This window comes from Ranitomeya imitator, chromosome 6 (assembly GCF_032444005.1).
Source record: "Ranitomeya imitator isolate aRanImi1 chromosome 6, aRanImi1.pri, whole genome shotgun sequence".
NCBI lineage: Eukaryota > Metazoa > Chordata > Amphibia > Anura > Dendrobatidae > Ranitomeya > Ranitomeya imitator.
In genome coordinates, this window is record NC_091287.1 from 573,704,112 (window position 1) to 574,223,583 (window position 519,472).

General features: G+C 51.0%; 4 protein-coding genes across 22 annotated transcripts in view; all 4 read right to left on the reverse strand.

Annotated features, from left to right (window-relative positions):
* SCRIB (scribble planar cell polarity protein) overlaps nt 1-85,407 on the reverse strand; it is a 201,415-nt gene extending 116,008 nt beyond the window's left edge. For 7 of the 15 annotated variants that reach the window (XM_069732145.1, XM_069732154.1, XM_069732146.1 and 4 more), the window contains exons 1-18: nt 85,119-85,406; nt 60,014-60,131; nt 59,859-59,937; nt 56,826-56,915; nt 56,666-56,722; nt 51,735-51,798; nt 51,579-51,653; nt 40,821-40,965; nt 40,633-40,751; nt 40,316-40,515; nt 39,802-39,968; nt 38,315-38,445; nt 38,112-38,231; nt 37,839-38,030; nt 37,434-37,757; nt 32,609-32,671; nt 26,400-26,489; nt 26,151-26,228 (exon numbers count right to left, since the gene is read on the reverse strand). In XM_069732145.1, coding sequence (XP_069588246.1) covers nt 26,151-26,228; nt 26,400-26,489; nt 32,609-32,671; nt 37,434-37,757; nt 37,839-38,030; nt 38,112-38,231; nt 38,315-38,445; nt 39,802-39,968; nt 40,316-40,515; nt 40,633-40,751; nt 40,821-40,965; nt 51,579-51,653; nt 51,735-51,798; nt 56,666-56,722; nt 56,826-56,915; nt 59,859-59,937; nt 60,014-60,131; nt 85,119-85,277 — 2,271 coding nt within the window. In that variant the 5' untranslated portion in view covers nt 85,278-85,406. Of the gene's footprint in view, nt 1-26,150; nt 26,229-26,399; nt 26,490-32,608; nt 32,672-37,433; nt 37,758-37,838; nt 38,031-38,111; nt 38,232-38,314; nt 38,446-39,801; nt 39,969-40,315; nt 40,516-40,632; nt 40,752-40,820; nt 40,966-51,578; nt 51,654-51,734; nt 51,799-56,665; nt 56,723-56,825; nt 56,916-59,858; nt 59,938-60,013; nt 60,132-85,118 lie in introns of all 15 variants that reach the window. The other 8 variants (XM_069732158.1, XM_069732156.1, XM_069732157.1 and 5 more) reach the window with 4 other exon arrangements.
* A 43,872-nt stretch (nt 85,408-129,279) lies between these two features.
* Nucleotides 129,280-183,879, reverse strand: PUF60 (poly(U) binding splicing factor 60). 2 transcript variants are annotated; one of them, XM_069732160.1, is made up of 11 exons: nt 183,763-183,879; nt 181,700-181,795; nt 152,836-152,925; nt 152,438-152,488; nt 133,798-133,959; nt 133,450-133,542; nt 132,132-132,345; nt 131,676-131,866; nt 131,372-131,507; nt 129,775-130,010; nt 129,280-129,697 (listed from the first exon to the last, which is right to left on the reverse strand). In XM_069732160.1, exons 1-11 carry the CDS (start codon nt 183,814-183,816, stop codon nt 129,398-129,400), a joined length of 1,623 nt encoding a protein of 540 aa, XP_069588261.1. In that variant the 5' UTR covers nt 183,817-183,879; the 3' UTR covers nt 129,280-129,397. The 2 variants fall into 2 exon arrangements, with proteins under 2 accessions (XP_069588261.1, XP_069588260.1); XM_069732159.1 differs by lacking the exon at nt 152,438-152,488 and having other exon boundaries at nt 183,763-183,878.
* Nucleotides 183,880-258,285: 74,406 nt separating this feature from the next.
* NRBP2 (nuclear receptor binding protein 2) lies at nt 258,286-484,953 on the reverse strand. 4 transcript variants are annotated; one of them, XR_011314155.1, is made up of 20 exons: nt 484,772-484,953; nt 429,076-429,171; nt 372,766-372,888; nt 351,777-351,878; nt 350,894-350,983; nt 350,787-350,827; nt 347,214-347,308; nt 344,325-344,348; nt 320,857-320,946; nt 315,360-315,415; nt 301,773-301,865; nt 294,566-294,698; nt 274,908-275,010; nt 274,750-274,800; nt 266,146-266,281; nt 265,888-265,941; nt 264,314-264,377; nt 260,882-260,937; nt 259,078-260,775; nt 258,286-258,483 (listed from the first exon to the last, which is right to left on the reverse strand). XR_011314155.1 is itself a non-coding variant. In XM_069732161.1 (19 exons), exons 1-19 carry the CDS (start codon nt 484,802-484,804, stop codon nt 260,707-260,709), a joined length of 1,509 nt encoding a protein of 502 aa, XP_069588262.1. In that variant the 5' UTR covers nt 484,805-484,953; the 3' UTR covers nt 258,286-260,706. The 4 variants fall into 4 exon arrangements, 3 of the variants coding, with proteins under 3 accessions (XP_069588262.1, XP_069588265.1, XP_069588264.1); XM_069732161.1 differs by having other exon boundaries at nt 258,286-260,775; XM_069732164.1 differs by lacking the exon at nt 484,772-484,953 and adding an exon at nt 484,480-484,662 and having other exon boundaries at nt 258,286-260,775.
* Nucleotides 484,954-512,508: 27,555 nt separating this feature from the next.
* On the reverse strand, nt 512,509-519,467 carry LOC138643519 (epiplakin-like; the record flags this gene model as incomplete). The annotated part of the gene is made up of 1 exon (XM_069732418.1): nt 512,509-519,467. A coding segment is annotated over one exon (6,384 nt), but the record flags the coding sequence as incomplete, so codon positions are not given.
* Between the last annotated feature and the right edge of the window lie 5 nt (nt 519,468-519,472).

A 519,472-nucleotide genomic window follows, 5' to 3' on the forward strand; every position in this document is an offset into this window, starting at 1 on the left:
AAGGAGCTGATAGTGAGAGGTCATACAGCTGAATTTCTAACAGCCCTATGACGGTTTCCAGGCCCAAATCACCGGCCTGAGGAGAAGAGGGACAGAGAAAAGGGACATTGTGAGAACCGGGTAGCATTAATCACTACCCAGAACAGGCGCAAAGACGGATACCGGATCCGTGGCTGTATTCATTATATATAATACAGCAACCGGAAAAACGTGAGGTGATATCAGCTTCACTAGGGCCGGACGCAGCAACAGACACAGAGTTCAGCGGTACTCCCGGAGGGGGTAAGCCGATAAAAGGACTCGGGTTGCCCGTCGAACCAGGACCCGGAGGGGACAGATTGGGCCGGCAGCCAGTTCACATACAGCAGCAGGGCCACACAGAAATTGCGCACAATAAGAGGCGAAGACCCTGGCAGGGTCAAAGTAACTCAGAATTCCCATACAGACTCCGGTGACAGGACTGGTTGTAAATCCTTTTATGTTAAAGTAAACTGGTTAAACGTTTCAGTGCCTCAGTCTTTCATTTGGACAATAGCCATCTATCCAGGATCGGGATCGTCACCGCTGGGAGAACCTGCTGCTGATCAAGTAAGTGCCTGTCCCCTCACGATACCCCTTACACTGTGCATTGCCTGAGGCCACAGCACCGGGTCAAGCCACCTGTGACATCCCCCTCAAGAGACAGACCCCATTGGTCCGGTGCTGGGTATCCCGGTCTCTTGGGCGTCACACTCCTAACACTCCCTAGGCATCTCGTCACAGCCTGAGAACTAACTACCCCTAAAGATAGAAACAGGAAAACTATCTTGCCTCAGAGAAAATCCCCAAAGGATAGATAGCCCCCCACAAGTAATGACTGTGAGTGGAGAGGGAAAAGACATACACAGAATGAAACCAGGATGTAGCACAGGAGGCCAGTCTAGCTAGATAGATAGGACAGGATAGAATACTGTGCGGTCAGTATTAAAAACTACAAAAATCCACACAGAGTTTACAAAAATCTCCACACCTGACTAAAGGTGTGGAGGGTAAATCTGCTTCCCAGAGCTTCCAGCTTAACTGAATTAATCCATACTGACAAGCTGGACAAAACATAGAATGCACAGAACAAATAAGTCCACAACATGTGGACAGAAAAGAGCAAAGCAAGGACTTATCTTTGCTGAACTGGTCAGGATATCAGGGAAATCCAAGCAAAGATGTGAATCCAACCAGGAACCATTGACAAGTGGCACTGGCTGAAAGGAAGAGCCAGGCATAAATAGCCGAGCAGAAAGACAATCAGTGGAAGCAGCTGCAGACTGCTAAATCCAAGGAGCAGCCATACCACTTTAAACCACCAGAGGGAGCCCAAGAGCAGAACTCACAAAAGTGCCACTTACAACCACCGGAGGGAGCCCAAGAGCGGAATTCACAACAGTACCCCCCCTTGAGGAGGGGTCACCGAACCCTCACCAGAGCCCCCGGGCCGATCAGGACGAGCCAAGTGAAAAGCACGAACCAAATCGGCGGCATGGACATCGGAGGCAACAACCCAAGAATTATCCTCCTGGCCATAACCCTTCCACTTGACAAGATACTGAAGCCTCCGCCTCGAAAAACGAGAATCCAAAATTTTCTCAACCTCATATTCCAACTCTCCCTCAACCAACACCGGGGCAGGAGGATCAACCGAGGGAACAACGGGCACCACATATCTCCGCAACAAAGATCTATGGAAAACATCATGAATGGCAAAAAAGGCTGGAAGAACCAAACGAAAAGACACCGGATTGATAATTTCAGAAATCTTATAAGGACCAATAAACCGAGGCTTAAACTTAGGGGAAGAAACCTTCATAGGAACATGACGAGAAGACAACCAAACCAAATCCCCCACACGAAGCCGGGGACCAACACACCGACGGCGGTTAGCAAAACGTTGAGCCTTTTCCTGAGACAACGTCAAATTGTCCACCACATGAGTCGAAATCTGCTGCAGCCTGTCCACCACAGAATTAACACCAGGACAGTCAGAAGGCTCAACCTGCCCCGAAGAAAAACGAGGATGAAAACCAAAATTACAAAAGAAAGGTGAAACCAAAGTAGCCGAACTAGCCCGATTATTAAGGGCAAACTCGGCCAACGGCAAGAAAGCCACCCAATCATCCTGATCAGCAGACACAAAGCAGCTCAAATAGGTTTCCAAGGTCTGATTAGTTCGCTCAGTTTGGCCATTAGTCTGAGGATGGAACGCCGAAGAAAAAGACAAATCAATGCCCATCCTAGCACAAAAGGCCCGCCAAAATCTAGAGACAAACTGAGAACCTCTGTCAGACACAATATTCTCCGGAATGCCATGCAAACGAACCACATGCTGAAAAAACAATGGAACCAAATCTGAGGAGGAAGGCAACTTAGGCAAAGGTACCAGATGGACCATTTTAGAGAACCGGTCACAAATAACCCAGATAACAGACATCTTCTGGGAAACAGGAAGATCCAAAATAAAATGCATGGAAATATGCGTCCAGGGCCTCTCAGGGACTGGCAATGGCAAAAGCAACCCACTAGCGCGGGAACAGCAAGGCTTGGCCAGGGCGCAAGTCCCACAGGACTGCACAAAAGCACGCACATCGCGCGACAAGGAAGGCCACCAAAAGGACCTAGTAACCAAATCTCTGGTACCAAAAATCCCAGGATGACCAGCCAACACTGAACAATGAACCTCAGAAATCACCTTACTTGTCCATCCATCAGGAACAAACAGCTTCCCCACAGGACAGCGGTCAGGCCTATCAGCCTGAAATTCCCGAAGCACCCGCCGCAAATCAGGGGAGATGGCAGAAAGAATCACCCCTTCCTTAAGAATGCCAACCGGCTCAAGGACTCCAGGAGAATCAGGCAAAAAACTCCTAGAGAGGGCATCAGCCTTAACATTCTTAGATCCCGGAAGATACGAGACCACAAAATCAAAACGGGAGAAAAACAGGGACCATCGAGCCTGTCTAGGATTCAGCCGCTTGGCCGACTCGAGGTAAATCAGATTCTTATGATCGGTCAAGACCACAACGCGGTGCTTAGCTCCCTCAAGCCAATGTCGCCACTCCTCAAACGCCCACTTCATAGCCAACAACTCCCGATTGCCGACATCATAATAGCGTTCCGCAGGCGAAAACTTTCTGGAAAAAAAAGCACACGGTTTCATCAAAGAACCATCAGAATCCCTCTGAGACAAAACGGCCCCTGCCCCAATCTCAGAAGCGTCAACCTTAACCTGAAAAGGAAGAGAAACATCCGGCTGACGCAACACAGGGGCAGAAGTAAATCGGTGTTTAAGCTCCCGAAAGGCCTCAACAGCCGCAGAGGACCAATTCGTCACATCAGCGCCTTTTAACCACACTGGAAAAGTTGGCAATGAAACGGCGATAGAAATTAGCAAAGCCCAAAAATTTTGAAGGCTCTTCACAGATGTGGGTTGGATCCAGTCATGAATAGCTTGGACCTTAACAGGATCCATTTCCATAGACGAGGGAGAAAAAATAAAACCCCAAAAAAGAGACCTTCTGAACTCCGAATAGGCACTTAGACCCCTTCACAAATAGAGCATTATCACGAAGGATCTGGAACACCATCCTGACCTGCTTCACATGAGACTCCCAATCATTGGAAAAAATAAAAATATCATCCAAATATACGACCATGAATTTATCAAGATAATTGCGGAAAATATCATGCATGAAAGACTGGAACACAGATGGAGCATTAGAGAGCCCGAATGGCATCACAAGGTATTCAAAATGGCCTTCGGGCGTATTAAATGCAGTTTTCCATTCGTCACCCTGTTTAATACGAACAAGATTATATGCCCCTCGGAGGTCAATCTTAGTAAACCACCTAGCCCCCTTAATCTGAGCAAACAAATCAGAAAGCGAAGGCAAGGGGTATTGGAATTTGACCGTGATCTTATTAAGAAGACGATAATCTATACAGGGTCTCAAGGAGCCATCCTTCTTAGCAACAAAAAAGAAACCCGCTCCCAATGGTGACGAAGAGGGTCGAATATGCCCTATCTCCAAAGACTCCTTAACATAGCTCCGCATGGCGACATGCTCTGGCACAGACAGATTGAAAAGTCGGCCCTTAGGGAACTTACAACATGGAATCAAGTTAATAGCACAATCACAGTCCCTGTGCGGAGGAAGGGAACTGGACTTGGGCTCATCAAATACATCCTGGAAATCCGACAAAAACTCAGGGACCTCAGAAGAGGGGGAAGAGGAAATTGACATCAAAGGAACGTCACTATGTACTCCTCGACAACCCCAACTAGTCACAGACATAGTTTTCCAATCCAGCATCGGATTATGTTCCTGTAACCATGGAAAACCCAGTACAACAACATCATGCAGGTTATGCAACACCAGAAAACGGCAATCTTCCTGATGTGCAGGAGCCATGTACATGGTCATCTGCGTCCAGTACTGAGGTTTATCCTTGGCCAAGGGTGTAGCATCAATGCCCCTCAAAGGAATAGGGCTCTGCAAAGGCTGCAAGGAAAAACCACAGCGCCTGGCGAATTCTAAGTCCATTAAGTTCAGGGCAGCGCCTGAATCCACAAATGCCATGACAGAAAAGGACGACAATGAGCAAATCAGGGTCACAGATAAGAGAAATTTAGGCTGTACAGTACTAATGGTAACAGACCTAGCAACCCTCCTAGTACGCTTAGGGCAATCAGAAATAACATGAGCAGAATCACCACAGTAAAAACACAGCCTGTTCTGACGTCTGAATTCCTGCCGTTCTCTTCTAGTCAAAATCCTATCACATTGCATAGGCTCAGGACTCTGCTCAGAGGACACTGCCATATGGTGCACAGCTTTGCGCTCGCGCAGATGCCGATCAATCTGAATGGCTAGAGACATAGATTCGCTCAAACCAGTAGGCGTAGGGAAGCCCACCATAACATCTTTTTTTTTTTTTTTATTTAAATAGATTTTTATTAACAATATAAAAAAAAGAGAACAACAGAATGCCATTTACATTGCATTATATCAGATACACATTTTCTTACTTTAATAAACCCCAACCTTACCCCAACTACCCCCCTCCCCCATAAGACAGCTCAGTCTCAATCTCCACCCCACCGAGGCATTATCTGCCTCTTGTAATTTATCCTCTTCCAGGTCTTAGGAAACACGACGCCTATACTCCTCAATCCAAATCAAGCCAAGGAGACCATATTTTATTAAAGAGTTCTATTTTCCCCCTTTTACTGTACACCCCCTTTTCCAATTTTAGACCATGTTGAACATATTGGAGAAATTCCCTTCTCACAGGTGGTTCCGCGTTTATCCAGTTTCGTGCTATTACTTTCCTGGCCATGTAGAGTAGCCTAGCAATTGCAATCTTCCAAGTATTGTCAACTCCAATTTCTTCCACATATCCCAGCACACATACTATCGGGTCTCTAACAACTCTGCACTTATACGCTGCTTCAACCCGGCTCAAAACCACCACCCAAAAGGCAGCCAGTCTCGGACACGTCCACATCATGTGATATATTCCTGCCTTCTCACTCGCACACCTCGGACACTCAGAATTGGCACGCAATCCCGCTTTGTATAGCACTTCCAGAGATTTATATACCCTATGCAGAATGTATAGCTGCGAGAGCCTATATGGTTCACTCAAGGATAGTCGCGGAACCCACTCCATCACCGATTCCCAGGTTTCATTTTCCATCGGCCCCACTTCTCTCTCCCACTTAGCTCTCGCCTTTATAGGGAAATCTAGCAGAAATGTGTGCATAAGGTCCTTATACAGAGTGGAAATAACTCCCCTTGTAGTACCCTCACCACACACATACTCCAACACTATATCATCTTGAACCCTGATATCAGCCTTCTTATTCTGAGCTCTAAAGGCATGTCTCATCTGCGCATACTGATATTCCCCTGTGGATCGCAAACCAAATTCTTCCTGCAATTGGGAAAAGGACTTCAGCTCCTGCTGCTGGATTATCTGGTGAACAAAGCAAATTCCCTTATTCTGCCATTCCATCAATCCTCCCAGGGCCTCAAAATCCTTTAAGTTGTGGTTAGACCATATCGGTGTGAATTTAGTCAACCCTGTAACCCCACGAATCTGCCTTAGTCTATTCCATAATTTACGAATCAGGAACAGGGTTGGGTATATTTTCCCCAGCGCGCCCAATGAGCCATCCTCCAAACACCTGGCCATCGGTCGTCGGTCCGTCACCTCTTCCAATAGCTGTTGTACTGCGCTGGATGACGCCCCTCGCGCCCAGCCCTTCAAATGCTGGCTCTGGGCCGCAAGGAAGTATATTTCCGGGTTGGGCAAAGCCAAACCACCATCTTCCTTGGGTCGTTGAAGCGTCTCCAAGCTAATACGTGGATATTGTCTACCCCATATCAAACTTCTAAAGAGGGCATTAATCTGCCTGAACTTCCCCCGAGGGATCCAAATTGGTGCGTTATGCATAACATAAAGAATTTTAGGCATAAGGACCATTTTAATAAGGTTTACCCTACCGACGACCGATAGATGTAGCTTATTCCAGGCGTCTACCTTTGCCTTGAGTACCCCCATAACAGGAGTCAAATTTCTTTGCAGAAACTCCGCCACCGGCACCGAGATCCATATTCCAAGATATTTAAATTGGGAAACCACCTTCAGCCTCTCATCCCCAACATCCTCACTCACATTCTCTCCTACGTCATCCACTCTAAAAAGAACCGTCTTATCCCAATTAATTGTTAGTCCCGACACAGTACCAAATCTCTCAACAATTTCAACGGCCCCTCTTAGTGAATTGTCTGGATCCTCCAGGAACAGCAAAACATCATCCGCATATAACGCTATTTTTTCCTCTACTTTGCCATACCTAAACCCAGGGACCCCATCCGACTGCCGAATCTTAGCAGCAAGAGGTTCTACAGCCAACGCGAACAGGAGGGGTGACAGCGGGCATCCCTGCCTAGTACCCCTAGCCAGCCCTATAGGACGAGATAGCTCCCCATTTACTCTAATTCTAGCGGATGGTAATGAATACAACAGCTGTATCCAGGCCACAAACTGCGGGCCAAACCCCATACATTCCAACACCTGCCAGAGGTACCCCCATTCGACGCTGTCAAACGCCTTGTGTGCATCTAGCGATACAATCACTCTTCGACCACAGTTATCAGACTCTACCTGCAAATTTACATATAACCTCCGCAAATTGATCGCCGTTGATCTATCCGGCATAAAGCCAGATTGGTCCGAATGCACCAGACTCGCAATAACACTAGAGAGGCGGAGAGCCAACACCTTGGCCAGAAGCTTGACATCAATTGTTAGTAAAGAAATTGGGCGGTACGACTCCGGTTTCCCCAAGTCCTTATCCTCCTTTGGAATGACCACTATTATGGCCTCTCTCATAGAGGCTGGCAAGCGCCCACAAGACCTAGCTTCCTCCAATACCATTTTTAATCTAGGAATCAACACTTCTGCCAACCCTTTATAGATCTCAGCGGGTAACCCATCGACCCCAGGCGCCTTCCCATTGGCCATAGACATCAATGCCCGACTCAATTCCTCCTCAGTGATAGGGGCCTCAAGGCTCTCCCTATCTGCCTCACTCAGTCTCGGCAAATCCAGACCTTCCAAGAAAGTCAGTGCATCCTCGACCGATTCACCAACCCGAGAGGAATACAAATCTGCATAGAAGTCCGCAAAGGCTCTCAAAATTTCAGGTGTTTCCGTTATTTTACCTCCACTAGCAGATTCCAAAGAGTGTATATATGAAGAACCTCTCTGAGCAGCAGCCACTACCGACAGCATATGTCCCACTGTTTCTCCCTCCTGATAGAACAATACCCTTTGGAAATCTCGTTTCCTCTCAGCTTTGCCTAGCAGAATTTTTTCCAAATGATTTTGTGCGTTTTTCATTCTTCTCTCTGCCTCAGGGGTTCCCAGTGTGGCCATCCCATCCTCTGCTTCCTTCAACTCCTCAACTGCCGCTTTTTCTGCCTCTCTCGTCCTCCGCTTACACCTACAAATGTCCCTAAACAGTAGTCCCCTCAGGTACGCCTTCATTGCATCCCAAATTGTAAGAGCGTCGGCGCTTCCATCATTTAAGAGAAAGAATTCCGCCACCTCCCGTCCTATACTTTCCAACTCAATACTCTGTAACCAATTAGGATGAATCTTCCATTCTCTCCCACTTAGCGAGCGAGCCCCCTCCAATCTAACCTCTACTTCAATTGGACTATGGTCCGACAAGGCCCTTGGCAGATATCTCACCTCCCCAACCAGTGTGTCCAAAATCCTGTTACCCAGAGCCATATCAATTCTAGAGAGTGTGGCATGTGCCGGTGAATAACATGAGTACCCTCTCTCCCCAATATGTCTAACCCTCCAAAGATCAATCAAACCTATCTCCTGTATATAGGTGCCAAATGTTGTTATGTGTCCCTCCAACCTATTCTGAGTATTTTTATTTTTATCCCAATATTCATCACAGATGTTATTTAGATCTCCGATAATTATTAACGGTGTCGGTCCCCATTTTTCCACTCGCTCCATTACTTCTCTAATCTTCCTGCTAGAGTAGGGAGGCGGAATATACATCGCGACAACACACAACATCACTCCATACAGTATACACCGTAATAGTACATACTGTCCCTCCACGTCCACATATACCTTCACCTCCTCATACTGAACTCCCGCTGGAACCAAGATTGAGACTCCTCTTGCATACGTGGAGAAGGTAGAATGATATCCCCTCTGGATCCATCGTCTATTCAAAACATCCACTTTTTCCCTTACCAAATGCGTCTCCAGCAAGCATATCATTGAGGCCCTTTGGTCTCTTGCATATTGCAAACACGCAGCACGTCTAGATTTCTCCCCTAGGCCTCTCACATTCCAGCACAAAATCTTAAAACGGGTCCTCATCACTTGGCTCATCTTCACTATAAGTATCATCAATTTTGAGCTCAGGCTGTCTAACTACCCTCCCCCCCCCCCCCCTCCCAACTCCCCCTCCCACCCTTCCCCCCTCACATCTAACCATTCCACCTCTTTCCAAGAGTGGGGCATCATCGCCCATAGCGAACACTCCGTTTGGCATTACCTTCCCAACCCTCCTCCCACCACTGTACATAACAGGATTTCAGACATTTTGAAAAATAACGTTCTCAAAACATTTTAACTTAGAATTATTTGCACACACAAGAAGCCTGCATACACTTAAAATATGTCGCAAACCCTTCCTCCCCCTTTCCCAGCAGCCATTACATCATCCCTTTAACTTTAACTGGATACAATCCAGCTCCCTTCTTCACCCCCCATACCCCCTGGTTTGTCGATCACATGACTCTTTTCCAACTGACAGATAAGTAACCAACTTCAGACTCTTCCCACAGTTTCAGTCTCCTTTTCCTTTCAGCTTTTTAGCATTAATATCGATCCACTGGGTAGCGTCCTCCGGCTTCTGGAAAAAATGAATTTTATCAAACGCCACCACCCTCAGTCTTGCTGGGAACATCATGGAGTACTGCACACCCAATTCCCTCAGCCGTCTCTTGATACCCGTGAACATCATCCGTTGTTTCTGCACCAGAGTAGAATAGTCTGGGTATATAGCAATCTTTTGACCTTCAACTGTCAGATCCGTCATGTCTCTGGCCTTCCTCAGGATAATGTCTCTGTCTCTATAGTTTAGAATTTTGGCGAGCATGGTACGGGGATTCGCTCCAGGGACAGGTGGTTTCGGCGGGACCCTATGCGCTCTTTCTACCGCGAACACTTTGGTTAGCGCCATATCTCCAAATGTCTCTAACAGCCATTTTTCAATATATTCCGTTGGATTCCTCCCTTCAGCTTTTTCAGGGATGCCCACTATGCGAATATTGTTTCTTCTGGACCTGTTCTCAAGGTCCTCATTTTTCGCAGCCAATTCAGCAATTGCTTGAGTGAACTTTTTCTCTGCTTTTTGCAGCTGCACTATATGGTCTTCTGCAGTGCTCACTCTCTCCTCTACCTCCCCCACACGTTTGTCAATCTTCTGCATCGCTGCGTTTATCTGGGCTGTGTCCCCCTTAACCTCCTGTATCTGTATGGTCAGAGATTGTTTACATGAAGAGACTAGCGCAAAAACGTCTCTTAGGGTAGGCTCAGCTTCTGGCGCCATTTCCTCGGGTCCCCCTTCTGCCACCGCCATTTTACTCTCCTTTCTCCCCTGTTGTACCTCATGTTCTCCTGCTGGGCTCTCCTCCTCCTCCTCCTCTTCGGTATCAGCTCCGGCTCCCTCCTCTGCGGCCTCCGCTCTCGCAAACTGCTGGAGCTTTGCCGCTACCTCCATACGCTTTCTGCATGCGGCGTTCTCCTTGTCTGCCTTTTCCCTCAAGTCGGCGCCATCTTGGATTGCGCCTGCATCCCCGGCTCCCGCGTCCTTCTGCCGTCTCCTGGTCATGTTCGTCGGTTCCAGCGCTACCGAACAGCACCGCCGGCCTCTCCAAGTCTCCCCGCAGCCAGTAAGCCCCCGCAGGGACCAAACAGCAGCGGCTCTGCAGGATTTTACAATATACAGCGGCGGGAGCTCACAGCCGCACGTCCGCTCACATGGACTCTCAGGCCACGCCCACCATAACATCTTTAAGGGCTTCAGAAAGACCTTTTCTGAAAATAGCAGCCAGAGCATCCTCATTCCATTTAGTGAGCAAAGACCATTTCCTAAATTTCTGGCAGTATAATTCTGCCGCTTCCTGACCTTGACACAGGGCCAACAGGGTTTTTTCTGCATGATCCACGGAATTAGGTTCGTCATACAATAATCCGAGCGCTTGAAAAAATGCGTCTACATTCAGCAATGCCGGATCCCCTGATTCAAGGGAGAATGCCCAGTCCTGAGGGTCGCCACGCAGCAAGGATATGATGATTTTAACTTGCTGAATGGGATCACCAGAAGAACGGGGATTCAAAGCAAAAACAATTTGCAGTTATTTTTAAAGTTCAAAAACTTGGATCTGTCACCAAAAAACAAATCAGGGTTAGGAATTTTAGGCTCCAAAGCCAGAGTCTGGACAACGTAGTCCTGGATACTCTGTACTCTTGCAGCAAGTTGATCCACATGAGAAAACAAACCCTGAACATCCATGCGAGAGCATAAATCCTGAACCACCCAGAGATCAAGAGGAAAAAAAAGACAAAACAGAGCACAGAAAAAAAAATTGCTCAGAATTTTTTCTTCCTTCTTTTGAGATGCATTTAATTCATTTTTGGCCACTTGTACTGTTATGAACTGGTGGTTTAGGAGCAACATGGGACGAGCTCTGAAGGAGGTGGTACCTGTACTGACCGCAGTCCCTAAGCTCAACACAACACTAGAAGTAGCCGTGGGATGCTCCTAACACTCCCTAGGCACCTCATCACAGCCTGAGAACTAACTACCCCTAAATATAGAAACAGGAAAACTATCTTGCCTCAGAGAAAATCCCCAAAGGATAGATAGCCCCCCACAAGTAATGACTGTGAGTGGAGAGGGAAAAGACATACACAGAATGACAGAATGAAACCAGGATGTAGCACAGGAGGCCAGTCTAGCTAGATAGATAGGACAGGATAGAATACTGTGCGGTCAGTATTAAAAACTACAAAAATCCACACAGTTTACAAAAATCTCCACACCTGACTAAAGGTGTGGAGGGTAAATCTGCTTCCCAGAGCTTCCAGCTAAACTGAATATACCCATACTGACAAGGTGGACAAAACAAAGAAAGCACAGAACGAATAAGTCCACAACCTGTGGACTGAAAAGAGCAAGCAAGGACTTAACTTTGCTAAACTGGTCAGGATAACAGGGAAATCCAAGAGAGATGTGAATCCAACCAGGAACCATTGACAAGTGGCACTGGCTGAAGGGAAGAGCCAGGCATAAATAGCTGAGCAGAAAGACAATCAGTGGAAGCAGCTGCAGACTGCTAAATCCAAGGAGCAGCCATACCACTTAAAACCACCGGAGGGAGCCCAAGAGCAGAACTCACAAAAGTGCCACTTACAACCACTGGAGGGAGCCCAAGAGCGGAATTCACAACAGCACAGCTTGTTTACAGAGGAGCAGAACACAGTGGACTCAGCAGCATTTTTTGTGAATAACATTCTTGCCATCCCCCTTCCCCCACCTTAATCCCTGTCCTGTCAGCTGCCCTGCTCTCAAACTTACACATATAGTGATATATAGATTTATTTTTTACATCTGATTACTGCTTAATTGGTCTCACCGTACACAGCAATAGTACATGTGATGTGGGGGTTCCATGTGTCCGTTCACACTTGATTGTTTTTTGTACTCTCTGGCAATGGATGTCTTTCCCTTGCACTATTTTTATATCCTGTGTCTGTATTGTTCTTTGTATTACCCTTTAATAAAGTAATTTTGGTACATATTTATATACGGACTTTTTTTGGTCGTTTGTTCTGGCCTTTTGGCCATTTCCTAGGGCCCTACTTTGCCTAAAACCGGCCCTGCCTACAAGAGTACAAAGATATTATATAGTCACCATGTGACAAGTGGGCCTGTGTAACTTTAAATGCCAGGGCTGAATTTTAGTCCCAGTCCGGCCCTGCCCCCGAGGGTCCTTTTAAGGTCTAAAAATGGTTGAAAATGATGGAAACACTGCTCAAATGACTTGGGAACATCATGGGGATCACAGCCGTAAGTAATGTTGTCAGTTTCACACCATTTTTACAGGTGCACCCAAAAAACCTACAAAAACTAAACCAAAATGGATTTTGTTGGGAAAGATGTTGAGGTCCATCCTTACCAGGGTAATGACTTGTATATAAGGCAAAATAATTTACCCCAGACCGAAAATGTTCCTCCACCACTTGGGCTCTGTTCACACGCAGCGTCTTTGATGCGTTTTTCAACTTTAACATTGCTTTCAACCAATACAAATGCATTCACTTGGAAAAATGTTGCCTTGAATGTAAGGCCTGCCCTGCTACCCAGCCATATGCAGCCCAATAAGCCTTTGAACCCAGGTACTGGATGGTCATAGGAAAACCCACTTCACATTCTTCAGATGGTCCTGCCATACAGGTTCCTCATGCATTCAATGCAAGGGCCGCCTTTACCCAAATCTGCACGTACCCCAATCCCCCCTTGGAAGAAACATGGAGGACGGCCTCCTAAACAAAACTGTCCCATTACCAAGAAGTGCGTCTCCTAGACTCGTACTGCCCATACACTAAGTGTATGGGCTGACCAACATTTCCCCATGGGGGTAAAATAATTTTTTTTTAAATTCATGACAAAATAGTGTTTACTGTTTTGAGCTAGGGTAACACACAGCATAAAAAGGAGAATGGAATGGAAGCCTCAAAAGCCCCTTTGTAGCCCACAGATAGATGAGGCGTGTCACAGAACTACCACACTGTAAAGATAGTGTATAGACCTAGGGTATTAGACAGACCAAAAAGTGGAATGTATGCATGAAAATAAACTAATTGTAGACCAAAGATAAAATGGTCGTCAGACAGCGAGAACAGACTGTTTCAATATGTGGCCTGTATTTTTAAAAATGTTCTAACCACAATACTATATAATACTGTATACACAAAGGGTGTCAGAGCAAAAAATGGAATGCATGTCTGAAAAGACAAGATTTGAAGACCACTGATAGACCAGAGGTGACTGAGATAACAGACTGTTTCAATATGAGTGATGTATTTTATAAAATTAAAAAAACAAAAACAAAATTCTGTCTACAGCAAGAGTATCAGACCAAAAACTGGACTGTATGTGTGAAAAGACAAGACCTGAAGACCACACACAGACCAGATGTGTGACTGAAATAACGTTTCAATAAGTGGGATGTATTTTTTAAAATTTTAAAAACCACAAAATACTGTATACGCCAAGGGTAACAGTCTAGCAGACCCAAAAAATGCAATGTATGCCTGCAAAGAAAGGATTTGGACACCACAGATACACCGTGCGTCTGACGGAGATAACAGTCATCAAAATGATACACCGTGCGTCTGACGGAGATAACAGTCATCAAAATGTGTTCTTGGGTTTTGGTTTTTTTTTTGCTCACCCAAAATGTGATGTGTCCATAAGTAGGCTATAACACTAAAATAAAAAAATTTGGGGTACTAAAATTGTCCAAACATTTCCCCATGGGGGATACATTTTTAACTCCTTCCTGACCCAGGGTATTTTAGTTTTTCGTTTTCGTTTTTCGCTCCCCTCCTTCCCAAAGCCATAACTTTTTTATTTTTCCGTCAATATGGCCATGTGAGGGCTTATTTTTTGCGGGACGAGTTTTACTTTTGAACGACATAATTGGTTTTAGCATGTCGTGTACTAGAAAACGGGAAAAAAATTCCAAATGCGGTGAAATTGCAAGAAAAAGTGCAATTCCACACTTTGTTTGTTTTTTTTTGCTAGGTTCACTAAATGCTAAAACTGACCTGCCATTATGATTCTCCAGGCCATTACGAGTCCATAGACACCAAACTTGTATAGGTTTCATTTTATCTAAGTGGTGAAAAAAAAGTCCAAACTTTGGTTAAAAAAAAAAAAATCCCGTTACCTGTAGCGTCTCCATTTTTTGGGATCTCGGATTGGGTGAGGGCTTATTTTTTGCGTGCCGAGCTGACGTTTTTAATTATCCCATTATGGTGCAGATATGTTCTTTTGATCACCCGTTATTGCATTTTAATGCAATGTCGCAGCGACCAAAAAAACGTAATTCTGGCGTTTAAAATTTTTGTCTCTCTACGCCGTTTAGCGATCAGGTTAATCCTTTTTTTATTGATACATCGGGCGATTCTGAACGCGGTGATACCAAATATGTGTATATTTGATTTTTTTATTGTTTTATTTTGAAAGGGGCGAAAGGGAGGCGATTTAAACTCATTCATATTTTTTTTAAACATTTTTTTTTTTTTTTACTTTTGCCATGCTTAACCCCTTAAGCCCCGAGGGTGGTTTGCACGTTAATGACCGGGCCAATTTTTACAATTCTGACCACTGTCCCTTTATGAGGTTATAACTCTGGAACGCTTCAACGGATCTTGGCGATTCTGACATTGTTTTCTCGTGACATATTGTACTTCATTTTAGTAGTAACATTTATTCGATATAACTTGCGTTTATTTGTGAAAAAAACGGAAATTTGGCGAAAATTTAGAAAGTTTCGCAATTTTCCAACTTTAAATTTTTATGCCCTTAAATCACAGAGATATCTCACGCAAAATACTTAATAAGTAACATTTCCCACATGTCTACTTTACATCAGCACAATTTTGGAACCAAAATTTTTTTTTGTTAGGGAGTTATAAGGGTTAAAAGTTGACCAGCAATTTCTCATTTTTACAACACCATTTTTTTTTAGGGACCACATCTCATTTGATGTCATTTTGAGGGGTCTATATGATAGAAAATACCCAAGTGTGAGACCATTCTAAAAACTGCACCCCTCAAGGTGCTCAAAACCACATTCAAGAAGTTTATTAACCCTTCAGGGGTTTCACAGGAATTTTTGGAATGTTTAAATAAGAATGAATATTTAACTTTTTTTCACACAAAATTTATTTCAGCTCCAATTTGTTTTATTTTACCAAGGGTAACAGGATAAAATGGATGCCAAACATTGTTGTACAATCTGTACTGAGTACGCTGATAGCCCATATGTGGGAGTAAACCACTGTTTGGGCGCATGGCAGAGCTCGGAAGGGAAGGAGCGCCATTTGACTTTTAAATGCAAAATTGACAGGAATTGAGATGGGACACCATGTTGCGTTTGGAGAGCCACTGATGTGCCTAAACATTGAAACCCCCCCACAAGTGACACCATTTTGGAAAGTAGACACCCTAAGGAACTTATCTAGATGTGTGGTGACCACTTTGACCCACCAATTGCTTCACAGAAGTTTATAATGCAGAGCCGTAAAAATAAAAAATCATATTTTTTCACAAAAATGATATTTTCGCCCCCAATTTTTTATTTTCCCAAGAGTAAGAGAAGAAATTGGACCTCAAAAATTGTTGGCCAATTTGTCCTGAGTACGCTGATACCCCATATATGGGTGTAAACCATTGTTTGGGCGTATGGCAGAGCTCGGAAGGGAAGGAGCGCCATTTGACTTTTCAATGCAAAATTGACTGGAATTGAGATGGGACGCCATGTTGCGTTTGGAGAGCCCCTGATGTGCCTAAACATTGGAACCCCTCACAAGTGACACCATTTTGAAAAGTAGACCCCTTAAGGAACTTATCTAGATGTGTGGTGAGCACTTTGACCCAACAAGTGCTTCACAGAAGTTTATAATGCAGAGCCGTAAAAATAAAAAATCTTATTTTTTCACAAAAATGATCTTTTCGCCCCCAATTTTTTATTTTCCCAAGGGTAAGAGAAGAAATTAGACCACAAAAGTTGTTGTGCAATTTGTCCTGAGTGCGACGATACCCCATATGTGGGGGTAAACCACTTTTTGGGTGCATAGCAGAGCTCGGAAGGGAAGGAGCGCCATTTGACTTTTCAATGCAAAATTGACTGGAATTAAGTTGGGACGCCATGTTGGTTTGGAGAGCCCCTGATGTGCCTAAACATTAAAACCCCCCACAAGTGACACCATTTTGGAAACTAGACCCCATAAGGAACTTATCTAGATGTGTTTTGAGAGCTTTGAACCCCCAAATGTTTCACTACAGTTTATAACGCAGAGCCGTTAAAATAATTTTTTTTTTTTTTTCGCAAAAATTATTTTTTAGCCCCCAGTTTTGTATTTTCACAAGGGTAACATAATAAATTGGACCCCAAAAGTTGTTGTCCAATTTGTCCTGAGTACGCTGATACCCCATATGTGGGGGGGAACCACTGTTTGGGCGCATGGCAGAGCTCGGAAGGGAAGGAGCGCCATTTGGAATGCAGACTTAGATGGATTGGTCTGCAGGAGTCACGTTGCATTTGCAGAGCCCCTGATGTACCCAAACAGTACAAACCCCCCACAAGTGACCCCATATTAGAAACTAGACCTCCCAAGGAACTTATCTAGATGTGTTGTGAGAACTTTGAACCCCTAAGTGTTTCACTACAGTTTATAACGCAGAGCCGTGAAAATAAAAATTCTTTTTTTTTTTCACAAAAATGATTTTTTAGCCCCCAGCTTTGTATTTTTACAAGGGTAACAGAATAAATTGGACCCCAAAAGTTGTTGTTCAATTTGTCCTGAGTACGCTGATACCCCGTATGTGGGGGGGAACCACTGTTTGGGCGCATGGCAGAGCTCGGAAGGGAAGGAGCGCCATTTGGAATGCAGACTTAGATGGATTGGTCTGCAGGCGTCACGTTGCATTTGCAGAGCCCCTGATGTACCCAAACAGTAGAAACCACCCACAAGTGACCCCATATTGAAACTAGACCTCCCATGGAACTTATCTAGATGTGTTGTGAAAACTTTGAACCCCCAAGTGTTTCACTACAGTTTACAACGCAGAGCCGTGAAAATAAAAAATCCTTTTTTTTCCCACAAAAATGATTTTTAGCCCCCCAAATTTTTATTTTCCCAAGGATAACAAGAGAACTTGGACCCAAAAAGTTGTTGTCCAATTTGTCTCGAGTACGATGATACCCCATATGTTGGGGTAAACCCCTGTTTGGGCGCACGGGAGAGCTCGGAAGTGAAGGAGCACTGTTTTACTTTTTCAATGCAGAATTGGCTGGAATTGAGATCGGACGCCATGTCGCGTTTGGAGAGCCCCTGATGTGCCTAAACAGTGGAAACCCCCCAATTATAACTGAAACCCTAATCCAAACGCACCCCTAACCCTAATCCCAACTGTAACCCTAACCACACACCTAACCCTGACACACCCCTAATTCTAATCCCAACCCTAATCCCAACCGTAAATGTAATACAAACCCTAACCCTAACCCTAGCCCTAACCCTAGCCCTAACCCTAACCCTAATGGGAAAATGGAAATAAATACATTTTTTTTAATTTTATTATTTTTCCCTAAGGCTAGGTTCACATTGCATTAGGGAAATCCGTTTAGCACTAGCGGATTGCGCTAACGCAATGTCTTTTTAGGTGTCGTGTTTAGTGGTCGCGTTAACGTCCCCGCTCTGGAAGATCGGGGATCGGACCTCGGGCGCGCCGCGGACGCTGCAAGCAGCGTCTGAGGCGCGCCACAAAAGAACGGCACCTTGCTAGCGCGAGCCGAAAATGGCACGCTCTAGCGATGCGCTACACCCGAAAATCACATTGCTGTCAATGGTTGTGCTAACGGACCCGTTGCACGGCGTTAATTGTGACATTTTCGCCGTGCAACGCTGTCCGTTAGCGTTAACCCATTAACGCAATGTGAACCTAGCCTAACTAAGGGGGTGATGAAGGGGGGTTTGATTTACTTTTATAGCGAGTTTTTTATATCGGATTTTTATGATTGGCAGCCGTCACACACTAAAAGACGCTTTTTATAGCAAAAAAGTTTTTGCGTCTCCACATTTTGAGACCTATAATTTTTCCATATTTTGGTCCACAGAGTCATGTGAGGTCTTGTTTTTTGCGGGACGAGTTGACGTTTTTATCGGTTACATTTTCGGACATGTGACAGTTTTTGATCGCTTTTTATTCCGATTTTTTGTGAGGCAGAATGACCAAAAACCAGCTATTCATGAATTTCTTTTGGGGGAGGCGTTTATACCGTTCCGCGTTTGGTAAAATTGATGAAGCAGTTTTATTCTTCGGGTCAGTACGATTACAGCGATACCTCATTTATATCATTTTTTTTATGTTTTGGCGCTTTTATACGATAAAAGCTATTTTATAGAAAAAACAATTATTTTGGCATCGCTTTATTCTCAGGACTATAACTTTTTTATTTTTTTGGTTATGATGCTATATGGCGGCTCGTTTTTTGCGGGACAAGATGACGTTTTCAGAGGTACCATGGTTATTTATATCCGTCTTTTTGATCGCGTGTTATTCCACTTTTTGTTCAGCGTTATGATAATAAAGCGTTGTTTTTTGGCTCGTTTTTTTTTTTTTTTTCTTACGGTGTTCACTGAAGGGGTTAACTAGTGGGCCAGTTTTATAGGTCGGGTCGTTACGGACGCGGCAATACTAAATATGTGTACTTTTATTGTTTTTTTTGTTTTTTTTTTATGTAAAGAAATGTATTTATGGGAATAATATTTTTTTTTTTCTGCTTTATTTAGGAATTTTTTTTTTATTTTTTTTTACAAGTGTGGAAATTTTTTTTTTTACTTTTTCACTTTGTCCCAGGGGGGGACATCACAGATCACCGATCTGACAGTGTGCACAGCACTCTGTTAGATCGGTGATCTGACATACAGCCGGGCAGGATTAGAGCTGCAGCTGCAGCCTGATCCTGACCCGGAAGTGCTCCCTGCAGGACCCGGATGCAGCCCGGCGGCCATTTTGGATCCGGGGACTGCAGGGAGAAGACGCTCGGTACACGGTGAGCACATCACCGTGTACCGATCGTCTCAGGGAAGCCCGCAGGGAGCCCCCTCCCTGCGCGATGCTTCCCTGCACCGCCGGCACACCGCGATCATCTTTGATCGCGGTGTGCCGGGGGTTAATGTGCCGGGAGCGGTCCGTGACCGCTCCTGGCACATAGTGCCGGATGTCAGCTGCGATAGGCAGCTGACACCCGGCCGCGATCGGCCGCGCTCCCCCCGTGAGCGCGGCCGATCGCATATGACGTACTATCCCGTCCATGGGAATTAAGTCCCAGGTCACCTGGACGGGATAGTACGTCATATGGGATTAAGGGGTTAATTAGCCTTCATGGGAGGCTGGAAGCTGTCACAACTCGATCGGCTCTGCTACATAGGAGCAAAGCTCAGATTGCTCCTATGTAGCTGAATTCCCGCATTGCTATGAGTGCCGACCACAGGGTGGCGCAGTGCTCATAGCAATCCGGCATCAACAACCTCTGCGTGTATTGCCAACACATCGCTGACCCCTGATCACGTGACGGGGGTCAGCGATGAGCGCATTTCCGGACGGATGGCCGGAAGCGGTAGTTAAATGCTGCTTGTGGTGAAATATGTATATATCTATATGTATGTAGGTAGTGACATATGTCTAGGGTTATATGTGTAACTAGCAGTAGTTGAACATCTGTCCTGAAACTGCCAGCCTCACAAAAGGTCGCAGCATACATATCTTGAGAAGGCAGACTACTGTCTCCACTCTCGCCAGGGGGTCGTGCTGGGAATCATGAAAAAAGGGAACATTTGACACCTCCTAGCTCTTTGAAGAGAGATGTCAATTACAGCTGACACTATTTGTGAGAACTTTTACACAGGGAATCTCAGAGCAAATAATATATTCATTGGGGGAGCGGCCGAGGTCCAATCAAAAACAAGCAATTATGATATTAACCTAAGGGGCTGGTCAAGAAATGTGACCTCCAGAGTAAAGCTATATATTAGGCCAGTATACATAGAATCGTGTTCACATGTGAGGGCAGCCCCTGGGAAGCTGGTGTGATCCAATCTATATTCATCCTACCCTCAGGGAGCAGAAGCAGACTACCAGTTAGCTATTTCTTTAAGTTTTCTCCTGTTTATTTTATACTGTTTTGCATACGTGTATGTCGTTTTATTACCATATTTGTATACATTTTTCTTTACTGTAAGCACTGTACCTTTTTATATTCAAGTTTTAAACTTAATAAGTTGAACCTCGTATGTTCTAAAGAATCCATAGCCTACGGTATTTGATCCGTGTATTCGGTGAGTGGTGGCAGCGTGTATGAGCGGGTGTGTGGCCTGGGTCGGTGTGTGATTTATGCTCCCATTACAGCATAGGACAGAGGTTGAATGCTGGACAGAATGGGGAGATAGATTAACCCTTGCAACCCCAAGTCACGTGCTAAGAGTGGGTACGTGAAGAATTAGTGACACCACGGAGAGGGATCCGTGCATCCAGGAGGGAGACCCCACATGCATCCACTCACAGAAGGGAGACCCCCCCCCCACCGTGCATCCACGCACAGAGGAGGAAGACCCCCAGTGCATCCAGCCACAGAGGCGATAAATTCCCCCTCATGCATCCAGCCACAGAGCAGACCCCCGTGCATCCAGCCACAGAGGGGAGAGACCCCTGTGCATCCAGCCACAGAGGAGACACCCCCCGTGAATCCACTCTGTAGTGAAATATGTATATATCTATATGTATGTAGTGACATATGTCTAGGGTTATATGTATAACTAGCAGTAGTTGAACATCTGTCCTGAAACTGCAGGCCTCACAAAAGGTCCCAGCATACATATCTTGAGAAGGCAGCAGACTACTGTCTCCACTCTCGCCAGGGGGTCGTGCTGGGAACCAAGAAAAAGAGGGAACATTTGACACCTCCTAGCTCTTTGAAGAGAGATGTTAATTACAGCTGACACTATCTATCTGTGAGAACTTTTACACAGGGAATCTCAGAGCAAATAATATACTCATTGGGGGAGCGGCCGAGGTCCAATCAAAAAACAAGCAATTATGATATTAACCTGAGGGGCTGCTCTAGAAATCTGACCTCCAGAGTAAATCTATAAATTTGGCCTGTATACATAGAATCGTGTTCACATGTGGGGGGGGGGGGGCGCAGCCTGGAGAACTGATGTGTTCCATTCTATATTTCGCCCTCCCTCAGGGACAGAGTACCAGACTGCAAAGTTCGATATTTCTGTACGTTTCTCCCGTTATTTTATAACGGTTTTGCATATTTGTATGTCTTTATCATCATATTTTTATAACTTTTTCTTTACTGTAAGCACTGAATATTTTTTGTATTAACCCCTTCATGACCTTGGGATTTTCCATTTTTCCGTGTTCGTTTTTCGCTCCCCTCCTTCCCAGAGGCATAATTTTTGTATTTTTCCATCAATTTGGCCATGTGAGGGCTTATTTTTTGCGCGACGAGTTTTACTTTTGAACGACATCATTGGTTTTACCATGTCATGTACTGGAAAACAGGAAGAAAAATTCCAAGTGCGGTGAAATTGCAAAAAAAAAGTGCAATCCCACACTTGTTTTTTCTTTGGCTTTTTTGCTAGCTTCACTAAATGCTAAATCTGACCTGACATTATGATTCTCCAGGTCATTACGAGTTCATAGACCTCTAACATGTCTAGGTTATTTTTTATCTAAGTGGAGAAAAAAGATTCCAAACTTTGCTAAAAAAAAAAATTGCGCCATTTTCTGATACCCGTAGCATCTCCCTTTTTCCGTGATCTGGGGTCGGGTGAGGGCTTATTTTTTGCATGCTGAGCTGGCGTTTTTAATGATTCCATTTTGGTGCAGATACGTTCTTTTGATCGCCTGTTATTGCATTTTAATGCAATGTCGCGGCGACTAAAAAACGTAATTCTGGCATTTTGAATTTTTTTCTTGCTACGCCATTTAGCCATCAGGTTAATCTTATTTTTTTATAGATCGGGCGATTCTGAACGCGGCGATACCAAATATGTGTAGGGATCCAAAGAAAAAAAGCAGACGCACTATCAGCTCCAAACCACCAATTATAAAACCCTCAGACCAGTCGGCGTTATAATAAGCCACTACGGAATGCGGTGCTCGTAGAAAACAGGTAAAAGTTCTGTAATGACGAAATGTAAAAGAAAACGAGTACTCACCATCCGTGCAAAAAGTGTCCTTCCTTTATTGAGGCTTCATATTAAAACAGCAGGACATAGCAGGGAGACCCGTCGAAGCTCAGGAGAGCGAAACGGCCATCGTCTTGGAACCACAGGTTCTCCCTGCTATGTCCTGCTGTTTTAATATGAAGCCTCAATAAAGGAAGGACACTTTTTGCACGGATGGTGAGTGCTCGTTTTCTTTTACATTTCGCCAAATATGTGTAGGTTTGATTTTTTTTTTTATTGTTTTATTTTGAATGGGGCGAAAGGAGGGTGATTTAAACTTTTATTTTTTTCATATTTTTAAAACATTTTTTTTAACTTTTGCCATGCTTCAGTAGCCTCCATGGGAGTCTAGAAGCTGGCACAACTCGATCACTCCTATGTAGCTGAATTGCAGGCTTGCTATGAGCAACAAACAGCTGACATGTCCTGGCTTTGATGCGGGCTCACCGCTGGAGCCCGCATCAAAGCGGGGGTTTTGACCTCGGACGTACTATCCCATCCGAGGCTAGAAAGGGGTTAAAGCATAAAACTTTAACAAGTTGAACCTTGAATGTTCTAAAAGAATCCATAGCCTAAAGGTGTGTGAGCCTTATAAGTGGCAGATATTATTATTATTATTATTATTAATATTTCCGGGACTCATCGCCCGAGTATTCGGTGAGTGGTGGCAGCGTGTATGAGCGGGTGTGTGGCTTGGGTCGGTGTGATTTATGCTCCCATTACAGCATAGGACAGAGGGTGAATGCTGGACTGAGAAAGGGTAGATAGATTAACCCTTGCAGGCACAACCCCAAGTCACATGCTGAGAGCGGATACGTGACAAATTAGTGGCAGCATGGAGAGGGATCCGTGACACTTACAAATAGTGATGTAAAATATTGAACGTGTGAACATGGCCTAATGGTTGTCCTGTGGACAGATTCTCCCCATGAGCTGTGGATCTCTGCGGATCCTCCACAGCGACCATGGGCCTCTAGGCTGCTTCTTTAATTAGGGCTATCCTTGCTTGGGAGGTCAGGTTAGGTGGACGGCCATGTCTTAATAGGGTTGCAGTTGTGCCATTCTCCTTCCATTTTACTCGTAGGATGATCGGTTGATGTTCTGTGAGAAGGTCAGAGCTTGAGCTATTTTTATAACCTAACCCTGCTTTCCTTCTCTCCACCACTTTATCCCTGACCTGTCTGGTGAGCTCCTTGGTTTTCATGATGCTGTTTGATCCCTAATGTTCTCACACAAACCTCTGAGGCCTTCACACAACAGCTGTTATACTGAGGAGAAATCACACCCAGGTGGACACAGTGTACTAATTATGTGACTTCTAGATATATATATATATACTCTCTCACACACACACACACACCTACAGTGACTTGCAAAAGTATTCAGCTCTTGGCATTTTACGAGTTTTGACACCTGAGGACCTGAAATTTAAACTTTTTTTTTTTTTTTAGAGGTTTGGCATCAGTTCATGTAGAGAACTTGCCGATAATAAAAATAAAACCAAATGTTCAGTTATGAAGCAAACAACAAATAGGACAAAATAAGTGAAAACTTCAGTGTGCATAACTATTCACCCCCCTAAAGTCAGTACTTTGTAGAGCCTCCTTTTGCGGCAATTACTGCTGCAGGTCACTTTGGATAATTCTCTATGAGCTTTCCACATCTGGCCACTGGGATTTTTTCCCATTCCTCAAGGCAAAACTGCTCCAGCTCCTTCAGGTTAGATGTTTCCTCTGGTGAACAGAGATCTTCACGTCTTATCACAGATTCTCCATTGGATTAAGGTCTGGGCTGGTCATGTTCCCTATCCCCAAGGTCAAAAAAAAAATCACAACACCACGATACTGCAACCAACATGATTCACTGTGGGGATGGTGTTCTTGGAGTAAAGAGCTGTGTGGTTTGGTGTCAGACATAGTGTATAGTTTCGTGGCCAAAAAGTTCACTTTTGGTCTCCTCGGACCACAGCACCTTTCGCCAAACATTTGGGTTCTCCCGCATGTCTTCTGGCCAACTCAAAATGAGTCTTACAATTTCTATGTGTAAGTAAAGTCTTTCTCTGCTCACTCTTCTTTAAAGGCCCCCTCTATGAAGCGTTCAGCTTATTGTGGTCGTATGGACAGATACTCAAGTCTTTGCTTGGGAACTCTGCAGCTCCTTCAAGGTAACTTTAGGTCTCTGTGCTGCCTCTCTGATTAATGCCCTTCTTGCCTGGGCTGAGAGTTTTGGTGCACACCCTCTCTTGGCAGGATTGCTGTCGTACCATGGTCTTTCCATCTGATTGTAATGGATTTGATGGTGCTCCATGGAATCATCATAGATTAAGAGATTTTTTTGAAAGCTAATCCTGACTTGTTTGGAGATCTCCTTGGTCTCCGTGGTGTTGTTTGGAGATCTCCTTGGTCTCCGTGGTGTTGTTTGGAGATCTCCTTGGTCTCCGTGGTGTTGTTTGGAGATCTCCTTGGTCTCCGTGGTGTTGTTTGGAGATCTCCTTGGTCTTCATGGTGTTGTTCGGAAATCTCCTTGGTCTTCATGGTGTTCTTTGGAGATCTCCTTGGTCTTTATGGTGTTGTTTGGAGATCTCCTTGGTCTTCATGATAGTGTTCGGAGATCTCCTTGGTCTTCATGGTGTTGTTCAGAGATCTCCTTGGTCTTCATGGTGTTCTTTGGAGATCTCCTTGGTCTTCATGATGGTGTTTGGAGATCTCCTTGGTCTTCATGATGGTGTTTGGAGATCTCCTTGGTCTTCATGGTGTTGTTTGGAGATCTCCTTGGTCTTCATGATGGTGTTTGGAGATCTCCTTGGTCTTCATGGTGTTGTTTGGAGATCTCCTTGGTCTTCATGGTGGTGGTGGTTTGTGGTGCCTCTTGTTAATGGTGTTGCAGCCTATGTGGCCTTTGAGATAAGGTAAAGTGTATATACGGACAGACACGTGACACTTAGCATGTCCACCTGTGTGCAATCTGTCACTAAGCATGGGACTTATGAAGGGAATTGATTGCACCAGAAATTTATAGGGACTTCATTGCAAAAGGGGTGAATACATATGCACATGACATCTTTTAGTTATTTTATAAATGTACTTTTTGATTAAATTTCCTCAATAAATCAACTTAAGACTATTTAGTGCTGATGCATCTCACACAAATCGAATTACAAAAATAATAAGGCTATGTGCACACGTATTCTGGTCCACTGCGGTTTTTTCCGCAGCATGTGAACAGCGTTTTCTGTTTCCCATAGGTTCACATTGTACTGTAAACTCATGGGAAACGCGGCGGATCCGCAGCAAAATCCGCATCGTGTGCACAGAGCCTAACAGGTTGTAATGCAACAAAATAGGTAAAAACAAATGGGGGTGAATACTTCACAAGCCACTGTCCATAGTCACACAGTGAAATTACACCTCCACGAAGGAGACGTGGAAATGTCCGGAGGCTTCTCAGAGCCCCCTGCCCGGCTCATCACTCACCTCCAGGAGCTTGTCCCCCACTCTGACCCCCGCACGGGCCGCGGGACCCTCCTCAGCTACTCGTGAGATGAAGATCCCCTGTAAGCAGAGATATGGCGTCAGAGCCGCCCCCGAGTGACCCCCAAATCTGCCAGCAGAGGACGGGCAGATCGGTGTGTAACACCCCCATAGGACGCAGGCAGCATGTGCCCCGATATCATACAGCGCCCCCCAAGTCACAGGCTCAGCACCACCCCCACAACCACTCACCTCATCATCTCCCTTGTAGGGGGTGGACCCTTTGCCCCCTGCAATGCTGATACCAAGACCCCCCGTCTGCCGCAGGATGGTGAGAGTAAGCTGGAAGCAGAAGACAGAGCCCATTACTGGGGTACAGAGGGGCAGAAAGGAAGCCAGGGCACCCCCGAAAACAAGCCAAGCAAAGAGGACCGGGGGGCGCGTGATATCCTGTGCACGAGACCCCGAATAATGCAGGGGGACGCTGATCCAGCTATGTGCTGCGCTCCAGTCACACCCAGAGCTGCAGCCACCGTGCTACGGTCACATCCAGAGCAGCACCCACTAATATCCACCGTGCTCCAGTCACACTCAGAGCAGCACCCACTAATATCCACAGTGCTCCAGTCACACCCAGAGCTGCAGCCACCGTGCTCCAGTCACATCCACTTCTGCACCAACTAATGTTACATGGTGCTTCAGACACCTCCAGAGCAGCAGTCACTATTCTGCGGTTACATAATCTCTTATTCACCAGTCACTTCCAGAGCTGCAGTCCTGTCCAAAATCTGATCTCCAGCTAATGTACAGACAGCCGTCCACCAGTCTCCTTCACAGCTGCCCCCACTAATAAGTATCAGCCACCGTGCTCCAGTCACACCCACAGCTGCAGCCACGGTACTCCAGTCACACCAACAGCTAGCAGCCACGTGCTCCAGTCACACCCACAGCTGCAGCCACGAGCTCCAGTAACGCCCACACCTGCAGCCACCGTGCTCCAGTAACGCCCACACCTGCAGCCGTGCTCTAGTCACACCCAGAGCTGCAGCCACAGTGCTTCAGTCACACCCAGAGCTGCAGCCACCGTGCTTCAGTCACACCCAGAGCTGCAGCCACCGTGCTTCAGTCACACCCAGTCATATCCAGAGCAGCAGCAAATGTTACATTGTCCTTCAGTCACCTCAAGAGTTGCAATCACTATTCTGCTGTTATATCATGTCCAGTAAAAAATCTGATCTGCAACATATGTACAGACCGCTAATCTCTGGTGATGGATAGGAGACATTCTCAGTGATGTCACCGCTGATCTCTGGTGATGGATAGGAGACATTCTCAGTGATGTCATCTCTGGTGATGGATAGGAGGCATTCTCAGTGATGTCACCTCTGATCTCCGGTGATGGATAGGAGACATTCTCAGTGATGTCACCTCTGATCTCCGGTGATGGATAGGAGACATTCTCAGTGATGTCACCTCTGATCTCTGGTGATGGATAGGAGGCATTCTCAGTGATGTCACCGCTAATCTCTGGTGATGGATAGGAGACATTCTCAGTGATGTCACCGCTAATCTCTGGTGATGGATAGGAGACATTCTCAGTGATGTCACCGCTAATCTCTGGTGATGGATAGGAGACATTCTCAGTGATGTCACCGCTGATCTCTGGTGATGGATAGGAGTCATTCTCAGTGATGTCATCTCTGGTGATGGATACGAGGCATTCTCAGTGATGTCACCGCTGATCTCTGGTGATGGATAGGAGACATTCTCAGTGATGTCACCTCTGATCTCTGGTGATGGATAGGAGACATTCTCAGTGATGTCACCTCTGATCTCTGGTGATGGATAGGAGACATTCTCAGTGATGTCACCACTGATCTCTGGTGATGGATAGGAGACATTCTCAGTGATGTCACCTCTGATCTCTGGTGATGGATAGGAGGCATTCTCAGTGATGTCATCTCTGGTCTCTGGTGATGGATAGGAGGCATTCTCAGTGATGTCATCTCTGGTGATGGATACGAGGCATTCTCAGTGATGTCACCGCTGATCTCTGGTGATGGATAGGAGACATTCTCAGTGATGTCACCTCTGATCTCTGGTGATGGATAGGAGACATTCTCAGTGATGTCACCTCTGATCTCTGGTGATGGATAGGAGACATTCTCAGTGATGTCACCACTGATCTCTGGTGATGGATAGGAGACATTCTCAGTGATGTCACCTCTGATCTCTGGTGATGGATAGGAGGCATTCTCAGTGATGTCATCTCTGGTGATGGATAGGAGACATTCTCAGTGATGTCACCGCTGATCTCTGGTGATAGATAGGAGGCATTCTCAGTGATGTCACCGCTGATCTCTACTGATGGATAGGAGACATTCTCAGTGATGTCACCTCTGATCTCTGGTGATGGATAGGAGACATTCTCAGTGATGTCACAGCTGATCTCTGGTGATGGATAGGAGGCATTCTCAGTGATGTCACCTCTGATCTCTGGTGATGGATAGGAGGCATTCTCAGTGATGTCACCTCTGATCTCTAGTGATGGATAGGAGACATTCTCAGTGAGGTCACCTCTGATCTCTGGTGATGGATAGGAGACATTCTCAGTGATGTCACCGCTAATCTCTGGTGATGGATAGGAGACATTCTCAGTGATGTCACCGCTAATCTCTGGTGATGGATAGGAGACATTCTCAGTGATGTCACCGCTGATCTCTGGTGATGGATAGGAGTCATTCTCAGTGATGTCATCTCTGGTGATGGATAGGAGACATTCTCAGTGATGTCACCTCTGATCTCTGGTGATGGATAGGAGACATTCTCAGTGATGTCACCTCTGATCTCTGGTGATGGATAGGAGGCATTCTCAGTGATGTCATCTCTGGTGATGGATAGGAGACATTCTCAGTGATGTCACCGCTGATCTCTGGTGATAGATAGGAGGCATTCTCAGTGATGTCACCGCTGATCTCTACTGATGGATAGGAGACATTCTCAGTGATGTCACCTCTGATCTCTGGTGATGGATAGGAGACATTCTCAGTGATGTCACAGCTGATCTCTGGTGATGGATAGGAGGCATTCTCAGTGATGTCACCTCTGATCTCTGGTGATGGATAGGAGGCATTCTCAGTGATGTCACCTCTGATCTCTAGTGATGGATAGGAGACATTCTCAGTGAGGTCACCTCTGATCTCTGGTGATGGATAGGAGACATTCTCAGTGATGTCACCGCTGATCTCTGGTGATGGATAGGAGACATTCTCAGTGATGTCATCTCTAGTGATGGATAGGAGGCATTCTCAGTGATGTCACCGCTGATCTCTGGTGATAGATAGGAGGCATTCTCAGTGAGGTCACCTCTGATCTCTGGTGATGGATAGGAGACATTCTCAGTGATGTCACCGCTGATCTCTGGTGATGGATAGGAGACATTCTCAGTGATGTCACCTCTGATCTCTGGTGATGGATAGGAGACATTCTCAGTGATGTCACCTCTGATCTCTGGTGATGGATAGGAGGCATTCTCAGTGATGTCATCTCTGGTGATGGATAGGAGACATTCTCAGTGATGTCACCTCTGATCTCTGGTGATGGATAGGAGACATTCTCAGTGATGTCACCTCTGATCTCTGGTGATGGATAGGAGACATTCTCAGTGATGTCACCTCTGATCTCTGGTGATGGATAGGAGACATTCTCAGTGATGTCACCTCTGATCTCTGGTGATGGATAGGAGACATTCTCAGTGATGTCACCTCCGATCTCTGGTGATGGATAGGAGACATTCTCAGTGATGTCACCTCCGATCTCTGGTGATGGATAGGAGACATTCTCAGTGATGTCACCGCTGATCTCCGGTGATGGATAGGAGGCATTCTCAGTGATGTCACCGCTAATCTCCGGTGATGGATAGGAGACATTCTCAGTGATGTCACCGCTGATCTCTGGTGATGGATAGGAGGCATTCTCAGTGATGTCACCGCTGATCTCTGGTGATGGATAGGAGACATTCTCAGTGATGTCACCTCTGATCTCTGGTGATGGATAGGAGACATTCTCAGTGATGTCACCGCTGATCTCTGGTGATGGATAGGAGACATTCTCAGTGATGTCACCTCTGATCTCTGGTGATGGATAGGAGGCATTCTCAGTGATGTCACCGCTGATCTCTGGTGATGGATAGGAGACATTCTCAGTGATGTCACCGCTGATCTATGGTGATGGATAGGAGGCATTCTCAGTGATGTCACCTCTGATCTCTAGTGATGGATAGGAGGCATTCTCAGTGATGTCACCGCTGATTTCTGGTGATGGATAGGAGACATTCTCAGTGATGTCATCTCTGATCTCTGGTGATGGATAGGAGGCATTCTCAGTGATGTCACCGCTGATCTCTGGTGATGGATAGGAGACATTCTCAGTGATGTCACCGCTGATCTATGGTGATGGATAGGAGGCATTCTCAGTGATGTCACCTCTGATCTCTAGTGATGGATAGGAGACATTCTCAGTGATGTCACCCCTGATCTCTGGTGATGGATAGGAGGCATTCTCAGTGATGTCACCGCTGATCTCTGGTGATGGATAGGAGACATTCTCAGTGATGTCACCGCTGATCTATGGTGATGGATAGGAGGCATTCTCAGTGATGTCACCTCTGATCTCTAGTGATGGATAGGAGACATTCTCAGTGATGTCACCGCTGATCTCTGGTGATGGATAGGAGGCATTCTCAGTGAGGACACCTCTGATCTCTGGTGATGAATAGGAGGCATTCTCAGTGATGTCACCCCTGATCTCTGGTGATGGATAGGAGACATTCTCAGTGAGGTCACCGCTGATCTCTGGTGATGGATAGGAGGCATTCTCAGTGAGGTCACCGCTGATCTCTGATGATGGACAGGAGGCATTCTCAGTGAGGTCACCTCTGATCTCTGGTGATGAATAGGAGGCATTCTCTGTGATGTCACCCCTGATCTCTGGTAATGGATAGGAGACATTCTCAGTGAGGTCACCGCTGATCTCTGGTGATGGATAGGAGGCATTCTCAGTGATGTCACCGCTGATCTCTGGTGATGGATAGGAGGCATTCTCAGTGATGTCATCTCTGGTGATGGGTAGGAGGCATTCTCAGTGATGTCACCGCTGATCTCTGGTGATGGATAGGAGACATTCTCAGTGATGTCACCGCTGATCTCTGGTGATGGATAGGAGACATTCTCAGTGATGTCACCACCGATCTCTGGTGATGGATAGGAGACATTCTCAGTGATGTCACAGCTGATCTCCGGTGATGGATAGGAGGCATTCTCAGTGATGTCACCTCTGATCTCTGGTGATGGATAGGAGGCATTCTCAGTGGTGTCACCTCTGATCTCTGGTGATGGATAGGAGACATTCTCAGTGATGTCACCTCTGATCTCTGGTGATGGATAGGAGACATTCTCAGTGAGGTCACCGCTGATCTCTAATGATGGATAGGAGGCATTCTCAGTGATGTCACCGCTGATCTCTGGTGATGGATAGGAGGCATTCTCAGTGAGGTCACCTCTGATCTCTGGTGATGAATAGGAGGCATTCTCAGTGATGTCACCCCTGATCTCTGGTGATGGATAGGAGACATTCTCAGTGAGGTCACCGCTGATCTCTGGTGATGGATAGGAGGCATTCTCAGTGAGGTCACCGCTGATCTCTGATGATGGACAGGAGGCATTCTCAGTGAGGTCACCTCTGATCTCTGGTGATGGATAGGAGGAATTCTCAGTGATGTCACCGCTGATCTCTGGTGATGGATAGGAGACATTCTCAGTGATATCACCGCTGATCTCTGGTGATGGATAGGAGGCACTCAGTGAGGTCACCGCTGATCTCTAGTGATGGATAGGAGGCATTCTCAGTGATGTCACCTCTGATCTCTGGTGATGGATAGGAGACATTCTCAGTGATATCACCGCTGATCTCTGGTGATGGATAGGAGGCACTCAGTGAGGTCACCGCTGATCTCTAGTGATGGATAGGAGGCATTCTCAGTGATGTCACCGCTGATCTCTGGTGATGGATAGGAGGCATTCTCAGTGATGTCACCGCTGATCTCTGGTGATGGATAGGAGATATTCTCAGTGATGTCACCTCTGATCTCTGGTGATGGATAGGAGGCATTCTCAGTGATGTCATCTCTGATCTCTAGCCATGATTAGGCGGCATTCTCGTTTATGGCACCACTTCTTCCTGATATCACACAAGATCACTCCTTCCATGCACACATCAGACACTCAGACCCCAGAGAAATAGGACAGACCCCACGCACGACACCCCAAGACCCTGCAGGGGGTGTGCTGGATTTGCTGAGTGATTTGGGGGTTTGGAGGGAAGTGGAGACTCGTGGGCAGTGGAGGCTCACGGGCAGTAGAGGGCAGGGGTGGCTCGCGGGCAGTGCCAGGCTGGGTACACACCTCTTCCTCCTCTATCCGAGCAGGCTCAATCAGAAGATTATTCACTTGATCAAACGACACACCCTGTTAGAGCAGCAGACAGACGAGCAGGAGACAGGAGAGAGAGACAGGCATGCGGATTAGTGGAGCAAAATGACCAAAAATACCCAACACCATGAACCCACCTGTAGAGAGGCTCCTCCAGGGCAGACAACAGAGAACAACAGCACAGAAGCAACACACTGAGCCCAGCACTGGATTAGCTTAAATTAAAGGGAACCAACACCAGAAAAACATCCGAGAGTCATCACAGGGCTCGGGGCACTGCAGGTGCAAGTCCTCTTTAAGAGCACACAGGACATTGGCACTGGCGGGGTAACGTGGAGGAGATGCAAAGCTGCAAGACGATAGTAAGTAGGTGAAGGGCGGTGGCACATGACAGTGGAGAGGTGCAGTCTGGGAGTTGACGGGCAGTGGCACACGACAGCTGAGAAGTGCAGTCTGGGAGGTGAAGAGTCATGGTACACAACAGCAGAGAGGTGCAGTCTGGGAGGTGAAGAGTCATGGTACACAACAGCAGAGAGGTGCAGTCTGGGAGGTGACAAGCCATGGCACACAACAGCAGAGGTGCAGTCTGGGAGGTAACAAGCCTTGGTACATGACGGTGGAGAGTTGCAGTCTGGGAGGTGACGGGTGATGGCACACGATAGTAGAGAGGTGCAGTCTGGGAGGTAACAAGCCTTGGTACATGACGGTGGAGAGTTGCAGTCTGGCAGGTGACGGGCGACGGCGCACGATAGCAGAGAGGTGCAGTCTGGGAGGTGACGGGCCTTGGTACATGACGGTGGAGAGTTGCAGTCTGGGAGGTGACGGGCGATGGCGCACGATAGTAGAGAGGTGCAGTCTGGGAGGTAACAAGCCTTGGTACATGACGGTGGAGAGTTGCAGTCTGGGAGGTGACGGGCGATGGCGCACGATAGCAGAGAGGTGCAGTCTGGGAGGAGACAGGTGAATGAACACTACAGTGGAGAGGTGCAGTTTGGGAGGTGATGAGCGGTGGCACACGATAGAGAGGTGCAGTCTGGGAGGTGACGGGCCATTACTCTTGATAGAGGTGCAGTCTGGGAGATGTTGGGCAGTGGCACATGGCAGCGGAGAGGTACAGTTTGGGAGGTGACGGGCGATAGCAGAGAGGACATAGTCAGATCCCAGAATACACAACTCCTGAGGAAATAGTGTTTGGACTTCGAAACGCGTTGAGAATCTGAATAAATCATCAAGTATTGTCTTCTACCTGCCTGGAGGATATCCACAAAAATGTTCCCCGGTTAATACGCGATAGGTCACTAGTCTGACCCGTGGATCTGCGGCAACTGTCGACCTACATGCTAGATACATCAGGTGAGCGCAAACTGATCCTGTGTCTTGATATCTCCCTTGGATAAGACCATATTTGCACTTTACTTTCTCCTACAGTATTGGTACCATCTGACGGGTCATGGCATGCCACAGTTGATAGGTGCGGTCTGGGAGGTGAAGGGCGGTGGCACACAATAGCGAAGAGGTGCAATCTAGGAGGTGATGGGCAGTGGCACAAAATAGAAAGTTGCCATCTGGGAGGTGATGGGCAGTAGAACATGATAGAAGAGAGATGCAGTCTGGGAGTTGACGGGCGGTGGCACACGATAGCAGAAGTGCAGTCTGGGATATGACAAATGATGGAACACGACAGTGGAGAGGTGCAGTCTGGGAGGTGACAGGTGATGGAACACGATAGAGAGGTGCAGCCTGGGAGAAGACAGGTGATGGAACACGATAGAAGAGAGGTGCAGTCTGGGAGGTGACAGGTGATGGAACACGATAGAGAGGTGCAGCCTGGGAGAAGACAGGTGATGGAACACGATAGAAGAGAGGTGCAGTCTGGGAGGAGACAGGTGATGGAACACGATAGAGAGGTGCAGTCTGGGAGAAGACAGGTGATAGAACACGATAGAGAGGTGCAGTCTGGGAGAAGACAGGTGATAGAACACGATAGAAGAGAGGTGCAGTCTGGGAGGTGACAGGTGATGGAACACGATAGAGAGGTGCAGTCTGGGAGAAGACAGGTGATGGAACACGATAGAAGAGAGGTGCAGTCTGGGAGGTGACAGGTGATGGAACACGATAGAGAGGTGCAGCCTGGGAGAAGACAGGTGATGGAACACGATAGAAGAGAGGTGCAGTCTGGGAGGTGACAGGTGATGGAACACGATAGAGAGGTGCAGTCTGGGAGAAGACAGGTGATAGAACACGATAGAAGAGAGGTGCAGTCTGGGAGGTGACAGGTGATGGAACACGATAGAGAGGTGCAGTCTGGGAGAAGACAGGTGATAGAACACGATAGAAGAGAGGTGCAGTCTGGGAGGTGACAGGTGATGGAACACGATAGAGAGGTGCAGCCTGGGAGAATACAGGTGATAGAACACGACAGCAGAGAGGTGCAGTCTGGGATATGACAAATGATGGAACACGACAGTGGAGAGGTGCAGTCTGGGAGGAGACAGGTGATGGAACACGATAGAGAGGTGCAGTCTGGGAGAAGACAGGTGATAGAACACGATAGAAGAGAGGTGCAGTCTGGGAGGTGACAGGTGATGGAACACGATAGAGAGGTGCAGCCTGGGAGAAGACAGGTGATAGAACACGATAGAAGAGAGGTGCAGTCTGGGAGGAGACAGGTGATGGAACACGATAGAGAGGTGCAGTCTGGGAGAAGACAGGTGATAGAACACGATGGAAGAGAGGTGCAGTCTGGGAGAAGACAGGTGATAGAACACGATAGAAGAGAGGTGCAGTCTGGGAGGTGACAGGTGATGGAACACGATAGAGAGGTGCAGTCTGGGAGAAGACAGGTGATGGAACACGACACTGGAGAGGTGCAGTCTGGGAGAAGACAGGTGATGGAACACGACACTGGAGAGGTGCAGTCTGGGAGGTGACAGGTGATGGAACACGACACTGGAGAGATGCAGTCTGGGAGGAGACAGGTGATAGAACACGATAGCAGAGAGGTGCAGTCTGGGAGATGACAGGTGATGCAACACGATAGCAGAGAGGTGCAGTCTGGGAGGAGACAGGTGATGGAACACGATAGAGAGGTGCAGTCTGGGAGATGACAGGTGATGGAACACGACAGTGGAGAGGTGCAGTCTGGGAGGTGACAGGTGATGGAACACGATAGAGAGGTGCAGTCTGGGAGAAGACAGGTGATAGAACACGATAGCAGAGAGGTGCAGTCTGGGAGGAGACAGGTGATGGAACACAATAGCAGAGAGGTGCAGTCTGGGAGAAGACAGGTGATGGAACACGACACTGGAGAGGTGCAGTCTGGGAGAAGACAGGTGATGGAACACGATAGCAGAGGTGCGGTCTGGGAGAAGACAGGTGATGGAACACGACAGCAGAGAGGTGCAGTCTGGGAGAAGACAAATGATGGAACACGACACTGGAGAGGTGCAGTCTGGGAGGAGACAGGTGATGGAACACAATAGCAGAGAGGTGCAGTATGAGAGGTGACAGGTGATGGAACACGATAGCAGAGAGGTGCAGTCTGGGAGGAGACAGGTGATGGAACACAATAGCAGAGAGGTGCAGTCTGGGAGATGACAGGTGATGCAACACGATAGCAGAGAGGTGCAGTCTGGGAGGTGACAGGTGATGGAACACGACACTGAAGAGGTGCAGTCTGGGAGAAGACAGGTGATGGAACACGACACTGGAGAGGTGCAGTCTGGGAGGAGACAGGTGATGGAACACGATAGCAGAGAGGTGCAGTCTGGGAGAAGACAGGTGATGGAACACGATAGAGAGGTGCAGTCTGGGAGATGACAGGTGATGGAACACGACAGTGGAGAGGTGCAGTCTGGGAGAAGACAGGTGATGGAACACGACACTGGAGAGGTGCAGTCTGGGAGAAGACAGGTGATGGAACACGATAGAGAGGTGCAGTCTGGGAGGTGACAGGTGATGGAACACGATAGCAGAGAGGTGCAGTCTGGGAGAAGACAGGTGATGGAACACCGTAGCAGAGAGGTGCAGTCTGGGGGATGACGGGCGGTGGCACACGACAGCAGAGGTGCAGTCTGGGATAAGACAGGTGATAGAACACGATAGAGAGGTGCAGACTGGGAGATGACAGGTGATGGAACACTACAGTGGAGAGGTGCAGTCTGGGAGGTGACAGGCAGTGGCACAACAGCAGAGAGATGCAGTCTGGGACATGACGAGCGGTGGCACAATAGTAGAGAGATGCAGTCTGGGAGGTGACAGGTGATGGAACGCTATAGCAGAGAGATGCAGTCTGGGAGATGACTGGCGGTGGCACATGATAGAGAGGTGCAGTCTGGGAGATGACATGTGATGGAACACGACAGTGGAGAGGTGTAGTCTGGGAGGTGATGGGGGTGGCACACGATAGCAGAGAGGTGCAGTCTGGGAGAAGACGAGCGGTGGCACACAACACGTTCTGTGGTGTGAACAGGCCAATAAACACCGCTTGGTAAACGTTTAGGTCGTTTCCAGCTGCCCAGCCGGTGCAAACCCTTAGTCTGAGCGCAATAACCTCTCCCCCATCTTCTCTGGTGGTGGGCTGAGGCTGCATGGACCATGTATAGAGACGGGGGTGTAAAGAGATGATTGACTGTCCGGATATCAGTGCCCCTCACGTGTGGATCTTCTGCCCCACACTGGTGAATGAGTGAACGATTCAGGCCTTGGCAAGGGCAGAAACCAGCAACTTATGTGGCAATGGTGCAGTGATGCAAGTGGGGTGGCATGTAGTGTCTGGGGCTTCTGATATCCCCTGTACCTTGACGTTCTGCTGCGAGCTGTGGTGCCGCTCTTCCCTGCTCTCCTCTGGGGGCCATCCCTCCACCTCGTCCTCTTCTTGCTGCGAGCACCTGAAGAAGTCTTTGTGGTCAACATCTTCGTCAAGGGCGCGGGGACTCTGTCCCTGGAGAAGTGCCACCACCGCCTCCGTGTTGGGCAGCTTGGTGATCTTAGAGTGCTTCTTATAATGGGGGGTGTCCTTGCGGATCAGACGTTTCTTCCCCAGAGACCCCCGGTCCTCGTCAAAGTCGTCATCTTCATCATCGCAGTGTACCAAAGTCTCCTCAGCAAAGTGCACGGAGTGCTGCGGGGGAGAGGTGAAAGCCATGAGTGTGCAGAAGCCCCCTGCCTCCTCACGCCATCTTCTAGATCTATACTGCGCTACCTCCACGTATTCCACCTCCATCTCATCCGCCGGCGTCTCGTCTTCCTCCTCCTCCTCCGGCTGTTGGTGCTCTGCTCGGTGCTGTTCTGCGGGATGATAATGATGATGATCCTCTTGGTATCCCGCAGAGACTGTGCTGCCGCTACGCTGCGAATCTCCGCTCTGACTGGAAACTCCACTGAGGCGCTTATCCTACAGCGAGAAATCACATACCTCACTCGGACGATGAAAAAAAAACGAGGCACCCCCGAGAGCAGAGCACCCCAGGCTCACCTCATCACTAGGGGACGTCGTGTCTGCTCTGGCGATGTAGCCCTCATTGCGCCGCTCCTCGATTCCTCTCTTCATCACCTTCAGTTCGCTGGGGTGCGGCGTTGCTCTCCTCTGCAGACCCTGAGAAACCCAGGAGAAAGACAACAGTAAAGGGGCCCAGCAGAGAATGCCCCGGGGCTGCAGAGCATCTCACCAGCTCTTACCCGACGCTCTGCTGCAGCCTCGTCATCCTCCTCCTCAGGTTTCAGCTCCTCCTGGAACTGAATGACACTGATGCGATTCAGGTTCCCGTCTATCCAGCTGTCGTCCATACTGTTCTGCAGAACAGGACTCTCTGTGAACACGAGAGCAGAGCTAAAAACTCAGGTCTGATGGGAGCGAGGGCGGGCGGCCAGAACCAGAGCGAGGGAGGGCGGGGGCGGCCAGAACGGGAGCGAGGGAGGGCGGGGGCGGCCAGAACGGGAGCGAGGGAGGGCGGGGGCGGCCAGAACGGGAGCGAGAGAGGGCCGAGGCGGCCAGAACGGGAGCGAGAGAGGGCGGGTGGCTAGAAGCGGAGCAAGGGAGGGCAGGGGCGGCCAGAACGGGAGCGAGAGAGGGCGGGGGCGGCCAGAACGGGAGTGAGGGAAGGCGGGGTCGGCCAGAACGGTAGCGAGGGAGGGCGGGGTCGGCCAGAACGGGAGCGAGAGAGGGCGGGGGCGGCCAGAACGGGAGCGAGGGAGGGCCGAGGCGGCCAGAACGGGAGCGAGAGAGGGCGGGTGGCTAGAAGCGGAGCAAGGGAGGGCAGGGGCGGCCAGAACGGGAGCGAGAGAGGGCGGGGGCGGCCAGAACGGGAGTGAGGGAAGGCGGGGTCGGCCAGAACGGTAGCGAGGGAGGGCGGGGTCGGCCAGAACGGGAGCGAGAGAGGGCGGGGGCGGCCAGAACGGGAGTGAGGGAAGGCGGGGTCGGCCAGAACGGGAGCGAGGGAGGGCGGGGTCGGCCAGAACGGGAGCGAGAGAGGGCGGGGGTGGCCAGAACGGGAGCGAGGGAGGGCGGGGGCGGCCAGAACGGGAGCGAGAGAGGGCGGGGGCGGCCAGAACGGGAGCAAGGACGGGCGGCCAGAGCGGGAGCAAGGACGGGCGGCCAGAACGGGAGCAAGGACGGGCGGCCAGAACGGGAGCAAGGACGGGCGGCCAGAACGGGAGCAAGGACGGGCGGCCAGGACGGGCGGCCAGGACGGGAGCAAGGACGGGCGGCCAGGACGGGAGCAAGGACGGGAGGCCAGAACGGGAGCAAGGACGGGCGGCCAGAACGGGAGCAAGGACGGGCGGCCAGAACGGGAGCAAGGACGGGCAGGGACGGCCAGAACGGGAGCGAGGGAGGGCGGGGACGGCCAGAACGGGAGCGAGGGAGGGCGGGGATGGCCAGAACGGGATCGAGGGAGGGCGGGGATGGCCAGAACGGGAGCGAGGGCGGGTGACCAGAACGGGAGCGAGAGGGCGGCCAGAACGGGAGCGAGAGAGGGCGGCCAGAACGGGAGCGAGAGAGGGCGGCCAGAACGGGAGCGAGAGAGGGCGGGGGCGGCCAGAACGAGAGCGAGGGAGGGCGAGGGGCGGCCAGAACGGGAGCAAGGGCGGCCAGAACAGGAGCGAGGCAGAGCGGGCATCTTGCCAGAAAGGGAGCTAGGGAGGGCGGGCGGCCAGACAGACTGTACCGATGCTTGGGGATGCCTGCTGTGGCAGGAGGTAACAGGTTAACACTTTGGATCCCGTCTTCTCATCGTCTTCCGTCTGAAATTTGAGCATTGGCTGTGACTGGTTCTCCGCCAACCACAGTGCCTTCAGGTTGAGGTTCGTCAGAGCAAAGGGCAAATTCAGCAGCCTGAGGGGGACACAAAATCTCCACTTACAACAGAGGGAGAGGTGCAGAAGATGCAAAGACCACCCACAATTGCCCCAATCGAGTGACACCCCCTGCAGCTGCCCATGTCCAATCATACCCCCATATCCCGTGACCTCTTCCTCCCATGACGCCCACTTCGCACTCCTTCCATCCTGTGACTCGACATCTCACCACAATCTTTTAGGCCTCATTTATTAAGACTTGTTGCCCATAGCGACCAATCAAAGCGCAGCTTTCAGTTTCGCACAGCACAGTAAGAAATGAGAGCTGTGCTGTGATTGGTTGCTATGGGCCGCTCTGGCATTGAGGCCCAGTCTACCACACACCTGTTGCCGGCCACGTCCAGCACGTGCAGCTCGGTGGCGCTGGCGAGCTCCGGCGGGAGGGCGCTTAGCTGATTATCGCGCAGACACAGCATGTTCAAACTGGAGCAGCCGCCGATCTCCGCGGGCAGAGATGACAGACGGTTGCGATCCACATTCAGGTTGGTCAATTTTGTGAGGTTTCCAATGGACTTCGGGAGATGCTGGAGGGAAAAACAGCCGACAACCATACTGTAAATCGTGTGCGAGGTTGTCAGCCCCGGCCCATTACTGGCACCCCGCCTGTGTACATGTGAGGTTGTCGGCCCCCCGGTACGCACCGTCAGCAGGTTCTCGGTCAGGATAATCTCGCTCAGGTTCTCACAGTCCCCGAGGGCCTCTGTGATCTGGAGCAGCCGGTTCTGGTCGATCTTCAGGATGGAGAGCTGCTTCAGCTGACCTGCGAGGGAATGACAGATGTGAGTCCGTGGACGCAGGAACAGACGAGGGCTCGTTGCAGGTCACTGACCGATGCCCGCCGGTATGCTGCCCAGCTGGTTCTGAGAGAGCAGCAGGTCGGTGAGGGAGATGAGGCCGCTGATCTCCGCAGGAAGCTGCTCCAACTTATTCTCCGACACGTCTAGACAAACCAAACGCCGGAGATTCCCCAGTTCCTGCAACACAGACATGACATCAATGGCCCGAAACCCCCGGAGTAGAGGCTGCCGCCGGCACCCGAACCCCTGGAGGAGAGGCTGGAGCCACAGGGGGAAAAGGTCATCAGCACCTGAGTCACGAGAAGACAAAGTCACCAGCACCTGAATCACAAGAGGACAAAGTCACCAGCACCTGAGCCACAGGGGGAAAAAGTCATCAGCACCTGAGCCACAGGAGAAAAAGTCATCAGCACCTGAGCCACAGGGGGAAAAAGTCATCAGCACCTGAGTCACAGGAGGAAAAAGTCACCAACACCTGAGCCACAGGAGGAAAAAGTCACCAGCACCTGAGCCACAGGAGAAAAAAGTCACCAACACCTGAGCCACAGGGGGAAAAAGTCACCCACACCTGAGCCACAGGGGAAAAAGTCATCAGCACCTGAGTCACAGGAGGAAAAAGTCACCCACACCTGAGCCACAGGGGGAAAAAGTCACCCACACCTGAGCCACAGGGGAAAAAGTCATCAGCACCTGAGCCACAGGAGGAAAAAGTCACCCACACCTGAGCCACAGGGGGAAAAAGTCACCCACACCTGAGCCACAGGGGAAAAAGTCATCAGCACCTGAGTCACAAGAAGACAAAGTCACCAGCACCTGAATCACAAGAGGACAAAGTCACCAGCACCTGAGCCACAGGGGGAAAAAGTCATCAGCACCTGAGCCACAGGGGAAAAAGTCATCAGCACCTGAGCCACAGGGGGAACAAGTCATCAGCACTGGAGCCACAGGGGAAAAAGTCATCAGCACCTGAGCCACAGGGGGAAAAAGTCATCAGCACCTGAGTCACAGGAGGAAAAAGTCACCAACACCTGAGCCACAGGAGGAAAAAGTCACCAGCACCTGAGCCACAGGAGAAAAAAGTCACCAACACCTGAGCCACAGGGGGAAAAAGTCACCCACACCTGAGTCACAGGGGAAAAAGTCATCAGCACCTGAGTCACAGGAGGAAAAAGTCACCCACACCTGAGCCACAGGGGGAAAAAGTCACCCACACCTGAGCCACAGGGGAAAAAGTCATCAGCACCTGAGCCACAGGAGGAAAAAGTCACCCACACCTGAGCCACAGGAGGAAAAAGTCACCCGCACCTGAGCCACAGGGGGAAAAAGTCACCCGCACCTGAGCCACAGGGGAAAAAGTCACCAGCACCTGAGCCACAAGAGGACAAAGTCACAAACACCTGAGCCACAGGAGGAAAAAGTCACCCGCACCTGAGCCAGAAGAGTACAAAGTCACCCGCACCTGAGCCACAGGGGGAAAAAGTCACCCGCACCTGAGCCACAAGAGGACAAAGTCACCAACACCTGAGCCACAGGAGGAAAAAGTCACCCACACCTGAGCCACAGGGGAAAAAGTCATCAGCACCTGAGTCACAGGAGGAAAAAGTCACCCACACCTGAGCCACAGGGGGAAAAAGTCACCCACACCTGAGCCACAGGGGAAAAAGTCATCAGCACCTGAGCCACAGGAGGAAAAAGTCACCCACACCTGAGCCACAGGAGGAAAAAGTCACCCGCACCTGAGCCACAGGGGGAAAAAGTCACCCGCACCTGAGCCACAGGGGAAAAAGTCACCAGCACCTGAGCCACAAGAGGACAAAGTCACCAACACCTGAGCCACAGGAGGAAAAAGTCACCCGCACCTGAGCCAGAAGAGTACAAAGTCACCCGCACCTGAGCCACAGGGGGAAAAAGTCACCCGCACCTGAGCCACAAGAGGACAAAGTCACCAACACCTGAGCCACAGGAGGAAAAAGTCACCCACACCTGAGCCAGAAGAGGACAAAGTCACCAGCACCTGAGCCACAGGGGGAAAAAGTCACCAGCACCTGAGCCACAGGGGGAAAAAGTCACCAGCACCTGAGCCACAGGAGGAAAAAGTCACCAGCACCTGTGCCACAGGGGAAAAAGTCACCCGCACCTGAGCCACAAGAGGACAAAGTCAAGAGCACCTGAGCCACAGGAGGAAAAAGTCACCAGCACCTGAGCCACAGGGGAAAAAGTAACCCGCACCTGAGTCAGAAGAGGACAAAGTCACCCGCACCTGAGTCAGAAGAGGACAAAGTCACCTGCACCTGAGCCACAGGGGGAAAAAGTCACCCGCACCTGAGCCACAGGGGGAAAAAGTCACCCGCACCTGAGCCACAAGGGGAAAAAGTCACGAGCACCTGAGCCACAGGGGGAAAAAGTCACCAGCACCTGAGCCACAGGGGGAAAAAGTCACCCGCACCTGAGCCACAGGGGGAAAAGTCACCAGCACCTGAGCCACAGGGGGAAAAAGTCACCAGCACCTGAGCCACAGGGGGAAAAAGTCACCCGCACCAGAGCCACAGGGGAAAAAGTCACCAGCACCTGAGTCAGAAGAGGACAAAGTCACCCGCACCTGAGCCACAGGAGGAAAAAGTCACCAGAACCTGAGCCACAGGGGAAAAAGTCACCCGCACCTGAGCCACAAGGGGAAAAAGTCACCCGCACCTGAGCCACAGGGGGAAAAAGTCACCCGCACCTGAGCCACAGGGGGAAAAAGTCACCAGCACCTGAGCCACAGGGGAAAAAGTCACCCGCACCTGAGCCACAAGGGGAAAAAATCATCAGCACCTGAGCCACAGGGGGAAAAAGTCATCAGCACCTGAGTCACAGGAGGAAAAAGTCACCAACACCTGAGCCACAGGAGGAAAAAGTCACCAGCACCTGAGCCACAGGAGAAAAAAGTCACCAACACCTGAGCCACAGGGGGAAAAAGTCACCCACACCTGAGCCACAGGGGAAAAAGTCATCAGCACCTGAGTCACAGGAGGAAAAAGTCACCCACACCTGAGCCACAGGGGGAAAAAGTCACCCACACCTGAGCCACAGGGGAAAAAGTCATCAGCACCTGAGCCACAAGAGGACAAAGTCACCCGCACCTGAGCCACAGGAGGAAAAAGTCACCCACACCTGAGCCACAGGAGGAAAAAGTCACCCACACCTGAGCCACAGGGGAAAAAGTCATCAGCACCTGAGCCACAGGGGAAAAAGTCACCCGCACCTGAGCCACAAGGGGAAAAAGTCACCCGCACCTGAGCCACAGGGGGAAAAAGTCACCCGCACCTGAGCCACAGGGGGAAAAAGTCACCAGCACCTGAGCCACAGGGGAAAAAGTCACCCGCACCTGAGCCACAAGGGGAAAAAATCATCAGCACCTGAGCCACAGGGGGAAAAAGTCATCAGCACCTGAGTCACAGGAGGAAAAAGTCACCAACACCTGAGCCACAGGAGGAAAAAGTCACCAGCACCTGAGCCACAGGAGAAAAAAGTCACCAACACCTGAGCCACAGGGGGAAAAAGTCACCCACACCTGAGCCACAGGGGAAAAAGTCATCAGCACCTGAGTCACAGGAGGAAAAAGTCACCCACACCTGAGCCACAGGGGGAAAAAGTCACCCACACCTGAGCCACAGGGGAAAAAGTCATCAGCACCTGAGCCACAAGAGGACAAAGTCACCCGCACCTGAGCCACAGGAGGAAAAAGTCACCCACACCTGAGCCACAGGAGGAAAAAGTCACCCACACCTGAGCCACAGGGGAAAAAGTCATCAGCACCTGAGTCACAGGAGGAAAAAGTCACCAACACCTGAGCCACAAGAGGACAAAGTCACCAACACCTGAGCCACAAGAGGACAAAGTCACCTGCATCTGAGCCACAAGAGGACAAAGTCACCAGTACCTGAGACACAAGAGGACAAAGTCACCAACACCTGAGCCACAGGGGGAAAAAGTCACCCGCACCTGAGCCACAGGGGAAAAAGTCACCCGCACCTGAGCCACAAGAGGACAAAGTCACCAGCACCTGAGCCACAGGGGGAAAAAGTCACCAGCACCTGAGCCACAGGGGGAAAAAGTCACCCGCACCAGAGCCACAGGGGAAAAAGTCACCAGCACCTGAGTCAGAAGAGGACAAAGTCACCCGCACCTGAGCCACAGGAGGAAAAAGTCACCAGAACCTGAGCCACAGGGGAAAAAGTCACCCGCACCTGAGCCACAAGGGGAAAAAGTCACCCGCACCTGAGCCACAGGGGGAAAAAGTCACCCGCACCTGAGCCACAGGGGGAAAAAGTCACCAGCACCTGAGCCACAGGGGAAAAAGTCACCCGCACCTGAGCCACAAGGGGAAAAAGTCATCAGCACCTGAGCCACAGGGGGAAAAAGTCATCAGCACCTGAGTCACAGGAGGAAAAAGTCACCAACACCTGAGCCACAGGAGGAAAAAGTCACCAGCACCTGAGCCACAGGAGAAAAAAGTCACCAACACCTGAGCCACAGGGGAAAAAGTCATCAGCACCTGAGCCACAGGAGGAAAAAGTCACCAGCACCTGAGCCACAGGGGGAAAAAGTCACCCGCACCTGAGCCACAGGGGGAAAAGTCACCAGCACCTGAGCCACAGGGGGAAAAAGTCACCAGCACCTGAGCCACAGGGGGAAAAAGTCACCCGCACCAGAGCCACAGGGGAAAAAGTCACCAGCACCTGAGTCAGAAGAGGACAAAGTCACCCGCACCTGAGCCACAGGAGGAAAAAGTCACCAGAACCTGAGCCACAGGGGAAAAAGTCACCCGCACCTGAGCCACAAGGAGAAAAAGTCACCCGCACCTGAGCCACAGGGGGAAAAAGTCACCCGCACCTGAGCCACAGGGGGAAAAAGTCACCAGCACCTGAGCCACAGGGGAAAAAGTCACCCGCACCTGAGCCACAAGGGGAAAAAGTCATCAGCACCTGAGCCACAGGGGGAAAAAGTCATCAGCACCTGAGTCACAGGAGGAAAAAGTCACCAACACCTGAGCCACAGGAGGAAAAAGTCACCAGCACCTGAGCCACAGGAGAAAAAAGTCACCAACACCTGAGCCACAGGGGGAAAAAGTCACCCACACCTGAGCCACAGGGGAAAAAGTCATCAGCACCTGAGTCACAGGAGGAAAAAGTCACCCACACCTGAGCCACAGGGGGAAAAAGTCACCCACACCTGAGCCACAGGGGAAAAAGTCATCAGCACCTGAGCCACAGGAGGAAAAAGTCACCAGCACCTGAGCCACAGGGGGAAAAAGTCACCCGCACCTGAGCCACAGGGGGAAAAGTCACCAGCACCTGAGCCACAGGGGGAAAAAGTCACCAGCACCTGAGCCACAGGGGAAAAAGTCACCAGCACCTGAGTCAGAAGAGGACAAAGTCACCCGCACCTGAGCCACAGGAGGAAAAAGTCACCAGAACCTGAGCCACAGGGGAAAAAGTCACCCGCACCTGAGCCACAAGGGGAAAAAGTCACCCGCACCTGAGCCACAGGGGGAAAAAGTCACCCGCACCTGAGCCACAGGGGGAAAAAGTCACCAGCACCTGAGCCACAGGGGAAAAAGTCACCCGCACCTGAGCCACAGGGGGAAAAAGTCATCAGCACCTGAGCCACAGGGGGAAAAATTCATCAGCACCTGAGTCACAGGAGGAAAAAGTCACCAACACCTGAGCCACAGGAGGAAAAAGTCACCAGCACCTGAGCCACAGGAGAAAAAAGTCACCAACACCTGAGCCACAGGGGGAAAAAGTCACCCACACCTGAGCCACAGGGGAAAAAGTCATCAGCACCTGAGTCACAGGAGGAAAAAGTCACCCACACCTGAGCCACAGGGGGAAAAAGTCACCCACACCTGAGCCACAGGGGAAAAAGTCATCAGCACCTGAGCCACAGGAGGAAAAAGTCACCCACACCTGAGCCACAGGAGGAAAAAGTCACCCACACCTGAGCCACAGGGGAAAAAGTCATCAGCACCTGAGTCACAGGAGGAAAAAGTCACCAACACCTGAGCCACAAGAGGACAAAGTCACCAACACCTGAGCCACAAGAGGACAAAGTCACCTGCATCTGAGCCACAAGAGGACAAAGTCACCAGTACCTGAGACACAAGAGGACAAAGTCACCAACACCTGAGCCACAGGGGGAAAAAGTCACCCGCACCTGAGCCACAGGGGAAAAAGTCACCCGCACCTGAGCCACAAGAGGACAAAGTCACCAACACCTGAGCCACAGGAGGAAAAAGTCACCCGCACCTGAGCCAGAAGAGTACAAAGTCACCAGCACCTGAGCCACAGGGGGAAAAAGTCACCAGCACCTGAGCCACAGGGGGAAAAAGTCACCAGCACCTGAGCCACAGGAGGAAAAAGTCACCAGCACCTGAGCCACAGGGGAAAAAGTCACCCGCACCTGAGCCACAAGAGGACAAAGTCAAGAGCACCTGAGCCACAGGAGGAAAAAGTCACCAGCACCTGAGCCACAGGGGAAAAAGTAACCCGCACCTGAGTCAGAAGAGGACAAAGTCACCCGCACCTGAGTCAGAAGAGGACAAAGTCACCTGCACCTGAGCCACAGGGGGAAAAAGTCACCCGCACCTGAGCCACAGGGGGAAAAAGTCACCCGCACCTGAGCCACAAGGGGAAAAAGTCACGAGCACCTGAGCCACAGGGGGAAAAAGTCACCAGCAGCTGAGCCACAGGGGGAAAAAGTCACCCGCACCTGAGCCACAGGGGGAAAAGTCACCAGCACCTGAGCCACAGGGGGAAAAAGTCACCCGCACCAGAGCCACAGGGGAAAAAGTCACCAGCACCTGAGTCAGAAGAGGACAAAGTCACCCGCACCTGAGCCACAGGAGGAAAAAGTCACCAGAACCTGAGCCACAGGGGAAAAAGTCACCCGCACCTGAGCCACAAGGGGAAAAAGTCACCCGCACCTGAGCCACAGGGGGAAAAAGTCACCCGCACCTGAGCCACAGGGGGAAAAAGTCACCAGCACCTGAGCCACAGGGGAAAAAGTCACCCGCACCTGAGCCACAAGGGGAAAAAGTCATCAGCACCTGAGCCACAGGGGGAAAAAGTCATCAGCACCTGAGTCACAGGAGGAAAAAGTCACCAACACCTGAGCCACAGGAGGAAAAAGTCACCAGCACCTGAGCCACAGGAGAAAAAAGTCACCAACACCTGAGCCACAGGGGGAAAAAGTCACCCACACCTGAGCCACAGGGGAAAAAGTCATCAGCACCTGAGTCACAGGAGGAAAAAGTCACCCACACCTGAGCCACAGCGGGAAAAAGTCACCCACACCTGAGCCACAGGGGAAAAAGTCATCAGCACCTGAGCCACAGGAGGAAAAAGTCACCCACACCTGAGCCACAGGAGGAAAAAGTCACCCACACCTGAGCCACAGGGGAAAAAGTCATCAGCACCTGAGTCACAGGAGGAAAAAGTCACCAACACCTGAGCCACAAGAGGACAAAGTCACCAACACCTGAGCCACAAGAGGACAAAGTCACCTGCATCTGAGCCACAAGAGGACAAAGTCACCAGTACCTGAGACACAAGAGGACAAAGTCACCAACACCTGAGCCACAGGGGGAAAAAGTCACCCGCACCTGAGCCACAGGGGAAAAAGTCACCCGCACCTGAGCCACAAGAGGACAAAGTCACCAGCACCTGAGCCACAGGGGGAAAAAGTCACCAGCACCTGAGCCACAGGGGGAAAAAGTCACCCGCACCAGAGCCACAGGGGAAAAAGTCACCAGCACCTGAGTCAGAAGAGGACAAAGTCACCCGCACCTGAGCCACAGGAGGAAAAAGTCACCAGAACCTGAGCCACAGGGGAAAAAGTCACCCGCACCTGAGCCACAGGAGGAAAAAGTCACCCACACCTGAGCCACAGGGGGAAAAAGTCACCCACACCTGAGCCACAGGGGAAAAAGTCATCAGCACCTGAGCCACAGGAGGAAAAAGTCACCAGCACCTGAGCCACAGGGGGAAAAAGTCACCCGCACCTGAGCCACAGGGGGAAAAGTCACCAGCACCTGAGCCACAGGGGGAAAAAGTCACCAGCACCTGAGCCACAGGGGGAAAAAGTCACCCGCACCAGAGCCACAGGGGAAAAAGTCACCAGCACCTGAGTCAGAAGAGGACAAAGTCACCCGCACCTGAGCCACAGGAGGAAAAAGTCACCAGAACCTGAGCCACAGGGGAAAAAGTCACCCGCACCTGAGCCACAAGGGGAAAAAGTCACCCGCACCTGAGCCACAGGGGGAAAAAGTCACCCGCACCTGAGCCACAGGGGGAAAAAGTCACCAGCACCTGAGCCACAGGGGAAAAAGTCACCCGCACCTGAGCCACAAGGGGAAAAAGTCATCAGCACCTGAGCCACAGGGGGAAAAAGTCATCAGCACCTGAGTCACAGGAGGAAAAAGTCACCAACACCTGAGCCACAGGAGGAAAAAGTCACCAGCACCTGAGCCACAGGAGAAAAAAGTCACCAACACCTGAGCCACAGGGGGAAAAAGTCACCCACACCTGAGCCACAGGGGAAAAAGTCATCAGCACCTGAGTCACAGGAGGAAAAAGTCACCCACACCTGAGCCACAGGGGGAAAAAGTCACCCACACCTGAGCCACAGGGGAAAAAGTCATCAGCACCTGAGCCACAGGAGGAAAAAGTCACCCACACCTGAGCCACAGGAGGAAAAAGTCACCCACACCTGAGCCACAGGGGAAAAAGTCATCAGCACCTGAGTCACAGGAGGAAAAAGTCACCAACACCTGAGCCACAAGAGGACAAAGTCACCAACACCTGAGCCACAAGAGGACAAAGTCACCTGCATCTGAGCCACAAGAGGACAAAGTCACCAGTACCTGAGACACAAGAGGACAAAGTCACCAACACCTGAGCCACAGGGGGAAAAAGTCACCCGCACCTGAGCCACAGGGGAAAAAGTCACCCGCACCTGAGCCACAAGAGGACAAAGTCACCAACACCTGAGCCACAGGAGGAAAAAGTCACCCGCACCTGAGCCACAGGGGGAAAAAGTCACCCGCACCTGAGCCACAGGGGAAAAAGTCACCAGCACCTGAGCCACAAGAGGACAAAGTCACCAACACCTGAGCCACAGGAGGAAAAAGTCACCCGCACCTGAGCCAGAAGAGTACAAAGTCACCCGCACCTGAGCCACAGGGGGAAAAAGTCACCCGCACCTGAGCCACAAGAGGACAAAGTCACCAACACCTGAGCCACAGGAGGAAAAAGTCACCCACACCTGAGCCAGAAGAGGACAAAGTCACCAGCACCTGAGCCACAGGGGGAAAAAGTCACCAGCACCTGAGCCACAGGGGGAAAAAGTCACCAGCACCTGAGCCACAGGAGGAAAAAGTCACCAGCACCTGAGCCAGAGGGGAAAAAGTCACCCGCACCTGAGCCACAAGAGGACAAAGTCAAGAGCACCTGAGCCACAGGAGGAAAAAGTCACCAGCACCTGAGCCACAGGGGAAAAAGTAACCCGCACCTGAGTCAGAAGAGGACAAAGTCACCCGCACCTGAGTCAGAAGAGGACAAAGTCACCTGCACCTGAGCCACAGGGGGAAAAAGTCACCCGCACCTGAGCCACAGGGGGAAAAAGTCACCCGCACCTGAGCCACAAGGGGAAAAAGTCACCAGCACCTGAGCCACAGGGGGAAAAAGTCACCAGCACCTGAGCCACAGGGGGAAAAAGTCACCCGCACCTGAGCCACAGGGGGAAAAAGTCACCAGCACCTGAGCCACAGGGGGAAAAAGTCACCAGCACCTGAGCCACAGGGGGAAAAAGTCACCCGCACCAGAGCCACAGGGGAAAAAGTCACCAGCACCTGAGTCAGAAGAGGACAAAGTCACCCGCACCTGAGCCACAGGAGGAAAAAGTCACCAGAACCTGAGCCACAGGGGAAAAAGTCACCCGCACCTGAGCCACAAGGGGAAAAAGTCACCCGCACCTGAGCCACAGGGGGAAAAAGTCACCCGCACCTGAGCCACAGGGGGAAAAAGTCACCAGCACCTGAGCCACAGGGGAAAAAGTCACCCGCACCTGAGCCACAAGGGGAAAAAGTCATCAGCACCTGAGTCAGAAGAGGACAAAGTCACCAGCACCTGAGCCACAGGAGGAAAAAGTCACCCGCACCTGAGCCACAGGAGGAAAAAGTCACCCGCACCTGAGCCACAGGAGGAAAAAGTCACCAGCACCTGAGCCACAGGGGAAAAAGTAACCCGCACCTGAGTCAGAAGAGGACAAAGTCACCCGCACCTGAGTCAGAAGAGGACAAAGTCACCTGCACCTGAGCCACAGGGGGAAAAAGTCACCAGCACCTGAGCCACAGGGGGAAAAAGTCACCCGCACCTGAGCCACAGGGGGAAAAAGTCACCAGCACTTGAGCCACAGGAGGAAAAAGTCACCAGCATTTGAGCCACAGGAGGAAAAAGTCACCTGCACCTGAGCCACAGGGGGAAAAAGTCACCAGCACCTGAGCCACAGGGGGAAAAAGTCACCAGCACCTGAGCCACAGGAGGACAAAGTCACCAGCACCACCATCACAATTGACTGATCCACAGGAGAAGCCACCTTCAAGACTACATGCTCCATACCGGCAACCACTACCTCCAAGCTCACATGCTACACGAGCAGTCGCCACCATCCATGCCAGCTGCACTGCCACCAACCACCAGGCTGCAGTGTCCTCCCGTCCCCTAACGTCATGACCCTGGAATACTGACCGGAGGTAATGCAGACAGCTGGTTTCTATCCAGCCACAACTCCCTCAGGTTGGGCAGCGCCCCGAGCGTGTCTGGCTATAAAGGGAGAAAAAGGAGAAGGATTTGTCCATGGGAAATCTGCGCAGTCCCGTACCCAGCGAGGGATGGGAACCTTACCAGAACCTGCAGATCATTGCTCCCCAGGTCCAAATGTTCCAACTTAACCAGGAATGATAGAGATCTGGAAGACAAACGTAGATCTGAGACATGTGCCAGAGGCTATGGGGTCACCAACATGCAGTGTATAGAAAGTCTACATGCCCCAGATGAACAGGCTTTTGTCATGTAACTAATTAAACCAAGAAGCATCCTCTCAGGACTTCTTCCCCCTTCAGTATCAACCAATAATCTGTACAAATCCACTGTGGAACGATATATTGAAATATTTTTCAGTGGATACAGAGAAATAAACTACAATAATGAAATTGCATAAGTGTGCACACCCTCATAATCGGGGCTGGGGTTGTGGTAAGAATCAGCCGATCACGTTTCCCCCGTTACATAGTAGTTAGTGCTCAGCCGCCGTCATTTCCTGTGATTCTGATAAACCCCAGAGAAAGTGTCGCTGCTCTTGGAGGATTTTCCTGTAAACAGCTGACAACACAGCAAAAGGATCTAAGTGCGGAAAGTTGTCAGTCACAACTACAGGGATCAGATCAGATCTACCATGGACACTGAAGACGTCACAAGAAGGGGCTGAAATCTGGCACCACAGCGACATTACCGAGAACTGGACGTCCCTCAGATATTGGGGAAAAGACAAGAAGGACTTTGCCCCTGGAGGCCGACGGCAACATTAGAGGAGCTGCAGGGATTTCTGGCCAGTCCTCACCGTGTCCTACATGTGACCACAATCTCCCGTATTCCTCTCATCTCCGGCTTGCGGAGTCGGGGGAGACAGAGCCTTTTCTTACATATAAACCTCCAGGCCGGCGATGTTCTGCCAAATCCTTCATAACATCCGGCAGAAGTAGGAAAAGTGATCTGTCTGAGGAAACCGAGGGGGAACTCTGTGGCCATAATCCCAGAAGGTGTAAAGTCGACACCGGTCATCACCAGAAGACTCCCGTCCCCACAGTGAAGCATGGTGGGGGCAGCATTGTGCTCTGGGAAATAGCCAAGGGGGAGGGGATTATGGACAGAACAAATAGACAATTTCACATCAAAACCTTTGAGCTCTCCTGGAAAGCCGATGAGGAGGAATTTCACCTCAGCGATAATGACCTAAAGTGACCTCCAAATCACCAAAACATCAGCTTCACCTGGAGAAGACGAAGTTGTGGAACGACCGAGCCCAGACCTGAACCAAGGAGCAATCTGTGGTGACCTGAAGAGGGCGCTGTACACAGGAGATGTCCCCGCAATCTGTGGTGACCTGAAGAGGGCGCTGTACACAGGAGATGTCCCCCGCAATCTGTGGTGACCTGAAGAGGGCGCTGTACACAGGAGATGTCCCCGCAATCTGTGGTGACCTGAAGAGGACGCTGTACACAGGAGATGCCCCCGCAATCTGTGGTGATCTGAAGAGGACGCTGTACACAGGAGATGTCCCCGCAATCTGTGGTGACCTGAAGAGGACGCTGTACACAGGAGATGTCCCCGCAATCTGTGGTGACCTGAAGAGGGCGCTGTACACAGGAGATGTCCCCCGCAATCTGTGGTGACCTGAAGAGGGCGCTGTACACAGGAGATGTCCCCGCAATCTGTGGTGACCTGAAGAGGACGCTGTACACAGGAGATGTCCCCGCAATCTGTGGTGACCTGAAGAGGACGCTGTACACAGGAGATGTCCCCGCAATCTGTGGTGACCTGAAGAGGGCGCTGTACACAGGAGATGTCCCCGCAATCTGTGCTGACCTGAAGAGGACGCTGTACACAGGAGATGTCCCCGCAATCTGTGGTGACCTGAAGAGGGCGCTGTACACAGGAGATGCCCCCGCAATCTGTGGTGACCTGAAGAGGGCGCTGTACACAGGAGATGCCCCGCAATCTGTGGTGACCTGAAGAGGACGCTGTACACAGGAGATGTCCCGCAATCTGTGGTGACCTGAAGAGGGCGCTGTACACAGGAGATGCCCCCGCAATCTGTGGTGACCTGAAGAGGGCGCTGTACACAGGAGATGCCCCCGCAATCTGTGGTGACCTGAAGAGGACGCTGTACACAGGAGATGTCCCCGCAATCTGTGGTGACCTGAAGAGGACGCTGTACACAGGAGATGTCCCCGCAATCTGTGGTGACCTGAAGAGGACGCTGTACACAGGAGATGTCCCCGCAATCTGTGGTGACCTGAAGAGGACGCTGTACACAGGAGATGTCCCCGCAATCTGTGGTGACCTGAAGAGGACGCTGTACACAGGAGATGTCCCCGCAATCTGTGGTGTCCTGAAGAGGGCGCTGTACAAAGGAGATGTCCCCGCAATCTGTGGTGACCTGAAGAGGGCGCTGTACAAAGGAGATGTCCCCGCAATCTGTGGTGAACTGAAGAGGGCGCTGTACACAGGAGATGCCCCCGCAATCTGTGGTGACCTGAAGAGGGCGCTGTACACATGAGATGCTCCCGCAATCTGTGGTGACCTGAAGAGGGCGCTGTACACATGAGATGCCCCCGCAATCTGTGGTGACCTGAAGAGGACGCTGTACACAGGAGATGTCCCCGCAATCTGTGGTGACCTGAAGAGGACGCTGTACACAGGAGATGCCCCCGCAATCTGTGGTGACCTGAAGAGGGCGCTGTACACAGGAGATGTCCCCGCAATCTGTGGTGACCTGAAGAGGACGCTGTACACAGGAGATGCCCCCGCAATCTGTGGTGACCTGAAGAGGACGCTGTACACAGGAGATGCCCCCGCAATCTGTGGTGACCTGAAGAGGACGCTGTACACAGGAGAGGCCCAGCAATCTGTGGTGACCTGAAGAGGGCGCTGTACACAGGAGATGTCCCCGCAATCTGTGGTGACCTGAAGAGGACGCTGTACACAGGAGATGTCCCGCAATCTGTGGTGACCTGAAGAGGACGCTGTACACAGGAGATGTCCCCGTAATCTGTGGTGACCTGAAGAGGACGCTGTACACAGGAGATGCCCCCGCAATCTGTGGTGACCTGAAGAGGACGCTGTACACAGGAGATGTCCCGCAATCTGTGGTGACCTGAAGAGGACGCTGTACACAGGAGATGTCCCCGCAATCTGTGGTGACCTGAAGAGGACGCTGTACACAGGAGATGTCCCCGCAATCTGTGGTGACCTGAAGAGGGCGCTGTACACAGGAGATGCCCCCGCAATCTGTGGTGACCTGAAGAGGGCGCTGTACACAGGAGATGTCCCCGCAATCTGTGGTGACCTGAAGAGGGCGCTGTACACAGGAGATGTCCCCGCAATCTGTGGTGACCTGAAGAGGACACTGTACACAGGAGATGTCCCCGCAATCTGTGGTGACCTGAAGAGGACGCTGTACACAGGAGATGTCCCGCAATCTGTGGTGACCTGAAGAGGACGCTGTACACAGGAGATGTCCCCGCAATCTGTGGTGACCTGAAGAGGGCGCTGTACACAGGAGATGTCCCCGCAATCTGTGGTGACCTGAAGAGAGCGCCGTACACAGGAGATGTCCCCGCAATCTGTGGTGACCTGAAGAGGGCGCCGTACACAGGAGATGTCCCCGCAATCTGTGGTGACCTGAAGAGGGCGCTGTACACAGGAGATGTCCCCGCAATCTGTGGTGACCTGAAGAGGACGCTGTACACAGGAGATGTCCCTGCAATCTGTGGTGACCTGAAGAGGACGCTGTACACAGGAGATGTCCCCGCAATCTGTGGTGACCTGAAGAGGACGCTGTACACAGGAGATGTCCCCGCAATCTGTGGTGACCTGAAGAGGACGCTGTACACAGGAGATGTCCCCGCAATCTGTGGTGACCTGAAGAGGACGCTGTACACAGGAGATGTCCCTGCAATCTGTGGTGACCTGAAGAGGACGCTGTACACAGGAGATGTCCCCGCAATCTGTGGTGACCTGAAGAGGGCGCTGTACACAGGAGATGTCCCGTAATCTGACAGATGTGGAGATGCTGACAGGAGGAGCTGGCAAAGATCATCAATCCAAGATGTGCCGACTGATCGAACCCGACTCAAAAACACTTAACGCTGCCAGAAACTCATAGGATCCTGCAACAAGTATAAGGCTAGTTTCACATTTGCGGTTAAGTCCGCAGCGTATCGTCCGCAAACGTCTGGTAGAGCAGCGTTTATTATCCGCATCAGCTTACACATGATGGTTAAAAAACCGCAGCGTTTGCATGCGCTTTACATGTGTTTGCGCTTTTTATGCGCATGCGTTTGGTATTTCCAGGAGGGTGAGTCTTTAATGGGCATGTCTAAATCAGTTCCTGCACATGCGCAGTCCAAAGTACGCAAGCGCATCAAATGCATGCGTACGCAGACATGTGTACGCATGCGTTCCCATAGACAGTAATGCATTTTTTTGCCGCATTCCTTGCGCTAACAACCGCATACGTTTCTAGGCGGCAAATTGACGTCTCTAAAATTACTACATGTTGCGTTTACCGCACCAAGCCGCAGAGGACGAAACGACGCATGCGTCGTCAAACGCGGCAAAACGCAACCGATCGCAGACACATGCGTCCCTAATGTTAAATATAGGAAAACACGACGCATGCGGATAATTGCGGAAGAAACGCTGCGGACACAACCGCAAATGTGAAACCGGCCTTAGTGTACGGGTGTGCAGATTTATGCAACCACATTATTGTAAGGCTTTATATCTCTTTTCTTTGGATTTGTGCAGATTTTGGTAACTATAAAAAGGGATGAAGGTTCTGAAATGATTCCTCTCGGTGACACAAATCGGGGCGTGAAGACTTTATATCCACCGTCTATGAGCGCAGAGATTGGCACACGTGGCACGCGCTCTATACACACACTGTGAGCATCGGCGGACCCCTGGCCCCACACAATATACACCAGCATGTGTGACCTGAGGGCAGTCATGGGGGCACAGCTCACAATGGCGGACCCCCGGTGAATACTCACGTAGGCACAGACTTCAGGAGGTTTTCTCGCAATTCCAACGTCACCAAGTTCGCCAAACTAAAAATAAGAATAATTCCATGAAACGGAGACGAACGTTCACTCAGCAGCAAAATCCCCCACAACGGTGAGCAGTGCGGTGTGCAGATCGGAGACCACTCACTTGCCGATATCATTGGGCAGCGATTGCAGGGACACGTCGTTCAAAGCCAGGTGCGCCAGGCTGCGGAGCTGGGTAAATCCATCGGGCAGCCTGCAAGAAGGGTGGAAAACCATCTACCGGCATCTGAAGACCCTCAGACTGAACGCGGACCACCCAGTAAATCAGGGCGCTGCAATGTGCCACCACCAGGGACGAAAGAACTCAGGGTCTTCCTGCAGTACTCCACACTGACCACATGGTGGCGACAGTCAAATATATCCAGCACGGCTCAGGGAGATACACTGTACATACGGGGGTCCCTATACACACACACCATTAATACGGGGGTCCCTATACACACACCATTAATACGGGGGTCTCTATACACACACCATTAATACGGGGGTCCCTATACACACACCATTAATACGGGGGTCTCTATACACACACCATTAATACGGGGGTCCCTATACACACACCATTAATACGGGGGTCTCTATACACACACATACCATTAATACGGGGGTCCCTATACACACACACCATTAATACGGGGGTCCCTATACACACACCATTAATACGGGGGTCCCTATACACACACCATTAATACGGGGGTCTCTATACACACACATACCATTAATACGGGGGTCCCTATACACACACACCATTAATACTGGGGTCCCTATACACACACACCATTAATACTGGGGTCTCTACACACACACACCATTAATACGGGGGTCCCTATACACACACACCATTAATACGGGGGTCCCTATACACACACGCCATTAATACGGGGGTCTCTACACACACACACCATTAATACGGGGTCCCTATACACACACACCATTAATACGGGGGTCCCTATACACACACCATTAATACGGGGGTCTCTATACACACACCATTAATACGGGGGTCCCTATACACACACCATTAATACGGGGGTCTCTATACACACACCATTAATACGGGGGTCTCTATACACAGACCATTAATACGGGGGTCCCTATACACACACCATTAATACGGGGGTCTCTATACACACACCATTAATACTGGGGTCTCTACACACACACACCATTAATACGGGGGTCTCTACACACACACACACCATTAATACGGGGATCTCTACACACACACACACACCATTAATACGGGGGTCTTTACACACACACACCATTAATACTGGGGTCTCTATACACACACACACCAATAATACGGGGGACTCTATACACACACACACACACCATTAATATGGGGGTCTCTATACACACACCATTAATATGGGGGTCCCTATACACACACACCATTAATATGGGGGTCCCTATACACACACCATTAATATGGGGGTCCCTATACACACACACCATTAATATGGGGGTCCCTATACACACACACCATTAATATGGGGGTCCCTATACACACACACCATTAATATGGGGGTCTCTATACACACACCATTAATATGGGGGTCCCTATACACACACACCATTAATACGGGGGTCCCTATACACACACACACCATTAATACGGGGGTCTCTATACACACACACCAATAATACGGGGGTCTCTACACACACACCATTAATACGGGGGTCTCTACACACACACCATTAATACGGGGGTCTCTACACACACACCATTAATACGGGGGTCCCTATACACACACACCATTAATACGGGGGTCTCTACACACACACCATTAATACGGGGGTCTCTATACACACACACCATTAATACGGGGGTCCCTATACACACACACCATTAATACGGGGGTCTCTATACACACACACCATTAATACGGGGGTCTCTACACACACACCATTAATACGGGGGTCCCTATGTACACACACACCATTAATACGGGGGTCCCTATACACCATTAATATGGGGGTCTCTATACACACACACCATTAATACGGGGGTCTCTATACACCATTAATACGGGGGTCTCTACACACACACATCATTAATACGGGGGTCCCTATACACACACACACCATTAATACGGGGGTCTCTATACACACACACCATTAATACGGGGGTCTCTACACACACACACCAATAATACGGGGGTCTCTACACACACACCATTAATACGGGGGTCTCTACACACACACCATTAATACGGGGGTCTCTACACACACACCATTAATACGGGGGTCCCTATATACACACACACCATTAATACGGGGGTCCCTATGTACACACACACCATTAATACGGGGGTCCCTATACACACACACCATTAATACGGGGGTCTCTATACACACACACAGCATTAATATGGGGGTCTCTATACACACACACCATTAATATGGGGGTCTCTATACACACACCATTAATACGGGGGTCTCTATACACACACACCATTAATACGGGGGTCTCTACACACACCATTAATACTGGGGTCTCTATATACACACACACACACCAATAATACGGGGGTCTCTATACACACACACCATTAATACGGGGGTCTCTATACACACACACAGCATTAATATGGGGGTCCCTATACACACACACCATTAATACGGGGGTCTCTACACACACCATTAATATGGGGGTCTCTATACACACACACCATTAATACGGGGGTCCCTATACACACACACACACCATTAATACGGGGGTCTCTATACACACACCAATAATACGGGGGTCTCTATACACACACACCATTAATACGGGGGTCTCTACACACACACCATTAATACGGGGGTCTCTATACACACACACCATTAATACGGGGGTCTCTACACACACACCATTAATACGGGGGTCTCGTGATGCATTACACATGTTCGGCCCCTTCTTCGCTCCGTCAGTGAGCGGTGACCTTTCGCTTACACTCAGGACCTGGACACCTACAGCCCCAGTTACACAGCTGGAGGTTGGTTACAATGTGTCAGTGCAGTTACTGCTCAGCTCACAGAGGAGGTCGACACTGACACAGGGTAACAAACCCTCAGCAGGACCAGGTCAATTGCCTCATTGAGCCCAATGGTTGGGGTCCCGGGAACACCCCTCCACCAGTATTATTACCTGGACAGCGGGTTCCCACTGAAATCCGCAATCTCCAACGATTTGCAAAACTTGATGCTTTCAGGAATTTCAGGAATGTCTGAAAAAAAGAGAGAAAAAGAAAATGAAAGACTGGAGGGAGAGCGGGCCCGGCGGGCCCCCAGAGGAGGACTCACCATTGCGGGAGATGTCCAGCTCCACCAGCTGCATGAAGTTGGCCACCTCGGGGGGCAGACGCTGGATCTCGTTGTCGCTCAGTCCGAGCTTCCTCAGATTCAGCAACCGGAAGAAAGGCTGAAGAAAGAAAAACCGGGGTCAGAACCTGCGCTCACAGCTCACACCCGGCACCACGTATCCCGCCAGCAACAGGAGCCCCCGACGTATCCCGCCGGCACCGGGGGCCCCAACATATCCCACCGGCACCGGGGGCCCCGACGTATCCCGTCGGCAAAGGAGGCCCCGACGTATCCCGCTGGCAACGGGGGTCCCTACGTATCCCGCCAGCTGCAGCCCTGCGACAATCAGTGAAGGTGGACACAGCCGAGAGCTCGTGACAATTGCATCCAGTGTAGTCAGTCATTGCTTTGCGAGCTCCACTCATCTCTGCTGGTTTGTTACAATGTATCAGTCCAGGAAGCGCCATCGTCACTGGATACAAGGGAGGCCGATAAAGGCCCACTGCTGGAAAGGCGTACACAGAGGTGAGTGCAGAGTGTCAGCTCTTGTGCTCCGAGCACAGAGGAGGGGGGAATGTAAGGAGGCTGCCGCACAGCAGACAGGAAGCCTCCACTTCCCAAAACAGCAGGAGGAAGCAGGAAGGAATCAGAGCGCTGGAGAAACACATAGATATTCAAGAGCCGGGGTATATGGTGGATATAAAAGTCTACTCGCCCCTGATAAAATCCCCAGGCTTATATCATGTAAAGAATCGGACCAAAAATAATTATTTCAGAACTCCTGCCCCTTTAATGTTGCCATAAATCTGCACAAATCCAGAGAAAAACAAACTGAAAACGTTTGGGATGAAAAAAAAAGAGAAACAGAGCAGTATAATAATGTGGTTGCACAAATCTGCACGTCAATATTTTGCTGCAGTCCCGTGTGTAGTTGTCCATAATCCCCTCCCCCTTGGCTAATGCCTCAGAGCACAATTCTGCCCCCCACCATGCTTCACTGTGGGGATGGGAGTTTTCTGGTGATAACCGGTGTCGGCTTTACACCTTCTGGGATTATGGCCACAGAGTTCCCCCTCGGTTTCCTCAGACACTTTTCCTACTTCTGGCGGATGTGATGAAGGATTTGTCGGAACATCGCCGGCCTGGAGGTTTATATGTAAGAAAAGGCTCTGTCTCCTCATGACTCCACAGGCCGGATGTGAGGAATACGGGAGATTGTGGTCACATGTAGGACACGGTGAGGACTGGCCAGAAATCCCTGCAGCTCCTCTAATGTTGCCGTCGGCCTCCAGTGACAATGTTCTTCTTGTCTTTTCCCCAATATCCGAGGGACGTCCAGTTCTCGGTAATGTCGCTGTGGTGCCAGATTTCAGCCCCTTCTTGTGACGTCTTCACAGTGTTCATGGTAGATCTGATCCCTGTATTTTAGTCCTATCTCCTAACAAATTTCTACACTGAGATCCTTTGCTGTGTTGTCAGCTGTTTACAGGAAAATCCTCAGAGAGCAGCGACACTTTCTCTGGGGTCTATCAGAATCGCTGAAAATGACGGCAGCCGAGCGCTGACTACTATGTAACATGGGGGAAATGAGATCGGCTGATTCTGAGCACTTCCCAAACCCCAATTATATGAGGGTGTGCACAATTATGCAACCACATTAATGCAGTTATTTTTATTTCCCCTCATAAATGATTTCAGTTTATTCCTCAATATATTCATGCAGATTAAGGGTGATATTAAAGGAGGGGGAGTCCTGAGATGTTAGCTCATGGTCGAAGTAGTTACATGACAAAAACCTGACATACACAGGGGCGTGTAGACTTTTTATATCCACGGTAGAGTGATATATATACTGTAATTGAGTTATTCACTATTGTTAAATATATAAACAAAACCCCACACTGGACACGATATACCCTGTGTGATGGATACATATTTAGGTCCAGATATCTTCGGCCAGTGATGAATCCTGGCGATTTCAGCTCTGAAGGCCGCTATTTTGCTATTTAAGTGGAGACTTTCAGGGTTAATTAAAGGGGTTGAACAGAAATCTCCTGTGAAATGTTAGGGAATTGCAGCCATTTTCCTACAAATCCTCCTCATTTCAGGGCTCAGAAGTAAATGGACAAATTCACTTCCCCATAAATAAAATGTCCATGTTTAACTTTGTAGAAAATCCACAGCAGCAATGACAGCCTGAAGTCTGGAGGCCATGGACATCACTATCGCTGGTCTCCTCTGGTGCGAGGCTTTCCAGCAATGATGGCCTGAAGTCTGTAGGTCATGGATGTCACCATCGCTGGTCTCCTCCAGTGTGAGGGTTTCCAGCAATGATGGCCTGAAGTCTGGAGGCCATGGACGTCACCATCGCTGGTTTCCTCCAGGGTGAGGGTTTCCAGCAATGATGGCCTGAAGTCTGGAGGCCATGGACGTCACCATCGCTGGTTTCCTCCAGTGTGAGGGTTTCCAGCAATGAGGGCCTGAGATCTGGAGGCCATGGACATCACCATCGATGGTCTCCTCCAGTGTGAGGGTTTCCAGCAATGATGGCCTGAAGTCTGTAGGCCATGGCCATCACCATCACCATCGCTGGTCTCCTGCAGTGAGGGTTTCCAGCAATGAGGGCCTGAAGTCTGGAGGCCATGGATGTCACCATCGCTGGTCTCCTCCTGTGTGAGGCTTTCAAGTAATGAGGGCCTGAAGTATGGAGGCCATGGCCATCACTGGTCTCCTCCAGTGAGGCTTTCTAGCAATGAGGGCCTGAAGTATGGAGGCCATGGAGATCACCATCGCTGGTCTCCTCCTGTGTGAGGCTTTCCAGCAATGAGGGCCTGAAGTCTGGAGGCCATGGCCATCACCATCGATTGTCTCCTCCATTGCTCTTTCTGCCTTCAGCCGGTGAAATGCAGCTCGATGGGATGAGGTCTGGTGAGGACTCAGTCACTGCAGAATATTCCAGGTCTATTCTCTCGCAGGATGCATTGGGTCATTGTCCGTCTTGTCCTGAGGAGCGCCGTCCAATCATCCTTGCTGCATTTGGTTGGATCTAAGCAGAAAGTTTCGCCCTGTACACACAGGATTAATCAGCCGTTTCGGTCTTCAGTCGCATCATCAATAACCACTAGATAGCCTAGAGCGGGACCATGGTTATTGCCCCACCCCCCCTGGCTAAAAACATCAGCCCCCAGCCATCCCAGAAAAGGCACACTTAGTCTCTCTCTTCCCACTGCCCTGTAGCATTGGCATATGGGGTAATAAGGGGTTAATGTCACCTGCTATTGTAAGGTGACATTAAGCCTGGTTAATAATGGAAAGGTGTCAATAAGACATCTATCCATTATTAATCCAATAGCATGAAAGGGTTAAAAATACAAACACATTAAGAATAATGTATTTTAATGAAAGAATGAAACAAGCAGGTTTTAATATCTTTATTGTACGCTCAATCCAAGTGAAGACCTCATTCTCCTGTAGAAAATCCAAAATAAAAAAGCAAAAGTATCCCATACCTTTCCGCCGTACAGTCAAGTCCCACGTTGTAATCCATCTCAAGGGGTTAGTTTACAATCAGGAGCGCTGCTAATGCTACAGGTCGGGCTGTAAACCACAGAGGAATGAATGAAAAGCTGCCTGTGCATCCTCCCTGCCTGAACGGACATGAACTCTGTAGCGTGGGAAAGTTTCTGAACATTTTCCCATGATGTCAAGATCACCTCAGGTCAGGCGGGGTCGACTACAGTTGATGTCACTGAGCATGCGCAGACTCCCCGCCTGACCCGCAGTGAACTGACAGCGTGGGAAAATGTTCAGAAACTTTCCCACGCTACAGAGTTCATGTCCGGTCAGGTGGGGAGGCTGCGCAGGCAGCTTTTCATTTATTCCCCAGTCTTCTACAGTCGGGGAAGTAGCATTAGCAGCGCTCCTGGTTGTAAACCATTTAACCCCTTGAGATGGATTTACATCGTGGGACTTGACTGTACGGCGGACAGGTATGGGATATTGCTGCTTTTTAATTTTGGATTTTTTTTTTTTTTTTTTTTTTTACAGGCGAATGAGGGCTTCACTTCATTTTTAACCCTTTCATACTATTTGATTAATAATGGATAGGTGTCTTATTGACACCTCTCCATTATTAACCAGGCTTAATGTCACCTTACAATAGAAAGGCGACATTAACCCCTTATTACCCCATATGCCAATGCTACAGGGCAGTGGGAAGAGAGGCTAAGCATCTTAGGCTGCCGTCACACTAGCGAGTTTTACGGACGTATGAGCGCAGAAAATACGTCCGTAAAACTCGCAAAACAAACGGCACAATCATTCTCTATGCCCCAGCTCCTATCTGCCGTATTTTACTGATCTGTATTATACGGCTTTCTACGGCCGTAGAAAATCGCAGCATGCTGCGTTTGTCACCGTACTGCGCAAGAAATACGCCAATGAAAGTCTATGGAAGCCTGAAAAATACGGATCACACACGGACCAGCAGTGTGACTTGCGAGAAATACGCAGCGGTGTTAGAGAGAAAAGCCGGTAATTCCTTGCGGTGTACAGTAAAATCACACTGACAGCTTACAGTAGAATAGGTAGAATAAATGTGTACACATAGAATAGGTATATATCAGTGAGACACATATATATATATTAATATTTCTTCCAGAGCGAGATAGCTTTAAAGCCGGTAATTCAATTGCCGGCTTTTGCTCTCTCCTTCCTAAACCTGACATGATATGAGACATGGTTTACATACAGTAAACCATCTCATATCCCCCTTTTTTTTGCATATTCCACACTACTAATGTTAGTACTGTGTATATGCAAAATTTGGCCGTTCTATCTACTAAATTAAAGGGTTAAATGGCGGAAAAAATTGGCATGGGCTCCCGTGCAATTTTCTCCGCCAGAGTAGTAAAGCCAGTGACTGAGGGCAGATATTAATAGCCTGGAGAGGGTCCACGGTTATTGGCCCCCCCGGCTAAAAACATCTGCCCCCAGCCACCCCAGAAAAGGCACATCTGGAAGATGCGCCTATTCTGGCACTTGGCCACTCTCTTCCCATTCCAGTGTAGCGGTGGGATATGGGGTAATGAAGGGTTAATGTCACCTTGCTATTGTAAGGTGACATTAAGCCAAATTAATAATGGAGAGGCGTCAATTATGACACCTATCCAGTATTAATCCAATACTAGTAAAGGGTTAAAAAAATACACAAACACATTATTAAAAATTATTTTAATGAAATAAAAACAAAGGTTGTTGTAATATTTTATTCAACGCCCAATCCAATCACTTAAGACCCTCGTTCTGTAACAAAAAAAACATAATAAACCAACAATATCCTTACCTTCCGCAGATCTGTAAAGTCCCACGATGTAAATCCATCTGAAGGGGTTAAAATACTTTGCAGCCACGAGCTTTGCTAATGCAACGTTGTTCGTGGCTGCAAAACCCCGGGGAATGGAGGTAAAGTAGGTCAATGACCTATATTTACCTTCATTTGCGGTGAGGCGCCCTCTGCTGGTTGTCCCTAGATCGTGGGAACTTTCCTAGAAAGCTCCCAGGCTCCAGTTCATAAGAGGCGCCCTCTGCTGGTTGTCCTCATATGAACTGGAGCCTGGGAGCATTCTAGGAAAGTTACCACGATCTAGGGACAACCAGCAGAGGGCGCCTCACCGCAAATGAAGGTCCTCGACCAATCAGCAACGGGCACAGCGACGATGATGTCATAAAGGACGTAGATATCACGCGTCTGATTGGTCGAGGCCGCCAGGCCTCGAACAATCAGCAACGGGCACAGTATCGACGTAGAGGCCTGGCGGTTTCGACCAATCAGCGACGGGCACAGCGACGATGATGTCATAAAGGACGTAGAAATCCCACGTTTCTGATCCAGCGATGGGCACAGTATCGACGTAGATGTCATAATGGTTGCCATGGCGACGATGATGTCATAAAGGTTGCCTCGACCAATCAGCAACAAGCACAGTCTGCCGCGAATTCTGGAATCATCATTGTCCATATACTACGGGGACATGCATATTCTAGAATACCCGATGCGTTAGAATCGGGCCACAATCAGCGACGGGCACAGTATCGACGTAGAAATCCCGCGTCTGATTGGTCGAGGCCGCCAGGCCTCGACCAATCACCGACCGGCACACCGACGGTCATAAAGGACGTAGACATCCCGCGTCTCTCATTGGTCGAGGCCTGGCGGTTTCGACCAATCAGCGACGGGCACAGCGACGATGATGTCATAAAGGACGTAGAAATCCCACGTTTCTGATCCAGCGATGGGCACAGTATCGACGTAGATGTCATAATGGTTGCCATGGCGACGATGATGTCATAAAGGTTGCCTCGACCAATCAGCAACAAGCACAGTCTGCCGCGAATTCTGGAATCATCATTGTCCATATACTACGGGGACATGCATATTGTAGAATACCCGATGCGTTAGAATCGGGCCACAATCTAGTATATATATATTCTTTACTTAGAATTTGTATTATGGCAAGAAAAAAGCAGCTAACAGTCTATTCAGAAGGACTATCAGCTGTGTATCCACCAGACTTCTGCTAAACACAACTGATGGTCCCAACCCCATTTACAAGGCAAGAAATCCCACTTATTAAACCTGACAGGGCACACCTGTGAAGTGAAAACCATTCCCGGTGACTACCTCTTGAAGCTCATCAAGAGAATGCCAAGAGTGTGCAAAGCAGTCATCAAAGCAAAAGGTGGCTACTGTGAAGAACCTAGAATATAAGACATAATTTCAGTTGTTTCACACTTTTTTGTTAAGTATATAATTCCACATGTGATAATTCATAGTTTTGATGCCTTCAGTGTGAATTTACAATTTTCATAGTTATGAAAATACAGAAAAATCTTTAAATGTGAAGGTGTGTCCAAACTTTTGGCCTGTACTGTATGTATATATTTATATACACACAGACAGAAGATGGAGGACAGTCACAGAAAGGAACATATCTACTATATAATTATCTAAGGGTCACTTCCGTCTGTCTTTCTGTCTGTCTGTCACGGATATTCATTGGTCGCGGCCTCTGTGTCCTGGAAATCCAAGTCGCTGATTGGTCGTGGCAAAACGCCCACGACCATTGCCACGACCAATCAGCGACGGGCACAGTCCGGCGGCAATATGGCCGCTCCTTCCTCCCCGCAGTCAGTGCCCGCTCCATACTCCCCTTTAGTCAGCGCTCACACAGGGTTAATGCCAGCGAAACCGGAGCACGGTGTAACGCACTCCAGTTACACAGCTATTTACCCTGTGTGACCAAGTTTTTACTATTGATGATGGGTATGCAGCATCAATAGTAAAACGATCTAATGTTACAAATAATAATAATAAAAAAAAAAACGTTATTCTCACCCTCCGACGTCGCGTCCTGTCCTCGACAGGTTCCGGTGCTAAGGATGGTATGCGAGAAGGACCTGCCATGACGTCACGGTCATGTGACCGCGACGTCATCACAGGTCTTGCGCTCATACAAGCCCTGGGACCGGAAGCTGCCGCGTGCACCGCACACAGGCGCCAGGACTACAAGGGGCCCTCGGAAGCGGAGTATATGTTTATTTTTTAACCTGTTACATACGTGGCTGGGCAATATACTACGTGGCTGGGCAATATACTACGCGACTGGGCAATATACTACGTGACTGGGCAATATACTACATGACTGGGCATTAACCGACCGCGCTATGTCGCATACATACACACACACGAGGCGAGGGCAGTCACAGTAAATCTGTACTGTACATATATTTTAACGAATATTTGAGCCCATGGGTCAATTATATGACCATTTTGCAAGCCGTCAGAAGGGAGTAATAGCTTGTAGGCTACTGTCCTACAGTCTCCTCTCCAGTAATGGCTGATAACAGGGAGTAATAGATTGTAGGCTCCTGTCCTACAGTCTCCTCTCCAGTAATGGCTGATAACAGGGAGTAATAGATTGTAGGCTCCTGTCCTACAGTCTCCTCTCCAGTAATGGCTGATAACAGGGAGTAATAGATTGTAGGCTCCTGTCCTACAGTCTCCTCTCCAGTAATGGCTGATAACAGGGAGTAATAGATTGTAGGCTCCTGTCCTACAGTTCCCTCCCCCAGTAATGGCTGATAACAGGGAGTAATAGATTGTAGTCTCCTCCCCCAGAAATGGCTGATAACAGGGAGTAATAGATTGTAGTCTCCCGTCCTACAGCCTCCTCCCCAGTAATGGCTGATAACAGGGAGTAATAGATTGTAGTCTCCCGTCCTACAGCCTCCTCCCCAGTAATGGCTGATAACAGGGAGTAATAGATTGTAGTCTCCTCCCCCAGTAATGGCTGATAACAGTGTAGGCTCCTGTCCTACAGCCTCCTCCCCAGTAATGGCTGATAACAGGGAGTAATAGATTGTAGTCTCCTCTCCAGTAATGGCTGATAACAGGGAGTAATAGATTGTAGTCTCCTCTCCAGTAATGGCTGATAACAGGTAGTAATAGATTGTAGGCTCCTGTCCTACAGTCTCCTCCCCAGTAATGGCCGATAACAGGGAGTAATAGATTGTAGGCTCCTGTCCTACAGTCCCCTCCCCCAGTAATGGCTGATAACAGGGTGTAATAGATTGTAGGCTCCTGTCCTACAGTCTCCTCCCCAGTAATGGCCGATAACAGGGAGTAATAGATTGTAGGCTCCTGTCCTACAGTCTCCTCCCCAGTAATGGCTGATAACAGGTAGTAATAGATTGTAGGCTCCTGTCCTACAGTCTCCTCCCCAGTAATGGCCGATAACAGGGAGTAATAGATTGTAGGCTCCTGTCCTACAGTCTCCTCTCCAGTAATGGCTGATAACAGGGAGTAATAGATTGTAGGCTCCTGTCCTACAGTCTCCTCTCCAGTAATGGCTGATAACAGGGAGTAATAGATTGTAGGCTCCTGTCCTACAGTCTCCTCCCCCAGTAATGGCTGATAACAGGGAGTAATAGATTGTGGTCTCCTGTCCTACAGTCTATTCTCCAGTAATGGCCGATAACAGGGAGTAATAGATTGTAGTCTCCTCTCCAGTAATGGCTGATAACAGGGAGTAATAGATTGTAGTCTCCTCTCCAGTAATGGCTGATAACAGGGAGTAATAGATTGTAGTCTCCTCTCCAGTAATGGCTGATAACAGGGAGTAATAGATTGTAGTCTCCTCTCCAGTAATGGCTGATAACAGGGAGTAATAGATTGTAGTCTCCTCTCCAGTAATGGCTGATAACAGGTAGTAATAGATTGTAGGCTCCTGTCCTACAGTCTCCTCCCCAGTAATGGCCGATAACAGGGAGTAATAGATTGTAGGCTCCTGTCCTACAGTCTCCTCCCCCAGTAATGGCTGATAACAGGGAGTAATAGATTGTAGGCTCCTGTCCTACAGTCTCCTCTCCAGTAATGGCTGATAACAGGGAGTAATAGATTGTAGTCTCCTCTCCAGTAATGGCTGATAACAGGGAGTAATAGATTGTAGTCTCCTCTCCAGTAATGGCTGATAACAGGGAGTAATAGATTGTAGTCTCCTCTCCAGTAATGGCTGATAACAGGTAGTAATAGATTGTAGGCTCCTGTCCTACAGTCTCCTCCCCAGTAATGGCCGATAACAGGGAGTAATAGATTGTAGGCTCCTGTCCTACAGTCTCCTCCCCCAGTAATGGCTGATAACAGGGAGTAATAGATTGTAGGCTCCTGTCCTACAGTCTCCTCTCCAGTAATGGCTGATAACAGGGAGTAATAGATTGTAGGCTCCTGTCCTACAGTCTCCTCCCCCAGTAATGGCTGATAACAGGGAGTAATAGATTGTGGTCTCCTGTCCTACAGTCTCTTCTCCAGTAATGGCCGATAACAGGGAGTAATAGATTGTAGGCTCCTGTCCTACAGTCTCCTCTCCAGTAATGGCCGATAACAGGGAGTAATAGATTGTAGTCTCCTCTCCAGTAATGGCTGATAACAGGGAGTAATAGATTGTAGGCTCCTGTCCTACAGACTCCTCTCCAGTAATGGCTGATAACAGGGAGTAATAGATTGTAGGCTCCTGTCCTACAGTCTCCTCCCCCAGTAATGGCTGATAACAGGGAGTAATAGATTGTGGTCTCCTGTCCTACAGTCTCTTCTCCAGTAATGGCCGATAACAGGGAGTAATAGATTGTAGTCTCCTCTCCAGTAATGGCTGATAACAGGGAGTAATAGATTGTAGTCTCCTCCCCCAGTAATGGCTGATAACAGTGTAGGCTCCTGTCCTACAGCCTCCTCCCCAGTAATGGCTGATAACAGGGAGTAATAGATTGTAGTCTCCTCTCCAGTAATGGCTGATAACAGGGAGTAATAGATTGTAGTCTCCTCTCCAGTAATGGCTGATAACAGGTAGTAATAGATTGTAGGCTCCTGTCCTACAGTCTCCTCCCCAGTAATGGCCGATAACAGGGAGTAATAGATTGTAGGCTCCTGTCCTACAGTCTCCTCCCCCAGTAATGGCTGATAACAGGGAGTAATAGATTGTAGGCTCCTGTCCTACAGTCTCCTCTCCAGTAATGGCTGATAACAGGGAGTAATAGATTGTAGTCTCCTCTCCAGTAATGGCTGATAACAGGGAGTAATAGATTGTAGTCTCCTCTCCAGTAATGGCTGATAACAGGGAGTAATAGATTGTAGTCTCCTCTCCAGTAATGGCTGATAACAGGTAGTAATAGATTGTAGGCTCCTGTCCTACAGTCTCCTCCCCAGTAATGGCCGATAACAGGGAGTAATAGATTGTAGGCTCCTGTCCTACAGTCTCCTCCCCCAGTAATGGCTGATAACAGGGAGTAATAGATTGTAGGCTCCTGTCCTACAGTCTCCTCTCCAGTAATGGCTGATAACAGGGAGTAATAGATTGTAGGCTCCTGTCCTACAGTCTCCTCCCCCAGTAATGGCTGATAACAGGGAGTAATAGATTGTGGTCTCCTGTCCTACAGTCTCTTCTCCAGTAATGGCCGATAACAGGGAGTAATAGATTGTAGGCTCCTGTCCTACAGTCTCCTCTCCAGTAATGGCCGATAACAGGGAGTAATAGATTGTAGTCTCCTCTCCAGTAATGGCTGATAACAGGGAGTAATAGATTGTAGGCTCCTGTCCTACAGACTCCTCTCCAGTAATGGCTGATAACAGGGAGTAATAGATTGTAGGCTCCTGTCCTACAGTCTCCTCCCTCAGTAATGGCTGATAACAGGGAGTAATAGATTGTAGGCTCCTGTCCTACAGTCTCCTCTCCAGTAATGGCCGATAACAGGGAGTAATAGATTGTAGTCTCCTGTCCTACAGACTCCTCTCCAGTAATGGCTGATAACAGGGAGTAATAGATTGTAGGCTCCTGTCCTACAGTCTCCTCTCCAGTAATGGCCGATAACAGGGAGTAATAGATTGTAGTCTCCTGTCCTACAGCCTCTTCTCCAGTAATGGCCGATAACAGGGAGTAATAGATTGTAGGCTCCTGTCCTACAGACTCCTCTCCAGTAATGGCTGATAACAGGGAGTAATAGATTGTAGGCTCCTGTCCTACAGTCTCCTCTCCAGTAATGGCCGATAACAGGGAGTAATAGATTGTAGTCTCCTCTCCAGTAATGGCTGATAACAGGGAGTAATAGATTGTAGGCTCCTGTCCTACAGACTCCTCTCCAGTAATGGCTGATAACAGGGAGTAATAGATTGTAGGCTCCTGTCCTACAGTCTCCTCCCTCAGTAATGGCTGATAACAGGGAGTAATAGATTGTAGTCTCCTCCCCAGTAATGGCTGATAACAGGGAGTAATAGATTGTAGGCTCCTGTCCTACAGTCTCCTCTCCAGTAATGGCTGATAACAGGGAGTAATAGATTGTAGGCTCCTGTCCTACAGTCTCCTCTCCAGTAATGGCCGATAACAGGGAGTAATAGATTGTAGGCTCCTGTCCTACAGTCTCCTCTCCAGTAATGGCCGATAACAGGGAGTAATAGATTGTAGGCTCCCGTCCTACAGTCTCCTCTCCAGTAATGGCCGATAACAGGGAGTAATAGATTGTAGGCTCCCGTCCTACAGTCTCCTCCCCCAGTAATGGCCGATAACAGGGAGTAATAGATTGTAGGCTCCCGTCCTACAGTCCCCTCCCCCAGTAATGGCTGATAACAGGGAGGAATAGATTGTAGGCTCCTGTCCTACAGTCCCCTCCCCCAGTAATGGCTGATAACAGGGAGTAATAGATTGTAGGCTCCTGTCCTACAGTCTCCTCCCCAGTAATGGCCGATAACGCTCCTGTCCTACAGTCCCCTCCCCCAGTAATGGCTGATAACAGGGAGTAATAGATTGTAGGCTCCTGTCCTACAGTCTCCTCCCCAGTAATGGCCGATAACAGGGAGTAATAGATTGTAGGCTCCTGTCCTACAGTCACCTCCCCCAGTAATGGCTGATAACAGGGAGTAATAGATTGTAGGCTCCTGTCCTACAGTCTCCTCTCCAGTAATGGCCGATAACAGGGAGTAATAGATTGTAGGCTCCCGTCCTACAGTCTCCTCTCCAGTAATGGCCGATAACAGGGAGTAATAGATTGTAGGCTCCCGTCCTACAGTCTCCTCTCCAGTAATGGCCGATAACAGGGAGTAATAGATTGTAGGCTCCTGTCCTACAGTCCCCTCCCCCAGTAATGGCTGATAACAGGGAGTAATAGATTGTAGGCTCCTGTCCTACAGTCTCCTCCCCAGTAATGGCCGATAACAGGGAGTAATAGATTGTAGGCTCCTGTCCTACAGTCACCTCCCCCAGTAATGGCTGATAACAGGGAGTAATAGATTGTAGGCTCCTGTCCTACAGTCTCCCCTAGTAATGGCTGATAACAGGGAGTAATAGCATGTCCTTGCACAGCATGCTGTCACTAGAGGCCGGTGGTCTCAGCACAGTGGTAGTGCGGGGTCTGCGCAGGACGGAGATGCTGTGGCTGGAGGATGTGAATTCCAGGAATGCAGACCGGCCTCTTCCTCATTCCACAATTCCGGACGTTTCCTTCCCTTTCCCTGGAGTCAGATCCAAAAACAAACGTCCCGGACGCTGCAGTCGCCGTCACAGAACAAATCATTGGCGCTACAGACAAATGGGGGCGAAACAACAGACTCTGCAGATCTATAAACAACAACAATAAAATCAGCAAAATCAGCGGATAACAAGAAAGGCCGATCATCACATGAGGAAACGATGGCTGCAAGGCGGCGAGCGCCACTCATATTGAGGGCGACAAGGACGGCAAGCGCCACCCAACGTCACGACAGCCAGGACGGCGAGAGCCACCCATCGTCAGGGCAGCCAGGACGGTGAGAGCCACCCATCGTCAGGGCAGCCAGGACGGCGAGAGCCACCCATCGTCAGGGCAGCCAGGACGGCGAGAGCCACCCATCGTCAGGGCAGCTAGGACGGCGAGCGCCACCCATCGTCAAGGAAGCCATGACGGCGAGAGCCACCCATCGTCAGGGCAGCCAGGACGGCGAGAGCCACCCATCGTCAGGGCAGCCAGGACGGCGAGCGCCACCCATCGTCAGGGCAGCCAGGACGGCGAGAGCCACCCATCGTCATGGCAGTCAGGACGGCGAGTGCCACCCATCGTCAGGGCAGCCAGGACGGCGAGAGCCACCCATCGTCAGGGCAGCCAGGACGGCGAGAGCCACCCATCGTCAGGGCAGCCAGGACGGCGAGAGCCACCCATCGTCAGGGCAGCCAGGACGGCGAGAGCCACCCATCGTCAGGGCAGCCAGGACGGCGAGAGCCACCCATCGTCAGGGCAGCCAGGACGGCGAGAGCCACCCATCGTCAGGGCAGCCAGGACGGTGAGCGCCACCCATCGTCAGGGAAGTTAGGACGGCGAGCGCCACCCATCGTCAGGGCAGCCAGGACGGCGAGAGCCACCCATCGTCAGGGCACCCAGGACGGCGAGAGCCACCCATCGTCAGGGCAGTTAGGACGGCGAGAGCCACCCATCGTCAGGGCAGCCAGGACGGTGAGCGCCACCCATCGTCAGGGCAGACAGGACGGCGAGAGCCACTCATCGTCCGGGCAGCCAGGACGGCGAGAGCCACCCATCGTCAGGGCAGCCAGGACGGTGAGCGCCACCCATCGTCAGGGAAGTTAGGACGGCGAGAGCCACCCATCATCAGGGCACCCAGGACGGCGAGAGCCACCCATCGTCCGGGCAGCCAGGACGGCGAGAGCCACCCATCGTCAGGGCAGCCAGGACGACGAGAGCCACCCATCGTCAGGGCGACCAAGGCGGCGAGAGCCACCCATCGTCAGGGCGCCAGGATGGTGGGCTCTACCTGTCAGAGCAGCAGAACATCGAGAGCCACCTATTATCAGACCACAGGATGGTGGGCTCCACCTGTCAGGGCAGCAGAACAGCGAGCGCCACCTATTATCAGGCCGCAGGATGGTGGGCTCTACCCATTATCAGCGCAGTAAGATTGCGGGCGCCACTAATGCAGACGAGGTAGTCAGGGGTTAATAGTCAAGCTCGCAGAACAAAGGCCACTTGTGAGACATCGCCGGCATGCGCTGCCAACAAGACAACTACTACACCATGTCGCCCATCACACCCAGATACCGGGAAACCCCCCGGTTACGCCCCACAGAGGGTAACGGAGAACAAGTTCATCCCGTATGACCGACCCTTCTGTTATCATACAGGGTGAAACGACATCGTCCTCCGCGAGTCTCAGCACCAGCCAGACGAGCGGGCGCAAGGTGGAGGCCACAGAGGGAAGGCTGATCACCCAACAACACCCAGAAAACAAACAGGACACCCTGAGCCCACACAGAGCAGACGCATCATCAAAGGGGGCACAGCAAGGCAGCAGTGTTGTGGGCAGGACGGACCCTCTCATGGGGCACAGGGCAGCAGTGTTGTGGGCAGGACAGACCCTCTCAGGGGGCACAGGGCAGCAGTGTTGTGGGCAGGACAGACCCTCTCAGGGGGCACAGGGCAGCAGTGTTGTGGGCAGGACAGACCCTCTCAGGGGGCACAGGGCAGCAGTGTTGTGGGCAGGACAGACCCTCTCAGGGGGCACAGGGCAGCAGTGTTGTGGGCAGGACAGACCCTCTCAGGGGGCACAGGGCAGCAGTGTTGTGGGCAGGACAGACCCTCTCAGGGGGCACAGGGCAGCAGTGTTGTGGGCAGGACAGACCCTCTCAGGGGGCACAGGGCAGCAGTGTTGTGGGCAGGACAGACCCTCTCGGGGCACAGGGCAGCAGTGTTGTGGGCAGGACGGACCCTCTCAGGGGGCACAGGGCAGCAGTGTTGGGGGCAGGACAGACCCTTTGAGGGGGCACAGGGCAGCAGTGTTGTGGGCAGGACAGACCCTTTGAGGGGGCACAGGGCAGCAGTGCTGTGGGCAGAGACTTTGCATCAGTCAGGAACAACAATTATCTCATGAAAGTTTTTATAAGCAGACAGCAGAGATCACGTCGTCGGTGGCAGCGCCCGGGCCTGTCCGACCAGTGACGAGAGCAGGAGCATCTCCCCATTAATCATCGACATTAACAAGGCAGTGCCAGCCATAGAGCCAGGTAGAAGAGACAGCACCGCGGGCAGCAGACACCTGAACAGTGAGGCCAGGCCTCCAGAGGGCAGCCACCCGGGCACCTCAGGAGCAGAACTCCACACTGGCCCTGTACCCTCCTCCCAGACCCCGACCCCCCCACTCACCACCCCCTGCACTCTCCCCTCCTCAATCTCTCATTGGTCTCCTTTCAAATCAGCCTCTTTTTTTCCTCCTGGCCTCCTTTCCCCAAGTCTCTCCACTCCACCCCACTGCACTGTCTCCTCTCTCCCCAACCTCCCCTCTCGTTCTCCCCTCTCCCCTGCCTCCAATCCTCGTCTCAGCTTGTACCCATCTTTGCTAGACTTCCCATCTTCCCTCCTTGGCCTCCATCCCTATATTCTCTGCCTCCTCCCTGGCCTCCAACCTTCAACTCTAAACGGCTCCACAGCCTCTTCTCTCCAAACCCTCTCTGCCTCACCTCTCTACTCCTCTCCACGGCCTCCATCCTTCTATTCTCTGCCTCTCCTCGGCCTCCATCCTTCTCTTCCAAGAATCCAGACTTCTATTTCCTGCCTCCCCTCTCCGTCTCCCCTCCTTCTATTCTCTGCTTCACTTCTCCCAGGCCTCCTTTCCTTGTATTCTCTGCCTCTCCTCAGCCTCCCTCATTCTATCCTCTGCCTCCTTTCTTTTATCCTGCCTCCCCTCTCCCTGGCCTCCCTCCTTTTCTCTTCTCATCGGCCTACCTTCTCCACTCTCCTCGGCCTCCATTCTTCTCCCCCTCTCCTCTCTCCCAGGCCTCCCTCCTGCCCCTCTCACCAACCTCCCTTCTCTCCCTGCTTCTCCTTCCGGCCTCCCTTCCTCTCTCCCCAGACTCCATTATTCTCCCCTCTCAAAGGCCTCCCTCCTTCTCCCCTCTCCCCGGCCTCCATTCCTCTCCTTGGCCTCCCCTCTCCCTTCTCTTCTCCCAGACCTCCCTCCTTCTCCCCGGCCTCCCTTCCCCTCGGCCTCCCTCCTTCGCCCCCAGCCTCCCTCCTTCGCCCCCAGCCTCCCTCCTTCTCCTCCCCCCAGCCTCTTCTCCCCGGCCTCCCCTTTCTGCGGCCTCCCTCCTCCTTTTTCCCGGCCTCCCTCCTTCTCCCCGGCCTCTCCTGTCTCCCCTCTCTTGTCCCCTGCCTCCATTCTTCTCCCCCCTTCTCCCTCATTCTCCCCGGCCTACCTCCTTCTCGGCCTCCCCTGTCCCGTGGCCTCCCCTCTCCTCACAGCCTCCCTCTTTCTCTCCGGCCTCCCTCTTTCTCCCTGGCTTCCCCTCTCCCTCCTTCTCCCCGGCCTCCCCCTTCTCACACTGGCCACCCCTCTCCTCTCCCCAGCCTCCTTCTCTTCTCCATGTCCTCCCCTCCCCCCAGCCTCCATTCCCCTCTCCTCAGCCTCCCTCCTCCTCCCTAGCCTCCCCTCTGCTTTTCCCCAGCCTCCCTTTCCCTCTCCTCGGCCTCCCTCCTTCTCCTTGTCCTCCCCTCCTTCTCCCCAGCCTCCCTTCCCCTCTCCTCAGCCTCCCTTCCCCTCCTCTTCTCCCCAGCCTCCCTCCTCCCCTGCCTCCCTCCTCCCCTGCCTCCCTTCTTCTCTCCCCGGCCTCCCCTCTCCCCAGCCTCCTTCCTTCTCCCCGGCCTCCTCTCTTCTCTTCGGCTTCCCTCCTTCTCCCCGGCCTCCCCCCTTCTCTTCTCCCTGGCTTCCCTCCTTCTCCCCTGTCTTCCCGGCCTCCTCTCTTCTCCCCGGCCTCCTCTCTTCTCCCCTGTCTCCCCGGCCTCCTCTCTTCTCCCCGGCCTCCTCTCTTCTCCCCGGCCTCCTCTCTTCTCCCCTGTCTCCCCGGCCTCCTCTCTTCTCCCCGGCCTCCTCTCTTCTCCCCTGTCTCCCCCCTTCTCCCCCTTCTCCCCGGCCTCCTCTCTTCTCCCCCCTTCTCCCCTGTCTCCCCTCTCCTCCTCGGCCTCCTCTCTTCTCCCCGGCCTCCTCTCTCCTCCCCGGCCTCCCCTCTCCTCCCCTGTCTCCCCTCTCCTCCCCGGCCTCCTCTCTCCTCCCCTGTCTCCCCTCTCCTCCCCGGCCTCCTCTCTCCTCCCCTGTCTCCCCTCTCCTCCCCGGCCTCCTCTCTTCTCCCCTCTCCTCCCCGGCCTCCTCTCTTCTCCCCGGCCTCCTCTCTCCTCCCCGGCCTCCTCTCTCCTCCCCTGTCTCCCCTCTCCTCCGCGGCCTCCTCTCTCCTCCCCGGCCTCCTCTCTCCTCCCCTGTCTCCCCTCTCCTCCCCGGCCTCCTCTCTCCTCCCCGGCCTCCTCCCCTGTCTCCCCTCTCCTCCCCGGCCTCCCCTGTCTCCCCGGCCTCCCCCCTTCTCCCCTCTCCTCCCCGGACTCCTCTATCCTCCCCGGACTCCTCTATCCTCCCCGGACTCCTCTATCCTCCCCGGACTCCTCTATCCTCCCCGGACTCCTCTATCCTCCCCGGACTCCTCTATCCTCCCCGGACTCCTCTATCCTCCCCGGACTCCTCTATCCTCCCCGGACTCCTCTATCCTCCCCGGACTCCTCTATCCTCCCCGGACTCCTCTATCCTCCCCGGACTCCTCTATCCTCCCCGGACTCCTCTATCCTCCCCGGACTCCTCTATCCTCCCCGGACTCCTCTATCCTCCCCGGACTCCTCTATCCTCCCCGGACTCCTCTATCCTCCCCGGACTCCTCTATCCTCCCCGGACTCCTCTATCCTCCCCGGACTCCTCTATCCTCCCCGGACTCCTCTATCCTCCCCGGACTCCTCTATCCTCCCCGGACTCCTCTATCCTCCCCGGACTCCTCTATCCTCCCCGGACTCCTCTATCCTCCCCGGACTCCTCTATCCTCCCCGGACTCCTCTATCCTCCCCGGACTCCTCTATCCTCCCCGGACTCCTCTATCCTCCCCGGACTCCTCTATCCTCCCCGGACTCCTCTATCCTCCCCGGACTCCTCTATCCTCCCCGGACTCCTCTATCCTCCCCGGACTCCTCTATCCTCCCCGGACTCCTCTATCCTCCCCGGACTCCTCTATCCTCCCCGGACTCCTCTATCCTCCCCGGACTCCTCTATCCTCCCCGGACTCCTCTATCCTCCCCGGACTCCTCTATCCTCCCCGGACTCCTCTATCCTCCCCGGACTCCTCTATCCTCCCCGGACTCCTCTATCCTCCCCGGACTCCTCTATCCTCCCCGGACTCCTCTATCCTCCCCGGACTCCTCTATCCTCCCCGGACTCCTCTATCCTCCCCGGACTCCTCTATCCTCCCCGGACTCCTCTATCCTCCCCGGACTCCTCTATCCTCCCCGGACTCCTCTATCCTCCCCGGACTCCTCTATCCTCCCCGGACTCCTCTATCCTCCCCGGACTCCTCTATCCTCCCCGGACTCCTCTATCCTCCCCGGACTCCTCTATCCTCCCCGGACTCCTCTATCCTCCCCGGACTCCTCTATCCTCCCCGGACTCCTCTATCCTCCCCGGACTCCTCTATCCTCCCCGGACTCCTCTATCCTCCCCGGACTCCTCTATCCTCCCCGGACTCCTCTATCCTCCCCGGACTCCTCTATCCTCCCCGGACTCCTCTATCCTCCCCGGACTCCTCTATCCTCCCCGGACTCCTCTATCCTCCCCGGACTCCTCTATCCTCCCCGGACTCCTCTATCCTCCCCGGACTCCTCTATCCTCCCCGGACTCCTCTATCCTCCCCGGACTCCTCTATCCTCCCCGGACTCCTCTATCCTCCCCGGACTCCTCTATCCTCCCCGGACTCCTCTATCCTCCCCGGACTCCTCTATCCTCCCCGGACTCCTCTATCCTCCCCGGACTCCTCTATCCTCCCCGGACTCCTCTATCCTCCCCGGACTCCTCTATCCTCCCCGGACTCCTCTATCCTCCCCGGACTCCTCTATCCTCCCCGGACTCCTCTATCCTCCCCGGACTCCTCTATCCTCCCCGGACTCCTCTATCCTCCCCGGACTCCTCTATCCTCCCCGGACTCCTCTATCCTCCCCGGACTCCTCTATCCTCCCCGGACTCCTCTATCCTCCCCGGACTCCTCTATCCTCCCCGGACTCCTCTATCCTCCCCGGACTCCTCTATCCTCCCCGGACTCCTCTATCCTCCCCGGACTCCTCTATCCTCCCCGGACTCCTCTATCCTCCCCGGACTCCTCTATCCTCCCCGGACTCCTCTATCCTCCCCGGACTCCTCTATCCTCCCCGGACTCCTCTATCCTCCCCGGACTCCTCTATCCTCCCCGGACTCCTCTATCCTCCCCGGACTCCTCTATCCTCCCCGGACTCCTCTATCCTCCCCGGACTCCTCTATCCTCCCCGGACTCCTCTATCCTCCCCGGACTCCTCTATCCTCCCCGGACTCCTCTATCCTCCCCGGACTCCTCTATCCTCCCCGGACTCCTCTATCCTCCCCGGACTCCTCTATCCTCCCCGGACTCCTCTATCCTCCCCGGACTCCTCTATCCTCCCCGGACTCCTCTATCCTCCCCGGACTCCTCTATCCTCCCCGGACTCCTCTATCCTCCCCGGACTCCTCTATCCTCCCCGGACTCCTCTATCCTCCCCGGACTCCTCTATCCTCCCCGGACTCCTCTATCCTCCCCGGACTCCTCTATCCTCCCCGGACTCCTCTATCCTCCCCGGACTCCTCTATCCTCCCCGGACTCCTCTATCCTCCCCGGACTCCTCTATCCTCCCCGGACTCCTCTATCCTCCCCGGACTCCTCTATCCTCCCCGGACTCCTCTATCCTCCCCGGACTCCTCTATCCTCCCCGGACTCCTCTATCCTCCCCGGACTCCTCTATCCTCCCCGGACTCCTCTATCCTCCCCGGACTCCTCTATCCTCCCCGGACTCCCTCTCTTCTCCCCGGACTCCCTCTCTTCTCCCCGGACTCCCTCTCTTCTCCCCGGACTCCCTCTCCGCCCCGGACTCCCTCTCCGCCCCGGACTCCCTCTCCGCCCCGGACTCCCCTCTCCGCCCCGGACTCCCCTCTCCGCCCCGGACTCCCCTCTCCGCCCCGGACTCCCCTCTCCGCCCCGGACTCCCCTCTCCGCCCCGGACTCCCCTCTCCGCCCCGGACTCCCCTCTCCGCCCCGGACTCCCCTCTCCTCCCCAGCCTCCCCTCTTCTCCCCGGCCTCCTCTCTCCTCCCCGGCCTCCCCTCTCCTCCCCGGCCTCCCTCCTTCTCCTCGGCCTCCCCCCTTCTCCTCAGCCTCCTCCCCGGCCTCCCTCTTTCCCCCCGGCCTCCCCTCTCCTCCCCTCTCCTCCCCGGCCTCCCCTCTTCTCCTCGGCCTCCCTCCTTCTCCTCGGCCTCCCTCCTTCTCCTCGGCCTCCCCCCTTCTCCTCGGCCTCCTCCCCGGTCTCCTCTCTCCCCCCGGCCTCCTCTCTTTCCCCCCGGCCTCCCCTCTTCTCCTCAGCCTCCTCTCTTCTCCCTCTCTCCCCCCGGCCTCCTCTCTTCTCCCCGGCCTCCCCTCTTCTCCCCGGTCTCCTCTCTCCCCACGGCCTCCTCTCTTCTCCCTCCTCCCCGGCCTCCCTCTTTCCCCCCGGCCTCCTCTCTTCTCCTCGGCCTCCCTCCTTCTCCTCAGCCTCCTCTCTTTCCCCCCGGCCTCCCTCTTTCCCCCCGGCCTCCCCTCTTCTCCTCAGCCTCCTCCCTGGCCTCCTCTCTTTTCCCCGGCCTCCCTCCTTCTCCTCGGCCTCCCTCTTTCCCCCGGCCTCCTCTCTTCTCCCCGGCCTCCTCTCTTTCCCCCCGGCCTCCCCCCTTCTCCTCAGCCTCCTCCTCGGCCTCCCTCTTTCCCCCCGGCCTCTTCTCTTCTCCCCTGTCTCCCCGGCCTCCCCCCTTCCCCTCAGCCTCCTCCCCGGCCTCCTCTCTTTCCCCCCGGCCTCCTCTCTTTTCCCCGGCCTCCCTCCTTCTCCTCGGCCTCCCTCTTTCCCCCGGCCTCCTCTCTCCTCCCCGGCCTCCCCTCTTTCCCCCCGGCCTCCTCTCTTCTCCCCGGCCTCCCCTCTTCTCCCCCCCGACCTCTCCCTGGTCTCCTCTCTTCTCCCGTCTCCCCGGCCTCCTCTCTCCTCCCCGGCCTCCCTCTTTCCCCCCGGCCTCCTCTCTTTCCCCCCGGCCTCCTCTCTCCCCGGCCTCCCCCCCGTCTCCTCTCTTCTCCCGTCTCCCCGGCCTCCTCTCTCCTCCCCGGCCTCCTCTTTCCCCCCGGCCTCCCCTCTCCTCGGCCTCTCCCCGGCCTCCCCTCTTCTCCCCGGCCTCCCTCTTTCCCCCGGCCTCCCCTCTTCTCCCCGGCTTCCCTCTTTCCCCCCGGCCTCCCTCTCTCCCCCCGGCCTCCTCTCTTCTCCCCTGTCTCCCCGGCCTCCCTCTTTCCCCCGGCCTCCCTCTTTCCCCCCGGCCTCCTCTCTCCTCCTCAGCCTCCCTCTTTCCCCCGGCCTCCTCTCTTTCTCCCCGGCCTCCCTCTTTCCCCCGGCCTCCCTCTTTCCCCTGGCCTCCCCTGTCTCCCCGGCCTCCTCTCTTTCTCCCCGGCCTCCCTCTTTCCCCCGGCCTCCCCTGTCTCCCCGGCCTCCTCTCTTTCCCCCCGGCCTCCCCTCTCCTCGGCCTCCCCTCTTCTCCCCGGCCTCCTCTCTTTCCCCCCGGCCTCCTCTCTTCTCCCCTGTCTCCCCGGCCTCCCTCTTTCCCCCGGCCTCCCTCTTCTCCCCGGCCTCCTCTCTTCTCCCCGGCCTCCTCTCTTCTCCCCGGCCTCCCTCTTTCCCCCCGGCCTCCCTCTTCTCCCCGGCCTCCTCTCTTCTCCCCGGCCTCCTCTCTTCTCCCCGGCCTCCCTCTTCTCCCCGGCCTCCTCTCTTCTCCCCGGCCTCCCTCTCTTCTCCCCGGCCTCCTCTCTTCTCCCCGGCCTCCCTCTTTCCCCCCGGCCTCCCCTCTCCTCCTCAGCCTCCCTCTCTTCCCCGGCCTCCCTCTCTCCCCCCGGCCTCCTCTCTTCTCCCCGGCCTCCCTCTTTCCCCCCGGCCTCCTCTCTCCTCCTCAGCCTCCCTCTCTCCCCCCGGCCTCCTCTCTTCTCCCCGGCCTCCTCTCTTTCCCCCCGGCCTCCCCCCTTCTCCTCAGCCTCCTCCTCGGCCTCCCTCTTTCCCCCCGGCCTCTTCTCTTCTCCCCTGTCTCCCCGGCCTCCCTCTCTCCTCCCCGGCCTCCCTCTTTCCCCCCGCCTCCTCCCCGGCCTCCTCTCTTTCCCCCCGGCCTCCTCTCTTTTCCCCGGCCTCCCTCCTTCTCCTCGGCCTCCCTCTTTCCCCCGGCCTCCTCTCTCCTCCCTGGCCTCCCCTCTTTCCCCCCGGCCTCCTCTCTTCTCCCCCCCCCGACCTCTCCCCGGTCTCCTCTCTTCTCCCGTCTCCCCGGCCTCCTCTCTCCTCCCCGGCCTCCCTCTTTCCCCCCGGCCTCCTCTCTTTCCCCCCGGCCTCCTCTCTCCCCGGCCTCCCCCCCGTCTCCTCTCTTCTCCCGTCTCCCCGGCCTCCTCTCTCCTCCCCGGCCTCCTCCCTTTCCCCCCGGCCTCCCCTCTCCTCGGCCTCTCCCCGGCCTCCCCTCTTCTCCCCGGCCTCCCTCTTTCCCCCCGGCCTCCGTCTCTCCCCCCGGCCTCCTCTCTTCTCCCCTGTCTCCCCGGCCTCCCTCTTTCCCCCGGCCTCCCTCTTTCCCCCCGGCCTCCTCTCTCCTCCTCAGCCTCCCTCTTTCCCCCGGCCTCCTCTCTTTCTCCCCGGCCTCCCTCTTTCCCCCGGCCTCCCTCTTTCCCCCGGCCTCCCCTGTCTCCCCGGCCTCCTCTCTTTCCCCCCGGCCTCCCCTCTCCTCGGCCTCCCCTCTTCTCCCCGGCCTCCTCTCTTTCCCCCCGGCCTCCTCTCTTCTCCCCTGTCTCCCCGGCCTCCCTCTTTCCCCCGGCCTCCCCTGTCTCCTCGGCCTCCCCTCTTCTCCCCGGCCTCCTATCTTCTCCCGGCCTCCTCTTTTCTCCCCTGTCTCCCCGGCCTCCCTCTTTCCCCCCGGCCTCCCTCTTTCCCCCCGGCCTCCCTCTTTCCCCCCGGCCTCCCCTGTCTCCCCGGCCTCCACTCTTTCTCCCCGGCCTCCCTCTCTCCCCCCGGCCTCCTCTCTTCTCCCCTGTCTCCCCGGCCTCCCCTGTCTCCCCGGCCTCCTCTCTTTCTCCCCGGCCTCCCTCTCTTCCCCCGGCCTCCCTCTTTCCCCCCGGCCTCCCTCTTTCCCCTCGGCCTCCCCGGCCTCCTCTCTTTCCCCCCGGCCTCCCTCTTTCCCCTCGGCCTCCCCTGTCTCCCCGGCCTCCTCTCTTTCTCCCCGGCCTCCCTCTCTCCCCCCGGCCTCCTCTCTTCTCCCCTGTCTCCCCGGCCTCCCCTGTCTCCCCGGCCTCCTCTCTTTCTCCCCGGCCTCCCTCTCTTCCCCCCGGCCTCCCTCTTTCCCCCCGGCCTCCCTCTTTCCCCCCGGCCTCCCTCTCTCCCCCCGGCCTCCCTCTTTCCCCCGGCCTCCCTCTCTCCCCCCGGCCTCCTCTCTTCTCCCCGGCCTCCCTCTCTCCCCCCGGCCTCCTCTCTTCTCCCCTGTCTCCCCGGCCTCCCCTGTCTCCCCGGCCTCCTCTCTTTCTCCCCGGCCTCCCTCTCTTCCCCCGGCCTCCCTCTTTCCCCCCGGCCTCCCTCTCTCCCCCCGGCCTCCCTCTTTCCCCCGGCCTCCCTCTCTCCCCCCGGCCTCCTCTCTTCTCCCCGGCCTCCCTCTTTCCCCCCGGCCTCCCTCTCTCCCCCCGGCCTCCTCTCTTCTCCCCTGTCTCCCCGGCCTCCCTCTTTCCCCCGGCCTCCCTCTTCTCCCCGGCCTCCTCTCTTCTCCCCGGCCTCCTCTCTTCTCCCCGGCCTCCTCTCTTCTCCCCGGCCTCCCTCTTTCCCCCCGGCCTCCCCTCTCCTCCTCAGCCTCCCTCTCTCCCCCCGGCCTCCTCTCTTCTCCCCTGTCTCCCCGGCCTCCCTCTTTCCCCCCGGCCTCCTCTCTCCTCCTCAGCCTCCCTCTTTCCCCCGGCCTCCCCTCTCCTCCTCAGCCTCCCTCTCTTCCCCCGGCCTCCTCTCTCCTCCTCAGCCTCCCTCTTTCCCCCGGCCTCCCCTCTCCTCCTCAGCCTCCCTCTTTCCCCCCGGCCTCCTCTCTCCTCCTCAGCCTCCCTCTTTCCCCCCGGCCTCCTCTCTCCTCCTCAGCCTCCCTCTTTCCCCCCGGCCTCCTCTCTCCTCCTCAGCCTCCCTCTTTCCCCCCGGCCTCCTCTCTCCTCCTCAGCCTCCCTCTTTCCCCCGGCCTCCCCTCTCCTCCTCAGCCTCCCTCTTTCCCCCCGGCCTCCTCTCTCCTCCTCAGCCTCCCTCTTTCCCCCCGGCCTCCCCTCTCCTCCTCAGCCTCCCTCTTTCCCCCCGGCCTCCTCTCTCCTCCTCAGCCTCCCTCTTTCCCCCCGGCCTCCTCTCTCCTCCTCAGCCTCCCTCTCTCCCCCGTCCCCGCGGCCTCCCACCTTCGGCAGCTCCCGCAGCTGGTTGGAGTCCAGGAGCAGCTCCTCCAGGCTGCGGCTGTACCGGTAGACGTCGTCGGGCACGGCGTGCAGGGAGCAGTGCCGCTTGTCCACAGACTCCACATGGCGGTTGCAGCGCCACAGCGGGATGCACTTCAGCATGGCGCCGCCGCCCCCGGTCACTGCCCGGTGCTCACAGAACAGCTCCCAGCCCGCGGGTCACTGCACACCGCTGAGGGACGCGGCCGCCGCCGAGCCTGCCGGGAGCTGTAGTTACAGACGGCTTGGAACCTGGAGAAAACTACATTTCCCATCATGCCTCTCTACGCATGCGCAGTGCACTCTGCTGAGTCCGACTCCATGTACGTAAGCGTACCACCCAACGCGTAGGGAACGACGGGAGTTGTAGTAATACATAACTCACAAATAACATGCCCCCTGTAAAACTACAACTCCCGGAATGCCGCGCGGACATTTCCATGAACAATAGAAAGTCTTAAAGGGAACCTGTCACCCCGTTTTTTGAGATTGAGCTATAAATACTGTTAAATAGGGCCTGCGCTGTGTGTTCCTATAGTGTATGTAGTGTACCCCGATTCCCCATGTATGCTGAGAAATAACTTACCAAAGTCGCCGTTTTCGCCTGTCAATCAGGCTGGTCAGGTCGGGAGGGCGTGGTGACATCGCTGGTTCTTCCTCAGCTTTACGTTGGTGGCGTAGTGGTGAAGACACAGCGCGCGATCTGCGCTGTCATCCCTTGCATCGGTGGGGGCGGCCATCTTCCTGGGGCCACGCGTGCGCAGATCGAGTGCTCTGCTGCACGGGGCTTCAGGAAAATGGCCGCGGATGCCGCGCGTGCGCATTAGAGATCGCGGCGGCCATTTTCCCAAAGCCGAGATGCAAACTCGGGGTACACTACATACACTATAGGAACACACAGCGCAGGCCCTATTTAACAGTATTTATAGCTCAATCTCAAAAAACGGGGTGACAGGTTCCCTTTAATAGTGAGAGGGAATTCTACATTAAGGACTATAGTTCCCAGCACACACAGCGCCCTGCCGCGGTGGATGCCGGGAGAGGGCCATATGTGGTTTTTTCGACTGTCCGTTGTGCTGTCTGATTCTTCTGCAGACTACATAACCCGGCATGCCTCACACTTACATCCGGGCACTGCCCTGAATCATGGTCCGCCCCTTAAAGCATTTAAAGGGGAATGCCACTGTACACAGTCCACAGCGAAGAGCCGGAAATTGCTGCACAGCCTGGAGTAGGAGCTATGGAGGGAGGGCTACACAAAATAGGGCAGCATGGTGGCTCAGTGGTTAGCACTATACTATATATAGGGCAGCATGCTGGCTCAGTGGTTAGCACTATACTATATAAAGGGCAGCATGTGGCTCAGTGGTTAGCACTATACTATATATAGGGCAGTATGCTGGCTCAGTGGTTAGCACTATACTATATATAGGGCAGTATGCTGGCTCAGTGGTTAGCACTATACTATATATAGGGCAGCATGGTGGCTCAGTGGTTAGCACTATACTATATATAGGGCAGTATGCTGGCTCAGTGGTTAGCACTATACTATATATAGGGCAGCATGCTGGCTCAGTGGTTAGCACTATACTATATATAGGGCAGCATGCTGGCTCAGTGGTTAGCACTATACTATATATAGGGCAGTATGCTGGCTCAGTGGTTAGCACTATACTATATATAGGGCAGTATGCTGGCTCAGTGGTTAGCACTATACTATATATAGGGCAGCATGCTGGCTCAGTGGTTAGCACTATACTATATATAGGGCAGCATGGTGGCTCAGTGGTTAGCACTATACTATATATAGGGCAGCATGCTGGCTCAGTGGTTAGCACTATACTATATATAGGGCAGCATGGTGGCTCAGTGGTTAGCACTATACTATATATAGGGCAGTATGCTGGCTCAGTGGTTAGCACTATACTATATATAGGGCAGCATGCTGGCTCAGTGGTTAGCACTATACTATATATAGGGCAGCATGGTGGCTCAGTGGTTAGCACTATACTATATATAGGGCAGTAGGCTGGCTCAGTGGTTAGCACTATACTATATATAGGGCAGTATGCTGGCTCAGTGGTTAGCACTATACTATATATAGGGCAGCATGGTGGCTCAGTGGTTAGCACTATACTATATATAGGGCAGTATGCTGGCTCAGTGGTTAGCACTATACTATATATAGGGCAGCATGGTGGCTCAGTGGTTAGCACTATACTATATATAGGGCAGCATGGTGGCTCAGTGGTTAGCACTATACTATATATAGGGCAGCATGCTGGCTCAGTGGTTAGCACTATACTATATATAGGGCAGCATGCTGGCTCAGTGGTTAGCACTATACTATATATAGGGCAGCATGGTGGCTCAGTGGTTAGCACTATACTATATATAGGGCAGTATGCTGGCTCAGTGGTTAGCACTATACTATATATAGGGCAGCATGGTGGCTCAGTGGTTAGCACTATACTATATATAGGGCAGTATGCTGGCTCAGTGGTTAGCACTATACTATATATAGGGCAGCATGGTGGCTCAGTGGTTAGCACTATACTATATATAGGGCAGCATGGTGGCTCAGTGGTTAGCACTATACTATATATAGGGCAGCATGCTGGCTCAGTGGTTAGCACTATACTATATATAGGGCAGCATGCTGGCTCAGTGGTTAGCACTATACTATATATAGGGCAGCATGGTGGCTCAGTGGTTAGCACTATACTATATATAGGGCAGCATGGTGGCTCAGTGGTTAGCACTATACTATATAAAGGGCAGCACGTGGCTCAGTGGTTAGCACTATACTATATAAAGGGCAGCACGTGGCTCAGTGGTTAGCACTATACTATATAAAGGGCAGCACGTGGCTCAGTGGTTAGCACTATACTATATAAAGGGCAGCACGTGGCTCAGTGGTTAGCACTATACTATATATAGGGCAGCACGTGGCTCAGTGGTTAGCACTATACTATATATAGGGCAGCACGGTGGCTCAGTGGTTAGCACTATACTATATATAGGGCAGCACGGTGGCTCAGTGGTTAGCACTATACTATATATAGGGCAGCACGGTGGCTCAGTGGTTAGCACTATACTATATATAGGGCAGCACGCTGTCTCAGTGGTTAGCACTATACTATATATAGGGCAGCACGCTGGCTCAGTGGTTAGCACTATACTATATATAGGGCAGCACGCTGGCTCAGTGGTTAGCACTATACTATATATAGGGCAGCATGCTGTCTCAGTGGTTAGCACTATACTATATATAGGGCAGCATGCTGGCTCAGTGGTTAGCACTATACTATATATAGGGCAGTATGCTGGCTCAGTGGTTAGCACTATACTATATATAGGGCAGCATGGTGGCTCAGTGGTTAGCACTATACTATATATAGGGCAGCATGTTGGCTCAGTGGTTAGCACTATACTATATATAGGGCAGCATGCTGGCTCAGTGGTTAGCACTATACTATATATAGGGCAGCATGGTGGCTCAGTGGTTAGCACTATACTATATATAGGGCAGCATGCTGGCTCAGTGGTTAGCACTATACTATATAAAGGGCAGCATGTGGCTCAGTGGTTAGCACTATACTATATATAGGGCAGTATGCTGGCTCAGTGGTTAGCACTATACTATATATAGGGCAGTATGCTGGCTCAGTGGTTAGCACTATACTATATATAGGGCAGTATGCTGGCTCAGTGGTTAGCACTATACTATATATAGGGCAGCATGCTGGCTCAGTGGTTAGCACTATACTATATATAGGGCAGCATGCTGGCTCAGTGGTTAGCACTATACTATATATAGGGCAGTATGCTGGCTCAGTGGTTAGCACTATACTATATATAGGGCAGTATGCTGGCTCAGTGGTTAGCACTATACTATATATAGGGCAGCATGCTGGCTCAGTGGTTAGCACTATACTATATATAGGGCAGCATGGTGGCTCAGTGGTTAGCACTATACTATATATAGGGCAGCATGCTGGCTCAGTGGTTAGCACTATACTATATATAGGGCAGCATGGTGGCTCAGTGGTTAGCACTATACTATATATAGGGCAGTATGCTGGCTCAGTGGTTAGCACTATACTATATATAGGGCAGCATGCTGGCTCAGTGGTTAGCACTATACTATATATAGGGCAGCATGGTGGCTCAGTGGTTAGCACTATACTATATATAGGGCAGTAGGCTGGCTCAGTGGTTAGCACTATACTATATATAGGGCAGTATGCTGGCTCAGTGGTTAGCACTATACTATATATAGGGCAGCATGGTGGCTCAGTGGTTAGCACTATACTATATATAGGGCAGTATGCTGGCTCAGTGGTTAGCACTATACTATATATAGGGCAGCATGGTGGCTCAGTGGTTAGCACTATACTATATATAGGGCAGCATGGTGGCTCAGTGGTTAGCACTATACTATATATAGGGCAGCATGCTGGCTCAGTGGTTAGCACTATACTATATATAGGGCAGCATGCTGGCTCAGTGGTTAGCACTATACTATATATAGGGCAGCATGGTGGCTCAGTGGTTAGCACTATACTATATATAGGGCAGTATGCTGGCTCAGTGGTTAGCACTATACTATATATAGGGCAGCATGGTGGCTCAGTGGTTAGCACTATACTATATATAGGGCAGTATGCTGGCTCAGTGGTTAGCACTATACTATATATAGGGCAACATGGTGGCTCAGTGGTTAGCACTATACTATATATAGGGCAGCATGGTGGCTCAGTGGTTAGCACTATACTATATATAGGGCAGCATGCTGGCTCAGTGGTTAGCACTATACTATATATAGGGCAGCATGCTGGCTCAGTGGTTAGCACTATACTATATATAGGGCAGCATGGTGGCTCAGTGGTTAGCACTATACTATATATAGGGCAGCATGGTGGCTCAGTGGTTAGCACTATACTATATAAAGGGCAGCACGTGGCTCAGTGGTTAGCACTATACTATATAAAGGGCAGCACGTGGCTCAGTGGTTAGCACTATACTATATAAAGGGCAGCACGTGGCTCAGTGGTTAGCACTATACTATATAAAGGGCAGCACGTGGCTCAGTGGTTAGCACTATACTATATATAGGGCAGCACGTGGCTCAGTGGTTAGCACTATACTATATATAGGGCAGCACGGTGGCTCAGTGGTTAGCACTATACTATATATAGGGCAGCACGGTGGCTCAGTGGTTAGCACTATACTATATATAGGGCAGCACGGTGGCTCAGTGGTTAGCACTATACTATATATAGGGCAGCACGCTGTCTCAGTGGTTAGCACTATACTATATATAGGGCAGCACGCTGGCTCAGTGGTTAGCACTATACTATATATAGGGCAGCACGCTGGCTCAGTGGTTAGCACTATACTATATATAGGGCAGCATGCTGTCTCAGTGGTTAGCACTATACTATATATAGGGCAGCATGCTGGCTCAGTGGTTAGCACTATACTATATATAGGGCAGTATGCTGGCTCAGTGGTTAGCACTATACTATATATAGGGCAGCATGGTGGCTCAGTGGTTAGCACTATACTATATATAGGGCAGCATGTTGGCTCAGTGGTTAGCACTATACTATATATAGGGCAGCATGCTGGCTCAGTGGTTAGCACTATACTATATATAGGGCAGCATGGTGGCTCAGTGGTTAGCACTATACTATATATAGGGCAGCATGCTGGCTCAGTGGTTAGCACTATACTATATATAGGGCAGCATGGTGGCTCAGTGGTTAGCACTATACTATACATAGAGCAGCATGGTGGCTCAGTGGTTAGCACTATACTATATATAGGGCAGCATGGTGGCTCAGTGGTTAGCACTATACTATATATAGGGCAGCATGCTGTCTCAGTGGTTAGCACTATACTATATATAGGGCAGCATGCTGGCTCAGTGGTTAGCACTATACTATATATAGGGCAGCATGGTGGCTCAGTGGTTAGCACTATACTATATATAGGGCAGCATGGTGGCTCAGTGGTTAGCACTATACTATATAAAGGGCAGCACGTGGCTCAGTGGTTAGCACTATACTATATAAAGGGCAGCACGTGGCTCAGTGGTTAGCACTATACTATATAAAGGGCAGCACGTGGCTCAGTGGTTAGCACTATACTATATAAAGGGCAGCACGTGGCTCAGTGGTTAGCACTATACTATATATAGGGCAGCATGGTGGCTCAGTGGTTAGCACTATACTATATATAATAATAATAATAATAATAATTTTTATTTATATAGCGCCAACATATTCCGCAGCGCTTTACAAATTATAGAGGGGACTTGTACATACAATAGACATTACAGCATAACAGAAATACAGTTCAAAACAGATACCAGGAGGAATGAGGGCCCTGCTGCTCGTAAGCTTACAAACTATGAGGAAAAGGGGAGACACGAGAGGTGGATGGTAACAATTGCTATAGTTATTCGGACCAGGCTGGCTCAGTGGTTAGCACTATACTATATATAGGGCAGCATGGTGGCTCAGTGGTTAGCACTATACTATATATAGGGCAGCATGGTGGCTCAGTGGTTAGCACTATACTATATATAGGGCAGCATGCTGGCTCAGTGGTTAGCACTATACTATATATAGGGCAGCATGGTGGCTCAGTGGTTAGCACTATACTATATATAGGGCAGCATGGTGGCTCAGTGGTTAGCACTATACTATATATAGGGCAGCATGCTGGCTCAGTGGTTAGCACTATACTATATATAGGGCAGCATGGTGGCTCAGTGGTTAGCACTATACTATATATAGGGCAGCATGCTGGCTCAGTGGTTAGCACTATACTATATATAGGGCAGCATGGTGGCTCAGTGGTTAGCACTATACTATACATAGAGCAGCATGGTGGCTCAGTGGTTAGCACTATACTATATATAGGGCAGCATGCTGGCTCAGTGGTTAGCACTATACTATATATAGGGCAGCATGCTGTCTCAGTGGTTAGCACTATACTATATATAGGGCAGCATGCTGGCTCAGTGGTTAGCACTATACTATATATAGGGCAGCATGCTGGCTCAGTGGTTAGCACTATACTATATATAGGGCAGCATGCTGTCTCAGTGGTTAGCACTATACTATATATAGGGCAGTATGCTGGCTCAGTGGTTAGCAGTATACTATATATAGGGCAGCATGGTGGCTCAGTGGTTAGCACTATACTATATATAGGGCAGCATGCTGGCTCAGTGGTTAGCACTATACTATATATAGGGCAGCATGTTGGCTCAGTGGTTAGCACTATACTATATATAGGGCAGTATGCTGGCTCAGTGGTTAGCAGTATACTATATATAGGGCAGCATGGTGGCTCAGTGGTTAGCACTATACTATATATAGGGCAGCATGCTGGCTCAGTGGTTAGCACTATACTATATATAGGGCAGCATGGTGGCTCAGTGGTTAGCACTATACTATATATAGGGCAGCATGCTGGCTCAGTGGTTAGCACTATACTATATATAGGGCAGCATGTTGGCTCAGTGGTTAGCACTATACTATATATAGGGCAGCATGCTGGCTCAGTGGTTAGCACTATACTATATATAGGGCAGCATGTTGGCTCAGTGGTTAGCACTATACTATATATAGGGCAGTATGCTGGCTCAGTGGTTAGCACTATACTATATATAGGGCAGCATGTTGGCTCAGTGGTTAGCACTATACTATATATAGGGCAGCATGTTGGCTCAGTGGTTAGCACTATACTATATATAGGGCAGCATGCTGGCTCAGTGGTTAGCACTATACTATATATAGGGCAGCATGGTGGCTCAGTCAGGGCCGGCGTCAGCACCCGGCACAGCGGGCAAATGCCGGGGCCCTGGGGAGAGGGGGGGGCCCACTCATGCTGTCATAGATACAGCTGGGAGAGCAGAGCAGGAGATAACATGCTCTCTCCGCCCACACAGTCACTGCTGGCTGCGTTCTCTTAACCCCTATGTGCGAGCTCTGACACAAGCATCTTCTCAGTCAGTCAGTGCAGCCAGGCAGGCACACATAGGGGTTAACAGAAGGCAGCCAGTGTGACATTGTGGGATGAGAGAGCACGTTCTCTGCTCTCCCCCCTGGGTGGCTGCAGACAGTGCTGAAGTTTATCAGGCAGATTCCGGAGGAGCTCCGTCCTACCAGTGACTGAGTGAGTGTTATGGTATCCAGCAGTGGTTGCAGTTGTGGCTCAGTCTGCTGCTGTCTGTCTCCACTGCCTAAAAATGTGGGTGATGTCTGGAGGAGCAGCTGGTGGGGTGCAGCTTGTAGCCACCCAGCTCTCCCAGAATACATGCATGCTGCACCAAACCTGCACCAGTGGGGTAGGAAGAAGCTTAACCCCTTCCCATCTGTATGAAGGTTATTGCTGAACCTTAAAGATAACAATCCGACCCGCATAAATGGGGTTAACCAGATGCCAGGAGGAAGGGGAGCTGCTGCCATGGATAACACTGAGCTGTGGGCTGTACATTGGGGCCCCGTGGCCCCTGGCTGGTGACTGGAGGGACTCTGCCCAGTGCTGGCATGTGGGTGATTTCTGCTCCGGAGTCTCAGCTTCTCTCCTCCAGGTCACACTGTGCAGTCACAGCAACATTGGTTGTCTCTGTCCAGGTCCCAGCAGCTGCCACTGCTCCCACCAAGGACATGGCATCACTTAACCCTTCCCCTGCAGCCACCGGCAACAAATCCACATTATTCCTTGATTAAATCAGGTTCCAACCCAATAGAGGAGCAGACATTTCCTGCTGCCATTAGGGTCCGGGAGGGGGTGACATTGGCTGCCCTGCTACTCTGTAGTGGGGGGTGACAAGTGTAACATGGGGTAACGATGACAGAGAAATGCACAGGATAATAGTGAGCGCGACAGAGGGCAGTGTATGGTATGGAGCAGTCAGGGGGTGGGCTGCAGGATCCCCCATACTGTACATGACTGCTCGGGACAGGGAGGCGTTTAATGAGCTTCTAATGGCGGGGCACTAATTGGGTCATTAGTGTTTGTGGAAAGGATTCAGCATCAGGTCCCTCATTAATGCCCGAGCCGCCTGTTACTTTGTAGCACAGATCTGTTGGGGCCGCAAAACCAAACAACGTTGTTTATGTAGAAAAGTCTTTGTTTCATAGAAAAACTCAAAACAGAAAAGCACCTCTCCTGTATATATACACTGCACAGCACCTTTCCTCCTGTATATATACACTGCACAGCACCTCTCCTGTATATATACACTGCACAGCACCTTTCCTCCTGTATATATACACTGCACAGCACCTCTCCTGTATATATACACTGCACAGCACCTTTCCTCCTGTATATATACACTGCACAGCACCTCTCCTGTATATATACACTGCACAGCACCTTTCCTCCTGTATATATACACTGCACAGCACCTCTCCTGTATATATACACTGCACAGCACCTTTCCTCCTGTATATACACTGCACAGCACCTCTCCTGTATATATACACTACACAGCACCTTTCCTCCTGTATATATACACTGCACAGCACCTCTCCTGTATATACACTGCACAGCACCTTTCCTCCTGTATATATACACTGCAGAATCTACAATAGCTGTCACTCATGTAAGAAGTGAAATCTGGCATTGTACTATACATTTCTCTGCCGTATCTGTGCATCATAAATCGGGGTATGTGTTAAAGGGGGGGGGCCCACTGAGACTCTTTCGCCCGGGGCCCTCGAAAACCTGGAGCCGGCCCTGGGCTCAGTGGTTAGCACTATACTATATATAGGGCAGCCTGGTGGCTCAGTGGTTAGCACTATACTATATATAGGGCAGCATTGTGGCTCAGTGGTTAGCACTATACTATATATAGGGCAGCATGGTGGCTCAGTGGTTAGCACTATACTATATATAGGGCAGCATGGTGGCTCAGTGGTTAGCACTATACTATATATAGGGCAGCATGGTGGCTCAGTGGTTAGCACTATACTATATATAGGGCAGCATGGTGGCTCAGTGGTTAGCACTATACTTTATATAGGGCAGCATGGTGGCTCAGTGGTTAGCACTATACTATATATAGGGCAGCATGGTGGCTCAGTGGTTAGCACTATACTATATATAGGGCAGCATGGTGGCTCAGTGGTTAGCACTATACTATACATAGAGCAGCATGGTGGCTCAGTGGTTAGCACTATACTATATATAGGGCAGCATGGTGGCTCAGTGGTTAGCACTATACTATATATAGGGCAGCATGGTGGCTCAGTGGTTAGCATTGTACTATTTATAGAGGAGTATAGTGAGTCAGTGGTTAGCACTATACATACAGCAGCATGTTGGCTCAGTGGATAGCACTATATATAGAGCAGCATGGTGGCTCAGTGGATAGCACTATATATAGGGCAGCATGCTGGCTCAGTGGTTAGCACATTACTATTTATAGTGGAGTATAGTGACTCAGTGGTTAGCACTATACTATACATACAGCAGCATGGTGGCTCAGTGGTTAGCACTATACTATATATGGCAGCATGGTGGCTCAGTGGTTAGCACAGTACTATTTATAGTGGAGTATAGTGGCTCAGTGGTTAGCACTATACATACAGCAGCATGGTGGCTCAGTGGTTAGCACTATACTATACATACAGCAGCATGGTGGCTCAGTGGTTAGCACTATACTATGCATACAGCAGCATGCTGGCTCAGTGGTTAGCACTATACTATATATAGGGCAGCATGGTGGCTCAGTGGATAGCACTATATATAGAGCAGCATGCTGGCTCAGTGGATAGCACTATATATAGGGCAGCATGTTGGCTCAGTGGATAGCACTATACATAGAGCAGCATGCTGGCTCAGTGGATAGCACTATATATAGGGCAGCATGCTGGCTCAGTGGATAGCACTATATATAGGGCAGCATGCTGGCTCAGTGGTTAGCACATTACTATTTATAGTGGAGTATAGTGACTCAGTGGTTAGCACTATACTATATATAGGGCAGCATGGTGGCTCAGTGGTTAGCACTATACTATATATATATGGCAGCATGGTGGCTCAGTGGTTAGCACAGTACTATTTATAGTGGAGTATAGTGGCTCAGTGGTTAGCACTATACATACAGCAGCATGGTGGCTCAGTGGTTAGCACTATACATACAGCAGCATGGTGGCTCAGTGGTTAGCACTATACTATACATACAGCACTATGGTGGCTCAGTGGTTAGCACTATACTATGCATACAGCAGCATGCTGGCTCAGTGGTTAGCACTATACTATAGGGCAGTATGGTGGCTCAGTGGATAGCACTATATATAGAGCAGCATGCTGGCTCAGTGGATAGCACTATATATAGGGCAGCATGTTGGCTCAGTGGATAGCACTATACATAGAGCAGCATGCCTGCTCAGTGGATAGCACTATATATAGGGCAGCATGCTGGCTCAGTGGATAGCACTATATATAGGGCAGCATGTTGGCTCAGTGGATAGCACTATATATAGAGCAGCATGTTGGCTCAGTGGATAGCACTATATATAGGGCAGCATGCTGGCTCAGTGGTTAGCACTATACTATATATAGGGCAGCATGGTGGCTCAGTGGATAGCACTATATATAGGGCAGCATGCTGGCTCAGTGGATAGCACTATATATAGAGCAGCATGCTGGCTCAGTGGATAGCACTATATATAGGGCAGCATGCTGGCTCAGTGGTTAGCACAGTACTATTTATAGTGGAGTATAGTGAGTCAGTGGTTAGCACTATACTATACATACAGCAGCATGCTGGCTCAGTGGTTAGCATTATATATAGGGCAGCATGTTGGCTCAGTGGATAGCACTATATATAGGGCAGCATGTTGGCTCAGTGGTTAGCACTATACTATATATAGGGCAGCATGGTGGCTCAGTGGTTAGCACAGTAATTTATAGTGGAGTATAGTGGCTTAGTGGTTAGCACTATACATAGAGCAGCATGCTGGCTCAGTGGTTAGCATTATACTATATAGGGCAGCAGGTTGGCTCAGTGGATAACACTATATAGGGCAGCATGTTGGCTCAGTGGTTAGCACTATATATAGGGCAGCATGTTGGCTCAGTGGTTAGCACTATATATAGGGCAGCATGGTGGCTCAGTGGTTAGCACAGTACTATTTACAGTGGAGTATAGTGGCTCAGTGGTTAGCACTATACTATACATAGAGCAGCATGCTGGCTCAGTGGTTAGCACTATACTATATATAGGGCAGCATGGTGGCTCAGTGGTTAGCACAGTACTATTTATAGTGGAGTATAGTGGCTTAGTGGTTAGCACTATACATAGAGCAGCATGCTGGCTCAGTGGTTAGCATTATACTATATAGGGCAGCAGGTTGGCTCAGTGGATAACACTATATAGGGCAGCATGTTGGCTCAGTGGTTAGCACTATATATAGGGCAGCATGTTGGCTCAGTGTTCAGCACTCAGTGGTCAGTAATGTACAGTACATAGGGTATCACAGTGGCTCAATGGTTAGCACAAAGCAGAATATAGAGCAGAACGGTGGCTCAGTGGTTAGCACTGTACTAGTTATAGTGGAGTATAGTGGCTCAGTGGTTAGCACTATACTATACATAGAGCAGCATGCTGGCTCAGTGGTTAGCACTATACTATACATAGGGCAGCATGTTGGCTCAGTGGATAGCACTATATAGGGCAGCATGTTGGCTCAGTGGTTAGCACTATATATAGGGCAGCATGTTGGCTCAGTGTTCAGCACTCAGTGGTCAGTAATGTACAGTACATAGGGTATCACAGTGGCTCAATGGTTAGCACAAAGCAGTATATAGAGCAGAACGGTGGCTCAGTGGTTAGCACTGTACTAGTTATAGTGGAGTATAGTGGCTCAGTGGTTAGCACTATAATATACATAGAGCAGCATGCTGGCTCAGTGGTTAGCACTATACTATATATAGGGCAGCATGTTGGCTCAGAGGTTAGCACTATACTATATATAGGGCAGCACGTGGTTCAGTGTTCAGCACTCAGTGGTCAGAAATGTACAGTATATAAGTAGCACAGTGGCTCCATGATTAGCTCAATGCTGTATATAGTGCAGAACAGTGGCGCAGTGGATAGCACTGCAGCCTTACAGCCTTACTCAAATCCCCCCTGGGACAACATCTGCAAGGAGTTTGTATCTTCTCCGTGGGTTTCCTCCAGGTTCTCCGGTTTCTTCCCACATTCCAAAGACATACTGATAATGTGTGCAAACTGCTGCGGAATATGTTAGCGCTATATAAAAATAAAGAGTATTATTATTATGGTGGCTCAGTGGTTAGCACTGTTATATATGTAAAGCATTAGGGTGGCTCTGTGGTTAGCACTCTACAGTTTATAGGGCAGCACGGAGGCTCAGTGGTCTGCACTTTACTATATATAGGGCAGCACGGTGGGTCAGGGGTTAGCACTGAACTATACATAGAGCATGGTCGCTCGGTGGGTTGGGCTGTACTTTAAAGCGTAGCACAGAGGCTCAGTGGTCAGCATTGTACTACTACATAGGGCAGTGTGGTGGCTCAGTGGTCAGCATTGTACTATACATAGGGCAGGACGGTGGCTCTGTAGTCAGCACTGTACTATATATAGGGCAACACGGTGGCTCAGTGGTCAGCATTGTACTATATATAGGGCATCACGATGACTCAGTGGTCAGCATTGTATTATAGGGCAGCACGGTGGCTCAGTGGTCAGCATTGTACTATATATAGGGCAGCACGGTGGCTCACTGGTCAGCATTGTACTATAGGGCAGCACGGTGGCTCAGTGGTCAGCATTGTACTATAGGGCAGCACAGTGACTCAGTGGTCAGCATTGTACTATATATAAGGCAGCGCGATGGCTCAGTGGTCAGCATTGTACTACTACATAGGGCAGTGTGGTGGCTCAGTGGTCAGCATTGTACTATATATAGGGCAGGGCAGTGGCTCTGTAGTCAGCACTACTATATATAGGGCAACACGGTGGCTCAGTGGTCAGCATTGTACTAGATATAGGGCAGCACGGTGGCTCAGTGGTCAGCATTGTACTATATATAGGGCAGCACGGTAACTCAGTGGTCAGCATTGTACTATATATAGGGCAGCACGGTAACATAGTGGTCAGCATTGTACTATAGGGCAGTACGGTGGCTCAGTGGTCAGCATTGTACTATATATAGGGCAGCACGGTGGCTCAGTGGTCAGCATTGTACTATAGGGCAGCACGGTAACTCAGTGGTCAGCACTGTACTATAGGGCAGTACGGTGGCTCAGTGGTCAGCATTGTACTATACATAGGGCAGCACGGTGGCTCAGTGGTCAGCATTGTACTATATATAGGGCAGCACGGTGACTCAGTGGTCAGCATTGTACTATAGGGCAGCACGGTGGCTCAGTGGTCCGCATTGTACTATATATAGGGCAGCACGGTGGCTCAGTGGTCAGCATTGTACTATAGGGCAGCACGGTGGCTCAGTGGTCCGCATTGTACTATATATAGGGCAGCACGGTGGCTCAGTGGTCAGCATTGTACTATATATAGGGCAGCACGGTGGCTCAGTGGTCAGCATTGTACTATATATAGGGCAGCACGGTGACTCAGTGGTCAGCATTGTACTATAGGGCAGCACGGTGGCTCAGTGGTCCGCATTGTACTATATATAGGGCAGCAAGGTGGCTCAGTGGTCAGCATTGTACTATACATAGGGCAGCACGGTGACTCAGTGGTCAGCATTGTACTATAGGGCAGCACGGTGGCTCAGTGGTCAGCATTGTATTATATATAGGGAAGCACGGTGACTCAGTGGTCAGCATTGTACTATATATAGAGCAGCATGGTGACTCAGTGGTCAGAATTGTACTATATAGAGAACAGCACGGTGGCTCAGTGGTCAGCATTGTACTATTATATATAGGGCAGCACGGTGGCTCAGTGGTCAGCATTGTACTATATATAGGGCGGCACGGTAACTCAGTGGTCAGCATTGTACTATAGGGCAGCACGGTGGCTCAGTGGTCAGCAATGTATTATATATAGCGAAGCACGGTGACTCAGTGGTCAGAATTGTACTATATAGAGAACAGCACGGTGGCTCAGTGGTCAGCATTGTACTATATATAGAGCAGCACAGTGACTCAGTGGTCAGAATTGTACTATATAGAGAACAGCACGGTGGCTCAGTGGTCAGCATTGTACTATTATATATAGGGCAGTACGGTGGCTCAGTGGTCAGCATTGTACTATATATATATATATATATATATAGGGCAGCACGGTGGGTAGCTCAGTGGTCAGCATTGTACTATATATAGAGCAGTACGGTGGCTCAGTGGTCAGAATTGTACTATATATAGGGCAGCACGGTGGCTCAGTGGTCATCATTGTACTATATATAGAGCAGCACGGTGGCACAGTGGTCAGCATTGTACTATATATAGGGCAACACGGCTCAGTGGTCAGCATTGTACTATATATAGAGCAGCACGGTGGCTCAGTGGTCAGAATTGTACTATATAGAGAGCAGCACGGTGGCTCAGTGGTCAGCATGTACTACTATATATAGGGCAGCACGGTGGCTCAGTGGTCAGCATTGTACTATATATAGAGCAGCACGGTGGCTCAGTGGTCAGAATTGTACTATATAGAGAGCAGCACGGTGGCTCAGTGGTCAGAATTGTACTATATAGAGAGCAGCACGGTGGCTCAGTAGTCAGCATTGTAGTATATATAGGGCAGCACGGTGGCTCAGTGGTCAGCATTGTACTATATATAGAGCAGCACGGTGGCTCAGAGGTCAGAATTGTACTATATAGAGAGCAGCATGGTGGCTCAGTAGTCAGCATTGTACTATATATATGGCAGCACGGTGGCTCAGTGGTCAGCATTGTACTCTATATAGAGCAGCACGGTGGCTCAGTGGTCAGCATTGTACTATATATAGAGCAGCACGGTGGCTCAGTGGTCAGCATTGTACTATATATAGAGCAGCACGGTGGCTCAGTGGTCAGAATTGTACTATATATAGGGCAGCACGGTGGCTCAGTGGTCAGCATTGTACTCTATATAGAGCAGCACGGTGGCTCAGTGGTCAGCATTGTACTCTATATAGAGCAGCACGGTGGCTCAGTGGTCAGAATTGTACTATATATAGGGCAGCACGGTGGCTCAGTGGTCATCATTGTACTATATATAGAGCAGCACGGTGGCACAGTGGTCAGCATTGTACTATATAGAGAGCAGCATGGTGGCTCAGTAGTCAGCATTGTACTATATATAGGGCAGCACGGTGGCTCAGTGGTCAGCATTGTACTATATATAGGGCAGCACGGTGGCTCAGTGGTCAGCATTGTACTATATATAGGGCAGCACGGTGGCTCAGTAGTCAGCATTGTACTATATATAGGGCAGCACGGTGGCTCAATGGTCAGCATTGTACTATATATAGGGCAGCACGGTGGCTCAGTGGTCAGAATTGTAACATAGTAACATAGTTAGTAAGGCCGAAAAAAGACATTTGTCCATCCAGTTCAGCCTATATTCCATCATAATAAATACCCAGATCTACGTCCTTCTACAGAACCTAATAATTGTACAATATAAAATAAAAGATGTTTCTTTAAATCGGATGACAGCAATTATATTTATTATTTACTTATTTTTTACCTAATGGCAAAACAGGTGATTAATTTTTTTAATCTACTATATAATTGTCTAAGGGTCACTTCCGTCTTTCTGTCTGTCCTTCTGTCTGTCACGGATATTCATTGGTCGCGGCCTCTGTCTGTCATGGAATCCAAGTCGCTGATTGGTCTCGCCAGCTGCCTGTCATGGCTGCCGCGGCCAATCAGCGACGGCCACAGTCCGATTAGTCCCCCCTACTCCCCTGCAGTCGGCGCCCGCTCCGTACTCCCCGCAGTCACCGCTCACACAGGGTTAATAGCGGCGGTAACGGACCACACTATGCCGCGGTTAACTCACTCCGTTACCGCCGCTATTAACCCTGTGTGACCAAGTTTTTACTATTGATGCTGCCTATGCAGTGTCAATAGCAAAAGGATCTAATGTTAAAAATAATTAAAAAAATAAAAAATCATCATATACTCACCTTTCGGTGCCTTTCTCGCTCCTCCCAACGCTCCGGTGACCGCTCCATGCAAGCGGCAGGTTCCGATGGCGAGGATGGTATGGGAGAAGGACCTGCCATGACGTCACTGTCATGTGACTGCAACATCATCACAGGTCCTGCGCTCATACCAACCCTGGGCCGGTAGCTGCCGTCTGCACCACACACAGGCGACAGGACTGCAAGGGCTCCCTGTGACATACGTGGCTGGGCAATATACTACATCGCTGGGCAATATACTGTGTGTCTGGGCAATATACTACGTGGCTGGGCAATATACTATGTGGCCGGGCAATATACTACGTGGCTGTGCAATATACTACGTGACTGGGCAATATACTACGTGACTGTCCAATATACTACGTGACTGGGCAATATACTACGTGACTGGGCAATATATTACGTGGCTGGGCAATATACTACGTGACTGGGCAATATACTACGTCGCTGGGCAATATACTATGTGGCTGGGCAATATACTACATAACTGGGCAATATACTACGTGACTGGGCAATATATTACGTGGCTGAGCAATATACTACGTGACTGGGCAATATACTACGTGGTTGGGCAATATACTACGTTGCTGGGCAATATACTACGTGGCTGGGCAATATACTAAATAACTGGGCAATATACTACGTGACTGGGCAATATACTAAGTGACTGGGCAATATACTACGTGACTGGGCAATATACTACGTGACTGGGCAATATACTACGTGACTGGGCAATATACTGTGTGGCTGGGCAATATACTACGTGGCTGGGCAATATACTACGTGGCTGGGCAATATACTAAATAACTGGGCAATATACTACGTGACTGGGCAATATACTACATGACTGGGCAATATACTGTGTGGCTGGGCAATATACTACGTGACTGGGCAATATACTACGTGACTGGGCAATATACTGTGTGGCTGGGCAATATACTACGTGGCTGGGCAATATACTACGTGACTGGGCAATATACTACGTGACTGGGCAATATACTACGTGACTGGGCAATATACTACGTGACTGGGCAATATACTGTGTGGCTGGGCAATATACTACGTGACTGGGCAATATACTACGTGACTGGGCAATATACTACGTGACTGGGCAATATACTACGTGACTGGGCAATATACTACGTGGGCTGGGCAATATACTACGTGACTGGGCAATATACTACGTGGCTGGGCAATATACTACGTGACTGGGCAATATACTACGTGACTGGGCAATATACTACGTGACTGGGCAATATACTACGTGGGCTGGGCAATATACTACGTGACTGGGCAATATACTACGTGGCTGGGCAATATACTACGTGGGCTGGGCAATATACTACGTGGCTGGGCAATATACTACGTGACTGGGCAATATACTGTGTGGCTGGGCAATATACTACGTGACTGGGCAATATACTACGTGACTGGGCAATATACTACGTGACTGGGCAATATACTACGTGACTGGGCAATATACTACGTGACTGGGCAATATACTACGTGACTGGGCAATATACTACGTGACTGGGCAATATACTACATGACTGGGCAATATACTGTGTGGCTGGGCAATATACTACGTGACTGGGCAATATACTACGTGACTGGGCAATATACTACGTGACTGGGCAATATACTACGTGACTGGGCAATATACTACGTGGGCTGGGCAATATACTACGTGACTGGGCAATATACTACGTGGCTGGGCAATATACTACGTGGCTGGGCAATATACTACGTGGCTGGGCAATATACTACGTGGGCTGGGCAATATACTACGTGGGCTGGGCAATATACTACGTGACTGGGCAATATACTACGTGACTGGGCAATATACTACGTGGCTGGGCAATATACTACGTGACTGGGCAATATACTACGTGACTGGGCAATATACTACGTGGCTGGGTAATATATACTCTATGTAAAGTCTTGTCTAAAGTCCACTTTAAGGGAGGATATTAGCGAAGGGAATGAGGATGTCGAGTCCATATGGGTCGAAATTCATGGAGGGAAAAATGGTAACAAAATTCTCATTGGGGTCTGTTACAAACCCCCAAATATAACAGAAACCATGGAAAGTCTACTTCTAAAGCAGATAGATGAAGCTGCAACCCATAATGAGGTCCTGGTTATGGGGGACTTTAACTACCCGGATATTAACTGGGAAACAGAAACCTGTGAAACCCATAAAGGCAACAGGTTTCTGCTAATAACCAAGAAAAATTATCTTTCACAATTGGTGCAGAATCCAACCAGAGGAGCAGCACTTTTAGACCTAATACTATCTAATAGACCTGACAGAATAACAAATCTGCAGGTGGTTGGGCATTTAGGAAATAGCGACCACAATATTGTGCAGTTTCACCTGTCTTTCACTAGGGGGACTTGTCAGGGAGTCACAAAAACATTGAACTTTAGGAAGGCAAAGTTTGAACAGCTTAGAGATGCCCTTAATCTGGTAGACTGGGACAATATCCTCAGAAATGAGAATACAGATAATAAATGGGAAATGTTTAAGAACATCCTAAATAGGCAGTGTAAGCGGTTTATACCTTGTGGGAATAAAAGTACTAGAAATAGGAAAAACCCAATGTGGCTAAACAAAGAAGTAAGACAGGCAATTAACAGTAAAAAGAAAGCATTTGCACTACTAAAGCAGGATGGCACCATTGAAGCTCTAAAAAACTATAGGGAGAAAAATACTTTATCTAAAAAACTAATTAAAGCTGCCAAAAAGGAAACAGAGAAGCACATTGCTAAGGAGAGTAAAACTAATCCCAAACTGTTCTTCAACTATATCAATAGTAAAAGAATAAAAACTGAAAATGTAGGCCCCTTAAAAAATAGTGAGGAAAGAATGGTTGTAGATGATGAGGAAAAAGCTAACATATTAAACACCTTCTTCTCCACGGTATTCACGGTGGAAAATGAAATGCTAGGTGAAATCCCAAGAAACAATGAAAACCCTATATTAAGAGTCACCAATCTAACCCAAGAAGAGGTGCGAAACCGGCTAAATAAGATTAAAATAGATAAATCTCCGGGTCCGGATGGCATACACCCACGAGTACTAAGAGAACTAAGTAATGTAATAGATAAACCATTATTTCTTATTTTTAGTGACTCTATAGCGACAGGGTCTGTTCCGCAGGATTGGCGCATAGCAAATGTGGTGCCAATATTCAAAAAGGGCTCTAAAAGTGAACCTGGAAATTATAGGCCAGTAAGTCTAACCTCTATTGTTGGTAAAATATTTGAAGGGTTTCTGAGGGATGTTATTCTGGATTATCTCAATGAGAATAACTGTGTAACTCCATATCAGCATGGGTTTATGAGAAATCGCTCCTGTCAAACCAATCTAATCAGTTTTTATGAAGAGGTAAGCTATAGGCTGGACCACGGTGAGTCATTGGACGTGGTATATCTCGATTTTTCCAAAGCGTTTGATACCGTGCCGCACAAGAGGTTGGTACACAAAATGAGAATGCTTGGTCTGGGGGAAAATGTGTGTAAATGGGTTAGTAACTGGCTTAGTGATAGAAAGCAGAGGGTGGTTATAAATGGTATAGTCTCTAACTGGGTCGCTGTGACCAGTGGGGTACCGCAGGGGTCAGTATTGGGACCTCTTCTCTTCAACATATTCATTAATGATCTGGTAGAAGGTTTACACAGTAAAATATCGATATTTGCAGATGATACAAAACTATGTAAAGCAGTTAATACAAGAGAAGATAGTATTCTGCTACAGATGGATCTGGATAAGTTGGAAACTTGGGCTGAAAGGTGGCAGATGAGGTTTAACAATGATAAATGTAAGGTTATACACATGGGAAGAAGGAATCAATGTCACCATTACACACTGAACGGGAAACCACTGGGTAAATCTGACAGGGAGAAGGACTTGGGGATCCTAGTTAATGATAAACTTACCTGGAGCAGCCAGTGCCAGGCAGCAGCTGCCAAGGCAAACAGGATCATAGGGTGCATTAAAAGAGGTCTGGATACACATGATGAGAGCATTATACTGCCTCTGTACAAATCCCTAGTTAGACCGCACATGGAGTACTGTGTCCAGTTTTGGACACCGGTGCTCAGGAAGGATATAATGGAACTAGAGAGAGTACAAAGGAGGGCAACAAAATTAATAAAGGGGATGGGAGAACTACAATACCCAGATAGATTAGCGAAATTAGGATTATTTAGTCTAGAAAAAAGACGACTGAGGGGCGATCTAATAACCATGTATAAGTATATAAGGGGACAATACAAATATCTCGCTGAGGATCTGTTTGTACCAAGGAAGGTGACGGGCACAAGGGGGCATTCTTTGCGTCTGGAGGAGAGAAGGTTTTTCCACCAACATAGAAGAGGATTCTTTACTGTTAGGGCAGTGAGAATCTGGAATTGCTTGCCTGAGGAGGTGGTGATGGCAAACTCAGTCGAGGGGTTCAAGAGAGGCCTGGATGTCTTCCTGGAGCAGAACAATATTGTATCATACAATTATTAGGTTCTGTAGAAGGACGTAGATCTGGGGATTTATTATGATGGAATATAGGCTGAACTGGATGGACAAATGTCTTTTTTCGGCCTTACTAACTATGTTACTATGTTACGTGACTGGGCAATATACTACGTGGGCTGGGCAATATACTACGTGACTGGGCAATATACTACGTGACTGGGCAATATACTACGTGACTGGGCAATATACTAAGTGGCTGGGCAATATACTACGTGGCTGGGCAATATACTAAGTGGCTGGGCAATATACAACGTGGCTGGGCAATATACTGCGTGACTGGCCAATATACTATGTGGCTGGGCAATATACTATGTGGCTGGGCAATATACTACGTGACTGGGCAATATACTACGTGACTGGGCAATATACTACGTGACTGGGCAATATACTACGTGACTGGGCAATATACTACGTGGCTGGGCAATATACTACGTGACTGGGCAATATACTACGTGGCTGGGCAATATACTACCTGACTGGGCAATATACTACGTGGACATGTATATACTAGAATACCCGATGCGTTAGAATCGGGCCACCATCTAGTGTTTTATAATTTATTATTCCTTTTACTTTTTTTTTTTTTTTTTATAAAGAATTTCATCTGAAGCTTCACAGGTGGAACAAATCATAGGAGAGAAATCCCGCTCTGCCTCATTGAGCCACCGTTAACAGCAAATGTCTGAAAATGGCAGAGAGGAAGGTGAGGAGTCTGAAGGCTGAGATGCAGCTTCTGAGACGTGGCAGTGGTGAAGCTGGCGGGTGATCGCGCCTGAGCACAGGAGGATGCCGCACGTCCAGGAACAATTCACACAAGTTTATTTAGTTCATAGTTGAAAGAAAAATGCATAAAACCAAGGTGATGTCAGAGAAACGTATGACTAAGGCCAGGTTCACATTAGCGTTTGAGTCCGCAGCATGGTGCTGCAGACTTTTTTCTTTAGCTCCGCCTACGTCTACATGCGTCCTGCGTACCTATCTTTAACACAGGGTACGCAGGGACATGCGTTGTACGCTGATGTGTCCGCGTGCGTCGTTTTGCATTTTCTTGCGTTCGGCGGGCACGTCAAAGCAACGCACGTGAACGAATCTGCATACAACGCATGTCCCTGCGTACCCAATGTTAAAGATAGGTACGCAGGACGCATGCGGAAGTAGGCGGAGCTAAGGAAAAAAGCACACTGCACCAGAAACGCGTCAGCTTGTGTTCATGCGGTTTTTGTTTTATCCACGGTGTCAGGAAATAGGACGTATTTGATTCTATAGTATCACGCACACTGAGCTCTGCTACATCCATTAGGTCTGTGTAAGGTACACATGTTGCAGCCCCTCCTTCTTCTCCCTGAACTAAATAGATTTTCCCCCTCACTCTGCCTCCTTGTGTAATTCTAAACCACTCATTCCTCCCTCCCTCAGGAACGCGTGAGTGAGCAGAAACCCAGCTCTTCGTCTGCTGCCATGTGCTCCATGTGTGTACGAGAAAGTTATTCAAGATGAAATAACTCGACTCCAAGTAGCAATATAGGTGTGAAAACTACATGTTTGGGATGCGTGACGATAGCGCTACACACCAGTGCTTTTTCTAAGCTCAGCGCCTGGTAGAATTTGAGAAACGCATTACTGCTTAACTGAGGCACATAACTAAGTCATGTTTGGACTTAAATGAACGCCAATGTCATGCTGAGAAAAATGATAATTTTGTCGTCCGGATTGGGTTGGCTCCTGATCCGCTATTAATCATAGGAATAGGAGCTGGTGGCAGCGCAGCGTCCTGAGCTTTTGGGGAAAATTGGCAGCGACAGACGGCGTTTGATAATTATAACTACTCCCGCTCAGGCAAGAATTATATCGCCCTCGCTGCAGTGTGCCCAATAGCCAGTACATACCAGGCAGCCTTTCTGGCGACTAATTATCCTAGGTGCAGTTCCCTGACTGACCTAAGGGTAAAGGGGGCGCCAGAGAGCTGCAAGTTCCAGACAGGAAGTGGGAAGTGAAATAAAGAAATCAATGATGAAGAACTGGGGGCAACCAAACTCCGCCCCCCCCCCCCCCCGATTCATGACACATGGATTAAATAAACTTCTGTGAATTTTACCTGTGCGTTGTGTCATCTACAAACCCTCTTCCTACCTTATCTGAAAATGGTGGCAGCAATTAGATGGTTAAACAGTGGTCAATCAGACATCCAGTCCCTGAGCTGCATACACAGCTATGACCAACTAAAAAGTGCTTATTGTGTAGTCACAGAACAGTGAAAACAAGGGAAAAACCTGAATAGCAGAAAACTCTATATTCAGGGAGCTCCCCCTAGTGGTGGCTGCAGACAGGATGTTATGTATCTCTGTATACAGGGAGCTCCCCCTAGTGGTGACTGCAGACAGGATCTTATCATATATCTCTGTATACAGGGAGCTCCCCCTAGTGGCGGCTGCAGACAGGATCTTATCATGTATCTCTATATACAGGGAGCTCCCCCTAGTGGTGGCTGCAGACAGGATCTTATCATGTATCTCTCTATACAGGGAGCTCCCCCTAGTGGTGACTGCAGACAGGATCTTATCATGTATCTCTATATACAGGGAGCTCCCCCTAGTGGGGACTGCAGACAGGATCTTATCATGTATCTCTGTATACAGGGAGCTCCCCCTAGTGGTGGCTGCAGACAGGATCTTATCATATATCTCTGTATACAGGGAGCTCCCCCTAGTGGTGGCTGCAGACAGGATCTTATCATATATCTCTGTATACAGGGAGCTCCCCCTAGTGGTGGCTGCAGACAGGATCTTATCATGTATCTCTGTATACAGGGAGCTCCCCCTAGTGGTGGCTGCAGACAGGATCTTATCATGCATCTCTGTATACAGGGAGCTCCCCCTAGTGGTGGCTGCAGACAGGATCTTATCATGTATCTCTGTATACAGGGAGCTCCCCCTAGTGGTTGCTGCAGACAGGATCTTATCATGTATCTCTATATACAGGGAGCTCCCTCTAGTGGTGGCTGCAGACAGGATCTTATCATGTATCTCTGTATACAGGGAGCTCCCCCTAGTGGTGGCTGCAGACAGGATCTTATCATGTATCTCTGTATACAGGGAGCTCCCCCTAGTGGTGGCTGCAGACAGGATCTTATCATGTATCTCTGTATACAGGGAGCTTCCCCTAGTGGTGGCTGCAGACAGGATCTTATCATGTATATCTGTATACAGGGAGCTCCCTCTAGTGGTGACTGCAGACAGGATATTATCATGTATCTCTGTATACAGGGAGCTCCCCCTAGTGGTGGCTGCAGACAGGATCTTATCATGTATCTCTGTATACAGGGAGCTCCCCCTAGTGGTGGCTGCAGACAGGATGTTATGTATCTCTGTATACAGGGAGCTCCCCCTAGTGGGGACTGCAGACAGGATCTTAGCATGTATCTCTGTATACAGGGAGCTCCCCCTAGTGGTGGCTGCAGACAGAATCTTATCATGTATCTCTGTATACAGGGAGCTCCCCCTAGTGGTGACTGCAGACAGGATCTTATCATGTATCTCTGTATACAGGGAGCTCCCCCTAGTGGTGACTGCAGACAGGATCTTATCATGTATCTCTGTATACAGGGAGCTCCCCCTAGTGGTGGCTGCAGACAGGATCTTATCATGTATCTCTGCATACAGGGAGCTCCCCCTAGTGGTGGCTGCAGACAGGATCTTATCATGTATCTCTGTATACAGGGAGCTCCCCCTAGTGGTGGCTGCAGACAGGATCTTATCATGTATCTCTGTATACAGGGAGCTCCCCCTAGTGGTGGCTGCAGACAGGATCTTATCATGTATCTCTGTATACAGGGAGATCCCCCTAGTGGTGGCTGCAGACAGGATCTTATCATGTATCTCTGTATACAGGGAGCTCCCCCTAGTGGTGGCTGCAGACAGGATCTTATCATGTATCTCTGTATACAGGGAGCTCCCCCTAGTGGTGACTGCAGACAGGATCTTATCATGTATCTGTATACAGGGAGCTCCCCCTAGTGGTGGCTGCAGACAGGATCTTATCATGTATCTCTGTATACAGGGAGCTCCCCCTAGTGGTGACTGCAGACAGGATCTTATCATGTATCTGTATACAGGGAGCTCCCCCTAGTGGTGACTGCAGTCAGGAGCTTATCATGTATCTCTGTATACAGGGAGCTCCCCCTAGTGGTGGCTGCAGACAGGATCTTATCATGTATCTCTGTATACAGGGAGCTCCCCCTAGTGGTGGCTGCAGACAGAAACTTATCATGTATCTCTGTATACAGGGAGCTCTCCCTAGTGGTGACTGCAGACAGGATCTTATGTATCTCTGTATACAGGGAGCTCCCCCTAGTGGTGACTGCAGACAGGATCTTATGTATCTCTGTATACAGGGAGCTCCCCCTAGTGGTGGCTGCAGACAGGATCTTATCATGTATCTCTGTATACAGGGAGCTCCCCCTAGTGGTGGCTGCAGACAGGATGTTATCATGTATCTCTGTATACAGGGAGCTCCCCCTAGTGGTGGCTGCAGACAGGATCTTATCATGTATCTCTGTATACAGGGAGCTCCCTCTAGTGGTGGCTGCAGACAGGATGTTATGTATCTCTGTATACAGGGAGCTCCCCCTAGTGGTGGCTGCAGACAGGATCTTATCATGTATCTCTGTATACAGGGAGCTCCCCCTAGTGGTGACTGCAGACAGGATCTTATCATGTATCTCTGTATACAGGGAGCTCCCCCTAGTGATGGCTGCAGACAGGATCTTATCATGTATCTCTGTATACAGGGAGCTCCCCCTAGTGGTGGCTGCAGACAGGACCTTATCATGTATCTCTGTATACAGGGAGCTCCTCCTAGTGGTGGCTGCAGACAGGATCTTATCATGTATCTCTGTATACAGGGAGCTCCCCCTAGTGGTGGCTGCAGACAGGATCTTATCATGTATCTCTGTATACAGGGAGCTCCCCCTAGTGGTGACTGCAGACAGGATCTTATCATATATCTCTGTATACAGGGAGCTCCCCCTAGTGGTGACTGCAGACAGGATCTTATCATGTATCTCTGTATACAGGGAGCTCCCCCTAGTGGTGACTGCAGTCAGGAGCTTATCATGTATCTCTGTATACAGGGAGCTCCCCCTAGTGGTGACTGCAGACAGGATCTTATCATGTACCTCTGTATACAGGGAGCTCCCCCTAGTGGTGACTGCAGACAGGATCTTATCATGTATCTCTGTATACAGGGAGCTCCCCCTAGTGGTGACTGCAGACAGGATCTTATCATGTATTTCTGTATACAGGGAGCTCCCCCTAGTGGTGGCTGCAGACAGGATCTTATCATGTATCTTTGTATACAGGGAGCTCCCCCTAGTGGTGGCTGCAGACAGGATCTTATCATGTATCTTTGTATACAGGGAGCTCCCCCTAGTGGTGGCTGCAGACAGGATCTTATCATGTATCTCTGTATACAGGGAGCTCCCCCTAGTGGTGACTGCAGACAGGATCTTATCATGTATCTCTGTATACAGGGAGCTCCCCCTAGTGGTGGCTGCAGACAGGATCTTATCATGTATCTCTGTATACAGGGAGCTCCCCCTAGTGTCATGATTAAAGGGACTCTGTCACCTGAATTTGGCGGGACTGGTTTGGGGTCATATGGGCAGAGATTTTGGGTGTTTGATTCACCCTTTCCTTACCCGCTGGCTGCAATATTGGATTGAAGTTCATTCTCTGTCTTCCGTAGTACATGCCTGCACAAGGCAATCTTGCCTTGTGCAGGCGTGTACTATGGAGGACAAAGAATGAACTTCAATCCAATATTGCAGCCAGCATGCAGCCAGCGGGTAAGGAAAGGGTGAATCAAACACCCGAAAACTCTGCCCATATGACCCAAAACCATTCCCGCCAAATTCAGGTGACAGGTTCCCTTTAAGGGAGCTTAGTCTCCAGCAACGCGTTGAGATTCTTACCCATATGGTTCGTGCTCAAGTCTGTATCCTCCTTGTTTAAAGTTTGTGAATAAAGAAAACTCTTTTTTACGGATTCGGTGAAGCTAGACATTCCTTTCTTTTTTTGACTTTATACTGCTGAAAATGTTTCCTTGCCCCGCAAAAAACAACCTGCCACACAGATCTATCACCAGAAAAATAAAAGTTATAGCGCTCACAATAAATCGATGCAAAAATTATTATTGTAGAAAAGCTTAAAAAAAAATTATATAAAGGAGGTATTGCTGTAATTGTCCTGACCTGAAGAATAAAGCTGCTTTAGCAATTTTATCACATTCGGAACGGTATGAAAAAGAAAACAACAATTCCTGAATTGCTGGTGTTTGTTAATTCTGTCTCCCATAAATCGGAATAGAAAGTGATCAAAAATGTCATGTGCCGAAATTGGTACCAATAAAAACGTCAGCTCATCCCGCAAAAAACAAGCCCTCACGTGACTGTCGGCCGGAATATGGAAAAATTACAACTCTCAAAATGTGGTGAGGCAAAAACTAGTTTAGGCAATAATAAGCATCTTCTGGAGTGTGACAGCAGCCAAACATAAAAACCGATATAAATCTGGTATCGCTGCAATCACACCGACCCGAAGAATAAAGTCGTCTAATCACTTATACCACACGAGGAACGGCGTAAAAAATAAATAAAATCAATTCTTCACATTCTGTTGATTTTTTCATTCTGCCTCCCAAAGATCATAGTAAGGCTCGGTGCACATTTATCCTGTGCTCTACCTTGAGCGCTTACAATCGGGGTTTCCGGGTAAATCTTTGAAATAAGTGATTCAGACGGAACTCGTGGATGCAGATTCCCTTCAATGAGGCAGATGGAGGCACTGTGGACGCCAAAGGGCCTATGATCCAGCGGTGTCTGTCTTTAGGATTGCATAAAAGTGCCATTGGCCAGTTTTGTGCACTTCTCAAAAGAAGGACACTATTGAACAGAGGCCAGATGGAGGCCAGAGTAACTCTGCTGCCTCATAGTGAATGGATCCCTCGGGGGGTTTATCTGAATCATGTCACTCGGACATTTAAATGGAAAGCCCTGATATAAGTGCTCAGCGTAAAGCGCAGGATAAATGTGATTCCAAATGTTATGTAAAATGCTCCAAATAACAGCTTCAACTCAATCCACAAAAAAGCAAGTCCCCACTCAGTTCTGTCATCTGTTAGCGGAAATATAGGGAGTTTCCACATTACTGGTGGTACAAAGACTCTGGAAAAGCTGAATGGATCTTCACCCTCCACAAGAAATTCGGCAAATTCTATGCTCCTAAATCCAAATGCCCCCCTGCCTTCTGAGCCCTAGTGTATTTCTACATTCAGCAGAAATTGTGGGACAAATTTTGGTGCCATTTTTACCCATTTCCCAGTGTGAAAATGTAAAACTTGGGGCTAATACACAATCTTGGTGGTAAAAATGTAAATTGTTTTTTCTTACCTGCCCAATGGTATAAAAGCCTGTGACACACCTGTGGTGTCAATATAATCACTGCACCCCTAGATGAAATCATTGAGAGGTTTAGTTTGTAAAATGAGGTCACTTATGGAGGTTGTGCTGTTCCAGCACCTCAGGGGCTCTGCCAATGTAAAATGGCCCCCTCTAACAAGTGCACTGTAGTATGGCAGTACTTCCCTCCTGATCTTTGCACTGTGCCTCAAAAGTAGTTTTCAACCACATGTGGGGTATCGGTGAACTCAGGAGAAATTGCACTACAAATTTTGGGGTCCAATTTTTCCTGTTACACTTGTGAAATAAATTTGGAGCTAAAAAAAGATTTTTGTGGGAAAAATGTGATTTTTTTATTTTCACAGCTTGACGTTATAAACTTATGTGAAGCTCCTGGGGGTCCAAAGTGCTCAATACAGATCTAGATAAGTTCTCAAATGGGTCTAGTTTCCAAAATGGTGTCACTCATGGGGAGTAGGGGTGGGGGGGTTTCCACTGTTTAGGCACATCAGGGGCTCTCCAAATGCGACATGGCAATCGCTAATTATTCCATCAAATTTTGCATTCAAAAAGCGAAATGGCGCTCCTTCCCTTCCGAGCTCTGCTGTGCGCCCAAACAGTGGTTTTCCTCCACATATCTGCATCTCAAAAACATTTCTAGAATTCGCCCTTTACTTACTTTCGACTCTGCAAAAACTCTTAAGGTACCGTCACACTAAACGATATCGCTAGCGATCCGTGACGTTGCAGCGTCCTGGATAGCGATATCGTTGAGTTTGACACGCAGCAGCGATCAGAATCCTGCTGTGATGTCGTTGGTCGCTGCAGAAAGTCCAGAACTTTATTTCGTCGCTGGACTTCCTGCTGACATCGCTGAATCGGCGTGTGTGACGCCGATTCAGCGATGTCTTCGCTGGTAACCAGGGTAAACATCGGGTAACTAAGCGCAGGGCCGCGCTTAGTAACCCGATATTTACCCTGGTTACCAGCGTAAAAGTAAAAAAAAAACAAACACTACATACTTACCTTCCGCTGTCTGTCCCTCTGCGCTCTGCTTCTCTGCCCTGTGTAAGCCCAAAACCTACAAGAGAAAAAAGTAAATGAAAACCCTGAAATAACTAAGTAAAAAAAAGCAAAAATGCATTTAAATAACACAGAGGTCCACATTGACACATGGTAAGGTTTTAATATTAGATAGTTTAGGACTGTCCCGATCAGAGTTACCGTGACGAGGTGGGATGGCTTTTGTGCTATTTTTTGATCAAAAAACAGTATTACTAAAAACTCTGTTATTTAAATGCATTTTTCCTTTTTTTACTTAGTTATTTCAGGGTTTTCATTTACTTTTTTCTCTTGTAGGTTTTATGTTTTGTGGCCATTTTTAACATGCGTTTTACCTCTGCGTGTATACCAACTTAAGTTAAGCTCAATTTTGTGTTTTTTTTTCCTGTGTAAGCCCAGCGGCTGGAAAGCAGAGCGGTGACGTCACCACTGGGCTTACACAGGGCAGAGAAGCAGAGCGCAGAGGGACAGACAGCGGATGGTAAGTATGTAGTGTTTTTTTTTTTTACTTTTACGCTGGTAAACAGGGTAAACATCGGGTTACTAAGCGCGGCCCTGCGCTTAGTAACCCAATGTTTACCCTGGTTACCGGCATAGTTGGTCGCTGGAGAGCTGTCTGTGTGACAGCTCTCCAGCGACCAAACAGCGATGCTGCAGCGATCCGGATCGTTGTCGGTATCGCTGCAGCGTCGCTTAGTGTGACGGTACCTTTACTGTTTCACTTATTCTCGTCTGGACTATTGTAACTCTCTACTAATCGGCTCCCTCTTACCAAACTCTCCCCGCTCCAATCTGTCCTGAATGCTGCTGCCAGGATCATATTCCTCACCAACCGTTACACCGATGCCTCTACCTTGTGCCAGTCATTACACTGGTTACCCATCCACTCCAGAATCCAGTACAAAACTACTACCCCCATCCACAAAGCACTCCATGGCTCAGCACCACCCTACATCTCCTCCCTGGTCTCAGTCTACCACCCTACCCGTGCCCTCCGCTCCGCTAATGACCTCAGGTTAGCATCCTCAATAATCAGAACCTCCCACTCCCGTCTCCAAGACTTTACACGTGCTGCGCCAATTCTTTGGAATGCACTACCCAGGCTAATACGATTAATCCCCACAGCTCAACATTTTAAGCTTCTGTGAAGAACCTGTGGATTCAAGGTGCTCAATACTCTCATCTGGATAAGTTTCATAAGGGGTCTAGTTTCTAAAATAGGGTCACTTGTGGGGGTGTTTAGGTACATCAGGGGTTCTCCAAACATGACCTAGCATTAGATAATTATGCCAGCAAATTTTACATTCATAAAGTCAAATGGCGCTCCTTCCCTTCCGAGCTTTGCCATGCGCCCAAACAGTAGATTTCCCCCACATATGGGGTAGCAGTGTGCTCAGGACAAATTGCACAACAAACTGTATGGTCCATTTTATCCTGTTATCCTTGCAAAAATAAAAAAAAAATTCAATGTAAAGGAATTTTTTTGTGAAAAATGTAATTTTTTTTCCTTCCACATTCCATTAATTCCTGTGAAGCACCTGAAGGGTTAATAAACTTCTTGAATGTGCTTTTGGTTGTGGTTTTTAGAATGGTGTCAATTTTGGGTATTTTCTGTCATCTAGGCCCCTCAAAGTCACTTCAAATGTGCGGTGGTCTCTAAAATAAAAAAATGGTTTTGCAAATTTTGTTGCAAAAATGAGAAATCTCCGGTCAACTTTTAACTCTTATAACTTCCTAAAAAAAAAATTATGTTTCAAAAATTGTGCTGATGTAAAGTAGACATGTGGGAAATGTTATTTATTAACTATTTTGTGAGATATGACTGATTTTAAGGGCATAAAATTTAAAAGCTTTAAAATTTCAAAAATTTGCCAAATTTTTGTTTTTTTTGACATGTCATATAGAAGAAATGTTACCAGTAACAAAGTACAATGTGTCACAAAAAATAATCATCTCAAAATCACCAGGATCCATTGAAGCTCCCGAGTTATGACCTCATAAAGTGACAGTGGTCAGGAAGGTGAAAACAGGCTTCGGGGTGAAGGGGTCCTGACCCCGAGACGGCAGGAGATCCGACTGACTCGTCCTATTCCTCGTGCTCCGATATTTCCTTTCTTCTCTCATTGGTTTATTGCTGACTGTTTCCCCATTTTACTAATGCTCTGATGATTCTGGGAGCCTCGCAATGCTTTAACCCCTCGATGTCTTTATCTTCTCCCTCCACAGTGGTTGATCAGAGGTGAGATGGAAACATGAAATATTGATACCGACCTTCCATTTCTCTTCAATATTTCATACCCTGACATCTGCTCTTGTCTGATGATTGTGCTGACCCCGGGGGGCTTCAGCTGATTGTTTTGCCCTTGTGTTAGTAATATTTGTCCAGTATCTGGAGATAAGTATGTGCTCCCCCACCCTTGTACAGGTGTTTGGTCATTTTCAATCTCTTGTAGGGCGGCCATTATTGAGGACTGATCGTACCGGTGCAGTCAGTCCTACGTGATCGCAGCAGTGTCGGTGCACACTCGTATATAATGTGAAGCGGCTTCACTCTGGTTTGACGTCATTAGGTGCAGAGGGCGCAGCAATAATAACCAGTCAGAAGATGCTTTCATCTTGCAGTCTACTCCAGTCACTACCAGAGCTGCATTCATCCTTCTTTGGGCTTTTAGGTTGGCTGTCATCTGCAAAATGACAACTACTGTATGTTCACAAGAAAGATTAGTGAGTGCAGCTCTGGCTGTGACTGGAGCATAATGACGCACAGAGTCAGCGCTCGGTGGAGTACGATGCCGTTCTTCCGGTCACACAGTCTAAGGCCACATTTCATTTGTATGTTTTGGTGAATAAACGACTCCTATAATCAGAAGAAAACTTTCCCCCAAGGTCTCGCTCGCATCTGTGGGAAAAATCGCTCCGATGTTGGTCCAGAAAAGTAGGACGAGTGTCATGAGGTTCTCCCCCAAACTGTCCGTGTGACATTCGTATACAATGTGTTAACATTGGCGTTTACATAATGTCATATTAAGATGACAAGATAGAAGATATATATCCTGTAGGTATATAATGTCACAAGCCCCCTACGTGTAATAAACTCGCCCCCTTAGCGCCTTTCAAGTGACACTAAAGGGTGTTTTGCTTTATGAAACCTATTAAATAATTAAAATAAAACCACGAGGGGTCTACCCTATATTTGATAACCAGCGAAGGTAAAGCAGACAGCTGCAGGCTTAAATTATCAGGCTGGAAAAGTCCCTGGTTATTGGGCCTTTCCCAGACTAAAAATACCAGCCAGCAGCCACACTAGAAACGGCAAAAGACATGAGATTCTGGCGCTTTCCTGATTGCCATAGTGCGGTGACTATCATGTTAATGGCAAGAGTTGCTGGCAACTATGATTTGCCAAAAATCAGAGCTGCCTTCAAGCCCTGGGGTTAGTAAGAGGCGTCTATCAGACCTCATGCCCTGGGGTTAGTAATGGAGAGACATCTATCGAACCTCAACCCCTGGGGTTAGTAACATAGAGGGGTCTGTCGGACATTAACCCCTGGGGATAGTAATGGAGAGGGGTCTATCGTACTTCAACTCCTGGGGTTAGTAATGGAGAGGAGTCTATCGGACATTAACCCCTGGGGATAGTAATGGAGAGGGGTCTATCAGGCATCAACCCATAAGGTTAGGTGTCTATCAACCCATAAGGAAGGGTCTATCAGACATCAAGCCCTGGGTCATTAATGGAGAGGGGTCTATCAGACATCAACCCCTGGGGTTAGTAATGGAGAGGGGTCTATCAGACATCAACCCCTGGGGTTAGTAATGGAGAGGGGTCTATCAGAAATCAAGCCATGGGTCAGTAATGGAGAGGGGTCTATCAGACATCAACCCCTGGGGTTAGTAATGGAGAGGAGTCTGTCAGAAATCAAGCCATGGGTCAGTAATGGAGAGGGGTCTATCAGACATCAACCCCTGGGGTTAGTAATGGAGAGGGGTCTATCAGACATCAACCCCTGGGGTTAGTAATGGAGAGGGGTCTATCAGACATCAACCCCTGGGGTTAGTAAGGGAGTTATATTATAATATACAGTAGAGTAATAATGTTAATGTTATATATAGAGATGATACAATCGAGACCTTCTATGTCGTCTTGTGAGGCTAGTCACTTCTCACGGCCAAGCTGCAAGTGAGAATAGTCAAGGAGTCAAAGGTCAGAAGCCAGGAGGGTACATCAAGCAGAATGAAGAGACAAAAGCGTGGTCAGGTAACGTTCCAAGGTCAGAATACCAGGAAAATAGCAGATCAGAGCAGAAGGGATTAAACGAAGTCTAAGGTCAGGCAACAAATGATCAAGCATACAGAACTCAAGGCACAGGAAGCACAAACCTCACAGGCTGAATGTAAATCTGGCAGAGTTGTGGTAGAAACAGCTCAGTTAAGTGTCACGGCAATCACCTGGGATAATGAACACTTGGAAACAGCTGATGCCGCCAAGTATGGTTGCATAGTTGAGCTGTCAATCAACACACTGACAGCTTAGCACACCCCTGTACCAGATATTGACAGCTGAGCCATCCTAACTGCATCCCAGACACACTGAGGGGTGGAACAGTGACTGTACCCCCTCTTATAGGGGGCTACCGGACCTCTAGGCTTCCCAGGAAATATTAGGTGGAAGGCCCTTGTGATGGTGTGATATGTTCTGTGGGTATCATTTTGTGCATATTTATATTTTACTGATTTTCATAGTGTTCTCTTGTTGCCCTGTATCATTCCATGTATTCCCCATATTGTCTAGTCTCAATTACCTTCCAAAAGGCTGATAATTGAATTAGCTCACTTACTGTCTGCAGCCTGACTGTATCTATGCCTCTTGATGACCCCCTGTAGTGCCTTAATCCCCGAGGCAACTTTGTCAGGTCTGGGAGGCCTGGAAACCACCCCAACCTGTCTGACTACCCCTGGACAGAAGTAGGCAGCTGGGGAGGACAGGAGCTGGGAAGTCAGTTCCTGTGTGGTGAGAATGGTGTGAACACAGCACGTCAGAGAGAAAGGGGAGCATTTGGATTTTTTATCCTCTGTCTGCTGGATTATTGGACTCATCTCCTTGGACATTTTATCCTGTTACTGAACTGCATTCGTGTTCTTGACTATTGTATCCTCAGTGAGTGTGGTGGATTGTTTATGGACCTTTTAGTTTTGCCTATAATAAAGGTCTTGGGATGGTTCACACTTCCCTCGCTCTGTTGATTGTGTGGTATCGGAGAAGGACCCTGTGACAGCCCTGACCGGTTAGATCAGCCCTCACATCTCGAGCAGGGACTCAGGATCTCTCCTCTGGTCCGTATCCCTTCCAATGGAGGAGGTATTGGAGGGAATTACAGACCCTATGAGAATCCACAACCCTTTGAACCTCATACGTCTACTGAAAGCGGAGGAGGTGGGGATGAGGGAGAATGCAGAAGGGAAATACTCCTTTAATAGGGATTTGTGGAACACGTTAGGAATCAGGTTGGATCAGAATCTTTTGAAAGCCCTGATAGCACCCAGCGACCAAACCTTGAGATTCAGCCCCTTACGTGTAAGGTCAGTAAGTGGTTTAGCAATCTGTGAAAACCCCTTGATAAATTTTCTATAATACTTGGCGAATCCCAGAAACTGCTGCAAAGCCTTAAGATCGCGAGGCTGAACCCAATCAATTATGGCCTGCACCTTCCCAGGGTCCATCTTAAACCCTTCTGCTGACAAGATAAACCCCAAGAAAAAGATTTCCTGAACAGAAAAAACACATTTCTCTAAATTAGCAAACAGAGTTCTCCCTCAATCTCTGTAACACCACATGGACATGTTCCTGGTGAGTGTCCAAGTCTGTCGAGAAAATAGGGATTTTTGTGTTACTCACCGTAAAATCCTTTTCTCAGAGACGCTCATTGGGGGACACAGGACAATGGGTGTATGCTTCTGCCGCCAGGAGGCTGACACTAAGTAAACTTGAAAAAAAGTTAGCTCCTCCTCAATCGTATACACCCTGACACCGGCTACCAGAGACTCCAGTTTGGTGCAAAAAGCAGTAGGAGAACAAAACACAAAAAATAATATAACAGCATGAATACAGAAAACTTTATATCTAGAAAAGATCCTACTGACTAATGTAATCAGATATAACCAAAGCAGCCATAAGGCTACCAGGGAGGGAGCTGTGTCCCCCAATGAGCGACTCGGAGAAAAGGATTTTACGCTGAGTAACACAAAAATCCCTATTTCTCCTTCGCCTCATTGGGGGACACAGGACAGTGGGATGTCCTAAAGCAGTCCCTGGGTGGGAAAAATAACTCACCAGTCAAAGACATCCAGATGATGGTTGTCTATAAATGCGCCACTGCCGCTTGAAGAATCCTTCTACCCAGACTTGCATCTGCAGAGGTCTGGGAGTGGACATTATAATGTTTGACAAACGTGTGCAGACTAGACCAGGTCGCAGCCTTGCAAACCTGTTCTGCTGAGGCCTGGTGCCGAACGGCCCAGGAAGCCCCCACCGCTCTTGTTGAATGAGCCTTGATTCCGGCCGGAACCGTCATGCCCATGGTGCGATAAGCCTCCTGAATGGTCGCCCTTATCCACCTGGCCAGGGTAGATTTTGAAGCAGCGCATCCCTTCCTGCGACCCTGCGAAAGGACAAACAGAGCATCTGTCTGGCGAAAAGGAGCCGTTCGGGAAACGTACCTCCTCAGAGCCCTTACCAGATCCAACGTATGGAGAGCTTTTTCTACACGGTGCGTAGGTGCCGGACAAAAAGAGGGCAGAATAATATCTTCATTGATATAGAATGACGAAACAACCTTCGGCAAAAAGGACGGTGCTGGTCTGAGAACTACCTTGTCCTGATGAAACTGCAGAAAAGGGGAACGACAAGAAAGGGCTGCCAGCTCCGATACCCGTTTTATGGACGTTATGGCCACTAAAAATACGACTTTCCAAGAAAGAAACATCAAAGAAATATCTTGAAGAGGCTCAAAAGGAGCGTTCTGTAAAGCCCTTAAGACCAGATTAAGGTCCCAAGCTTCCAAAGGAGTCCTATAAGGAGGGACCTTATGAGCGACTCCCTGGAAAAAAGTCCTGAACTGACGATTAGTAGCAATCTTGCGCTGAAAAAGGACTGATAAAGCCGAAATCTGCCTTTTAAGAGTACTTGGAGCAAGCCCAGAATCCAGGCCTGCTTGAAGGAAGGCTAGAATGTTCAGAATGGAAAAACGCAGAGGAGGCAGCCCGCGCACTCTAAACCAGGAAAGGAACACCTTCCAAGTGTGATAATAAATCTTGGCCGAGACGGGCTTACGTGCACTGATCATGGTATCCGCCACTTCTTGAGAAAACCCTGCCTGGGTTAAAACCCAAGATTCAACGGCCAGGCCGTCAAACGTAGGACCTCTGAGTTCTGGTGGTAGATCGGCCCTTGAGATAGAAGATCCGGCCGATCGGGGAGCCGCCAAGGAACCCCGGCGAGAAGTTGTACCAGGTCTGCATACCAGGTCCGTCATGGCCAATCCGGAGCGATCAGGATGGCCGGTGCTCTCTCTGATTTGATTTTCTTGATTACCCTCGGGAGCAGTGCCAGAGGAGGGAACAGATAAGAGAGATGAAACTGGTTCCAAGACAATACCAGCGCATCCACGGCGATCGACCGGGGGTCTCGGTACCGAGAGACAAAACTGGGCACCTTGGCATTCATCTTGGACGCCATTAGATCCACGTCCGGAGTCCCCCAAAGATGGCAAATCTGAAAAAAATACCTCGGGATGGAGAGACCACTCCCCGGAGGCCAGACCCTGACGGCTTAGGAAATCTGCCGCCCAGTTTTCTTCGCCCGGAATGTGGACCGCTGAGATTACAGAGTGATTCCTCTCCGCCCAGAGTAGAATTTGTTTTACCTCCCGCATGGCTGCCTTGCTGCGGGTGCCCCCCTGGTGATTTATGTAGGCTACCGCTGTGGCGTTGTCCGATTGAATTCGGACAGGGCGACCTGCCAGAAGATGGTGGAAATGTAACAAGGCTAGTCGAACTGCTCGAATCTCTAAGATATTGATGGGGAGGGCTGATTCCAGAGGAGACCAGAGCCCCTGAGCTGTGTGATGAAAGAATACTGCTCCCCAACCCAGGAGACTGGCATCTGTTGTGACCACTAGCCAATTGGTTGGGGGAAAAGGGCTTCCCCCTGAGTAGAGATGAGCTGTTTAGCCACCAAGAGAGGGCCAGCCTGGCCTGGAGAGACAACCGAAATCTGCGGTTGAGAGAGAGGATTTCTGTTCCACACTGATAGGATTGCTTGTTGGAGGGGTCGAAGATGAAGCTGCGCAAACGGAACCGCCTCTATAGTTGCAACCATCTTTCCTAACACCCTCATGCCAGACCGAATCGTATGAGGGCCTGGTTGTTGAAGATTCCTCACTTCCCGCCGAAGGGCTAGGACCTTGTCCTGGGGAAGGATTGATAGGGCTTGAGAGGTGTCGAAGATCATTCCTAAAAATGAGATCTTCCGAGATGGCTGTAGGGATGACTTCCTTAAATTTACCAGCCAACCTAGGCGAGAAAGGGTGTCCAGAGTGATGCTGACATTTTCTCTGCAAGATAGAAAAGTTGGTCCCTTGATCAGCAGATCGTCCAGGTATGGCAAGACAACTATACCTCGGGAGTGCAGAATGGAAACCACAGTAGACATGACTTTTGTGAACACCCTGGGAGCGGAGGCCAGCCCGAAGGGTAATGCCGTGAATTGAAAGTGTAGATTGTTTACGGCAAACCGGATAAATCTTTGATGAGGTGGAAAGATGGGAATATGTAGATAAGCATCCTGAATGTCTACGGAGGCCAAAAACTCTCCCTTTTCCAGAGAGGCGATGACTGACCGGAGAGACTCCATCCGAAAGTGACGAACGCTGACAAACCTGTTTAAGAGTTTGAGATCTAGGATAGGCCTTACTGCTCTGTCCTTTTTGGGCACTACAAAAAGATTGGAATAAAAGCCCTGAAACCTTTCCTCCCTTGGAACAGGAGAAAGGACACCGCTGATACGAAGGGACTCTACGGAATTGAACAGGCTTTGACGAAGAGACTTGAACCTGGGAAGACGGGATGGAAAGAACCGGGGAGGAGGCAGCTGAACCAGCTCTATTTTGTACCCTGATAATACGAGCTCTCCAACCCACCGGTCGTGGATTACCTGAAGCCAGACCTGGCGAAATAAAAGTAGACGTCCGCCTACTCTGTTGGAGACACCCAGAGGAGGCCTCCAGTCACTTAGCCGAAAATCTTTGAGTCCTAGATCCTCTGGATCTAGTAGATTGGGGACGCATTCTTCCCCCCTGGCTGGCCGTATAAGGGGTCCGACCTTCTCGGTCCTGATTGGGTCGACCCTGCGCAGGAGAGCCTGATGCTGGGGCCCATCTAACATTGCGAAAGGTTCTAAAACGGGCCTGAAATTGGCGACGAAAAGGCTGTCTAGACCTCTGCTGAGGAAGAAACTTACTCTTCCCTCCTGTGGAGTCAGAAATAAGCTGATCCAGCTTCTCTCCGAACAAACGACCACTCTGATACGGTAGGGATGTAAGAGATTTTTTAGAGGTAGAATCAGCCTGCCAGGACCTTAACCAAAGGGCCCTTCTGATGGCAATAGCATTAGACGCAGCCGAAGAAGCACAATCTGCCGCATCAAGGGATGCGTTAATCAGATAGCTACCAGCCATTGCTACCTGAGATGACATTTCTGCCAATTCTGCTGACAAATTACCTTCTTGGAGAGCCTTAGATAACGACTCTGACCAAGAAATCATAGCCCTGGCAACCCAAGTTGCTGCAAAGGAAGGAAAAAGTGCTGAACTTGAAGCCTCAAAGACGGAACGAGCCAAGCTCTCTATAAGACGATCCGTAGGATCCTTAATCGATGAGCCATTAGGGAGAGATAGCAACGTGTTAGAGGCTAAACGGGACACTGGAGGATCTACAGAAGGATTTTCTGCCCAATTACTACAAAGTTCCGAAGCAAAGGGATACCTGGCCTTCAGAGCTCTGTGCCCTGAAAAACGCTTGTCCGGGTGCTCCCGGTTGCGTTGAATCAGATCCTCAAACTCAGGGTGAGAGGAAAAAACCCTATGGGCCCGTTTAGCCCGCTTAAATGAGACCTTATGATCAGAGGATGAGGCGAGCTCGCCCTCTATCCCCAAAGACTGATTGACAGCCTCAATCAGGCTACCGACTCCTGAAAACCAGGTTTCTCAAAATTAAGAGACCCTTCTGACTGGTAATCAGTCTCAACTTCCCCGCTTTCTGCAGGGGAAGGAGAACGAGATACGGAACTCCAGGATGCGGAAGCACCTGAGTGCCTGGACGACGCTTTGCGAATCCGCTTTCCATGCGTCTGTCTAGAGTGAGCGCGGCCCCTGCAGGCCGAAGGCTCCTGAGACCCCGAGGCCCTCTCCGAGACAGGTGGACTACCGTCCCTGACTGCCGGGGTCTGCAGAGATTTGATCGCTTCAGTAAGGGACGCCATGGATTGCGACAAGGACGTGACCCATTCTGGCGGAGCTGCCCCAGCATCTGCTTGAGGGACCGGAGCCGGAGAGACTACTGGAGAACTGGCAGGGGGGGGCTCCTGGGCGCGTTCAGAGTCACAGGCCTCGCAGAGGCGATTACTTTGGGCGTGCGGAAAAGGGGCACGACAAGATACACAACCGGTAAAAAGAACCGTGTGAGTCTTAACCCTTCTAGACATAATGATCCGTAAAGCTATACCCAGGGCCAGAGACTGGGAAAAAAGGAATGCTTCAGCCAGATGGAGGGAGAAGCACTTACCCCAGTCCTGTGTCCCCACGAGTACCGTGATGGATCCTGAAATCACGATGCGGAGCCCAAATGCGCTGTCTTATATGCACAGCAGGCCTTAGGGGGGAGGGACCGCCAAACGATGCTGCGGCCTGGAGCAGGCCCGAAGCCGGGGCCTCAATTTTTCCCCCTCAGAGAGAGGAGAAGCCGGAACCGAAAGTGACGCGTGTCGGAGGGGGCGGAGCCTCACAGCGCGGTCTGCTGGCCGGAAGTCCCGGGCTCCAGGAAGCTGCCCCACGCCCGTAGCAGCCAGGCAGGGCCGAAGCCTCTGGGGGGACAGCGGCGCCGATCATACCCGCAGCGTCGCTCCTAATGCTGCGGCGCCGCCCGGATCACGCTGCAGCGCCGCTGTCCTAACGCCGCAGCGCCGGATCACGCTGCAGAGCCGCTGTCCTAACGCTGCAGCGCCGGATCATGCCGCAGCGCCGGCCCAGCTCACCAAGAAGGAAACAGCGCCGGCCTCAGCAAAGCCAAAAAGGCACCGCACTCCCGGAGGACGCAGCAGCAGGTAATGCCAGGAGCCCCCCTTGTCACACCGCACTCAGCGAGGGGTAGAACAAATGACGGTGCAGGAACCCTATCTCCATTATCCCCAGGATAAGGAGAGGGACCGTCCACCACCCCAGCTAACACGCGCAGGGGTGTAGAAATCAGGGGGGAACACACGGACATCTTACGGGCACCTGTACAGCCTGGAGTCTAGCTACCTCAGGGTGGTCAGGGCTAAGTCCGGTGAAGAATCCCACGTAGCGGGAAAGGATACGTGGAGAAACATCGCACGTACTTGCCCGTTGATGGTTTGGGGAGATCGGACCCTCAAAAAGGTCCGTCGCCCCTTCAATCCAAAGATGTTGAAAATCGGGTCCAACGATCCAGGACCCAGAGATGTGCCTCCTTGAGACACTAAGCATAAACTGGAGTCTCTGGTAGCCAGTGTCAGGGTGTATAAGATGGAGGAGGAGCTAACTTTTTTTCAAGTTTACTTAGTGTCAGCCTCCTGGCGGCAGAAGCATACACCCACTGTCCTGTGTCCCCCAATGAGGCGAAGGAGAAATTAGAATGTCATCGAGGTAAATCACAGCAATCTTCCAATGCAATCAGAGAAAAAAATTTCATAAAATTTTGAAACACATCCAGTTTTGGGCACCGGTGCTCAGGAAGGATATAATGGAACTAGAGAGAGTACAAAGGAGGGCAACAAAATTAATAAAGGGGATGGGAGAACTACAATACCCAGATAGATTAGCGAAATTAGGATTATTTAGTCTAGAAAAAAGACGACTGAGGGGCGATCTAATAACCATGTATAAGTATATAAGGGGACAATACAAATATCTCGCTGAGGATCTGTTTATACCAAGGAAGGTGACGGGCACAAGGGGGCATTCTTTGCGTCTGGAGGAGAGAAGGTTTTTCCACCAACATAGAAGAGGATTCTTTACTGTTAGGGCAGTGAGAATCTGGAATTGCTTGCCTGAGGAGGTGGTGATGGCGAACTCAGTCGAGGGGTTCAAGAGAGGCCTGGATGTCTTCCTGGAGCAGAACAATATTGTATCATACAATTATTAGGTTCTGTAGAAGGACGTAGATCTGGGTACTTATTATGATGGAATATAGGCTGAACTGGATGGACAAATGTCTTTTTTCGGCCTTACTAACTATGTTACTATGTTACTATGTTACATCAGGTGCATTAGATAATCCAAAAGGCATGACAAGGTTTTCAATCAGACTCTCAGACGTTAAAAACGCCGTTTTTCCACTCATCACCCTTCCGGATGCGTATCAAATTGTAAGCCCCTCTAAGATCAAACAAGCACCCTGGCCCCAGAAGCGGATTATATAGGTCGGGGATGAGTGGAAGTGGGTAAGTATTTTTTAACCGTGATCTTATTTAGTTCTTGGTAATCAAGGCAAGGATGGAGACCACCATCTTTCTTTTTAACAAAGAAAAATCCAGCAGCTATAGGGGAGGAGGAAGGACGGATGTGACCCTTCCGTAAACTTTCGCTAACATTCTTTCTCGGCGGTCCATTCAGGCCCCGACAAATTGTAAAGGCAAGCTTTTGCCAATTTGGCGCTAAGAAAAAGATCAATAGCACAATCATAGGGCTGACGGGAAGGTAATATCGTCGCCTCTTTTTCCGAGAACACATCTCTGAAGTCCTTCAGGTTCCCCGGAAGACCCTCCAGACGAGAGGAACATATCTGTACATTTTTTTTAGACATTTCGTGTAACAATTGGGGCTCCATGTCATGATCTCCTTCTGCCACCAATCAATAACTGGACTGTGAATCTGCAACCATGGAAACCCCAGAACCAATCCATCAGGTGAATTATGTATGGGTGGCGACAGCCTCCTCATCCTCCGGCTTCTTTGGGTCACAGGCTCCAGTTCTCTTCTTCTGCAGATACATTGAAAGCTGCTTCTCTTCCAACGTTCTGAACACTTATCTCTACTCGGTCAATACCTTCTGCAGGAACATTGAGAAGTTCTTCTCTTGGAACATTCTGCGGAGATTCTTCTGTCAGGAAATCCTCATCTTCTGTGATGAGCTTCAGTGCAGCTCTCCTCTCCTGAAGACTTTGCACCTATTCCTCAGAGTCACAAGCTTGTATTTCTGGATCGTAACGTTTGTCTGTAAACACATTGCGGCACCATACTGAACTACAATGTCTGTGGAATCGCCGGTTTGAGGATATCCTCCAAGCAGCTTGATCCGGCTAAGGTCCTCAGACTCGTAGCGACTTTTCACTCTTCCCAGAACGCACGAGCTTCGATTCCTGATTTCCGGGTCACTCGCGCCAGGATTCGGACCTTTGGTTTGGTCACGGCTGCTGTACACCCTGGATGCGTAACAGCTCCTGGTCCGACCTCTGCACCCACCTGTGCAGTACATGTCAGGTGCATGCTGGGAAGGCTTTAACCCCTTATGAACGGTGTGGAACATATAGTATTACAAGGTTCAGTACTGGTACTGGCAGAATCCATAGTGAACACTTCCCTCAGTACAAGCAGCTGGGATTCTCAGTGAAATGGACAACGACAAAAAAAAAAGAAGACATTTTATTACCCAGAATTCTACGCAGCAGAATAAGGACAAATTCACAATCGTTAAAAATAAACAGTACGTGGACAGATGAGGGAGGATGGGGGTGATAGTCCGGGACTCACGCTGATAGATCACTGTTGTCGAACCTGTCTTGGTCATAAACTTCCGCCACCACTTTGCGTCCGGCGAACCAGCGTCCATTCAGCGCCTGGATGGCTTTGTGCGTTTCGCTGGCCATGGAGAACTCCACAAATATTTTAACAATGATTTCGGCGTCTTCCTCCTCGCCCTGCTTCTCCTGATAGATGATCACCCGGTTCACAGCGCCAAACTTGCCGCATTCTTCTGTTACCTCCCCCTCCAAGTCGTCATCAATATCTCTGGGATCCACCATGTTACGTAAAACCATGACTGTGGACTGTGGAGGAGAAAGACATGGATGACAACCGTTGCCCTAGATGGGCCCCTCAGATGATGCCACAGGGCCCCTCTCACCTCCTGCTTGCGCATGAGCTTCTGCATGACCATGTGCCGTGCGCTGCTCCCAGAGATGCTCATGTGCTCCTGCTCGCTCAGCATCTCCGGCCGCTCCGACTCCGGCGCCAGCTCCTCCTCTTCCTTCTCCTTCTTCACTTCCATCTGCGCCAGGGCTGGGGGACTGGACAGTATGGGGTTCACCAGTCCCACTTGGGGGATAGCCACTGGCAGTGTCGGTCGTACTGGGGTCACACCTAAAGCAAAGGCAAGACCATTAACAAAAAAACCACTAAAAAAGTGCAGACACCAAAAGAACCGCAGCAGGAGAATTTAAGGAGAACAACCAGACCACCCTGTGCTTTATTTGCCAGATTGAGCCACGGAAAATCCCAAGGACCCCTAAAATGTGAGGTGCAAGAACGAACACCAAATCATTAGTGCACGCACTTCACAAATAGACTACTTTACAAGCCGCCCAATGGACACTGAGCCGCCCGACGGGCAGAGGACTGAGCAACTGAGCCGCCCGACGGGCAGAGGACTGAGCAACTGAGCCGCCCGACGGGCAGAGGACTGAGCAACTGAGCCGCCCGACGGGCAGAGGACTGAGCAACTGAGCCGCCCGACGGGCAGAGGACTGAGCAACTGAGCCGCCCGACGGGCAGAGGACTGAGCAACTGAGCCGCCCGACGGGCAGAGGACTGAGCAACTGAGCCGCCCGACGGGCAGAGGACTGAGCAACTGAGCCGCCCGACGGGCAGAGGACTGAGCAACTGAGCCGCCCGACGGGAAGAGCACTGAGCAACTGAGCCGCCCGACGGGCAGAGGACTGAGCAACTGAGCCGCCCGACGGGCAGAGGACTGAGCAACTGAGCCGCCCGACGGGAAGAGGACTGAGCAACTGAGCCGCCCGACGGGAAGAGGACTGAGCAACTGAGCCGCCCGACGGGAAGAGGACTGAGCAACTGAGCCGCCCGACGGGAAGAGGACTGAGCAACTGAGCCGCCCGACGGGAAGAGGACTGAGCAACTGAGCCGCCCGACGGGAAGAGGACTGAGCAACTGAGCAGCCCGACGGGTCAAATAGGACAGAGCTGCCCGACGGGCAGAGGACTGAGCAACTCGACAAGCAGAGGACTGAGCAACTGAGCCACACGACGGGTCAAAGAATAGGACTGAGCCACCCAACGGGCAGAGGACTGAGCAACTGAGCCACCCGACGGGCAAAGAATAGGACTGCGCCGCCCGAAGGACAGAGGACTGAGCAACTGAGCGGCCCGACGAGCAAAGAATAGGACTGAGCTACCTGACGGACAGAGGACTGAGCAACTGAGCAGCCCGACAAGCAGAGGACTGAGCAACTGAGACATCCGACGAGCAGAGGACTGAGCAACTGAGCAGCCCGACAAGCAGAGGACTGAGCAACTGAGCCGCCTGATGGGCAGAGGACCGAGCAACTGAGCTGCCCGACGAACAGAGGACAGGACTGAGCCACCCAACGGGTATCAAATAACTGTTCTACAAATCAGTTTTGTGCCCCCATCTTCTTGTACAGCACTGATTAGAGCCCCCCTGTGGCAGTACAATCTGTTCCCCATCTCACACCGGTCACCTACCTGTAATAACCCCTGGTGCTTGTGCTGCCATCACTGCCTGAGGTAATACCCCAAGTGGCTGTGGCAGGGTTAGTGTCGGTGTGACAAGCCCAGGACTGGTCAGCGTGCCGAGGACCGCCGCTCCAGCTACGGCTTCCTAGCGGAGATACAGAAGCGACACAAGGTCAAATAAACATCCGTGTCCAAGAAAAAGCACAAGCAACAACGTAGTGAAAGAGCGGCTGTAGGGAGCAGGACGCATCGGCCACTGAAAGGACACGAGGGAACCTGAGCCTCCAACCTCAGAAACCATAGTCCTCCTCACCTGAGCTGTGATCTTGGCGGTGGCAGCGGCGGCAGCTACCGCAGCAGCAGGCGGCAGACCTCCAGGTGTGGCGGGCGTCAGCAGGGGCATGGGCGGCGTTACTGCTTTTCCTACTCGGAGATATTGACCGCCCAAATCAAACAAGTTCATGGAGGAAACGGCATCCTGCGAGGACTGCGCCTTGTCATACTCTGGAAGTAGAGGAGGAGTACTGGTGAGCTCTCGGGGCAGGGACCCCCTTTATTTCACATGTGGTACAGACAATGAGAGCTGCATGGGTGCTGCAGAATGCACCAATGTCTGCTCTCTGGGGGCATTCACCTCAGCGGTAAGTGCAGACATTGCATGGCTCTCGACAGCACCCGTGTCTGGTAACGCAGCTCAGTCCCGGCTGCAGACAAATACGTCACCCGTAAAGCACCCGACACCCACAGCTCGCCCTACGGAAGCACTCACCTATAAAGCCGTAACCTTTGTGTTTGCCGGTCGTGGGGTCCCGGGCTAACATACACGACTTAATCTTTCCGAAGGCCTCAAACACGCTCTTGATGTCGTCGTCGGACAAGTCCTGGTGGACAGAAGCCACGTAGATCCTGTTGAAGGAACGTGCCTCCTCTGCCAGCTGGTCGATGATGGGCTGCGCCTGGCCAATGTTACTGGGTCTGCCCACCTGGAGGGAGAGAGACCAGACGTCACAACATGTGAAGACAAGTAACCTGCCGAGTGTGGGGGTCCATGATGTTTTGTGGGATGACGTTGTTTGTGGGGGACTGCATGAAGCTGTCCCAGGGCACGCAATGATGGAAACCACCGTCTGCCCGGATCGGCTGTGCCAGGGCACGCAATGATGGAAACCACCGGCTGCCCGGATCGGCTGTGTCAGGGCACGCAATGATGGAAACCACCGTCTGCCCGAGCGGCTGTACCAGGGCACGCAATGATGGAAACCACCGGCTGCCCGGATCGGCTGTGCCAGGGCACGCAATGATGGAAACCACCGTCTGCCCGAGCGGCTGTACCAGGGCACGCAATGATGGAAACCACCGGCTGCCCGGATCGGCTGTGCCAGGGCACGCAATGATGGAAACCACCGGCTGCCCGGATCGGCTGTGCCAGGGCACGCAATGATGGAAACCACCGGCTGCCCGGATCGGCTGTGCCAGGGCACACAATGATGGAAACCACCGTCTGCCCGAGCGGCTGTACCAGGGCACGCAATGATGGAAACCACCGGCTGCCCGGAGCGGCTGTGCCAGGGCACGCAATGATGGAAACCACCGTCTACCCGGATCGGCTGTGCCAGGGCACGCAATGATGGAAACCACCGGCTGCCCGGATCGGCTGTGCCAGGGCACACAATGATGGAAACCACCGTCTGCCCGAGCGGCTGTACCAGGGCACGCAATGATGGAAACCACCGGCTGCCCGGAGCGGCTGTGCCAGAGCACGCAATGATGGAAACCACCGTCTACCCGGATCGGCTGTGCCAGGGCACGCAATGATGGAAACCACCGGCTGCCCGGAGCGGCTGTGCCAGGGCACGCAATGATGGAAACCACCGGCTGCCCGGAGCGGCTGTGCCAGGGCACGCAATGATGGAAACCACCGGCTGCCCGGACCGGCTGTGCCAGGGCACGCAATGATGGGAACCACCGACTGCCCGAGCGGCTGTGCCAGGGCACGCAATGATGGAAACCACCGTCTGCCCGGACCGGAGTCTGCACAGGCTGCTATAACATGGGATCCGCATCGATATAAGCCGCCATCCTCTCACCTTTATGTTCCTTCCGCCCAGCATGACGGAGTTCATCTGTTCGAGCGCTAGCTGCGCAGCTTCCGGGACCTCGTACTCCACAAATGCAAATCCCTGGAGGAAAACAAGATTAGAATGAAGATGCAACTCCGTCAGGCGGCCAAGATGGCGACCACATCCTGCAAGTTGGATAACGATAACTGCCCCATCATAAAGGGGACGCCTCCAGAGAGTTTTCCCAGCTGACTACAGTGAATGTAGCTGCAGATCGACGTACGTGGACGGCGCAGGTCCACTGGACCCCCAGGACCATGGAAGGCACGTCCGGGGTGAGGACCACTGACTACTTACACTTTTAGGTTTCCTTACCTTGTGCTTCATTGTGACAGAGTCCCAGGACATGTCAATACTTTTAATAGGTCCAAAAGGTGCAAACGCCTGTCGAATGGTGTCTTCTCCCAGCTCATAGTAGATGGAGCCCACATAGACTCGGCACATTATGGCGAGGGCACGTTGCCGCTGGGCAGCGACCTAGAAGGGAAAGCCAGAAATCAGGAGCAGCGCCACCGACAGGAGCCATCAGCAAAACACTGAAATCTCATCATCCTTGACCCTGACCACCTCCCCCATCCACAGGACAATTAACCCCAATATCTCACCACCGCCCAATTGTGAGTGCTGCCAGCGGAGGCCGCGGACAGCCCTTCCCGACCTGCAGGAGGAGGAAACTGGTTAGAGACACATGAGAAATCACAGGACCAGGGCTCGTTACCTCCAGTCTCCGCACCTCCTCAGCCGGCCGAGCAAGAGAACTACCAGCCTAAAAATGGACCCTTCCCCTGAGTGGCTACCTGCCCGAGATAATATAGTCGTGGTCAACAAAGGTTAACTGCAGCAGATACAGGAGCAGCCATCACTGAGCTACTATAACACCTGAGCGGCAATGACGGGAGCGAGCGCCTCCGCTTACAGAGGATGGGGGTATAACGTAGAGCGAGCGCCTCCGCTTACAGAGAGGATGGGGGTATAACAGACGGAGCGAGCGCCTCAGCTTACAGAGAGGATGGGGGTATAACAGACGGAGCGAGCGCCTCAGCTTACAGAGGATGGGGGTATAACGTAGAGCGAGCGCCTCCGCTTACAGAGGATGGGGGTATAACGTAGAGTGAGCGCCTCAGCTTACAGAGGATGGGGGTATAACAGACGGAGCGAGCGCCTCCGCTTACAGAGGATGGGGGTATAACGTAGAGTGAGCGCCTCAGCTTACAGAGTATGGGGGTATAACGTAGAGTGAGCGCCTCAGCTTACAGAGGATGGGGGTATAATGTAGAGCGAGCGCCTCCGCTTACAGAGAGTATGGGGGTATAACGTAGAGTGAGCGCCTCAGCTTACAGAGGATGGGGGTATAATGTAGAGCGAGCGCCTCCGCTTACAGAGAGTATGGGGGTATAACGTAGAGTGAGCGCCTCAGCTTACAGAGGATGGGAGTATAACGGACGGAGCGAGCGCCTCAGCTTACAGAGGATGGGGGTATAACGTAGAGTGAGCGCCTCAGCTTACAGAGGATGGGAGTATAACGGACGGAGCGAGCGCCTCCGCTTACAGAGGATGGGGGTATAACGTAGAGCGAGCGCCTCCGCTTACAGAGGATGGGGGTATAACGTAGAGCGAGCGCCTCCGCTTACAGAGGATGGGGGTATAACGTAGAGTGAGCGCCTCAGCTTACAGAGGATGGGGGTATAACGTAGAGCGAGCGCCTCCGCTTACAGAGGATGGGGGTATAACGTAGAGCAAGCGCCTCCGCTTACAGAGGATGGGGGTATAATGGACGGAGCGAGCGCCTCCGCTTACAGAGGATGGGGGTATAACGTAGAGCAAGCGCCTCCGCTTACAGAGGATGGGAGTATAATGGACGGAGCGAGCGCCTCCGCTTACAGAGAGGATGGGAGTATAACGGATGGAGCGAGCGCCTCCGCTTACAGAGAGGATGGGGGTATAACAGACGGAGCGAGCGCCTCCGCTTACAGAGGATGGGAGTATAACAGACGGAGCGAGCGCGTCCGCTTACAGAGAGGATGGGAGTATAACGGACGGAGCGAGCGCCTCCGCTTACAGAGAGGATGGGGGTATAACGTAGAGTGAGCGCCTCCGCTTACAGAGAGGATGGGGGTATAACAGACGGAGCGAGCGCCTCCGCTTACAGAGAGGATGGGGGTATAACGTAGAGTGAGCGCCTCCGCTTACAGAGAGGATGGGGGTATAACGTAGAGTGAGCGCCTCCGCTTACAGAGAGGATGGGAGTATAATAGACGGAGCGAGCGCCTCAGCTTACAGAGAGGATGGGGGTATAATAGACGGAGCGAGCGCCTCAGCTTACAGAGAGGATGGGGGTATAATAGACGGAGCGAGCGCCTCAGCTTAGAGAGGATGGGGGTATAATAAACGGAGCGAGCGCCTCCGCTTACAGAGGATGGGGGTATAATAGACGGAGCGAGCGCCTCAGCTTACAGAGAGGATGGGGGTATAATAAACGGAGCGAGCGCCTCCGCTTACAGAGGATGGGGGTATAATAGACGGAGCGAGCGCCTCAGCTTACAGAGAGGATGGGGGTATAATAGACGGAGCGAGCGCCTCAGCTTAGAGAGGATGGGGGTATAACGGACGGAGCGAGCGCCTCAGCTTACAGAGAGGATGGGGGTATAACGGACGGAGCGAGCACCTCCGCTTACAGAGAGGATGGGGGTATAACAGACGGAGCGAGCACCTCCGCTTACAGAGAGGATGGGGGTATAACAGACGGAGCGAGCGCCTCAGCTTACAGAGAGGATGGGGGTATAATAGACGGAGCGAGCGCCTCCGCTTACAGAGAGGATGGGAGTATAACAGACGGACCGAGCGCCTCAGCTTAGAGAGGATGGGGGTATAACGGACGGAGCGAGCGCCTCAGCTTACAGAGAGGATGGGGGTATAACGGACGGAGCGAGCGCCTCAGCTTAGAGAGGATGGGGGTATAACGGACGGAGCGAGCGCCTCCGCTTACAGAGGATGGGAGTATAACGTAGAGTGAGCGCCTCCGCTTACAGAGGATGGGAGTATAACGGACGGAGCGAGCGCCTCAGCTTAGAGAGGATGGGGGTATAACGTAGAGCGAGTGCCTCAGCTTAGAGAGGATGGGGGTATAACGTAGAGCGAGCTCCTCAGCTTAGAGAGGATGGGGGTATAACAGACGGAGCGAGCGCCTCAGCTTACAGAGAGGATGGGGGTATAACAGACGGAGCGAGCGCCTCCGCTTACAGAGAGGATGGGGGTATAATAGACGGAGCGAGCGCCTCAGCTTACAGAGGATGGGGGTATAACAGACGGAGCGAGCGCCTCCGCTTACAGAGGATGGGGGTATAATAGATGGAGCGAGCACCTCAGCTTACAGAGAGGATGGGGGTATAATAGACGGAGCGAGCACCTCAGCTTACAGAGAGGATGGGGGTATAACGGACGGAGCGAGCACCTCCGCTTACAGAGAGGATGGGGGTATAACAGACGGAGCGAGCACCTCCGCTTACAGAGAGGATGGGGGTATAACAGACGGAGCGAGCACCTCCGCTTACAGAGAGGATGGGGGTATAACAGACGGAGCGAGCGCCTCAGCTTACAGAGAGGATGGGGGTATAACAGACGGAGCGAGCACCTCCGCTTACAGAGAGGATGGGGGTATAACAGACGGAGCGAGCGCCTCAGCTTACAGAGAGGATGGGGGTATAATAGACGGAGCGAGCGCCTCCGCTTACAAAGAGGATGGGAGTATAACAGACGGACCGAGCGCCTCAGCTTAGAGAGGATGGGGGTATAACGGATGGAGCGAGCGCCTCAGCTTACAGAGAGGATGGGGGTATAACGGACGGAGCGAGCGCCTCAGCTTAGAGAGGATGGGGGTATAACGGACGGAGCGAGCGCCTCCGCTTACAGAGAGGATGGGGGTATAACGGATGGAGCGAGCGCCTCCGCTTACAGAGAGGATGGGGGTATAACGTACAGAGTGAACGCCTCAGTCTACAGAGAGGATGGGGGTATAACGTAGAGTGAGCGCCTCCGCTTACAGAGGATGCGAGTATAACGGATGGAGCGAGTGCCTCAGCTTACAGAGAGGATGGGGGTATAACAGACGGAGCGAGCGCCTCAGCTTACAGAGGATGGGAGTATAACAGACGGAGCGAGCGCCTCAGCTTACAGAGAGGATGGGGGTATAACGGATGGAGCGAGCACCTCAGCTTAGAGAGGATGGGGGTTTAACGGATGGAGCGAGCGCCTCAGTCCAGAGAGAGGATGGGAGTATAACGGATGGAGCGAGCACCTCAGCCTACAGAGAGGAAGGGGGTATAATGTATAATGGACGGAGCGAGCGCCTCAGCCTACAGAGAGGAAGGGGGTATAACGGATGGAGCGAGCGCCTCAGCCTACAGAGAGGAAGGGGGTGTAACGGACGGAGTGCCTCAGTCCACAGAGAGGATGGGAGTATAACGGATGGAGCGAGCACCTCAGCCTACAGAGAGGAAGGGGGTATAATGTATAATGGACGGAGCGAGCGCCTCAGCCTACAGAGAGGAAGGGGGTATAACGGATGGAGCGAGCGCCTCAGCCTACAGAGAGGAAGGGGGTGTAACGGACGGAGTGCCTCAGTCCACAGAGAGGATGGGAGTATAACGGATGGAGCGAGCACCTCAGCCTATAGAGAGGAAGGGGGTATAATGTATAATGGACAGAGCAAGCACCTCTGCCTACATAGAGGATAGGGTTATAAGTAACGGAGCGAGCGCCTCAGCCTACAGAAGGGATGGGGGTATAACGGATGGAGCGAGGACCTCAGCCTACAGAGAGGAATGGGTATAAAGGATGAAGCGAGCGTCTCATCATACAAAAAGGACAGGGGCACAGTAGTCGGAGCGAACACTTCATGCTACAGAGAGGACATCTACAGTTACGTCCAGAAATCTTTGTCCACTAAGGAATCCTCATGATTTCAGCTCTGAAGGCCGCAATTGAAGTGGAGACTTTCAGGGTTAATTAAAGGGGTTGAACAGAGATTTCCTGTGAAATGTTAGGGAATTGCAGCCATTTTCCTCGAAATCCTCCTCCCTTCAGGGGCTCAGAAGTAATTGGACAAATTCACTTTCCCATAATAAAATGTCAATGTTTAACCTTTCGTATAGAATCATTTGCAGGCAACGCTGGCCTGAAGTCTGGAGGCCATGGACGTTACCATCTCTGGCCTCTGCCTGCAAAGCCTCATACTAGAAATGACGGCCTGAAGTCTGGAGGCCATGGATGTCACCATCGTTGGTGTCCTCCTGTGTGAACCTTCGCAGCAATGATGGCCTGAAGTCTGGAGGCCATGGCGGTTACCATCATCATAGCTGGTCTCTCCGGTGGGAAGCTTTGCAGCAATGAAGGCCTGATGCCTAGAGGCCCTGGCTGTCACCATCATCATAGCTGGTCTCTCCGGTGGTAAGCTTTGCAGCAATGAAGGCCTGAAGTTTAGAGGCCATGGATGTCACCATCATTATAGCTGGTCTCTCCGGTGGGAAGCTTTGCAGCAATGAAGGCCTGAAGTCTAGAGGCCATGGCGGTTACCATCATCATAGCTGGTCTCTCCGGTGGGAAGATTTGCAGCAATGAAGGCCTGATGCCTAGAGGCCCTGGCTGTCACCATCATCATAGCTGGTCTCTCCGGTGGGAAGCTTTGCAGCAATGAAGGCCTGAAGCCTAGAGGCCATGGATGTCACCATCGCTGGTGTCCTCGGCGCTTTACTGCAGTGACTTTGGGAACATCCACAACTGGTGTCATCCAGGCCTTTGAGATTCCTGCTCACCAGGCCGCTTTTCTTTTTTTTTTTTTAAAGAATGTACTAAACTGTAGATTTGGTCGCTCCTAACATTTCCGCTCTCTCTGAAGGATTTTTCTTTTTTTCAGCTTAATGATGGTCGGTTTCTCCTCCATTGAAGGGGCACATTTGTCTGCATGTTGTGGGTTCACAGCAACAGCTTCCAAATACAAATGCCGCACTTGGAATCGGCTCCAGACCTTTTACTTGTTGAATTGATGATGGATTAATGAGGGAAAAGTTCATGTAGATTAGTAAAGAGCATCTGAGATAATTGTCCAATTACTAGGCAATGTATCTGAGCACTGATCACCTTGTACTTCTGTGTTTTGCTCAATGGTTGTAGGGCTCGGCCTCCACACCTCCGCCGTGTCTCCGAGCACCTTGTATTTCTGGCCTCCAGGGGGGCTGAAGATTTAGAATATGACAGTACCGGGGAATAATGGTTCCTGGACGCTTAGCCTCTGATTCTTCTTGTACCTTTGACAGTTTTTCTTTGTATTTTTCCTCTCGTGTTTTTTGCCCTCTGGAGACTTTTTACAACAAAACTTTTGCTGGTTTTGTGATTGCCCCAATATCCGACAATCTCAGGAGCAGCGTTCTCTGTCAGACTGAGAACAATCTGACTTTTCAGAGTCAGGTACGATGACTTGAAGAAGTCTTCATAATCTGATCTTTTGTACCTTCTTTCCAGCTACACCCACAAACAAATGTATTTTTGGGTGATTTTCTGCGATACAAAACAAAGTAGCAAGTATTTGTGACGTGTCAAGGAAATGATTCCAAGTTTACGAATTATAAAAATATAAATCTGAACATTATGACATTGTGTATTAGTATTCAGCCCCCTGTAGTCTGATGCCCCTAAATAAAATCCGGTGTGACCAATCGCCTCTAGAAGTCACATAATTAGTACACTGCATCCACCTGGGTGTGATTTCTCCTCAGTATAACTACAGCTGTTGTGTGAAGGCCTCAGAGGTTTGTGTGAGAACATTAGGGATCAAACAGCATCATGAAAACCTATGAGCTCACCAGACAGGTCAGGGATAAAGCTGTGGAAAAGAGTAAAGCAGGGTTAGGTTATAAAAAACAGCCCAAGCTGTGGACATCTCACGGAGCACAGTTCAATCCATCATACAGAAATGGAAGGCGTATGACAACTGCAAACCTACCAAGACATGGCCATCCACCTAACCAGACATCCCAAGCAAGGAGAGCCCTAATCAGAGAAGCATGGTCACTGGAGGAGCTCAAGAGAGTCACAACTCAGTGGGGAGAATCTGTCCACAGGACGGGTTCTAGTCGTATACTCCACAAATCTGGCCTTTCTGAAGAGCGGCAAGAAAAAGCCATTTTTGAAATCCATAAGAAGTCCCATGTAGGTGACACAGCGAGTATGTGGAAAAAGGGGCTCTGGTCAGATGAGACCAAAGGAGAACTTTTGGGCTAAATGTAAAACGCTATGTGTGGTGGAAAACTAACACTGAACGTCACCATGAAAACACCATGCCCACTGTCACACATGGTGGGGACTTCTTCCGCAGGGGCAGGGAAGCTTCTCAGAATTGATGGGAAGATGGATGGAGATAAATACAGGTTCACCTTCCAGCAGGACGACTCAATATCCCGCAATACCTACAATAGAGGTTTTAGATCAGAGCATATTCCTGTGTGTGAACGGCACAGTCATCGTCCAGACCCAAATCTCAGGGAATCTGTAACAAGACGTGAAAATTACTGATCACCGATGTCTCCATCCAATGTCACTGAGCGAGAGTGCAAAAGACTGCAGCAGTACCTACAGTGACAGGTGGTCCTACTACATACTGCCTCGGGATGAATGCACATCACAATATTCAGATTTATATTTTTACGATATTTACAAAGCCTTGTATCATTTCTTTTACAAGTCATAAATCCTTATTTTAAGGTTTGCGTCACAGAAAATCCCAATAAAATCCATAAAGACTTTTGCAAGACATTACGTTTATTTTTTGGCCCATTTTGGAGAACAAGCTCCTAATAATTCTATTCACTCTTCTTAAAGGGAGAGGCATCCTGAGGCTACACCCCCTCATTACACAACTGCCCATCACCTGACCTGCTCCATCCAATCAGCATACAGGGTTATACAGGTGGAGGTGGGAGATCTGCAGGGAATGATGATCTGGTGACGTGCGCACTGCTGAGGATTCTGCACAGTGTAGACAGAGGTGCAAGGGCCGCGCTGTAGGAAATCTGTCCGCAGCGGAGATGAAGGTTAGTAGATGTGGGGTCCACTCGAACGTGGAGCCACAACTACTGCAGTCGGTGCAGACCCCATGTGAACCTCCGCTAGGACGAGGTCCCAAGCACCAGGTCCGACGCTCGTTACATGGAATCACAGAGGAATCACTTCTTCAGCCCTTTATTTCTGCAGGTTCCTATTATACAGACGGCGGACCCCATCATTTATTGTAATGAGCACATTGAGCAATCATCCACAATGCAGTACGGTAAGTGGACCCCTATATTTCCAGGTGTTTCCCCACGAACTAAAGTACATTTTAATCAATAAATGTTGGAATAATAATAATAATTTCCACAATTGGATGTGTAAATAAAATGTTCCTGTGCCGAGATAATCTTATACATGTGTCTCTATGTTCTGTGTAATGGTCGTGTCCGACCGTACAGGGTCATGGTCTGATCATATCACATCTACTGGGCAGGGGGGACGCAGAAGAGTCTACTAACATTACAGCACAGGATCACAGATGATTCTATCTTTGAAGTAAAACATAGCTTAAAAACAGGCAGGGAAAGGTTTTACCTCACAAAAATAATCACCTGTGATCCTGTGCTGTAATGTCTGTAGACTCTTTTGCTTCCTCCCCCTGCCCAGGAGATGTGGTATGGCCAGACCATGTTCCTGTACGGTCAGACACGACCATGACACAGTATTTCCTCCTTCGGCCTCGCTCAATGGTCCTCCGCAGCCACTCACAAAGAAGGCCACGCACTGGACCTCAACTTCAATCTTCACCCGCCTCTGCTCCCTATCTAACCTCTCTAACTCCCCTCTCCCGCTTTCTGACCACATGCTACTCACATTCTCTTCCCCCTCCTGGTGCACAAGCCACACTCCAGAAACTTGCACACCTTCACAGAATACACTTTGATTTACACTCACTCTCCGAATTCCTTCTCCCGCTTAGAAACGTAAGTTCCTTACAAAATGCAGATGCTGCTACCGCTCTATATAACATCACAACAGCTGCAGCTCTCGAATCGGTCGCTCCCCTCACATACCAAAGCTTCCACAATCAACAGGAAACCCTGGCACACCAGCCATGACTAAAGAACTGAGGCGGGCTCCCATGGTTGTTCAGTGCAGATGGAAAAGATCCCATTCCAACTGCACTTCATCACATTCAAACAGTCCCTCTCTACTTTCGAGTCCACACTCACTGCAGCAAATAAACATTTCTTCCTGTCTCACAACCCTAAACAGCTATTCAACACTTTTGATTCTCTCTTCCATCCCCCAGTAGCCCCTTCCTCTCCTACCATCTCAGCTTAAGACTTTGATAACATCAGACAAAGCTTTTGCCTAAAGTCCCTCACTGTCCCTAAATATAACTACTCTGCCCCCTTCTCGAAAACCAGCTTCTCCACCATTACGGAAGACCAACTTTCCTCTCTACTCTCCAGATCACATCTCACCACCTGTGCACTTGACCCAATTCAATCTCACCTCATACCAAACCTCACCAGTCTTCATCCTAACCTATCTCTTCAACCTGTCACCAACAACTGGTGTCTTCCCCTCATGCTTCAAACATGCCTTGATCAACCATCCTCAAAAAGCCCTCTCTTGACCCATCGTCTCGGTCTAGCTATCGCCCCATATCACTTCTCCCCATGCCTCAACACTACTGGAACAACTCGACCATCTTGAACTGTCCTCCCATCTCTCTTCTTGCTCCCTCTTCGACACCTTGCAATCTGGCTTCCTAATGCATTATTCCCCCTGAAACTGCCCTGACTAAAGACACCAATGTCGTAACCGGCAAATCCAAGAGACACTAATCGGTCCTCCTCCTCCTGGACCCGTTATCTGCATTCGACACAGGGGACTATTCCCTCTTAGGCCGAGGTCACACTTGCAACAGTAATGCGAGAAACTTGCGAGAGTCTCTTGCCCCAATACCCGGCACTGTCGCCTGGGGGATCGGATCGTTCAGTTGCATAGAAATACATGCAGCCTCACACTCCAGTCCCAAGTGCCGGCGGCAGTGCCGGGTATTGAGGAGCGAGATTCTCGCATTGCAGTTGCAAGAGTGACACCGGCCTTACTATAGACCCTCTCATCTCTCGGCATCGCGGACTCGGTCCTATCCTGGATCTCGTCATACCTAACAGACCGGACATTCAGCGTCTCCCACTCATAGACCACCTCCTCATCTCGCCCTCTGCTGGTGTCCTCAAGGTTCAGTTCTAGGACCCCTGCTCTTCTCCATCTACACTTCTGGCCTGGAGCCTCTCATAGAGGTGATACTGAAACCCGAGGAACTATGATGATGACACAGATCTACCTTTCTGGCCCAGATATCACCACCCTACTAACCAGAATCCCACAATGTCTGTCTGTTTCATCCTTCTTCTCTGCTAGATTTCTAAAACTTTACATTGATTAAAAAGAATTCATCATTATTCATCAGACCTATCCATTACAGTAAACGGATGCTCACTCTCCCCAGTCCCACAAGCTCGCTGCCTCGGGGTAATCCTTGACGCTGATCTCTCCTTCAAACCACATATCCAAGCCCTTTCCACTTCCTGCTGACTTCAACTCAAAAATATTTCACGGATCTGTACATTCCTAAACCAAGAATCTGCAAAAACCCTAGTCCATGCCCTCATCATCTCCCACCTTGACTACTGTAACCTCCTGCTCTGTGGTCTCCCCTCGAACACTCTTGCACACCTCCAATCTATTCTAAACTCTGCTGCCCGATTAATCCACCTGTCCCCCAGCTATTCCCCGGCCTCTCCCCTCTGTCAATCCCTTCACTGGCTCCCCATTACCCAGAGGCTCCAGTACAAAACCCTAACCATGACGTACAAAGCCCTCCACAACCTGTCTCCTCCATACATGTGACCTCGTCTCTCGGTACTTTCCTGCACGAGACCTCCGATCCTCAAGATTTAAATGGGTAGTCTGACTGCGGACACCCATGAATTGTGTCATGAATGCGGGCCGACGCTGGGACCACCCAGAGGTCCCCGCCTACACGACCCCCTCTCCATTATGGGCACGGTTTAATAAAGCCCAGTCCTGGAGAATGAGGGCCCAGACCCCGCAGACATTTACTGACGAGGATGTGGATTTGTCACAAATGTCCAAGGAGAACCCCCTCATAAAAAAGAAAAGGCACAAAGGGGGCAGTGGAAAAGGGAGAGGTAGCAGGAAGCACGTGGCTGCGGGTGACAACACCCTCGTCAGACAAAATCCAGCATCGGCGCCGCTAATCCTCCCCTAATCTACATAAAAGGCCACGGCGCTGAAATACTCTGTGCTGCTGTCTCCATCACTGTATAGTGTGTGGTGTGGAGTAGCCATCCGGAGCACAGCACAGACCCTGCAGTATCAGGGGGTCGCGTCATGGTCGGACTAAAGGTGCAAATAGCAGGCAAAGCGCAGAACATAACGTACAGGATGGAAACCTGCTCCACATAAAGCTAATCCACTGCTGAAATCTCCCAGCAGCCCCTGTTACTTCAGCATCCGCAGAGCGCAAACATCAGGAAATATGTCATCTATACACCGGCAGAATAGTGAGTGCAGCTCTGGAGTATAATACAGGATGTAACTCAGGATTAGTAATGTAATATATGTACACAGTGACTGCACCAGCAGAATAGTGAGTGCAGCTCTGGGGTATAATACAGGATGTAACTCAGGGTCAGTAATGTAATGTATGTACACAGTGACTGCACCAGCAGAATAGTGAGTGCAGCTCTGGAGTATAATACAGGATGTAACTCAGGATCAGTAATATAATGTATGTACACAGTGACTGCACCAGCAGGATAGTGAGTGCAGCTCTGGAGTATACAGGATGTAACTCAGGATCAGTAATGTAATGTATGTACACAGTGACTGCACCAGCAGAATAGTGAGTGCAGCTCTGGAGTATACAGGATGTAACTCAGGATCGGTAATGTAATGTATGTACACAGTGACTGCACCAGCAGAATAGGGAGTGCAGCTCTGGGGTATAATACAGGAGGTAACTCAGGATCAGTAATGTAATGTATGTACACAGTGACTGCACCAGCAGAATAGTGAGTGCAGCTCTGGGGTATAATACAGGATGTAACTCAGGGTCAGTAATGTAATGTATGTACACAGTGACTGCACCAGCAGAATAGTGAGTGCAGCTCTGGGGTATAATACAGGAGGTAACTCAGGGTCAGTAATGTATGTACACAGTGACTGCACCAGCAGAATAATAAGTGCAGCTCTGGGGTATAATACAGGATGTAACTCAGGATCAGTAATGTAATGTATGTACATAGTGACTGCACCAGCAGAATAATAAGTGCAGCTCTGGAGTATAATACAGGATGTAACTCAGGATCAGTAATGTAATGTATGTACACAGTGACTGCACCAGCAGAATAATAAGTGCAGCTCTGGAGTATAATACAGGATGTAACTCAGGGTCAGTAATGTAATGTATGCACACAGTGACTGCACCAGCAGAATAGTGAGTGCAGCTCTGGGGTATAATACAGGAGGTAACTCAGGGTCAGTAATGTATGTACACAGTGACTGCACCAGCAGAATAATAAGTGCAGCTCTGGGGTATAATACAGGATGTAACTCATGATCAGTAATGTAATGTATGTACATAGTGACTGCACCAGCAGAATAATAAGTGCAGCTCTGGGGTATAATACAGGATGTAACTCATGATCAGTAATGTAATGTATGTACACAGTGACTGCACCAGCAGAATAGTGAGTGCAGCTCTGGAGTATAATACAGGATGTAACTCAGGATCAGTAATGTAATGTATGTACACAGTGACTGCACCAGCAGAATAGTGAGTGCAGCTCTGGAGTATAATACAGGATGTAACTCAGGATCAGTAATGTAATGTATGTACACAGTGACTGCACCAGCAGAATAATAAGTGCAGCTCTGGGGTATAATACAGGATGTAACTCAGGGTCAGTAATGTAATGTATGTACACAGTGACTGCACCAGCAGAATAGTGAGTGCAGCTCTGGGGTATAATACAGGATGTAACTCAGGGTCAGTAATGTAATGTATGTACACAGTGACTGCACCAGCAGAATAGTGAGTGCAGCTCTGGAGTATAATACAGGAGGTAACTCAGGATCAGTAATGTAATGTATGTACACAGTGACTGCACCAGCAGAATAGTGAGTGCAGCTCTGGGGTATAATACAGGATGTAACTCAGGGTCAGTAATGTAATGTATGTACACAGTGACTGCACCAGCAGGATAGTGAGTGCAGCTCTGGAGTATACAGGATGTAACTCAGGATCAGTAATGTAATGTATGTACACAGTGACTGCACCAGCAGAATAGTGAGAGCAGCTCTGGAGTATAATACAGGATGTAACTCAGGATCAGTAATGTATGTACATAGTGACTGCACCAGCAGAATAATAAGTGCAGCTCTGGAGTATAATACAGGATGTAACTCAGGATCAGTAATGTAATGTAATGTATGTACACAGTGACTGCACCAGCAGAATAATAAGTGCAGCTCTGGGGTATAATACAGGATGTAACTCAGGGTCAGTAATGTAATGTATGTACACAGTGACTGCACCAGCAGAATAGTGAGTGCAGCTCTGGGGTATAATACAGGATGTAACTCAGGATCAGTAATGTATGTACACAGTGACTGCACCAGCAGAATAGTGAGTGCAGCTCTGGAGTATAATACAGGATGTAACTCAGGATCAGTAATGTTATGTAATGTATGTACACAGTGACTGCACCAGCAGAATAGTGAGTGCAGCTCTGGAGTATAATACAGGATGTAATTCAGGGTCAGTAATGTAATGTATGTACACAGTGACTGCACCAGCAAAATAATAAGTGCAGCTCTGGGGTATAATACAGGATGTAACTCAGGATCAGTAATGTAATGTATGTACACAGTGACTGCACCAGCAGAATAGTGAGTGCAGCTCTGGGGTATAATACAGGAGGTAACTCAGGGTCAGTAATGTATGTACACAGTGACTGCACCAGCAGAATAATAAGTGCAGCTCTGGGGTATAATACAGGATGTAACTCAGGATCAGTAATGTAATGTATGTACATAGTGACTGCACCAGCAGAATAATAAGTGCAGCTCTGGAGTATAATACAGGATGTAACTCAGGATCAGTAATGTAATGTATGTACACAGTGACTGCACCAGCAGAATAATAAGTGCAGCTCTGGAGTATAATACAGGATGTAACTCAGGATCAGTAATGTAATGTAATGTATGTACACAGCGACTGCACCAGCAGAATAGTGAGTGCAGCTCTGGAGTATAATACAGGATGTAACTCAGGATCAGTAATGTAATGTAATGTATGTACACAGTGACTGCACCAGCAGAATAGTGAGTGCAGCTCTGGAGTATAATACAGGATGTAATTCAGGGTCAGTAATGTAATGTATGCACACAGTGACTGCACCAGCAGAATAGTGAGTGCAGCTCTGGGGTATAATACAGGATGTAACTCAGGGTCAGTAATGTAATGTATGCACACAGTGACTGCACCAGCAGAATAGTGAGTGCAGCTCTGGGGTATAATACAGGAGGTAACTCAGGGTCAGTAATGTATGTACACAGTGACTGCACCAGCAGAATAATAAGTGCAGCTCTGGGGTATAATACAGGATGTAACTCATGATCAGTAATGTATGTACATAGTGACTGCACCAGCAGAATAATAAGTGCAGCTCTGGAGTATAATACAGGATGTAACTCAGGATCAGTAATGTAATGTATGTACACAGTGACTGCACCAGCAGAATAATAAGTGCAGCTCTGGGGTATAATACAGGATGTAACTCAGGGTCAGTAATGTAATGTATGTACACAGTGACTGCACCAGCAGAATAGTGAGTGCAGCTATGGTGTATAATACAGGATGTAACTCAGGGTTAGTAATGTAATGTATGTACACAGCGACTGCACCAGCAGAATAGTGAGTGCAGCTCTGGAGTATAATACAGGATGTAACTCAGGATCAGTAATGTAATGTATGTACACAGTGACTGCACCAGCAGAATTGTGAGTGCAGCTCTGGAGTATAATACAGGATGTAACTCAGGATCAGTAATGTAATGTATGTACACAGTGACTGCACCAGCAGAATAGTGAGTGCAGCTCTGGGGTATAATACAGGAGGTAACTCAGGATCAGTAATGTAATGTATGTACACAGTGACTGCACCAGCAGAATAGTGAGTGCAGCTCTGGAGTATAATACAGGATGTAATTCAGGGTCAGTAATGTAATGTATGTACACAGTGACTGCACCAGCAGAATAATAAGTGCAGCTCTGGGGTATAATACAGGATGTAACTCAGGATCAGTAATGTAATGTATGCACACAGTGACTGCACCAGCAGAATAGTGAGTGCAGCTCTGGGGTATAATACAGGATGTAACTCAGGGTCAGTAATGTAATGTATGTACACAGTGACTGCACCAGCAGAATAATAAGTGCAGCTCTGGGGTATAATACAGGATGTAACTCAGGATCAGTAATGTAATGTATGTACACAGTGACTGCACCAGCAGAATAGTGAGTGCAGCTCTGGGGTATAATGCAGGAGGTAACTCAGGGTCAGTAATGTATGTACACAGTGACTGCACCAGCAGAATAATAAGTGCAGCTCTGGGGTATAATACAGGATGTAACTCAGGATCAGTAATGTAATGTATGTACACAGTGACTGCACCAGCAGAATAGTGAGTGCAACTCTGGGGTATAATACAGGATGTAACTCAGGGTCAGTAATGTAATGTATGTACACAATGACTGCACCAGCAGAATAATAAGTACAGCTCTGGGGTATAATACAGGATGTAACTCAGGATTAGTAATGTAATGTATGTACACAGTGACTGCACCAGCAGAATAGTGAGTGCAGCTCTGGGGTATAATACAGGATGTAACTCAGGGTCAGTAATGTAATGTATGTACACAGTGACTGCACCAGCAGAATAGTGAGTGCAGCTCTGGGGTATAATACAGGATGTAACTCAGGATCAGTAATGTAATGTATGTACACAGTGACTGCACCAGCAGAATAGTGAGTGCAGCTCTGGGGTATAATACAGGAGGTAACTCAGGATCAGTAATGTAATGTATGTACACAGTGACTGCACCAGCAGAATAGTGAGTGCAGCTCTGGGGTATAATACAGGAGGTAACTCAGGATCAGTAATGTAATGTATGTACACAGTGACTGCACCAGCAGAATAGTGAGTGCAGCTCTGGGGTATAATACAGGATGTAACTCAGGATCAGTAATGTAATGTATGTACACAGTGACTGCACCAGCAGAATAGTGAGTGCAGCTCTGGAGTATAATACAGGATGTAACTCAGGATCAGTAATGTAATGTATGTACACAGTGACTGCACCAGCAGAATAGTGAGTGCAGCTCTGGAGTATAATACAGGATGTAACTCAGGATCAGTAATGTAATGTATGTACACAGTGACTGCACCAGCAGAATAGTGAGTGCAGCTCTGGAGTATAATACAGGATGTAACTCAGGATCAGTAATGTAATGTATGTACACAGTGACTGCACCAGCAGAATAGTGAGTGCAGCTCTGGAGTATAATACAGGATGTAACTCAGGATCAGTAATGTAATGTATGCACACAGTGACTGCACCAGCAGAATAGTGAGTGCAGCTCTGGGGTATAATACAGGATGGTAATCAGGATCAGTGATGTAATGTATGTACACAGTGACTGCACCAGCAGAATAGTGAGTGCAGCTCTGGGGTATAATACAGGATGTAACTCAGGATCAGTAATGTAATGTAATGTATGTACACAGTGACTGCACCAGCAGAATAGTGAGTGCAGCTCTGGAGTATAATACAGGATGTAATTCAGGATCAGTAATGTAATGTATGTACACAGTGACTGCACCAGCAGAATAGTGAGTGCAGCTCTGGAGTATAATACAGGATGTAACTCAGGATCAGTAATGTAATGTATGTACACAGTGAGTGCACCAGCAGAATAGTGAGTGCAGGTTGTTGGAGCTGATGACATTGATGTTTTTCATGCTTGGCCCCCCAGCTCCATTTGGAAGATGCCATTGATGGGAGCTGCATCTGTTGGACATTTATGACATATCCGGGGTTTCGGGTGAGACGATTCCGCACATGTTTTAGGCCGTGATCTCCGCTGCTCGTTCTGCTTTCATGTTACAGGTTCGGAGATTACAGGTCAGTTCACACTGAGGTTTTTTCTGCTGTAGACCCTGATGTTTTCCTTGGATTTCCTTGCGTTTTTGCGGCGGTTTTGGCATGGTAGATGTGTCTCTTGTGCATGCTGATAATTAAGTCCTATTCTATAGAAACAGGTTTTGGTAACAAAACCCGATACCTGCATTTTTGATGCGTTTTTTTTTTTTTCACCATCCATTCATTTTAATGGGTGATAACTGCTGAACAGACTGCACCATTGTGCAAAAAAAACACACAAAGCACAAAAGCCTGAGGACATAAAACCCAGCCGGGTGCACGAGGCTTGTGCTGCTGCCGGAGAACGCAGCTGAACATTTGCATAAAAAAATGCTGCAAAAACGCCAGTGTGAACTTCGCCTAAGGATTGTTTTAGGCTTTTATCTTGGAGCTTTCCTCCATCGCCCCAGCACCTTCACAGTACAGGGTTCCTGCTGCCCGGTCGGGTGATCGGCCGCGCTCAGGTGTCTGCTCTCCCTGCCGTCCTGCGCTCTCTGCTGCTCACAGGAATCCACCTAACGGTAAAATGAGGCGTCTGGGTGCGAATCTGTGGCGTAAACTGATGGGACGGCGCACATTCATCACAGAGGCCAGAGCATAACCCGGCCAGCAGCGTCCGCACAGTCACACACAGCGTGTACAGGAGCCTCATCCTGCAGGTCACCGCCCGGCTATCACCACCACAACCTACAGGGGGCGCCGCAAATCCACCCACATACAGCACTGTGCAGACGGCTCAGGCCGCCGCGGAGAAACGCTGCAGACACAGAAGGGTTAACACATCATTATCAGCGAAGGATGAAGGGAAATATGAATCTGGTGACCGCCCGTCCCCTCCATCATCAGTATCTGGTGACCGCCCGTCGCCTCCATCATCAGTATCAGATGGGCGGTCACCAGACCCTGACGGTGGAGGTGACGGGCGGTCACCAGACCCTGACGGTGGAGGTGACGGGCGGTCACCAGACCCTGACGGTGGAGGTGACAGGCGGTCACCAGACCCTGACGGTGGAGGTGACAGGCGGTCACCAGACCCTGACGGTGGAGGTGACAGGCGGTCACCAGACCCTGACGGTGGAGGTGACGGGCAGTCACGAGACCCTGACGGTGGAGGTGACGGGCGGTCACCAGACCCTGACGGTGGAGGTGACGGGCGGTCACCAGACCCTGACGGTGGAGGTGACGGGCGGTCACCAGACCCTGACGGTGGAGGTGACGGGCGGTCACAATTCACACTCCTCTTAATTGCTTGGTAATTGATAACGATCTTTTAACCCTTCTGTGTCTGGAGCCTCGGGCACAGCGCTGAATATGAGTGCAGGCCCCTCCCCCGCGCACTCTCTCATTGTCACCCCCTGGGGACGCGGCCAGATGTAGGAGGAGCGGCCCCCTGCTCGCCCCCTGACCACCCGCCGCCCTTACACCAACACTTATGATGTGCAATGGAATCCTTGCTGCAGTGGCGGCACCGGAGCGTGCTGACCCCTTACCTTCCACCTTGGGTACATGTCTAAGCCCCTCTCCTCCTCAGGTATCCACACCCAGCCCACCCCTCCGCCCACCACACAGGAATGGTGCCCCAGAAGAAGTGAATATTTCTATTGACCGATTGTAAAGGTGAGAGTGGATCTCCAAAGCTCATTGTCACTGCTGCCATCTGAAAGACAGTAAAGACAGAGTTCAGTCCGCGCCGCTCCTCCGCGCTCCGCTCTATTCAAGTAGACAAGTCACAGAGAACCTGTAGAAACAATGGGGTCTGCGCGTCCTCCGAGAGGGGCTTACACCATTGGGGCAGGGGGCTTACAGCCTCGGGAGGGAAACAAGCCCCAGACATTAGTCTACAGGTGGCCATTCACCCGTCGGGGGAGGGGGAGGACCTCTCGGAGTTCTAGCACTTCACTCAAAAATAATCCACATCACGGTAAATAAAGAAAGGGAGGAAATAAAAGTAACAGCAGTGTGCACAGTGCCCAGAAGGGGCTGGAGGCAGACGGCGCCACCTACCTGGAGGTTGGTGAGCTGCTGGTGCTGGTGGGCGATGGTCTGCTTCACCAACACGCTCTTGATACTTTGCTCCATTGCATATTTCTTTGCCTGTGAAGAAGTCATAAAGAAACATGAGAACGGGGCGAAACGGGCAGCCGACAGCACAAGAAGCCAGACTTCAGAGTGGGTACCAGGGCTGGCGAAACGCCTCCACGTCCGGCAGTGCCAGCTTCGGTCCAGAGTCACGCTGCACTACAGAGGGCCCTCACCTTACCTCTCTAGGACTTGGGCCAGGAGGGTCACCTGTCCCACTCACGGTGGTCGTCCAGCACTGGGGCGAGCTCTATAAAATAGAAGCGGGAGAAGCCCAAGGAGGTTCTGGCGCTGGTTTTAGTGATAATGAGCCCAATATGATTCTGACATGATGGTCGGTGGTCTGTACCCACAGAAGCAACAACAGACGGAGGCCTGACAGCTTCCTGACAAGTACGAAACGAACAAACTCCACCAGAGACACAGCACGTCCCAGCATAAAGACAAGAACTGCAAGTACTAAACCTTCCACCCCAGAGAGTCAACTGGAAGCATCGCCAGTCATATATACAGGGAAAAGGACGACAGGTAAAGCGCCGATTATATAATGCCCAGAAGAGAAATGCACTAAAAACAGAACATGCTGGGCACTAGGGGGAGCTCCCTGTATACAGAGATACACAAGATCCTGTCTGCAGCCACCACTAGGGGGAGCTCCCTGTATACAGAGATACACAAGATCCTGTCTGCAGCCACCACTAGGGGGAGCTCCCTGTATACAGAGATACATGATAAGATCCTGTCTGCAGCCACCACTAGGGGGAGCTCCCTGTATACAGAGATACATGATAATATCCTGTCTGCAGCCACCACTAGGGGGAGCTCCCTGTATACAGAGATACATGATAAGATCCTATCTGCAGCCACCACTAGGGGGAGCTCCCTGTATACAGAGATACATGATAAGATCCTGTCTGCAGCCACCACTAGGGGGAGCTCCCTGTATACAGAGATACATGATAAGATCCTGTCTGCAGTCACCACTAGGGGGAGCTCCCTGTATACAGAGATACATGATAAGATCCTATCTGCAGCCACCACTAGGGGGAGCTCCCTGTATACAGAGATACATGATAAGATCCTGTCTGCAGCCACCACTAGGGGGAGCTCCCTGTATACAGAGATACATGATAAGATCCTGTCTGCAGTCACCACTAGGGGGAGCTCCCTGTATACAGAGATACATGATAAGATCCTGTCTGCAGCCACCACTAGGGGGAGCTCCCGGTATACAGAGATACATGATAAGATTCTGTCTACAGCCACCACTAGTGGGAGCTCCCTGTATACAGAGATACATGATAACATCCTGTCTGCAGTCACCACTAGGGGGAGCTCCCTGTATACAGAGATACATGATAAGATCCTGTCTGCAGCCACCACTAGGGGGAGCTCCCTGTATACAGAGATACATGATAAGATCCTGTCTGCAGCCACCACTAGGGGGAGCTCCCTGTAAACAGAGATACATGCTAAGATCCTGTCTGCAGCCACCACTAGGGGGAGCTCCCTGTATACAGAAATACATGATAAGATCCTGTCTGCAGCCACCACCAGGGGGAGCTCCCTGTATGCAGAGATACATGATAAGATCCTGTCTGCATTCACCACTAGGGGGAGCTCCCTGTATACAGAGATACATGATAAGATCCTGTCTGCAGCCACCACCAGGGGGAGCTCCCTGTATACAGAGATACATGATAAGATTCTGTCTGCAGCCACCACTAGGGGAGCTCCCTGTATACAGAGATACATGATAAGATTCTGTCTGCAGCCACCACTAGGGGGAGCTCCCTGTATACAGAGATACATGGTAAGATTCTGTCTGCAGCTATCACTAGGGGGAGCTCCCTGTATATAGAGATACATGATAAGATCCTGTCTGCAGTCACCACTAGGAGGAGCTCCCTGTATACAGAGATACATGATAAGATCCTGTCTGCAGTCACCACTAGGAGGAGCTCCCTGTATACAGAGATACATGATAAGATCCTGTCTGCAGTCACCACTAGTAGGAGCTCCCTGTATACAGAGATACATGATAAGATCCTGTCTGCAGTCACCACTAGTAGGAGCTCCCTGTATACAGAGATACATGATAAGATCCTGTCTGTAGTCACCACTAGGGGGAGCTCCCTGTATACAGAGATACATGATAAGATCCTGTCTGTAGTCACCACTAGGGGGAGCTCCCTGTATACAGAGATACATGATAAGATCCTGTCTGCAGTCACCACTAGTAGGAGCTCCCTGTGTACAGAGATACATGATAAGATCCTGTCTGTAGTCACCACTAGGGGGAGCTCCCTGTATACAGAGATACATGATAAGATCCTGTCTGCAGTCACCACTAGGGGGAGCTCCCTGTATACAGAGATACATGATAAGATCCTGTCTGCAGTCATCACTAGGGGGAGCTCCCTGTATACAGAGATACATGATAAGATTCTGTCTACAGCCACCACTAGTGGGAGCTCCCTGTATACAGAGATACATGATAACATCCTGTCTGCAGTCACCACTAGGGGGAGCTCCCGGTATACAGAGATACATGATAAGATCCTGTCTGCAGTCACCACTAGGGGGAGCTCCCTGTAAACAGAGATACATGATAAGATCCTGTCTGCAGTCACCACTAGGGGGAGCTCCCTGTATACAGAGATACATGATAAGATCCTGTCTGCAGCCACCACTAGGGGGAGCTCCCTGTATACAGAGATACATGATAAGATCCTGTCTGCAGCCACCACTAGGGGGAGCTCCCTGTATACAGAGATACATGATAAGCTCCTGACTGCAGTCACCACTAGGGGGAGCTCCCTGTATACAGAGGTACATGATAAGATCCTGTCTGCAGTCACCACTAGGGGGAGCTCCCTGTATACAGAGATACACGATAAGATCCTGTCTGCAGCCACCACTAGGGGGAGCTCCCTGTATACAGAGATACATGATAAGATCCTGTCTGCAGCGACCACTAGGGGGAGCTCCCTGTATACAGAGATACATGATTAGATCCTGTCTGCAGTCACCACTAGGGGGAGCTCCCTGTATACAGAGATACATGATAAGATTCTGTCTGCAGCGACCACTAGGGGGAGCTCCCTGTATACAGAGATACATGATAAGATCCTGTCTGCAGCCACCACTAGGGGGAGCTCCCTGTATACAGAGATACATGATAATATCCTGTCTGCAGTCACCACTAGGGGGAGCTCCCTGTATACAGAGCTACATGATAATATCCTCTCTGCTGCCACCACTAGGGGGAGCTCCCTGTATACAGAGATACATGATAAGATCCTGTCTGCAGCCACCACTAGGGGGAGCTCTGTTGTGAATTCTGTGGCAGAGCTCCCTCTTGTGGTCACAAGTGGTACTTCGGCTGATTCTCTCTGTGAGCTTCTGTTGGTGGAGGGAAGTGGTACTGCGGCTTCTGAGTTTCCTCCCTCAGGTGATCTGGTGAGGTCGTTAGGTGCTTCTCTACTTAACTCCACCTAATGCTTTGATCCATGCTTCCTGTCAATGTTCCAGTGTTGGACTTGCTTTTCCCTGGATCATTCCTGTGGCCTGCTGCTCTGCATAGCTAAGTTCTTCTTTGCTATTTGTTTGCTATTTTTTCTGTCCAGCTTGTCTAATTTTTTGTTGGAAGCTCTGGGACGCAAAGGGTGTACCTCCGTGCCGTTAGTCCGGTACGGAGGGTCTTTTTGCCCCCTTTGCGTGGTTTTCTTTAGGGTTTTGTGTAGACCGCAAAGTTACCTTTTCTGTCCTCGCTCTGTTAAGAAAGTCGGGCCTCACTTTGCTGAATCTATTTCATCTCTACGTTTGTCTTTTCATCTTAACTCACAGTCATTATATGTGGGGGGCTGCCTTTTCCTTTGGGGTATTTCTCTGAGGCAAGGTAGGCTTATTTTCTATCTTCAGGCTAGTTAGTTTCTCAGGCTGTGCCGAGTTGCATAGGCAGAGTTAGGCGCAATCCACGGCTGCCTCTAGTGTTGTTTGGAGAGGATTAGGGATTGCGGTCTGCAGAGTTCCCACGTCTCAGAGCTTGTTCTATGATTTTGGGTTATTGTCAGATCACTGTATGTGCTCTGACCGCTATGTCCATTGTGGTACTGAATTGCCTTTCATAACAGAGCTCCCTGTATACAGAGAGATACATGATAAGATCCTGTCTGCAGTCCCCACTAGGGGGAGCTCCCTGTATACAGAGATACATGATAAGATCCTGTCTGCAGCCACCACTAGGGGGAGCTCTCTGTATACAGAAATACACAAGTTCATGTCTGCAACCACCACTAGGGGGAGCTCCCTGTACACAGAGCTACATGATAAGATCCTGTCTGTAGCCACCACTAGGGGGAGCTCCCTGTATAGAGGTACATGATAAGATCCTGTCTGCAGTTACCACTAGGGGGAGACCTCTGTATACAGAGATACACAAGTTCATGTCTGCAGCCACCACTAGGGGGAGCTCCCTGTACACAGAGCTACATGATAAGATCCTGTCTGTAGCCACCACTAGGGGGAGCTCCCTGTATAGAGGTACATGATAAGATCCTGTCTGCAGTCACCACTAGGGGGAGCTCCCTGTATACAGAGATACATGATAAGATCCTGTCTGCAGCCACCACTAGGGGGAGCTCCCTGTACACAGAGCTACATGATAAGATCCTGTCTGTAGCCACCACTAGGGGGAGCTCCCTGTATAGAGGTACATGATAAGATCCTGTCTGCAGTCACCACTAGGGGGAGCTCCCTGTATACAGAGATACATGATAAGATCCTGTCTGCAGCCACCACTAGTGGGAGCTCCCTGTACACAGAGCTACATGATAAGATCCTGTCTGTAGCCACCACTAGGGGGAGCTCCCTGTATAGAGGTACATGATAAGATCCTGTCTGCAGTCACCATTAGGGGGAGCTCCCTGTATACAGAGATACATGATAAGGTCCTGTCTACAGCCACCACTAGGGGGAGCTCCCTGTATACAGAAATACATAAGATCCTGTCTGCAGCCACCACTAGGGGGAGCTCCCTGTAAACAGAGATACATGATCAGATCCTGTCTGCAGCCACCACTAGGGGGAGCTCCCTGTATAGAGGTACATGATAAGATCCTGTCTGCAGCCACCACTAGGGGGAGCTCCCTGTATACAGAGATACATGATAAGATCCTATCTGCAGCCACCACTAGGGGGAGCTCCCTGTATACAGAGATACATGATAAGATCCTGTCTGCAGTCACCACTAGGGGGAGCTCCCTGTATACAGAAATACATGATAAGATCCTGTCTGCAGTCACCACTAGGGGCAGCTCCCTGTATACAGAGATACATGATAAGATCCTGTCTGCAGCCACCACTAGGGGGAGCTCCCTGTATACAGAGATACATGATAAGATTCTGTCTGCAGCCACCACTAGGGGGAGCTCCCTGTATACAGAGATACATGATAAGATCCTGTCTGCAGCCACCACTAGGGGGAGCTCCCTGTATACAGAGATACATGATAAGATTCTGTCTGCAGCCACCACTAGGGGAGCTCCCTGTATACAGAGATACATGATAAGATCCTGTCTGCAGTCACCACTAGTAGGAGCTCCCTGTATACAGAGCTACATGATAAGATCCTGTCTGCAGTCACCACTAGGGGGAGCTCCCTGTATACAGAGATACATGATAAGCTCCTGACTGCAGTCACCACTAGGGGGAGCTCCCTGTATACAGAGGTACATGATAAGATCCTGTCTGCAGTCACCACTAGGGGGAGCTCCCTGTATACAGAGATACATGATAAGATCCTGTCTGCAGTCACCACTAGTAGGAGCTCCCTGTATACAGAGCTACATGATAAGATCCTGTCTGCAGCCACCACCAGGGGGAGCTCCCTGTATACAGAGATACATGATAAGCTCCTGACTGCAGTCACCACTAGGGGGAGCTCCCTGTATACAGAGGTACATGATAAGATCCTGTCTGCAGTCACCACTAGGGGGAGCTCCCTGTATACAGAGATACACGATAAGATCCTGTCTGCAGCCACCACTAGGGGGAGCTCTCTGTATACAGAAATACACAAGTTCATGTCTGCAGCCACCACTAGGGGGAGCTCCCTGTACACAGAGCTACATGATAAGATCCTGTCTGTAGCCACCACTAGGGGGAGCTCCCTGTATAGAGGTACATGATAAGATCCTGTCTGCAGTTACCACTAGGGGGAGCCCTCTGTATACAGAGATACACAAGTTCATGTCTGCAGCCACCACTAGGGGGAGCTCCCTGTACACAGAGCTACATAAGATCCTGTCTGTAGCCACCACTAGGGGGAGCTCCCTGTATAGAGGTACATGATAAGATCCTGTCTGCAGTCACCACTAGGGGGAGCTCCCTGTATACAGAGATACATGATAAGATCCTGTCTGCAGCCACCACTAGGGGGAGCTCCATGTATACAGAGATACATGATAAGATCCTGTCTGCAGCCACCACTAGGGGGAGCTCCCTCTATATAGAGATACATGATAAGATCCTGTCTGCAGTCACCACTGGGGGGAGCTCCCTGTATACAGAGATACATGATCAGATCCTGTCTGCAGCCACCACTAGGGGGAGCTCCCTGTATACAGAAATACATAAGATCCTGTCTGCAGCCACCACTAGGGGGAGCTCCCTGTATACAGAGATACATGATAAGATCCTGTCTGCAGCCACCACTAGGGGGAGCCCCTGTATACAGAGATACATGATAAGATCCTGTCTGCAGCCACCACTAGGGGGAGCTCCCTGTATACAGAGATACATGATAAGATCCTGTCTACAGTCACCACTAGGGGGAGCTCCCTGTGTACAGAGATACATGATAAGATCCTGTCTGTAGTCACAACTAGGGGGAGCTCCCTGTATACAGAGATGCATGATAAGATCCTGTCTGCAGTCACCACTAGGGGGAGCTCCCTGTATACAGAGATACATGATAAGATCCTGTCTGTAGTCACCACTAGGGGGAGCTCCCTGTATACAGAGATGCATGATAAGATCCTGTCTGCAGTCACCACTAGGGGGAGCTCCCTGTATACAGAGATACATGATAAGATCCTGTCTGCAGCCACCACTAGGGGGAGCTCCCTGTATACAGAGATACATGATAAGATCCTGTCTGCAGCCACCACTAGGGGGAGCTCCCTGTATACAGAGATACATGATAAGATCCTGTCTGCAGCCACCACTAGGAGGAGCTCCCTGTATACAGAGATACATGATAAGATCCTGTCTGCAGTTACCACTAGGGGGAGCTCCATGTATACAGAGATACATGATGAGATCCTGTCTGCAGCCACCACTAGGGGGAGCTCCCTCTATACAGAGATATATGATAAGATCCTGTCTGCAGTTACCACTAGGGGGAGCTCCCTGTATACAGAGATACATGATAAGATCCTGTCTGCAGTTACCACTAGGGGGAGCTCCATGTATACAGAGATACACGATAAGATCCTGTCTGTAGTCACAACTAGCGGGAGCTCCCTGTATACAGAGATACATGATAAGATCCCGTCCGCAGTCACCACTAGGGGGAGCTCCCTGTATACAGAGATACATGATAAGATCCTGTCTGCAGCCACCACTAGGGGGAGCTCCCTGTATACAGAGATACATGATATCCTCTCTGCAGCCACCACTAGGGGGAGCTCCCTGTATACAGAGATACATGATAAGATCCTGTCTGCAGTCACCACTAGGGGGAGCTCCCTGTATACAGAGATACATGATAAGATCCTGTCCGCAGTCACCACTAGGGGGAGCTCCCTGTATACAGAGATACATGATAAGATCCTGTCTGCAGCCACCACTAGGGGGAGCTCTGTTGTGAATTCTGTGGCAGAGCTCCCTCTTGTGGTCACAAGTGGTACTTCGGCTGATTCTCTCTGTGAGCTTCTGTTGGTGGAGGGAAGTGGTACTGCGGCTTCTGAGTTTCCTCCCTCAGGTGATCTGGTGAGGTCGTTAGGTGCTTCTCTACTTAACTCCACCTAATGCTTTGATCCATGCTTCCTGTCAATGTTCCAGTGTTGGACTTGCTTTTCCCTGGATCATTCCTGTGGCCTGCTGCTCTGCATAGCTAAGTTCTTCTTTGCTATTTGTTTGCTATTTTTTCTGTCCAGCTTGTCTAATTTTTTGTTGGAAGCTCTGGGACGCAAAGGGTGTACCTCCGTGCCGTTAGTTCGGTACGGAGGGTCTTTTTGCCCCCTTTGCGTGGTTTTCTTTAGGGTTTTGTGTAGACCGCAAAGTTACCTTTTCTGTCCTCGCTCTGTTAAGAAAGTCGGGCCTCACTTTGCTGAATCTATTTCATCTCTACGTTTGTCTTTTCATCTTAACTCACAGTCATTATATGTGGGGGGCTGCCTTTTCCTTTGGGGTATTTCTCTGAGGCAAGGTAGGCTTATTTTCTATCTTCAGGCTAGTTAGTTTCTCAGGCTGTGCCGAGTTGCATAGGCAGAGTTAGGCGCAATCCACGGCTGCCTCTAGTGTTGTTTGGAGAGGATTAGGGATTGCGGTCTGCAGAGTTCCCACGACTCAGAGCTCGTTCTATGATTTTGGGTTATTGTCAGATCACTGTATGTGCTCTGACCGCTATGTCCATTGTGGTACTGAATTGCCTTTCATAACAGAGCTCCCTGTATACAGAGAGATACATGATAAGATCCTGTCTGCAGTCCCCACTAGGGGGAGCTCCCTGTATACAGAGATACATGATAAGATCCTGTCTGCAGCCACCACTAGGGGGAGCTCTCTGTATACAGAAATACACAAGTTCATGTCTGCAACCACCACTAGGGGGAGCTCCCTGTACACAGAGCTACATGATAAGATCCTGTCTGTTGCCACCACTAGGGGGAGCTCCCTGTATAGAGGTACATGATAAGATCCTGTCTGCAGTTACCACTAGGGGGAGCCCTCTGTATACAGAGATACACAAGTTCATGTCTGCAGCCACCACTAGGGGGAGCTCCCTGTACACAGAGCTACATGATAAGATCCTGTCTGTAGCCACCACTAGGGGGAGCTCCCTGTATAGAGGTACATGATAAGATCCTGTCTGCAGTCACCACTAGGGGGAGCTCCCTGTATACAGAGATACATGATAAGATCCTGTCTGCAGCCACCACTAGTGGGAGCTCCCTGTACACAGAGCTACATGATAAGATCCTGTCTGTAGCCACCACTAGGGGGAGCTCCCTGTATAGAGGTACATGATAAGATCCTGTCTGCAGTCACCACTAGGGGGAGCTCCCTGTATACAGAGATACATGATAAGGTCCTGTCTACAGCCACCACTAGGGGGAGCTCCCTGTATACAGAAATACATAAGATCCTGTCTGCAGCCACCACTAGGGGGAGCTCCCTGTATACAGAGATACATGATAAGATCCTATCTGCAGCCACCACTAGGGGGAGCTTCCTGTATACAGAGATACATGATAAGATTCTGTCTGCAGCCACCACTAGGGGGAGCTCCCGGTATACAGAGATACATGATAAGATCCTGTCTGCAGTCACCACTAGGGGGAGCTCCCTGTATACAGAGATACATGATAAGATTCTGTCTGCAGCCACCACTAGGGGGAGCTCCCTGTATACAGAGATACATGATAAGATCCTGTCTGCAGCCACCACTAGGGGGAGCTCCCTGTATACAGAGATACATGCTAAGATCCTGTCTGCAGCCACCACTAGGGGGAGCTCCCTGTATACAGAGATACATGATAAGATCCTGTCTGCAGCCACCACTAGGAGGAGCTCCCTGTATACAGAGATACATGATAAGATCCTGTCTGCAGTCACCACTAGGGGGAGCTCCCTGTATACAGAAATACATGATAAGATCCTGTCTGCAGTCACCACTAGGGGGAGCTCCCTGTATACAGAGATACATGATAAGATTCTGTCTGCAGCCACCACTAGGGGGAGCTCCCTGTATACAGAGATACATGATAAGATCCTGTCTGCAGCCACCACTAGGGGGAGCTCCCTGTATACAGAGATACATGCTAAGATCCTGTCTGCAGCCACCACTAGGGGGAGCTCCCTGTATACAGAGATACATGATAAGATCCTGTCTGCAGCCACCACTAGGAGGAGCTCCCTGTATACAGAGATACATGATAAGATCCTGTCTGCAGCCACCACTAGGGGGAGCTCCCTGTATACAGAGATACATGATAAGATCCTGTCTGCAGCCACCACTAGGGGGAGCTCCATGTATACAGAGATACATGATAAGATTCTGTCTGCAGCCACCACTAGGGGGAGCTCCCTGTATACAGAGATACATGATAAGATTCTGTCTGCAGCCACCACTAGGGGAGCTCCCTGTATACAGAGATACATGATAAGATTCTGTCTGCAGCCACCACTAGGGGAGCTCCCTGTATACAGAGATACATGATAACATCCTGTCTGCAGTCACCACTAGTAGGAGCTCCCTGTATACAGAGATACATGATAAGATCCTGTCTGTAGTCACCACTAGGGGGAGCTCCCTGTATACAGAGATACATGATAAGATCCTGTCTGCAGTCACCACTAGTAGGAGCTCCCTGTGTACAGAGATACATGATAAGATCCTGTCTGTAGTCACCACTAGGGGGAGCTCCCTGTATACAGAGATACATGATATAATCCTGTCTGCAGTCACCACTAGGGGGAGCTCCCTGTACACAGAGATACATGATAAGATCCTGTCTGCAGCCGCCACTAGGGGGAGCTCCCTGTATACAGAGATACATGATAAGATCCTGTCTGCAGCCACCACTAGGGGGAGCTCCCTGTATACAGAGATACATGATAAGATCCTGTCTGCAGCCACCACTAGGGGGAGCTCCCTGTATACAGAGATACATGATAAGATCCTGTCTGCAGTCACCACTAGGGGGAGCTCCCTGTATACAGAGATACATGATAAGATCCTGTCTGCAGCTACCACTAGGGGGAGCTCCCTGTATACAGAGATACATGATTAGATCCTGTCTGCAGTCACCACTAGGGGGAGCTCCCTGTATACAGAGATACATGATAAGATTCTGTCTGCAGCGACCACTAGGGGGAGCTCCCTGTATACAGAGATACATGATAATATCCTGTCTGCAGCCACCACTAGGGGGAGCTCCCTGTATACAGAGATACATGATAATATCCTGTCTGCAGTCACCACTAGGGGGAGCTCCCTGTATACAGAGCTACATGATAATATCCTCTCTGCTGCCACCACTAGGGGGAGCTCCCTGTATACAGAGATACATGATAAGATCCTGTCTGCAGCCACCACTAGGGGGAGCTCCATGTATACAGAGATACATGATAAGATCCTGTCTGCAGCCACCACTAGGGGGAGCTCCCTGTATACAGAGATACATGATAAGATCCTGTCTGCAGCCACCACTAGGGGGAGCTCTGTTGTGAATTCTGTGGCAGAGCTCCCTCTTGTGGTCACAAGTGGTACTTCGGCAGATTCTCTCTGTGAGCTTCTGTTGGTGGAGGGAAGTGGTACTGCGGCTTCTGAGTTTCCTCCCTCAGGTGATCTGGTGAGGTCGTTAGGTGCTTCTCTACTTAACTCCACCTAATGCTTTGATCCATGCTTCCTGTCAATGTTCCAGTGTTGGACTTGCTTTTCCCTGGATCATTCCTGTGGCCTGCTGCTCTGCATAGCTAAGTTCTTCTTTGCTATTTGTTTGCTATTTTTTCTGTCCAGCTTGTCTAATTTTTTGTTGGAAGCTCTGGGACGCAAAGGGTGTACCTCCGTGCCGTTAGTTCGGTACGGAGGGTCTTTTTGCCCCCTTTGCGTGGTTTTCTTTAGGGTTTTGTGTAGACCGCAAAGTTACCTTTTTCTGTCCTCGCTCTGTTAAGAAAGTCGGGCCTCACTTTGCTGAATCTATTTCATCTCTACGTTTGTCTTTTCATCTTAACTCACAGTCATTATATGTGGGGGGCTGCCTTTTCCTTTGGGGTATTTCTCTGAGGCAAGGTAGGCTTATTTTCTATCTTCAGGCTAGTTAGTTTCTCAGGCTGTGCCGAGTTGCATAGGCAGAGTTAGGCGCAATCCACGGCTGCCTCTAGTGTTGTTTGGAGAGGATTAGGGATTGCGGTCTGCAGAGTTCCCACGTCTCAGAGCTCGTTCTATGATTTTGGGTTATTGTCAGATCACTGTATGTGCTCGGACCGCTATGTCCATTGTGGTACTGAATTGCCTTTCATAACAGAGCTCCCTGTATACAGAGAGATACATGATAAGATCCTGTCTGCAGTCCCCACTAGGGGGAGCTCCCTGTATACAGAGATACATGATAAGATCCTGTCTGCAGCCACCACTAGGGGGAGCTCTCTGTACACAGAAATACACAAGTTCATGTCTGCAGCCACCACTAGGGGGAGCTCCCTGTACACAGAGCTACATGATAAGATCCTGTCTGTAGCCACCACTAGGGGGAGCTCCCTGTATAGAGGTACATGATAAGATCCTGTCTGCAGTTACCACTAGGGGGAGCCCTCTGTATACAGAGATACACAAGTTCATGTCTGCAGCCACCACTAGGGGGAGCTCCCTGTACACAGAGCTACATAAGATCCTGTCTGTAGCCACCACTAGGGGGAGCTCCCTGTATAGAGGTACATGATAAGATCCTGTCTGCAGTCACCACTAGGGGGAGCTCCCTGTATACAGAGATACATGATAAGATCCTGTCTGCAGCCACCACTAGGGGCAGCTCCATGTATACAGAGATACATGATAAGATCCTGTCTGCAGCCACCACTAGGGGGAGCTCCCTCTATATAGAGATACATGATAAGATCCTGTCTGCAGTCACCACTGGGGGGAGCTCCCTGTATACAGAGATACATGATAAGATCCTGTCTGCAGCCACCACTAGGGGGAGCTCCCTGTATACAGAAATACATAAGATCCTGTCTGCAGCCACCACTAGGGGGAGCTCCCTGTATACAGAGATAGATGATAAGATCCTGTCTGCAGCCACCACTAGGGGGAGCCCCTGTATACAGAGATACATGATAAGATCCTGTCTGCAGCCACCACTAGGGGGAGCTCCCTGTATACAGAGATACATGATAAGATCCTGTCTACAGTCACCACTAGGGGGAGCTCCCTGTGTACAGAGATACATGATAAGATCCTGTCTGTAGTCACAACTAGGGGGAGCTCCCTGTATACAGAGATGCATGATAAGATCCTGTCTACAGTCACCACTAGGGGGAGCTCCCTGTATACAGAGATACATGATAAGATCCTGTCTGTAGTCACCACTAGGGGGAGCTCCCTGTATACAGAGATACATGATAAGATCCTGTCTGCAGTTACCACTAGGGGGAGCTCCATGTATACAGAGATACATGATGAGATCCTGTCTGCAGCCACCACTAGGGGGAGCTCCCTGTATACAGAGATATATGATAAGATCCTGTCTGCAGTTACCACTAGGGGGAGCTCCCTGTATACAGAGATATATGATAAGATCCTGTCTGCAGTTACCACTAGGGGGAGCTCCCTGTATACAGAGATACATGATAAGATCCTGTCTGCAGTTACCACTAGGGGAAGCTCCCTGTATACAGAGATACATGATAAGATCCTGTCTGCAGCCACCACTAGGGGGAGCTCCCTGTATACAGAGATACACGATAAGATCCTGTCTGTAGTCACAACTAGCGGGAGCTCCCTGTATACAGAGATACATGATAAGATCCTGTCTGCAGCCACCACTAGGGGGAGCTCCCTGTATACAGAGATACATGATAAGATCCTGTCTGCAGCCACCACTAGGGGGAGCTCCCTGTATACAGAGATACATGATAAGATCCTGTCTGCAGCCTCCACTAGGGGGAGCTCCCTGTATACAGAGATACATGATAAGATCCTGTCTGCAGCCACCACTAGGGGGAGCTCCCTGTATACAGAGATACATGATAAGATCCTGTCTGCAGCCACCACTAGGGGGAGCTCCCTGTATACAGAGATACATGATAAGATCCTGTCTGCAGCCACCACTAGGGGGAGCTCCCTGTATACAGAGATACATGATAAGATCCTGTCTGCAGCCACCACTAGAGGGAGCTCCCTGTATACAGAGATACATGATAAGATCCTGTCTGCAGCCACCACTAGGGGGAGCTCCCTGTATACAGAGATTCATGATAAGATTCTGTCTGTAGCCACCACTAGGGGGAGCTCTCTATATACATAGATACATGATAAGATTCAGTCTGCAGCCACCACTAGGGGGAGCTCCCTGTAAACAGAGATACATGATGAGATCCTGTCTGCAGTCACCACTAGGGGGAGCTCCCTGTAAACAGAGATACATGATGAGATCCTGTCTGCAGCCACCACTAGGGGGAGCTCCCTGTATACAGAGATACATGATGAGATCCTGTCTGCAGCCACCACTAGGGGGAGCTCCCTGTATACAGAGATACATGATAAGATCCTGTCTGCAGCCACCACTAGGGGGAGCTCCCTGTATACAGAGATACATGATAAGATCCTGTCTGCAGCCTCCACTAGGGGGAGCTCCCTGTATACAGAGATACATGATAAGATCCTGTCTGCAGCCACCACTAGGGGGAGCTCCCTGTATACAGAGATACATGATAAGATCCTGTCTGCAGCCACCACTAGGGGGAGCTCCCTGTATACAGAGATACATGATAAGATTCTGTCTGCAGCCACCACTAGGAGGAGCTCCCTGTATACAGAGATACACGATAAGATCCTGTCTGCAGCCACCACTAGGAGGAGCTCCCTGTATACAGAGATACATGATAAGATCCTGTCTGCAGCCACCACTAGGGGGAGCTCCCTGTATACAGAGATACATGATAAGATCCTGTCTGCAGCCACCACTAGGGGGAGCTCCCTGTATACAGAGATACATGATAAGATCCTGTCTGCAGCCACCACTAGGGGGAGCTCCCTGTATACAGAGATACATGATCAGATCCTGTCTGCAGCCACCACTAGGGGGAGCTCCCTGTATACAGAGATACATGATAAGATCCTGTCTGAAGTCATTTATTCCAATTACTGGAGTGGTGTTACAATTAATTAATTATTTAACAATAAAAGACTTCTATTATTTTGCATATTAGAACTTATTTATTCCCTGAGTATTTGTAGAAACCCTAACCCTTTAGGGTATGTGCACACGTTCAGGGTTTTTTTGCGTTTTTTTCGCCAACATATCCATCCTATCATTTAGAATGCATTCTGCAATTTTTGTGCACATGATCCGTTTTTTTCCGTGAAAAAAAATGCATCGCGATAAAAAAAAGCAGCATGTTAATTAATTTTGTGGATTTTTCGCGTTTTTCTCGCTATTTAATGCATTGGGAAAAAACACTTAAACGCATGCGGATTTCTGGCAGAAATGTCCGGTTTTTGTCAGGAAATTTTTGCAAGAAACCCTGAACGAGTGCACAGACCCGAGTGGAGGCCGTGGAGCGGAGCAGCATTTTACCCAGACTGGACTCCAGACCTAAATCCATCTAGTAGATCTGCTCGGATTTCGGATTGGCCGATCACCTCCGCTGCTTTTCTGCACATTTCTATCTAAATCTCCAGTATCTGAGGATCTCACTGTTCACATCACACATCAGATGATCTTCTAAAATCACCGGAGACAAAACCACAAGTCCTGGGAGGCCACTGTGTGATAACGATGCCCAGCGCTCCTAGGTTCCCATTATAAGGACCCCTCAGTCACAGCCCACGCCTCCCTGGGCCCCTCAGTCACAGCCCACGCCTCCCTGGGCCCCTCAGTCACAGCCCACGCCTCCCTGGGCCCCTCAGTCCCGAAACTCCTTTTGTCTCTACAAGTTCTTTTTACCTTCCCGTTGTGCACATTTTCCTGGGCTCCGATCATACACCTGCACTGCTTCTCCTGCCTTTTCTCCTCTACCTCCCTGGGCTCCTTTCAACCAACCCCCTCCCTCCATGCACGCCTCTCCAGCCTCCTCTCGTCCCCCCCATGCCTCTCCAGCCTCCTCTCTCCCCCCCATGCACGCCTCTCCGGCCTCCTCTCTCCCCCCCATGCACGCCTCTCCAGCCTCCTCTCTCCCCCCCATGCACGCCTCTCCGGCCTCCTCTCTCCCCCCCCATGCACGCCTCTCCGGCCTCCTCTCTCCCCCCCATGCACGCCTCTCCGGCCTCCTCTCTCCCCCCCATGCACGCCTCTCCGGCCTCCTCTCTCCCCCCCATGCACGCCTCTCCAGCCTCCTCTCTCCCCCCCATGCACGCCTCTCCGGCCTCCTCTCTCCCCCCCATGCACGCCTCTCCAGCCTCCTCTCTCCCCCCCATACACGCCTCTCCGGCCTCCGCTCCCCCCCCCCCATGCACGCCTCTCCAGCCTCCGCTCTCCCCCCCATGCACGCCTCTCCAGCCTCCTCTCTCCCCCCCATGCACGCCTCTCCGGCCTCCTCTCTCCCCCCCATGCACACCTCTCCAGCCTCCTCTCTCCCCCCCATACACGCCTCTCCGGCCTCCGCTCCCCCCCCCCCCCCATGCACGCCTCTCCAGCCTCCTCTCTCCCCCCCATGCACGCCTCTCCGGCCTCCTCTCTCCCCCCCATGCACGCCTCTCCAGCCTCCTCTCCCCCCCATGCACGCCTCTCCAGCCTCCTCTCCCCCCCATGCACGCCTCTCCAGCCTCCTCTCTCCCCATGCACGCCTCTCCAGCCTCCTCTCTCCCCATGCACGCCTCTCCAGCCTCCTCTCTCCCCATGCACGCCTCTCCAGCCTCCTCTCTCCCCATGCACGCCTCTCCAGCCTCCTCTCTCCCCCCCATGCACGCCTCTCCAGCCTCCTCTCCCCCCCATGCACGCCTCTCCAGCCTCCTCTCTCCCCATGCACGCCTCTCCAGCCTCCTCTCCCCCCCATGCCTCTCCAGCCTCCTCTCTCCCCCCCATGCACGCCTCTCCAGCCTCCTCTCTCCCCATGCACGCCTCTCCAGCCTCCTCTCTCCCCCCCATGCACGCCTCTCCAGCCTCCTCTCTCCCCCCCATGCACGCCTCTCCAGCCTCCTCTCTCCCCCCCATGCACGCCTCTCCAGCCTCCTCTCTCCCCCCCATGCACGCCTCTCCAGCCTCCTCTCTCCCCCCCATGCACGCCTCTCCAGCCTCCTCTCTCCCCCCCATGCACGCCTCTCCGGCCTCCTCTCTCCCCCCCATGCACGCCTCTCCGGCCTCCTCTCTCCCCCCCATGCACGCCTCTCCGGCCTCCTCTCTCCCCCCCATGCACGCCTCTCCGGCCTCCTCTCTCCCCCCCATGCACGCCTCTCCAGCCTCCTCTCTCCCCCCCATGCACGCCTCTCCGGCCTCCTCTCTCCCCCCCATGCACGCCTCTCCAGCCTCCTCTCTCCCCCCATGCACGCCTCTCCAGCCTCCTCTCTCCCCCCCATGCACGCCTCTCCAGCCTCCTCTCTCCCCCCCATGCACGCCTCTCCAGCCTCCTCTCTCCCCCCCATGCACGCCTCTCCAGCCTCCTCTCTCCCCCCCATGCACGCCTCTCCAGCCTCCTCTCTCCCCCCCATGCACGCCTCTCCAGCCTCCTCTCTCCCCCCATGCACGCCTCTCCAGCCTCCTCTCTCCCCCCCATGCACGCCTCTCCAGCCTCCTCTCTCCCCCCATGCACGCCTCTCCAGCCTCCTCTCCCCCCCATGCACGCCTCTCCAGCCTCCTCTCTCCCCATGCACGCCTCTCCAGCCTCCTCTCTCCCCATGCACGCCTCTCCAGCCTCCTCTCTCCCCATGCACGCCTCTCCAGCCTCCTCTCTCCCCCCCATGCACGCCTCTCCAGCCTCCTCTCTCCCCCCCATGCACGCCTCTCCAGCCTCCTCTCTCCCCATGCACGCCTCTCCAGCCTCCTCTCCCCCCCATGCACGCCTCTCCAGCCTCCTCTCTCCCCCCATGCACGCCTCTCCAGCCTCCTCTCCCCCCCATGCACGCCTCTCCAGCCTTCCATCGCTCCCCACATACATCTTCCCAGGCTTCTTTTTACCTCCCTTCAGTCTGCCCTGGTAGTGATTAAAGGGAAGTTTGTTTCTGTAAATAACCTGTTTATATTCGGTTTTCGTGTCAAATTTTTTATTCATGTTATTTTTTTGTTACATATCACAATCTGAATTAAACTAAAAAAAAAAAAAAAAAAAACAGAAATCCGGCCATTTTCACATCGACTTCTGTGGATATTTTAGACCCCAACTTCCCTGTATCAGGAAATGTACATCAGGCGTAATGTAGAGACAGCATCTAATGAGCGCGTGCAAAGGTCGTTGTGAAGCGAGGGGAGGAGGTGAGCTGTGACATCACCTATTGTGAATGGTGGATCCTGTGTTATTTGCTGTATATAGAGGTGTTATCAGTCATTGTACAGGAGGAGGAGGTGAGCTGTGATATCACCGATTGTGAATGGTGGATCCTGTGTTATCTACTGTATATAGAGGTGTTATCAGTCATTGTACAGGAGGAGGAGGTGAGCTGTGACATTACCTATTGTGAATGGTGGATCCTGTGTTATTTGCTGTATATAGAGGTGATATCAGTCATTGTACAGGAGGAGGAGGTGAGCTGTGATATCACCGATTGTGAATGGTGGATCCTGTGTTATCTACTGTATATAGAGATGTTATCAGTCATTGTACAGGAGGAGGAGGTGAGCTGTGATATCACCTATTGTGAATGGTGGATCCTGTGTTATCTACTGTATATAGAGGTGTTATCAGTCATTGTACAGGAGGAGGAGGTGAGCTGTGATATCACCTATTGTGAATGGTGGATCCTGTGTTATCTACTGTATATAGAGGTGTTATTAGTCATGGTACAGGAGGAGGTGAGCTGTGACATCACCTATTGTGAATGGTGGATCCTGTGTTATCTCCTGTATATAGAGGTGATATCAGTCATTGTACAGGAGGAGGAGGTGAGCTGTGATATCACCTATTGTGAATGGTGGATCCTGTGTTACCTACTGTATATAGAGGGGATATCAGTTATTGTACAGGAGGAGGAGGTGAGCTGTGACATCATCTATTGTGAATGGTGGATCCTGTGTGATCTACTGTATATAGAGGGGATATCAGTTATTGTACAGGAGGAGGAGGTGAGCTGTGACATCACCTATTGTGAATGATGGATCCTGTGTTATCTACTGTATATAGAGGTGGTATTAGTCATTGTACAGGAGGAGGAGGTGAGCTGTGACATCACCTATTGTGAATGGTGGATCCTGTGTTATCTGCTGTATATAGAGGTGATATCAGTCATTGTACAGGACGAGGAGGTGAGCTGTGATATCACCTATTGTGAATGGTGGATCCTGTGTTATCTACTGTATATAGAGGTGATATTGTACAGGAGGAGGAGGTGAGCTGTGACATCATCTATTGTGAATGGTGGATCCTGTGTTATCTACTGTATATAGAGATGTTATCAGTCATTGTACAGGAGGAGGAGGAGGTGAGCTGTGATATCACCTATTGTGAATGGTGGATCCTGTGTTATCTACTGTATATTGAGGTGTCATCAGTCATTGTACAGGAGGAGGAGGTGAGCTGTGACATCACCTATTGTGAATGGTGGATCCTGTGTTATCTGTTGTATATAGAGGTGATATCAGTCATTGTACAGGAGGAGGAGGTGAGCTGTGACATCACCTATTGTGAGTGGTGGATCCTGTGTTATTTATATAGAGGTGTTTTCAATCATTGTACAGGAGGAGGAGGTGAGCTGTGACATCACCTATTGTGAATGGTGGATCCTATGTTATCTGCTGTATATAGAGGTGATATCAGTCATTGTACAGGAGGAGGAGGTGAGCTGTGACATCACCTATTGTGAATGGTGGATCCTGTGTGATCTACTGAATATAGAGGTGTTATCAGTCATTGTACAGGAGGAGGAGGTGAGCTGTGATATCACCTATTGTGAATGGTGGATCCTGTGTTACCTACTGTATATAGAGATGTTATCAGTCATTGTACAGGAGGAGGTGAGCTGTGATATCACCTATTGTGAATGGTGGATCCTGTGTCATCTACTGTATATAGAGGAGTTATCAGTCATTGTACAGGAGGAGGAGGTGAGCTGTGACATCACCTATTGTGAATGGTGGATCCTGTGTTATCTACTGTATATAGAGGTGTTATCAGTCATGGTACAGGAGGAGGAGGTGAGCTGTGACATCACCTATTGTGAATGGTGGATCCTGTGTTATCTACTGTATATAGAGGTGATATCAGTCATGGTACAGGAGGAGGAGGTGAGCTGTGACATCACCTATTGTGAATGGTGGATCCTGTGTTATCTATTGTATATAGAGGTGTTATCAGTCATTATACAGGAGGAGGAGGAGGTGAGCTGTGACATCACCTATTGTGAATGGTGGATCCTGTGTTATCTACTGTATATAGAGATGTTATCACCATGTTATAGCAAGTCAAACCTCCCAATTGCTACACCCAGAAACCCCTCTAACCTTATTAATATTCCCTGCATGCCTGCTGTCTCTTTGAATTGTGCCCTTTGGAATTCTCGCTCTGTGTGTAATAAACTCTCCTTCATCCATGACTTCTTCCTTTCTAATTCTCTTAATCTCCTGGCTCTTACTGAAACCTGGATCCAGCAGTCAGACACCACCGCTGCTGCTGCTCTTTCATATGGTGCACTACACTTTTCTCATACCCCAAGATCAGACAACAGAGCAGGTGGAGGCGTTGGCCTGCTCCTTTCACCCAAATGTACTTTCCAAGTTATCCCCCAAGTACCCTCACTTGTCTTCCCTTCCTTTGAGGTCCATGTGGTCAGACTCTACGTCCCCTTCTCCATGCGAGTGGCGGTGGTGTATCGTCCTCCCGGCCCCTCTCATCAGTTCCTGGATCACTTTGCCACCTGGCTTCCACACTTTCTTTCCTGTGACACCCCCACCCTTATCATGGGTGATTTCAACATCCCCATTGCCTCTCCCCTCTCCCCATCTGCTTCTCACCTTTTATCTCTATCCTCCTCTTTTGGCCTCTCGCAGCATACTAACTCTCCAACACATGAAGATGGAAACTCCCTTGACTTGGTCTTCTCCCGGCTTTGCTCAGTGGATGATTTCACAAACTCCCCTCTCCCACTCTCTGACCACAACCTTCTTTCATTCTCTATCAAGAACTGCCATCCCGCTCAGGTCACCCCCACTTTCCACACTTATAGAAACATACAGGCCATTAACACCCAGAAACTTATGAAGAACTTGCAGTCCTCATTGGCCCCAATCTCCTCCATCTCATGTCCTGATTCTGCATTGAAGCATTACAATGAAACCCTGCAAAGTGCTCTGGATGAAGCTGCTCCTCCTATACATAAAACAACTCGGCACAGACGGCAACAACCGTGGCACACGCTGCAAACACGTTTCCTGCAGCGGTGCTCCAGGTGCGCAGAACGTCTGTGGAGAAAATCTAATCTACCCGAAGATTTCATCCATTATAAGTTCATGCTAAAGACATACAACTCTGCCCTTCACCTCTCCAAACAAACCTACTTCAACACCCTCATCACCTCCCTGTCCAATAACCCTAAACGTCTCTTTGACACGTTCCAGTCCCTACTCAACCCAAGAGAGCAGGCCCCAACCACGGATCTCCGTGCTGACGATCTGGCCAATTACTTCAAAGAAAAAATTGACCACATTCGACAGGAAATCATCTCCCAATCTCTTCATACCATGCACTGTCCTCCCTCCCCCACTGCATCTAGTTCACTCTCTGACTTTGAAGCAGTTACAGAAGAAGAAGTAAGCAGGCTCCTTGCATCTTCTCGCCCGACCACTTGCACCAGTGACCCCATTCCGTCACATTTCCTCCAGTCCCTTTCCCCGGCTGTCACCTCTCACCTAACAAAAATATTCAACCTTTCCCTCACTTCCGGTATTTTTCCCTCCTCATTTAAGCATGCCATCATACATCCATTACTTAAAAAACCATCCCTCAATCAAAACTGTGCCGCAAATTATAGACCTGTCTCTAATCTTCCCTTCATCTCTAAACTCCTCGAACGCCTGGTCCACTCCCGTCTTACCCGCTATCTCTCAGATAACTCTCTTCTCGACCCTCTACAATCTGGCTTCCGCTCTTTACACTCTACTGAAACTGCCCTCACTAAAGTCTCTAATGACCTACTAACAGCTAAATCTAATGGTCACTACTCCATGCTAATTCTCTTGGATCTCTCTGCAGCATTCGATACTGTGGATCATCAGCTCCTCCTCACTATGCTCCGCTCCATCGGCCTCAAGGACACCGTTCTCTCCTGGTTCTCCTCCTATCTCTCTGACCGATCCTTCACTGTATGTTTTGCTGGTTCCTCCTCCTCTCACCTTCCCCTTACTGTTGGGGTTCCTCAAGGATCAGTCCTAGGCCCCCTCCTCTTCTCGTTGTATACTGCCCCTATTGGACAAACAATCAGTAGATTTGGTTTCCAGTACCATCTCTATGCTGACGACACCCAATTATACACTTCTGCTCCCGATATCACACCGACCTTTTTAGAAAACACCAGTGATTGTCTTACCGCTGTCTCTAACATCATGTCCTCCCTCTATCTGAAACTAAACCTGTCAAAAACTGAACTCCTCGTGTTCTCTCCCTCTACTAACCTACCTTTGCCTGACATTGCCATCTCCGTGTGCGGTTCCACCATTACTCCAAAGCAACATGCCCGCTGCCTTGGGGTCATCCTTGATTCTGACCTTTCATTCACCCCCTACATCCGATCACTGGCTCGCTCTTCTTACCTGCATCTCAAAAACATTTCTAGAATTCGCCCTTTTCTTACTTTCGACTCTGCAAAAACTCTGACTGTTTCACTTATTCATTCTCGTCTGGACTATTGTAACTCTCTACTAATCGGTCTCCCTCTTACCAAACTCGCCCCGCTCCAATCTGTCCTGAATGCTGCAGCCAGGATCATATTCCTCACCAACCGTTACACCGATGCCTCTACCTTGTGCCAGTCATTACACTGGCTACCCATCCACTCCAGAATCCAGTACAAAACTACTACCCTCATCCACAAAGCACTCCATGGCTCAGCACCACCCTACATCTCCTCCCTGGTATCAGTCTACCACCCTACCCGTGCCCTCCGCTCCGCTAATGACCTCAGGTTAGCATCCTCAATAATCAGAACCTCCCACTCCCGTCTCCAAGACTTTACACGTGCTGCGCCGATTCTTTGGAATGCACTACCTAGGTTAATACGATTAATCCCCAATCCCCACAGTTTTAAGCGTGCCCTAAAAACTCATTTGTTCAGACTGGCCTACCGCCTCAATGCATTAACCTAACGATCCCTGTGTGGCCCATTAAAAAAAAAAAAAAAAAAAAAAAAAAAAAAGGTTCCTCGCATCATGTTCTCATACACTTTATGCAGTATTAGCCCTCTGTGTCTGTACTGCTACATACTTAGGCAGGTAACTGGTTCATGCAGCTTTACATGAACACCTGAGCCTTACACTATGGCCGGTCCGAATAACTAAAGCAATTGTTACCATCCACCTCTCGTGTCTCCCCTTTTCCTCATAGTTTGTAAGCTTACGAGCAGGGCCCTCACTCCTCCTGGTATCTGTTTTGAACTGTATTTCTGTTATGCTGTAATGTCTATTGTCTGTACAAGTCCCCCCTATAATTTGTAAAGCGCTGCGGAATATGTTGGCGCTATATAAATAAAAATTATAATTATTATTATCAGTCATTGTACAGGAGGAGGAGGTGAGCTGTGATATCACCTATTGTGAATGGTGGATCCTGTGTTATCTGCTGTATATAGAGGTGATATCAGTCATTGTACAGGAGGAGGAGGTGAGCTGTGACATCAACTATTGTGAATGGTGGATCCTGTGTTATCTGCTGTATATAAAGGTGTTATTAGTCATTGTACAGGAGGAGGAGGTGAGCTGTGATATCACCTGTTGTGAATGGTGGATCCTGTGTTATCTACTGTATATAGAGGTGTTATCAATCATTGTACAGGAGGAGGAGGTGAGCTGTGATATCACCTATTGTGAATGGTGGATCCTGTGTTATCTGCTGTATATAGAGGTGATATCGGTCATTGTACAGGAGGAGGAGGTGAGCTGTGACATCACCTATTGTGAATGGTGGATCCTGTGTTATCTACTGTATATAGAGGTGTTATTAGTCATTGTACAGGAGGAGGAGGTGAGCTGTGACATCACCTATTGTGAATGGTGGATCCTGTGTTATCTGCTGTATATAGAGGTGTTATTAGTCATTGTACAGGAGGAGGAGGTGAGCTGTGATATCACCTGTTGTGAATGGTGGATCCTGTGTTATCTACTGTATATAGAGGTGTTATCAATCATTGTACAGGAGGTGAGCTGTGACATCACCTATTGTGAATGGTGGATCCTGTGTTATCTGCTGTATATAGAGGTGTTATTGTACAGGAGGAGGATGTGAGCTGTGACATCACCTATTGTGAATGGTGGATCCTGTGTTATCTACTGTATATAGAGGTGTTATCAGTCATTGTACAGGACGAGGAGGAGGTGAGCTGTGACATCACCTATTGTGCATGGTGGATCCTGTGTTATCTACTGTATATAGAGGTGTTATCAGTCATTGTACAGGACGAGGAGGAGGTGAGCTGTGACATCACCTATTGTGAATGGTGCATCCTGTATTATCTGCTGTATATAGAGGTGTTATCAGTCATTGTAGAGGAGGAGGAGGAGGAGGAGAGCTGTGACATCACCTATTGTGAATGATGGATCATGTGCTATCTCCTGTATATAGAGGTGATATCAGTCATTGTACAGGAGGAGGAGGTGAGCTGTGACATCACCTATTGTGCATGGTGGATCCTGTGTTATCTACTGTATATAGAGGTGTTATCAGTCATTGTACAGGACGAGGAGGAGGTGAGCTGTGACATCACCTATTGTGCATGGTGGATCCTGTGTTATCTACTGTATATAGAGGTGTTATCAGTCATTGTACAGGACGAGGAGGAGGTGAGCTGTGACATCACCTATTGTGAATGGTGCATCCTGTATTATCTGCTGTATATAGAGGTGTTATCAGTCATTGTAGAGGAGGAGGAGGAGGAGGAGAGCTGTGACATCACCTATTGTGAATGATGGATCATGTGCTATCTCCTGTATATAGAGGTGATATCAGTCATTGTACAGGAGGAGGAGGTGAGCTGTGACATCACCTATTGTGAATGATGGATCATGTGCTATCTCCTGTATATAGAGGTGATATCAGTCATTGTACAGGAGGAGGTGGTGAGCTGTGACATCACCTATTGTGAATGGTGGATCCGGTGTTACCAGTCATTATATAGGATGAGGTGAGCTGTGACACAAGGTGCCATCAGCCATTGTTCTCCAGCCTCATAATGAGAAGCTTAGTGCGAACCTTTTCCAGAAAATATATGAAATATGAGTCTAAAAAAGCCCCAGTGGGAAAATGACAAGATAACTCATTTTGCTTTTTTAATAAAGATTGCGATTAAAATAAGACCAAATTTGTTGTATAAAAATACAGGTAAGTGGCGAGCATTGACGAGTCTTACACGTTAGACGTAGCCCAAAAATGAGTCCACTGATAAATACAAGGAGTCCAGAAAAGATAAACCCTCGTGTGACTGTCGCTGAAAGAATAAAACGTCATGGCCCCTGAGGAGAGACAATAAAAGAGCAATAAAATAAAAACTATATGAAATAACTGGACAAGCCCTGTAAGATGGGAGCCCCCTGACTAATAGGTGTGAGCGGCCCCTCCGAGCACTGACTCCGCTCGGCCTTACCACTGCCGCAGTCATTGTGTCTACAGCAAACCCCGGCTCTCACCGCCTCTGCAGGGGCCGAACAACCAGAGACTTGTGAAAGCCAAGACCATCACCGCGGGTGACAAGGTACAAAAACTTCTGGCACGCCTCGCTTCCCAGCGCACGCCTCTCTTCCCAGCGCACGCCTCTCTTCCCAGCGCACGCCTCTCTTCCCAGCGCACGCCTCTCTTCCCAGCGCACGCCTCTCTTCCCAGCGCCTTCCCAGCGCACGCCTCTCTTCCCAGCGCACGCCTCTCTTCCCAGCGCACGCCTCTCTTCCCAGCGCACGCCTCTCTTCCCAGCGCACGCCTCTCTTCCCAGCGCGTTCCCAGCGCACGCCTCTCTTCCCAGCGCGTTCCCAGCGCACGCCTCTCTTCCCAGCGCGTTCCCAGCGCACGCCTCTCTTCCCAGCGCACGCCTCTCTTCCCAGCGCACGCCTCTCTTCCCAGCGCACGCCTCTCTTCCCAGCGCACGCCTCTCTTCCCAGCGCACGCCTCTCTTCCCAGCGCACGCCTCTCTTCCCAGCGCACGCCTCTCTTCCCAGCGCACGCCTCTCTTCCCAGCGCACGCCTCTCTTCCCAGCGCATTGTGATCCTTCGCCAACATGGGTCATATCTGGAATAAACCCAGAACTTTTACCACCTTGTCACCGGTGATCTGGGCTTTCACTTTTTATTACAATCTTTGGGAGACTAAACGGAGGGGGGGGGGACTTTTGATAGAGATAAAATCAGAATTGAACGTTTCTCTCTTCATTAGTCTCCGATAATACACACGTTGTGAGTGAATTGACTGACATCCTATTAGTTTGGGTGGGGTCTGATCGGCAGTCACTGAGGGCAGTGATCACTGGGGCCGGTAGCAGCCTCCTTCTCCTGTGCTGACATCACGACTGACTGCAGCATCTGAGCGCGCTCAGTGCTGGGATGAGCTCGCTCGGCTTCTGCTGCGGATGCTCAGGCACAACTCCTGCGCCGGTCCCATCCGTGACCCAACAGTACGGCACCTACAGTACGGCATTTGTGGGAAGAGGTTAGTCCTCCGCACCTCTAGAGGCACAGATGACCAGTGAATGGCGGAGCAGTGCTGTACGCTGCGATCACACGTGTACTGTGCGCTCCGCAGGACAGACATGACAAACGCCAAAATAAAATACATAGCCCCCTATATTTAGGAGTATATAAGACTGTAATGGGCACGATGCCGTATACAATATATATACAAAATAATAATAAAACGTATTTGACCAAGTCCTTTCAGTCCCCAATAAAGTGCAAGAGCCACACGAAGACGTCTTATATCGTAAGCACAGAATGATCAAAGGCGTGCAGGAGACGGCGCAGCACCACCGACCAGAGGCGTGCAGGAGACGGCGCAGCACCACCGCCGACCAGAGGCGTGCAGGAGACGGCGCAGCACCACCGCCGACCAGAGGGGTGCAGGAGACGGCGCAGCACCACCGCCGACCAGAGGCGTGCAGGAGACGGCGCAGCACCACCGCCGACCAGAGGGGTGCAGGAGACGGCGCAGCACCACCGCCGACCAGAGGGGTGCAGGAGACGGCGCAGCACCACCGCCGACCAGAGGCGTGCAGGAGACGGCGCAGCACCACCGCCGACCAGAGGCGTGCAGGAGACGGCGCAGCACCACCGCCGACCAGAGGGGTGCAGGAGACGGAACAGCACCACCGCCGACCAGAGGGGTGCAGGAGACGGCGCAGCACCACCGCCGACCAGAGGCGTGCAGGAGACGGCGCAGCACCACCGACCAGAGGGGTGCAGGAGACGGCGCAGCACCACCGCCGACCAGAGGCGTGCAGGAGACGGCGCAGCACCACCGACCAGAGGGGTGCAGGAGACGGCGCAGCACCACCGCCGACCAGAGGCGTGCAGGAGACGGCGCAGCACCACCGCCGACCAGAGGCGTGCAGGAGACGGCGCAGCACCACCACCGACCAGAGGCGTGCAGGAGACGGCGCAGCACCACCGACCAGAGGGGTGCAGGAGACGGCGCAGCACCGCCAACCAGAGGGGTGCAGGAGACGGCGCAGCACCACCGCCGACCAGAGGCGTGCAGGAGACGGCGCAGCACCACCGACCAGAGGGGTGCAGGAGACGGCGCAGCACCACCGCCGACCAGAGGGGTGAAGGAGACGGCGCAGCACCACCGCCGACCAGAGGGGTGCAGGAGACGGCGCAGCACCACCGCTGACCAGAGGGGTGAAGGAGACGGCGCAGCACCACCGCCGACCAGAGGCGTGCAGGAGACGGCGCAGCACCACCGACCAGAGGGGTGCAGGAGACGGCGCAGCACCACCACCGACCAGAGGGGTGCAGGAGACGGCGCAGCACCACCACCGACCAGAGGCGTGCAGGAGACGGCACAGCACCACCGACCAGAGGGGTGCAGGAGACAACACCACTGCCGACCAGAGGCGCACAGGAGACGGTGCAGCACCACCGCCGACCAGAGGCGTGCAGGAGACACAACACCACCACCGACCAGAGGCGTGCCGCCGTTGGCGATATCAGAGACCACTCACAATAGACACAGGAGACATCTGTTGCAGTTATCAGACGACTGAACTTCTCTTGTGGTTTGGGGGAAAGGGACAAATGAAAAACCTAAACAAATGGCAGAGAGGCGCTGCCCTCCCCATCACGCTCCGCACATTCGCCAGGAGACGCAGACAAGAACATCCAATATTTATTTTCTCATTATTTTCCCAGAAGACTTCACAAAGTAGAAAGTTATCTCCCGAGCTGTAAAGACGGGCACAGAGCATCCACCAAACCCAGCGGGGGCGGCAATCAGTAACTGGTCCATGAGTAGAGGGTACAGCGTGCGGGGGGCTTCCTGTGTCCTATTGGGGGGGGGGGAGCTTACCTTCTGTAACGCCTCCTGCTGCTCTGGGGTGAGAGGGGGAAGCCCAAGCTTAGACGAGGTGCTCTGTCCATTATCCAATTTAATGGTGTCACCACCCTGGAAGGAAGGGAAAAGACACATTAGAAACACAGCAAAAGTAATGCAGGACGCCATGACAGACAGCAAGCGACAATGCAGGACGCCATCACAGACAGCAAGCGACAATGCAGGACGCCATGACAGACAGCAAAAGTAATGCAGGACGCCATGACAGACAGCAAAAGTAATACAGGACGCCATCACAGACAGCAAAAGTAATGCAGGACGCCATCACAGACAGCAAAAGTAATGCAGGACGCCATCACAGACAGCAAGCGACAACGCAGGACACCATCACAGACAGCAAGCGACAATGCAGGACGCCATGACAGACAGCAAGCGACAATGCAGGACGCCATCACAGACAGCAAGCGACAATGCAGGACGCCATCACAGACAGCAAAAGTAATGCAGGACGCCATGACAGACAGCAAGCGACAATGCAGGACGCCATCACAGACAGCAAGCGACAATGCAGGACGCCATCACAGACAGCAAAAGTAATGCAGGACGCCATGACAGACAGCAAGCGACAATGCAGGACGCCATCACAGACAGCAAGCGACAATGCAGGACGCCATGACAGACAGCAAAAGTAATGCAGGACGCCATGACAGACAGCAAAAGTAATGCAGGACGCCATGACAGACAGCAAGCGACAATGCAGGACGCCATCACAGACAGCAAGCGACAATGCAGGACGCCATCACAGACAGCAAGCGACAATGCAGGACGCCATCACAGACAGCAAAAGTAATGCAGGACGCCATGACAGACAGCAAAAGTAATGCAGGACGCCATGACAGACAGCAAGCGACAATGCAGGACGCCATCACAGACAGCAAGCGACAATGCAGGACGCCATCACAGACAGCAAGCGACAATGCAGGACGCCATCACAGACAGCAAAAGTAATGCAGGACGCCATCACAGACAGCAAAAGTAATGCAGGACGCCATCACAGACAGCAAGCGACAATGCAGGACACCATCACAGACAGCAAGCGACAATGCAGGACGCCATCACAGACAGTAAGCGACAATGCAGGACGCCATCACAGACAGCAAGCGACAATGCAGGACGCCATCACAGACAGCAAGCGACAATGCAGGACGCCATCACAGACAGCAAGCGACAATGCAGGACGCCATCACAGACAGCAAGCGACAACGCAGCCGGACATCGTGACTCAGCCGCTAGTCAGTGCGCAGAGAGCAGCCGCTGGCGGAATTACTGCGGCCACCTGCTCTGCAACAACCCTGGCTCCGCTCCCCCGTCATCCCCCTCCAGTGCGCCCCTCACTCCTTTTCCATCCTTGGTCTCCCTCAAATCACTTTGCAGCCCCCGTTCACCCCTCTCCGCCGCCCCTCATCGCCCCGCCACTGCCCGTGTCACCGTCCTTCTTCTCCAATGTCCCCCTCACATTGCCCATCTCCCCTCCATCACCTCCGCAGCCACCCCCAGTATTCCCTCGCTTCTCCCAGCTCCCTGTCTACCCTCAATACTACCCCCGCCCCATCACCCTCACCGTCGCCCAGTCTCCCCTCGCTCCTCCCCACCTGCCCTTGATCCTTTCTGCAGCCCTCCGACTCCTCGCTTTCGCTCCTCTCCATCTCCCCCTCTTCTCCCCGTCTCCCCTCTACGTCGCTCCCCCTCTCCTCCCCTCGCTCCCTCGTCTCCCCTCTGCTCCTCTCCATCGCTCCCTCCCCTCACTCCTCGTCTCCCCTCACTCCCTCTCGTCTCCCCCTCTCCTCTCCTCTCACTCCCTCTCCTCTCCCCCTCTCCTCTCCTCTTCATCACTCCCCCATCTCCTCCATCTCCCCCTCTCCTCTCCTCTCCGTCTCCCCCTCTCCTCCTCTCCTCTCAATCCCCCTCTCCTCCATCTCCCCCTCTCCTCTCCATCTCCCCCTCTCCTCTCCCCCTCTCCGTCTCCCCCGTCTTCTCCCCGCCGTCCTCCTCACGTTAGGTCTCCGGTTCGGACTCACCAACATTACCGCGGCCGCCATCCGGTGCTCCGGGCTTAACAGCAGCAAATCCATGAATACCGCGAGATCTACAGAACAACAGTCAACCACAGAAGGAAGAAGGAAGTCACGTGTCTCTGCTGCTCCCGCGAGATTCCTAGGTGCGAGATCTGATTTTTTTTCTACTTTGTTCAAACTTTATTTATAACTGACAAAAAAGCAAAAAACCAGCAGAATCATCAGCATTAATATTACTATACACACATATATAATACTGTACATACATATATATAACTAGACTAGATTGTGGCCCGATTCTAACGCATCAGGTATTCTAGAATATGCATGTCCCCGTAGTATATTGCCCAGTCACGTAGTATATAGCCCAGCCACGTAGTATATTGCCCAGCCACGTCTTATATTGCCCAGTCACGTAGTATATTGCCCAGCCACGTAGTATATTGCCCAGTCACGTAGTATATTGCCCAGTCAGGTGGTATATTGCCCAGTCAGGTAGTATATTACACAGTCACGTAGTATATTGCCCAGTCAGGTAATATATTGCCCAGCCACGTAGTATATTGCCCAACCACGTAGTATATTGCCCAACCACGTAGTATATTGCCCAGTCACGTAGTATATTGCCCAACCACGTAGTATATTGCCCAGTCACATAGTATATTGCTCAGCCACGTAGTATATTGCCCAGTCACGTAGTATATTGCCCAACCACGTAGTATATTGCCCAGTCACGTAGTATATTGCCCAGTCACGTAGTATATTGCCCAGCCACGTAGTATATTGCCCAGTCACGTAGTATATTGCTCAGCCACGTAGTATATTGCCCAGCCACGTAGTATATTGCCCAGCCACGTAGTATATTGCCCAACCACGTAGTATATTGCCCAACCACGTAGTATATTGCCCAGCCACGTAGTATATTGCCCAGTCACGTAGTATATTGCCCAGCCACGTAGTATATTGCCCAGTCACGTAGTATATTGCCCAGCCACGTAGTATATTGCCCAGTCACGTAGTATATTGCCCAACCACGTAGTATATTGCCCAACCACGTAGTATATTGCCCAGTCACGTAGTATATTGCCCAGCCACGTAGTATATTGCCCAGTCACGTAGTATATTGCCCAGCCACGTAGTATATTGCCCAGTCACGTAGTATATTGCTCAGCCACGTAGTATATTGCCCAGTCACGTAGTATATTGCTCAGCCACGTAGTATATTGCCCAGTCACGTAGTATATTGCCCAGTCACGTAGTATATTGCTCAGCCACGTAGTATATTGCCCAGCCACGTAGTATATTGCCCAACCACGTAGTATATTGCCCAACCACGTAGTATATTGCCCAACCACGTAGTATATTGCCCAACCACGTAGTATATTGCCCAACCACGTAGTATATTGCCCAGTCACGTAGTATATTGCCCAGCCACGTAGTATATTGCCCAGTCACGTAGTATATTGCCCAGCCACGTAGTATATTGCCCAGTCACGTAGTATATTGCTCAGCCACGTAGTATATTGCCCAGTCACGTAGTATATTGCCCAGTCACGTAGTATATTGCTCAGCCACGTAGTATATTGCCCAGCCACGTAGTATATTGCCCAGCCACGTAGTATATTGCCCAGTCGCGTAGTATATTGCCCAGTCAGGTGGTATATTGCCCAGTCAGGTAGTATATTGCCCAGTCAGGTAATATATTGCCCAGCCACGTAGTATATTGCCCAGCCACGTAGTATATTGCCCAGTCACGTAGTATATTGCCCAGCCACGTAGTATATTGCCCAGCCACGTAGTATATTGCCCAGTCACGTAGTATATTGCCCAGCCACGTAGTATATTGCCCAGCCACGTAGTATATTGCCCAGCCACGTAGTATATTGCCCAACCACGTAGTATATTGCCCAACCACGTAGTATATTGCCCAACCACGTAGTATATTGCCCAGTCGCGTAGTATATTGCCCAGTCAGGTGGTATATTGCCCAGTCAGGTAGTATATTGCCCAGTCAGGTAATATATTGCCCAGCCACGTAGTATATTGCCCAGCCACGTAGTATATTGCCCAGCCACGTAGTATATTGCCCAGTCACGTAGTATATTGCCCAGCCACGTAGTATATTGCCCAGCCACGTAGTATATTGCCCAGTCACATAGTATATTGCCCAGTCACGTAGTATATTGCCCAGCCACGTAGTATATTGCTCAGCCACGTAGTATATTGCCCAGCCACGTAGTATATTGCCCAGTCACATAGTATATTGGCCAGTCACGTAGTATATTGCCCAGCCACATAGTATATTGGCCAGTCACGTAGTATATTGCCCAGCCACATAGTATATTGCCCAGCCACGTAGTATATTGGCCAGTCACGTAGTATATTGCCCAGCCACATAGTATATTGCCCAGCCACGTAGTATATTGGCCAGTCACGTAGTATATTGCCCAGTCACATAGAACCAAAGTTGATGAACAATACACAGCGTGTTTATAGACTAACCACCTGTGCCTGTGCAGGGACTACTAGCAAGAAAAATCCCATGCAATTACATTGGATATATCCTATAGATAAGCATTGCACAAAACGAGGGGATCATAATCAAAAGATTAAACTTTATTAAATACAAAGAAAAATATTAAAATACATAAATATAATAGAGGGAAAACAATGGAGGTGACAACTACACCAGGGGCCGCAGATAGGAGGCTAACACATTGCTCAAAATAACAAATACAGAGCCCTCTAGCAATTACTGGTGTGCTAGTGATCCAAAACATAGGAAATAACACTACGCTGGTAAAAAGCATCCAGCACCCACATCCAAGCTAGCTTATAGGACAATAAATACAAGTAGTGCGGCATAGATACCTCAGGTCTGCGGCGCCACCACCCCTACGCGCGTTTCGGCGTGCGTGCCTTCTTCCGGGGGAGTGGCGTCGTCAGGATTTGTAGCAGCATATATGCAACTGGCCACCCAATAGGAAACAGAACATCAAAAGACACTGAATGCCGGCCGTATATCGGCGCATGCCCAGTCGGAACAGGAAGCGCACACCTCGCAGAGTGCGTCATCGCAAGGAGGCGGAGCAAGAACCACCCACAAAAACGTGGGATGATACTGCCCGCACGCTGGAACGTTGCGATGGAGACGCCGTCAGCAAAGGCGCACAAGCTGACACAACGGGCATGCGCACTGGCCATAAAGAGGATCCAGGTACACCGTATAGAAACACAAGGAAGCTGCTATAAAGTGCATAATTAACGATGATTGTAATACATTATCATACAATGCAGACAATAAATATATGAATAAAAAAGTGACAAAAGTGAAAAAATGTAATTGTGAATAATATATGTGTCACAAAACATGAAAAGTAAATACAGAAATTAAATGATAGCAGCAGCTAGTAGATGCAATTATATCAATGTGCCAACAGTACATAGTGATACAAAAAGCATTATTAATCAAATAGTAACAAGACATTTGAGCATAATAAATATACAGAAGTGAAAAAATGACACACACAGATGAAAGCTGATGTATTAAAAGAGCGCACTCGCTCATAAAGTGCCATAATGTGCAAGAATTCATTGTTCCAAAAAGTCCACAGTTGCTACTAGGGTCCTCTTCATGGAATATTGAGAAACATCATAGAATAAGCCAGATAAACAATTGAATTAAATAGAAAAGAACTAAAAGAAAAAGAAAAAGAAAAAACATATAATTAATAACAGCTAAAAATTAATTTAAAAAAATTAATATAAAAAACCCCTGACGAGGCCATTAAAAAATCTGATGACGGGTTGATCAGAGAAAGGGGGCAAAACTAATCATTTCATTTAGGCCTTGCGGGTACATAGTACGTAATTCCCAGATCCAACGAGCCTCCTTTTAGTTTGCACTAAATCATCTCTTCAGTTTATGGAACTATTAATTGAATTAAATAAAAAATCGGTTTTGGCTGTGGAAGTTGAAATTGATGAATTATTTGGTAGTCTTAAGGAGGTATCCTCTGTTGAGAATTTGACCACGTTTAACACGAGTATGGATAAAAATTCAGATGAATGGGAAAAACAAATTAAAACTATTCATGCCAAAAAAATATCACGAGACAATAATGATTACCAACAAGGTACGGTCTACAGATGGAGAAATAATGGTACTAGGAGGCAAAGATCTGTTTCATTTTCGTCTGTTTCATCTTTGGGTGATACTTCGGATACGTCACACCCTATGAAAACCAGGTTTGGGAATGATAATAAAAGAAAGAAGGAACAAAGAACGGATGCTAATAAACGCATTCCTGGTCCCAACCCACGGAGCGATTCCTTGAAGGTGATCAATTTATCTGACCATGTATTTAGTAATGAGGAAATTGAGGTTTTATCTAAGGGTCTAACTTTCTCTCCTAGCACAAGATGTGATAAATTTACGGTTATTAAGGATCTGCACGTTTTTGGACGATCGCTACTTTTCAAAAAATGGTACCATAGTGAGGAGATCCAAAAACTATTTCCCTTACCATCTGAACAGGCAGCATTGAGGACATTGGAGGAGCTAGCTGTGGAGCATCAGGGTCCATCTTTGGGTAAGGTTCCCCCCTCTCTCCGCCCAAAATCCACGAGGTTCCCTCCCCTATCTGCTTGTCCAAATGTGGAGATTTTTATACAACTTGCTACTAGTGATCTGGAAAGTATACCATCACATATCCATCATAGTAATCTGACTGTCTCTCAGCACCAATGTATAAAACGCCTCAAAAACTTGAAAAATATTGTAATCAAACCGGCCGACAAAGGTGGAAACATCGTTGTCTGGCCCACTAAGTTATATGAGGCTGAGGCTCATCGGTTGCTGAGGGACACGTCGTGCTATAGAAAACTAACATACAATCCCCTATCTTCGTATAAGGAACAACTACGGAAAATCCTTTGGAATGCATAGGAGAGGCATATAATTACCATGGAAGTACGTGATATCTTGATGGTCAAGGACCCACGAATATCAACACTATACCTTCTGCCTAAGGTTCATAAGAGTTTGCAGGCTCCCCCAGGTAGGCCTATCATATCTGGGGTCGGTGGTCTTACGGAGGGTATCGGGAGGTATATTGACTCGTTCCTCAAGCCCCTGGTGGAGACGATCCCATCGTATACTAGGGATACGTCAGATTTTTTAAAAAAGATCGACTCTATTCACATTGATGAGGATATTGCCCAGTCACGTAGTATATTGCCCAGCCACGTAGTATATTGCCCAGTCACGTAGTATATTGCCCAGTCACGTAGTATATTGCCCAGTCACGTAGTATATTGCCCAGTCACGTAGTATATTGCCCAGCCACGTAGTATATTGCCCAGTCACGTAGTATATTGCCCAGCCACGTAGTATATTGCCCAGCCACGTAGTATATTTCCCAGCCACGTAGTATATTGCCCAGCCACGTAGTATATTGCCCAGTCACGTGGTATATTGCCCAGTCACGTGGTATATTGCCCAGCCACATAGTATATTGCTCAGCCACGTAGTATATTGCCCAGCTATGTAGTATATTGCCCGGCCACGTAGTATATTGCCCAGCCACGTAGTATATTTCCCAGTCACGTAGTATATTGCCCGGCCACGTAGTATATTGCCCAGCCACGTAGTATATTGCCCAGTCACGTAGTATATTGCCCAGCCACATAGTATATTGCCCAGCCACATAGTATATTGCCCAGCCACATAGTATATTGCCCAGTCATGTAGTATATTGCCCAGTCATGTAGTATATTGCCCAGTCATGTAGTATATTGCTCGGTCACGTAGAATATTGCCCAGCACAGCAGCACGTAGTATAGAGACTTAAAAAAATAAATAAATACACATATACTCACCTATAGCCCATTGAAGTCCTGCTATACTCACCCTCCACCGCCTTTCTCGCTCCTCGCCACGCTCCCAGGACCGCTCCATTGCAAGCGGCAGCTTCCGGTCCCAGGGCTGCTGTGAGCAGGACCTGTGATGACGTCGCGGTCATATGACCGTGACGTCACGGCAGGTCCTTGTCGCACACCAACCCTGGGACCGGAAGCTGCCGCTTGCAATGTAGCGGTCCTGGGAGCGTGGCGAGGAGCGGCAAAGGCGGTGGAGGGTGAGTATAGCAGGTTTTTTTTTTTTATTATTATTTTTAACATGACATATTTTTACTATTGATGCTGCATAGGCAGCATCAATAGTAAATAGTTTGGGGACACACAGGGTTAATAGCAGCAGTAATGGAGTGCGTTACACCGCGGGCCATTACTGCTGCCATTAACCCTGTGTGAGCGGTGAGTGGAGGGGATTATGGAGCGGGCGCCGGGCAGTGAGTGCAGGGGAGTAGGGGAGGGACTAATCGGACTGTGCCCGTTGCTGATTGGTCGCGGCAGCCATGACAGGCAGCTGCTGAGACAGAACTCGAGGCTGGGAAAATATTCTGAAAAGTTCCCACGCTCGAAGTCATATGAGGACAACCAGCAGAGGGCGCATCACCGCGAATGAAGGTAACTATAGGTCATTGACCTACTTTACCTTCATTCCCCAGGGTTTTGCAGTCACAAGCACAGCTGCATTATAGCAGAGCTCCTGCCTGTAAAATAATTTAACCCCTTCAGATGGATTTACAACGTGGGACGTGACAGATCAATGGAAGGTATGAGATATTGTTGTTTTTTTATTTTTAATTTGTTACAGAGCGAGGGTCTTCAGGTGGATTAAGAGTCTAATAAAATATTACAACAACCTGTGTGTTTATTTCATTAAAAGACTTTGTAATAATGTGTCTCTATTTTTTAACCATTTCATACTATTGGATTAATAATGGATAGGTGTCATAATTGACGCCTCTCCATTATTAATCTGTCTTAATGTCACCTTACAATAGCAAGGTGACATTAACCGTTCATTACCCCATATCCCACCGCTACACGGGAATGGGAAGAGAGTGGCCAAGTGCCAGAATAGGCGCATCTTCCAGATCTGCCTTTTCTGGGGTGGCTGGGGGTAGATGTTTTTAGCCGGGGGGGGGCAATAACCATGGACCCTCTCCAGGCTATTAATATCTGCCCTCAGTCACTGGCTTTACTACTCTGGCGGAGAAAATTGTGCGGGAGCCCACGCCAATTTTTTCCGCCATTTAACCCTTTAATTTAATAGCTACAGCGCCCAAATTTTGCACATACACACTGCTAACATTAGTAGTGTGGAATATGCAAAAAAATGGGGAATATGAGATGGTTTACTGTATGTAAACCAGGTCTCATATCATGTCGGGTTTAGGAAGGAGAAAGCAAAAGCCGGCAACTGAATTACCGGCTTTAAAGCTGTCTAGCGCTGTATGAAGTAAGCAGGGCCGCCATCAGGGCATGACGGCCGTGACTGGCGTATGGGGCCCGGTGAGCAGAGGGGGCCCGCATCGGGCCCCGTCTTATCTGCTCACCGGGCCCCTACCGGCGGCAGCCGCAGGCTGAACCGGGCCCTTAGTGCCGACGCTGCAGCTGTTTAAAGCTATTGACGTGCGGGCGCGGGCCCGCACGTCAATAGTTAACAGCCGCGGCGCCGCCATCCAATCTGAGGCTGGCAGGCGCTGACGTCAGCCGCAGCGTGCGTGCATGTCGCCGGCGTCTGACATCATTGTCAGTCGCCGGCGAGTGCATGCACGCTGCAGCTGCGTGGACCGCGGCAGGTAAGAAGAACTTTTTTTTTTTTTTCTTGAGAGCGGGGGCCCAGGGAAGAACGCTGGGGCAGAGTGTGCTGGACGCAGAGGGGGCAGAGTGTGCTGGACGCAGAGGGGGCAGAGTGTGCTGGACGCAGAGGGGGCAGAGTGTGCTGGACGCAGAAGGGGCAGAGTGTGCTGGACGCAGAGGGGGCAGAGTGTGCTGGACGCAGAGGGGGCAGAGTGTGCTGGACGCAGAGGGGGCAGAGTGTGCTGGAAGCAGAGGGGGCAGAGTGTGCTGGACCCAGAGGGGGCAGAGTGTGCTGGACCCAGAGGGGGCAGAGTGTGCTGGACGCAGAGGGGGCAGAGTGTGCTGGACGCAGAGGGGGCAGAGTGCGCTGGACGCAGAGGGGGCAGAGTGTGCTGGACGCAGAGGGGGCAGAGTGTGCTGGACGCAGAGGGGGCAGAGTGTGCTGGACGCAGAGGGGGCAGAGTGTGCTGGACGCAGAGGGGGCAGAGTGTGCTGGACGCAGATGGGGCAGGATGGATACGATGGAGACAGATGGGGCAGGATGTGGAGATCATATGGGGCAGAATGGATACTCATGAGGGCAGGATGGGAGATCATATGGCTGGAGCCTGCAATGAGAAACACGGGGGCTAGGATGGCGAATATTACCATAGGGGCTAATTAAGGGATATTATTATTGCAGTGATGTATTTATTTTATTTTTTGAGTATACTGTTTTAAATGGGGGGAGGTCCTGTTACTGTGCAGAGTGACACTATGTCACATTCTTCATGTGGTGTAATGTAGAAGTTGTGAAAATTAAGTAATGTGTTCTGCAAGTGGAACTCAAGATAACTGTGTTATTTCTGCAGAGACGAGTCTTGGCTGGAAGAAATGATGGCGGTCTGTGCTGGATGAAAGATGAAGGACTTCACCTAGAGACGTCACTGGTGAGTCAGTGTTAACTATACACTGACACTATCCACTGTATACTATATACAGAGCTCCTGTGTATAATGTCACCGGTGATCACTGTATTATCTGTAGACACTGCTTACTAATTACAGATCTCCTGTGTATAATGGCACTGATGGTGATAGTATTGTGTTTTTTTATTACTGATCAGTATTGTAGTATTCAGTCATTTGTGGTTATATGCGGTCTGGTCATGGTGTTGTGGTATTTGTTCCTTGTATTTTATATTATTCGGTCACTGTGGTGGTAATATGTCATCTGGTCATAGTGCTGTGGTATTTGTTCCTTGTATGTAGTATTATAGGTCATTTTAAAAATTGAAAAATAAATAAAAATATACCTAAATTGTATTGCATATTTTAACAAATATTTAATAGGTTACAGTAGAGTAGAGCCCGGCCAAAAGTGTCTACCGTGTTATGGTGGCGGCTTAAAAAATCTTTTGGCCAAAACAAAAGCTGCCGGCTATATGTGTGATCTGGTGATGGGAACTGTTAATGTGTGATAGGTGAGAAGTGGAGTTTTTCCAAGAGAGAGCGGTGGGACTGTGGACAGTTCGAGGGGTGGAGCCTGGAGGCGGGGCTGGGGTGGAGCCTGGGCGGAGTCTCAAGGGGGCCCCGAAAATTTTGCCAGTATGGGGCCCCGAAATTTCTAGTGGCAGCCCTGGAAGTAAGAATATATATACAGTACAGACCATAAGTTTGGACACACCTTCTCACTTAAAGATTTTTCTGTATTTTCATGACTATGAAAATTGTACATTCACACTGAAGGAATCAAAACTATGAATTAACACATGTGGAATTATATACTTAACAAAAAAGTGTGAAACAACTGAAATTATGTCTTATATTCTAGGTTCTTCAAAGTAGCCACCTTTTGCTTTGTTGACTGCTTTGCACACTCTTGGCATTCTCTTGATGAGCTTCAAGAGGTAGTCACTGGGAATGTTCTCCCAACAGTCTTGAAGGAGTTCCCAGAGATGCTTAGCACTTGTTGGCCCTTTTGCCTTCACTCTGCGGTCCAGCTCACCCCAAACCATCTCGATTGGGTTCAGGTCTGGTGACTGTGGAGGCCAGGTCATCTGGTGTAGCCCCCCATCACTCTCCTTCTTGGTCAAATAGCACTTACACAGCCTGGAGGTGTTTGGGGTCATAGCCCTGTTGAAAAATAAATGATGGTCCAACTAAATGCAAACCGGATGGAATAGCATGCCGCTGCAAGATGCTGTGGTAGCCATGCTGGGTCAGTATGCCTTCAATTTTGAATAAATCCCCAACAGTGTCACCACCAAAGCCCCCCCACACCATCACACCTCCTCCTCCATGCTTCACGGTGGGAACCAGGCATGTAGAGTCCATCCGTTCACCTTTTCTGCATCACACAAAGACGGTGGTTGGAACCAAAGATCTCAAATTTGGACTCATCAGACCAAAGCACAGATTTCCACTGGTCTAATGTCCATTCCTTGTGTTCTTTAGCCCAAACAAGTCTCTTCTGCTTGTTGCCTGTCCTTAGCAGTGGTTTCCTAGCAGCTATTTTACCATGAAGGCCTGCTGCACAAAGTCTCCTCTTAACAGTTGTTGTAGAGATGTGTCTGCTGCTAGAACTCCGTGTGGCATTGACCTGGTCTCTAATCTGAGCTGCTGCTAACCTGCGATTTCTGAGGCTGGGGACTCGGATAAACTTATCCTCAGAAGCAGAGGTGACTCTTGGTCTTTCTTTCCTGGAGCGGTCCTCATGTGAGACAGTTTCTTTGTAGCGCTTGATGGTTTTTACCACTGCACTTGGGGACACTTTCAAAGTTTTCACAATTTTTCGGACCGACTGACCTTCATTTCTTAAAGTAATGATGGCCACTCGTTTTTCTTTATTTAGCTGCTTTTTTTCTTGCCATAATACAAATTCTAACAGTCTATTCAGTAGGACTATCAGCTGTGTATCCACCAGACTTCTGCTCAACACAACTGATGGTCCCAACCCCATTTATAAGGCAAGAAATCCCAATTATTAAACCTGACAGGGCACACCTGTGAAGTGAGAACCATTCCCGGTGACTACCTCTTGAAGCTCATCAAGAGAATGCCAAGAGTGTGCAAAGCAGTCATCAAAGCAAAAGGTGGCTACTTTGAAGAACCTAGAATATAAGACATAATTTCAGTTGTTTCACACTTTTTTGTTAAGTATATAATTCCACATGTGATAATTCATAGTTTTGATGCCTTCAGTGTGAATGTACAATTTTCATAGTCATGAAAATACAGAAAAATCTTTAAATGAGAAGGTGTGTCCCAACTGTACTGTACATATGTGTCTCACTGACATATATATATATACCTATTCTATGTGTACACATTTATTCTACCTATTCTATTCTAACCTGTCAGTGTGATTTTACTGTACACCGCACTGAATTACCGGCTTTTCTCGCTAACAGCGCTGCGTATTTCTCACAAGTCACACTGCTGGTCCGTGTGTGATCCCTATTTTTCTTGCCCCCATAGACTTTCATTGGCGGATTTTTTGTGCAATACGGTGACAAACGCAGCATGCTGCAATTTTATATGGCCGTAGAAAGCCGTATAATACGGATGCGTAATATACGGCTGATAGGACCTGACCCATTGAGAATCATTGGGCCGTGTGTAATGCGTGTTTTACGGACGTATTTTATGCGCTCATATGTCCGTAAAACTCGCTAGTGTGACGCCGGCCTAATACTTTATTAATGACAATACAACAATTAACATATCAAAGACCTATAAAAACCTACAAACAATGTGAACAGATGTGTTAAATAGACACCAAAAAGGACAGAGCACGCGGCAAAGCTATTACATCATGTCTCAACCATATATGCGGTAAGTGGTGAGGAACACCTATCTCCCAAAGAACAAAGACCTCCCTTAAACTACATCATAGCTCCCAAGAGGTAAATTGAGCACTGCCCACTGTAGACGTCTATATGCGTGTGCACCATTAACTACCGTATTGTGTCCAGTGGGCACAGAAAGAAAAAAGGGGGGTGGGAGAGGAAAAGAAAGTAAAAATGAATCCGCACCACATGCAGCACTGCTCACTGGATGTCCCTGACGCGCGTTTCGCCGCTTATCAGCCATGCTTTTTCAAGGGGACATTTCTCCATAAGTGGAGAAATGCTGCCACCAAAATGTCAGGGTTCACGCCATTCAGGAGTCAGGGTCTCACAATTTCATAGTAAGTGATTTTGCGCTGTTAATATGTTTTGATTATAATTTTACGTTGATTCCCTGACTGTCTTTTCCTTTCTCCTCACGGCAATGCCAATGTCTTAAATATCAGTGATTGTACACTGAAATAGTGAACCACAGTCGGCCCTTCACCTTCACACCACGGTAGTATTTTTCATTTGGCACTTTTTATTGTTTCCTGCAGAGGCTTTGATTCACTATCACACAGTAGGATTTTGTATTTCTTGTGACTTTCACCTGCACATTCGCTTTTTGTGGCATTTTTTATAGATTCTACTCAATGTTAGCAGCACAATTTTTTGTTGCATACATTTTCAGTCATGATATTGGTTTTACACAGAGTTTTTTTCTTATATGTACTATACTCCTGGATGCGCGTCCATTTTCTGTATTTTCGGATATATTGTGGTATCTAACTTGTAAAATTGGCATATTTACCTGTGTATTTTTCCCATTTTTTATCTTTTTAATGTCATAATTTTGGTACATAATAAAAATTACTTTATTGGACTATTTGGTCGGTGTGCGGTGTGCTTCTCAGGTTTCAAATAAAAGATAGGATAGAACAATAAAGAGAAAGGGGTCCAAATTTTTGAATTAGAATTTTTACGGGTGAGAGACATACATAGTAACATACATAGTTAGTAAGGCCGAAAAAAGACATTTGTCCATCCAGTTCAGCCTATATTCCATCATAATAAATACCCAGATCTACGTCCTTCTACAGAACCTAATAATTGTATGATACAATATTGTTCTGCTCCAGGAAGACATCCAGGCCTCTCTTGAACCCCTCGACTGAGTTCGCCATCACCACCTCCTCAGGCAAGCAATTCCAGATTCTCACTGCCCTAACAGTAAAGAATCCTCTTCTATGTTGGTGGAAAAACCTTCTCTCCTCCAGACGCAAAGAATGCCCCCTTGTGCCCGTCACCTTCCTTGGTATAAACAGATCCTTAGCGAGATATTTGTATTGTCCCCTTATATACTTATACATGGTTATTAGATCGCCCCTCAGTCGTCTTTTTTCTAGACTAAATAATCCTAATTTCGCTAATCTATCTGGGTATTGTAGTTCTCCCATCCCCTTTATTAATTTTGTTGCCCTCCTTTGTACTCTCTCTAGTTCCATTATATCCTTCCTGAGCACCGGTGCCCAAAACTGGACACAGTACTCCATGTGCGGTCTAACTAGGGATTTGTACAGAGGCAGTATAATGCTCTCATCATGTGTATCCAGACCTCTTTTAATGCACCCCATGATCCCGTTTGCCTTGGCAGCTGCTGCCTGGCACTGGCTGCTCCAGGTAAGTTTATCATTAACTAGGATCCCCAAGTCCTTCTCCCTGTCAGATTTACCCAGTGGTTTCCCATTCAGTGTGTAATGGTGATATTGATTCCTTCTTCCCATGTGTATAACCTTACATTTATCATTGTTAAACCTCATCTGCCACCTTTCAGCCCAAGTTTCCAACTTATCCAGATCCATCTGTAGCAGAATACTATCTTCTCTTGTATTAACTGCTTTACATAGTTTTGTATCATCTGCAAATATCGATATTTTACTGTGTAAACCTTCTACCAGATCATTAATGAATATGTTGAAGAGAACAGGTCCCAATACTGACCCCTGCGGTACCCCACTGGTCACAGCGACCCAGTTAGAGACTATACCATTTATAACCACCCTCTGCTTTCTATCACTAAGCCAGTTACTAACCCATTTACACACATTTTCCCCCAGACCAAGCATTCTCATTTTGTGTACCAACCTCTTGTGCGGCACGGTATCAAACGCTTTGGAAAAATCGAGATAGACCACGTCCAATGACTCACCGTGGTCCAGCCTATAGCTTACCTCTTCATAAAAACTGATTAGATTGGTTTGACAGGAGCGATTTCTCATAAACCCATGCTGATATGGAGTTAAACAGCGGTTGGATCACAGAGGAGAAATGAGATATAAATGGTCTATAATAATTGGCGAAACCAAGAATTCGCTGGATGGCTTTCACCCCGCAGAGTCGTGGCCAATTGAGAACGGCGTTTACTTTTTCGGGATCCATCTTAAGACCGGAATACGAGATAATGTATCCAAGAAAAGGCAAAGAAGTTTGCTCGAAGAGACATTTCTCATACTTGGCATAAAGATGATTCTCTCTCAGACGTTGCAGGACCAAACAAACACTTCTTCTATGAGAAGGTAAATCTGCAGAGAAAACAAGGATGTCATCCATGTACACCACTACAAAGGAGTAAAGAAGGTCTCGAAAAATATCAATGACGAATTCTTGGAATACTGCGGGGGCATTGCAAAGGCCGAATGGCATGACCAAATATTCAAAATGGCCGCGCCCGGGTGTTAAAGGCGGTCTTCAACTCATCACCGGAGCGAATACGGATGAGATTATAAGCACCCTGCAGGTCAACCTTGGTGAAGATTCAAGCCCCCCTAAGTCGGTCAAAGAGCTCTGGGATGAGGGGTAGCGGGTACCTGTTCTTAACAGTGATGTTGTCGGGGTCGGCACGACAATACCCTTCATCCACCAGTCATTCCAAATCAGATTAAAAGCATGTTGGTACCGGATAAGAATGAGTCAGACACAATGCTGGTTCAAACTCATTGCATGCTCGTGTGTAACGTCACAGCAACAACTGAACTTTATTTCCTGATACACAATATTACATGATCTATTGGGGGAAGGTGTGCAGAGGGTGGGGATAGGCAGGGTTAAGCAATGTATCTAGTATTCAGTCCTTCTGGTTGGCTCTGACGTCATCTGATGAATTTTCCTTTGTCCACATCTTGTCCACATCTTGTTAAGTTTCGATTTCCAGAGAAATGATACTTGGCTTCTGGAATGTGTAACTTGTTCCTTCAGCCGAGTGAAAGTGGGGCAAAGGTGAATACTGGCAGCCATCTTAAATACAATTACATATGCATTAGCAAGCGAAGGGGAAAAACTTATTGTTTCACAGCATAAGAATATATAAAAGTACAAAGAGTATAAAGACATATATTTTTACCTTGACAATCCCCACTAAACAATAAGTTTTTCCCTAAAAAGAAAGATCCTTCGAGACTGTCCATGTGATGGGGAAAGGGGAGGTGGATTTCTTCATCCAGACACCTCAGAAGCTCTCCCCTTGTGAGAAGCCTCCAGGCAGCTGAACCCTTCACTAGCTTCACATGGAGTTCTCCCGCTGTCCCTAAACTAAATCTCTTTGCAACATCTGAGAGTAAGGGGTTTTGTCTAATTTCTTGAGGGGGACATACTTGGGGATCTCCCCTGGATCAGTGCCATCGTACTCTGGTGAGTCTACTTCTTGGTTGAGGAAGGTGCCAGTCGGAGTTGCCTTAGTGATAACCTTTTTATACAGGGGAATAACACAACAGAGGATTATCGATCCAACTACAAGGAGAGCAATCAGTACTAGACAAGCTTGTTGAAGGAATCCTTTGAGCCCACCCAACCAACCGGAAAAGAAAGATGTGTCTACTCCTGCATTAGTTTTTAATTCTGCTGCTAACCCATTTATCTTTTTAAGGGCTATCATGGTCTTTCCATTTACCCCAGAGTTCTGAGGGATATAGGTACAACACTCCTCTCCCACCATCCCACAGACTCCTCCTTTCTCAGCTAAGATCATGTCAAGGGCTAGTCGGTTTTGGAGGGTCATTCTAGTGTTAGGGCCCAATTCCTCAACTATACCCTGGAAAGCATCACAGATAAAATTGACAAACCTTTTTTCACTGTAATATATGTAATTGATCCAATCAACATTTTTATTAATCTGCACCTGTGGGATTATAGAAGCAAAGCTAGCATAGATCTGGTTCTGGGCTTTAAATTGGTCAGGCACCCCCCTTGGCACTGCAATAGCATCAACATATACTAATGGATCTTCTTCATAACTCATGTGGAGCTGATCGAGACTTCTCCTCTTTCTGGTATATTCATCAGGTGTCTCTGGATCCCAAGGTAAAATCTTAAACTGCATAGCTAGTTTAACAAGGGTGCATTGACTTATCCAGGCATTAGGCAACCTAGGATGGAGCTTACCATCTCCACATAACCAATAAATATCGTACATATACTGTGTATGATTAGCTAGCAAATCAGTATCCAGGGAACTGTTCTCTTTGCAGAAACCTGTCTCGAAGACCCCTACTGGTGTACCTGTAGTGTCGTGGGAATTATAGCAGGTATAATTATCAGCTAATACGGTTATCCCCCCTGGGACCTTTAGTTTAGGTGCTTCATGAATTAGTGGAACATAATCTGAGCAATCAGTGGACTTTAGACCCTTCAACAGATTCATAACACAGGTAGTGGTATTGTCATCAGGAAAAGACAATGCATGCGTGTATAGATGTGTATTCGCTGCAGCACAAGCAATACATCCTACAGAGATATTCTGGACTCGTACATTGTATCTTACCCATTCTAACCATAAATTTGTCCTTGTGGCTGTTTGTGTTTCTATGGAGAAAACTTCTTGCCAACTAAGACCTGGAATGGGGATTACTTTGTTAACTATATTTTGCAAACGTTCACCTGGGCCTGTTTTAGGTGTACTGGTAACGGGGGCCTTGGTTGGTCTGAAGCTAATATCCTGGAGCTTTATATGGCCTAAATTCCCATAGTATCCACCATTAAACACATTATGACAATATCTTCCCAGTACAATTGTTATCTCTGGTAACACATATATAATACTGGATAATTCCCTCTACCACCCGCTGAGTCTCGGGGCACTTGACTACATCGCAGAAATCAAATCACCAGATATTTACCGGGGCCGTTAGGTTTACCCAGAGAATAGTGGCACCGGAATTCTTATTTACAATAGGGGCCGAAAAGGTAGGGGCGAGGATGACCCCCAGCCTCAGGACCAAAAACAACAACAACATTTTTCTTTAATCACTGCTGCGACTAGGCGCTGGTCCGGTCTCTTTTGCAGTGTGAAGCGTGGATCCCAGGTGCTCTTTCCTTCAAGTTTTACTGACATAGCTTTTCACGACCATAAAACCACCAGACTTCAAATTATGACAAGTATCGGTTTCTGCTGAATCTGGAAGGGAAAAAGAAACTAAAACAAACTAAAACATGGGTGTTAGCAACATTTTTTTTACTAAGCTGAATAACATATTGAACAGCACGGTCAGTTTCTTCAGACAACTACTGAGACTGGAAATTTGCAACTGAGAACCTAGCACCAAACAATATCTCATATGGGGACAGGCCATGTTTTGCAATAGGGGTAGTACGAATATGTAAGAGCCCTGGCCATGGAGCTGTAGTCTCCTGCATCAATTTGGTCAATTGTCCCTTCAATGTGCCGTTCAGCCTCTTAACTTTCCCACTAGATTGTGGATGGTACAGAGTATGGAGGGCTACAGTGGATCCAAGCATTGTCAGAACCTCCTGATACACAAGAAGAAAAGGCCGGGCCTTGGTCACTTTCAGCAACTTCTGGAACACCATATCTGCATATAACTTCCATCACTAGTTTCTTTGCTGTGGTCTTTGTAGTCACGTTGGTAACGGGGAATGCTTCTGGCCAACTGGAGAACATATCGACAACCACCAGACAATATTCATACCTTCAGACTTAGGCAACGTAATGAGGTCCACCTGGAGCTTTTGGAAAGGATAGTCGGGCTTAGTAAGGTGCTTCGGGGGTACACGTTGAAGTTGACCGGGTTTGCAGGTCTGACAGATACCTCGATGTGTGGGCCCATGCGCCCATGTGGCAATAGCAGGGTACATCCGCTTAGGGAGACACACAAGTTGGTCCTTTTTCCAGCGACCATTGTCCATACGTGCTCCATCAGCTTTCCACTGCTTCACTTCTTCCTTTGGAGACATTCTCTGCATCGTCATTAAGCGGTCTTACGGGGTCCGGCAGAAAACCTCAGTCTGTCGTAGATCATCAGGTTCCTGTAGAGTCAGTGTTTCTTGTAACTGTTTACGCTGAGAGCGTGTGGTCACCATAGCTGGTATGGTCTGTTCAACGGGCAGAAGAGCAGCGGCTTTTGCTTGCATATCCGCACAGGCGTTACCAACAGTCTGTGGCCTGTTCCATAGTACCGTGCTCCTTAACTTTGATAATGGCCACCTGGGTAGGTAATTCGATTGAGTCCATAAGGGCTTTAACAGCTTCAACATTCTTCACTGAGTCCCGGCGGTAGTAACAAATCTTCAATTGGCTCATAGGGCTCCGAAATCATGAACAATACCAAATGCATACTGTGAGTCCATGTATATATTAGCCCGCCTGTCTTTGGCCAGAACACATGCAGTAGACAGATCCTGAAATTCTGCTTCTTGTCCTGACAGGATGGGAGGGAGTGAGTGCAGCTCCGTGCACTACAGTGTCTTCCATAGTAACAGCGTATCCTGTGTGGAGTCTGCCAAAATCATCAGCATATCTTGAACAGTCTTTCAGGGCTTTGTAGAGAAATTGCATTATGCGGGATGCGTCCGGTATCCACTGACAACAATAAGTACATAGTCCAAGGAAACGTTGGAGTTCAGTCACATCCTTTGTAGCTGACGGCTATTTTTTTCTTTCTTCTGTGAGGTGTCTGGCACCCTGAAGGAGACAGTGACCCAAAAATATCACTTGACCAAGGCAGAACCGAAGTTTCGAGGCCGAAACCCGACAGTTCAGATCTGCCAGATACTTGCGAAAACTAACAGTGGCAACAATGGCTTCCTGCTCTGTCTGTGCACACAACAAAAAACAAAAAAATTACCCACATACTGAAGCAGCGTGACATAAGGATATTCTAACTGCCAGGGTTAGAGACACTATCCCCCCTATTTTTTTTTTATTTTTTTTTCAAACTGATTGGGAAAGGACATGTAAGATACACATCTCATTATACTCATCTACATAGGGGTTATATAACATAAATACCATCTGACCATCATCTTGGCTCACCAACTCTCTAGGTCTGCTCAGGTGCGCTTATACATCCATCATATTGTCTTTGTCTGTATAATGGGAAAGGTTTGTTCTCAGGGTCAGCCAATTATTTTAGCATAGCTAGCTAGTCAGAGGGCTTCCAGGGATAATACTCCTGTATCTGTCTTACACTACCTGATGTGGTTGGTTCTCTGGTGGTGGGGGTGACTAGATGACCGGTTGGGGGTGACATGACATGCTGGTCTACAGCTCCTTCCCAAAAGGATTACTGTCAGCCTACTCCCAAAAGTTAATGTCCCCACTAACCACAATCCTGTGTCAGCTTCTTATATCACTACATGTGATCTAATCTGGACAGGATTCAGCGTAATTCACTTAGGTTGGGTTGCAGCACAGATTATACAAGTATTTCTCCAGTCTGGGTTTGTCTGACCGCAATGTTTACAAATCCATCTGTCTTGTCTTGGTCTGAGAATTAACATGGCAAGAGAGATTTCCAGACACAGGGTTAATAAAAATATTGGAATATGAGACTAGATTTGTGTAAGGGAGGGGGGCTGGAGCTGAAGCCCGGGCCACTGATAAGGAATGGAGCTGCGAGCTGTGTCCTTGCAGCTGTGGCGGGGGGAGGGGGAGTAGAGAGCGAATAAAGATCACTGCAGCTGCTGATACAGAATAGGTTAAGTTCTTCTGAACTCAGCGCGTACTGAACCAAGGACAGAATATACACAACTCCATATTCTTCAGCCCAGCTGGCCCCCCTTTCTCTGGCCCGCAGCACAAAGAGGAGAAATAAAAAAACAATTCGCGCAGGGGTTCACCCCTCCCATCAGCTATAAACACAGAGATAAGAATTTACAGCATTCCTCAACACAAAAGAAGAAAAACAACAACGCAGCTATTTGACTCCCCCCTCCCATCGGGTGTTTTCACAGATCTACACAGAGTAACGGATTACAGCAGTTCTCAGACTCAATTAATTTCTACAAAACCTTCACACAATTCATATACCAAAACACCTTAGAAAAACCAATGATTGAGATATTTTATAACCAAACACGGGCTCTGCATCCTTTCATCTTTCCTCTCCATCAACCTTTTTCCATTTCTCGTTCTTTAAACCTCGCGCAACTCGCAGATGAGCTTGCGCTTGTTCTAACAGTCCTTCATCTTTCAACATTCTTGACTGCCTTCTTGCCCTCCCATGACTCTACTATTGTCTTGACTTCCACAGCATCCTCACTTAACTCGTGGGGAACGGACTTCTTCTGCTTCAAGAGACGCAACATGACTCACAGAATACTACGCCCTTCTGCAGCAGGCCACTGACAGCTGTAACAACACTGTGTTCCCAACAAAAAAAAACACGGAGCCTCGCGTTCGACGTGTTGTCCCTAACCCCATGAACACCAGTGATTAACAGTCTACCCTGTCACGATATTCTAAACGTTGGGAGACGGTCTCCTAGTGAGAGCCCTCCACAGAAAAACAGGTGGTCCCCTCTCGGGACGTCTTAATTACCTATCTGGACAATATCACAGAGGCTGCGTCTCCTGTCCCTTTCTCAAAGCCGCCCCCAATCCACAAACTTCCTCAATCTTTCACTCTATCACTACTAAACAATAGTCACGGCTAGGGTGGTTGAATGGAGTACAATGACCGGTGGAGGAGGTGTGGTGTACACGAGGACGCGCAGAGTGCGACGTCTCTCAGTTGCTGGTTCGAAGCGTGGCACGGGATCGCGCTCGGTCTCACCACTCGACCGGTCACTCCCCGGACCCAAGGAGACCACAGACTAACCAATAACGGCTGAAACACTAGCAAGTGTGACACATACATAGTATGCGATCTCCACTTACCGTGTTTGGAGGGTGATCAGTCCTCAAGGTCAGCCACTACGGGTGTCGTCCACGGATGTCCAGGCATGGGTCCAGGGGGTCTCGGATCGCGGGCCACGCCCCACGTTGGGCGCCAAATTGTCGGGGTCGTTACGACAATACCCTTCATCCACCAGTCATTCCAAATCAGATTAAAAGCATGTTGGTACCGGATAAGAATGAGTCAGACACAATGCTGGTTCAAACTCATTGCATGCTCGTGTGTAACGTCACAGCAACAACTGAACTTTATTTCCTGATACACAATATTACATGATCTATTGGGGGAAGGTGTGCAGAGGGCGGGGATAGGCGGGGGTTAAGCAATGTATCTAGTATTCAGTCCTTCTGGTTGGCTCTGACATCATCTGATGAATCTTGCTTTGTCCACATCTTGTTAAGTTTCGATTTCCAGAGAAATGATACTTGGCTCCTGGAATGTGTAACTTGTTCCTTCAGCCGAGTGAAAGTGGGGCAAAGGTGAATACTGGCAGCCATCTTAAATACAATTACATATGCATTAGCAAGCGAAGGGGAAAAACTTATTGTTTCACAGCATAAGAATATATAAAAGTATAAAGAGTATAAAGACATATATTTTTACCTTGACAATGTTAATGCAAGGACGAAGGGAACTGTCTTTCTTCTTGACGAAGAAAAACCCAGCTCCCGCGGAGAGGAAGATCTCCGAATGAATCCTTTGGCTAAATTCTCCTGGATACACTCGGACCTAGCCTGGGTCTCCACAGGAGAAAGCGGGTAGCTTCTACCTCTAGGTGGTATGCTACCGGGGAGGAGCTCAATCGGGCAATCGTAGGAACGATGCAGAGGAAGATTCTCAGCTTCTTTCTTGTTGAAGACATCTATGAAGGACCAATAGGGAGAAGGTAATCCAGAGGGAGCAGAAAAAGACTGTGGAGGGACAGCAGGCAGTGTTCTTGACACGTGGATCCCCAACGAAGCACGTCTCCTGAGCGCCAATCAAGGGTGGGCTCATGAGTCCGAAGCCACGGTAACCCAAGTAATAGAGCATGGGTGAGGTTAGGCAATACATAAAAGGCCATCCTCTCATGATGTAGAGCCCCAATCCGTAGTTCAACCTCTTCGGTTACCATAGTGATGGCCTCTTGGAAAGGTCTCTTGTCCACCGATGCAATAAGATGGGGAGTGTCCAAAAAGAGAACTGGAATGCGAAGCCTTTGAACCGACTCAAGAATGACAAAACTACCTGCCGCGCCCGAATCCACATAGGCGACCTCGGAGCAACGCCTCTGATTAAGGACCAATAAGACAGACAGGGTCAAGGGTTGAGAGAGGAATCAGGAACACCTAGGGAGGCCTCTCTTACCTGTCCTAGGCGGAGGAGTTTTCCGGCCTCTCAGGGCAGCTGCGCAGCAAGTGAGGGGCGTTTCCACAGTAAAAACAGAGACCTTGGGTACGTCGCTCTCTACGACGTTGTTCCGCCAACTTAACTCGATCCACTTGCATGGGTTCTGGTACGAATCTGGTAGAGGAAGCAGAGAGTTGCGGACTACCAGACCTGCGGACGGGGGGCGTGGAACGGATAGGTCTCCTCTCTCTAGCTGACTCACGAGATCGCTCCTGAAAGCGTAGGTTGATGCGTGTGGACAGAGAGATAAAATCCTCTAGGGTAGTTGGGGTATCTCATCCAGCTAGCTCATCTTTTATCCGACTCAACAAACCTCGCCAGAAAGCGCCAACTAGAGCCTCATTATTCCACCCCAGTTCGGAGGCCAGAGTTCGAAAGCGAATGGCATATTGGCCTACCGACAGAGAACCCTGATGAAGGTCAAAAAGGGACTCTGTTGTAGAGGCCAAGCGTTCAGGCTCGTCAAAAACCCTGCGAAAGGTCTCCAGAAAAACCTTTAACTGTGAGACTAAGGGGTCATCGCGCTCCCACAGGGGATTGATCCAGGCAAAGGCCTCTCCTTCCAGATGGGATACAATAAAAGCCACTTTAGCCCAATCAGTGGGGTATTGTTGGAGAAGAAGCTCAAAGTGGAGACGACATTGATTCAGGAACCCCCTATAAAGTTTTGGATCCCCATTAAACCTTGGAGGCTTGCCAAGACGAGGTGGTGGATGAGGAAAGGGAGTCAAGGTGGAATCTTGGGGGCTGCCTGAGCGGAGGCCGCAGGAACAGACTTCAAGCTATACAGACGGTCATCTATTGAAGCCATATAGCTCAGCATGCGAGCTTGAGTATCTCACTGCTGAGAAAGCTCCTGCTAAAGACCCGCTAGTTGGGTAACATTAACCAGATCGGCTGCCTGAGCGGAGGCCGCAGAAACGGACTTCAAGCTATACAGACGGTCATCTATTGAAGCCATATAGCTCAGCATGCGAGCCTGAGTATCTCACTGCTGAGAAAGCTCCTGCTAAAGACCCGCTAGTTGGGTAACATTAACCAGATCGGCTGCCTGTAACAAAGTCAAGCAGGACTCCATAGTCTTCATAAATGACATAATGCACTGCTGATTATCGTGCAAGTGGGCCAGCTCCTTCTGGGCAGAGAATGCAGTACCGGTGGGGTCCATGGCCTGACTATACTTTAACAAAACTAGGAAAAAGGAACTAGAGTGGACCCTCTGGACCGTGGAAAAGAACTACCCCTGGGCAAGCGGACCTAGTAAATACCGACCCTATACAGGGACCATCAGGGGCAAGCCCAGAAGTCACTAAACCACAGTGGCTGTACCAAGAGGGGCGGCTCTGGAGCAGAGAAGGACAAGAGCACGGGAGAAACCAGGGGAGGACGGGGAACAGAGTACTGGGAACCTGGAAGGTGGAACCACAGGCGAAGGACGAGGAAGACGGGCGTCAGACCAGGCCAGCTGGAGGGCAGAGATGGAAGGAGACTGTGGAAAGAGAGTGAGAGTGTTAAAAGAAGCTATGGAAGGAACGGCAAATAAGCTACTGAGGGACTGTGGACTGACAAGACTAAGCAATAGGTACGCACAGACAGAGCAGAGAAAAAGGGAAAGAACTAAGGGCTATCAGAGACAAAGAAATGCTAGATACTGAGCACGAGAAAGGGCGTACGGGCCAGAGACACTAGCAGGAAGCTATGTGACAATCAGGCACCTCCATGCAGAGAAGGCAGCCTGATATACCGTTTACCTTACCGGATTGGCTGTAGAGGATTTCCAGATCTAGGTAATCAGGAGAAGGAGGCATGGGGGAGGTGTGCATGCACTCTCTAAGAAACCCAGAGCGCCTGCGCAGACACCGAACCCCCCAAGCATAGCAAGGAACCGGAAGCAGGGACGAGGCAGAAAAAGGAAGAGCGCGTTGGGACCCGGAAGCGGAGTGGCGGGAACGAGCAACAGCAGAGGGAGCAGGCACCGCAGCAGGGGAGGAGGGACCAGTGCGCCGGAACCCGTAAGTGACATGGCGATGACGGACAGCAGAAGAAGCAAGGCCAGTGTGCCGGGACCCGGAGCGGCGAGGGAGAGGAACAGTAGAAGGAGCGGTAACAACTATGTGGGGTAGCTTCTTCCTGGTTTGGTCCATCAATGGTTTTGCCAGGCTACTAAAGTTTTGTACGAAGAACCTATAGTATTCTGCAGTGCCCAGGAAGGACATCACCTATTTCTTGGTCCTGGGGGTTGGCCAGGACACAATCACTTCTACTTCCATTATCCCAGGCTCTGGCTTTATGGAGCCCCCGCCTACCCGGTGCCCCTGGTAGTGGACATCACTCATGCCCATCTGGCACTTTCCCGGATTGATGGTCAGACCGGCTTGGTGAATTCGCCTGAGCACCTCCTCAAGATTCTGCAGGTGTTCACCCCAGGAGGAACTGAAGACGGCAATGTCATTCAGATACGCCACCGCGTACTTCTCCAGTCCATGAAGCAGGTGGTTGACCATCCGCTGGAAAGTGGCAGGGGCATTTTTCATGCCGAAGGGCTTGACTGTGGACTCGTACAGTCTGAAGGGTGTGATAAAGGCGGACTTCTCCTGCGCCTCGGGGCTCAGGGGAATCTGCCAGTATCCTAAACTCAGATTAGATATTTGGCGCCAGCTAATCTCTCAAGCAGCTCCTCGATGCGCTGCATTGGGTGCACGTCAGAGGCTGTGATGGCGTTGAGCCCCCTGTAGTCCACACAGAACCGGGTGGTCCAATCCTTCTTTGGCACAAGAACTACAGGTGAGACCCACGTGCTCTTTGACCATTGAATCACTCCCAGCTCTTCCCAGGATTCCCTTACCAGCCCCAGGGGTCCCCGGGCTCGACTGCCGTACAGGAGCTTGAAGGGGGAGAACCCCATCGAGGCCTGCGGAACCTCTCAGTAAGCAAATAGCAGGTGTGGGAGGTACCGCTCCCAGTCATGTCCTTGCGTCTCAACCAGCATGCGTAGTATCTGTTTGAGGGTACCATTGAAGCGTTCACACAAGCCATTGGTCTGTGGGTGATACGCACTCGATACCGGGTGCTTCACCTGCATTCTCTTACAGAGAGCCTCCATTAGGCGAGACATGAATTGGGTCCCTTGATCGGTAAGCATCTCTCTGGGAAATCCTACCCGTGAAAAGATGGCCAACAGGGCATCCGCCACCTTATCTGCCCTAGTTGACAACAGAGCTACTGCCTCTGGGTACCGGGTAGCATAGTCTACCACAGTAAGGATGTATTGCTTTCCAGAGCTGCTGGGGACGGCCAGCGGGCCCACAATGTCCACCGCGATCCTCTGGAAAGGCTCCTCTATCACTGGTAAAGGGATCAGGGGAGCCTTAATAGCAGGCCCCGCCTTCCCCACTCTTAAGCAGGTGATACAGGAGCGGCAGTAGTTTGACACATCTGTCCCCATCTTGGGCCAATAGAAGTGTTGAGACAGCCGGACCTTAGTTTCGCTGATCCCCAAGTGTCCGGCAAGTGGGATCTCATGGGCAATCCGCAACAACTCATCCCTGAATTGGTGCGGGACAAGCAGCTGTCTTTCCCTCAACCACTCCTTTTGCGATTTTCCGGGTACTGTCAGCCGGCGCTGCTATGGGTACTACCTCCCCGTCCACCCCCAACATCCCAGAAGCAGTGCTAGTTATTGGACAGTTACCTTCCTCTGTGGCAATGGTCAGTTGTATGGCATCACCTTTCTCATGGTTCCGATGCATCTCCCCATTTCCCTTAGCACCTTCGCTTGCCCGTTAGAGGTTCCTCAGCCATCCCACCTCGCAGAGTGACGTGGCTGAGCACTCCTGTACCTGTGAACACATCATTCTTAGGAAATAAATGGTTAGCATGTGTCACGGATCCCACCATGCTGCCACCAATATGTCACGGATCCCACCGAATAGGTCAGGAATCCCACCACTATGTCACGGTTCACGGGGCAGAAAGGCTGCCTGCTATGTACTGGCTATTGTGCTCCCTGCATCAAGGGCAATATAACTACTCCCACTCAGGCGGGAACAATAATCAATGCCGCCATCGCTACAAAGCCTCCCAAACGCACAGAACAAAGTATGCTGCCACCAGCTCCGATTTTCAAAGTATTGACGGGTCCGGAGCCAGCCCAATCAGTAGCGTAATTCACTTCAGGGGACGCGACAGTTCGTTTAGAGCATGGAAGACAAGTTAGTAATTTTATATTTTACTCCCAAAAAAGGTAGGCAGTGTTTACAAGACAAAAAAAGATATAAAGAAGACAAAATCCTGTGTACATTACAATTACAAATAAATAAAAGGATTAAAGTTGGAAAAGAACACTTACAATTCTCTCATATCATTTCAGATCATGGCAAACCATGTGCTATGGAGGATGCACACATCTAGATGCATAAGGGCAGCTGGCATAGCTGCTGTTAGCTCACTTCCTGGGCCAAGACTGACTCACAACTCACCAGGGTTAAGATACGCCCTCTCGTCGTGACATCACTGAGTGGGCTGAGTTATGAAATGCACTCCTCTTTTCTCTGAATTATGAAAACTATTTTCATGCCAAACTCGCTGTATGAATCTCGTATACGAAAGATACGATGATCAGAATGTGCCCCACATCGTGGGATTTCTTTTAAGTGTAAATACAGAGTGATTACCTGAACCGCTTACTGAGAAATCCGCACTTTGCCCTCATTGCGTTTAGCTGTTAGCGCTTTCAGTGAGTGATAGATCTATCGATGGACATCCAGAATATATAATTCTTATATCCCTAGCCCGGATCGGTACCCCAATATATCCCGTTAATAGAACAAAGAAATACCTGCAGGTTGGAAGTGGCTATACCAGTTTTGGCTGGTATTGGTTGGGAAGAGGGAATGAGTAGTCTGATATGTGCAGCTAAAAGCCTTAAAACTTCAGTGATTCTACTGAGGGTTTTGAATTACACACACGGCAACAGGCAGAGTGAGAAAAGTTGGGGTCGGAATGGCCCGCAGCGTGTCTATTCTCCACTCTTGGACGCAGCAGAGCTCAGTATGCGCAACAATATACAAATACCCCATGTTCCTGACAGCAGGTAAAACATGCATATTTTCATCATCAGCATCATCAGTATTACCCTTGACATTTTCAGAAAAATGATTATCAGGTACATCATTAACCGGTAAAGCATTGTCAGGTAACACATGCAATTTCCCATCGCTATCATCAGCATTCGATCGGGGAGGGGAGTTGTTACAGAACCCCCCAGCACCAAGAATGTTATGCAGTATATGTATGTATAATAGTTTCCATGTGAAATGATGCATCAGTCCACAGGCTGCGCCCCTGGACAAGATATTCTCTTTCTGACCTCCCCCACCTTTGTAATTCCCACAGTAAATAGCGGCAGGCTCCGGCCCCCTGCGGCTATTGTAATGTATGTCTGGCCAGCTGTTTTCCTATTGGTCTGTCCTGTGTATCTGTGTTATATATTCTGTGTGCTGAAAATAAAGTGTGTTCTTTTAGACTGGAAATACGTGGGGTAGCAGTCAGCTTATATATGCTCTCACGTAACCAAGGAATTCCAGCCAGCATCCTTCATTCAGAGTCCAGCAAAAGCAGAGTGGTCCTCCTGAAACACGGGGGGTGCTGAAAGAGGTACCCCAGCTTGTTAGACCCCGTTACAGGAGTCAGGGACATAATATGCAACCATGTTTCCCAAATCAGTCTCCAATAAAACATCAGTGGGCAAATTATCGGACAGCCCCACTTCCTTCACCCCGCTCCCGGCACCCCAATCTATATACACCAGGGCCATTAGCAGGGGACAGCGGATGCCCCTAATCCCGGTGACAGTCAGGGTTTTCTCCGGAATAGTCTCTTCAGGGACCGCCAGTTTGGGTCGTATGAGGGTTCGTTCAGCCACGGTGTCCTTGAGGCCTTGAGCGACATGGCCCCCCACAGTGACGGGCTGCACGTTGTCAGACACCCTTCCAATCATCCCACCCACCAAAAGAACTGCTTCATTGGGCCCTGGGGCCTTGGCTGGGGGTTTCTTCTGCTTGTCTGGACAGTAGGGACTGATATGGCCAGTCCGCTTGCAGAAGAAACACTGGTGAGATTCGGTGGTAGGTCTGGTGTTGTTGGCCACGAGGACAGGACCTCTGGTGTGTTGGCTGGCAGGGGTACTGGCGTTGGTTGCAGGCTTACCCCCTCTCCAGCTGGTGGTGACTGGCTTCCGCACTTCCGATTTACGTTTGGCCTCATAGGCATCAGCAAATCTGCGCTGCTCAGTCATGTGTTTGGGCTCTCTGTCCATTGCGAACCGTCGCACCTCAGCTGGGCAAAGATGTAAGAACTGGTCTTTGATCATCAAGTCTCGCAACTGTGCAAAGGGGGTCACTGACAGTCCTTGGGGCCACTGGTCAAACTGGGTCCCGAGTCCATGCGCCACATCGCCGTAGCTGTCGTGTCGGCCACGTTGGAGGTTCCGGAATTTTTTAGAATAAACCTCAGGTGTAAGTTGGTACTTTGTTATCAGGGCCTTCTTGATGGCCTCATAGTCACTGTCTTGATCTTGAAGGAAAGCAGCAAACGCCTCCAGAGCTTTGCCTCTTAGTCCTGTGATAGAAATATATATATCATGTAGATCTCACTTGCATGTATACTCCTCTATAATCATATATACTCATATATCCACAGCTAATATATACTCAGCTAGTTTATAATCAATTGCTCGATTTGACCACATGAGCTAGGCCAGATGGTTCCTCGGTACTTTCCAGACACCCAAAAAGCGGAAGAACTCCAGATGTATTAAGTGCTGATGAGATGCCCTTAATCTGGTAGACTGGGACAATATCCTCAGAAATAAGAATACAGATAATAAATGGGAAATGTTTAAGAACATCCTAAATAGGCAGTGTAAGCGGTTTCTACCTTGTGGGAATAAAAGGACTAGAAATAGGAAAAACCCAATGTGGCTAAACAAAGAAGTAAGACAGGCAATTAACAGTAAAAAGAAAGCATTTGCACTACTAAAGCAGGATGGCACCATTGAAGCGCTAAAAAACTATAGGGAGAAAAATACTTTATCTAAAAAACTAATTAAAGCTGCCAAAAAGGAAACAGAGAAGCACATTGCTAAGGAGAGTAAAACTAATCCCAAACTGTTCTTCAACTATATCAATAGTAAAAGAATAAAAACTGAAAATGTAGGCCCCTTAAAAAATAGTGAGGAAAGAATGGTTGTAGATGACGAGGAAAAAGCTAACATATTAAACACCTTCTTCTCCACGGTATTCACGGTGGAAAATGAAATGCTAGGTGAAATCCGAAGAAACAATGAAAACCCTATATTAAGGGTCACCAATCTAACCCAAGAAGAGGTGCGAAACCGGCTAAATAAGATTAAAACAGATAAATCTCCGGGTCCGGATGGCATACACCCACGAGTACTAAGAGAACTAAGTAATGTAATAGATAAACCATTATTTCTTATTTTTAGGGACTCTATAGCGACGGGGTCTGTTCCGCAGGACTGGCGCATAGCAAATGTGGTGCCAATATTCGAAAAGGGCTCTAAAAGTGAACCTGGAAATTATAGGCCAGTAAGTATAACCTCTATTGTTGGTAAAATATTTGACGGGTTTCTGAGGGATGTTATTCTGGATTATCTCAATGAGAATAACTGTTTAACTCCATATCAGCATGGGTTTATGAGAAATCGCTCCTGTCAAACCAATCTAATCAGTTTTTATGAAGAGGTAAGCTATAGGCTGGACCACGGTGAGTCATTGGACGTGGTATATCTCGATTTTTCCAAAACGTTTGATACCGTGCCGCACAAGAGGTTGGTACACAAAATGAGAATGCTTGGTCTGGGGGAAAATGTGTGTAAATGGGTTAGTAACTGGCTTAGTGATAGAAAGCAGAGGGTGGTTATAAATGGTATAGTCTCTAACTGGGTCGCTGTGACCAGTGGGGTACCGCAGGGGTCAGTATTGGGACCTGTTCTCTTCAACATATTCATTAATGATCTGGTAGAAGGTTTACACAGTAAAATATCGATATTTGCAGATGATACAAAACTATGTAAAGCAGTTAATACAAGAGAAGATAGTATTCTGCTACAGATGGATCTGGATAAGTTGGAAACTTGGGCTGAAAGGTGGCAGATGAGGTTTAACAATGATAAATGTAAGGTTATACTCATGGGAAGAAGGAATCAATGTCACCATTACACACTGAATGGGAAACCACTGGGTAAATCTGACAGGGAGAAGGACTTGGGGATCCTAGTTAATGATAAACTTACCTGGAGCAGCCAGTGCCAGGCAGCAGCTGCCAAGGCAAACAGGATCATGGGGTGCATTAAAAGAGGTCTGGATACACATGATGAGAGCATTATACTGCCTCTGTACAAATCCCTAGTTAGACCGCACATGGAGTACTGTGTCCAGTTTTGGGCACCGGTGCTCAGGAAGGATATAATGGAACTAGAGAGAGTTCAAAGGAGGGCAACAAAATTAATAAAGGGGATGGGAGAACTACAATACCTAGATAGATTAGCGAAATTAGGATTATTTAGTCTAGAAAAAAGACGACTGAGGGGCGATCTAATAACCATGTATAAGTATATAAGGGGACAATACAAATATCTCGCTGAGGATCTGTTTATACCAAGGAAGGTGACGGGCACAAGGGGGCATTCTTTGCGTCTGGAGGAGAGAAGGTTTTTCCACCAACATAGAAGAGGATTCTTTACTGTTAGGGCAGTGAGAATCTGGAATTGCTTGCCTGAGGAGGTGGTGATGGCGAACTCAGTCGAGGAGTTCAAGAGAGGCCTGGATGTCTTCCTGGAGCAGAACAATATTGTATCTTACAATTATTAGGTTCTGTAGAAGGACGTAGATCTGGGGATTTATTATGATGGAATATAGGCTGAACTGGATGGACAAATGTCTTTTTTCGGCCTTACTATGTTATTATGTTACTATGAGATGTCTCAACTTTGTCCTAGATGCAGAGAGCTACATTTTAGTTGCTTAATCAGCATTCATATGTGCATTAATCACAATATTCCATATATATTTAGATAACCAATAACAGAGGAGCTAGACAATATGGTAATTAACTAACCACCCCTAACCACCTTCTTTCTATATGCAATTATAAAACTATGTATGTACAATAAATCATCAGTATTGATCGAATGCTTTTCTGTCACAATGGTGTACAGTCCATTCTTGATGAGCGCTCAAAATACTCAGTCTTATTGGGAACGGCCGCATCACACACAGGGATAGATTTATCCAACCCAAATTTCCATAACAGTCCTGGGGTCAGGTATCGGGCCCATTCATCATTCGGCAGCCGATACTGTCTACAGGCATTCTCAAAGGCCCTCAAAAAAGTGTCCAAGTCCCTGTCCTTTTCCATCACAGGAAAGTGCTCTGGCTGGAGTTTAGGGGTCTGAGTACTGTTTCCCTCACCGCTGGACTGAGACGACCACGGCCCTGGAGTCGGGTTAACTCCAGCTGGTACTCCCGCTCCGCTTGCGGCTCGGCTGTCTCCGCTTCCCCACTTGGCTCTCTCATAGTATTGCTGGATCAACTGCAGCCGTCCATCATGGTCGTCGGCGGGGAGTTTCAAGGCCGCCAGCAGGTTGAGGTCCAATCCGCCCTGGTTGCAAGTAGGGCCAGCATTCAGTGGTTGGACCTCTCCTGCAGCACCATTTTTTGCTTGTGCTGGCTTTTGCGGCCACTGGGCCCTTAGACCGGGCTTGGTCTGCTTCAAATTGCACCAGTTCCGTGACCAATTGAGCATTAGTTTTGCCCTGGGGGTCTAGGCCGTGGTATGTGCATACTCCAACAAGAGTGCCGAGCGGCAAGCGGAGCTGGAGTACCAGCTGGAATTAGCCCGACTCCAGGTGCAGAGGTCGTCTCAGTCCAGCGGAGAGCCCAACAGCGCTCAGACCCCTAAACCCCAGCCAGAGCACTTTCCTGCTATGGAAAAGACGGGGACTTGGGCATTTTTCTGCGGGCATTTGAGAAAGCCTGCAGTCAGTACCGGCTGCCTGGGGACCAATGGGCCTGATACCTGAGCCCCGGGCTAAGAGGTAAAGCTCTGGAGGCGTTTGCTGCTCTGCCTCAAGATCAAGATGGTGACTATGAGGTCACAAGCAGGCGCTGATAACAAAGTACCAACTGACTCCTGAGGTTTATCGTAGAAAGCTCTGGAACCTCCAACGTGGCCCACACGACAGTTACAGTGATGTGGTGCATGGACTCGGGACCCACTTTGACCAGTGGACCAATGACTGTCTGTGACCACCTTTGCACAGCTGCGAGACCTGATGATCAAAGACCAGTTCTTACATCTTTGCCCAGCTGAGGTGCGACAGTTCGTGATGGACAGAGAACCCAAAGACGTGACGAAAGCAGCGCAGATTGCCGATGCCTACGAGGCCAACCGTAGATCGGAAGTGCGGAAGCCAGTCACCACCAGCTGGAGAGGGGGTAAGCCTGCAACCAACGCCAGTACCCCTGCCAGCCAACACAACAGAGGTCCTGTCCCCGTTGCCAACAGCATCAGCCCTACCACAAGACTGGGGAGTTCCACCACTCCTCTTGGGCTATCTGCACAAAAGCTGTTCTACCCTGTATGCACACATGGATTTTTCCTCTCTGAACCCTGTTCACACAGGTTATATACAGATGATCAGGTTTTTAAATACATCAGATAGGGATTGCATACATTAGTTAGGACTGCTCTGATAAGGGTATACCGTGAAGATTGGTAGAGCAGCTTAGTATACATTTTTTGCAAAAAACGTATCAACCAAATACCCTGTTTTTTACATCTTTTACTAGCACTTGCGGATTACTGCAACATTTTTTCAAACTGAGTGTTTTTGGTTTTACTATTCTCTTTTGTGTCTTCAGGTTTCTTGGTGGTGTGTGAACATGATCATACAGACTTGTTCACTGTGCAAGTAGCCCATGTGTTCCTGTTTCCATAATTGTTCTCTTGTGTCTACAAGACTGGGGAGTTCCACCACTCCTCTTGGGCTATCTGCACAAAAGCTGTTCTACCCTGTATGCACACATGGATTTTTCCTCTCTGAACCCTGTTCACACAGGTTATATACAGATGATCAGGTTTTTAAATACATCAGATAGGGATTGCATACATTAGTTAGGACTGCTCTGATAAGGGTATACCGTGAAGATTGGTAGAGCAGCTTAGTATACATTTTTTGCAAAAAACGTATCAACCAAATACCCTGTTATTTACATCTTTTACTAGCACTTGCGGATTACTGCAACATTTTTTCAAACTGAGTGTTTTTGGTTTTACTATTCTCTTTTGTGTCTTCAGGTTTCTTGGTGGTGTGTGAACATGATCATACAGACTTGTTCACTGTGCAAGTAGCCCATGTGTTCCTGTTTCCACAATGGTGTACAGTCCATTCTTGATGAGCGCTCAAAATACTCAGTCTTATTGGGAACGGCCGCATCACACACAGGGATAGATTTATCCAACCCAAATTTCCATAACAGTCCTGGGGTCAGGTATCGGGCCCATTCATCATTCGGCAGCCGATACTGTCTACAGGCTTTCTCAAAGGCCCTCAAAAAAGTGTCCAAGTCCCTGTCCTTTTCCATCACAGGAAAGTGCTCTGGCTGGAGTTTAGGGGTCTGAGTACTGTTTCCCTCACCGCTGGACTGAGACGACCACGGCCCTGGAGTCGGGTTAACTCCAGCTGGTACTCCCGCTCCGCTTGCCGCTCGGCTGTCTCCGCTTCCCCACTTGGCTCTCTCATAGTATTGCTGGATCAACTGCAGCCGTCCATCATGGTCGTCGGCGGGGAGTTCCAAGGCCGCCAGCAGGTTGAGGTCCAATCCGCCCTGGTTGCAAGTAGGGCCAGCATTCAGTGGTTGGACCTCTGCTGCAGCACCATTTTTTGCTTGTGCTGGCTTTTGCGGCCACTGGGCCCTTAGACCGGGCTTGGTCTGCTTCAAATTGCACCAGTTCCGTGACCAATTGAGCATTAGTTTTGCCCTGGGGGTCTAGGCCGTGGTATGTGCATACTCCAACAAGAGTGCCGAGCGGCAAGCGGAGCTGGAGTACCAGCTGGAATTAGCCCGACTCCAGGTGCAGAGGTCGTCTCAGTCCAGCGGAGAGCCCAACAGCGCTCAGACCCCTAAACCCCAGCCAGAGCACTTTCCTGCTATGGAAAAGGACGGGGACTTGGGCATTTTTCTGCGGGCATTTGAGAAAGCCTGCAGTCAGTACCGGCTGCCTGGGGACCAATGGGCCTGATACCTGAGCCCCGGGCTAAGAGGTAAAGCTCTGGAGGCGTTTGCTGCTCTGCCTCAAGATCAAGATGGTGACTATGAGGTCACAAGCAGGCGCTGATAACAAAGTACCAACTGACTCCTGAGGTTTATCGTAGAAAGCTCTGGAACCTCCAACGTGGCCCACACGACAGTTACAGTGATGTGGTGCATGGACTCGGGACCCACTTTGACCAGTGGACCAATGACTGTCTGTGACCACCTTTGCACAGCTGCGAGACCTGATGATCAAAGACCAGTTCTTACATCTTTGCCCAGCTGAGGTGCGACAGTTCGTGATGGACAGAGAACCCAAAGACGTGACGAAAGCAGCGCAGATTGCCGATGCCTACGAGGCCAACCGTAGATCGGAAGTGCGGAAGCCAGTCACCACCAGCTGGAGAGGGGGTAAGCCTGCAACCAACGCCAGTACCCCTGCCAGCCAACACAACAGAGGTCCTGTCCCCGTTGCCAACAGCATCAGCCCTACCACCGACCCTCGCCTGTGTTTTTTATGCAAGCGGACCGGTCATATCAGCGCCGACTGTCCAGAGGAGCAGAAGAACTCCCCAGCCATGGCCCCAGGGCCTAATGCAGCAGTTCTTTTGGTGGGTGGGGCGGTTGGGAGGGTGTGTGACAACGTGCAGGACGTCACCATGGGGGGCCATGTTGCTACAGGCCTCAAGGACACCGGGGCTGAACGAACCCTCATCCGACCCGAACTGGCGGCCCCTGAAGAAATCATTCCGGGGAAAACCCTAACTGTCACTGGGATTGGGGGCATCAGCTGTCCCTTACCGATGGCCCGGGTTTTTATTGATTGGGGTGCATAGAGATTGGGTGAAGGAAGTAGGGCTGTCTGATAACTTGCCCACTGATGTTTTATTGGGGACTGATTTGGGGAGGATCGTCGCATATTATGTCCCTAACTCCCCTCCCCGATCCAATGCTGATGATAGCGATGGGAAATTGCATGTGTTACCTGACAATGCTTTACTGATTAAGGATGTACCTGATAATCATTTCTCTGAAAATGTCGAGGGTAATACCGATGATGCTAATGGTGAAAATGTGCATGTGTTACCTGCTAACCATTTATGTCCTAAGGATGATGTGTTCACAGGTGCAGGCGTGCTCAGCCACATCACTCTGCGGGGTGGGATGGATGAGGAACCCCTAACAGGAGCAAGCAATGGTGCTAAGGGAAATGGGGAGATTAATGGGAACCGTGAGGAAGGTGATGCCGTGCAACTGACCAGTGCCACAGAGGAAGGTAACTGGCCCATAAGTAGCACTGCTCCGAGGTAATGGGGGTGGATGGGGAGGTAGAGCCCATAGCAGCGCCGGCTGATGGGTCTGTGGAAATCTCCGGGGAGACTGCCTATGTAGCTGCTGTCACTCGCAGTCAGAGCATCTAGAATGCAGAAAACGTTCTGCCTTCGGGACCCTCCTCAGTGACAGGCATGACTGAAACAGAGATGGACCAAGAGCAGGTCCCAGAGGGTTCCCGTGGGGATGTGACCCTGACATCGCTGCTGGCTGCCCCTAGCCAGGAGTTTCAGGCCGCTCTGCACTCAGATGCGAGCCTGGAGAATTTGAGACACCTCCCTGAGACGCCCACCTCCGTGACTGATAAGGAGAAGGTGTTCTGGAAACGAGGGAGGTTGTAACGGGAGACAATACCCAGAAAATCCAAAAAGGAGTGGTTGAGGGAGAGACAGCTGGTCGTCTCGCACCAATTCAGGAGTGAGTTGTTGTGGATTGCCCATGAGATCCCGCTCGCTGGACACTTGGGGATCAGCAAAACTAAGGCCCGGCTGTCTAAACATGACTGCGGAGACCTGTGTGTCGTAAACAGTGCCTTCCCCCCACCACCAATCCCGAAAAGACAACACGAACTGGCCTAGATGGGTTGAACTAGTCGGTCACAGTTTATTAATTTGATAAGCACGGAGGGGCAAATTACATTTCACAACGGGCTCACAGCCGTGGGCCCAGTCTGCGACCGACGGGCGGCCAGCCAATGCGTGGCTACGAAGCTTCGCCCCTCCCTCCACTTCCGCTGATGCTAAAAAATAAAGGTATTATCGTCAGCTTTAAAGTTCAAGTATTAAAAACATTTTTTTTTAACTGCACAAAAACATCAGTAGATATGTAGGGGAGGGAGGGTGGGACAATTGCTTCCAGAGGGTCGGCCGGGGAGAAAAGAAGGAACTGACCCCGGCACCTGGATTTAACCCTTGTGCGTGTGGTCGGACGCCCCTTCCTCTCTCTTCCCATTGGTCAGCTGGGTGTCCCAATTAGTGCATCACCTGGGAGAGTAGTGGGAGGGGGCAATTGGCCACTGCACTGTGTTTCCTATTAGCTTTTTCCATAAGGGGCTCTGCAGTCCGAGGCACATTCCCTATGCGGTATCGTGCCTTCCAGACTGCGGAGACCCGTGTGTCGTAAACAGTGCCTTCCCCCACCACCAATCCCGAAAAGACAACACGAACAGGCCTAGATGGGTTGAACTAGTCGGTCACAGCTTATTAATTTGATAAGCATGGAGGGGCAAATTACATTTCGCAACGGGCTCACAGCGACGGGCGGCCAGCCAATGAGCAGCTACGAATCTTCGCCCCTCCCTCCACTTCCGCCACGAAGGATCATGTGTACTACCTACACGTGACTCCGACCCCCACCCATCAGCGTTAGGGCCTGTTCGATACAGTCTTGTAGACCTGACAGAAATATATCGAGCCCAATGTCCGTGAGATGAATACCGTCGTACCTCAGCAATCCTGATTTGTCACCTTCCAGTTGGTAGTGGCGAACTACAATGCCAAATTTTTCTTTTACAAATCTTGCCACTCTCAGGTTGACCTTTTTTCTTGATGGTTCTATGGCTCTTGGGTCCTTAGCCCCGTGCCAGACCGCTCGCGGCACCATCTCCGACCACACCAATATCATAGGTAACAGGTGGAAGAAACGCTCGATGTTGGCTGTCATTGTTGAATTGAGCTCGATACATCTCTGTTTTCCATCTCCAGTTGACCTCTACATTCCTGAAGCCTAAATTCACACCATCGGGCTGATGTTCGGCCCGTTTCTTTGCCCAGTAGATGTACGAATGTCTAACCACCCAAACTGTGGGTTTTTGGATGCCTGAAAGAGACAAGATATGTTACTTAAGCAGGTCGGGTCTTATGTATCTGGCAAAGCATGCGGATTTCCATCGACCCAAACGCTGCACTTCGGCCTCAGCGATCCCGGCCTTAGCCACCTCGGTAGCGGCCCCTATATGGAAAGAATGTGTCCCGTATTCTGACGGATCGATGCTAACGGCTTCGAGACACCAATTAAAAATTGTGTGGAACTGGTATTTAGTAAGGGGGGAGCCATCTGCGTGTGACAGAATGAATCTACCCGCGCGTTTCATTGTTGTGTATCGTTTTAATATGTTAAGTGGGGATACGGGACCATCCGACGACTTAACGAGAACCCACGTCCCTCTACCGGCGGGGTCGCCTTTGGATTTACACACCCTAATGCGCAGTGCGTCGTTGCATATGACGAGGTCTTCGTTGATTTGTCCGCCCTCCGATAAGGTTTTTGAACGTGGTACCAGCTCGCTAATCCGAAGCGCTCCGAAAAAGGCGATGGCAAACGCAGCTGATACTAGGATTGACTGGTATTGGGAGGTGCATACCGACGGGGAAATCGTGATAATATCGTGCTGTAGCCTCAGAGAAATGGGACGACAACACTCCTGACTAGGTTGGAGCCTTTTCCAGCCTTTAACGGCTTGTCTGATGAAAAAATATTTCGTCACGTCTGCCCACCCCATTAGCTGGAAGAAAAAGGCTATTCCCGAAAGATGACGCTGCGTCGATGTTCCTGGCGTACCTCTTTGCCTGAGCAAATTCAAAAGATCAACCAGCACCTCACATCTCGCCCGATCGCACCTATCGGCTGGTCTTCCGTGAATTAATGAACACCACTCGTCCCACGCCTTACCGTAGACCTGCCAGGTAGCCGGCGTCACTGATGCGCGGATCAGTGTCATCATTGATTGGCTACCGTGTCCAAAAAGAGTGTTGGACACTGGACACCCGATGGTTGCACGGTCGGAAGGAGAGCTTTGGAGGCCTGCCAATCGGAAAATAACAGAGCGTTAACAAGGTTATCATCAACCGACGTAACTGTGGCACGACAACAGATGTTGTGTTTTAAGCATAGCAGCGCTAGGCGGCGCAGAAGAGCGAGTAAAGGTGGGGATGCAGAAGACATGCTGTTCAAGCTCTTTGCTGTGCCGGGGTGTTTTCTGGAGAATCTTCTGTTCCAGTTCTCTAGTTGTGCGCCCCAGAGCTCTACTGCAGCTACAATCGCAAAGACTTCTAGCAGGGCTGGGTCGCAGCCCCAGTCGGCGGAGGCCCAAAAAGCTGGCCAGCTCGCTTTGCACCATTGGTCTTGGTAGATTGCCACAAACCCGTCTCTGAGATTTCCTCCCGCTGCTAGTCCTAGCTCTGTACTTAGCGTTTCTTGAGACATGAGGCACGTATGGCCGTTGTAGGAATTTAGGAATGTTTTCCAGACTAGCAAGTCCTCCTTCAGTGTGCGAGTAAGCCTAATTCTATGGCCTGGCTGGGAGATGCCCTTCGTCGCCAGTGATAATCGGCGTGAGATGGTTGTGCCCACTGGCATTACGCGGCAAGCGAAATTGAGCAAACCTAGCAGGGACTGCATCTGTTGGAGGGTGACTTTTTTAACCCCACAGAAATCTTCTACCATTTGCAGAGTTTTTTGCAATTTATCCTCTGGCAATCTAAAAACCATTGCGTTGGTATCTTTCTCTGTGCCAAGGAAAGGCAGCAGATTACACGGGCCTACCATTTTTTCTGTTGAGAGCGGTACGCCGAAATGACTGGTTAGAAATTAAAAGTTTTGGAGAAGGAAATAGCAAAGTTTGGAGTCTTTCGGCCCGACGAACAAGAAATTGTCGAGGTAATTGTTAAGTCCTTCTCAGTCCCTGGCTTACTACAGGTAGGGATCCTGAGTAAATGACACGCAAACAAGGTATTGTGTGATCATATACAGGGGAAGCCCAGGAGCACATCTCTCTCTCTGGGCTTTTCCCTTCCTTTATATAGAAAATAATTATTCTTTTACAGACATGCGCACAAGCGCTCATATTTCACTATCTCTTACATAAACAATCTATACCAGTCTTTATCAGTAGAAAGTTACATCATCTGGAAGGTGAATGAAAGGCTGCTATTGAAAGAAGGAATGCACACGATTACTTCCATAAAAGGAAATGTCAAGTCAGCAGAAATGTATCTTGTTGTAAGCGAGATTTCTCAGGAAGAAGACAAGATGGATTCCTTTAGTTCAGTCTGATCTCCACAATTCCCCCCTTTGACATTTTCTTTTATTTATTTTATTACCACAGGGCCAAAGACAAAGCCTTTATTTGGTATTACACATGTACATGCTTGTATTCAATAAGAGAATCAAATCTAGTATTAATTCTTCCGTTTAACTCTCGCAACCTTTTCTTTGTTTTGCAATAAGTACAGATATTACAAAGGGATAGCAAAATAAGCGCAATAATCAGTATTAGCAAAGGATAACATAAGAGAAGAAGGAAAAAAAAACTTTATACTCTTGCATCTATTACACAAAGTTTATCTGTGCATACTGAGATACTCTTGAGCACAATCTGGAATAGTACGTATATGACTACAATAATCATAACTATATGTATTATGCTCTGCATAATCCCAGCAACCCACCCACCGATTCCTCTGAACCAGTTGGCCGGGTTAAGAAAAGAAAAGGTATCTGACCATCAGCTATCCTTATTCTGGTCATTGTCTTTGTCATACTGATCTCTGAGTCGTTGTACGTCCTTTAATTTAAATGTCATACTCATAGTACTATTCGGGTCTATATAATGACAGCAGGTGGGTCCGATGATTTGACACATATCCCTTGTGAGGCAGTTAGGTAATCCAATACCAGGGTATGTTGGTTAGTGACTATTATAAGCTGATTCTGTACAGCTACACTAGTGTTTAGTATATCCAATATATCCCAGATCTGATCATCTAGATAATCCGTGGCTCTAACTAATTTATCCCACATTTGTGTTAACATAGGATAAATAAAAATGGTACTAGCAATTTTGTTAGGAATTCCCATTTGTACTATATGTGGCCTCCCCGAGGGACGTGGTGAGTTATCTGCAGCTCTTTTATACAGTGTGTGCTTGGGCACGGCTTGCATATTCACTTGTTTATTTGAAATTATGAATGTAGCCGGGGTTAGGCGTCCTAATGTACAAGTACCCTTTATACCTACGGGAAGCCATTTATATGCTCCTTCTCCGCATATCCAAAATGTACCTTCAGGCAGATCCCATAGAGCTGAGTGCTGCAATACCAATCTGTGAGCCAAATCCACAAATCTAGATACATTCTGAAGCATACACCAAGAGGGTTTTTGTCCCAAGGGGCTACGGTACCCGGCTGCGGGATTCCCACATACAGGCATTCCTTTGATATACTCATTGGATTCATTACAAACCAGGTTCCCCGGCTTACTTGTACAACTGTCTGCATCACCTTGGGGGAACAACTCAGAATGTTCCCATTTTCTATTATGTATGTATCTTTCCAATACTACAGGTTTGAAAGCATCAGAGGGGGGGACGGTTGTACTGAAACTAAGCTGTAGATTTTCTGTGGGGACCTGTCCTAAATTAGTTAATCCAGTCTTATTTCTAGGTACCCATTTTCCTCCCCTAAATGCTAAATATTGTAGATGTGTGTTACTCCCTGAGAGATTACCTTGCCACCAAGGAAATTCTACCCATCCCACAATTGGTATGGCGATTGTAGTATTCCACAGCCTAGCATTACCAATTTGGTTGTTGGCCAGGTTGTCTGAACAATTAGGCCAAGCGAATATTTCTTCTGCTAATACGGGAACTGCTAGAAAAGGTATACTTGTGGCTGATACCGGCGAATGGGTACAGATCCAACAATCTGTCAGGGTTTGTGTATTGTTTAACAAGTCATGCACTAATTTTCTATGATGTTGTATGAATCTATTGTTCAAAGGGGCTAGAGAATTCAATCTATCCCACGCCTCCGTTGAGGTTATCATTATTAACATCAATATCATGAGTTTATACTGCTTTTCTTGCAATGGCTTGCATGTATCCATGATGCCTTTCCTTCAAGCTTGACTGATGTAGGTGTTGTCAACAGGACTTGGAAGGGTCCGTCAAACCTTGGTTCTAGAGCCTTTCTGGTGTGTCTTTTTACATAGACTTGATCACCTGGTTCCAACTTGTGACTTCCTTCTGTGTTGTCAGGATCTGGAAGGGAAGCAAAAACTTGTGCATGCACCTTAGTTAATTGTTTCTGAAGATTTTGCACATAAGAAGTCAATGACTCAATATTTAACACAAGTTGCTGTGGAAAATAACATCCTAAATTGGCAGTCCTGCCAAACAAAATTTCATATGGAGACAGTTTAGTCTTACCCCTTGGGGTATTGCGTATTGAGTAAAGGGCCAGTGAAAGGCATTCTGTCCAAGGCTTTCCTGTTTCAGCCATGGCTTTCTGTATTTTTAATTTTAAAGTTCCATTCATGCGTTCCACCTTACCAGAACTTTGAGGATGATACGGAGTGTGTAACTGACTTTCAACACCCAACATTTTCAGTACATTTTGAAATATTTCTCCAGTGAAATGAGTACCCCTATCTGACTCGATCACTTCAGGGAGACCGTAACGGGGTATCAGTTCGGCAACTAGCTTTACAGCAGTGTTTTTAGCTGAAGCCTTCCGAACTGGATAGGCCTCTGGCCACCCCGAGAACATGTCCACACATACCAACACATACTCATACCCATTACTTTTTGGCAGCTGGATAAAGTCTATTTGTAATCGCTGAAACGGGTAGAGAGGTCGGACGTGGTGCTTCATAGGGGTCTTTGCTGTCTGTCCGGGATTATGTGTCAGGCATATAGCGCATGCAGCACAATAGTCTCTTGCATAGTTGCCAAAACCTGGAGCCAACCAGACTTGCTTTGCCAGTAGTGTCATTGCATTTGCAGACACATGCGTAGGGTGGTGCAATCCACCAACTACAATCGGGTACCAGGCTCTAGGTAGACATATTAGTCCATCTTTCTTCCAAATTCCCGCTTGTTCTTCTGCCCCTTCCTTTTTCCACCTGTCCCTCTCCTCTTCTCCTGCATCTTCCTGTGCTTGTCTCAGTCTATCTTCAGTATTTTCTGTGGGGTTTACAGTATGAACCTGTTGTAAGGGTTTGACAGCTGCTGCTTTGGCTGCTTTATCAGCCCTATCATTTCCCCTAGATTCCCTAGTGTCGAGTCTCACATGTGCAGCTACCTTGATTACTGCTACTTCTTTTGTTCCTTGTGCAGCCTCTAAGATCTGTTTGATCAGAGAAGCATGTTTTACAGGTTGTCCTGACGCTGTCATGTAACCTCTAGCTCTCCAGATTACTCCAAAATCAAACACAATACCATGTGCATACCTAGAATCAGTGTATATATTAGCTGTCTGGTTCTCAGCTATTTTAAGAGCTTCAATCAATGCTGTTAGTTCTGCTTCTTGTGCAGATTGTTTCGGTGGAAGCGGTTCTGCTTTGAGAGTTTCAGATTCTGACACAACTGCATACCCTGTATGGAAGTTACCTGTGTCATCTGCAAACCTACTACCATCTATAAAGAGCTCTAAATCTGGATTTTGAAGTGGTGTTTCGGATACATTGGGTAAGCCTACCGTTTCTTGTAAAATGAGCTCTGTACAATCATGTGTGTCTGTAGGGAAAAAATTTGCGTGTGGATCAGTGTCCTTATTCCCCCCTTCAGACTCGAGAGGTAGCAGTGTAGCTAAATTGAGAGTCTGAAGCCTTGCAAATGTGATAGTAGAGGGGAGCAGGAAAGAACACTGCAGCCGCAAATGTCTGGCCATGGAGATGTGTTTTGGTTGGACCTGGTTTAATATCCCATAAACATCATGTGTAGTTTGAACTGTGAGTGGATACTCTAGGACAATTTCTGATGCTTTGTCCAACAATAGTGAGACAGCAACAACTACACGTACACAGGTTGGCGCTGCTCTAGCTACGGGATCTAACCTTGCTGAAAGATATGCAATTGGTCTTTGTTTCCCTGCATGCTTCTGGGTAAGAACTCCTGTAGCATGGGAATCAACTTCTGCAGCCATAAGCTGAAACGGTTTGGTGTAGTCTGGTAGCCCTAACGCTGGAGCTGAAACAAGGGCATCTTTTAATTGTTGGAACGAAATCTGACCTTCTTTTGTCAACAAATAAGGTTCACTTTTTACACAGTCATACAGTGGTTGCATTAGTTGACTTGCATGTATAATCCATTGTCTACAATGAGACACTATTCCTAAAAATGCTCGTAGCTGTTTATGATTTCTAGGCTCATTCATCTGTCTTATTGCTTCAGTTCTTTGTGGTGTAAGATGCTTTTTACCTTGAGAAATGCAATGACCTAGAAAGACCACTTTGGTCTGACAAACTTGTAGCTTTTGTCTATTCACTTTACACCCTTCTTTTTCTAAAAAACATAGTAAACTCACAGTGGACCTTTCTGCAGTTTCTAGATCTGGGCAGCAAAGTAGTAGGTCATCCACATACTGCAAAATTACTACCTGTGGTTCGGGTTCAAACCTCTGGAGGACTGTTTGTAGGGCATTTGAATAAAGAGTAGGGGAGTGTATCATTCCCTGTGGAAGGCGTGTCCACGCCAACTGTTTGCCCTTAAATGTAAATGCAAACAAATGCCAACTGTCTTGATGTAAAGGAACCGAGAAAAATGCATTTGAAAGATCTATTACAGTAAATACTTGAGAACTGGCTGGTATCTGTGATAGTAACGTATGAGGATTGGGTACAACTGGGGTGATTGGATCTAGAACTTTGTTTATTTCTCTTAGATCATGTACCATACGATATTTGGGCATAGAACTCTTATCAAGAGTTCTCTTTTTGACTGGATACAGAGGAGTGTTAGCAGGTGATTGTATCTCTACCAAAACTCCTTTCTCTTTATATCCCTCTATCTGTTTTGTAATCGCTAGTTCCTGCTGGGCACTCACAGGGTATTGTCTGAGCTGTGGGAGAACAGTTCCTGGTTGCACAGATAGTTTTACAGGAGAGATATGCAATAATCCCACATCGGTGTCACCCTGTGCCCACAGTGTTTCTGGGACCATTGAGAGGTCTAGATCTGTGGTGTACTCTTTTTCTTCAGCATAATCCTCAAAAGCCTGAATTCTGACATATTGTTCTAATATTTCTGCATCATCAGGGATAGTCAGTATAACTGTGCCATCTTCCCTAAAATTGATGTTAGCTTCTAATTTCTTTAGGACATCAGTTCCTAACAAACATGTTGGGGCACCTCTGGCATACAAAAATCTGGATGCAAAACATTTAGGTCCTAATGAGACCTCTATCATACAGTGTATGATTTCTTCCCACCCATTGTCTTTGATAATTCCACCTCGTTCTTTACTCAGTTTTTCCCATTCTGTACTGAACATAAGTGCTTCTGAAATTCCCAATTTTTCTCTTACCCTTCTAATCTGACTTCTGACTGTCTTCCCACATCTTTCCTGTATGATATCTGCTGCTTCCACTTGTCCTAAGACGGTTTTTGTCTGTTTATTTCCCATTTTTCTTTTTTATTTTTTTTTTTCAATATTAGCTATTTCTACCCCAGGTGACGTTTGGACAATCACTTATCCTAGGTGATGTCTCGTTGCCTTCTCTCCTAGGGAGCTAAAATATTGAAGGGCTGATCTGCTCCATTCTTTCTAATGTGCAGAATGTACTTAAGTGCTATTATGCACGCAAACAGACCCAGCAACACCATACAGATCACAAAACTTTCTGTGTCAGTTAGCATACTTGTCCCAGGCTCATGGACCCGCGTCCTGGGCTCATTCTATCAAACCTTATCCAGAAATGAAGGAGGTTAAGCACTTAAATGAGAGTCAAGCATGGGCGGAGGTCTCCCCGAAAGGACGCAACCACATGACCCAGTTAGGCTGACTTCCGTGTATAAGGCTTATACCCCAACTATTTCGGCTTATTTTTCTACGCACTTTTGCTCTTCTTTCACAACATACCACAACCTTCACACTGTTCACACACTGCCAGGGACAGGACTCATAAATCTATACAATATAGTAACCCGAGTTTTATAGGTATCTACTCACTACTAGACTAACCCAGCGTGACACGGCTCATAGAGATCTTTCGGACAATACAAGGCAGATAAAAGAGAACTAATAATGTCTCTTACCTGGCCAGGTTTTTCAGTTCATTTGCCGTCCATTATCCCAGATCTCCATTGTCCGTATCTGCAGGTGAATCTCGAGCAAATACTCTCATCTCGGGTCCCTGTTCGGTGCGCCAAAGAAATGTTAAGTCCTTCTCAGTCCCTGGCTTACTAGAGGTAGAGATCCTGAGTAAATGACACGCAAACAAGGTATTGTGTGATCATATACAGGGGAAGCCCAGGAGCACATCTCTCTCTCTGGGCTTTGCCCTTCCTTTATATAGAAAAGAATTATTCTTTTACAGACATGCGCACAAGCGCTCATATTTCACTATCTCTTACATAAACAATCTATACCAGTCTTTATCAGTAGAAAGTTACATCATCTGGAAGGTGAATGAAAGGCTGCTATTGAAAGAAGGAATGCACACATGATTACTTCCATAAAAGGAAATGTCAAGTCAGCAGAAATGTATCTTGTTGTAAGCGAGATTTCTCAGGAAGAAGACAAGATGGATTCCTTTAGTTCAGTCTGATCTCCACATAATGAAACGTCGAATTGCTGCCGGTTTTGTAACGCACTACCCAGTCAAGAAAAGTGCTGAAAAGCTCGAAATAGTCACAGGAGATAGAGCAGCCCATCGCCAGGAACATGTCAAAGTAGAAGAGCTGGTCCACCTTACAACCTAACAGGTGGAAGCACTCGGGGTGAACGGGCAATAGGCAAAATGCTGACTTTATGTCTGATTTTGCCAGCAGGGCACCGGGCCCGGCAGTCCGCAGGAGCTTGACCGCCCTGTCAAATGAAGCGCAGGTTACTGATGCCTCTTCTGGGAGTATCGCGTCGTTAACCGAATCGCCTTTAGGGTATGAGAGGTGATGTATTAACCGATATTTTTCCGCTTCTTTTTTAGGGACGATGCCTAGGGGTGAGATTCTAAAATTCCTGAATGGCAGCGATGTAAATGGGCCCGCCATCCTGCCTAGTTCTACCTCTTTTTGAAATTTTTCCCGTAAGATCTCGGGGAATTCACGAGCGGATTTCAGATTATTCGCCGATTTCGAGTGCAAATAAAGTTAAAGGGGATAAAGAAACCGAATTTGAAACCGTGATCGAGGTGCTGTGCGGCCTCTTTATTGGGGTAGAGGCTTAGCCAAGGACCCATTGCGGTGACGTTCACCGGGGTTATGCCTTGCCGGTGCTTGGCGCGTACATCTTGCTGCAGGGTGTCCGCCGCCGCAGGCAGAGCAGTCGTGTTTATATCTACAGGATCCGTGGAAGCAGCAGTACCCCTCGTTATACAGCAAGCAGCCCCCTGGTCTCCGTACGACCACTGAATTTTGACCTGCGGTGGCTGGGTAATTAGTGGCCGACGACGAAAAGGAGGTTGCTTTTGGGATAGCATGAGATGCAACCAAACATACATCGCTTTAACGCCCCAGCCTAGGTTGGGTTGCATGGCAAGCTGCCTGCGGAATTCTTCGTCATACCGCTTCCACGCTGACCCGCCGTGAGACTTAGGCTAGTTTCACACTAGCGTTTTGAGGAGCTGCGGAGGGCTGCGGACTTCCTCCATGAAGCCCCGCCCTCGGCCGCTAGCTCCGCCTACTTGTGCATGCGGCCTGCGTACCTATCTTTAACAATAGGTACACAGGTTGTGCGGCTGTATGCGAATGCTTCCGCATGCGTCGTTTTGACGATGCGCAGAAAAAAAAAATTGCTACCAGCTGCGTCATATGCTGGTCACCGCATCGTCAAAACGACGCAAAGATAGGTACGTAGGCCGCATGCAGAAGTAGGCGGAGCAAGCGGCCAAGGGCGAGGCTTCATGGAGGAAGTCCGCAGCCCTCCGCAGCTCCTCAAAACGCTAGTGTGAAACTAGCCTTATATGAGTTATATACTAGGTCCTGGTATATGAATAGCTCGGAACAGCGTTCCCGGTGTTTTTGACCCATAATGCAGCCTAAGACTGCAAAGGCCTGAAGCCAGTTGTTCATGGTTTGCGCAATTTTCAGTCTGTTTCTCTCGTATCCTGTCCTCCGCTCCTTATCTACGGATTGTTGGTCTGCTGACAATAGCGACCATATATCCACGTAATCATTATCCCATATTTTCTGATTTATCTCTGGATCTACGTCTGTGCCTAGGGGACTAATTCTGCAGAAAAATGCGTCTTTGTGAAGTCTAGTTGATTGAGCTGTCCTTGCGTCAGTTGGTCCGGCAGGGCGAGTCAGCTGGTGGACTAGCGCCCTGATAATGGATGCTAATTCTCCTTCCCCTGTGATGTGTATGGCGTGGTGCTCGCCGAATTCAGAGCTCTTACCGTTGTGTGACGCAGGCCGCGTGTCTCCCGGTGGTGGAGGGACTCCGAGTCCCGTCGTAGCGACGACTTGTTGGCAGGAAGCCCAGGGAGGTGGAGATGGGGTTCCCTGGCAGGTAGCCAATGCCGCTGCACATGGTTGTAGACCGCCGTGTGCTGGGGCAAGATTGACTCTTCCATCTTCCGATGTGGTAGTGTGTTGTGAATTCTGTGGCTGAATTCACTTCTGTGGTCACAAGTGGTATTGCAGTCTCTGGGCTTCCTCCCTCAGGTGTTTTGGTGAGCTCGTTGGCTGCCTTGCTATTTAGCTCCACCTGAGTCTGTCTTCCTTGCTCCTTGTCAATGTTCCAGCGTTGGATCTGAGCTACTGCATCTTTCCTTGGGCCTGCTGCTCTGCTAGATAAGTGCTTCTAGTTTGTTTTCTGTTTTTTTCTGTCCAGCTTGCTATTAACTTTTGCTGGAAGCTCTGAGAAGCAAAGGAGTGCACCGCCGTGCTGTTAGTTCGGCACGGTGGGTCTTTTTGCCCCTTTGCGTGGTTTTCGTTTTAGGGTTTTTTGTAGACTGCATAGTTCTCTTTGCTATCCTCGCTCTGTCTAGAATATCGGGCCTCACTTGCTGAATCTATTTCATTCCTACGTTTGTCTTTTCATCTTGCTAACAGTCATTATATGTGGGGGGCTGCCTATTCCTTTGGGGTATTTCTCTGAGGTAAGTCAGGCTTGTATTTCTATCTTCAGGCTAGTCAGCTCCTCAGGCAGTGTCGAGTTGCATAGGTAGTGATAGGCGCAATCCACTGCTGCTTATAGTTGTGTGAGGATAGATCAGGTACTGCAGTCTACAGAGATTCCACGTCTCAGAGCTCGTCCTATTGTTTTTGGTTATTGCCAGATCTCTGTATGTGCGCTGATTACTGCACGCTGTGTTGCCTGATTGCCAGCCATAACAGTACAAGGAGCCAAACCAATGATTCCCAATAGAGGGAAAAAAGAAATCCTGACAGCATTTTTTTTTCTTAGCTCTGTCTTCAGTCTTTTTTTTCCCCTAGACATTAGAGTGCTTCAGGACACAGCTGTGGACATGGATATTCAGGCTCTGTGCTCCTCAATGGATAATCTCGTTGTAAATGTACAAAAGATTCAAGATACTATTGATCAGAAATCGATGCTAGAACCAAGAATTCCGATTCCTGATTTGTTTTTTGGTGACAGAACTAAGTTCCTGAGCTTCAGAAATAATTGTAAGCTATTTTTGGCCTTGAAACCTCATTCTTCTGGTAATCCTATTCAACAGGTTTTGATTATTATTTCTTTTTTGCGCGGCGACCCACAGGACTGGGCGTTTTCTCTTGCACCAGGAGATTCTGCATTGAGTAATGTTGATGCATTTTTCCAGGCGCTGGGATTGCTTTACGATGAGCCTAATTCAGTGGATCAGGCTGAGAAAAATCTGCTGGCTTTATGCCAGGGTCAGGATGATGTAGAAGTATATTGTCAGAAATTTAGGAAGTGGTCAGTACTCACTCTGTGGAATGAATCTGCGCTGGCAGCTTTGTTCAGAAAGGGTCTCTCTGAAGCTCTTAAGGATGTAATGGTGGGATTTCCTATGCCTGCTGGTTTGAATGAGTCTATGTCCTTGGCCATTCAGATCGGTCGTCGCTTGCGCGAGCGTAAATCTGTGCACCATCTGGCGGTATTGTCTGAGAGTAAACCTGAGCCTATGCAGTGCGACAGGACTATGACTAAAGTAGAACGGCAAGAACACAGACGTCTGAACAGACTGTGTTTCTATTGTGGTGATTCTACTCATGCTATTTCTAATTGTCCTAAACGCACTAGGCGGTTCGATAGCTCTGCCGTTATTGGTACTGTACAGTCCAAATTCCTTTTGTCCATTACCTTAATGTGCTCTTTGTCATCGTATTCTGTCATGGCGTTTGTGGATTCAGGCGCTGCCCTGAATCTGATGGATTTGGATTATGCTAAACGTTGTGGATTTTTCTTGGAGCCTTTGCGGTGTCCTATTCCGTTGAGAGGAATTGATGCTACACCTTTGGCCAAGAATAAGCCTCAGTACTGGGCCCAGCTGACCATGTGCATTGCTCCTGCACATCAGGAAGTTATTCGCTTTCTGGTACTGCATAATTTGCATGATGTGGTCGTGTTGGGGTTGCCATGGCTACAAACCCATAATCCAGTATTGGATTGGAACTCTATGTCGGTAACCAGCTGGGGTTGTCAGGGAGTACATGGTGATGTTCCATTTTTGTCTATTTCGTCATCCATTCCTTCTGACATCCCAGAGTTCTTGTCGGACTTTCAGGATGTATTTGAAGAGTCCAAGTCCGATGCTCTACCTCCGCATAGGAATTGTGATTGTGCTATCGATTTGATTCCTGGTAGTAAATTCCCTAAGGGTCGTTTATTTAATTTGTCCGTACCTGAACACACCGCTATGCGCAGTTATGTGAAGGAGTCCCTGGAGAAGGGACATATTCGCCCATCGTCGTCACCATTGGGAGCAGGGTTCTTTTTTGTAGCCAAGAAGGATGGTTCGCTAAGACCGTGTATTGATTACCGCCTTCTTAATAAGATCACTGTTAAGTTTCAGTATCCCTTGCCATTGATTTCTGACTTGTTTGCTCGGATTAAGGGGGCTAGTTGGTTTACTAAGATTGATCTTCGTGGTGCGTATAATCTGGTGAGAATCAGGCAGGGAGATGAATGGAAAACGGCATTTAATACGCCCGAGGGTCATTTTGAGTATCTGGTGATGCCGTTCGGACTTGCCAATGCTCCATCTGTTTTTCAGTCTTTTATGCATGACATTTTCCGTGAGTATCTGGATAAATTCTTGATTGTTTACTTGGATGACATTTTGATCTTCTCAGATGATTGGGAGTCTCATGTGAAGCAAGTCAGAATGGTTTTCCAGGTACTGCGTGCTAATTCCTTGTTCGTGAAGGGATCAAAGTGTCTCTTCGGTGTGCAGAAAGTTTCATTTTTGGGGTTCATCTTTTCCCCTTCTACTATCGAGATGGATCCGGTTAAGGTTCAGGCCATCCAGGATTGGACTCAGCCGACATCTCTAAAAAGTCTGCAGAAATTCCTGGGCTTTGCTAATTTTTATCGTCGCTTCATCTGTAATTTTTCTAGCATTGCCAGACCATTGACCGATTTGACCAAGAAGGGTGCTGATTTGGTTAATTGGTCTTCTGCTGCCGTGGAAGCTTTTCAGGAGTTGAAGCGTCGTTTTTGCTGTGCCCCTGTGTTGTGTCAACCTGATGTTTCTCTTCCGTTCCAGGTCGAGGTTGATGCTTCTGAGATTGGTGCAGGGGCGGTTTTGTCACAGAGAGGTTCTGATTGCTCAGTGTTCAAACCATGTGCTTTCTTTTCCAGGAAATTTTCTGCTGCTGAGCGTAATTATGATGTGGGCAACCGAGAGTTGCTGGCCATGAAGTGGGCATTCGAGGAGTGGCGTCATTGGCTTGAGGGTGCTAAGCATCGCGTGGTGGTTTTGACTGATCATAAGAACCTTACTTATCTTGAGTCTGCCAAGCGCTTGAATCCTAGACAGGCCCGTTGGTCGTTATTTTTTGCTCGTTTTGATTTTGTGATTTCATACCTTCCGGGCTCTAAAAATGTGAAGGCGGATGCTCTGTCTAGGAGTTTTGTGCCCGACTCTCCGGGGTTATCTGAGCCGGCGAGTATCCTCAAGGAAGGAGTCATTGTGTCTGCCATCTCCCCTGATTTGCGGAGAGTGTTGCAGAAATTTCAGGCTAATAAACCTGATCGTTGTCCGGCCGAGAAACTGTTCGTCCCTGATAGGTGGACTAGTAAAGTTATCTCTGAACTTCATTGTTCGGTGCTGGCCGGTCATCCAGGAATCTTTGGTACCAGGGAGTTGGTTGCTAGATCCTTCTGGTGGCCATCTCTGTCGCGGGATGTGCGTGCTTTTGTGCAGTCCTGTGGAATTTGTGCTAGGGCTAAGCCCTGCTGTTCACGTGCCAGTGGGTTGCTTTTGCCCTTGCCGGTCCCGAAGAGGCCTTGGACACATATTTCGATGGATTTCATTTCTGACCTTCCCGTTTCTCAAAAAATGTCGGTCATTTGGGTGGTCTGTGATCGCTTTTCTAAAATGGTCCATCTGGTGCCCTTGGTTAAATTGCCTTCCTCCTCTGATTTGGTGCCTTTGTTCTTCCAGCATGTGGTTCGTTTACATGGCATTCCTGAGAATATTGTTTCTGACAGAGGTTCCCAGTTTGTCTCGAGGTTCTGGCGAGCCTTTTGTGGTAGGATGGGCATTGACCTATCTTTCTCCTCGGCCTTCCATCCTCAGACTAATGGCCAGACCGAACGAACCAATCAGACCTTGGAAACATATCTGAGATGTTTTGTTTCCGCTGACCAGGATGATTGGGTGTCATTTTTGCCGTTGGCTGAGTTCGCCCTTAATAATCGGGCCAGCTCGGCTACCTTGGTCTCTCCATTTTTCTGCAATTCTGGGTTCCATCCTCGTTTCTCTTCAGGACAGGTTGAGTCTTCGGACTGTCCTGGTGTGGATTCTGTGGTGGACAGGTTGCAGCAGATCTGGACTCAGGTAGTGGACAATTTGACCTTGTCCCAGGAGAAGGCTCAGCTTTTTGCTAATCGCAGACGCCGTGTGGGACCCCGACTTCGTGTTGGGGATCTGGTTTGGTTATCTTCTCGTCATATTCCTATGAAGGTTTCCTCTCCTAAATTTAAACCTCGTTTTATTGGTCCGTATAGGATTTCTGAGATTCTCAATCCGGTGTCTTTTCGTCTGATCCTCCCAGACTCCTTTTCCATACATAATGTATTCCATAGGTCGTTGTTGAGGAGATACGTGGCACCTATGGTTCCATCTGTGGAGCCTCCTGCCCCTGTTTTGGTGGAGGGGGAATTGGAGTATATTGTGGAGAAGATTTTGGATTCTCGTGTCTCTAGACGGAAACTCCAGTATCTGGTCAAATGGAAGGGTTATGCTCAGGAAGATAATTCCTGGGTTTTTGCCTCTGATGTCCATGCCCCAGCTCTTGTTCGTGCCTTTCATGTGGCTCATCCTGGTCGGCCTGGGGGTTCTGGTGAGGGTTCGGTGACCCCTCCTCAAGGGGGGGGTACTGTTGTGAATTCTGTGGCTGAATTCATTTCTGTGGTCACAAGTGGTATTGCAGTCTCTGGTCTTTCTCCCTCAGGTGTTTTGGTGAGCTCGTTGGCTGCCTTGCTATTTAGCTCCACCTGAGTCTGTCTTCCTTGCTCCTTGTCAATGTTCCAGTGTTGGATCTGAGCTACTGCATCTTTCCTTGGGCCTGCTGCTCTGCTAGATAAGTGCTTCTAGTTTGTTTTCTGTTTTTTCTGTCCAGCTTGCTATTAACTTTTGCTGGAAGCTCTGAGAAGCAAAGGAGTGCACCGCCGTGCTGTTAGTTCGGCACGGTGGGTCTTTTTGCCCCTTTGCGTGGTTTTCGTTTTAGGGTTTTTTGTAGACTGCATAGTTCTCTTTGCTATCCTCGCTCTGTCTAGAATATCGGGCCTCACTTTGCTGAATCTATTTCATTCCTACGTTTGTCTTTTCATCTTGCTAACAGTCATTATATGTGGGGGGCTGCCTATTCCTTTGGGGTATTTCTCTGAGGTAAGTCAGGCTTGTATTTCTATCTTCAGGCTAGTCAGCTCCTCAGGCAGTGTCGAGTTGCATAGGTAGTGATAGGCGCAATCCACTGCTGCTTATAGTTGTGTGAGGATAGATCAGGTACTGCAGTCTACAGAGATTCCACGTCTCAGAGCTCGTCCTATTGTTTTTGGTTATTGCCAGATCTCTGTATGTGCGCTGATTACTGCACGCTGTGTTGCCTGATTGCCAGCCATAACAGTAGTGCATCGTTCATGTTGGCCGGTAGCCCGAGGACATGAGGGTGGGTATCCCCTGCCGGCAGCCGAGACTGGGGCACATGACGGTGAAGGCTCGTCGTGTGCCTGAGTGGTTACCGCTGATGGTGTCGCTCCAGTCCTGTTGATAGATCCTCTGGGTGACCGCCGTCTTCTACGGTACCGCCTATCGCGGCACTCGGAACTGTCGGACCGTCCCGATGTGGATGGTGAGCACCATCTAGCGGACCGGGATCTGTGGTGGTACGTATGTGCGCTGCGTCTGCGCCGATAGGAAGAATGGTGGGAATTAGAGGGACAGTGAACGTATTTGAACAATTTGGTGGGATGGGGCCCCATAGGCTAGCTCTGTGCTCGCAGTGAGTGCAGGGGCGGAAGTGGGCGGGGAGTGACGGTGTCGGGCTGGCAACAGGGAGGGGAGGCTGTCGGACGCAGCAGTGTACCTGCGGCGCGCCCGGGCTGGCCGCCCCGCACCCCGGTCCTGCTGAGCGGCTGGTGTGCTGCAGAGGCAACTGAGGCAGTGGGCGGTCCCTCGCCTGCCTGCACGGCGCCCCGGACCTGCAGGGAGGAAGTGGGGCCGGAAGTGGGCGGGTCTCTCCAGGCTCGCACTGCGCTCTGGGCAACAGAGCGGGCCTATGGAGCGCCCCCGTAGGGCAGTGGGGTATTTGGTATCGGGCCCTTCAGTTCTCAAGGGGGATGTCAAGGTGGCTGACCCGGTCCGTGGCCCTCGGGAGGTCTGTTGTAAATTGGGGGAAAGGTCTTTAAAGGGGAAATGTTTGTGACGCCACTTGTTATATTCGGTCAGGGTGATCGACGCTGCTTAGGGGTCCACTGGGGTGATGTTATGGCAGCTGGATGGTATACCTTCCCACAGGTGAAGTGTGTCCCCAGGGCTTCCCAGTGTGTAGATAATGGATGGTGTGAGGCGCAGTGAAGAACAAGGACACAAGGTTGCAGTCTCTTTACCTTTACTGGAGGCTTCGGCATCCACAGTCCAGAGCACTAGATGACAGGGCAGGCAGAGTCCGGCCGGTCTGAAGGCAAATCCAGAGTCCCCTTATCTAGGTGGAAATCAGTAGCCTTCCTCTAGCGCCTGGGTGTTATAGTCCCTCCCTGCTAAGCTTCTCGGTGAGGTCCTCAAAACTGTTGTAGATGTTATAGATGTTATGTCTCTCTCTCTGTCCCCCAGATGGATAGGAACAAACCCGTATGACTGGTGGCCTGGGGCTTTTTACAGGGACTCTAGCACGCCCCAGCCCCCACAAGTTGCCACCGTGCCTCCTGGGTATAGGTGCGGATCAGTAATGTGCAATTAGCTGTCCTGTAGGTCTCTGGAGCAAGGCATAGAGATGATTGCTCCCTCGGTTTTCCGACTACCGGATCCTTCGCCTCAGGCAGCCTGTGCAAGGCAGAACTCCTTTTGGTTTCCTCTCCTTTTGCTATGACTTAGTTTCTCACCCTCTACAATACAATTCTCTTTCGTGTCCTTCCTTAGGATGCTGCCACATTGGTAGGCAGACGCAGCTCCGTGTCCTTCTGTCTAGGCCACTGAGAGGATCCCACCCTTATCAGGGGCCACCCTGTCGGCAACTGCTAGGTGTTCCTCCTTTCCCTCTGTCTGCCTGGCAGGGACTGCCTGGGTGAAGCCGAGTCAGCTTCTGACTAACTTCCTATCCAGACCACCAGTTTTACCTAATTGTGAGGAGTGCCCTAATAAATAGGAGCTTAGCTCCCTTTGGTGGACTGGAGTGTGAAGTGTGTTGTATGGTTTGTGATACCTGGTAAAGTGATCTCCTTTATTGCCTTCAGACGTAACATCGCTCCCCCTAGAGGGAAACGATATTACTGCAATGACCAGGACCCTGGGGCGCTGCACTTACACTGTGGGAGTGGGCGGCGCTTCCTCCACACGCGCCGGGCCCCGGTCTGCAAAATAGGGACCGGAAGCGACCGGGGCCCGCACTCACGCAGAGTATGGCGCCTGGCATCGGCGGGCGTGATGAACGGGCAGCTTGTGGATGGCAGCGGGGACCAGTGAAGACGTCGCGATGCCTGCCGTGCCCCCCGGGGCCGTGCGTGGGGCAGAGGAAGGAGTACGGTGACATGGAAGCGCCGGCTCCCCGCCGACGCATAGGCGCTCGGGAGGAACGCCCCGACTGTCTACCCAGCGGTGCAGCTGCGCCACCTTCGATAGGAGCGCCGGTGGCTGAAAATGGGAGCCCCAGTGGACCAGGTATGGATGAATTGTCCCCAGCATCTGCAGTGGACGGAGGTGAGCCCGCGGGCAGGGGAGGGGGGATTGGCAGCCCGGGGGCAGTAAAAGAGGACGGGGCCCTAGGTGAGAGTGTATGCGAGGACGGAGCCCTGGGGGATGACGGGGAGGCCTGAGGGGAGGCTAGGGGGTAAGGAGAGGGCACAGGAAGGTGAGCACCTAGGTCAGAAATAAGGGATCACAACCATTGCTCACCTTCCATTACAAAAACAAGAGAAGGCGGGCACCGCATACAATATGGAAGAAGGGATCAGCCACGTGCATATATAGAATACCAGAAAAAAACAAAAAAGAAAAAGATATGCACACAGTGGGATCAACCATATGTAATAAATTTTAAGCCTCACAGGTGACGTTAATCTTAGTTTAATTATGCCTTACACTTAAGGGGCATGTTTGGGAGACTATCTCCACTACCTTCCGCTGACGAAGACGCTCCAGTAGCGTCGATGCACGTGGGGCCTCCATCCCTCTTGGACCTCCTTTGTCTCGGCTTTACTCTCTGCACACCCCAGCTGTACTTAGGGGCACACGTTCTTTTGTGCCCCTCCTGAGGGCATATCCACTAACTTTTTCCAACGGTGCACGGCTCCTCAGTGGCTAGGACTTTGCCTTGTATTCGGTAATGTGTAGTGTGGAAGGGTGCAGGCAGGCTATGCCATTTATTTGCATGGTTTAGCTCCTGATTTATTCCTTTAGGACAGCTATGTACATTGATTTCATGCCTGCTGTTTGATTAGGGAGTGGCGGTCACATTTAGGATGCGGGATATTGGGGACCTGTTCAGCTGGCAGCACAGGGTATTAAGTTTGTGCACTATTATTGCATTAATCTGCTGCTGGATTTGATGTCCTCTGTTTGCACATATTTTGTGTACTGTTACATGGATCCCTGTTATTGTGGGTTGGTCCGTCTAGTTTTTAAATGCTTTTAAATGTTTGTCTCCTCTTTTGCCTCGATGTGTAGTGACATGTTATAATAACATTTATTACATATGGTTGATCCCACTGTGTGCATATCTTTTTCTTTTTTGTTTTTTCATTGCTCACCTTCCTGTGCAGCTCTCTGCTGTAGGGCCTCGATCATAGGGTCAGACATGGTAGTCAGGATATCCGGGACAATTGCTTCCAGAGGGTCCGCCGGGGAGAAAGAGAAAGGAACTGACCCCGGCACCTGGATTTAACCCTTGTGTGTGTGGCCGGACGCCCCTTCCTCTCTCTTCCTGTTGCTCCGCTGGGCGTCCCAATTAATGCATCACCTGGGGGAGTTGTGTGAGGGGGGAATAGGCTCTGCACGGTGTTTTCTATTAGCTTTTTCCATAAGGGTCTCCCCAGTCCGAGGCACATTCCCTATGCGGTACCGTGCCTGCCATTCTATTGGCCTAAGATGGGGACAGATGTGACAAACTACTGCCGCTCCTGTATCACCTGCCAAAGAGTGGGGAAGGCGGGGGCTGCTCTTAAGGCTCCCCTGATCCCTTTGCCAGTGATAGAGGAGCCTTTCCAGAGGATCGCGGTGGACATTGTGGGCCCGCTGGCCGTCCCCAGCAGCTCTGGAAAGCAATACATCCTTACTGTGGTAGACTACGCTACCCGGTACCCAGAGGCAGTAGCTCTGTCGTCAACTAGGGCAGATAAGGTGGCGGATGCCCTGTTGGCTATCTTTTCATGTGTAGGATTTCCCAGGGAGATGCTTACCGATCAAGGGATTGCGGAGCGGCGTTGGAAGAAAACACGCCTGCCAGACGACTTCACTGCTTTCAAACAAGCTACATTTGACTTCAAATTAGCCCTCACCTCCGCTAAACAGACCTATTTCACTAACCTTGTATCTTCACTATCCTACAACCCAAAACAACTATTCAGCACATTTACCTCCCTCCTCTGCCCACCACTGCCACCTCCAACTCCCCTCATCTCCTCCGAGGACTTTGCCACCTACTTCAAAAACAAGATCGACCAAACAAGGCAAACCTTTACAGTTCCACCACCCCAACCACTCCATATACCAGACCTCTGCCCTTCCCTAATAACCTCCCTCTCCAACATCACTGAAGGGGAGCTTACTTGCCTCTTCTCCAAATCGCATCTCACCACCTGTGCACTTGACCCCATGCCCTCCCACCTGCTCCCCAACGTCACTAACATACTCATTCCAGACCTAACCCATCTCTTCAACCTATTGCTATCTTCTGGTACCTTCCCCTCGGCCTTCAAACATGCCACCATCACACCCATCCTCAAAAAAACTAACCTTGACCCAACTGCTATGCCCAGCTACCGCCCCATATCACTGCTCCCGTTTGCTTCAAAACTCCTTGAGCAGCATGTCCATGCTCAAATTTCCTCCCACCTCTCATCTCTCTCCTTGACAACCTCCAATCTGGCTTCCACCCCCACCACTCCACCGAAACTGCCCTGACCAAACTTACTAATGACTTACAGCCAAAGCTAACAGACAGTTCTCCATCCTCCTCCTTCTTGACCTGTCCTCTGCTTTCGACACAGTCGATCACTGCCTACTGCTACAGATTCTTTCATCCCTTGGCATCAAAGGCCTCGCCCTATCCTGGATTGCCTCATACCTTTCCGACCGCACATTAGGTGTTTCCCACTCCCACACCACCTCCTCATCCCGCCCTCTCTCTGTTGGAGTTCCTCAAGGCTCTGTCCTAGGGCCCCTACTTTTTTCCATCTATACTCTTGGCCTAGGACAATTCATAAAGTCCCATGGCTTCCAGTACCACCTGTATGCAGACAACACTCAGATCTACCTCTCTGGCTCAGATGTCACCTCTCTGCTGTCCAGAATCCCAGAGTGTCTGTCAGCCACATCCTCCTTCTTCACCTCTCGCATCCTAACACTCAATGTAGACAAAACCGAACTCATCATCTTTCCCCCATCTCACGTATCCCCCCTACCTGATCTATCTATTATGGTTAACGGCATCACGCTCTCTCCCGCACCTGAAATCCGCTGCCTCGGGGTAACTCTCGACTTTGCCCTGTCCTTCAAACCGCACGTCCAAACTCTTGCCACCTCCTGTCGTCTCCAACTCAAAAATATTGCCAGAATCCGTTCCTTCCTCATCCCGCAATCTACCAAAACTGTTGTGCATGCCCTCATCATCTCTTGCCTCGATGACTGCAACACCCTCCTCTGTGGCCTCCCTGCTAACTCTCTTGCACCACTCCAGTCTGTCCTCAACTCTGCTGCCCGGCTTATCCACCTCTCTCCTCGCTACTCCCCTGCTTCTCCCCACTGCAAATCCCTCCACTGGCTCCCAATTCCCCAAAGAATCCAGTTCAAACTACTAACACTGATCTACAAAGCCATCCACAACTTGTCCCCTCCCTATATCTCTGAACTAATCTCCCCATATCTTCCCTCACGTAATCTCCGATCCTCCCAAGACCTCCTACTCTCCTCCACACTTATTCGTTCCTCACACAACCGCCTCCAAGATTTCTCCCGAATATCCCCCATCCTCTGGAATTCCATGCCTCAACACGTCTGACTATCCACCACCCTTGGCTCCTTCAGACGGAACCTGAAAACCCATCTCTTCAAGAAAGCCTACAGCCTGCAATAACCATTCTGCCGCCTCCCCATCGCCAGAGCCGCCACCTCGCCCCTACCTTCTGTCTCTTCCCCACTATCCCATAGAACGTAAGTCCGCAAGGACAGGGTCCTCTCCCCTCTGAACCAGTATGTCAATATAAACCTGCTAACTGTAATCGATATCTATAACCCTGTATGTAACCCCTTTCTCATGTACAGCACCATGGAATTAATGGTGCTATATAAATTAATAATAATAATAAAAATTCATGTCTCACCTAATGGAGGCTCTCTGTAACAGAATGCAGGTGAAGTGTCTCGTATCGAGTACGTATCACCCACAGACCAATGGCTTGTGTGAGCGCTTGAACGGTACCCTCAAACAGATGCTACGCATGCTGGTTGAGAACCAAGGAAGCGACTGGGAGCAGTACCTCCCACAACTGCTGTTCGCTTACCGAGAGGTTCTGCAGGCCTCGACGGGGTTCTCCCCTTTTGAGCTCCTGTACAGCAGGCGAGTCCGGGGACCCCTTGGGTTGGTAAGGGAATCCTGGGAAGAGGAGCCAAACCCTTCTGAAGTGTCCATAGTGGAGTATGTCATGCGCTTCCATGACAAAATGCAGACCTTGACGCAGTTGGTGCATGACAACATGACGAAGGCTCAGGCTGATTAGACGCACTAGTATGACCAGAACGCCTGAGAGCGGACCTACCAGGTGGGCCAAAAAGTGTGGGTGCTGGTCCCTGTACCAAAGGATAAGCTTCAGGCAGCCTGGGAAGGCCCATACGTCTTCCACCAACCCAGTCACCTACGTGTTCACGTTTGACCACGCTCAGGGTAGGCGAAAGGCCTTTCACGTCAACATAATGAAGGCTCATCACGAATGTGAACTTTACGTCCTACCAGTCTGCAGCCTGCCTGAAGACGGGGAGGAAGACCCCCTTGTGGACATGCTGGCCCAAGCCAAGGCCGGTGAGTGCATTGAGGACGTGGAGGAAAGCGCCTCGTTAACCGAACCCCAGCAGTCGCAGACCAAGCTGGAACCCTTCCGGGTCGTGTTCTCCAACCGACCTGGAAGGACTATGTTAGCAGTCCACAAGGTGGACATCGGGAATCATGCCCCACTACGGCTAACACCCTATCGGATCTCTGACTAGGTGCAGCAGGTTATCCGCCAGGAGATCTATGAGAGGTTACAGCTGGGGGTGATTCGACGGTCAAAGAGCGCGTGGGCCTCACCTGTAGTTCTCGTACCAAAGAAGGACCAGACCACCCGATTCTGCGTGGACTACAGGGGGCTCAACACCGTAACAGCCTCTGACGCGCACCCAATGCCGCGCATTGAGGAGCTGCTTGAGCGGCTAGCTGGCGCAAAATATCTGACCATTATGGATCTGAGTCGAGGATACTGGCAGATTCCCCTGAGCCCCGAAGCACAGGAGAAGTCTGCCTTTATCACCCCTGTTGTGAATTCTGTGGCAGAGCTCCCTCCTGTGGTCACAAGTGGTACTTCGGCTGATTCTCTCTATGAGCTTCCGTTGGTGGAGGAGAGTGGTACTGCGGCTTCTGAGTTTCCTTCCTCAGGTGATGTGGTGAAGTCGTTAGGTGCTGCTCTATTTAACTCCACCTGGTGCTTTGATCCTGGCCTCCAGTCAATGTTCTAGTATTGGACTTGCTTCCTCCTGGATCGTTCCTTTGGCCTGCTGCTCTGCATAGCTAAGTTGCTCTTGTGTTATTTTTGTTTGCTGTTTTTTCTGTCCAGCTTGCGTATTTGGTTTTTCTTGCTTGCTGGAAGCTCTGGGACGCAGAGGGTGTACCTCCGTGCCGTTAGTTGGTACGGAGGGTCTTTTTGCCCCCTTTGCGTGGTTGTTTGTAGGGTTTTGTGTTGACCGCAAAGTTACCTTTCCTATCCTCGCTCTGTTCAGAAAGTCGGGCCTCACTTTGCTAAATCTATTTCATCTCTACGTTTGTCTTTTCATCTTAACTCACAGTCATTATATGTGGGGGCTGCCTTTTCCTTTGGGGTATTTCTCTGAGGCAAGGTGGGCTTATTTTCTATCTTCAGGCTAGCTAGTTTCTCAGGCTGTGCCGAGTTGCATAGGGAGCGTTAGGCGAAATCCACGGCTGCCTCTAGTGTGGTTGGAGAGGATTAGGGATTGCGGTCAGCAGAGTTCCCACATCTCAGAGCTCGTTCTATGTTTTTGGGTTATTGTCAGGTCACTGTATGTGCTCTGACTTCTATGCCCATTGTGGTACTGAATTACCTAATCATAACACACCCTTCGGACTGTACAAGTCCACGGTCATGCCCTTCGGCATGAAGAATGCCCCTGCCACTTTGCAGTGGATGGTCAACTGTTATGATCCGGTGACCTTGGAGCTGCATGAGAACTTTCACTGGAGAAAGTGGCCACTATACTGACCGCAAACCTGAACTTAACTGTTATGACCTGGTGGTCAGGACAATAATGGACCTGGTGGTTAAGAGCACACGGAATGACCTGATAGTTACTGATAATAAGGACGAGCTCTGGGACGTGGGAACTCTGCTGACCGCAATCCCTAAACCTATCAAACACACTAGAAATAGCCGTGGATTGCGCCTAACGCTCCCTATGCAACTCGGCACAGCCTAAGAAACTAGCTAGCCCTGAAGATAGAAAAATAAAGCCTACCTTGCCTCAGAGAAATTCCCCAAAGGAAAAGGCAGCCCCCCACATATAATGACTGTGAGTAAAGATGAAAATACAAACACAGAGATGAAATAGATTTAGCAAAGTGAGGCCTGACTTACTGAACAGACCGAGGATAGGAAAGGTTACTTTGCGGTCAGCACAAAAACCTACAAAAAGACCACGCAGAGGGCGCAAAAAGACCCTCCGCACCGACTCACGGTGCGGAGGCGCTCCCTCTGCGTCCCAGAGCTTCCAGCAAGCAAGACAACAAATTAAATAGCAAGCTGGACAGAAAAATAGCAAACCCAAGAAATACAAGCTGGAACTTAGCTTCTGATGGGAAGACAGGTCAGAAGAACGATCCAGGAGTGAACTAGACCAATACTGGAACATTGACAGGTGGCATGGAGCAAAGATCTAAATGGAGTTAAATAGAGCAGCAGCTAACGAATTAACCTCGTCACCTGTGAAACTCAGAAACACCCACCAGAGGAAGTCCATGGACAGAACCAGCCGAAGTACCATTCATGACCACAGGAGGGAGCCCGACAACCGAATTCACAACAGTACCCCCCCCTTGAGGAGGGGTCACCGAACTCTCACCAGAGCCCCCAGGCCGACCAGGATGAGCCAAATGAAAGGCACGAACCAGATCGGCAGCATGAACATCAGAGGCAAAGACCCAGGAATTATCTTCCTGACCATAACCCTTCCACTTGACCAGGTACTGGAGTTTCCGTCTCGAAACACGAGAATCCAAAATCTTCTCCACCACATACTCCAACTCCCCCTCAACTAACACCGGGGCAGGAGGATCAACGGATGGAACCACAGGCGCCACGTATCTCCGCAATAACGACCTATGGAACACATTATGGATGGCAAAAGAAGCAGGAAGGGCCAAACGAAATGACACAGGATTGATAACCTCAGAAATCTTATACGGACCAATGAAACGAGGCTTAAACTTAGGAGAGGAAACCTTCATAGGAACATAACGAGACGACAACCAAACCAAATCCCCAACACGAAGTCGGGGACCCACACAGCGCCGGCGGTTAGCGAAACGTTGAGCCTTCTCCTGGGACAATGTCAAATTGTCCACCACATGAGTCCAAATCTGCTGCAACCTATCCACCACAGTATCCACACCAGGACAGTCTGAAGACTCAACCTGCCCTGAAGAGAAACGAGGATGGAAACCAGAATTGCAGAAAAACGGCGAAACCAAAGTAGCCGAGCTGGCCCGATTATTAAGGGCCAACTCAGCCAAAGGCAAAAAGGACACCCAATCATCCTGATCAGCAGAAACAAAGCATCTCAGATATGTTTCCAAATACACAATCAGGAATTTATCCAGGTACTCTCGGAAGATGTCATGCATAAAGGACTGAAATACTGATGGAGCATTGGAAAGCCCGAATGGCATAACCAGGTACTCAAAATGGCCCTCGGGCATATTAAATGCTGTTTTCCATTAATCACCTTGTTTAATACGCACAAGATTATACGCCCCTCGAAGATCTATCTTGGTGAACCAACTAGCCCCTTTAATACGAGCAAACAAATCAGACAGCAACGGCAAAGGATACTGAAATTTGACTGTAATTTTATTAAGAAGGCGGTAATCAATACAAGGTCTCAAAGAACCATCCTTCTTGGCCACAAAAAAGAACCCTGCTCCTAACGGTGATGACGACGGGCGAATATGGCCTTTCTCCAAGGATTCCTTTATATAACTCCGCATAGCGGCGTGTTCTGGCACAGATAAATTGAACAATCGGCCCTTAGGAAACAAACTACCAGGAATCAAATTAATTGCACAATCGTAATCCCTATGAGGAGGTAGGGCACTGGCTTTGGGCTCATCAAATACATCCCGATAATCCAACAAAAACTCTGGAACTTCAGAAGGAGTGGAAGACGAAATAGACAAAAATGGAACATCACCATGTACCCCCTGGCAACCCCAGCTGGACACAGACATAGATTTCCAGTCCAATAATGGATTATGAACCTGTAGCCTTGGCAACCCCAAAACGACTACATCATGCAGATTATGCAACACCAGAAAGCGGATATCCTCCTGATGTGCAGGAGCCATGCACATGGTCAATTGGGTCCAGTACTGAGGCTTATTCTTGGCCAAAGGCGTAGCATCAATTCCTCTCAATGGAATAGGATACTGCAAGGGCTCCAAGAAAAACCCACAGCGCCTAGCAAACTCCAAGTCCATCAAATTCAGGGCAGCGCCTGAATCCACAAATGCCATAACAGAATAGGATGACAAAGAGCAAATCAGAGTAACAGACAATAGAAATTTAGACTGTACCGTACCAATGGTGGCAGACCTAGCGAACCGCTTAGTGCGCTTAGGACAATCGGAGATAGCATGAGTGGAATCACCACAGTAAAAACACAGCCCATTCCGACGTCTGTGTTCTTGCCCTACAGCTCTGGTCAAAGTCCTATCACATTGCATAGGCTCAGGCCTATGCTCAGATAGTACCGCCAAATGGTGCACAGCTTTACGCTCACGCAAGCGTCGATCGATCTGAATGGCCAAGGACATAGACTCATTCAGACCAGCAGGCATGGGAAACCCCACCATGACATCCTTAAGGGCTTCAGAGAGACCCTTTCTGAAGATTGCTGCCAGGGCACATTCATTCCACTGAGTGAGCACAGACCACTTTCTAAACTTCTGACAATATATCTCCGCTTCATCCTGACCCTGACACAGAGCCAGCAAGATTTTCTCTGCCTGATCCACTGAATTAGGTTCGTCATAAAGCAATCCAAGTGCCAGGAAAAACGCATCAACATCACGCAATGCCGGATCTCCTGGCGCAAGGGAAAATGCCCAGTGTTGAGGGTCACCACGTAACAAAGAAATAATGATCTTTACTTGTTGAACAGGGTCACCTGAGGAGCGAGGTTTCAAGGCAAGAAACAATTTACAATTATTTTTAATTCAAGAACTTAGATCTATCACCAAAAAATAAATCAGGAATTGGAATCCTAGGCTCTGACATCGGATTCTGAACCACAAAATCTTGAATGTTTTGTATCCTTGTAGTGAGATTATCTATCCAAGAGGACAGACCTTGAATGTCCATGTTTACACCAGTGTCCTGAACCACCCAGAGGTAAAGGGGAAAATAGAGACAAAACACACTGCAAAGAAAAAAAAATGGTCTCAGAACTTCTCTTATCCCTCTATTGAGATGCATTAGTACTTTGGGCCACCTGTACTGTTATGACCTGGTGGTCAGGACAATAATGGACCTGGTGGTTAAGAGCACACGGAATGACCTGATAGTTACTGATAATAAGGACGAGCTCTGGGACGTGGGAACTCTGCTGACCGCAATCCCTAAACCTATCAAACACACTAGAAATAGCCGTGGATTGCGCCTAACGCTCCCTATGCAACTCGGCACAGCCTAAGAAACTAGCTAGCCCTGAAGATAGAAAAATAAAGCCTACCTTGCCTCAGAGAAATTCCCCAAAGGAAAAGGCAGCCCCCCACATATAATGACTGTGAGTAAAGATGAAAATACAAACACAGAGATGAAATAGATTTAGCAAAGTGAGGCCTGACTTACTGAACAGACCGATAGGAAAGGTTACTTTGCGGTCAGCACAAAAACCTACAAAAAGACCACGCAGAGGGCGCAAAAAGACCCTCCGCACCGACTCACGGTGCGGAGGCGCTCCCTCTGCGTCCCAGAGCTTCCAGCAAGCAAGACAACAAATTAAATAGCAAGCTGGACAGAAAAATAGCAAACCCAAGAAATACAAGCTGGAACTTAGCTTCTGATGGGAAGACAGGTCACAAGAACGATCCAGGAGTGAACTAGACCAATACTGGAACATTGACAGGTGGCATGGAGCAAAGATCTAAGTGGAGTTAAATAGAGCAGCAGATAACGAATTAACCTCGTCACCTGTGAAACTCAGAAACACCCACCAGAGGAAGTCCATGGACAGAACCAGCTGAAGTACCATTCATGACCACAGGAGGGAGCCCGACAACCGAATTCACAACACTTAACACCGCAACTAGAAGTAGGCGTGGAGTGTACCTAACACACCTAGACACCTCGTCACAGCCGGAGGACTAAATACCCCTAAAGATGGAAATCGGAATACTGTCTTGCCTCAGAGAAAATCCCCAAAGGATAGACAGCCCCCCACAAATATTGGCGGTGAGTTGGAGAGGAAAAAACATACACAGGCAGAAAAATCAGGATTTAGCACAGGAGGCCACTGTAGCTGGATAGGACAGGATAGGACAGAGTTCTGTGCGGTCAGTATAAAACCCTTAAAAAAATCCACAGCAGAATATACAAAAAAGTCCTACATCTAACTAAAGATGTAGGAGCGTATATCTGCAACTCCAGTGAAACCAACCAGACTGAGAAAACACAGACACAGTCTAATCTGGACAAAAGACAAACAAACGAACAGTTCTGAAAATAAGTCCACTGCATGTGTGCCACAGGAAAAGAAACAAACACTTATCTTTGCTGAAGTGGCAGATAAGCAGGAGAGGCCAGGCAGAGATCCAATACTTCCAAAGAAACATTGACAACTGGAAAGGGCTAAAGGATCCTGCACACCTATATATCCCAGTCAGAATAGTAATTATCCGATACACCTGGCCAGGACTGCGAGTCAGAGACAACTGCATTCCCACCAACAACCACTGGAGGGAACCCAAGAGCAGAATTCACAACAGTCAACCACCTGCTTCAGGGACTGGAGAAGTACGCGGTGGCATACCTGGATTACTTTGCCATCTTCAGTTCCTCCTGGGATGAACACCTGCAGCATCTCCAGGAGGTGCTCAGGCAAATTCACCGAGCCTGTCTGACCATCACACTGGCAACATGCCAGGTGGGCATGAGAGGTCTAGTACCTGGGGCACCGGGTAGGTGAGAAGTCCATAACGCCAGAGCCTGGGAAAGTTGACGCGATCGCGTCTTGGCCCACCCCCAGGACCAAGAAACAGGTGAATTCCTTCCTGGGCACTGCAGGGTAATATAGGCGCTTCGTACAGAAGTAGAGTAGCCTGGCAAAACCCTTGCTGGACCTCACCAGGAAGAAGCTACCCCACATAGTCAACTGGAATGACGGCTGTGAGGGGGACTTCCAGTCGTTGAAAACAGCCCTGTGCAACGCTCCTGTGTTGAAAGCAGTCGACAGCAGTCAACCATTCTTGGTGCAGTCCGATGCCAGCGAGTTGGGCCTCGGTGTTGTGCTCAGCCAGGTCGACTCGGGGAACCACGAGCACCCCGTGTTGTACCTGAGCCGGAAGCTTCTGCTGAAGGAGGTGGCCTATTCCACTTTTGAGGAGTACCTGGCCATAGTCTGGGCCCTGCAACGGTTGCAGCCCTACCTGTACGGGCGCACCTTCACTGTGGTGACAGACCACCACCCTCTGTGCTGGCTACAAGCCATGTGTGGAACCAATGGAAGGCTGCTAGGCTGGAGCCTTGCTCTCCAGCAATAAAACTTTACCATCAAGCAAAAAGTGGGCAGAGTATGGCAATGCAGATGGGTTGTCCTGCCAGGGTGAACCTGCTGAGGTGCGCATGGAGGAGTACCGAGAGGTCCTGTCTCCATAGCGCAGTCCAAGAGGGGGAGGTGTCACGATAATGCAAAAAAATGTCCTATTGTGAGTTTAGTTTCAAAAGGACATGGCTTTCTACACAAACACAATGCAGCTGCGACCCCCTTTATCCCCCCTCTGCATTCCTCCATGCAAAGGCTAAGCCTAGAGCAGGGACACTGAATAATTTGAAACTAGTGTGTGAGCAGGGTGTGGCTTTAAACTGCAGACAACTAATCCTGTAAAGCCACTCATTGTCCCTCTCCTCTCACTTAGGAATTCCTTTGTCTGAGACTTTGGAAAACGTAAATAACTAGCAGATCAGTGCATATTATTACTCAGCCCACTTAGTGATGTCACGACAGAGGGCATATCTTTTACGCATGCTGAGTAGCGAGTCAGTCTTGGCCCGGGAAGCAATCTAACACCAGCTTGGCAAAGCTGTTCCATGCATCTGGATGTATTCATCCTCCTAAGCCACAGGCCAGCCAAGATGATACCATGACATAACCTGTAAGTGTGCTCTTTTCAACGTTAATCCTATTTTATTTTGTAATCTGAAATGAATATACGAATTGTCTCCTTTCTAATATTGTTTTATAGTTTGTAAACACTGCCTAATTTTTCATGGATGGTAAAATATTTAGTTGCTAGCTTGTCTCTTCTGCTCTATACGACTGTGCATCCTCTGAAGTGAATTGCGCTACTGATTTGGGTTGGCTCCGGAACCGTTAATCGGAGCTGGTGGCAGCATACTTTGTTATGTGCTACCTTTGCAGCGACGGCGGCGTTGATAATTTGTTCTCGCCTGTGTGGGAGTAGTTATATCGCCTCGCTGCAGTGTGCCCAATAGCCAGTAGATAACAGGCAGCCTTTCTGACAACTAATTACCCTAGGTGCAGTACCTAATCTGACCTGAAGGTAAGGAGGGCGCCAGAGAGCTGCAAGTTCCAAGCCGGAACTGGAAAGTGGGATATAGATAAATCCCCTTCTGAAGGAACAAGGGGCAACCAAACAACCCCAGTTCATGACAAATTGGTGTGAGTAGTGGAGACGATAAGGATATCCTCCCTGGTATCCCTGACATACTGCTGGGATCCATGACATAGTTTTGGCAGCACGATGTGAGCCATGACAGGAAAGCTTCCTTTATCCCTGTATACAGAGATACATGATAAGATCCTGTCTGTAGTCACCACTAGGAGGAGCTCCCTGTATACAGAGATACATGATAAGATCCTGTCTGCAGTCACCACTAGGGGGAGCTCCCTGTATACAGAGATACATGATAAGATCCTGTCTGCAGTCACCACTAGGGGGAGCTCCCTGTATACAGAGATACACAATAAGATCCTGTCTGTAGTCACCATTAGGGGGAGCTCCCTGTGTACAGAGATACACGATAAGATCCTGTCTGTAGTCACAACTAGGGGGAGCTCCCTGTATACAGAGATACATGATAAGATCCTGTCTGCAGCCACCACTAGGGGGAGCTCCCTGTATACAGAGATATATGATAAGATCCTGTCTGCAGTCACCACTAGGGGGAGCTCCCTGTATATAGAGATACACAATAAGATCCTGTCTGCAGCCACCACCAGGGGGAGCTCTCTGTATACAGAGATACATGATAAGATCCTGTCTGCAGCCACCACTAGGGGGAGCTCCTTGTATACAGAGATACACGATAAGATCCTGTCTGCAGTCACCGCTAGGGGGAGCTCCCTGTATACAGAGATACATGATAAGATCCTGTCTGTAGTCACCATTAGGGGGAGCTCCCTGTGTACAGAGATACACGATAAGATCCTGTCTGTAGTCACAACTAGGGGGAGCTCCCTGTATACAGAGATACATGATAAGATTCTGTCTGCAGTCACCACTAGGGGGAGCTCCCTGTATATAGAGATACACAATAAGATCCTGTCTGCAGTCACCACTAGGGGGAGCTCCCTGTGTACAGAGATACACGATAAGATCCTGTCTGTAGTCACAACTAGGGGGAGCTCCCTGTATACAGAGATACACGATAAGATTCTGTCTGCAGCCACCACTAGGAGAAGCTCCCTGTATACAGATATACATGATAAGATCCTGTCTGCAGCCACCACTAGGAGGAGCTCCCTGTATACAGAGATACATGATAAGATCCTGTCTGTAGCCACCACTAGGGGGAGCTCCCTGTATACAGAGATACATGATAAGATCCTGTCTGTAGCCACCACTAGGGGGAGCTCCCTGTATACAGAGATACATGATAAGATCCTGTCTGCAGTCACCACTAGGGGGAGCTCCCTGTATACAGAGATGAATGATAAGATCCTGTCTGCAGCCACCACTAGGGGAAGCTCCCTGTATACAGAGATACATGATAAGATCCTGTCTGTAGCCACCACTAGGGGGAGCTCCCTGTATACAGAGATACATGATAAGATCCTGTCTGCAGTCACCACTAGGGGGAGCTCCCTGTATACAGAGATGCATGATAAGATCCTGTCTGCAGCCACCACTAGGGGAAGCTCCCTGTATACAGAGATACATGATAAGATCCTGTCTGCAGCCACCACTAGGGGGAGCTCCCTGTATACAGAGATACATGATAAGATCCTGTCTGCAGCCACCACTAGGGGGAGCTCCCTGTATACAGAGATACATGATAAGATCCTGTCTGCAGTCACCACTAGGGGGAGCTCCCTGTATACAGAGATGCATGATAAGATCCTGTCTGCAGCCACCACTAGGGGAAGCTCCCTGTATACAGAGATACATGATAAGATCCTGTCTGCAGCCGCCACTAGGGGAAGCTCCCTGTATACAGAGATACATGATAAGATCCTGTCTGTAGTCGCCACTAGGGGAAGCTCCCTGTATACAGAGATACATGATAAGATCCTGTCTGTAGTCGCCACTAGGGGGAGCTCCCTGTATATAGAGATACACGATCAGATCCTTTCTGCAGCCACCACTAGGGGGAGCTCCCTGTATATAGAGATACATGATAAGATCCTGTCTGCAGTCACCACTAGGGGGAGCTCCCTGTATATAGAGATACACAATAAGATCCTGTCTGTAGTCACCATTAGGGGGAGCTCCCTGTGTACAGAGATACATGATAAGATCCTGCCTGCAGTTGCCACTAGGGGGAGCTCCCTGTATATAGAGATACACGATCAGATCCTTTCTGCAGCCACCACTAGGGGAAGCTCCCTGTATACAGAGATACATGATAAGATCCTGTCTGCAGTCACCACTAGGGGGAGCTCCCTGTATATAGAGATACACAATAAGATCCTGTCTGTAGTCACCATTAGGGGGAGCTCCCTGTGTACAGAGATAGACGATAAGATCCTGTCTGCAGTCACCACTAGGGGGAGCTCCCTGTATACAGAGATACATGATAAGATCCTGTCTGCAGCCTCCACTAGGGGGAGCTCCCTGTATACAGAGATACATGATAAGATCCTGTCTGCAGCCTCCACTAGGGGGAGCTCCCTGTATACAGAGATACATGATAAGATCCTGTCTGCAGCCACCACTAGGGGGAGCTCCCTGTATACAGAGATACATGATAAGATCCTGTCTGCAGTCACCACTAGGGGGAGCTCCCTGTATACAGAGATACATGATAAGATCCTGTCTGCAGCCACCACTAGGGGGAGCTCCCTGTATACAGAGATACATGATAAGATCCTGTCTGCAGTCACCACTAGGAGGAGCTCCCTGTATACAGAGATACATGATAAGATCCTGTCTGCAGCCACCACTAGGGGGAGCTCCCTGTATACAGAGATACATGATAAGATTCTGTCTGCAGCCACCACTAGGGGGAGCTCCCTGTATACAGAGATACATGATAAGATTCTGTCTGCAGCCACCACTAGGGGGAGCTCCCTGTATACAGAGATAGACGATAAGATCCTGTCTGTAGTCACAACTAGGGGGAGCTCCCTGTATACAGAGATACATGATAAGATCCTGTCTGCAGCCTCCACTAGGGGGAGCTCCCTGTATACAGAGATACATGATAAGATCCTGTCTGCAGCCTCCACTAGGGGGAGCTCCCTGTATACAGAGATACATGATAAGATCCTGTCTGCAGCCTCCACTAGGGGGAGCTCCCTGTATACAGAGATACATGATAAGATCCTGTCTGCAGCCACCACTAGGGGGAGCTCCCTGTATACAGAGATACATGATAAGATCCTGTCTGCAGTCACCACTAGGGGGAGCTCCCTGTATACAGAGATACATGATAAGATCCTGTCTGCAGCCACCACTAGGGGGAGCTCCCTGTATACAGAGATACATGATAAGATCCTGTCTGCAGTCACCACTAGGAGGAGCTCCCTGTATACAGAGATACATGATAAGATTCTGTCTGCAGCCACCACTAGGGGGAGCTCCCTGTATACAGAGATACATGATAAGATTCTGTCTGCAGCCACCACTAGGGGGAGCTCCCTGTATACAGAGATACATGATAAGATCCTGTCTGCAGCCACCACTAGGGGGAGCTCCCTGTATACAGAGATACATGATAAGATCCTGTCTGCAGTCACCACTAGGGGGAGCTCCCTGTATAGAGATACATGATAAGATCCTGTCTGCAGTCACCACTAGGGGAGCTCCCTGTATACAGAGATACATGATAACATCCTGTCTGCAGCCACCACTAGGGGGAGCTCCCTGTATAGAGATACATGATAAGATCCTGTCTGCAGTCACCACTAGGGGAGCTCCCTGTATATAGAGATACATGATAAGATCCTGTCTGCAGTCACCACTAGGGGGAGCTCCCTGTATATAGAGAAACATGATAAGATCCTGTCTGCAGTCACCACTAGGGGGAGCTCCCTGTATACAGAGATACATGATAAGATCCTGTCTGCAGCCACCACTAGGGGGAGCTCCCTGTATATAGAGATACATGATAAGATCCTGTCTGCAGTCACCACTAGGGGGAGCTCCCTGTATATAGAGAAACATGATAAGATCCTGTCTGCAGTCACCACTAGGGGGAGCTCCCTGTATACAGAGATACATGATAAGATCCTGTCTGCAGCCACCACCAGGGGGAGCTCCCTGTATACAGAGATACATGATAAGATCCTGTCTGCAGTCACCACTAGGGGGAGCTCCCTGTATACAGAGATACATGATAAGATCCTGTCTGCAGCCACCACTAGGGGGAGCTCCCTGTATACAGAGATACATGATAAGATCCTGTCTGCAGCCACCACCAGGGGGAGCTCCCTGTATACAGAGATACATGATAAGATCCTGTCTGCAGTCACCACTAGGGGGAGCTCCCTGTATACAGAGATACATGATAAGATCCTGTCTGCAGCCACCACTAGGGGGAGCTCCCTGTATACAGAGATACATGATAAGATCCTGTCTGCAGCCACCACTAGGGGGAGCTCCCTGTATAGAGATACATGATAAGATCCTGTCTGCAGTCACCACTAGGGGAGCTCCCTGTATATAGAGAAACATGATAAGATCCTGTCTGCAGCCACCACTAGGGGGAGCTCCCTGTATACAGAGATACATGATAAGATTCTGTCTGCAGCCACCACCAGGGGGAGCTCCCTGTATACAGAGATACATGATAAGATCCTGTCTGCAGTCACCACTAGGGGGAGCTCCCTGTATACAGAGATACATGATAAGATCCTGTCTGCAGCCACCACTAGGGGGAGCTCCCTGTATATAGAGATACATGATAAGATCCTGTCTGCAGTCACCACTAGGGGGAGCTCCCTGTATACAGAGATACATGATAAGATCCTGTCTGCAGTCACCACTAGGGGGAGCTCCCTGTATACAGAGATACATGATAAGATCCTGTCTGCAGTCACCACTAGGGGGAGCTCCCTGTATACAGAGATACATGATAAGATCCTGTCTGCAGTCACCACTAGGGGGAGCTCCCTGTATAGAGATACATGATAAGATCCTGTCTGCATCCACCACTAGGGGGAGCTCTCTGTATATAGAGATACACGATCAGATCCTTTCTGCAGGCCAGGACCAGGAGTAGAATGGACGTTACTGATCACATACTCTGGGGCGATAGGTCAGCATCTTCCGACAATACGATCGTGCTCCCCTTACTTGTGGTATGTAGGGGGCACAAGGTCCGTGATTGGACGGTATTTCCTTCCACCATTTGTCATCTGATCACCTGCAGCAGAACTGCCGGATAACATGGACGACATCTGCCCGGAGTTGTTCTGTTCTTCCCGTGTTTCCTCCCACACTGACTGATGGTGGATGTGGACTGTGAGCTGCGATGGGGACTGTGATAATGGTGTCTGTACAGCACTGCTGAATATGATGGCGCTATATAAGTGAGCGTAATAATAACGTCCTCAGGAGGCTCTAGATGGAAATGATGAGCGATGAATAGAGATTTATTATGTCACAGGAAGGAACATCATCACTGCAGTCTGAGGCGCAGGACGCCATGTTTGTAACCCTCACCCCCCACCTAACGCTTTTTGCCTCTCCCTCAGTCCTTTAACCCTACACTCCTCTTGCTTCACTTTGCAACTTTGTCCTCACCCTCGTCCCTCTTGTCCTGTGCTGCACCGCCAGCCTCACTCCTCTCGCCCTACGCTGCACCGCCAGCCTCACTCCTCTCGCCCTACGATGCACCGACAGCCTCACTCCTCTAACCCTACGCTGCACCGCCAGCCTCACTCCTCTAACCCTACGCTGCACCGCCAGCCTCACTCCTCTAACCCTACGCTGCACCGCCAGCCTCACTCCTCTCGCCCTACGATGCACCGCCAGCCTCACTCCTCTCGCCCTACGATGCACCGCCAGCCTCACTCCTCTAACCCTACGCTGCACCACCAGCCTCACTCCTCTCGCCCTACGATGCACCGCCAGCCTCACTCCTCTCGCCCTACGATGCACCGCCAGCCTCACTCCTCTACCCCTACGCTGCACCGCCAGCCTCACTCCTCTCGCCCTACGATGCACCGCCAGCCTCACTCCTCTCGCCCTACGATGCACCGCCAGCCTCACTCCTCTACCCCTACGATGCACCGCCAGCCTCACTCCTCTCGCCCTACGATACACCGCCAGCCTCACTCCTCTAACCCTACGCTGCACCGCCAGCCTCACTCCTCTCGCCCTACGATGCACCGCCAGCCTCACTCCTCTCGCCCTACGATGCACCGCCAGCCTCACTCCTCTCGCCCTACGATGCACCGCCAGCCTGTCCTCTAACCCTACGCTGCACCGCCAGCCTCACTCCTCTAACCCTACTCTGCACCGCCAGCCTCACTCCTCTCGCCCTACGATGCACCGCCAGCCTCACTCCTCTAACCCTACGCTGCACCGCCAGCCTCACTCCTCTCGCCCTACGATGCACCGCCAGCCTGTCCTCTAACCCTACGCTGCACCGCCAGCCTCACTCCTCTAACCCTACGCTGCACCGCCAGCCTCACTCCTCTCCTTATGCTGCACCGCCAGCCTGTCCTCTAACCCTACGCTGCACCGCCAGCCTCACTCCTCTAACCCTACGCTGCACCGCCAGCCTCACTCCTCTCTCCCGACACTGCACCGCCAGCCTCACTCCTCTCCTTATGCTGCACCGCCAGCCTCACTCTTCTAACCCTACGCTGCACCGCCAGCCTCACTCCTCTCACCCGACGCTGCACTGCCAGCCTCACTCCTCTCCTTATGCTGCACCGCCAGCCTCACTCTTCTAACCCTACGCTGCACCGCCAGCCTCACTCCTCTCTCCCGACACTGCACCGCCAGCCTCACTCCTCTCCTTATGCTGCACCGCCAGCCTCACTCTTCTAACCCTACGCTGCACCGCCAGCCTCACTCCTCTCACCCTACGCTGCACCGCCAGCCTCACTCCTCACCCTACGCTGCACCGCCAGCCTCACTCCTCTCGCCCTATGATTCACCGCCAGCCTCACTCCTCTCACCCTACGCTGCACCGCCAGCCTCACTCCTCACCCTATGCTGCACCGCCAGCCTCACTCCTCTCGCCCTATGATTCACCGCCAGCCTCACTCCTCTCGCCCTTTGATGCACCGCCAGCCTCACTCCTCTCGCCCTACGATGCACCGCCAGCCTCACTCCTCTCGCCCTACGCTGCACCGCCAGCCTCACTCCTCTCGCCCTATGATGCACCGCCAGCCTCACTCCTCTCACCCCACCATGCACCACCAGCCTCACTCCTCTCGCCCTATGATTCACCGCCAGCCTCACTCCTCTCGCCCTATGATGCACCGCCAGCCTCACTCCTCTCGCCCTATGATGCACCACCAGCCTCACTCCTCTCGCCCTATGATTCACCGCCAGCCTCACTCCTCTCGCCCTATAATTCACCGCCAGCCTCACTCCTCTCGCCCTTTGATGCACCGCCAGCCTCACTCCTCTCGCCCTACGGTCCAGCTGTACACCACAGTTTGGTGACGCTATATACACTACCCTCGCTGCTCTTACATAACGTTGGTGGGCCATTGTACCGTCCTGTAGACTGCACAGAATGGTGGCCCTGTGACTATACTGTGAGCGGAGCAGTGGTCACGCCTGTTACGTTGCCTCATTCTGGGACCGCAGAGCCCGTCCTCCGAGGACCCGGCGCAGACCGCTCGTTAGTCCTTGTAATCAGGTGCAGACGTCATTCATTTCTTGGTTACGATGCAGTGCGGTTAATAAGCGTTGGACAGTGCAGCAAATGTCTCCTCGGGGGGCTTCAGTTCTCCTCAGCGCTGCAGCCCCTCAGCCTCCGGCTGCACCACCTCACAACCTTGTGCCATTCAGTCTTGCCCAGAGTGGAAACCTGCAGTTGTCAGTTCAGTGGGGGGCGATGCTTCTGCAGGGCGTCCTCCAGGAAAGTGGCCATTTTCTGACAATCGTCCTGCGCAAAAAAAAAGAGTAGCAGGATTTCCAGACTAGAGAGTTCGGGGGCTGTGCCCACCATCATGGGTCGCCCCGCGCACGCCCCGTATGCCCGCAGCACTCACCTCACTGATGAAGCCGTAGTGCACGAGCTCCGCCGCAAGCGTCTGAGAACTCTCATCTGCAGAACGAAGAACCGACATAAGACAAAACCACGGGGGTCCGCACTCCTCATCGGTCCCAACCAACATCTAGTATGAAGCCAGGCACACAGCAGCACAGAGGATTTCAGGATTCAGAGGTCGCCTCTATGGAATGAGCCGACGGTTACCTGGATGTAACCACGGATAGGCCCCCTAGTGGTATCACCGAGAACTCAGCTCATGGGAGCACCCACCGTACAGGAGGAGCACCCACCGTACAGGAGGAGCACCCACCGTACAGGAGGAGCACCCACCGCACAGGAGGAGCACCCACCGCACAGGAGGAGAACCCACCGTACAGGAGGAGCACCCACCGCACAGGAGGAGCACACTCCGTACAGGAGGAGCACCCACCGTACAGGAGGAGCACCCACCGTACAGGAGGAGCACCCACCGTACAGGAGGAGCACCCACCACACAGGAGGAGCACCCACCGTACAGGAGGAGCACCCACCGTACAGGAGGAGCACCCACCGCACAGGAGGAGCACCCACCGTACAGGAGGAGCACCCACCATACAGGAGGAGCACCCACCGTACAGGAGGAGCACCCACCATACAGGAGAGGCACCCACCGTACAGGACGAGCGCCCACCATACAGGAGAGGCACCCACCGTACAGGACGAGCGCCCACCGTACAGGAGGAGCACCCACCGTACAGGAGGAGCACCCACCGTACAGGAGGAGCACCCACCATACAGGAGAGGCACCCACCGTACAGGACGAGCGCCCACCATACAGGAGAGGCACCCACCGTACAGGAGGAGCACCCACCGTACAGGAGGAGCACCCACCGTACAGGAGGAGCACCCACCGCACAGGAGGAGCACCCACCGTACAGGAGGAGCACCCACCGTACAGGAGGAGCACCCGCCCCACAGGAGGAGCACCCACCGTACAGGAGGAGCACCCGCCACACAGGAGGAGCACCCACCGTACAGGAGGAGCAGCCACCGTACAGGAGGAGCAGCCACCGTACAGGAGGAGCAGCCACCGTACAGGAGGAGCACCCACCCCACAGGAGGAGCACCCACCGTACAGGAGGAGCACCCACCGTACAGGAGGAGCACCCACCGTACAGGAGGAGCAGCCACCGTACAGGAGGAGCACCCACCGTACAGGAGGAGCACCCACCACACAGGAGGAGCACCCACCACACAGGAGGAGCACCCACCGTACAGGAGGAGCACCCACCGTTCAGGAGGAGCACCCACCGTACAGGAGGAGCAGCCACCGTACAGGAGGATCACCCACCTTACAGGAGGAGCACCCACCACACAGGAGGAGCACCCACCACACAGGAGGAGCACCCACCGTACAGGAGGAGCACCCACCACACAGGAGGAGCACCCACCGTACAGGAGGAGCACCCACCGTTCAGGAGGAGCACCCACCGTACAGGAGGAGCAGCCACCTTACAGGAGGAGCACCCACCACACAGGAAGAGCACCCACCGTACAGGAGGAGCACCCACCGTACAGGAGCACCCACCGTACAGGAGGAGCACCCACCACACAGGAGGAGCACCCACTACACAGGAGGATCACCCACCACACAGGAGGAGCACCCACCGTACAGGAGGAGCACCCACCGTACAGGTGGAGCACCCACCACACAGGAGGAGCACCCACCACACAGGAGGAGCACCCACCGTACAGGAGAAGCACCCACCGTACAGGAGGAGCACCCACCGTACAGGAGGAGCACCCACCGCACAGGAGGAGCACCCACCGTAGAGGAGGAGCACCCACCGTACAGGAGGAGCACCCACCGTACAGGAGGAGCACCCACCGTACAGGAGGAGCACCCACCGTACAGGAGGAGCACCCACCATACAGGAGAGGCACCCACCGTACAGGACGAGCGCCCACCATACAGGAGAGGCACCCACCGTACAGGAGGAGCACCCACCGTACAGGAGGAGCACCCACCGTACAGGAGGAGCACCCACCGCACAGGAGGAGCACCCACCGTACAGGAGGAGCACCCACCGTACAGGAGGAGCACCCGCCCCACAGGAGGAGCACCCACCGTACAGGAGGAGCACCCGCCACACAGGAGGAGCACCCACCGTACAGGAGGAGCAGCCACCGTACAGGAGGAGCAGCCACCGTACAGGAGGAGCACCCACCCCACAGGAGGAGCACCCACCGTACAGGAGGAGCACCCACCGTACAGGAGGAGCACCCACCGTACAGGAGGAGCAGCCACCGTACAGGAGGAGCACCCACCGTACAGGAGGAGCACCCACCACACAGGAGGAGCACCCACCACACAGGAGGAGCACCCACCGTACAGGAGGAGCACCCACCGTTCAGGAGGAGCACCCACCGTACAGGAGGAGCAGCCACCGTACAGGAGGATCACCCACCTTACAGGAGGAGCACCCACCACACAGGAGGAGCACCCACCACACAGGAGGAGCACCCACCGTACAGGAGGAGCACCCACCACACAGGAGGAGCACCCACCGTACAGGAGGAGCACCCACCGTTCAGGAGGAGCACCCACCGTACAGGAGGAGCAGCCACCTTACAGGAGGAGCACCCACCACACAGGAAGAGCACCCACCGTACAGGAGGAGCACCCACCGTACAGGAGCACCCACCGTACAGGAGGAGCACCCACCACACAGGAGGAGCACCCACTACACAGGAGGATCACCCACCACACAGGAGGAGCACCCACCGTACAGGAGGAGCACCCACCGTACAGGTGGAGCACCCACCACACAGGAGGAGCACCCACCACACAGGAGGAGCACCCACCGTACAGGAGAAGCACCCACCGTACAGGAGGAGCACCCACCGTACAGGAGGAGCACCCACCGCACAGGAGGAGCACCCACCGTAGAGGAGGAGCACCCACCGTACAGGAGGAGCACCCACCGTACAGGAGGAGCACCCACCGTACAGGAGGAGCACCCACCGTACAGGAGGAGCACCCACCATACAGGAGAGGCACCCACCGTACAGGACGAGCGCCCACCATACAGGAGAGGCACCCACCGTACAGGACGAGCGCCCACCATACAGGAGAGGCACCCACCGTACAGGAGGAGCACCTACCATACAGGAGGAGCACCCACCACACAGGAGGAGCACCCACCGTACAGGAGGAGCACCCACCGTACAGGAGGAGCACCCACCGTACAGGACGAGCGCCCACCATACAGGAGAGGCACCCACCGTACAGGAGGAGCACCTACCATACAGGAGGAGCACCCACCACACAGGAGGAGCACCCACCGTACAGGAGGAGCACCCACCGTACAGGAGGAGCACCCACCGTACAGGACGAGCGCCCACCATACAGGAGAGGCACCCACCGTACAGGAGCACAGGGGGCACTTACTGGGCAGCAGGTCGCAGCTTAGATGCCGATGTAACTTATCCTCCAACTTCAGGTACAAGGTGAGCTGGGAAAGAAGCACAACGTGAGAGGCGGCGCGGACCGGGTGAGGGGACACTGCGGGGGTGTGCTGAGCCACCAGGGACATAGGACAAGTGCGGGAGGGTGGTGAGCTCGCTCCAGGAGGGGTGGTCAGCCGGCCACTCTGGGATGGGGACAGGAACTCAGCCCCCACTAACAGCGGGGAAACTCCAACCAAAGATACCGCCCAATGGTGCGAATATGGTATAGGGGCGGTGAGGTATAAGGGGTCATTATAGGGAGGGGTCAGATATAAGAGGTTATTATAGGGAGGGGTCAGATATAAGGGGTCATTATAGGGAGGGGTCAGATATAAAAGGTCATTATAGGGAGGGGTCAGATATAAGGGGTCATTATAGGGAGGGGTCAGATATAAGGGGTCATTATAGGGAGAGGTCAGATATAAGGGGTCATTATAGGAAGGGGTCAGATATAAGGGGTCATTATAGGGAGGGGTCAGATATAAAAGGTGATTATAGGGAGGGGTCAGATATAAGGGTTCATTATAGGGAGGGGTCAGATATAAGGGGTCATTATAGTGAGGGGTCAGATATAAGGGGTCATTATAGGGAGGGGTCAGATATAAGGGATCATTATAGGGAGGGGTCAGATATAAGGGGTTATTAAAGGGAGGGGTCAGATATAAGGGGTCATTATAGGAAGAGGTCAGATATAAGGTGTCATTATAGGGAGGGGTCAGATATAAGGGGTCATTATAGGGAGGGTTCATTATAGGGAGAGGTAAGATATAAGAAATCATTATAGGGAGAGGTAAGATATAAGGGGTCATTATAGGGAGGGGTCAGATATAAGGGGTTATTATAGGGAGAGGTCAGATATAAGGTGTCATTATAGGGAGGGGACAGATATAAGGGGTCATTATAGGGAGGGGTCAGATATAAGGGGTCATTATAGGGAGGGGTCAGATATAAGGGGTCATTATAGGGAGGGGTCAGAGATAAGGGGTCATTATAGGGAGAGGTCAGATATAAGGGTTCATTATAGGGAGGGGTCAGATATAAGGGTTCATTATAGGGAGGGGTCAGATATAAGGGTTCATTATAGGGAGGGGTCAGATATAAGGGGTCATTATAGGGAGGGGTCAGATATTAGGGGTCATTATAGGGAGAGGTTAGATATAAGGGGTCATTATAGGGAGGGGTCAGAGATAAGGGGTCATTATAGGGAGGGGTCAGCTATAAGGGGTCATTATAGGGAGGGGTCAGATATAAAAGGTCATTATAGGGAGGGGTCAGAGATAAGGGGTCATTATAGGGAGGGGTCAGCTATAAGGGGTCATTATAGGGAGCGGTCAGATATAAGGTGTCATTATAGGGAGGGTCAGATATAAGGGGTCATTATAAGGAGGGGTCAGATATAAAGGGTCATTATAGGGAGGGGTCAGATATAAGGGGTCATTATAGTGGCAGTGAGATATACAGTAAGGGGGTCATAGTAGGGAGCGAAGAGTGTGGTACTGGGCTGATGTAACATACGTGTATCCGAGCCTTGTCCTCACGGCGCTCCAGGTTGCAGTGCATCTGTATGACCTGTAGGGGTAGGGGACATGTTGAGGGTCTCAGTCTCAGTATATGGGAAGGTGCGGAGTCCAGAACCCCATACATCAGCTCGATTGTCCCACCCAAAAGGTCCACAGTCTGATACAATCGTGGTCTCCCCGTCGGTTACCCCATCGCTCCCATCATCCTTTCCATGTCCTGCTGCCATGCAGTTGACTCTCAGGATGCACTCACCTTCCTGGTCTCCACCTCCAGGGGCTCAGGTGTGGGGGTCTTTGTGGTCTGTAAGTCTTCCTGGGATTGTGAGAGCGTGCGCGGCAAGACATGAGGACGAGAGACGGCGAAGTTCATGAGGGGGTAGATCCCATTCCTACAAAACCAGAGAGTGAGGCGTGAGAGAGAGGACGGCAGTGGGAGAGACTGACCAAGAGACGGCGGCAGCAGGAGGGATGGACCCAGGCAGGGCGAAAGCGAGCGAGACGGACCCAGTGAGGGCGGCAGTTGGAAGGACGGACCCTGAGAGGGCGGCAGCGGGAGGGAGGGACCCAGAGAAGGCGGCAGCGAAAAGGAAGGACCCAGAGAGGGCCGCAGCGGGAGGGATGGACCCAGAGAGGGCAGCAGCGAGGAAGGACCCAGAAAGGGCAGCAGTGGGAGGGACGGACACAGAGAAGGCAGCAGTGGGAGGGACGGATCCAGAGAAGGCAGCAGTGGGAGGGACGGATCCAGAGAGGGCACCATTGGGAGGGATGGACCCAGAGAGGGCAGCAGTGGGAGGGATGGACCCAGAGAGGGCAGCGGTGGGAGGGACGGACACAGAGAAGGCAGCAGTGGGAGGGACGGACACAGAGAAGGCAGCAGTGGGAGGGACGAACACAGAGAAGGCACCAGTGGGAGGGACGGATCCAGAGCGGGCAGCAGTGGGAGGGACGGACCCAGAGAGGGCAGCAGTGGGAGGCATGGTGTCACGATATGGTATGAAATATCATATAAGTAGCTTCTCTTGCTCAAGGCTGTGGGCTAACAAGCCCCCCTTCCCTTTCACTCAGCCAAGAGCTGCTTTGCCAATGTACTGGGGGGAGTTTTATGGCCGAAAGGTATTTACGACTAGACTCAAATCTTCCTCTAGCAGAGAACTGTTTAGAAGTGTCTAGAAGTTTCCATACATGCTAGCCACCTTAGGGAGAGACCCAAGTTGGGCTAAATGTAGCGGGACGAAAGAGACCGAAAAGCCCTCTACTTAAAGGAAATACATAGTGGATGCTTTCCTGAAACGGAAAGTACTTGCAAGCAGCATAATACAAAGAATAGCAGGTTTACCCAGAATCCTTTGCAGTAGGCGGAGCTATGCAAATCATCTCTTTCCACCCCTGTCTAATCCACAGCGCTTGGAATCGCCAAGCGTGCAATGCTGCGGATTAGTTTCTGAATTTACACAGCCAACCAATTCCTACCTGTGGACACGTGTTTCGGGCTTTAGGCCCTCATCAGCACAGGGCTGGAATTGGTTGGCTGTATGGAGTGGGGCTCGGTGAGCAAGCGATACATACATGCTAGCCACCTTAGGGAGAGACCCAAGTTGGGCTAAATGTAGCGGGACGAAAGAGACCGAAAAGCCCTCTACTTAAAGGAAATACATAGTGGATGCTTTCCTGAAACGGAAAGTACTTGCAAGCAGCATAATACTAGAAGTTTCCAGAAATCCATGGAAGTTCTTTGTTTGGTTTTTGTAAGATATTATGCACACCGTTTACGTTAAGATCACGAAAATATATATTCTTATTCTCCCTCGGTGGACCTACCCATCCCTCGAAACACGGGCTTCTAACTCCGTCTGGTAAAGAAGTAGGGATTTCTCTGTAAATATGTATCCCAGATAGGACATATTTCATCTCATTAGAATGCTCACGTTAATCCGAGATGAATGCTGGGTTTGTTATGACTATGACATGTTTGGTAGCGAAGTTATAGAAAGTCGATAAATCTAAGGTTGCAGTACTCAGAATGCAGAGAGGAGGGTCTGGATAAGCCAGCCTTTCTGTGATGTCACAGGCTGCAGGTTTTTTAAATCTCTGCCAGATCCCCAGCTCTTGCCTTGCTTGCTTGCTTCTTCTTCTGGAAAGCCCTGCGCACGTCCAATGAGCTGGGACGTATGGTTGCCTGCCATGCCATGAACTGAGAACATGTGAGTGTTACCTTTTCTCATTTAATCCCTGTTTATTTTATAATTACCCTTGTACATATTTGCAATTGTCTCATTTATAACATCTTTATAAAATATTTTTGATAAAGCACTGCCTAATTTTTATGGGATATAATATTTAATATTAGTTCATTCTCCATGCTCTAAACGTACCCTGTCTCTTGAAGGGAAATACGCTACTGTGTTGGGTTAGCTTCAGACCCGTTTAATCGAAGCTGGTGGCAGCGGCCGTGTGTAGTCGTTTGGGTTATGTTGTAGCGACTGCGGCGTTGATAATTATTGTGCCTGCCTGAGTGGGAGTAGTTTATTGCATTGCTGCAGCGTGCCCAATTGCCAGTACATAGCAGGCAGCCTGTCTGGCGACCAATTACCCAGGGTGCAGTACCTAATCTGACCTGAGAGTAAGGGGGGCGCCAGAGAGCTGCAAGTTTTAAGTGGAACTGTAAGCGGGATATACGTAAATCCCTGCAGTTCGTGGTATATTGAAAAGCAGTGGGATACCTAAGATAAGCCCCTGCGGTAAACTAAGAGGTCAATAGCCTTGTGTGTGTTTTTTCATCACGTTGTGGAGTGGAGGGATAACTAAGATAAGCCCCCCTGCACATGTGATAGCCGTCTGTTGGCCTAAAGTCACCCCGATCCGTGACGTAGGGGTGACGGTCACGGTGTGAATCGTGACAAATTGGTGGCAGCGGTCGGGGAATCCTGACAGATGGACACAGAGAGGGCAGCAGTGGGAGGGATGGATCCAGAGAGGGCAGCAGTGGGGGGGATGGACCCAGAGAGGGCAGCAGTGGGAGGAATGGACCCAGAGAGGGCAGCAGTGGGAGGGATGGACCCAGAGAGGGCAGCAGTGGGAGGGATGGACCCAGAGAGGGCAGCGGTGGGAGGGATGGACCCAGAGAGGGCGGCAGTGGGACGGACGGACACAGGGAAGGCAGCAGTGGGAGGGACGGACACTGTTGTGAATTCTGCTTTGGGCTCCCTCCGGTGGTTGTAGAGGGTAATGCAGTTGTGCCTGGACTGCAGGATTGGACAGGTGTATCTGCTAATTGCAAAGCTGACTGGGGTATATAGCTTTGCAGGACTCTTTATTCCCTGCCAGTTGACCATTGTTCCTTTGGAAGTGTTGGTCCTGCCTGGCCTCTCCTGCTTGCTGCCAATTCAGCAAAGTTAAGTGTTTGCTTCATTTTGTTTTAGACACACTGCTGTGTGTTTATTTTCTGTGCTATCTTGTTTCTATTTTGTTCCTGCTAGACTGTGCCTGATGTTTTTCTCAGTCTAGTTGGATTCGCTGGAGTCGCAGATATACTCTCCATATCTTTAGTTAGGTGGTGGAGTTTTTGTATTTTTCTGCTGTGGATAGATCAACAAACGGCTAGGTTCCTCTCCAATCCCCATCCAATAACCCCAGTATTTTATGTCCTTCCTAAAATACATAAATCCCTCACGAATCCCCCCGGTCGCCCTATAGTGGCCTCGACGGATTCTATCCTCTCACCCCTGGCTGTCTTCTTAGAGAAAATCTTTACACCATTGATCAAGACTACCAAATCCTTTGTACTAGATACAGGCCATTTCCTCAGTCTAATTAAACAATGCGACACCTTACCTCCTGATAGCCTGTTAGTCACCATGGACGTTAATAGTCTTTACACGTCTATCACCCATGAGAAGGGCATCACAGCGTCCAAACTACTGCTGGAGAACTCTGACAGACCCACCAATTCCATACATTTTTGTATGGATTTGCTAAAACTAGTCCTATACGAAAATTTCTTCCTCTATGAGGACACTTATTATGTACAGCGCCAAGGGACCGCGATGGGCTCTAACGTCGCACCGGCATATGCAAACGCGTACATGAACTCATTTGAAGAAACTTTTGTTTACACAGACGACAGATACAAACAGTACGTTAACCACTATCTTCGTTACATAGACTATATCTTCTTCATTTGGACTGGACCAGTTGATATATTGCAGACATTCCACCAGACCCTGAATTCCGTCTATCCTGAACTCCAATTCACTATGCAGTATGACACCAATAGGATTTCTTTTTTGGATACACTAATACTGAAAGACAATGAGGGCCACCTCTCGTCTGATCTATATTCCAAACCGACAGACTGCAATAGTCTCTTGCACTATTCCAGCAGCCACCCAAAGTCCACACGTAACAGCCTTCCCCGCTCCCAATTTACTAGGGTAGCCAGGATTGTCTCTGATCCAGCCCTACTCCCCACACGTCTAGACACTATGTCTGAAAAATTTAGGGAGAGGGAATACCCCCAGCGCCTCCTTGATCAAGAAAAATCGAGGGTCCTTCAACCGCAATCACCAGCCCTGAGAAATTCGGCCAACGACAGGATACCCTTTGTCCACACCTTCCACCCGTTTATGCCCAAAATAGAAACAGTCATCAACAAACACTGGTCCCTCCTAGCGAGAGCATATCCTCAAATAACAAGCTTCACAGCACCACCCCTGATGTGCAATAGAAGGGCCCCTAACATCAAGGACAAATTAGTTCGAGCGAAAATCGGTAGCACACGCCCCACCACAAATCAAAGTGTACTGGCTCCACGCCGCCAAGGGACATTCCCCTGCCTTAGCTGCGCCTCCTGCTCAAATGTAATTAAATCCGATTGTGTCACACATCCCAGAATAGGCAAAACATATCATATCCGGGAATATCATACATGCAATTCTAACTTTGTCATTTATGTTATAAAATGCCCATGCGGCCTTCTATACGTGGGGGAAACAACTCAACACATAAAGGACCGTATAGCGAGCCACAAATCAACCATACGCTGCAATAAAACCTGGCTCCCCATCCCCGAACACTTCACTAAAATGAGACATACTGTGGCCCAACTCAAATTCCAAGTAATTGAACAGGTCCGCAGACCCAGAAGAGGTGGTAACCATGTCAAACAACTGAAACTCAGGGAAACTTTTTGGATTCACAAACTTGGGACCTTAACCCCAAAAGGTCTCAATAGGGAAATAGATTGGTTGTTATAACTTTACTTCAATTTCTCTCTTTTTTCATCCACACACGTTGAGTTCCCTACCCTATAGGTGAGTTCTCCATTTTGCCCCTTTTTTTCGCTTTTGTATTTTTGTTTTTTTATTTTTTGCAATTTTTCATTTACTTACTTTTTTCATTATTTGATTTTATTTTTTTATATTTTATTTTTCATTTTCTTTATTATCTTTTTCTCATTTTTTCAGTCTCTAGCTTCTTCCGTTCATTATTTTTATCCGCCTCATGCTAATTTTTTTGTATATTCACAATTTTTCTATTTTGACCAAACTTAGTGTTGTCCACTTATTTCCAGACTCTATATTGCCCACTACGTAGTTGGTTTTCCTTCAATACCAGCGCTCCTATCCTCCACCCGTACTATAGACCTTTTTCCCCCAGCGCACCAACCATAGCGCCTGGACACTCCCTCTTCTGGGCAGGTTGCCCTTACTATCTTCTAGCACGAACCGCGCATGCGCGGCTCATACCGCGCTACTTCCGCTCTCAGCGCCCCTACCCATCCCCACCTCTCGGCCCGTTCTCATCCGATCCCTAGAGCAGGGTATAGTACGCTCTGTAAGTACACTCCCTCCTTTGGGCAGGTTTGCCCATACGAGCGCCTTGCGCTAACTGCGCACGCGCGATATACACCACGCCATTTCCGGTCCGGGACTTCCGGTATGGCGGTATTTTAGACAGTACCGCTTCCTATCTCCACACATTCCCACAGCAGGGCGCGGGAGCGCCGCTGACACAATAGGATAACAGCTCTTACAGGTACGGGTATCTCTTACAGCCAGCCGTTTTTAGCCACTTGTCCTGCACTCTATATGTTGGTTTAACCTCCTAACCGATAGGCCTTTCCACAGTGAGACGGCCTTCCCTATCAGGCTCCACACACCCGGGACACAGAGACTGTATCTGGCCCTATGCGAAGGTATTTATCTGGCGCTTCCTCCTCCCTCCCTCTCCTCTACCATCCCTCCTTTTTACATTATGGACACACTATATGGGCCGGACACTTAGGCAACAGACTTCTTACTGCTACTACGACCACATTCTGTGACATACCCCATGGGACCTTTCCTTCTGGTTCCTAGCTTATCTCTTACGGGACCACCTATATGGGAACACCTACCTCATACATTCTCCATAGTTTTACACACTTATGACCCTTTTTTCCTAATACCAACACGATTTTCTGCATATATATTGTATACTCTTGTAGTCTAATACAGATCTTATCATAATGACAGGTCATACCTGGAAGGGATCGCTTAGTTTGCCTCTACCACTGCCACTGTTGTATATATTTATAACAAGAATCAGAGGTAACTTAAATGACTATAACTTAAATATATATATCTCACCTGATCTAACATTTCTAAAGATGCTGATTCCCGTCGCTTCCTATTGCCAGTCCTTCACAATATCTGGCTGCCTGTTTTTTTATTTTCTTTATATTTTTCTATATTTATTCTCTTGGTGTTATTTTGTTATGTTAATTTGCGCTATTTTTTATCTTATCTTACTTTCATTTTGTCACCAATGTATATAATGTTGCTGTTTTTCAGACAAGTTGTTTATACTGTTGTTTTTCTACTCTCCTAGCAACCCCATGAATAAGACCCGGGAGGGTCGAAACGTTGGGTTCTCTCTACCGTTTTCAATTTGGCAACTTTGTGTATTCTATATTTGAATAAATTTGGCACAAAACCTTCCTTTTTCTGCAACATACCTGAATTGAGTGTGCGGTATATTTTTATATTGGACTGCAGGATTGGACAGGTGTATCTGCTAATTGCAAAGCTGACTGGGGTATATAGCTTTGCAGGACTCTTTATTCCCTGCCAGTTGACCATTGTTCCTTTGGAAGTGTTGGTCCTGCCTGGCCTCTCCTGCTTGCTGCCAATTCAGCAAAGTTAAGTGTTTGCTTCATTTTATTTTAGACACACTGCTGTGTGTTTATTTTCTGTGCTATCTTGTTTCTATTTTGTTCCTGCTAGACTGTGCCTGATGTTTTTCTCAGTCTAGTTGGATTCGCTGGAGTCGCAGATATACTCTCCATATCTTTAGTTAGGTGGTGGAGTTTTTGTATTTTTCTGCTGTGGATATTTTGTAGTGTTTTATGCTGACCGCATAGTATCCTGTACTTTCCTTTCCTTTCTAGGTAGAAGTGGCCTCCTTTGCTTATCCCTGTTTTCAGTCTGCGTGTGTCTTTTCCTCTCCTACTCACAGTCATTATTTGTGGGGGGCTGTCTATCCTTTGGGGGTCTACTCTGAGGCAAGAGAGTTTTCCTATTTCCATCTTTAGGGATATTTAGTTCTCCGGCTGTGTCGAGGTGTCTAGGTCTGGTTAGGCACACCCCACGGCTACTTCTAGTTGCGGTGATAGGATCAGGGTTTGCGGTCAGTATAGCTACCACTGTTCCAGCGAAGGTCATTTCATGCTGCTCCAAGGCCACCTGATCATAACAGGACACAGAGAAGGCACCAGTGGGAGGGACGGATCCAGCGAGGGCAGCAGTGGGAGGGATGGACCCAGAGAGGGCAGCAGTGGGAGGGATGGACCCAGAGAAGGCAGCAGTGGGAGGGACGGACACAGAGAAGGCAGCAGTGGGAGGGATGGATCCAGAGAGGGCAGCAGTGGGAGGGATGGACCCAGAGAGGGCAGCAGTGGGAGGGATGGACCCAGAGAGGGCAGCAGTGGGAGGGATGGACCCAGAGAGGGCAGCCGTGGGAGGGATGGATCCAGAGAGGGCAGCAGTGGGAGGGATGGATCCAGAGAGGGCAGCAGTGGGAGGGATGGACCCAGAGAGGACAGCAGTGGGAGGGACGGACACAGAAGGCAGCAGTGGGAGGGACGGACCCAGAGAGGGCAGCAGTGGGAGGGAGGGACCCAGAGAGGGCAGCAGTGGGAGGGATGGACCCAGAGAGGGCAGCAGCTGGAGGGACGGACCCAGAGAAGGCAGCAGCGGGAGGGACGGACACAGAGAAGGCAGCAGTGAGAGGGACGGACCCAGAGAGGGCAGCAGTGGGAGGGATGGACCCAGAGAGGGCACCAGCGGGAGGGATGGACCCAGAGAAGGCAGCAGTGGGAGGGACGGACACAGAGAAGGCAGCAGTGGAACGGACGGATCCAGAGAGGGCAGCAGTGGGAGGGATGGACCCAGAGGGCAGTAGTGGGAGGGACGGACCCAGAGAGGGATGGACCCAGAGAAGGCATCCATCCCTCCCATTGCTGTCGTCTCTGGGTCCATCCCTCCCATTGCTGCCTTCTCTGGGTCCATCCCTCCCACTGCTGCCCTGTCTGGGTCCATCCCTCCCACTGCTGCCCTCTCTGGGTCCATCCCTCCCATTGCTGCCCTCTCTGGGTCCATCCCTCCCACTGCTGCTCTCTCTGGGCCCATCCCTCCCACTGCTGCCTTCTCTGGGTCCATCCCTCCCAATGGTGCCCTCTCTGGGTCCATCCCTCCCACTGCTGCCTGCTCTGGGACCCAGAGAAGGCGGCAGGAGAGATAGAAGGACCCAGAAAGGGCAGCAGAGAGAGGGACATAAGCTCAGTGAGAAGTACAATGAGAGGGAGTGAGGAAGACATCACCTCACATCCTCTAAGAACTTGTCCAGCTCCATAGACGAGACCTGAGAAAACCTGCGAGACGAGAAGAGGCGTGAGGTTCTAGTCATTGCTGTGGCCCCCAGAGAATACGTGTGGCCCCTCCACACCCCACACATGTGTAACCAGCAGACAGCATTCACCTCCATAGCACGGGCGTTTGGCCTCTCCGCGGGATGGACGCCATGACAGCCTGCGGGTCGATGAGCTTGGTCTTCTCCTCCAGGAGGTTGTCATGCAAGATGTCTGAAGAGGAGGAAGATCCAGGAGAACTCAGGTTTGTAACAACCCCACAAACGTCCTCACTGCACGCAACCAGAGCTGCACTCGCAGCGCACAACCCCGCACAAACCCAGAGCTGCACTCACAGCGCATAACCCCGCACGCACCCAGAGCTGCACTCACAGCGCATAACCCCGCACAAACCCAGAGCTGCACTCGCAGCGTATAACCCCGCACGCACCCAGAGCTGCACTCACAGCACATAACCCCGCACAAACCCAGAGCTGCACTCACAGCGCATAACCCCGCACGCACCCAGAGCTGCACTCACAGCGCATAACCCCGCACGCACCCAGAGCTGCACTCGCAGCGTATAACCCCGCACGCACCCAGAGCTGCACTCGCAGCGCACAACCCCGCATGCACCCAGAGCTGCACTCGCAGCGCACAACCCCACACAAACCCAGAGCTGCACTCACAGCGCATAACCGCGCACGCACCCAGAGCTTAACTCACAGCGCATAACCCCGCACGCACCCAGAGCTGCACTCACAGCGCATAACCCCGCACGCACCCCGAGCTGCACTCACAGCGCATAACCCCGCACGCACCCAGAGCTGCACTCGCAGCGCACATCGCCACACGCACCCAGAGCTGCACTCACAGCACACAACCCCGCATGCACCCAGAGCTGCACTCACAGCGCATAACCCCGCATGCACCCAGAGCTGCACTCACAGCACATAACCCCGCATGCACCCAGAGCTGCACTCACAGCACATAACCCCGCACGCACCCAGAGCTGCACTCACAGCACATAACCCCGCACGCACCCAGAGCTGCACTCGCAGCACATAACCCCGCACGCACCCAGAGCTGCACTCACAGCACATAACCCCGCACGCACCCAGAGCTGCACTCACAGCACATAACCCCGCATGCACCCAGAGCTGCACTCACAGCACATAACCCCGCATGCACCCAGAGCTGCACTCACAGCACATAACCCCGCATGCACCCAGAGCTGCACTCACAGCACATAACCCCGCACACACCCAGAGCTGCAGTCTCTACTCTGCCTAAGGCCGGGGTCACACTTGCGTCAGCCTTGCGCGAGTCTCTCGCCTCAATGCCCGGCACAGCCGCTAGCACTCGGGACCGGAGTGTGCGGCTTCATGTATTTCTTTTTTAAACCAAATGTTTTTTATTGAATTTTATGAAGATTAACCAGACAAACACTGGAGAAACACAGCTCTCCACCCCCGTCACTCAGGTGTTATTTATACATCTCGGCTCTGCACAGCCAGTGTAATCGGATGAACAAATACTTGAACACAGTAACAGTAGTCAAACCAATGACATATAGCTGGTGAAAACACTAATAACATTTTTATTAATTTTCACAGAAGTTTAATTTGAGGCATCATATAATCATAGCTCGGAGCAAGCGGAGGCGAAATCTCCTCCATTCCCCGGCTGTCGCACCGGAGCCATCAATCCATAGTCCCCATATCTTGTCAAATTTAGAGACAGCTCCTCTCTTTTTGGGTCTATGTCTTTTTTCCAAATTTACTAACCAGTTAACTTTATCAATAAATCCTGATATCATAGGCTCCTGATCAGCTATCCATTTTTGGGCTATCCATTTTCTTGCCATATATCACATACGTGCCGCCACCATTTTGCCGTGGTCATCAATAGACAGATCTTCAACATATCCCAATATCCACACTAATGGCGTCTACATCATCTGAATACACCCTGCTAACCGTTGCTACAACACTCCACCTAAAGGGCACCAAGCTAGGACAGTTCCACATCATATGAAGCCTATCTGCCATGTTGGTTCTACATCTAGGACAGTGGGGACTTGACCGAAATCCTAGATTCAACAAGGATTGAGGTGTCCTGTCTACCTGGAGTCTCACATATATATGGGAGTCTCCTTCCCGAATATCTGACCAGTGATTCTCCGCTATGGGTCCCATTGCACTCTCCCGTTTCTCATTTGATCACATCGGCTGGTTTGTCAATATAATGTCTAACGTTATAATGAGATCAGTCCACGAGAACTGCGTAGATTAGCTATTCTCTATTATTGAGCTTCGAGGTTCCTCTCCTTCCAAAACCATTCTGTCTGACCGATATGCGTGCCTACATTGTAAGTAGAATTCAGAGGAAGGTAACCCATATTGGAGAATTTCTTAATCACATCTCCTATTGGCACTTGGTCAAGTCTGTTTAAGCCCTTGGCGCTCCAGGAGCCAAATCCCACCATAGACTCGGAAGCCATGGAGTGTTCCACAAAGAGGTCAATTCTACCTTCTATTCCTTGTCATTTTGTCACCGTCCCCCAAAGTTTATGACATAACAGCATAGTCGGTATTTTGCCTCCAAGTGTCCCAAATGTATGCGCCTCCAGTACCTCATAGAGGAAAAATGCTGCAGGAACTGTTGTGAATTCTGCTCTTGGGCTCCCTCCGGTGGTTGTAAGTGGCACTTTTGTGAGTTCTGCTCTTGGGCTCCCTCTTGTGGTTTCTAGTGGTATGGCTGCTCCTTGGAGTTAGCTGTCATCAGCTGCCTCCACTTATCGTCTCTTCTGCTCGGCTATTTAAGCCTGGCTGTTCCTTCAGCCAGTACCACTTGTAAATGGTTCCTGGTTGGATTCACATCTCTTTGGAGTTCCCTGTTATCCTGACCAGTTCAGCAAAGCTAAGTTTTTGCTTGCGCTTTTCTGTCCATAGATTGTGGACTTATCCGTTCAGTGCTTCCTATGTTTGTCCAGCTTATCAGTGTGAATTAATTCTGTCTTGCTGGAAGCTCTGGGAAGCAGATTTACCCTCCACACCTTTAGTCAGGTGTGGAGATTTTGTAAACTCTGCGTGGATTTTTGTAGTGTTTTATACTGACCGCACAGTATTCCATCCTGTCCTATCTATCAAGCTAGACTGGCCTCCTGTGCTCATCCTGGTTTCATTCTGTGTATGTCTTTTCCCTCTCCACTCACAGTCATTACATGTGGGGGGCTAATCTATCCTTTGGGGATTTTCTCTGAGGCAAGATAGTTTTCCTGCTTCTATCTTTAGGGGAAGTTAGCTCTTAGGCTGTGACGAGTTGCATAGGGAGCGTTAGGAGCATTCCACGGCTGCTTCTAGTTGTGTGTTGAGCTTAGGGACTGCGGTCAGTATAGATACCACCTGCTCAGAGCTAGTCTCATGTCGCTCCATAATCACCAGACCATAACAGTACACCTGGCCAAAATTGAACTGAATGCCTCTCAAAAGAAGGAAAAGAAAAGGAGTTTTGAGTCATTTTTTTTCTTGGGTTTGTTTTGTCTTTTTTTTTTCCTCTTGATTTCTGGGTGATTCTGGATTTGGATGCAGGCATGGATGTTCAGGGTTTGTTTTCTCGTGTGGATCAGCTTGCTGCAAGAGTACAGAATATCCAAGATTTTGTTGTTCAGACTCCGGCCTTAGAGCCTAGAATTCCTACTCCGGATTTGTTTTACGGGGATAGATCTAAGTTTCTGAACTTTAAAAATAATTGCAAATTGTTTTTTGCTCTGAAACCCCGTTCCTCTGGTGATCCCATTCAGCAAGTAAAGATTGTTATTTCTCTGCTACGTGGCGATCCTCAGGACTGGGCATTCTCTCTTGAGTCGGGGAATCCGGCATTGCTTAATGTAGATGCATTTTTTCAATCGCTCGGATTATTGTATGAAGAACCTAACTCTGTAGAGCATGCTGAGAAAACACTGTTGGCCCTGTGTCAGGGTCAGGAAGCAGCAGAGTTATACTGCCAGAAATTTAGAAAATGGTCTGTGCTCACTGGATGGATTGAGGACGCTCTGGCAGCCATTTTCAGGAAGGGTCTTTCTGAAGCCCTTAACCCCTTTACCCCCAAGGGTGGTTTGCACGTCAATGACCAGGCCAATTTTTACAATTCTGACCACTGTCCCTTTATGAGGTTATAACTCTGGAACGCTTCAACGGATCCTGGTGATTCTGACATTGTTTTCTCGTGACATATTGTACTTCATGATAGTGGTAAAATTTCTTTGATAGTACCTGCGTTTATTTGTGAAAAAAACGGAAATTTGGCGAAAATTTTGAAAATTTCGCAATTTTCAAACTTTGAATTTTTATGCAATTAAATCACAGAGATATGTCACACAAAATACTTAATAAGTAACATTTCCCACATGGCTCCTTTACATCAGCATAATTTTGGAACCAAATTTTTTTTTTGTTAGGGAGTTATAAGGGTTAAAAGTTGACCAGCAATTTCTCATTTTTACACCATTTTTTTTTTAGGGACCACATCTCATTTGAAGTCATTTTGAGGGGTCTATATAATAGAAAATACCCAAGTGTGACACCATTCTAAAAACTGCACCCCTCAAGGTGCTCAAAACCACATTCAAGAAGTTTATTAACCCTTCAGGTGTTTAATAGGAATTTTTGGAATGTTTAAATAAAAATGAACATTTAACTTTTTTACACAAAAAATTTACTTCAGCTCCAATTTGTTTTATTTTACCAAGGGTAACAGGAGAAAATGGACCCCAAAAGTTGTTGTCCAATTTGTCCTGAGTACGCTGATACCCCATATGTGGCAGCAAACCACTGTTTGGGCGCATGGGAGAGCTCGGAAGGGAAGGAGCGCCGTTTGACTTTTCAATGCAAAATTGACAGGAATTGAGATGGGACGCCATGTTGCGTTTGGAGAGCCACTGATGTGCCTAAACATTGAAACCCCCCACAAGTGACACCATTTTGGAAAGTAGACCCCCTAAGGAACTTATCTGGATGTGTGGTGAGCACTTTGACCCACCAAGTGCTTCACAGAAGTTTATAATGCAGAACCGTAAAAATAAAAAATCATATTTTTTCACAAAAATTATATTTTTGCCCCCAATTTTTTATTTTTCCAAGGGTAAGAGAAGAAATTGGACCTCAAAAGTTGTTGTCCAATTTGTCCTGAGTACGTTGATACCCCACATGTGGCAGTAAACCACTGTTTGGGCGCATGGGAGAGCTCGGAAGGGAAGGAGCGCCGTTTGACTTTTCAATGCAAAATTGACAGAAATTGAGATGGGACGCCATGTTGCGTTTGGAGAGCCACTGATGTGCCTAAACATTGAAACCCCCCACAAGTGACACCATTTTGGAAAGTAGACCCCCTATGGAACTTATCTGGATGTGTGGTGAGCATTTTGACCCACCAAGGGCTTCACAGAAGTTTATAATGCAGAGCCATAAAAATAAAACAAAATTTTTTTCCCACAAAAATTATTTTTTAGCCCCCAGTTTTGTATTTTCCCTAGGGTAACAGGAGAAATTGGACCCCAAAAGTTGTTGTCCAATTTGTCCTGAGTACGCTGATACCCCATATGTGGGGGGGGGGAACCACCGTTTGGGCGCATGGGAGGGCTCGGAAGGGAAGGAGCGCCATTTGGAATGCAGACTTAGATGGAATGGTCTGCAGGCGTCACATTGCGTTTGCAGAGCCCCTAATGTACCTAAACAGTAGAAACCCCCCACAAGTGACACCATTTTGGAAAGTAGACCCCCTAAGGAACTCATCTTGATGTGTTGTGAGAGCTTTGAACCCCCAAATATTTCACTACAGTTTATAACGCAGAGCCGTGCAAATAAAAAATATTTTTTTTCCACAAAAATTATATTTTAGCCCCCAGTTTTGTATTTTTCCAAGGTTAGCAGGAGAAATTGGACCCTAAATGTTGTTGTCCAATTTGTCCTGAGTACGCTGATACCCGATATGTGGGGGGGAACCACCGTTTGGGCGCATGGGAGGGCTCGGAAGGGAAGGAGCATCATTTGGAATGCAGACTTAGATGGATTGGTCTGCAGGCGTCACATTGCGTTTGCAGAGCCCCTAATGTACCTAAACAGTAGAAACCCGCCACAAGTGACACCATTTTGGAAAGTAGACCCCCTAAGGAACTCATCTTGCTGTGTTGTGAGAGCTTTGAACCCCCAAGTATTTCACTACAGTTTATAACGCAGAGCCGTGCAAATAAAAAATATTTTTTTTTCCACAAAAATTATATTTTAGCCCCCAGTTTTGTATTTTCCCAAGGGTAACAGGACAAATTGGACCACAAAAGTTGTTGTCCTATTTGTCCTGAGTACGCTGATACCCCATATGTGAGGGTAAACCCCTGTTTAGGCACACGGGAGAGCTCGGAAGGGAAGGAGCACTGTTTTACTTTTTCAACACAGAATTGGCTGGAATTGAGATCGCCATGTCGTGTTTGGAGAGCCCCTTATGTGTCTAAACAGTGGAAACCCCCCAATTATAACTGAAACCCTAATCTAAACACACCCCTAACCCTAATTCCAACGGTAACCCTAACCACACCTCTAACCCTGACACACCCCTAACCCTAATCCCAACCCTATTCCCAACTGTAAATGTAATCTAAACCCTAACCCTAACTTTAGCCCCAACCCTAACCCTAGCCCTAACCCTAGCCCTAACCCTAGCCCTAACCCTAGCCCTAACCCTAATCCTAGCCCTAATGGGAAAATGGAAATAAATACATTTTTTTTATTTTTCCTTAACTAAGGGGGTGATGAAGGGGGGTTTGATTTACTTTTATAGCAGATTTTTTAGCGGATTTTTATGATTGGCAGCCGTCACTCACTGAAAGACGCTTTTTATTGCAAAAAATATTTTTTGCAATACCACATTTTGAGAGCTATAATTTTTCCATATTTTGGTCCACAGAGTCATGTGAGGTCTTGTTTTTTGCGGGACGAGTTGACGTTTTTATTGAAAACATTTTCGGGCACGTGACATTTTTTGATCGCTTTTTATTCCGATTTTTGTGAGGAAGAATGACCAAAAACCAGCTATTCATGAATTTCTATTGGGGGAGGCGTTTATATCGTTCCGCGTTTGGTAAAATTGATAAATCAGTTTTATTCTTCGGGTCAGTACGATTACAGCGATACCTCATTTATATCATTTTTTTATGTTTTGGCGCTTTTATACGATAAAAACTATTTTACAGAAAAAATAATTATTTTTGCATCGCTTTATTCTCAGGACTATAACTTTTTTATTTTTTTGCTGATGATGCTGTATGGCAGCTCGTTTTTTGTGGGACAGGATGAAGCTTTCATCGGTACCATGGTTATTTATATCTGTCCTTTTGATCGCATGTTATTCCACTTTTTGTTCGGCGGTATGATAATAAAGCGTTGTTTTTTGCCTTTTTTTTTTTTCTTACGGTGTTTACTGAAGGGGTTAACTAGTGGGACAGTTTTATAGGTCGGGTCATTACGGACGCGGCGATACTAAATATGTATACTTTTATTGTTTTTTTTTTTAAATTTAGATGAAGAAATGTATTTATGGGAATAATATTTTTTTTTTTTCATTATTTTGGAATATTTTTTTTTATTTTTTTTTTACACATTTGGAAAAATTTTTTTTTACTTTTTTACTTTGTCCCAGGGGGAAACATCACAGATCAGTGATCTGACAGTTTGCACAGCACTCTGTCAGATCACTGATCTGACATGCAGCGCTGCAGCCTTCACAGTGCCTGCTCTGAGCAGGCTCTGTGAAGCCACCTCCCTCCCTGCAGGACCCGGATCCGTGGCCATCTTGGATCCGGGCCTGGAACAGGGAGGGAGGGAGGTAAGACCCTCGCAGCAACGCGATCAAGTCGCGTTGCTGCGGGGGTCTCAGGGAAGCCCGCAGGGAGCCCCCTCCCTGCGCGGTACTTCCCTGCACCGCCGGCACATCGCGATCATCTGTGATCGCGGTGTGCCAGGGGTTAATGTGCCGGGGGCGGTCCGTGACCGCTCCTGGCACATAGTGCCGGATGTCAGCTGCGATAAGCCCCGTGAGCGCTGCCGATCGCTATGACGTACTATCCCCTCCAGGGTCAGATAAGCCCAGGGCACCTCGACGGGATAGTACGTCTAAGGTCACAGAGGGGTTAAAGATGTTATGGTGGGGTTTCCCACGCCTATTGGTTTGAGCGAATCTATGTCTCTAGCCATTCAGATTGATCGTCGCCTGCGTGAACACAGGGTGGTGCACCATATGGCTGTGTCCTCTGAGCAGAGTCCTGAATCCATGCAATGTGATAGGATTTTCACTAGAGCGGAACAGAGGGGATACAGACGTCAGAATAGGCTGTGTTTTTACTGTGGTGATTCAGCTCATGCTATTTCTGATTGCCCTAAGCTTATTAAGAAGGTCGCCAGATCTGTTACCATTAGTGCTGTGCACCCTAAATTTCTCCTGTCTGTAACCCTGATTTGCTCATTGTCATCTTTTTCTGTCATGGCATTTGTGGATTCAGGCGCTGCTCTGAACTTAATGGACTTAGAATTCGCTAGGCGCTGTGGTTTTTCCTTGCAGCCTTTGCAGAGTCCCATACCCTTGAGGGGTATTGATGCTACTCCATTGGCCAAGAATAAACCTCAGTACTGGACGCAGATGACTATGTGCATGGCTCCTGCACATCAGGAAGATTGCCGTTTTCTGGTGTTGCATAATTTACATGATGTTGTTGTACTGGGTTTTCCATGGTTACAGGAACATAATCCAGTGCTGGATTGGAAATCAATGTCTGTGACTAGTTGGGGTTGTCAAGGGGTACATAGTGACGTTCCTCTGATGTCAATTTCCTTTTCCCCCTCTTCTGAGGTCCCTGAGTTTTTGTCGGATTTCCAGGATGTATTCGATGAGCCCAAGTCCAGTTCCCTTCCTCCGCACAGGGACTGTGATTGTGCTATTGACTTGATTCCTGGTTGTAAGTTCCCTAAGGGCCGACTTTTCAATCTGTCTGTACCAGAGCATGCCGCCATGCGGAGCTATGTTAAGGAGTCTTTAGAGAAGGGGCATATTCGGCCGTCTTCGTCACCATTGGGAGCGGGATTCTTTTTTGTTGCCAAGAAGGATGGCTCCTTGAGACCCTGTATTGATTATCGTCTTCTTAATAAGATCACGGTCAAATTCCAATACCCCTTGCCTTTGCTTACTGATTTATTTGCTAGGATTAAGGGGGCTAGTTGGTTTACCAAGATTGACCTTCGAGGGGCATATAATCTTGTTCGTATTAGAAAGGGTGAGGAATGGAAAACTGCATTCAATACGCCCGAAGGCCATTTTGAATACCTTGTGATGCCTTTCGGGCTTTCTAATGCTCCATCTGTGTTTCAGTCCTTTATGCATGATATTTTCCGCAATTATCTTGACCAATTCTTGATTGTGTATTTGGATGATATTTTGATTTTTTCCGATGATTGGGAGTCTCATGTGAAGCAGGTCAGGATGGTGTTCCAGATCCTTCGTGATAATGCTCTATTTGTGAAGGGGTCTAAGTGCCTATTTGGAGTTCAGAAGGTTTCTTTTTTGGGGTTTATTTTTTCCCCTTCGTCTATAGAAATGGATCCTGTTAAGGTCCAAGCCATTCATGACTGGATTCAACCCACATCTGTGAAGAGCCTTCAGAAATTTTTGGGCTTTGCTAATTTTTATCGTCGTTTCATTGCTAACTTCTCTAGTGTGGTTAAACCCCTGACCGATTTGACTAAGAAAGGCGCTGATGTGACTAACTGGTCCTCTGAGGCTGTCGAGGCTTTTCAGGAACTTAAACGCCGATTTACTTCTGCCCCTGTCTTGCGTCAGCCGGATGTTTCTCTTCCTTTTCAGGTTGAGGTTGACGCTTCCGAGATTGGGGCAGGGGCCGTTTTGTCACAGAGGAATTCTGATGGTTCCTTGATGAAGCCATGTGCCTTCTTTTCTCGGAAGTTTTCGCCTGCGGAACGCAATTATGATGTCGGCAATCGGGAGTTGTTGGCTATGAAGTGGGCATTTGAGGAGTGGCGTCATTGGCTTGAGGGAGCCAAGCACCGCATTGTGGTCTTGACCGATCATAAGAATCTGATTTACCTTGAGTCGGCCAAGCGGCTGAATCCTAGACAGGCTCGATGGTCCCTGTTTTTCTCCCGTTTTGATTTTGTGGTCTCGTATCTTCCGGGATCTAAGAATGTTAAGGCGAATGCCCTTTCTAGGAGTTTTTTGCCTGATTTCCCTGGAGTCCTTGAGCCGGTTGGCATTCTTAGGGAAGGGGTGATTTTATCTGCCATCTCCCCTGATTTACGGCGGGCGCTTCAGGAGTTTCAGGCTGATAAGCCTGACCGCTGTCCTGTGGGGAAGCTGTTTGTCCCTGATAGATGGACAAGTAAGGTAATTTCTGAGGTCCATTGTTCTGTGTTGGCCGGTCATCCTGGAATTTTTGGTACCAGAGTTTTGGTTGCTAGGTCCTTTTGGTGGCCTTCCTTGTCGCGCGATGTGCGTGCTTTTGTGCAGTCCTGTGGGACCTGTGCCCGGGCTAAGCCTTGCTGTTCCCGTGCCAGTGGGTTGCTTACACCTTTGCCCATTCCGGAGAGGCCTTGGACGCATATTTCCATGGATTTTATTTCAGATCTTCCTGTGTCCCAGAGGATGTCTGTTATCTGGGTGGTTTGTGACCGGCTCTCTAAAATGGTCCATTTGGTACCTTTGCCTAAATTGCCTTCCTCCTCTGATTTGGTTCCATTGTTTTTTTCAAGATGTGGTTCGTTTGCATGGCATTCCGGAGAATATTGTGTCTGATAGAGGTTCTTTGTTTGTTTTCAGGTTTTGGCGGGCCTTTTGTGTTAGGATGGGTATTGATTTGTCTTTTTCTTCAGCGTTCCATCCTCAGACAAATGGCCAAACTGAGCGAACTAATCAAACCTTGGAAACCTATTTGAGATGCTTTGTGTCTGCTGATCAGGATGATTGGGTGACTTTTTTGCCGTTGGCCGAGTTTGCCCTTAATAATCGGGCCAGTTCGGCTACTTTGGTTTCGCCTTTCTTTTGTAATTTTGGTTTCCATCCTCGTTTTTCTTCAGGGCAGGTTGAGTCTTCTAATTGTCCTGGTGTGGATTCTGTGGTGGGCAGGTTGCAGCGGATTTGGGCTCATGTGGTGGACAATTTGACGTTGTTCCAGGAAAGGGCTCAGCGTTTTGCTAACCGCCGTTGGTGTGTTGGTCCTCGGCTTCGTGTGGGGGATTTGGTCTGGTTATCCTCTCGTCATGTCCCTATGAAGGTTTCTTCCCCTAAGTTCAAGCCTCGGTTTATTGGTCCTTATAAGATTTCTGAGATTATCAATCCTGTGTCTTTTTGTTTGGCCCTTCCAGCTTCTTTTTCCATCCACAATGTTTTCCATAGATCTTTGTTGCGGAGATATGTGGTGCCCGTTGTTCCATCTGTTGATCCTCCTGCCCCGGTGTTGGTTGAGGGGGAGTTGGAATATGTGGTTGAGAAAATTTTGGATTCTCGTTTTTCAAGGCGGAAGCTTCAGTATCTTGTCAAGTGGAAGGGTTATGGCCAGGAGGATAATTCTTGGGTTGTTGCCTCCGATGTTCATGCCGCCGAGTTGGTTCGTGCTTTTCATTTGGCTCGTCCTGATAGGCCTGGGGGCTGTGGTGAGGGTTCGGTGACCCCTCCTCAAGGGGGGGTGTTATGACCTGGTGATTAGGAGCACCTGGAATGACCTGATAGTTAAACCTCATACAGGACGAGATCTGGGATGTGGGAGCTCTGCTGACCGCAAGCCCTAATCCTATCACACACACTAAAAATAGCCGTGGAGCGCTCCTGACCAGACCTAGGCGCCTCGTCACAGCCTAAGAACTATCTAGCCCTAGAGATAGAAAATAAAGCCTACCTTGCCTCAGAGAAATTCCCCAAAGGCAAAGGAAGCCCCCCACATATATTGACTGTGAGTAAAGATGAAAGTCACAAACGCAAAAAAGAAACAGGTTTCAGCAAAGGGAGGCCACACTTACTAAATAGACAGAGGATAGGAAAGGTAACTTTGCGATCAGCACAAAAACCTACAAAAGACCACGCAGAGTGTGCAAAAAAGACCTCCGCACCGACTCACGGTGCGGAGGGGCCACTCTGCATCCCAGAGCTTCCAGCTAGCAAGACAAAATCATGAAAACCAGCTGGACAAGAAAACAATGAACAAATAATGACTATCAGGAACTAAGCTTCTGCAGGAGAAGGCAGGTCACCAGAGAGATCCAGGAGCGAACTGAGCCAATGCAAAAACATTGACAGCTGGCATGGAGTAACGGTCTGAGAGGAATTAAATAGAGCAGTCAACCAAAGGATAAACCACGTCACCTGTGCAAGGAACCTCAGAAGCAGCAGCTTCACTCACAGCCACCAGAGGAAGCCCATGGACAGAACCAGCCGAAGTACCACTCACGACCACAGGAGGGAGCTCGACAACAGAATTCACAACAGGGGGGGTACTGTTGTGAATTCCGTTCTTGGTTGTACCGTATATACTCGAGTATAAGCCGACCCGAGTATAAGCCGACCCCCCTAATTTTGCCACAAAAAACTGGGAAAACTTATTGACTCGAGTATAAGCCTAGGGTGGAAATGCAGCATTTACCGGTGAATTTCAAAAATAAAAATAGATCATTATTTCCCCAAAGCTGTGCCATATAGTGCTCTGCACCGTTCATTTTGTCCCATAGCTGTGCCCCATACTGTGCTCTGCACCGTTCATTATTGCCCCATATACAATGCTCTACACCGTTCATTATTGCCCCATATCTGTGCCCCATATATGCTCTGCACCGTTCATTATTGTCCCATATCTGTGCTCTGCACCGTTCATTTTGTCCCATATCTGTGCCCCATATACAATGCTCTGCACCGTTCATTTTGTCCCATAGCTCTGCCCCATACAGTGCTCTGCACCGTTCATTATTGCCCCATATCTGTGCCCCATATATGCTCTGCGCTGTTCAGTATTGTCCCATAAATGCTCCACATAAATCTGTGCCGCTGCTGCTGCTGCAATAAAAAAAAACAAAAAAAACCACATACTCACCTCTCTTGCTTGCAGCTCCCAGCGTTCGGTCCCGGCGTCTCCATCTTCCCGGCATCTCTGCTCTGACTGATCAGGCAGAGGGCGCCGCGCACACTATATGCGTCATCGCGCCCTCTGACCTGAACAGTCAGAGCGCAGACGCCGGGAAGATGGAGGCGCCGGGAAGATGGAGCGACGCCCGGCGGCTGGAACGCGGACAGGTGAATATAAAATACTCACCTGGTCCCAGCGATCCTGACGCTCCCTCTGCCTGTCACACGGTCTTCGGTGCCGCAGCCTCTTCCTCTATCAGCGGTCACCGGCACCGCTGATTAGAGAAATGAATAGGCGGCTCCACCCCTATGGGAGGTGGATCCGCCTATTCATTTTTCTAATGAGCGGTCCCACGTGACCGCTGAAGAGGGGAAGAACTGCAGCACCGAAGACCGTGGGACGGCAGGGACAGCGCCAGGATCGCTGGGACTAGGTAAGTATACCTCAGCGCCCTCTCCCCCTCACCCGCCGACCCTGCCACCCACCTTGACTCGAGTATAAGCCGAGAGGGGCACTTTCAGCCCAAAAATTTGGGCTGAAAATCTCGGCTTATACTCGAGTATATACGGTAAGTAGTATTTTTGTGAGTTCTGCTCTTGGGCTCCTCCTGTGGTCTTTAGTGGTATTACTGCTTCTTGGATTTAGCTTCTCAGCTGTTTCCTTTGATTGTCTTTTGGGCTTGGCTATATTAGTCTGGCCTTAGCCCTCAATCAATGCCAGTTGTCAATTGTCTCTGCCTGGAGTCTTTGCTCTTTGGATTGTCCTGACTCTCTGACCAAGTTCTGCAAAGCTAAGTCCTTCTATGTCCTTTGCAGTTCACTTATTGTGGACTTGTTGTTTTGTACTGTCGTGTTTTTTGCTCATTTGTCCAGTTTATCAGTATGGATCTATTTAGCTAAACTGGAAGCTCTGGGCAGCAGAGTTTGCCCTCCACACCTTTAGTTAGGTGTGGAGATTTTTGCATTTCTCTGCGGTGGACTTTTTCTAGTTTTTTCTACTGACCGCACAGAGCTCTTTTCTGTACTTTCCTTTTTAGCTAGAAGTGGCCTCCTGTGCTCAATCTTGTTTCATACTACGTATGTCATTTCATTCTCCTCTTACAGTCATTACATGTGGGGGGCTAATCTATCATTTGGGGATTTTCTCTGAGGCAAGATAGTTTTCCTGCTTCTATCTTTAGGGGAAGTTAGCTCTTAGGCTGTGACGAATTGCCTAGGGAGCGTTAGGAGCAATCCACGGCTGCTTCTAGTTGTGTGTTGAGCTTAGGGTCTGCGGTCAGTATAGATACCACCTGCTCAGAGCTAGTTTCATGTCGCTCCATAATCACCAGACCATAACAGTTCCCATTGTTATACGAAGGGACCCAGAAGTGTTAGTCAGAAATAATAAAGTGTCATCGGTGTATAACGCGACCTTCTCTTCACTATTCCCTCTACGAAACCCAACTAGTCCTGGATGCTCCCTGATAATCGATGCCAGGGGTCAATGGCCAGTGCAAAGAGCAGGGGGCAACGGGCACCCTGCCTCGTACCTCTACTCAGTCCAAAAGCCGGGGAGAGGTGTCCATTTACCCAAATTCTAGCTATCGGCTTACCAAACAGCAATTTAACCCATGAAATAAAACTAGGTCCTATACCCATCTTTTCCAACACCACCCACAAATATTCCTACTCAACAGAATTGAACATCCAGAGAACATACAGCTCCATCACCTGAAGATTAAGAAACAATCTCCGGATATTAACCGCTGTGGATCTAGCAGGCATGAAGCCGGACTGAATACCTTCGGTCTGACATAACTGAGAGCCGAAAAACGAAGAGATCCAGAATAAAATTAAAATAAGGCTTTATTACGGAAAACATATCCAGTGCCATAGTGCACAAGCACCAAAACAAGAAGTGGGAGGCCAAGTAATATATCTCGCTAAAAGCATATAATGTAAAAATCCATCAAATTTGAAAAAGACGGAACGCACGGCTCTGGAAGAACTAAAGTCCTGGAAGGATGTAGTGTATAAACCAGCGGACAAAAGGGGCAATCTGGTCATCTGGCCTTGCCAGATGTACAAGAAACAAGCATATAGGCTGCTTGATGATGTAACATGCTACCGTAAAGTAACATTTAATCCTCTACCTTCCTTCCAGGAGAAGCTTGTGAACATTTTAGACAAGGCGTTTACCAAAGAGATCATTTCTAAGAAATTATTGGATACCATAAAAAACTTGCATCCAAGATTACAGACCTTTTACATCATTCCTAAATTGCATAAGAACCCTGTGGACCCACCCGGACGACCAATCGTTGCAGGTATTGGGGGATTATGTGAGATTGTTTCTGATATAGTTGAATATTTCCTGAAACCAAGAGTCTCGACATTGCCTTCATATATTAAGGACACTACAGCAGTCCTTCAACGTATTGACCAACTACAGGTAGAAGAGAGTGTCATCATGGTGACGGCGGACGTAGAGGCGTTGTATACGTCTATCCGCCATACGGACGGCCTATGGGCCACTAAGTGGTTTTTACAATCGAGCAATATTCATCCCCCCATTGCCGACCTTATCTTGATTTTGATGGAATTAATTTTGAATCATAACGTATTCACGTTTAAGAACAATATCTTTCTTCAGATACAGGGTACGGCAATGGGGGCGTCCTGTGCCCCGGCCTATGCAAATTTATTTTTGGGGGGCGTAGGAGAGGATCATCTTTCAGGAGGACCTCATCCAGAATGTGAACTTAGTTCACAACTGGATGAGGTATGTAGATGATATTTTGTTTTTTTTTTGGGAAGGTTCTTTGGATGGTCTTAACCGTTTTATGAACACTTTGAATAATAATAACATCAATGTCAAACTCACATTTCATACCGGTAGGAGCCTGGACTTTTTGGACCTAAAGATCACGGTGACACAAGAAGGATGTATAAGTACCGATGTATTCCGGAAGCCCACGGCCACTAATGCACTGTTACAAGCGGATTCGTCTCACCTGAAATCAACTATCAGGGGAATTCCCATTGGGCAGTTCTTACGTCTCAGGAGGATATGTTCGGAAGATAAACAATTTGAGCATCAGGCTACAGATTCAACCCAGAGGTTTATGGCAAGAGGGTACAGCTCTCGATGTATTAATAGAGGATACATAAGAGCTAAGAGATCCACTCGGGACGAATTGTTATACAAACAGAAACAAGAAACTAAGGGTGAAGAAGAGAATCAGGTGAGATTTATCTCAATTTATAACTGCCAATGGCTGGGCCTAACAAATATTATCCGAAAACACTGGGAGGTCCTAATGGTTGATCCCACCTTGAAACGGGTACTGCCCCTGCTCCATCCTTTGTGGCCAGACGCTCACCAAACCTTAGGATGCTTTGGTTAAAAGCCATTATGAAGCTCCAGGATCTGGACCCTCTAGACCCTTAGGGGGGGAACGCAAAGGTTTCTTCCCATGTGGGCTATGTAAGGGGTGCCTTAACCTTACCAGGGCTACTGATTTTTGTAATTTTGATGGCTCAAAAACATTTGAGATTAGGAAGCACCTTAGTTGTAATTCCCGGGGAGTCATCTACCATGCCCAATGTCCCTGCGGTAAGGTATATATTGGATTAACCTCCAGGGAGCGAAAAGTGAGAACAAGGGAACATGTCAGGGACATCAATAAAGCAAGAACGGTGGAGGATGAAACAACATTAAAAACCTTGCCCAGGCACGATAAGAGGTATCATGATGGACAAACTACAGGCCTGAAAATTAAGGGTATTGACCAGATTAATGTAAACATACATGGGGGTGATTTAGGTAGGATCCTGGCCCAATTGGAAATCAAATGGATTTACAGACTAGGGACAATGACCCCACAGGGCCTTAATGAGAGTCTGGAATTTGCCTCGTTTTTATAATATTCTAATTGTGTATGGTATATTTATCCTTTTTCTGCCTTTAAGAGACATTCTTTTATGGGATTGGGTTGAGTTTTTTTTTATCTTTTTCTACTGTTGGTTTTAAATATATAATGTTATGTTTTTATGATATTAACGTCTTTTTATTGATTCATAGGAGCATGTGATCTATGATTGTTGCCTTCCTTATTTTTTCCTGTCATGGTACACTGCGTAGGGAACATGCCTTTTCCATCTATCAGACATTGGACACAGCGGAGGTTATGGAATCAGAGATCGGCTTCCTCCAAGAATTAAGGACTACTGAATACAGGAAAGAAATATATCTTGGTACCGTGTGGAGGATATGGAGGATACCAGAATGTACCGCATCTTTATGGGACTACTGAATGACATTCCATGGACATTTTCTTTTATAGGTGTCCCTTTTGCTAGGGAATTTTTTTTTTATTGTGCCTTATATGGAGGGCTCTCCCTTAAATTATGTTATAACCTTTCCAAATTGTAACGTATCTGGATATTTTGTTGGCTAATGGATGGGTTGGATAGGAGGGACATTTCGGAGGGATATGTAGTTAGTGGGTATTGTAGATATGCTATACTAATGTTGCTATCTAAGGCTACTTTCACACTGGCATTTTTTGCCAGACGTCGCAATGCGTCGTTTATGGCAAAAAACGCATCCTGCAAAGTTGTTTGCAGGATGCGTTTTTGCCCCATAGATTAACATTAGCGACGCATTGCGACGCCTTGCCACACATCGCAACCGTCGTGCGACGGTTGCGCCGTGTTGTGGCGGAACGCCGGGAGCAAAAAACGTTACATGTAACGTTTTTTGCTCCTGACGGACCGCTCCTGACGGAACTCCGCCCCCACCTCCCCGCACCTCACAATGGGGCAGCGGATGCGCCGGAGAAATGCATCCGCTGCACCCGTTGTGCAGTGCGTCAAACGCTAGCGTCGGAATCTCTGGCCGACGCATTGCGACGGGGAGATTCCGACGCTAGTGTGAAAGTAGCCTAAGAGTGGATGATTTATGGGGATTTATTGCGGATATTAAATACTATATATTAATATGCACTTTACTTGAAGCACTTTATTAAAGATTAAATTTTATATTGCATTAGTCACTTTGTATCTTTTCACTGGCACCTTAAATGATGTAGTTTTCTATATTGGCGATGCCCCACCATTGAGTGATATATTAAATATAATCTAGATATGCACTGGAGCACTTTATTTATTCTTTTCACTATGGTAACTATTACACTTAAAACCGGTATTACCGGTGTGTCTAGATCGCACGTAGCACTTTCGGGATAATCATGTGAAGCTTTTGCTATTTTATTTCATGCTTCCACAAAGGGTTGGCACCATATTCATAGCGGCTCCTTTTGCGCGATGCTTCTCGTTCCCATGTTTGTACATATATTTACGTTCGGATCTCCTCCGCGCAGTCAGTCCTCCTCCATGGCTGTGCGCATGCGCCTTTCCCCCGCCCTATTCACTTTCGGATGCGCTCTGTGCTGGACCGCTTGCGTACCAGCAAGCGTTCCACTGAGCGCAGGTCCGGAAGTGGGGAAGAAGGACGCACGCGCCGATAGTAGCCTGGTGATACCTGGCAACACTTGCGACCACATGACTCCGGTATCACATCCCATTGGTGCTTATGTATGATAAAAACTCCGTACTTACCCACCCTAAACACGCCCCCGGAAGAAGCTTGTTGCGAAACGCGCGTTGGGGTGAGGTGGGACGCTGGGTCAGCCGCAGGTAGATTTTGCAATTGTTTTGTATTTGGCACATATTTATAACGGTTACACTATAGGTATGCTTAGGCAACCAAAGTGGAATATACCGGACCTATGTGTGACATTGTTTTTACTACACTGCATTATATGCTTTTAGCGAGATATATTACTTCTTGTTTTGGTGCTTGTGCACTATGGCACTGGATATGTTTTCTGTAATAAAGCCTTATTTTAATTTTATTCTGGATCTCTTCGTTTTTCGGCTGTCTGTTATGTCCGACAGAAGGTATTGAGTATGCATTAGGAAGTGCCAGCTGTATAATATGGACATTGGTTGTTAAATGAAGCCAGACTGGTCAGAATGGATGACTGTGGAAATTACTGTATAGACGCCAGAACCGTCGCAATAATTCTACCATCAGTTGGCAATAAAGATATGGGCCTGTATGAGTCAGGGATTAAAGGGTCTTTATTTGGCTCAGGTCTGACCACTATCACTGCCTCTTCACCGCCTCCTCGAAGGTAGCCAGCAAGTGGGGAAGAAGAATATTTCCAAACTTCTTATATATTTCCGTGGGAAGCCGTCTAGTCCTGACGATTTGTTATTAGCCATCGCGGCTAAGGCCATTTGTAACTCCTTGATCTTTACCACTAAATGTCGGTAGTTTGATTTCCCTAAGGTAGGATAAGATCTGTTCTATTAAATTGCAGTTTGGATGTATATAGATCTTTATAAAATTCTAGCAGAGTGTTCGAGATCTGGACAGTCATAAAAGAACTGCCCATCTGAGCCCTTGCTACCACGGCATTGCACTCACAAGTGTGACCCCGGCCTAAGAGAGAAGATACTAACTGTATTGTGCGTGCAGCTCTGGGTGTGACTGGAGTAATATGCCATACGAGCCGCTGACACCTGTGACACCTATGACAGTACGGAGCCTATGTACAGTGACCCTCACAGGGTGAGCTGAGGAAGCAGTGGGCGGACAGCAGCTTCAGGGAGTGAACCTCAAACAGCACCCGATGAAAGAGCAGATTATGTGCGGACGGGCGACGCTCCGGGGACACAGACAGACACTGCAGGATGAATTCCTAGAAAACAAGAAGGTACAGATAGATACGCTGCGTCCACGGAGAGAGCGGCCAGAAAGTCACCACTCTCCACATTGTTACACAAATGAGTTTGGTCTTCTCTGCAGCATGATATGGGTCATCGTCAGCGTGAGATCGGTCATAGTCAGCGTGAGATCGGTCATCGTCAGCGTGAGATGGCTCAAAGTCTGCGTGAGATGGCTCAAAGTCAGCGTGAGATGGCTCAAAGTCTGCGTGAGATGGCTCAAAGTCAGCGTGAGATGGGTCATCGTCAGTGTGAGATCGGTCATAGTCAGCGTTCGATGGGTCATCGTCAGCGTGAGATGGCTCAAAGTCAGCGTGAGATGGCTCAAAGTCAGCGTGAGATGGCTCAAAGTCAGCGTGAGATGGCTCAAAGTCAGCGTGAGATGGCTCAAAGTCAGCGTGAGATGGCTCAAAGTCAGCGTGAGATGGCTCATCGTGAGATGGGTCATAGTCAGCGTGAGATGGCTCAAAGTCTGCGTGAGATGGATCACAGTCAGCGTGAGATGGCTCATCATCAGTGTGAGATGGGTCACAGTCAGCGTGAGATGGCTCATAGTGAGATGGGTCATAGTCAGCGTGAGATGGCTCATAGTGAGATGGGTCATAGTCAGCGTGAGATGGATCACAGTCAGCATGAGATGGCTCATCGTCAGATGGTTCATCATCAGTGTTCGATGGGTCGTCAACGTGAGATGGCTCAAAGTCAGCGTGAGATGGCTCATTGTGAGATGGCTCATCGTCAGCGTGAGAGGGATCATCGTCAGATGGGTCATAATCGGTGTTAGATGGGTCATAGTCAGCGTGAGATGGCTCAAAGTCTGCTTGAGATGGCTCATCATCAGTGTGAGATGGCTCAAAGTCGGCGTGAGATGGGTCATAGTCAGCGTGAGATGGATCACAGTCAGCATGAGATGGCTCATCGTCAGCGTGAGATGGGTCATTATCAGCGTGAGATGGGTCACAGTCAGCGTGAGAAGGATCATCATCAGCGTGAGATGGGTCACAGTCAGCGTGAGATGGGTCACAGTCAGCGTGAGATGGGTCATAGTCAGCGTGAGAGGGATCATCATCAGCGTGAGATGGGTCACAGTGAGCGTGAGATGAATCATAGTCAGCGTGAGATGAATCATAGTCAGCGTGAGATGGGTCACAGTCAGCGTGAGATGGGTCATAGTCAGCGTGAGATGGGTCATAGTCAGCGTGAGATGGGTCATAGTCAGCGTGAGATGGGTCATAGTCAGCGTGAGATGGGTCATAGTCAGCGTGAGATGGGTCATAGTCAGCGTGAGATGGGTCACAGTGAGCGTGAGATGGGTCATAGTCAGCGTGAGATGGGTCATCGTCAGCGTGAGAGGGATCATCATCAGCGTGAGATGGGTCACAGTCAGCGTGAGATGGGTCACAGTCAGCGTGAGATGGGTCATAGTCAGCGTGAGATGGATCCTTGTCAGCGTGAGAGGGATCATCATCAGGGTGAGATGGGTCATAGTTAGCGTGAGATGGGTCATAGTCAGCATGAGATGGGTCATAGTCAGCGTGAGAAAGATCATCATCAGCGTGAGATGGGTCACAGTGAGCATGAGATGAATCATAGCGTGAGATGGGTCACAGTGAGCGTGAGATGGGTCACAGTGAGCGTGTGATGGGTCACAGTGAGTGTGAGATGGGTCACAGTCAGCGTGAGATAGGTCACAGTGAGTGTGAGATGAATCATAGTCAGCGTGAGATGGGTCACAGTCAGCGTGAGATGGGTCATAGTCAGCGTGAGATGGGTCATAGTCAGCGTGAGATGGATCCTTGTCAGCGTGAGAGGGATCATCATCAGCATGAGATGGTCAGAGTCAGCGTGAGATGGGTCAGTCAGCGTGAGATCGGTCATAGTCAGAGTGAGATGGATCATTGTCAGCGTGAGATAGGTCACAGTCAGTGTAAGAGGGATCATCAAGCAGCGTGAGATGGGTCATAGTCAGCGTGAGATGGCTCATCATCATATGGGTCATAGTGAGCGTGAGATGGATCATTGTCAGCGTGAGATAGGTCAGTCAGTGTGAGAGGGATCATCAAGCAGCGTGAGAGGGATCATCGTCAGCGTGACATGGGTCATCGTCAGAGTGAGATGAGTCATCGTCGGCGTGACATGGGTCATCGTCAGCATGAGATAGGTCATCGTCAGCGTGAGATGGGTCGTCAGCATTGCATGGGTCATCATCAGCGTGAGATGGGTCATAGCGTGAGATGGATCACAGTCAGCGTGAGATGGGTAATAGTCAGCATGATGGGTCATTGTCAGCGTGACATGGGTCATCGTCAGATGGGTCATAGTCACCGTGAGATGGGTCATAGTCAGCGTGAGATGGGTCATAGTCAGCGTGAGATGGGTCATAGTCAGTGTGAGATGGGTCAGTCAACGTGAGATGGGTCATAGTCAGCATGATGGGTCACAGTCAGCGTTCGATGGGTCATAGTCAGCGGGAGATGGATCACAGTCAGCGTGAGATGGGTAATCGTTAGTGTGAGATGGGTCATAGTCAGCGTGAGATGGCTCAAAGTCAGCGTGAGATGGCTCAAAGTCAGCGTGAGATGGCTCAAAGTCAGCGTGAGATGGGTCAAAGTCAGCGTGAGATGGCTCAAAGTCAGCGTGAGATGGGTCATAGTCAGCGTGAGATGGCTCATAGTCAGCGTGAGATGGCTCAATGTCTGCGTGAGATGGATCACAGTCAGCGTGAGATGGCTCATCATCAGTGTGAGATGGGTCACAGTCAGCGTGAGATGGCTCATAGTGAGATGGGTCATAGTCAGCGTGAGATGGCTCATAGTGAGATGGGTCATAGTCAGCGTGAGATGGATCACAGTCAGCATGAGATGGCTCATCGTCAGATGGTTCATCATCAGTGTTCGATGGGTCGTCAGCGTGAGATGGCTCAAAGTCAGCGTGAGATGGCTCATTGTGAGATGGCTCATCGTCAGCGTGAGAGGGATCATCGTCAGATGGGTCATAATCGGTGTTAGATGGGTCATAGTCAGCGTGAGATGGCTCAAAGTCTGCTTGAGATGGCTCATCATCAGTGTGAGATGGCTCAAAGTCGGCGTGAGATGGGTCATAGTCAGCGTGAGATGGATCACAGTCAGCATGAGATGGCTCATCGTCAGCGTGAGATGGGTCATTATCAGCGTGAGATGGGTCACAGTCAGCGTGAGAAGGATCATCATCAGCGTGAGATGGGTCACAGTCAGCGTGAGATGGGTCACAGTCAGCGTGAGATGGGTCATAGTCAGCGTGAGAGGGATCATCATCAGCGTGAGATGGGTCACAGTGAGCGTGAGATGAATCATAGTCAGCGTGAGATGAATCATAGTCAGCGTGAGATGGGTCACAGTCAGCGTGAGATGGGTCATAGTCAGCGTGAGATGGGTCATAGTCAGCGTGAGATGGGTCATAGTCAGCGTGAGATGGGTCATAGTCAGCGTGAGATGGGTCATAGTCAGCGTGAGATGGGTCATAGTCAGCGTGAGATGGGTCACAGTGAGCGTGAGATGGGTCATAGTCAGCGTGAGATGGGTCATCGTCAGCGTGAGAGGGATCATCATCAGCGTGAGATGGGTCACAGTCAGCGTGAGATGGGTCACAGTCAGCGTGAGATGGGTCATAGTCAGCGTGAGATGGATCCTTGTCAGCGTGAGAGGGATCATCATCAGGGTGAGATGGGTCATAGTTAGCGTGAGATGGGTCATAGTCAGCATGAGATGGGTCATAGTCAGCGTGAGAAAGATCATCATCAGCGTGAGATGGGTCACAGTGAGCATGAGATGAATCATAGCGTGAGATGGGTCACAGTGAGCGTGAGATGGGTCACAGTGAGCGTGTGATGGGTCACAGTGAGTGTGAGATGGGTCACAGTCAGCGTGAGATAGGTCACAGTGAGTGTGAGATGAATCATAGTCAGCGTGAGATGGGTCACAGTCAGCGTGAGATGGGTCATAGTCAGCGTGAGATGGGTCACAGTGAGCATGAGATGAATCATAGCGTGAGATGGGTCACAGTGAGCGTGAGATGGGTCACAGTGAGCGTGTGATGGGTCACAGTGAGTGTGAGATGGGTCACAGTCAGCGTGAGATAGGTCACAGTGAGTGTGAGATGAATCATAGTCAGCGTGAGATGGGTCACAGTCAGCGTGAGATGGGTCATAGTCAGCGTGAGATGGGTCATAGTCAGCGTGAGATGGATCCTTGTCAGCGTGAGAGGGATCATCATCAGCATGAGATGGTCAGAGTCAGCGTGAGATGGGTCAGTCAGCGTGAGATCGGTCATAGTCAGAGTGAGATGGATCATTGTCAGCGTGAGATAGGTCACGGTCAGTGTAAGAGGGATCATCAAGCAGTGTGAGATGGGTCATAGTCAGCGTGAGATGGCTCATCATCATATGGGTCATAGTGAGCGTGAGATGGATCATTGTCAGCGTGAGATAGGTCAGTCAGTGTGAGAGGGATCATCAAGCAGCGTGAGAGGGATCATCGTCAGCGTGACATGGGTCATCGTCAGAGTGAGATGAGTCATCGTCGGCGTGACATGGGTCATCGTCAGCATGAGATAGGTCATCGTCAGCGTGAGATGGGTCGTCAGCATTGCATGGGTCATCATCAGCGTGAGATGGGTCATAGCGTGAGATGGATCACAGTCAGCGTGAGATGGGTAATAGTCAGCATGATGGGTCATTGTCAGCGTGACATGGGTCATCGTCAGATGGGTCATAGTCACCGTGAGATGGGTCATAGTCACCGTGAGATGGGTCATAGTCAGCGTGAGATGGGTCATAGTCAGCGTGAGATGGGTCATAGTCAGCGTGAGATGGGTCAGTCAACGTGAGATGGGTCATAGTCAGCATGATGGGTCACAGTCAGCGTTCGATGGGTCATAGTCAGCGGGAGATGGATCACAGTCAGCGTGAGATGGGTAATCGTTAGTGTGAGATGGGTCATAGTCAGCGTGAGATGGATTACAGTCAGTGTTCGATGGGTCATAGTCAGCGTTCGATGGGTCATAGTCAGCGGGAGGTGGATCACAGTCAGCGTGAGATGGGTAATCGTCAGTGTGAGATGGGTCATAGTCAGCGTGAGATGGATCACAGTCAGCGTGAGATGGGTCATAGTCAGCATGAGATGGGTCACAGTCAGCATGAGATGGGTAATAGTCAGCGTGAGATGAGTCATTGTCAGCGTGAGATGTTATTGCTAAGGACAGAGCGGTGGTTCTTTTTGTAACTTGGTCGGTGGTCGGTCAGAAATTCATTATACTTTGCCGAGGTAATTTTCACACCATCAGGGACCCTAAAGGGGTTACCATCTCACCCCATGATTTCAGCCTAGAACATGTCTCTTCCACCTCTTTGCGGATGTCGCAGCCTTGTTGGATCAAGGTGGCCGTCTACCAACCATCCCCTATTCCATCTATCTGGACCATCTAGGGTTGCACGGCCTCATCAGTAAACATGACTAGTATACAATGAGACCATGTATGTCTGGGTCACTGCAACCATATCTGCTTGAGAGAGCAGTTTAGTTTAGGGGTAGCCGAACAGTAGGTTCCCGCACAATAGCAGCCTCTGAAGGATACAACACCTCGATGTGCGTGGACTCCAGAGGCTCTAGTAGCTTTCCGTACCTGTTTGCTGCTTTGTAAAGGGATTTTAGCTGCTGCTCTCTTTATCGGATGAATGTGTCTGGCAGAATCTTCCTCATTATGCTTTTATCTGCACAAACATTCCTCATTATGCTGTTATCTGCAAGAACCTTCCTCGTCCTGCCTTTATCTGTAAATACCCATCTGTGCTCTTTATCGGCCACAATGATCGCTCTTATGTTTTTCGTGAAATATCTGATGCCCCCCAGTGTATAACCTCCAGCCCCTCAGTGTATAACCTCTGGCCCGTCGCCCTCCATGAATAACCTGCAGCCCCTCATTGTATAACCTCAGGTCTCTCGTCCCCCAGTGTATAACCTCGCCACCCCCTCACGTCAGTGTCACCTCGCCCCCATACCGTCTGCCTTTACCATCATGTGACAGAGCGTCTGGTGGGGCAGAGCTCCTTGATACCAGCGCAGTCCTGTAATAGGAGCCACCGGGGTATCAAGTCCATCCATGACATTTCCTCCTCCTGAGTCTTCCTCCATCATCTGTGAGGGATATTATAGAAAAGTGGAAGGAACCGCAGCAACTCCATAACGTTACAGAGCGGGGGCCCGAGTGCTGAGAAGCCTATATGTCATCACCGCTCTGCTGACCCCATAACTGCGGAATCCAGACCTCTTCGAGTAACATCAGCTTAAACACAGTGCCCTCACCGGGAGGCTTATGGCCACCAGCTACCTGCAGCCATTTATCACCAAGTGTCGGATGGAGCGGTATAAAGCCGCCACCACTGGACTCTGGAGGAGACGTGTTCTGTGCAGTGATGGATCGCACTTCTCTATCTGCGTCTGATGGAGGAGGCTGGGTTTGGTGATTCCAGGAGGACGTTACCCCCTGACTGCATTGTGCCCCTGTACAGATGGTGGAGGGGGATAGTGCTATGGGCCGTTATCGGGGGGCGGCCTCGGCCCCTCCGCTCTAGTGATGGGAAATATTAATCTTCAGCACAAGACATTGTGGACAATTGTAGTTTCAGCTTTATGCCCAGAGCACAAGGTCCATACAGACATGGAGAGACATGAGCCGCTGCACAGAGCCCGGACCCCAACCCCATCCAACGCCAAGGAGATTGTGAGCCCATCATCTTCTAAATGACGGGATAAAAATCCCCACAGATTCCTCAAAAACCTTGTAGGAATTCCAGAAGTGCGGAACGGTTATATCTGCAGAGAAGCGACTCCATAGAAGCCCCCGGGGGTGGAAGTGGGGGGCACATAATTCATATCATACACATTGTATGGAGAGAAGTAAGACCCCCAACCAACATGCATCCAAACGACGATACAAAGTAAATCAAACATCCACCAGACACTTGCAATGGGGACACCATATCCTGTCTACCCCCCATTCATGGAACCTCTCACCTTCATGTTGGAGTCCTCCAGGGAACTGATTGCCTTACTGATATTTTCCTCAGTGACTCTCTCCCCATTGGACTGAATCTCCAAAACAGCCATCTGTAGAGAGATCAATGTCATCGTGATGTCAGAAATCATCAGACTGAAGGTATATGCTATATACATCACTACAGGACAGGACTAGAAGTGTCCGCTCCTCCTCACCGTCCTCCTGGGTATATACTATATACATCACTACAGGACAGGACTAGAAGTGTCCGCTCCTCACCATCCTCCTGGGTATATACTATATACATCACTACAGGGCAGGACTAGAAGTGTCCGCTCCTCCTCACCATCCTCCTGGGTATATACTATATACATCACTACAGGACAGGACTAGAAGTGTCCGCTCCGCCTCACCATCCTCCTGGGTATACACTATATACATCACTACAGGACAGGACTAGAAGTGTCCGCTCCTCCTCACCGTCCTCCTGGGTATATACTATATACATCACTACAGGACAGGACTAGAAGTGTCCGCTCCTCACCATCCTCCTGGGTATATACTATATACATCACTACAGGGCAGGACTAGAAGTGTCCGCTCCTCCTCACCGTCCTCCTGGGTATATACTATATACATCACTACAGGACAGGACTAGAAGTGTCCGCTCCTCCTCACCATCCTCCTGGGTATATACTATATACATTACTACAGGACAGGACTAGCAGTGTCCGCTCCTCCTCACCGTCCTCCTGGGTATATACTATATACATCACTACAGGACAGGACTAGAAGTGTCCGCTCCTCCTCACTATCCTCCTGGGTATATACTATATACATCACTACAGGACAGGACTAGAAGTATCCACTCCTCCTCACCGTCCTCCTGGGTATATACTATATACATCACTACAGGACAGGACTAGAAGTGTCCGCTCCTCCTCACCGTCCTCCTGGGTATATACTATATACATCACTACAGGACAGGACTAGAAGTGTCCGCTCCTCCTCACCGTCCTCCTGGGTATATACATAGTAACATAGTTAGTAAGGCCGAAAAAAGACATTTGTCCATCCAGTTCAGCCTATATTCCATCATAATAAATCCCCAGATCTACGTCCTTCTACAGAACCTAATAATTGTATGATACAATATTGTTCTGCTCCAGGAAGACATCCAGGCCTCTCTTGAACCCCTCGACTGAGTTCGCCATCACCACCTCCTCAGGCAAGCAATTCCAGATTCTCACTGCCCTAACAGTAAAGAATCCTCTTCTATGTTGGTGGAAAAACCTTCTCTCCTCCAGACGCAAAGAATGCCCCCTTGTGCCCGTCACCTTCCTTGGTATAAACAGATCCTCAGCGAGATATTTGTATTGTCCCCTTATATACTTATACATGGTTATTAGATCGCCCCTCAGTCGTCTTTTTTCTAGACTAAATAATCCTAATTTCGCTAATCTATCTGGGTATTGTAGTTCTCCCATCCCCTTTATTAATTTTGTTGCCCTCCTTTGTACTCTCTCTAGTTCCATTATATCCTTCCTGAGCACCGGTGCCCAAAACTGGACACAGTACTCCATGTGCGGTCTAACTAGGGATTTGTACAGAGGCAGTATAATGCTCTCATCATGTGTATCCAGACCTCTTTTAATGCACCCCATGATCCTGTTTGCCTTGGCAGCTGCTGCCTGGCACTGGCTGCTCCAGGTAAGTTTATCATTAACTAGGATCCCCAAGTCCTTCTCCCTGTCAGATTTACCCAGTGGTTTCCCGTTCAGTGTGTAATGGTGATATTGATTCCCTCTTCCCATGTGTATAACCTTACATTTATCATTGTTAAACCTCATCTGCCACCTTTCAGCCCAAGTTTCCAACTTATCCAGATCCATCTGTAGCAGAATACTATCTTCTCTTGTATTAACTGCTTTACATAGTTTTGTATCATCTGCAAATATCGATATTTTACTGTGTAAACCTTCTACCAGATCATTAATGAATATGTTGAAGAGAACAGGTCCCAATACTGACCCCTGCGGTACCCCACTGGTCACAGCGACCCAGTTAGAGACTATACCATTTATAACCACCCTCTGCTTTCTATCACTAAGCCAGTTACTAACCCATTTACACACATTTTCCCCCAGACCAAGCATTCTCATTTTGTGTACCAACCTCTTGTGCGGCACGGTATCAAACGCTTTGGAAAAATCGAGATATACCACGTCCAATGACTCACCGTGGTCCAGCCTATAGCTTACCTCTTCATAAAAACTGATTAGATTGGTTTGACAGGAGCGATTTCTCATAAACCCATGCTGATATGGAGTTAAACAGTTATTCTCATTGAGATAATCCAGAATAACATCCCTCAGAAACCCTTCAAATATTTTACCAACAATAGAGGTTAGACTTACTGGCCTATAATTTCCAGGTTCACTTTTAGAGCCCTTTTTGAATATTGGCACCACATTTGCTATGCGCCAGTCCTGCGGAACAGACCCTGTCGCTATAGAGTCACTAAAAATAAGAAATAATGGTTTATCTATTACATTACTTAGTTCTCTTAGTACTCGTGGGTGTATGCCATCCGGACCCGGAGATTTATCTATTTTAATCTTATTTAGCCGGTTTCGCACCTCTTCTTGGGTTAGATTGGTGACCCTTACCCAAGAAGAGGTGCGAAACCGGCTAAATAAGATTAAAATAGATATATATATATATGACTACAGGACAGGACTAGAAGTGTCCGCTCCTCCTCACCGTCCTCCTGGGTATATACTATATACATCACTACAGGACAGTACTAGAAGTGTCCGCTCCTCCTCACCATCCTCCTGGGTATATACTATATACATTACTACAGGACAGGACTAGAAGTGTCCGCTCCTCCTCACCGTCCTCCTGGGTATATACTATATACATCACTACAGGACAGGACTAGAAGTGTCCGCTCCTCCTCACCATCCTCCTGGGTATATACTATATACATCACTACAGGACAGGACTAGAAGTGTCCGCTCCTCCTCACCGTCCTCCTGGGTATATACTATATCCATCACTACAGGACAGGACTAGAAGTGTCCGCTCCTCCTCACCATCCTCCTGGGTATATACTATATACATCACTACAGGACAGGACTAGAAGTGTCCGCTCCTCCTCACCGTCCTCCTGGGTATATACTATATACATCACTACAGGGATTCAAGCTTCAGGAGGCTAATTTGCATATTCCAGGTGCCTTCTGGGAGAAGCGAAGTCTCCCTAAGCTAGAAGATCGTCCTCCTGGGTATATACTATATACATCACTACAGGACAGGACTAGAAGTGTCCGCTCCTCCTCACCATCCTCCTGGGTATATACTATATACATCACTACAGGACAGGACTAGAAGTGTCCGCTCCTCCTCACCGTCCTCCTGGGTATATACTATATCCATCACTACAGGACAGGACTAGAAGTGTCCGCTCCTCCTCACCATCCTCCTGGGTATATACTATATCTGGGAGAAGCGAAGTCTCCCTAAGCTAGAAGATCGTCCTCCTGGGTATATACTATATACATCACTACAGGACAGGACTAGAAGTGTCCGCTCCTCCTCACCATCCTCCTGGGTATATACTATATACATCACTACAGGACAGGACTAGAAGTGTCCGCTCCTCCTCACCGTCCTCCTGGGTATATACTATATCCATCACTACAGGACAGGACTAGAAGTGTCCGCTCCTCCTCACCATCCTCCTGGGTATATACTATATACATCACTACAGGACAGGACTAGAAGTGTCCGCTCCTCCTCACCGTCCTCCTGGGTATATACTATATACATCACTACAGGGATTCAAGCTTCAGGAGGCTAATTTGCATATTCCAGGTGCCTTCTGGGAGAAGCGAAGTCTCCCTAAGCTAGAAGATCGTTGGGTACAGCCGGGACCAGCTGCTTCGAAAGCATCACCAAACCAGGGATTCAAGCTTCAGGAGGCTAATTTGCATATTCCAGGTGCCTTCTGGGAGAAGCGAAGTCTCCCTAAGCTAGAAGATCGTTGGGTACAGCCGGGACCAGCTGCTTCGAAAGCATCACCAAACCAGGGATTCAAGCTTCAGGAGGCTAATTTGCATATTCCAGGTGCCTTCTGGGAGAAGCGAAGTCTCCCTAAGCTAGAAGATCGTTGGGTACAGCCGGGACCAGCTGCTTCGAAAGCATCACCAAACCAGGGATTCAAGCTTCAGGAGGCTAATTTGCATATTCCAGGTGCCTTCTGGGAGAAGCGAAGTCTCCCTAAGCTAGAAGATCGTTGGGTACAGCCGGGACCAGCTGCTTCGAAAGCATCACCAAACCAGGGATTCAAGCTTCAGGAGGCTAATTTGCATATTCCAGGTGCCTTCTGGGAGAAGCGAAGTCTCCCTAAGCTAGAAGATCGTTGGGTACAGCCGGGACCAGCTGCTTCGAAAGCATCACCAAACCAGGGATTCAAGCTTCAGGAGGCTAATTTGCATATTCCAGGTGCCTTCTGGGAGAAGCGAAGTCTCCCTAAGCTAGAAGATCGTTGGGTACAGCCGGGACCAGCTGCTTCGAAAGCATCACCAAACCAGGGATTCAAGCTTCAGGAGGCTAATTTGCATATTCCAGGTGCCTTCTGGGAGAAGCGAAGTCTCCCTAAGCTAGAAGATCGTTGGGTACAGCCGGGACCAGCTGCTTCGAAAGCATCACCAAACCAGGGATTCAAGCTTCAGGAGGCTAATTTGCATATTCCAGGTGCCTTCTGGGAGAAGCGAAGTCTCCCTAAGCTAGAAGATCGTTGGGTACAGCCGGGACCAGCTGCTTCGAAAGCATCACCAAACCAGGGATTCAAGCTTCAGGAGGCTAATTTGCATATTCCAGGTGCCTTCTGGGAGAAGCGAAGTCTCCCTAAGCTAGAAGATCGTTGGGTACAGCCGGGACCAGCTGCTTCGAAAGCATCACCAAACCAGGGATTCAAGCTTCAGGAGGCTAATTTGCATATTCCAGGTGCCTTCTGGGAGAAGCGAAGTCTCCCTAAGCTAGAAGATCGTTGGGTACAGCCGGGACCAGCTGCTTCGAAAGCATCACCAAACCAGGGATTCAAGCTTCAGGAGGCTAATTTGCATATTCCAGGTGCCTTCTGGGAGAAGCGAAGTCTCCCTAAGCTAGAAGATCGTTGGGTACAGCCGGGACCAGCTGCTTCGAAAGCATCACCAAACCAGGGATTCAAGCTTCAGGAGGCTAATTTGCATATTCCAGGTGCCTTCTGGGAGAAGCGAAGTCTCCCTAAGCTAGAAGATCGTTGGGTACAGCCGGGACCAGCTGCTTCGAAAGCATCACCAAACCGCGCGCCGTAAGGCGCGCGAATTTTTGCCTGTAGGACATTATTGCAAGAGAGCTTGGCTGAGTAGATTACACAAGAAGGAAAACACACAGCAAGTCAGCAGGATCTAGGAGCAACATGGCAGATGTGACAACCTACATGGTGAGCTGCAGCATGTGCTACATGTTCACAGATCGACCAGAAGAAGAATCCAATTTCACCTGTCAGAAGTGTAGACTAGTGGCCCTTTTAGAAGAAAAGGTGCGGGGTCTGGAAGAAAGAATAGCAACTTTGAAACTCATCAAAGAGAATGAAGACTTTCTAGACAGAACAGAAGCATCTCTACTGGTCACAGAAGGTGCAAAAAGTGTCAGAGAACCTCCAAAAGCAGATGAGTGGAAGCATGTGACCAAAAGAAGCAAGAAGACCATGGAGAAATCACCAACCACACAACTGAAGAACCGATATCAAATCTTTGTAGAGGATGAAGATGGCACACCTAAGAATGAAGCAATACCAGCAAGCAAAAAAGAAAAGGGCACACAGCAACAAGTGACAGCAAAAAGTACAGCCAAGAAGCAACGAAGAGTGGTGGTGGTGGGAGACTCACTACTGAGAGGCACCGAAGCAGCCATCTGCAGACCGGACATAACTGCAAGAGAAGTATGCTGCCTTCCAGGTGCGATGATCAAGGATGTGACCAATAGGATACCAAAGCTCTTCAGCTCCAAGGACGTCCACCCATTTCTTCTGATACATGTTGGCACCAATGACACGGCAAGGAAGGACCTACCGACAATCTGCAAGGACTTTGAAGAGTTGGGGAAGAAAGTAAAGGAACTGGATGCACAGGTAGTTTTTTCTTCTATCCTTCCAGTAGACGGGCATGGCACCAGGAGATGGAACAGGATTCTTGATGCAAACAACTGGCTAAGACGATGGTGCAGACAACAAGGATTTGGATTCCTGGACCACGGTGTGAATTACTGGTATGATGGACTCCTCGCCAGAGACGGACTACACCTCAACAAATCTGGGAAACACACATTCGCCAGAAGACTCGCTACACTCATCAGGAGGGCGTTAAACTAGAAGAAGAGGGGACGGGAAGAAAAACATTAGACTCGAACAAAGACGACCCAGGAAAACATACTCTGAAGGGAGGTAAGAACATTTCTAAAACAATTCACAGTGAGGAGATTGGAACAAAACAAAATCCTCTAAACTGCATGCTCGCAAACGCCAGAAGCCTGACAAACAAGATGGAAGAACTAGAAGCAGAAATATCTACAGGTAACTTTGACATAGTGGGAATAACCGAGACATGGTTAGATGAAAGCTATGACTGGGCAGTTAACTTACAGGGTTACAGTCTGTTTAGAAAGGATCGTAAAAATCGGAGAGGAGGAGGGGTTTGTCTCTATGTAAAATCTTGTCTAAAGTCCACTTTAAGGGAGGATATTAGCGAAGGAAATGAGGATGTCGAGTCCATATGGGTTGAAATTCATGGAGGGAAAAATGGTAACAAAATTCTCATTGGGGTCTGTTACAAACCCCCAAATATAACAGAAAGCATGGAAAGTCTACTTCTAAAGCAGATAGATGAAGCTGCAACCCATAATGAGGTCCTGGTTATGGGGGACTTTAACTACCCGGATATTAACTGGGAAACAGAAACCTGTGAAACCCATAAAGGCAACAGGTTTCTGCTAATAACCAAGAAAAATTATCTTTCACAATTGGTGCAGAATCCAACCAGAGGAGCAGCACTTTTAGACCTAATACTATCTAATAGACCTGACAGAATAACAAATCTGCAGGTGGTTGGGCATTTAGGAAATAGCGACCACAATATTGTACAGTTTCACCTGTCTTTCACTAGGGGGACTTGTCAGGGAGTCACAAAAACATTGAACTTTAGGAAGGCAAAGTTTGAACAGCTTAGAGATGCCCTTAATCTGGTAGACTGGGACAATATCCTCAGAAATGAGAATACAGATAATAAATGGGAAATGTTTAAGAACATCCTAAATAGGCAGTGTAAGCGGTTTATACCTTGTGGGAATAAAAGGACTAGAAATAGGAAAAACCCAATGTGGCTAAACAAAGAAGTAAGACAGGCAATTAACAGTAAAAAGAAAGCATTTGCACTACTAAAGCAGGATGGCACCATTGAAGCTCTAAAAAACTATAGGGAGAAAAATACTTTATCTAAAAAACTAATTAAAGCTGCCAAAAAGGAAACAGAGAAGCACATTGCTAAGGAGAGTAAAACTAATCCCAAACTGTTCTTCAACTATATCAATAGTAAAAGAATAAAAACTGAAAATGTAGGCCCCTTAAAAAATAGTGAGGAAAGAATGGTTGTAGATGACGAGGAAAAAGCTAACATATTAAACACCTTCTTCTCCACGGTATTCACGGTGGAAAATGAAATGCTAGGTGAAATCCCAAGAAACAATGAAAACCCTATATTAAGGGTCACCAATCTAACCCAAGTAGAGGTGCGAAACCGGCTAAATAAGATCAAAATAGATAAATCTCCGGGTCCGGATGGCATACACCCACGAATACTAAGAGAACTAAGTAATGTAATAGATAAACCATTATTTCTTATTTTTAGTGACTCTATAGCGACAGGGTCTGTTCCGCAGGACTGGCGCATAGCAAATGTGGTGCCAATATTCAAAAAGGGCTCTAAAAGTGAACCTGGAAATTATAGGCCAGTAAGTCTAACCTCTATTGTTGGTAAAATATTTGAAGGGTTTCTGAGGGATGTTATTCTGGATTATCTCAATGAGAATAACTGTTTAACTCCATATCAGCATGGGTTTATGAGAAATCGCTCCTGTCAAACCAATCTAATCAGTTTTTATGAAGAGGTAAGCTATAGGCTGGACCACGGTGAGTCATTGGACGTGGTATATCTCGATTTTTCCAAAGCGTTTGATACCGTGCCGCACAAGAGGTTGGTACACAAAATGAGAATGCTTGGTCTGGGGGAAAATGTGTGTAAATGGGTTAGTAACTGGCTTAGTGATAGAAAGCAGAGGGTGGTTATAAATGGTATAGTCTCTAACTGGGTCGCTGTGACCAGTGGGGTACCGCAGGGGTCAGTATTGGGACCTGTTCTCTTCAACATATTCATTAATGATCTGGTAGAAGGTTTACACAGTAAAATATCGATATTTGCAGATGATACAAAACTATGTAAAGCAGTTAATACAAGAGAAGATAGTATTCTGCTACAGATGGATCTGGATAAGTTGGAAACTTGGGCTGAAAGGTGGCAGATGAGGTTTAACAATGATAAATGTAAGGTTATACACATGGGAAGAAGGAATCAATGTCACCATTACACACTAAACGGGAAACCACTGGGTAAATCTGACAGGGAGAAGGACTTGGGGATCCTAGTTAATGATAAACTTACCTGGAGCAGCCAGTGCCAGGCAGCAGCTGTCAAGGCAAACAGGATCATGGGGTGCATTAAAAGAGGTCTGGATACACATGATGAGAGCATTATACTGCCTCTGTACAAATCCCTAGTTAGACCGCACATGGAGTACTGTGTCCAGTTTTGGGCACCGGTGCTCAGGAAGGATATAATGGAACTAGAGAGAGTACAAAGGAGGGCAACAAAATTAATAAAGGGGATGGGAGAACTACAATACCCAGATAGATTAGCGAAATTAGGATTATTTAGTCTAGAAAAAAGACGACTGAGGGGCGATCTAATAACCATGTATAAGTATATAAGGGGACAATACAAATATCTCGCTGAGGATCTGTTTATACCAAGGAAGGTGACGGGCACAAGGGGGCATTCTTTGCGTCTGGAGGAGAGAAGGTTTTTCCACCAACATAGAAGAGGATTCTTTACTGTTAGGGCAGTGAGAATCTGGAATTGCTTGCCTGAGGAGGTGGTGATGGCGAACTCAGTCGAGGGGTTCAAGAGAGGCCTGGATGTCTTCCTGGAGCAGAACAATATTGTATCATACAATTATTAGGTTCTGTAGAAGGACGTAGATCTGGGTATTTATTATGATGGAATATAGGCTGAACTGGATGGACAAATGTCTTTTTTCGGCCTTACTAACTATGTTACTATGTTACTATGTTACAGGACAGGACTAGAAGTGTCCGCTCCTCCTCACCGTCCTTCTGGGTATATACTATATACATCACTACAGGACAGGACTGGAAGTGTCCGCTCCTCCTCACCGTCCTCCTGGGTACATACTATATACATCACTACAGGACAGGACTAGAAGTGTCCGTTCCTCCTCACCATCCTCCTGGGTATATACTATATACATCACTACAGGACAGGACTAGAAGTGTCCGTTCCTCCTCACCATCCTCCTGGGTATATACTATATACATCACTACAGGACAGGACTAGAAGTGTCCGCTCCTCCTCACCATCCTCCTGGGTATATACTATATACATCACTACAGGACAGGACTAGAAGTGTCCGCTCCTCCTCACCGTCCTCCTGGGTATATACTATATACATCACTACAGGACAGGACTAGAAGTGTCCGCTCCTCCTCACCGTCCTCCTGGGTATACACTATATACATCACTACAGGACAGGACTAGCAGTGTCCGCTCCTCCTCACCATCCTCCTGGGTATATACTATATACATCACTACAGGACAGGACTAGAAGTGTCCGCTCCTCCTCACCGTCCTCCTGGGTACATACTATATACATCACTACAGGACAGGACTAGAAGTGTCCGCTCCTCCTCACCATCCTCCTGGGTATATACTATATACATCACTACAGGACAGGACTAGAAGTGTCCGCTCCTCCTCACCGTCCTCCTGGGTATATACTATATCCATCACTACAGGACAGGACTAGAAGTGTCCGCTCCTCCTCACCATCCTCCTGGGTATATACTATATCCATCACTACAGGACAGGACTAGAAGTGTCCGCTCCTCCTCACCATCCACCTGGGTATATACTATATACATCACTACAGGACAGGACTAGAAGTGTCCGCTCCTCCTCACCGTCCTCCTGGGTATATACTATATACATCACTACAGGACAGGACTAGAAGTGTCCGCTCCTCCTCACCGTCCTCCTGGGTATATACTATATACATCACTACAGGACAGGACTGGAAGTGTCCGCTCCTCCTCACCGTCCTCCTGGGTACATACTATATACATCACTACAGGACAGGACTAGAAGTGTCCGTTCCTCCTCACCATCCTCCTGGGTATATACTATATACATCACTACAGGACAGGACTAGAAGTGTCCGCTCCTCCTCACCATCCTCCTGGGTATATACTATATACATCACTACAGGACAGGACTAGAAGTGTCCGCTCCTCCTCACCGTCCTCCTGGGTATATACTATATACATCACTACAGGACAGGACTAGAAGTGTCCGCTGCTCCTCACCGTCCTCCTGCGTATATACTGTATACATCACTACAGGACAGGACTAGAAGTGTCCGCTCCTCCTCACCATCCTCCTGGGTATATACTATATCCATCACTACAGGACAGGACTAGAAGTGTCCGCTCCTCCTCACCGTCCTCCTGGGTATATACTATATACATCACTACAGGACAGGACTAGAAGTGTCCGCTCCGCCTCACCATCCTCCTGGGTATATACTATATACATCACTACAGGACAGGACTAGAAGTGTCCGCTCCTCCTCACCATCCTCCTGGGTATATACTATATACATCACGACAGGACTAGAAGTGTCCGCTCCTCCTCACCGTCCTCCTGGGTATATACTATATACATCACTACAGGACAGGACTAGAAGTGTCCACTCCTCCTCACCATCCTCCTGGGTATATACTATATACATCACTACAGGACAGGACTAGAAGTGTCCGCTCCTCCTCACCATCCTCCTGGGTATATACTATATACATCACTACAGGACAGGACTAGAAGTGTCCGCTTCTCCTCACCGTCCTCCTGGGTATATACTATATACATCACTACAGGACAGGACTAGAAGTGTCCGCTTCTCCTCACCGTCCTCCTGGGTATATACTATATACATCACTAAACGACAGGACTAGAAGTGTCCGCTCCTCCTCACCGTTCTCCTGGGTATATACTATATACATCACTACAGGACAGGACTAGAAGTGTCCGCTCCTCCTCACCATCCTCCTGGGTATATACTATATACATCACTACAGGACTAGATGTGTCCGCTCCTCCTCACCATCCTACTGGGTATATACTATATACATCACTACAGGGCAGGACTAGAAGTGTCCGCTCCTCCTCACCATCCTCCGGGGTATATACTATATACATCACTACAGGACAGAACTAGCAGTGTCCGCTCCTCCTCACCATCCTACTGGGTATATACTATATACATCACTACAGGGCAGGACTAGAAGTGTCCGCTCCTCCTCACCATCCTCCTGGGTATATACTATATACCTCACTACATGACAGGACTAGAAGTGTCCGCTCCTCCTCACCATCCTCCTGGGTATATATTATATACATCACTACAGGACAGGACTAGAAGTGTCCGCTTCTCCTCACCGTCCTCCTGGGTATATACTATATACATCACTACAGGGCAGGACTAGAAGTGTCCGCTCCTCCTCACCGTCCTCCTGGGTATATACTATATACATCACTACAGGACAGGACTAGAAGTGTCCGCTCCTCCTCACCGTCCTCCTGGGTATATACTATATACATCACTACAGGGCAGGACTAGAAGTGTCCGCTCCTCCTCACCGTCCTCCTGGGTATATACTATATACATCACTACAGGACAGGACTAGAAGTGTCCGCTCCTCCTCACCATCCTCCTGGGTATATATTATATACATCACTACAGGACAGGACTAGAAGTGTCCGCTTCTCCTCACCGTCCTCCTGGGTATATACTATATACATCACTACAGGGCAGGACTAGAAGTGTCCGCTCCTCCTCACCGTCCTCCTGGGTATATACTATACACATCACTACAGGACAGGACTAGAAGTGTCCGCTCCTCCTCATCGTCCTCCTGGGTATATACTATATACATCACTACACGACAGAACTAGAAGTGTCCGCTCCTCCTCACCATCCTCCTGGGTATATACTATATACATCACTACATGACAGTACTAGACGTGTCCGCTCCTCCTCACCATCCTCCTGGGTATATACTATATACATCACTACAGGACAGGACTAGATGTGTCCGCTCCTCCTCACCATCCTACTGGGTATATACTATATACATCACTACAGGGCAGGACTAGAAGTGTCCGCTCCTCCTCACCATCCTCCTGGGTATATACTATATACATCACTACAGGACAGGACTAGAAGTGTCCGCTCCTCCTCACCATCCACCTGGGTATATACTATATACATCACTACAGGACAGGACTAGAAGTGTCCGCTCCTCCTCACCATCCTCCTGGGTATATACTATATACATCACTACAGGACAGGACTAGAAGTGTCCGCTCCTCCTCACCGTCCTCCTGGGTATATACTATATACATCACTACAGGACAGGACTAGCAGTGTCCGCTCCTCCTCACCATCCTACTGGGTATATACTATATACATCACTACAGGGCAGGACTAGAAGTGTCCGCTCCTCCTCACCATCCTCCTGGGTATATACTATACATCACTACATGACAGTACTAGACGTGTCCGCTCCTCCTCACCATCCTCCTGGGTATATACTATATACATCACTACAGGACAGGACTAGATGTGTCCGCTCCTCCTCACCATCCTACTGGGTATATACTATATACATCACTACATGACAGTACTAGAAGTGTCCGCTCCTCCTCACCATCCTCCTGGGTATATACTATATACATCACTACAAGACAGGACTAGCAGTGTCCGCTCCTCCTCACCGTCCTCCTGGGTATATACTATATACATCACTACAGGACAGGACTAGAAGTGTCTGCTCCTCCTCACCATCCTCCTGGGTATATACTATATACATCTCTACAGGACAGGACTAGAAGTGTCCGCTCCTCCTCACCATCCTACTGGGTATATACTATATACATCACTACAGGGCAGGACTAGAAGTGTCCGCACCTCCTCACCATCCTCCTGGGTATATACTATATACATCACTACAGGACAGGACTAGAAGTGTCCGCTCCTCCTCACCATCCTCCTGGGTATATACTATATACATCACTACAGGACAGGACTAGAAGTGTCCGCTCCTCCTCACCATACTCCAGGGGTATAAAGTGAGTTTTTGTTTTTAGTCTTACCTCAAGGGCACACATGCCAAAAGAATATATGTCCACTGCGGTGCCATCTTCAGTAGCTAGAGAGAGGATGGGACAGTGAGATGTCGGCTCAGGTTACAGCAGGTGATGCGTTGTGTCGGCCATTATCACATTTTCTATGTTCTGTATATACGCTTCACGTGGACAGTACAGAGGAGGGTAGGTGACATCAGCATGTGTTTCGGTACGTGACCCCAGATGTGTCTTGTTGTAGAGTATTGTAGAGTATGTATTGAATGGAGCTCTATGACCTCCAGTTGACCATTAACAATGACTGAGACCCTCTACCTCCCCCTCCTGCAAACAGGTAAAGCTGGTCATCTGATAGATAACAGACACAAAGTTACCCAGGGATTGCCCAGCTGCAGGTCTGAGGACAGCACAGGCGGCCAGAACTTCTCAGTGTGTTGGTGGGTGGGAAAGAGCTGAGGGTCGTTTTGTGGTAGCATCACACTTGTACAGACCGACACGTCCGGGCCCCGACTTGTGTGGTGCAAACAAGCTGGACTTGTGCTTTATCTGTGTTTTTTTTATGCTGCCAGTGTGAATAAAACACTGAGCTTGAACTGAAAACCTGGGTGTGCGTCTTTACTGCGTCCCTGCCATTGCCTACCTGAGCGAATCCCCACATTTGGTGGCTTGAAGCGGGCACACCTAGTGAGGCTGGCCCTAAAATTGGATGCCTGGGTAAAAGGACTGTCACAAACCCAAGTGGGGATTCCTGCAGAGATGGAGGCAGTGATGAAAGCGCTCCCGGAAGCCACCAACAACAGGAGACCAACCGGCTGCTAGTACAGCACGTGACAGCACTACAGACAGCAGGAGCTTGGGGGCGATCCCGAAAGTGGTCCGTGCGGCAATTCCCAAGACGGAATCCTCAGATGACACTGGACCATATCTGGACATGTTTGACGGAGTGGTCGAGAGGGAAGGTCTTACCTTGGTATCAATAGGAGGAAGTGATTGCTCCATTTCTGGCAGTGAGACCCCAGAAAGCCTATTGCTACTTACCGGCTAAGCAAGTAGCGGACTACACAATCGGCAATCATCCAGTGATCAGGATTGTGCTCAGTAACTGCAGACAGTGTCAGGTAGGAGATGTTACACTGATTACACCAATATCAGGTGATGGAATCCGTCTTGTGGTTGTTGTGAAATCTGTGTTTGTAGTTTTCAGTTAACCCCTTCATGACATGAGCCATACATGTACAGTGCATGTCGCTTCTCCCTCTTTGTTGTGGGTTCCACCGCTGAGCCCACATCTTTTCTGGCACATGTCAGCTGATTTCACTATCTGACATGTATCCCTAACAGCCGCAGGTGGAATTGCGATCTACCAGCAGCTGTCAACCTGTTAAATGCCGCTTTCAATCTCTGATAGCTGCATTTAACACAATTGCACTGGAATCGCATCACTAATCCTGCCTATTGGCGCCCGTGTCACATGACTGCAGGCCACTGATGGGTTGGCACAACAACCCGGGGTCTGCAGACGATCCCTGGAGTTGTCATAGCCAGATAGTGGGCACCCATAGGAAGTGAGCATTTCTGCTACACAGAGAAGGGCTGAAGCCATGTGTGTAGCACAAGCGATTGGACGATCGCAGCTTCTAGTCTGCCATGGAGACTATTGCAGGAAGTGAAAAGCAAAAATAAATACTTTTCAAAAATATAAAAAAAAAATAATCTAAAATTTTAAATCATCTCACATTCAAAATAAAACAAAAGAATCAGTAAAAATACACATATTTGGTATCGCCGAGTTCAGAATCGCCTGATCTATCAATATCTAAAAAGAATTACCGTATATACTCGAGTATAAGCCGAGATTTTCAGCCTAAATTTTTGGGCTGAAAGTGCCCCTCTCGGCTTATACTCGAGTCAATGTGGGTGGCAGGGTCGGCGGGTGAGGGCGCTGAGGTATACTTACCTAGTCCCAGCGATCCTCGCGCTGTCCCTGCCGTCCCACGGGCTTCTGTGCTGCAGCTTCTTCCCCTCTTCAGCGGTCACGTGGGACCGCTCATTAGAGATATGAATAAGCGGCTCCACCTCCCATAGGGGTGGAGCCGCCTATTCATTCCTCTAATCAGCGGTGCCGGTGACCGCTGACAGGAAGAGCTGCGGCACCGAAGACCAGGCAGAGGGACAGCGCGAGGATCGCCAGGACTAGGTAAGTATAGCATATTCACCTGTCCTCGTTCCAGCCGCCGGGCGCCGCTCCATCTTCCCGGCGTCTGCGCTCTGACTGTTCAGGCAGAGGGCGCGATGACGCATATAGTGTGCGCGGCGCCCTCTGCCTGATCAGTCAGAGCAGAGACGCCGGGAAGATGGAGGCGCCGGAACGAGACGTCGGGAGCTGCAATCAAGGGAGGTGAGTATGTGGTTTTTTTTTTTATTGCAGCAGCGGCGGCAGAGATTTCTATGGGGCACAATGAACGGTGCAGAGCACCGTATATGGCACAGCAATGGGGCACAATGAACGGTGCAGAGCACCGTATATGGCACAGCAATGGGGCACAATGAACGGTGCAAAGCACCGTATATGGCACAGCAATGGGGCACAATGAACGGTGCAGAGCACCGTATATGGGCACAGATATGGGGCACAATGAACGGTGCAGAGCACTGTATATGGCACAGCAATGGGGCACAATGAACGGTGCAAAGCACCGTATATGGCACAGCAATGGGGCACAATGAACGGTGCAGAGCGCTGTATATGGCACAGCAATGGGGCACAATGAACGGTGCAGAGCACCGTATATGGCACAGCAATGGGGCACAATGAACGGTGCAGTGCACCGTATATGGCACAGCAATGGGGCACAATGAACGGTGCAGAGCACCGTATATGGCACAGCAATGGGGCACAATGAACGGAGCAGAGCACCGTATATGGGCACAGATATGGGGCACAATGAACGGTGCAGAGCACTGTATATGGCACAGCAATGGGGCACAATGAACGGTGCAAAGCACTATATGGGGCACAGCTATGGGGCACAATGAACGGTGCAGAGCACTGTATATGGCACATCTATGGGGCACAGTGAACGGTGCAGAGCACCGTATATGGGCACAGATATGGGGCACAATGAACGGTGCAGAGCACCGTATATGGCACAGCAATGGGGCACAATGAACGGTGCAGAGCACTGTATATGGCACATCTATGGGGCACAGTGAACGGTGCAGAGCACCGTATATGGCACATCTATGGGGCACAATGAACGGTGCAGAGCACCGTATATGGCACAGCAATGGGGCACAATGAACGGAGCAGAGCACCGTATATGGCACAGCAATGGGGCACAATGAACGGTGCAGAGCACTGTATATGGCACAGATATGGGGCACAATGAACGGTGCAGAGCACCGTATATGGGCACAGATATGGGGCACAATGAACGGTGCAGAGCACTGTATATGGCACAGCAATGGGTCACAATGAACGGTGCAGAGCACCGTATATGGGCACAGATATGGGGCACAATGAACGGTGCAGAGCACTATATGGGGCACAGCAATGGGGCACAATGAACGGTGCAGAGCACCGTATATGGCACAGCTATGGGGCACAATGAACGGTGCAGAGCACTATATGGGGCACAGCTATGGGGCACAATGAACGGTGCAGAGCACTATATGGGGCACAGCTATGGGGAAATAATGAACGGTGCAGAGCACTATATGGCACAGCTATGGGGAAATAATGATCTATTTTTATTTTTGAAATTCACCGGTAAATGCTGCATTTCCACCCTAGGCTTATACTCGAGTCAATAAGTTTTCCCAGTTTTTTGTGGCAAAATTAGGGGGGTCGGCTTATACTCGGGTCGGCTTATACTCGAGTATATACGGTAATCCAATCGCTGTACGGAGTAACGAGACAATGTCATAATGCCAGAATTACTTTTTTTTGGGTCGCTGCTACATTGCATTAAAATACAATACACCAAAATGGTATGATTAAAAACATCAGCTCGGCCCGAAAAATATAAGCCCTTACCCAACCCGAGATCACCAAAAATGGAGAGAAAACCGTCAGAGAAAACCGTCTTGGAAGTGATGGCGGGGGAAATAGAGGACTTGCCACCGGGGCTCGAAATGTCCGATATGTTGTCCCGGGCCAGGGAACATGTGGTAATTGGACGGGAAGTCTTCAAACCTCAGGTGAACAAAATAGAAGCGGTACAGAAGTGGCTGACCCTCTAACGACGAGGCAGGCGCGAGCTCTCCTGGGTTACTTGGGCATTACAGATTTATTCCTAATTTTGCTATACCAACTCCTCCATTGGCGGCTGGGATGCTCGGACCCAGAAGGCCTTCGTGACACTGAAGTAGGCACTGTGTAGGACACGTCCTGGTCACACCCGACTTCAAAAGAGAGTTTATGGTACAGACAGATGTCTCGGAAGAAGGCCTAGACGTAGTTCTGTCCCAGAAAAGTAACTGGGAAGAACTCCCTGTGTGTTACCTGAGTTGAAAGCTCACAGCAGCCGAAAACAGGCACAGTACAGTGGAGAAGGGAGAGTCTCGCCATGAAGTGTGCATTTGAGCCTCTCCGCTATTATTTGCTGGGGAGGACGTTCCGCCTGGTGACCGATCATTCCCCTTTTACGTGGATGAGTCAAGCCAAGGAGGGGAATACTCAGGTCACCAAGTGGTTCCTTTCCCTACAAAATGTCAAGTTTATGGTGGGACACCAGCCAGGCAAGCTGCAGGGAAAGCAGAAGCTCTATACAGAGGCCGCTGTATGGCACCTGTCCACCCCTCGCTGGCTGGACAAAGGAGGGGGATATGTGACGCATTGACGGGTATGTATGATGCTGGACAGGAGACATATTACTTCCAGCAGGTGCCTTTCATACCGGTAAATAGTAGGATAGGTGATCAAGACCTGGCATGACCCTTCTCTGCTATTTCGGGGCAACGCCCGGATTGCACAGCTGCAGGTCTTAGGACTGCATAGACAGCCAGAACTTCTCAGTGTGTTGGTGGGTGGGGAAGTGCTGAGGGGAGTTATGTGGCAACATCACACCTGTACGCTCCGGCACGTCCGGGCCCCGACCTATGTGGTGTAAACAAGCTGGACTTGTGCTTGGTGTGATGTAAGACTGTTTTTCTGCTACCAGTGTGAATAAAACACACAGCTTGAACGGAAAACCTGCGTGTGCGTCTTCACTGTGCCCCTGCCATTGCCTACCTGAGCGAATCCCCACCATATACTATGTATACACCAGAGGTGTATACCCCATACGCTGACTGTGAGCCCCCAATATCTGGCCTTAGTGGAAGCAGCCACGGCCTCCACCATCACCTGTCAGTCAGAGGTGTAATTGTCCTGATTATAGGGGGCAGCGGAGGGTCCTTCACTGACATGTTAGTAGCAGATCTGTGTGTTGTGTCCAGCTACATGGGGTCACTGAGGGTGGTCTTATCTATGTGTGTCCCTCATACAGGCAGTGAGGTCCCTTACAGCCGTACTCTGGAGGAAAGTAATGTTTGGTGCGCTGTTCTTCCCGCAGACTTCTCAGTGGAGCGCGGAGATCGTCAGGGACGGGCAATTCTGGAAAACAAGAAACACAGAGACAATCCGGTGTGAGGTATACGGGAGCAGAGCCGAACATTCACTGTATACAGCCGACCCCCTACAGACAGCGTACAGGCAGTAATAATAATAATAATAATAATTTTTATTTATATAGCGCCAACATATTCCGCAGCGCTTTACAAATTATAGAGGGGACTTGTACAGACAATAGACATTACAGCATAACAGAAATACAGTTCAAAACAGATACCAAGAGGAGTGAGGGCCCTGCTCGCAAGCTTACAAACTATGGGGAAAAGGGGAGACACGAGAGGTGGATGGTAACAATTGCTTTAGTTATTCGGACCAGCTATAGTGTAAGGCTCAGGTGTTCATGTAAAGCTGCATGAACCAGTTACCTGCCTAAGTATGTAGCAGTACAGACACAGAGGGCTAATACTGCATAAGGTGTATGAGAACATGATGCGAGGAACCTTTTTTTTTTTTTTTTTTTTATTATAAATAGGCCATACAGGGATCGTTAGGTTAATGCATTGAGGCGGTAGGCCAGTCTGAACAAATGAGTTTTTAGGACACGCTTAAAACTGTAGGGATTGGGGATTAATCGTATTAACCTAGGTAGTGCATTCCAAAGAATCGGCGCAGCACGTGTAAAGTCTTGGAGACGGGAGTGGGAGGTTCTGATTATTGAGGATGCTAACCTGAGGTCATTAGCGGAGATTATATATCACATTATATATCACTGTATACAGCCGACCCCTACAGACAGCGTACAGGCAATCAGGGCTGTGGCGTCGGAGTCGTGGAGTCGGAGTTAGTTTTGGTTGCAGGTGGAGTCGGTAGAAGTGTAACGACTCCAGCTTTAAAAAAAAAATGTATTAATATTTCATAATTGAACTTTCATATGAATTTTATAAATGTTACTCAAATATATGTTCTATCAAACCATGAACAACAGTGATAAGCAGTTCTGCTGGAGATAGAGACATTTCTTACTACTTGTGTGTCACTGTTCTCCACTGCCCTTATCGAATCTTGTACTTGGTTAACCTCATGCTGCCCCAACCCCCCTACTTACAATGTATGAAACAGAGTGAAAATGTGTTGTCAATTCTTAGTAGTAAAGCTCTTCCTCTAGACTAGATGTTTGGTGTGCGTCTTCCAAGCATCTCACAGCTGCTACACAGAAGAGGAAGACTGTAAGAAGTATTATCCTTTCAACAAACTTTGCATCAGTTAACTGTGAGTACATGGGGAATAACAGTATTACTGACCCCTATATCAGTTCTACGACCTGGCAATAATTTTGTACAATTGTTTTTAGGAAAAACAATTGTCATTTGGATTGTGAATGCAGAATTAAAAACCTGAGAATGTCAAAGAAGCGTCACATTAAATCAGCTGTATTTGAACATTTCACCATCACTCAAGATAGAAAACATTATGTCTGTCAGTGTATGACAAATGATCCAGACGAAAACAAATGCTGTGAAGCCAAGATCAGTGCATATCCAGGCAAAGATAAAAATGCTCCTACCAGAGCTTCTAATCTAAAGAGACATTTACAGCGCTTTCATCCAGAAGTACTGAAAGCAGTGGATGAGAAAGACTGCATCCAAACCAATGAACCAGTGCCCAGCTCTTCCAGCCAAACAAAGGAGCAGAGAACTTTGCAGCCATCAGTTGCAAGATATTTTGTCAGTGACAAAGTTACTGTGACAATGACAGTAGATACATTTAAAAAACAGATCATAGAGCTTGTTGTAAAGGATAGTGTGCCTATTTCATTATTTTCACGACCAGCTTTTATGTGTCTGAATGGGGAAATGGCCCGCAAGCTTGATGTTTCTCTGGAGAGAGAGACTATTAGAAAATTAGTAATCGAAGAAGCGTTTAAACAAAAGGAAGAACTTAAAAAAACTCTCAAGGGACGCTTTCTGTTTCTTAAAATGGACGCCTGCACATGTCACAGAGGGAACTATTTTGCCATCAATGTCCGATTTGTTTGTGACAAGAATGAAATAGTTACCAAGACATTGGCAGTAAGACACCAAAGCTCATCACACCAGTGAGTTTCTCCAGGTCTTGGTGGAAAAGGTTCTGCAAAACTATGAACTTAAAAACTAGCAAGTTCTTTCTGTCGTAACTGACAATGCTTCAAATATGATAAGTTCTATTAAGCTAATGAATGAGAGTAATGATGGTGACCAGCAGCTAGAAGAACATTCTGGGTCCACAGACACAGAAATGTCTGAAATAGAGGAACACAGTATTGTAACCGAGGAGCAAACTGAAGCTGCTTCAGATGAACGGCAACATGATAGTTTAGATGATCTTGTTGAAACTGTATCAATACGTTCTTTCATTCATCACATGCGCGGTGTTGTGCATACGCTACAGCTGGCTATAAGAGACAGTCAGCAAGAAGGACATGCTGCTGCACTGATTGGCAAGGTGAGAACATTGGCTACTGTTGCCAGAACCCCTAAAGTGGACTCAATTTTGAAGAGACAAGTAGTTTTAGGGAGACTGCTCTGCCTGCAACATAGAACCATAAAAATTCTTCAGGGAGGGGTTTAGGATTCACACACATACACACACACACACACACACACACACAAGCAGCAGGCAGAGAGAGCAGGGAAGGAGGGGGGGGGGGGGGTCGGAATGGCCCACAGCGTGTCTCTGGAAAGCCATGTAACCTTCTGAAACCAAACTCACAATACGACATTTTTTTCACATTATCATGACAAAGATGCAGCAAGATGGCCGATATCCCCACACAATGCACATTTCTGCACAGTGCACTGTACTGTGTGGGGTCGCAGCACCTGTGACAGAGCTTCGGTTGTCCCTGGGAGACCAGGATACGATCCCTACCCAGGAAGGCAGATGATGGAATGTGGGCAACTGTACCACCTGAACACTTAAAGGGAAGGTGCCACCAGTTTTCTTGTAGTTTTTTTGATTTTTTTTTTAAATTAAGCTTAAAATAGTAATTAAAATGTATTAATGCAATGTATGCAAACATTTCTATATAAAAATATTATGTATTTTCTTACAAACACATATTTACCACTAGGGGGAGAATTTTCCATTTTAGACCCCAAGCCGCTATAATAAGACTTACCAGCTTTACTGTTAGCAGCAAAATTGGGGCAGTAACTGCTGACATCACAATAGCCCTCCCTTTTTTGGAGGTCTAGTATCCCTGGGGCAGAATGAAGAGTGGAATCACAGGGCAGTGGCATTTTGTGGGTGACTGCCCTGTGATCTGATATCACCAGCAGTTAGGGTACCGTCACACTATACGATTTACCTACGATCACGACCAGCGATATGACCTGGCCGTGATCGTAGGTAAATCGTAGTGTGGTCGCTGGGAGCTGTCACACAGACAGCTCTCCAGCGACCAACGATGCCGAGGTCCCCGGGTAACCAGGGTAAACATCGGGTTACTAAGCGCAGGGCCGCGCTTAGTAACCCAATATTTACCCTGGTTACAAGTGTAAAACTAAAAAAAAACAAACAGCACATACTTACATTCTGGTGTCCGTCAGGTCCCTTGCCGTCTGCTTCCCGCACTCACTGACTGCCGGCCGTAAAGTGAAAGTGAAAGCACAGCCGCTGTGCTCTGCTTTCACTTTACGGCCGGCAGTCACAGTGCGGGAAGCAGACGGCAAGGGACCTGACGGACACCAGAATGTAAGTATGTGCTGTTTGTTTTTTTTTAGTTTTACGCTTGTAACCAGGGTAAACATCGGGTTACTAAGCGCGGCCCTGCGCTTAGTAACCCGATGTTTACCCTGGTTACAAGCGAACGCATCGCTAGATCGGTGTCACACACACCGATCTAGCGATGACAGCGGGAGATCCAGCGATGAAACAAAGTTCCAAACGATCTGCTACGACGTACGATTCTCAGCAGGATCCCTGATCGCTGCTGCTTGTCAGACACAGCGATATCGTAACGATATCGCTGGAACGTCATGAATCGTAGCGTCGTAGCGATCGAAATGGCAGTGTGTCACGGTACCCTTACTGTTTTTCTCACTCCCATCAGTCTCTCTCACCCAGATTACATGATTCTCTCATCCCACTCCACAATGCCTGGCCATTCACTGCAGACCCCCCGCAGCTCCTTATCTTATCTTACAAAGGGATGAATCTGTCCTGCTGGAAGCAGTACTGCTTATGTTTCAGATCCAGGGCTCCATGAAAATGGCAACAGAACACTCCCACTACTGTGAATTGTGCAGCCCACATTGAGGTGCCCAGTTCACAGCAGTGACAGTTCTATTACAATAGATGGGGTCGAAGTCCATCTGTTATGTCCTATGACCATGGGGTGTCGTTTTATGACACTGATAGTGTCGTGCTGCTACTGTGAAAACAACATGTCAGCCCCCAGTGCCTTCTTTAAACTTCTATAACACAGGAAATATGTTTCAAATACATTGAAAACTTGGTTATAACAGAATGTTATGCTACATTACATTGATTTATTAATGATCTACAAACGCGATACCTTCCCTTTAAGTTTTACCATAAATGTCCAGGCCCCTGACCAGATACCAAACTCGTCACGGTTTTTCTTTGGCATTTCCACCACCTCTCCATACCGGCCAAGCAACATCATGATGTTATAACAAGAAAGCGACTCATTACAAGTCATCACGGTCACTATCTTGACTTGGTTTTGGCGAGACACCACCTGAATGGCAAAGTCTCGCCAGCCGGGCTCATTTTTTGCCAACTCATAATTTGACCAGAAGAGCTCAAGCCCCTCCGGCCGAACAAAGCTGACATCAAACTCAGGTGTGGAATAGGGATGTATCAAGGCATAGATGTCAATCTCCTTGAATCCCACCTTCAGCAGGAGTTCCACAACCTTAGACCTTGGAGGACATGCATCACTGCCCCTCCACCGAAGAAGGACGGACCACATTCCTACGCACACTACCCGGCCCGGCTATTGGGAGGGAACGCACTGTATCCCCCCTTTTTGGTCTTAGAAGGCCCCGAGGCCATGCCTCTGTCCAGAACGATAGATCAACCTTTCGACCCTCTACCATTAGGGTCCTCTCCCTTTTCTTTAGAGCCTGCAGGAGCCGCTGCTGCAACATGCAGTTCCCAGAGCCCGGAGACGAGAAGGATGCCCTATTTTTTTTTACAGTGGCATAACTCCTAACAGGCGCTGCCACCACCGGGGGGGCAACCGGACCAGTGACCACATCAACTCCTAGAGTATCACTATTACCCACGTCCATAATCCCCTCACCCTCCACCAAACCAGCAACCACACCACAACACTGTGTTCCAAATTATTATGCAAATTGGATTTAAGTGTCATAAAGATTTAATGGTTTTGTTTTTCACATAAACTCGTGGATGGTAATGAGTCTCAGGGCTCAATGGATCACTGAAATCAATCTTAAACACATGTGATAATTCGTTTTCCAGGTGATTCTAAATAAAGGAAAACTACTTAAAAATGAGGTTCCACATTATTAAGCAGGCCACAGGTTTCAAGAAATATGGGAAATAAGAAGGATCTCTCTGCTGCTGAAAAGCATTAAATAGTGCAATGCCTTGGTCAAGGGATGAAAGCATTAGATATTTCACAAAAACTTAAGAGTTGTCATCATACTGTGAAGAGATTTGTGACTGATTCTGAGGACAGACAGAGTTCATGCAGATAAAGGCATAATCAGGAAGGTTTCTGCCAGACAAATTCATGGGATTAAGAGAGCAGATGCCAAAATACCATTACAAAGCAGCAAACAGTTATTTGAAGCTGCTGGTGCCTCTGAAGTCCCTCGAACCTCAAGGTGTAGGATCCTTCAAAGGCTTGCTGTGGTGCATAAACCTACTATTCAGCCACCTCTAAACAGTGTTCACAAGAAGAAACGGTTGCAGTGGGCCCAGACATACATGAAGACTAATTTCCAAACAGTCTTGCTTACTGATGAGTGTTGGGCAACCCTGGATGGTCCAGATGGATGGAGTAGTGGATGGTTGGTGGATGGCCACCATGTCCCAAAAAGGCTGAGACGTCAGCAAGGAGGTGGAGGAGTCATGTTTTGGGCCAGAATCATGGGGAAACAGCTGGTAGGACGCTTTAAGGTTCCTGAAGGTATGAAAATGACCTCTGCAAAGTATATATAGTTTCTGACTGACTACTTCCATGGTCTAAAAAGCAGAAACGTGCCTTCAGGAGCAAAATCATCTTCATGCTGACAATGCCCCATCTCATGCTGCAAAGAATCCCTGAGTCATTGGCTGCTATGGGCATAAAAGGAGATAAACTCATGGTGCGGCCACCATCTTCACCTGACCTCAACCCTATAGAGAACCTTTGGAGGATCATCAAGCAAAAGATCTATGAGGGTGGGAGGCTGTTCACATCAAAACAGCAGCTCTGGGAGGGAAGAAATACAAGCAGAAACTCTCCGAAAACTCACAAGTTCAATGGAGGCAAGAATTGTGAAGGTGACAGCAAAGAAGGCTCCGATGTTACATGTAACTTGGCCTGGTAGGAGGTTTTGGAGTTAAATAGCTTTTTTGTTCAGTGAATGTGACCTCCTAATGCTGCAAATTCCACAAATGAGACTTTTCAGTTCTTTATATCAAATGTTTAGAAATTCTACTGGGCCTAATAATTTGGAACAGTGCATTGTGGGGTTTTATTCATTGTGGAGATTACACTGTTATCATTGGGAGGTTTCTTCAATAACATTCGATGTATAATCTAACGGGTGATGACTTTTATTAGACTGTCATTTGCACCGACAATTTAGGAAAATCTGAGAAAAATGTCATTTACATATTAATTTGGAACATGGTGTAGACAAAGAGTTTTGCTCATCCATACCCACCACCACATTCACTCCTGCTGGACCAGTGACAACAGGGGGTGACATTTTGGCCTCCGCATCATCAGGCACAAGGGGCTGATTCTCCTCCACAGAACTGGAGGCGACCTCACCCCTGGTCTTACGTGTGCCCTCCGCATCATCAGTTGATATTTTCCGCTGCTTCACTGTTGATACCAGGCGCCGCTGATCTTTCGCCACTGTGGGGCGCCGCTGATCCTTTATATCAGCATCTTGTTGATCAGCAGCGCCAACACAGAACAGGACTTTGGTGGGAGGACCGAAACTCCCAGCCCCAGCAACCCCCTCACACTGCCGCCACTCCTCAACTACGTGATCAGCGGCAACACCATTCAGGGGCACCAAGGCTACCGGAGCTGCCCCCGATACCGGGCCACTCCCCCCTCCCACTGAGGAGCGCACCACAGCATCGTGGCCTGATCGTATGCCCGCCGCCGGGCCGCCCTCACTGTCCAGCCTTTCGGCTGATGCACCTGCTGCTACGTCCCCGCTACTACAAGCAGAGACGGAGCTCTGCGCCTCATTACCGTGCTCTGTAATCTCCCCGCGCCTTTGCATCGGATCCACAGCAGAACCCAGGCTGGGCTGGGCAACGGGGCTTATACAGCGAGCTGACCCTGCAGCCGACTCAGGGGGTACAGGGAGGGGGGCATATACATAGCTTACCGCTTCCGGCAGCTTTGACTTGGTGGTCTTTGACTTTTTCTTCAGGCCCCCAGGTGCCTCCTCTGGTAAATCATCGCCAAAATGGAAGTTCTGAAGGCACACTGGGGACTCCAGCAGCTTGATCTCTGCCATTAGCGTCCCTCCCTGGCCGATGTCACTGTCCTCCCCAGAGCCAGCAGAACTGCACCTAGATGTCAATGTCGCCTGTCCTGCAGGGAGCTCGCTGCACGTGGCCTGCGGGTGACCTTGCAGGCTGCCAGGTGGGGCTTTCTGCTGGTCATCCTCCTCCTCATCATCATCCACCTGGCACTCAGGCTGAAACCCCATCTAACTTTGCTCTCTGTTATCAGCCATTTCATTGAATCTGTCCTCATTCATTAGTTTTTCCTTGAAGGGACCGCTCTTCTCTCTGATGAAAGCTTTCCTCCCTTCAAGCTCATTAAGTTCATGTTTCAGTCTCCTTACCTCCGCCTGGAGCTGATTCGTCCTCGGTTTGGAGGAACTTGCAGCTTTGTTGCTCATGCAGCGCAGCTCCTCCCGGAGTCTCATCAGTGTCTTACTCACGTCTTCATACTCACGGAGGTGGCTCATGACCCGGGAGGCATAGGTGGACACAGACTCCCGGGGTCTCTACAGCGCCCAACCCTCCTCAGTGAGGTCAGCCTCACCTCCGTGAGCACTCAGCTTTCCTCCGGAAGGAACGCCATCTTGCACGCTAGCAGGCTTCTCCTCCATGTTGGAAGCATTGCGGCTTCTCTGGGTCTCTGCAGACCTGGGGGGAGTAGGAGCCACATTGCTGCGACTCCTGTCTCACCCCCGAATCCTCTGATGTGCAGGCTGGTTGCTGGTTCCTTCTGCCCCCCGCCAGCCTGGTCCAGGAAGCAGAAGCCTGGGACTTGGCTCCTTCACTCATCCCAGGAAACCCACTCCCTCCCTGGGTAAGAGAGAGAGCAGGTCCCCGGGTGGAGAGATGGTGGTTCTCTGGAGCTCAGGAGCACACTGCAGGTTCAGCAGCGACCGCACCCACAATCAGCACAATGAGTAGCAGCTGAGCAGAGCTGCACTCACTATCCTGCTGGTGCAGTCACTGTGTACATACATTACATTACTGATCCTGAGTTGCATCCTGTATTATACTCCAGAGCTGCACTCACTATTCTGCTGGTGCAGTCACTGTATACATACATTACATTACTGATCCTGAGTTACATCCTGTATTATAACCCAGAGCTGCACTCACTATTCTGCTGGTGCAGTCACTGTGTACATACATTACATTACTGATCCTGACTTGCATCCTGTATTATACTCCAGAGCTGCGCTCACTATTCTGCTGGTGCAGTCACTGTGTACATACATTACATTACTGATCCTGAGTTACATCCTGTATTATACCCCAGAGCTGCACTCACTATTCTGCTGGTGCAGTCACTGTGTACATACATTACATTACTGATCCTGAGTTACATCCTGTATTATACCCCAGAGCTGCACTCACTATTCTGCTGGTGCAGTCACTGTGTACACACATTACATTACTGATCCTGAGTTACATCCTGCATTATACCCCAGAGCTGCACTCACTATTCTGCTGCTGCAGTCACTGTGTACACTGTTGTGAGTTCTGTTTTTGGGCTCCCTCTGGTGGTTACTGATGGTACTGGGTGACTTGTGTTCTCTGCGGTCTCTGGTGTCCACCTGTTTCATCAGGTTATGGGAGTTTCCTATTTAACCTGGCTTTTTTGTCATTTCCTCGCCGGCTATCAATGTAATCAGCGTGTCTTTTACCTCTGCTCCCTGCGTCTGTTATCTTCAGGACAAGCTAAGTTTTGATTTTCCTGTTCCACGTTTTGCTTAATTTTTGTCTTAGTCCAGCTTGCAGATATGTGATTCCTTGCTGCTGGTTGCTCTAGTGGGCTGAAATTACTCCTCATGTTCCATGAGTTGGCACATGAGTTCAAGTAATTTCAGGATGGTTTTTTGAAGGGTTTTTCGCTGACCGCGCAGTTCACTTTTGTATCCTCTGCTATCTAGCTTTAGCGGGCCTCATTTTTGCAGATTCTATTTTCATAACTACGTATGTGCTTTCCTCTCATTTCACCGTTATTACATGTGGGAGGCTGCTATTTCTGTGGGGTGTTTCTCTGGAGGCAAGTGAGGTCTGTGTTTCTTCTTATAGGGGAAGTTAATCCTTCGGCTGGCGCGAGACGTCTAGGAATCATCGTAGGTACGTTCCCCGGCTACTGCTAGTTGTGTGTTTAGGTTCAGGATCGCGGTCAGCTCAGGTTCCATCACCCTAGAGCTTGTTTTGTTTTTGTGCTTGTCCTTTTGTGATCCCCTGCCATTGGGATCATGAGAGTATAGCCGGCCTGAAAAAATTGGTCATCGTTTTGGCTGAAGTAGGAGGAAAAGTAGTCTGAGGAAGTTTTTTTTTTTTTTTTTTTTTCCCTCCTCAGTGTTTGCTGCCTAGCCTTAATTGCAGCTTGACTGCTTTTTTCCTCCTCTTAATCCTTGAATGGCTCTGACCTCAGCTGTTTATCATGGACGTCCAGAGTTTGGCTTCCAGCCTGAATAATCTTGCTGCTAAGGTTCAAAATATACAAGATTTTGTTGTACATACGCCTATGTCTGAACCTAGAATTCCTGTCCCAGAGTTTTTTTTCTGGAGATAGATCTCGTTTTCTGAATTTTAGGAACAATTGCAAGCTGTTCCTTTCTTTGAAATCTCACTCTTCTAGAGACCCTGCTCAGCAGGTCAAAATTGTAATATCTTTCCTGCGGGGTGACCCTCAGAATTGGGCATTTGCATTGGCACCAGGGGATCCTGCGTTGCTCAATGTGGATGCGTTTTTTCTGGCATTGGGTTTGCTCTATGAGGAACCTAACCTAGAGATTCAGGCTGAAAAAGCTTTATTGGCTCTCTCTCAGGGGCAAGATGAAGCAGAAATATATTGTCAGAAATTTCGGAAATGGTCGGTGCTTACTCAGTGGAATGAGTGCGCCCTGGCTGCAAAGTTCAGAGATGGCCTTTCTGAGGCCATTAAAGATGTTATGGTGGGGTTCCCGGCGCCTACAGGTCTGAATGAGTCTATGACTATGGCTATTCAGATTGATCGGCGTTTACGGGAGCGCAAACCTGTGCACCATTTGGCGGTGTCTTCTGAACAGGCACCTGAGATAATGCAATGTGATAGAATTCAGTCCAGAAGTGAACGGCAAAACTATAGGCGGAAAAATGGATTGTGTTTTTATTGTGGTGATTCAGCTCATGTTATATCAGCATGCTCTAAACGCACAAAAAAGGTTGATAAGTCTGTTGCCATTGGTACTTTACAGTCTAAGTTCATTCTGTCTGTGACGCTGATTTGTTCATTATCATCCATTTCCGTCGATGCCTATGTGGATTCAGGCGCTACCCTGAGTCTTATGGATTGGTCATTTGCCAACCGCTGTGGGTTTAGTCTGGAACCTCTGGAAGTTCCTATTCCTTTGAAAGGAATTGACTCTACACCTTTGGCTATGAATAAACCTCAGTACTGGACACAAGTGACCATGCGTATGACTCCCGTTCATCAGGAGGTGATTCGCTTCCTGGTACTGTATAATTTACATGATGTCTTAGTGCTTGGTCTGCCATGGTTACAAACTCATAACCCAGTCCTGGACTGGAAAACAATGTCTGTGTTAAGCTGGGGATGTCAGGGGGTTCATGATGATGCATCTCCGATTTCTATCGCTTCATCTACTCCTTCTGAGGTTCCTGTATTTTTGTCTGATTATCGGGATGTTTTTGAGGAGCCTAAGCTCAGTTCGCTTCCTCCTCACAGGGATTGCGATTGTGCTATAGATTTGATTCCTGGCAGTAAATTTCCTAAAGGACGTTTGTTCAATCTGTCAGTGCCAGAGCATACTGCTATGCGGGATTATGTTAAGGAGTCCTTGGAAAAGGGACATATCCGTCCATCTTCGTCCCCTTTGGGAGCAGGTTTTTTTTTTGTGGCCAAAAAAGATGGTTCCTTGAGGCCTTGCATAGATTATCGTCTTTTGAATAAGATTACGGTCAAATATCAGTATCCTTTGCCATTGTTGACTGATTTGTTCGCTCGCATTAAGGGGGCTAAATGGTTCACTAAGATTGATCTTCGGGGTGCATATAATCTTGTGCGGATAAGGCAGGGTGATGAGTGGAAAACCGCATTTAATACGCCTGAGGGCCATTTCGAGTATTTGGTGATGCCTTTTGGACTTTCTAATGCTCCTTCTGTCTTCCAGTCTTTTATGCACGATATTTTCCGTGAATATCTGGATAAATTTATTATCGTGTATTTGGATGATGTTTTGTTTTTTTCTGATGACTGGGAGTCTCATGTTCAGCAAGTCAGGAAGGTGTTTCAGGTTCTGCGGGCCAATTCTTTGTTTGTAAAAGGTTCTAAATGTCTCTTTGGAGTCCAGAAGATTTCTTTTTTGGGGTATATTTTTTCCCCTTCTACTATTGAGAAGGATCCCGTCAAGGTTCAGGCTATTTGTGACTGGACGCAGCCTACATCTCTTAAGAGTCTACAGAAGTTCTTGGGCTTTGCTAATTTTTATCGTCGCTTCATAACTAATTTTTCTAGTGTTGTTAAGCCTTTGACGGATTTGACTAAAAAGGGTGCTGATGTTACTGATTGGTCTCAAGCGGCTGTGGAGGTCTTTCAGGAACTTAAGCGCCGGTTTTCTTCTGCTCCTGTGTTGCGTCAGCCAGATACGTCGCTTCCTTTTCAGGTTGAGGTTGATGCTTCCGAGATCGGAGCGGGGGCGGTTTTGTCACAGAGAAGCTCCGATGGCTCAGTGATGAAGCCATGTGCGTTCTTTTCTAGAAAATTTTCGCCCGCTGAACGGAATTATGATGTTGGTAATCGGGAGCTTTTGGCCATGAAGTGGGCATTTGAGGAGTGGCGTCATTGGCTTGAGGGTGCTAGACATCGTGTGGTGGTCTTGACTGATCACAAAAATCTGATGTACCTTGAGTCTGCCAAGCGTCTGAATCCTAGACAGGCTCGTTGGTCACTGTTTTTCTCCCGTTTCAATTTTGTGGTTTCATACCTGCCAGGTTCAAAGAATGTGAAGGCGGATGCTCTTTCTAGGAGTTTTGTGCCTGACTCCCCTGGAAATTCTGAGCCCACTGGTATCCTTAGGGATGGGGTGATTTTGTCGGCTGTCTCCCCAGACTTGCGACGTGCTTTGCAGGAGTTTCAGGCGGATAAACCTGATCGTTGTCCGCCGGAAAGACTGTTTGTTCCGGATAATTGGACCAGTAGAGTCATCTCCGAGGTCCATTCTTCTGTGTTGGCAGGTCATCCTGGAATATTTGGTACTAGAGACTTGGTGGCCAGGTCTTTTTGGTGGCCTTCCTTGTCGAGGGATGTGCGTTCTTTCGTGCAGTCTTGTGGAGTTTGCGCTCGGGCTAAGCCTTGCTGTTCTCGGGCCAGTGGATTGTTGTTACCTTTGCCTATCCCGAAGAGGCCTTGGACGCACATTTCCATGGACTTTATTTCGGATCTCCCTGTCTCTCAAAAAATGTCCGTCATATGGGTTGTGTGTGACCGCTTTTCTAAGATGGTTCATCTGGTACCCTTGCCTAAGTTACCTTCCTCCTCTGAGTTGGTCCCTCTGTTTTTTCAAAACGTGGTCTGTTTGCATGGCATTCCGGAGAACATCGTTTCTGACAGGGGATCCCAGTTTGTGTCTAGATTTTGGCGGACGTTCTGTGCTAAGATGGGCATTGATTTGTCCTTTTCGTCTGCATTCCATCCCCAGACGAATGGCCAGACGGAACGAACTAATCAGACTTTAGAAACTTATTTAAGGTGTTTTGTTTCTGCTGATCAAGATGACTGGGTTTCCTTTTTGCCGCTTGCCGAGTTTGCCCTTAATAAATCGGGCTAGTTCTGCTACCTTGGTTTCTCCTTTCTTTTGTAATTCGGGGTTTCATCCTCGTTTTTCCTCTGGTCAGGTGGAGCCTTCTGATTGTCCTGGAGTGGACATGGTGGTGGATAGGTTGCATCAGATTTGGAGTCATGTGGTGGACAATTTGAAGTTGTCCCAGGAGAAGGCTCAGCAGTTTGCTAATCGCCGTCGCCGCGTGGGTCCTCGACTTCTTGTTGGGGACTTGGTGTGGTTGTCTTCTCGTTTTGTTCCTATGAAGGTCTCTTCTCCTAAGTTCAAGCCTCGGTTCATCGGTCCCTATAGGATCTTGGAAATTCTTAACCCTGTGTTGTTTCGTTTGGATCTCCCGGCATCGTTTGCTATTCATAATGTGTTCCATCGGTCGTTGTTGTGGAAGTATGAGGTACCTGTCGTTCCTTCGCTTGAGCCTCCTGCTCCGGTGCTGGTGGAGGGTGAATTGGAGTATGTTGTGGAGAAGATCTTGGATTCTCGTGTTTCCAGACGGAAACTCCAGTATTTGGTCAAGTGGAAGGGTTATGGTCAGGAGGATAATTCTTGGGTGATTGTCTCTGATGTTCATGCTGCCGATTTGGTCCGTGCATTTCATAGGGCTCATCCTGGTCGCCCTGGTGGTTCTCGTGAGGGTTCGGTGACCCCTCCTCAAGGGGGGGGTACTGTTGTGAGTTCTGTTTTTGGGCTCCCTCTGGTGGTTACTGATGGTACTGGGTGACTTGTGTTCTCTGCGGTCTCTGGTGTCCACCTGTTTCATCAGGTTATGGGAGTTTCCTATTTAACCTGGCTTTGTTGTCATTTCCTCGCCGGCTATCAATGTATTCAGCGTGTCTTTTTACCTCTGGTCCCTGCGTCTGTTATCTTCAGGACAAGCTAAGTTTTGATTTTCCTGTTCCACGTTTTGCTTAATTTTTGTCTTAGTCCAGCTTGCAGATATGTGATTCCTTGCTGCTGGTTGCTCTAGTGGGCTGAAATTACTCCTCATGTTCCATGAGTTGGCACATGAGTTCAAGTAATTTCAGGATGGTTTTTTGAAGGGTTTTTCGCTGACCGCGCAGTTCACTTTTGTATCCTCTGCTATCTAGCTTTAGCGGGCCTCATTTTTGCTGATTCTATTTTCATAACTACGTATGTGCTTTCCTCTCATTTCACCGTTATTACATGTGGGGGGCTGCTATTTCTGTGGGGTGTTTCTCTGGAGGCAAGTGAGGTCTGTGTTTCTTCTTATAGGGGAAGTTAATCCTTCAGCTGGCGCGAGACGTCTAGGAATCATCGTAGGCACGTTCCCCGGCTACTGCTAGTTGTGTGTTTAGGTTCAGGATCGCGGTCAGCTCAGGTTCCATCACCCTAGAGCTTGTTTTGTTTTTGTGCTTGTCCTTTTGTGATCCCCTGCCATTGGGATCATGACAGTACACACATTACATTACGGATCCTGAGTTACCTCCTGTATTATACTCCAGAGCTGCACTCGCTATTCTGCTGGTGCAGTCACTGTGTACATACTGTACATTACAATACTGATCCTGAGTTACATCCTGTATTATACTCCAGAGCTGCACTCACTATTCTGCTGGTGCAGTCACTGTGTACATACATTACATTACTGATCCTGACTTACATCCTGTATGATACCCCAGAGCTGCACTCACTATTCTGCTGGAGCAGTCACTGTGTACATACATTACATTACTGATCCTGAGTTACATCCTGTATTATACCCCAGAGCTGCACTCACTATTCTGCTGGTGCAGTCACTGTGTACATACATTATATCGAGCTGTTATTCTCCCTGAATGAAGACTAGAGGGGTCCTGCTTCCATACATAACGTGCCCCTCACCCCACAGTCTTGTAGGACCTGTGTGAAGTCACCTCGTGAAGCCTCTTCATGGCTTGGTACATGTGGTCTTCAGACTGATCTGCGGCTCTTATTACATCCTATGTAAAAGCAGAAGTCGTCACTCCAACCTCCACAACTGAGGTCAGTGGACACCTGTATCTGGACGTCTGACTCGTAACCCAGTGCGGTGCAGATGCCCCCACTGCTGGAGGAGCAGTGAGATGACCGCACAACAATGGAGGAGCAGAGAGATGACAGCACAACAATGGAGGAGCAGAGAGATGACAACACAACAATGGAGGAGCAGAGAGATGACCGCACAACAATGGAGGAGCAGAGAGATGACAGCACAACAATGGAGGAGCAGAGAGATGACCGCACAACAATGGAGGAGCAGAGAGATGACAGCACAACAATGGAGGAGCAGAGAGATGACCGCACAACAATGGAGGAGCAGAGAGATGACAGCACAACAATGGAGGAGCAGAGAGATGACCGCACAACAATGGAGGAGCAGAGAGATGACAACACAACAATGGAGGAGCAGAGAGATGACCGCACAACAATGGAGGAGCAGAGAGATGACCTCACAACAATGGAGGAGCAGAGAGATGACCGCACAACAATGGAGGAGCAGAGAGATGACCGCACAACAATGGAGGAGCAGAGAGATGACAGCACAACAATGGAGGAGCAGAGAGATGACCGCACAACAATGGAGGAGCAGAGAGATGACAGCACAACAATGGAGGAGCAGAGAGATGACCGCACAACAATGGAGGAGCAGAGAGATGACAACACAACAATGGAGGAGCAGAGAGATGACCGCTCAACAATGGAGGAGCAGAGAGATGACCGCACAACAATGGAGGAGCAGAGAGATGACAACACAATAATGGAGGAGCAGAGAGATGACCGCACAACAATGGAGGAGCAGAGAGATGACAGCACAACAATGGAGGAGCAGAGAGATGACCGCACAACAATGGAGGAGCAGATAGATGACCGCACAACAATGGAGGAGCAGAGAGATGACCGCACAACAATGGAGGAGCAGAGAGATGACCGCTCAACAATGGAGGAGCAGAGAGATGACCGCACAACAATGGAGGAGCAGAGAGATGACAACACAATAATGGAGGAGCAGAGAGATGACCGCACAACAATGGAGGAGCAGAGAGATGACCGCACAACAATGGAGGAGCAGAGAGATGACCGCACAACAATGGAGGAGCAGAGAGATGACAACACAACAATGGAGGAGCAGAGAGATGACAACACAACAATGGAGGAGCAGAGAGATGATCGCACAACAATGGAGGAGCAGAGAGATGACCGCACAACAATGGAGGAGCAGAGAGATGACCGCACAACAATGGAGGAGCAGAGAGATGACCGCACAGCAATGGAGTAGCAGAGAGATGACAACACAACAATGGAGGAGCAGAGAGATGACCGCACAACAGAGGAGCAGAGAGATGACAACACAACAATGGAGGAGCAGAGCGATGACAACACAACAATGGAGGAGCAGAGAGATGACCGCACAACAATGGAGGAGCAGGGGGCGTGGCCTAGCAGGAGATGTGAGAGGACGCTTGCCGGACCTCTCCCGCTGCCCGAACGGAGATTTAAGTGATTCTGAAGGCGCCGCCGAACGCCAAACACCGGAGGAGCAGCTCCTGAGTGGCCGGGGAGCAGGGAGAGTGAAAAGCGCGCTGCAGGAGCCGGGGGAAAATGACGCGCAAAAGGCAGAAAGAAGCCGGGGTGGCCGGCTGCACGCGCTCCCAAGATGGTGCCGACAGCGCAGCGGAGGAGGCGGCAAAGGCAGGCGCTGCTTACCAGAAGCGGCTAGAAATACTAGCAAAGCTGGAGCAGTTTGCCAGAACAGAGGAGGCAGGACGGATGATGCAAGGAGCTGAAGGAGAGGTGACAGGAGGAGCAGTGGACTCAGTGGAGCAGACGGGTGAGCAGGCTGGGGCACAGAGGGAGGTGGTGGAGAGCGAATCCTGCTTAGCACCCACCATAACACCAGCCATAAGCAATGCCCCACTAGATAAGGGGGCTGGGCTGGCCCTGGATTGTGCAGCACAGCTGGGAACTGTATGTATTGATGAGGCTGCGGAGCCGACCCTGAGGGACATTTTCTCTGCTATATTGTCTTGCAAGACTGCTTTAACAACCCTAACTGCTCAGGTGGATGGCCTGAAGGGGGAGGTCTCCTCGTTTCGCTCAGCCATGCACAAAATGGAGGGGAGAGTTGAACTGTTAGAGGAACGTGTAGGGGGAGCGGAGGACCAAATTGCCGAAATGACTAAAAGGGAGAAAAAATACATCCAGCGCATTTCAGAGTTGGAGCTTAAAACTGACGATCTGGAGAACCGCTCACGTAGGAATAACTTGAGAATTGTTGGTGTGCCTGAAAAGGCAGAAGGAAACAACCCCACGGAATTTATTGAAACATGGTTGAAAACTAAGGTGGGAGGAGATAGTCTCACTAAGTTATTCGCGGTTGAAAGAGCGCACAGGGTGCCGTCCAGACCTTTGCCCCCTGGATCCCCTCCAAGGACTTTTCTGGCTAAAATCCTGAATTATAGAGACCGAGATATTCTGATGAGGAAGGCCAGGAATATGGAGGAATTAACCATCGATGGAAATCGAGTATCCATCTATCCTGACTATTCCACAATTGTGCAGAGGCTTAGGATGAAGTTTGGAGAGACTAAAAGACGTCTGCGTGAACTGGGCCTGGCTTATTCTATGATGTATCCGGCAAAACTACGCGTGGTGGCTATGGATAAGGTCCACTTTTTCCAGAGCCCTGAGGAAGTGTCACACTGGTTGGATCTGAACGCGAAGCGTATTGAAGCGAAAGGGAACCGCTGAGGAGGATCAGGAGTGATTTTCTGTCTAAAGTGTTCATCTGACAGAATTAACTGAGCTACGGGTTCACTGTGACAGAATACTGGAGTAACTTGTTTTGAAGGACTAGTGCGCTTTGGTTGTGTTCGGCGGCGCAACTGTTTTTACATTATGTTTCAGATGGGCGGGGGGAGGGGAACGACTGTTGGATAGTGGGAAATTTATTGTGGGTGAGTGTCGGCTTCTAAGTCACTGGTAGGAGTGTTAGTACGTTCCCCTTTTTCTCATATAGAGAGGGAGTAGGAGTTTTGTGAGGGAGGAGGTTATTGAGGGAGGGAGAGCTAAGGTTTAGGTTAATTTGTAATAATGAGGGATGGGGGGGAGGTTTGGGGGGGGAGGGGTCAGTTTAGGGGAGGGGGGAAGAAGATCAAAGGATGGGAGAAGAATATTTTCATTGTTTGGCAATATGATGGGAGATAAAGTTAAAATTTTGAGCTGGAACATTAGAGGTCTATCAAACAATACAAAGCGTACGGCGATTTTGCAATATATCTTGAAACAGAGGCCCTCGCTGATATGCCTTCAGGAAACCCATTTAGTAAAAGAAAAAGTGGATATACTGCATAAGAGATGGGTGAGGAAGGCGTACCATGCGACGTTCTCGAACTATGCTAGAGGGGTGTCGATTCTGGTGCACACGAACGTACCGTTTGAGGAGGTGGAGGTGACGATAGACAGTGATGGACAATATGTATTCCTAGTGTGTAAAGTATTCGCTAAACTGATATGTGTAGTGTCGGTATATATTCCTCCACCGTACTCGGGGAAAAAACTGCAGGAAATTCTTAATATAGCCGGTAGATGGGGAGGAGCTCCTTTGCTTATATTGGGAGATGTCAATAACATTATTAACGATCACTGGGATAAGGGTCAACACGCACAGCTGAGGGCGGAAGGGAATGAGACAGCGTTTGGTAGTTATTTGAAAGAAGTAGCATGGAGGGATCTGTGGAGAGTCCGTAACACTGACACGTACTGCTTTTCCTGCTATTCGGCGACACATGGCTCGTTGTCTCTCATCGATTTGGCCCTGGGCAATGAAGGAATGGACGGGCTAGTGGAGGAGGTGGCGTATATGGCTAGGGTAGTCTCGGACCATAGTCCGCTTGTGGTAACACTGAAAATTGAAAGCCTGGGGGAGATAGCTAAGCGGGGGTGGAAAATTAACCCTTTCTGGTTGCAAATTCTGGATATGGGAAAGATAGGGGAGGAGCTGGAGGAGTTCTTTCTAATTAATAAAGGTAGTGCAGCGAAATATGTGGTGTGGGATACCATGAAGGCATTCTTGAGGGGGATATTATTTAGAGAGATATCTAGGCACAAAACACGAACAAGGGAATCTGATAAAGCGATAATGGAAGAATTGAAGGTAGCGGAGGCTGCATTGAATGATCTGCGCTCACAGGACACCATAAAACGTATGAAGAAGGCTCAGGAGGAGGTGAATAAGTTACACTTACGTAGAGCAGAAAGGACAAGGAATTTCCAAAGAGAGGCATTTTATGCGGAGGGAGAGAAAGTGGGGCATCTGCTGTCGGTGGTGGCATCGGCGCAAAGGGAATCGGCACATGTACATGCCCTAGAATTGGAAAATGGCAGTATTGTTACACAGGGGGCCCAAATTATGGAAGGATTTAAGGGTTTTTACAGCAAACTATATACATCACGATTGGAACAGGGAGAAGAAGAAATTGACAGGTTCTTAGAGGTGGCAGACTTGCCTAGAATAGAGACAGAGGATAGAGACTGGTTGGATAGGCCGTTTACGGTGGAGGAATTGGAGGGGGCCTTGAGGTCCATGGCGGGAGGGAAGGCGCCGGGGGCGGACGGCATTCCTGTCGAAATATACGGCAACTTTGCTGAGGAGCTGATGGCTCAGTTGTTGGAGGTCTTTGAGGAGTCACTGGAGAGGGGTGTATTGCCTGATTCCATGAGGGAGGCCATTATTGTGGTCATCCCCAAACCAGACAAGAACCCAAGATTGCCGGAGTCATATAGGCCGATATCACTCCTAACGACAGATGTCAAGATTCTGGCTAAGGCCCTGGCGAACAGGCTGACCCGGGTGATAGAAAAAGTGGTTCATTCGGACCAATCAGGCTTTATGCCTAATAAATCAACTGCCATTAACTTGAGAAGGCTATTTCTTAATATGCAAATACCGGCTGATAATGCTGGCAAGAGAGTGGTGGTTTCCCTCGATGCACACAAGGCCTTTGATAGTATAGAATGGCAATACCTGTGGTCGGTGCTGAGTCGTTGTGGGTTTGGGCCAGTCTTTGTGTCATGGGTGAGACTCCTATACTCCTCTCCGGTGGCCAAAATCAGGGTGAACAATATGATGTCAGACAGCTTTCAGCTTTTTAGAGGTACAAGGCAGGGGTGCCCGTTGTCCCCGCTGCTGTTTGCTTTGGCGGTGGAACCGCTGGCAGCGACTATCAGACGGTCTCAAATGGTGAAAGGGTTTTTATATGGGAAGATGGAGGAAAAAATCGCCTTATATGCAGATGACATACTGCTTTTCCTTGAGAACTCTGGGGAACCACTAAGAAATGTAATAGCATTAATCGAGAGATTTGGGCAAATTTCAGGGCTAGTTATTAATTGGGACAAATCGAGCGTTATGCAGATAGATAGAGAAGTGGATTGTACAAGGGAGGTGGAAGAAGATACAAAATTAAGGGTGGTCACTCAGTTTAAATATTTGGGGATTCAGGTAGCTCTTCCCTTAACTAGATTTGAGGAACTTAATCTCGAGCCTTTAGTAACTAAGATACGCACTAAGATCTCAGCTTGGAGTAAGCTAAATTTGTCAGTGGTAGGAAGAGTAAATCTCCTTAAGATGGTGGTGATGCCTCAGATCCTGTATGTCCTACATAATTCTCCGGTATGGATCCCGATGAGAACATTCTGTAAGCTGAAATCGATATTTGGAGAGTTGGTGTGGGGAAAGAAGAGCCCGAGGATTAGGCAGGAGACTTTGCAGAGACCCAAAGATGAGGGGGGGCTTGCGTTACCCAACCCATGGTTATACTTTCTGGCTGCACAGAGCCAACATCTTAGGGGATGGGGGAAAGGGTTAGTGGAAGAAATGGGTCACAGTAGTCTGGTGCATATTAGCGGGGTATGGCCCTTGAGTTTGGGTCTGGAATCAGGACTATTTAGGAAATTGGGGAATGGCTTTCCCACCATGAATTTAATTCATAGAGTATGGCAGATGCTGAAGCGTATTAGGGGAATTGGGGGCTTCACGGAATTTTCACCTATCTGGGATAACTCATCTCTTCAAGAATTTAACCATATGGAAGGAATGGGAGAATGGAGAGAAAAGGGTATTAGGCTATTAGGACAATTGATTCACAGTGGGAGTCTTAGGTCTTATGATGCGCTTCGGCAGGAATTTCAGTTTCCGGGATTAAAATGGTATCAATATAGGAGAGTTCAGCACGCTTTTCAGGCACAGAGGAAGAGGGGGCCCATAGTGGTTCAGAAAGATCTCATGTTAGACTGTATTCTAAATAACAATGGAACAAAGGGGGCTATATCGGAAGTATATGGGGATTTACTACACACATTCTTGGAGGATTACCCGATTAAAGCTAGAGGAAAATGGGAGGCCGAACTGGGGGAAATAGACGATGACAAATGGGGGTCTATTCTGGAATACATACCTAAATTGTCAATGAGTGAGCCTGGGAGGCTCTCGCAATTGTATGTGGTTAATAGGGTCTATAGGACACCTGACTTGTTGTTCAAAGCCGGAGTGAGATTGGATTCTGAGTGCCCTAGGTGCACTCAGACTGAGGCGGGTATGCTCCACATGTTGTGGGTGTGCCCCAGGCTCTTTTCATATTGGGTAGCAGTGATGAACCAAATTGGGGTGCTTTATGGATGTGCGGTTCCCAGGGATCCAGTGGTTTGTATACTTGGGTATGTGGAGGAGTTGTCGGCCGATGAAACTGCCAAAATGGCAATAGCTAGATTGCTCTTCGTTGCAAGGAAAGTGATTGCGAGATACTGGATTAGGGAGGAACCTCCAACCAGACGAGAATTTACCGCACAGGTGAATCATATTGTCCAGCTCGAAAAAAGCATTTATACCAAGAGGAATAGGATGGGGTTTTTTCAAAAGCTATGGCAGCCATGGCTAAATGGGAATGATTAAGAGGTTGTGGTAAATAATGTTAATAATACAATTTGTCTGTAATAAAAATGATCTTCTTGGGGAGGAGGGGGGAAAGTTGGGGTTGGTTATCTGAAGGAGGGAGGGGGGAGAAGGGGTATATTTTCTTGTTAAAATGAAAAACACAAATGCACTTTGTTGTATGAATAGATAACATTTATTATGTTCAATAAAAATTTATCTGATAAAAAAAACAATGGAGGAGCAGAGAGATGACCGCACAGCAATGGAGGAGCAGAGAGATGACCGCACAGCAATGGAGTAGCAGAGAGATAACCGCACAACAATGGAGGAGCAGAGAGATGACAACACAACAATGGAGGAGCAGAGAGATGACCGCACAACAATGGAGGAGCAGAGAGATGACCGCACAACAATGGAGGAGCAGAGAGATGACAACACAACAATGGAGGAGCAGAGAGATGACCGCACAACAATGGAGGAGCAGAGAGATGACCGCACAACAATGGAGGAGCAGAGAGATTATCGCACAACAATGGAGGAGCAGAGAGATGACCGCACAATGGAGGAGCAGAGAGATGACCGCACAACAATGGAGGAGCAGAGAGATTATCGCACAACAATGGAGGAGCAGAGAGATGACCGCACAATGGAGGAGCAGAGAGATGACCGCACAACAATGGAGGAGCAGAGAGATGACCGCACAATGGAGGAGCAGAGAGATGACCGCACAACAATGGAGGAGCAGAGAGATTATCGCACAACAATGGAGGAGCAGAGAGATGACCGCACAACAATGGAGGAGCAGAGAGATGACCGCACAACAATGGAGGAGCAGAGAGATGACCGCACAACAATGGAGGAGCAGAGAGATGACCGCACAACAATGGAGGAGCAGAGAGATGACCGCACAACAATGGAGGAGCAGAGAGATGACAACACAACAATGGAGGAGCAGAGAGATGACTGCACAACAATTAACTCACCATTGACAAATACCCGATGCCAAACTAAGGAAGGCAGACGTCATCATCCATGGGGAAGACATGGAAGAGAAAGAAGAATCTATCAATATCTAAACAACTTACATATATAAATCTTGGTTGTGCACACTATGGATTCTCTACTGTAAGAGTGGTTACACAGTGAATTCTACAATAAGAGGGGTCACATTGTGAATTATCTACTGTAAGAGCGGTCACACTATGGATTCTCTACTGTAAGAGCGGTCAAACAGTGGATTCTCTACTGTAAGAGGGATCACATAGTGGATTCTCCACTGTAAGAGGGGTCACACAGTGGATTCTCTATTGTAAAAGCGGTCACACAGTGGATTCTCTACTGTAAGACGGATCACACAGTGGATTCTCTACTGTAAGAGGGGTCACACAGTGGATTCTCTATTGTAAGAGGGGTCACACAGTGGATTCTCTACTGTAAGAGGTATCACACAGTGGATTCTCTACTGTAAGAGGTGTCACACAGTGGATTCTCTAATGTAAGAGGGGTAAACAGTAGATTCTCTACTGTAAGAGGGGTCACACAGTGGATTCTCTACTGTAAGAGGGGTCAACAGTGGATTCTCTACTGTAAGAAGGGTCACACAGTGGATTATCTACTGTTAGTGCTGTAACACAGTGGATTCTCTGCTGAAAGAGGGGTCACACAGTGGATTCTGTACGGTAAGAGCGGTCACACTATGGATTTTCTAGAGTAAGAGTGCTCATGTTGTTCATATAACAGAACCATATAAAGTATAACATTAAAGGTTGTCCATGTTGTAATACAATGAGAACTTATAGTCACTGTGGCCATGTAACCGCTGCTTTCTGTCAGTGCATAGCACAATACATCAGTCCTGATCTGGGGGGATTATACATCCGGGGGTTTATTAGAAGTGCATGCAGTTTAGACTCTGGGGTAAGGAGACGCTCCGGTGACTTTTTTCTTTTCCATCTATTTGCAGATAGTAATGTTTGCAAACAGTATACTGGAAATCCTTTTTCCCTCACCGCTCAACACAAGTCTATGAGGCTGAGAATAACCTCTCTATTCTGCATGCCGGCTCGCTCTCTAGCCCGCACACTCCTCGGCTTGCCCCAAAGTCTGCACGCCGGATCGCCCTTTAGCCCGCACAGTCCCCGGCTTGCCCTCTAGCCCACACACTCCCCGGCTCGCTCTCTATCCTGCACACTCCCCGGCTCGCCCCCGAGCCTGCACACTCCCCGGCTTACCTTCTAGCCACACACCCCGGCTTGCCCTCTAGCCTGCACAATCCCCGGCTCGCCCTCTAGCCTGTACACTCCCCGACTCTCCCTCTAGCCTGCACAATCCCCGGCTCGTTCTAGCCTGCACAATCCCCGGCTCGTTCTAGCCTGCACACTCCCTGGATTGCTCATTAGCCTGCACACTCCCCTGCTCGCCCTCTAGCCTGCACACTCCGCGGCTCCCTCTTTAGACTGCACACTCCGCGGCTCCCTCTTTAGCCTGCACACTCCACGGCTTGCCCTCTAGCCTGCACAATCCACAACTCGCCCTCTAGCCGGCACACTCCCCGGCTCGCTCTTTAGCGTGCACACTCCCCGGCTCGCTCTTTAGCGTGCACACTCCCTGCCTCACTCCCTTGCCTACACACACCCTGACTCACTCTCTAACGCGCACACTCTCCGGCTTGCTCTCTATCCTGTACACACCCCAGCTCACTCTCTAGCCTGCACATTCCCCGGCTCGCCCTCTAGCCTGCACACTCCCCAGCTCCCTCTCTAGCCTGCACACTCCCCGGCTTCCTCTCAAGCCTGTAGCCTCCTGGGCTCGCTCTCTAGCCTGCACCTGACCTGGCTCACTCTCTAGCCTGCACATTCCCCAGCTCCCTCTCTAGCCTGCACACTCCCCAGCTCCCTCTCTAGCCTGCACACTCCCCGGCTTCCTCTCTAGCCTGCACCCTCCTAGGCTCGCTCTCTAGCCTGCACCTGACCTGGCTCACTCTCTAGCCTGCACCTGACCTGGCTCACTCTCTAGCCTGCACATTCCCCAGCTCCCTCTCTAGCCTGCACACTCCCCGGCTTCCTCTCTAGCCTGCACCCTCCTAGGCTCGCTCTCTAGCCTGCACCCTCCTAGGCTCGCTCTCTAGCCTGCACCTGACCTGGCTCACTCTCTAGCCTGCACCTGACCTGGCTCACTCTCTAGCCTGCACATTCCCCAGCTCCCTCTCTAGCCTGCACACTCCCCGGCTTCCTCTCTAGCCTGCACCCTCCTAGGCTCGCTCTCTAGCCTGCACCTGACCTGGCTCACTCTCTAGCCTGCACCTGACCTGGCTCACTCTCTAGCCTGCACCTGACCTGGCTCACTCTCTAGCCTGCACATTCCCCAGCTCCCTCTCTAGCCTGCACACTCCCCGGCTTCCTCTCTAGCCTGCACCCTCCTAGGCTCGCTCTCTAGCCTGCACCTCACCTGGCTCACTCTCTAGCCTGCACATTCCGCAGCTCGCTCTATATCCAGCGCACTCGACGGATTGCTAATGGCATGCACGTTCTCTAGCCCGCATGCCGGCTCGCTCTATAGCCCGCACGCCGGTTCGCTCTCTAGCCCGCAAGCCAGCTAGCTCTCTAGCCCACAATTCGGCTCGCTCTTGGCGGGCTCGCTCTCTAGCCTGCACACCAGCTCTCAGCCTCCTTCTTGTTTCACTGCTCCATACAGAAAACACTGTGTGGTCAGGCGGCAAGCCACAAATGTGGAACTGGAAATGACAAGGGATGGCGACCGATGCGTACGGCCATACACAGTCGGCATACACATGATACACGAATACTTATTATGTGAACATGAAAGAAAAATACAACTGGTGAGCGGCTGACACATTGTAACAGAGGATTCACCGGATCCAATCTTGATGAGGCCATTGTGCTGGATGAAGATCGTGTCGTTAGTCAGGTTCCCATGTATAATGACCGGATCACAGGAGTGGAGGTAACTGAGGAAAGATGTAGGAAGTCAGTGGAGGACGGCCTCATCCATACATATCGCAGAGTCCCAGGCCTCCTCCAAACATACTGCACATTCCCAGGCCTCCTCCATATATACCACAATCCCCGGCCTCTTCCATACATACTGCACTGTCCCCGGCCTCCTCCATACATACTGTGCCGTCCCCAGCCTCCTCCTTACATACTACACCCTTCCCAGCCTCCTCCTTACATACCGCACCGTCCCCGGCCTCCTCCATACATACCTCACTGTCCCCGGCCTCCTCCATACATACTGCGCTGTCCCCGGCCTCCTCCATACATACCGGGCTGTACCCAGCCTCCTCCATACATACCGCACTGTCCCCGGCCTCCTCCATACATACCGCACCGTCCCCGGCCTCCTCCATACATACCGCACCTTTCCCAGCATCCACCATACATACCACGCTGTCCCCAGCCTCCTCCATACATACCGCACCGTCCCCGGCCTCCTCCATACATACCGCACCGTCCCCGGCCTCCTCCATACATACCGCACCGTCCCCGGCCTCCTCCATACATATCACACCGTCCCCGGCCTCCTCCATACATACCGCACCGTCCCTGGCCGCCTCCATACATACCTCACTGTCCCCGGCCTCCTCCATACATACTGCGCTGTCCCCGGCCTCCTCCATACATACCGGGCTGTACCCAGCCTCCTCCATACATACCGCACTGTCCCCGGCCTCCTCCATACATACCACACCTTTCCCAGCATCCACCGTACATACCACGCTGTCCCCAGCCTCCTCCATACATACCGCACCGTCCCCGGCCTCCTCCATACATACCGCACCGTCCCTGGCCGCCTCCATACATACCTCACTGTCCCCGGCCTGCTCCATACATACTGCGCTGTCCCCGGCCTCCTCCATACATACCGCGCTGTACCCAGCCTCCTCCATACATACCGCACCGTCCCCGGCCTCCTCCATACATACCACACCTTTCCCAGCATCCACCATACATACCGCGCTGTCCCCAGCCTCCTCCATACATACCGCACCGTCCCCGGCCTCCTCCATACATACCGCACCGTCCCCGGCCTCCTCCATACATACCGCACCGTCCCCGGCCTCCTCCATACATACTGCGCCGTCCCCGTCCTCCTCCATACATACCGCGCTGTACCCAGCCTCCTCCATACATACCACACCTTTCCCAGCATCCACCATACATACCGCGCTGTCCCCAGCCTCCTCCATACATACCGCACCGTCCCCGGCCTCCTCCATACATACCACACCGTCCCCGGCCTCCTCCATACATACCGCACCATCCCCGGCCTCCTCCATACATACCACGCCGTCCCCAGCCTCCTCCATACATACCACACTGTCCCCAGCCTCCTCCATACATACCACACCGTCCCCGGCCTCCTCCATACATACCGCACCGTCCCCGGCCTCCTCCATACATACCACACCCTTCCCAGCCTCCTCCACACATACCGCACCGTCCCCAGCCTCCTCCATACATACTGCACTGTCCCTGGCCTCCTCCACACATACCGCACCGTCCCCAGCCTCCTCCATACATACCACACCCTTCCCAGCCTCCTCCATACATACCACACTGTCCCCAGCCTCCTCCATACATACCGCACCGTCCCCAGCCTCCTCCATACATACCGCACCGTCCCCGGCCTCCTCCATACATACCACACCGTCCCCGGCCTCCTCCATACATACCACACCGTCCCCGGCCTCCTCCATACATACCACACTGTCCCCAGCCTCCTCCATACATACCACACCCTTCCCAGCCTCCTCCATACATACCACACTGTCCCCAGCCTCCTCCATACATACCGCACCGTCCCCAGCCTCCTCCATACATACCACACCCTTCCCAGCCTCCTCCATACATACCACACTGTCCCCAGCCTCCTCCATACATACCGCACCGTCCCCAGCCTCCTCCATACATACCACCCTTCCCAGCCTCCTCCATACATACCACACTGTCCCCAGCCTCCTCCATACATACCACACCCTTCCCAGCCTCCTCCATACATACCACACTGTCCCCAGCCTCCTCCATACATACCGCACCGTCCCCAGCCTCCTCCATATATACCACACCCTTCCCAGCCTCCTCCATACATACCACACTGTCCCCAGCCTCCTCCATACATACCGCACCGTCCCCAGCCTCCTCCATACATACCACACCCTTCCCAGCCTCCTCCATACATACCACACTGTCCCCAGCCTCCTCCATACATACCGCACCGTCCCCAGCCTCCTCCATACATACCACACCCTTCCCAGCCTCCTCCATACATACCACACTGTCCCCAGCCTCCTCCATACATACCACACCGTCCCCGGCCTCCTCCATACATACCGCACCGTCCCCAGCCTCCTCCATACATACCGCACCGTCCCCAGCCTCCTCCATACATACCGCACCGTCCCCGGCCTCCTCCATACATACCACACCGTCCCCGGCCTCCTCCATACATACCGCACCGTCCCCGGCCTCCTCCATACATACCACACCCTTCCCAGCCTCCTCCATACATACCACACTGTCCCCAGCCTCCTCCATACATACCACACCGTCCCCAGCCTCCTCCATACATACCACACCCTTCCCAGCCTCCTCCATACATACCACACTGTCCCCAGCCTCCTCCATACATACCACACCGTCCCCAGCCTCCTCCATACATACCGCACCGTCCCCAGCCTCCTCCATACATACCACACTGTCCCCAGCCTCCTCCATACATACCGCACCGTCCCCAGCCTCCTCCATACATACCACACTGTCCCCAGCCTCCTCCATACATACCACACTGTCCCCAGCCTCCTCCATACATACCACACTGTCCCCAGCCTCCTCCATACATACCGCACCGTCCCCAGCCTCCTCCATACATACCACACTGTCCCCAACCTCCTCCATACATACCACACCCTTCCCAGCCTCCTCCATACATACCGCCCTGCCCTCGGCCTCCTCCATACATACCGCCCTGCCCTCGGCCTCCTCCATACATACCACACTGTCCCCAGCCTCCTCCATACATACCGCACCGTCCCCAGCCTCCTCCATACATACCGCACCGTCCCCAGCCTCCTCCATACATACCACACCGTCCCCGGCCTCCTCCATACATACCACACTGTCCCCAGCCTCCTCCATACATACCGCACCGTCCCCAGCCTCCTCCATACATACCACACCGTCCCCGGCCTCCTCCATACATACCACACTGTCCCCAGCCTCCTCCATACATACCACACTGTCCCCAGCCTCCTCCATACATACCACACCCTTCCCAGCCTCCTCCATACATACCACACTGTCCCCAGCCTCCTCCATACATACCACACCCTTCCCAGCCTCCTCCATACATACCGCCCTGCCCTCGGCCTCCACTATACTCTGCGCTATACCTTCCTATATGTACATACATCCTGTGGGTCTCACCTCAGCGCTGACAGGATCTGTGTGCTCCACCTCTTCCAGGCCTGTGACACAATGCAGAGTTAGGAGGGTGTAGAGGACACAACATGACGGAGCGCGGGGATTCTTACCCTGGCATTCATCGTCTTACGATTTTTCTTTGTCTTCTTCAGGAACTGTCTGAGGCTTCCCGAGGAGACGTATTCTGTAATGAAGACCACCTGCCCAGCAACAACAACAAGGGGTCATTGGAGCAAAGAGAAGCTGGAGAAGACCCTAAGCCGACACACGGGACACCTGCACCAGTTCCAAAATGACATGGGACCCCCGCGCCAGTTCTCAGATGAAACGGACCACCCGCACCCATCCCCAGATGACACAGGACCACCCGCACCCGTCCCCAGATGACACAGGACCACCCGCACCCGTCCCCAGATGACACAGGACCCCAGACCAGTTCTCGACCCGACACACAGGCCCCCGTTCCAGTCCTAACACACAGGACCCCGCACCAGTCCCCGCCACGACACACAGGACCCCGCGCCAGTCCACGGTCCAACATGCAGGACCCTGCCCCATCACACAAGACCCTGCATCAGCCCCTGGAAAATTCATAGGTAACCTTACACCAGTCCCCAGACTATACCATGGGATCCTGGCACCACTCCCAGGTCCAATCCCAGGCAAACCCACACAAATTCATCAGATGGGCCCTCACAACAGTCCCCAGACAAACACAAGGGACCCCGCACCAGTCCTATCACAAAAGGTCCCATACCAGTCCCAGAGCCATCACATACTGAACCCCGCACCAGTCCCATCACATGCAGCCCCATACCAATCCCCAGACCGATCACACAGGGTCGTCAGCAGTCCACTGGCCGCCATACAGGACCCTGCGTCAGGCCCAGACCAGTGCTCGAGGTAATCCACACTTTATATATAAATCAGTCGCTCCTCTATTATCAGTAACCCCACACATGTAGGACGCCCCCCACAGTCAGTGCCCCTCACCCGTGCGGATGTCTCCTTCACATCCAACCAGTATTTGTGGAACTTCACCACGTTGGGATGATCGACGACCATCAGATTCTGGAAGGTGGTGCGGATTTTGTCCTGAAAGACAACGGTCAGTGGAGAGAAATGAGGAGCAGCCGAGCCCAACATTAGCCCACACATATACCATGCTATAGATGTAACTGGAAAATCTAAAAAGCCATCTCATAGCTCTCAGTGAACATGGAAGGAAGGCTAGTAATCTAGGACAATCCACGTGACCCCCAACTCCACATGTTCTCAATGCAGCTGGGACCACAACTCCACATGACCACAGTGCAGCTGGGACCCCCAACTCAACTAAGGGGACAAAAACTGAACTCGGGTACTGTGGGTAAAATCCTGGAGGGCATTCTAAGGGACGCTATACTGGAGTATCTGAAGAGGAATAATGTTGTGAGTTCTGTTGACTCATGACCCAGTATCAGCACGGGTTTACTAGGGACCGTTCATGTCAGACTAATCTGATCAGCTTCTATGAAGAGGTAAGTTCCGGATTGGACCAAGGGAACCCAGTGGATGTAGTGTATATGGACTTTTCAAAAGCTTTTGATACGGTGCCACACAAAAGGTTGATACATAAAATGAGAATAATGGGGATAGGGGAAAATATGTGCAAGTGGGTTGAGAGCTGGCTCAGGGATAGGAAACAAAGGGTGGTTATTAATGGAGCACACTCGGACTGGGTAGCGGTTAGCAGTGGGGTACCACAGGGGTCAGTATTGGGCCCTCTTCTTTTTATTATTATTATTATTTATTTATATAGCACCATTGATTCCATGGTGCTGTACATGAGAAGGGGTTACATACAAGTTACAAATATCACATACAGTAAACAAACTAACAATGACGGACTGATACAGAGGGGCGAGGACCCTGCCCTTGCGGGATTACATTCTACAGGATTATGGGTAGGTTGAGGGTTGCAGGAGCTCCGGTGTTGGTGAGGCGGTAGCTCCGATGTTGGTGAGGCGGTAGCTCCGGTGTTGGTGAGGCGGTAGCTCCGCTGTTGGTGAGGCGGTAGCTCCGGTGTTGGTCAGGCGGTAGCTCCGGTGTTGGTGAGGCGGTAGCTCCGGTGTTGGTGAGGCGGTAGCTCCGGTGTTGGTGAGGCGGTAGTTTCGATAGTGATGAGGCAGCAGCGGGGTCAGTGCAGGCTGTAGGCTTTCCTGAAGAGATGAGTTTTCAGGTTCCGTCTGAAGGATCCGACTGTGGTTGATAGTCGGACGTGTTGGGGCAGAGAGTTCCAGAGGATGGGGGATATTCGGGCGAAGTCTTGGAGGCGGTTGGATGAGGAGCGGATAAGTGTGGAGGAGAGAAGGAGGTCTTGGGAGGACCGGAGATCACGTGAGGGAAGATATCGAGAGATTAGTTCAGAGATATATGGAGGAGACAGGTTGTGGATGGCTTTGTAGGTCAGTATTAGCAATTTGAACTGGATACGCTGAGGGAATGGGAGCCAGTGAAGGGATTTGCAGAGGGGGGAACCGGAGGAGTAGCGAGGAGAGAGATGGATTAGTCGGGCAGCAGAGTTAAGGATGGACTGGAGAGGTGCAAGGGTGTTAGCAGGGAGGCCACAGAAAAGGATGTTGCAGTAGTCAAGGCGGGAAATGATGAGGGCGTGCACAAGCATTTTAGTAGATTGGGGGTTGAGGAAAGGACGGATCCTGGAGATATTTTTGAGCTGGAGGCGACAGGAGGTGGAAAGAGCTTGGATGTGTGGTTTGAAGGACAGGGCAGAGTCGAAGGTTACTCCGAGGCAGCGGACTTCGGGTACAGGGGAAAGCATGATGTCATTGACTGCGATAGATAGGTCAAGTAAGGAAGATTTATGGGATGGAGGAAAGATGATGAGTTTTTCACATATTTATTAATGACCTTGTAGGGGGCATTCAGAGCAGAATTTCAATATTTGCAGATGACACTAAACTCTGCAGGGTAATTAATACAGAGGAGGACAAGTTTATATTACAGGATGATTTATGTTAACTAGAAGCTTGGGCGGATAAATGGCAAATGAGCTTTAATGGGGATAAATGTAAGGTCATGCACTTGGGGAGAAGTAATAAGATGTATAATTATGTGCTTAATTCTAAAACTCTGGGCAAAACCGTCAATGAAAAAGACCTGGGTGTATGGGTGGATGACAAACTCATGTTCAGGGGCCAGTGTCAGGCAGCTGCTACAAAGGCAAATAAAATAATGGGATGCATTAAAAGAGGCATAGATGCTCATGAGGAGAATATAATTTTACCTCTATACAAGTCACTAGTTCGACCACACTTAGAATACTGTGCACAGTTCTGGTCTCCGGTGTATAAGAAAGACATAGCTGAACTAGAGCGGGTGCAGAGAAGAGCGACCAAGGTTATTAGAGGACTGGGGGGTCTGCAATACCAAGATAGGTTATTACACTGGGGGCTATTTAGTTTGGAAAAACGAAGACTAAGGGGTGATCTTATGTTAATGTATAAATATATGAGGGGACAGTACAAAGACCTTTCTGATGATCTTTTTAATCATAGACCTGAGACAGGGACAAGGGGGCATCCTCTGAGTTTGGAGGAAAGAAGGTTTAGGCATAATAACAGACGCGGATTCTTTACTGTAAGAGCAGTAAGACTATGGAACTCTCTGCCGTATGATGTTGTAATGAGTGATTCATTACTAAAATTTAAGAGGGGACTGGATGCCTTTCTTGAAAAGTATAATGTTACAGGTTATATATACTAGATTCCCTGATAGGGCGTTGATCCAGGGAACTAGTCTGATTACCGTATGCGGAGTCGGGAGGGAATTTTTTTCCCCAATGTGGAGCTTACTCTTTGCCACATGGTTTTTTTTGCCTTCCTCTGGATCAACATGTTAGGGCATGTTAGGTTAGGCTATGGGGTGAACTAGATGGACTTATAGTCTTCCTTCAACCTTAATAACTATGTAGCTCCACATGACCACAATGCAGCTGAGACCCCCAATTCCACGTGACCCCAATGCAGCTGGGACCCCAACTCCACGTGACCCCAATGCAGCTGGGACCCCAACTCCACGTGACCCCAGTGCATCTGGGACCTTCCTACTGCAAACAGACAATTAAAGTGGGTTATCTGATGGATCGCAGACACAAATTTCAGGCACAGCTTCCGGAAGAATGTGGGAGGCGACAGATTTTTTTAGCCCTTTCCTCCACATGTCACAATACTACAAACAGATCCCTGTGAGCTCCTGTGTCCCTTTCCCAATAATGAATATTGGAGATTTTATGACCAGCAAGGCTCCTACAGTTACGGCAGACATAGTTCCGGCGTCGTGATGAGGTGGTGAACGTAACGCATTGCCTTACATCACTGGGTGGTCGCCGCATCAGTCCCAAATTAAGACCTGACAGATGGATGACAACATATATGCCATGCTTCTATCATAATAGGAAATATGGCATTAATAATCTCTCCCCGGGATCTCCAGTGGCAAAAGATATCATCAAAGTTGGAGACTTCTTAAGTTTTCCGACCCAAGACATCATATGACCAGCCCCCTTGTGGGCATGGTTTTTATAACAAAAAAGTTGCTGGATGACACAGTTCGCTGAGGCTCTGTACCGTTTCCCTACAGAAAAAGTCTTGCTTCCCTCCACAATGATCTGCACCAGTTCCAAGACACAGGATTAGTTCATTCCTTCTGTTATCCTTAATATTTTATGTAACTGTTGTGATGGGGTCACTGGCACAGCGTATGAAGGGAGATACGTGTCACTGCGTATACGACAGTCAGTGATGTAGAACCAGATTATTTTTGCCTCCGGCACACTAAGTGCTGAGAGGGTTAATCTTAAAGCTGGTTTTATGTGAGCACCCATAGAGTGGGTGGGAGGGTGCTCACCGTATCCCCTTTGCAGAGCCAACACCAGCAGGTATACTAGCAGGACCTGCGGTGATGTCACGATCATGTGATCATCACAAGGTCCTGGTTAAATACCTGGATATGAGAGACAGTCTGTGTGTGTGTTGGGAGAGGGAACACTCCCACGAGGCTCCAGGAGGAGTAGAGGACATTGCTAGGTGTCTGCAGGTGGAGCCTGCAGAGCAAGGACTCTGTTGCACTTTGTTGTGTTTTTCCTCTGCTTTTGTTTTTCTGGACCCTACCTTGGTCTATGCTGACTTAATAATAATAAACCAGCAGGTATTTCACTATCCAAGTGTTTCTGTGTCTACCTGGAAGAGCCGCTAAGGCCGGGTTCACATTGCGTTACTGGCGTCCGTTAGACGGACTACATTACACAGCGGCATAATGCGGTGTAACGCAGTCCTTTAACGCCGCCATTTAGTCCAGTGTCGGACGCATCGCTAGCGCACGCCCACAATGGGTGTGTGCTAGTGATGTGCCGTCATTGAGTGACGGACCCTGGGACGCGGGCTGCAGCGTTTCCGGGTCAGTCACTGCTAGCGCAGATAGAGCATCTGCTACCTCTACCTGCGCTACCACGATGACACATCGGCACTTACGCTAACAGCAGCCCGTTAACACATGTGAACCTGGCCTAAGCGTGTCAACCCCGCACACTGTATAGTTCTGACAACTTTTCAGATTAAATATATAAAATTTAATAGCTCTGTTCCTCTTGCCTTGTAAACCGCACCCTGAAGCCATACACTACCTGTAACGGGGTCCAATCTTCCTGTATAAACGATTGGTGGTGGCAGCGAGTTCCTTTCATTATTGTGAATGCTTGGGGACAGGGGGTGGTCACATAGATCCCACCGCTGTGACGCGAGGGTCAGGGAGACAACTCCACCGCCTCCAACGTCAGGACAATTACACAGCTGGCTGAGCAGCGATGGACGAGGCCGCGGCGGCTCCCACTGCTAGGACGGATATTGGGGGCTCACAGGGAGCGTATGGTGTAAACACCTCCGATTTCAACACACTGTATACAGTGGAAAAAATAAGTATTTGATCCGCTGCCGATTTTGCAGTTTTTCTACCTACAAAGAATGGAGAAGGCTGTAATTTATCGGAGGTGCACTTCACCTGTGTGAGACACAATCTAAACATGAAAATCACATTGTAGGACTGTTACATCATTAATAACACCGGTCAACGCAATTTTTCTGGCAAAAGGTTTTAAAACATATTTTCAGTCAATTTTGGCTGCCGATTACAAATATGATCTCCGTTTTTGGCTATCACATCAGGATTTCGAGATATTTTCAATTTTTCATGAAAAGTACTCCTAATGTTTCATGATAAAAACACATGATTTTCGGTACTACATTTTGTATATTTTTAATCAAGGAATAACAAAGATTACAAAGTCTGTGTGCAGCAAATCACATATACTTACAGAATTAAACTACAGAATATAAACACATATATATGGCACACAGATGAATGACAAATGGCCGTTATGTGAGCTTTCTTTTCTCGGCTGATCTGTGATGTTCGGCTTCTGGGTTGTCTCTCATCAAGCTCCAGCAATAGTCGCCATCATATGTGAGTCCCATCGGCCTTGATACCGTTCCTCCATTGTTTTAATGTCCTGATGAAAACGCTCCCCTTGTTCCTCGCTCACATCCCCAATGTTCTCTGTAAATAGTGAATCTTGATCCTCATTCTCCATCCCAGATTCCGCAGACTCGTTAGTAGATCTTCTCTTCCACAATCTCTTCATAGTTGTCGGCTTTCTTATTCCCTAGAACATTCTGCTCCACATTACACAATGCCTCCAAGCTCTTTCTCCTGCCTCATTCATTGATGTGATAACATTTGGGTCTCTCATAAGTGTTCTTATTTGAGGTCCATCCAATATTCCAGCCTTTTTCTTCTCTTCACTAAGACCAGGAAAAGTTGAACATGTATACGGTAGTTAAAGCATTCTCCACTGTGATTGAGAGCTCTGACGAACTGCTTCATCAATCCAGGATTTATGTGTACGGGAGGAAAGACAATGTCCTTCCTATCCACTAGAGGATCATGGATGACATTCTCTGTCGCTGAGGACATTCAGTTGTCACCCAATGCTCTGCTGTAGCTCTACTGTCCCAGTAGCACAGAAAACAAGGGCGTTATCATAACAAATGGGAATTATGCATGTTCAAAGAAAACAAAGATATTCTCACATTTATTGGGAAACTCAATGAAAACTAAATTTACCTTAGTGAACCGTATAAACCGGCACTTTTCATACACTACTTATATTTATCATGGAATTCTTGAAAACGGGCTACATACCTATAGCGCAAAAACGTGATGTGATAGAGAAATTATAAGATCAGATTTGAATTCAGCGCCCTCAAATTAGTCTAAAACTGTTCTTAAAGTCCATGCCAGAATTTTTTTTCTTTTGTAGACCAGTGTTATCATTTGATTGCATGAAGTATTTGATACAATAGAAAAACAGAACTTAATATTTAGTCCAGAAACCTTTGTTTCCAGTTACAGAGGTCAGACGTTTCCTGTGGTTCTTCATCAGTTCGCACACACTGCAGCAGGGATTTTGGCCTACTACTCCATTCAGATCTTCTCCAGATCTTTCACGTTTCCGCGCTGTCTCTGGGCAACACTGAATTTCAACTTCCTCCAAAGATTTCCCATTGGGTTCAGGTCTAGAGATTGGCTAGGCCACTCCAGAATCTTGAAATGCTTCTTACAGAGACACTCCTTAGATGCCCTGGCTGTGCGTTTCGGATCATTGTCATTCTGGAAGACTCAGCCACGACCCATCTTCAATGCCCTTACTGAGGGAAGGAGGTTGTTGTCTGAAATCTTGTGATATATGACCTCATCCATCCTCCCTTCAATACAATGTAGTCCTTTTTTCCCTTTTGTAGAAAAGCACCCCAGAGTGTGAGGTTTCCCCCACCATGCTTCACGGTTGGGATGGCGTTCTTGGGGGTCGTACTCATCCTTCTTCCTCCCAACATGGCGAGTGGAGTTGATACCAAAAGCTCTATTTTGGTCTCATCGGACCCCATGATCTTCTCCCATGCCTCCTCTGGTTCATCCAGATGTGAATGGTGAACTTCAGATGGGCCTGGACATGTGCTGGTGTCAGCAGGGGGACCTTGTGTGCCCTGCAGGATATTAATCCATGACGTTGTAGGGTGTTACTAACAGTAATGGTTCAGACTGTGGTCCCAGCTCTCTTCAGGACATTGACCAGGACCTACCATGTAGCTCTGGGCTGATTCCTGACCTTTCTCAGAATCATCTTTATCCCACGAGGCGAGATCTTGCATGGAGCCCCAGACCGAGGAAGATTGACAGTCAGCTTGTGTTTCTTCCATTTCCTAATAACTGAGCCAACAGTTTTTGCCTGCTCACCAAGCTGCTTGCCTATTGTCCTGTAGCCCATCCCAGCCTTGTGCAGGTCTACAATTCTGTCCCTGGTGTCCATAGACAACTCTTTGGTCTTGGCCATGGTAGAGAGGTTGGAGTGTGATTGCGTGTGTGGACAGGTTTCTTTTATACAGGTTACGAGGTCAAACAGGTGCAATTAATACACTTAATGAATGCAGAGTAGGAGGCTTCTTAACCCCTTTCTGACATTGGGAGTAATAGTACGCCGATGTCGGACTCCTTCCCTTTGATGTGGGCTCCAGCGGTGAACCCACATCTTTCCCAGTACATGGCAGCTGTTTTGAGTAGCTGACGTGTGCCCGGAGTAGCCGCGGGTGGAATTGCAGTATTTTTAGATTCTGTTTCTCACAGTTGAAGTGCACTGTCAAAGATCGCAGCCTGGGAGGTCACGCAGCTTTGTAGTGCACATCTCTCTGCTGCCCCCTATCGCCTGGACAAGTGACCGACAATTAAAGGGAACCTGTCACCCCGAAAATTGAAGATGAGCTAAGCCCACCGGCATCAGGGGCTTATCTACAGCATTCTGGATGTATCCTGAAAGATGAGAAATAAAGGTTAGATTATATTCACCCAGGGGCGGTCCCGCTGTGCGTCGGTCCGATGGGCGTTGCGGTCCGGCACCTCCTATCTTCTGACGATAACGTCCTCTTCTTGTCTTCACGCCGCGGCTCCGGCGCAGGCGTACTTTATCTGTCCTGTTGAGGGCAGAGCAAAGTACTGCAGTGCGCAGGTGCTGGGCCTCTCTGACCTTTCCCGGCGCCTGCGCACTGCAGTACTTTTCTCTGCCCTCAACAGGACAGATCAGTACGCCTGTGCCGGAGCCGCAGCGTGAAGACAAGAAGACGACGACATCGTATGAAGATGAGAGGTCCCAGACCGGACCGCGACGCCCATCGGACCGCCCCTGGGGGAGTATAATCTAACCTCTTTTTCTCCTCTTTCAGGATACATCGGGGGCTTATCTACAGCGTTACAGAATGCATTACAGAATGCTGGAGATAAGCCCCTGATGACGGTGGGCTTAGCTCATCTTCCATTTTGGGGGTGACAGGTTCCCTTTAACGGAGGAGGCCGAAGGCTGTCACCACTAATGAGCGTATGGTACATATACCTCCGATTCCCACAGTATGGTCACGTCTAGCTCCACGATAATCCCTGACTACTCTCTGCCACCACGTCGTGTTTCATACATGCTGACTAGAGGCCTGGTTCTAGTTACATATGGTTTCAAGGTGCAGGTTACAAAACAAAAAGGAATTAAACTATTAAATTTTATATTTAATCCAAAATGACAGGCAATGTTTATAAGCAATATGCAAAAGGTTTTACAAAGGGGACAAAACAATACAGAATATACAGTAGATAAAATATGACAGGATTAATAAAAGAACTTACAATGCAGATCAGTTTAGTGAAGGAAAGCGTTTCGATTGGGACGTTCAGTGAATCTTCATTCCAGAAGTTCGAAATTGTCTCCGTATTTTTTTATTAGGATTTTACCATTACACAGAGATCAAACATTACACGGCTGTTGTCAGCAATCTGACCACTATTGATTTGTGGCTTATAGGCAGGGGTTACAGTTCTGAAAAAAACATGCATCTTCTTCCTCGATTTGTCCTGAAGCTGAAAATGTATGTCCCATCACTATTGGATCTATACAAGCCCCAATATTCATAATTCTCTTTCGGAGGCCCCAGGTGGGGGGGATATCTTAGTCCACTTCTCTATCTATGTGAAAACACATGTACTTTTGCTATCCATGCCTCTGAAAAGACATTGCTTATATTTTATATTTAATCAAGAATGTAGGCAGTGTTTATGTGAAGAAACCAGATTGTATCTTAATTTCCCAGACGACTATGTTTTTACAAATCAAGAAGAATTGACTTGTTATGTGTATATTGGCTTGTGGATTTAAGTGTTTATTTCTGGTGGGTCAAGAAGACAGACTTGCAAACTGATATACCATTTAACATACTGTGTACGTCTGTAATAGTGACTTGTACATAGTGTGTGCTTATCTTTGATTGTTGATGTGTGCTGTTACAGTATGCTAATTGTGCAGAGATGCTCCGTTGGGTTTAGGTCAGGGCTCTGGCTGGGCCGGTCAGGAATGGTCACAGAGTTGTTCTCAAGCCGCTCCTTTGTTATTTTAGCTGTGTCCTTAGGGTACCGTCTCACAGTGGCACTTTGGTCACTACGACGGCACGATCCGTGACGCTTCAGCATCGCTCCATTATCGCTCCAGCGTCGTAGACTGCGGTCACACTTCGCAATGTACGACGCTGGAGCGATAATTTCATGATGTGTTTGCGATGTAGAAGCTGTTGGTTACTATGCGCACATCGTATACAATATCGTGCACACCTTTGTTACACCATGCGATCATGCCGCCACAGCGGGACACTAGACGATGAAAGAAAGTTTCAAACGATCTACTACGATGTACGATTCTCAGCGGCGTCCCTGATCGGAGTAGCGTGTCAGACACTGCGAGATCGTAACTATATCGCTGGAACGTCATGGATCGTGCCGTCGTAGTGACCAAAGTGCCACTGTGAGACGGTACCCTTAGGGTCACTGTCTTGTTGGAAAGTGAACCTTCGGCCAAGTCTGAGGTCCAGAGCACTCTGGAAGAGGTTTTCCTCCAGGATATCTCCGCACTTGGCCGCATTCATGTTTCCTTCAACGGCAACCAGTCGTCCTGTCCCTGCAGCTGAAAAACTCCCCCATAGCATGATGCTGCCACCACCATGTTTCACTGTTGGGATTGTATTGGGCAGGTGATGAGCAGTGTCTGGTTTTCTCCACAGATACCGCTTAGAATTATCACCAAAAAGGCTCATCAGACCAGAGAATCTTCTTATTTCTCATAGTCTGGGAGTCCTTCATGTGTTTTTTAGCAAACTCTATGCAGACATTCATATGTCTTGCACTGAGGAGAGGCTTCCGTCGGGCCACTCTGCCATAAAGGCCTGACTGGTGGAGGCTGCAGTGATAGTTGTGGAACTTTCTCCCATCTCCCTACTGCATCTCTGGAGCTCAGCCACAGTGATCTTGGGGTTCTTCTTTACCTCTTTCACCGAGGTTCTTCTCCCACGATTGCTCAGTTTGGCTGGACGGCCGGGACTAGGAAGACTTCTGGTGGTCCCAAACTTCTTCCATTTAAGGATTATGGAGGCCACTGTGCTCTTGGGAACCTTGAGTACTACAGAAATTCTGTTGGAACCTTGACCAGATCTGTGCCACAATTCTGTCTCTGAGCTCTTTGGTCAGTTCCTTTGACCTCATGATTCTCCTTTGGTCTGACATGCACTGTGAGCGGTGAGGTCTTATATAGACAGGTGTGCGCCGCTCCAAATCAAGTCCTATCAGCTTAATTACACACAGCTGGACTCCAATGAAGGAGAAGAACCATCTCAAGGAGGATCACAAGAAAATGGACAACATGTGACTTAAATACGAGTGTCTGAGCAAAGGGTCTGAAGACTTATGGCCATGTGATAGTTCAGCTTTTCTTTTTTATTACATTTGCAAAAATGTCAATATTTCTGTTTATTTCAGTCAAGATGAGGTGCAGAGTAAATATTAAAGAGAAAAAAATGAACTTTATAGAATTTACCAAATGGCTGCAATAAAACAAAGAGTGAAAAATGTAAAGAGGCGTGAATACTTTCCGTATCCACGGTGTATACCCCTGATATAGTCAGTACAAACCCCATGATAACTTTTCCTCTCGCTTCATACAGTATTGGACATTCAAGTATAGTGTGGACAATATATATTCATCTATGATCCTTTACCTCAGTGAATTTTGTAACAAGATCCGTGTACTTGCTGTTTAACAACATAATTTTGGGGGATTATTCTTGGATTTTCTCCTGCTCATGACCCCTTGTCACAATTTAGGTTAATGATACCGTCCTGGTATAGGGACGCTGCACTGATTATCCCGGGTATCTTTATTGCCCTTGGATGGGTTACCTATTTTCACAGATTCCAGCGATTTTAGTTGCATCCTTCGCCTGGGCTACAGACTTCCTTTTCCCTTTTTTCCTCATTCTTTATGATTTTTCATTTTCCTCTGGAGACATTAAAACAACCAATCTATGGTACAGACAATGTTTCCATGTATGTTGACCAGAAGGATGATCATGCAATATGGTATCCCTATTATCATGTTTTACCCATGGGATACCATGAGCTTTCTGTACTCAGCAACCCATGCATCAATAAATCTTAAATACCTACCATATAGGTTGGCTTCATCTATTAATAATTTATGAATATATATAATATATATAATATAATATAATATCATTTATTCCCCTTTCTTATTTTCCTCTTCCTATACCCAGTTTGATTGTTTATGCAGCCATTATTCTCTCGCCGTGGTTCTATTGGATCATCTTGCTCTCCGACAGCTCCTTTATGTAATTCTTGTAATGTAAGTGTTTACACACTTTTCTTCTCTGGGTGTTCATCAGCCATTCTGGTAGTCAACCCTTATAACAAGAAAGTCCTCTCTGTGTTCCACTAGTCCTTATCTGTTCTTCATGTTTCCATCCTTGCTCCTGGGAGCAGCGCATGCGCCATTCATTCTTTCTCTTTGTCAGATGCTGGTTTTATTTTCCGGCGCGTGCGCAATTGACGTCTGCCCTGCATTCATGGCGTTCCTCCTTTACTTCCCTTCCAATCTTGGACGCACACACGCGGGACTACTGACCACCTGCGATAAAGGTATTTATGTACACTTCCCCTGACGAAGCCGCCCGTGTGACGGCGACACGCGTTGGGGTTCTTTCCCACCTTGCCCTGCTTCCTCCCTCCTGGCCATTCAATAGGTGACTTCCTGCTTCATGAGGATTTTTCATTTTGCCAATCTAACAAAGCAGCTTCCCATTTGGGGTTATCTGGACATAAAGGATAACAAACTTCCACCTAACCTTACTGTATAAGCAGTCCAGCCTCACAGGGTAAACCAACAGCCCGTGATCCCTGAAAAGCTTGCCGAGTTGCTTTATTTTCGTATAGTTTTGTATATTATTACTGTATTTTCTGTCATCCGTATGGTTGTATATGTTTGTACCTTGGCGTGATTATACACGTGTACCAAGGTGTCATTATATACCTGTAGGCAGGGTTATTATTTGCTGGATCAGCGCCATACACAATGTGAATGTTTGATGCACTGGCTTACAAATATTCTTTTAGTGCTTTGTGGTGGATTTACATAACCGGTGTATTTTTCGGACTATAAGACGCACCGGACCATAAGACGCACCCCAAATTTGGGGTGAAAATTTCAGAAAAAATGATTTTTTTATAAGATGGGGGTCCGTCTTATTGTCCGAATTTAAGGTATCTTACCTGAGGGCTGGCGGTGGCAGAGCAGGGTCACAGGAGGCATGGTGGCAGCAGAGGTGAGGTGATGCTGAGGTGCGGTCGTCGGTACGGCGTGCACCTGAGCAGGGTCCTTTCCTGCTTAGGTGGGCGATGCTGCGGCCTGTTGTCCATGCGGGGGGTTGCGGCAGTGGTGTGGATGCGGTAGAGGTGCGGTCACCTCCACAGGTGAGGTGACGCCACGGCCCGGTATTCAAGTCGAGTAGCAGAGCCGGGTGAATCACGGCTTTCTCGGTGGCGGCGGCCATCTTCCTGAGGCCGCGCGTGCGCAGATTGTGTGCTCTGCTTCCCGGGGCTTCAGGAAAATGGCCGTGGGAAGCAGCGCGTGCGCAGATGGAGATTGCGTGGCCATTTTCCTGAAGCTGAGATCTCAATCTGCGAACTCGGCTTCAGCAAAATGGCCACCGCAGTCTCAGTCTGCGCACACGCGGCCTCCCACGGCCATTTTCCTGAAGCCCCAGGAAGCAGAGAACTCAATCTGCGCATGCGCGGCCTCAGGAAGATGGCCGCCGCCACCACCGAGAAAGACGTAATTCACCCGGTTCTGCTACTCTCCTTGATTACCGGGCCACGGCGTCACCTCACCTGTGGAAGGGACTCTGCTCACGCCATACCGCTCACCGCGCCTCATCATCCTCGCACCTCTGCCGCCGCCACACTACTGCCACAACCAACCGGTAAGCCTGCATTCCAACGCACCCCTCATTTTCCTCACAATTTTTTTTGGGGAAAAGTGCGTCTCATAGCCCGAAAAATACGGTAAATATTTTGAGAGAAGCCGGGTCATGGTGGTTATCGGTATTTACTGTTTTTAGTAGGTTTTAAATAATTGTTTGTCAATAAAGCTGTTTCCTTTTCCATAATTCTACTGGAGGTGTGCATTCGTCATAAGTGGTTCTCTTTCTGCCTTGCCATGGTCACTCCACGATAATCCCACCCAGCTTGCACCACCACCAGTTGTGTTTTATACAGACTGACTGGAGACCTGGTACTGGTCCTGGTCACATATGGTTTCTGGGTGCCCATTATAGAACAAAAGGTATAGAACTATTAAATTATATATATATAAAATATACAAAATATTTTACAAAGGGGACAAAACAATACAGCATATACAGAACATAAAATAAAACAGGATAAAAAAAAAAAAACCTTACTACGCCGATGACAGAGCAGACTTAGTTTCGCGAAGCGTTTCGATTGGGATGTTCAGTGAACGGGATAATACATACACCGATGTGCATCTCTCTACAGGAACACAGATCATTATTTGCCTTGACCTTTCATCAGCACCCGAGTTACTCCAACACACCCCTCCTTGATGACCTCACGTGGACCAGGTTGTCCTCTTCCCTACAGGATTACCGTGTATGCTTGAGTATAAGCTGAGATTTTCAGCCCTTTTTTTTAGGCTGAAAGTGCCCCTCTCGGCTTATACTCGAGTCATTGTCCCAGGGGGTCAGCGGGGGAGCGGCGGCTGTGACATCATACTCACCTGCTCCCGGCGTGGTCCCTGCTTCTCAGATGGTCTCTGACGCCGGCAGCTTGTTCCTGTGTTCAGCAGTCACGTGGTACCGCTCATTAAAGTGATGAATATGGACGCGACTCCACTCCCATAGGCATGGAGCGCATATTCATTACTTTAATGAGTGGTACCATGTGACCGCTGAAAACAGGAACAAGCTGCCGGCGCCAGAGACCATCGCCCCAGAGAAGCAGAGACCGCGCCAGGGGGGTGAGTATGACGGGGGAGGGTGAGCCAAGCGACATTCACCTGTCCCCGTTCTAACGCCGGCCTCCGTCTTCCGCGTCCTCTGGCTATGACGTTCAGGTCAGAAGGCGCGATGACGTGGTTAGTGCGCGCCCACTGCCTGAACAGTCACTGCAGAGAGCCGGAAGACACAGCGGCGAGCGGTGGTGGAACGGGCACAGGTGAATATCGCAAGTGCCGGGGGCCTGAGCAACGAGAGGGAGTATGTCTTTTATTTTTTATCGCAGCAGCATATGGGGCATAATATTCTATGGAGCACCTTATGGGGCCATCAACCTTTGTGCAGCATTATATGGGGCACAATCTATGGAGGATCTTATGGGGCCATCAACCTTTGTGTAGCATTATATGGGGCATAATATTCTATGGAGCACCTTATGGGGCCATCAACCTTTGTGCAGCATTATATGGGGCACAATCTATGGAGGATCTTATGGGGCCATCAACCTTTGTGTAGCATTATATGGGGCATAATATTCTATGGAGCACCTTATGGGGCCATCAACCTTTGCGCAGCATTATATGGGGCATAATATTCTATGGAGCACCTTATGGGGCCAGCAATCTTTGTGCAGCATTATATGGGGCATAATATTCTATGGAGCATCTTATGGGGCCATCAACCTTTGTGCAGCATTATATGGGGCACAATCTATGGAGGATCTTATGGGGCCATCAACCTTTGTGCAGCATTATATGGGGCATAATATTCCATGGAGCATCTTATGGGGCCATCAACCTTTGTGCAGCATTATATGGGGCACAATCTATGGAGGATCTTATGGGGCCATCAACCTTTGTGTAGCATTATATGGGGCATAATATTCTATGGAGCACCTTATGGGGCCATCAACCTTTGCGCAGCATTATATGGGGCATAATATTCTATGGAGCACCTTATGGGGCCAGCAATCTTTGTGCAGCATTATATGGGGCATAATATTCTATGGAGCATCTTATGGGGCCATCAACCTTTGTGCAGCATTATATGGGGCACAATCTATGGAGGATCTTATGGGGCCATCAACCTTTGCGCAGCATTATATGGGGCATAATATTCTATGGAGCACCTTATGGGGCCAGCAACCTTTGTGCAGCATTATATGGGGCATAATATTCTATGGAGCATCTTATGGGGCCATCAACCTTTGGGCAGCATTATATGGGGCACAATCTATGGAGGATCTTATGGGGCCATCAACCTTTGTGCAGCATTATATGGGGCATAATATACTATGGAGCATCTTATGGGGCCATCAACCTTTGTGTAGCATTATATGGGGCATAATCTATGGAGCATCTTATGGGGCTATCAAATTTATGGAGCATTATATGGGGCATAATATTCTATGGAGCATCATATGGGGCCATCAACCTTTGTGCAGCATTATATGGGGCAAAATATTCTATGGAGCATCTTATGGGGCCATCAACCTTTGCGCAGCATTATATGGGGCAAAATATTCCATGGAGCATCTTATGGGGCCATCAACCTTTGCACAGTATTAACTGGGGCATAATATTCTATGGAGCATCTTATGGGGCCATCAACCTTTGTGCAGCATTATATGGGGCATAATCTATGGGGCATCTTATGGGACCATCAACCTTTGTGCAGCATTATATGGTACATAATCTATGGAGCATCTTATGGGACCATCAACCTTTGTGCAGCATTATATGGGGCATAATATTCTATGGAGCATCTTATGGGACCATCAACCTTTGTGCAGCATTATATGGTACATAATCTATGGAGCATCTTATGGGACCATCAACCTTTGTGCAGCATTATATGGGGCATAATATTCTATGGAGCACCTTATGGGGCCAGCAACCTTTGTGCAGCATTATATGGGGCATAATATTCTATGGAGCATCTTATGGGGCCATCAACCTTTGGGCAGCATTATATGGGGCACAATCTATGGAGGATCTTATGGGGCCATCAACCTTTGTGCAGCATTATATGGGGCATAATATTCCATGGAGCATCTTATGGGGCCATCAACCTTTGTGCAGCATTATATGGGGCACAATCTATGGAGGATCTTATGGGGCCATCAACCTTTGTGTAGCATTATATGGGGCATAATATTCTATGGAGCACCTTATGGGGCCATCAACCTTTGCGCAGCATTATATGGGGCATAATATTCTATGGAGCACCTTATGGGGCCAGCAACCTTTGTGCAGCATTATATGGGGCATAATATTCTATGGAGCATCTTATGGGGCCATCAACCTTTGGGCAGCATTATATGGGGCACAATCTATGGAGGATCTTATGGGGCCATCAACCTTTGTGCAGCATTATATGGGGCATAATATTCCATGGAGCATCTTATGGGGCCATCAACCTTTGTGCAGCATTATATGGGGCACAATCTATGGAGGATCTTATGGGGCCATCAACCTTTGTGTAGCATTATATGGGGCATAATATTCTATGGAGCACCTTATGGGGCCATCAACCTTTGCGCAGCATTATATGGGGCATAATATTCTATGGAGCACCTTATGGGGCCAGCAACCTTTGTGCAGCATTATATGGGGCATAATATTCTATGGAGCATCTTATGGGGCCATCAACCTTTGGGCAGCATTATATGGGGCACAATCTATGGAGGATCTTATGGGGCCATCAACCTTTGTGCAGCATTATATGGGGCATAATATACTATGGAGCATCTTATGGGGCCATCAACCTTTGTGCAGCATTATATGGGGTATAATCTATGGAGCATCTTATGGGACCATCAACCTTTGTGCAGCATTATATGGGGCATAATCTATGGAGCATCTTATGGGGCCATCAACCTTTGTGTAGCATTATATGGGGCATAATCTATGGAGCATCTTATGGGGCTATCAAATTTATGGAGCATTATATGGGGCATAATATTCTATGGAGCATCATATGGGGCCATCAACCTTTGTGCAGCATTATATGGGGCAAAATATTCTATGGAGCATCTTATGGGGCCATCAACCTTTGCGCAGCATTATATGGGGCAAAATATTCCATGGAGCATCTTATGGGGCCATCAACCTTTGCGCAGTATTAACTGGGGCATAATATTCTATGGAGCATCTTATGGGGCCATCAACCTTTGTGCAGCATTATATGGGGCATAATCTATGGGGCATCTTATGGGACCATCAACCTTTGTGCAGCATTATATGGTACATAATCTATGGAGCATCTTATGGGACCATCAACCTTTGTGCAGCATTATATGGTACATAATCTATGGAGCATCTTATGGGACCATCAACCTTTGTGCAGCATTATATGGGGCATAATATTCTATGGAGCATCTTATGGGGCCATCAACCTTTGTGCAGCATTATATGGGGCATAATATTCCATGGAGCATCTTATGGGGCCATCAACCTTTGTGCAGCATTATATGGGGCATAATATTCTATGGAGCATCTTATGGGGCCATCAACCTTTGTGCAGCATTATATGGGGCATAATCTATGGAGCATCTTATGGGACCATCAACCTTTGTGCAGCATTATATGGGGCATAATCTATGAGGCATCTTATGGGACCATCAACCTTTGTGCAGCATTATATGGGGCATAATATTCTATGGAGCATCTTATGGGGCCATCAACCTTTGTGCCGCATTATATGGGGCATAATATTCTATGGAGCATCTTATGGGACCATCAACCTTTGTGCAGCATTATATGGGGCATAATATTCTATGGAGGATCTTATGGGACCATCAACCTTTGCGCAGCATTATATGGGGCATAATATTCTATGGAGCATCTTATGGGACCATCAACCTTTGCGCAGGATTATATGGGGCAAAATATTCCATGGAGCATCTTATGGGGCCACCATTAACCTTTGTGCAGCATTATATGGGGCATATTTTAAAATGGAACATCTTATGGGGCCCATCATGAACTGTATGGAGCATTATATGGGTCTCCTGATTCAATATGGATATTCAAAAACACTTAACCTACTGATGTCTCAATCAATTTGACTTTTATTGGTATCTATTTTTATTTTTGACATTTACCGGTAGCTGCTGCATTTCCCACCCTAGGCTTATACTTGAGTCAATAAGTTTTCCAAGTTTTTTGTGGCAAAATTAGGGGTCTCGGCTTATACTCGGGCTGGCTTATACTCTAGTATATACGGTATATGAAATTCCCAATTTATGCAACATCTTCACTCCTGCTGACCTCAGAAGTTCGAGATTGTCGCCATATTCAATTTTCAATTGGATTTTACAGTTACCCAGAAACCAAACCTGAAATGGCTGGTGTGGGCAATCTGTCCACTATTGATTTATGGCTTATAGGCAGGGGTTACAGCTCTGAAAAAAACATGCATCTTCTTCCCCGATTTGTCCTGAAGCTGAAAATGTATGTCCCATCACTATCGGATCTATACAAGCCCCAATATTCATAATTCTCTTTCGGAGGCCCCAGGGAGGGGAGGGGGGGACAATAGTTCTCTATTCTCTATACAGCCTCCTGCTGTATATACGGGGCAGTGACAGCCTCCTGCTGTATATACGGGGCAGTGACAGCCTCCTGCTGTATATACGGGGCAGTGACAGCCTCCTGCTGTATATACGGGGGGCAGTGACAGCCTCCTGCTGTATATACGGGGCAGTGACAGCCTACTGCTGTATATACGGGGCAGTGACAGCCTCCTGCTGTATATACGGGGGGCAGTGACAGCCTCCTGCTGTATATACGGGGCAGTGACAGCGTCCTGCTGTATATACGGGGCAGTGACAGCCTCCTGCTGTATATACGGGGCAGTGACAGCCTCCTGCTGTATATACGGGGGGCAGTGACAGCCTCCTGCTGTATATACGGGGCAGTGACAGCCTCCTGCTGTATATACGGGGCAGTGACAGCCTCCTGCTGTATATACGGGGCAGTGACAGCCTCCTGCTGTATATACGGGGGGCAGTGACAGCCTCCTGCTGTATATACGGGGCAGTGACAGCGTCCTGCTGTATATACGGGGCAGTGACAGCCTCCTGCTGTATATACGGGGCAGTGACAGCCTCCTGCTGTATATACGGGGGGCAGTGACAGCCTCCTGCTGTATATACGGGGCAGTGACAGCCTCCTGCTGTATATACGGGGCAGTGACAGCCTCCTGCTGTATATACGGGGCAGTGACAGCCTCCTGCTGTATATACGGGGCAGTGACAGCCTCCTGCTGTATATACGGGGGCAGTGACAGCCTCCTGCAGTATATACGGGGCAGTGACAGCCTCCTGCTGTATATACGGGGGGGAAGTGACAGTCTCCTGCTGTACATACGGGGGGCAGTGACAGCCTCCTGCTTTATATACGGGGGGCAGTGACAGCCTCCTGCTGTATATACGGGGGGCAGTGACAGCATCCTGCTGTATATACGGGGAGCAGTGACAGCCTCCTGCTGTATATACGGGGAGCAGTGACAGCCTCCTGCTGTATATACGGGGGGCAGTGACAGCCTCCTGCTGTATATACGGGGCAGTGACAGCCTCCTGCTGTATATACGGGGGCAGTGACAGCCTCCTGCAGTATAGACGGGGGGCAGTGACAGCCTCCTGCTGTATATACGGGGTGGGGCTGGGGTGGGGCGTGAAGTGACAGTCTCCTGCAGTATATACGGGGGGGAAGTGACAGTCTCCTGCTGTACATACGGGGGGCAGTGACAGCCTCCTGCTTTATATACGGGGGGCAGTGACAGCCTCCTGCTGTATATACGGGGGGCAGTGACAGCATCCTGCTGTATATACGGGGAGCAGTGACAGCCTCCTGCTGTATATACAGGGGGCAGTGACAGCCTCCTGCTGTATATACGGGGGGCAGTGACAGCATCCTGCTGTATATACGGGGAGCAGTGACAGCCTCCTGCTGTACATACGGGGGACAGTGACAGCCTCCTGCTTTATATATGGGGGGCAGTGACAGCATCCTGCTGTATATACGGGGGGCAGTGACAGCATCCTGCTGTATATGTGGGGGGCAGTGACAGCATCCTGCTGTATATACGGGGGGCAGTGACAGCATCCTGCTGTATATACGGGGAGCAGTGACAGCCTCCTGCTGTATATGTGGGGGGCAGTGACAGCATCCTGCTGTATATACGGGGAGCAGTGACAGCCTCCTGCTGTACATACGGGGGACAGTGACAGCCTCCTGCTTTATATACGGGGGGCAGTGACAGCCTCCTGCTGTATATACGGGGGGCAGTGACAGCATCCTGCTGTATATACGGGGGGCAGTGACAGCATCCTGCTGTATATACGGGGGGCAGTGACAGCATCCTGCTGTATATGCGGGGGGCAGTGACAGCATCCTGCTGTATATGCGGGGGGCAGTGACAGTCTCCTGCAGCCTTATGCTGTGATTTGGGGGCCCCCGATGCACGTCTTGTACCTCGTGAGACTTGAAGATCCTTTTGTCGGTGAAGTGCAGCTCGTTCCACACGACTTCCACTCCTTCCTCTGTGTCCATGGCCAGGAACGTGCTCTCGATGCCGGGCATATTGCCCTGATTCACCTGCACACAGAGAAATGCAAAGTTACTATGGAGCCGGGGAGAACTCAGCGCCGTGTAAGAGAGCTGGGGAGAGCCGAGTGCCGTGCCCAAAAGCCAGGGAGAGCCGAGTGCCACGCCCAAGAGCCAGGGAGAACCGAGCGCCGAGTCCGAGAGACGGGAGGAACTGAGCACCACAACCGTGAGTCGGGGAGAACCGAGCGCCACAACCGAGAGGCGAGGAGAACTGAGCGCCACAACCGAGAGCCGGGGAGAAACAAGCGCCACAACCGAGAGCCGGGGAGAATCGAGCAACACACCAGAGAGCTGGGGAGAATCGAGCGCCGCGCCCCAGAGCTGGCGAGAACTGAGCGCCATAACCGAGAGCCGGGGAGAACCGAGCGCCATAACCGAGAGCCGGGGAGAACCGAGCGCCATAACCGAGACCCAGGGAAAACTGAGCGCCACAACCGAGAGCTAATGAGAACAGAGCACCACACCAAGAGCCAGGGAGAACAGAGCAACGCACCCGAGAGTCGGGGAGAATCGAGCAACACACCAGAGAGCCGGGGAGAACCGAGCGCCGCGCCCGAGAGCTGGGGAGAACAGAGCGCCATAACCGAGAGTCGGGGAGAACAGAGTGCCACACCAAGAGCCAGGGAGAACCAAGCGCAGCGCCCGAGAGCTGGGGAGAACAGAGTGCCATAACCGAGAGCCGGGGAGAACAGAGCGCCACACCAAGAGCCAGGGAGAACCGAGCAACACACCCGAGAGCCGGGGAGAACAGAGCAACGCACCCGAGAGCTGGGGAGAACTGAGCGCCACACCAAGAGCCAGGGAGAACCGAGCAACACACCCGAGAGCCGGGGAGAACAGAGCAACGCACCCGAGAGCTGGGGAGAACTAAGCGCCACACCAAGAGCCAGGGAGAACCGAGCAACACACCCGAGAGCCGGGGAGAACAGAGCAACGCACCCGAGACCGGGGGGAGCAGAGCTTCGCACCCGAGAGTCAGGGAGAACAGGGCTCCGCACCCGAGTGCCGGGGAGTACAGGGCTCCGCACCCGAAAGCTGGAGAGAACAGAGCGCTGCACCCGAGGCCTAGGATGGGTTCACACTTCGTTATGGGCATCCATTAGACTGACTACGTTACACCGCGGTATAAACGCGGTGTAACGTAGTCCGTTAACGTCGCCATTAATTCCTATGTCGGACGCATCGCTAGTGCATGCCCACAATGGGAGTGCACTAGCGATATGCCATCATTGAGTGACGGACCCCGAGACGCGGGCTGCAGAGTTTCTGGGTCCGTCACTGCGAGCACAGATAGAGCTAGCAGATGCCATACCGGCACTTGCGTTTACCGTTACCGTATGTGTTGAACGGGCTGCTGTAAACGCAATGTGAACCCGGCCTTACACAAGCAAAAGTCTGTTTTATTCACCAACCAGAAAGAAACACTTAAACCTGAAAGCAACATACAGATAACAGTCTATTTTTCTTGGTTTGCTAAAAACAGCCGTCTGGTTAATTAAGAGACAATGCTGTGTCTCCACACCTGTATATATAATCGGACATGTAGAAACAATCTGCAGTAATTACAGGGGAGCGACCGCTCGTCACGTGCTGAGAAGGACAATGTGCTCTCCGCTGCACAGCAGATACCAAGGCAGAGAACACCGACAGTACAGAACCCAGCGCCCTGCCCGGGGACAACATATCACTGTGAGCCACACAGGCAGGAACCGGCCCAGGATGCACTGCTTCACCATCTGCAGAGACCGGAGGAAACACTGAGAGCCCAGGAGACACTAAATGGAGCAGAAGTAACAGAGCGAGGAGCGGCATCAGCAATGTACACAGTGACTGCACCAGCAGAATAGTGAGTGCAGCTCTGGAGTATAATACAGGAGGTAACTCAGGATAAGTAATGTAATGTATGTACACAGTGACTGCACCAGCAGAATAGTGAGTGCAGCTCTGGGGTATAATACAGGATGTAACTCAGGATAAGTAATGTAATGTATGTACACAGTGACTGCACCAGCAGAATAGTGAGTGCAGCTCTGGAGTATAATACAGGAGGTAACTCAGGATAAGTAATGTAATGTATGTACACAGTGACTGCACCAGCAGAATAGTGAGTGCAGCTCTGGGGTATAATACAGGAGGTAACTCAGGATCAGTAATATAATGTATGTACACAGTGACTGCACCAGCAGAATAGTGAGTGCAGCTCTGGAGTATAATACAGGAGGTAACTCAGGATAAGTAATGTAATGTATGTACACAGTGACTGCACCAGCAGAATAGTGAGTGCAGCTCTGGGGTATAATACAGGATGTAACTCAGGATAAGTAATGTAATGTATGTACACAGTGACTGCACCAGCAGAATAGTGAGTGCAGCTCTGGAGTATAATACAGGAGGTAACTCAGGATAAGTAATGTAATGTATGTACACAGTGACTGCACCAGCAGAATAGTGAGTGCAGCTCTGGGGTATAATACAGGAGGTAACTCAGGATCAGTAATATAATGTATGTACACAGTGACTGCACCAGCAGAATAGTGAGTGCAGCTCTGGAGTATAATACAGGAGGTAACTCAGGATAAGTAATGTAATGTATGTACACAGTGACTGCACCAGCAGAATAGTGAGTGCAGCTCTGGGGTATAATACAGGATGTAACTCAGGATCAGTAATGTAATGTATGTACACAGTGACTGCACCAGCAGAATAGTGAGTGCAGCTCTGGAGTATAATACAGGAGGTAACTCAGGATAAGTAATGTAATGTATGTACACAGTGACTGCACCAGCAGAATAGTGAGTGCAGCTCTGGGGTATAATACAGGATGTAACTCAGGATAAGTAATGTAATGTATGTACACAGTGACTGCACCAGCAGAATAGTGAGTGCAGCTCTGGAGTATAATACAGGAGGTAACTCAGGATAAGTAATGTAATGTATGTACACAGTGACTGCACCAGCAGAATAGTGAGTGCAGCTCTGGGGTATAATACAGGAGGTAACTCAGGATCAGTAATATAATGTATGTACACAGTGACTGCACCAGCAGAATAGTGAGTGCAGCTCTGGAGTATAATACAGGAGGTAACTCAGGATAAGTAATGTAATGTATGTACACAGTGACTGCACCAGCAGAATAGTGAGTGCAGCTCTGGGGTATAATACAGGATGTAACTCAGGATCAGTAATGTAATGTATGTACACAGTGACTGCACCAGCAGAATAGTGAGTGCAGCTCTGGAGTATAATACAGGAGGTAACTCAGGATAAGTAATGTAATGTATGTACACAGTGACTGCACCAGCAGAATAGTGAGTGCAGCTCTGGGGTATAATACAGGATGTAACTCAGGATCAGTAATGTAATGTATGTACACAGTGACTGCACCAGCAGAATAGTGAGTGCAGCTCTGGGGTATAATACAGGATGTAACTCAGGATAAGTAATGTAATGTATGTACACAGTGACTGCACCAGCAGAATAGCGAGTGCAGCTCTGGAGTATAATACAGGATGTAACTCAGGATCAGTAATGTATGTACACAGTGACTGCACCAGCAGAATAGTGAGTGCAGCTCTGGAGTATAATACAGGAGGTAACTCAGGATCAGTAATATAATGTATGTACACAGTGACTGCACCAGCAGAATAGTGAGTGCAGCTCTGGAGTATAATACAGGATGTAACTCAGGATCAGTAATGTAATGTATGTACACAGTGACTGCACCAGCAGAATAGTGAGTGCAGCTCTGGAGTATAATACAGGATGTAACTCAGGATCAGTATTGTAATGTATGTACACAGTGACTGCACCAGCAGAATAGTGAGTGCAGCTCTGGGGTATAATACAGGATGTAACTCAGGATCAGTAATGTAATGTATGTACACAGTGACTGCACCAGCAGAATAGTGAGTGCAGCTCTGGGGTATAATACAGGAGGTAACTCAGGATCAGTAATATAATGTATGTACACAGTGACTGCACCAGCAGAATAGTGAGTGCAGCTCTGGAGTATAATACAGGAGGTAACTCAGGATCAGTAATGAAATGTATGTACACAGTGACTGCACCAGCAGAATAGTGAGTGCAGCTCTGGAGTATAATACAGGATGTAACTCAGGATCAGTAATGTAATGTATGTACACAGTGACTGCACCAGCAGAATAGTGAGTGCAGCTCTGGGGTATAATACAGGATGTAACTCATGATCAGTAATGTAATGTATGTACACAGTGACTGCACCAGCAGAATAGTAAGTGCAGCTCTGGGGTATAATACAGGAGGTAACTCAGGATCAGTAATGTAATGTATGTACACAGTGACTGCACCAGCAGAATAGTGAGTGCAGCTCTGGGGTATAATACAGGAGGTAACTCAGGATCAGTAATGAAATGTATGTACACAGTGACTGCACCAGCAGAATAGTGAGTGCAGCTCTGGAGTATAATACAGGAGGTAACTCAGGATCAGTAATGTAATGTATGTACACAGTGACTGCACCAGCAGAATAGTGAGTGCAGCTCTGGGGTATAATACAGGATGTAACTCAGGATCAGTAATGTAATGTATGTACACAGTGACTGCACCAGCAGAATAGTGAGTGCAGCTCTGGGGTATAATACAGGATGTAACTCAGGATCAGTAATGTAATGTATGTACACAGTGACTGCACCAGCAGAATAGTGACTGCAGCTCTGGGGTATAATACAGGAGGTAACTCAGGATCAGTAATGTAATGTATGTACACAGTGACTGCACCAGCAGAATAGTGAGTGCAGCTCTGGGGTATAATAGAGGAGGTAACTCAGGATCAGTAATATAATGTATGTACACAGTGACTGCACCAGCAGAATAGTGAGTGCAGCTCTGGAGTATAATACAGGATGTAACTCAGGATCAGTAATGTAATGTATGTACACAGTGACTGCACCAGCAGAATAGTGAGTGCAGATCTGGGGTATAATACAGGATGTAACTCAGGATCAGTAATGTAATGTATGTACACAGTGACTGCACCAGCAGAATAGTGAGTGCAGCTCTGGAGTATAATACAGGATGTAACTCAGGATCAGTAATGTAATGTATGTACACAGTGACTGCACCAGCAGAATAGTGAGTGCAGCTCTGGGGTATAATACAGGAGGTAACTAAGGATCAGTAATATAATGTATGTACACAGTGACTGCACCAGCAGAATAGTGAGTGCAGCTCTGGGGTATAATACAGGATGTAACTCAGGATCAGTAATGTAATGTATGTACACAGTGACTGCACCAGCAGAATAGTGAGTGCAGCTCTGGAGTATAATACAGTATGTAACTCAGGATCAGTAATGTAATGTATGTACACAGTGACTGCACCAGCAGAATAGTGAGTGCAGCTCTGGAGTATAATACAGGCGGTAACTGAGGATCAGTAATGTAATGTATGTACACAGTGACTGCACCAGCAGAATAGTGAGTGCAGCTCTAGAGTATAATACAGGCGGTAACTCAGGATCAGTAATGTAATGTATGTACACAGTGACTGCACCAGCAGAATAGTGAGTGCAGCTCTGGAGTATAATACAAGCGGTAACTCAGGATCAGTATTGTAATGTATGTACACAGTGACTGCACCAGCAGAATAGTGAGTGCAGCTCTGGAGTATAATACAGGAGGTAACTGAGGATCAGTAATGTAATGTATGTACACAGTGACTGCACCAGCAGAATAGTGAGTGCAGCTCTAGAGTATAATACAGGAGGTAACTCAGGATCAGTAATGTAATGTATGTACACAGTGACTGCACCAGCAGAATAGTGAGTGCAGCTCTGGAGTATAATACAGGAGGTAACTCAGGATCAGTATTGTAATGTATGTACACAGTGACTGCACCAGCAGAATAGTGAGTGCAGCTCTGGAGTATAATACAGGAGGTAACTCAGGATCAGTAATGTAATGTATGTACACAGTGACTGCACCAGCAGAATAGTGAGTGCAGCTCTGGAGTATAATACAGGATGTAACTCAGGATCAGTAATGTAATGTATGTACACAGTGACTACACCAGCAGAATAGTGAGTGCAGCTCTGGGGTATAATACAGGATGTAACTCAGGATCAGTAATGTAATGTATGTACACAGTGACTGCCCCAGCAGAATAGCGAGTGCAGCTCTGGAGTATAATACTACAGGAGGTAACTCAGGATCAGTAATGTAATTATTATTATTATTATTATACATTTTTATAGCGCCATTTATTACATGGCGCTTTACATGTGAATACGAGGCAAATATAGACAAATACATTAAACATGAGCAGATAACAAGGCACACGAGTACATGAGGAGGGAGCACCCTGCCCGCGAGGGCTCATAGTCTGCAGGGGGTGGGTGAGGATACACTAGGAGAGGGAAGAGCTGGCTGTGAGGCTGTTCAGTAGGTTGAGGATCACTGCAGGCTGTAGGCTTGTCGGAAGAGATGAGTCTTCAGGTTCTTTTTGAAGGTTTGTAATGTATGTACACAGTGACTGCACCAGCAGAATAGTGAGTGCAGCTCTGGAGTATAATACAGGATGTAACTCAGGATCAGTAATGTATGTACACAGTGACTGCACCAGCAGAATAGTGAGTGCAGCTCTGGGGTATAATACAGGATGTAACTCAGGATCAGTAATGTAATGTATGTACACAGTGACTGCACCAGCAGAATAGTGACTGCAGCTCTGGGGTATAATACAGGATGTAACTCAGGATCAGTAATGTAATGTATGTACACAGTGACTGCACCAGCAGAATAGTGAGTGCAGCTCTGGGGTATAATACAGGATGTAACTCAGGATCAGTAATGTAATGTATGTACACAGTGACTGCACCAGCAGAATAGTGAGTGCAGCTCTGGGGTATAATACAGGATGTAACTCAGGATCAGTAATGTAATGTATGTACACAGTGACTGCACCAGCAGAATAGTGAGTGCAGCTCTGGGGTATAATACAGGATGTAACTCAGGATCAGTAATGTAATGTATGTACACAGTGACTGCACCAGCAGAATAGAGAGTGCAGCTCTGGAGTATAATACAGGATGTAACTCAGGATCAGTAATGTAATGTATGTACACAGTGACTGCACCAGCAGAATAGTGAGTGCAGCTCTGGGGTATAATACAGGATGTAACTCAGGATCAGTAATGTAATGTATGTACACAGTGACTGCACCAGCAGAATAGTGAGTGCAGCTCTGGGATATAATACAGGATGTAACTCAGGATCAGTAATATATGTACACAGTGACTGCACCAGCAGAATACTCTGGACCAGAGCTTGCGGCTCCATAGAAACACATGCAGCCGCATACTCCGGTCCCGAGTGCTGTCAGCAGTGCCAGGTATTGATGCGAGAGACTCGTGTGAGTTTCTCACATCACACTCACAACTGTGACCACGGCCTTAGTCAGATAGTGAACGTGATAGTTTGAGTGTTGCGAGATATAAGGCCAAGTTCAATCTGCAGTGGGCTGAAGGCACGTGAAGTACATATTGTTCTGGTGGTATGACGTCTTACAAATTTCCTGTGAACCTTTCTGTAGTGTCTGAAGACTATGGCCCAAACTAGGCACTGAGGAGCGTGCCTTAATCCCTTCTATACCGGGAAAGCCAGAAAGTGAACTGAATGTAAGCGAATGCTGGAATGTGCTGTGTAGATGGCACCGGAGGGTGCCGTGCCCGGGACGGCATAGTAAACACTGGTGAACGTAAACTTTTCAGTAAAGTTGAACTTGTTAAAACAAATCGCGTGTTCTCACGTGTGAGAAACTGGTCGTGGATCTGAGGACGTGGAGACAACGGAGACCTCCGGGCTGCAAGTGAGAGCAATGCTTGGGACACAGCGCCGCCCTGGTGGAGGAGATCATGATTGTTTGCAATGTGTCAGAGCGTGAAGGTGCAGCAGTTCGTCCACGGCTGTTGTCCTGGGCACCTCACCCCCCCGCACTCTGCCCTCAGTACCACCGTGCCCCCTGCTGTGCCCTCAGTACCACCGTACCCTATTCCCCCTGCTCTGCCCTCAGAATCAGTGTCCTCTGCTCCCCTCATTCAGCCCTCAGTACCACCGTGCCCTTTGCAACCCCCTGCTCTGCCCTCGGTACCACCGTGCCCTCTGCTCCTTCCCGCGCTCTGCCCTCAGGACAACCGTGCCCTCTGCACGCTCTGCCCTCAGTACCACTGTGCCCTCTGCTCCTCCCCATGCTGTGCCCTGAGTACCATCGTGCCCTCTGCTCCTCCTTGCGCTCTGCCCACAGTACCACCGTGCCCTCTGCTCCTCTCCACGCTCTGCCCTCAGTACCACCGCGCCCTCTGCTCTCTGTCCTCAGTATCACCGTGCCCTCTGCTCCCCCAGCTGCTCTCCGCGCACTGCCCTCAGTACCACAGTGCCCTCTGCTCCACCAGCTCCTCCCCGCGCACTGCCCTCAGTACCACCGTGCCCTCTGCTCCTCTCCGCTCTCAGTACCACCGTGCCCTCTGCTCCTCTCCACGCTCTGCCCACAGTACCACCGTGCCCTCTGCTCTCTGTCCTCAGTATCACCGTGCCCTCTGCTTCCCCAGCTGCTCCCCGCGCACTGCCCTCAGTACCATCGTGCCCTCTGCTCCTCTCCACGCTCTGCCCTCAGTACCACTTTGCCCTCTGCTCCACCAGCTCCTCCCCGCGCACTGCCCTCAGTACCACCGTGCCCTCTGCCATCAGTACCACCGTGCCCTCTGCCCTCAGTACCACCGTGCCCTCTGCCCCTCTCTGCGCTCTGTCCTCAGTAGCACTGTGATGATAATGTATAATATTATTTTTAGTTGTCCCTCTTAACACACCATTGTGGGCTTTGACCCCCCTTCTCTCTGCTCCCCCAGCTCTGCCCTCAGTACCACCATGCCCTCTGCTCCTCTCCACGCTCTGCCCTCAGGACCACCGTGCCCTCTACTTCTCTCTCTACCCTCAGTACCACCGTGCCCTCTCCTCCTCTCCGCTCTCAGTACCACCGTACCCTCTCCTCCTCTCCGCTCTCAGTACCACCGTGCCCTCTGCTCCTCTCCACGCTCTGCCCACAGTACCACCGTGCCCTCTGCTCTCTGTCCTCAGTATCACCGTGCCCTCTGCTTCCCCAGCTGCTCCCCGCGCACTGCCCTCAGTACCATCGTGCCCTCTGCTCCTCTCCACGCTCTGCCCTCAGTACCACTGTGCCCTCTGCTCTCTGTCCTCAGTATCACCGTGCCCTCTGCTCCCACAGCTCCTCCCCGCGCACTGCCCTCAGTACCACTGTAATGATAATGTATAATATGATTTTTAGTTGTCCCTCTTAGCACACCATTGTGGGCTTTGACCCCACTTCGCTCTGCTCCCCCAGCTCCTCCCCGCGCTCTGCCCTCAGTACCACCGTGCCCTCTCCTCCTCTCCGCACCACCGTGCCCTCTCCTCCTCTCCGCTCTCAGTACCACCGTGCCCTCTGCTCCTCTCTGCGCTCTGCCCTCAGTAACACCGTGCCCTCTGCTCCTCTCCACGCTCTGCCCTCAGTACCACTGTGCCCTCTGCTCTGTCCTCAGTATCACCGTGCCCTCTGCTCCCCCAGCTCCTCCCCGCGCACTGCCCTCAGTACCACCGTTCCCTCTGCTCCTCCCCGCGCTCTGTCCTCAGTACCACTGTGATAATAATGTATAATATGATTTTTAGTTGTCCCTCTTAGCACACCATTGTGGGCTTTGACCCCCCTTTGCTCTGCTCCCCCAGCTCCTCCCCGCGCTCTGCCCTCAGTATCACCGTGCCCTCTGCTCCTCTCTCTACCCTCAGTACCACGGTGCCCTCTGCTCCTCTCCACGCTCTGTCCTCAGTACTCCCACGTGCTCTGCCCTTCCCTATGCTTTGTTCCACTTTCTCCCCTGCGCTGTGCACCCCTTCACCTCTATAATGCTCTGCCTCCTGCCTCTCTATCACCCGTTTTCTCTGCACGCTCTACCCCCTGCTCCCCTCGAGCATTCTACACCACGTTCCACCTACGCTCTGCCCCGCATTATACCCCCACTCACCTCCTTGTCCCCCGTTATCCACCTCGCTCTACCCCTCATTACCCCATGCGCACGCTCTGCTTCACCCCCATGTCCCCGGTTGCTTTGCCCTCCCATTTCCCCGGCCCCCCCATGTACCCGGTTGCTCGGCTCCCCCATTTCCCCGGCCCCCCATTCCCCGGTTGCTCGGACACCATGTTCCCAGATGCTCTGCTCCCCATTTCCCCGGTTGCTCTGCCCCCCATTTTCCCGGTTGCTCGGCCCCCCATTCCCCGGGTTGCTCGGCCCCCCATTTCCCCGGTTGCTCTGCCCCCATGTCCCCGATTGCTCGGCCCCCCATTTCCCCGGTTGCTCGGCCCCCCATTTCCCCGGTTGCTCTGCCCCCCATTTCCCGGGTTGCTCTGCCCCCCATATCCCCGGTTGCTCGGCCCCCCATATCTCCGGTTGCTCGGCCCCCCATTTCACCGGTTGCTCTGCCCCCCATTTCCCCGGTTGCTCGGCCCCCCATATCCCCGGTTGCTCGGCCCCCCATTTCCCGGGTTGCTCGGCCCCCCATATCCTGGGTTGCTCGGCCCACCATTTCCCCGGTTGCTCGGCCCACCATGTCCCCGGATGCTCGGCCCACCATTTCCCCGGTTGCTCTGCCCCCCATTCCCCGGTTGCTCGGCCCCCCATGTTTCCGGTTGTTCGGCTCCCCCATTTTCCCGGCCCCCCATTCCCCGGTTGCTCGGACACCATGTCCCCAGTTGCTCTGCCCCCCATGTTCCCAGATGCTCGGCCCCCCATTTCCCAGGTTGCTCGGCCCCCCATTTTCCCGGTTGCTCGGCCCCCCATATCCCGGGTTGCTCGGTCCCCCATGTCCCCGGTTGCTCAGCCCCCCATTTCCCCGGTTGCTCGGCCCCCCATTCCCCGGTTGCTCGGCCCCCCATATCCCGGGTTGCTCGGCCCCCCATTTCCCCGATTGCTCTGCCCCCATGTCCCCGGTTGCTCGGCCCCCCATTTCCCCGGTTGCTCGGCCCCCCATTTCCCCGGTTGCTCGGCCCCCCATTCCCCGGGTTGCTCGGCCTCCCATTTCCCCGGTTGTTCTGCCCCAATGTCCCCGGTTGCTCGGCCCCCCATTTCCCCGGTTGCTCGGCCCCCCATTTCCCCGGTTGCTCGGCCTCCCATTCCCCGGGTTGCTCGGCCCCCCATTTCCCCGGTTGCTCTGCCCCCATGTCCCCGGTTGCTCGGCCCCCCATTTCCCCGGTTGCTCGGCCCCCCATATCCCCGGTTGCTCTGCCCCCCATACCCTGGTTGCTCGGCCCCCCATTCCCCGGTTGCTCGGCCCCCCATATCCCGGGTTGCTCGGCCCCCCATATCCCGGGTTGCTCGGCCCCCCATGTCCCCGGTTGCTCGGCCCCCCATGTCCCGGGTTGCTCGGCCCCCCATATCCCGGGTCGCTCGGCCTCCCATATCCCGGGTCGCTCGGCCCCCCCGTTTCCCCGGGTCGCTCGGCCCCCCTTTTCCCCGGTTGCTCTGCCCCCATGTCCTCGGTTGCTCGGCCCCCCATTTTCCCGGTTGCTCGGCCCCCCATATCCCGGGTTGCTCGGCCCCCCATATCCCGGGTTGATCGGCCCCCCATATCCCGGGTTGATCGGCCCCCCATGTCCCCGGTTGCTCGGACACCATGTCCCCAGTTGCTCTGCCCCCCATGTTCCCCGATGCTCGACCCCATTTCCCCGGTTGCTCGGCCCCCCATATCCCCGGTTGCTCGGCCCCCCATGTTCCCAATTGCTCGGCCCCCCCATATCCCGGGTTGCTCGGCCCCCCATGTCCCCGGTTGTTCGGTCCCCCATATCCCGGGTTGCTCGGCCCCCATTTCCCCGGTTGCTCGGCCCCCCATTTCCCAGGTTGCTCGGCCCCCCATTTTCCCGGTTGCTCGGCCCCCCATATCCCGGGTTGCTTGGCCCCCCATGTCCCCGGTTGCTCGGCCCCCCATATCCCGGGTTGCTTGGCCCCCCATGTCCCCGGTTGCTTGGCCCCCCATATCCCGGGTTGCTCGGCCCCCCATTCCCCCAGCTGCTCTCCGTGCACTGCCCTCAGTACCACAGTGCCCTCTGCTCCACCAGCTCCTCCCCGCGCACTGCCATCAGTACCACCGTGCCCTCTGCCCTCAGTACCACCGTGCCCTCTGCCCCTCCCTGCGCTCTGTCCTCAGTAGCACTGTGATGATAATGTATAATATTATTTTTAGTTGTCCCTCTTAACACACCATTGTGGGCTTTGACCCCCCTTCTCTCTGCTCCCCCAGCTCTGCCCTCAGTACCACCATGCCCTCTGCTCCTCTCCACGCTCTGCCCTCAGGACCACCGTGCCCTCTACTTCTCTCTCTACCCTCAGTACCACCGTACCCTCTGCTCCTCTCCGCTCTCAGTACCACCGTGCCCTCTGCTCCTCTCCACGCTCTGCCCACAGTACCACCGTGCCCTCTGCTCTCTGTCCTCAGTATCACCGTGCCCTCTGCTCCTCTCCACGCTCTGCCCTCAGGACCACCGTGCCCTCTACTTCTCTCTCTACCCTCAGTACCACCGTACCCTCTGCTCCTCTCCGCTCTCATTACCACCGTACCCTCTGCTCCTCTCCACGCTCTGCCCACAGTACCACCGTGCCCTCTGCTCTCTGTCCTCAGTATCACCGTGCCCTCTGCTTCCCCAGCTGCTCCCCGCGCACTGCCCTCAGTACCATCGTGCCCTCTGCTCCTCTCCACACTCTGCCCTCAGTACCACTGTGCCCTCTGCTCTCTGTCCTCAGTATCACCGTGCCCTCTGCTCCCACAGCTCCTCCCCGCGCACTGCCCTCAGTACCACTGTAATGATAATGTATAATATTATTTTTAGTTGTCCCTCTTAACACACCATTGTGGGCTTTGACCCCCCTTCTCTCTGCTCCCCCAGCTCTGCCCTCAGTACCACCATGCCCTCTGCTCCTCTCCACGCTCTGCCCTCAGGACCACCGTGCCCTCTACTTCTCTCTCTACCCTCAGTACCACCGTGCCCTCTCCTCCTCTCCGCTCTCAGTACCACCGTACCCTCTCCTCCTCTCCGCTCTCAGTACCATCGTACCCTCTGCTCCTCTCCACGCTCTGCCCACAGTACCACCGTGCCCTCTGCTCTCTGTCCTCAGTATCACCGTGCCCTCTGCTCCCACAGCTCCTCCCCGCGCACTGCCCTCAGTACCATCGTGCCCTCTGCTCCTCTCCACGCTCTGCCCTCAGTACCACTGTGCCCTCTGCTCTCTGTCCTCAGTATCACCGTGCCCTCTGCTCCCACAGCTCCTCCCCGCGCACTGCCCTCAGTACCACTGTGATAATAATGTATAATATGATTTTTAGTTGTCCCTCTTAGCACACCATTGTGGGCTTTGACCCCACTTCGCTCTGCTCCCCCAGCTCCTCCCCGCGCTCTGCCCTCAGTACCACCGTGCCCTCTCCTCCTCTCCGCACCACCGTGCCCTCTCCTCCTCTCCGCTCTCAGTACCACCGTGCCCTCTGCTCCTCTCTGCGCTCTGCCCTCAGTAACACCGTGCCCTCTGCTCCTCTCCACGCTCTGCCCTCAGTACCACTGTGCCCTCTGCTCTGCCCTCAGTATCACCGTGCCCTCTGCTCCCCCAGCTGCTCTCCGCGCACTGTCCTCAGTATCACCGTGCCCTCTGCTCCCACAGCTCCTCCCCGCGCACTGCCCTCAGTACCACCGTTCCCTCTGCTCCTCCCCGCGCTCTGTCCTCAGTACCACTGTGATAATAATGTATAATATGATTTTTAGTTGTCCCTCTTAGCACACCATTGTGGGCTTTGACCCCCCTTCGCTCTGCTCCCCCAGCTCCTCCCCGCGCTCTGCCCTCAGTATCACCGTTCCCTCTGCTCCTCCCCGCGCTCTGCCCTCAGTATCACCGTGCCCTCTGCTCCTCTCTCTACCCTCAGTACCACGGTGCCCTCTGCTCCTCTCCACGCTCTGTCCTCAGTACTCCCACGTGCTCTGCCCTTCCCTATGCTTTGTTCCACTTTCTCCCCTGCGCTGTGCACCCCTTCACCTCTATAATGCTCTGCCTCCTGCCTCTCTATCACCCGTTTTCTCTGCACGCTCTACCCCCTGCTCCCCTCGAGCATTCTACACCACGTTCCACCTACGCTCTGCCCCGCATTATACCCCCACTCACCTCCTTGTCCCCCGTTATCCACCTCGCTCTACCCCTCATTACCCCATGCGCACGCTCTGCTTCACCCCCATGTCCCCGGTTGCTTTGCCCTCCCATTTCCCCGGCCCCCCCATGTACCCGGTTGCTCGGCTCCCCCATTTCCCCGGCCCCCCATTCCCCGGTTGCTCGGACACCATGTTCCCAGATGCTCTGCTCCCCATTTCCCCGGTTGCTCTGCCCCCCATTTTCCCGGTTGCTCGGCCCCCCATTCCCCGGGTTGCTCGGCCCCCCATTTCCCCGGTTGCTCTGCCCCCATGTCCCCGATTGCTCGGCCCCCCATTTCCCCGGTTGCTCGGCCCCCCATTTCCCCGGTTGCTCTGCCCCCCATTTCCCGGGTTGCTCTGCCCCCCATATCCCCGGTTGCTCGGCCCCCCATATCTCCGGTTGCTCGGCCCCCCATTTCACCGGTTGCTCTGCCCCCCATTTCCCCGGTTGCTCGGCCCCCCATATCCCCGGTTGCTCGGCCCCCCATTTCCCGGGTTGCTCGGCCCCCCATATCCTGGGTTGCTCGGCCCACCATTTCCCCGGTTGCTCGGCCCACCATGTCCCCGGATGCTCGGCCCACCATTTCCCCGGTTGCTCTGCCCCCCATTCCCCGGTTGCTCGGCCCCCCATGTTTCCGGTTGTTCGGCTCCCCCATTTTCCCGGCCCCCCATTCCCCGGTTGCTCGGACACCATGTCCCCAGTTGCTCTGCCCCCCATGTTCCCAGATGCTCGGCCCCCCATTTCCCAGGTTGCTCGGCCCCCCATTTTCCCGGTTGCTCGGCCCCCCATATCCCGGGTTGCTCGGTCCCCCATGTCCCCGGTTGCTCAGCCCCCCATTTCCCCGGTTGCTCGGCCCCCCATTCCCCGGTTGCTCGGCCCCCCATATCCCGGGTTGCTCGGCCCCCCATTTCCCCGATTGCTCTGCCCCCATGTCCCCGGTTGCTCGGCCCCCCATTTCCCCGGTTGCTCGGCCCCCCATTTCCCCGGTTGCTCGGCCCCCCATTCCCCGGGTTGCTCGGCCTCCCATTTCCCCGGTTGTTCTGCCCCAATGTCCCCGGTTGCTCGGCCCCCCATTTCCCCGGTTGCTCGGCCCCCCATTTCCCCGGTTGCTCGGCCTCCCATTCCCCGGGTTGCTCGGCCCCCCATTTCCCCGGTTGCTCTGCCCCCATGTCCCCGGTTGCTCGGCCCCCCATTTCCCCGGTTGCTCGGCCCCCCATATCCCCGGTTGCTCTGCCCCCCATACCCTGGTTGCTCGGCCCCCCATTCCCCGGTTGCTCGGCCCCCCATATCCCGGGTTGCTCGGCCCCCCATATCCCGGGTTGCTCGGCCCCCCATGTCCCCGGTTGCTCGGCCCCCCATGTCCCGGGTTGCTCGGCCCCCCATATCCCGGGTCGCTCGGCCTCCCATATCCCGGGTCGCTCGGCCCCCCCGTTTCCCCGGGTCGCTCGGCCCCCCTTTTCCCCGGTTGCTCTGCCCCCATGTCCTCGGTTGCTCGGCCCCCCATTTTCCCGGTTGCTCGGCCCCCCATATCCCGGGTTGCTCGGCCCCCCATATCCCGGGTTGATCGGCCCCCCATATCCCGGGTTGATCGGCCCCCCATGTCCCCGGTTGCTCGGACACCATGTCCCCAGTTGCTCTGCCCCCCATGTTCCCCGATGCTCGACCCCATTTCCCCGGTTGCTCGGCCCCCCATATCCCCGGTTGCTCGGCCCCCCATGTTCCCAATTGCTCGGCCCCCCCATATCCCGGGTTGCTCGGCCCCCCATGTCCCCGGTTGTTCGGTCCCCCATATCCCGGGTTGCTCGGCCCCCATTTCCCCGGTTGCTCGGCCCCCCATTTCCCAGGTTGCTCGGCCCCCCATTTTCCCGGTTGCTCGGCCCCCCATATCCCGGGTTGCTTGGCCCCCCATGTCCCCGGTTGCTCGGCCCCCCATATCCCGGGTTGCTTGGCCCCCCATGTCCCCGGTTGCTTGGCCCCCCATATCCCGGGTTGCTCGGCCCCCCATTCCCCCAGCTGCTCTCCGTGCACTGCCCTCAGTACCACAGTGCCCTCTGCTCCACCAGCTCCTCCCCGCGCACTGCCATCAGTACCACCGTGCCCTCTGCCCTCAGTACCACCGTGCCCTCTGCCCCTCCCTGCGCTCTGTCCTCAGTAGCACTGTGATGATAATGTATAATATTATTTTTAGTTGTCCCTCTTAACACACCATTGTGGGCTTTGACCCCCCTTCTCTCTGCTCCCCCAGCTCTGCCCTCAGTACCACCATGCCCTCTGCTCCTCTCCACGCTCTGCCCTCAGGACCACCGTGCCCTCTACTTCTCTCTCTACCCTCAGTACCACCGTACCCTCTGCTCCTCTCCGCTCTCAGTACCACCGTGCCCTCTGCTCCTCTCCACGCTCTGCCCACAGTACCACCGTGCCCTCTGCTCTCTGTCCTCAGTATCACCGTGCCCTCTGCTCCTCTCCACGCTCTGCCCTCAGGACCACCGTGCCCTCTACTTCTCTCTCTACCCTCAGTACCACCGTACCCTCTGCTCCTCTCCGCTCTCATTACCACCGTACCCTCTGCTCCTCTCCACGCTCTGCCCACAGTACCACCGTGCCCTCTGCTCTCTGTCCTCAGTATCACCGTGCCCTCTGCTTCCCCAGCTGCTCCCCGCGCACTGCCCTCAGTACCATCGTGCCCTCTGCTCCTCTCCACACTCTGCCCTCAGTACCACTGTGCCCTCTGCTCTCTGTCCTCAGTATCACCGTGCCCTCTGCTCCCACAGCTCCTCCCCGCGCACTGCCCTCAGTACCACTGTAATGATAATGTATAATATTATTTTTAGTTGTCCCTCTTAACACACCATTGTGGGCTTTGACCCCCCTTCTCTCTGCTCCCCCAGCTCTGCCCTCAGTACCACCATGCCCTCTGCTCCTCTCCACGCTCTGCCCTCAGGACCACCGTGCCCTCTACTTCTCTCTCTACCCTCAGTACCACCGTGCCCTCTCCTCCTCTCCGCTCTCAGTACCACCGTACCCTCTCCTCCTCTCCGCTCTCAGTACCATCGTACCCTCTGCTCCTCTCCACGCTCTGCCCACAGTACCACCGTGCCCTCTGCTCTCTGTCCTCAGTATCACCGTGCCCTCTGCTCCCACAGCTCCTCCCCGCGCACTGCCCTCAGTACCATCGTGCCCTCTGCTCCTCTCCACGCTCTGCCCTCAGTACCACTGTGCCCTCTGCTCTCTGTCCTCAGTATCACCGTGCCCTCTGCTCCCACAGCTCCTCCCCGCGCACTGCCCTCAGTACCACTGTGATAATAATGTATAATATGATTTTTAGTTGTCCCTCTTAGCACACCATTGTGGGCTTTGACCCCACTTCGCTCTGCTCCCCCAGCTCCTCCCCGCGCTCTGCCCTCAGTACCACCGTGCCCTCTCCTCCTCTCTCTACCCTCAGTACCACCGTTCCCTCTGCTCCTCCCCGCGCACTGCCCTCAGTACCACCGTTCCCTCTGCTCCTCCCCGCGCTCTGTCCTCAGTACCACTGTGATAATAATGTATAATATGATTTTTAGTTGTCCCTCTTAGCACACCATTGTGGGCTTTGACCCCCCTTCGCTCTGCTCCCCCAGCTCCTCCCCGCGCTCTGCCCTCAGTATCACCGTTCCCTCTGCTCCTCCCCGCGCTCTGCCCTCAGTATCACCGTGCCCTCTGCTCCTCTCTCTACCCTCAGTACCACGGTGCCCTCTGCTCCTCTCCACGCTCTGTCCTCAGTACTCCCACGTGCTCTGCCCTTCCCTATGCTTTGTTCCACTTTCTCCCCTGCGCTGTGCACCCCTTCACCTCTATAATGCTCTGCCTCCTGCCTCTCTATCACCCGTTTTCTCTGCACGCTCTACCCCCTGCTCCCCTCGAGCATTCTACACCACGTTCCACCTACGCTCTGCCCCGCATTATACCCCCACTCACCTCCTTGTCCCCCGTTATCCACCTCGCTCTACCCCTCATTACCCCATGCGCACGCTCTGCTTCACCCCCATGTCCCCGGTTGCTTTGCCCTCCCATTTCCCCGGCCCCCCATTCCCCGGTTGCTCGGACACCATGTTCCCAGATGCTCTGCCCCCCATTTCCCCGGTTGCTCTGCCCCCCATTTTCCCGGTTGCTCGGCCCCCCATTCCCCGGTTGCTCGGCCCCCCATATCCCGGGTTGCTCAGCCCCCCCCATATCCCGGGTTGCTCGGCCTCCCATTCCCCGGTTGCTCGGCCCCCCATGTCCCCGGGTTGCTCGGCCTCCCATTCCCCGGTTGCTCGGCCCCCCATGTCCCCGGTTGCTCGGCCTCCCATTCCCCGGTTGCTCGGCCCCCCATTTCCCCGGTTGCTCGGCCCCCCATTCCCCGGTTGCTCGTCCCCCCATATCCCCGGGTTGCTCGGCCCCCCCATATCCCCGGGTTGCTCGGCCCCCCGTACACAGCAGTATGCGGCCATGTGCAGGAGCTTATGAATGCAGGTCAGATCTGAGGACGGCGGCGCTGTCCCGGTCACACGGAGCAGAACAATGTCCTATTGTTGAGCAGCGACAACAGCACGAAGCACAATGTGGCGGGAGCTCGCAGGATGGCTCTAATATTCCCCCAGGTCCGCGATCACAGAGGCCGGGGGCGATGTGCCCATGTGCTAAGGGGGAGATCTGACAATAGCACTAATCTGCTACAATGTGTCAGCGCCGGGATAATGGGTCATAAAACTGAGAGGAGACTGCCAGGAGGAATAACCGCAGTCACACAGATCACACTCAGCTGTAGAGGATAAACCTGAGGAGACTGCCAGGAGGAATAACCGCAGTCACACAGATCACACTCAGCTGTAGACGATAAACCTGAGAGGAGACTGCCAGGAGGAATAACCGCAGTCACACAGCTCACACTCAGCTGTAGAGAGGATAAACCTGAGAGGAGACTGCCAGGATGAATAATCGCAGTCACACAGCTCACACTCAGCTGTAGAGAGGATAAACCTGAGAGGAGACTGCCAGGATGAATAATCGCAGTCACACAGCTCACACTCAGCTGTAGAGAGGATAAACCTGAGAGGAGACTGCCAGGAGGAATAACCGCAGTCACACAGATCACACTCAGCTGTAGAGGATAAACCTGAGAGGAGACTGCCAGGAGGAATAACCGCAGTCACACAGATCACACTCAGTGGTAGGGAGGATAAACCTGAGAGGAGACAGCCAGGAGGAATAACCAGAGTCACACAGATCACACTCAGCTGTAGAGAGGATAAACCTGAGAGGAGACTGCCAGGAAGAATAACCGCAGTCACACTGATCACACTCAGCTGTAGAGGATAAACCTGAGAGGAGACTGCCAGGAGGAATAACCGCAGTCACACAGCTCACAGTCAGCTGTAGAGAGGATAAACCTGAGAGGAGACTGCCAGGAAGAATAACCGCAGTCATACAGCTCTCAGTCAGCTGTGGAGAGGATAAACCTGAGAGGAGACTGCCAGGAGGAATAACCGCAGTCACACGGCTCACACTCAGCTGTAGAGAGGATAAACCTGAGAGGAGACTGCCAGGAGGAATAACCGCAGTCACACAGCTCACAGTCAGCTGTAGAGAGGATAAACCTGAGAGGAGACTGCCAGGAGGAATAACCGCAGTCACACGGCTCACACTCAGCTGTAGAGAGGATAAACCTGAGAGGAGACTGCCAGGAGGAATAACCGCAGTCACACGGCTCACACTCAGCTGTAGAGAGGATAAACCTGAGAGGAGACTGCCAGGAGGAATAACCGCAGTCACACGGCTCACACTCAGCTGTAGAGAGGATAAACCTGAGAGGAGACTGCCAGGAGGAATAACCGCAGTCACACCGCTCACACTCAGCTGTAGAGAGGATAAACCTGAGAGGAGACTGCCAGGAGGAATAACCGCAGTCACAAAGCTCACACTCAGCTGTAGAGAGGATAAACCTGAGAGGAGACTGCCAGGAGGAATAACCGCAGTCACACAGCTCACACTCAGCTGTAGAGAGGATAAACCTGAGAGGAGACTGCCAGGAGGAATAACCGCAGTCACACAGCTCACACTCAGCTGTAGGGAGGATAAACCTGAGAGGAGACTGCCAGGAGGAATAACCGCAGTCACACAGCTCACAGTCAGCTGTACAGAGGATAAACCTGAGAGGAGACTGCCAGGAGGAATAACCGCAGTCACACAGATCACACTCAGCTGTAGAGGATAAACCTGAGGAGACTGCCAGGAGGAATAACCGCAGTCACACAGATCACACTCAGCTGTAGACGATAAACCTGAGAGGAGACTGCCAGGAGGAATAACCGCAGTCACACAGATCACACTCAGCTGTAGAGGATAAACCTGAGAGTAGACTGCCAGGATGAATAATCGCAGTCACACAGCTCACACTCAGCTGTAGAGAGGATAAACCTGAGAGGAGACTGCCAGGAGGAATAACCGCAGTCACACAGATCACACTCAGCTGTAGAGGATAAACCTGAGAGGAGACTGCCAGGAGGAATAACCGCAGTCACACAGATCACACTCAGTGGTAGGGAGGATAAACCTGAGAGGAGACAGCCAGGAGGAATAACCAGAGTCACACAGATCACACTCAGCTGTAGAGAGGATAAACCTGAGAGGAGACTGCCAGGAAGAATAACCGCAGTCACACTGATCACACTCAGCTGTAGAGGATAAACCTGAGAGGAGACTGCCAGGAGGAATAACCGCAGTCACACAGCTCACAGTCAGCTGTAGAGAGGATAAACCTGAGAGGAGACTGCCAGGAAGAATAACCGCAGTCATACAGCTCTCAGTCAGCTGTGGAGAGGATAAACCTGAGAGGAGACTGCCAGGAGGAATAACCGCAGTCACACGGCTCACACTCAGCTGTAGAGAGGATAAACCTGAGAGGAGACTGCCAGGAGGAATAACCGCAGTCACACAGCTCACAGTCAGCTGTAGAGAGGATAAACCTGAGAGGAGACTGCCAGGAGGAATAACCGCAGTCACACGGCTCACACTCAGCTGTAGAGAGGATAAACCTGAGAGGAGACTGCCAGGAGGAATAACCGCAGTCACACGGCTCACACTCAGCTGTAGAGAGGATAAACCTGAGAGGAGACTGCCAGGAGGAATAACCGCAGTCACACGGCTCACACTCAGCTGTAGAGAGGATAAACCTGAGAGGAGACTGCCAGGAGGAATAACCGCAGTCACACCGCTCACACTCAGCTGTAGAGAGGATAAACCTGAGAGGAGACTGCCAGGAGGAATAACCGCAGTCACAAAGCTCACACTCAGCTGTAGAGAGGATAAACCTGAGAGGAGACTGCCAGGAGGAATAACCGCAGTCACACAGCTCACACTCAGCTGTAGAGAGGATAAACCTGAGAGGAGACTGCCAGGAGGAATAACCGCAGTCACACAGCTCACACTCAGCTGTAGGGAGGATAAACCTGAGAGGAGACTGCCAGGAGGAATAACCGCAGTCACACAGCTCACAGTCAGCTGTACAGAGGATAAACCTGAGAGGAGACTGCCAGGAGGAATAACCGCAGTCACACAGATCACACTCAGCTGTAGAGAGGATAAACCTGAGAGGAGACTGCCAGGAGGAATAACCGCAGTCACACAGATCACACTCAGCTGTAGAGGATAAACCTGAGAGGAGACTGCCAGGAAGAATAGCCGCAGTCACACAGCTCACACTCAGCTGTAGAGAGGATAAACCTGAGAGGAGACTGCCAGGAGGAATAACCGCAGTCACACAGCTCACACTCAGCTGTAGAGGATAAACCTGAGAGGAGACTGCCAGGAGGAATAACCGCAGTCACACAGATCACACTCAGCTGTAGAGAGGATAACAGATCACACTCAGCTGTAGAGAGGATAAACCTGAGAGGAGACTGCCAGGAGGAATAACCGCAGTCACACAGCTCACACTCAGCTGTAGAGAGGATAAACCTGAGAGCAGACTGCCAGGAGGAATAACCGCAGTCACACAGATCACACTCAGCTGCAGAGGATAAACCTGAGAGGAGACTGCCAGGAGGAATAACCGCAGTCACACAGCTCACAGTCAGCTGTAGAGAGGATAAACCTGAGAGGAGACTGCCAGGAGGAATAACCGCAGTCACACAGCTCACAGTCAGCTGTAGAGAGGATAAACCTGAGAGGAGACTGCCAGGAGGAATAACCGCAGTCACACAGATCACACTCAGCTGTAGAGGATAAACCTGAGAGGAGACTGCAGGAGGAATAACCGCAGTCACACAGCTCACACTCAGCTGTGGAGGATAAACCTGAGAGGAGACTGCCAGGAGGAATAACCGCAGTAACAAGGCTCACACTCAGCTGTAGAGAGGATAAACCTGAGAGGAGACTGCCAGGAGGAATAACCGCAGTCACACAGCTCACACTCAGCTGTAGAGAGGATAAACCTGAGAGGAGACTGCCAGGAGGAATAACCGCAGTCACAAGGCTCACACTCAGCTGTAGAGAGGATAAACCTGAGAGGAGACTGCCAGGAGGAATAACCGCAGTCACACAGCTCACACTCAGCTGTAGAGAGGATAAACCTGAGAGGAGACTGCCAGGAGGAATAACCGCAGTCACACAGCTCACACTCAGCTGTAGGGAGGATAAACCTGAGAGGAGACTGCCAGGAGGAATAACCGCAGTCACACAGCTCACAGTCAGCTGTAGAGAGGATAAACCTGAGAGGAGACTGCCAGGAGGAATAACCGCAGTCACACAGATCACACTCAGCTGTAGAGAGGATAAACCTGAGAGGAGACTGCCAGGAGGAATAACCGCAGTCACACAGCTCACACTCAGCTGTAGAGGATAAACCTGAGAGGAGACTGCCAGGAGGAATAACCGCAGTCACACAGATCACACTCAGTGGTAGGGAGGATAAACCTGAGAGGAGACAGCCAGGAGGAATAACCAGAGTCACACAGATCACACTCAGCTGTAGAGAGGATAAACCTGAGAGGAGACTGCCAGGAAGAATAACCGCAGTCACACTGATCACACTCAGCTGTAGAGGATAAACCTGAGAGGAGACTGCCAGGAGGAATAACCGCAGTCACACAGCTCACAGTCAGCTGTAGAGAGGATAAACCTGAGAGGAGACTGCCAGGAAGAATAACCGCAGTCACACAGCTCACAGTCAGCTGTGGAGAGGATAAACCTGAGAGGAGACTGCCAGGAGGAATAACCGCAGTCACACGGCTCACACTCAGCTGTAGAAAGGATAAACCTGAGAGGAGACTGCCAGGAGGAATAACCGCAGTCACACAGCTCACAGTCAGCTGTAGAGAGGATAAACCTGAGAGGAGACTGCCAGGAGGAATAACCGCAGTCACACGGCTCACACTCAGCTGTAGAGAGGATAAACCTGAGAGGAGACTGCCAGGAGGAATAACCGCAGTCACACCGCTCACACTCAGCTGTAGAGAGGATAAACCTGAGAGGAGACTGCCAGGAGGAATAACCGCAGTCACAAAGCTCACACTCAGCTGTAGAGAGGATAAACCTGAGAGGAGACTGCCAGGAGGAATAACCGCAGTCACACAGCTCACACTCAGCTGTAGAGAGGATAAACCTGAGAGGAGACTGCCAGGAGGAATAACCGCAGTCACACAGATCACACTCAGCTGTAGAGAGGATAAACCTGAGAGGAGACTGCCAGGAGGAATAACCACAGTCACACAGATCACACTCAGCTGTAGAGGATAAACCTGAGAGGAGACTGCCAGGAGGAATAACCGCAGTCACAAAGCTCACACTCAGCTGTAGAGAGGATAAACCTGAGAGGAGACTGCCAGGAGGAATAACCGCAGTCACACAGCTCACACTCAGCTGTAGAGAGGATAAACCTGAGAGGAGACTGCCAGGAGAAATAACCGCAGTCACACAGATCACACTCAGCTGTAGAGGATAAACCTGAGAGGAGACTGCCAGGAGGAATAACCACAGTCACACAGATCACACTCAGCTGTAGAGGATAAACCTGAGAGGAGACTGCCAGGAGGAATAACCGCAGTCACACAGATCACACTCAGCTGTAGAGAGGATAACAGATCACACTCAGCTGTAGAGAGGATAAACCTGAGAGGAGACTGCCAGGAGGAATAACCGCAGTCACACAGCTCACACTCAGCTGTAGAGAGGATAAACCTGAGAGGAGACTGCCAGGAGGAATAACTGCAGTCACACAGATCACACTCAGCTGTAGAGGATAAACCTGAGAGGAGACTGCCAGGAGGAATAACCGCAGTCACAAAGCTCACAGTCAGCTGTAGAGAGGATAAACCTGAGAGGAGACTGCCAGGAGGAATAACCGCAGTCACACAGCTCACACTCAGCTGTAGAGGATAAACCTGAGAGGAGACTGCCAGGAGGAATAACCGCAGTCACACAGCTCACACTCAGCTGTAGAGGATAAACCTGAGAGGAGACTGCCAGGAGGAATAACCGCAGTAACAAGGCTCACACTCAGCTGTAGAGAGGATAAACCTGAGAGGAGACTGCCAGGAGGAATAACCGCAGTCACACAGCTCACACTCAGCTGTAGAGAGGATAAACCTGAGAGGAGACTGCCAGGAGGAATAACCGCAGTCACAAGGCTCACACTCAGCTGTAGAGAGGATAAACCTGAGAGGAGACTGCCAGGAGGAATAACCGCAGTCACACAGCTCACACTCAGCTGTAGAGAGGATAAACCTGAGAGGAGACTGCCAGGAGGAATAACCGCAGTCACACAGATCACACTCAGCTGTAGAGAGGATAAACCTGAGAGGAGACTGCCAGGAGGAATAACCGCAGTCACACAGATCACACTCAGCTGTAGAGGATAAACCTGAGAGGAGACTGCCAGGAAGAATAACCGCAGTCACACAGCTCACACTCAGCTGTAGAGAGGATAAACCTGAGAGGAGACTGCCAGGAGGAATAACCGCAGTCACATAGATCACACTCAGCTGTAGAGGATAAACCTGAGAGGAGACTGCCAGGAGGAATAACTGCAGTCACACAGATCACACTCAGCTGTAGGGAGGATAAACCTGAGAGGAGACAGCCAGGAGGAATAACCAGAGTCACACAGATCACACTCAGCTGTAGAGAGGATAAACCTGAGAGGAGACTGCCAGGAGGAATAACCGCAGTCACACAGATCACACTCAGCTGTAGAGGATAAACCTGAGAGGAGACTGCCAGGAGGAATAACCGCAGTCACACAGCTCACACTCAGCTGTAGAGGATAAACCTGAGAGGAGACTGCCAGGAGGAATAACCGCAGTCACACAGATCACACTCAGTGGTAGGGAGGATAAACCTGAGAGGAGACAGCCAGGAGGAATAACCAGAGTCACACAGATCACACTCAGCTGTAGAGAGGATAAACCTGAGAGGAGACTGCCAGGAAGAATAACCGCAGTCACACTGATCACACTCAGCTGTAGAGGATAAACCTGAGAGGAGACTGCCAGGAGGAATAACCGCAGTCACACAGCTCACAGTCAGCTGTAGAGAGGATAAACCTGAGAGGAGACTGCCAGGAAAAATAACCGCAGTCACACAGCTCACAGTCAGCTGTGGAGAGGATAAACCTGAGAGGAGACTGCCAGGAGGAATAACCGCAGTCACACGGCTCACACTCAGCTGTAGAGAGGATAAACCTGAGAGGAGACTGCCAGGAGGAATAACCGCAGTCACACAGCTCACAGTCAGCTGTAGAGAGGATAAACCTGAGAGGAGACTGCCAGGAGGAATAACCGCAGTCACACGGCTCACACTCAGCTGTAGAGAGGATAAACCTGAGAGGAGACTGCCAGGAGGAATAACCGCAGTCACACCGCTCACACTCAGCTGTAGAGAGGATAAACCTGAGAGGAGACTGCCAGGAGGAATAACCGCAGTCACAAAGCTCACACTCAGCTGTAGAGAGGATAAACCTGAGAGGAGACTGCCAGGAGGAATAACCGCAGTCACACAGCTCACACTCAGCTGTAGAGAGGATAAACCTGAGAGGAGACTGCCAGGAGGAATAACCGCAGTCACACAGCTCACACTCAGCTGTAGGGAGGATAAACCTGAGAGGAGACTGCCAGGAGGAATAACCGCAGTCACACAGCTCACAGTCAGCTGTAGAGAGGATAAACCTGAGAGGAGACTGCCAGGAGGAATAACCGCAGTCACACAGATCACACTCAGCTGTAGAGAGGATAAACCTGAGAGGAGACTGCCAGGAGGAATAACCGCAGTCACACAGATCACACTCAGCTGTAGAGGATAAACCTGAGAGGAGACTGCCAGGAAGAATAACCGCAGTCACACAGCTCACACTCAGCTGTAGAGAGGATAAACCTGAGAGGAGACTGCCAGGAGGAATAACCGCAGTCACACAGCTCACACTCAGCTGTAGAGGATAAACCTGAGAGGAGACTGCCAGGAGGAATAACCGCAGTCACACAGATCACACTCAGCTGTAGAGAGGATAAACCTGAGAGGAGACTGCCAGGAGGAATAACCGCAGTCACACAGCTCACACTCAGCTGTAGAGAGGATAAACCTGAGAGCAGACTGCCAGGAGGAATAACCGCAGTCACACAGATCACACTCAGCTGTAGAGGATAAACCTGAGAGGAGACTGCCAGGAGGAATAACCGCAGTCACACAGCTCACAGTCAGCTGTAGAGAGGATAAACCTGAGAGGAGACTGCCAGGAAGAATAACCGCAGTCACACAGATCACACTCAGCTGTAGAGGATAAACCTGAGAGGAGACTGCTAGGAGGAATAACCGCAGTCACACAGCTCACACTCAGCTGTAGAGGATAAACCTGAGAGGAGACTGCCAGGAGGAATAACCGCAGTAACAAGGCTCACACTCAGCTGAAGAGAGGATAAACCTGAGAGGAGACTGCCAGGAGGAATAACCGCAGTCACACAGCTCACACTCAGCTGTAGAGAGGATAAACCTGAGAGGAGACTGCCAGGAGGAATAACCGCAGTCACAAGGCTCACACTCAGCTGTAGAGAGGATAAACCTGAGAGGAGACTGCCAGGAGGAATAACCGCAGTCACACAGCTCACACTCAGCTGTAGAGAGGATAAACCTGAGAGGAGACTGCCAGGAGGAATAACCGCAGTCACACAGCTCACACTCAGCTGTAGGGAGGATAAACCTGAGAGGAGACTGCCAGGAGGAATAACCGCAGTCACACAGCTCACAGTCAGCTGTAGAGAGGATAAACCTGAGAGGAGACTGCCAGGAGGAATAACCGCAGTCACACAGATCACACTCAGCTGTAGAGAGGATAAACCTGAGAGGAGACTGCCAGGAGGAATAACCGCAGTCACACAGATCACACTCAGCTGTAGAGGATAAACCTGAGAGGAGACTGCCAGGAAGAACAACCGCAGTCACACAGCTCACACTCAGCTGTAGAGAGGATAAACATGAGAGGAGACTGCCAGGAGGAATAACCGCAGTCACACAGCTCACACTCAGCTGTAGAGGATAAACCTGAGAGGAGACTGCCAGGAGGAATAACCGCAGTCACACAGATCACACTCAGCTGTAGAGAGGATAAACCTGAGAGGAGACTGCCAGGAGGAATAATCGCAGTCACACAGCTCACACTCAGCTGTAGAGAGGATAAACCTGAGAGCAGACTGCCAGGAGGAATAACCGCAGTCACACAGATCACACTCAGCTGTAGAGGATAAACCTGAGAGGAGACTGCCAGGAGGAATAACCGCAGTCACACAGCTCACAGTCAGCTGTAGAGAGGATAAACCTGAGAGGAGACTGCCAGGAAGAATAACCGCAGTCACACAGATCACACTCAGCTGTAGAGAGGATAAACCTGAGAGGAGACTGCCAGGAGGAATAACCGCAGTCACACAGATCACACTCAGCTGTAGAGGATAAACCTGAGAGGAGACTGCCAGGAGGAATAACCAGAGTCACACAGATCACACTCAGCTGTAGAGGATAAACCTGAGAGGAGACTGCCAGGAGGAATAACTGCAGTCACACAGATCACACTCAGCTGTAGAGGAGGATAAACCTGAGAGGAGACTGCCAGGAGGAATAACCAGAGTCACACAGATCACACTCAGCTGTAGAGGATAAACCTGAGAGGAGACTGCCAGGAGGAATAACTGCAGTCACACAGCTCACACTCAGCTGTAGAGAGGATAAACCTGAGAGGAGACTGCCAGGAGGAATAACCGCAGTTACACAGATCACACTCAGCTGTAGAGAGGATAAACCTGAGAGGAGACTGCCAGGAGGGATAACCGCAGTCACAAGGCTCACACTCAGCTGTAGAGAGGATAAACCTGAGAGGAGACTGCCAGGAGGGATAACCGCAGTCACACAGCTCACACTCAGCTGTAGAGAGGATAAACCTGAGAGGAGACTGCCAGGAGGCATAACCGCAGTCACAAGGCTCACACTCAGCTGTAGAGAGGATAAACCTGAGAGGAGACTGCCAGGAGGGATAACCGCAGTCACACAGCTCACACTCAGCTGTAGAGAGGATAAACCTGAGAGGAGACTGCCAGGAGGAATAACCGCAGTCACACAGCTCACACTCAGCTGTAGGGAGGATAAACCTGAGAGGAGACTGCCAGGAGGAATAACCGCAGTCACACAGCTCACAGTCAGCTGTAGAGAGGATAAACCTGAGAGGAGACTGCCAGGAGGAATAACCGCAGTCACACAGCTCACACTCAGCTGTAGAGAGGATAAACCTGAGAGGAGACTGCCAGGAGGAATAACCGCAGTCACACAGATCACACTCAGCTGTAGAGGATAAACCTGAGAGGAGACTGCCAGGAGGAATAACCAGAGTCACACAGATCACACTCAGCTGTAGAGGATAAACCTGAGAGGAGACTGCCAGGAGGAATAACTGCAGTCACACAGCTCACACTCAGCTGTAGAGGAGGATAAACCTGAGAGGAGACTGCCAGGAGGAATAACCAGAGTCACACAGATCACACTCAGCTGTAGAGGATAAACCTGAGAGGAGACTGCCAGGAGGAATAACCAGAGTCACACAGATCACACTCAGCTGTAGAGGATAAACCTGAGATGAGACTGCCAGGAGGAATAACCAGAGTCACACAGATCACACTCAGCTGTAGAGGATAAACCTGAGAGGAGACTGCCAGGAGGAATAACTGCAGTCACACAGCTCACACTCAGCTGTAGAGAGGATAAACCTGAGAGGAGACTGCCAGGAGGAATAACTGCAGTCACACAGCTCACACTCAGCTGTAGAGAGGATAAACCTGAGAGGAGACTGCCAGGAGGAATAACCGCAGTCACACAGCTCACACTCAGCTGTAGAGGAGGATAAACCTGAGAGGAGACTGCCAGGAGGAATAACTGCAGTCACACAGATCACACTCAGCTGTAGAGAGGATAAACCTGAGAGGAGACTGCCAGGAGGAATAACCGCAGTCACACAGCTCACACTCAGGTGTAGAGGAGGATAAACCTGAGAGGAGACTGCCAGGATGAATAACCAGAGTCACACAGATCACACTCAGCTGTAGAGAGGACAAACCTGAGAGGAGACTGCCAGGAGGAATAACCGCAGTCACACAGCTCACAGTCAGCTGTAGAGAGGACAAACCTGAGAGGAGACTGCCAGGAGGAATAACTGCAGTCACACAGCTCACACTCAGCTGTAGAGAGGATAAACCTGAGAGGAGACTGCCAGGAGGAATAACCGCAGTCACACAGCTCACACTCAGCTGTAGAGGAGGATAAACCTGAGAGGAGACTGCCAGGAGGAATAACTGCAGTCACACAGATCACACTCAGCTGTAGAGAGGATAAACCTGAGAGGAGACTGCCAGGAGGAATAACTGCAGTCACACAGATCACACTCAGCTGTAGAGAGGATAAACCTGAGAGGAGACTGCCAGGAGGAATAACCGCAGTCACACAGCTCACACTCAGCTGTAGAGGAGGATAAACCTGAGAGGAGACTGCCAGGATGAATAACCAGAGTCACACAGATCACACTCAGCTGTAGAGGAGGATAAACCTGAGAGGAGACTGCCAGGAGGAATAACCGCAGTCACACAGCTCACACTCAGCTGTAGAGGAGGATAAACCTGAGAGGAGACTGCCAGGAGGAATAACCGCAGTCACACAGATCACACTCAGCTGTAGAGGATAAACCTGAGAGGAGACTGCCAGGATGAATAACCAGAGTCACACAGATCACACTCAGCTGTAGAGGAGGATAAACCTGAGAGGAGACTGCCAGGAGGAATAACCGCAGTCACACAGATCACACTCAGCTGTAGAGAGGATAAACCTGAGAGTAGACTGCCAGGAGGAATAACCGCAGTCACACAGATCACACTCAGCTATAGAGAGGATAAACCTGAGAGGAGACTGCCAGGAGGAATAACTGCAGTCACACAGATCACACTCAGCTGTAGAGAGGATAAACCTGAGAGGAGACTGCCAGGAGGAATAACCGCAGTCACACAGCTCACACTCAGCTGTAGAGGAGGATAAACCTGAGAGGAGACTGCCAGGAGGAATAACTGCAGTCACACAGATCACACTCAGCTGTAGAGGAGGATAAACCTGAGAGGAGACTGCCAGGAGGAATAACTGCAGTCACACAGATCACACTCAGCTGTAGAGAGGATAAACCTGAGAGTAGACTGCCAGGAGGAATAACCGCAGTCACACAGATCATACTCAGATATAGAGAGGATAAACCTGAGAGGAGACTGCCAGGAGGAATAACTGCAGTCACACAGATCACACTCAGCTGTAGAGAGGATAAACCTGAGAGGAGACTGCCAGGAGGAATAACCGCAGTCACACAGCTCACACTCAGCTGTAGAGGAGGATAAACCTGAGAGGAGACTGCCAGGAGGAATAACCGCAGTCACACAGATCACACTCAGCTGTAGAGGATAAACCTGAGAGGAGACTGCCAGGATGAATAACCAGAGTCACACAGATCACACTCAGCTGTAAAGGAGGATAAACCTGAGCGGAGACTGCCAGGAGGAATAACCGCAGTCACACAGATCACACTCAGCTGTAGAGAGGATAAACCTGAGAGTAGACTGCCAGGAGGAATAACCGCAGTCACACAGATCACACTCAGCTGTAGAGAGGATAAACCTGAGAGGAGACTGCCAGGAGGAATAACTGCAGTCACACAGATCACACTCAGCTGTAGAGAGGATAAACCTGAGAGGAGACTGCCAGGAGGAATAACTGCAGTCACACAGATCACACTCAGCTGTAGAGAGGATAAACCTGAGAGGAGACTGCCAGGAGGAATAACTGCAGTCACACAGATCACACTCAGCTGTAGAGAGGATAAACCTGAGAGGAGACTGCCAGGAGGAATAACCGCAGTCACACAGATCACACTCAGCTGTAGAGAGGATAAACCTGAGAGGAGACTGCCAGGAGGAATAACCGCAGTCACACAGATCACACTCAGCTGTAGAGAGGATAAACCTGAGAGTAGACTGCCAGGAGGAATAACCGCAGTCACACAGATCACACTCAGATATAGAGAGGATAAACCTGAGAGGAGACTGCCAGGAGGAATAACTGCAGTCACACAGATCACACTCAGCTGTAGAGAGGATAAACCTGAGAGGAGACTGCCAGGAGGAATAACCGCAGTCACACAGATCACACTCAGCTGTAGAGGAGGATAAACCTGAGAGGAGACTGCCAGGAGGAATAACCGCAGTCACACAGATCACACTCAGATATAGAGAGGATAAACCTGAGAGGATACTGCCAGGAGGAATAACTGCAGTCACACAGATCACACTCAGCTGTAGAGAGGATAAACCTGAGAGGAGACTGCCAGGAGGAATAACCGCAGTCACACAGCTCACACTCAGCTGTAGAGGAGGATAAACCTGAGAGGAGACAGCCAGGAGGAATAACCAGAGTCACACAGATCACACTCAGCTGTAGAGGATAAACCTGAGAGGAGACTGCCAGGAGGAATAACCGCAGTCACACAGATCACACTCAGCTGTAGAGAGGATAAACCTGAGAGGAGACTGCCAGGAGGAATAACCGCAGTCACACAGATCACACTCAGCTGTAGAGAGGATAAACCTGAGAGTAGACTGCCAGGAGGAATAACCGCAGTCACACAGATCACACTCAGATATAGAGAGGATAAACCTGAGAGGAGACTGCCAGGAGGAATAACTGCAGTCACACAGATCACACTCAGCTGTAGAGAGGATAAACCTGAGAGGAGACTGCCAGGAGGAATAACCGCAGTCACACAGATCACACTCAGCTGTAGAGGAGGATAAAACTGAGAGGAGACTGCCAGGAGGAATAACCGCAGTCACACAGATCACACTCAGATATAGAGAGGATAAACCTGAGAGGATACTGCCAGGAGGAATAACTGCAGTCACACAGATCACACTCAGCTGTAGAGAGGATAAACCTGAGAGGAGACTGCCAGGAGGAATAACCGCAGTCACACAGCTCACACTCAGCTGTAGAGGAGGATAAACCTGAGAGGAGACAGCCAGGAGGAATAACCAGAGTCACACAGATCACACTCAGCTGTAGAGGATAAACCTGAGAGGAGACTGCCAGGATGAATAACCAGAGTCACACAGATCACACTCAGCTGTAAAGGAGGATAAACCTGAGAGGAGACTGCCAGGAGGAATAACCGCAGTCACACAGATCACACTCAGCTGTAGAGAGGATAAACCTGAGAGTAGACTGCCAGGAGGAATAACCGCAGTCACACAGATCACACTCAGCTGTAGAGAGGATAAACCTGAGAGGAGACTGCCAGGAGGAATAACCGCAGTCACACAGATCACACTCAGCTGTAGAGAGGATAAACCTGAGAGGAGACTGCCAGGAGGAATAACTGCAGTCACACAGATCACACTCAGCTGTAGAGAGGATAAACCTGAGAGGAGACTGCCAGGAGGAATAACTGCAGTCACACAGATCACACTCAGCTGTAGAGAGGATAAACCTGAGAGGAGACTGCCAGGAGGAATAACTGCAGTCACACAGATCACACTCAGCTGTAGAGAGGATAAACCTGAGAGGAGACTGCCAGGAGGAATAACTGCAGTCACACAGATCACACTCAGCTGTAGAGAGGATAAACCTGAGAGGAGACTGCCAGGAGGAATAACCGCAGTCACACAGATCACACTCAGCTGTAGAGAGGATAAACCTGAGAGGAGACTGCCAGGAGGAATAACCGCAGTCACACAGATCACACTCAGCTGTAGAGAGGATAAACCTGAGAGTAGACTGCCAGGAGGAATAACCGCAGTCACACAGATCACACTCAGATATAGAGAGGATAAACCTGAGAGGAGACTGCCAGGAGGAATAACTGCAGTCACAGAGATCACACTCAGCTGTAGAGAGGATAAACCTGAGAGGAGACTGCCAGGAGGAATAACCGCAGTCACACAGCTCACACTCAGCTGTAGAGGAGGATAAACCTGAGAGGAGACTGCCAGGAGGAATAACCGCAGTCACACAGATCACACTCAGATATAGAGAGGATAAACCTGAGAGGATACTGCCAGGAGGAATAACTGCAGTCACACAGATCACACTCAGCTGTAGAGAGGATAAACCTGAGAGGAGACTGCCAGGAGGAATAACCGCAGTCACACAGCTCACACTCAGCTGTAGAGGAGGATAAACCTGAGAGGAGACTGCCAGGAGGAATAACCGCAGTCACACAGATCACACTCAGCTGTAGAGAGGATAAACCTGAGAGGAGACTGCCAGGAGGAATAACCGCAGTCACACAGATCACACTCAGCTGTAGAGAGGATAAACCTGAGAGTAGACTGCCAGGAGGAATAACCGCAGTCACACAGATCACACTCAGATATAGAGAGGATAAACCTGAGAGGAGACTGCCAGGAGGAATAACTGCAGTCACACAGATCACACTCAGCTGTAGAGAGGATAAACCTGAGAGGAGACTGCCAGGAGGAATAACCGCAGTCACACAGCTCACACTCAGCTGTAGAGGAGGATAAACCTGAGAGGAGACTGCCAGGAGGAATAACCGCAGTCACACAGATCACACTCAGATATAGAGAGGATAAACCTGAGAGGATACTGCCAGGAGGAATAACTGCAGTCACACAGATCACACTCAGCTGTAGAGAGGATAAACCTGAGAGGAGACTGCCAGGAGGAATAACCGCAGTCACACAGCTCACACTCAGCTGTAGAGGAGGATAAACCTGAGAGGAGACTGCCAGGAGGAATAACCGCAGTCACACAGATCACACTCAGCTGTAGAGGATAAACCTGAGAGGAGACTGCCAGGATGAATAACCAGAGTCACACAGATCACACTCAGCTGTAAAGGAGGATAAACCTGAGAGGAGACTGCCAGGAGGAATAACCGCAGTCACACAGATCACACTCAGCTGTAGAGAGGATAAACCTGAGAGGAGACTGCCAGGAGGAATAACCGCAGTCACACAGATCACACTCAGCTGTAGAGAGGATAAACCTGAGAGGAGACTGCCAGGAGGAATAACTGCAGTCACACAGATCACACTCAGCTGTAGAGAGGATAAACCTGAGAGGAGACTGCCAGGAGGAATAACTGCAGTCACACAGATCACACTCAGCTGTAGAGAGGATAAACCTGAGAGGAGACTGCCAGGAGGAATAACTGCAGTCACACAGATCACACTCAGCTGTAGAGAGGATAAACCTGAGAGGAGACTGCCAGGAGGAATAACCGCAGTCACACAGCTCACACTCAGATGTAGAGGAGGATAAACCTGAGAGGAGACTGCCAGGAGGAATAACTGCAGTCACACAGATCACACTCAGCTGTAGAGGAGGATAAACCTGAGAGGAGACTGCCAGGAGGAATAACCGCAGTCACACAGATCACACTCAGCTGTAGAGGATAAACCTGAGAGGAGACTGCCAGGATAAATAACCAGAGTCACACAGATCACACTCAGCTGTAAAGGAGGATAAACCTGAGAGGAGACTGCCAGGAGGAATAACCGCAGTCACACAGATCACACTCAGCTGTAGAGAGGATAAACCTGAGAGTAGACTGCCAGGAGGAATAACCGCAGTCACACAGATCACACTCAGCTGTAGAGAGGATAAACCTGAGAGGAGACTGCCAGGAGGAATAACTGCAGTCACACAGATCACACTCAGCTGTGGAGAGGATAAACCTGAGAGGAGACTGCCAGGAGGAATAACCGCAGTCACACGGCTCACACTCAGCTGTAGAGAGGATAAACCTGAGAGGAGACTGCCAGGAGGAATAACCGCAGTCACACAGCTCACAGTCAGCTGTAGAGAGGATAAACCTGAGAGGAGACTGCCAGGAGGAATAACCGCAGTCACACAGATCACACTCAGCTGTAGAGAGGATAAACCTGAGAGGAGACTGCCAGGAGGAATAACCGCAGTCACACAGATCACACTCAGCTGTAGAGGATAAACCTGAGAGGAGACTGCCAGGAAGAATAACCGCAGTCACACAGCTCACACTCAGCTGTAGAGAGGATAAACCTGAGAGGAGACTGCCAGGAGGAATAACCGCAGTCACACAGCTCACACTCAGCTGTAGAGGATAAACCTGAGAGGAGACTGCCAGGAGGAATAACCGCAGTCACACAGATCACACTCAGCTGTAGAGAGGATAAACCTGAGAGGAGACTGCCAGGAGGAATAACCGCAGTCACACAGCTCACACTCAGCTGTAGAGAGGATAAACCTGAGAGCAGACTGCCAGGAGGAATAACCGCAGTCACACAGATCACACTCAGCTGTAGAGGATAAACCTGAGAGGAGACTGCCAGGAGGAATAACCGCAGTCACACAGCTCACAGTCAGCTGTAGAGAGGATAAACCTGAGAGGAGACTGCCAGGAAGAATAACCGCAGTCACACAGATCACACTCAGCTGTAGAGGATAAACCTGAGAGGAGACTGCTAGGAGGAATAACCGCAGTCACACAGCTCACACTCAGCTGTAGAGGATAAACCTGAGAGGAGACTGCCAGGAGGAATAACCGCAGTAACAAGGCTCACACTCAGCTGTAGAGAGGATAAACCTGAGAGGAGACTGCCAGGAGGAATAACCGCAGTCACACAGCTCACACTCAGCTGTAGAGAGGATAAACCTGAGAGGAGACTGCCAGGAGGAATAACCGCAGTCACAAGGCTCACACTCAGCTGTAGAGAGGATAAACCTGAGAGGAGACTGCCAGGAGGAATAACCGCAGTCACACAGCTCACACTCAGCTGTAGAGAGGATAAACCTGAGAGGAGACTGCCAGGAGGAATAACCGCAGTCACACAGCTCACACTCAGCTGTAGGGAGGATAAACCTGAGAGGAGACTGCCAGGAGGAATAACCGCAGTCACACAGCTCACAGTCAGCTGTAGAGAGGATAAACCTGAGAGGAGACTGCCAGGAGGAATAACCGCAGTCACACAGATCACACTCAGCTGTAGAGAGGATAAACCTGAGAGGAGACTGCCAGGAGGAATAACCGCAGTCACACAGATCACACTCAGCTGTAGAGGATAAACCTGAGAGGAGACTGCCAGGAAGAACAACCGCAGTCACACAGCTCACACTCAGCTGTAGAGAGGATAAACATGAGAGGAGACTGCCAGGAGGAATAACCGCAGTCACACAGCTCACACTCAGCTGTAGAGGATAAACCTGAGAGGAGACTGCCAGGAGGAATAACCGCAGTCACACAGATCACACTCAGCTGTAGAGAGGATAAACCTGAGAGGAGACTGCCAGGAGGAATAATCGCAGTCACACAGCTCACACTCAGCTGTAGAGAGGATAAACCTGAGAGCAGACTGCCAGGAGGAATAACCGCAGTCACACAGATCACACTCAGCTGTAGAGGATAAACCTGAGAGGAGACTGCCAGGAGGAATAACCGCAGTCACACAGCTCACAGTCAGCTGTAGAGAGGATAAACCTGAGAGGAGACTGCCAGGAAGAATAACCGCAGTCACACAGATCACACTCAGCTGTAGAGAGGATAAACCTGAGAGGAGACTGCCAGGAGGAATAACCGCAGTCACACAGATCACACTCAGCTGTAGAGGATAAACCTGAGAGGAGACTGCCAGGAGGAATAACCAGAGTCACACAGATCACACTCAGCTGTAGAGGATAAACCTGAGAGGAGACTGCCAGGAGGAATAACTGCAGTCACACAGATCACACTCAGCTGTAGAGGAGGATAAACCTGAGAGGAGACTGCCAGGAGGAATAACCAGAGTCACACAGATCACACTCAGCTGTAGAGGATAAACCTGAGAGGAGACTGCCAGGAGGAATAACTGCAGTCACACAGCTCACACTCAGCTGTAGAGAGGATAAACCTGAGAGGAGACTGCCAGGAGGAATAACCGCAGTTACACAGATCACACTCAGCTGTAGAGAGGATAAACCTGAGAGGAGACTGCCAGGAGGGATAACCGCAGTCACAAGGCTCACACTCAGCTGTAGAGAGGATAAACCTGAGAGGAGACTGCCAGGAGGGATAACCGCAGTCACACAGCTCACACTCAGCTGTAGAGAGGATAAACCTGAGAGGAGACTGCCAGGAGGCATAACCGCAGTCACAAGGCTCACACTCAGCTGTAGAGAGGATAAACCTGAGAGGAGACTGCCAGGAGGGATAACCGCAGTCACACAGCTCACACTCAGCTGTAGAGAGGATAAACCTGAGAGGAGACTGCCAGGAGGAATAACCGCAGTCACACAGCTCACACTCAGCTGTAGGGAGGATAAACCTGAGAGGAGACTGCCAGGAGGAATAACCGCAGTCACACAGCTCACAGTCAGCTGTAGAGAGGATAAACCTGAGAGGAGACTGCCAGGAGGAATAACCGCAGTCACACAGCTCACACTCAGCTGTAGAGAGGATAAACCTGAGAGGAGACTGCCAGGAGGAATAACCGCAGTCACACAGATCACACTCAGCTGTAGAGGATAAACCTGAGAGGAGACTGCCAGGAGGAATAACCAGAGTCACACAGATCACACTCAGCTGTAGAGGATAAACCTGAGAGGAGACTGCCAGGAGGAATAACTGCAGTCACACAGCTCACACTCAGCTGTAGAGGAGGATAAACCTGAGAGGAGACTGCCAGGAGGAATAACCAGAGTCACACAGATCACACTCAGCTGTAGAGGATAAACCTGAGAGGAGACTGCCAGGAGGAATAACCAGAGTCACACAGATCACACTCAGCTGTAGAGGATAAACCTGAGATGAGACTGCCAGGAGGAATAACCAGAGTCACACAGATCACACTCAGCTGTAGAGGATAAACCTGAGAGGAGACTGCCAGGAGGAATAACTGCAGTCACACAGCTCACACTCAGCTGTAGAGAGGATAAACCTGAGAGGAGACTGCCAGGAGGAATAACTGCAGTCACACAGCTCACACTCAGCTGTAGAGAGGATAAACCTGAGAGGAGACTGCCAGGAGGAATAACCGCAGTCACACAGCTCACACTCAGCTGTAGAGGAGGATAAACCTGAGAGGAGACTGCCAGGAGGAATAACTGCAGTCACACAGATCACACTCAGCTGTAGAGAGGATAAACCTGAGAGGAGACTGCCAGGAGGAATAACCGCAGTCACACAGCTCACACTCAGGTGTAGAGGAGGATAAACCTGAGAGGAGACTGCCAGGATGAATAACCAGAGTCACACAGATCACACTCAGCTGTAGAGAGGACAAACCTGAGAGGAGACTGCCAGGAGGAATAACCGCAGTCACACAGCTCACAGTCAGCTGTAGAGAGGACAAACCTGAGAGGAGACTGCCAGGAGGAATAACTGCAGTCACACAGCTCACACTCAGCTGTAGAGAGGATAAACCTGAGAGGAGACTGCCAGGAGGAATAGCCGCAGTCACACAGCTCACACTCAGCTGTAGAGGAGGATAAACCTGAGAGGAGACTGCCAGGAGGAATAACTGCAGTCACACAGATCACACTCAGCTGTAGAGAGGATAAACCTGAGAGGAGACTGCCAGGAGGAATAACTGCAGTCACACAGATCACACTCAGCTGTAGAGAGGATAAACCTGAGAGGAGACTGCCAGGAGGAATAACCGCAGTCACACAGCTCACACTCAGCTGTAGAGGAGGATAAACCTGAGAGGAGACTGCCAGGATGAATAACCAGAGTCACACAGATCACACTCAGCTGTAGAGGAGGATAAACCTGAGAGGAGACTGCCAGGAGGAATAACCGCAGTCACACAGCTCACACTCAGCTGTAGAGGAGGATAAACCTGAGAGGAGACTGCCAGGTGGAATAACCGCAGTCACACAGATCACACTCAGCTGTAGAGGATAAACCTGAGAGGAGACTGCCAGGATGAATAACCAGAGTCACACAGATCACACTCAGCTGTAGAGGAGGATAAACCTGAGAGGAGACTGCCAGGAGGAATAACCGCAGTCACACAGATCACACTCAGCTGTAGAGAGGATAAACCTGAGAGTAGACTGCCAGGAGGAATAACCGCAGTCACACAGATCACACTCAGCTATAGAGAGGATAAACCTGAGAGGAGACTGCCAGGAGGAATAACTGCAGTCACACAGATCACACTCAGCTGTAGAGAGGATAAACCTGAGAGGAGACTGCCAGGAGGAATAACCGCAGTCACACAGCTCACACTCAGCTGTAGAGGAGGATAAACCTGAGAGGAGACTGCCAGGAGGAATAACTGCAGTCACACAGATCACACTCAGCTGTAGAGGAGGATAAACCTGAGAGGAGACTGCCAGGAGGAATAACTGCAGTCACACAGATCACACTCAGCTGTAGAGAGGATAAACCTGAGAGTAGACTGCCAGGAGGAATAACCGCAGTCACACAGATCATACTCAGATATAGAGAGGATAAACCTGAGAGGAGACTGCCAGGAGGAATAACTGCAGTCACACAGATCACACTCAGCTGTAGAGAGGATAAACCTGAGAGGAGACTGCCAGGAGGAATAACCGCAGTCACACAGCTCACACTCAGCTGTAGAGGAGGATAAACCTGAGAGGAGACTGCCAGGAGGAATAACCGCAGTCACACAGATCACACTCAGCTGTAGAGGATAAACCTGAGAGGAGACTGCCAGGATGAATAACCAGAGTCACACAGATCACACTCAGCTGTAAAGGAGGATAAACCTGAGCGGAGACTGCCAGGAGGAATAACCGCAGTCACACAGATCACACTCAGCTGTAGAGAGGATAAACCTGAGAGTAGACTGCCAGGAGGAATAACCGCAGTCACACAGATCACACTCAGCTGTAGAGAGGATAAACCTGAGAGGAGACTGCCAGGAGGAATAACTGCAGTCACACAGATCACACTCAGCTGTAGAGAGGATAAACCTGAGAGGAGACTGCCAGGAGGAATAACTGCAGTCACACAGATCACACTCAGCTGTAGAGAGGATAAACCTGAGAGGAGACTGCCAGGAGGAATAACTGCAGTCACACAGATCACACTCAGCTGTAGAGAGGATAAACCTGAGAGGAGACTGCCAGGAGGAATAACCGCAGTCACACAGATCACACTCAGCTGTAGAGAGGATAAACCTGAGAGGAGACTGCCAGGAGGAATAACCGCAGTCACACAGATCACACTCAGCTGTAGAGAGGATAAACCTGAGAGTAGACTGCCAGGAGGAATAACCGCAGTCACACAGATCACACTCAGATATAGAGAGGATAAACCTGAGAGGAGACTGCCAGGAGGAATAACTGCAGTCACACAGATCACACTCAGCTGTAGAGAGGATAAACCTGAGAGGAGACTGCCAGGAGGAATAACCGCAGTCACACAGATCACACTCAGCTGTAGAGGAGGATAAACCTGAGAGGAGACTGCCAGGAGGAATAACCGCAGTCACACAGATCACACTCAGATATAGAGAGGATAAACCTGAGAGGATACTGCCAGGAGGAATAACTGCAGTCACACAGATCACACTCAGCTGTAGAGAGGATAAACCTGAGAGGAGACTGCCAGGAGGAATAACCGCAGTCACACAGCTCACACTCAGCTGTAGAGGAGGATAAACCTGAGAGGAGACAGCCAGGAGGAATAACCAGAGTCACACAGATCACACTCAGCTGTAGAGGATAAACCTGAGAGGAGACTGCCAGGAGGAATAACCGCAGTCACACAGATCACACTCAGCTGTAGAGAGGATAAACCTGAGAGGAGACTGCCAGGAGGAATAACCGCAGTCACACAGATCACACTCAGCTGTAGAGAGGATAAACCTGAGAGTAGACTGCCAGGAGGAATAACCGCAGTCACACAGATCACACTCAGATATAGAGAGGATAAACCTGAGAGGAGACTGCCAGGAGGAATAACTGCAGTCACACAGATCACACTCAGCTGTAGAGAGGATAAACCTGAGAGGAGACTGCCAGGAGGAATAACCGCAGTCACACAGATCACACTCAGCTGTAGAGGAGGATAAACCTGAGAGGAGACTGCCAGGAGGAATAACCGCAGTCACACAGATCACACTCAGATATAGAGAGGATAAACCTGAGAGGATACTGCCAGGAGGAATAACTGCAGTCACACAGATCACACTCAGCTGTAGAGAGGATAAACCTGAGAGGAGACTGCCAGGAGGAATAACCGCAGTCACACAGCTCACACTCAGCTGTAGAGGAGGATAAACCTGAGAGGAGACAGCCAGGAGGAATAACCAGAGTCACACAGATCACACTCAGCTGTAGAGGATAAACCTGAGAGGAGACTGCCAGGATGAATAACCAGAGTCACACAGATCACACTCAGCTGTAAAGGAGGATAAACCTGAGAGGAGACTGCCAGGAGGAATAACCGCAGTCACACAGATCACACTCAGCTGTAGAGAGGATAAACCTGAGAGTAGACTGCCAGGAGGAATAACCGCAGTCACACAGATCACACTCAGCTGTAGAGAGGATAAACCTGAGAGGAGACTGCCAGGAGGAATAACCGCAGTCACACAGATCACACTCAGCTGTAGAGAGGATAAACCTGAGAGGAGACTGCCAGGAGGAATAACTGCAGTCACACAGATCACACTCAGCTGTAGAGAGGATAAACCTGAGAGGAGACTGCCAGGAGGAATAACTGCAGTCACACAGATCACACTCAGCTGTAGAGAGGATAAACCTGAGAGGAGACTGCCAGGAGGAATAACTGCAGTCACACAGATCACACTCAGCTGTAGAGAGGATAAACCTGAGAGGAGACTGCCAGGAGGAATAACTGCAGTCACACAGATCACACTCAGCTGTAGAGAGGATAAACCTGAGAGGAGACTGCCAGGAGGAATAACCGCAGTCACACAGATCACACTCAGCTGTAGAGAGGATAAACCTGAGAGGAGACTGCCAGGAGGAATAACCGCAGTCACACAGATCACACTCAGCTGTAGAGAGGATAAACCTGAGAGTAGACTGCCAGGAGGAATAACCGCAGTCACACAGATCACACTCAGATATAGAGAGGATAAACCTGAGAGGAGACTGCCAGGAGGAATAACTGCAGTCACACAGATCACACTCAGCTGTAGAGAGGATAAACCTGAGAGGAGACTGCCAGGAGGAATAACCGCAGTCACACAGCTCACACTCAGCTGTAGAGGAGGATAAACCTGAGAGGAGACTGCCAGGAGGAATAACCGCAGTCACACAGATCACACTCAGATATAGAGAGGATAAACCTGAGAGGATACTGCCAGGAGGAATAACTGCAGTCACACAGATCACACTCAGCTGTAGAGAGGATAAACCTGAGAGGAGACTGCCAGGAGGAATAACCGCAGTCACACAGCTCACACTCAGCTGTAGAGGAGGATAAACCTGAGAGGAGACTGCCAGGAGGAATAACCGCAGTCACACAGATCACACTCAGCTGTAGAGAGGATAAACCTGAGAGGAGACTGCCAGGAGGAATAACCGCAGTCACACAGATCACACTCAGCTGTAGAGAGGATAAACCTGAGAGTAGACTGCCAGGAGGAATAACCGCAGTCACACAGATCACACTCAGATATAGAGAGGATAAACCTGAGAGGAGACTGCCAGGAGGAATAACTGCAGTCACACAGATCACACTCAGCTGTAGAGAGGATAAACCTGAGAGGAGACTGCCAGGAGGAATAACCGCAGTCACACAGCTCACACTCAGCTGTAGAGGAGGATAAACCTGAGAGGAGACTGCCAGGAGGAATAACCGCAGTCACACAGATCACACTCAGATATAGAGAGGATAAACCTGAGAGGATACTGCCAGGAGGAATAACTGCAGTCACACAGATCACACTCAGCTGTAGAGAGGATAAACCTGAGAGGAGACTGCCAGGAGGAATAACCGCAGTCACACAGCTCACACTCAGCTGTAGAGGAGGATAAACCTGAGAGGAGACTGCCAGGAGGAATAACCGCAGTCACACAGATCACACTCAGCTGTAGAGGATAAACCTGAGAGGAGACTGCCAGGATGAATAACCAGAGTCACACAGATCACACTCAGCTGTAAAGGAGGATAAACCTGAGAGGAGACTGCCAGGAGGAATAACCGCAGTCACACAGATCACACTCAGCTGTAGAGAGGATAAACCTGAGAGGAGACTGCCAGGAGGAATAACCGCAGTCACACAGATCACACTCAGCTGTAGAGAGGATAAACCTGAGAGGAGACTGCCAGGAGGAATAACTGCAGTCACACAGATCACACTCAGCTGTAGAGAGGATAAACCTGAGAGGAGACTGCCAGGAGGAATAACTGCAGTCACACAGATCACACTCAGCTGTAGAGAGGATAAACCTGAGAGGAGACTGCCAGGAGGAATAACTGCAGTCACACAGATCACACTCAGCTGTAGAGAGGATAAACCTGAGAGGAGACTGCCAGGAGGAATAACCGCAGTCACACAGCTCACACTCAGATGTAGAGGAGGATAAACCTGAGAGGAGACTGCCAGGAGGAATAACTGCAGTCACACAGATCACACTCAGCTGTAGAGGAGGATAAACCTGAGAGGAGACTGCCAGGAGGAATAACCGCAGTCACACAGATCACACTCAGCTGTAGAGGATAAACCTGAGAGGAGACTGCCAGGATAAATAACCAGAGTCACACAGATCACACTCAGCTGTAAAGGAGGATAAACCTGAGAGGAGACTGCCAGGAGGAATAACCGCAGTCACACAGATCACACTCAGCTGTAGAGAGGATAAACCTGAGAGTAGACTGCCAGGAGGAATAACCGCAGTCACACAGATCACACTCAGCTGTAGAGAGGATAAACCTGAGAGGAGACTGCCAGGAGGAATAACTGCAGTCACACAGATCACACTCAGCTGTAGAGAGGATAAACCTGAGAGGAGACTGCCAGGAGGAATAACTGCAGTCACACAGATCACACTCAGCTGTAGAGGATAAACCTGAGAGGAGACTGCCAGGAGGAATAACCGCAGTCACACAGATCACACTCAGCTGTAGAGAGGATAAACCTGAGAGGAGACTGCCAGGAGGAATAACCGCAGTCACACAGATCACACTCAGCTGTAGAGAGGATAAACCTGAGAGGAGACTGCCAGGAGGAATAACCGCAGTCACACAGATCACACTCAGCTGTAGAGAGGATAAACCTGAGAGGAGACTGCTGGGGACAGTGATGATAATGTGTGCAACCTGTAAAGCGCTGCGGAATATGTTAGTGCTATATAAAAATAAATATTATTATTATTTTTTATATATACAGTATATACCCCCCTGTGCAGTGATATACTGTATGTGTACATATATATACACCCCCTGTGATATGATGTATGACAGTATATATACAGTATATAACACACCAGAGGTGTCAGCGTTTCCTCTTATCAGGAACTTGCAGCCGGGGGATCAGGAGTCATCAGCGCACAGACGGGATCTGCTGATCAGAGATCTACCACACCGAAAATAAGTGTCTGCTGGAACGTGGACAGAACACAGGGGCCTTTCACATCCCATAATGCCGGGGGTCCGACGCAAACCCCACCGGGGCCTCCATGTAGGAAAAATGCAATGAGAAGAGTGTTGATCAGGGAATGTTCTGTCTCCATATTTCATCACACAGAATAGAGAACAGATGGGGCCTTGTCCCCCCACTGCGCTCAGGCCCCCCACCCCACTGCGCTCAGGCCCCCCACCCCACTGCGCTCAGGCCCCCCACCCCACTGCGCTCAGGCCCCCCACCCCACTGCGCTCAGGCCCCCCACCCCACTGCGCTCAGGCCCCCCACCCCCACTGCGCTCAGGCCCCCCACCCCACTGCGCCCCCACCCCCACTGCGCTCAGGCCCCCCACCCCCACTGCGCTCGGGCCCCCCACCCCCACTGTGCACGGGCCCCCCACCCCACTGCGCTCGGGCCCCCCACCCCCACTGTGCACGGGCCCCCCACCCCACTGCGCTCGGGCCCCCCACCCCCACTGTGCACGGGCCCCCCACCCCCACTGCGCTCAGGCCCCCCACCCCACTGCGCTCAGGCCCCCCACCCCCACTGCGCTCGGGCCCCCCACCCCCACTGCGCTCTGGCCCCCCACCCTCACTGTGCACGGGCCCCCCACCCCCACTGCGCTCAGGCCCCCCACCCCACTGCGCCCCCACCCCCACTGCGCTCAGGCCCCCCACCCCCACTGCGCTCGGGCCCCCCACCCCCACTGTGCACGGGCCCCCCACCCCCACTGCGCTCAGGCCCCCCACCCCCACTGCGCTCGGGCCCCCCACCCCCACTGCGCTCGGGCCCCCCACCCCCACTGCGCTCTGGCCCCCCACCCTCACTGTGCACGGGCCCCCCACCCCCACTGCGCTCAGGCCCCCCACCCCACTGCGCTCAGGCCCCCCACCCCCACTGCGCTCAGGCCCCCCACCCCCACTGCGCTCGGGCCCCCCACCCTCACTGTGCACGGGCCCCCCACCCCACTGCGCTCGGGCCCCCCACCCCCACTGTGCACGGGCCCCCCACCCCCACTGCGCTCAGGCCCCCCACCCCCACTGCGCTCAGGCCCCCCACCCCCACTGCGCTCAGGCCCCCCACCCCACTGCGCCCCCACCCCCACTGCGCTCAGGCCCCCCACCCCCACTGCGCTCGGGCCCCCCACCCCCACTGTGCACGGGCCCCCCACCCCACTGCGCTCGGGCCCCCCACCCCCACTGTGCACGGGCCCCCCACCCCACTGCGCTCGGGCCCCCCACCCCCACTGTGCACGGGCCCCCCACCCCCACTGCGCTCAGGCCCCCCACCCCACTGCGCTCAGGCCCCCCACCCCCACTGCGCTCGGGCCCCCCACCCCCACTGCGCTCTGGCCCCCCACCCTCACTGTGCACGGGCCCCCCACCCCCACTGCGCTCAGGCCCCCCACCCCACTGCGCCCCCACCCCCACTGCGCTCAGGCCCCCCACTGCGCTCGGGCCCCCCACCCTCACTGTGCACGGGCCCCCCACCCCACTGCGCTCGGGCCCCCCACCCCCACTGTGCACGGGCCCCCCACCCCCACTGCGCTCAGGCCCCCCACCCCCACTGCGCTCGGGCCCCCCACCCCACTGCGCTCAGGCCCCCCACCCCCACTGCGCTCAGGCCCCCCACCCCCACTGCGCTCGGGCCCCCCACCCTCACTGTGCACGGGCCCCCCACCCCACTGCGCTCGGGCCCCCCACCCCCACTGTGCACGGGCCCCCCACCCCCACTGCGCTCAGGCCCCCCACCCCACTGCGCTCAGGCCCCCCACCCCCACTGCGCTCGGGCCCCCCACCCCCACTGCGCTCTGGCCCCCCACCCCCACTGCGCTCAGGCCCCCCACCCCACTGCGCCCCCACCCCCACTGCGCTCAGGCCCCCCACCCCCACTGCGCTCAGGTCCCCCACTGCGCTCGGGCCCCCCACCCCCACTGCGCTCAGGCCCCCCACCCCCACTGCGCTCAGGCCCCCCACCCCACTGCGCTCAGGCCCCCCACCCCACTGCGCTCAGGCCCCCCACCCCCACTGCGCTCAGGCCCCCCACCCCACTGCGCTCAGGCCCCCCACCCCACTGCGCTCGGGCCCCCCACCCCCACTGTGCTCGGGCCCCCCACCCCCACTGCGCTCGGGCCCTTCACCCCCACTGCGCTCGTGCCCTTCACCCCCACTGCGCTCGGGCCCCCCACCCCCACTGCGCTCGGGCCCTTCACCCCCACTGCGCTCGGGCCCCCCACCCCCACTGCGCTCGGGCCCTTCACCCCCACTGCGCTCGGGCCCCCCACCCCCACTGCGCTCGGGCCCTTCACCCCCACTGCGCTCGGGCCCCCCACCCCCACTGCGCTCGGGCCCTTCACCCCCACTGCGCTCAGGCCCCCCACCCCCACTGCGCTCGGGCCCCCCACCCCCACTGCGCTCGGGCCCTTCACCCCCACTGCGCTCGGGCCCTTCACCCCCACTGCGCTCAGGCCCCCCACCCCCACTGCGCTCAGGCCCCCCACCCCACTGCGCTCAGGCCCCCCACCCCACTACGCTCGGGCCCCCCACTCCACTGCTCTCGGGCCCCCCACCCCCACTGTGCTCGGGCCCCCCACCCCCACTGCGCTCGGGCCCTTCACCCCCACTGCGCTCGGGCCCCCCACCCCCACTGCGCTCAGGCCCCCCACCCCCACTGCACCCGTCTCCCCCTTACTGTGCCCAGACCTCATCCCCCAAACTGCGCAGATGTTGTGTTCGGGTCTCCTTGTGACGTGGATACTATGAGCCCAGGTCCAGGTGGACTCATGGATCTCAGGTCCAGGTGGGCTCATGGATCCCAGGTCCAGGTGGGCTCATGGATCCCAGGTCCAGGTGGGCTCATGGATCCCAGGTCCAGGTGGGCTCATGGATCCCAGGTCCAGGTGGGCTCATGGATCCCAGGTCCAGGTGGGCTCATGGATCCCAGGTCCAGGTCGCCTCATGGATCCCAGGTCCAGGTCGCCTCATGGATCCCAGGTCCAGGTCGCCTCATGGATCCCAGGTCCAGGTGGGCTCATGGATCCCAGGTCCAGGTAAGCTCATGGATCCCAGGTCCAGGTCGCCTCATGGATCCCAGGTCCAGGTCGCCTCATGGATCCCAGGTCCAGGTGGGCTCATAGATCCCAGATCCAGGTCGGCTCATGGATCCCAGGTCCAGGTAAGCTCATGGATCCCAGGTCCAGGTCGCCTCATGGATCCCAGGTCCAGGTCGCCTCATGGATCCCAGGTCCAGGTGGGCTCATAGATCCCAGATCCAGGTCGGCTCATGGATCCCAGGTCCAGGTAAGCTCATGGATCCCAGGTCCAGGTGGGCTCATGGATCCCAGGTCCAGGTGGGCTCATGGATCCCAGGTCCAGGTGGGCTCATGGATCCCAGGTCCAGGTCGCCTCATGGATCCCAGGTCCAGGTGGGCTTGCTTATGGATTCCAGCCATTGATGCAGGAGAAATAAGGCACGTGAGGGGCGAGGACTTGGGGCCTTGGAGACCGCAGGACAGAACGAAGGCAGATGCAGACCAGGAGCAGACAGAGGAGCCCAGAAACACACAGGTGAGGGTCCTAGTGGGCCTCATATAGTCCTGGGCAGATGATGCCATGAGCCCCTGGCAAACCCAGCAAGGAGCAGAGCAGAGGGGAGCGACCATAGGGGCAAGTGGTGAAGCCCTGTAGAGCCGCAGCAGATGTAACATGTTGTACGAAGTCTTCTCTATAAAAGCTCCGCACTGATGCCCCCTATACATCAGAGATGCCAAGATGTGCGCTGATAGCAAGCTGACGGCCCCTCTCCTCCATAACAAGCCGGACGGTCCCTCTCCTCCATAACAAGCCGGACGGTCCCTCTGCCCCATAACAAGCCGGACGGTCCCTCTCCTCCATAACAAGCCAGACGGCCCCTCTCCTCCATAACAAGCCGGACGGTCCCTCTGCTCCATAACAAGCCGGACTGTCCCTCTCCTCCATAACAAGCCGGACGGTCCCTCTCCTCCATAACAAGCCGGACAGCCCCTCTCCTCCATAACAAGCCGGACGGTCCCTCTCCTCCATAACAAGCCGGACAGCCCCTCTCCTCCATAACAAGCCGGACTGTCCCTCTCCTCCATAACAAGCCGGACGGTCCCTCTCCTCCATAACAAGCCAGACGGCCCCTCTCCTCCATAACAAGCCGGACGGTCCCTCTGCTCCATAACAAGCCGGACGGTCCCTCTCCTCCATAACAAGCCGGACGGTCCCTCTCCTCGATAACAAGCCGGACGGTCCCTCTCCTCCATAACAAGCCGGACGGTCCCTCTCCTCCATAACAAGTCGGACGGCCCCTCTCCTCCATAACAAGCCGGACGGTCCCTCTCCTCCATAACAAGCCGGACGGTCCCTCTCCTCCATAACAAGCCGGACGGCCCCTCTCCTCCATAACAAGCCAGATGGCCCCACTCCTCCATAACAAGCCGGACGGTCCCTCTCCCCCATAACAAGCCGACAGCCCCTCTCCTCGATTACAAGCCTGACGGTCCCTCTCCTCGCTAACAAGCCCACAGCCCCTCTCCTCCATTACAAGCCAGACGGCCCCCTCTCCTCGATTACAAGCCAGATGGCCCCTCTCCTCCATAACAAGCGGACGGCCCCTCTCCTCCATAACAAGCCGGACGGCCCCTCTCCTCCATAACAAGCAGACGGTCCCTATCCACCATAACAAGCCTGACGGTCCCTCTCCTCCATAACAAGCCTGACGGTCCCTCTCCTCCATAACAAGCCGATGGCCCCTCTCCTCCATAACAAGCCGGACGGTCCCTCTCCTCGCTAACAAGCCCACAGCCCCTCTCCTCCATAACAAGCCGGACGGTCCCTCTCCTCGATAACAAGCCAGACGGCCCCTCTCCTCCATAACAAGCCGGACGGTCCCTCTCCCCCATAACAAGCCGACAGCCCCTCTCCTCGATAACAAGCCGGACGGTCCCTCTCCCCCATAACAAGCCGGAGGGTCCCTCTCCCCCATAACAAGCCGACAGCCCCTCTACTCGATAAGCCAGATGGCCCCTCTCCTCGATTACAAGCCAGACGGCCCCTCTCCTCCATAACAAGCCGGACGGTCCCTCTCCTCCATAACAAGCCGACAGCCCCTCTTCTCGATAACAAGCCGGACTGTCCCTTTCCTCCATAACAAGCTGGAAGGTCCCTCTCCTCGATAACAAGCCGGACGGTCCCTCTCTTCCATAACAAGCCGGACGGTACCACTCCTCGATAACAAGGCGGATGGCCCCTCTCCTCGATAACAAGCTGGACGGTCCCACTCCTCGATAACAAGGCGGGCGGTCCCACTCCTCCATAACAAGCCGGACGATCCCTCTCCTCCATAACAAGCTGACAGCCCCTCTTCTCAATTACAAGCCAGACGGCCCCCTTTCCTCAATTACAAGCCAGACGGCCCCCTCTCCTCCATAACAAGCCGGACGGTCCCTCTCCTCGATAACAAGCCGGACGGTCCCTCTCCTCCATAACAAGCCGGACGGTCCCTCTCCTCCATAACAAGCCGGACGGTCTCTCCCTCTCCTCCATAACAAGCCGGACGGTCCCTCTCCCCCATAACAAGCCGGACGGTCCCTCTCCTCCATAACAAGCTGGAAGGTCCATCTCCCCCATAACAAGCCGGACGGTCCCTCTCCTCCATAACAAGCTGGAAGGTCCATCTCCCCCATAACAAGCCGACAGCCCCTCTCCTCGATTACAAGCCAGATGGCCCCTCTCCTCGATAACAAGCCGGACAGTCCCTCTCCTCCATAACAAGCCGGACTGTCCCTCTCCTCCATAACAAGCCGGACGGTCCCTCTCCTCCATAACAAGCCGGACGGTCCCTCTCCTCCATAACAAGCCGGACGGTCCCTCTCCTCCATAACAAGCCGGACGGTCCCTCTCCTCCATAACAAGCCGGACGGTCCCTCTCCTCCATAACAAGCCGGACGGTCCCTCTCCTCCATAACAAGCCGGACGGTCCCTCTCCTCCATAACAAGCCGGACGGTCCCTCTCCTCCATAACAAGCCGGACGGTCCCTCTCCTCCATAACAAGCCGGACGGTCCCTCTCCTCCATAACAAGCCGGACGGTCCCTCTCCTCCATAACAAGCCGGACGGTCCCTCTCCTCCATAACAAGCCGGACGGTCCCTCTCCTCCATAACAAGCCGGACGGTCCCTCTCCTCCATAACAAGCCGGACGGTCCCTCTCCTCCATAACAAGCCGGACTGTCCCTCTCCTCCATAACAAGCCGGACGGTCCCTCTCCTCCATAACAAGCCGGACGGCCCCTCTCCTCCATAACAAGCCGGACGGTCCCTCTCCTCCATAACAAGCCGGACGGTCCCTCTCCTCCATAACAAGCCGGACGGTCCCTCTCCTCCATAACAAGCCGGACGGTCCCTCTCCTCCATAACAAGCCGGACGGTCCCTCTCCTCCATAACAAGCCGGACGGTCCCTCTCCTCCATAACAAGCCGGACGGCCCCTCTCCTCCATAACAAGCCGGACGGTCCCTCTCCTCCATAACAAGCCGGACGGTCCCTCTCCTCCATAACAAGCCGGACGGTCCCTCTCCTCCATAACAAGCCGGACGGTCCCTCTCCTCCATAACAAGCCGGACGGTCCCTCTCCTCCATAACAAGCCGGACGGTCCCTCTCCTCCATAACAAGCCGGACGGTCCCTCTCCTCCATAACAAGCCGGACGGTCCCTCTCCTCCATAACAAGCCGGACAGTCCCTCTCCTCCATAACAAGCCGGACTGTCCCTCTCCTCCATAACAAGCCGGACGGTCCCTCTCCTCGATAACAAGCCGGACGGTCCCTCTCCTCCATAACAAGCCGGACGGTCCCTCTCCTCCATAACAAGTCGGACGGCCCCTCTCCTCCATAACAAGCCGGACGGTCCCTCTCCTCCATAACAAGCCGGACGGTCCCTCTCCTCCATAACAAGCCGGACGGCCCCTCTCCTCCATAACAAGCCAGATGGCCCCACTCCTCCATAACAAGCCGGACGGTCCCTCTCCCCCATAACAAGCCGACAGCCCCTCTCCTCGATTACAAGCCTGACGGTCCCTCTCCTCGCTAACAAGCCCACAGCCCCTCTCCTCCATTACAAGCCAGACGGCCCCCTCTCCTCGATTACAAGCCAGATGGCCCCTCTCCTCCATAACAAGCGGACGGCCCCTCTCCTCCATAACAAGCCGGACGGTCCCTCTCCTCCATAACAAGCCGGACGGTCCCTCTCCTCCATAACAAGCCGGACGGTCCCTCTCCTCCATAACAAGCCGGACTGTCCCTCTCCTCCATAACAAGCCGGACTGTCCCTCTCCTCCATAACAAGCCGGACTGTCCCTCTCCTCCATAACAAGCCGGACGGTCCCTCTCCTCCATAACAAGCCGGACGGTCCCTCTCCTCCATAACATGCCGGACTGTCCCTCTCCTCCATAACAAGCCGGACTGTCCCTCTCCTCCATAACAAGCCGGACGGTCCCTCTCCTCCATAACAAGCCGGACAGCCCCTCTCCTCCATAACAAGCCGGACTGTCCCTCTCCTCCATAACAAGCCGGACGGTCCCTCTCCTCCATAACAAGCCGGACGGTCCCTCTCCTCCATAACAAGCCGGACGGTCCCTCTCCTCCATAACAAGCCGGACTGTCCCTCTCCTCCATAACAAGCCGGACAGCCCCTCTCCTCCATAACAAGCCGGACGGTCCCTCTGCTCCATAACAAGCCGGACGGCCCCTCTCCTCCATAACAAGCCGGACGGTCCCTCTCCTCGATAACAAGCCGGACGGTCCCTCTCCTCCATAACAAGCCGGACGGTCCCTCTCCTCCATAACAAGCCGGACGGTCCCTCTCCTCCATAACAAGCCGGACGGTCCCTCTCCTCCATAACAAGCCGGACGGTCCCTCTCCTCCATAACAAGCCGGACGGTCCCTCTCCTCCATTACAAGCCAGACGGCCCCCTCTCCTCGATTACAAGCCAGATGGCCCCTCTCCTCCATAACAAGCGGACGGCCCCTCTCCTCCATAACAAGCCGGACGGCCCCTCTCCTCCATAACAAGCAGACGGTCCCTATCCACCATAACAAGCCTGACGGTCCCTCTCCTCCATAACAAGCCTGACGGTCCCTCTCCTCCATAACAAGCCGGACGGCCCCTCTCCTCCATAACAAGCCGATGGCCCCTCTCCTCCATAACAAGCCGGACGGTCCCTCTCCTTGCTAACAAGCCCACAGCCCCTCTCCTCCATAACAAGCCGGACGGTCCCTCTCCTCGATAACAAGCCAGATGGTCCCACTCCTCGATTACAAGCCGACAGCCCCTCTCCTCCATAACAAGCCGGACGGTCCCTCTCCCCCATAACAAGCCGACAGCCCCTCTCCTCGATAACAAGCCAGACGGCCCCTCTCCTCGATTACAAGCCAGACGGCCCCTCTCCTCCATAACAAGCCGGACGGTCCCTCTCCTCCATAACAAGCCGACAGCCCCTCTTCTCGATAACAAGCCGGACGGTCCCTCTCCTCCATAACAAGCCGACAGCCCCTCTTCTCGATAACAAGCCGGACTGTCCCTTTCCTCCATAACAAGCTGGAAGGTCCCTCTCCTCCATAACAAGCCGGACGGTCCCACTCCTCGATAACAAGGCGGGCGGTCCCACTCCTCCATAACAAGCCGGACGATCCCTCTCCTCCATAACAAGCTGACAGCCCCTCTCCTCAATTACAAGCCAGACGGCCCCCTCTCCTCAATTACAAGCCAGACGGCCCCCTCTCCTCCATAACAAGCCGGACGGTCCCTCTCCTCGATAACAAGCCGGACGGTCCCTCTCCTCCATAACAAGCCGGACGGTCCCTCTCCCCCATAACAAGCCGACAGCCCCTCTACTCGATAAGCCAGACGGCCCCTCTCCTCGATTACAAGCCAGACGGCCCCTCTCCTCCATAACAAGCCGGACGGTCCCTCTCCTCCATAACAAGCCGACAGCCCCTCTTCTCGATAACAAGCCGGACAGTCCCTTTCCTCCATAACAAGCTGGAAGGTCCCTCTCCTCGATAACAAGCCGGACGGTCCCTCTCTTCCATAACAAGCCGGACGGTCCCACTCCTCGATAACAAGGCGGGCGGTCCCACTCCTCCATAACAAGCCGGACGATCCCTCTCCTCCATAACAAGCTGACAGCCCCTCTCCTCAATTACAAGCCAGACGGCCCCCTCTCCTCCATTACAAGCCAGACGGCCCCCTCTCCTCCATAACAAGCCGGACGGTCCCTCTCCTCGATAACAAGCCGGACGGTCCCTCTCCTCCATAACAAGCCGGACGGTCCCTCTCCTCCATAACAAGCCGGACGGTCTCTCCCTCTCCTCCATAACAAGCCGGACGGTCCCTCTCCCCCATAACAAGCCGGACGGTCCCTCTCCTCCATAACAAGCTGGAAGGTCCATCTCCCCCATAACAAGCCGGACGGTCCCTCTCCTCCATAACAAGCTGGAAGGTCCATCTCCCCCATAACAAGCTGGAAGGTCCCTCTGCTCCATAACAAGCTGGAAGGTCCATCTCCCCCATAACAAGCAGACAGCCCCTCTCCTCGATTACAAGCCAGATGGCCCCTCTCCTCGATAACAAGGCGGGCCGTCCCTCTCCTGAGTCCGCAGGACACAGAGTTCAGGGCTTCTATAATTTTATATTCTGATTCCTCAGAACACAGAACATTTTTCCATTTTCAGTGATATTTGGGCCAGAGAAGCGTTTCTGGCTTGTGTGGATATTTGGCTTCTCCTCTACATGATGGAGCCATCACTTACATTTGCGGATAGTGCGGTGACCTGTGGTCACAGATGATGATTTCCGGATTATCGTGACTGTACAGGATGTGGTGCGGCCCTCACCCGGAGATCCCGAGCTTCCGATGGTGAGCGTCGGCCTTGTGCACATGGATTTCTCCACAATCTCTGGGCCCTGATGATTTCTTGGGCTGTAGATGGAGGATATTACTTTCAGTCTTTGCAGTTTTACGCTGAGGCATATTTTCTGGAATTGTTCCACAGCTTTTAGCTGCAGTTCTCACAGACCAGTGACCCCCGACCATCTTTGCTCCTGGGAGACTCTGCCTCTCTGACACACTCATACTGGTTTCCATCTGTACCACTTATTCTCCAGCCTTTTCTTATCCGTCCCAACCGTCCTGAGATTTGTCGCTGTCTTCAGTTTCTAAATTTGATAATTTGCTAAATAACATGGAATAATGTCTGCCGGTCACCGCCCGAGCTGTTCTGTGTGATGATGTGCAGAGACCGGAGATTCCCGGATCATCGTGTACACTGCACACAATTATGGAGTTGGGGAAGTAGAATATGCATCAGGATGTTTACACAGACACGGGCGCCATTATATACGCACAGTACGGTATACACAGACACCAAACCATAATATACTGGAGAAAAGGCTAGAGTGAAGTCACAGGAGCCCGACATCCCATAATGTGGTCAGTGTATGACCCCAGGAGCTCTCTGGCCAATGGTGCGCTCTCACTACAGGGTGCCGGACCCCCATAGACTCTGGTTCTGACAGCCGGGTACAGTGACCACCGGAGGACACAGTGGAAGAGCGGAGCGCACGGTGACAGAACCGCCACCTGACATCAGCCTGAGGTTATAACGTCACGGACTGATATAATGGGGGGACTCCTTATTGACGACGGTGGAACCATCGCCACCGCAAGATTCTGGAGGGTAATAGAAGACCCCGTATACTGCGCTATTAAAGAGGACCTCCGATAATCACACACCTGCTCCTTCCGCTTGTGCCAGCGGCCGCAGGGGCTCTCCTCCAGGACTTCACTCTCATCCTCGCTCTCCTCGTCCTTCTCCTTCTCTGGCTTCTTCTGTGAGAGAAGAGGAGCGTCAGCGCCATGGCGGTGTACACAGCAAATGTAGGCGCTGCACCCAGTGTGTGCGGAGCGGTGATAGGAGCGGAGTAGCTGCACCGAGTGTGTGCGGAGCGGTGATAGGAGCGCAGTAGCTGCACCCAGTGTGTGTGGAGCGGTGATAGGAGCGGTGTAGCTGCACCGAGTGTGTGCGGAGCGGTGATAGGAGCGGTGTAGCTGCACCGAGTGTGTGCGGAGCGGTGATAGGAGCGGAGTAGCTGCACCGAGTGTGTGCGGAGCGGTGATAGGAGCGGAGTAGCTGCACCCAGTGTGTGCGGATCGGTGATGGGAGCGGAGTAGCTGCACCGAGTGTGTGTGGAGCGGTGATAGGAGCGCAGTAGCTGCACCCAATCTGTGCGGAGCGGTGATAGGAGCGGTGTAGCTGCACCGAGTGTGTGCGGAGCGGTGATAGGAGCGGTGTAGCTGCACCGAGTGTGTGCGGAGCGGTGATAGGAGCGGAGTAGCTGCACCCAGTGTGTGCGGATCGGTGATGGGAGCGGAGTAGCTGCACCGAGTGTGTGAGGAGCAGTGATAGGAGCGGAGTAGCTGCACCCAGTGTGTGCGGAGCGGTGATAGGAGCGGAGTAGCTGCACCCAGTGTGTGCGGAGCGGTGATAGGAGCGGAGTAGCTGCACCCAGTGTGATAGGAGCGGTGTAGCTGCACCCAGTGTGCGCGGAGCGGTGATAGGAGCGGAGTATCTGCACCCAGTGTGATAAGAGCGGTGATAGGAGCGGAGTAGCTGCACCCAATCTGTGCGGAGCGGTGATAGGAGCGGTGTAGCTGCACCGAGTGTGTGCGGAGCGGTGATAGGAGCGGAGTAGCTGCACCCAGTGTGTGCGGAGCAGTGATAGGAGCGGAGTAGCTGCACCCAGTGTGTGCGGAGCGGTGATAGGAGCGGAGTAGCTGCACCCAGTGTGTGCGGAGCGGTGATAGGAGTGGAGTAGCTGCACCCAGTGTGTGCGGAGCGGTGATAGGAGCGGAGTAGCTGCACCCAGTGTGATAGGAGAAGAGGTGTAGCTGCACCCAATCTGTGCGGAGCGGTGATAGGAGCGGTGTAGCTGCACCGAGTGTGTGCGGAGCGGTGATAGGAGCGGAGTAGCTGCACCCAGTGTGATAGGAGGAGAGGTGTAGCTGCACCCAATCTGTGCGGAGCGGTGATAGGAGCGGGGTAGCTGCACCGAGTGTGTGCGGAGCGGTGATAGGAGCGGAGTAGCTGCACCCAGTGTGATAGGAGGAGAGGTGTAGCTGCACCCAATCTGTGCGGAGCGGTGATAGGAGCGGTGTAGCTGCACCGAGTGTGTGCGGAGCGGTGATAGGAGCGGAGTAGCTGCAACCAGTGTGTGCGGAGCGGTGATAGGAGCGGAGTAGCTGCACCCAGTGTGTGCAGAGCGGTGATAGGAGCGGAGTAGCTGCACCCAGTGTGTGCAGAGCGGTGATAGGAGCGGAGTAGCTGCACCGAGTGTGTGAGGAGCGGTGATAGGAGCGGAGTAGCTGCACCCAGTGTGTGCGGAGCGGTGATAGGAGCGGAGTAGCTGCACCCAGTGTGTGCGGAGCGGTGATAGGAGCGGAGTAGCTGCACCCAGTGTGTGCGGAGCGGTGATAGGAGCGGAGTAGCTGCACCGAGTGTGTGCGGAGCGGTGATAGGAGCGGAGTAGCTGCAACCAGTGTGTGCGGAGCGGTGATAGGAGCGGAGTAGCTGCACCCAGTGTGTGCAGAGCGGTGATAGGAGCGGAGTAGCTGCACCCAGTGTGTGCAGAGCGGTGATAGGAGCGGAGTAGCTGCACCGAGTGTGTGAGGAGCGGCGATAGGAGCGGAGTAGCTGCACCCAGTGTGTGCGGAGCGGTGATAGGAGCGGAGTAGCTGCACCCAGTGTGTGCGGAGCGGTGATAGGAGCGGAGTAGCTGCACCCAGTGTGTGCGGAGCGGTGATAGGAGCGGTGAAAGGAGCGGAGTAGCTGCACCCAGTGTGATAGGAGCGGTGTAGCTGCACCCAGTGTGCGCGGAGCGGTGATAGGAGCGGAGTATCTGCACCCAGTGTGATAAGAGCGGTGATAGGAGCGGTGTAGCTGCACCGAGTGTGTGCGGAGCGGTGATAGGAGCGGAGTAGCTGCAACCAGTGTGTGCGGAGCGGTGATAGGAGCGGAGTAGCTGCACCCAGTGTGTGCAGAGCGGTGATAGGAGCGGAGTAGCTGCACCCAGTGTGTGCAGAGCGGTGATAGGAGCGGAGTAGCTGCACCGAGTGTGTGAGGAGCGGCGATAGGAGCGGAGTAGCTGCACCCAGTGTGTGCGGAGCGGTGATAGGAGCGGAGTAGCTGCACCCAGTGTGTGCGGAGCGGTGATAGGAGCGGAGTAGCTGCACCCAGTGTGTGCGGAGCGGTGATAGGAGCGGTGAAAGGAGCGGAGTAGCTGCACCCAGTGTGATAGGAGCGGTGTAGCTGCACCCAGTGTGCGCGGAGCGGTGATAGGAGCGGAGTATCTGCACCCAGTGTGATAAGAGCGGTGATAGGAGCGGAGTAGCTGCACCCAGTGTGTGTGGAGCGGTGATAGGAGCGGAGTAGCTGCACCGAGTGTGTGCGGAGCGGTGATAGGAGCGGAGTAGCTGCACCCAATCTGTGCGGAGCGGTGATAGGAGCGGTGTAGCTGCACCGAGTGTGTGCGGAGCGGTGATAGGAGCGGTGTAGCTGCACCCAGTGTGTGCGGAGCGGTGATAGGAGCGGAGTAGCTGCACCCAGTGTGTGCGGAGCGGTGATGGGAGCGGAGTAGCTGCACTGAGTGTGTGAGGAGCGGTGATAGGAGCGGAGTAGCTGCACCCAATCTGTGCGGAGCAGTGATAGGAGCGGAGTAGCTGCACCCAGTGTGTGCGTAGCGGTGATAGGAGCGGAGTAGCTGCACCCAGTGTGTGCGGAGCGGTGATAGGAGCGGAGTAGCTGCACCCAGTGTGTGCGGAGCGGTGATAGGAGCGGAGTAGCTGCACCCAGTGTGTGCGGTGCGGTGATAGGAGCGGAGTAGCTGCACCCAGTGTGATAGGAGGAGAGGTGTAGCTGCACCAAATCTGTGCGGAGCGGTGATAGGAGCGGTGTAGCTGCACCGAGTGTGTGCGGAGCGGTGATAGGAGCGGAGTAGCTGCACCCAGTGTGATAGGAGGAGAGGTGTAGCTGCACCCAATCTGTGCGGAGCGGTGATAGGAGCGGTGTAGCTGCACCCAGTGTGTGCGGAGCGGTGATAGGAGCGGAGTAGCTGCAACCAGTGTGTGCGGAGCGGTGATAGGAGCGGTGTAGCTGCACCCAGTGTGTGCGGAGCGGTGATAGGAGCGGAGTAGCTGCAACCAGTGTGTGCGGAGCGGTGATAGGAGCGGTGTAGCTGCACCCAGTGTGTGAGGAGCGGTGATAGGAGCGGAGTAGCTGCACCCAGTGTGTGCAGAGCGGTGATAGGAGCGGAGTAGCTGCACCCAGTGTGTGCGGAGCGGTGATAGGAGCGGTGAAAGGAGCGGAGTAGCTGCACCCAGTGTGATAGGAGCGGTGTAGCTGCACCCAGTGTGCGCGGAGCGGTGATAGGAGCGGAGTAGCTGCACCGAGTGTGTGAGGAGCGGTGATAGGAGCGGAGTAGCTGCACCCAGTGTGTGCGGAGCGGTGATAGGAGCGGAGTAGCTGCACCCAGTGTGTGCGGGGCGGTGATAGGAGCGGAGTAGCTGCACCGAGTGTGTGAGGAGCAGTGATAGGAGCGGAGTAGCTGCACCCAGTGTGTGCGGAGCAGTGATAGGAGCGGAGTAGCTGCACCGAGTGTGTGCAGAGCGGTGATAGGAGCGGTGTAGCTGCACCGAGTGTGTGCGGAGCGGTGATAGGAGTGGAGTAGCTGCACCCAGTGTGTGCGGAGCGGTGATAGGAGCGGAGTAGCTGCACCGAGTGTGTGAGGAGCGGTGATAGGAGCGGAGTAGCTGCACCCAGTGTGTGCGGAGCGGTGATAGGAGCGGAGTAGCTGCACCGAGTGTGTGAGGAGCGGTGATAGGAGCGGAGTAGCTGCACCCAATCTGCGTGGAGCGGTGATAGGAGCGGTGTAGCTGCACCGAGTGTGTGCGGAGCGGTGATAGGAGCGGAGTAGCTGCACCCAGTGTGTGCGGAGCGGTGATAGGAGCGGAGTAGCTGCACCCAGTGTGTGCGGAGCGGTGATAGGAGCGGAGTAGCTGCACCGAGTGTGTGCGGAGCGGTGATAGGAGCGGAGTAGCTGCACCCAGTGTGATAGGAGGAGAGGTGTAGCTGCACCCAGTGTGTGCGGAGCGGTGATAGGAGCGGAGTAGCTGCACCGAGTGTGTGAGGAGCGGTGATAGGAGCGGAGTAGCTGCACCCAGTGTGATAGGAGGAGAGGTGTAGCTGCACCCAATCTGTGCGGAGCGGTGATAGGAGCAGTGTAGCTGCACCCAGTGTGTGCGGAGCGGTGATAGGAGCGGAGTAGCTGCACCCAGTGTGTGCGGAGGAGAGGTGTAGCTGCACCCAATCTGTGCGGAGCGGTGATAGGAGCGGAGTAGCTGCACCGAGTGTGTGAGGAGCGGTGATAGGAGCGGAGTAGCTGCACCCAGTGTGTGCGGAGGAGAGGTGTATCTGCACCCAATCTGTGCGGAGCGGTGATAGGAGCGGTGTAGCTGCACCGAGTGTGTGCGGAGCGGTGATAGGAGCGGAGTAGCTGCAACCAGTGTGTGCGGAGCGGTGATAGGAGCGGAGTAGCTGCAACCAGTGTGTGCGGAGCGGTGATAGGAGCGGAGTAGCTGCACCGAGTGTGTGCGGAGCGGTGATAGGAGCGGAGTAGCTGCAACCAGTGTGTGCGGAGCGGTGATAGGAGCGGTGTAGCTGCACCCAGTGTGTGCGGAGCAGTGATAGGAGCGGTGTAGCTGCACCGAGTGTGTGCGGAGCGGTGATAGGAGCGGAGTAGCTGCAACCAGTGTGTGCGGAGCGGTGATAGGAGCGGAGTAGCTGCACCCAGTGTGTGCGGAGCGGTGATAGGAGCGGAGTAGCTGCACCCAGTGTGTGCGGAGCGGTGATAAGAGCGGAGTAGCTGCACCCAGTGTGTGCGGAGCAGTGATAGGAGCGGTGAAAGGAGCGGAGTAGCTGCACCCAGTGTGCGCGGAGCGGTGATAGGAGCGGAGTATCTGCACCCAGTGTGATAAGAGCGGTGATAGGAGCGGAGTAGCTGCACCGAGTGTGATAGGAGGAGAGGTGTAGCTGCACCCAATCTGTGCGGAGCAGTGATAGGAGCGGAGTAGCTGCACCCAGTGTGTGCGGAGCGGTGATAGGAGCGGAGTAGCTGCACCGAGTGTGTGAGGAGCAGTGATAGGAGCGGAGTAGCTGCACCCAGTGTGTGCGGAGCGGTGATAGGAGCGGAGTAGCTGCACCGAGTGTGTGAGGAGCGGTGATAGGAGCGGAGTAGCTGCACCCAGTGTGATAGGAGGAGAGGTGTAGCTGCACCCAATCTGTGCGGAGCGGTGATAGGAGCGGTGTAGCTGCACCGAGTGTGTGCGGAGCGGTGATAGGAGCGGAGTAGCTGCAACCAGTGTGTGCGGAGCGGTGATAGGAGCGGAGTAGCTGCACCCAGTGTGTGCGGAGCGGTGATAGGAGCGGAGTAGCTGCACCGAGTGTGTGAGGAGCGGTGATAGGAGCGGAGTAGCTGCAACCAGTGTGTGCGGAGCGGTGATAGGAGCGGAGTAGCTGCACCCAGTGTGTGCGGAGCGGTGATAGGAGCGGTGTAGCTGCACCGAGTGTGTGCGGAGCGGTGATAAGAGCGGAGTAGCTGCAACCAGTGTGTGCGGAGCGGTGATAGGAGCGGAGTAGCTGCACCCAGTGTGCGCGGAGCGGTGATAGGAGCGGAGTAGCTGCACCGAGTGTGTGAGGAGCGGTGATAGGAGCGGAGTAGCTGCACCCAGTGTGTGCGGAGCGGTGATAGGAGCGGAGTAGCTGCACCCAGTGTGTGCGGAGCGGTGATAGGAGCGGTGAAAGGAGCGGAGTAGCTGCACCCAGTGTGATAGGAGCGGTGTAGCTGCACCCAGTGTGCGCGGAGCGGTGATAGGAGCGGAGTAGCTGCACCGAGTGTGTGAGGAGCGGTGATAGGAGCGGAGTAGCTGCACCCAGTGTGTGCGGAGCGGTGATAGGAGCGGAGTAGCTGCACCGAGTGTGTGAGGAGCGGTGATAGGAGCGGAGAAGCTGCACCGAGTGTGTGCGGAGCGGTGATAGGAGCGGAGTAGCTGCACCCAGTGTGTGCGGAGCGGTGATAGGAGCGGAGTAGCTGCACCCAGTGTGTGCGGAGCGGTGATAGGAGCGGAGTAGCTGCACCGAGTGTGTGCGGAGCGGTGATAGGAGCGGAGTAGCTGCACCCAGTGTGTGCGGAGCGGTGATAGGAGCGGTGTAGCTGCACCGAGTGTGTGCGGAGCGGTGATAGGAGCGGAGTAGCTGCAACCAGTGTGTGCGGAGCAGTGATAGGAGCAGAGTAGCTGCACCCAGTGTGTGCGGAGCGGTGATAGGAGCGGAGTAGCTGCACCGAGTGTGTGAGGAGCAGTGATAGGAGCGGAGTAGCTGCACCCAGTGTGTGCGGAGCGGTGATAGGAGCGGAGTAGCTGCACCGAGTGTGTGAGGAGCGGTGATAGGAGCGGAGTAGCTGCACCCAGTGTGATAGGAGGAGAGGTGTAGCTGCACCCAATCTGTGCGGAGCGGTGATAGGAGCGGTGTAGCTGCACCGAGTGTGTGCGGAGCGGTGATAGGAGCGGAGTAGCTGCAACCAGTGTGTGCGGAGCGGTGATAGGAGCGGAGTAGCTGCACCCAGTGTGTGCGGAGCGGTGATAGGAGCGGAGTAGCTGCACCGAGTGTGTGAGGAGCGGTGATAGGAGCGGAGTAGCTGCAACCAGTGTGTGCGGAGCGGTGATAGGAGCGGAGTAGCTGCACCCAGTGTGTGCGGAGCGGTGATAGGAGCGGAGTAGCTGCACCCAGTGTGTGCGGAGTGGTGATAGGAGCGGAGTAGCTGCACCCAGTGTGTGCGGAGCGGTGAAAGGAGCGGAGTAGCTGCACCCAGTGTGATAGGAGCGGTGTAGCTGCACCCAGTGTGCGCGGAGCGGTGATAGGAGCGGAGTATCTGCACCCAGTGTGATAAGAGCGGTGATAGGAGCGGAGTAGCTGCACCCAGTGTGTGCGGAGCGGTGATAGGAGCGGAGTAGCTGCACCGAGTGTGTGAGGAGCGGTGATAGGAGCGGAGTAGCTGCAACCAGTGTGTGTGGAGCGGTGATAGGAGCGGAGTAGCTGCAACCAGTGTGTGTGGAGCGGTGATAGGAGCGGAGTAGCTGCACCCAGTGTGTGCGGAGCGGTGATAGGAGCGGTGTAGCTGCACCGAGTGTGTGCGGAGCGGTGATAGGAGCGGAGTAGCTGCAACCAGTGTGTGCGGAGCAGTGATAGGAGCGGAGTAGCTGCACCCAGTGTGTGCGGAGCGGTGATAGGAGCGGAGTAGCTGCACCGAGTGTGTGAGGAGCGGTGATAGGAGCGGAGTAGCTGCACCCAGTGTGTGCGGAGCGGTGATAGGAGCGGAGTAGCTGCACCCAGTGTGTGCGGAGCGGTGATAGGAGCGGTGAAAGGAGCGGAGTAGCTGCACCCAGTGTGTGCGGAGCGGTGTAGCTGCACCCAGTGTGCGCGGAGCGGTGATAGGAGCGGAGTATCTTTACCCAGTGTGATAAGAGCGGTGATAGGAGCGGAGTAGCTGCACCGAGTGTGATAGGAGGAGAGGTGTAGCTGCACCCAATCTGTGCGGAGCAGTGATAGGAGCGGAGTAGCTGCACCCAGTGTGTGCGGAGCGGTGATAGGAGCGGAGTAGCTGCACCGAGTGTGTGAGGAGCAGTGATAGGAGCGGAGTAGCTGCACCCAGTGTGTGCGGAGCGGTGATAGGAGCGGAGTAGCTGCACCGAGTGTGTGAGGAGCGGTGATAGGAGCGGAGTAGCTGCACCCAGTGTGATAGGAGGAGAGGTGTAGCTGCACCCAATCTGTGCGGAGCGGTGATAGGAGCGGTGTAGCTGCACCGAGTGTGTGCGGAGCGGTGATAGGAGCGGAGTAGCTGCAACCAGTGTGTGCGGAGCGGTGATAGGAGCGGAGTAACATACATAGTAACATAGTAACATAGTTAGTAAGGCCGAAAAAAGACATTTGTCCATCCAGTTCAGCCTATATTCCATCATAATAAATCCCCAGATCTACGTCCTTCTACAGAACCTAATAATTGTAAGATACAATATTGTTCTGCTCCAGGAAGACATCCAGGCCTCTCTTGAACCCTTGAAGGAGCGGAGTAGCTGCACCCAGTGTGATAGGAGGAGAGGTGTAGCTGCACCCAATCTGTGCGGAGCGGTGATAGGAGCGGAGTAGCTGCACCGAGTGTGTGAGGAGCGGTGATAGGAGCGGAGTAGCTGCACCCAGTGTGTGCGGAGCGGTGATAGGAGCGGAGTAGCTGCACCCAGTGTGTGTGCGGAGCGGTGATAGGAGCGGTGAAAGGAGCGGAGTAGCTGCACCCAGTGTGATAGGAGCGGTGTAGCTGCACCCAGTGTGCGCGGAGCGGTGATAGGAGCGGAGTATCTGCACCCAGTGTGATAAGAGCGGTGATAGGAGCGGAGTAGCTGCACCCAGTGTGTGCGGAGCGGTGATAGGAGCGGAGTAGCTGCACCGAGTGTGTGAGGAGCGGTGATAGGAGCGGAGTAGCTGCACCCAGTGTGTGCGGAGCAGTGATAGGAGCGGAGTAGCTGCACCGAGTGTGTGAGGAGCAGTGATAGGAGCGGAGTAGCTGCACCCAGTGTGTGCGGAGCGGTGATAGGAGCGGTGTAGCTGCACCGAGTGTGTGCGGAGCGGTGATAGGAGCGGAGTAGCTGCAACCAGTGTGTGCGGAGCGGTGATAGGAGCGGAGTAGCTGCACCCAGTGTGATAGGAGGAGAGGTGTAGCTGCACCCAATCTGTGCGGAGCGGTGATAGGAGCGGAGTAGCTGCACCGAGTGTGTGAGGAGCGGTGATAGGAGCGGAGTAGCTGCACCCAGTGTGTGCGGAGCGGTGATAGGAGCGGAGTAGCTGCACCCAGTGTGTGTGCGGAGCGGTGATAGGAGCGGTGAAAGGAGCGGAGTAGCTGCACCCAGTGTGATAGGAGCGGTGTAGCTGCACCCAGTGTGCGCGGAGCGGTGATAGGAGCGGAGTATCTGCACCCAGTGTGATAAGAGCGGTGATAGGAGCGGAGTAGCTGCACCGAGTGTGTGCGGAGCGGTGATAGGAGCGGAGTAGCTGCAACCAGTGTGTGCGGAGCGGTGATAGGAGCGGAGTAGCTGCACCCAGTGTGATAGGAGGAGAGGTGTATCTGCACCCAATCTGTGCGGAGCGGTGATAGGAGCGGTGTAGCTGCACCGAGTGTGTGCGGAGCGGTGATAGGAGCGGAGTAGCTGCAACCAGTGTGTGCGGAGCGGTGATAGGAGCGGAGTAGCTGCACCCAGTGTGTGCGGAGCGGTGATAGGAGCGGAGTAGCTGCACCGAGTGTGTGAGGAGCGGTGATAGGAGCGGAGTAGCTGCACCCAGTGTGTGCGGAGCGGTGATAGGAGCGGTGAAAGGAGCGGAGTAGCTGCACCCAGTGTGTGCGGAGCGGTGTAGCTGCACCCAGTGTGCGCGGAGCGGTGATAGGAGCGGAGTATCTGCACCCAGTGTGATAAGAGCGGTGATAGGAGCGGAGTAGCTGCACCGAGTGTGATAGGAGGAGAGGTGTAGCTGCACCCAATCTGTGCGGAGCAGTGATAGGAGCGGAGTAGCTGCACCCAGTGTGTGCGGAGCGGTGATAGGAGCGGAGTAGCTGCACCGAGTGTGTGAGGAGCAGTGATAGGAGCGGAGTAGCTGCACCCAGTGTGTGCGGAGCGGTGATAGGAGCGGAGTAGCTGCACCGAGTGTGTGAGGAGCGGTGATAGGAGCGGAGTAGCTGCACCCAGTGTGATAGGAGGAGAGGTGTAGCTGCACCCAATCTGTGCGGAGCGGTGATAGGAGCGGTGTAGCTGCACCGAGTGTGTGCGGAGCGGTGAAAGGAGCGGAGTAGCTGCAACCAGTGTGTGCGGAGCGGTGATAGGAGCGGAGTAGCTGCACCCAGTGTGTGCGGAGCGGTGATAGGAGCGGAGTAGCTGCACCGAGTGTGTGAGGAGCGGTGATAGGAGCGGAGTAGCTGCAACCAGTGTGTGCGGAGCGGTGATAGGAGCGGAGTAGCTGCACCCAGTGTGTGCGGAGCGGTGATAGGAGCGGTGTAGCTGCACCGAGTGTGTGCGGAGCGGTGATAAGAGCGGAGTAGCTGCAACCAGTGTGTGCGGAGCGGTGATAGGAGCGGAGTAGCTGCACCCAGTGTGTGCGGAGCGGTGATAGGAGCGGTGAAAGGAGCGGAGTAGCTGCACCCAGTGTGATAGGAGCGGTGTAGCTGCACCCAGTGTGCGCGGAGCGGTGATAGGAGCGGAGTATCTGCACCCAGTGTGATAAGAGCGGTGATAGGAGCGGAGTAGCTGCACCCAGTGTGTGCGGAGCGGTGATAGGAGCGGAGTAGCTGCACCGAGTGTGTGAGGAGCAGTGATAGGAGCGGAGTAGCTGCACCCAGTGTGTGCGGAGCAGTGATAGGAGCGGAGTAGCTGCACCGAGTGTGTGAGGAGCAGTGATAGGAGCGGAGTAGCTGCACCCAGTGTGTGCGGAGCAGTGATAGGAGCGGAGTAGCTGCAACCAGTGTGTGCGGAGCGGTGATAGGAGCGGTGTAGCTGCACCGAGTGTGTGCGGAGCGGTGATAGGAGCGGAGTAGCTGCACCCAGTGTGTGCGGAGCGGTGATAGGAGCGGAGTAGCTGCAACCAGTGTGTGCGGAGCGGTGATAGGAGCGGTGTAGCTGCACCCAGTGTGTGCGGATCGGTGATGGGAGCGGAGTAGCTGCACCGAGTGTGTGAGAAGCGGTGATAGGAGCGGAGTAGCTGCACCCAGTGTGTGCGGAGCGGTGATAGGAGCGGTGTAGCTGCACCGAGTGTGTGCGGAGCGGTGATAGGAGCGGAGTAGCTGCAACCAGTGTGTGCGGAGCGGTGATAGGAGCGGAGTAGCTGCACCGAGTGTGTGAGGAGCGGTGATAGGAGCGGAGTAGCTGCACCCAGTGTGTGCGGAGCGGTGATAGGAGCGGAGTAGCTGCACCGAGTGTGTGAGGAGCGGTGATAGGAGCGGAGTAGCTGCACCCAATCTGTGCGGAGCGGTGATAGGAGCGGTGTAGGTGCACCGAGTGTGTGCGGAGCGGTGATAGGAGCGGAGTAGCTGCACCCAGTGTGTGCGGAGCGGTGAAAGGAGCGGAGTAGCTGCACCCAGCGTGTGCGGAGCGGTGATAGGAGCGGAGTAGCTGCACCCAGTGTGTGCAGAGCGGTGATAGGAGCGGAGTAGCTGCACCCAGTGTGATAGGAGGAGAGGTGTAGCTGCACCCAATCTGTGCGGAGCGGTGATAGGAGCGGTGTAGCTGCACCGAGTGTGTGCGGAGCGGTGATAGGAGCGGAGTAGCTGCAACCAGTGTGTGCGGAGCGGTGATAGGAGCGGAGTAGCTGCACCGAGTGTGTGCGGAGCGGTGATAGGAGCGGAGTAGCTGCACCCAGTGTGATAGGAGGAGAGGTGTAGCTGCACCCAATCTGTGCGGAGCGGTGATAGGAGCGGAGTAGCTGCACCGAGTGTGTGAGGAGCGGTGATAGGAGCGGAGTAGCTGCACCCAGTGTGATAGGAGGAGAGGTGTAGCTGCACCCAATCTGTGCGGAGCGGTGATAGGAGCGGAGTAGCTGCACCGAGTGTGTGCGGAGCGGTGATAGGAGCGGAGTAGCTGCAACCAGTGTGTGCGGAGCGGTGATAGGAGCGGAGTAGCTGCACCCAGTGTGTGCGGAGCGGTGATAGGAGCGGAGTAGCTGCACCGAGTGTGTGAGGAGCGGTGATAGGAGCGGAGTAGCTGCAACCAGTGTGTGCGGAGCGGTGATAGGAGCGGAGTAGCTGCACCCAGTGTGTGCGGAGCGGTGATAGGAGCGGTGTAGCTGCACCGAGTGTGTGTGGAGCGGTGATAGGAGCGGAGTAGCTGCAACCAGTGTGTGCGGAGCGGTGATAGGAGCGGAGTAGCTGCACCCAGTGTGTGCGGAGCGGTGATAGGAGCGGAGTAGCTGCACCGAGTGTGTGAGGAGCGGTGATAGGAGCGGAGTAGCTGCACCCAGTGTGTGCGGAGCGGTGATAGGAGCAGAGTAGCTGCACCCAGTGTGTGCGGAGCGGTGATAGGAGCGGTGAAAGGAGCGGAGTAGCTGCACCCAGTGTGTGCGGAGCGGTGTAGCTGCACCCAGTGTGCGCGGAGCGGTGATAGGAGCGGAGTATCTGCACCCAGTGTGATAAGAGCGGTGATAGGAGTGGAGTAGCTGCACCCAGTGTGTGCGGAGCGGTGATAGGAGCGGAGTAGCTGCACCGAGTGTGTGAGGAGCAGTGATAGGAGAGGAATAGCTGCACCCAGTGTGTGCGGAGCGGTGATAGGAGCGGAGTAGCTGCACCCAGTGTGCGCGGAGCGGTGATAGGAGCGGAGTATCTGCACCCAGTGTGATAAGAGCGGTGATAGGAGCGGAGTAGCTGCACCCAGTGTGTGCGGAGCGGTGATAGGAGCGGAGTAGCTGCACCGAGTGTGTGCGGAGCGGTGATAGGAGCGGAGTAGCTGCACCGAGTGTGTGCGGAGCGGTGATAGGAGCGGAGTAGCTGCAACCAGTGTGTGCGGAGCGGTGATAGGAGCGGAGTAGCTGCACCGAGTGTGTGAGGAGCGGTGATAGGAGCGGAGTAGCTGCACCCAGTGTGTGCGGAGCGGTGATAGGAGCGGAGTAGCTGCACCGAGTGTGTGAGGAGCGGTGATAGGAGCGGAGTAGCTGCACCCAATCTGTGCGGAGCGGTGATAGGAGCGGTGTAGGTGCACCGAGTGTGTGCGGAGCGGTGATAGGAGCGGAGTAGCTGCACCCAGTGTGTGCGGAGCGGTGAAAGGAGCGGAGTAGCTGCACCCAGCGTGTGCGGAGCGGTGATAGGAGCGGAGTAGCTGCACCCAGTGTGTGCAGAGCGGTGATAGGAGCGGAGTAGCTGCACCCAGTGTGATAGGAGGAGAGGTGTAGCTGCACCCAATCTGTGCGGAGCGGTGATAGGAGCGGTGTAGCTGCACCGAGTGTGTGCGGAGCGGTGATAGGAGCGGAGTAGCTGCAACCAGTGTGTGCGGAGCGGTGATAGGAGCGGAGTAGCTGCACCGAGTGTGTGCGGAGCGGTGATAGGAGCGGAGTAGCTGCACCCAGTGTGATAGGAGGAGAGGTGTAGCTGCACCCAATCTATGCAGAGCGGTGATAGGAGCGGAGTAGCTGCACCGAGTGTGTGAGGAGCGGTGATAGGAGCGGAGTAGCTGCACCCAGTGTGATAGGAGGAGAGGTGTAGCTGCACCCAATCTGTGCGGAGCGGTGATAGGAGCGGAGTAGCTGCACCGAGTGTGTGCGGAGCGGTGATAGGAGCGGAGTAGCTGCAACCAGTGTGTGCGGAGCGGTGATAGGAGCGGAGTAGCTGCACCCAGTGTGTGCGGAGCGGTGATAGGAGCGGAGTAGCTGCACCGAGTGTGTGAGGAGCGGTGATAGGAGCGGAGTAGCTGCAACCAGTGTGTGCGGAGCGGTGATAGGAGCGGAGTAGCTGCACCCAGTGTGTGCGGAGCGGTGATAGGAGCGGTGTAGCTGCACCGAGTGTGTGTGGAGCGGTGATAGGAGCGGAGTAGCTGCAACCAGTGTGTGCGGAGCGGTGATAGGAGCGGAGTAGCTGCACCCAGTGTGTGCGGAGCGGTGATAGGAGCGGAGTAGCTGCACCGAGTGTGTGAGGAGCGGTGATAGGAGCGGAGTAGCTGCACCCAGTGTGTGCGGAGCGGTGATAGGAGCAGAGTAGCTGCACCCAGTGTGTGCGGAGCGGTGATAGGAGCGGTGAAAGGAGCGGAGTAGCTGCACCCAGTGTGTGCGGAGCGGTGTAGCTGCACCCAGTGTGCGCGGAGCGGTGATAGGAGCGGAGTATCTGCACCCAGTGTGATAAGAGCGGTGATAGGAGTGGAGTAGCTGCACCCAGTGTGTGCGGAGCGGTGATAGGAGCGGAGTAGCTGCACCGAGTGTGTGAGGAGCAGTGATAGGAGAGGAATAGCTGCACCCAGTGTGTGCGGAGCGGTGATAGGAGCGGAGTAGCTGCACCCAGTGTGCGCGGAGCGGTGATAGGAGCGGAGTATCTGCACCCAGTGTGATAAGAGCGGTGATAGGAGCGGAGTAGCTGCACCCAGTGTGTGCGGAGCGGTGATAGGAGCGGAGTAGCTGCACCGAGTGTGTGCGGAGCGGTGATAGGAGCGGAGTAGCTGCACCGAGTGTGTGCGGAGCGGTGATAGGAGCGGAGTAGCTGCACCCAGTGTGTGCGGAGCGGTGATAGGAGCGGAGTAGCTGCACCGAGTGTGTGCGGAGCAGTGATAGGAGCGGAGTAGCTGCACCGAGTGTGTGCGGAGCAGTCATAGGAGCGGAGTAGCTGCACCCAGTGTGTGCGGAGCGGTGATAGGAGCGGAGTAGCTGCACCGAGTGTGTGAGGAGCGGTGATAGGAGCGGAGTAGCTGCAACCAGTGTGTGCGGAGCGGTGATAGGAGCGGAGTAGCTGCACCGAGTGTGTGAGGAGCGGTGATAGGAGCGGAGTAGCTGCACCCAGTGTGTGCGGAGCGGTGATAGGAGCAGTGTAGCTGCACCGAGTGTGTGCGGAGCGGTGATAGGAGCGTAGTAGCTGCAACCAGTGTGTGCGGAGCGGTGATAGGAGAGGAGTAGCTGCACCCAGTGTGTGCGGAGCGGTGATAGGAGCGGAGTAGCTGCACCGAGTGTGTGCGGAGCGGTGATAGGAGCGGAGTAGCTGCACCGAGTGTGTGCGGAGCAGTGATAGGAGCGGAGTAGCTGCACCCAGTGTGTGCGGAGCGGTGATAGGAGCGGAGTAGCTGCACCGAGTGTGTGAGGAGCGGTGATAGGAGCGGAGTAGCTGCAACCAGTGTGTGCGCAGCGGTGATAGGAGCGGAGTAGCTGCACCCAGTGTGTGCGGAGCGGTGATAGGAGCGGTGTAGCTGCACCGAGTGTGTGCGGAGCGGTGATAGGAGCGGAGTAGCTGCACCCAGTGTGAGCGGAGCGGTGATAGGAGCGGAGTAGCTGCACCGAGTGTGTGAGGAGCGGTGATAGGAGCGGAGTAGCTGCACCCAGTGTGTGCGGAGGGGTGATAGGAGCGGAGTAGCTGCACCCAGTGTGTGCGGACCGGTGATAGGAGCGGTGAAAGGAGCGGAGTAGCTGCACCCAGTGTGTGCGGAGCGGTGTAGCTGCACCCAGTGTGCGCGGAGCGGTGATAGGAGCGGAGTATCTGCACCCAGTGTGATAAGAGCGGTGATAGGAGCGGAGTAGCTGCACCCAGTGTGTGCGGAGCGGTGATAGGAGCGGTGTAGCTGCACCCAATCTGTGCGGAGCAGTGATAGGAGCGGAGTAGCTGCACCCAGTGTGATAAGAGCGGTGATAGGAGCGGAGTAGCTGCACCCAGTGTGTGCGGAGCGGTGATAGGAGTGGAGTAGCTGCACCCAATCTGTGCGGAGCGGTGATAGGAGCGGAGTATCTGCACCCAGTGTGTGCGGAGCGGTGATAGGAGCGGTGTAGCTGCACCCAATCTGTGCGGAGCGGTGATAGGAGCGGAGTATCTGCACCCAGTGTGATAAGAGCGGTGATAGGAGCGGAGTAGCTGCACCCAGTGTGTGCGGAGCGGTGATAGGAGTGGAGTAGCTGCACCCAGTGTGTGCGGAGCGGTGATAGGAGCGGAGTAGCTGCACCGAGTGTGTGCGGAGCGGTGATAGGAGTGGAGTAGCTGCACAGAGTGTGTGAGGAGCAGTGATAGGAGCGGAGTAGCTGCACCCAGTGTGTGCGAAGCGGTGATAGGAGCGGCGTAGCTGCTCAGTCCACTACTGCCGTCTATCCTCCATCTATAACCGCGGACACCGGTCACACGTAGCTCGCTGCTCAGTCCGGTACTGCGGTCTATCCTCCATCTATAACCGCGGACACCGGTCACACGTAGCTCGCTGCTCGGTCCGGTACTGCAGTCTATCCTCCATCTATAACCGCGGTCACACGTAGCTCGCTGCTCGGTCCGATACTGCAGTCTATCCTCCATCTATAACCGCGGACACCGGTCACACGTAGCTCACTGCTCAGTCCAGTACTGCCGTCTATCCTCCATCTATAACCACGGTCACCGGTCACACGTAGCTCGCTGCTCGGTCCGGTACTGCCGTCTATCCTCCATCTATAATCGCGGACACCGGTCACACGTAGCTCGCTGCTCGGTCCGGTACTGCCGTCTATCCTCCATCTATAACCGCGGACACCGGTCACACGTAGCTCGCTGCTCGGTCCGGTACTGCCGTCTATCCTCCATCTATAACCGCGGACACCGGTCACACGTAGCTCGCTGCTCGGTCCGGTACTGCGGTCTATCCTCCATCTATAACCGCGGACACCGGTCACACGTAGCTCGCTGCTCAGTCCGGTACTGCCGTCTATCCTCCATCTATAACCGCGGACACCGGTCACACGTAGCTCGCTGCTCAGTCCAGTACTGCCGTCTATCCTCCATCTATAACCGCCGTCACCGGTCACACGTAGCTCGCTGCTCAGTTCGATACTGCCGTCTATCCTCCATCTATAACCGCGGTCACCAGTCACACGTAGCTCGCTGCTCGGTCCGATACTGCCGTCTATCCTCCATCTATAACCGCGGACACCGGTCACACGTAGCTCGCTGCTCGGTCCAGTACTGCCGTCTATCCTCCATCTATAACCGCGGACACCGGTCACACGTAGCTCGCTGCTCGGTCCGGTACTGCCGTCTATCCTCCATCTATAACCACGGTCACCGGTCACACGTAGCTCGCTGCTCGGTCCGGTACTGCCGTCTATCCTCCATCTATAACCAAGGACAGCAGTCACACGTAGCTCGCTGCTCGGTCCGGTACTGCCGTCTATCCTCCATCTATAACCGCGGTCACCGGTCACACGTAGCTCGCTGCTCGGTCCAGTACTGCCGTCTATCCTCCATCTATAACCGCGGTCACCGGTCACACGTAGCTCGCTGCTCGGTCCGGTACTGCCGTCTATCCTCCATCTATAACCGCGGTCACCGGTCACACGTAGCTCGCTGCTCGGTCCGGTACTGCCGTCTATCCTCCATCTATAACCGCAGTCACCGGTCACAAGTAGCTCGCTGCTCGGTCCGGTACTGCCGTCTATCCTCCATCTATAACCGCGGTCACCGGTGACACGTAGCTCGCTGCTCGGTCCGGTACTGCCGTCTATCCTCCATCTATAACCGGGGTCACCGGTGACACGTAGCTCGCTGCTCGGTCCGGTACTGCCGTCTATCCTCCATCTATAACCGCGGACACCGGTCACATGTAGCTCGCTGCTCGGTCCGGTACTGCCGTCTATCCTCCATCTATAACCGCGGACACCGGTCACACGTAGCTCACTGCTCAGTCCAGTACTGCCGTCTATCCTCCATCTATAACCACGGTCACAGGTCACACGTAGCTCGCTGCTCGGTCTGGAACTGCCGTCTATCCTCCATCTATAACCGCGGACACCGGTCACACGTAGCTCGCTGCTCAGTCCAGTACTGCCGTCTATCCTCCATCTATAACCGCCGTCACCGGTCACACGTAGCTCACTGCTCAGTCCAGTACTGCCGTCTATCCTCCATCTATAACCACGGTCACAGGTCACACGTAGCTCGCTGCTCGGTCCGATACTGCCGTCTATCCTCCATCTATAACCGCGGACACCGGTCACACGTAGCTCGCTGCTCGGTCCAGTACTGTCGTCTATCCTCCATCTATAACCACGGTCACCGGTCACACGTAGCTCGCTGCTCGGTCCGGTACTGCCGTCTATCCTCCATCTATAACCAAGGACAGCAGTCACACGTAGCTCGCTGCTCGGTCCGGTACTGCCGTCTATCCTCCATCTATAACCGCGGTCACCGGTCACACGTAGCTCGCTGCTCGGTCCAGTACTGCCGTCTATCCTCCATCTATAACCGCGGTCACCGGTCACACGTAGCTCGCTGCTCGGTCCGGTACTGCCGTCTATCCTCCATCTATAACCGCGGTCACCGGTCACACGTAGCTCGCTGCTCGGTCCGGTACTGCCGTCTATCCTCCATCTATAACCGCAGTCACCGGTCACAAGTAGCTCGCTGCTCGGTCCGGTACTGCCGTCTATCCTCCATCTATAACCGCGGTCACCGGTGACACGTAGCTCGCTGCTCGGTCCGGTACTGCCGTCTATCCTCCATCTATAACCGGGGTCACCGGTGACACGTAGCTCGCTGCTCGGTCCGGTACTGCCGTCTATCCTCCATCTATAACCGCGGACACCGGTCACATGTAGCTCGCTGCTCGGTCCGGTACTGCCGTCTATCCTCCATCTATAACCGCGGACACCGGTCACACGTAGCTCACTGCTCAGTCCAGTACTGCCGTCTATCCTCCATCTATAACCACGGTCACAGGTCACACGTAGCTCGCTGCTCGGTCTGGAACTGCCGTCTATCCTCCATCTATAACCGCGGACACCGGTCACACATAGCTCGCTGCTCGGTCCGGTACTGCCGTCTATCCTCCATCTATAACCGCGGACACCGGTCACACGTAGCTCGCTGCTCGGTCCGGTACTGCCGTCTATCCTCCATCTATAACCGCGGACACCGGTCACACGTAGCTCGCTGCTCAGTCCAGTACTGCAGTCTATCCTCCATCTATAATCGCCGTCACCGGTCACACGTAGCTCGCTGCTCAGTTCGATACTGCCGTCTATCCTCCATCTATAACCGCGGTCACCAGTCACACGTAGCTCGCTGCTCGGTCCGATACTGCCGTCTATCCTCCATCTATAACCGCGGACACCGGTCACACGTAGCTCGCTGCTCGGTCCAGTACTGCCGTCTATCCTCCATCTATAACCACGGTCACCGGTCACACGTAGCTCGCTGCTCGGTCCGGTACTGCCGTCTATCCTTCATCTATAACCGCGGACACCGGTCACACGTAGCTCGCTGCTCGGTCCGGTACTGCCGTCTATCCTCCATCTATAACCACGGTCACCGGTCACACGTAGCTCGCCGCTCGGTCGGGTACTGCCGTCTATCCTCCATCTATAACCGCGGACACCGGTCACACGTAGCTCGCTGCTCAGTCCGGTACTGCAGTCTATCCTCCATCTATAACCGCGGACACCGGTCACATGTAGCTCGCTGCTCAGTCCGGTACTGCCGTCTATCCTCCATCTATAACCGCGGACACCGGTCACACGTAGCTCGCTGCTCAGTCCAGTACTGCCGTCTATCCTCCATCTATAACCGCCGTCACCGGTCACACGTAGCTCGCTGCTCAGTTCGATACTGCCGTCTATCCTCCATCTATAACCACGGTCACCGGTCACACGTAGCTCGCTGCTCGGTCCGGTACTGCCGTCTATCCTCCATCTATAACCACGGACAGCAGTCACACGTAGCTCGCTGCTCGGTCCGGTACTGCCGTCTATCCTCCATCTATAACCGCGGTCACCGGTCACACGTAGCTCGCTGCTCGGTCCGGTACTGCCGTCTATCCTCCATCTATAACCGCGGTCACCGGTCACACGTAGCTCGCTGCTCGGTCCGGTACTGCCGTCTATCCTCCATCTATAACCGCGGTCACCGGTCACACGTAGCTCGCTGCTCGGTCCAGTACTGCCGTCTATCCTCCATCTATAACCGCGGTCACCGGTCACACGTAGCTCGCTGCTCGGTCCGGTACTGCCGTCTATCCTCCATCTATAACCGCGGTCACCGGTCACACGTAGCTCGCTGCTCGGTCCGGTACTGCCGTCTATCCTCCATCTATAACCGCGGTCACCGGTGACACGTAGCTCGCTGCTCGGTCCGGTACTGCCGTCTATCCTCCATCTATAACCGCGGACACCGGTCACATGTAGCTCGCTGCTCGGTCCGGTACTGCCGTCTATCCTCCATCTATAACCGCGGACACCGGTCACACGTAGCTCACTGCTCAGTCCAGTACTGCCGTCTATCCTCCATCTATAACCACGGTCACCGGTCACACGTAGCTCGCTGCTCGGTCTGGTACTGCCGTCTATCCTCCATCTATAACCGCGGACACCGGTCACACATAGCTCGCTGCTCGGTCCGGTACTGCCGTCTATCCTCCATCTATAACCGCGGACACTGGTCACACGTAGCTCGCTGCTCGGTCCGGTACTGCCGTCTATCCTCCATCTATAACCGCGGACACCGGTCACACGTAGCTCGCTGCTCAGTCCAGTACTGCAGTCTATCCTCCATCTATAATCGCCGTCACCGGTCACACGTAGCTCGCTGCTCAGTTCGATACTGCCGTCTATCCTCCATCTATAACCGCGGTCACCAGTCACACGTAGCTCGCTGCTCGGTCCGATACTGCCGTCTATCCTCCATCTATAACCGCGGACACCGGTCACACGTAGCTCGCTGCTCGGTCCAGTACTGCCGTCTATCCTCCATCTATAACCACGGTCACCGGTCACACGTAGCTCGCTGCTCGGTCCGGTACTGCCGTCTATCCTTCATCTATAACCGCGGACACCGGTCACACGTAGCTCGCTGCTCGATCCGGTACTGCCGTCTATCCTCCATCTATAACCACGGTCACCGGTCACACGTAGCTCGCCGCTCGGTCAGGTACTGCCGTCTATCCTCCATCTATAACCGTGGTCACACGTAGCTCGCTGCTCGGTCCGGTACTGCCGTCTATCCTCCATCTATAACCGCGGTCACCGGTGACACGTAGCTCGCTGCTCGGTCCGGTACTGCCATCTATCCTCCATCTATAAACGCGGTCACCGGTCACACGTAGCTCGCTGCTCGGTCCAGTACTGCCGTCTATCCTCCATCTATAACCGCGGTCACCGGTCACACGTAGCTCGCTGCTCGGTCCGGTACTGCCGTCTATCCTCCATCTATAACCGCGGTCACCGGTCACACGTAGCTCGCTGCTCGGTCCGGTACTGCCGTCTATCCTCCATCTATAACCGCGGACACCGGTCACACGTAGCTCGCTGCTCGGTCCGGTACTGCCGTCTATCCTCCATCTATAACCGCGGACACCGGTCACACGTAGCTCGCTGCTCGGTCCGGTACTGCCGTCTATCCTCCATCTATAACCGCGGACAGCGGTCACACGTAGCTCGCTGCTCGGTCCGGTACTGCCGTCTATCCTCCATCTATAACCGCGGTCACACGTAGCTCGCTGCTCGGTCCGGTACTGCCGTCTATCCTTCATCTATAACCGCGGACACCGGTCACACGTAGCTCGCTGCTCGGTCCGGTACTGCCGTCTATCCTCCATCTATAACCGCGGTCACCGGTCACACGTAGCTCGCTGCTCGGTCCGGTACTGCCGTCTATCCTACATCTATAACCGCGGACACCGGTCACACATAGCTCGCTGCTCGGTCCGATACTGCCGTCTATCCTCCATCTATAACCGCGGACACCGGTCACACGTAGCTCGCTGCTCGGTCCAGTACTGCCGTCTATCCTCCATCTATAACCGCGGACACCGGTCACACGTAGCTCGCTGCTCGGTCCAGTACTGCCGTCTATCCTCCATCTATAACCGCGGACACCAGTCACACGTAGCTCGCCGCTCGGTCCGGTACTGCCGTCTATCCTCCATCTATAACCGCGGACACCGTCACACGTAGCTCGCTGCTCGGTCCGGTACTGCCGTCTATCCTCCATCTATAACCGCGGACACCGTCACACGTAGCTCGCTGCTCGGTCCAGTACTGCCGTCTATCCTCCATCTATAACCGCGGTCACCGGTCACACGTAGCTCGCTGCTCGGTCCGGTACTGCCGTCTATCCTCCATCTATAACCGCGGTCACCGGTCACACGTAGCTCGCTGCTCGGTCCGGTACTGCCGTCTATCCTCCATCTATAACCGCGGTCACCGGTCACACGTAGCTCGCTGCTCGGTCTGGTACTGCCGTCTATCCTCCATCTATAACCGCGGACAGCGGTCACACGTAGCTCGCTGCTCGGTCCAGTACTGCCGTCTATCCTCCATCTATAACCGCGGACACCGGTCACACGTAGCTCGCTGCTCGGTCCGGTACTGCCGTCTATCCTCCATCTATAACCGCGGACACCGGTCACACGTAGCTCACTGCTCGGTCCGGTACTGCCGTCTATCCTCCATCTATAACCGCGGACACCGTCACACGTAGCTCGCTGCTCGGTCCAGTACTGCCGTCTATCCTCCATCTATAACCGCGGTCACCGGTCAGACGTAGCTCGCTGCTCGGTCCGGTACTGCCGTCTATCCTCCATCTATAACCGCGGTCACCGGTCACACGTAGCTCGCTGCTCGGTCCGGTACTGCCGTCTATCCTCCATCTATAACCGCAGTCACCGGTCACACGTAGCTCGCTGCTCGGTCTGGTACTGCCGTCTATCCTCCATCTATAACCACAGTCACCGGTCACACGTAGCTCGCTGCTCGGTCTGGTACTGCCGTCTATCTTCCATCTATAACCACAGTCACCGGTCACACGTAGCTCGCTGCTCGGTCTGGTACTGCCGTCTATCCTCCATCTATAACCGTGGTCACACGTAGCTCGCTGCTCGGTCCGGTACTGCGGTCTATCCTCCATCTATAACCGTGGTCACACGTAGCTCGCTGCTCGGTCTGGTACTGCCGTCTATCCTCCATCTATAACCACAGTCACCGGTCACACGTAGCTCGCTGCTCGGTCTGGTACTGCCGTCTATCCTCCATCTATAACCGTGGTCACACGTAGCTCGCTGCTCGGTCCAGTACTGCCGTCTATCCTCCATCTATAACCGCGAACACCGGTCACACGTAGCTCGCTGCTCGGTCAGGTACTGCCGTCTATCCTCCATCTATAACCGCGGTCACACGTAGCTCGCTGCTCGGTCCGGTACTGCCGTCTATCCTCCATCTATAACCGCGGACACCGGTCACACGTAGCTCGCTGCTCGGTCCGGTACTGCCGTCTATCCTCCATCTATAACCGCGGACACAGGTCACACGTAGCTCGCTGCTCGGTCAGGTACTGCCGTCTATCCTCCATCTATAACCGCGGACACCGGTCACACGTAGCTCGCTGCTCGGTCCGGTACTGCCGTCTATCCTCCATCTATAACCGCGGACATCGGTCACACGTAGCTCACTGCTCGGTCCGGTACTGCTGTCTATCCTCCATCTATAACCGCGGACACCGTCACACGTAGCTCACTGCTCGGTCTGGTACTGCCGTCTATCCTCCATCTATAACCACAGTCACCGGTCACACGTAGCTCGCTGCTCGGTCCGGTACTGCCGTCTATCCTCCATCTATAACCGCGGACACCGGTCACACGTAGCTCGCTGCTCGGTCTGGTACTGCCGTCTATCCTCCATCTATAACCGCGGTCACACGTAGCTCGCTGCTCGGTCCGGTACTGCCGTCTATCCTTCATCTATAACCGCGGACACCGGTCACAAGTAGCTCGCTGCTCGGTCCGGTACTGCCGTCTATCCTCCATCTATAACCGCGGTCACCGGTCACACGTAGCTCGCTGCTCGGTCCGGTACTGCCGTCTATCCTCCATCTATAACCGCGGACACCGGTCACACGTAGCTCGCTGCTCGGTCCGGTACTGCGGTCTATCCTCCATCTATAACCGCGGTCACCGGTCACACGTAGCTCGCTGCTCGGTCCGGTACTGCCGTCTATCCTTCATCTATAACCGCGGACACCGGTCACACGTAGCTCGCTGCTCGGTCCGGTACTACCGTCTATCCTCCATCTATAACCGCGGTCACCGGTCACACGTAGCTCGCTGCTCGGTCCGGTACTGCCGTCTATCCTCCATCTATAACTGCGGACACCGGTTACACGTAGCTCGCTGCTCGGTCCGGTACTGCCGTCTATCCTCCATCTATAACCGCGGACACCGGTCACACGTAGCTCGCTGCTCGGTCCGGTACTGCCATCTATCCTACATCTATAACCGCGGACACCGGTCACACATAGCTCGCTGCTCGGTCCGGTACTGCCGTCTATCCTCCATCTATAACCGCGGACACCGGTCACACGTAGCTCACTGCTCGGTCCGGTACTGCCGTCTATCCTCCATCTATAACCGCGGACACCGTCACACGTAGCTCGCTGCTCGGTCCAGTACTGCCGTCTATCCTCCATCTATAACCGCGGTCACCGGTCACACGTAGCTCGCTGCTCGGTCCGGTACTGCCGTCTATCCTCCATCTATAACCGCGGTCACCGGTCACACGTAGCTCGCTGCTCGGTCTGGTACTGCCGTCTATCCTCGATCTATAACCACAGTCAGCGGTAACACGTAGCTCGCTGCTCGGTCCGGTACTGCAGTCTATCCTCCATCTATAACCGCGAACACCGGTCACACGTAGCTCGCTGCTCGGTCCGGTACTGCCGTCTATCCTCCATCTATAACCGCGGACACCGGTCACACGTAGCTCGCTGCTCAGTCCGGTACTGCCGTCTATCCTCCATCTATAACCGCGGACACCGGTCACACGTAGCTCGCTGCTCGGTCCGGTACTGCCGTCTATCCTCCATCTATAACCGCAGTCACCGGTCACACGTAGCTCGCTGCTCGGTCCGGTACTGCCGTCTCTCCTCCATCTATAACCGCGGACACCGGTCACATGTAGCTCGCTGCTCAGTCCGGTACTGCCGTCTATCCTCCATCTATAACCGCGGACACCGGTCACACGTAGCTCGCTGCTCAGTCCGGTACTGCAGTCTATCCTCCATCTATAACCGCGGACACCGGTCACATGTAGCTCGCTGCTCAGTCCGGTACTGCCGTCTATCCTCCATCTATAACCGCGGACACCGGTCACACGTAGCTTGCTGCTCAGTCCAGTACTGCCGTCTATCCTCCATCTATAACCGCCGTCACCGGTCACACGTAGCTCGCTGCTCAGTTCGATACTGCCGTCTATCCTCCATCTATAACCACGGTCACCGGTCACACGTAGCTCGCTGCTCGGTCCGGTACTGCCGTCTATCCTCCATCTATAACCGCGGACATCGGTCACACGTAGCTCACTGCTCGGTCCGGTACTGCTGTCTATCCTCCATCTATAACCGCGGACACCGTCACACGTAGCTCACTGCTCGGTCTGGTACTGCCGTCTATCCTCCATCTATAACCACAGTCACCGGTCACACGTAGCTCGCTGCTCGGTCCGGTACTGCCGTCTATCCTCCATCTATAACCGCGGACACCGGTCACACGTAGCTCGCTGCTCGGTCTGGTACTGCCGTCTATCCTCCATCTATAACCGCGGACACCGGTCACACGTAGCTCGCTGCTCGGTCTGGTACTGCCGTCTATCCTCCATCTATAACCGCGGTCACACGTAGCTCGCTGCTCGGTCCGGTACTGCCGTCTATCCTTCATCTATAACCGCGGACACCGGTCACAAGTAGCTCGCTGCTCGGTCCGGTACTGCCGTCTATCCTCCATCTATAACCGCGGTCACCGGTCACACGTAGCTCGCTGCTCGGTCCGGTACTGCCGTCTATCCTCCATCTATAACCGCGGACACCGGTCACACGTAGCTCGCTGCTCGGTCCGGTACTGCGGTCTATCCTCCATCTATAACCGCGGTCACCGGTCACACGTAGCTCGCTGCTCGGTCCGGTACTGCCGTCTATCCTTCATCTATAACCGCGGACACCGGTCACACGTAGCTCGCTGCTCGGTCCGGTACTGCCGTCTATCCTCCATCTATAACCGCGGTCACCGGTCACACGTAGCTCGCTGCTCGGTCCGGTACTGCCGTCTATCCTCCATCTATAACTGCGGACACCGGTCACACGTAGCTCGCTGCTCGGTCCGGTACTGCCGTCTATCCTCCATCTATAACCGCGGACACCGGTCACACGTAGCTCGCTGCTCGGTCCGGTACTGCCGTCTATCCTACATCTATAACCGCGGACACCGGTCACACATAGCTCGCTGCTCGGTCCGGTACTGCCGTCTATCCTCCATCTATAACCGCGGACACCGGTCACACGTAGCTCACTGCTCGGTCCGGTACTGCCGTCTATCCTCCATCTATAACCGCGGACACCGTCACACGTAGCTCGCTGCTCGGTCCAGTACTGCCGTCTATCCTCCATCTATAACCGCGGTCACCGGTCACACGTAGCTCGCTGCTCGGTCCGGTACTGCCGTCTATCCTCCATCTATAACCGCGGTCACCGGTCACACGTAGCTCGCTGCTCGGTCTGGTACTGCCGTCTATCCTCGATCTATAACCACAGTCAGCGGTAACACGTAGCTCGCTGCTCGGTCCGGTACTGCAGTCTATCCTCCATCTATAACCGCGAACACCGGTCACACGTAGCTCGCTGCTCGGTCCGGTACTGCCGTCTATCCTCCATCTATAACCGCGGACACCGGTCACACGTAGCTCGCTGCTCAGTCCGGTACTGCCGTCTATCCTCCATCTATAACCGCGGACACCGGTCACACGTAGCTCGCTGCTCGGTCCGGTACTGCCGTCTATCCTCCATCTATAACCGCAGTCACCGGTCACACGTAGCTCGCTGCTCGGTCCGGTACTGCCGTCTCTCCTCCATCTATAACCGCGGACACCGGTCACATGTAGCTCGCTGCTCAGTCCGGTACTGCCGTCTATCCTCCATCTATAACCGCGGACACCGGTCACACGTAGCTCGCTGCTCAGTCCGGTACTGCAGTCTATCCTCCATCTATAACCGCGGACACCGGTCACATGTAGCTCGCTGCTCAGTCCGGTACTGCCGTCTATCCTCCATCTATAACCGCGGACACCGGTCACACGTAGCTTGCTGCTCAGTCCAGTACTGCCGTCTATCCTCCATCTATAACCGCCGTCACCGGTCACACGTAGCTCGCTGCTCAGTTCGATACTGCCGTCTATCCTCCATCTATAACCACGGTCACCGGTCACACGTAGCTCGCTGCTCGGTCCGGTACTGCCGTCTATCCTCCATCTATAACCACGGACAGCAGTCACACGTAGCTCGCTGCTCGGTCCGGTACTGCCGTCTATCCTCCATCTATAACCGCGGTCACCGGTCACACGTAGCTCGCTGCTCGGTCCAGTACTGCCGTCTATCCTCCATCTATAACCGCGGTCACCGGTCACACGTAGCTCGCTGCTCGGTCCGGTACTGCCGTCTATCCTTCATCTATAACCGCGGACACCGGTCACACGTAGCTCGCTGCTCGGTCCGGTACTGCCGTCTATCCTCCATCTATAACCGCGGTCACCGGTCACACGTAGCTCGCTGCTCGGTCCGGTACTGCCGTCTATCCTCCATCTATAACTGCGGACACCGGTCACACGTAGCTCGCTGCTCGGTCCGGTACTGCCGTCTATCCTCCATCTATAACCGCGGACACCGGTCACACGTAGCTCGCTGCTCGGTCCGGTACTGCCGTCTATCCTACATCTATAACCGCGGACACCGGTCACACATAGCTCGCTGCTCGGTCCGGTACTGCCGTCTATCCTCCATCTATAACCGCGGACACCGGTCACACGTAGCTCACTGCTCGGTCCGGTACTGCCGTCTATCCTCCATCTATAACCGCGGACACCGTCACACGTAGCTCGCTGCTCGGTCCAGTACTGCCGTCTATCCTCCATCTATAACCGCGGTCACCGGTCACACGTAGCTCGCTGCTCGGTCCGGTACTGCCGTCTATCCTCCATCTATAACCGCGGTCACCGGTCACACGTAGCTCGCTGCTCGGTCTGGTACTGCCGTCTATCCTCGATCTATAACCACAGTCAGCGGTAACACGTAGCTCGCTGCTCGGTCCGGTACTGCAGTCTATCCTCCATCTATAACCGCGAACACCGGTCACACGTAGCTCGCTGCTCGGTCCGGTACTGCCGTCTATCCTCCATCTATAACCGCGGACACCGGTCACACGTAGCTCGCTGCTCAGTCCGGTACTGCCGTCTATCCTCCATCTATAACCGCGGACACCGGTCACACGTAGCTCGCTGCTCGGTCCGGTACTGCCGTCTATCCTCCATCTATAACCGCAGTCACCGGTCACACGTAGCTCGCTGCTCGGTCCGGTACTGCCGTCTCTCCTCCATCTATAACCGCGGACACCGGTCACATGTAGCTCGCTGCTCAGTCCGGTACTGCCGTCTATCCTCCATCTATAACCGCGGACACCGGTCACACGTAGCTCGCTGCTCAGTCCGGTACTGCAGTCTATCCTCCATCTATAACCGCGGACACCGGTCACATGTAGCTCGCTGCTCAGTCCGGTACTGCCGTCTATCCTCCATCTATAACCGCGGACACCGGTCACACGTAGCTTGCTGCTCAGTCCAGTACTGCCGTCTATCCTCCATCTATAACCGCCGTCACCGGTCACACGTAGCTCGCTGCTCAGTTCGATACTGCCGTCTATCCTCCATCTATAACCACGGTCACCGGTCACACGTAGCTCGCTGCTCGGTCCGGTACTGCCGTCTATCCTCCATCTATAACCACGGACAGCAGTCACACGTAGCTCGCTGCTCGGTCCGGTACTGCCGTCTATCCTCCATCTATAACCGCGGTCACCGGTCACACGTAGCTCGCTGCTCGGTCCAGTACTGCCGTCTATCCTCCATCTATAACCGCGGTCACCGGTCACACGTAGCTCGCTGCTCGGTCCGGTACTGCCGTCTATCCTCCATCTATAACCGCGGTCACCGGTCACACGTAGCTCGCTGCTCGGTCCGGTACTGCCGTCTATCCTCCATCTATAACCGCGGTCACCGGTGACACGTAGCTCGCTGCTCGGTCCGGTACTGCCGTCTATCCTCCATCTATAACCGCGGACACCGGTCACATGTAGCTCGCTGCTCGGTCCGGTACTGCCGTCTATCCTCCATCTATAACCGCGGACACCGGTCACACGTAGCTCACTGCTCAGTCCAGTACTGCCGTCTATCCTCCATCTATAACCACGGTCACCGGTCACACGTAGCTCGCTGCTCGGTCTGGTACTGCCGTCTATCCTCCATCTATAACCGCGGACACCGGTCACACATAGCTCGCTGCTCGGTCCGGTACTGCCGTCTATCCTCCATCTATAACCGCGGACACTGGTCACACGTAGCTCGCTGCTCGGTCCGGTACTGCCGTCTATCCTCCATCTATAACCGCGGACACCGGTCACACGTAGCTCGCTGCTCAGTCCAGTACTGCAGTCTATCCTCCATCTATAATCGCCGTCACCGGTCACACGTAGCTCGCTGCTCAGTTCGATACTGCCGTCTATCCTCCATCTATAACCGCGGTCACCAGTCACACGTAGCTCGCTGCTCGGTCCGATACTGCCGTCTATCCTCCATCTATAACCGCGGACACCGGTCACACGTAGCTCGCTGCTCGGTCCAGTACTGCCGTCTATCCTCCATCTATAACCACGGTCACCGGTCACACGTAGCTCGCTGCTCGGTCCGGTACTGCCGTCTATCCTTCATCTATAACCGCGGACACCGGTCACACGTAGCTCGCTGCTCGGTCCGGTACTGCCGTCTATCCTCCATCTATAACCACGGTCACCGGTCACACGTAGCTCGCCGCTCGGTCAGGTACTGCCGTCTATCCTCCATCTATAACCGTGGTCACACGTAGCTCGCTGCTCGGTCCGGTACTGCCGTCTATCCTCCATCTATAACCGCGGTCACCGGTGACACGTAGCTCGCTGCTCGGTCCGGTACTGCCATCTATCCTCCATCTATAAACGCGGTCACCGGTCACACGTAGCTCGCTGCTCGGTCCAGTACTGCCGTCTATCCTCCATCTATAACCGCGGTCACCGGTCACACGTAGCTCGCTGCTCGGTCCGGTACTGCCGTCTATCCTCCATCTATAACCGCGGTCACCGGTCACACGTAGCTCGCTGCTCGGTCCGGTACTGCCGTCTATCCTCCATCTATAACCGCGGACACCGGTCACACGTAGCTCGCTGCTCGGTCCGGTACTGCCGTCTATCCTCCATCTATAACCGCGGACACCGGTCACACGTAGCTCGCTGCTCGGTCCGGTACTGCCGTCTATCCTCCATCTATAACCGCGGACAGCGGTCACACGTAGCTCGCTGCTCGGTCCGGTACTGCCGTCTATCCTCCATCTATAACCGCGGTCACACGTAGCTCGCTGCTCGGTCCGGTACTGCCGTCTATCCTTCATCTATAACCGCGGACACCGGTCACACGTAGCTCGCTGCTCGGTCCGGTACTGCCGTCTATCCTCCATCTATAACCGCGGTCACCGGTCACACGTAGCTCGCTGCTCGGTCCGGTACTGCCGTCTATCCTACATCTATAACCGCGGACACCGGTCACACATAGCTCGCTGCTCGGTCCGATACTGCCGTCTATCCTCCATCTATAACCGCGGACACCGGTCACACGTAGCTCACTGCTCGGTCCGGTACTGCCGTCTATCCTCCATCTATAACCGCGGACACCGTCACACGTAGCTCGCTGCTCGGTCCAGTACTGCCGTCTATCCTCCATCTATAACCGCGGTCACCGGTCACACGTAGCTCGCTGCTCGGTCCGGTACTGCCGTCTATCCTCCATCTATAACCGCGGTCACCGGTCACACGTAGCTCGCTGCTCGGTCTGGTACTGCCGTCTATCCTCCATCTATAACCGCGGACAGCGGTCACACGTAGCTCGCTGCTCGGTCCAGTACTGCCGTCTATCCTCCATCTATAACCGCGGACACCGGTCACACGTAGCTCGCTGCTCGGTCCGGTACTGCCGTCTATCCTCCATCTATAACCGCGGACACCGGTCACACGTAGCTCACTGCTCGGTCCGGTACTGCCGTCTATCCTCCATCTATAACCGCGGACACCGTCACACGTAGCTCGCTGCTCGGTCCAGTACTGCCGTCTATCCTCCATCTATAACCGCGGTCACCGGTCAGACGTAGCTCGCTGCTCGGTCCGGTACTGCCGTCTATCCTCCATCTATAACCGCGGTCACCGGTCACACGTAGCTCGCTGCTCGGTCTGGTACTGCCGTCTATCTTCCATCTATAACCACAGTCACCGGTCACACGTAGCTCGCTGCTCGGTCTGGTACTGCCGTCTATCCTCCATCTATAACCGTGGTCACACGTAGCTCGCTGCTCGGTCCGGTACTGCGGTCTATCCTCCATCTATAACCGTGGTCACACGTAGCTCGCTGCTCGGTCTGGTACTGCCGTCTATCCTCCATCTATAACCACAGTCACCGGTCACACGTAGCTCGCTGCTCGGTCTGGTACTGCCGTCTATCCTCCATCTATAACCGTGGTCACACGTAGCTCGCTGCTCGGTCCAGTACTGCCGTCTATCCTCCATCTATAACCGCGAACACCGGTCACACGTAGCTCGCTGCTCGGTCCGGTACTGCCGTCTATCCTCCATCTATAACCGCGGTCACACGTAGCTCGCTGCTCGGTCCGGTACTGCCGTCTATCCTCCATCTATAACCGCGGACACCGGTCACACGTAGTTCGCTGCTCGGTCCGGTACTGCCGTCTATCCTCCATCTATAACCGCGGTCACCGGTCACACGTAGCTCGCTGCTCGGTCCGGTACTGCCGTCTATCCTCCATCTATAACCGCGGACACCGGTCACACGTAGCTCGCTGCTCGGTCCGGTACTGCCGTCTATCCTCCATCTATAACCGCGGACATCGGTCACACGTAGCTCACTGCTCGGTCCGGTACTGCTGTCTATCCTCCATCTATAACCGCGGACACCGTCACACGTAGCTCACTGCTCGGTCCGGTACTGCCGTCTATCCTCCATCTATAACCACAGTCACCGGTCACACGTAGCTCGCTGCTCGGTCCGGTACTGCCGTCTATCCACCATCTATAACCGCGGACACCGGTCACACGTAGCTCGCTGCTCGGTCTGGTACTGCCGTCTATCCTCCATCTATAACCGCGGACACCGGTCACACGTAGCTCGCTGCTCGGTCCGGTACTGCCGTCTATCCTCCATCTATAACCGCAGTCACCGGTCACACGTAGCTCGCTGCTCGGTCCGGTACTGCCGTCTCTCCTCCATCTATAACCGCGGACACCAGTCACACGTAGCTCGCTGCTCGGTCCGGTACTGCCGTCTATCCTCCATCTATAACCGCGGTCACCAGTCACACGTAGCTCGCTGCTCGGTCCGGTACTGCCGTCTATCCTCCATCTATAACCGCGGACACCGGTCACACGTAGCTCGCTGCTCGGTCCGGTACTGCCGTCTATCCTCCATCTATAACCACGGTCACCGGTCACACGTAGCTCGCTGCTCGGTCGGGTACTGCCGTCTATCCTCCATCTATAACCGTGGTCACACGTAGCTCGCTGCTCGGTCCGGTACTGCGGTCTATCCTCCATCTATAACCGCGGTCATCGGTCACACGTAGCTCGCTGCTCGGTCCAGTACTGCCGTCTATCCTCCATCTATAACCGCGGTCACCGGTCACACGTAGCTCGCTGCTCGGTCCGGTACTGCCGTCTATCCTCCATCTATAACCGCGGTCACCGGTCACACGTAGCTCGCTGCTCGGTCCGGTACTGCCGTCTATCCTCCATCTATAACCGCGGTCACCGGTCACACGTAGCTCGCTGCTCGGTCTGGTACTGCCGTCTATCCTCCATCTATAACCACAGTCACCGGTCACACGTAGCTCGCTGCTTGGTCTGGTACTGCAGTCTATCCTCCATCTATAACCGCGAACACCGGTCACACGTAGCTCGCTGCTCGGTCCGGTACTGCCGTCTATCCTCCATCTATAACCGCGGACACCGGTCACACGTAGCTCGCTGCTCAGTCCGGTACTGCCGTCTATCCTCCATCTATAACCGCGGACACCGGTCACACGTAGCTCGCTGCTCGGTCCGGTACTGCCGTCTATCCTCCATCTATAACCGCAGTCACCGGTCACACGTAGCTCGCTGCTCGGTCCGGTACTGCCGTCTCTCCTCCATCTATAACCGCGGAGACCAGTCACACGTAGCTCGCTGCTCGGTCCGGTACTGCCGTCTATCCTCCATCTATAACCGCGGTCACCAGTCACACGTAGCTCGCTGCTCGGTCCGGTACTGCCGTCTATCCTCCATCTATAACCACGGACACCGGTCACACGTAGCTCGCTGCTCGGTCCGGTACTGCCGTCTATCCTCCATCTATAACCACGGTCACCGGTCACACGTAGCTCGCCGCTCGGTCGGGTACTGCCGTCTATCCTCCATCTATAACCGTGGTCACACGTAGCTCGCTGCTCGGTCCGGTACTGCGGTCTATCCTCCATCTATAACCGCGGTCATCGGTCCCACGTAGCTCGCTGCTCGGTCCGGTACTGCCGTCTATCCTCCATCTATAACCGCGGTCACCGGTCACACGTAGCTCGCTGCTCGGTCCGGTACTGCCGTCTATCCTCCATCTATAACCGCGGTCACCGGTCACACGTAGCTCGCTGCTCGGTCCGGTACTGCCGTCTATCCTCCATCTATAACCGCAGTCACCGGTCACACGTAGCTCGCTGCTCGGTCCGGTACTGCCGTCTATCCTCCATCTATAACCGCGGTCACCGGTGACACGTAGCTCGCTGCTCGGTCCGGTACTGCCGTCTATCCTCCATCTATAACCGCGGTCACCGGTGACACGTAGCTCGCTGCTCGGTCCGGTACTGCCGTCTATCCTCCATCTATAACAGCGGACACCGGTCACATGTAGCTCGCTGCTCGGTCCGGTACTGCCGTCTATCCTCCATCTATAACCGCGGACACCGGTCACACGTAGCTCACTGCTCGGTCCGGTACTGCCGTCTATCCTCCATCTATAACCGCGGACACCGTCACACGTAGCTCGCTGCTCGGTCCGGTACTGCCGTCTATCCTCCATCTATAACCACGGTCACCGGTCACACGTAGCTCGCTGCTCGGTCTGGTACTGCCGTCTATCCTCCATCTATAACCGCGGACACCGGTCACACATAGCTCGCTGCTCGGTCCGGTACTGCCGTCTATCCTCCATCTATAACCGCGGACACCGGTCACACGTAGCTCGCTGCTCGGTCCGGTACTGCCGTCTATCCTCCATCTATAACCGCGGACACCGGTCACACGTAGCTCGCTGCTCAGTCCGGTACTGCCGTCTATCCTCCATCTATAACCGCGGACACCGGTCACACGTAGCTCGCTGCTCGGTCTGGTACTGCAGTCTATCCTCCATCTATAACCGCCGTCACCGGTCACACGTAGCTCGCTGCTCAGTTCGATACTGCCGTCTATCCTCCATCTATAACCGCGGTCACCAGTCACACGTAGCTCGCTGCTCGGTCCGATACTGCCGTCTATCCTCCATCTATAACCGCGGACAGCGGTCACACGTAGCTCGCTGCTCGGTCCAGTACTGCCGTCTATCCTCCATCTATAACCACGGTCACCGGTCACACGTAGCTCGCTGCTCGGTCCGGTACTGCCGTCTATCCTCCATCTATAACCGCAGTCACTGGTCCCACGTAGCTCGCTGCTCGGTCCGGTACTGCCGTCTATCCTCCATCTATAACCGCGGACACCGGTCACACGTAGCTCGCTGCTCGGTCCGGTACTGCCGTCTATCCTCCATCTATAACCACGGTCACCGGTCACACGTAGCTCGCCGCTCGGTCGGGTACTGCCGTCTATCCTCCATCTATAACCGTGGTCACACGTAGCTCGCTGCTCGGTCCGGTACTGCGGTCTATCCTCCATCTATAACCGCGGTCACCGGTCACACGTAGCTCGCTGCTCGGTCTGGTACTGCCATCTATCCTCCATCTATAACCGCAGTCACCGGTCACACGTAGCTCGCTGCTCGGTCCGGTACTGCCGTCTATCCTCCATCTATAACCACGGTCACCGGTCACACGTAGCTCGCTGCTCGGTCCGGTACTGCCGTCTATCCTCCATCTATAACCGCGGACACCGGTCACACGTAGCTCGCTGCTCGGTCCGATACTGCCGTCTATCCTCCATCTATAACCGCGGTCACCGGTGACACGTAGCTCGCTGCTCGGTCCGGTACTGCCATCTATCCTCCATCTATAACCGCGGTCACCGGTCACACGTAGCTCGCTGCTCGGTCTGGTACTGCCGTCTATCCTCCATCTATAACCGCGGTCACCGGTCACACGTAGCTCGCTGCTCGGTCTGGTACTGCCGTCTATCCTCCATCTATAACCGCGAACACCGGTCACACTTAGCTCGCTGCTCGGTCCGGTACTGCCGTCTATCCTCCATCTATAACCGCGGACACCGGTCACACGTAGCTCGCTGCTCGGTCCGGTACTGCCGTTTATCCTCCATCTGTAACCGCGGTCACCAGTCACACGTAGCTCGCTGCTCGGTCCGGTACTGCCGTCTATCCTCCATCTATAACCGAGGACACCGGTCACACGTAGCTCGCTGCTCGGTCCGGTACTGCCGTCTATCCTCCATCTATAACCGCGGACACCGGTCACACGTAGTTCGCTGCTCGTTCCGGTACTGCCGTCTATCCTCCATCTATAACCGCGGTCACACGTAGCTCGCTGCTCGGTCCGGTACTGCCATCTATCCTCCATCTATAACCGCGGACACCGGTCACACGTAGCTTGCTGCTCGGTCCGGTACTGCCGTCTATCCTCCATCTATAACCGCGGTCACCGGTCACACGTAGCTCGCTGCTCGGTCCGGTACTGCCGTCTATCCTCCATCTATAACCGCGGTCACCGGTCACACGTAGCTCGCTGCTCGGTCCGGTACTGCCGTCTATCCTCCATCTATAATCGCGGACACCGTCACACGTAGCTCGCTGCTCGGTCCAGTACTGCCGTCTATCCTCCATCTATAACCGCGGTCACCGGTCACACGTAGTTCGCTGCTCGGTCCGGTACTGCCGTCTATCCTCCATCTATAACCGCGGTCACCGGTCACACGTAGCTCGCTGCTCGGTCTGGTACTGCCGTCTATCCTCCATCTATAACCACAGTCACCGGTCACACGTAGCTCGCTGCTCGGTCTGGTACTGCCGTCTATCCTCCATCTATAACCGCGAACACCGGTCACACGTAGCTCGCTGCTTGGTCCGGTACTGCCGTCTATCCTCCATCTATAACCGCGGACACCGGTCACACGTAGCTCGCTGCTCGGTCCGGTACTGCCGTTTATCCTCCATATGTAACCGCGGTCACCAGTCACACGTAGCTCGCTGCTCGGTCCGGTACTGCCGTCTATCCTCCATCTATAACCGCGGACACCGGTCACACGTAGCTCGCTGCTCGGTCCGGTACTGCCGTCTATCCTCCATCTATAACCGCGGACACCGGTGACACGTAGCTCGCTGCTCGGTCCGGTACTGCCGTCTATCCTCCATCTATAACCGCGGTCACACGTAGCTCGCTGCTCGGTCCGGTACTGCCGTCTATCCTCCATCTATAACCGCGGACACCGGTCACACGTAGCTTGCTGCTCGGTCCGGTACTGCCGTCTATCCTACATCTATAACCGCAGACACCGGTCACACATAGCTCGCTGCTAGGTCCGGTACTGCCGTCTATCCTCCATCTATAACCGCGGACACCGTCACACGTAGCTCGCTGCTCGGTCCAGTACTGCCGTCTATCCTCCATCTATAATCGTGGTCACACGTAGCTCGCTGCTCGGTCCGGTACTGCCGTCTATCCTCCATCTATAACCACGGTCACCGGTCACACGTAGCTCGCCGCTCGGTCGGGTACTGCCGTCTATCCTCCATCTATAACCGTGGTCACACGTAGCTCGCTGCTCTGTCCGGTACTGCGGTCTATCCTCCATCTATAACCGCGGTCACCGGTCACACGTAGCTCGCTGCTCGGTCCAGTACTGCCGTCTATCCTCCATCTATAACCGCGGTCACCGGTCACACGTAGCTCGCTGCTCGGTCCGGTACTGCCGTCTATCCTCCATCTATAACCGCGGTCACCGGTCACACGTAGCTCGCTGCTCGGTCCGGTACTGCCGTCTATCCTCCATCTATAACCGCGGTCACCGGTCACACGTAGCTCGCTGCTCGGTCCGGTACTGCCGTCTATCCTCCATCTATAACCGCGGACACCGGTCACACGTAGTTCGCTGCTCGGTCCGGTACTGCCGTCTATCCTCCATCTATAACCGCGGTCACACGTAGCTCGCTGCTCGGTCCGGTACAGCCGTCTATCCTTCATCTATAACCGCGGACACCGGTCACACGTAGCTCGCTGCTCGGTCCGGTACTGCCGTCTATCCTCCATCTATAACCGCGGTCACCGGTCACACGTAGCTCGCTGCTCGGTCCGGTACTGCCGTCTATCCTCCATCTATAACAGCGGACAGCGGTCACACGTAGCTCACTGCTCGGTCCGGTACTGCCGTCTATCCTCCATCTATAACCGCGGACACCGTCACACGTAGCTCGCTGCTCGGTCCAGTACTGCCGTCTATCCTCCATCTATAACCGCGGTCACCGGTCACACGTAGCTCGCTGCTCGGTCCGGTACTGCCGTCTATCCTCCATCTATAACCGCGGTCACACGTAGCTCGCTGCTCGGTCCAGTACTGCCGTCTATCCTCCATCTATAACCGCGGTCACCGGTCACACGTAGCTCGCTGCTCGGTCCAGTACTGCCGTCTATCCTCCATCTATAACCGCGGTCACCGGTCACACGTAGCTCGCTGCTCGGTCCGGTACTGCCGTCTATCCTCCATCTATAACCGCGGTCACCGGTCACACGTAGCTCGCTGCTCGGTCTGGTACTGCCGTCTATCCTCCATCTATAACCACAGTCACCGGTCACACGTAGCTCGCTGCTCGGTCTGGTACTGCCGTCTATCCTCCATCTATAACCGCGGACACCGGTCACACGTAGCTCGCTGCTCGGTCCGGTACTGCCGTCTATCCTCCATCTATAACCGCGGTCACCGGTCACACGTAGCTCGCTGCTCGGTCCGGTACTGCCGTCTATCCTCCATCTATAACCGCGGTCACCAGTCACACGTAGCTCGCTGCTCGGTCCGGTATTGCCGTCTATCCTCCATCTATAACCACGGACACCGGTCACACGTAGCTCGCTGCTCGGTCCGGTACTGCCGTCTATCCTCCATCTATAACCACGGTCACCGGTCACACGTAGCTCGCCGCTCGGTCGGGTACTGCCGTCTATCCTCCATCTATAACCGTGGTCACACGTAGCTCGCTGCTCGGTCCGGTACTGCGGTCTATCCTCCATCTATAACCGCGGTCACCGGTCACACGTAGCTCGCTGCTCGGTCCGGTACTGCCGTCTATCCTCCATCTATAACCGCGGTCACCGGTCACACGTAGCTCGCTGCTCGGTCCGGTACTGCCGTCTATCCTCCATCTATAACCGCGGTCACCGGTCACACGTAGCTCGCTGATCGGTCCGGTACTGCCGTCTATCCTCCATCTATAACCGCGGTCACCGGTCACACGTAGCTCGCTGCTCGGTCCGGTACTGCCTTCTATCCTCCATCTATAACCGCGGTCACCGGTCACACGTAGCTCGCTGCTCGGTCCGGTACTGCCGTCTATCCTCCATCTATAACCGCGGTCACCGGTGACACGTAGCTCGCTGCTCGGTCCGGTACTGCGGTCTATCCTCCATCTATAACCGCGGTCACCGGTGACACGTAGCTCGCTGCTCGGTCCGATACTGCCGTCTATCCTCCATCTATAACCGCGGACACCGGTCACATGTAGCTCGCTGCTCGGTCCGATACTGCCGTCTATCCTCCATCTATAACCGCGGTCACACGTAGCTCACTGCTCGGTCCGGTACTGCCGTCTATCCTCCATCTATAACCGCGGTCACCGGTCACACGTAGCTCGCTGCTCGGTCTGGTACTGCCGTCTATCCTCCATCTATAACCGCGGACATCGGTCACACGTAGCTCACTGCTCAGTCCAGCACTGCCGTCTATCCTCCATCTATAACCACGGTCACCGGTCACACGTAGCTCGCTGCTCGGTCTGGTACTGCCGTCTATCCTCCATCTATAACCGCGGACACCGGTCACACATAGCTCGCTGCTCGGTCCGGTACTGCCGTCTATCCTCCATCTATAACCGCGGACACCGGTCACACGTAGCTCGCTGCTCGGTCCGGTACTGCCGTCTATCCTCCATCTATAACCGCGGACACCGGTCACACGTAGCTCGCTGCTCAGTCCGGTACTGCAGTCTATCCTCCATCTATAACCGCCGTCACCGGTCACACGTAGCTCGCTGCTCAGTTCGATACTGCCGTCTATCCTCCATCTATAACCGCGGTCACCAGTCACACGTAGCTCGCTGCTCGGTCCGATACTGCCGTCTATCCTCCATCTATAACCGCGGACAGCGGTCACACGTAGCTCGCTGCTCGGTCCAGTACTGCCGTCTATCCTCCATCTATAACCACGGTCACCGGTCACACGTAGCTCGCTGCTCGGTCCGGTACTGCCGTCTATCCTCCATCTATAACCGCAGTCACTGGTCCCACGTAGCTCGCTGCTCGGTCCGGTACTGCCGTCTATCCTCCATCTATAACCGCGGACACCGGTCACACGTAGCTCGCTGCTCGGTCCGGTACTGCCGTCTATCCTCCATCTATAACCACCGTCACCGGTCACACGTAGCTCGCCGCTCGGTCGGGTACTGCCGTCTATCCTCCATCTATAACCGTGGTCACACGTAGCTCGCTGCTCGGTCCGGTACTGCGGTCTATCCTCCATCTATAACCGCGGTCACCGGTCACACGTAGCTCGCTGCTCGGTCCGGTACTGCCGTCTATCCTCCATCTATAACCGCAGTCACCGGTCACACGTAGCTCGCTGCTCGGTCCGGTACTGCCGTCTATCCTCCATCTATAACCGCGGTCACCGGTGACACGTAGCTCGCTGCTCGGTCCGATACTGCCGTCTATCCTCCATCTATAACCGCGGTCACCGGTGACACGTAGCTCGCTGCTCGGTCCGGTACTGCCATCTATCCTCCATCTATAACCGCGGTCACCGGTCACACGTAGCTCGCTGCTTGGTCCAGTACTGCCGTCTATCCTCCATCTATAACCGCGGTCACCGGTCACACGTAGCTCGCTGCTCGGTCCGGTACTGCCGTCTATCCTCCATCTATAACCGCGGTCACCGGTCACACGTAGCTCGCTGCTCGGTCCGGTACTGCCGTCTATCCTCCATCTATAACCGCGGTCACCGGTCACACGTAGCTCGCTGCTCGGTCTGGTACTGCCGTCTATCCTCCATCTATAACCACAGTCACCGGTCACACGTAGCTCGCTGCTCGGTCTGGTACTGCCGTCTATCCTCCATCTATAACCGCGAACACCGGTCACACGTAGCTCGCTGCTCGGACCGGTACTGCCGTCTATCCTCCATCTATAACCGCGGACACCGGTCACACGTAGCTCGCTGCTCGGTCCGGTACTGCCGTTTATCCTCCATCTGTAACCGCGGTCACCAGTCACACGTAGCTCGCTGCTCGGTCCGGTACTGCCGTCTATCCTCCATCTATAACCGCGGACACCGGTCACACGTAGCTCGCTGCTCGGTCCGGTACTGCCGTCTATCCTCCATCTATAACTGCGGTCACACGTAGCTCGCTGCTCGGTCCGGTACTGCCGTCTATCCTCCATCTATAACCGCGGACACCGGTCACACGTAGCTCGCTGCTCGGTCCGGTACTGCCGTCTATCCTCCATCTATAACCGCGGTCACCGGTCACACGTAGCTCGCTGCTCGGTCCGGTACTGCCGTCTATCCTCCATCTATAACCGCGGACACCGGTCACACGTAGCTCGCTGCTCGGTCCGGTACTGCCGTCTATCCTCCATCTATAACCGCGGACACCGGTCACACGTAGCTCACTGCTCGGTCCGGTACTGCCGTCTATCCTCCATCTATAACCGCGGACACCGTCACACGTAGCTCGCTGCTCGGTCCAGTACTGCCGTCTATCCTCCATCTATAACCGCGGTCACCGGTCACACGTAGCTCGCTGCTCGGTCCGGTACTGCCGTCTATCCTCCATCTATAACCGCGGTCACCGGTCACACGTAGCTCGCTGCTCGGTCTGGTACTGCCGTCTATCCTCCATCTATAACCACAGTCACCGGTCACACGTAGCTCGCTGCTCGGTCTGGTACTGCCGTCTATCCTCCATCTATAACCGCGAACACCGATCACACGTAGCTCGCTGCTCGGTCCGGTACTGCCGTCTATCCTTCATCTATAACCGCGGACACCGGTCACACGTAGCTCGCTGCTCGGTCCGGTACTGCCGTTGATCCTCCATCTGTAACCGCGGTCACCAGTCACACGTAGCTCGCTGCTCGGTCCGGTACTGCCGTCTATCCTCCATCTATAACCGCGGACACCGGTCACACGTAGCTCGCTGCTCGGTCCGGTACTGCCGTCTATCCTCCATCTATAAGCGCAGTCACCGGTCACACGTAGCTCGCTGCTCGGTCCGGTACTGCCGTCTATCCTCCATCTATAACCGCGGTCACCGGTGACACGTAGCTCGCTGCTCGGTCCGATACTGCCGTCTATCCTCCATCTATAACCGCGGTCACCGGTGACACGTAGCTCGCTGCTCGGTCCGGTACTGCCGTCTATCCTCCATCTATAACCGCGGTCACCGGTCACACGTAGCTCGCTGCTCGGTCCGGTACTGCCGTCTATCCTCCATCTATAACCGCGGTCACCGGTCACACGTAGCTCGCTGCTCGGTCCGGTACTGCAGTCTATCCTCCATCTATAACCGCGGACACCGGTCACACGTAGCTCGCTGCTCGGTCCGGTACTGCCGTCTATCCTCCATCTATAACTGCGGACACCGGTCACACGTAGCTCGCTGCTCGGTCCGGTACTGCCGTCTATCCTCCATCTATAACCGCGGACACCGGTCACACGTAGCTCGCTGCTCGGTCCGGTACTGCCGTCTATCCTCCATCTATAACCGCGGTCACACGTAGCTCGCTGCTCGGTCCGGTACTGCCGTCTATCCTCCATCTATAACCGCGGACACCGGTCACACATAGCTCGCTGCTCGGTCCGGTACTGCCGTCTATCCTCCATCTATAACCGCGGACACCGGTCACACGTAGCTCGCTGCTCGGTCCGGTACTGCCGTCTATCCTCCATCTATAATCGCGGACACCGGTCACACGTAGCTCGCTGCTCAGTCCGGTACTGCCGTCTATCCTCCATCTATAACCGCCGTCACCGGTCACACGTAGCTCGCTGCTCAGTTCGATACTGCCGTCTATCCTCCATCTATAACCGCGGTCACCGGTCACACGTAGCTCGCTGCTCGGTCCAGTACTGCCGTCTATCCTCCATCTATAACCACGGTCACCGGTCACACGTAGCTCGCTGCTCGGTCCGGTACTGCAGTCTATCCTCCATCTATAACCGCGGACACCGGTCACACGTAGCTCGCTGCTCGGTCCGGTACTGCCGTCTATCCTCCATCTATAACCGCGGACACCGGTCACACGTAGCTCGCTGCTCGGTCCGGTACTGCCGTCTATCCTCCATCTATAACCACAGTCACCGGTCACACGTAGCTCGCCGCTCGGTCGGGTACTGCCGTCTATCCTCCATCTATAACCGTGGTCACACGTAGCTCGCTGCTCGGTCCGGTACTGCGGTCTATCCTCCATCTATAACCGCGGTCACCGGTCACACGTAGCTTGCTGCTCGGTCCGGTACTGCCGTCTATCCTCCATCTATAACCGCAGTCACCGGTCACACGTAGCTCGCTGCTCGGTCCGGTACTGCCATCTATCCTCCATCTATAACCGCGGTCACCGGTGACACGTAGCTCGCTGCTCGGTCCGATACTGCCGTCTATCCTCCATCTATAACCGCGGTCACCGGTGACACGTAGCTCGCTGCTCGGTCCGGTACTGCCGTCTATCCTCCATCTATAACCGCGGTCACCGGTCACACGTAGCTCACTGCTCGGTCCGATACTGCCGTCTATCCTCCATCTATAACCGCGGTCACACGTAGGTCGCTGCTCGGTCCGGTACTGCCGTCTATCCTCCATCTATAACCGCGGACACCGGTCACACGTAGCTCGCTGCTCGGTCCGGTACTGCCGTCTATCCTCCATCTATAACCGCGGACACCGGTCACACGTAGCTCGCTGCTCGGTCCGGTACTGCCGTCTATCCTCCATCTATAATCGCGGTCACCGGTCACACGTAGCTCGCTGCTCGGTCCGGTACTGCCGTCTATCCTCAATCTATAACCACGGACACCGGTCACACGTAGGTCGCGGCTCGGTCCGGTACTGCCGTCTATCCTCAATCTATAACCGCGGTCACCGGTCACACGTAGCTCGCTGCTCGGTCCGGTACTGCAGTCTATCCTCCATCTATAACCGCGGTCACCGGTCACACGTAGCTCGCTGCTCGGTCCAGTACTGCCGTCTATCCTCCATCTATAACCGCGGTCACCGGTCACACGTAGGTCGCGGCTCGGTCCGGTACTGCCGTCTATCCTCCATCTATAACCGCGGTCACCGGTCACACGTAGCTCGCTGCTCGGTCCAGTACTGCCGTCTATCCTCCATCTATAACCGCGGTCACCGGTCACACGTAGCTCGCTGCTCGGTCCGGTACTGCGGTCTATCCTCCATCTATAACCGCGGTCACCGGTCACACGTAGCTCGCTGCTCGGTCCAGTACTGCCGTCTATCCTCCATCTATAACCGCGGTCACCGGTCACACGTAGCTCGCTGCTCGGTCCGGTACTGCCGTCTATCCTCCATCTATAACCGCGGACACCGGTCACACGTAGCTCACTGCTCGGTCCGGTACTGCCGTCTATCCTCCATCTATAACCACGGACACCGGTCACACGTAGCTCGCTGCTCGGTCCGGTACTGCCGTCTATCCTCCATCTATAACCGCGGACACCGGTCACACGTAGCTCGCTGCTCGGTCCGGTACTGCCGTCTATCCTCCATCTATAACCGCGGACACCGGTCACATGTAGCTCGCTGCTCGGTCCGGTACTGCCGTCTATCCTTCATCTATAACCGCGGTCACCGGTGACACGTAGCTCGCTGCTCGGTCCGGTACTGCCGTCTATCCTCCATCTATAACCGCGGTCACCGGTCACACGTAGCTCGCTGCTCGGTCGGGTACTGCGGTCTATCCTCCATCTATAATCGCGGTCACCGGTCACACGTAGCTCGCTGCTCGGTCCGGTACTGCCGTCTATCCTCCATCTATAACCGCGGTCACACGTAGCTCGCTGCTCGGTCCGGTACTGCCGTCTATCCTCCATCTATAATCGCGGTCACCGGTCACACGTAGCTCGCTGCTCGGTCCGGTACTGCCGTCTATCCTCCATCTATAACCGTGGTCACACGTAGCTCGCTGCTCGGTCCGGTACTGCCGTCTATCCTCCATCTATAACCGCGGACACCGGTCACACGTAGCTCGCTGCTCGGTCCGGTACTGCCGTCTATCCTCCATCTATAACCGCGGACACCGGTCACACGTAGCTCGCTGCTCGGTCCGGTACTGCCGTCTATCCTCCATCTATAATCGCGGTCACCGGTCACACGTAGCTCGCTGCTCGGTCCGGTACTGCCGTCTATCCTCCATCTATAACCGCGGACACCGGTCACACGTAGCTCGCTGCTCGGTCCGGTACTGCCGTCTATCCTCCATCTATAACCGCGGACACCGGTCACACGTAGCTCGCTGCTCGGTCCGGTACTGCCGTCTATCCTCCATCTATAATCGCGGTCACCGGTCACACGTAGCTCGCTGCTCGGTCCGGTACTGCCGTCTATCCTCCATCTATAACCGCGGACACCGGTCACACGTAGCTCGCTGCTCGGTCCGGTACTGCCGTCTATCCTCCATCTATAACCGCGGTCACCGGTCACACGTAGCTCACTGCTCGGTCCAGTACTGCCGTCTATCCTCCATCTATAACCGCGGTCACCGGTCACACGTAGCTCGCTGCTCGGTCCGGTACTGCCGTCTATCCTCCATCTATAACCGCGGACACCGGTCACACGTAGCTCGCTGCTCGGTCCGGTACTGCCGTCTATCCTCCATCTATAACCGCGGACACCGGTCACACGTAGCTCGCTGCTCGGTCCGGTACTGCCGTCTATCCTCCATCTATAATCGCGGTCACCGGTCACACGTAGCTCGCTGCTCGGTCCGGTACTGCCGTCTATCCTCCATCTATAACCGCGGTCACCGGTGACACGTAGCTCGCTGCTCGGTCCGGTACTGCCGTCTATCCTCCATCTATAACCGCGGACACCGGTCACACGTAGCTCGCTGCTCGGTCCGGTACTGCCGTCTATCCTCCATCTATAACCGCGGTCACCGGTCACACGTAGCTCACTGTTCGGTCCAGTACTGCCGTCTATCCTCCATCTATAACCGCGGTCACCGGTCACACGTAGCTCGCTGCTCGGTCCGGTACTGCCGTCTATCCTCCATCTATAACCGCGGACACCGGTCACACGTAGCTCGCTGCTCGGTCCGGTACTGCCGTCTATCCTCCATCTATAACCGCGGACACCGGTCACACGTAGCTCGCTGCTCGGTCCGGTACTGCCATCTATCCTCCATCTATAATCGCGGTCACCGGTCACACGTAGCTCGCTGCTCGGTCCGGTACCGCCGTCTATCCTCCATCTATAACCGCGGACACCGGTCACACGTAGCTCGCTGCTCGGTCCGGTACTGCCGTCTATCCTCCATCTATAACCGCGGACACCGGTCGGTCACACGTAGCACGCTGCTCGGTCCGGTACTGCCGTCTATCCTCCATCTATGACCGCGGACACCGGTCACACGTAGCTCGCTGCTCGGTCCGGTACTGCCGTCTATCCTCCATCTATAATCGCGGTCACCGGTCACACGTAGCTCGCTGCTCGGTCCGGTACTGCCGTCTATCCTCCATCTATAACCGCGGACACCGGTCACACGTAGCTCGCTGCTCGGTCCGGTACTGCCGTCTATCCTCATCTATAACCGCGGACACCGGTCACACGTAGCTCGCTGCTCGGTCCGGTACTGCCGTCTATCCTCCATCTATAACCGCGGACACCGGTCACACGTAGCTCGCTGCTCGGTCCGGTACTGCCGTCTATCCTCCATCTATAACCGCAGTCACCGATCACACGTAGCTCGCTGTTCGGTCCAGTACTGCGTCTATCCTCCATCTATAACCGCGGACACCGGTCACACGTAGCTCGCTGCTCGGTCTGGTACTGCCGTCTATCCTCCATCTATAACCGCGGTCACCAGTCACACGTAGCTCGCTGCTCGGTCCGGTACTGCCGTCTATCCTCCATCTATAACCGCGGTCACCGGTCACACGTAGCTCGCTGCTCGGTCCGGTACTGCCGTCTATCCTCCATCTATAATCGCGGTCACACGTAGCTCGCTGCTCGGTCCAGTACTGCCGTCTATCCTCCATCTATAACCGCGGTCACCGGTCACACGTAGCTCGCTGCTCGGTCCGGTACTGCCGTCTATCCTCCATCTATAACCGCGGTCACCGGTCACACGTAGCTCGCTGCTCGGTCTGGTACTGCCGTCTATCCTCCATCTATAACCGCGGTCACACGTAGCTCGCTGCTCGGTCCGGTACTGCCGTCTATCCTCCATCTATAATCGCGGTCACCGGTCACACGTAGCTCGCTGCTCGGTCCAGTACTGCCGTCTATCCTCCATCTATAACCGCGGTCACCGGTCACACGTAGCTCACTGCTTGGTCCAGTACTGCCATCTATCCTCCATCTATAACCGCGGTCACCAGTCACACGTAGCTCGCTGCTCGGTCCGGTACTGCCGTCTATCCTCCATCTATAACCGCGGACACCGGTCACACGTAGCTCGCTGCTCGGTCCGGTACTGCCGTCTATCCTCCATCTATAACCGCGGTCACCGGTCACACGTAGCTCGCTGCTCGGTCCGGTACTGCCGTCTATCCTCCATCTATAACCGCGGTCACACGTAGCTCGCTGCTCGGTCCGGTACTGCCGTCTATCCTCCATCTATAACCGCGGACACCGGTCACACGTAGCTCGCTGCTCGGTCCGGTACTGCCGTCTATCCTCCATCTATAACCGCGGTCACCGGTCACACGTAGCTCGCTGCTCGGTCTGGTACTGCCGTCTATCCTCCATCTATAACCGCGGACACCGGTCACACGTAGCTCGCTGCTCGGTCCGGTACTGCGGTCTATCCTCCATCTATAACCGCGGTCACACGTAGCTCACTGCTCGGTCCGGTACTGCCGTCTATCCTCCATCTATAACCGCAATCACCGGTCACACGTAGCTCGCTGCTCGGTCCGGTACTGCCGTCTATCCTCCATCTATAACCGCGGTCACCAGTCACACGTAGCTCGCTGCTCGGTCCGGTACTGCCGTCTATCCTCCATCTATAACCGCGGTCACCGGTCACACGTAGCTCGCTGCTCGGTCCGGTACTGCCGTCTATCCTCCATCTATAACCGCGGTCACCAGTCACACGTAGCTCGCTGCTCGGTCCGGTACTGCCGTCTATCCTCCATCTATAACCGCGGACACCGGTCACACGTAGCTCACTGCTCGGTCCAGTACTGCCATCTATCCTCCATCTATAACCGCGGTCACCAGTCACACGTAGCTCGCTGCTCGGTCCGGTACTGCCGTCTATCCTCCATCTATAACCGCGGACACCGGTCACACGTAGCTCGCTGCTCGGTCCGGTACTGCCGTCTATCCTCCATCTATAACCGCGGTCACCGGTCACACGTAGCTCGCTGCTCGGTCCGGTACTGCCGTCTATCCTCCATCTATAACCGCGGTCACACGTAGCTCGCTGCTCGGTCCGGTACTGCCGTCTATCCTCCATCTATAACCGCGGACACCGGTCACACGTAGCTCGCGGCTCGGTCCGGTACTGCCGTCTATCCTCCATCTATAACCGCGGTCACCGGTCACACGTAGCTCGCTGCTCGGTCTGGTACTGCCGTCTATCCTCCATCTATAACCGCGGACACCGGTCACACGTAGCTCGCTGCTCGGTCCGGTACTGCGGTCTATCCTCCATCTATAACCGCGGTCACACGTAGCTCACTGCTCGGTCCGGTACTGCCGTCTATCCTCCATCTATAACCGCAGTCACCGGTCACACGTAGCTCGCTGCTCGGTCCGGTACTGCCGTCTATCCTCCATCTATAACCGCGGTCACCAGTCACACGTAGCTCGCTGCTCGGTCCGGTACTGCCGTCTATCCTCCATCTATAACCACGGTCACCGGTCACACGTAGCTCGCTGCTCGGTCCGGTACTGCCGTCTATCCTCCATCTATAACCGCGGTCACCAGTCACACGTAGCTCGCTGCTCGGTCCGGTACTGCCGTCTATCCTCCATCTATAACCGCGGTCACCGGTCACACGTAGCTCCCTGCTCGGTCCAGTACTGCCGTCTATCCTCCATCTATAACCGCGGACACCGGTCACACGTAGCTCGCCGCTCGGTCGGGTACTGCCGTCTATCCTCCATCTATAACCGCGGACACCGGTCACACGTAGCTCGCTGCTCGGTCCAGTACTGCCGTCTATCCTCCATCTATAACCGCGGACACCGGTCACACGTAGCTCGCTGCTCGGTCCAGTACTGCCGTCTATCCTCCATCTATAACCGCGGACACCGGTCACACGTAGCTCGCTGCTCGGTCCGGTACTGCCGTCTATCCTCCATCTATAACCGCGGTCACCAGTCACACGTAGCTCGCTGCTCGGTCCGGTACTGCCGTCTATCCTCCATCTATAACCGCGGTCACCGGTCACACGTAGCTCGCTGCTCGGTCTGGTACTGCCGTCTATCCTCCATCTATAACCGCGGACACCGGTCACACATAGCTCGCTGCTCGGTCCGGTACTGCAGTCTATCCTCCATCTATAACCGCCGTCACACGTAGCTCACTGCTCGGTCCGGTACTGCCGTCTATCCTCCATCTATAACCGCGGTCACCGGTCACACGTAGCTCGCTGCTCGGTCCGGTACTGCCGTCTATCCTCCATCTATAACCGCGGACACCGGTCACACATAGCTCGCTGCTCGGTCCGGTACTGCCGTCTATCCTCCATCTATAACCGCGGTCACACATAGCTCGCTGCTCGGTCCGGTACTGCCGTCTATCCTCCATCTATAACCGCGGTCACACATAGCTCGCTGCTCGGTTCGGTACTGCCGTCTATCCTCCATCTATAACCGCGGTCACACGTAGCTCGCTGCTCGGTCCGGTACTGCCATCTATAACCGCAGTCACCGGTCACACATAGCTCGCTGCTCGGTCCGGTACTGCCGTCTATCCTCCATCTATAACCGCGGACACCGGTCACACGTAGCTCGCTGCTCGGTCCGGTACTGCCGTCTATCCTCCATCTATAATCGCGGTCACCGGTCACACGTAGCTCGCTGCTCGGTCCGGTACTGCCGTCTATCCTCCATCTATAACCGCGGACACCGGTCACACGTAGCTCGCTGCTCGGTCCGGTACTGCCGTCTATCCTCCATCTATAACCGCGGACACCAGTCACACGTAGCTCGCTGCTCGGTCCGGTACTGCCGTCTATCCTCCATCTATAATCGCGGTCACCGGTCACACGTAGCTCGCTGCTCGGTCCGGTACTGCCGTCTATCCTCCATCTATAACCGCGGTCACCGGTCACACGTAGCTCACTGCTCGGTCCGGTACTGCCGTCTATCCTCCATCTATAACCGCGGTCACCGGTCACACGTAGCTCGCTGCTCGGTCTGGTACTGCCGTCTATCCTCCATCTATAACCGCGGACACCGGTCACACGTAGCTCGCTGCTCGGTCCGGTACTGCGGTCTATCCTCCATCTATAACCGCGGTCACACGTAGCTCACTGCTCGGTCCGGTACTGCCGTCTATCCTCCATCTATAACCGCAGTCACCGGTCACACGTAGCTCGCTGCTCGGTCCGGTACTGCCGTCTATCCTCCATCTATAACCGCGGTCACCAGTCACACGTAGCTCGCTGCTCGGTCCGGTACTGCCGTCTATCCTCCATCTATAACCGCGGTCACCGGTCACACGTAGCTCGCTGCTCGGTCCGGTACTGCCGTCTATCCTCCATCTATAACCGCGGTCACCGGTCACACGTAGCTCGCTGCTCGGTCCGGTACTGCCGTCTATCCTCCATCTATAACCGCAGTCACCGGTCACACGTAGCTCGCTGCTCGGTCCGGTACTGCCGTCTATCCTCCATCTATAACCACGGACAGCAGTCACACGTAGCTCACTGCTCGGTCCGGTACTGCCGTCTATCCTCCATCTATAACCGCAGTCACCGGTCACACGTAGCTCGCTGCTCGGTCCGGTACTGCCGTCTATCCTCCATCTATAACCGCGGACACCGGTCACACGTAGCTCGCTGCTCGGTCCGGTACTGCCGTCTATCCTCCATCTATAACCGCGGTCACCGGTCACACGTAGCTCGCTGCTCGGTCCGGTACTGCCGTCTATCCTCCATCTATAACCGCGGACACCGGTCACACGTAGCTCGCTGCTCGGTCCGGTACTGCCGTCTATCCTCCATCTATAACCGCGGACACCGGTCACACGTAGCTCGCTGCTCGGTCCGGTACTGCCGTCTATCCTCCATCTATAACCGCGGTCACCGGTCACACGTAGCTCGCTGCTCGGTCTGGTACTGCCGTCTATCCTCCATCTATAACCGCGGTCACCGGTGACACGTAGCTCACTGCTCGGTCCGGTACTGCCGTCTATCCTCCATCTATAACCGCGGTCACCGGTCACACGTAGCTCGCTGCTCGGTCTGGTACTGCCGTCTATCCTCCATCTATAACCGCAGTCACCGGTCACACGTAGCTCGCTGCTCGGTCCGGTACTGCCGTCTATCCTCCATCTATAACCGCGGTCACACGTAGCTCGCTGCTCGGTCTGGTACTGCCGTCTATCCTCCATCTATAACCGCAGTCACCGGTCACACGTAGCTCGCTGCTCGGTCCGGTACTGCCGTCTATCCTCCATCTATAACCGCGGTCACACGTAGCTCGCTGCTCGGTCTGGTACTGCCGTCTATCCTCCATCTATAACCACAGACACCGGTCACACGTAGCTCGCTGCTCGGTCTGGTACTGCCGTCTATCCTCCATCTATAACCGCAGTCACCGGTCACACGTAGCTCGCTGCTCGGTCCGGTACTGCCGTCTATCCTCCATCTATAACCGCGGTCACCGGTCACACGTAGCTCGCTGCTCGGTCCGGTACTGCCGTCTATCCTCCATCTATAACCACGGTCACCGGTCACACGTAGCTCGCTGCTCGGTCCGGTACTGCCGTCTATCCTCCATCTATAACCGCGGTCACCGGTCACACGTAGCTCACTGCTCGGTCTGGTACTGCCGTCTATCCTCCATCTATAACCGCAGTCACCGGTCACACGTAGCTCGCTGCTCGGTCCGGTACTGCCGTCTATCCTCCATCTATAACCGCGGTCACCGGTCACACGTAGCTCGCTGCTCGGTCCGGTACTGCCGTCTATCCTCCATCTATAACCACAGACACCGGTCACACGTAGCTCGCTGCTCGGTCTGGTACTGCCGTCTATCCTCCATCTATAACCGCGGTCACCGGTCACACGTAGCTCGCTGCTCGGTCCGGTACTGCCGTCTATCCTCCATCTATAACCGCGGTCACCGGTCACACGTAGCTCGCTGCTCGGTCCGGTACTGCCGTCTATCCTCCATCTATAACCACGGTCACCGGTCACACGTAGCTCGCTGCTCGGTCCGGTACTGCCGTCTATCCTACATCTATAACCGCGGTCACCGGTCACACGTAGCTCACTGCTCGGTCTGGTACTGCCGTCTATCCTCCATCTATAACCGCAGTCACCGGTCACACGTAGCTCGCTGCTCGGTCCGGTACTGCCGTCTATCCTCCATCTATAACCGCGGTCACCGGTCACACGTAGCTCACTGCTCGGTCTGGTACTGCCGTCTATCCTCCATCTATAACCGCAGTCACCGGTCACACGTAGCTCGCTGCTCGGTCCGGTACTGCCGTCTATCCTCCATCTATAACCGCGGTCACCGGTCACACGTAGCTCGCTGCTCGGTCCGGTACTGCCGTCTATCCTCCATCTATAACCACAGACACCGGTCACACGTAGCTCGCTGCTCGGTCTGGTACTGCCGTCTATCCTCCATCTATAACCGCAGTCACCGGTCACACGTAGCTCGCTGCTCGGTCCGGTACTGCCGTCTATCCTCCATCTATAACCGCGGTCACCGGTCACACGTAGCTCGCTGCTCGGTCCGGTACTGCCGTCTATCCTCCATCTATAACCACGGTCACCGGTCACACGTAGCTCGCTGCTCGGTCCGGTACTGCCGTCTATCCTCCATCTATAACCGCGGTCACCGGTCACACGTAGCTCGCTGCTCGGTCTGGTACTGCCGTCTATCCTCCATCTATAACCGCAGTCACCGGTCACACGTAGCTCGCTGCTCGGTCCGGTACTGCTGTCTATCCTCCATCTATAACCGCGGTCACCGGTCACACGTAGCTCACTGCTCGGTCTGGTACTGCCGTCTATCCTCCATCTATAACCGCAGTCACCGGTCACACGTAGCTCGCTGCTCGGTCCGGTACTGCCGTCTATCCTCCATCTATAACCGCGGTCACCGGTCACACGTAGCTCGCTGCTCGGTCCGGTACTGCCGTCTATCCTCCATCTATAACCGCGGTCACCGGTCACACGTAGCTCGCTGCTCGGTCCGGTACTGCCGTCTATCCTCCATCTATAACCGCGGACACCGGTCACACGTAGCTCGCTGCTCGGTCCGGTACTGCCGTCTATCCTCCATCTATAACCGCGGTCACCGGTCACACGTAGCTCGCTGCTCGGTCCGGTACTGCCGTCTATCCTCCATCTATAACCACAGACACCGGTCACACGTAGCTCGCTGCTCGGTCTGGTACTGCCGTCTATCCTCCATCTATAACCGCAGTCACCGGTCACACGTAGCTCGCTGCTCGGTCCGGTACTGCCGTCTATCCTCCATCTATAACCGCGGTCACCGGTCACACGTAGCTCGCTGCTCGGTCCGGTACTGCCGTCTATCCTCCATCTATAACCACGGTCACCGGTCACACGTAGCTCGCTGCTCGGTCCGGTACTGCCGTCTATCCTCCATCTATAACCGCGGTCACCGGTCACACGTAGCTCGCTGCTCGGTCCGGTACTGCCGTCTATCCTCCATCTATAACCGCAGTCACCGGTCACACGTAGCTCGCTGCTCGGTCCGGTACTGCCGTCTATCCTCCATCTATAACCGCAGTCACCGGTCACACGTAGCTCGCTGCTCGGTCCGGTACTGCCGTCTATCCTCCATCTATAACCGCGGACACCGGTCACACGTAGCTCGCTGCTCGGTCCGGTACTGCCGTCTATCCTCCATCTATAACCGCGGACACCGGTCACACGTAGCTCGCTGCTCGGTCCGGTACTGCCGTCTATCCTCCATCTATAACCGCAGTCACCGGTCACACGTAGCTCGCTGCTCCGTCCGGTACTGCCGTCTATCCTCCATCTATAACCGTGGTCACACGTAGCTCGCTGCTCGGTCCGGTACTGCCGTCTATCCTCCATCTATAACCGCGGTCACACGTAGCTCGCTGCTCGGTCCGGTACTGCCGTCTATCCTCCATCTATAACCGCGGTCACACGTAGCTCGCTGCTCGGTCCGGTACTGCCGTCTATCCTCCATCTATAACCGCGGTCACACGTAGCTCGCTGCTCGGTCCGGTACTGCCGTCTATCCTCCATCTATAACCGCGGTCACACGTAGCTCGCTGCTCGGTCCGGTACTGCCGTCTATCCTCCATCTATAACCGCGGTCACACGTAGCTCACTGCTCGGTCCGGTACTGCCGTCTATCCTCCATCTATAACCGCGGTCACCGGTCACACGTAGCTCGCTGCTCGGTCCGGTACTGCCGTCTATCCTCCATCTATAACCGCAGTCACCGGTCACACGTAGCTCGCTGCTCGGTCCGGTACTGCCGTCTATCCTCCATCTATAACCGCGGACACCGGTCACACGTAGCTCGCTGCTCGGTCCGGTACTGCCGTCTATCCTCCATCTATAACCGCGGTCACCGGTCACACGTAGCTCGCTGCTCGGTCCGGTACTGCCGTCTATCCTCCATCTATAACCGCAGTCACCGGTCACACGTAGCTCGCTGCTCGGTCCGGTACTGCCGTCTATCCTCCATCTATAACCGCAGTCACCGGTCACACGTAGCTCGCTGCTCCGTCCGGTACTGCCGTCTATCCTCCATCTATAACCGTGGTCACACGTAGCTCGCTGCTCGGTCCGGTACTGCCGTCTATCCTCCATCTATAACCGCGGTCACACGTAGCTCGCTGCTCGGTCCGGTACTGCCGTCTATCCTCCATCTATAACCGCGGTCACACGTAGCTCGCTGCTCGGTCCGGTACTGCCGTCTATCCTCCATCTATAACCGCGGTCACACGTAGCTCACTGCTCGGTCCGGTACTGCCGTCTATCCTCCATCTATAACCGCGGTCACACGTAGCTCACTGCTCGGTCCGGTACTGCCGTCTATCCTCCATCTATAACTGCGGACACCGGTCACACATAGCTCGCTGCTCGGTCCGGTACTGCCGTCTATCCTCCATCTATAACCGCGGTCACCGGTCACACGTAGCTCGCTGCTCGGTCCGGTACTGCCGTCTATCCTCCATCTATAACCGCGGACACTGGTCACACGTAGCTCGCTGCTCGGTCCGGTACTGCGGTCTATCCTCCATCTATAACCGCGGTCACACGTAGCTCGCTGCTCGGTCCGGTACTGCCGTCTATCCTCCATCTATAACCGCCAACAGATCGTCTGCAGCTAACACATCACTCCGCACAGGAGCTGCGTACCTGCCCCACTGAACTCTGCTCGGACACAGAAGGGGCCACTTGTTCTCGTCCTCGTCCTTAGAGATACCCCGCTGTTAACCCTTCACGTTCCTCCAGGGAGCGCGGTGCACCGGGAGGCCCTGGCTGTGTCGGTGTTATTAACCCTTTCCCCGTGGTGCGCAGCAGCTGTTACTCCAGGTGGCGGAGGCTGTGCTGTGCTGTGCCGGTCCCCGCGGGCAGTGGAGGGTTAATGAGGACAGCTGGCAGTGCCCTGGGCAGAGGCGGTGTTAACCCTTCCCGCGCTGCAGCTTACCTCAGCCTGTGCAGATGCCATGTGCAGCGCCATCCTGTGGCGAGGCGTCCAGATGTGGGAGAGCAGGATAATGGCCGCACGTCTCCAGAGGACGAGCTGCAGCCTGCACGGTGTCCGAGCCCAGCCTGCCGTGAGCCGTCACCCTACCGTCAGTCACCCTCCCAGGATCCGGGCAGCAGCTCGGCTTGTGGTGGAGGCTGCAGCGCCCTCTATTGGAGCCAGTCATGTCCTGCAGCTCTTTCTATCGCCTCACACAATCCGGGGGCCAAGAACTGGAGCAAAGAGAAACCTCCGTCGTCCTGACCGCTGCGCCGATCCAAGCTCACCTCAGCGGCTCCTGTCACACCGTATGGTGCCGGTGTGGACGGGGTCCGCACTGCCGTGTGACCCTAAGGACCCACTGAAACCGCTAACCATCTGACATCACAGACCGACCGACACCGCACACTGACAGCACTGACCGACCGACACCGCACACTGACAGCACCGACCGACACCGCGCACTGACAGCACCAGCCGACACCGCGCACTGACAGCACTGACCGAACGACACCACAGACTGACAGCACTGACCGAACGACACCACAGCCTGACAGCACTGACCAAACGACACCACAGACTGACAGCACTGACCGACCGACACCGCACACTGACAGCACTGACCAAACGACACCACAGACTGACAGCACCGACCGACACCGCGCACTGACAGCACCAGCCGACACCGCGCACTGACAGCACTGACCGAACGACACCACAGACTGACAGCACTGACTGAACGACACCACAGCCTGACAGCACTGACCAAACGACACCACAGACTGACAGCACTGACCAAACGACACCACAGACTGACAGCACTGACCAAACGACACCACAGACTGACAGCACTGACCGAACGACACCACAGACTGACAGCACTGACCGAACGACACCACAGACTGACAGCACTGACCGACCTCACACACTGACAGCACTGACCGACCGACACCGCACACTGACAGCACCGACCGACACCGCACACTGACAGCACTGACCGAACGACACCACAGACTGACAGCACTGACCGAACGACACCACAGACTGACAGCACTGACCGAACGACACCGCACACTGACAGCACTGACCGAACGACACCACAGACTGACAGTACTGACAGACATCAGTGACCGACCGACACCACAAACTGACAGCACTGACTGACACCACACACTGACAGCACTGACTGACCAACACCGCGCACTGACCGACCGACACCACACACTGACAGCACTGACCGACACCGCATACTGACAGCACCGACCGCACACACTAACAGCACTGACTGAACTACACCACACACTGACACCGCTGACCAACCGACACCGCACACTGACAGCACTGAACGAACGACAACACAGACTGACAGCACTGACTGACCAACACCATGCACTGACCGACCGACACCACACACTGACAGCACTGACCGACCAACAGCACACACTGACAGACAGCACTGACCAACCGACACTGCGCACTGCACACCACACATAGCACTGACCAACACCACACTGTTGTGAATTCTGTGGTCGAGCTCCCTCCTCTGGTCGTGAGTGGTACTTCGGCTGGTTCTGTCTATGAGCTTCCTCTGGTGGATGTGACTGGTACTGCGGCTTCTGAGTTTCCTTCCTCAGGTGACGAGGTTAAGTCGTTAGGTGCTGCTCTATTTAACTCCACCTAGTTCTTTGTTCCTTGCCTCCAGTCAATGTTCCAGTATTGGTCTTGCTCTCTCCTGGATCGTCTTGTGGCCTGTCTGCCCTGCATAAGCTAAGTTCTGCTTGTGTTACTTTTGTTTGCTATTTTTTCCGTCCAGCTTGCTATATTGGTTTTTCTTGCATGCTGGAAGCTCTGGGACGCAGAGGGAGCACCTCCGTACCGTTAGTCGGTACGGAGGGTCTTTTTGCGCCCTCTGCGTGGTTGTTTGTAGGGTTTTGTGCTGACCGCAAAGCTATCTTTCCTATCCTCGGTCTATTCAGTAAGTCGGGCCTCACTTTGCTAAAACCTATTTCAGCTCTGTGTTTGTATTTTCATCTTTACTCACAGTCATTATATGTGGGGGGCTGCCTTTTCCTTTGGGGAATTTCTCTGAGGCAAGGTAGGCTTATTTTTCTATCTTCAGGGCTAGCTAGTTTCTCAGGCTGTGCCCAAGGCGCCTAGGTCTGGTCAGGAGCGCTCCATGGCTACCTCTAGTGTGGTGTGATAGGATTAGGGATTGCGGTCAGCAGAGTTCCCACGTCTCAGAGCTCGTCCTATGTTATTAGTAACTATCAGGTCACTTTGTGTGCTCTTAACCACCAGATCCATTGTGTTTCTGAACCACCAGTTCATAACAGTACTGGAGGCCCAAAGTACTAATGCTTCTCAATAGAGGGAAAAGAGAAGTTCTGAGACCATTTTTTTTTTCTCTGCACTGTGTTTTGTCTTTCTTTTCCCCTAGACATTTGGGTGGTTCAGGACACAGGTGTAGTGATGGACATTAAAGGTCTGTTTTCTTGTGTGGATCATCTCGCTGCAAAAGTACAAAATATTCAAGACATTGTGGTTCAGAAATCTATGTTAGAACCTAGAATTCCTATTCCTGACCTATTTTCTGGAGATAGAGCTAAGTTTCTGAATTTCAAAAATAATTGTAAACTGTTTCTGGCTTTGAAACCCCGCTCCTCTGGTGACCCAGTTCAACAAGTTAAGATCATTATTTCTTTATTACGTGGCGACCCTCAGGACTGGGCATTTTCCCTTGCGCCAGGAGATCCTGCATTATGTGATATTGATGCGTTTTTTTCTGGCGCTCGGATTGCTGTATGATGAACCTAATTCAGTGGATCAGGCAGAGAAAAATTTGCTGGCTCTGTGTCAGGGTCAGGATGAGGTAGAGATATATTGTCAGAAGTTTAGGAAGTGGTCTGTGCTCACTCAATGGAATGAATGTGCGCCGGCAGCAATTTTCAGAAAGGGTCTCTCTGAAGCCCTTAAGGATGTCATGGTGGGATTTCCTATGCCTGCTGGTCTGAATGAGTCTATGTCTTTGGCCATTCAGATCGATCGACGCTTACGTGAGCGTAAAAATGTGCACCATTTGGCGGTATTATCTGAGCATAAACCTGAGCCTATGCAATGTGATAGGACTTTGACCAGAGCTGAACGGCAAGAACACAGACGTCGGAATGGGCTGTGTTTTATTGTGGTGATTCCACTCATGCTATCTCCGATTATCCTAAGCGCACTAAGCGGTTCGCTAGGTCTGCCAGCATTGGTACGGTACAGTCTAAATTTCTTTTGTCCGTTACTTTGATCTGCTCTTTGTCATCCTATTCTGTCATGGCATTTGTGGATTCAGGCGCTGCCCTGAATTTGATGGACTTGGACTTTGCTAGGCGCTGTGGGTTTTTCTTGGAGCCCTTGCAGTATCCTATTCCATTGAGAGGAATTGATGCTACGCCTTTGGCCAAGAATATGCCTCAGTACTGGACCCAACTGACCATGTGCATGGCTCCTGCGCATCAGGAGGATATTCGCATTTTGGTGTTGCATAATCTGCATGATGTGGTCGTGTTGGGGTTGCCATGGCTACAAGTCCATAACCCAGTATTGGATTGGAAATCTATGTCTGTGTCCAGCTGGGGTTGTCAGGGGGGTACATGGTGATGTTCCAGTTCTGTCTATTTCATCATCCACCCCTTCTGAGGTCCCAGAGTTCTTGTCGGATTACCGGGATGTATTTGATGAGCCCAAGTCCAGTGCCCTACCTCCGCATAGGGATTGTGATTGTGCTATCGATTTGATTCCTGGTAGTAAGTTTCCTAAGGGTCGACTGTTTAATTTGTCTGTGCCTGAGCACACCGCTATGCGGAGTTATATAAAGGAATCCTTGGAGAAAGGCCATATTCGCCCGTCGTCATCACCGTTAAGAGCAGGGTTCTTTTTTGTGGCCAAGAAGGATGGTTCGCTGAGACCTTGTATTGATTACCGCCTTCTAAATAAAATCACAGTCAAATTTCAGTACCCCTTGCCGCTGCTGTCTGATTTGTTTGCTCGGATTAAGGGGGCTAGTTGGTTCACCAAGATAGATCTTCGTGGTGCGTACAATCTTGTGCGTATTAAACAGGGCGATGAATGGAAAACAGCATTTAATACGCCCGAGGGCCATTTTGAGTACCTGGTTATGCCATTCGGGCTTTCCAATGCTCCATCAGTATTTCAGCCCTTTATGCATGACATCTTCCGAGAGTACCTGGATAAATTCCTGATTGTATACTTGGATGATATTTTGGTCTTCTCGGATGATTGGGAGTCTCACGTGAAGCAGGTTAGAATGGTGTTCCAGGTCCTGCGTGCGAATTCTTTGTTTGTGAAGGGGTCAAAGTGTCTCTTTGGTGTTCAGAAGGTTTCATTTCTGGGTTTCATTTTTTCCCCTTCTACTATCGAGATGGACCCTGTTAAAGTTCAGGCCATTTATGATTGGACTCAGCCGACATCTCTGAAGAGTCTGCAAAAGTTCCTGGGCTTTGCTAATTTTTATTGTCGCTTCATCAATAATTTTTCTAGTATTGCTAAACCGTTGACTGATTTAACCAAGAAGGGTGCTGATGTGGTCAATTGGTCTTCTGCTGCTGTAGAAGCTTTTCAGGAGTTGAAGCGTCGTTTTTCTTCTGCCCCTGTGTTGTGCCAGCCAGATGTTTTGCTCCCGTTCCAGGTCGAGGTTGATGCTTCTGAGATTGGAGCAGGGGCTGTTTTGTCGCAAAGAAGTTCTGATGGCTCGGTGATGAAACCATGTGTCTTCTTTTCCAGGAAGTTTTCGCCTGCTGAGCGTAATTATGATGTTGGCAATCGAGAGTTGTTGGCCATGAAGTGGGCATTCGAGGAGTGGCGTCATTGGCTTGAAGGAGCTAAGCATCGCGTGGTGGTCTTGACTGATCACAAGAACTTGACTTATCTCGAGTCTGCGAAACGGTTGAATCCTAGACAGGCTCATTGGTCGCTGTTTTTCTCCCGTTTTGACTTTGTGGTTTCGTACCTTCCGGGCTCTAAGAATGTGAAGGCGGATGCCCTGTCTAGGAGTTTTGTGCCCGACTCTCCGGGTTTGCCTGAGCCGGAGGGTATTCTCAAAGAGGGGGTAATTTTGTCTGCCATCTCCCCTGATTTGCGGCGGGTGCTGCAAAAATTTCAGGCTAATAGACCTGACCGTTGCCCAGCGGAGAAACAGTTTGTCCCTGATAAATGGACGAGTAGAGTTATCTCTGAGGTTCATTGTTCGGTGTTGGCTGGTCATCCTGGAATCTTTGGTACCAGAGATTTGGTGGCTAGATCCTTTTGGTGGCCGTCTCTGTCGCGGGATGTGCGTTCGTTTGTGCAGTCCTGTGGGACTTGTGCTCGGGCTAAGCCCTGCTGTTCTCGTGCCAGTGGGTTGCTTTTGCCCTTGCCAGTCCCGAAGAGGCCCTGGACACATATCTCTATGGATTTTATTTCGGATCTCCCCGTCTCTCAAAAGATGTCGGTCATTTGGGTGGTTTGTGATCGCTTCTCTAAGATGGTCCATTTGGTACCCTTGTCTAAATTGCCTTCCTCCTCTGATTTGGTGCCATTGTTTTTCCAGCATGTGGTTCGTTTACATGGCATTCCGGAGAACATCGTTTCTGACAGAGGTTCCCAGTTTGTTTCGAGGTTTTGACGAGCCTTTTGTGCTAGGATGGGCATTGATTTGTCTTTTTCTTCGGCTTTCTATCCTCAGACAAATGGCCAAACTGAACGAATCAATCAGACCTTGGAAACAGATCTGAGATGTTTTGTTTCTGCTGATCAGGATGATTGGGTGTCCTTTTTGCCTTTGGCTGAGTTCGCCCTTAATAATCGGGCCAGCTCGGCTACTTTGGTTTCGCCGTTTTTCTGCAATTCTGGTTTCCATCCTCGTTTCTCTTCAGGGCAGGTTGAGTCTTCGGACTGTCCTGGTGTGGATACTGTGGTGGATAGGTTGCAGCAGATTTGGACTCATGTAGTGGACAATTTGACATTGTCCCAGGAGAAGGCTCAACGTTTCGCTAACCGTAGGCGCTGTGTGGGTCCTCGACTTCGTGTTGGGGATTTGGTTTGGTCGTCGTCTCGTTATATTCCTATGAAAGTTTCCTCTCCTAAGTTTAAGCCTCGTTTCATTGGTCCGTATAGGATTTCTGAGGTTCTTAATCCTGTGTCTTTTCGTTTGACCCTTCCAGCTTCTTTTTCCATCCATAATGTATTCCATAGGTCATTGTTGCGGAGATACGTGGCACCTGTGGTTCCATCCATTGATCCTCCTGCCCCGGTTTTGGTTGAGGGGGAGTTGGAGTATGTGGTGGAGAAGATTTTGGATTCTCGTATTTCGAGATGGAAACTCCAGTACCTGGTTAAGTGGAAGGGTTATGGTCAGGAAGATAATTCCTGGGTCTTTGCCTCTGATGTTCATGCTGCCGATCTGGTTCGTGCCTTTCATTTGGCTCATCCTGGTCGGCCTGGGGGCTCTGGTGAGGGTTCGGTGACCCCTCCTCAAGGGGGGGTACTGTTGTGAATTCTGTGGTCGAGCTCCCTCCTGTGGTCATGAGTGGTACTTCGGCTGGTTCTGTCTATGAGCTTCCTCTGGTGGATGTGAGTGGGGCTGCGGCTTCTGAGTTTCCTTCCTCAGGTGACGAGGTTAAGTCGTTAGGTGCTGCTCTATTTAACTCCACCTAGTTCTTTGTTCCTTGCCTCCAGTCAATGTTCCAGTATTGGTCTTGCTTTCTCCTGGATCGTCTTGTGGCCTGTCTGCCCTGCATAAGCTAAGTTCTGCTTGTGTTACTTTTGTTTGCTATTTTTTCTGTCCAGCTTGCTTTATTGGTTTGTCTTGCTTGCTGGAAGCTCTGGGACGCAGAGGGAGCACCTCCGTACCGTTAGTCGGTGCGGAGGGTCTTTTTGCGCCCTCTGCGTGGTTGTTTGTAGGTTTTTGTGCTGACCGCAAAGTTATCTTTCCTATCCTCCGTCTATTCAGTAAGTCGGGCCTCACTTTGCTAAAATCTATTTCATCTCTGTGTTTGTATTTTCATCTTTACTCACAGTCATTATATGTGGGGGGCTGCCTTTTCCTTTGGGGAATTTCTCTGAGGCAAGGTAGGCTTATTTTTCTATCTTCAGGGCTAGCTAGTTTCTCAGGCTGTGCCCGAGGTGCCTAGGTCTGGTCAGGAGCGCTCCATGGCTACCTCTAGTGTGGTGTGATAGGATTAGGGATTGCAGTCAGCAGAGTTCCCACGTCTCAGAGCTCGTCCTATGTTATTAGTAACTATCAGGTCACTTTGTGTGCTCTTAACCACCAGGTCCATTGTGTTTCTGAACCACCAGTTCATAACACCACACACTGACAGCACTGACCGACCGACATCGCACACTGACGACACTGACCGATCGACACCGCACACTGACAGCACTGACCGAACTACACCAGACTGACAGCACTGACCAAACGACACCATAGACTGACAGCACTGACCGAACGACACCACAGACTGACAGTACTGACAGACATCACTGACCGACCGACACCACAAACTGACAGAACTGACCGACCAACAACGCACACTGACAGCAATGACCGACCGACACCGCACTGACAGCACTGACCGACCAACACCGCACACTGACAGCACTGACCGACCGACAGCACACTGACAGCACTGACCGACACCGCACACTGACAGCACAGCACACTACACCACACACAGCACTGACCAACCGACACCACACACTGACAGCACTGACCGACCGACACCGCACACTGACAGCAATGACCGACCGACACCGCACACCGACCGACACCGCACACTGACAGAACTGACCGACCAACACCACACACTGACAGAACTGACCGACCGACACCACACACTGACAGAACTGACTGACCGACACCACACTCTGACAGAACTCACCGACCGACACCACACTGACAGCACACACTGACAAACAGCACTGATCAACCGACACTGCGCACTGCACACCACACATAGCACTGACCAACACCACACACTGACAGGACTGACCGACCGACATCGCACACTGACAACACTGACAGATCGACACCGCACACTGACAGCACTGACCGAACGACACCAGACTGACAGCACTGACCAAACGACACCACAGACTGCCAGTACTGACAGACATCACTGACCGACCGACACCACAAACTGACAGCACTGGCCGACCGACACCACACACTGACAGAACTGACCGACCAACAACGCACACTGACAGCAATGACCGGCCGGCACCGCACACTGTCAGCACTGACCGAAAGCACTGACCGACCGACACCACACACTGACAGCATTGACCGACACCGCACACTGACAGCACAGCACACTACATCACACACAGCACTGACCAACCGACACCACACACTGACAGCACTGACCGACCGACACCGCAGACTGACAGCAATGACCGACCGACACCGCACACCGACCGACACCGCACACTGACAGAACTGACCGACACCACACACTGACAGCACACACTGACAAACAACACTGATCAACCGACACTGCGCACCACACCACACACAGCACTGACCGACCGACACAGTACACTGACAGCACTAACCGACACCGCACATTGACAGCACACTACACCACACACAGCACTGACCGACCGACACCACAGACTGATACTGTTGACTAATCATGCTGGCGGACGCTCGCTGACTAATCATGCTGGCGGACGCCCGCTGACCTAGGCTAAATTCGCCCGCCATATCTCGGCTTTTCGGTGACCTTCGGGTGCAGACTTTTGCCCGTCCCCCCATACGAGGACTGTCCATACTGCGGAAAAGTGTCAGAAGCACATGGACGTGTCTGGTCCGAGTCATTTTGGGATCAGCGCTGACACACGGTGGACGATATACAGAACCGGGGAATCTAACAGCGTACTGCCGCTATACAGAACCAGGGAATCTCACGGGATGTGGCCGCTATGCAGAACTGGGGAATCTCACGGCGTGTGGCCGATATACAGAACCAGGGGAATCTCACGGCATGTGGCCGCTATACAGAACCAGGGAATCTCACGGCTTGCGGCCACTATACAGAACCGAGGAATCTCACGGCGTGTGGCCGATATACAGAACCAGGGAATCTCACGGCTTGTGGCCACTATACAGAACCGGGGAATCTCACGGCGTGTGGCCGATATACAGAACCGGGGGATCTCACGGTGTGCTGCCGATGTACAGAATCGGGGAATCTCATGGTGTGCTGCCGATGTACAGAACCGGGGAATCTCACGGCATGCGGCCACTATACAGAACCGGGGAATCTCTCGCCGTGCGGCCGATGTACAGAACCGGGGAACCTCATGGTGTGCGGCCACTATACAGAACCAGGGACTCTCACCGTGTGCTTCCGATATACAGAACCTGGCAATCTCACAGCGTGCGGCCACTATACAGAACCGGGGAACCTCATGGCGTGCGGCTGATGTACAGAACAGAGGAATCTCACGGCGTGCGGCCACTGTACAGAACCGGGGAACCTCATGGTGTGCGGCCACTGTACAGAACCGGGGAATCTCATGGCGTGCGGCCACTGTACAGAACCGGGGAACCTCATGGTGTGCGGCCACTATACAGAACCGGGGAACCTCACGGCGTGCGGCCACTATACAGAACCGGGGAATCTCATGGCGTGCGGCCACTGTACAGAACCGGGGAATCTCATGGTGTGCGGCCACTGTACAGAACCGGGGAATCTCACGGCGTGCGGCCACTGTACAGAACCGGGGAACCTCATGGTGTGCGGCCACTATACAGAACCGGGGAATCTCACGGCGTGCGGCCACTGTACAGAACCGGGGAACCTCATGGTGTGCGGCCACTGTACAGAACCGGGGAATCTCACGGCGTGCGGCCACTGTACAGAACCGGGGAACCTCATGGTGTGCAGCCACTGTACAGAACCGGGGAACCTCATGGTGTGCGGCCACTGTACAGAATCGGGGAATCTCATGGCGTGCGGCCACTATACAGAACCGGGGAACCTCATGGTGTGCGGCCACTATACAGAACCGGGGAACCTCACGGCGTGCGGCCACTATACAGAACCGGGGAATCTCATGGCGTGCGGCCACTGTACAGAACCGGGGAATCTCATGGTGTGCGGCCACTGTACAGAACCGGGGAATCTCATGGTGTGCGGCCACTATACAGAACCGGGGAATCTCACGGCGTGCGGCCACTGTACAGAACCGGGGAACCTCATGGTGTGCGGCCACTATACAGAACCGGGGAATCTCATGGTGTGCGGCCACTGTACAGAACCGGGGAACCTCATGGTGTGCGGCCACTGTACAGAACCGGGGAATCTCACGGCGTGCGGCCACTGTACAGAACCAGGGAACCTCATGGTGTGCAGCCACTATACAGAACCGGGGAACCTCATGGTGTGTGGCCACTATACAGAACCGGGGAATCTCACGGCATGCAGCCGATGTACAGAATCGGGGAACCTCACGGCATGCGGCCACTGTACAGAACCAGGGAATTTCATGACGTGCGGCCGATGTACAGAACCCGGGAATCTCACCGCATGTGGCCACTATACAGAACCGGGAAATCTCATGACGTGCGGCCAATATACAGAACCAGGGAGTCTCACGGAGTGCGACCAATGCTGCGACGATGGGCAGTCACATGATATCATGCGAGATTCTATACCAAAATATAACCGGCCCCTGGTGTGACCCCGCCCCTTAGTGTGACCCCGGCCCCTGGTGTGACCCCGCCCCTTAGTGTGACCCCGGCCCCTGGTGTGACCCCGCCCCTTAGTGTGACCCCGGCTTCTGGTGTGACCCTGGCCCTTAGTGTGACCCCAGCCACTGGTGTGGCCCCGGCTCCTGGTCACACACAGGTGCTGCACGATATTACTGACGCCCACACTATTAGATCAGGCAGCAGCCCAGCTCTAATGAGAACAGACACCCCAGTTTACCATCACCCCCTCCATGTAATGGCAGGTTGGGAGTGGTTGTCTCATCAGTATACCGCACCCGTGTTGCCGCCATCTTTACCTCATGGTTTGCTGCGTCCTGCATTAGTTCGGACGCCTGGCAGTTGAACATTGCGGCCACTTTTTTGCTGTATTAATTCATGAATGTCTGGAGGATTTTTGTTCCTCTTTTTGTGGCTTTGCTTTTAGCTGAGTGGTGTTCTGCCCTCGGGGAGAGACTGGGCATCCGGTGTGACGAGCCCTGGTCCATACGGTCCTTCTATAGACATCCAGTCGGCGGACGAGGCCACCCAGTGTCTCCACATGCTCTCATGTAGAACCCTTTCCACTTCCTGTCGACTTCAACTCAAAAATATTTAACGGATCCGTACATTCCTAAACCAAGAATCTGCAAAAACCCTAGTCCATGCCCTCATCATCTCCCGCCTCAACTACTGTAACCTCCTGCTCTGTGGCCTCCCCTCTAACACCCCTGCAATCTATTCTAAACTCAGCTGCTAATCCACCTGTCCCCCCGCTGTTCCCCGGCCTCTTCCCTGTCAATCCCTTCACTGGCTCCCCGTTACCCAGAGACTGCAGTACAAAACCCTAACCATGGCGTACAAAGCCATCCACAACCTGTCTCCTCCATACATCTGTGACCTCGTCTCCCGGTAACATAGTAACATAGTAACATAGTTAGTAAGGCCGAAAAAAGACATTTGTCCATCCAGTTCAGCCTATATTCCATCATAATAAATACCCAGATCTACGTCCTTCTACAGAACCTAATAATTGTATGATACAATATTGTTCTGCTCCAGGAAGACATCCAGGCCTCTCTTGAACCCCTCGACTGAGTTCGCCATCACCACCTCCTCAGGCAAGCAATTCCAGATTCTCACTGCCCTAACAGTAAAGAATCCTCTTCTATGTTGGTGGAAAAACCTTCTCTCCTCCAGACGCAAAGAATGCCCCCTTGTGCCCGTCACCTTCCTTGGTATAAACAGATCCTCAGCGAGATATTTGTATTGTCCCCTTATATACTTATACATGGTTATTAGATCGCCCCTCAGTCGTCTTTTTTCTAGACTAAATAATCCTAATTTCGCTAATCTATCTGGGTATTGTAGTTCTCCCATCCCCTTTATTAATTTTGTTGCCCTCCTTTGTACTCTCTCTAGTTCCATTATATCCTTCCTGAGCACCGGTGCCCAAAACTGGACACAGTACTCCATGTGCGGTCTAACTAGGGATTTGTACAGAGGCAGTATAATGCTCTCATCATGTGTATCCAGACCTCTTTTAATGCACCCCATGATCCTGTTTGCCTTGGCAGCTGCTGCCTGGCACTGGCTGCTCCAGGTAAGTTTATCATTAACTAGGATCCCCAAGTCCTTCTCCCTGTCAGATTTACCCAGTGGTTTCCCGTTCAGTGTGTAATGGTGATATTGATTCCCTCTTCCCATGTGTATAACCTTACATTTATCATTGTTAAACCTCATCTGCCACCTTTCAGCCCAAGTTTCCAACTTATCCAGATCCATCTGTAGCAGAATACTATCTTCTCTTGTATTAACTGCTTTACATAGTTTTGTATCATCTGCAAATATCGATATTTTACTGTGTAAACCTTCTACCAGATCATTAATGAATATGTTGAAGAGAACAGGTCCCAATACTGACCCCTGCGGTACCCCACTGGTCACAGCGACCCAGTTAGAGACTATACCATTTATAACCACCCTCTGCTTTCTATCACTAAGCCAGTTACTAACCCATTTACACACATTTTCCCCCAGACCAAGCATTCTCATTTTGTGTACCAACCTCTTGTGCGGCACGGTATCAAACGCTTTGGAAAAATCGAGATATACCACGTCCAATGACTCACCGTGGTCCAGTCTATAGCTTACCTCTTCATAAAAACTGATTAGATTGGTTTGACAGGAGCGATTTCTCATAAACCCATGCTGATATGGAGTTAAACAGTTATTCTCATTGAGATAATCCAGAATAACATCCCTCAGAAACCCTTCAAATATTTTACCAACAATAGAGGTTAGACTTACTGGCCTATAATTTCCAGGTTCACTTTTAGAGCCCTTTTTGAATATTGGCACCACATTTGCTATGCGCCAATCCTGCGGAACAGACCCTGTCTCTATAGAGTCACTAAAAATAAGAAATAATGGTTTATCTATTACATTACTTAGTTCTCTTAGTACTCGTGGGTGTATGCCATCCGGACCCGGAGATTTATCTATTTTAATCTTATTTAGCCGGTTTCGCACCTCTTCTTGGGTTAGATTGGTGACCCTTAATATAGGGTTTTCATTGTTTCTTGGGATTTCACCTAGCATTTCATTTTCCACCGTGAATACCGTGGAGAAGAAGGTGTTTAATATGTTAGCTTTTTCCTCGTCATCTACAACCATTCTTTCCTCACTATTTTTTAAGGGGCCTACATTTTCAGTTTTTATTCTTTTACTATTGATATAGTTGAAGAACAGTTTGGGATTAGTTTTACTCTCCTTAGCAATGTGCTTCTCTGTTTCCTTTTTGGCAGCTTTAATTAGTTTTTTAGATAAAGTATTTTTCTCCCTATAGTTTTTTAGAGCTTCAATGGTGCCATCCTGCTTTAGTAGTGCAAATGCTTTCTTTTTACTGTTAATTGCCTGTCTTACTTCTTTGTTTAGCCACATTGGGTTTTTCCTATTTCTAGTCCTTTTATTCCCACAAGGTATAAACCGCTTACACTGCCTATTTAGGATGTTCTTAAACATTTCCCATTTATTATCTGTATTCTCATTTCTGAGGATATTGTCAAAGTCTACCAGATTAAGGGCATCTCTAAGCTGTTCAAACTTTGCCTTCCTAAAGTTCAATGTTTTTGTGACTCCCTGACAAGTCCCCCTAGTGAAAGACAGGTGAAACTGCACAATATTGTGGTCGCTATTTCCTAGATGCCCGACCACCTGCAGATTTGTTATTCTGTCAGGTCTATTAGATAGTATTAGGTCTAAAAGTGCTGCTCCTCTGGTTGGATTCTGCACCAATTGTGAAAGATAATTTTTCTTGGTTATTAGCAGAAACCTGTTGCCTTTATGGGTTTCACAGGTTTCTGTTTCCCAGTTAATATCCGGGTAGTTAAAGTCCCCCATAACCAGGACCTCATTATGGGTTGCAGCTTCATCTATCTGCTTTAGAAGTAGACTTTCCATGCTTTCTGTTATATTTGGGGGTTTGTAACATACCCCAATGAGAATTTTGTTACCATTTTTCCCTCCATGAATTTCAACCCATATGGACTCGACATCCTCATTCCCTTCGCTAATATCCTCCCTTAAAGTGGACTTTAGACAAGACTTTACATAGAGACAAACCCCTCCTCCTCTCCGATTTTTACGATCCTTTCTAAACAGACTGTAACCCTGTAAGCTAACTGCCCAGTCATAGCTTTCATCTAACCATGTCTCGGTTATTCCCACTATGTCAAAGTTACCTGTAGATATTTCTGCTTCTAGTTCTTCCATCTTGTTTGTCAGGCTTCTGGCGTTTGCGAGCATGCAGTTTAGAGGATTTTGTTTTGTTCCAATCTCCTCACTGTGGATTGTTTTAGAAATGTTCTTACCTCCCTTCTGAGTATGTTTTCCTGGGTCGTCTTTGTTCGAGTCTAATGTTTTTCTTCCCGTCCCCTCTTCTTCTAGTTTAACGCCCTCCTGATGAGTGTAGCAAGTCTTCTGGCGAATGTGTGTTTCCCAGGTTTGTTGAGGTGTAGTCCGTCTCTGGCGAGGAGTCCATCATACCAGTAATTCACACCGTGGTCCAGGAATCCAAATCCTTGTTGTCTGCACCATCGTCTTAGCCAGTTGTTTGCATCAAGGATCCTGTTCCATCTCCTGGTGCCATGCCCGTCTACTGGAAGGATAGAAGAAAAAACTACCTGTGCATCCAGTTCCTTTACTTTCTTCCCCAACTCTTCAAAGTCCTTGCAGATTGTCGGTAGGTCCTTCCTTGCCGTGTCATTGGTGCCAACATGTATCAGAAGAAATGGGTGGACGTCCTTGGAGCTGAAGAGCTTTGGTATCCTATCGGTCACATCCTTGATCATCGCACCTGGAAGGCAGCATACTTCTCTTGCAGTTATGTCCGGTCTGCAGATGGCTGCTTCGGTGCCTCTCAGTAGTGAGTCTCCCACCACCACCACTCTTCGTTGCTTCTTGGCTGTACTTTTTGCTGTCACTTGTTGCTGTGTGCCCTTTTCTTTTTTGCTTGCTGGTATTGCTTCATTCTTAGGTGTGCCATCTTCATCCTCTACAAAGATTTGATATCGGTTCTTCAGTTGTGTGGTTGGTGATTTCTCCATGGTCTTCTTGCTTCTTTTGGTCACATGCTTCCACTCATCTGCTTTTGGAGGTTCTCTGACACTTTTTGCACCTTCTGTGACCAGTAGAGATGCTTCTGTTCTGTCTAGAAAGTCTTCATTCTCTTTGATGAGTTTCAAAGTTGCTATTCTTTCTTCCAGACCCCGCACCTTTTCTTCTAAAAGGGCCACTAGTCTACACTTCTGACAGGTGAAATTTAATTCTTCTTCTGGTCGATCTGTGAACATGTAGCACATGCTGCAGCTCACCATGTAGGTTGTCACATCTGCCATGTTGCTCCTAGATCCTGCTGACTTGCTGTGTGTTTTCCTTCTTGTGTAATCTACTCAGCCAAGCTCTCTTGCAATAATGTCCTACAGGCAAAAATTCCTGTAGGAATTTAGGCGCGCGGTTTGGTGATGCTTTCGAAGCAGCTGGTCCCGGCTGTACCCAACGATCTTCTAGCTTAGGGAGACTTCGCTTCTCCCAGAAGGCACCTGGAATATGCAAATTAGCCTCCTGAAGCTTGAATCCCTGGTTTGGTGATGCTTTCGAAGCAGCTGGTCCCGGCTGTACCCAACGATCTTCTAGCTTAGGGAGACTTCGCTTCTCCCAGAAGGCACCTGGAATATGCAAATTAGCCTCCTGAAGCTTGAATCCCTGGTTTGGTGATGCTTTCGAAGCAGCTGGTCCCGGCTGTACCCAACGATCTTCTAGCTTAGGGAGACTTCGCTTCTCCCAGAAGGCACCTGGAATATGCAAATTAGCCTCCTGAAGCTTGAATCCCTGGTTTGGTGATGCTTTCGAAGCAGCTGGTCCCGGCTGTACCCAACGATCTTCTAGCTTAGGGAGACTTCGCTTCTCCCAGAAGGCACCTGGAATATGCAAATTAGCCTCCTGAAGCTTGAATCCCTGGTTTGGTGATGCTTTCGAAGCAGCTGGTCCCGGCTGTACCCAACGATCTTCTAGCTTAGGGAGACTTCGCTTCTCCCAGAAGGCACCTGGAATATGCAAATTAGCCTCCTGAAGCTTGAATCCCTGGTTTGGTGATGCTTTCGAAGCAGCTGGTCCCGGCTGTACCCAACGATCTTCTAGCTTAGGGAGACTTCGCTTCTCCCAGAAGGCACCTGGAATATGCAAATTAGCCTCCTGAAGCTTGAATCCCTGGTTTGGTGATGCTTTCGAAGCAGCTGGTCCCGGCTGTACCCAACGATCTTCTAGCTTAGGGAGACTTCGCTTCTCCCAGAAGGCACCTGGAATATGCAAATTAGCCTCCTGAAGCTTGAATCCCTGGTTTGGTGATGCTTTCGAAGCAGCTGGTCCCGGCTGTACCCACCGATCTTCTAGCTTAGGGAGACTTCGCTTCTCCCAGAAGGCACCTGGAATATGCAAATTAGCCTCCTGAAGCTTGAATCCCTGGTTTGGTGATGCTTTCGAAGCAGCTGGTCCCGGCTGTACCCACCGATCTTCTAGCTTAGGGAGACTTCGCTTCTCCCAGAAGGCACCTGGAATATGCAAATTAGCCTCCTGAAGCTTGAATCCCTGGTTTGGTGATGCTTTCGAAGCAGCTGGTCCCGGCTGTACCCACCGATCTTCTAGCTTAGGGAGACTTCGCTTCTCCCAGAAGGCACCTGGAATATGCAAATTAGCCTCCTGAAGCTTGAATCCCTGGTTTGGTGATGCTTTCGAAGCAGCTGGTCCCGGCTGTACCCACCGATCTTCTAGCTTAGGGAGACTTCGCTTCTCCCAGAAGGCACCTGGAATATGCAAATTAGCCTCCTGAAGCTTGAATCCCTGGTTTGGTGATGCTTTCGAAGCAGCTGGTCCCGGCTGTACCCAACGATCTTCTAGCTTAGGGAGACTTCGCTTCTCCCAGAAGGCACCTGGAATATGCAAATTAGCCTCCTGAAGCTTGAATCCCTGGTTTGGTGATGCTTTCGAAGCAGCTGGTCCCGGCTGTACCCAACGATCTTCTAGCTTAGGGAGACTTCGCTTCTCCCAGAAGGCACCTGGAATATGCAAATTAGCCTCCTGAAGCTTGAATCCCTGGTTTGGTGATGCTTTCGAAGCAGCTGGTCCCGGCTGTACCCAACGATCTTCTAGCTTAGGGAGACTTCGCTTCTCCCAGAAGGCACCTGGAATATGCAAATTAGCCTCCTGAAGCTTGAATCCCTGGTTTGGTGATGCTTTCGAAGCAGCTGGTCCCGGCTGTACCCAACGATCTTCTAGCTTAGGGAGACTTCGCTTCTCCCAGAAGGCACCTGGAATATGCAAATTAGCCTCCTGAAGCTTGAATCCCTGGTTTGGTGATGCTTTCGAAGCAGCTGGTCCCGGCTGTACCCAACGATCTTCTAGCTTAGGGAGACTTCGCTTCTCCCAGAAGGCACCTGGAATATGCAAATTAGCCTCCTGAAGCTTGAATCCCTGGTTTGGTGATGCTTTCGAAGCAGCTGGTCCCGGCTGTACCCAACGATCTTCTAGCTTAGGGAGACTTCGCTTCTCCCAGAAGGCACCTGGAATATGCAAATTAGCCTCCTGAAGCTTGAATCCCTGGTTTGGTGATGCTTTCGAAGCAGCTGGTCCCGGCTGTACCCAACGATCTTCTAGCTTAGGGAGACTTCGCTTCTCCCAGAAGGCACCTGGAATATGCAAATTAGCCTCCTGAAGCTTGAATCCCTGGTTTGGTGATGCTTTCGAAGCAGCTGGTCCCGGCTGTACCCAACGATCTTCTAGCTTAGGGAGACTTCGCTTCTCCCAGAAGGCACCTGGAATATGCAAATTAGCCTCCTGAAGCTTGAATCCCTGGTTTGGTGATGCTTTCGAAGCAGCTGGTCCCGGCTGTACCCAACGATCTTCTAGCTTAGGGAGACTTCGCTTCTCCCAGAAGGCACCTGGAATATGCAAATTAGCCTCCTGAAGCTTGAATCCCTGGTTTGGTGATGCTTTCGAAGCAGCTGGTCCCGGCTGTACCCAACGATCTTCTAGCTTAGGGAGACTTCGCTTCTCCCAGAAGGCACCTGGAATATGCAAATTAGCCTCCTGAAGCTTGAATCCCTGGTTTGGTGATGCTTTCGAAGCAGCTGGTCCCGGCTGTACCCAACGATCTTCTAGCTTAGGGAGACTTCGCTTCTCCCAGAAGGCACCTGGAATATGCAAATTAGCCTCCTGAAGCTTGAATCCCTGGTTTGGTGATGCTTTCGAAGCAGCTGGTCCCGGCTGTACCCAACGATCTTCTAGCTTAGGGAGACTTCGCTTCTCCCAGAAGGCACCTGGAATATGCACATTAGCCTCCTGAAGCTTGAATCCCTGGTTTGGTGATGCTTTCGAAGCAGCTGGTCCCGGCTGTACCCAACGATCTTCTAGCTTAGGGAGACTTCGCTTCTCCCAGAAGGCACCTGGAATATGCACATTAGCCTCCTGAAGCTTGAATCCCTGGTTTGGTGATGCTTTCGAAGCAGCTGGTCCCGGCTGTACCCAACGATCTTCTAGCTTAGGGAGACTTCGCTTCTCCCAGAAGGCACCTGGAATATGCAAATTAGCCTCCTGAAGCTTGAATCCCTGGTTTGGTGATGCTTTCGAAGCAGCTGGTCCCGGCTGTACCCAACGATCTTCTAGCTTAGGGAGACTTCGCTTCTCCCAGAAGGCACCTGGAATATGCACATTAGCCTCCTGAAGCTTGAATCCCTGGTTTGGTGATGCTTTCGAAGCAGCTGGTCCCGGCTGTACCCAACGATCTTCTAGCTTAGGGAGACTTCGCTTCTCCCAGAAGGCACCTGGAATATGCAAATTAGCCTCCTGAAGCTTGAATCCCTGGTTTGGTGATGCTTTCGAAGCAGCTGGTCCCGGCTGTACCCAACGATCTTCTAGCTTAGGGAGACTTCGCTTCTCCCAGAAGGCACCTGGAATATGCAAATTAGCCTCCTGAAGCTTGAATCCCTGGTTTGGTGATGCTTTCGAAGCAGCTGGTCCCGGCTGTACCCAACGATCTTCTAGCTTAGGGAGACTTCGCTTCTCCCAGAAGGCACCTGGAATATGCAAATTAGCCTCCTGAAGCTTGAATCCCTGGTTTGGTGATGCTTTCGAAGCAGCTGGTCCCGGCTGTACCCAACGATCTTCTAGCTTAGGGAGACTTCGCTTCTCCCAGAAGGCACCTGGAATATGCAAATTAGCCTCCTGAAGCTTGAATCCCTGGTTTGGTGATGCTTTCGAAGCAGCTGGTCCCGGCTGTACCCAACGATCTTCTAGCTTAGGGAGACTTCGCTTCTCCCAGAAGGCACCTGGAATATGCAAATTAGCCTCCTGAAGCTTGAATCCCTGGTTTGGTGATGCTTTCGAAGCAGCTGGTCCCGGCTGTACCCAACGATCTTCTAGCTTAGGGAGACTTCGCTTCTCCCAGAAGGCACCTGGAATATGCAAATTAGCCTCCTGAAGCTTGAATCCCTGGTTTGGTGATGCTTTCGAAGCAGCTGGTCCCGGCTGTACCCAACGATCTTCTAGCTTAGGGAGACTTCGCTTCTCCCAGAAGGCACCTGGAATATGCAAATTAGCCTCCTGAAGCTTGAATCCCTGGTTTGGTGATGCTTTCGAAGCAGCTGGTCCCGGCTGTACCCAACGATCTTCTAGCTTAGGGAGACTTCGCTTCTCCCAGAAGGCACCTGGAATATGCAAATTAGCCTCCTGAAGCTTGAATCCCTGGTTTGGTGATGCTTTCGAAGCAGCTGGTCCCGGCTGTACCCAACGATCTTCTAGCTTAGGGAGACTTCGCTTCTCCCAGAAGGCACCTGGAATATGCAAATTAGCCTCCTGAAGCTTGAATCCCTGGTTTGGTGATGCTTTCGAAGCAGCTGGTCCCGGCTGTACCCAACGATCTTCTAGCTTAGGGAGACTTCGCTTCTCCCAGAAGGCACCTGGAATATGCAAATTAGCCTCCTGAAGCTTGAATCCCTGGTTTGGTGATGCTTTCGAAGCAGCTGGTCCCGGCTGTACCCAACGATCTTCTAGCTTAGGGAGACTTCGCTTCTCCCAGAAGGCACCTGGAATATGCAAATTAGCCTCCTGAAGCTTGAATCCCTGGTTTGGTGATGCTTTCGAAGCAGCTGGTCCCGGCTGTACCCAACGATCTTCTAGCTTAGGGAGACTTCGCTTCTCCCAGAAGGCACCTGGAATATGCAAATTAGCCTCCTGAAGCTTGAATCCCTGGTTTGGTGATGCTTTCGAAGCAGCTGGTCCCGGCTGTACCCAACGATCTTCTAGCTTAGGGAGACTTCGCTTCTCCCAGAAGGCACCTGGAATATGCAAATTAGCCTCCTGAAGCTTGAATCCCTGGTTTGGTGATGCTTTCGAAGCAGCTGGTCCCGGCTGTACCCAACGATCTTCTAGCTTAGGGAGACTTCGCTTCTCCCAGAAGGCACCTGGAATATGCAAATTAGCCTCCTGAAGCTTGAATCCCTGGTTTGGTGATGCTTTCGAAGCAGCTGGTCCCGGCTGTACCCAACGATCTTCTAGCTTAGGGAGACTTCGCTTCTCCCAGAAGGCACCTGGAATATGCAAATTAGCCTCCTGAAGCTTGAATCCCTGGTTTGGTGATGCTTTCGAAGCAGCTGGTCCCGGCTGTACCCAACGATCTTCTAGCTTAGGGAGACTTCGCTTCTCCCAGAAGGCACCTGGAATATGCAAATTAGCCTCCTGAAGCTTGAATCCCTGGTTTGGTGATGCTTTCGAAGCAGCTGGTCCCGGCTGTACCCAACGATCTTCTAGCTTAGGGAGACTTCGCTTCTCCCAGAAGGCACCTGGAATATGCAAATTAGCCTCCTGAAGCTTGAATCCCTGGTTTGGTGATGCTTTCGAAGCAGCTGGTCCCGGCTGTACCCAACGATCTTCTAGCTTAGGGAGACTTCGCTTCTCCCAGAAGGCACCTGGAATATGCAAATTAGCCTCCTGAAGCTTGAATCCCTGGTTTGGTGATGCTTTCGAAGCAGCTGGTCCCGGCTGTACCCAACGATCTTCTAGCTTAGGGAGACTTCGCTTCTCCCAGAAGGCACCTGGAATATGCAAATTAGCCTCCTGAAGCTTGAATCCCTGGTTTGGTGATGCTTTCGAAGCAGCTGGTCCCGGCTGTACCCAACGATCTTCTAGCTTAGGGAGACTTCGCTTCTCCCAGAAGGCACCTGGAATATGCAAATTAGCCTCCTGAAGCTTGAATCCCTGGTTTGGTGATGCTTTCGAAGCAGCTGGTCCCGGCTGTACCCAACGATCTTCTAGCTTAGGGAGACTTCGCTTCTCCCAGAAGGCACCTGGAATATGCAAATTAGCCTCCTGAAGCTTGAATCCCTGGTTTGGTGATGCTTTCGAAGCAGCTGGTCCCGGCTGTACCCAACGATCTTCTAGCTTAGGGAGACTTCGCTTCTCCCAGAAGGCACCTGGAATATGCAAATTAGCCTCCTGAAGCTTGAATCCCTGGTTTGGTGATGCTTTCGAAGCAGCTGGTCCCGGCTGTACCCAACGATCTTCTAGCTTAGGGAGACTTCGCTTCTCCCAGAAGGCACCTGGAATATGCAAATTAGCCTCCTGAAGCTTGAATCCCTGGTTTGGTGATGCTTTCGAAGCAGCTGGTCCCGGCTGTACCCAACGATCTTCTAGCTTAGGGAGACTTCGCTTCTCCCAGAAGGCACCTGGAATATGCAAATTAGCCTCCTGAAGCTTGAATCCCTGGTTTGGTGATGCTTTCGAAGCAGCTGGTCCCGGCTGTACCCAACGATCTTCTAGCTTAGGGAGACTTCGCTTCTCCCAGAAGGCACCTGGAATATGCAAATTAGCCTCCTGAAGCTTGAATCCCTGGTTTGGTGATGCTTTCGAAGCAGCTGGTCCCGGCTGTACCCAACGATCTTCTAGCTTAGGGAGACTTCGCTTCTCCCAGAAGGCACCTGGAATATGCAAATTAGCCTCCTGAAGCTTGAATCCCTGGTTTGGTGATGCTTTCGAAGCAGCTGGTCCCGGCTGTACCCAACGATCTTCTAGCTTAGGGAGACTTCGCTTCTCCCAGAAGGCACCTGGAATATGCAAATTAGCCTCCTGAAGCTTGAATCCCTGGTTTGGTGATGCTTTCGAAGCAGCTGGTCCCGGCTGTACCCAACGATCTTCTAGCTTAGGGAGACTTCGCTTCTCCCAGAAGGCACCTGGAATATGCAAATTAGCCTCCTGAAGCTTGAATCCCTGGTTTACTTACCTGCACGCAACCTCCAATCCTCACAAGATCTCCTTCTCTACTCCCCTCTTATCTCCTCTTCCCACAATCGCATACAAAATTTCTCTCGCGCATCCCCCCTACTCTGGAACCCTCTACCACAACATATCAGACTCTCACCTACCATCAAAACCTTCAAAAAATGCCTGAAGACCCACCTCTTCCGACAAGCCTACAACCTGCCATAACCACCGATCGACCAAACCGCTGCACGACCAGCTCTACCCTCACCTACTGTATCCTCACCCATCCCTTGTAGATTGTGAGCCCTCGCAGGCAGGGTCCTCTCTCCTCCTGTATCCTCACCCATCCCTTGTAGATTGTGAGCCCTCGCGGGCAGGGTCCTCTCTCCTCCTGTACCAGTTGTGACTTGTATTGTTTAAGATTATTGTACTTGTTTTTATTGTGTATACCCCTCCTCACATATTATAGCGCCATTTATTCCATGGCGCTGTATAATAATAATTTGTTGTGTGGTGCCCTCTTACTCTACTGTTTATTAGGCACCGATACCGATGGCACACCCCTGCGTCCCTTGTTGCGGTGGTGGAGGCAACATAGAATGGAAGTGGCGGCAGGCGGTGGAAAAAGCTGTGGGGAGCATCGGGGATCAACGGATTCCCGGTACCTGCTGGAGAGCAGTGGTGGTGACTGCCGAGACGGGAGCCTCGTGAACCAGCAGGAAGCCTGAAACTGAAGAGCCTGCTCTGGAGGAGCCTGACCTAAGAGAGCCAGAGCCTGAAAGAGCCTGTGATGGAGGAGCCTGACCTCGGAAGGCTGGAGCCTGAGCTGGAGGGTGCGACAGCGGTATCGGTGGGGCTGACGGTCAGGGTGACTGGCAGCAGGTGGTGAGTGAACCTCGGTCCCAAGCCCCGGGGTGCAGGTCCTGTTCCTTGGGCCCTCACTCAGGCCCAAGTTCTAATGGAACTAGAGAGAGTACAAAGGAGGGCAACAAAATTAATAAAGGGGATGGGAGAACTACAATACCCAGATAGATTAGCGAAATTAGGATTATTTAGTCTAGAAAAAAGACGACTGAGGGGCGATCTAATAACCATGTATAAGTATATAAGGGGACAATACAAATATCTCGCTGAGGATCTGTTTATACCAAGGAAGGTGACGGGCACAAGGGGGCATTCTTTGCGTCTGGAGGAGAGAAGGTTTTTCCACCAACATAGAAGAGGATTCTTTACTGTTAGGGCAGTGAGAATCTGGAATTGCTTGCCTGAGGAGGTGGTGATGGCGAACTCAGTCGAGGGGTTCAAGAGAGGCCTGGATGTCTTCCTGGAGCAGAACAATATTGTATCATACAATTATTAGGTTCTGTAGAAGGACGTAGATCTGGGTATTTATTATGATGGAATATAGGCTGAACTGGATGGACAAATGTCTTTTTTTGGCCTTACTATGTTACTATGTTCCTTCCCATCCCCTGGGCAGGCAGCATGAATTGCAGAGGTGATTGAAAGGAAAAAACAGCAGGAGAAGATATGGGCGGAGCTGTGCAGATCAGGAGAGGGCGCAATGGCCAGACGACGGACCAGCAGCCTGCTGGTGCATACCGACCCGTCTCACTGGTACGGCTTCATCCGCGAAGTAGACACCGACGACAAGGTGTATGTCATCATAAAATTTCAACGGCCCCTGAGAGAAGGAGACTGGGTCACCTTCTTCAAAGAGGATGGCCCTCGGGGGTACTTTGCTGTAGCAGTTGATTTACTCCCAGAGAACAACTTACGACTGTATGCGAGTATGTGTGCCACTGGCCTAATGACTAATTCTGATTGATTTAAAGGTGAAGTAGTGCTTGTTACACAAATGGAAAACGGGACTGTTCCGTATCCCTATGGGCAGAGGAGCCCTGTAATACTGAGATTGGGTGCAGTTGTTGCACCTCAATGGAAAACGGGACTGTTCTGCGTCCCTGTGGGTAGAGGAGCCCTGCAGCATCGGAGCCAGGTGCAGTGTGGTCGGTACGGGCCACGGTTAAAAGTTGAGTATTGTTTTTCATCCCCTCCCCAAGTTTTTTTGCGCTACAACTGGATTGCAGGATCCTAACCCTGAGGGTTTGTGTGCCCTTGGACTGAAAACGGACTGTATGTGGCTGCTGCAAAGGACTGTGTTTTAGTTTGTGTAGTGAAATATGTATATGTATGGATGTATGGCCAGCAGTAAATTAACATCTGTCCTGAGACTGCAGCTCTAACAAAGGTCATGACCTACGTTATCCTGAGCAGGCAGTCTCCTGGTCTCCAGTCACCTCAGGGGGGATGTCCTGAACACACACAGAATTGAAAACACTTCACACCTCCTAGTGCCTTTGATGGGAAGAACCAAATTGAAGGCTGACACTGTATATTTACGTGTATGAGCGAGGTGCGTGGTCTCTGTCGGGGGTGCGATTTATGCTCCCATTACAGCATAGGACAGAGGTTGAATGCTGGACTGAGTGAGAGGAGACAGACTAACCCTTGCAGGCGCAACCCCAAGTCACGTGCTGAGAAGCGGGTACGTGACAATTTGCCTTAACCTGAACTTTATTTCTAGGTGAGAGCAGCACACGTGGGTAAAAGGGCCATGCTCTGCACAAAGGAAGGAGGGGGAAGAACTATGGACTGTGGTGAGTCCTAATTAGAATGGTGTACAGTTAAAGATAAGTTTGATTAAAAAAAAACATGGACTCCGATAGAGCAAAGAGACTCTTATCTAGACTTGTGGTGCTAGCTGGAGGACTAACCAGGCACCTTTTTAAACCCGCGGAAAAAAAAGGACTCTTACGTAGAGCCAAAGGACTTTCTCCAGATGTAAATAAGTTTTATATAAGATAAATGTGTGTCTATTATTGAATGGGTGTTCTTCCGACACTGTATGGTCGGGGGCGGCCATGTTTTAAGGAGGGAGGAGTGTAAGGGGGTACGGAGGCTAGTTCATGCCTCACACTCCTTGATTACATCCATGATAAGCTGGTATATTTTAGATGTCTTATGATATTGTCATGTATTGTATAAACATACACCTCTGGCAAAAAATTAAGAGACCACTGCAAAATTTTCAGTTTGTCTGATTTTTCTCTTTATAGGTATATTTTTGAGTAAAATTAAATTGTTCTTTTAATCTGTAAACTACTGACAACATGTCTCAAAATTTCCAAGCAATACATTTTGTATTTTTTTTCTGACAAAGAAAAATGGACAAAATAAAAAGAACAGTGCCTTCAGACCTTAAATAATGCAAAGAAAACAAGTTCATAATCATTTAGAAGCAACAATACTTATGTTTTAACTAAGGAAGAGTTCACAAATCAATATTTTGTGGAATAATCATGATTTTTAATCACAGCTTTCATGCGTTTTGGCATGCTTTCCACCAGTCCTTCACACTGCTTCTGGCACAAAAATGTAAGCAGTTCTTTGTTTGATGGCTAGGGTTCAGGTCTGGAGATTGGGCTGCCCATGACTGGGTTTTGATGTGGTGGTCTCTTAATTTTTGCCAGAGCTGTATATTCTTGCATTAAACAGACATAGGGAAAGTGTAGGACTTAGATTTAGCCCACTAGTGGGGGCACAATAGATTAAGATAGATACCGGCCCCGATGACGGTTGCTCCACCCTAAATGTTGATGCGGTCTTAGACAGGCCTCCATGATGGTCTCTCCACCCTTACAAGTGCCCGTGGTGGTGGCAGCTCTGCTCGGTCAGTCCCCCAGTACTGCCTCCCTGTATTGAGGGGCCTCCATGATGTCTTCTCTGCTTTGTCATTCCACCATGGCAGCTGGTCCACTCATACGGATCCCCATAACGGTTGCTCTGCCATGACTGACTCCAGCTCATGGCCTCTCTGCTTCGATGGGATGCCCTGATTAATATACTTAATGCAGGTGTAAGGAGGTGGTGGAGAACCTAATTGCTTCTGTCCCTCTCCCATGTGCTGGGCCACTACATCTTATGTGGTACCCGGACGGCGTACCCTTTTAGTAATGTCTGGATTTCTTATGCCTTGTGTATTAATGTATTGCCCTTTAATTCCTATGTTCTGAGCTGTGTTAGTAATGTTTGATAAGGCTCATTTTGGTATTTGCCTGTATGTTAGGGGCAGAGACAGAAGGGGTTAACCCAGGGGGTTGGGTCAACAGCTCCAAAAAGGAGCAGGAAGTTCCTGCTCCTCAGTTGGAGCCCAGGCAGATGCACTGCACAGTCCAGCCCCATTCTGGGGACAGATGCATGGCCCTTCAGTTGGATCCACAGCTACTACCAGGGCCGGACTGGCCATCTGGCAAATGCCAGAAGGACCTGTCTGGTCATGGGCTGCCTTGTCTGCTATGTTGTTACCAGAATCAGTGCTCTCAAGATACCCATATTGTTAAAGAGTTGTGATGGAGCACAAAGTTGCTTACTCCGTCACTTACCCCAGCAGGCCAAGGGTATCATTAGACATATTGGTCTTGTAGTAAATCTTCCTTTCCTTCATCCGGGGTAATATTAGCAATATATCCCAACTGGTGCTTGGGGACGGGGACAGCATGGGCCTGTGTGATCTCAATTGCCACACATTTATGGTAAAGCTTGTGAATTTGTCAGAAGTGTTTGAGATGGCAATACTCCCAGTAAGCCTTACTGGTGCCAGTACCAAGGTCCAAACTAAAGTCTCAGGATGAAAGGTCAACAAAACAATCGGCGCAGTCCAGGGACAGAGTGATCCAGGACTGATGCTGCCAAGTCACTAGGATTACTCCCAATAAAACAACACTTATATTTGCCTCTGATGACTTTTCAGCGGTGGCTCTCCCATGTCACGTGATCACTGTGGCCAATCAGTGATGGCTACACGATCCCTCCCAGGGACGTAATTGACCTCTGGAGGAAGTGCGACAGCAGCTGCTCTCATTTTCTCAAGAAGTCTTGATTGAGAGTGAAGCCATAGCTGATTGTCCTCGGGATCACGTGACATAATGTCACATGAGCACTGGGAGACATTGCAGACATTGCCGGAATGGCACCGGAGAGGAGTATAACTTGTTATTTTTATTGGGAGGAAACAGGGATTCAGAAGGGTTGTCCAAGTTGTGGATTAAGCCTTTAACTGCAAAAAAATGTGCGAGATGTCACTGGATAAAATAAAGTTACAAGTTTATTCAAAATGTTAAGTACAAGCAGTATAAAGCACAGGGGACAGGAGTCTTTCTTTTTCTTGCTTTCAACATTGATTTGATTTGACCGGAACAGAGAACCTCGCTGGAGGAAAGTCCAGCACAATTACCAATACAACCAACAAGACCAGCGGCTCGAATGTTGCATCTTCATGAAGTGCTTACATTGGTCGTTCTGGGCCCGTCCAACCCCGATTACACTGCTCAATAGGCAGATGAGTTCTGACAATTAACAGTGGACACCAAACTTCAGGTCATACAGTCATTTCTTTAGGAAGCAAAATTGTTAGATTCTCGCATCAAGGAATAAAAGGAAATGTTAATAAAGCAGAATTCAGCAAGTCCTGCTGATGTATAGCTGTAAACCACAGTCAAAAAGCCCAAACACCAGTTTTCCCTTCAGAGAAAGTTCCAGATGTCGCAGAAACCCAAAAAATGTAGGGTGGTTTTCCTTTGTTAGTAAAACCCTGAGGGACAGGAGGTTAAAGGTCCTTTTTTTTTTTTTTAGTTTTCATAAGGAACACTTGTTGAGGTGATTTTATTTGTTGGCCACCTCCAACATGAGCAGTCCGGTATCAGCGTCTTGGACAGCCCTCTGGATCAGCTGCAGGTAGGTGAGATTTTCATGAGTGTTGGGGTCAAAGAAACCTTTGGTGTCATCAGAAGGATCGGAAAGGATCTGGTTCATCACCTCATCAAAGTAGCCTCGCTTGTAGGCCACATCCACGGGGACACGGTGACTGTGCACTGGGTCAATAATACCACCAGTTGCAATCTGAGCTTCCAGCAGGCGAATACCATGATCCTTGACAATGAGGTCTTTCTGCATTGCCTGGAACAATGAGATTTTCTGGTTTGTAGTTGGGTCATTGTAGCCCGTCACAGCCCTCTCAGCAGACAGGAGTTTTGAGTGAAGCTCTTTGCCAAATACACGACTAGCTACAGCTTCATCTACGGTGAGCTTGATATTTTTTATTGGGTCAACAATGAATCCAGTGGCTGCTTGAGCCTCGAGTAAAACCAGTGCTGTCCCTGGTCTTAATATGCGCTTCAGCATGGCGTCATAGATGCTCATTTTCTCCTTGACGGTTGGGTCAGCTTTAGAAGGAACAAGAACACCAGCAATGCATTTGGTTCCCTCCAGATACCTCTTCACAGTATTCATCTGAGTCACTTCTTGTAAGGATTTGGTTCCATGAGCCAACTGTAAAAGCGTGTCCTGGTCAATAATTTCAGACTTCAGCAGTTCAGAAGCTGACACTTGCCTCCGTAAACCAGAAAACTTGATATTTCGACTCTTCTCCTCAGTTTCTTTTATGACTGCAGTAATATTTTTGAACATTTCTTCCCATGTTATGGATTTGGATTCATATTTCTCGATGAGCTCTCTTCTTTTGTCTTCTGTGAGATACTTTGAGTGAAGAAGATCCCAAAGAGAATGAGTTTTGCCTTCTAACTTGAATTCGCCGATGCTGACCTGTACTTGGACTGATTTGAGGAACGTCTCAGTGTCTGGCTTGATTGAGAAGGCTTTCCTTTGGACTTCATTGATTAGTGTGGTAACAATGGTTTTGACCGTGGTGTAGTACTTTGTGAGTAGTTGCCTGCGTATGGTTTGGGTAATGGCTGCAGAGTGTAGTAAATGCCACAGCGAAGTGCTCCGTCCAGCAAATTCACCACCATAATTATCAAGAGAAAATGCTTGCAGAGATTTCTGGATTGCCTCTGGATACTCAGCATCTGTCTTCTCAGATGATACTGTGACGGTATGATGACTTGAAACTTCTAAGGTGGCTTCTTCAGCTTTCATAAAGATTTCCATGATACATTTCATAAGCTCTGCAAGAGACAGCCTTCCGTTTTCATACCCTTCTATGAGTTCATTCTTCTTTTCAGGTGTAACATATGAAGAATGCAGTAATTCCCATACAGAACTTTTGTGATCCTTGAGCTGACCTACGGTCAGTGTGAGGTCCACGGTCTTGAGAAAGTCCTGTGTCTGGGCCCTCTTTGTTCCAGCAGCTTCACTTCCAAGAATTGATGAGCTGCTAGTGAAAGTCTGACCTACAGAGACCAGGGATGTGGAGGACTGGAATGTTTTTTGCTGTTGTCCACTGATAGCAATAAATTCAGAAGCTTTGATTGAAGGGTCTTTAAGGATGCTGCCACAGGTGCTTATAACTTCTCTGACAGAAGCTGTAAATGTCTGTAAAAGTTCATTCTTCTTATCCTTTGGCAACTGTTCGCTGTTGAGAAGGTCCCAGGCTGAAACGCTCTCCCGCTGCGATTGTTTTTCAGACAAGACACTGGGAATTACTAGTAGAGCATTTTGGACTTGCTGTTCTGAAGGCCAATGGTCGAAGTGGATGGGAGCTGATGTTACTCTGACCTCCTTCTTTACAATCACTTCAGTTTTTGAGGACCCATGAATCATGGATAAGACAATGTTGATGATTTCTTGAATTGTCAATGTTCCGGACTTGTACTTCTCGATCAATTCTTCCCTCTTGTCCTCCGGGATATATTTCGAATGTAGAAGGTCCCAGAGGGACATGGATTCTTCTTGAAGATTCCCTGTAGATATTTTTACTGTAACAGACTGAAAAGACTGTTTAATTGAGCTTTCTACGGAGGACACAGATTGACTATGAGTTTCAGTGATAATTGTTATAAGGATGGTCATCAGCTCTTCAATGGTCAGTGTGCTGGCACGATACTTCTTCAGTAGTTCTTCTCGTTTCTCCACTGATATGTACTGAGAATATAGAAGATCCCACACAGATGTTTCTTTTCCTTTAAATGTGCCAACATCGACTTGAACACTTCTAGACTGTAGAACGGATTTTACTTTTTGTTCTTCACTTATATCTAACAAATGCAGACCCGTGCCTGGGTCAGTCACACACCTCTGGAGGAGCTGAAGGTAGGTGAGGTTCTCATGAGTGTTCGGATCAAAGAATCCCTTTGTATCGTCACTAGGATCGGAAAGTATCTGGTTCATCTCTTCATCAAAGTAACCTCGCTTATATGCGACCTCCACAGGGACACGGTGACTGTGTATTGGGTCGATGATGCCTCCTGTGGCTATCTGGGCTTCCAGAAGGCGGATTCCATGATCTTTCACAATTAGCTCTTTTTTCATGGCTTGGAATAATGAGATTTTCTCATCCGTGTAGGGATCTTTGTAGCCAGTAACTCCTCTTTCTGCTGACAGGAGTTTATCATAAATCTCCCGTCCAATCAGTCCTGCATCTAAAGCTTCATCTACAGAAAGCTTCTTGTTCTCAATAGGGTCAATCACAAATCCAGTAGCTGCTTGAGCTTCAAGGAGAATCAAAGCCGTTCCAGGTCTTAGTCTCCCATTCAGCATGGCTTTATAAATGGTCACCTTTTCTTTTTGTGAGGGATCTTTCTTGGAGGTCACAAACACACCAGCGATAGAGCCACTTCCTTCAAGATATCTCTTCACATTGTCCATCTTAGTGACCTCCTCGACGGTCTTACTGCCTTCAGACAACTCATTCAGAGTATTCTGATCAATGATTTCAGATTGCAGAAGTTCAGTGGCAGTCACCTGTCTCCGGAAACCCTTAAATTTCAAGCTGCGAATTCTTTCCGTCTCTTCAATTATTGTTGTAATAGCTTTCAAAAGTTCCTCCAAGGTCAATGCCCCGGATCTGTACTTCTGAAGTAATTCTTGCCTCTTTTCTTCTGTAATGTACTTGGAATAGAGAAGGAACCATACAGAGACATTCTGTCCCTTAAATTCTCCAGAACTTACTTCAGTGAATTTAAGCTCCAGTTCATTTTGGATTTCTTGGTCATTACGAAGTTCAGAATCATCTATTAATTGTAGAATAATTTGCTTCATTTTTTCTACTGTGACCTGGTGTTTTCTCAGCTGTTCCTTCCTCTTGCCTTCTGAGAGATACTTGGAGTGGAGAACTTTCCAGAGCGATGGTCTTTGCTTTTGGAATTCGTGAGTTGTGAGGTTTACAGAGAGGACATTCAGAGCTTTGTGGAGTTCACCATTAGTAAGTCTGATAGTCTCATCAGAGGCTGTATTCTCAATAGTAGTTGTGATAATTCTTATGATCTGCTCCAGATTCCAGACCCCGGATGAATAATTCTGTAAGATCTCATTCTTTTTACTCTCAGTGATGAATTCAGAATGCAGAAGTTCCCAGACTGAGACCTTTTGTCCATGGAGTATTCCTTTGGAGGCCTCCACCAATTCAGACTTCAGGACATCTTCCTGCTCTTGTGTTGTGATGGATCTGCTTCTTTCTGCCTTTGGCTTGCCTTCTGCTTCAATGGTTGACTTGATGTTTTTTTGCTCAAACTCTTCAATAGACTGTGTAACTATATGCAATATGTCTTCGATAGTTAACTTGTAGTTGCCTAGAAGTTCTTGCCTTTTAGTCTCCGATATGTATTTGGAGTGAATGAGATCCCATAGAGACATCGGCCGTGCAGCATACTGTCCTTTTTTGACTTCGATGTGGATGCTTTCTAGAGCCTTCTGGATTCCTTCCTCCTGTACAGTGGGATCAGCCTTTATTAGCAGCTCTGCCGCCAGATCTTGCTGAGCAGTCAAAGTTTTCAGTTTCTTAGTCTCAGTGATGACTGGACGGTCGGTGGATGAGGTTATCTCAGTTTCTTGAATGATTTTTAGGAGTACAGTGATAAGTTCTTCAAGAGATAAAGTCCCAGATTTGTACTTTCTTATCAGTTCTTCTCTTTTCTCTGCTGAAATGTTTTCAGAATTGAGAATCTCCCAGATGGCGATATCTTTTCCTTTAAAGCGACCTTGTGTGACTGTAATTGTTCTGGACTTCAATATACTTTCTATGCCAATCTGAGTGGAAGGAAATCTGTTCCCACTGATATCCAAAAAGCTGAGACCCGTGTCTGGGTCAGTCACACACCTCTGGAGGAGCTGAAGGTAGGTGAGGTTCTCATGAGTGTTCGGATCAAAGAATCCCTTTGTATCGTCGTTGGGATCAGAAAGGATCTGGTTCATCTCTTCATCAAAGTAACCTCGCCTATATGCGACCTCCACAGGGACACGGTGACTGTGTATTGGGTCGATGATGCCTCCTGTGGCTATCTGGGCTTCCAAAAGGCGGATTCCATGATCTTTCAAAATAAGCTCTTTTTTCATGGCTTGGAATAGTGAGATTTTCTCATTTGTATAGGGATCTTTGTAACCAGTAACTCCTCTTTCTGCTGACAGGAGTTTATCATAAATCTCCCGTCCAATCAGTCCTGCATCTAAAGCTTCATCTACAGAAAGCTTCTTGTTCTCAATAGGGTCAATCACAAATCCAGTAGCTGCTTGAGCTTCGAGGAGAATCAAAGCCGTTCCAGGTCTTAGTCTCCCATTCAGCATGGCTTTATAAATGGTCACCTTTTCTTTTTGTGAGGGATCTTTCTTGGAGGTCACAAACACACCAGCGATAGAGCCACTTCCTTCAAGATATCTCTTCACATTGTCCATCTTAGTGACCTCCTCGACGGTCTTTCTGCCTTCAGTCAACTCATTCAGAGTATTCTGATCAATGATTTCAGATTGCAGAAGTTCAGTGGCAGTCACCTGTCTCCGGAAACCCTTAAATTTCAAGCTGCGAATTCTTTCTGTCTCTTCAATTATTGTTGTAATAGTTTTCAAAAGTTCCTCCAAGGTCAATGTCCCCGATCTGTACTTCTGAAGTAATTCTTGCCTCTTTTCTTCTGTAATATACTTGGAATAGAGTAGAAACCATACAGAGACATTCTGTCCCTTAAATTCCCCAGAACTTACTTCAGTGAATTTAAGCTCCAGTTCATTTTGGATTTCTTGGTTGTTACAAAGTTCAGAATCATCTATTAACTGTAGGATAGTTTGCTTCACTTTTTCTACAGTGACCTGGTGTTTGCTCAGCTGTTCCTTCCTCTTGCCTTCTGAGAGATACTTGGAGTGGAGAACTTTCCATAGCGATGGTCTTTGTTTTTGGAATTCGTGAGTTATGAGGTTTACAGAGATGACATTCAGAGCTTTGTGGAGTTCACCATTAGTAAGTCTGATAGTCTCATCAGAGGCTGTATTCTCAATAGTAGTTGTGATAATTCTTATGATCTGCTCCAGATTCCAGACCCCGGATGAATAATTCTGTAAGATCTCATTCTTTTTACTCTCGGTGATGAATTCAGAATGCAGGAGTTCCCAAACTGAGACCTTTTGTCCATGGAGTATTCCTCTGGAGGCCTCCACCAATTCAGACTTCAGGAGATCTTCCTGTTCTTGTGTTGTGATGGATCTGCTTCTTTCTGCCTTTGGCTTGCCTTCTGCTTCAATGGTTGACTTGATGTTTTTTTGCTCAAACTCTTCAACAGACTGTGTAACTATCTGCAGTATGTCTTCGACAGTTAACTTGTAGTTGCCTAGAAGTTCTTGCCTTTTAGTCTCCGATATGTATTTGGAGTGAATGAGATCCCATAGAGACATCGGCCGTGCAGCATACTGTCCTTTTTTTACTTCGATGTGGATGCTTTCTAGAGCCTTCTGGATTCCTTCCTCCTGTACAGTGGGATCAGCCTTTATTAGCAGCTCTGCCGCCATATCTTGCTGAGCAGTCAAAGTTTTCAGTTTCTTAGTCTCAGTGATGACTGGACGGTCTGTGGATGAGGTTATCTCAGTTTCTTGAATGATTTTTAGGAGTACAGTGATAAGTTCTTCAAGAGATAAAGTCCCAGATTTGTACTTTCTTATCAGTTCTTCTCTTTTCTCTGCTGAAATGTTTTCAGAATTGAGAATCTCCCAGATGGCGATATCTTTTCCTTTAAAGCGACCTTGTGTGACTGTAATTGTTCTGGACTTCAATATACTTTCTATGCCAATCTGAGTGGAAGGAAATTTGTTCCCACTGATATCCAACAACCTGAGAC

Excerpts from the sequence above, each read along its gene's own strand:
- PUF60 (XM_069732160.1), bottom strand. The coding sequence starts at position 183,816 with ATGGATTTGCTGCTGTTAAGCCCGGAGCACCGGATGGCGGCCGCGGTA. Across the intron at positions 152,489-152,835 it reads AGCAGCTCACCAACCTCCAG|ATGGCAGCAGTGACAATGAG; the intron begins GTAGGTGGCGCC and ends ACTGTCTTTCAG. Across the intron at positions 133,543-133,797 it reads CTGTCACAATGAAGCACAAG|GGATTTGCATTTGTGGAGTA; the intron begins GTAAGGAAACCT and ends GTTTTCCTCCAG.
- NRBP2 (XM_069732161.1), bottom strand. The coding sequence starts at position 484,804 with ATGGCGCTGCACATGGCATCTGCACAGGCTGAG. Across the intron at positions 265,942-266,145 it reads TGGAGGTGGAGACCAGGAAG|GTCATACAGATGCACTGCAA; the intron begins GTGAGTGCATCC and ends CTACCCCTACAG. Across the intron at positions 260,776-260,881 it reads ACTACGGCTTCATCAGTGAG|GACGATTGTCAGAAAATGGC; the intron begins GTGAGTGCTGCG and ends TTTTTTGCGCAG.